At 40.9% G+C, this 576,716-nt stretch overlaps 2 protein-coding genes across 2 annotated transcripts in view; one reads left to right on the top strand and one right to left on the bottom strand.

Moving 5' to 3' along the window:
- Positions 1-25,772, bottom strand: part of LOC124721868 (sulfate transporter-like) — a 478,624-nt gene extending 452,852 nt beyond the window's left edge. Inside the window, exon 1 of the mRNA XM_047247004.1 lies at positions 25,538-25,772. Coding sequence (XP_047102960.1) covers positions 25,538-25,569 — 32 coding nt within the window. The 5' untranslated portion in view covers positions 25,570-25,772. The remainder of the gene's footprint in view (positions 1-25,537) is intronic.
- A 93,872-nt stretch (positions 25,773-119,644) lies between these two features.
- LOC124721161 (inositol 1,4,5-trisphosphate receptor) lies at positions 119,645-480,060 on the top strand. Its single transcript, XM_047245990.1, has 49 exons — positions 119,645-119,706; positions 160,864-161,060; positions 161,207-161,278; positions 161,386-161,501; positions 161,588-161,674; positions 166,118-166,381; positions 166,554-166,784; positions 167,090-167,231; positions 168,747-168,961; positions 189,353-189,513; positions 197,376-197,688; positions 216,629-216,930; positions 229,368-229,491; positions 237,190-237,365; positions 239,972-240,127; positions 244,672-244,822; positions 255,954-256,098; positions 270,983-271,158; positions 299,771-299,937; positions 306,617-306,782; positions 308,698-308,997; positions 318,833-319,099; positions 319,225-319,425; positions 321,488-321,603; positions 321,720-321,855; positions 330,647-330,904; positions 331,045-331,165; positions 333,686-333,828; positions 333,952-334,139; positions 342,780-342,891; positions 347,908-348,013; positions 358,270-358,502; positions 358,589-358,724; positions 361,346-361,450; positions 369,226-369,407; positions 382,002-382,409; positions 403,024-403,131; positions 403,578-403,724; positions 413,095-413,287; positions 413,382-413,504; positions 414,981-415,153; positions 429,465-429,629; positions 440,317-440,497; positions 443,539-443,637; positions 454,929-455,089; positions 455,183-455,348; positions 464,220-464,380; positions 477,611-477,772; positions 477,881-480,060. The coding sequence occupies exons 3-49, from the start codon at positions 161,215-161,217 to the stop codon at positions 477,962-477,964; spliced, it is 8,091 nt and encodes a 2,696-aa protein (XP_047101946.1). The 5' UTR covers positions 119,645-119,706; positions 160,864-161,060; positions 161,207-161,214; the 3' UTR covers positions 477,965-480,060.
- Positions 480,061-576,716: the final 96,656 nt, after the last annotated feature.

Here is a 576,716-nt window from a genome sequence, read left to right on the forward strand (position 1 = left end):
CCTTCACACAGTTTATGTAATATACATGTAGATTCGTGTTAATCAAGGACATTCTTTTGTAGCTCATCTCAAACCAAGAGAAGCACCAGAAAAATGGAAACTACAGGGATCCTTACCCGTGAAATGGTATTTTTATTTTCGTGCGTTACGCTTTTTGCAGTTTATTTCCGACACTTTAGATGTTCTAATTGGCCCGTGAAGCGCGTTAGGGTGGTTCAAACGTTACAGCATTCCCAACGAAACGTAAGTATCCTAGTTCGATTCTACTTTCGATATACTGTTGAGTAGCCACATTTAACCTGCCTCTTTGCATAATTATGTCACCAATTAGGAATCAATCATCAGTCATTACTGAAGTGCTTACAAGCACGTCTTGGATGAATGAATCAGGGGATTTATATTTTTATGCGCTTTCAGTGACAGGAAGAAGAAAAGATCTGTAGACCCGTGGTAATGGAACGAGAACGGAATCGCACGGCAATGAGCAACGCATTAGATAGTTATTCATTTGTTTACTTCCACATATGGCACCGGCGCGGCGCCGTGTCATCCTCAGCAGGTAGGGTCCGCAGCTCAAGGTCTAGTGGCTATGCATACTGAATGCACGAGGCAGAGAATACTGTATGCACACTGGCTTCCTTCCCCCCCCCCCCCCCCCCCCCCTTTGGCAGCCATGTTCGTAAGGGGCCCCATTACGCGCCTAACGTTGGAGCTCCCAACTCCCAGATCTTGCGGGCCGAGAAGCTTCCTCTCGAGGAGGGTGGACGACTACATACAGCTCAGCGGGTGGGGGCGGAGGGGGGGGGGGGAAGGGAGGGGGGTAGCCGCGCGGACCGTGAACCGTGACAAGACACAGACCGCGCGGCGAGCATGTCAGGACTGTGGTAGGGAAGACGAACGGTCGACTTCGGTTTATTCGGAGAACCTTGGGAAATTGTGGTTCATCTGCAAAGGAGACCGCATATAGGAGGCTAGTGCGACCTATTCTCGAGTACTGTTCCAGTGTGTGGGATCCATACCAGGTCGGTGGTGGTGGTGGTGGTTAGTGTTTAACGTCCCGTCGACAACGAGGTCATTAGAGACGGAGCGCAAGCTCGGGTTAGGGAAGGATTGGGAAGGGAACCGGCCGTGCCCTTTCAAAGGAACCATCCCGGCATTTGCCTGAAACGATTTAGGGAAATCACGGAAAACCTAAATCAGGATGGCCGGAGACGGGATTGAACCGTCGTCCTCCCGAATGCGAGTCCAGTGTGCTAACCACTGCGCCACCTCGCTCGGTACCAGGTCGGATTAAAGAAAGTCATAGAAGCAATTCAAAGGTGAGCTGCTAGATTTGTTACCGATAGATTCGAGCAGCATGCAGATGTTACGGAGATGATTTGGGAACTTAGATGGAAGTTCCGGGAGGGAAGGCGACTTCCCTTTCGAGAACACTATTGATAAAATTTAGAGAACCGGCATTTGAAGTTGACTGTCGAACGATTCTACTGCCGCCAACATACATTTCGCATAAGGACGACAAAGATAAGGTAGTAGAAATTACGGTTCATACGGAGGCACATATACAGTTGTTTTTCCCCTCTATCTACGAGTGGAACAGAAAAGGAAATGACATGGTCGGTCATATCCGAAAGAACAGACGCCATATCCATATAAGTATATAGTTCTGGCAACACCGGCCATGACCTCCTCCCGTGCGGATGCACACATATTCCCCGAACTCTTACGGGACTTGGTAAGAATGTCTTCCACGAGTAATGAGTGTGTTGGGGTGGAACACTACGAATGTAGTGTGTGGGAATACAAGGTGAGAATGTGGGTCTTACGGGAGGCGTGCGCGAGATAGTCCCTGCAGTCGCACTATCCACTATTCCCTCGGTGGCTCAGATGGCTAGAGCGTCTGCCATGTAAGCAGGAGAGACCGGGTTCGAGTCCCGGTCGGGGCACACATTTTCACCAGCCCCTGTTGATATGTATCAACGCCCGTTAGCAGCTGGAGGTATTAATATAATTCTAATTTCATTCTAGACGGCTGCAGGTCATCACATCCATTGAAGTATATAATTGTTAGCGCAAGTTGGCACCACATCTGCACACACAAATCACCTAATCCCCGTAAATTCCGGGGAGGGGGCGAGAAGCTCTCATGCCACGTTTAATCACATCCCAAATGTGTTCGATCTGTTTCAAATCTGACGAATTCGGGGGAGTAAGGGGGAGGGAGTTGCCCATCAATTGTAACCTACCACTGTGTTTCTCGAACCTCTTCATCACATTCCTGGCCTTTTGACATGGGGCATCATTATGTCGCTGAAAAAGCCACTGCCGTCGCGGAAACGAGCGTCATGAAAGTGTTTGCGTGGTCTGCAACCGGTCTACTCCTCAGCCGTTTGGTGCCTTGCACGAGCTCCACTGAACCCATGGAACCGCCACCAGCTTGTCTCCGTCCCGCAGTACAGGTGTGAAGGAGCTGTTCCCCTGGAAGACCACGGATTCGCGCCCAGCGGCATGATGAAGAAGATACCGGGATTTCATTAGACCATGCAACGCCGATGGTCACGTGCCCATTTCAGTCGTAGCTGCCGATATCGTGGTGTTAACATTGGCACTTGCATGGGTCGTCGACTGCCAAGGCATATCGTTAGGAGTGTTCCGTGCACTGTGTGTTCAGACACACTTGTACTGTGCCCAGCATTAGACTCTGATGTTAGTTCTACTACTGTTCGCCGCCTGTCCTATTTTACCAGTTTGCCCAGCCTACGATATATGACGTCTGTAACGAGGGGATGACCGCCCAAACCCACTACGTCTGTACGTGTTTTCAACTTGGATTCGCCATATGTTGAAGACAGTCACCACAGTACGCCTAGAACACCCGACAAGTTGAGCAGTTTCCGAAATGCTCATGCCGAGCCTCCGGGCCATCGCAATCAGCCCTCAGTCAAACTCAGATCAGGCGCCTTCCCCATTCTACAGACGGGCAAGAAGCTCACTGATACTACATGTACCGTGCCTGTGTCTGACTAGCAGTCACACCTCACCAGGTGACGCTTCTATCGCCTGGACGGGTTTATATCGATAATAGGCCGGTGGTCATAATGTACTCGCTGATCAGTGTACTTCGTTCTTCAGTTTCAAATTGTTGCTAAGTTCTGTTCTTGTGGACTACATGTATGATTGCATCCCTCTAGTCTGGATAAAACTGGGACATGGTGTTTAAATATCTGGGTGTTTTAACCCCTCCCTCCAGTTTCTGACTCTTATCTTCGGCAACTGGAGATTGGAAGGGAGGTGCTTCCCGCAAGTGCACATCGCATAGTTATAATTTGCTGAGAATCACTTCATTTTTTTAATTAGTGAATTGTTTTTGTTACAACCTCTCCAACAATATTAATATTTGTTTTATGTTGCAAAAGTATCACCTTGGCTAGATTTATGTTAACAAGTATCTCATTTGCATACAAAGAATAGTAGTGTACCCAAAATTGAACCCCTTGGGACTGTTCATGGTTTCTTCACACCAGGTCTATAATCCTTTATTTTCATCGTCATGGTAATTACGTGAGACGCCTACTTCGAACGAGCACATTCAGATTCCGCAGAAAATATTGTGACGAACATTGGAAATGCCGTGTGGCTAGGGCCTCCCGTCAGGTAGACCGTTTTCCTGGTGCAAGTCTTTCGAGTTGATGCTAATTTGGCGACTTGCATGTCGGTGGGGATGAAATGATGATAAGGACAACACAACATCCAGTCCCTGGGTGGAGAAAATCTCTGATCCACCCGGGAATCGAACCCGAGCCGTTAGGCATGATATTCCGTCGCGCTGACCATTCAGCTACCAGGGGCGTACATGACGAACTAATAAAGTCATATATTTGGCAGCTGAGTCCCTGAGCCTCAAATCATCATTCGCGCCTCTTGAAAAATCTCTGTAGAGGTTGGATGACATTATCTGGAATATACCATTTCAAATACTGCATTAATCTATGCAAATAAACAATATTTAAATAAAAATCTGAGTGTGTATCAGCAGCTCATGAACTGCGAAAATGTCTTAAGAAGTTTATCTGCCGCATTAACACAAGCTAATTTGCATTCGGGACTATCGGACACCAAGCGCATGATAGTAACGGGTTGGCCCCAGATAGCTTTGCTTTTAGTGCTATTCCTGCATAACACTGACATGGCACCCCAGCGAACTTTTTCTACCCTGCCCGGGTGATAAAGAGCCATTTGCAGGTCTTCCTCTTTAACCCTCGTGACCTGATTCTGCCTTCTCATTCCCTGAATGGCTCACTACATCTATTCACTGTAATGGCGTTGCGAAGCTTGTGCAGTACAGTTTTCAAATTTTTTATCTGTTATGTTCTTGTTGACCACTTGTGTGACTGCATTCCTTTCATCTGGATGAAGCTGGGATACGATGTTAAAATATCTGGTTGTTATAACGCTCCCCTCCCCTTCGGCAATTTGACATTGGAGGAGCGGTGCTTGCAGCAAGTACACATCGCGTTGTAATGATTTCTCACCGTGCCGCCGTAAGCGATGTGTCTCGATAAATAATTTAAATGTTGTCATTAGCTTGTCAATGATCACGAATAATACTGAAGTAAGAAACTTGTCTAATTTCACTTTAACCGTTTATTGAACGCTCCAAATAATGTGTTCTCGATAGTTCCCTAAATCTCACTCAAGTTACAAATAATGATCTGCATACTTTCTGAGTTTGCCACCGCGAAATACTTTCGAGAGTTCTAGTTACTGAAACGATTCTACAAACCCACGGTAGCCAATGGTAATGGCTTTTGCATTCTTCGACAATGGCAAAATGGTAACAAGATTACGAATAGCCTGCTTCTGGAGGTGGGTGGTTTCTCTACAGAAATTAATTTCGTAAACTGAACTTTCACTTTCCTTAAAGCACCCGAAAAAAAATCTACATCTTATCACTAGGGACGTTCGGGCATCAGATTCAATCGACATCGATGCCAATATGTAAACCTGTATCGATACCTCAAAAATACCGGAACAACAGTACTTTTAATGGCAGTATCGCACAGTATTGACTACATTTTTGGATGTCTAAGACTTTCTTTTACATGGTAGAACTCACAATATAAGGCGATATAAGTAAATCATGCCATATTTGTATTAACCAACCTTTTTCTGATACGTTGCCGAAAATATTAACCCTTTCCTTCACTTAAAATTATTTCATGCACATACGAGTACTCTTGCGCATTTTTACAAGCTATCTGAATACATACTTAACGTTAGTGGTTTATGTTTCTGAAATCTACACTCCTGGAAATGGAAAAAACAACACATTGACACCGGTGTGTCAGACCCACCATACTTGCTCCGGACACTGCGAGAGGGCTGTACAACCAATGATCACACGCACGGCACAGCGGACACACCAGGAACCGCGGTGTTGGCCGTCGAATGGCGCTAGCTGCGCAGCATTTGTGCACCGCCGCCGTCAGTGTCAGCCAGTTTGCCGTGGCATACGGAGCTCCATCGCAGTCTTTAACACTGGTAGCATGCCGCGACAGCGTGGACGTGAACCGTATGTGCAGTTGACGGACTTTGAGCGAGGGCGTATAGTGGGCATGCGGGAGGCCGGGTGGACGTACCGCCGAATTGCCCAACACGTGGGGCGTGAGGTCTCCACAGTACATCGATGTTGTCGCCAGTGGTCGGCGGAAGGTGAACGTGCCCGTCGACCTGGGACCGGACCGCAGCGACGCACGGATGCACGCCAAGACCGTAGGATCCTACGCAGTGCCGTAGGGGACCGCACCGCCACTTCCCAGCAAATTAGGGACACTGTTGCTCCTGGGGTATCGGCGAGGACCATTCGCAACCGTCTCCATGAAGCTGGGCTACGGTCCCGCACACCGTTAGGCCGTCTTCCGCTCACGCCCCAACATCGTGCAGCCCGCTTCCAGTGGTGTCACGACAGGCGTGAATGGAGGGACGAATGGAGACGTGTCGTCTTCAGCGATGAGAGTCGCTCCTGCCTTGGTGCCAATGATGGTCGTATGCGTGTTTGGCGCCGTGCAGGTGAGCGCCACAATCAGGACTGCATACGACCGAGGCACACAGGGCCAACACCCGGCATTATGGTGTGGGGAGCGATCTCCTACACTGGCCGTACACCACTGGTGATCGTCGAGGGGACACTGAATAGTGCACGGTACATCCAAACCGTCATCGAACCCATCGTTCTACCATTCCTAGACCGGCAAGGGAACTTGCTGTTCCAACAGGACAATGCACGTCCGCATGTATCCCGTGCCACCCAACGTGCTCTAGAAGGTGTAAGTCAACTACCCTGGCCAGCAAGATCTCCGGATCTGTCCCCCATTGAGCATGTTTGGGACTGGATGAAGCGTCGTCTCACGCGGTCTGCACGTCCAGCACGAACGCTGGTCCAACTGAGGCGCCAGGTGGAAATGGCATGGCAAGCCGTTCCACAGGACTACATCCAGCATCTCTACAATCGTCTCCATGGGAGAATAGCAGCCTTCATTGCTGCGAAAGGTGGATATACACTGTACTAGTGCCGACATTGTGCATGCTCTGTTGCCTGTGTCTATGTGCCTGTGGTTCTGTCAGTGTGATCATGTGATGTATCTGACCCCAGGAATGTGTCAATAAAGTTTCCCCTTCCTGGGACAATGAATTCACGGTGTTCTTATTTCAATTTCCAGGAGTGTAGTTATACACCAAACACAGCATGAAGTTTTTACCACTGCAGTTTTATTTCGTATATACTACATAAATTTTAATTAATGATGAATTAAAATGATCCGCCTTCTTATTTTATTCTTATTAAGCTAGTAGTGAAAGATAACTACCCCTGTGCCATTACATACATTATTTGCTCAAAGTATCCGGACACTCTTACGCAATGCGGAATTGACTATTACACTAAAGCTCCAAAGAAACTGATACAGGCATTCTTATTCAAATACAGAGGTTTGTAAACAGGCAGAACACGGCGCTGCTATCGGCAACGCCTTTATAAGACAAGTGTCTGGTGCAGTTGTTAGATCGGTTACTGCTGCCACAATGGCAGATTATCAAGATTTAAGTGAGTTTAAACGTGGTATTATAATCGGCGCATGTGCGATGGGACACAGCATCTTCGACGTAGCGATGAAGTGGGGATTTTCCAGTACGACAATTTCACGAGTGTTCCGTGAATATAAGGAATCCGGTAAAACATCAAATCTCCGACATCGCTGCGGCCGGAAAAAAAGATCCTGCAAGAAAGAGACCAACGACGACTGAAGAATATCGTCCAACGTGACAGAAATGCAACCATTCCGCATATTGCTGCAGATTACAATGCTGGGCCATCAAGTGTCAGCGTGCGAAGCATTCAACGGGACAAAATCGATATGTGTTTTCGGGGCCAAAGGCACTCAAGTGTACGATCGTGGCATCACGAGAAATCCGAGGAGCCGCCACCATTAGCCATTGGGGGCCAAAAAATCTGAACATGGCTTGAATATAAGCCGAAACCGGTTAATAAACAAATATTATTGCAATCTCGACTGTTCATTTTAACTTAATTACAGCACCAGGTCACTGCTCTCCACAGACTATGTCGTCAAAATGTATGATATTAATGTCCACTTAAGTATCCGGATACTTTTGACCAGGTAGTATACTTCCAGTTCTACGATATTTTTTATGCTAGTATGAAATTGTCGATACCGGTAGAATGAAAGCAGCAGCCCTTTTATCAGCAGTATCGGAACGCTCCTATCACGGATGCGGAACAATCAATCATTAGCAGCTGTTCCCGCGCCGGCCAAGCGCTGGGTCGGCGACTGTTGGCAGCAGAACCGCAATGCACTCCAAAACTAACAACGCGTCCAACATAGCAGATCAAAAGTACGATTCGCTCTGACTAGCAAGCAGCCATTCCCGTCCACTGTGCTGGTGACATCTGTATACACTACGTCCAAATCGCGCTTTCTGGTCGGGTTGGGTCGATTTGGGAAGGATAGGGTCCAAGATGCCACTCCAGGCGGGTGTAAAATTAATGTGTGCAACGGAAAATAATTAACGCTAAAATGAAAATTTGGCCCTGTCTGAATACCCCCTGAAGCAGATCTTAGGATCTCTTAATTCTATAAATTACAATCTAAACATAAATGAATAATGAAGGCAACTAATCCTACTTAATGATAAACTTTGTTCCTGCTTGTATACACTGCTGACCATTAAAATTGCTACGCCACGAAGATGACTTGCTACAGACGCGAAATTTAACCGACAGGAAGAAGATTCTGTGATATGCAAATGATTAGCTTTTCAGAGCTTTCACACAAGGTTGGCGCCGGTGGCGACACCTACAACGTGCTGACATGAGGAAAGTTTCCAACCGATTTCTCATGCAGAAACAGCAGTTGACCGGTGTTGCCTGGTGAAACGTTGTTGTGATGCCTCATGTAAGGAGGAGAAATGCGTACCATCACGTTTCCGACTTTGATAGAGGTCGGATTGTAGCCTACCGCGATTCATCGTATCGCGACATTTCTGCTCGCGTTGGTCGAGATCCAGTGACCGTTAGCAGAATATGGAATCGGTGGGTTCAGGAGGGTAATACGGAACGCCGTGCTGGATCCCAGCGGCCTCATATCACTAGCAGTCGAGATGACAGGCATCTTATCCGCATAGCTGTAACGGATCGTGCAGCCACGTCTCGATCCCTGAGTCAACAGATGGGGACGTATGCAAGACAACAACCATCTGCACGAACAGTTCGACGACGTTTGCAGCAGCATGGACTATCAGCTCGGAGACCATGGCTGCGGTTACCCTTGACGCTGCATCACAGACAGGAGCGCCTGTGATGGTGTACTCAACGACGAACCTGGGTGCACGAATGGCAAAACGACATTTTTTCGGATGAATCCAGGTTCTGTTTACAGCATCATGATGGTCGCATCCGTGTTTGGCGACATTGCGGTGAAAGCACATTGGAAGCGTGTATTCGTCATCGCCATACTGGCGTATCACTCGGCGTGATGGTATGGGGTGCCATTGGTTACACGTCTCGGTCACCTCTTGTTCGCATTGACTACCTGTACACGCCATCCGAGCTCTGTTTGACTCAATGCCCAGGAGAATCAAGGCCGTTATTACAGCCAGAGGTGGTTGTTCTGGGTACTGATTTCTCAGGATCTATGCACACAAATTGCGTGAAAATGTAATCACATGTCAGTTCTAGTATAATATATTGGTCCAATGAATACCCATTAATCACCTGCATTTCTTCTTTGTGTAGCAATTTTAATAGCCAGTAGTGTATTTATTGTAGATTAAAGAAAAACATTTAGATTACAAAGTTTACATTTCCTAAGTAAAATTAGTAATCAATTGCCCAGCTCTGCCCCTTATTATGACTGCGCGGTCTAATATCAATAACGCAAGATGACTGACATCATCTATATACCAAACACTAGAAGACACTACTTTCAGAGATGATCTACGGTGGTATGGAACCTCAGTGGAAATAAATTAACTTGATCACAGCTGTTTAACTTTTATAGCCCTAATAAGCCGAAGCAATTTGCGATATCACCGTATGTACTGCGTCCGGTGTGTCGAAGTGATGGTTCTCGTTCTCGTCTGCGACGAAGGAAGAACTCCAGCCACAATTAAACTCTTTCAAACACTAGGACTGCAGAAGGAGGTCCTCTGACTAATATACTCTAATACTGTCTTCTCCTCTCTGTGTTCTACAGACGAGAAACGCGAACTCCCAATCACAAGGACGGAGTTCATATAACGTCTCAACGTAAGTATAGGCAGAGGAAGAGCTCTCAATTACTGAACGCTGCGTACTCAACGACGACTTCCAACCCGGAGGTGAAGTCCAGAATCGTTTAGTACAGTACAGTTCCTACCTGTTTTAATTACAAACTCTACTGAGAGCAAAGACAGCACGTCCGTCTGTACCAACAAAAGCTGATGTCGAGCGACCGTCACACACGGGCGCTCACAACGGAAGACCGCGTCTCTTCAGCGCTGGCTTCCCAGCAAGGCTTGGCTCCCCACTCTCGTAATTCCGAAAACGAATCATATTCCCGAAGCCACGGAATATTCTCCCTCTCTACAGATTCTTCCGAACGCCGACCAACCATATTTTAGTCTTTTATCGTCCAGCACGGAAAGTTTGCGGGTAAAAACTTATACTAGTACAATGGTACGCTTCTGAGTAAAAATCCTTGGAAATAACCCAGCCTGCGTGGCTTCCGAGGTGCCGCTTCTTCGTTCCTCTCACCTGCGTCCAAGATTTTCAACGTTTCCGAAGTACAATCCTTCTGGTTCGGCTACAAACCGGCCGGTCGGACTCTGTTGTGCTCCAGCGCTTAGGTGCTACGACGTCCGTCTTGCTATTTCCTGTGTTTAAGCAGGGCGAAAACACCTGTGTGGGCCTTCCACCCAGGTCTTCAGTTCCGCCAGCCGTTTCACTTCCACTGGCGTTCCAACCTCTATTAGTATAGGCAATCATTCATTACGCCGTTTTTATAATAAAAACATGCTGTCACCTTTCATGCAATAAGCGTTAACAATTATTTACAAGACGTACGTCACAATGTCAGTCTCCTTTATATATTCATATATACGATGTACAACCTATCACATGATAGCTAATTGTGTTTGTAGATCACGGCAAAGTATGTGGATGACTGCTTGTAAGGTGCGAAATTATGGCCACCTTACAAGGGAAGGAAGTCGGCCGTGCCCTTTCAAAGGAACCATCCCGGCATTTGCCTCAAGCGATTTAGGGAAACCACAGGAAATCTAAATCAGGATGGCCGGATGTGGGACTGAACCGTCGTCTTCCCGAATGCGAGTCGAATGTGCTAAACACTGGCGCTTTCTGGGTTTGTGTACTCTTCCACGACGAGAAGAAATAACACTGTTCCTTTTCGAGTGCCATCATAACCAGTATACCGAATTAAAGCTGAATTTTATTAAGTTCCTGTTCTCCTCACTTGAAGTTAAGCTTTAGCTCCGCCCTGGGTATGATCGTATTACGCACCTTCCCGTCTTTAGTAAGTGTTCATTGGGCAGTGGCCCGCGAGTGCAAATATACGGAGAAAAGCGCTAATATCAAAGTTCACAGCCACATTGCTCAACAGCTATTATATGTCTAAGCTACCCATTAACTCCGTAGGCGAAACGGATTGAAATTTGACGAGAGAGAGTCAGATGAAAACTGTATGTATGTTTTAAAACATTATGCACAAACAGCGCATAATCAATAGCACTTTTCGATGTTACCTCCGTACTTCAATGGAAGTTCGCCAGCGCTTACAAAACGCTTGAATTCCATACAAAAGAATTCGTTTGATTGTCGCAACTACTGGATCGCCCAATGTCACGTTGGATTCAACTGGATTGATGAGGTTGAAGGGACCAAAATACAAGGTCAGCAGTCTCTCCATCCTGTATGCGTCAAGCTGGGAAGAGTTCCCAGAGAGGAAAGCCACGGAAAACAAATACCCTGACGAATCTGATTTTAATCGAGAATAAATACAGCCGAGAGAGAGAAGCAGGCAGAAGTGAGAGAGGGGTAAGAGGGTGATGGTGGGTAAGATGCTCCACTCAGGAAACAGCTGGAGGCCGTGGAACACAGCATGCAGTGGGAGATGAACCCCTGGCATCCAATCGGAGTTTCTTCGTCCACCATTACCACAAGAAAAACTAATAATGTAGAGAAGTTGACAAAATCTCTGGAAAAAGAGAAAGGCGACAAGAGAGTAAACCGTTGGTGGATGTAAAAGAGTAAAAAGAAGTAAAAAGGCGGCAAGGGCAGGAGCCAGGCCGGATCACCAAGCAAGGGCAGCCAGAGGCTTCCCCAGGCGATTCACAGGTAAAACGTAAAACCAGATCATTCGTCTTGGTGTCATTCACTAGCACCAAAGGCAGTGTGTCAGCAAGTTTAAGGTTTCGTCAAAAGGTGGCCATATTAGGCCAGTCCAGTAGGATGTGGGCCACTGTCTGACAGGCACCACACCACCAACAGGGTGGATCTAGACATCGTAGGATGTGGCCGTGGGTCAGCTAAGTGTGGCCAATGTGAATCTGATAGAACAGTAGATTTCCTCTGTGGAGCATGAAGGGAAGATTGCCACACGGTCACTGTCCCTTTTTATTTCTTGCAGTTCGTTTGGAGAAACCAGGGCGCACCAATTCATGTTCCAAGAAGATAACAACTGACACTATAGAGTTGACTAAAGATCTAGTTCTGGTACCCAATCTCCAAAGTCACTATCTTGGTTGCCAACTGGGCCAACCGTCAGCATGTTCTTTTCCCAGGCTCCTAATGTGGCCTGGGGTCAAGGCAAAGATGATAACCACCCAGCTTAATGGAGGTCAGGAAGGAGAGCCTGAATAGTCAAGAACAGTGGGTGCAGGGGATAGCACTGGTCGATAGCCTGAAGACTACTCCAGAAATCACTAACGATTAAGAACATCTCGCTGGTGCAGGAACGAATGTGACTGAGGGCTCGAGCGATGGCCACCAATTCTACAGTGAACACTGCATTTGTTTGGCAGAGAGTGTTGTTCACTCCGCCTTGAATGTGTGTAGGCAAAACTGTTTCGTCTGTTGACAATACAGACATCCATTTATACCACTTGCAATCCTAGAAATGCATTAAGGATGGCCAGGAACAGGTGGCGAAAAACCATGGGGGTCAATAGTGTCTTTCATTCCCAAGAATAGATCGCGACGGATCTGAGGACGGGTTACACGCCATGGAGGCATATGCAATTCCTCCATTTGTCATGGAGGGAAAGTTGGAGATCAGGGTAGAAACACTGTAGGGCAACAGTGATCCTGTCTCCAGTTCTGGACCTCTGTTGCAGAAAGTGGATCTCCCTATCTGGAAAAAGGACACTGTAGTTCAGATGCTCAGGAAACCAGCCTCTGCGAGTAGGCTGTTCACAGGGCTGGTCCGAAAGGTATCTCCTGCAAGTCAGACCCCACAATGATGTATTGGGTCGAGCATCTGCAATACTGAGCCACATACCAGACTCCTATAATCAAGACGAGACAGGATCAGAGCTTTATAAAGCTGCAATAGTGCAGAGTGCTCTGCACCCCACCTAGTGGTACTGAGGCAGCAAAAAATATTACGGTACGATCAGCATATGCACTCAAACTGGCGAAGATGGGAAGCCACGTCAACTAGGCTTCAAAGACTAGGTCCAAAAAGCTGAAAAACTCCACCAAACTGAGCAATTGGTCGTCGAATGAAAGTCCCAGTTGTGGATGGACAGTACAATGGTGACTGAAGTGGATGATGCATGCCTTGGCAGCTGAAACCTGGAAGTCATGGGTGAGAGCAAAGGACCATGCCTTTCACATGGCAACCTGTAATCAGCATGCAGAAACGTCCACAGTGGAGGACCAATAGTAAATGCAAAAATCGTCAGCATGCAGCAAGAGTGACACAGTAGACCCCAAGGCTGCAGCTAGACCATTGGCAGCCACAAAAAATAGGCGACACTCAGTACAGAGCCCTGTAGGACCTCATTCTCTTGATTATCAGGGGTACTGCAGGAAGTACCAACTTGAACCCAGAAAGTACGGTGGGACAAGAAGTTCAGACAAAAATCGTGAAACGGTCCCAGAGACCCCGCTCACGCAGGGTGATGAGGATGTGATGACTCCATGTGGTGTCATAACCCTTTTGCAAGTCAAAGAAGACAGCAATAATGTGTGGACACTGGAAACTATGACCGGATGGCAGACTCCGGCCAGACCAAAGTCTCAGAAACAGAACGGCCTTGGCGAAAACTGCACTGGGACAGACCCGAAAGACTCAAGGTACTAACACGCCATCAGCTCACCGTATGTTTGAGCAACTTGCAGACAACATTAGTGAGGCTAATCAGGTGATAACTGTCCATCTAAAGGGAGTGTTTACCCTATTTCAGTATGGGCAATCACAATTTCTCATCACTGACGTGGGAAATAACCCACACTCCAGATACAGTCGAAAACAGCAACAACAGGTGTTTCGGCATTTGGCTGTGGATGTGGTCTGGGCCTGGAGCTGTGTCGGGCAAAAGGCTAGGGCACTGAGGAATTTCCACTCTCGTAAAGGAGCATTATGTGGCTCTAGGTGCCATAAAGTGAAAGGTAAGTGAGCTCGCTCCACCTGCTGTTTGAGGACACAAAATGCAGGCCGGTGATCCTCAGAGACAGATGCTCGAGTATAATGTAGAGCAAAATGTTTGGCGATAGCATCTGGGTCAGTGTCGACACCACCATTCAAGGAGACACCAGGTACATCTGTGTGGGGGACTGCGTCTGTAGAGACGCCAAACCTTTGCCAAAACTGCGAAGAAGTGGTACGAAAGCGAACGGTAGCAACATATCGTTCCCAGCATTCTTGTTTCTGTCGTTTTATGAGGTGGCAGAACTGGGAATGGAGACATTTAAGAGGGTCTACATTGATCGATGCCACTTACAGCATTGGAGGGCTTGTCTGCTTTCTCTAATGGCCACGGCAATCGTACATTCCGCAATCGTATCAAATCCAGGTAGCACCCCTTATGTCATGCGCTACAAGAAAATGTTCGAACCTTGTTGTAGTCTGCAAGCAGTCTAATTTCCACTCACTACCCAGCTCCGTCACAAGCAGCAGCTACAAGCTTTTTCACAAAAGCTATACCGACACCCCCCCCCCTCCCCCCACAGTGGGGAGTTTATATTGCGCTAAATGCGTTAAAATCGTATAGAACACAGAAGTTAGTGACTAATGCAATAAACGCGCATGGACAGAATCTACGTAAACCCCAGCACGCTTAACTGCACTGCTAGATTGGAAATTGATCGATTGTCATCCTGTATGGTAGTTACAGTATTCTTCCGTTAACGGCCGCTTCTCCCACCACCAATACATCTCTGTCTGAGCGCATACTGCCATACAGTCACCAAGCGAGCTGCTATAAGACACACAGGGGTTGGTAAAAACATGGAAGCATCAAAACAACACATTACCATGCCTAATAAGGTGTCGGAAACCCAATGACATTCAAAACAGCTTCCAGTTGAGGATGAATAAATACAGGCTTCCAGACAGATTTTCAAGGGAGTTTTATACTAGTCTTCCTGCAAACCAATGTCAAGTTCAGGTAACATTGACGATGGCAGATAGCGATCACGTAACCTTCTCTCCAAAGTAGGCCACACAGGCTCAATAATATTGAGACCTGGTGACTGTCGTGGCCAGGGGAGATGCGAAAATTCATCCTTATGATCACAAAACCAGTCCTGAACGATACAAGCTGCGGGGTCAGGGATTTTCTCTGCCTCGTGATGGCTGGGTGTTGTGTGCTGTCCTTAGGTTAGTTAGGTTTAAGTAGTTATAAGTTCTAGGGGACTTATGACCACAGCAGTTGAGTCCCATAGTGCTCGGACCCATTTGAACCATTTTTGATACAAGCTGCGTGAACAGGGCCCAGTGACTTGGAACACACCAGAATTGGGGAATAGAGATTGCACCATGGGATGGATCTGATCAGCCAAAATAGTCAAATTATCCTTGATAACAACGCGACCATTCAGAGCAACCACGGGGCCCATGGAATATCACGTTATTGCTGCCCAAATCAACTCTTGGGACATAAACGTGGACAGAAGTTGGAAACAGTGTGTAACAAGACTCATCCAACCAAATGGCTTTCTCCCATTGTCCCAGAGTCCAGGTTTTATGGCTTCGGTGTCTTCCTGTTACAGGCATCTGCGTCATGGATGTATGGTTTCGGAATTACTGTTCGCCCTGGAATCCCAATCTTATGGACCTCGCTTCGTGATGTTTTGGTGCTGACAGCGTTCGCGAATATAACATTTAGTTATACAGTGTTTTTTGCAGTTTTCGCTCTCGTATTTTTCGTGACAATCCTCTTCAACGATCGGCCGTCACTATCAACACACTCTGTCGACCGCGTTGTGACTTAGCGGCTGATGTCTTTCCGCTTCCCCGTGTGTGTGGCTCTTCTGCAACACCAAAAACATGGGCTACCTTGGTTACAGAAGCAGCCACTCATATGAGCACCAACAAATCCATGTCTCTTAGATCAGACATGATGCAATCACAAAATAAGATTTACGTTAAATGGATTTTAAGGTGGTGCAGTACTGTCCTAGACCTTCAGTCTGGACAGAAGCACAATGTGGCGTTTTGGTGCTGTGGAGCCTCCAGGCGTGGAGGTTCCCTTGTGGCAAGTTGCTAATCATGAGTCAGCTTAATAATAAGAAAAACATAAAGACACGAATATATGATAACAAGACGCAGAGCTAAACACAAAATTTTCCATTCGTCACGACATATTTATGATATCAATTTCCTCCAGTCAGTCACCTGTTGGGTTGGTTGGGTTGTTTAAGGGGGAGAAGACCAAACAGTGAAGTCATCGGCCTCATCGGATTAGGGAAGGACGGGGAAGGAAGTCGGCCGTGCCCTTTCAAAGGAACCATCCCGGCATTTGCCTGGAGCGATTTAGGAAAATCACGGAAAACCTAAATCAGGACAGCCGGACGCGGGATTGAAACGTCGTCCTCCCGAATGCGAGTCCAGTGTGCTAGCCACTGCGCTACCTCGCTCGGTAGACAGTCGCCTGTAAAAAATGTATTTAAGACATAACGGGTTTCGAGAGTTCAACTGTAGTTTTTAAATGTCGTAAACATCACCTGTTGTGGAGCCGTTATCGAAAAATACCAGCCACCATTGCCGAACAGTAACATTTAAGAAGAGCATATGAGCGTGGGTGAATCTTAGCATCAAAGTTTCAACGTAGTAACCAGGCGGTTCAAGTGCCAAGATGTCAAATCGCCTGAAGATTTACTCTGATTTCAACATCCGCCACGATGTAAGGGGATCATGTCTGCCACACCTTCCGTGGAGCAATGGCTTTTAACTTTTTCCTTCTAATGGATTTACTACGAATTATCTTTGCGACCTTTTAATGTTGAGCTCTCAAAACTAGTTATGTGCTGAACAAATGATGTTTGGATAACTAATATCTTCCACAATTCTCTGCACTCGTCTTGGCTCACCAAATTACGAAAATGAGAACTTCACGACTCTTCTCTTGTGGCTACAATAGTAAGAGCCAACTGTACCGATTGACAAACATCTTTTGGATTTGCACCTCTTCTATTTCTTCCATATTTTCAGTTAAAATTATTGGATTTAGGTTCCGCCTTTTATGCAAAACACTGATTTTTCTTGTTACCCATTGAGTAACAAGAAGAAAACAGTGTTTTGCGCAAAAGGAGGAACCTACACTGAAGCGCTAAAGAAACTGGTATAGGCATGCGTATTCTAATAGAGATCTTCAAACACACAAAATACGGTGCTGCGGTCAGCAACGCCTCTATAAGACAACAAGTGTTGTTAGATCGGTTACTGCTGCTACAATGGCAGATTATCAAGACTTAGTAGGTTTGAAAGCGGTGTCTTATTCAGCGCACGAGCGGTGGGACACAGCATCTCCGAGGTAGCGAAGAAATTGGAATTTTCCAGTACGACCATTTCACGAGCGTACTGTGAATATCAGGAGTCAGGTAAAACGTCAAATCTCCGACATTGCTGCTGCCGGAAAAAGATCCTCCAAGAACGGGACCAACGAAGCCTAAAGAGAATCGTTCAATGTGACAGAAGTACAACCCTTCCGCAAATTGCTGCAGATTTCAATGCTGGGCCATCAACAAGTGTCAACGTGCGAACCATTCAATGGAACTTTATCGATATGGGATTTCGGAGCCGAAGCCCACTCTTGTACCCTTGATGGCTGCACGACACAAAGCTTTACGCCTCGCTTGGGCCTTTTGGGCCCTTCAACACCTGCATTTCACAGTTGATAACTGGAAACATGCTGCCTGGTCGGACGAGTCTCGTTTCAAATTGTATCGAGCGTACGGACGTCTATAGGTGTGGAGACAACCTCATGAATCCATGGACCCTGCATGTTAGCAGAGGACTGTTCGAGCTGGCGGAGGCTCTGTAATGGTGTGAGGCGTGTGCAGTTGGAGTGATATGGGACCCCTGATAGGTCTAGATATGACTGATAGGTGATCACCTGCATCCATTCATGTCTATTGTGCATTCCCATGGACGTGGGTAATTCCATCAGGACAATGCGACACCCCTCAGGTCCAGAATGCTACAGAGTGGCTCCAGGAACACACTTCTGAGTTTAAACACTTCCGCTGGCCACCAAATTCCCCATATATTATTATTGAGGATATCTGGGATGCCTAGCCAAGTGCTGTTCAGAAAAGATCTCCACCCCCTCATGCTCTTGCGGATTCATGGACAGTCCTGCAGGATCCATGTTGTCAATTCCCACCAGCAGTACTTCAGACATTAGTCAAGTCCATACCACGTCGTGTTGCGCCCCTTTGCGTGCTTGCAGGGACCCTACACGATAGTAGGCAGGTGAACCAGTTTCTCTGGCTTTTCAGTGTATATCTAATCAGAAGATTTATATATTAATGTACGGGCATAAAGGAATGTAACTGAAAAGGAGGGAAACTATTGTGGTAAGCAAGTCATGCCTAATGAAAACTTGTCCAACGCCTGTACTCCCTCGTTTTCGTCTGCAGTCACATTAACAGTTACGGTACCTCAGAAATGTTCTTTTGCTCCGGGATAATGATTGCATTGCAGGTTCAGCATTCCAAACGGTTATCACTGATATTTGTTATTTATTTTACACACGCTACTGGCCATCAAAATTTTCAACACCATAAAGGCGATATTAAAGATCTACGCCAAATTTGTATTAAGTGTACAACGTTCCTGAATACACAAGTGATTAGCATTTCAGTGCATACACTCAAACTAAATAGGAGTAACGCCATCTACATTCTGCACATAAGGTAAGATTACGCAGCTGGTTTCTGATTCAAAAACAACATTTGAATGTTGGTAGTTTGTAGGAAGTTCGTTTTAAGCCTCATGTAAGAAGAAGAAACGTCTGCCAGCGCGTTTCCGAATTCGATAGCGGCAGGATCGTGTCGTGTCGAGACTGCAGTTCATCGTTCCACTATACTGCTGCTCGCCATGGCTGGGATTCCAGGACTGTCGCCGGCCGCGGTGGTCCCGCGGTTCTAGGCGTGCAGTCCGGAACTGCGCGACTGCTACGGTCGCAGGTTCGAATCCTACCTCGGGCATGGATGTGTGTGATGTCCGTAGGTTAGTTAGGTTTAAGTAGTTCTAAGTTCTAGGGGACTGATGACCACAGCTGTTAAGTCCCATAGTGCTCAGAGCCATTTGAACCAGGACTGTCGTGCGAATATACGGTGGTCAGGACAGCATGGGAAACAAGCGGTCTTGCGTTATATTGTTGAAAGATAACATCAGTGAGACCTCAAACACAGGGCACAGCAATCAGCCTTAACACATAAGAAATATAATGGCTGTTGTCCAAATTAGCAGCTATACGAACCAGAGGTGATCGCCGTGCGTCCACAATTGCAGGACGTGCTTGGGTCCGTATGTCGATGAAGGTAATTTCTCATCGTTCTTCTCGGGGGCGTCCACACACGGTGATACCACGTCGTCTCTTTAGACGAATCCTAGTTCATCATACATCAAGATGGACGTATCCGTGTGTAGGCGCCCCTGGAAGAACGATGAGAAATTGCCTTCGCCATCGTCATAGGGGCCCAAGCACGTGTTACCATTGTGAACACACCACTACCACCTCTGGTTCATGTAGCTGGTAATTTGGACAGCAGACATTCATTTCTGATGTGTTAGGGGTGATGGCTGTGCCCTATGTTTGGGGTCTCACTGACGTTATCTTTCAAGAAGATAAAGCAAGAGCGCTTGCTTCCCATCCCGTCCTGGCCTGCCTCCATACAAAGGGCGTCCAACTGTTACCCTGGCTGCCACATTCTTCAGATATATCATCCGCTGGAACATCTGGTCATGGGTTGCCAAGAGACGGACATACCATCGCTCAACAGCCATTACGATTGATGATCTCTGGCAGCCTGTATTTGCCGTCCAACCTCAGCACGACCGACGCTCAGCCGCGTTAGAGCCATTGTTGCTGCCAGAGGTGGCAACTGTGTGCACTACATTTCGCACCCCGTACATCGCCAAAGCACCTACAAATGTAAGCACTTATTCTTCCAACTATACAGTACACACGCATAAGTAAAAATTATTTATTAGTTATTTCTCGTGCTGCAATTTTAATGGCCAGTGCACTACATTTTGCACCGTGTACATCCCTTCTGGCAGGGTAGACTACACCAAATCAGTTACCGTAGTGGTGCTGTCCCAACGTATCTCGTGGGAGAATCTCTGATATACACGAAATGTATTCCCATTTGCGAATATGGACAACCATCACCTGTAGAATGGAATGATGACAATGAAAATGTGCCGGACAGGGACTCCAACCCAGATATCTCGCTTATCGCGAGCAGTCGCCGTACCATTAGGTTATCCGAGGACGACCACGGCCAGACCCAAACTTCCACACGAGGTCAGTTCAAAAAATTCCGGAACTTGTCAACAAATTTTTTCTACTCTTACCTTTTACTGTTTGTACATGGTCTCCTCCGAAACACTCTCCTCTACAATCGATACGCCGCTCCCAACGCCGTTTCCACTTCCGGAAGCAGTCATGGTACGCCTCTTGCTGGAACGCACGAAGCGCCGTCTGCGAATTTTCTTTTATCTTGTCTATCGTTGCAAATCTTAGTCCTTTTAACGGGGTTTTCAACTTTGGAAATAAAGAAAAGTTTGCAGGCGCCAGGACTGCAGCGTATGGGTGCTGAGGCAGCATAGTGATTTCGTTTTTTGTGCAATAGTCAGGCACCAACAGGATGAATGTGTGGGTGCGTTATCGTGATGCAAGAGCCACGAATTGTCTCGCCACATTTCAGGCAGTTTCCTTCTCACATTTTCTCGCAGGCGTCGCAGCACGTCCCGATAGTACGATCAATTAACAGTTTGTCCCTGTTACACAAATTTGTGATGAACTAATCACTGAAAGTCAAAGAAAACTTTCAGCATGGCTTTGACACTTGACTTGACTTGACCTGACCTGACGAGCCTTTTTTGGTCTTGGGGAGCCTTTCCCGACCCATTGTGAAGATCTAACCTTCGTCTCAATATCATAACGGTGGACCCACGTCTCATCACCAGATATGATTCTCTTAAGGAACACCTCGTTCTCATTTGCGCGATCCAAAAGCTCTTCACGGATTGCGAGGCGAAGGTCTTTCTGGTCTTGACTCATGAGCCGTGGGACGAACTTGGCGACAACACGATGCATTCCAAAAATGTTACATTCTTCTCCAATCTCTCGGACTGTCAGCATTCGATTGGCACGCACAATTTCGTTGGCGGTCCTGACACGAGTGTCGTCAGTAGACGTCGAAGGGCGTCCTGAAGGAGGGTCAACTTTAACTTCCGTCCGGTCATTTTTAAACAGTGTGAACCATTCGTAACAGCGAGCACGGCTTAAACATGCATCGCTGTAGGCTTCCTGTGTCATTTGGTGTGTCTCTGTAAAGGTGTTCTTGAGTTTCACGCGTTACTCCTCTTAACTCTGCCCTCTCGAAATTCGCAAACTGTGCGACAACGTTCAACTCAATACAGCACTGAGCAATATCGGACATATAACAACGAAACTTCTTGCAGCTACACATTAAACATAGGCGCGTGAAGGGATGCCAGCCGCATTTCGCTCCAACACACCATTGACGCGAAATTACGAATGTTCCGTAATTTTTTGAGCATACCTAGAGTGTCATCAACCATGTGTCTGAAACACCTGAACTCGTACATTCATTACGTATATTCCCATATAGGGGAGGCATTTCAACTGAAAGTCGCTTGTCCGGTTTCGGCGGATAAATACGATATTGCAGAGCCAGCGTTTTTCAGAAGTATGATGCATGCATGTCCGAAGGAACTCTGGTATGGTTCAGAAATCATAGAATGAAACATCAGTGACAAAAGTCGGGCCTGTATGCGTTCTCAGAGATGTCAAAGCGTAAGTCGACTGCTCGCGAAATGCGGGAAACCAGGGTTAGAGCACAAGTCTGACAAGCTTTCACTAGTCAGGACATATTTCATATCACTGTATCTTCACCGATTTCGTTCCCATTGCCTCCATGTCACGTCACTGAAATTAATTCAGTCGAATGATAGCGGATCCGCATGTACTCTCTACCAAATAGGTTGAGGTTTATTGTGTGGTATTATCGTTTACGTAAATCTATAACCGCACACAGACAGCAACCAGAGGTCTGGTCAGAGGTTCCTCTGCAGTGCACACTTTTACCTACAGTCTCTCACGATGATGTAGTAAACGAGTCGCAAAAATACGCATATGCTGAAGAAACTTTACTGATAAAACAAACTGCGTCATACTGCACTGATAATACACCAGATTTGCTTTCCGAATAGTAATCCGGGCCATAGGAGATAACTCAGTTTACACTCTTGGCAGAGCGTATTCTTTTGCCACACTAAACACAACTTTCTATGGGATGCAGTAGTCCACACACAGGAGTTTTGGTTGTTATGACTGACTCTGCAGCTGCCGCATAACATAACCACTTCAATTGTCACCGTATTTTCTTAAGCGAGCTGGCAGATTCCGCTGTTGCTGTCGCTTAAGGCACAGTATGAAGCTTTAGTTAGCAATCTAGACTATTAGGAAAAAACAACGTTTCCGATACAACGGGAATTTTGCTCTGTGCAGTGGAAGGTGCCATGACCAGAAGAACTCGTCTGTCATCCCTAATGCAGATGTCCCCTTTTTCTCACCAACTCCGTGGTTATGTACAGTAGATAACTACGCGTCATTACTAACAGATAAACATAGATTTGGCAGTTTTAGGGAAAGTGTTTGGCCGTTACAGCAACTTGATTTCGCTGACACAGTTTAAGAAAATTCGCTGAATATTTCGTCCAGCGTCATACAGGTATCATTTTCGAGGGGGAAACAAAGTCCGTTGTAAATAATGTTTCTAAATTTCTCTTACGAACGCGTAGGAATTGTGAGCGTAGAAGGAATATTTAGGGTTTAACGTCTTGTCGACGAGGTGGGTGGTCAACATATAGAACAAGCTAGAACGCGGGCAGGAACCATCCAGATATTCACCTCAAACAATTTGGGAAATCACGAAAACTCTGACAGTGATTTGAGCCTCGCTTGTCCTGAATGTCTTAATCTGTGACAGCGTTCGCTCGTAGGCACTGTGTAGTTATGATGTATGGGGAGGCTAGGCCGCAAATTAACCGTTTTGGTATTAGTGGAATAAACAAGGAGATAAATGTTCCAATTTGTCGCGTCTGTTGGGTGAAAGAGCAACAGTAATTTACAACGACTATGGTAATTACTACATTTTTAACGAACTAACAAATGCAATAATACCCATTGCTACGAAACAGATCAAATTGCATTCACGTCTCACATACCACATTCAATGTAATCATCTGTAGATGGTCCCAATGTAATCATCTGTAGATGGTCCGTTTCCAGTTTATTACTATATGACACACATTAACACGAGAAGTTGTCACAACATTCGCTACTAGAGCAAGCAAGAACACTTGGTTGTCAGTTTCCAGCTTTGAGGAATGCAAGGGACATAGCTCTGTTCAATTCATCCTTCGGATCGAATACGATAGTTTTTAGGTAGTTAGTTGCAAGTGGCATTTCCAGTCACTTTAAATATATATATATATATCTCTCTCTCTCTCTCTCTCTCTCTCTCTCAGACGTGAGTTCCCGACAACAGCCCTCTGTGAAACAGTGGCTGTGGAAAAGCCACAACACCGATTGCTCGACCAGAAGGATACTTCCTTACTCCTACGCCAGGGTCATCCCTTACTGTCTTTTTTTTTGTAGATGTTTAGTGACCTATCTACAGACTGAACGCTTGTCAATTTTGAAGTGGTCCATTTAAAGGCTTATTTGTGCCATTTGTAAGGATTCAGCGGCAGCAGAAGTAGTTCCCGAATTTTAACCATAGGCATCTGCTTTAAAAAATTCCTAGTGCAACGAGATCTGTGTGTGTGTGTTTCTTATTCATTTTGTTTCTTATGGTTGTCTGAAATCTACAACTGACATTTAACAACACCTACTGTCGAGGGTCTTTTTCAGTTAAATGGTTCTGAGCACTATGCGACTTAACTTCTGAGGTCATCAGTCACCTAGAACTTAGAACTAATTAAACCTAACTAACCTAAGGACATCACACACATCCATGCCCGAGGCAGGATTCGAACCTGCGACCGTAGCAGTCGTTCGGTTCCAGACTGTAACGCCTAGAATCGCACGGCCACTCAGGCCGGCTTTTTCAGTTACCTTGTATCAAAGACCCATCTGCGAATTATGCTTTTGTCAACAGTACATCTCCCAGCAAATTCATGACTATGAATCAACCAATTAGCAGCGAGCCATTCAGTCTAAATAGCAAAATTCTGTAGCTCAATACTTGGCTCATCCCCATTTTCATAAACATTTTACACATTTTCACATTCATTTCCATATAACTTACTGCAACACAAACAGGAACACACACTATTCCTCCCATAAAGTAGGATCATTTCTAATGACAACACAGATAAAGTACTTTTTCCTTTTATCACAAAATAAAGAGAGTCAAAATCTGGACTGTCATAGCAATACCAACAAACACCTGAAAATACCACAGTAAGATAGCGGGTGCTTTCTCACTTACGTAGTACGACTTTGACGTCTGCACCTTTTTTTGTACGTACTCTAGAAAAAAAATTAAACGTCCATATAAAAACATCTATGGAACTCTGCAACAAGATGATTCGCAGAACACATCTAGATTCTAGTTCTGAGGGACAGAAAATTTTATTGCACGAAACACACAGCTACGAGGTTTAATTTATCACATTTTACACACTAAGCACCCTATATTCTGAGATGATCCCTGGATAAACTCCACAATGACCTACTTGCATTTGTTGTCATTTATACTCATCTGACTTGTTTTTTAGCATATTACAATTTAATGAACTAGATGGCATATAGAATGTATTCGTGGATATATTTGTGTATTTAAATTATATACAGCAGCAGCGGGATGTATTTCACTCAGGAAGAATCTCTGATCTGTTTTCAGTATTACCCACAAATACAAATGATTTTAGGCAACGCAGTGTAAAACAAAACCACTCATTTGTTATGTCAATTCTGATACACAGTTTTAAACTCGCTAGTAGCCGGTGTCTACTGTGTATGCAATGCGTTTAATTACATGACAGCTTTTTGGCATTTTTCCATAACGTTGCTAGTAAAATATTTTAAACAACAAAACTATTAGGTTAACTAACAGCTTTTGTCAAGTACGTAAAAAAAAATAAAACTAAGCAGTGAAACTAAGCACACACAACTGCAGTAAACGTATCTGTTAGCAATGAAACTGATAAGAACTGTAGCGAACTTTACGTGAGGTTATTTTTGCTGTACTTGCCTGCTGAGAGCACCAGTGACAGTAGCTTCCATCGTCTGCTAGCTGCCTCCACAGGACGGCCGATGACAAAGCATATGTTTTCCGCACGTCAGAGTACGCAGCACAAAGGACTGGAATCTTTTCATTCACTGTCACCAATTCAAAGGCACGACGTGTAGCTACAAACATATGATATTGCGCCCTTGCACACTCTCTTATTTCTCGCGCATGTCCCTTCGCCGCCGCTGTCGATACATCGGCGTTGCCAGACCTACACGTGCAACGCTCGCCGGACCAGTTAACAGTAGGCTCTCGTCGCGCGCAAAATACGAACACGGCTTCTCTGCCAAACCTGAATGACGGAACGCTGTTATAGCCCATTTACTGTTCCTACTTCCTTGTACCTGTATATGCCCAATATCCTTCAATTACTCGGTAAATTCTTTTCTACTGTTCGTTGCCTCTGTATCCCGAAAGATGTGAAGATTATACGTAATTATATTCTAGGGAAACTCGTCCTTAGGAAGAAAGCTTTCAGTGCATAAATGTCTGCCACTAGAATAACATGTAGCGCTCACACACTTTCATCTTGCAGACAGCTGATTAAGTTGTTAGGCCTTTTAATTACTGCATCACAATGCTTATTTTCTGTCACGAAATGTAAATAGCCTACTTCGCACTACGTTTGCATATCACACGATTTTTGGAGGACGAATATCGAAATTCAGAAACAGCTTTTTGCTTTTGATTTGATTTGATTTTTTTATTTAGTCCTGTTGATTACATGTTGTACAAAGGGTGTACTAGGAATACAGGACAAGTCAAGTGAAGTTTCGTGTTTACGTGTTAGGCCTAAGTCGATTTTGCTAGTACAGTGAAATATCACCTTTCCAAGCGTCTGTTGTTTTACACGAATAGTGTCTGTAAATCAGCTGTACCGATTTCGCGAGTACGATCAAGCGAAGTTATCACTAACACTCGTAATATTTTTCATAGACGAAGAGTATGATTTCCTAATAGACGTCACTGGGCTCATGAAGAAGAGGCGAAAGGAGACAGTAGAGGAGAAGTATTTAAAAATCTTAACCACGTTAATAAGTGCTACAGAAATGTTTATTACAGCTCATGCACGTTGTAAACCAAATTGCGAGCTGATCGCTGATGGAACATTATTGTATTCCAGCGTTAGAAACCCGAAATGGCTGAAAAACATTAGTATGAGTAAAGATACTTTCCTATTCCTGTGTACAGAATTAGTGAATATTTTGTCACTAGCCTTTATCACCATCAGAGCAGAGTAGAGAGACAGAAAGAGAAAGAGAGAGAGAGAGAGAGTACAGAAATTTACATATCAGTCGGCTATGCAGAACATAAGATTGTTGCCGAGAATTTCGATTTTGGTAATTCAAGAAATATATCATCATTTATGTAACGGTATCTCTTTCCGGCTAATAAAGATAAAATGTATTTATCTTCCATTAAAAACGAAAACTGACTCATTTCCTGGTCGGTCCAATAATTCTTTTCCTTCACTCCACACAAAATTTCTTCGTCCATATTAACTAGCATATTAAAAAGCAAACAGTAGGGAAATGGAGTGTCAGTTCATTAGGAATAATGACGAGCACAATTACAATATTAGGAGAAAAAAAGATATCCATTACTCTTCATTAAAGTCGATTTCAGCTCAGCAAGCCATGAGTGATGAAGCTACTAGAGTCTTTGCGGCATACTCAATAAATTAAATAACAATTACATACGTATTTATGTTATTAAAATGAATTTACTTTCCTCTTATGTGAACTCTTTTCTAAAATGAATTTACCATGGTTTGGGGTCACAGCCATGTAATACTTTTTAGATGAAAGTTCCGCCATTTGACTGGATAGGTCGTTTATTATACTGTACAATCATAATTTTGGCCTTTGGCCATTTTCAAGTACCACAATGTTGGACATAACCAACTTCTATAAACTAAGTCATCGCCGACATGTATTAAATTTGGTTATGTAACAGAGGTATCAGATCATAAAAATGAGAACATATTCACGAAGCGTCTGGCAGAAATAAAACAAACATGTAGGCAAACGCTGAATAACTGTGTCATAAAGAGGTCACCAAAAACAGTCAAAACATGTGCAGGCACCATTATCTCCTGCGCATGTAACGACTGTTTTTAGTGACCATTTTACGTCATAGTTATTCAATGCTTGTCACACATGCTTCTTTTTATTTCAGCCAGACACTTTGTGAAAATGTTTTCGTTTTTATGCTGTGACACCTCAATTATACAGGGTGGTCCATTGATCGTGACCAGGCCAAATATCTCACGAAATAAGTGTCACACGAAAAAAACTACAAAGAACGAAACTTGTCTAGCTTCAAGGGGGAAACCAGATGGCGCTATGATTGGCCCGCTAGATGGCGCTGCCATAGGTCAAACGGATATCAACTGCGTTTTTTACAATAGGAACCCCCATTTTTTTTACATATTCTTGTAGCACGTAAAGAAATATGAATGTTTTAGTTGGACCACTTTTTTCGCTTTCTGATAGATGGCGCTGTAATAGTCACAAACATATGGCTCACAGTTGGTAACAGTTAGGTTTTTTAAATTAAAATACAGAACGTAGGTACGTTTGAACATTTTATTTCGGTTGTTCCAATGTGTTACATATACCTTTGTGAACTTATCATTTCTGAGAACGCATGCTGTTACAGCGTGATTACCTGTAAATACCACATTAATGCAATAAATGCTCAAAATGATGTCCGTCAACCTCAATGCATTTGGCAATACGTGTATCGACATTCCTCTCAACAGCGAGTAGTTCGCCTTCCGTAATGTTCGCACATCCATTGACAATGCGCTGACGCATGTTGTCAGGCGTTGTCGGTGGATCACGATAGCAAATATCCTTCAACTTTCCCCACAGAAAGAAATCCGGGGACATCAGATCCGGTGAACGTGCGGGCCATTATGCAAGTGCTTCGACAACCAATCCACCTGTCATGAAATATGCTATTCAATACCGCTTCAACGGCACGCGAGCTAGGTGCCGGACATCCATCATGATGGCAATACATCGCCAATCTGTCATGCAGTGAAACATCTTGTAGTAACATCGGTAGAACATTACGTAGGGAATCAACATACATTGCACCATTTAGATTGCCATCGATAAAATGGGGGCCAATTATCCTTCCTCCCATAATGCCGCACCACACATTAACCCGCCAAGGTCACTGATGTTCCACTTGTCGCAGCCATCGTGAATTTTCCGTTGCCCAATAGTGTCTATTATGCCGGTGCTTCGACAACCAATTCTCCTGTCATGAAATATGCTATTCACTACCGCTTCAACCGCACGCGAGCTATGTGCTGGACATCCGTCATGCTGGAAGTACATCGCCAATATGTCATGCAGTGAAACATCTTGTAGTAACATCGGTAGAACATTACGTAGGAAATCAGCATACATTGCATTGCCATCGTTAAAATGGGGGCCAATTATCCTCCCTCCCATAATGCCGCACCATACATTAACCCGCCACGGTCGCTAATGTTCCACTTGAAGCAGCCATCGTGGATTTTCCGTTGCCCAATAGTGCATATTATGCCGGTTTACGTTACTGCTGTTGGTGAATGACGCTTCGTCGCTAAATGGAACACGTGCAAAAAATCTGTCATCGTCCCGTAATTTCTCTTGTGCCCAGTGGCAGAACTGTACACGACGTTCAAAGTCGTCGCCACGCAATTCCTGGTGCATAGAAATATGGTACAGGTGCAATGGATGTTGATGTAGCATTCTCAACACCGACGTTTTTGAGATTCCCGATACTCGCACAATTTGTCTGCTACTGATGTGCGGATTTGCCGCGACAGCAGCTAAAACACCTACTTGGGCATCATTATTTGTTGCAGGTCGTGGTTGACGTTTCACATGTGGCTGAACACTTCCTGTTTCCTTAAATAACGTAACTATCCGGCGAACGGTCCGGACACTTGGATGATGTCGTCCAGGATACCGAGCAGCATACATAGCACACGCCCGTTGGGCATTTTGACCACAATAGTCGTCATACATCAACACGATACCGACCTTTTCCGCAATTGGTAAACGGTCTATTTTTAACACGGGTAATGTATCACGAAGAAAATACCGTCAGCACTGGCAGAATGTTACGTGATACCACGTACTTATACGTTTGTGACTATTACAGCGCCATCTATCACAAAGCGAAAAAAATGGTCCAACTAAAACATTCATATTTCTTTACGTACTACACGAATATGTAATAAAAAATGGGGGATCCTATTAAAAAAAACGCAGTTGATATGCATTTGACCTATGGCAGCGCCATCTAGCGGGCCAACCATAACGCCGTCTGGTTTCCCCCTTCAAGCTGAACGAGTTTCATTCTTTGCAGTTTTTTCGTTTGACGCTTATTTCGTGAGGTATTTGGCCCAGACAGGACCAATGGACCACCTGTATGATTAAGTGTAATATATTTCGACGATGACTTCGTTTGTAGAAGTCTGATCATGTTCAACATTGTGGTACCTGAAATAGTCAAAGTTCTAAATCATGATTGTTCCGTAGAATAAACCATCAATACAGTCAAATGGCGGAACATTCATTCAGAAATATCCTATATAAGAGGTCAGCATGAGTCGCATACACAGAGATGAGCCAAAATACGAGGGCTACTCAGAAAGTGGGGAACGTTTTGGCATTAAAAAAACTAAGTACAAGAAATGCATTTTATTATATACATCTGAAAGAGCGACTGATATACTACTTTTCCAGATAGTCACCAAACACATTGAGGCACATATCATAGCGGTGGAAAAGCTTTGAAAGACCTTCGTCGTAAAGTTCTGCCACCTGAGACTTCAGCCAGTGAGTCACGCCCACCTGGAGTTCGGAGTCGTCATCAAAGCGCTGCGTTGCAAGCCAGTTCTTCATCTTGGGGAAGAATTGGAAGTCGCTTGGTGCAAGATCGGGGCTGTAAGCCGGATGAGGGAAAATTTCCCATTTGAATGAATTAAGGGGTTCTTTAGTGCGGTTTGTCATGTGAGGTCGGACATTATTGTGCAAAAACAAATTTTGGAAGTCAGCTTTCCTCGGCGTTTATTTTGAACTGCTCATCTAAGGCTATGCGAAGTTTGACAGTACCGGGCAGAATTTATGGTTCCTCCACGTTCGAGAAAATCAATAAGAAGCGCACCTTGCCTATCCCAAAACACTGTCGCCATCAACTTACTTGCTGAGAAGGTTTGCAAACATTTTCTTGGTTTTTGGGGGGACTTCGTGTGGCCCCCACTCCATGGACTGTAATGTTGTCTCGCAATTGACGAGTTTCACCCAAGTCTCGTCAGTGGTTACGATTCGATCCAGTAATGAATCATCATATTTGTGGTAGGCCTCCAGAAATGTCAACGTTGCCCCCATGCGCTGTTCTTTATGGTCCTCTGTAAGCATTTTGGGCACCCATCGTGTACAAAATTTGTGGTAGCCTAGCTTTTGAGTGACAATTTCAAACAACAAAGTCCGTGAAACTTGTGGAAAAGAAATCTAAAGCTCCGTTATATTTTCACGAATCGTTTCATCAACTTTAAGGACAAGAACGTCAGTCACAATGCTCGGGCGTCCACTCTTCTCTTCATCATGAACGTTGGTTCGGCCATTTTTAAACCGAATGCACCATTTCCAGACGGAAAATTCACTCATTACGTTGTTCCGTACACTTCGCACAGTTCACGATAAATTTCTTTAGGGTTTAGGTTTTTTCCCAACAAAATCCTTATCACAGACCGCATCTCACAAATGGCGGGATTTTCGATTGCAGCGCACATTTCAAATTCGAATATCGAAAAGAGACGTTCCCACTGTCACAGGTGGACGCCGACGGAGCTGTGGAGCGGGCACACACCAAAATATACGCGATCGGCGCGCGCCTAGCGGCGTCAGACGGAAACGTTCCCTACTTTCTGAATAGCTCTCGTATGATGACCGCGAGACTGCATGCCGCCTGCTGGCATTATGGGCACGTGACGAGCTAAGGGAAGTGTATTATTAAGACGAATAGCAATAAACGCCGCAAATGGTGAAAACCATGGACATAAGCGACTTTGACAAAGGCCAGATCGTTACGACAGGACACCTGGGAAAGAGCATCACAGAAACGGCCAAATTGGTTGACTGGTAGTATGTTACTGTTGTGAGCATCTAAGAGAAATGGTTGAAGGATGGTGATACAACGAGGAGGTGGCAAAATGTTGGACGTGCACACCTCATCGCATAAGTGGAAGTCGGAGGCTTCCCTGCGCGGTAAAGCAGGATAGGCGACTGATCGGTGCCAGGTCTGACGACAGAAAACAACGCTACTGCAGGCAGTAGTGTTTCGGAGCACATCTTTCAGTGCACATTGTTGAACGTGGTGCTCCACAGCAGCTAGTCCCCCCCCCCCCCCCTCCTATTTCCATGTTGACCCTACAATATGCTCAATCACGACTGCAGTGGGCACGGGATCATCGAGAGTTTCCACGTGTCGTTTGATCACGCTTGTTGTTACACCAAGTCGACGGTCGTGTCCGAATTCGCCGTCATACAGGTGAACGGCTGCTCGAAACATGCAACGCAAGACCGTCGCATGCCGCTATTCAATAAATATTGCAACCCAGTTTTTCCTCTGCCACTGTCGGTTGAAAAATGCGGAATTTGTTGTGGGACATCGTGGAAAATTCCCACTTCACTCGTTACAGTTTCATGAAGTTCGATAGCTGGCAGCGCTATACGTAGCCTTCATAATGACGTCTCTAACGGAGATGCGATCCAAGCAGAGAGCTATCATTGAATTTCTTTTGGCGGGACACAAATTCATAGGCGCTTGCAGAATGTCTACTGAGACTTGGCAGTGACCAAAAGCACGGTGAGTCGTTGGCGAGGTGTCTTTCGCTATCGGAACAAGATAGCGCAAACCTATCCGACTTCCCGTGTGTCAACCGGCTGCACATAGCTGTGGCGCCTGCTACACTACTGGCCATTAAAATTGCTACATCAAGAAGAAATGCAGATGATAAACGGGTATTCATTAGACAAATATATTATACTAGAACTGACATGTGATTACATATTCACGCAATTTGGGTGCATAGATCCTGAGAAATCAGTACCCAGAGCAACCACCTCTGGCCGTAATAACGGCATTGATACGCCTGGGCATTGAGTCAAACAGAGATTGGATGGCGTGTACAGGTACAGCTGCCCATGCAGCTTCAACACGATACCACAGTTAATCAAGAGTAGTGACTGGCGTATTATGACGAGTCAGTTCCTCGGCCACCATTGACCAGACGTTTTTAATTGGTGAGAGATCTGGAGAACGTGCTGGCCACGGCAGCAGTCGAACATTTTCTGTATCCAGAAAGGCCCATACAGGACCTGCAACATGCGGTCATGCATTATCCTGCTGAAATGTAGGGTTTCGCAGAGATCGAATGAAGGGTAGAGCCACGGGTCGTAACACATCCGAAACGTAGGCTAACCTCCACTGTTCAAAGTGCCGTCAAGGCGAACAAGAGGTGACCGAGACGTGTAACCGATAGCACCCCATACCATCACGCCAGGTGATACGCCAGTATGGCGATGACGAATACACACTTCCAATTTGCGTTCACCGCGATGTCGCCAAACACGGATGCGACCATCATGATGCTGTAAACAGAACCAGGATTCATCCGAAAAAATGGCGTTTTGCCATTCGTGCGCCCAGGTTAGTCGTGAGTGCCACCATCAAAAATGGTTCAAATGGCTCTGAGCACTATGGGACTTAACAGCTGAGGTCATCAGTCCCCTAGAACTTAGAACTACTTAAACCTAACTAACCTATGGACATCACACACATCCATGCCCGAGGCAGGATTCGAACCTGCGACGGTAGCGGTCTCGCGGTTGGATACCACCAACGCAGGCGCTCCTCTCTGTGATGCAGTGTCAAGGGTAACCGTAGCCATGGTCTCCGAGCTAATAGTCCATGCTGCTGCAAACGTCGTCGAACTGTTCGTGCAGATGGTTGTTGTCTTGCAAACGTCCCCATCTGTTGACTCAGGGATCGAGACGTGGCTGCACGATCCGTTACAGCCATGTGGATAAGACGCCTGTCATCTCGACTGCTAGTGATACGAGGCCGTTGGAATCCAGCACGGCGTTCCGTATTACCCTCCTGAACCCACAGATTCCATATTCCTTTATCAAAGTCGGAAACGCATTTCTCCTCCTTACACGAGGCATCACAACGCCGGCCAACTACTGTTTGTGTATGAGAAATCGGTTGGAAACTTTCCTCATGTGAGGAGGTTGTAGGTGTCGCCACCGGCGCCAACCTTGTGTGAATACTCTGAAAAGCTAATCGTTTGCATATCACTGCATCTTCTTCCTGTCAGTAAAATTTCGCGTCTGTAGCACGTCATCTTCGTGGTGTAGCAATTTTAATGGCCAGTAGTGTATGTCGGAACGTGCGTATACTCTCATTCGAGGTGATCGACGGATCACAGTTAAACACTTCGCTACGCAACTGGACGTCTCTGTTGGTAGTGCTAACGCACTGGTCCGCCCGTTGAGGCCCTCAAAGGTGTATGCTCGCTGGGTTCCTCACCGCCTAACAGAAGACCTTAAAGAACATCGAAGGGCCATCTGTACGTAATAGCTTACGATTTACGAGGCTGATAGTGGCAATTTTTTGTCGAACTTTGTGACATGTGATGAAACATGGATTTATCACTTCCAACCCGAAATAGAACGGCAGTCCATGGAGTGGCGCCACACCACCTCTCCTCTGAAGAAAAAGTTCAGAGCCGCACCCTCAGCCGGTAAAATGATGACGACGGTCATCTGGGACTCTGAAGGGTTTATTCTGTTTGATGTCCTCCGTCATAGTGCAACAGTCCACTTAAGCCTGGTTTATACGACGACGTTGGGTTGCGCTACTCGTTGCGTGGAATGAGTTGCACGCAAATGGTTTCATATTTGACTGTAGACACGCCGAAACCAGTATACACTTCAGTTTCGTCATTTTGTGGGTTCCTGAGTCGTGCCTGAAATGAAAGTTTTGGCAGCTGCACGTCACACGAGTTGTGATGGAGTTAAAGCTTGTTGCGTGGAATCACTGCATAAGAAAAATAATAAGAACCATGTTTCGATTCGTGACTGGATGAAGAAAAGACGTCAGCTCGGTTGCTCAGCATCCTTGCTGAAATAATTTTTAATGGAAGGCCCAAGAAGTTCTTTTAATTATCTTACAATGTCACCAGAACTGTTCACGTTTCTCCTAAATAGAGTTAATTATGCGACCAGGAATAAAGATATGTAACGCATGAAGCACTGTCGCCAGAACTGAAATTACACATCACATTGCGTGCATTTCAATCGAGAACACTCGGCATGCTATAAGATGCGGTTTTAGTTGCTGATGATGCTTTTTCATTAACAAATGGTTCAAATGGCTCTGAGCACCATGGGACTTAACATCTGAGGTCATCAGTCCCCTAGAACTTAGAACTACTTGAACTTAACTAACCTAAGGACACACACACATCCATGCCCGAGGCAGGATTCGAACATGCGACCGTAGCGGTCACGCGGTTCCAGACTGAAGCGCCTAGAACTGCTCAGTCACATCGGCCGGCTTTTCATTAACACCAGTAATTATTGATATGAATATTAATAATTATTAACATCAACAGCAGTAATTATTCGAGAGAATATCAATGATTTGCAAACTACTCTCTTGTACAGTGGCAATATTTCAGAATTCATATTAATGGGGAGCACTGCTGCGACATTTTGAACAAAGAATGCAGCTTCTTGATTTGTGTAGCCTTCCCTCCTGTCAACAATATTCCTTAAAAAAAAAAAAAAGAGTCGGCCAACTCGAACGATGAGATTTTAGTCTTGTAAACGAGAGCACTTCCACAGCTAGAATTACATTTGCTTGTATTTTTCTTAATTCAGATGTATATGTGCTCCTAATTCAATAAATTTTGCCCTGCAGCTCAGATATTGTCAAACTATCCATGTTCTGAAACTTCCTGGCAGATTAAAACTGTGTGCCGGACCGAGACTCGAACTCGGGACCGTTGCTTTTCGCGGGCAAGTGCTCTACCATCTGAGCTACCCAAGCACGACTCAGCCCCCTCCTCACAGCTTTACTTCTGCCAGTATCTCGTCTCCTACCTTCCAAACTGGCAGAAGTAAAGCTGTGAGGGCGGGGCGTGAGTCGTGCTTGGGTAGCTCAGATATAGCCGTCACGGTAGCTCAGCGTGTTCGGTCAGAGGGTTAGCTGCCCTCTGCAATAAAAAAAAAACTGAGTTAATAGATCAACCACGAACTGAAACGGGTGTCTTTCGACGTCCGCCCAGAGCAGATACAACGAACGAAAACGAACAAAATGAGATTTAAAAAAAAGTGAGCAGCATCATTGTCTTAAAAAAAAAAAAGGTAGAGCACTTGCTCGCGAAGGCAAAGGTCCCGAGTTCGGGTTTCGGTCCGGCACACAGTTTTAATCTGCCAGGAAGTTTCATACCAGCGCACACTCCGCTTCAGAGTGTTAATCTCATTCTATCTATGTTCTGATCGCACGTGACGGTCTCAGGAGCAGCAATATGTTGCTTAATTTTTGTAATCAGCATCACTGAAATCCCACAAAAACCTATGCAAAGCCGGCCGCTGTGGCCGAGCCGTTCTAGGCGCTTCAGTCTGGAACCGCGCGACCGCTACGGTCGCAGGTTCGAATCCTGCCTCGGATATGGATGTGTGTGATATCCTTAGGTTAGTTAGGTTTAAGTAGTTCTAAGTTCTAGGGGACTGATGACCTCAGATGTTAAGTCCCATAGTGCTCAGAGCCTTTTTTTTTAACCTATGCAAAGCATAGATATCCAAAAAGCGAACATTATTCTCCGTTCCCCACGTCATATTTCAGTTTGTCTACACCCTACGCACACACATAACCTCAAAACTCATGCAACCAGTGTCGCCAAAAAGTTGGAACACGCCGAAAGTGTTTAGTTTCACTGACGAGTGGCCGGCAGCGCAGTTGCCTGCAACCTAGTGTCGTCGTGTAAACTAGGCTTAAAGTGTATTGTGGTACTCTCGGGAAATTGACGAAACGACTACACCGTGATTGTCGCTACAAAAATGAATACCAACTTCTCTTTCTCCAAGATACCGCAAGGTCTCATCCAAGTCTGCGCACTCAAAAGAAGGTGACAAAACTTCATAGAACTGTTCTTCCTCATCTGCCACACAGCCCGGATCTCGCACCCTCCGACTTCCATCTGTTTGGCCCAATGAAGGATGCATTCCACTGGAGGCAGTACATGGAAGATGGAAAGGTTACTGATACAAGACGCTGGTTCCGACGTCAACAGTTAGAATCGTACCATGCGGGCATACAGGCCCTCTCTGTAAGGCGGCGTAAGACCGTCGCACTGAACGGAATTACGGTGAGAAATAGGGTTTTGTAGTCACAGGACCGGGGATTAAAATGGTGTATTGGAAGCCTAAATAAAACCAACCTGCTTTCAGAAACAATGTGTTACATTACTTGTTGAACGCCCCTCGTACGATGCTATGATGGACATTCATCTGGACTAACGATAGTAGTTGATGGCACTATGACAGCTGTGGACTACACGGATAATATTGCGGACCACCCGCATCCCTTCATGCTTGATGTCTTCCCTAACAGCGATGGCATCTCCCAGCAGAATAACCGTCCGTGTCACAAGGCCAGAATCGTGCTACAGTGGTTTGGTAGCGAACTCATTCGCCTGATCCGAACCCGGTGGAACACATTTGGGACGTTATCAGGCTCCAGCTCCCAGTCAACAAACCACCGGCCCGCAATTTACGGGAATATTGTGACCTGTGGGTAATCTGGTGCCACATCTCCCTGCAACTGTACCAACGATTTGTCGAATCCAAGCCGTGCATAATCGCTGCTGCTGTGTCGTGTTCCAATGGTGGACCAACATGTTATTAAGCAGATGATAGTAAGGTTTTGGTTCATCAAGGTAAATCCATAAATACTATGAACATGTGTGGGGGTGTTCCACATATCCTCCTAAACCACTGGATCGATTTCAACCAACCTTGTTACACATATCCCTCACTGTTAGACAACAATCGCTGTGGGAGTAAGTACCACCTATGGAAATGAGCGTTTGGCGTCATTGGCCGGGAGGCCCCTTGCGGGGCAGGTCCTGCCTCCTTGGTGCAGGTCTTACTACATTCGACGCCACATCGGGCGACCTGCGCGTCGGATGGGGATGAAATGATGATGAAGACAACACAACACCCAGTCCCTGCGCGAAGAAAATCTCCGACCCAGCCGGGAATCGAACCCGGGCCATAGGACGGCAATCTGTCCCGCTGACCATTTTTTTTTTTTTTTCGATATAGTTTATTGCGTTTGGTCTGGGCGGACGTCACAAGACATCCGTTCAAATTGATTGTCGATTCCTTGACTCAGGTTTTTTTATTACAGAGAGCACAAAGCCCTCTGACCAAACACGCTGAACCACCGTGCCAGCCCACTCAGCTATCGGAGCGAACACGATTCCACCTATCACAGTTCAGGAGATATTATAACGAATATTAGCGTCGGTGGTAAAATGTAGTTTCACAGTAAACGTGGATTTGTCCCCCATAAGCGTCACAGTGGGTTACAGTAAATTAAACTTCCCATCTTAAAGATGTGATTTAAGCACTGACAATAACTAAAATTTGCAATTAGCATTTTATTTTTCTGTTAGCACAAGAGCCAACACCGTGTTACGAGTGGAGGCCGAAATGCCCGAGTTCTAGCTCACGCAGGCTGGCGTGAGGAGGGAAGAACTATACTGACGTGATGTCTGGAACATGACAAGGAATGAGAATTCAGAAAGCGGACGTAATTAGTTTGATACTTAACTTTAATCCATTAATGATGAACGTCGCTCTTGACGGTACATGATTCACAATATTATCTGTTCAGAATACATTCTTGAAGATAGTAATTATAGTAACTGAATATGGCGCCTTGCTAGGTCGTAGCAAATGAATGAGCTGAAGACTATGCTAAACTGTCGTCTCTGCAAATGAGAGCGTATGTAGACAGTGAACCATCGCTAGCAAAGTCGGCTGTATAACTGGGGCGAGTGCTAGGAAGTCTCTCTAGACTAGACCTGCAGTGTGGCGGCGCTCGGTCTGCAATCACTGATAGTGGCGACACGCGGGTCCGACGTATACTAACGGACCGCGGCCGATTTAAAGGCTACCACCTAGCAAGTGTGGTGTCTGACGGTGACACCACATTTATGATGAACTGAGTGACGCTGAATTGTTATTAACATGTTTCAGTGCAAGTAACGTCATCATCACGGTTGGAGCTGTAAATTAATATAAAACAGTAAATGTAAATAATAAAAAATTCTCTTCTTGGCGCCCTACGTGGTAGGTGACTCTCCACTGTCTCTCTCTGCTCCAGTACAATACGGCTGTTGCTCGCCCGCCGTCCGCTGTGGCCGAGCGGTTCTAGGCGCTTCAGTTCGGAACCGCGCTGCTGCTACGGTCGTAGTTTCGAATCCCGCCTCGGGCCTGGATGTGTGTGATTTCCTTAGGTTAGTTAGGTTTAAGCAGTTCTAATTCTAGGGGACTGATGACCTTAGATGTTAAGTCCCATACTACTTTGCGCCATTTGAACCATCTGATTTGAACAGCCTACACAAAACATGGAAATGCATCATCGTTTAAACGTAATAGTGGACGCAAATCTAAACTAAATCACAGAGATCGTCGTGCGCCAACACGAATTGTGTCAAAACAACACAAAACTACGTTGGCTAATGTGACTACAGAGATCATCAATAGCCATCTCCGAGACCCCGCATCTGTCGACACTGTCCGCCGAGAACTCCATAAAGCGAATATTCATTAACGAGCTGCTATACCGATACCATTAGTGACGACAACCAACGCAGTGAAGCGTAAAACACGGTGTCAGGAGCATAAATCCTGGACGGCTGATCAGTGTAAACACATCATATGGCCCGACGAGTGAACGTTTTGGTTATTTATTTTTTTTTGAAATATTCTTTATTAAGATAACCATCATAATTAATACAAGTTAACCCACTTCCTTAGCTCATTAGTGGGTCCTAATAGTTATACATTTTTATTAAATCGTGCAGCTAGTTTTTTAGTTTTATAGTGAGCTACAGTTACTAACAACAATGGGCATTAATACCTACATCTACTGTTTATACCTAAATCCTATAACTAATTGAGGTTATATATATTCTGCAGCGTCACATGTGTGCCAGTTAGAATATAAACCTACTATATTATGCCTTGTTCTTTGAGCTAACCCCGAAGAACATGCCCCTGGCACTGGGCAGGCCTCGACGTTATAATTCGCTGCAGTACCTATTCTAGTTTCCTATATCTAAGTCCTACAAACTAACTTATCCTACGTCACGTCCAGTGTGTGTCATATTCGGTGGTTGATCCCTACCCCCCCTAGTCCTGCACATGGCGGATTCCAACTCGGATGAGGTCGGCCAGTCCACGCACAGGTGGCATGGGAACAGGGCTCTTGGTCGAAATCGGTGATTATTTTCCTTATTGTTTACGGTATCTCTCTTAGATATTCAGTTAGAACCTTTCGTGATTCCTCGTTTGCCAAGGTGTTTAGAATCTGAAAAGTTTCCTCTCGTCTGAGCAGTTGATACGTGTCATGGTTGGGAAGTCTGTCTCGTAGTGTATTTGCAACATCATTGAAGAGGGGACATTCGTAAACAACATGTTCGGGTGTACCCTCCGAATCGCCACAGTCACACGCTGATGTTGCCCTTTTCCCAAATCGACATAAGTACGTCGGGTAGGGTCCATGGCCAGTGAGAAAGTGAATCAGACCTCGTGTGGGCTCGAAGTACTTCATTCCCAGGCGTTCCCTCACATCAGGTAGAAACTGGAAGGTTCGTCGTCCAGCCTCTTCTATCACCCAAGTCTCCTGCCAGAGCTCCTCCCCTCTTTTCCTTATTTCTCTTTTATCCCCCACCCTAATACCCACAATATCTACAATCTTCTCGTAATTACCCTTTTTGGCCCAATACCAGGCCGCCTGTTCCCTTATCTTTATGTCCAGAGGGGAAAGCCCCATTATGACTAATAGGCCCCCCCCTGGAGATGTTCTGTAGGCACCCACAGCTCTTAGTATCATACTTCTCTGGACCCTTATCACCGCCATGGCGGGCACCACCCTCGTGAGCCTGTGCGCCCAGACTCCCGAGCCGTAGCCCACAACTGAGGTTAGGATGCTGTTATGATAAAGTCTAATTAGGTGTGGAGGAAGATGGAATCTTTTATGGCCTATTGAGATGAGGTTGTTTAGTATCTGAAGGGCTCTCTGGGTGACGGTATCAATGTGTTTTCCGAAACTCCACCTCTCGTCAATGATGACACCTAGGTAGCGTGTCTCACGTCGTCTGAGAATTGGTGAACCGTCTATTCTGACAGTCGGATTTATAATGAGCTGTCCTTTTAGCAGGAGGTAAGTAGATTTGCTGGGCGATATCGTCATTTTAGTCGCGTGGCACCACTGTTGAAGTTTATCTAATGCAGTCTCTATTTTCGGTTCGATGTCTTCGCGGCTGCGGCTGCCAACCAACAGAAGGAGGTCATCCGCATAGGCTATCACCTCTAGCACCTCTTCACTCTGTTGTAAACTATCTAACAAAGGCTCCATATGGATGTCCCAGAAGAGGGGTCCTAAGACGGAGCCTTGGGGACATCCTTTAGTAATTGTCTTTCCAACTCTTTCGCTAGAGGATGATAGCCAGACCTCCCGATCCTCGCAATAGCTCCTCAGGCAACCATATAGCGGCCCTGGACACTCTTTCTCCGGCAGGCAGGAGAAGAGCGAAGGCCACCACAGGTTGTCGAAGGCGCCACTGATGTCAACCATGATGCCAACCACGTACTTGTGCGGGGTCGAGCCACAGACCTCGGCCGCCAGGACGATTGCATCAGATGCCGACCGCCCCGGCCTGAAACCGAACTGCCTGTCACTCATCCCGCACAACACTCGGTGTGCTGTCAGTCTGTCAGCCAGCAATTTCTCCAAAATTTTGCCAAATACACTCCTGGAAATGGAAAAAAGAACACATTGACACCGGTGTGTCAGACCGACCATACTTGCTCCGGACACTGTGAGAGGGCTGTACAAGCAATGATCACACGCACGGCACAGCGGACACACCAGGAACCGCGGTGTTGGCCATCGAATGGCGCTAGCTGCGCAGCATTTATGCACCGCCGCCGTCAGTGTCAGCCAGTTTGCCGTGGCATACGGAGCTCCATCGCAGTCTTTAACACTGGTAGCATGCCGCGACAGCGTGGACGTGAACCGTATGTGCAGTTGACGGACTTTGAGCGAGGGCGTATAGTGGGCATGCGGGAGGCCGGGTGGACGTACCGCCGAATTGCTCAACACGTGGGGCGTGAGGTCTCCACAGTACATCGATGTTGTCGCCAGTGGTCGGCGGAAGGTGCACGTGCCCGTCGACCTGGGACCGGACCGCAGCGATGCACGGATGCACGCCAAGACCGTAGGATCCTACGCAGTGCCGTAGGGGACCGCACCGCCACTTCCCAGCAAATTAGGGACACTGTTGCTCCTGGGGTATCGGCGAGGACCATTCGCAACCGTCTCCATGAAGCTGGGCTACGGTCCCGCACACTGTTAGGCCGTCTTCCGCTCACGCCCCAACATCGTGCAGCCCGCCTCCAGTGGTGTCGCGACAGGCGTGAATGGAGGGACGAATGGAGACGTGTCGTCTTCAGCGATGAGAGTCCCTTCTGCCTTGGTGCCAATGATGGTCGTATGCGTGTTTGGCGCCGTGCAGGTGAGCGCCACAATCAGGACTGCATACGACCGAGGCACACAGGGCCAACACCCGGCATCATGGTGTGGGGAGCGATCTCCTACACTGGCCGTACACCACTGGTGATCGTCGAGGGGACACTGAATAGTGCACGGTACATCCAAACCGTCATCGAACCCATCGTTCTACCATTCCTAGACCGGCAAGGGAACTTGCTGTTCCAACAGGACAATGCACGTCCGCATGTATCCCGTGCCACCCAACGTGCTCTAGAAGGTGTAAGTCAACTACCCTGGTCAGCAAGATCTCCGGATCTGTCCCCCATTGAGCATGTTTGGGACTGGATGAAGCGTCGTCTCACGCGGTCTGCACGTCCAGCACGAACGCTGGTCCAACTGAGGCGCCAGGAGGAAATGGCATGGCAAGCCGTTCCACAGGACTACATCCAGCATCTCTACGATCGTCTCCATGGGAGAATAGCAGCCTGCATTGCTGCGAAAGGTGGATATACACTGTACTAGTGCCGACATTGTGCATGCTCTGTTGCCTGTGTCTATGTGCCTGTGGTTCTGTCAGTGTAATCATGTGATGTATCTGAGCCCAGGAATGTGTCAATAAAGTTTCCCCTTCCTGGGACAATGAATTCACGGTGTTCTTATTTCAATTTCCAGGAGTGTATATCCAGCAGGCAGATCGACCTGTAGGATTTCACTTCTGCAGGATCCTTATCTGGTCCTTTCTTTATTATAACAACATGTGCCATTTTCCATTTTTTGGGGAATTTCCCCTGTCGGAGGCATTCATTGTACAGATGTGTTAGTGGCGGAGTCAGCTGAGGCGCCAGAAACTGCACCACCTCCGCCACAATGCCGTCTGGCCCAGGTGCTTTTCCTCTTTGCAGAGACCTTATGTGGGTTGCTACCTCCTCCTCTGAGAAGGGGTAGACAGCCGTCTCATTGGTGTATATTTCTTGGTCTTGATCTCTGAGTTGCTGCTGTCCCTCTGTCTCCCCATCCGCATTGTCGTCAGGCAGCAGGGAGTGGAGGAGGACCCCCGCAGTCTCCTGCCAGGACTCCGTCATCCTATCCCCGTACCTGACTGTTGATAACTCCAGAGGAGAGCGGATTTTCTCTCTCACCAACTTATATGGGAGCCCCCACGGGTCCGTGACTAGCTGGTTGAGCACAAAGGTTTCCCAACTTTTCATTCTGACTTCTCGCAGTTCCTTTTGGAATTTCCGCTTTTCATCCCTGTACAGCAACTGCCACCTTTGTCGTTCCTGCCAGACGACACTGCGCTGATAATACCTCCTTAGCCTTCTGACAGACTGACGCAGTTCTCCTAGTTCGGCAGACCATGTTGACGGGGAGGCCGCCATGGCCCTCCTCCTAGTAGGTACGGCTGCCCTCACCGCTCTTGTCACTGCAGTCACCAGTTCCTCTGCTCTCTGGTCTACGTCCATGTCCAAGTACATGTCATCTTCCGGTAATGGAGGAATGTCACACTCCCTCGCTAAGCGTTCCCAATCGGCTCTTCTATAGTTTAGTTGTACTTCCCACCCCGTGGCCCAGCGGCACTCTCTTTCTCCTATGGTGAAAGTTATCAGATTATGGTCGCTTGTGGTGGCATTCTCTGTGACTCTCCAGTTTTGAACATTGTTAGCTGTGTTCGGAGTTACTAGGGTGACGTCGATGTTTGTGCCCTGTCCTCCACCTGCAGCGTAGGTGGGAGGATTGCCGGGTCTGTTAGCCACCACAAGTTGTGATGCCATTATAAGTTCTTCGACCTTTTCGCCATTAGCATCTCTTGTGCCACTGTACCACAGGGGGGATTTTGCGTTAATGTCGGCAGTTATTACGAGTTTTCTTCCCCGCAACGCCGTGGTAACTCTCGCTAGGTGGTCTATATAAAGTTCTATATTGTCCCCATACTGAAAGTACATGTTTACGAGAGTTAAAATTCCCGTAGGGGATTGAAGCTCCACGACGTTGCAGTGGCTAGTTGTGAACTGTGAGAGTATGGTAACTCTCAGGAGTTTATTTGTTATTATAATTGCCGACTTCGGGTCATCCCCTCTGCTGACTATTTGCCAGCTTGCAGCAGCAAAAGCTATTTTCCCAGCCAGGGAGTATGGCTCCTGTAGACAGAGTACATCTAATCTCCTCTCCTCCACCTCCCTTCGGAGCTCCTGCATTACGAGTCTGCTGTTGTGTGTGTTAAGCTGTCCTATAGTTATTTTTGTCATTATAGAAAGTATGTGTGAATTCGGTCATGTGGCCAGGTCTTACTCCAGTCAAATGCAATTCGTCCATGTGCTGTTACTGATTGTTGGTAAATGTCGTCAAGATCAAATTTCTCTCCTCGTCTTTCGAATACTTTCTTGAGCAAGTCTCGCAAGGCTCCAAAGTCGGTGGGGAGATTCACTGATTTCAGCTGGATTCCGTCAACAGCCTCCATAACCGAAAAAGTTATCTTCCTGCCGTCTTCGTGTCCTACACGGACCACATGCCGTAAGGCAGTGGTCAGGGTAGCCGGCTGCTCCAATCTGGATAGTTGCATGGTGTACTCCAAATTGGGGTACACCCTAACCGGATCGACCGGTGGTAGTCTAACTATTGGTGTGCATTGTGTGGTGGGGCTCGTACTTGAGCTCGTCACTATATTTTCTTGTATTGGTTGCTCGTTTGTATTATTGTCCCTGAGAGTTGCTAGAGCCACAGGATGCCCTTGCCGTTGTAGGTGTAGTTTCGGCTTTGTTTCCCGGCTTCCAGAGGAGGGAATTTCAGCCATGGGGGGAAGAATGGTTTGAATGCCTATATCCATTGTTGGAAATTCGGTTTGTATGACCATGTCTTTTGTTTCAATTTTGGTGGCTCCGGAAAGCGACGTCAAGAAATCCTTGAATCTATTTGCCCGCATGGCGTCCCTCCTCCTTTTGCTCGGGGACTTTCGCTTTGGCATCCTGTTCGGTATGCCGGGCTCAGCCATAGTCCGTTCTAGAGATCAATCTCTGCTCCAACATTCTATATGTCGGGCAATTTCTGCCTGTGGCTCCGCAAGACTTCTTCCCTCGATTCTTGCATGGTATGCAAACTGCCGCCGCTTTGCAGTCCTTGCGGCTGTGACCTTTTTCCCCACACTTAGTGCACGCCGGCTCCCTGGTGCACAGCCTTAGGATGTGGTCCAAGTCACCACAGTTGTGGCAACGAGGTACCACGACATAATCTCTAGTGTTGATGGCATGGAAGCCAACATACAATCTGCCCATTGTCGTTATTTTCTTCCACATTGGCGCCGATACTTCGGCGACGTGATGAACAACATCACGACCCCGGGGCCCAGTCTTAAATTTCAACTTAAAGTTGTTCTTGAATTCGTCTTCATTTATTCCATCAAAATTCTGCTGTCTGATTGTTTCTGTGAGTTCTTCGTTTGATATAATTGTAGGTACGTCATATAGTATGACGAGAGGATTTCTTTTTCTCGGTGGTTCACATTTGACCACCGAGTTCAGTTTCTGATTATTCAATAGCTTTTCTTGGTCTTCCTCTGAGGCAACCTCGACTATCACGGAATTTCTGCTCGGTTTAACCTTATTAATTTTGATTTTGTCTTTGACGGGGTCTATATTTTTTGTGAAAAGTTCCTGTATTTTCTTAACACTTGTGTCCTGCCCAGGCAGTGTCCTGAGGAAGACTGCTGCGTCTGTTCTTTTGGTGACTTTATCAATGGTGTCTCTGGTCGTGCTTTGTGGGCGCTTGGTGGGCGCTTGCGCGGCCACAGCCGCCCACGTCTTTCCCGGTTGCCTCCTTAATCTGTCGTTCTCTTTCTCAAGCTCCTCTACCCTTCCCTCAAGTTTGGCGTGGGCAATAGCCCATGCAGCCAGCTCATTTTTTATGATGGCAAGTCCTGCTTGGCTTATTTTGCCATTCTTTATTTGTTGCTCCATGAGCGACGAGATTCTAGTGTACCTCTGCATTACCGTTTCATTCTCAGCCTGTCCCTGCTCGTCCTGGGGAGAGGGATCAGGCGCAGCGGAAGCCCGTGAAGGCGCACACGAATCACTCGTTTCGTTTGTAGCCGTGGTTGGAACGAGTGATAAAAAAAAGGTGGGAGCCCGTCTCTTGCCCCGGACCGGCTCCTCTGGCAGGGGGGGGGGGGGGGGGGACTTCTGCAGCTCGCCCACCGACCTCGCCCCTAGGTCAAGGGCACTCCAGAGCTGCCGGGTTCAGCGCGCCGTCGCCAGCGCACTGGTCCCCATCGATGGCCCCGTCGTCGACGATTTCACACGACGCTCCTCGGCAACTGCACCCCGCATTCCGGAGAGGCGGATGCACCCCTCGCCCTTCGCCGCATACTTGCCCGAGCTTCCACCAGAAGGCCAAGGACCCACTCCTACTCAGGTGGTGGGTCGGTCCCCCAGTCGTTCAGCGGTCTGGGCCCATCTAACCTAGCCCAGGCGATGTCACCACATCCTGGGTTTGGCAGAACACGTCCCGGTTACCCAGGGGCGCGGCGAAGCACCCTTGCCGATTCGCGCCGTGTTCCCACGCCGACAAACGAAGTCGCCGGCATGCAGAGCACCTGCTGGTCTGTGCCCTGCGAACAGAAAGGGACTGGTGTTCGGTCCCTCGACACAGCTCCCCCTGTGCCACGCACCCTTCGCTTTCGCATCGGGTTGGGTCGCAGCTCTCCCTTTTGTCGCAAGGCAGAATGCCGAGCTTAACGTCTGGCACCACGGGAAGGCGGAAAGAGCCACTTGGGAAGGAGAGGCTATAAGAGACGCATCACTTCCCCTGTGAGGACTGCCGCCTCACACCCGACTGGAAAGCGATACGCCCCAGTGCGAGCTTCCGTGCCCTACGGCGCGCCGGCAACGGGCGGGCCCGCGCCGAAACGCGCCGTCAAGCGACTGACCTCACGCCAGAGTTATTTGCAACATCGGACCGGATTTACGTCTGGAGAACGCCAAAAGAAGTCTACAATCCTGATTGCTTAATTCAAACGGTTAAGAATGGAAGCGGAAATCTGATGGTGTGGACAGCCGTATCATGGTATTCTGCTGGTCCCCATCATTACTCCCAAAGGCCGTGTTACAGCCAACGATTATGTGAACATTTTAGATGATCAGGTGCACCTCATGGTTCAGATGTTGTTCACCAACAATGATGCCATATTTCAGGACGATACCACACCCATTCACAAAGCCGACGCAGTACAGTCGAGGTATGTGGAGCATGCAGCTGAACTGCAGCGTCTTCCCAGCCCAGCACAGTCCCCGGACCTGAACATTATCGAACCCTTGTGGGCGGTATTGGAGCTCAGACACCGGAGCAGATTTCCGCCTCCCTCGTCACTACAGGAGTTAGAAGACGTTCTGATCGAAGAGTGGCGTAACATTCCACTGGAGACTATACCATCATCATATCCCAGTATTCCAAGAAGAATTGCAGCTGTATTACAGACAAATCGGCGTCCAACCTGTTATTAATAAACCATTCCCAAGTAAGTAAAGGTGTTCACATTATTTTGCCTATCCCCTGTAGTTCAGGAGATATTACGTCATATACACTGAGATGCGTCAAAAACAGCCGCATCATGCATGAAGTTTTAATACATTTATTCTTTACTGCTAAGACACTACTACAGTCAATTTAAAGAAATCCGGACACCTGGCAGCGCTTTTGACAGCTTTCAGCTGCGACGCTCAAACGGCTCTAGGCGAAAACAATAGCCGTCTACAGAGTTATGGAGAGGCATTGCCATAGAGACGTTTACAAAATCACGATGTAGGTACGCGAAGCAGCTTCGCTCAGCGGACAGAAATACTGTTTGTCAATTTGGATGCTGTACTTATAGATCTGTATGTTATGCTTATTTCTTTGTACCACTGTTGCATTATTTCAAAGGTGTGGTCACGAATACACGGAAATTAAATTTTTTCGATATTACATTATAAACACAGTTCATTTTTCGTTTTCGTTTCTAAGAAATTTGGGAAAATGAATACCCGGGAAATGCCGGGTTTGTCAGCTAGTACACCTATAAATTGACTCGACCACGTCATTACAATGACCCATGGAACACGTATCAAATTGAGACAATTAAACTTGCCTGCTTGGGAGTATGTTAACAGTGACCTATTCGACTCTGGAAGGTCGCGTACTAGAATCCCGGAGCAAGCGAATGTAGGATGAGTGTGGTTCAGAACATTGCCCTATCACAGCTAAGTTTTCCGCGGTTCTCTAAAATCAGTTGAAGTGAGGGTATAAAAGGGCAGCGCATTGGTAGAGCTGTCATTTGAACTCAGGTGAGGCATGTGATTGTGGCTGCACGACAGGAATCAACAGACTTTGAACGCGGAATGGCACTCGGAACTAGACGCATGAGGCACTCCATTTCGGAAATTGTTAGGGAATTCCATATTCCGCGATCCACAGTGTAATGAGTGTGCCGAGATACCAAATTTCAGACATTACTTCTCACCACGGACAACGCAGTGGACGATGGCCTTCACTTGCCGATCGAGAGCAGCAGCTTTTGGGTAGAGTTGTCCGTGATAACAGACAAGCAACACTGCTTGAAATATCCACAGAAATCAATGTGAGGCGTAGGAAAACAGTATCCGTTAGGACATTGCGGCGAAATTTGACGTTAATGGGCTACAACAGCAGACGACGGACGCGAGTGCCTTTGCTAACACCACAACATTGCCTGCAGCGCCTCTCCTGGGTTCGTGCCGTATCAGTTGGACCCTAGACGGCTGGAAACCCGTGGCCTGGTCAGATGAGTCGCAATCTCTCTTGGAAAGCGGTGATAGTAGGATTCGAGTGTGACGCAAACCGCACGAAGCTATTGACCCAAATTGTCAACAAGGCATGTGCAAGATGGTGGTGGCTCCGTAATGGTGTGGGCTGTGTTTATATGGAATGGTCTGGGTCCTCTGGTCCAACAGAACTGATTATTGACTGGAAATGCTTATGTTCGGTTGCTTGGAGACCATTTGCAGCCTCGCGGAATGAGCCGAGCGGTCTCAGGCGCTGCAGTCATGGGCTGTGCGGCTGGTCCCGGCGGAGGTTCGAGTCCTCCCTCGGGCATGGGTGTGTGTGTCTGTCCTTAGGATAATTTAGGTTTAGTAGTGTGTAAGCTTAGGGATTGATGACCTTAGCAGTTAAGTCCCATAAGATTTCACACACATTTGAACCATTTGCAGACATTCATGGACTTCATGTTCCCAAACAACGATGGTATTTTCATGGATGACAAAGCGCCATTCACTGGTTTGAGGAACACATTTGGCCACCCGGATGGCCCGACATGAGTCCCATTGAGCATTTATGAGACATAATCGAGAGGTCAGTTTGTGCACAAAATCCTACACCGGCAACGCTTTCGCAGTTTTGGATGGCAATAGAGGCAGTATGGCTCAATCTTTCTGCATGGGACTTCCAACGACTTGTTGAGTCCATGACACGTCGAGCTGTTGCCCTAGACCAGGCATAAGGAGGCCCCACACGATATTAGGAGGTATCCCATGACTTGTCACCTCAGTGTATGTAAGTTGCGAGTAAATCTGTAAGTGGCCCCGCAACAGCCTCTCCAGAACAACAGCCAGACTACTGATAAAACAAATTCGTCATCAAGTTCTCGGTTCTCGTGCTTCTTTGCCTGTATCTATCTTAATAACTGATCAAGGTCATCCAGGGCAACTCGAAAGCCCTTCCCTCTTCCACCTCTCCCCCTTCCCTCCCCTGGACCAATTAGATTGAAGCGCCCCTTCCCCTTACATCCTTTGGAACTGGGGAACTTCAGTGGGTAGGGTTCACTTTAGACTTGGGCATCATAGGAAGAGGATAAGATGGTTGATTGGTTGGTTGTTTGGGGGAAGAGACCAAACAGCGAGGTCATCGGTCTCATCGGATTAGGGAAGGATGGGGAAGGAAGTCTCCCGTGCCCTTTCAAAGGAACCATCCCGGCATTTGCCTGGAGCGATTTAGGGAAATCACGGAAAACCTAAATCAGGATGGCCGGACGCGGGATTGAACCGTCGTCCTTCCGAATGCGAGTCCAGAAAGAGGATAAGACAGTGTCGATTTGTTAACAACAAATTACGGTAAGCCATTTCACTCAAGGTCTATTTGCTAATGAGGGTTTAATATCGTGCCAGTCGAGGCACCAGCAGAGACCACACCCAGGCAGATACGTAAGTACTCTCATTCTTCCATATTTTTCACAATTTTTCGTATTTTCCAAACTTTTATGTCTTTTTCGAAAATATTACACGTTTCATCCAATTACACGAGCTCCATCCCAATGCTACCGACGTCACGTCAACATTTTATGCATTTTTCTATATTTTTTCGCATTTTCCCCAAATTTTACAAATTTTATCGTTACGTGAGGTCCATCACACTGTTCCCAACGTCGCATCGACGTCATGTTGCTCTTAGCCAATAACAATGCAGCATGTGCCCGAATTATTTATCATTGCTAAGGCACCACTACGTTAGTAATGTGTGTGTGTGTGTGTGAGAGAGAGAGAGAGAGAGAGAGAGAGAGAGAGAGAGAGATACGTCACACAACATGAGTTATAAACAAACAGATTGGTGCAAATTATGACGTCATAGGAAATTCTATAAACATTGTAACTGAAAAGAGTCACGCTCAAGCCACCCCACTAGTTCCATTCTCTTTGAGAGTACTAGTTACTCAGTCGAGAGATAAAGATGTATTTTTGGCGTTTGTATTAGTACAATCCAGGTATTGATACCTGAACGTGTCATGCACGATCATTGCGGAGGTTATTGTTCCCCTCTAGCACAATGTTTTTCCGTTAACTGCACGTTGGTTGGCACTTGAGGGTGACTAATGTTTTCTCTGAGTTTTGGCGTGGCATTCAGCCAGGCGTGAGGAGTCGCCGGCGTCCTGACTCAGGTAACCGTGTGACCAGCATAATGGATGAGCCGGCAGCCCACACTCTGCGTCAGTCAGCCCTGGAGTGTAATTTGCCAGCTGCCTTCTGTGTCCTATAATTCCTGGCCACTGTGCCGGTCGCAGTTACTATCTTCCGGTGGCGGTAAATGGCCAGTCGCCTGCGCCCTTGGACCTGCTGGTAATTTTGATAATATCGCGGCTGACGCCGGGCCGATGAGCAAAGCGGATGCTTTTGGATTTTCTAGTATACAGTTTGGTTCGTAGATAAGATTGTACGGGGGCAGTGGATCACTTTATCGGATTACGCCACTCGCGAATTCCTCCTCCGCCTCCTCGGATCCGATCTGTAGAGTTCGTCGACCAGTACATTGGAGTAGGGAAGTTGCGTTCTCGGTGACTGAGCAATTTTTTCAAAATTAGCTGAAGTGGGGGACCTGGCATCATGTTTCGGAGGGGCGGTAACTCTAGTGATCTCGGACTGCTCAGATCTGCTACCGTTTCCCTTTGTGGGAGTCTCGCAACAAAATGTTGTAAAATTGTTTAAACTAAAAGATTAGGTGATTGAGTTACGTAATAACAAACTTCATGGAAGAAGAAGAGAAATGTTTGCTGCGTGGCTTGTTATTGGTCGTATTTCTGACGTTCGGTCTGATTGGGTATTCAATAAATTTTGACCGTCTTTTCTGCAGAGAGCTAAGAGGAGCATAGTTTCAACGAGACTCTCGGTAGGGATGCGAAGCATTGAGGACTCCCGATCGGAATGATAAGTAGAAAGACTTTTGGTTGGATCTTTTGATAACAGAACGCAGCATGTCATTCTCAATGGAGAGAAGTCTTCCGAAGTAAGAGTGATTTCAGTTGTGCCGCAGGGGAGTGTCGTAGGACCGTTGCTATTCACAATATACATAAATGACCTTGTGGATAACATCGGAAGTTCACTGAGACTTTTTGCGGATGATGCTGTAGAATATCGAGAAGTTGTAATTGTATTGAAATGCAGGAGGATCTGCAGCGAATTGACGCATGGTGCAGGGAATGGCAATTGAATCTCAATGTAGACAAGTGTAATGTGCTACGAACACATAGAAAGAAAGATCCTGTATCATTTAGCTACAATATAGCAAGTCAGCAACTGAAAGCAGTTAATTCCATAAATTATCTGGGAGTAGGCATTAGGAGTGATTTAAAATGGAATGATCATATAAAGTTGATCGTCGGCAAAGCACATGCCAGACTGAGATTCATTGGAAGAATCTTAAGGAAATGCAATCCGAAAACAAAGGAAGTAGGTTACAGTACACTTGTTCGCCCACTGCTTGAATATTGCTCAGCAGTGTGGGATCCGTACCAGATACTGTTGATAGAAGAGATAGAGAAGATCCAACGGAGAGCAGCGCTCTTCGTTACAGGATCATTTAGTAATCGCGAAAGCGTTACGGAGATGATAGATAAAATCCAGTGGAAGACTTTGCAGGAGAGACGCTCAGTAGCTCGGTACGGGCTTTTGTTGAAGTTTCGAGAACATACCTTCACCGAGGAGTCAAGCAGTATATTGCTCTGTGCTACGTACATCTCGCGAAGAGACCATGCGGATAAAATCAGAGAGATCAGAGCCCACACAGAGGCATACCGACAATCTTTCTTTCCACGAACAATACGAGACTGGAACAGAAGGGAGAACCGATAGAGGTACTCAAAGTATCCTCCGCCACACACCGTCAGGTGGCTTGCGGAGTATGGACGTAGATGTAGATGTAGATGTAGGTCTGAGGCACAGAATTCATCCGCTGTGGGGACTGTGGCGACTTTTGCAGCAGATGACGTGTACTTCGGTCGGAGCTCGACTTCTCGCCTCTTACAATAGGTAACTTCTGGCAAAAAAGTGAAGCGGGATGCTAGTGATGAGGCAGGAATAGACACGTATTCAGTTAGACCATCGTGGGACTGCACGCTGTTGCAGTCGATGGCCTTACCCTAAATTAATTATTTGGGCTCTTGCCTGTATTTTTCTGACACCACATACGCGACGCAGTCAACACATTCGAAGTAACAGTGTACTTAATTAACGTGAGTGCCTTCACAAGTTAGTTACCAGACTACACTGATGAGCCAAAACATTATGTTCACCTCCTTAATAGCTTGTTTGTCCGTCTTTGGAATGAAATACATCACTGATTATGCACATCAGGAATGCCACAGTTTGTTGGTAGGTTTGTGGAGATACGCGCATTAGATTTCTACGCACAGGTCATGTAATTCGAGTAAATAAGGGACCGCTGATTTGGTACGCGGTGATGGCCCCCGATAGCAGCCCAGATGGGTTCCATAGGATGTGCATAAGGCAAATCTGGTCACCGAGACATCAACGTGAGTTCACTATATTGCTACTCAAACCACTGTAGCACGGTCCTGGCTCCGAAACACGGACAATTATACTGCTGAAACACGACATCGCCGTCGGGAAAGACATAAAGAATGAACGGATGTAGGTGGTTCGCAGCTGTCAGCCTGTCTTACATTACTATCACAGGTCCCATACAAGCACAGGAGAATGTCTCCCCTTGCGTAATACTGTTCTCACCCTGCGTCCGTGGCGCGCTGTGCGTTTCGAGCCGTCATTGATCTCCATGACAGTGTTTGTGGAGACGACCATCGACTATTGTAACAAATATGTGATTCACCCGAAGAGCCGACATATTTCAACTGATCGGTGTCCCATACCCACTGCAATCGTAATTGACGATGTCGTTGGGTCAACATTTGAACACGTAGGAATGGTCTGCTGCGGAGCTTCATGTTCGACGATGTACGATGACTGGTGTGCTATTGGCAGAGATGCCACGGATCACTAACGATCCTACTTTACAGAGCAGACAACTCTCCGAACCCCACGTTCTGTAAAGATGGTTCAAATGGCTCTGAGCACTATGGGACTTAACTTCTGAGGTCATCAGTCCCCTAGAACTTAGACCTACTTAAACCTAACGAACCTAAGGACATCACACACATCCATGCCCTAGGCAGGATTCGAACCTGCGACCGTAGCGCCTAGAACCGCTCGGCCACTCCGGCCGGCGTTCTGTGAAGAGTCGTGGACATTCGCTAACCATTTAGCGACTAATAGTAGTTTCACTGTCCTACCTCTTATCGTAGATGCTCACGATAGTAACACGTTAACATTCGACCAGCTTCGCCGTTTTCGAGATAATCTTTCGCAGGCTCTGCTTAACAATAATCTGGCCTTTGTCAAAGTCGCTTATCTCAACGGATTCCCCCATTTTCAGCCCATATCTTCGCTAGGGTGATCCCCCCATCCGTTTCTGCTGCACTTGTATACTTTTGTTACTGCGTCACGTGCCAGCAACGCCACCAGGCGGCATCCAGCCTGTGTATGTTCTTGCCCTCCCCACGGAATTTGCCGTTCATTTTCTGGCAAATGTGTAACTGCACAGATTTCATGTTATGAGTCCGCTCGGTCTGGGGCGCCTTGCCTCGGTTCGCGCGGCTACCCCCGTCGGAGGCTCGAGGCCTCCCTTGGGCATGGGTGTGTGTGCTGTCCTTAGCGTAAGTTAGTTTGAGTTAGATTAAGTAGTGTGTAAGCCTAGGGACCGATGACCTCAGCAGTTTGGTCGCATAGAACTTGCCACAAGTTTCCAATTTCCATGTTATGATTTGTGCGCGTTTCCCGTGTGTGAGTAAGCTAATTATTACAGTGTTTGTCTTGTCTGCTCCTCATGTGAAATACACTGCAATAAATTGTACTCTCAGTTAGCGCTCTTTCACTTCTGCACATCAGCAAAACCACACCCTCGACTCACTTGTTATGCCCATCTCTATCCTTTCCATTTCCTTTGCTCACAGTTCATTACACACTTCTGAATCGTAGGGGGGAGATTTGCGCATTGAAAAGGTTCACTCGATCCAGGTCAAAGCCACTTCATATGTTTAGGACTAACCCAATGGCATTAAACTGGCGACCCTGCAGGATCTTATCATTAGGTAATTTTCTGATCGCGCCAGACAAGTGCCATATTAAATTGGCGTCGATGCTTCTAAAGTTTACTTTTTCCGATGACCAGTCTTCAGTTCGAGTCAGAGAAGTTGCGTCATACATTTAATTGGTTATTCTTTTAGTCAGGGAAGTCCCGTGGTGCACTTAACTGGTGGAATCAATTAAATCGTTTGCCATTAAGTTAATCTGTTCACACTAAACAATTTTGTTTGCCTAAAATTTTGATCATCGTTCTGTTTTTGTGTCCTTCCTCGGTCGATGTGATCATTTTTCGCGATCATTTTTACTTATTGTGAAGTCTTTTGGACATATCAGTCGAGGCAGAGAGGAATTTAGTGCCAATGTTTGTCAAAACCTTTGTGGTTTATGGTTAACGTTTCCTTAAAGGGGATGAAAATTATTAAACTGATTGCGCATTTTTGCTTAACCCATGTGGTTTCCTTTTCGGGTTTTGTCTTTTCTCTGATGTTTGTTTATGTTTTTGTGTTCTAATCTACACTGGTCCAGCGTTGTAATATTTTGGAAAGGTGTTCTGATGTGTGGTATTTATGAGATGGTATTGAAAAGATGTACATACTAAATAGGAGATATCAACGTCACCTTCAAGCTATCAGTTTGCACCAAATGTTTGATCTGTATACAGACGGTATAGCTATCCTACTGGAAGTTGTAGAGAGTGTGCATGGTTGAACCTGAGACAGCAGAAGTACAGTATGTACCGCTGATGTTTGGGGAGATGTAGGAAGGCTGAGAGGAAATAGAGAAGACGCGCATGCCTGCATAATGCGAATGAAGATGTAGTAATTTTAGGTAAGAAGCTTCAACTAACATAATATAGGCATACGCAGATAATTCGAAGTCTGCAGAGCGTGAGTTATTACTGTGGAGCACAAAATGGCCAGACCACCGAAAAGTCAACTGGAGATCAGGAACCACAACTCCCACTTCTCCTTGTTGGTGCGCTTTATGGTACTGAACAAGGGTTTTGGTGTTACCATCGAGGGTTGCCTTCGGTTAGTATTAGGGTACGTGATTTGCAAGTACTGTGTGTGGTCAATGCAACGTTGCATTCCTAGTAAGGAGCACGTTACTGCTGAGGTGCTTCATTATATACAGGGTGGTCCATTGATACTGACCGGGCCCAATATCTCACCAAATAAGCATCAAACGAAAAAACTACAAAGAACGAAACTCGTCTAGCCTGAAGGGGGAAACCAGATGGCGCTATGGTTGGCCCGCTAGATGACGCTGCCATAGGTCAAACGGATATCAACTGCGTTTTTTTAAAAATAGGAACCCCCATTTTTATTACATATTAGCGTAGTACGTAAAGAAATATGAATGTTTTAGTTGGACCACTTTTTTCGCTTTGTGATAGATGGCGCTGTAATAGTCACAAACGTATAAGTACGTGGTACCACGTAACATTCCGACAGTGCGGACGGTGTTTGCTTCGTGATACATTACCCGTGTTAAAATGGACCGTCTACCAATTGCGAAAAAGGTCAATATCGTGTTGATGTATGGCTATTGTGATCAAAATGCCAAACGGGCGTGTGCTATGTATGCTGCTCGGTATCCTGGACGACATCATCCAAGTGTCCGGACCGTTCGCCGGATAGGTATGTTATTTAAGGAAACAGGAAGTGTTCAGCCACATGTGAAACGTCAAACACGAGCTGCATCAACTGATGATGCCCAAGTAGGTGTTTTAGCTGCTGTCGTGGCTAATCCACACATCAGTAGCAGACAAATTGCGCGAGTATCGGGAATCTCAAAAACGTCGGTGTTGAGAATGCTACATCAACATCGATTGCACCCGTACCATATTTCTATGCACCAGGAATTGTGTGGCGACGACTATGAACGTCGTGTACAGTTCTGCCACTAGGCACAAGAGAAATTACGGGACGATGACAGATTTTTTGCACGCAGAACGCGTCATTCAACAACAGCGGTAACATAAACCGGCATAATATGCACTATTGGACAACGGAAAATCCACGATGGCTGCGACAAGTGGAACATCAGCGACCTTGGCGGGTTAATGTATGGTGCGGCATTATGGGAGGAAGGATAATTGTCCCCCATTTTATCGATGGCAATCTAAATGGTGCAATGTATGCTGATCTGTTACGTAATGTTCTACCGATGTTACTACAAGATGTTTGACTGCATGACAGATGGTGATGTACTTCCAACATGATGCGCGCGGTGGAAGCGGTATTGAATAGCATATTTATGTCGACGCACCATACAATGGCCCGCGCGGTCACCGGATCTGACGTCCCCGGATATCTTTCTGTGGGGAAAGTTGAAGGATATTTGCTATCGTGATCCACCGACAACGCCTGACAACATGCGTCAGCGCATTGTCAATGCATGTGCGAACATTACGGAAGGCGAACTACTCTCTGTTGAGAGGAATGTCGTTACACGTATTGCCAAATGCATTGAGGTTGACGGACATCATTTTGAGCATTTATTGCATTAATGTGGTATTTACAGTAATCACGCTGTAACAGCATGCGTTCTCAGAAATGAAAAGTTCACAAAGGTACATGTATCACATTGGAACATCCGAAAAAAATTGTTCAAACGTAGCTACGTTCTGTATTATAATTTAGAAAACCTACCTGTTACCAACTGTTCGTCTAAAATTGTGAGCCATATGTTTGTGACTATTACAGCGTCATCTATCACAAAGCGAAAAAAGTGGTCCAACTAAAACATCATATTTCTTTACGTACTACACGAATATGTAATAAAAAATGGGGGTTCCTATTGTAAAAAACGCAGTTGAAATCCGTTTGACCTATGTCAGCCCCATCTATCGGGACAACCATGGCGCCATCTGGTTTCACCCTTCAAGCTAGACAAGTTTCGTTCTTTGTAGTTTTTTCGTTTGACGCTTATTTCGTGAGATATTTGGCCCGGTCACGATCAATGGACCACCCTGCATATGCACACTTTAGAGAAAAAAAAGCCACCACGAAGGAGTTATCCGAATGAGAAGGAATTCCGTAGACGTGACGTACATGTGTAGACAAACAAATGATTACGATTTCAGAGAAGTTGGAGGATTTATTCAAGAGAAAGAGTTTCAATAATTGAGCAAGTAGATAACGCGCTGGTTCAAAAAAATGGTTCAAATGGCTTTCAGCACTATGGGACTTAACATCTGAGGTTATCAGTCCCCTAGAACTTAGAACTACTTAAACCTAACTAACATAAGGACATCACACACATCCATGCCCGAGGCAGGATTCGAACCTGCGACTGTAGCGGTCGCGCGGTTCCAGACTGAAGCGCCTAGAACCGATCGGCCACATCTGCCGGCTCGCTGGTTCACCTCCGGCCATAATGTAAGCAGTTACTCGGCCTGGTACTGACTGATAGAGTTGTTGGACGTCCACCTGAGAAAAATTGTGCCAAATTGTGTTCATTTGGTGCGTTAGATCGTCAAAATCCCGAGATGGTTTGGGGGGCCCTGCCTGTAATGATCCGAACGTTCTCAATTAGGGAGAGACCTGGAGACCTTGCTGGCCAAGGTAGCGTTTCGCCGCGTGTGGGCGGGCTTTATCTTGCTGAAATGTGAGCCCAGGATGGCTTCCCAGGAAGGGCAACTAAACGGGGCATAGAATGTCGTCGACGTACCGCTGTGCTGTAAAGGTGCCGCAGATGACAACGAAAGCGGAAATACTATGTAATGAAATGGCACCCCAAACATCATTCCCGGTTGTCAGGCCGTAGGCGGGTTAGTGTCAGGTTGATATCCCACCACAGTTCGGGGCGTCCCCAGACACGTTCTCGCTGGTCATTGGCGCTCAGTTCGAAGCGGGACTCATCACTGGTGACAATTATACTTCATTCACTGAGTTTCAATGCGGAAGACGTGTCTGGAGACGCCCCTGACAGCAGTGGGATATCAACCTGATTGTCGTCCGTCATGCAGATCGATTAGCAGGAATGGCGGTCTGGGGTGCCATTTCATTTCAAAGCAGAGCCCCTTTGGTTGTCATGCGCGCAACGTTGTAGCACAGCGCTACATCGACGATATTTTATGTCTCGTTATGTTGCCCTTCATGGCAAGCCATCCTGGGTTTATATTTTAGCAAGATAGTTACCACCCGCACACAGCTTGTCTTCATGCTTGCCAAACCCTACCTTTGCCACCAAGATCGCCGGATCTCTCCACAGTTGAGAATGCTTGGAGCATTATAGTCAGAGCCTCCCAAACAGCCCGGGATTTTGACGATCTAACGCCCATTTGGATAGAATTTGGCACGATATCCTTCAGAAGGACATCCAGCAACTCTGTCAATCAGTGCAAAGCCGAATAACTACTCGCATAACAGCCAGAGGTGAACCAACGCGTTATTTACTTGCTCAATTTGTAAAACTGTTTCTCTTAAATAAATCACCTAATTTTTCTGAAATTGTAATCATTTGTTTGTATGTATACATGCATCACATCTACGAGCCGGCTGCTGTGGCCGAGCGGTTCTAGGCGCTTCAGTCCGGAACCGCGCTGCTGCTACGGTCGCAGGTTCGAATCCTGCCTCGGGCATGGATGTGTGTGATGTCCTTAGGTTAGTTAGGTTTACGTAGTTCTAAGTCTAGGGGACTGATGACCTCAGATGTTAGTGCTTAGAGCCATCAAATCTACGGATTTCCGCCTCATTCGGATAATTCCTTCGTGGCGCGTCGTAATCGAGTAGTAATGGATCTCTCTGCCTGTTTATGTGGAGAAACGCTACACTATTTACACTGAGAGTCAATTGCCGTTCCACAGACCAACAGTGAACCAATATTTCTTTCTTACTAATGGTTTCGACTGGTATTTTGTGTTCACTAGCTGTATTAAATTTCTTAGTAACAAGATTAATTTACTGTTGCTTACTTGTATGTTTCCAGACATGAATTCATATTTAAATGGTATCTGCTTAATTCCCACTACAAGCCCACAAAGTATGTAATGGAAATATAGAAAGCCCTTTTATAAGAATGTTTTTTATGACACCATAATTGTTATCGAGGATTACACTATCTGAATCTTGCTCCAGCATCCCATTCACTGAACTTCATACTTTTCAGGGATGCTCCACATCTCATCTTCCTTGGAGCGCAGCAGAATTTCTAGTACTCGAGTTTCTGCCACTCTTGGTCGACGTGCTTTACATTTTTTCCAGTATTTTATTATTTCTTCACTCGTACTTGTTATTTTTCTAGTATCTTCTTTTATTTTGCTTTCTAATAGTGCATTTTCAACCACTCTTCTTGAAAGCCACACTGTACATTTTGTATCCTTTTTTCTTTCACATTCGTCGTGTAATGACTGATGCTTAAGAAGCTTTTAGAATTTCAGTATTGATTCTCTTCCAGTATTGCTAACACTCTTCTCGTGTCACACAAGCACTGAATTGTCTGCAGCTTTCTGTTTATTCCTCTTATTAGCGTCAGATCTGGACAAACCTGCCCACTCTGGAGCTCAGATTGTCACGTTCTCGGTCAGTACCAATGGAAATACTGCGTTTGTACTAGGAAACTTGTGGTGGGGTAGTGAGTGTCGTGCTCAAACCCCGTTGTTCACCTGGCGTATCCTCTTCACTAATTTCAAAATAAGAAATGGCAACAACGACCAACGCACAACAGAAAGCATTCGGTAATGGCTACCCTAGTTGTTTGCTGGTGTTAACAGTACCGTAAACGAGGTAGGACATGTCTGTCATTTTAGGAGAACACTCCCCAACTAAAACTGCCTTATTAAAGTGTCCGCACAGTAGTTACACTGAGTACCCTCTGTCACTCACCGTTGACAGGTTGGAGAATTCAGACGGCGATGTACATTATTTTGCATAGGATGAAACTTCTTGGCATATTAAAACTGTGTACTAGACATTTTGCCAGTTTTCTATCAGTAACGAAAACAAAACATGATCTGTGTATTTAGTGAATGGTTCAAATGGCTCTGAGCACTATGGGACTTAACTTCTGAGGTCATCAGTCCTTATAACTTATAACTACTTAAACCTAACTAACCTAAGGACATCACACACATCCATGCCCGTGGCAGGATTCGAACCTGCGACCGTAGCGGTCGCGCGGTTCCAGACTGTAGCGCCTGGAACCGCCCGGCCACCCCCGCCGGCCGAACTATATGAAATACAATAGTATGTAGTGAAGCATCGAAAAAATTTTAGTTCCGTATTTTAGTGAAAATGCCTTTGAAATTACGAAACAGTCTTACAGAGAACTATGCAAAAAGTACAAATGTATATGTACAGCATCCATATTAAGAAACATGATCCCGGGCAGTTTCTGTACGCTGGGTGCAGCTGTTTCGGGTGTCTACAATGCGATTTTGTAAACACCTTTACGGCAACGCCTCTTCATAGATCTACAAACGGCTATCGTTTTCGTCTACAGCCGTTTGTGCTGCTTCGCAGTTGAAAACTGTCAAAAGCGCTGCCTGGTGTCAGGGATTTCCCGTCAGATCATTGAAGTTAAGCTCTGTGGAGCTGGGCTAGCACTTGGATGGGTGACCATCCGGTCTGCCGGGCGCTGCTGGCAACGGGATGCACTCAGCAGTTGTGAGGCGAACTGAGGAGCTACTTGATTGAGAAGTAGCGGCTCCAGTCTCGTAAACTAACATACGGCCGGGGGAGCGGTGTGCTGACCACATGCCCCTCCGTATCCGCATCTGTGACGCATGTGGGCTGAGGTTGACACGGCGACCGGTCGGTACCGTTAGGCCTTCGGGGCCTCTTACGGGCAGAGTGTAGTAGTTTTTAGTAGTAAAGAATAGATGTATTAAAACTTCATGCGTGATGCAGCAGCCGGCCGCGTTGGCCGAGCGGTTCTAGGCTCTTCAGTCCGGAACCACGCGAGCGCTACGGTCGCAGGTTCGAATCCTGCCTCGGGCATGGATGTGTGTGATGTCCTTAGGTTAGTTAGGTTTAAGTAGTTCTAAGTTCTAGGGGACTGATGACCTCAGATGTTAAGTCCCATAGTGCTCAGAGCCATTTGAACCATTTTTGAACCATGATGCGGCATTTTTTCACTTATCTCGGTGTTTATGACGTCATATCTCTTGAACTATGTGCTGGACTCGGGTAGGCGCGCCGGGGCCGGATCGAATCCGTCCAGCGGATTAACGACGAGGGCCGGTCTGCCGGCCAGCCTCGATGTGGTTTTTAGGCGGTTTTCCACATCCCGCTAGGTGAATACCGGGCTGGTCCCCACGTTCCGTCACAGTTACACGACTCAAAGACATTTGAAGACGTTCGCACTATTGCATGGCTTACACTAGACACAGACAGCGGCAGTGGTCAATTCCGTTCCGGGGGGTTCGGGGTGGCGGCAGGAAGGGCATCCGGCCACCCTCTGCCACTAACACTGGCAAATCAATAGTAACAAGGCCGACCCCGCGTTGAGGGGGACAAAGGCCCAGAGAAAGAAAGAAAGCAAGAAAATCTGTTAAACTATGTGTCGTACAATGATACACAGGAAATTCAGAGAATCCCCTTTACAAACTTCTAGAACTTGAAACTTCCTGGCAGATTAAAACTGTGTGCCCGACCGAGACTCGAACTCGGGACCTTTGCCTTTCGCGGGCAAGTGCTCTACCATCTGAGCTACCGAAGCACGACTCACGCCCGGTACTCACAGCTTTACTTCTGCCAGTATCTCGTCTCCTACCTTCCAAACTTTACAGAAGCTCTCCTGCGAACCTTGCAGAACTAGCACTCCTGAAAGAAAGGATACAGCTGAGACATGGCTTAGCCACAGCCTTGGGGATGTTTCCAGAATGAGATTTTCACTCTGCAGCGGAGTGTGCGCTGATATGAAACTTCCTGGTAGATTAAAACTGTGTGCCCGACCGAGACTCGAACTCGGGACCTTTGCCTTTCGCGGGCAAGTGCTCTACCATCTGAGCTACCGAAGCACGACTCACGCGCGGTACTCACAGCTTTACCTCTGCCAGTATCTCGTCTAGGACTTGTAGAGGGGTTTGAATTGGACCGTACCGTTTTCGCGCTACAAGCATCTGAAAACATGGTAACGCGACCACTTTTACAAATAATTTATTAAGCTTGGCCCAGTATATCACTTGTTTTACAATTCCACTCATTAATAACCAAAGAAACAAAAAGGAACTTAATCAGTGTTTCACAAACACAGTTGTTTACAGTTAAGCTCCTGTCCTTGAAGCAACACAGTCACAGCTGCTAGCGGTGAAGGTACCGCTTTCTGGAAGCCGTGTCCGCCTCCGCAGAGTAGCGGTAGCGTTTCCCACTACCACGCAAGGGGTCCCGCGTTCGATTCCCGGCAGGGGACTGGGTGTTGCGTGTCCATCGTCATTGATCCGAAAGTCGCCGAAGCGGCGTCAACTAAGGAGGACTTGCAATACGGCGACCGAATTCCCCCGCATGGGGTCTTCCGGCCAACAATGCCATACGATCATTTCCATTTCTGGGAGCCATTGCGTAATTGTGGCGAAAAGGGTAAGTGACGGAGGCAGACGTTGTGGATAAAGGCGACGAGCAGCTTTTCCGTTACCCTGAGCTTCGCCACACAGAAGGATCGTATCGGTGTATTCTGTAAACGTGTACTCAACCATGTTGCTCTAAAACTCACAGACATGTGAATGAGGCTCGACCCAAGCAAGAGAGGTAGGATATACGTCAGTCAAATGACATCAGCCGATCTGACATAAGCACCTCTCCCCTGCCCCCTGCCCTCCCACCATGACTACCTTGTTGCATATCTACCTCGCAAACACGTTTCCAAACAAACGTGTAACAGTACGAGCCGGCCGCTGTGACCGAGCGGTTCTAGGCGCTTCAGTCCGGAACCGCGCTGCTGCTACGGTTGCAGGTTCGAATCCTGCCTCAGGCATGAATGTGTGTGATGTCTTTAGGTTAGTTAGGTTTAAGTAGTTCTAAGTCTAGGGGACTGATGACCTCAGATGTTAAGTCTCATAGTGCTTAGAGCCATTTGAACCATTTTTTGAAACAGAACGTGTCCAGACACGGCTCCTATTCAAAATATTATGTACTCACTCCCCTCTATAAATCCTAGAAGTTTGTAACTGGAAATTGCGAACACCCTGTATTTTTGGCGAAGAGTTCTCGGGCTTCCAGCCGGGAGGCGGTGTCTTCAAACTGCGACGTTTCGACGAGTGACATACTCGTCATCTTCTGGCGAAGTGACTTCGCCAGAAGATGACGAGTATGTCACTCGTCGAAACGTCGCAGATTGAAGACGCCGCCACCCGGCTGGAAGCCCGAGAACTCGTCGCCAGCTGTATACCGCCGGGAAAGCATACATTCACACACTGTATTTTTGTTAATACGTTCAGCGACAGATGGGAATACTGTCTGCAAAATGTGTTACGAACAGAGTTAGCGGAAAAGAAGTAATAAATTTAAACGCCATGCGCAGTGCCACAGTTTTTCACGTATTTCGGTGTTTATGACGTAATATCTCTTGAACTGCGTGTGGTACCACGATACACTTTTGTAGGTGCATTTAGCGGTCTGTGTGGATACTGCCTGCGAAATTTATTGCGAACGCAGTTATAGCACAGAAATAATACATTTAAACGTCATGCATTATGCGGCAGTTTTTCATGAATCTCATTATTTATGACGTCATACATCTTGAACTGTGATAGGTAAGTGGTTCCTATCACCACAACGATTGTTCCGTGACAGTAAGGATATGTGTGCCAAGCTTGATTGAAATCAGTATAGTGGTTTAGGGGGAGATGTGGTATGCAAACACAAACACACACACACACACACACACACACACACACACACATCCATCAATTTTATATTATGCATGAATTTCTATTACTTCAGTCACTTGTTAGTAATGAAAATGAAATGATCGTATGGCATTTAGTGGCCGGGATATCCCCTTCGGGGTAGGCGGTTACGCTACCGCTGCGCTACGGAGGCGGACACCTTTTACTAATATTTAATTATGACGGCAGGTTTCGGCAGCATGCTGCTATTATCAGGTGCATTACAGTTACAAGTACATTATATTAATCTGAATTGTGATGAGGTTCATTTACTGGGCATGCCACTGAAGTTATGTGTCGAAATATAACCATGTAGAGGAAGATACATTCATAGTATGCTTAACTGCTAAGACAAACTACTTTCAGTTGCTAAGATAGTACTTACAATGAAGATGAAACTTTTTCTGTATAAATGCACTTAAGTCAATGGTACATACTAAATGATATAATTATTTCGATTAGACACTTTGGATTTTTTAATAAAATAGGCATTAAGCATTGAAGAAATTTATTATGCTGCTTTCTAGTTTACCATTTAGCAACCTGTCACCATGTATTGTGCAATGAATAAAAATTTCTAATTTTTAATCTGACAAAAAGTTTCAAATCAGTGCAGACGTCTGGATAAGACGTTAAAAATTTCAGAAAAAAAGAAGGGAGAAGGAGGAATTACAATTTAACTTTCTTTCGGCAACTTTCTCATTAGAGGAGGAAAAGAAACTTGAATAGGAGAGGGTTTGGAGAGCAAATCGTCCGAGACCTTTCCAAAGGAAGCATTCAGGCTTTCGCCATAATAGTTCAAGAGAAAAAACTGAAACCCAGATCTGCAAGTTCGGCCGCTAATTTCAGCCCCTATTCTCCCGGAAGTGTCGTAACGAGGGCGCTACCTCACACCAGTCTATAGCATATTAAGGAATGAGAAACTGTGGCAAAACCTGTACTTGGTGACAGCCAAGAAATTAGCTTACGAACTACAAACCTACAAGGGCGAAATACAGCCTAGATGACGCGACACATTATGACAACGAGACACACTACGACAGAACTCCCAACTACAATGTCATTCAGGAAGCGGAGAGGAGATGTACGCTAGGGAAGGACAAGGAAGGAGTTCCTGAGACCTTGACAATCATCTCTCTTCCAATCTATACATCTTGAGTGGCATGGTAGCACAGCCCTTACGAAAACTGAATTATGCCTCAGCGCGCCAGCGGTTAACAAATCAGCCAGAAGAAGAAAAACAAGTTATCTTTCCGACAGCAAGTACAGTAGTGCAGTGTAGTATAGTGTAATGTAGAATTATAAATTACAAAATGTGTGATGTAGCAATAGGGTTAGGAACAGCAGCGCACTAGCATGTGACTTCTGGGTTCCGGACGACCGTATATCTGCGTCCCAGAGGATCAAAGGATAGGATGTAGACTTTTCTTCCTTAACGTACAATCACTTTTTCTCTGCCTTTCTCTGTTTCTCTCTGACCCTCTCTCTTTCTCTCTCTCTTTCTCTCTCTCCCTCTCTGTGGATTTTCCTTTATTCCAATTATTTCACTTTCCTTAAACAGTAAAATGCTTATATCTACTAATACATTTGAAATTTTAAGTTCAGATATTATGTTTTATTTTCGTAGACACAACTTCAAGTGCAAGTTGCCCTATTTTAGTAAGTAGATAACAGGCTGAAAGAAAATAGCAAATTAGCTAGCTGCTTGTGTTGGTGGAGTGTACTGCTTATAGCCAGCCCTGGTGGTTGTAATTTTGAGTACTGTTTGTATTATATTACTTCATGCAATCGGACATCTACCAAAAATTTTGTGTACCAAATGGTATCTGATAGTTAGACTAGTAATTTTCAACAGTCCGCACCATATAAGTATTTAGGAGTAATACCAATACGGAATAAGACGACTAGTAAAATTCGGAGTAGGGAAGACTTATGGAATTTGGACTTGTTGGAAGGGTTCTAGGAAAGTGCATTACGTCTGCTAAGGGTTCGCATACAAGACCCGGGGTCAACAAATTATACAGTATTCTTCCGGCATTGGTAGACAAATGCATCACAGGAATAAATCATAGGAATTCAGAGACGTGTTGCTAGGATCATAACAGGGAGATGTAAGCCATATGAAAGGGTAAGAGGAATGCTCGAGGAACTTAAAGGGAAGCATTAGAGAAAAGGCAACATAATTCTCGCAAATGCCTGTTGGGTAAATTTAGAGAAACACTATTCCAGTAAGACTATGCGATCATTCTCATATATCTCGCGTAAGTAGTATTTTTCCCTCTCTCATTATGCCAATGGGATACCGCTGATATTGGTACGAAGCGCCCTCCGATGAGTACTGTAGAGTGGCTTGCCGACTATATACATGGTTTTTCCGCAAAAGTGTGCAAAAATGTAACAGGACATAGAGAATGCTCCACTGAACAATTTGAGGTAGGGAACGTGAGGTCAGGAAACCCAGCTTATGGATATCTGGAAGTAAAGTTGTCTACCGCTTTGTCTAGCATTACTGTTTTCCAGCTAATTTACGACTAACATGCGTACAAGTTTACACGTACATTCTTTATTTCCTGTAAGGAAACAAGGAGGACGAGCCTAATTACCAGGAAGTCATGATGCAGGTTTTGTTTACTTGTCCATAAGGTGGCTCTGTTGTATTGTATTTACGTTGTTCCATGACAGAACGTGCTATGGATCAACGACAGGCCCATTCATTACGCAGTGTTATTCAGAGTACAGTACGATGGAGCAGTACCGATACAGTATTTCCTGGTCGCTGGATTGGAACGGGAGTTTCTATTCCATGGCCTGCAAGGTCACCTGACCTGAATCCCCTTGATTATTTCCTATGGGAATATCTAAAGTCGTTTGTGTATGAGGCAGCAGTGGTTACGGAGGTGGAGTTAGTTGCCAGAATTGTAGCTGCCTGTGATCTGATTCGAAATACACCAGGAATATTTGTCAGGATGCGTCAGAACCTTGTTCGCCGATGTCATGCTTGCACTGAGATTGATGGCTGTCAGTTTCAGCACAGTTTGTAAGATACAGTGCAAATGGTACGCTCATTGTGTCAACGATGGTATTTGCAGTTAACTAACGTAAAGAAAAAAGTACACAGTAATGTCGTTTTATTCCTATTATCTCCTTAAGCTGGCTTCTCCGACCCCAGGTTCCGTACCTCAAATTGCTCAGTGGAGCATTCTCTATGCCCTGTTAAATTTTTGTACGCTGTTACGGAAGCGTCCTGTATATGAGCTGTTAGCAAATGGAAAGGGACCCTCCCTCAATTTGCGTTCGTAGGGCACCTTCTGTTTATGAGAAAAGAAAACCGAGCGGGGCAGCACAGCGGGTTGAAATTTGAATCGGATGGGGGAAGACAGTGGTTCAAATACCCGATCGATTTTCCAGCTTTAGGTTTCCTGTCCTTTCCCTAAAATACTTCAGGCAAATGCCGGGTTAGTTCCTTTGAAAACGATGCGGTCGATTTCCTTTCCATTACGAAAGGAAAATTAGGGCTTAACGTCCTGTCGACGACGAGGTCATTAGAGACGGGGCACAAGATCGGTTTGAGGGAGTGTAGGGAAAGGAATGGGCCGTGCCTTTCAAAGGAACAATACCGGCATCCTTTCAACGGAACCATCCCGGCATTTACCGGAAGCTACACTACTGGCCATTAAAATTGCTACACCACGAAGGTGAAGTGCTACAGACGCGAAATTTAACCAAAAAATGGTCCAAATGGCTCTGAGCACTATGCGACTTAACTTCTGAGGTCATCAGTCGCCTAGAACTTAGAACTAATTAAACCTAACTAACCTAAGGAAATCACACACATCCATGCTCGAGGCAGGATTCGAACCTGCGACCGTAGCGGTCGCTCGGTTCCAGACTGTAGCGCCTAGAACGGCACGGCCACTCCGGCCGGCGAAATTTAGCCGACAGAAAGAAGATGCTGTGATATGCAAGTGATTAGCTTTTCAGACCATTCACACAAGGTTGGCACCGGTGGCGACACCTACAACGTGCTGACATGACGAAAGTTTGCAACCGATTTCTCATACACAAACAGCAGTTGGCCGGCGTTGCCTGGTGAAACGTTGTTGCGATGCCTCGTGTAAGGAGGAGAAATGCGTACCGTCACGTTTCCGACTCTGATAAAGGTCGGATTGTAGCCTATCGCGATTGCGGTTTATCGTATCACGACATTGCTGCTCGCGTTGGTCGAGATCCAATGACTGTTGGCAGAATATGGAATCGATGGGTTCATGAGGGTAATGCGGAACGCCGTGATGGATCCCAACGGCCTCGTATCACTAGCAGTCGAGATGACAGGCATCTTATCCGCATGGCTGTAACGAATCGTGCAGCCACGTCTCGATCCCTCAGTCAACAGATGGGGACGTTTGCAAGACAATAACCATCTGCACGAACAGTTCGACGACGTCTGAAGCAGCATGGACTATCAGGTCGGAGACCATGGCTGCGGTTACCCTTGACGCTGCATGACAGACGGGAGCGCCTGCGATGGTGTACTCAACGACGAACCTGGGTGCACGAACGGCAAAACGTCATTTTTTCGGATGAATCCAGGTTCTGTTTACAGCATCATGATGGTCGCATCCGTGTTTGGTGACATCGCGGTGAACGCACATTGGAAGCGTGTATTCGTCATCGCCATATTGGCGTATCACCCGACGTGATGGTATGGAGTGCCATTGGTTACGCGTCTCGGTCACCTCTTGTTCGCATTGAGGGCACTTTGAACAGTGGATGTTACATTTCAGATGTGCTACGACCCGCGGCTCTACCCTTCATTCGATCCCTGCGAAACCTACATTTCAGCAGGATAATGCACGACCGCATGTTGCAGGCCCTGTACGGGCCTTTCTGGATACAGAAAATGTTCGAATGCTGCCCTGGCCAGCACATTCTCCAGATCTCTCACTAATTGAAAACGTCTGGTCAATGGTGGCCGAGCAACTGGCTCATCACAATACGATAGTCACTACTCTTGATGAACTGTGGTATCGAGTTGAAGCTGCATGGGCAGCTGTACCTGTACACGCCATCCAAGCTCTGTTTGACTCAATGCCAAGGCGTATCAAGGCCGTTATTACGGCCCGAGGTGGTTGTTATGGGTACTGATTTCTCAAGATCTGTGCACCCAAATTGCATGAAAATGTAATCACATGTGAGTTCTAGTACAATACATTTGTCAATGAATACTCGTTTATCATATGCATTTCTTCTTGGTGTAGCAATTTTAATGGCCAGTAGTGTATTTACGAAAATGTGAATTGTCGTAAGGGGAACTAAAACGCTGTATCCGCAAGTACGAGTCCTCTGCGCCACCTCACTCAGTATTTCGAATCCGACTCTGTATGTCCTCTCTAACAACCTCATTGTCGACAGTACATTAAACCCTAAATTTCTTTCTTTCCTTTCTAAACAATAACATGGCACCAGACCGTTAATACTTAATTCAAGAACAGCCTGTGTTTTATTTGCTGTAGTCCTGCTATCAGCGAGTTGCCGGCCGGTGTGGCCGTGCGGTTCTAGGCGCTTCAGTCTGTAACCGCGTGACCGCTACGGTCGCAGGTTCGAATCCTGCCTCGGGCATGAATGTGTGTGATGTCCTTAGGTTAGTTAGGTTTAAGTAGTTCTAAGTTCTAGGGGACTGATGACCACAGATGTTAAGTCCCATAGTGCTCAGAGCTATTTGAACCATTTGAACCATCAGCGAGTTGTTGGCAATAGATAACACCCAGTGCAGGTTAGTCCTTCTGCGGCCTGCTGCATATCGGTAAACGCTTAAAGTTATAACATACAAACTTTATATTTGCACGCTTCAAGCTTTGGAATTTCCTCTCCGCCAGCACGCTCTGTTAAAAAAAAAAATGTTTTCACCGACACAGCTCGTTAAGAGATACAACGGAAAGGAAACGTCGACTACGGGCTAGACTGGGCCTGGTATTTGACGTCGCGCGCCTCTGTCGCCTGCCCCCTGCCTTTAGCTAAATTGCGCAACACCAGCTGACAGCTGCGAGTAACCTCGGCCTTGAGTGAGCATGTAAACCGCCGCTGCAGTTACGTATTCATCTCGCCTACTCGCTCCGAACGTCAACCTGACTCAAGCACACTACAGCACCCAAACTCATACGTTTACCACATGACATCTTGAAGCTCCTGGATCAAAGCAATCAGGCAGATTTCTTGACGTCCGATCAGCATTTTACTCAATACCATAACAATGCTTATTAAGGAAAGTACTCTGTTCACTTTATCGGGAAGTTTTTTAAGGTCTAACTACGTGATCGTTGACAATACCTCTCCATATGTTCACAGCGAACATGTGTTGATAGGACCAACACACCAGTGCGTCAGGGTTTCGCCGTGCCATACGTATTATTCCTACAGTTGAACAGCGCCTTTCTGTGGATTCTTTTGGGAACCAACGTACAAACTCCACTCGACGTGGAAAGTCCGCCGCACCTTCTGTGTATGATACGGATGCAACTGCCGTTTGCGTACGATTCTCAAAACGGTTGTTTGGGTTATGTTCAAAGCTTGTAGAAGACTGTCACCAATCGCGTGTAACTCATTCTCTTCCAGATCGGATGTTCTGGCATAGCTCACAGGACCAGTATCTTCCATCCTGGCACGGCAGGACCCGTATTCTTGTAGGCACCTACATACATCTACATTTACATACATACTCCGCAAGCTACCCTACAGTGCATGGCTGGGGGTGCATTGTGCCATTACTGATCCTTTCCCTTCCTGTTCCACTAAACAGAGTGGTGAGGGAAAAACGGCTCGTCTGTGTGCAAGGGTGTACCCATGATCTGAACTGGGGGGGGGGGGGGGCAGGTCCTACTAGTCTCAGCAAACAAGGACTCGAGACAACATACAGCACTTCTTATTAAATAAAACAGTAAACCAATGAAAAACTGCTTTTAATAAACATTTTAAGTACAAGAATGCACTTGTACAATCCGAGAAAACATGCAGCATTTCTTATTAAATAAAACAGTTAACTAGTGAAAAACTGCGAATATCTTCTAGGCGGGGGCTGCTGCCCCCCCCCCCCCTTTTCCCCTCGCTGGGTACGCCCATGTCTGTGTGCCTCAGTACGAGCCATAATTTCTGTTGTCTTATGTCCGTTTCCCTTATGCGAAATGTACGTTGGAAGCAGTAGGATCGTTCTGCAGTCAGCTTCAAATGTCAGTTCTCTAAATTTTCTCAGTAGCGTTCCTCGAAAAGAACGCCACCTTCCGGTTAGGGATTCCGATTTGAGTTCCCGAAGCATCTCCGCAATACTTGCGTGTTGATCGAACAACACCTGCGCCAACACTCTGCAATCCACCTCTCGCGGGACCTAAATAGGTCGTAATTTCCTACGTGCTGTTGCAGCGCCACTCGGAGTTAGGCGGAATAGGTTCGTAATCATTGGGAACGACACGAAACCTTCCGAATTCTGTAGACAAGTTGTGATCACATGCATAGCGCAGAAGGCTCAATATCAGCATGGCTACCATCATGAAATAAAATCGTTCATAGACAAAACAGCTGCTAAAGAAAGCACGACACGATCAGATAATATCCGTAAGAGTTTCCGTTGGAAAAATCCGCCAGTCGTCAAATATTTTTTCACCGTTTTCTCCTGATTCTGAACGTTTGGATCTGACCAGAACTCCATTAACGCTTGACAACACTGTGGATTAACTCAATGTTTATTTACAAACTTTGAGAGCGACACAAACGTCGTATCGTTGGGTTACGGAAAGAAGGCACGGAACGAGACGTGCGAAAATAATTTGCACGGCGCCTACAGGGTGAAGGGTGATGAGAGAGAGGCTGGTTAGCAAAATTTCACTACCAATACTAGCCATCCACGGATGCCTGTGCTCCTGTTACCGACCAGCGACTAAGATAATTATATTTTCCACACAAAAGTAAAAACGAATCGCTAAGAGCGCATTATTTCAATCAAAAATTATGAAATTAAGGAAGGCTGTTGTAATGCAGTTCTAGTGTAAGGAGTTGAAGAAAATGGCCTTTGAGGCATTTATTAATTAAGAATGACCATGAAGCATTATGTCGTAAGAAACTTGCAGTCAATGGTTGCAGTCTTGGTCTGCAAGTTTTTTACATCATATCAAATAAGATACTGTGTTGGCCACACCAATCTTTACCATGGATCAAGTGTTACGTTTATAAACACAGTTACACTGATTATTAAATGAATTAATCACTTCCACCTCTGCATATTGTTAAGATTGTAGCAATATGAAAATTATCTGACCATTCGGTTTCTCCAGAACGCAGCAGTCTGCCATCTGAATAATTATTTTTCTCGCCGCACTGCGAATTACACTTTCCCTAGAATTCATTACACTTCTCGAGGGTGTAATGGAGGACCTCGACGGGCCAGAGATGACTTTATCATCACTCATTATTTTGAAATACCTTTTCCCAGTTCCAAAACAAGCGCTACTGTTAGACAGCTCAGATTAGCAGCCAAGGAAGAGAGAGAAGGCAGTCAGCATGAAACTTGCCGAATACTGTCGACACCACAAGGGTAATAAGCCACCTTATTTCCTTAACCAAACTGAATTATTCGACAAAACGTAAGGACGCGTACCGTATTATACCTGTCGTGAAATTGATAAAATTGAGTAGCTATATGTTATTTTATGTTTGGCCATATGTTTTCTTAAAATATTACAGAGCGGAACAGTAAATGTTCTAGAGCGCAACAGTGCGTCCTGCGCACACTTTAAGAACCACTGCGCTGGTTAATAACATATTACGAGTTCTCCAATAGTATACGTGACATTACACGTATGTAGGCGAGCGATTCGGTCGGTTCATTTTGTTAGGAAGTGAGGTGGATTTGTTGTGCGGCTAACCGCTAGACGGCTGCTGGACCCAGGATGAGAGACTGTTTCTGGTCAGCCCAGGTACGAAGACGTGCAGCCCTTGGCCAGAAACAGAAGATAAAACCCAGTGCACGGAATTTGGACAGCGGTTGCTCGCTTCGCCGGAGGACAGACAATGCACCAAAAACGGCGGATTGTAGAACAGTCTGAAATATGGCGACTTACAGCTTTTAGAAATTCTACAGTAAATCACAGTTGCATAATAAAGAAAATCCGAATACACCTGCGATCTCAGAACAAGGAGACACATCCAATGAAACAATCAAATTTTCAATAACTTAAAAACTGCAGAAGTTAATATTTCACAATAACTAAATATTTTCACAGTGAACCTTAGAATTAACTACGTTCAATCGCTTCATGCGACTTCAACAAATGACATCTCAGATGATAGCATTGCATTATAGCTACCATCCCTGAAAGTCATGTAATTGTAACTATTTTATTAATTGATTTATTACGTTTTATATCTTTTTTATGCAAATGTTTGTCAGAACACCGTATCCTCCACAACAGCACATCTAGTTAGTTACATGTTCCATGACCATTTGAACGATTACTTTTTGGAAATCATGTGGAATGAGTCATTTTACAGGATATGTATACATGATTAATGTTAACATTAAACTTTATTCCCAATCATCTAACTGCACTTAAAAACAAGTTTGATTTTTTTTCTTTTTTTACCGTGTACCGTGTACCGTGAATATCAAGAATACAGTAAAACATCAGATCTCCGATATCGCTGCGGCCGGAAAAAAAAATCCTGCAAGAACGGGACCAACGAAGACTGAAAAGAATCGTTCAACGTGACAGAAGTGCAATCCTTCCCCAGATTTCAATGCTGGACGATCAACATGTGTCAGTGTGCGAACCATTCAACGGAGCATCATCGGTATGGGCTTTCGGAGCCGGAGGCTTACTCGTATATCCTTAATGACTGCACGATACAAAGCTTTACGTCTCTCCTGGGCCTGTCAACACCGACAATGGAATGTTGATGATTGGAAACATGTTGCCTGGACGGACGAGTCTCGTTCCAAATTGTATCGAGCGGATGGACGTCTACAGGTATGGACACAGCCTCATGAATCCATGGAGAATGCATGTCAACAGGGGACTGTTCAAGCTGATGGAGGCTCTGCAATGGTGTGGGGCGTGTGCAGTTGGAGTGATATGGGACCTCTCATACGTCTAGATATGCCTCTGACAAGTGACACGTTCGTAAGCATCCTGTCTGATCACCTGCATCCCTTCATGTCAATTGTGCATTTCGACAGACTTGGGCAATTCCAGCAGGACAATGCGACACCTCACACGTCCAGAATTGCTACAGAGTGGCTCCAGGAACACACTTCTGAGTTAAACACCTGCACTGGCCACCAAACTCCCCAGACATGAACATTATTGAGCAACATGCCGTTCACAAGAGATCTCCACCCCCTCATACTCTTGCTGATTCATAGGCAGCCCTGCAGGATTCATGGTGTCAGTTTCCTCCGGCACTGCTTCAGACATTAGTCGAGTCCATGCCACGCCGTGTTGCGACATTTTTGTGTGCTCGCGGCGGCTCTACACGATATTAGGCAAGTGTACCAGTTTCTTTGGCTCTTCAGTGTAGAATAGATCTTACAGTATTAAAGTTATTTCCCCCAAGTGCAGTCTGCTAGTGCAACCCTGCGATGTCTGTTTTTATTATCAGGTAAATAATTTTATCAAAACCCCTCAAAACTGCTCTTATCTCATCGAGAGACGTTGTAACATTGAATGAAAGAGGTCTGTGTCATATTCCTGAGGTTTTCCTCCACCTTGCTCGTCGGAAGAATCCGTGTCAGATTTTGAGTTCCCTGTATGTAACAACAGCTTTCTGAGATGGTCACAATGAGCTTGCTCTAGCTGCAAAACAACCCATGAGCCCACCATTCCATATTTTCCTTATCATGTTCCCCTGAGAACTTGACATTTTTCGTATGGACTGACACACGGCATACTTGTATTCTATAGGGAAGTCCAATCTTCGACGACCCTTTGTGACATACTCAAACTGCTTGCCTGATTCGAATTCAAACCCTAAGGCAAATACGTATTTACACTCGAAAGCAACGAGCTATAACTTGAGCAAATGTTCGGCATGTGGATTAAAATACAGACAGGAGCTCAAATCTGCCTGGGGCTTACCCGACAAGCCAAGAACTAACCAGTGAACGAACTTATAATGGATGAATTCAGTATCTGCTAACACTTTAAGCCCATGAACTACAGAGTGATGTGCAGCTCAGAAGACAGGTGCGTGACGAGTCACATACAGAGAGAAATGGTCACTGTATTGTCGTGTCGCCAGTGTGTGCTCACTATCATGGTAACTACCTGGGGCGTATGCCACATACGGACATAGCTTCTGTTTCTGACCCTCTCTAGAAAAAATGACATATGCGAGAAGCTCCCTATCATTTATTAACGTAATACTCGTTATGTAGAGCTTGATGTCACATGTAATTTTATTTTATTTTATTTTTTTATTTTACACATCTAGTTCCATAGGACGGAGGAGCAACTCTTCACGATCGTGGGATGAGTCAGTACACGAAATTTATGTAGATGAAATAAAATATAGACGAATCCTATGACGATGCCAAGCAACGAATATATATTACCATAATCAACAACATAACACAGGAATTAGCTTAATTTTTTTGCAGGACTTCCCCGGCAGCGTAGGAGTGATCCGTGAGGAAATTCCTCAGTTTAGACTTGAATGTGAGAGGAATACTGCTAAGAATTTTTAATTTCCTTCCTTCCTGCGCAAGAGTCAAGCAGGTGAGATTCAAATTCAGATTGCCTTTCTGCATAATATTAACTGAGTGAGAGCTGCTAATTCTTGGAAATAATATCCTACGAGCAACATTAAAACATTAAAGGAAATAAATATTGAGAAGTCAATGTCAGAATTCCCAGACTATCAAACAGGGGTCAGCAAGAGGTTTGTGAACTTACATCACATATTGCTCAAGCAGCTCGTTTCTGAGTCAAAAATACTCTTTGTGAATGGGAAGAGTTACCCCAGATATAACGTCGTACATCATAAACAAAAGCAAATAAGACAAGTAGAATTATTTCCTTGCCGGATCCTCACTTATTGCAGATACTGTTCTAATGTTAAATATAGCAGCATTCATTTTTTGAACAAGATCCTGAACATGGGCTTTCCATGACAGTTTATTATCTATGTTCACGCTTAGAAATATGAATTGCTCTGACTCACTAATACCGACTCATTAATCGTAATTCCATTCTGCGTAACCAACGTGTCGGTTTTAGTTGAATAGTATGTTAGGAACTGTAGAAACTGTGTCTTACTGTTATTTAGCATCAGTTTCTCTTCTGCATTATTTGATATATCGCCAATGTTACACTGAAGATCCTTCACTACCAAGCTAAGGGTCATTAGCAAACAGAAATATTTAGAATCACCTGTCATATTAGAAGGCATATCATTTACACAGGATGATTATAATTATAGTTAAACTTTCAAAACTCTGTAGAAATAACACCACTGGATGACGTCAAATTGCAACGGAATATTATCGGAGAAGGAGGAAAACGTATGGCAGAAGGAAAAAAATAATGTGAAAATTGATCAATAGGTGGCTCTGTATGTGTCAGAATACGTAAATGGAAACAGCTGTCAAGCGCACGACCCTTTGAAGTTGGTATAAACACCCCGGGTACACGGCTTTTCCTCCTTTCGCGTCTGCGACGTTCACCATGACTGTCTCAATGCAGGATCGCGCTCTGCTTGTAAAGCTGTATTACAAGAATGATGACTGTGCACACGTCGCTCTGCATAAGTTCCGGACACTGAAGAGTTTGAAAAAACGCGTGGGTCTGGAGAAAATGATTCGGAAATTCGAAAACACGGGTTCTTTTGGTGTGCAACCTGGTAGAGGGAGGAATGGAATTGATTCGACGTCAGTGGAAGCAGTGGTCACAGCAATGCAGGAGGAGATGAGTGGTGGTGTGCTAACGTGAAGTGGACGGAGAATTGTCCGAACATTGGACATGCCCGTGAGCACAGTACGTAAAATCCTACGAAACATCCTTCTTTGCTATCCATTCAAAATTACTCATGTGCACGAGTTGTTTCCTGTTGGCCTGCCAGCAAGAGAGACCTTTGTTTTAGAATTTCTTGCTCGCATGGAAGTGGGCAATGATTGGTCGTGGTAGATTTAGCAGACAGTCGAAGTCCACTTCCATCTGAAAGGATATGTCAATATACCGGGTGATCAAAAAGTTAGTATAAATTTGAAAACTTAATAAACCACGGAATAATGTAGATTGAGAGGTAAAAATTGACAGACATGCTTGGAATGACATGGGGTTTTATTAGAAAAAAAAACAAAGTTCACAAAATGTCCGACAGATGGCGCTGGACAGCAAAACACTGCGCATGGCAATCGTGTATAAAAGGAGCTGTAATGAGAGAGAGAATCAGATGCGCCAGCAGTCGCAGCATGTTAATGTTACCTGAAAAGGCGTTTTTAGTGAAGCTGTATTATCAGAATGGGGAATGTGCTAGTTCAGCGTTACGATCCTATCGCCATAGGAAGAGGATTCGAACGGGTAAAGGTCCGTTGACAAATGCAGCTGTGCTGAGAATGATTCGAAGTTCGAAGCCACGGGTTTTTTAGACGATAGACCCAGTAGTGGCCGACCGAGCACAAGGCGTAATGCTGCTGAGACAGTTCAGCGGATTCGTCTATGCACGGGGAAGTCAGCGCTCGTGCAATCGCACGTCGCACCGGCATTCCATACACTACTGTTTGGTTGGCACTGAGGCATACCCTCCGATGCTATCCGTACAAAATCCATGGGCATAATGAACTGTTACGTGGTGATTTAGTGAAGCGGAGGGCATTTGCGGTGTGGGCGTTTCGAAAGATGGCGGAAGATGACGATTGGTTGAGTAACGTGTTGTGGACCGACGAAGCTCATTTCACGCTCCGAGGGTCTGTCAACGCCCACAACTGCAGAATTTAGGCCACCGAAAATCCTAGAACTGTCGTGGAAACTCCATTGCACGACGAGAAAGTCACGCTATGGGTTGGATTTACCACATCTACCGTTATCGGGCGTTTTTTCTTCGAGGAAATGCGTGATTCTGGTTTTGTAACTGCTACCGTGACGGGTGAGAGGTACGGCGATATGTTATAGAATCGCATCATCCCCAGCCTGGCTGATAAACACCTGCTGGAACGTACGATGTTTATGCAGGACGGCGCTCCACCCCATATTGCTAGACGCGTAAAAGATCTCTTGCGCGCGTCGTTTGGTGATAATCGTGTGCTCAGCCGCCACTTTCGTCATGCTTGGCCTCCCAGGTCCCCAGACCTCAGTCCGTGCGATTATTGGCTTTGGGGTTACCTGAAGTCGCAAGTGTATCGTGATCGATCGACATCTCTAGGGATGCTGAAAGACAACATCCGACGCCAATCCCTCACCATAACTCCAGACATGCTTTACAGTGCCGTTCACAACATTATTCCTCGACTACAGCTATTGTTGAGGAATGACAGTGGACATATTGAGCATTTACTGTAAAGAACATCATCTTTGCTTTGTCTTACTTTGTTATGCTAATTATTGGTATTCTGATCAGATGAAGCGCCATCTGTGGGACATTTTTTGAACTTTTATATTATTTTTTTTTTGTTCTAATAAAACCCCATGTCATTCCAAGCATGTGTGTCAATTTGTACCTCTCTATCTACATTATTCCGTGATTTATTCAGTTTTCAAGTTTATACTGACGTTTTGATCACCCGGTACATAACTGTCGAATGTGGGCAACGGAAAGTCCACACGCAAATCAACCAGTACCACTTCATTCTGGAAAGGTCGCAGTGTGGTGAGGGTTTACGGCATCATTTATCAAAGGGCCATATATTTTCAAAGAGACAGGTGCTTTGGTCCTGTTACCTGTACCGTCACTGGTAAGTGCTATGAGTGTCTAACGCGCAACCACATCATTCCAGCTCCCCAACAGCTTGGATGTGTGGATGAAATCATTTTTATGCAAGATGGTGGACCTCCACACATTGCAAATCCAGTTAAGCAGCTGCTGCAGCGCCATTTCGGAATTGCTAGAATAATGAGCCACCATTTCCCTACAGCCTACCCGTCCCGATCACCTGATCTTAATCTGTGTGACTTCTGGCTGTGGGGCTATCTGATACATGTTCTGTTCGTTGTTCCGATTACAAACTTAGTTGCATTGAAGGCACACATTGCGCAACACATTCTGAACGTGACCCCAGAAACATTTCGATCAGTTGTGGAACACGTTGTTTCTCGATTTCAACTTGTTGCAGAAAACCGTGGACAGCATATTGAACATGTTTTGCGCCAGTCGCACGGAAATTAATAATCCAATTTGATTTTGATTGATGCTTTTTATGCTGTTTTTGGCCTCAGGACAGTTAAAACTCGATGTGAGTGATGCTTTTTATGCGTTTTTTCCCTCAGGACAATTAACAACCGATGTGAGTGATGTTTTTATGCCGTTTTTGGCCTCAGGACAATTAAAGACCAATTTTTCCCATCCGATGTGATATGATTTTTCCATGGTGGATGGGCTTACGTAACTAACAGTATCACACCTGTACACCCATGCACATTGAGTAGTACAGTTTGTTTAATGTCAAACGTACACCTTAGGCATTGTTGTACGACTCATTTGTTGTAGTCGGCCACCATTAAATTATGATGTTTACAGCGCCATCTATTGCTACATTTTGTAATTATTTATTTTTCTTCTGCCATACGTTTTCCCCCTTCTACAATAATATTCTGTTGCAATTTGACGTCATTCTGATCAGTGGTGTGATTTATACAGCGATTTGAAAGTTTAACTTTAATTATAATCTCCCTGTATATGTCAGAAACAATAGCAGCGCCATCAATCACACCTGAGGCACTCCCCACTTATTTGTGCCCTAATCAGGTCACCAGCTCATATCTGTTCTCACTACCGTGTATAATGAGCTTTTGCTGCTGTTCTTAAAGTATAAGGGGAAGCAATTTTGAGCTACTCATGTTATTCCTTAATGGTCCAATTTTTGCAGTAATATTTTGTGGTCCACACTATCAAACGCCTAAGTTATATGAAAGAGTACTCCTAGTGTTTGCATTTTTTTGTTTAATCCGTCGAGCGCCACACCGAGAGAAGAGAGTATAGCGTTTTCGCCGGCCAGAGTGGCCGAGCGGTTAAAGGCGCTGCAGTCTGGAACCGCGCGACCGCTACGGTCGCAGGTTCGAATCCTGCCTCGGGCATGGATGTGTGTGATGTGCTTAGGTTAGTTAGGTTTAAGTAGTTCTAAGTTCTAGGGGACTGATGACCTCAGATGTTAAGTCCCATAGTGCTCAGAGCCATTTGAACCATAGCGTTTTCAGTTGTTGAATCTCTGAAATCAAACTTTATGTTTGACAGCGAACTATGTGGACTCAAGTGATAAATTATCCTTATACATAAAGCCTGTTCAATAGCTTTTGCAAACATTAATAGCAAACAAATAGATCTAAAATTGTGTACATTATCCCTTTCTCCTCTTTTATAAAGCGGTTTTACTATCGAGTTCTTTAATCTTTCAGGAAATTGACGATTCCTAAACGAAAAACTACAATGTGGCTTGGTACTAGGCTGACACAGGCGGCACAGTGCTTTAGTTTCCTTCTACATATCCCGTCATATCCGGATCCTTAGTCTTGAGTGATTTAATTATTGACTCAATCTCCCTTTGTCAATATCACGGAGGTATATTTCAGAAAGAAGTCTGTGATGGTAGAGATATCGATCCTGTCCCAGACAGATAAAATATACCCTTATGCATCTTTGATCCAGCGAGTTATCATCGCTGACTGGAAAGCCCCATTGTATCAGAATCGTGCAGCTTCCCGCCTGCCGTTTGCTTTGGCACATAAGCGTGTCCGTCCCACCTGAGCCTTTTTAAAAGAGAGGATCGCGAGTACGTGATGGGGAATAAAGTTCGCGCTCCATGCTGTAGTCACCATCAGTTCTGATTGCCTATTAAAATTCAGTCATCCAAAACACGTGAGTTAGTTCGAATAAAAGGAGGAGTAACTTACATTTGTCGACATGTGAAAGGACGTGCTCAGCTTTAATCTTAGGATGCGATAGTGAAAAAGAATAACGAGTGCAGGAACAGATTTCAAACGTACAGATGTGTCGAGAATATTGATACAAGAAATAAGAGAGAAGAAGAAGAAGAAGAAGAAGAAGAAGAACAAGAAGCCGGACAACAGAGCGAGCCAATGGATCAAGCACGTGCCACAATACTGCACATAGCAGCCTTCAGTACCAGGAAGCAACGTATATAAGCACCGAAAGTTGCTGTACGCCATTAATAAAAAGTTCATTGCTGCAGAAAAATATTCTGACAGTGCCGCAGGATGTGAGTAATGATAGTTGCACTAGACTAAAAAGTCCACTCAAAACTGTGTGTGATGAAAAGTGTTATTCACGAATTTTAAGTATTGTTAGGAGTTGGGTACTATTCAGGAAAAATAATAGCAAGCATAAAATAACTGGAGACAATATTAATAGCAGATTAGACCGAGCAGGAGAGTGTGTAAGATGAAAACAATAGTCAATTCAAGGCGCGAAAAATGGAGCAATTGTTATCAAGGAATGAAATTAAACAGGAAAACGGTTTCGATGAGGAGGAATTTCCGATCAGTAGCTCGTCAGAATTCTCCTTTGAGAATAGCATTGGCCAAGAACGAGTTGGAAACGTGATCACACCCAGAACGATAAAGTGGGTAATCACAGTGGTAAGCGCAAATAGTGGCCATGATATGTTTACATAAGCATCAGATACAGGGTTAGGAAACAGGATACGTTTCAATAAAATTATGGAAGTATTTACGTCAGCTGCAAAAGAAATAAAAACCGAAATCAAGTTATAAAATGATAGACAAACGAAGGACATGGATGAAAAATCAAATAATCAAATAAAACAAGTAAAAACAAAACAAATAGTGCCTACAGATGTGTATAGTGCAAAGACATCTGATCGCTTTGGGAAATGACGAGGGTTTCAGCAAGGAAAACTACGCTGATTAATGTGCTGTGCCATGGCGCTGCAAGTTTAATATCTAACTGTCCATCAGGGGCTGAACGGCAGACTTTCCAGAGGCAATGAAATGGGCAAGAATTGACTGTGGCACAAGAGCTATTAAATGTGGTAAGAGCCATCTGGGTCTGTGTAGGAGAGCTGAGTGCCTGCAGGACTACTTACGTAACACAAGACCGACTTACCAGAAAGTTCGCTCGAATCATCGGCGCGGCGCTCAGGAACTATATCGTAGCATTTATTTCCATACGGACTATAAGGTTCTTCACGGTCTAACCACATATCACTGGCACATCGGAAAGAATGATAGGGTGGCACATAGACACACTGTAAAGATTTTGTGAACTCTCTTTATGAAGAGGTGGGGCCTGAGCACTGTGGGCGAAGTGGGGGTTGGCTACCATCGATGTACAGCATTACGTGCATGCACGTTGCATGGTTGCAATGCATGAAAGTCTTGCACTCGCCATGGCACTGACCCTTATCACAAGGACCGAGGTACGCAAGAAACTGTACAATAATTTTATACACCGGAAAGTGTACAAGGTTGATGACCAAGTGTTGATACAAACACACATAGAACTGAAGCCGTCAAGTACACTAGAGTTCGAAGAATATCAAAGTGGTAGGTGGCACAGCTGTGAAAATTTTAAAAATATAAAGAGGTATTATGGTATTGGTCTGATCACCTAAGGAAGATGAAGAGCACAATGACGGGTATAACATCAGACTTAGATACCAACTACATATGACTGTCGCGAAGGAGCAGTGTCAATATATGAAGGATTAAGTATATTTCATTCTTGTATTTACTTCCAGCAGTACTGAGTTTTTAAAAAATTTTCATATTGCCAAATTTTGTCTTTAATGTTTACGTAATTTTCAGCTGTTGCACTAAAGAAAGCTGCTTCGAAAGCAACAGACTCATGCCTCGGTATATAATTAAAAATACTTCACTGTAAATGTCAATCAAAATCATTGGCAATTTCGTTGACGTCTGTTTCTCAATTTTTTAAATACGTTTAATGTGCTATTTTTTTGCAGTTTTGAAAACAGTATTCCAAGAGATTTGGAAAGGGATAGAAACTAAATAAGACTGTAAAATGTGATAATTTTCTTAAACAATTTACGTCATGTAAAAACAAACTTTGTAAGAGCTATAAATTGACAATGATGGATGAATGCGATGTGCGTGCTCTTTTAACGTATTGACATTCAAGCGATTAATAAACAACGATGGAGCCATTGCAATTCCCGATTAGATTTCTATTTCTGGGATATTTCCATTACATTTGGGCTATTTTGTTTTTTCTTCTCCTTCTTTTCATTAAATTGGGCGAATTTTCTTAATTTCCCAAAAATCCTTCATTCTTACAGAGTTTGGAAACAGTTAGTGAGGAGATGTGAAGTTCAGATGTCGATCCTGTCCTGGTCAGATGGAATTTATCCTTACACATCTTTGATACAGCGAGCTTGGGTCGCTGACGTTAAGCACCAGCATACTGGAAGGGTGGTGATCGGCGCTCATCGTTTGCTTTGCGGCGTAAATGAGTCTGTCCGGTCTGAAAATTCTTCAAAGTGGATCGCAAGGGTGCGCGCGTTATGCGATCGGGAATAAAAGCCCAGAACTTTTTGTGGAACTCGAATTATTTAGATAGTCAGCGAATGATTTCAAATAACGGGCAACCGTGAGGAACTTATCATCAATGGCAAACTCAGCTCAAAAAGTATTTATTAAGTGTATGAATGCGGTTGTAGAGCGAGCATATTAGGGCTGTAGCGATAACCTTGCTTGTGATTAAGTACAATAAACCAAGTACTATCAAATCAGTGTGAAACTCATTTAACTTGGTCATATTAATGACAGCATTCTGGTGGCAGTTTTGATTAAGATTGTGGGAAATATAGATAGGGCACGTGTACGGTTCAGAACTTTCTCGAACTAGTGTCCGTTCCTATGCTGTTGTAACCACCAAGTCCGAATGCCTATTAAAATTCAGAGAGCCAAATTAGCGAGTTGGCTTAAATAAAACGAGGAGCAACTTACAAGTCTTGGAAAGCTATTATCTAAGGGTTTTATGATTCCCTGTAGAAACTAAGTTTTTATTTAATTCACTTGCAGTATTGAAAAAGTGATTGTTAAATGCAGTACATATGATGGCTCAAACCTTACCCTGAGAATTAGCTATTCTATTTGCAAAAAAATGGTTCAAATGGCTCTGAGCACTATGGGACTTAACGTCTGAGGTCATCAGTCCCCTAGAACTTAGAACTACTTAAACCTAACTAACCTAAGGACATCACACACACCAATGCCCGAGGCAGGATTCGAACCTGCGACCGTATCGGTCGCGCGGTTCCAGACTGTAGCGCCTGGAACTGCTCGACCACCCCGGCCGGCATTTTATTTGCATATCACATGCTTTTTGCCTTCCTAATGACATTTTAAGCACCCAACAATACTTTTACAATGGATTTCTGCAGCTCGACTGTTACTATCTCTAACATTTTGATATACTGTAAGTCGCACTTTGTTCTACTTGATATCCTTATCCCATCAGTAAGCAATCCAGGTTGCCTGTTAGAGCCAGTACCCTGTTTAACGTTCTAATGAAAGGCAATTCAAAGAGCATGATAAATGTGTTGAAAACATTATGCTTATCGCCTATGTTATTTGTACTATAAACTTCCTGTCACTCTTGCTCTTTAATGAGGTTAAAAAAATCCCTGTTGCCACTGGATGAACATTTCTAAAAAGTTTGTATTTATATTGAACATTTTTGTGTGCACAAATTCCCTTTGGTGCTAAAATCTGTGCATCATGGTCTGAAACGTCATGTATCCTTTTGCGAACAGAATGTGCCTCTAGTAATCAGGAACAGACAAAAACGTTTTCTAACCTTGCACTACAGCTCTCCTCCACTATGGTTGGAAAGAAAACAGTCTGCATCAGATGATATGAATTTAGTAGATCTTTTCCTTGCACAATCGCTTTTAAAATTAATATTAAAGTCAACACATACAACTAATTTTTGGTACTATCCTTAAACTAAACCAAGAACTGTCACCAGTTTGAACATAAACGTCCTGAAATTCGAGTTGGGGGACCTATAGATAACCATAATTAATGCTGAAGTTTCACTAAATTCAAATGCCCCTGCACAACACGCAACGACCTATTCATTGCAGTGGTCTGATACGTCAACAGGTTCAATGGAATTTCGTTTTTCACATACATGCCCTCCCTCACACACCACAAAGAGCTCCCTGAAAAATATCCACCTAATCTATATCCCAGCATAGGAAACCTCAGAACTGTCACAGTGTTTAAGTGGTGCTGTGATATATCAATAACATCAGAGTCAGCATCAACAAGCAGTGTACTAAAGTGTACTAACTTTATCTCTGATGCCTGTTACAGCCGGCCGGTGTGGCCGAGCGGTTCTAGGCGCTACAGTCTGGAACCGCGCGACCGCTACGGTCGCAGGTTCGAATCCTGCCACGGGCATGGATGTGTGTGATGTCCTTAGATTAGTTAGGTTTAAGTAGTTCTAAGTTCTAGGGGACTGATGACCTCAGAAGTTAAGTCCCATAGTGCTCAGAGCCATTTGAACCAATTTTTGCCTCTTACACGGAATATTACTTAGACAGCTGAACTTTTTTGAAGGTGCTTCCTTTGTTTGTTGGAGAGACTTCCGTTAAGCAAGGATATCTATCAGCTGACTTCAGTGTAAAAAAAGGTTCGGCTCTAACAGCAATTACCACAATAATAAATGCGATTTCTAAACAGTCCTGACACACACACTCTAGTATAAATGTCACAACTGAATGTTCAAAGCACATTCCGAAGCATATACTACAGGCAGATTGGACAAAACGAAGCTTTTAGCTGGTAGTCCACTTGGTGCTCTGCCCACTGCTACGGCATGCGGTCCCACGTGCCGCCTTTATACGCGCACATCACTCTAGCACTGAGCCAGTGCGGCGTATGTCCCGTCTTGAAAGCGGGCGGGTGTGCCCTTGGGCTCTCCTCCAATCACGTGGGTCGCATCTCCGCTGGAGTGATCTATAGTACACAGCAGCTGCTAGCGAGCCCAGTTCTGCTGCATATATGCAGCAGAATATGATGCATCCAGCCGAGTCCCAGAAATTTCTCTTACCTAAAGATTTCAGCTGATTTTCAGCTCCGCAGACAGTTCGGTCTACCGCTTCAATAATTATCTCACTGCTACAATCGAACGGTCTTCATCAACAAAATTAGTTCCGAGAACCAGAACTAGAAATTTGTGTTGCCCTTTGACTGTGACCAGTTTCGGCTACTCAAACAGCTCACTGGGACATATGGTTTCCTTCCCTTGTTTCACGTTTGATTAAAAATTTATTCAGATCTTTGATTGCTCTGGCGACAGGTTTTCGCTTTCGTATTTGTTAAAGTTTTAGACTTGCTCATATAGTCTTTTCTTATAATCTGAAATACATCATAAAACTTTCTGGGTCAATCCATTCATCTGGCTACGTGTCTGACTCATTACCCTGCAGTTTCATTACAGTCATCTGGTTGCAGCTGTCAGGTTTTTTTCATGGTTTTCGCATTTAAAGGCCATGCTTCTGTGACAAGAGCATATCCAAGAGATGAACGAGGGAGGGGTGACTAGTTATAGATTCGTGGCGGACGGCGAAATCGTCTTGAAATTTGATGTAAATGACTGTGGGTATGCTTGATACTAGTCAATATACATTACATGTTCTGGCTTTCTCCAGACACAGTGAAATGATATTTCAGTAAGTAGGATTCGGGTTATGTTTGCGAAGAATGTTTTTATATTTTTTTACATGGGGCAGTACAGACGCTAAGCCCTTGTGACGGATCCTGCGTCGTCCTGACCGCCTCGGTAAAGATATTACCCTGTTGCTCTGGAGAGCATGTTCTCACCCACTGAAAGCATCTGATCATGGCTTTCCGGGACCTGGCATGCCACCACTCGCAAGTCACTACAACTGATGAACTCTGGCATTGAGTTGAAGCAGCATGGTATTTGTCGTTCAAGCTCAGTTCGAATCCATGTCCAGTCATGCTAGAGCCACTGTTGCTGTCAGAGGTAGTAGCTCTATCTATTAAATTCCTCACCCTCTACACCCCCAAATCACTTCCACATTTAATCATGTATTCTTCCTACTCACTTCTTTTTTGTTATCTTTTGTGGTACCGCATTTTTAGTGTCTGGTTATGTAGAAGATGTGATCAATAAGTAGCAGGACTGAATTAATTTAAATTTTTTATTGGACTAACTGATACAAATCCTTAGTATTCCTCGAAGTAGCACCCATGTGCTTTGACACAAAACGTATAACGTAATTCCCACTGTATGTACGCCTTCTGGAACTCGCTTTCCGTGATCCTCTTTAGAGACGCCGTCACGGCGTTTTGGACGTCTTCTACTGAGGCGAATTGGTGTCCCTTGAGGTGCTGATTGAGCCGGGGAAACCGCCAGTGACAGATCTGGACTGTAGGGAGGGTGAGTCAACGTGGCAACCCTGTGCTCGGCCAGGTGTTCCGACACCCGCAGCGCCCAGTAGCACGGCGCCTTGTCACGGTGCTGCTTCCGACAAACGACGATGTCTGACTGCAATCAGTGGACACATTTGCACAACCTTTCAAGCACTTTCACCTAAAATTTAACATTCACAGTTTGTCGTGGGGCACAAGCTCCCATTGAACTACACCACGACAGTCAAAAAAGCAGATGAGCACGGTTTTGACCCTCATCTTGCTCATTTTGGCTTTCTTCGGATGCGTGGAATTGGCAGTGTGCCACTCAGCACTCTGGCGTTTGGTCTCCGGGCTGTACTCAAAACACTACGATTTGTCAATGGTAATCACATTGTGGAGAAAAATTTGGATTTTCTTGGGCACAGTTCAAAACTTCCTGGGAAATTTGCACACGATTAAGGTTTTGTTCGCCACTCAGGATTTTTAGCACAAACTTGGAGCACACCTTTCGCACGGGCAATTTCTCAGTAACAATGTTTTGGATGGTCCGTGCAAAATCCCCAACTCGTCAACCATCAGACGAATTTTTAAGTGCCGGTCGGAGTCCAGGAGTGTCTTCACTTTGGCTACATTCTCATCAATCCTTGAAGTTGATGGGCGACTGGCGTGCTGCTTCCGCCCCTCCCAGAGCAGCGTGTGCCACTCGAACACTGTTGAGCGGCTCAGGGCAGCATCCCCGTAGGCCTCCTTAGTCATTCATAGGGTCTCCATCGCGGTTTTCCCGAATTTCACGGAGAATTTAATGGTGTAGCGCTGCTGGAGATTTTTCTCCATCTTGAAGCACGACTGCACTGCTGAACGGAGGACTACAAAAATCGGCATGCTCGCTCTCCGGTTCCCTGCAGATGACTGGCAAAAATATCGGTCTCTCTGGAAGGCTCCCCACTATCACGCCCAGGCGTTCCGACCTCCCTCCACCGCTCCGTTCGCGCTACAATGGTGGTGGTGGTGGTTAGCGTTTAACGTCCCGTCGACAACGAGGTCATTAGAGACGGAGCACAAGCTCGGGTTAGGGAAGAATTGGGAAGGAAGTCGGCCGTGCTCTTTCAAAGGAACCATCCCGGCATTTGCCTGAAACGATTTAGGGAAATCACGGAAAACCTAAATCAGGATGGCTGGAGACGGGATTGAACCGTCGTCCTTCCGAATGCGAGTCCAGTGTGCTAACCACTGCGACACCTCGCTCGGTTTTGCGCTACAGAAATTCACTCCTACTACTTATTGATCACATCCTGTACACACTATCTGACCAGAAGTATATGGACACCCATTAGTGGACATTAATATGGAATGCGTCCACCCTTCTCATTTATGATGGCATGAACTCTACTGGCGATACTTACAATGAGGTGCCTCAATGTCTGTGGAGGAATGGCATCCCATTCTTCCCCAAGAACCAAAGCCAGAGAAGGCAGTGATGTTGGACGCTGGGGTCTACAGCGTATTCGACGCAATAACTCAATGCAATGGCGTTCTGTTGGGTACAGGTTGCTACTCTGTGCAGCCCAGTCCATTTCATGAATTTTGGAATGTCATTATTGACAAAACATTGCTTTATGACAGGGTGCATCGTCATGCTCATAAAATCACCATCTCCGAATTCATCCATTACGGTATGCAATACACAATGCTGTAAAATGTGTTCGTATCCTTCCGCATTTTGCGTTTTCTTAAGTACAACGAGGGGACCACACAATCACCACGAAAAGCAATCCCACACCTTAACACCACCTCCTCTGTACTTCACTAATGGCAGGCAATGTTCAGCAGGCATTTACCAAACCCATACACTTTCGTCGGATTTCCGCAGGGTGTCACTCCAAACCACCTGTTTCTAGTCATCCACAGTCCAGTGGCATTGCTCTTTACACCACCTCAAGTGTTGCCCAGCACTGACTATATAAATACACTTGTGCTCATAAATTAAGGATAATGCTGATACATGGTGAAACAACGCTCTGGTGGGCTGTTTGTGGGTTTAAATCACCTTGGGGTATGACCATGCGGTGCATTTGACCTGCAATCGTCGCACGGTGACGCTGGCAGCAGCCCACATACGCAGGTGTGTTGGTGCATGTCAGAGTATGGTGCAGCGAGTAAGTGTGCAGACGTTTTCCGACGTGCTAATGGTGACTGTGTGTTGAAAAGCGCTCAAAGAACACATATTGATGACGTTATGAGGGGTAGAATACTAGGGCCAGTGGAGGCTGGTCAAACACAGCAGCTCATAGCACGAGCCCTCCTTGTGCCACAAAGTGTGATCTCAAGATTATGGCAACGATTCCAGCAGACAGGAAACGTGTCCAAGCGCTACAGTACGGGACGTCCGCAGTTTACAACACCACAAGAAGATCGATATCTCACCATCAGTGCCCACAGACGGCCACCGAGTACTGCAGGTAGCCTTGCTCGGTACCTTACCGCAGCCACTGGAACACTTGTTTCCAGACACACAGTCTACAGACGACTGAACAGACATGGTTTACTCGCCTGCAGACCTGCAAGGTGCATTCCACTGACCACTGGTCACAGGAGAGCCCGTAAAGCCTGGTGTCAAGAACACAGTACATGGTCATTGGAACAGTGGTCCCAGGTTATGTTCATGGACGAGTCGAGGTATAGTCTGAACAGTGATTCTCGCCGGGTTTTCATCTGGCGTGAACCAGGGACCAGATACCAACCCCTTAATGTCCTTGAAAGGGACCTGTATGGAGGTCGTGGTTTGATGGTGTGGGGTGGGATTCTGATTGGTGCAAATACACCCCTGCATGTCTTTGTATGTGTATCAGGACGTCATTTTGCACCAGTATGTCCACCTTTTCAGGGGTGCAGTGGGTCCCACCATCCTCCTGCTGGATGATAACGCACAGCCCCACCGAGCTGCCATCGTGGAGGAGTACCTTGAAACAGAAGATATCAGACGAATGGAGTGGCCTGCCTGTTCTCCACACCTAAACCCCATCGAGCATTGGGATGCTCTCAGTCGACGTATCGCTGCACATCTTCAAACCCCTATGACACTTCAGGAGCTCTGACAGGCACTGGTGCAAGAATGGGAGGCTATACCTCAGCACCTGCTCGACCACCTGATCCAGAGTATGCCATCCCGTTTTGTGGCCTGTGTAGGTGTGCATGGTGATCATATCCCATATTGATGTCGGGGTGAATGCACAGTGACGTTTTGTAGCACATGTGTTTCGGAACGGTTTTCGCAACTTATGACCAAACCTGCGGACTTACAGATCTGTGTCGTGTGTGTTCCCTGTGTGCCTATGCTATTAGCGCCAGTTTTTTTGTAGTGCCAAGTTGTGTGGCACAACATTCTGCAATTATCCTTAATTTATGAACATGAGTGTATACGGTTTGTGACGAGTGGCTTGACAGCCGAACTCCACTCTTTTTAATTCCTTGCACAAATTCATTGTGCTAGCTGAATGAACGAGTGATTTCTTTCGCTTATTTCATGCCACTCTTTACGATCAACCTCCTCCACAATGCTCGACAGTCCCTGTCCGTTAGTACATGAGGTTTACCTGGTCCCGGTTTAACTGTATTGTTCCTTCATATTTCCACTTCATGACCAACAATCGACTTTGAGAGCATAAAGAAGGATTGAAATATGTCTGCTGGATTTGTCACATGGGTGACATCCAATGAATAGCCCATGTTCGAAGTCAGCACGTTCTCCCACCCAATCAACTCTCCCGTTACTGTTTCTCTGCTGACAACACAGTACTCTCCGCCCCTTTTTATAATGGGGGGTTCGCCTCTCGTGACATCTAGCAATCAATTCCATATTAAATGGGGCTGTCTGGATACTTTTGATCAGATAATGTATGATGATACTCCCTGACATTATTTTATTGACCTAAAAACTAAACATTCACCAAAAATTTCATTCATTCCCGTAAACGTATAGTCATTTTTTAGATGTCTTTGGTTTTGATATTCTGATAACACAGATAAAGCATGTTATAAACGAAAAGTGTATTGTCTATGGCAGGGCTTACCAACCTGTGGTCCGCGGACCCCTTAGGAGTCCGCCGCCTCTTTCTAGGGGATCCGCGGCCACCTTTCACCAAATAGTGTAAAATAATGAGTAAAATTATTAAATAAAAATGTGAAAATCAAATTCATCACTACTTTTTTCGTGTGAAAAACATGTGTACTTTTACTTCAGGTCGTATCGCCAAGCAGCCTTTGCGGTTCCTAAGTGAGAGCGTATACACAGTTTAGCGCCGGAGAATGCGGCTTCTCTGATCGACTATTTCGCTACAATACGAGGGTCGTTTGTGCCCCGGCTCACACCGCTAGATGCGCTGAAACCTTTCACGCATGCGCGGAGCGAGCTTGGTCGACCAATCACAGCGCTCGCTGGCACGTATGCGGCCCCAGGCATAATTAAATGTTAAACTTGCTTTGTCAGTGCACTACCTATTTCATAAGTTGATTTTGGACCAGTTTATTACTTCTAACATGTATCGGCGGCAGAAGTCAGGATCATTGAAGAAGGGTGCAGTTTCTCCATCGCCTTCACAACAAGGGAAGCTTCCAGTTGAAATGAATGAGGAGGGAGGACGACCAAAGGAAGACTTTACATACATTTGAACATTTTTCTTCTGATTTCACGAAAAACCACACACACACACACACACACACACACACACACACACATATGACTGTTACGAAATATGCATGCTCCTTACACAGCAGTAGCCAAGTAGTGGAAGTGAACAGACCATAAGTGGCAGCTTGTCAACAGCGAACAGTTTGGAAGTGATGTTGATTGCTCTTGGAGGAAGACAGCTCCATCGTGTGAAATTTCAATTACCAAGTAATTTTTATCAGGCTATTGTGTTTTGAACAAAGTGAGTAAATCCACTAGTAAGTGTCTAGATACAGTGGGAATTCAAATTGGATCGTTAATTTCAAGTTGTTTTCATTCATCTCTAAACCAAAGGCTATTGATACATCGGGGGGGGGGGGGTCATTGGGAACATGGCACTTGCATTAAGAAGCTTTCAGTTCCCGTGGGTTTAGCTCTGAAATTTAATGTTACTGTGCTCTTAACTGACTGGGGGTCTGCCATGGATTTTCGACTGAAGAAGGGGTCCGCCAGCTGAAAAGGTTGGGAAGCCCTGGTCTATGGTATCAACAAGTTATTTGTAAGTACATCGTGCTATCCAACTGTACAACATCAAAATTTATGGGCTGACTAGCTGAGTATCAGGCATTGCCCAGGTTTGCATTTATTCCAACCCTCAGTAGTCCATCCCCTCTGATATGTGGTAATGATAGTGACACACCAAAATCACTATAGTAATCCGTTGTAGCTGCTACATATTTTATTACAAACAAAAGCATTATAAAATCACAATCACAATAATACAGGAGACTGCCTTACAAGGCCAGATCACTTGGACAAATAACAAATAAATATCTTTAACCTGACCAAGACCCATAAAACTTGAAATTTGAATATGACTAGGCAAATATACCCAAGTAAAGCTTTACTTAAATAGAACAAATGTCCATACAATTCCCACCAGAACTCTCATTACTTCCAATTAGCTGAGGAACAGATTAAGGGTAAGAACACAGATCTTTTAAGGTTTGGCTAGCCAACTTTCATAAATAAAACTATATACAAATGACTAAAACAATTAAGGAGGTGCTTTAATTTTGACCAAACCAATCTTTAAATTTACTTAATTGATTAATACAACATTCTTAGAATGATTACAACTAGAACATGACCATATGACAGTACCCCTAAAATGAGGTCGCTGCAGTATTGTATGTGAATTAGCGATAGACGCGAGCAGACCAAGGATTCAAATCAATACGAGAGATCCACGAGACAGGAAATGACATAGAAATGTACTCAACTTTGCAATGCAATTGAACTTCAGGTGCTATAATTCTCCACCAGGAAGATGGAATCACGCAACAGTGACAACATAACCCAAGATGTAAAGGAGAGGACAGGGCCTTAAATATCTCTCTGCTCCTGTGGTGCTCTGCTCCCAGTATGCTCTCGCCGACCGCTGCCAGTTATCAGTAACACAACAAACATCAACGGCAGACAATATTCTGAGACATAAACTACGCAATCTTATGTAGAGAACAGGTGATCAACACAACTGAATAGAAACAAATTAGCCTCCGTGAGTTGATTAATACGAAGGTCACACCAAAAGAAATGCACACTATTTTTGTAAAAATACAGTTTTCATTCTGCATGTGTGAAAGTTTTACAGTGTGTAGATACATCCTTCCAGCTTGTTTTCAAACTTAGTTCCACCTGTTCCCGTGAATGGCGAAATCGCAGCATGTCTTCAAGATGGCTGCTACACTTGACATTCGTCAGAAGCAACGTGCTGTCATAGATTTCCTGTGCTGTGAAAACGAGACAGTGGGAAACATCCATAAGAGGTTGAAAAAGGTGTATGGAGATGCTGCTGTCGATCGCAGTACAGTTAGTCGGTGGGCAAGCAGGTTACGTGTTGAAAGTGGGCACGGCAATAATGAGGGTTGTCCTCGCAGCGGCAGGCCTCGCACTGCACACACTCCGGACAATGTGCAGAGAGTTAACGAATTGGTGACTTTTGACAGACGTATCACAGTGAACGAATTGTCACGCTACGTTAGTATAGGGGAAGGAAGTGTTTGTAGAATACTGAAAGTGTTGGCGTTAAAAAAGGTTTGTGCCAGGTGGGTTCCCAGGATGTTGACAGTGGCTCACAAAGAAACAAGAAAAACGGTATGCAGCGAACTTTTGGAACAGTACGAGAATGGTGGAGATGAATTTCTTGGAAGAATTGTGACAGGGGATGAAACATGTCTCCATCATTTTTCTCCAGAGACGAAGAGGCAATCAATGGAGTGGCATCATGCAAATTCACCCAAGGAAAAAAATTCAAAATCACTCCCTCTGCTGGAAAAGTTGTGGCTACGGTGTTTTTCGATTCCGAAGGACTCTTGCTTGTGGACTTCATGCCAAGTGGGACCACCATAAATTCTGATGCACATGTGACGACACTGAAGAAACTTCAAGCTCGACTGAGTCGTGTTCGACCACATCAGCAAAAGCAGGATGTTCTGCTGTTGCATGACAATGCGCGGCCACATGTCAGTCAAAAAAACGATGGAATCGATCAAAAAACTCAGATGGACAACACTGAAACACCCGCCTTACAGTCCTTTTCTGGCTTCATGTGACTATCATCTCTTTGGGAAACTGAAAGACTCTCTTTGTGGAACAAGGTTTGAAGATGATGACTCCCTTGTGCACGCTGCCAAACAATGGCTCCAACAAGTTGGTCCAGAATTTTACCGTGCGCGTATACAGGCGCTGGTTCCAAGATGGCGTAAGGCAGTTGAGAGGGGTGGGAATTATGTGGAGAAATGAAAATATTGTTCCTAAAGGATGTATCTACACACTGTAAAACTTTCAAACATGTAGAATAAAACATGGATTTAAAAAAAATAGTGTGCATTTCTTTTCGAGTAACCCTCGTAAGTTCGCTAAAAATCATGTCCTAAAGTTAAAATGACAAGAATTATCTCGGTGCACATTTACACGCCAAACTACCAAATGAACTACAAGATAGAATAGAGGACGTACCTCGGCGAGTCTTGAAACGTCAGAACCGAACTTACTCTCTACTAGTCGCACTTCTAGTTACGTCTTTAACCACACTTCATGTTGGTTGGTTGGGCGTAGCCACACTTCCTCAACTGCCCTCAAGATAGTTAGTCACGACACCGAGATAGGTGATAAACAACTAAAACAATTCCAAAGGATTTTTAGTACACTGGCATATTCAATTAAGCCGCACTCAACCCACCGAAGCAACTCGGCGACTCCAATTCAATCGGCCGGCGTAGCTTACAATAGACTCGAAGGAGCTTATCCTTCCGACCTCTAGGAAAACCAAATCACCATGGGCGGTGGATCTGCCCTCACGACTCAACACGCCGTAACCACTGGCCCTGCTCCTTCGTTGTCCGACTCGTCCTCTTGGCTTCCTGTCTACGTACACAGTCCCACGTGACTCTCGCTCACCACCAATCCCGACACACCTCTCCAGCAGAGCACACGCGCTGCCGTTAAATCCTCGCCGCCAAGGGCCAGCAGAAGACAAATTAGCATCGAAGTCGACTCAAAGATCAAAATGACGATCGATGGAAACTGGCGCCAGAAAGCGCACCAGCTCACCCTCCTTCCTCCTCTCTCTGTCCATCTCCTCTTAGGCCCTTTCTATTTACCTCCTCTTCCCCCTCTCTCTGCCCTTCTGCTCCTCCCCTCTACATCCATCTGCTCCATCCCCCTCTGTCCATCTCCTCCTTCCACTGTTTTTGTCCATCTCCTCCTCTCCCCTCTCTGTTCATATCCTCCTCCCATACTCTGTCTATCTCCTCCTCCTCATCTCTCTCGCTCTCTGTCCATCTCCTCTTTCCTTTCTCTGCCCATCTCCTTCTCTCCCCTACCTCTGTCTATCTCCTACTCTTCCATTTCTCTGTCCATCTCCTTCTGTCTCATGTCTCTGAACAACTCCTCCACTTCCCTATCCTTGTCCATTTGCTCCTACACCTCTCTCTGTCCATCTTCTGTTATCCCCTCTCTCTGTCCATCTCCTTGTCCCCCTATCTCTGTCCATTGTGTCCTCTTTCCTTTCTCTGTCCATCTTCTCCTCCCCCTCTGTCCATCTGCTCCTTTCCCCTCTGTCCGTTCCCTCCTGCCTGTTTTTGTCCATCTCCTCCTCCCTCTCTCTCTGTCCATCTTCGTCTCCCACTCTCTGTCCATATCCTCCTTCCCCTGTCTCTGTCCATTTCTCCCTCTCCCTGCCTCTGTCGATTTCCTACTCTTTCCTTTCACTATCAATCTGCCCCTCCTCCCACTGTCCATCTACTGCTTTTCCCTCTGTCTGTATCTTCCCCTTTCCTTTCACTGCAGATCTGCTCCACTCCCATGTCCATGCACTCCTTTCCCCTCTGTCCAGCTCCTCCTACTTTCGCGCAGTGATTAGCGCACTGGACTCTCATACGGGAGGATGACGGTTCAAACCTGTGTCTGACCATCCAGATTTAGGTTTTCCATGATTCCCCTAAAGAGCTCCAGGCAAATGCCAGGATGGTTCCTTTGAAAGGACACAACCGATTCCCCTCCCCCTCCTTGACATAATCCGAGCTTGTTCTCCGTCTGTAATTACGTCGATGTCAGTGGGATGTTAAACCCAATCTTTTTTTCCCTTCCATCTCCTTCTCGCACCTTCCCTCTCCACACTATCACCGCTACTCCAATAGAAGGTTGCTGGTTCTTACCCCCACAGTGTTGTGTCTAGGCAAGACAGCCTAGACACAATGAGAGGAAGCCGAAAGGCACGCGCTTAAACTCACGCAGGCTGGCGTGAGGTCTGAAACAGGATACGTAATGAATGCTATAAAGAAAAGTACGTAGCTTCTGGAATACTTAACTTTAATCCACATTTGTAGAACATCGCTCTTGATGATACATTAATAGAATCTCAATATCAATTGAATACGGCGCCTTGCTAGGTCGTAGCAAATGTAGCTGAAGGCTATGCTAACTATCGTCTCGGCAAATGAGAGCGTATTTGTCAGTGAACCGTTCCTTGCAAAGTCGGCTGTACAACTGGGGCGAGTGCCAGAACGTCTCTCTAGACCTGCCGTGTGGTGGCGCTCGGTCTGCTATCACTGACAGTGGCGACACGCGGGTCGGGCGTATACTAATGGACCGCGGCCGATTTAAAGGCTACCACCTAGCAAGTGTGGTGTCTGGCGGTGACACCACATTCCTACCCCGCAAATCGGCGAACGGTGGTGTTATAAGGCTTCCGCCCGCCGTGGGGAGGACCCCATGTTGACGTATGCGACGAGGTGGGGAGCCTAACAACAGGCGAGGCTGTACCACCCGCACCCGGCCATTCGGTCCGAGGGGAGCTAGGAAACGCCTGAAAACCTAGTCCAGGGTGCACGTCAACATGCGGTGTATGCGCCCGTAAAGAGACAGGAGGGGCCGAAGGGTCGACCTCCATCGCGTCGGGGTACCCGACGGGCGAAGACGACATCTGGTCCCGAGCGGGCAAGAGGTCCATGTCGGAGGATAGCTGGTCACGGGAAGCGATCGGCGGTACGTGACCCAGGGAGGCGCTGGGCGGCTGCAGCGAAGCGTCCACTGCGGGCGGCGCCGGCGGGAGAACAGGCGGCGGCAGCGGCGGCGGCGCGTCGCCATGGGGCAAAATGGAAGGCAGCGTCGGTAACACCTGGGGATGAGGCGAGCCAGTAGATGGGTCCGCAGGGCGCTGACCGGACGGCACCGTCGCTGAAAGCAGACGGGGAGCGGCAGAACCCGTGCGACTACAGAGGCGCAGCTGATTGAGATGCCGACGCACCTCACCAGAGGCGCCCAAAACCAGATACATAGCGCGGCCGAGGCAGCGAAGAATGCGCCCTGCGAGCCAACGCCGTGAACCTCGATAGTTGCGATAGTATACAACGTCGCCTGGAGCAAAAGCAGGTGGCTGCCGCTGCACAGGAACCTGATGCGGCGGATGCAGCAAAGACATCAAGGTTCGATGAGGACGACCGTGGAGCAACTCAGCCGGCGAGCGACCATCTCGGGGCTGAGAGCGATACGAAGACAAAAAGAGCAACAACGCGTCCTCCCGAGACTGCGACTCTTTCAACTTCAACATCTGTGACTTGAAAGTCCGGACCAATCATTCAGCGGCACCATTTGACTGAGGCGAAAACGGCGCGGATGTCAGATGTTGAATACCATTGGCCTTGCAGAATGACTGAAATTCTGTGGACACGAATTGTGGGCCATTGTCGGAAACAATAGTCTGTGGAAGACCTTCAATACAAAAGATAGCGGATAACGCTTGGATGGTGGCAGATGACGTCGTGGAAGACATCCGGACAACAAAAGGAAAATGACTGAAGGAATCGACAACAACCAACCATCGAGCATTCCAGAATGGACCAGCAAAAGCGATGTGCAAGCGTTGCCAAGGGGAAGTGGCTTTCGGCCATGCAAAGAATTTCCGCGGCGGTGCGGATTGTTGTTCGGCACACGCCATGCAAGAAGAGCACATATTCGTAATCGCAGCATCGATTCCGAACCAAGTACAGTGCTGACGAGCAAGTTGTTTCGTTCGCACTATACCCCAATGTCCTTGGTGGAGAAGCCGTAAGACAGAGGACTGTAACGAACGTGGGACCACGACCCTGGACTGATCATTATCAGAACGCAACAGCAAAACACCACGTCGAACAAAAAGTCTCTCCTTGTGAGCAAAAAATCGGCGAACCAACGGATCCTCGATCCGTGACTTTGACAAGGGCCACTGAGTAGTAACAAAACGCAAAACGGTAGCAAGAACAGGGTCAGCAGCTGTGGCTGTAGCTACACGACGAAAATCAATCGGAAACGAATCGACCACGTGATCGGTTTCCGCATCTATGAACATGCAAGCAAGTTCGGAAGAATCGAATGCTCTATCCTCAGCAACAGGCAAACGGGACAACGCATCGGCGTTTCCGTGCTTAGCAGTGGACCGATACAAGATATCGTAGCGGTACTGCGAGAGGAAAATTGACCAGCGAATAAATTTCTGCGCTGTACGTGGATGTACAGGCTTGTTCGGATGAAAAAGCGATGTCAAAGGTTTGTGGTCTGTGATGATGGTAAAGTGACGACCATACAAGAAATCGTGAAACTTAGTAACACCAAATACGAGAGCCAAGGATTCTTTCTCTATCTGTGAATAATTTCTTTGCGCAGACGAGAGCAATTTGGACGCAAAGGCAATAGGGCGACCATGCGAGCCATCTTTGTGCGCAAGCACAGCACCGACCCCTTGTAAGGCCTTGCAAAGTTGCAACCCACTTCCGATTAGTTTGACCGGCCGTACGTTTTGTACGAAAGAACGTATACCGTTTGGCAACTACAGTAACCGATTCCTTGAAATATGCATCCAATGGAGACAAAATTTCGTCGTAAGACGGAGTTGCTACGTCGCGTCCGGGAAACAATTTCACTATCACACGGTAGGTCTGCACCCCTACACACGCCAATAAGTGAGGCTGCCGCTCTTTACCTTGAATTCTGTAGGCGGCGAGATGGAATCCAAATTGGCGTGACCACTCCGTTCAGCTTTCCATCGCCGCATCGAATTGACGAAAAGGTGGTGCAACTGCGTGTTGTGGCTGCGGTAGCGGTGGAGCGGCGGCGGCCGCATCATTTTGCATTGCACGTTGACCCTGGACGAGCCGTCCAAGGGCATCCAATAACGCCTGCGTCTGCTGATTCTGCAAGCGATAAAATTCGGACAGTACATCTGGAGATTGTGGCGAAGCCATGACACAAGTAATCTAAGCAAGCATAAAGAACAAGACCCTGTTTTTACTCGTCGCCAAATATGTTGTGTCTAGGCAAGACAGCCTAGACACAATGAGAGGAAGCCGAAAGGCACGCGCTTAAACTCACGCAGGCTGGCGTGAGGTCTGAAACAGGATACGTAATGAATGCTATAAAGAAAAGTACGTAGCTTCTGGAATACTTAACTTTAATCCACATTTGTAGAACATCGCTCTTGATGATACATTAATAGAATCTCAGTATCAATTGAATACGGCGCCTTGCTAGGTCGTAGCAAATGTAGCTGAAGGCAATGCTAACTATCGTCTCGGCAAATGAGAGCGTATTTGTCAGTGAACCGTTCCTTGCAAAGTCGGCTGTACAACTGGGGCGAGTGCCAGGACGTCTCTCTAGACCTGCCGTGTGGTGGCGCTCGGTCTGCTATCACTGACAGTGGCGACACGCGGGTCCGGCGTATACTAATGGACCGCGGCCGATTTAAAGGCTACCACCTAGCAAGTGTGGTGTCTGGCGGTGACACCACACACAGTATTTCTTTCCAGAGAGTAAGTACTTAGTATATGTGCCAAATTTGATTGAAATCGATTCAGCTGTTTAGGAGGAGCTTTTTACACATGGCTTTACCTATGTGTACAGATGTCACATATATTTATCGTGCTAGCTGAGTACCCAACATTGCCAAGGTACGTATTTATTCCAGTTTTCTTTTAGTCCCCCTCTCTCTTTCCATCTCCTTCTTCACCCTCTCTCTGCCCATCTTCTCCTGGCCTCTCTGACAATGTGTTCCTCTCCCTCTGGCCAGCTGCTCCTTCCCTTTCTGTCCATCTCCTTCTCCCACTAATTCCATCTCCTCCTCCCCCTCCCCCTTCCTTCGTCCATCTCCTCCTCCACACTCTCCCTGTTCATCTCCTCATTTTCCTTTCTATGTCCATCTTCTCCTCTCCCCGTCTCTGTCCATCTACTCCTTTCCTCTCTCTCTGTCCATCTCCCCCCTCCGTTATGTATGTGCATCTCCTCCTTCCACCTTGCTGTCTGACCATCTCTCCATCTCACCATCTCTGCTCCCCTTCACTCTCCATATTGTCACACTCACCCCAGTAGGAGACAGGTGGTTGTCACCACTGCCACCTAAAGAGAAGATTGTGGCCAGCTCGTCTGATGTCACGCGGGGTTGCCCGAGGGCCATGAAACAGACAGCTTGTGGCGTGCATGTCACAGCACATGACGCTGCAGGTCTTATGAGTGCCAGCAGCACTGTCCAGCGGGGATCGAGTAACTATTTCAGGTAAGTTTGATAGTTCTTAACAAGCTCTCGATAGCACACGACAAAATTAAGCCCCTGAATGGGTACCTTTCCATTGGCATATTGATTTTCCATGGGCCTTGCACGGACCGGAGCGTTTGCGAAGTATGTCAGACAATGCAACTTGTGCGAGGTCACAAGTTCATTGCGGGGCCTGTATTTCTCGTGGGCCCTAGAATGGACCAGAGTTGGCGAGACGTTGTGCTGACAGAAGTGAGGCACACACACTGCAATCTTTCTTATACGGTTTTACAGAATGTATTCAGTATAAAAAAAAAAAAAAATCTGCGTTACTTTTGGCTTTATATGTCAGTTTCATAGTGAAGTGCCCATCATTTCGTTAATGGTCATAGTTATTGTGATATTTTACATATAAGCACGAAATTCGAAAATGTTGCAGTGAAAAACAGGGGGCGCTACAAATTTGCATTTGGTGCGTATTAGATCATATAACGCCGCATATGAAATATAGTTAACATTTTGAATTTCCTTTAAACTTGGGAAGGAATCAATATCTGCCTCTAGTCTCGAGAAAATGGATTTTACGTAGCACGCTCACTTCCGATCGTACACGCGCCGGAATGAAATAACATCCCTCATACCTCGTAAATCATTCGACATATCGAAACGAGATTTTGCCAAATAATAACACGCAAAGAGGAGAGTATTTTGCCATATGGTTAACATACGGAACTTCCTTATCTACAGCGATACAGCAAGAGGTATAGTTTTTATTTTATTTTTTCAATCTAGTACTGTAATTATTTTAAGAGTCATCAGCAGCTAGTGAAAAGAGAATTTACTAGCATGAAAAGCATGAAATTTCTTATATTATTGTAAGTCGACACAATGAAACTTACCAAAGGATTTTTTTCTGCACTTACTTATCTTTGACATATGAAAAATTACAGCAAATGACGTACCATCTTTTCGTTTCTATCCCTGTACAGAGTGAGGGAGTGAATCTTCATATTAAAAATATCTTCTAATTCATCAATAATATTGACTTTCAAATGGTTCAAATGCTCTGAGCACTATGGGACTTAAATCTGAGGTCATCAGTCCCCTAAAACTTAGAACTACTTAAACCTAACTGCCCTAAGGACATCACACACATCCATTCCTGATGCAGGATTCGAACCTGCGACCGTAGCGGTCGCGCGGTTCCAGACTGAAGCGCCTGGAACCGCTCGTCCACACCGGCCGGCAATATTAACTTTGATGAATAACTGACAACGGTCTGCAAGTTGTCTGTGTGTTCACAGCTTCAGAGCTATGAAAAGTTTTATTGGGTCATTTCCAGTCTGCAGCAAAAGTGCAGAATTGTTGTATTATAAATAATGAATTTGATGCCTATTTATCTGTAGTTAACAAGGTTATGAAAAACTTTGAGCCAACCTGTCTGTAACACATCAAAATATGATACAGGTGAAGACACTCACCAATTCAATCTGAAAGGCGATAGGAAAAAAAGATGATACACTGTTTGCTGCGAATTATTTTCATATTTCTCAGATGAAGAACAGGAAGAAAATCTTTTGGTAACTTTTAGTCCCAGCTGTTGACTCTTGAAAATACGATAGGTTACGGAATTCCATAGAAACTGCAACATAACTAGCGATTTATTTTTCTCTGAAATGTTAAAAATTTTTCATTCGAAGAAGCATAATCAATTACGATTAACAGCTACATTTCTCTGTCTGACAGGTATAATTTTGCTTCTTTTGCCAAAACCCAGGATTAATTTGCACAAGCGCACCTTTTAGTAGCTTTTCTAACAAAACCCTGAAACACAATGTCTTATTAAACAAGCGATTGTCGATCGTAGAGGTTAATGGCTTACTAATAAAAAACTATAGCTCCTGGTATTTCGCTATAGATACGAAAGTTCTCTATTTTAAGCAAATGGCAATATACTCTCCTTTTTATGTGCTATCTGTGGGGTCCTGTCCACTCGTCACATCTAGCGTGCCTAAGGGATGCTGCGTTCTTGGAATGCTATACAACAATTCAAGCAAATAACGTTAATAGTTTTATTTCAATAAATCAGGTTGACAATACTTAACTTTAATTTACAAAGAAATCGCAAGCGATGGGATACATGCAACCAAGTCAGAGTCCTTTACTATATACAATGTTCATGCAAGTTTGTCACACAGTTTGTGGATCTCTAATAACTGCTATCATAGCACTATCTGCTAGGCTGTGCTAATACTGTCCAAATACTGTCCGAATACTGAGCGGCGAGGCTGGTAGGAGCGGCGCTTATATTCTCCTCTTGTAGAGGCCGCTCCTGTCGTGGTGCCGTTCTAATCAGTGCACCATTGGCCAACGTCGTTTCACTGCCTTCTCTTCTCTTGCGTTCCTCGCCTTCATTCCGGCGTTTGTGGTTACGCCAGAACACTATTTTTTTGCCAAAATCTTGTTTCCATATCTCGAATAATTTACAAGATATGAGGGATGTTACGGATAACTCATTATCGCGCGTGTGCTATCGAAAGTGAACGTGCTACGTAAAATCCATTTTCTCGAGACTCGATGCATTTATTGATTCCTTCACAAGTTTAAAGAAAAATTCAAAATGTATTGAACGTATTTCGTATTCAATATACACTGAAGCGCCAAAGAAACTGGTATAGGCATGCATATTCAAATACAGAGATACATAAATATGCAGAATATAGCGCTGCAGTCGGCAACGCCTATATAAGACAACAAGCGCCTGGCGCAGTTAGATTGGTTGCTGGTGCTACAATGGCAGGTTATCAAGATTTAAGTAAGTTTGAACGTTGTGTTGTAGTCGGCAAGTGAACGATGGGACACAGCATCTCCGAGGTAGTGATGGAGTGGGTATTTTCTCGTACGACCAATTCACGAGTGTCACGTGAATATCAGGAATCCGGTAAAACGTCAATCTCCGACGTCGATGCGTCCGAGAAAACATCCTGCAAGAACGGGACCAATGACGACTGAAGAGAACCATTCAGCGTACAGAAGCGCAACTCTTCCGCAAATTGTTGCAGATTTCAATGCGGGGCCATCAACAAGTGTCAGCGTGCGAACTGTTCAACGAAACATGATCGATCTAGAATGTTAATAATATTTGTTTTATTGAAAAAGCCTTAAGAGTTCTCACATAAAAATTCGGGAATATTATTTTTTCAGTATGCCATGATAGTTATAGTTTTCATCAATATGCACATCCAAACACTTGCATATTTCTACTCTGTTTATCATTATTTGTTCAGACACTAAATTTACAATGGTGATATTTTTTAACAGCACAAAAGTAAGTTATTGACTGAATTGTTTCAAATTTTAAAGCAATCTCATCTGTAGAAAACGTGTTAATAGCGCGATCGCACTCCTTCTTTCTTCGATTTTGGCCATCTACAAATCGTGTTAAGGAGTCTCATTGAAAAATGGAGTGACTGTCTTTTATTGTTTGAGAAACTGCAGAGGATTTCTTCTTTAAGGAATACATTAAAATATATAGCTAAAAAATCAAAAAACAACCAACTGATGTTGGCAACTTATTAGAGAAACAAAGTACTGGTATCAGCTGTGGTATTACATTAACAGACACACTGCTTTTGATTACCACAATCGTTTTAAATATGAACACACTCCCTTAAACAAAACAATATGTTATTATCCGACAAAACATTTGTAACCATAGTCTCTGAAAATATATCTGTCAAACAACAAAACATTTTAAAATAAATTAAACAATAAACTTGTCTTTCAATCTTTCAAAAGCAATACTTTGGAGAGGTTTAGTTAGAAAGTCAGCACGTTGTTTTTGAGTTTGACAGCATTGTATGTTGGACCAGCCATGATACAGTTCACCACTGATGAAATTGCACTTCACATCGGTGTGATTGCTTCTTCTCGACATTTGATCTGATTTTATCATTACTATTGCATACTGATTATCAACAAAGAGTGTCATTTTCGTTTTTTACTTCTTCTATGAAAGTCTTCACATATTTCATCTCTTAACAATACTGGGCTGCAGATATTCATTCTGCTTCATTTTAGCATTGCTATTATATTCACTGTCAACACAAAGTGTCATTTCCGTGTTTTTATTCAAAAATTCTTTCATGAAAGTCTTCACAGACTTCATCTCTTGACAACAGTGAGCCCGCAGATACTCTATGTGATCAAAAGTATCCGGACACCCCAAAACATACGTTTTTCATATTAGGTGCATTGTGCTGCCATCTGCTGCCAGGTTCTCCACAACAGCGACCTCAATAGTAGATAGACATCGTGAGAGAGCAGAATGGAGGATTCTGCGGAACTCACGGACATTGACCGTGGTCACGTTATTGGGTGTCACTTGTGTCATACATCTGTACGCGAGATTTCCACTCTTAAACATCCCTGTTTCCGATGTGATAGCGAAGTGGAAACGTGAAGGGACACGTACAGCACAAAAGCGTACAGACTGACCTCATCTGTTGACTGACACAGGCTGCCAACAGTTGAAGAGGTTGTAATGTGTAATAGGCAGACATCTATCCAGACTACCACACAGAAATTCCAAACTGCATCAGGATCCACTGCAAGTACTATGATAGTTAGGTGGGATGTGAGAAAACTTGGATTTCATGGTCGAGCGTCTGTTCATAAGCCACACATCACGCTGGTAAATGTCAAACGACGCCTCACTTGGTGTAAGGAGCGTAAACACTGGACGATTGAACAGTGGACAAACATTGTGTGGAGTGTCGAATCACGGTACACAATGTGGCGATCCGATGGCAGGGTGTGAGTATGGCGAATACCCAATGATCGTCATCTGCTAGCGTGTGTTGTGCCAACAGTAAAATTCAGAGGCGGTGGTATAATGGTGTGGTCGTGTTTTTCATGGAAAGAGCTTGCACCCATTGTTGTTTTGTGTGGCACTATCACAGCATAGGCCTACATTGACGTTTTATGCACCTTCTTGCATCCCATTGTTGAAGAACAATTCATGGATGGCAATTCCATCTTTCAACACGATGGAGCACCTGTTCATAACACACGGCCTATGGTGGCAATAACATCCCTGTAATGGACTGGCCTGCACAGAGTCCAGACCTGAATCCTATAGTACAACTTTGAGATGATTTGGAACGCCGACTTCGTGCCAGGGTTCGCCGACCGACATCGATACCTGTCCTCAGTGCAGCACTCGGTGAAGAATGGGCTGCCATTCCCCAAGCAATCTTCCAGCACCTGATTGAACGTATGCCTGCGAGAGTGGAAGCTGTCATCGAGACTAACGGTAGGTCAACACCATATTGAATTCCAGCATTACGATGGAGAGCGCCACAAACTTGTAAGTCATTTTCAGTCAGGTGTCTGGATACTTTTGATCACATTGTGTACATACTCTGCTTCAGCAATAGAAGAGAGGAAGCACACACTGTTTCTTGCAACACCAAGAGACTGGAGCATTACTGTGCAGAAATATATGTCCTATAGTAGGTTTCCTGTCTGTTCTCTCACCAGCGAAATCTCCATCAAGGCAAGCCACAGTTTCATGTTTTTTTCTGATAATTGGAATATTCAACTCCCTGCTGTCGAATTAAGGTATCTACAGAACTCTACAACATGTATGCATCTAAGTGGTTTGGATCATTCATTGATATTATTTCATTGTTCATTGCATATGCCAAATCCAATCTAGTTTTACATGCTAAATACAATAAACTGCCTATTGCTTCATGATGTGGAGGAAATGACTTTGCTACACTGACTTCTTCAGTTTCACCTTGTGATGAAATTTTTGTTGTTATGGATTTTGATTTTTACATTCTGTACCTTTCCATCACTTCTTTATCATATTTTTCTTGATGATTATGGTTACCTTTCTATGTACTTTTGATGTCAGGTTCATGATACATTGTTGCTTCTTCATCAGTTGGAATTTCAAATTTTTTCTTCAGCTTTTGCAGGAGCTTTTTCATATGACAGATGTTTTCCCAAAGTAGCATCCCATTATCAATATGTACAGAAAGGTATATTTTCTTCTCAGTATCTGAACTGTAAACACATTGGTCAGATTTCAGTTGGATGAGTTTTTCATTCTTAAGAAATTCACTCACTTTCTTATTCCATTCGAAAAGAGACTGTTTCAGTCTGTACAGGGTGTTTCTGAGCAGGCAAATTCCCCCAGGTGTTTTGTATCCCTCTAGAACTTCCATTAAAACTTTATTCTTTTGGATCACTGTACAGTAAATTTGTTTTGCTATCAAATGTCATCATTTTCAAGTCATATTGTGGAGCAAACGCAAACAGGTATCTCAGGGAATTAGTTTCTACAATAAAACTAAAAATATCTTGAAAATTCTGTTTTATTTGATCCTGTTGACTTCTTCTTGCATACAGCCTGCCATAATCCTTTTTCCTGTTAAACGATTTTCCTGTAATTATTTATCTCCCACGAGCATTTTCTCTATTCACAAGAGCCCATGTTTCATTTTTCTCCAATAATTCTTTCTCTTCATTCATAGCCTTCATTCAATTTTCCTTGCCTTTGCCTCCAGTGCATTCATTGTATGTGAACATGACATAATCATCATATGTCTTTGACAAATTTATTTCTCTTCTTGGTTTCTTGTATGTCTTTTGATCTTCTCCTGGAGTTCCTCTTCTTTATTCTTCTAGATCTTATCTTCTTTCTTTTTCATTAAAACCTTCTCTTCTTTATTCTTCTTCAAAATCATCTTTTTTCCTCAAAGATTTGATTTTCTAAAGTTTGATTTTTTTCTTTATCTTTCGTTTCGTAGTTTCACGCTTCATATTAATCAGTAGATTCAGAATCTATTGCTTGAGAAAATGTTCCAGTCTTAGAATTCCGTATTGCATAGCTGTTGTCTGTACCTCCAACAAGAAGACCTCTTTCACCTATTACACTCAGTTTCTTCAAATGCCCCAGTTCTTTTGTGAACACTACAGATCATAAATACACAAGTTCCACATTATCTCTTCTCTACTCTCAGAACTGGATCCTTTCAGTGACGTCTTCAATTTTGGAAACAACCAGAAGTTGCAAGGAGCCATGTCTGGAGGGTAGGGAGGTTGGCGAACGGCTGTAATTCCATGTCTGGCCAAGAAATTTTGGATCAAGTGGGATGAATGTGCAGGGGCGTTGTCGTGATGCAGTTGCCAGTTTTTAGCTATCCATATATCTGGTCTTTTGCGCCAAACTGCGTCACGGAGTCGCTGAAGAACATCTTAAACGTACTCCTTTGTCATTGTTGTCCATCCGGTGTGTATTCGTGATGCACAATTCCACGGACATCAAAGATGACAGTCAACATCACCTTGATTTTGCTTCGCACCTGCCACACTTTCTTCGGCCTTGGAGATACAGGATGATCCTATTGCGACGACTGTCTTTTTGTTTCTGGACGTACCCGTACACCGATGACTCATCTCCGGTTATCACAGTGTTCAGAAACCCAGGATCAGTGTTGGTGGTGTCCAGAAGGTCCTGTGCAACGTCAAAACTGAGGTCTTTTTGTTCTGGCGACAACAACTTGGGCACGAATTTCGCAGCCACTCGGTGCACGTTCAAACCATCACAGAAAATTGCATGTGCAGAATCTATATTCCCTCCAACCTCTTGGGCAATCTCCCACACTGTCAAACGACGATCTGCCACCACCAAATTTTGCACCCTCTCAACAACAGCTGCACTCCAAGCAGTTTGGGGCCTGCCAGAACGCTGATGTGTGGCCATTTTTGAATCGGTTGAACCACTCCTTAATTTGTGTTACACCCGTCGCATCTTCTCCAAACACCTGCTGGATCTTATAAATTGTTTCGCTTTGAGAATCACCAAGCTTTTGACAAAATTTGATGCAGTATCTTTGCTGAACACGTTCAGTCATCTTGAGAAAATCGGTAATCCGACGAACACGTTGTGTAGCACCTCACTCAGCGACCGACAGGCAGCGACTGACGCACTGGAAGGTGGGGACAAAATTCACGCAAACGCATAAAGGTCTCATCCTTTTCTTCCTTTACTGTGTACAGTGGCGCCACGCTATCGTCTCTATTTTGTGTGGTAAAATCAAAGGTCGGATACTTTCTAGCCGGACCCCGTATGTCATGAACTGCACTATATGAAACCAAGCTGATGTTGCACACAAAATCCTTTACTACCAAGCTAGTGTCACCAGCAAACAGAAATATTTTAGAGTTACCCATAATACTAGAGGGCATATCATTTATATAAATAAGGAACAGGAGTGGCCCCAACACTGATCCCTAGGGAGGGCTCCCCCCCCCCCCCCCCCCAATTTGACAGTACCCCACTCAGACCGCACATCACAGCCATTCTCAACACTGTGAATAATGACCTTTTGCTGTCTGTTGTTAAAGTAAAACGTGAACCAATTGTGATATACTCCCCGTATTCCATAATGGTCGAACTTTTGGAGCAATATTTTGTAATCAACACAATCAAACGCCTTGGTTACATAAAAAAGTGCCTAGTGTTGGGAACCTTTTATTGAAACCATCCAGTACCTGTCAGAGAAAAGGGAATATAGCATTTACAGTTGTTAAACCACTTCCAAAACCGAACTGTGCATTTGACAGCAAATTATGTGAAGTAAAATGATTAATTATCCTTACATAAACAGCCTTTTCAATAACTTTAGCAAACACTGACGGCAAAGAAACGGGTCTAAAATTGTCCAGATTATCCCTTTTTATACAGTCGCTTTACTACTGAGTACTTTAATAGTTCAGGAAACTGACCATTCCTAAAGGAAAAATTACATATATGGCTAAGTGCAGGACTAACATGTGCAGCACAGTACTTTAATATTCTACTAGGCACTCCATCATATCCATGAGAGTCCTTAGCCTTTAGTGATTTAATTAATAATTTAGTCTCTCCCTTGTCTGAATCACAGAGGCATATTTCAGACTTCAATCTCAGAAAAGCATTTTCCAAGAGAGTTGTATGATTCGCTGTAGAGACTAAATTTTTATTTAATTCACCAGCAATGCTCAGAAAATGATTGCTAAATACTATGCATATATCTGATCTATCGGTAACACAAATATTTTTACTGCTAACTGACTTTATACTGTCGACCTTGTGTTGCTGAACAGACACTTCTTTTACGACTGTAAATTGGCTATTCTATTAGCATACCACATACTCTTTGCCTTTCTAATAACAGTTTTAAGCACCTTAAAATACTGGTTCTATTGTACTACTGTAGCCTGACTGTGAATACTTCTAACATTTAGATATAATTTACGCTTTGTTCTACATGATATCCTTATCCCACTAGGCACCCACCCATGCTGTCTTTTACTGCTGGTACCCCACTTAGAACGTTCTAATGGAAAGCAACTCTCAAAGAGCATAAGAAATGTGTTAAATCTATGTTAACAGCACTCTAAACATTCTACCACTCTTATTCCTTGTTTTAAAAAAATCTCTATTGCCATTGGATTAATTTTTCTACATAGTTTGTAATTATATGTGACATTTGTTTGAGTAAAAAAGTCTTTTAGTCTTAAAATTTGTGTATCATGGTCTGAAAGGCCGTTCACCCTTTTACTAACAAAATGCACATCTAGAAATCAAGAATAAGTAAAAATATTGTCTATGGCTGTGCTACTGTTCCCCTGCACCCTATTTAGAAAAAAAACAGTCTGCATCTCGTCATGCTGATGCTAAAACTCATGTAAATGCACCAAAACATATTCTCTCTCTTGTAGTTCCATTAAGTATGTGATCTTAAAGTTGGCAGAATTATTCCTCGGAGAGTCATTATTTGGGTGCCTCTGCTTCACATCATACCCATCCATCAGCTCTTAAGATATATAACTTGATCATTTTTAGCTGGAATATTGTGAAACTGTGTAAAATTATATCTAGGCAATTTTCTTCTCCAATTTCTGCCAATACGTTTAGTGTAAACCTGTAGTGAACACGTATTTTTATAATATGTAAGTGTAGAATACTCTTGGAACACAGTCTTATTGAGATATGTTGGACTAAATGCTACATACTAAGATTGGTCTAAATTCACAGTGGCACAGATGTAGCACAGAAACATGGAACTTAAAAAATGTATTGTACATTAAAGATTCATGAATTTTAAATAAAGGCTTAGCACACTCAAGAATAAAAGACATATGCTGATAACAAAGAAACATAGAATTATTCATATTCTCTGTGCACTGTGCACTGTTTCAATGAGCAAACAATCACAAAACACTACTGGTATTATGTGAACTGGTTACAAAATAAGATTATAGAAAAATGGAAGTACTTAAATGCAAAATTGCTCCTCTGTTGATAAATTACATTATGTAAATTACGAAGCATGTTTAGCTTTTAAGTAACATAATACATTAATCATTTACTAAGATAATAAAAATGTTGTTGTTTACTAGCAAGTGAATGCAGGTGTTTCTGCTGGAATACTTTTCCCCTCAGTGATTCACACAGGTCTCACCTCATTGCCTTTCAGATGTGAATTTATTCACTTTGTAACATTCCAGCTGTTTTATCTTCTTTCGCTTTTTGGAATTACAGCCTTGCTCTCGAATTATTTTCACCACTCTTGGATGCATTCACTCCTGTAAATATGTAGACAACGATCAGCATTGCTTTGAAAATAGACCATATCTTTAACAAACTTGCCAAACATTACATTCCAAGATGTTGAGTTCAACTTTAAACGATAAATTGCTTTTATAATTTTCATTGCGATAGGGTCAACAGCGAAAAGCATTTTCTAATTTATTTTGTGAGTTATATGCAGTTACAGACGCAATGACGTACATGGCGTAATATAATACTAAAGAATTGGCCATAAAATCTTTAAAAATGGCCAAAGGCTGAAAGCGTGCGGTTGTATGTGAACTAGAGAGGATGGCAACTGAAGACATCATGAAATCATTCAATAAACTGCTTTGTTTAGCCTACATACAGAACCTGCTTCTACGTTAAATCCTTGAGATACCTTAACATAAGTTTCTTCATCTAAATTTCCATGAAGAAAAGCACCATTTACATCCATTTGATTTGCAGTTTTTTGTTTATAACAGCAAATAATATTCTCAGAGTTCACAACCTTCCTACTGGAGATTTTTTATCATTATAGTCGAACCATTTTCTTTGATAAGAACCACGAGGAACTGGTCTAGTTTTATAACTAGTAATGTTGCCTACATCATGTTTCACTTTAAAAACCCACTTTGTGTCAATAGCCTTCTTGTTTTTATGCAAAGAACGTACTGTCCAGGCATGTTTACATTTATTAGTAACATATCTTCTTGTACAGTGTGAAGCCATTCTTCTTTATCTGAAGCAGACATCACTGAAAATGTCCAAAACATCCTCAACATACATTTATGCATTTACTGCAAATGCAGCATAGCCTTCCATGCATGCTGGACTTTTCTTTCTTTTATACCTCTTGGAATTTCAGGAGATTTAATATATTTGGCTTTATTATAATTTGATATGGAGTCATTTTTGTAGCGATTCATATTTTTCTCATCAATAATTACCTTATCGTTTGTGTTTTCTTTGCAAGAGAACCAATCTACATTATTAAAATTAAAGCAATTTTGCATAAGATTTTGTATGTAGAACATTTGCAGCTGAGAGGCACGATAATTAATTTACAGACCTCTGGCATGGCATTGTGCACAGTAGTGGTTGGCGTTCCTAGTGTGCAGCTGCCCAGTGGCGGACAGTTTCTGCCAACATGCAGTTATTGGATGTCTTGCACTGACTGGCCTTGACTGCATGTTATGTATTACCAAATATTGTAATTTCATATACCTAAATGTGGGATTCTAAAATCTCAAAACCAGTCATAGTTTAAATGAATATTTGTACAAGTCAAGCAGATCTCTCTAACTCAATTATCATAAGAGTTTTCAACAAAGTTAATGTCACTTCCAAGAATGATTCATCTCTCTTTCAGGTACCATAGTCGATATCCATTAACACAATATCCAAACATGAAGGACTTCTTTACTCTGGAATGAAAATTTCCAGTAATCACCTCTCTAGGACGCAATGCCCTGTAACCAAATATCTTCAGTTTCTGCAACTTTGGCATTTCACCATTCCACAGAGTAGTGGTACCCTTAATTTTTAATGCACTCACTGGTGTTATGTTCATCAACTAAGCATGAGTCCACACTGCCTCTGGCCATAAAGATTTTTCAAGTTTATTGTTTCACAATATCCAGTGATCCTTGTTTGTAATGATCCAATTCATGTGCTCAGTTACTCCATTTGGCTGTGGTGTATATCTCATTATCAATTCATACTGCGTTCCCTTCTCTCCAAACAAGCGTTTCATTTTGTTAGAGAAATATTCAGCTCCACTATTACAGCAGAATCTACAAATCTCAAAGTGAAATGAGAAATTGCCACAGCTTCACGCTGTTTAACACATTCCAGTAAGTCTGATTTATTTTGAATTTGAATAATTATAGAGTTATAAAATGGATATAGTCATCTATAAAATGTAACAATGTACCTATTTCTGTTGTAAGACATGGGAGTAATATGACCCATTATATCACTGTGTACTAGATCCAGTGGATGTTTCATTCTTGTCCTCATATGCTTGTGTGGAATTCTTGTATGCTTACTTTCCTTTCAGATGTTCGTTTTTTCATATCTTCAGTGTTCATTCCTTCCACATATTTCAGAAGGACTTTTAGATCAATATAATTCAGATATTCTGACCTTTGGTGAGAGATTTGGAATGTTTCAGTAAGAAATGCCATGTGGGAGTTTCTGGAAAATTTGAGACTGCACATTTTCGTATCAAGCATTTGCACATTATCAACACCTGTAAGTCGCCCACAAAGTGCTCATTCCAACTATATTACAGGTAGCAGAAAACTGATTCATTAAATGCACCAGCCGAAAAACGACATGCATCCGAACTCAAAGAAGCCTATTGAGAGTCGCTATTTACTGAATTTGCAGAGTGTTTTTCATTTTGGTTTCTTTTCTTATAGACAGCTCTTTTATGTACAGATGCACCAAACTTAAGAGATTTAAAACAAATTTCATTTTCTCCACCGAAATGTGTGTCATATGTGAATTTGTTTTTCCTCTTAGTTTTCTTACTGCTGAAAGTGTTTCTGTACATATTAAACACAATGTTCTGTCCTGAGTCCCCTGCAGGTTTCATGAACCAGTAGCCTAGTTTTCATGAAGCTTAAATACAGACTGTCTGTAAATAATGTCTCTATTGCAGTTAAAATGTTATTATTCTCCTAGATAAATTGAAATTTTGTAGGATTGATTATATAGCCAAGCATAGGATAATATGATATCGAACCACAGGAATACAGAAAGTTGTACATAGTAATTCAACCAATACATTCTGGTGGCGTAATCCTGACTGGGGAGAAATCACATGTAGGGTTTCCCCAAGGTTCAGTCTTACGTCCACTATTGTTCTTCCTATACCTAAATGATCTTACATCGAATGTACAAGCAGGATTAGTTCTTTTTGCACACTACTATTGCAATGAATCCATGCATCCACACAAAAACAGAAGAAATGATAAACAATGTTCTTAAAAGAATCATGATTGGTATCATTGAATGATCTCACCTTCAGTTTTAAAATGACACAACACATTCAGTTCTGGACATCCAGGGGTATTCCACCAATGATAAGTGTAACAGGTGATGAGATAATAATAAATCAGGTGGAAAGTTGTTAAATCTTAGGAGTCCATAATGATGAGAATTTGAAGTTTATAAAGCACATTTTGAAACTACTAAAAAACCTTAGTTGAGCCACATTTGCACTTAGAATCATTGGAAATCTTGGGGAGAGACAAATCAGTAAGTTGACATATTTTGCATATTTTCATTCAATAATATATGGAATAATGTTCTGAGGTAACTCATCTTAAAGAAAGAAAGTCTTCATTGCTCAGAAACATGCTGTAAGAATAATATGTGGTGCTGGCCCATTATTCTCTTGTAGACAACTGTTTAAGGAGTTGGGCGTGCTGACTATTGATTCACAGTGTGCTTATTCCTTCATTAGGTTTGTTGGAAAGAACGGTGATATTCAAAATTACAAATACCAGAAGAAAAAATAGCATTCATTACTCCACATTCAGGTTGTCTTTAGCACCAAAATTGGTGCACAATGCTGCAACTAAAATTATTGATCACTTATACAGTTATATAAAATGTCTGGCAGACAGCAATGTAATATTTGAAGACAAACTGAAAAACTTTCTCCCCGATTACACCTTCTGTTCAGTAGAAGAATTTATGTTATTGTAATGTGTGAAAGGAGGTGGGTATGAATTACTAACTCACAGCTGTACGTTAAAAAATAGAATAAGTTATCAATGTTCTGCATGTAGGCACATTTACAAATTAGTTTGCAATGTGACTTTAAAATGAATAATTCCAAATCATTACGATTTATCATGCAAAATGATTAATGAAATACAAAAATAAATAACTCGTATCCTTGCCAAATTCTTAACAAACAATGATACACAGCATCAGTTCCTTCAACTTCCACACCTGTCGTCTGAAGAAGATTACAAATCAGTTTGTCATTTTACTTTTTGCTGAGTTGAACTTGAATTGCAGTAACTGTTTATGAAGAAGTAACTGACTAGCAATGTTTTTTTTCTTTCAAATGTGTCGCTCAAAATTTTCCATATTTGATACTCAGTGATGCAGTCTTTCGCTTATTGCAGACGGCTGCCATCAACTCGTTCTGTTAGTTTTCAGCGACAGTTTTTTCACATTTGCGATATTTTTGAGTTGTTTGTCTTTTCAATTTGTTCCTTTTCCATATCATTATCTATAAAATTGCAGTTGAAATACGCAGTGTTTGAAATTGTTTGCTTCGAAAATTACAACTCAATAATTAGATATGCGCTTTCATATTCTTCTAAGATAGTGAAGCTCCAAACTGATTAACTAGAAACACATAAACACTGGCAAAATAGTTATGTTTCAATCTTCCAACTATTTACTCTCTGCCTGTGAGTCCATAACCTCATGAGAAAACTGATAGCAGAGTGTGATGGCAGGCAAGAAAGTTTAATTTTATTTAATTCGTTCAGTAAAGAAATAACAATACGTTCGATACACTTTACAATAACACATACATACACACTCAATGTATAGAAAAAAGTCAAAGACTCTTCATTAGCAAATACGAATACACATTGAGCATAAATATCTATGAAGTGAGCATTCGGACGCGCAGAACGAGAAATCTGTCAGCAACATCTCCTGTTGCTGAAGTCACGTGGTATTGGGACGACACATGTTAGTCCGTATAGCGCTTAGCGTATATTTAGTGTTATTACTTTGCTAGAACACAGATCATCTTTGGAAGCATCCTGAAGCTTCGTATATGCGTTTTATAAATATCTTAACAGTTTTATACCTGGAACTGAAATAGTTTTAAAGCTGTGAAGAGCAAGGGTATTGTGCTTTTTTGCACAGTATCATAGGTCAGTCCCACTTTAATTACGTTTTTTTGGGCGTGGGAAAAGAAGTGGCAGCCAACAATACCTTTTAAGGTTTTCTATTGCACTTATTCATGTTGTTGAATCTCTGTTCTAATTAATTACGTCGCAATGACACTGTACTGGATCCTGATGCATCACAGGAAGGGGGGGGGAATGCATTTACAGCAATGAAATTGTTATTGTAAATAAGCAATTTACACCACCTGCTTTATTTATTTTACAGCCAACATATAAATTTCATCTGCAGATGAATATAGGACGAATACGTAAATACTGACTGGCAGCTTAAACGCACTTGCAAATGTATCTAGCATTTCTCTTGTAAAAATATGGGCGAAACAAAAAAAAAAAAAAATGCAGGAATTTTCTCTAGATTACAAGACATTGTAATACCGCGCTTCGGTGTTTTTAAACATATAGAGCGCCTCACATCAATATTATATTCACTATTAGAGATTTGTTGTACGTACCTTTCACATACTTCTCTTTACATCCGTAACAACTGCACCATGGCTATTACTACTATTAAAACGTGTAGTAACGTATTTAAAACCAGGTGAATATGGGTAATATTAAAGCTTCGCTGTTACCACAAATTGCAGATAAGCAGCGACGTCCTATTAACACGTGACTCGCCCGGTTTGTTGTTGAGATCATGTGCAGTGGCTATGCTCACTCCATAGATATTTATACTCTATGCGAATACGCAACAAACAAATCGCGAGGAGTCTAATATAGAAAAATACAATTACTGTTCTTTTAATACCAACTATGACTAACAGGGGATACTGAATGTATACAAAGAAGGGCAGTATCCATGGTCATGGATTTGCTTGACCTACGGGAGAGCTTCATAGGGATGCTGAAATAACTGAACTGAAAGATGTTTGAGATAGACTCTACCTATTTTACGAAAGCCTAGTTATAAAGTGTCAAGAAACAGTATTAAGCGTGGGATCGAGGAATATACTACTGCCTCTTTCTGTCGCTTCCTTAGGGTCCACAAAGACGAAAGTAATTACTGCACTTACAGAAGAATTTAAGCAGTGATTCGTACCGTGCTCCAAACGCGATTGGAACAAGAAGAAGCTAGAATTCATGGTTCAAAAAGGAATCACCCTCTGCCATGCTCTTCACACTGGTTTGCAGAGAATAGATGCGGACGTAAATCCTTCTGTACCATAATTGTTCGGCGTCTTAAACAAATTCTTTGTTGGTGAAAGGCGTGGAAGGAAAGTTAAAAGATGTTAGTGGTGTATGTAACGTCCATCTCAAGTGCTCTAGAACTTGTTTTTGTGCATTACGGAAAGTTTTCAGTGAACAATACTAAAGTTGAAGAGATAGTTCTTCGGTACTGTGATATTTACATGAGTTGTTGATTTTTGGCCATTTTGTTATTCACTTATTGCAAAATACACGTCAACTTATCAATGGGATGCAATATTGTGGCAAACCAAGGCTGACGGAACGGTGTGTTTGCTCATAAATGACAGAATGGCGACTTGAAGGCACAGGACTATCTTTACCGTGCTCATGTTTGGTGTGTTGTATTTCGATGTAGTGATGTGCTTGTGAGTGTCCAGTTCAAATTAGTCCCGTGTTGTAAATATTTGGTTTAATGGTAAGGCGTGCAAATTGGAGTATGTAGTTATGAGAGCTTTTTTGTTTACTGTTGATGCTTCGACGGACGGAAAACTGAGTGAATTCAGATACAGGATACATTAGTGCTCTGCATAATATAACTGCGCGAATTATTTCCACTCTGTTGAATCTTATTTGCATTCATATAATGAAACCATATAATTCGCGTAATTAAGTGAATTTTCAGAAATTTTAGCGTTTATTTTCTAGTGGTGCGGTGATTGGTGATGTGAGCTAACACAAGTTTTGTGAAACAAAATATAAGCGGATGTTGCAGCATTCGGCAGAGGAAAAATTTTTTCTTTCTCTTAAATGCACCAACGTACAAGACTGATTCCTTAGTAATTTTTATCCCTTCTCATCCTTGGAAGTTGTCATTGCATTTCTTTATTTTGATGCACCCTGTGAAGTAAACAATATCGAAGACGACATAACGATTACTGTAATGGTCAGCGGCTTGAAGACAACAGTTAAACAAGACTTTTGGATTTCTAACGCCAGTACTGAGATTCTTACTCACTATTCGACGGGGTAGTGGATTCAGTGTCGTGTATCGCAACTGTTACACTCTGCCGTGAAGGATAGGTGCTCTATCCATAACGATAGTGATTTCTTCTATTTTTTATGTGGCGAGCCACGAAGTAACTCACAATAAATACAGTTTCTGCTTGTGTGTAGCATCAAGAACAGTCAAATTTGTCTAAAAAATAAATAAAAACGAACCATCGTGTTCGAATGTACAAGATGTCAACATCCGTCATCTACATTCATCAACGCGCAAACGATTTTTCGCTGTGTATTCTTACGTGGTTCCCACTAGTGGCCACTTCTCCCTTTGTCAGTGGACTATTAGTTTTCAGTAATTTTGGACTGAATAGCCAATTTAATCCTTACTGGAACACTATGTATCTCACCGACAAACGTCACTCAGTGTGTAATTTGCGAGGTGGTTGAACATCATTGTTGACAGCCTTAGTGTACAGAATTCACTTGATTTTGCAAATGAATGTAGTTCCTCCCTTTGATGTTTTGTTATAATAATTATGTCACACACGAGAATTCACTTTCCATTTCTGTGTAAAGCGCGAATTTTTGTGTTACGCTAGTTTTTGTTCTCATAAGTTTTCGTTAGTGATATTAATTTTCTGTTCACTTAGTGCATCTGTGACGATTGTATGTGTAAACTGTAGGAATTAGTAAGGGAGATGGAAGTGTTTTTAGTTTTTTCCAAGACTGTAATTTCAGTTATTACACTTCATCATACGTGTAACTGGTGTTAATGTTAGACGTATTCAGCCTTTAGTTGATATGGTAGAAATGGGAAGAAAATATTTAAGTCTTCATGTGATATATGTAAAACCATTTTTGTAGAACCCCTTACTCGAGTTAGTGAACTATGTATGTGACGTACTTGCACTGATAATTGTATTGAGCCACGCTTCTTTTACTCATTTGTGTCGTCTGTTAGCCAAACTTCGTATAAATCAGTCAGAAACAGCTTTGTAAAGGCATCCTTCAGGTATAAACTACACATTTTTAAGATAAATTGAACAAGACCACCTGGCATCTGTGCTTATTTCAACTAGTCAACTCCACTGGTGATGGGTAACCTGAAATATGTTACGTTACAGTTATTCCATTGATTATATGCTGACTTTGTAATCAGAAAGTATTGGATGTTTTCGTCTATTTTACATATGTATTCCATTATGGTACATTACATTTCCATTACTTTGAGCTTTACCATTTGCAGCGGATTGTACCCTGTACCCTCAGTGGTTGTTACTGTGGCCACTGCCACATGATGAATGCCCACATACGAATACAAAGAGACTCCTTTGTATCTTTTTTCCCCCCATTTCTCTGGTGGGTGCCTAAGATCTGGTAAGGGTTGTCATTGTAGTTTTCCTCACTGGCTGTTTTGCAGTTAGTTTCAGACAGTACTTAAAAAGCTCTCATCTCACTGTACTTTCCCAGTGGAGAACACCTTGATATCACTAAAATTTTTATTTCTCTTATTTTATGTACTTTCTTTCATACAGTTCTTTTTAGTTGTGTTGTAGTGACAGCAGAGAAAACAGAAAACAACTGTTGAGAGAGTGGGGGTGGTAATGTATGTATGGGGTGCTATCCCCCCTCCCCCACCACACATAATAAATATAATAGGGACCCAAGACTGCAAGAATTATAGAAAAGCATAGATAATTCAGAATACACATTTTTAAAAAAGTTTTTGCCGGTGACTTAGTAATTACTATATTTACAAGAGTGTCGTGTTTGAAGGCCCAGTACATTACTTATGTATTACATGCTGGAAACGGACAATCTATTAACAAAATTGAACACTGTATTGCGTATCATTTGCTTTCAGTTCATTTTCATGAAATAATTGGCTGTGATCCTCATTTTCCGGAGTTTTGAAACATTGGCAGTACAGTGGAATGAGTTTTGCCCTGTTTACTGTACTAAGTAGCTGCATTTCAGTGCCTAAGTTTGTGTGTTAAAACATGGGTCACATGCATAATGGGATATTTTAAACAAAAAAAAAAAATCGTTCTGATTATAATAAAAGACTGTAGGCTTTGCTTTTTACGTTTTCAAAAATTCTTGAATTATGCAAGAATAATCTGGAAACTACATAATTAACAAAGAGATAGTTGGGTGCTTGTTATATATATTTTTTGCATCTTCTGGTAAACATTGCAAGGTCAGTAGCTTATTAACAGTTGTCTTTGCTTTATTGTCTACCTGTCTGCTGATCAATGGCTTCTCTGTACAGTAGGAAGTGCTTGTCTGTCCTCGTATCACCTTTTATTTTCCATCCAGGATTTTTCCATTATCAAAAATCTTCATTGCTCGAAAATATGCAGCAAGAATAATATGTGGTACATTCTGATTATTGCTTCACAGTATGTTTATTCCCTCGTGAAGTTTGTTGTAAATAATCCACTGCAGCTCAAAAGGAACAGTGATGTACATAATTACAATACCAGCAGGAAAATGACATTCATTGTCCCAAATTAATGCGCAGATTGCTGTAACTGAAGTTTTTTATCACTTACCCAGTGATATAAAATGCCTGACAGACAATAAAGTAAAATTTGGAAACAAACTGAAAGGTTTCTCCTTGACAACTCCTTCTAATCCTTGGATGAATTTTTTTTTCTTTAAATGTTTGTTTTACATCATTATGATTTATCATGCAAAATGATCCCTGGAACATGAACACTTATCTTACCAGTTTGAAGGAAGTATCAGTGACATTTGTTTACTTAAGTTTGCATGTCAGGTTATTGTTTGTAACGACGTATTCCACCAGGTTATAATTATTTTTGCACTTTCTCTCCTCTAAAAGCAATTTCACTAACTATATTTAATATTATGCAATTTTAGCAAGGTCTGTTAATCCTCACTCTGTCAGGAGTACTCAGCCTTCCCCCCTACCTCTTCGTCTCCTTTTCAACAAAAATAAAATTAAAATAAACTCTTACAGAATGTGCTTTCTCAGCAGGGTGTGGGCCAGTTTCACTGAATGGTACCAATTCTTGTAGGAGTACCTTAGCTTGCAAAGGAGCTCATACTTGTGTACTCTCTTTTGAATTAAATTGCATATAGTTAATATTTCATTGTTGAGTATGCCTAACTTCAGGCATGTAAAACAGTTAATGGTGTGCGTTCTGGTGTACAGGCAGGTGGATACCATTTTATGCACAGAGTGGAATTAGCAACGTGACTGTATTCGAAAGAGTACACCATTAAGCAGTCAGACCAAGAAAACCTGAGAGATGATGTGTAAAACAAAAAATAAGAGTGGTATTAGTGTAAGTCACTTTTCAGTGCAAACTGCATTGGCTCCTGAAATATCACTATAGTTGTCTGATAAAATAGACTAGATTATGTACTTTAATACTGATCTTCAATTAAAACATTGAACATTTCAGTAAAGGTTCATTTATGTAAATACTAAAATTTGGAGGATTGACTGAACCTGTCAATACCAGATGTTGGCTTTGTCCCATGATTTAACAGTACTGTGACATACAACATCTTATAGTATTTGTGTGTGTTTGTATTCTATTTTATGTAGGTTGGGATGACAGAGTAATTTGTGGTGTAGCTCAAGGTGTAGGTTAGGCTGAATGGTGACAATTTGCTTGCGAGTTGATGAAGCAGTAATGAATGTGAATAGGAAATCTTTCTTGGTATCAAAGGATTCAGTTAATTGAATTAAGATGTCATACATAGTAAACAAAAAGTGTACTAATAAGAACTGGGAGGAGAGCCTCAAATTACATCTTTGTGAAGATTAAGAGAACCAATCAGACTAGAGCCCAGTGTTCGGTGCAGACATTCACACGGTGGAGCTGTTGGTGCTTATTTTGTGGAGGACAAATATGGATGGGTTGCTTACCAATTCAAACTGTAGCCTGCATTATGAACCGACGTCTGCTGTCTCCTTAACTAAATGTATTACGTATCATGCACAAACCAAGCCCAAACGTAGCTTGGGCAGCAAAATTGTGTTAAAAAGACTGCGCCCGAGTATATGTCAGGCAGCAATTTTCTCAATGTGCAACTGGACTAATTTCGTACGAGAACAATGTTTTGACGTCTCGTGACCTGCCCCTTGGCTGGTGCTGCCTTGTGTTATCAATTTCTGGAATTATCTTGAAAGAAATGTTAGCAAATGTAACAGCTGCTGTTGTAAATGGCCGAGCCAGTATGATTGCATTGTTGTAATTTTGCGTGTGTACTAGGGCTAATTAGATTTTGCAGTTTTCTGTAAGTATGCTACAAATATATCATACTTGTTGAGTGAGCAAGAAATTTTTGACGCTCAAGAGGAAGAAATTGCTCAATAGCTCACTTTGCACTTTTTTTCGTGGTAAGATAATTATGCTTGGCCCTTTTTTAGTATGTGTTACTCTTGAAGATACATCAATTACACATATGCCAGTAACACTGTAAACAGTGGCATAAATGACCGGTTTCCTACGTCCAATATTCTTCTAAGTGGCCGGTCTCCAAAGTGTTAATGACCATTAGCAGGTAAAATTGATCTTAAGTTGCTACTGGAACATTATCAGCACACAAACTTGTGTAGAGACCAGGAACTCAGATTTAGAAGCATGCAGGTTAGGTCTGAGACGTACTTAGTTGTGTCAAGGCTTAACTCTGTTCACATGAATCTCCAGCTGTTTCAGGCACCATAGCTAGTGCTGTCTAAGGCCTTCGTACTGTTTTTGAGTTCCTGAGATATCAGTATTCCGGATGAAAGAATGTTACGAGTAGTGGACTGAGGGTATACAAGCGATCACTTCAAACCATGGGGCACACACAATTAAATCTGTGTCTTACCTTGCTACATGAATTGGTTTAAATAGACAATAACATGGACTTTAGAATTAACTGCTTCTACTACTTCTCATTTTGGGACAACAGATCAGTAAAGCTCTTGGATCTACATATATACTCCACCAGCCACTGTACAGTGCGTGGCTGAGGTACCCTGCACCACTACATCATATCTTTGTGATCCTTATGTGAAATTTATGTTGGTGGCAGCATTGTCCTTACACAAAGTGTATGTTGATGGCAGTAGAATCATTGTGCAGTTAGCTTCAAATCCAGGTCTCTAAATTTCTCAGTATTGTTCCTCGAAAAAACTTCAAGTTCCTTATAGAGATTCCTTTTTGAGTTCATGAAGCATCTCTGTACTACTTGCACATTGTTTGAACCTACCAGTAACAGGCTCACCTCTGAATTGCTTAGATGTCTTCCTTTAATCTGGCCTGATGCAGATCTCAAACACTCAAGCAGTACTTGAGAACAGTTGACGCTAGTATCCTATGTTCAGTCTCCTTTACAGATGAACCACCCTTTCCCAAAATTTTCCCAATAAACCAAAGTCATCCATTTACCTTCCGTACCACAAACCATGTGCTCATTCCATTCCATATTGTTTTGCAATGTTACACCCAGGTGTTTAAATGACATGACTGTATCAAATAACAGACTACTAATGCTGTATTCGAACATTATAAGTTTGTTTTTCCTACTTATTTGTATTAACTTACGTTTTTCTACATTTAGAGGTAGCTGCCGGTCAACACACCAGCTAGAAATTTTGTCTAAGTCATCTTGTATTCTCCTACAGTCGCTCAACAATGACACTTTCCCATACACCACAGCATCATCGGATTGCTGCTCACCTTGTCCACCAGATTACTTATGTGGATAGAAACTAACGGTGGTCCTATCACACTTCCCTGCGACCCTCCTGATGATACCCTTGTCTCTGATGAACACTTGCTGTCGACAACATGCTGGGTTCTCTTACTTAAGAAGACTTCGAGCCATTCACATATCTGGGAACCTTCATTAATGGTTTGCAGTGCGGTATCATGTCCAGTGTTTTTCAGAAATCTAGGAATGTGAAATCTGTCTTTTGACCTTCATCCATAATTCACACCATATCATGTGAGAAAAGGGCAAGCTGAGTTTCACAAAAATGATGCTTTCTAAAACTGTGCTGTTTCATGGACATAAGCATTTTGATCTCTAGGCAATTTATTATATTCGAAATCAGAATGTGCTCTAGTATTCTGCAACACTTTTTCCCAGTTGCTCGGGACTTTGTGCTGGGCGAGAGACTCACTATATATACAAGCTAAATAAAGGTCCAGGGCGAGAGACTCACTATATATACAAGCTAAATAAAGGTCCAGTACAGTAGTGTACTCTTTGTAAAACCGAAGTGGGATTCTATCTGGCCCTGGCAACTTATTTGTTTTCAGTTGTTTCTCTGTGACAGGGATGCCTATTATTATGTCGTCCATATGAGAGTCAAATGATGGCATGTTTGTATGACTCTTCTGCGTGAATGATTTCTTAAACGTGAAATGTAAAACTTCGGTTTTCCGTTTGCTGTGTTCTTCTACCACAGTAGACAGGTTGAAGAGTGACTGGATAGATGCCTTAGACCCACTTAGTGAAGGCCATGTGATGGCCACAGTGGCCAGAGACAGTGGTCAAGTGTGTGTGTGTTGCGCTTGTCTGAAATTGTGTGTGTTGTCTACTTTAGAAGGAGGCCTTAGGTCCAAAAGCTCACACGTCTTGCAATCTTTTTACTGTGCCTGTCTGCAGTTCAACATCTTCTCTGTATGGTGAGTAGCAGTCTACACTTTTTATGATATTGTCAATATCCAGTCTATACTCGGTAGGTTAAAATTGCCTCCAAGCAGTATTGCATGTTCTGGGTATTTACATACTAGTGACTGTAGACTGTCTTTGATTGACTCTAAAGCTCTCACAGTGAATCAGGTGGCTGGTAAAAACATCCAACAGTTAACTTGATTTCATCTGGACCTTTTATACACAACCAGTTAACTTCACTGTCATGCTCAAATTTGACTTCAATAGAAACAGGATTTTTGTCAACTGCAATGAACGCGCCCTCTCCCATGGTGTCGAATCTATCTTTTCGGTATATATTGCATGCCATACTAAATATCTTTTAGCTTTCCAACGCATTTTGTGTGGGTTTCATAGGTGGAGAACCTTTTGACTTGGCTTAACAAAACAGCTCTTGAGAAAAAAAAAATGTGTTGATGCAGCTGATGATAGAATACTTATAATAGCCTGTATATGTCAGTGCTACAGCTTCTTTATAATTCATCATTAAGATGATAAATTTGGTACTGCAAGACAAGTCAGATAAAGAGATCCTCCATAACCAGAAATATTCTGACAATATTATGAAAAGGAAAGATGTTACTCACCATATAGTGGAGATGCTGAGTCGCAGATAGGCACAACAAAAAGACTGTCAAAATATAAGCTTTCGGCCATCAAGGCCTTTGTCAAAAATATAAACACACACACACACACACACACACACACACACACACACACATGACTGCAGCTTCTGGTAGCTGAAGCCAACACCAACCACAGTAGTGGAAGTTTATATGCGTGCTAACTCCACAGATGATGAAGAAATTGAGGGTCGACAGAAGCGTCCGATCCCACGCGTCGGCTTTGACTCGTGACGTAAGGATGTTGTCGTGTGTGACGTCAAGACGGCGCGGAGTTTGGTTTGAGTGTGGCTGTCTCCAGTTCTGTTTTATCTTATTTTATTTACTTTTCTGGTCTGTTCGTTCTATCTCATGAGATTTTTTTTAAAATTTAAAAACACTTATTACTTATTTTAATTATCTGTTTCCTCGAATTTCTGTTTTAGTTTATTATATTTATCTTTCTGATCTGTTCGTTCTATCCCGTGAGATTTTGTTTTAAAAGGCAAAAAACACTAATCAGCTACTGAAGCATCTTTATCTTCTATGGGTTGCAGGGGTTACGACCCCTGGGGAGGTGGGTGGGTATTCATGCATGGCTGTCTTCACTTACACGTTGTAGCTACGCAAGGTGTCTAAATTTGTTTATATTTAGTTTGCCCCCCACCCAAAACACCCCATTTCCCGCGCTTGTCCCGTTAGTGTCATTAGGCTTCTTGTGGAAATTGTGTGTGTGTGTGTGTGTGTGTGTGTGTGTGTGTGTTTGTTTGTTTCCGCCATATTTGTGACGTCATGGGTCAAAGCAGATGGGTGGGATCGGACGCTTCCGTATTTCCGAAATTGAAATATTTATGATGAAATAAAGGACATAGTTAAAGGAGATGAAAATTTAATTGGGACAGGTGACTGGAATTCAGTAGTAGGAAAAGGAAGGGTTAGAAAAATAGTAGGAGAACATGTACTGGTGGAAAGAAATGAAAGAGGAAGCTGCCTGCTAGAATCTTGCACAGACCATAATTTTATCACCGCTAATACTTGGTTTAAGAATCTTGAAAGAAGGTTGTATATGTGGAAGAGACCTGGGGACACTGTAAGGTTTCAGACTGATTATATAATTGAAAGAGAAATGTTGGAATCAGATTTTAAATTGTAAGAGATTTGGACTTTTACAACAATATATTGAGTGTTAACTGCAGACTAAACTTGAGGAAATTGCAAGAAGGCAAAAAATTAAAGAGATGGAACCTGGACAAATACAGAGTTTCACAGGGAGCACTAGCCAACTTTGGTCTGAAACGGGGAAAAGGAGAACAATAGAAAATGAACAGGTAGCTTTGAAAGATGAAATAGGAAAGGCAGCAGAGGATCAAATAGGTAAGGCAAGACTTAATAGAAATTCCTGGATAACACATTATATGTGGAATTTAGTTGATAAAATGAGAAAATATAAAAATACAGCAAATGAAGCAGCTGAAAGGGAATATAGCTGTCTAAATGATGAAATTGACAAAAAGTTCAAAATAGCTAAGCAGGAATGGCTAGAGGACAGATGCAAGGCTATAGAAGCATGCATAATGAGGGGAAAAAGATAGATGCTGCCTGTAAGAAAATTTATGAAACCTTTGGAGATAAGAGAAACAGCTGTATAAATATCAAGAGCTAAGATAGAAAACCCAGTACTGAGCAAGAAGGGAAAACTGAAAGGTGGGAGGAATATATAGGTATATCTATACAGGGTGTTCAAAAAACAGTGTTGAATACTTTGGGAGGTGGTAGTACTCGTCTAAACAAGAAAAATAAGCCTAATAAACATGATTCCAGAAATGCATACATTCTGAGAGAAACATGTGTTTATAGGAAGGGCTGCATGATGCTTTTTGTGGATATTAGCACAGTCATTGCATTGGCGCTCCATCAAATGTGTCAGCAGTGTATTATGATGTCTTACTCACAGTACTCTGCCATCCATTAGGTCATCTGCAGTCAGCTGTTTGGTTTGAGTCGTGTTGTAGGCTGCATTAGTTTTTGTCGTGTTTATGTGCCTTATTGTACAGCACGGTCAACCCCATGTACGTGTCGTGGTGTTTTACCTTCTTCCAAACACAGATTCTCTTATGTGTTTACTGGTATTGCACTGTTTGTTTGTACAAATTGTGTAGTACATTCACACAAATTCCCTGTGTCTTGAGTAAATGAATTGCAGTTTGGATTCTGAAGTGGAAGTAATACAGAAAACCCATAGTAGAATTCACCAAAGTGGTACTTGATGCTTTTAACAAAGATGAATGTGTCGCAAGCATGTTCCTAGAGCTTTGTGAGGCTTTTGATACTACTGAGCGAGGTTGAATCATTAGGAATAAGAGACATAGCTAAATGACTGGCTCTGATCATGCCAAGAACATAGGGTACAAGGAGTAGAGATGACACAAAACTCAAATAAGGCTAAACTTTTGGTGAAACATTTACGTTAATATAGTTCCTCAGTGTAGCATATTAGGAGCAATACTGCTGCTGATACACATCAGTGACTTTCACAGTAGTGTTAGTACCAGGGAAAAGATTCCCTTTGCTGGTGTCTGAAGTATTAGTCACTGAAGAAGAAAATATTACTCCGTTCAGGGAAAGTAAATGAAACCCTCAAGGAATTGCCAATATGAAATAATGTTACACTGAACAGAAAGAAAACAAATCCTCTAAATTCCAGTTTAAAGAGGGAAAATTGACATTGTTAATTAAAATATGGATGGTACTTCTGTAGACTGCATAACAAGTGCACAATTTCTAGGAGTGAATATTGAGTCTCAGTTGAAGTGAGGGAGGAGGGGGGGGGGGCAGATACTGGCAAAAAGAATGTCTTCAGCATGTTATGCTCTTAGTCCTTCTGTCAGTGTGTAACAATCAGTATCTTTTTATTTACATACTGTTAATACGTACGTTCATTTATTAGCTATAGAATTCTTTTCTGGGGAATAAATACACGAAATAGGAACACAGTTGTCAAACTACAGAAAAGAACGGTAAGAATAGTAACCAATAACAGCAATTGAACTTGTTGTAAAGGTCACAATATAAGTAAATGTACCAATAGTTTTGCACATCAAACTAACATTGATAATTATGGCACAAACAGTTTTGTCCATAACCATAGAACAAGATCTAGACTGAACTTAACAATTACTGAGAAGAAATAAACATAAAACTCAAAACATCATTTTCTACCAAGAAATAAACCTAAACTTCCATTGCCCATGGAGACGGAAGAGGTTATGGAAACAAACATATTTAAAAAGGCAGTTAAAAGTATTTGTTAAGCCATGCACTCTGTACAGTGAAGGATTACTTAGGTAACGCAGGGTAGTGGTATGGTAAAAAATATATCACAAGTAAATGATATTAATAACAACAAAATACCTATCATTTCACATAACTTTTCACACTATGGTTTCCTTTTCCGAAAAACCTTACACTTAAGCTATGTTACCCTCTTCCTGAGTGCAAAATGTCAATTATAGAGGGCTGCTGACTCAGTTTTTCAGGCTAGCGAAATGGGAAGATGCAGTACACAAAATGGAAACAAAACAGCATCACTGTGGCGCTTACATCAGCTGGTGGTGTATGTATAGTGTTAGCATTATGACATTGTGTGTGCAGTGACTGGTAGTCAGAAATGAATAAACAGAGTATCATTAGCCTTTTACACTATTAAATAACTTCTTCCTAAATGGTACTGTACACTAGCAATAAGCCAAGTGTGTAGTTCTGCTTTAAACAGACAAGCCTTGTGTTAGGAAGAATGGAGGCCTCAATCTTCATCTTTTTCCATCCATCTTGATTTACATTTTCTGTGGTTCCTCTAAATTGCTTTAGGCAAATGCCAGGATGTTTCCTACCATAAGGCTACAACCAACTGTCAGTTCCTTGTCAAGCTACACCTATAAGTATTTAAATGCCTGTGTACAGGGTGAACCAGAACTCCACCAACAAACGTTGAGAGGTGGTAGTGTGAACTAAAAGAAACAAAAAAAGGGGGGGGGGCTAGTAAACATGGTTACTTGTTTATGCCTGATTATGTGAAACATGTCTCTTCCACTGTGAGCTGTTTGCTTTCCACATTTCCACATGGGTAGGAGGTAATAAGGACCAAAACAAGAAAACAATGTCCACTAAACATGGGCACTTAACTGCAGACCTTAAGAATTATGGCCACTTGTTCATCTTCGTTACTGTGCGACACATCTCTTCTGCTGAACAAGTGCTTGGAGCTTGTAAGATACAGATTTTAGAGCCCTTGTTTACTAGACAATGTTTTTCTTGGTTTGGTCCATACTACCTCCTCCCAAAATATGGAAAGCAAAGCACTTACAGTAGAAGAGATGTGTCTCACAGTAACAAAGAGGAACAAGTGCTCATAGCTCTTAAGGTATGCAGTTTAGAGCCCATGATTACTAGTCACTTTTTCTTTATTTAGACCATACTACTACCTCCAAAAGTTCTTTGCTGGACTTCTGGTTCATCCTGTACATGAATTATGTAAATTTGTTGTTGCCAAATTGTAATACCTCGATTTTTCCAATATCCTTGTAAAAGTGATCCAAAGATAAATAAAACCACCACCACAACCTCCTCCTCCTCCCACCACCACCACCACCACCACCATTATGTGAGCGATATATGTACAGAATGTTTAACTTTCAATGTCTACCAGTAAAAAATATCTATCTAGACCCATTGTTTGATGACACTGCACTGTTTACCTCTAGTCTGGGTAAACATCAGCAGCAAATGAAAGCGCTTAACAGGGCAAGTTTGAAAGTCAGTATTAATAGGGCTAATATAATGTGTAATCAACATATTGAGAAAGTAATGCATAAAAAAATAATGACTTCATAAGACCAAATGATAAGTTTTTGTATTTAGGATTTAGAAAACAACAGTTGTGTGGGCAAGAAAGGAAACAAGAAGGGGAGTAAACATTTTATGCAGTGCTTTTGGGAAATGACTTTGAGTTACAAAAAATAAGACTCGTGATGTGTTTGAAGTGGAAAGGAAACAAATCTTGTTTATTGCCAGTTTTGACAAGATATATGTCATTCAGACAAACGTTAAAACATTGTACTGTTAGCAGTGGAGGAATACATGTTGGGATTTATTAGGGGATACAACAAAACAAGACAGATGTGCAAGGGAACAGACTGTAGCAGAAAACTTAATTATAGCTGTAATGATACTGAAATGCAAATGGGAAGTAGACCTATATGTAGCCAGCAAATGGTGTGTAAATGGTCCAAGGAAGTCTTTGGTAATAGATTCTAAGAAATAAAGATAAAACAATGCAAAGACTTAAAGTAAGGTAGGTAGATGGCATTAGAAAATATGCAGGATGTTGACTGCTGAAGATCAGTAAGCATGGAAAAGGCTAGAGGAGATGTTTATCCTACAGTCTTTCTCTAAGGCATGGTGATTATAGTTGAATGGTGTCACTAGGTATAGTGTCTTTTGTACTAAGCAGTCTCATATGTTATATATGTCAAAGTACAAGTCTTTTCTCTAGTGTTCATTTCTTTATGGCATCACCATATTTTCATTTCGTTATGTTATTGCATTAAACCACAAGCTGCCCGCCCAGTTAGCCGAGCGGTCTAACGCACGCATTCCGGAGTGGGAAGGAACACCTGGTCCCAGCCACGAATCCACTCGGCGGACTTGTGTCAAGGTCTGGTGAGCCAGCCAGTCTGTGGATGGTTTTTAGGTGGTTTTCCATCTGCCTTGGCAAATGCAGGCTGGTTCCCCATATTCTGCCTCAGCTACACTATTTCGGCGATTGCTGTGCAAACAAGTTCTCCACCACGTATGCGTACACCACCATTACCCTACCACGCAAACATAGGGGTTACACTCATCTGGTGTGAGACGTTCCCTGGGGTGAGGTGGGGGGGGGTCCACCACCGGGGGCCGAACCGCACAATAACCCTGGGTTCGGTGTGGGACGGCGGAGGGGTGAAGTGGACTGTGGTAGTCGTCGTGGGGTTCTGGACCACTGCGACTGCGGCAGTGACAGAGCCTCTCTGTCGTTTCTAGGTTCCTGGTTAACATACAATACAATACAAACCACAAGCTATGTTGTCAACTATTATTTGTAGTTGCCATGCTTTGTTGTGTGTTCTGCTACATTGATAGTGTTACCAAAATAGTAGTAGCAGTGGGCATTTAAGTGCTTAGCATTGATGTGCATCTTTTTTATGTAGCTTTTGTTAATATGCTGCCTCTTTGGATTGTTATGAGTTCATTTCCCCATCCTCTGGTGTTCTCTGTATTACTTATTGCCCAATGCTGTTATGAATATCATGTCAAGTATTCACTGTAGATCTACTCCTTAAAATGTAATAATTTTGTATTTTATTTTAAAAGTATATTTACCTGTCTATTTACCTAATGCAATTCGATCTTTAAAGTAAAATAATATTCTTGTGCAATATTGTCAGGTTGTAACCACAACTGAGTCCAAATCTGAAAGCTGGATCATCAAACAAATATAGTACTGCAAGAATGTTTATTACAGACATCAACACACAGAAAGAACAGAATTGCCGCCTGGACAGTGTATGCCGTTATTTATACAAAAATAGAATATGCTAACAACTCTGAAGGTTTGTTAGTGGATTTCTGGCTTACCCTGTATACAGACGTTTGCATGCTTATGGTTCTAGGTTGACAAGGAAATGGTAAATACAAAATTACAAATATTTGCTAGTGGTTGGGTTTGAATTGGACCCGCAGCACACCAGTCAGTGACACTAACCGCTACATCACAGCACAACTTGTGGAGAGACACGGCAAGGCAGTGTCTGAGAACTTCTAATTTTAATCGGCATCCTAGATCTAGATCTTGTCTGTGGCCCCCTGTATTATAACACATCATGTCACATTGTTTTCACAGTGATGAGCATCAAAGGTAACCCCCATCATCCATCTGTGCTTCAGGACCATAGGAGGGTTTTATACAGAGGATGCGGACAACATCTCTTTGCTTTTTATCTTCTTTATGAAAGGGCATAATCCTTGACTTGGAATGTGACATCTGATATGCAATGAAGGAAACAGTACAGACCAGAGTGGCATTTTTAGTAACTTTCTTGGTAGTCGCCTATTTTGCACAGATATAAAAAGCTATGCTGATCTCTCACTGGCTGGTGCTTGGTGTTATAGTGCTGTCAGTCTTTCCCCTGAATGTCCAGAGTCTGTATGTGACCAAGCCATCCTGTTTCTTTGGTCTGAGTAATAAGGTGTTTCATGTAGTCATCCTGAGTATTGTCCAGTTGAAACAGGGACAGTGTATACATTCTTTTTGGCCACATGACTGTAAATCAGAAATAATGGTGTGAAGCCTGTAATGTCTTTAATCACTGTGTTATGTGCTTAAGTCACAATGGGCAGTATTGTATTCCAGGATCTCTGTTGATAACATTGTACATCAAGAGCATATCTGTCAGCATCATATTAAAGTATTCTGTGAGGCTATTCATCTCTGGATGGTAGGCAGTTTTTATCTTGTGGGTTATTTTGCAACGTGAAATTACCTCTAATACTGAAACACTTTTCCGCAATCAGAGATCATCATGTGGTGTGCTTTGTGTTTAAAAATGCCTTCTGCAAGGAACCTTGCAATTTTCCATAGCTTTGGCAGTTGGCACAGCTTTGGTGATAGTGTGAGCTAGTCAGTGCAGAATGTTATCCATCAATTCCCAGTTGGAAACATTGGTAACCTTCCCAAGAGGTTGACTCAGATTTGGTGTAATGGTGCTGCCGCATGTGGATTTGGTATCAGGTGTCCCGGAGGTAATTGGGGCACATGCTTTTGTCACTGACATTCCTTACTGCGGCTCACATACTGTCTAATGGATCAGCAGAGACTTGGCAAGTGATACCTGTGTCTGATTCTGTCTAGAGTCATCAGTAATGCAACAAGCTGTGGTGCATGAGAGCATAGTTTGAGCAGTCTAGGATGTCATCAGTGTGCGGCAATGGGTAGACATAATTTTTCATGATTTTATTCAGTCATTGGTAGTCAGCACAGAAACACCATGTGCTGTCCTCCTTTTTTGCAAGGATCACAGGAGGGGGATCCAGGATTCCCTGAAGGTTAAATGTTGTCATCTTGTAGCATCATCTCCATTTCCTCCCAAATTTTGTGCCATTCAGTTATTGACACCATATGCAAGAACTGACTAATTGGTGGATGATCCCTAGTGTTGATACGATGTTTTACTATGGGCCATTTGTTCTATTTTATCTCAACTCCAGATTTGAAAACATCCGAAAATGGGCACAGAATGGCTGACACTTGCTGACATTGTTTCTTGGTCAAGTTGAATCCTACTAGAGTTTGAGTGTAACATCCTTTCCTGCATTGTCTGTTGTGGTAGTGGAGCATGATTCTTCATCATTGACACTAGACTTCGTAGACTGCTTGGGCTGTCCCTATGCACACAGCTATGGGGATGAGTTGTGGCTGCTTGGGACGGTTAGTGATCCAAAGTTCTCGTTGACCACCTTGAATGCTTATCATCATCACTGGTATGTAGATTTCTTCTGTGAGCTTAAGTAGCTTTTTGCAATCAACAAAAGTTTCACAGGAAATTTTGTTTTTTTTTTTCCCTCTCAGTTGAATGAAAATCCAATTTTTGCTGCAGTGATTACTTGTTTCAGGCTGACACATCCATTCTCAAACAACACACCTAAAAGTTACAAAGTACACAAAGTACATGGTGCACTGCAATGTTGACACACAGTATACGTATCCATATAACAAGTAGCTATATGCTTATAGACGTACCTTGTTATAACCTGTAATTAGTCGTACAGTATGTTGTCAAAAGGTCACAGATAGCTTTTGTACAGAAAGACAAATTGTGAGCAACGAGTACTCTCATTGATAAGATAGCCTGTGTGAACAAAACAACCAAAGTGACAATAATAACTTTTAATAGTCAATAGTCCTAATACATACATGCATGTGCATATGGCTGCCTATTAGTTTGCTATGGTGCTGCAACATCCACTGTCATTTATTGATAACATTTTTAAAAAAGTAGAAAAATATCAGTTTTACTTTACAGAAAACGTTAACAATTTTGTTTTACAAAATAATCTAAAATCCAGATGAAACATTCAAATACAGATGGTGATGACATAACATGCCCTCCAGATGTGACCCTATGTTTTCATTGCAAGGTACAATATCAAAAATTACTGCTTTCCATACAGGATGTCAATGCTGAACTCTAAAATAATATTTTTTATTGTATGTTGTCCACATACTGTCTAAAGAAATAAAAATAAGGTGAAAGACATAAAAAAGTTACATATTTTTTCAAATTATATTATCTGTGTAACCTTTATTAACAAACATCCAGTTATGCATAACTAAGTGGCATGCAACACAGTTATTATCCCTGGTGTGAAGGCTGCATTCAAAGCCAAAGCCTTATTTGTACGTTAATCATACACACGTAAAGTTGTACAATTTTTCATGTTTTCAATGATTTTACAATGGAATTGTAATGGTTACTATCACCACTTTGAAAGAAATTGGGTAGTTAAATCACAAACTATCCTGCAATATGTATAGCAATACAAGATCAAGTTTTTTGAAAGACTGTCTTCCTATGCCCAGATGACATAATGTATATGGCAAAAATAGACCCTGATCTGTGTTTAATAAATTTGGAAGCCCCAACACATTTTGGCACTTCTTATAGCTCCTATTCTGCTATAGATTTGATAATCTGTTTTCCTTACCTTGGGCCTGTGATCCAATGAATATTGATGACTTTTGCAATAGTGACCATTACCTAATTATTATATTGGTCCCAAATTTACACCACTCAGATTGTTTACCATTTTGGTCACTGCAAAGAGTTAATTGGAATGCTTTCACTGCTAAAGCACAGGTCACGATAAATTCAGGGAAGAGGATTGATGAAGTAAAAGAAGCTACAGAAATGATCATCCGAGCTGCAAACACTACGATAATATTCTCTTCAGGTCCTTCTAGATGGATACCTGTTCCATGATGATGCACAGAAAGTGCAGATGCCATCACAGAATGATGAATGACTCTTCAAAAATTTAATTTTATTAAAGTGATCAAGGACAAAATCACATTAGTTAGTGCAACAAAAGAAGCAAGAATGTTGGTAACAGTATGATTCTTGACTGACAGTACATACCACAGTTTCACAAGTGTAGTCCAAATTATGACAGACTAGTTAATTTAAAGCCACCAATAGAATGGAAATCCTTAATGAAGGTGGAATTAACCCCAGTTTGTCTAACAATGCTGAACTTTCAGCAGTAAATTGTGCGGAAATGATGGACTCCAAAAATTGCTATTATATTTTTGCTCGTCGTCACCTTTTAACAGAACACAATACCATATCTTTTATCTTAACAGACCTGGCTACTTACAATACATCCTTTACAGCCTTGGAACTGAATAATGCTTTAAAGCAATGTAATAATATGCCCTCAGGCCAAGACAAATCAGATGCTTCATGATTCTGCTGGAAATACACACATCAAAAAAAGTTTAGGATCACCTCAGTTCTGAGAGTTCCGGAACCTGTACAGAAAATTGGAATAGAGATCAACATAAACATCATTTCTGCCCTTTTTATTGCTCATGAAAACCACACATTGCATGCTGTACCACCATACAACAAGATGTGGTCCAGATTGCTGTACACACCGGTACCTACTGGGCTACTGCACGTCCTCTTGCACTGATGCATTTCTGTATTCGTCATGGCATTATATCCACAAGTTCATCATGGCACTGTTAGTCCAGATTGTCCCACTCAACGTAGATTCGGCGTCCGGAGCCTTCAAGGTCCGGGCAATCACAGAGGGTGGGCTTATTGGTAGTTGGGAGCTCCAATGTTAGGCGCATAATGGGGCCCCTTAGGGATATGGCGGCTAAGGAGGGGAAGAAATCCAGTGTGCACTCTGTGTGCATTCCGGGTGGAGTCATTCCTGATGTGGGAAGGGTCATTGCGGATGCCATGAAGAGCACAAAAAATGGTTCAAATGGCTCTGAGCACTATGGGACTCAACTTCTGAGGTCATTAGTCCCCTAGAACTTAGAACTAGTTAAACCTATTTAACCTAAGGACATCACACACGTCCATGCCCGAGGCAGGATTCGAACCTGCGACCGCAGCGGTCTCGCGGCTCCAGAGACCAGCGCCTAGAACCGCACGGCCATTTCGGCCGGCATGAAGAGCACAGGGTGCAGCCAGCTGCAGGTAGTGGCACATGTTGGCACTAATGACGTGTGTCGCTTTGGATCTGAGGAAATTCTCTCTGGATTCCAGCGGCTATCTGATTTGGTGAAGGCTGCCGGTCTTGCTTACGAGATGAAGGCAGAGCTCACCATCTGCAGCATCGTTGACAGAACCGACTGCGGACCTTTGGTGCAGAGCTGGGTGGAGGGTCTGAATCAGACGCTCCGACGGTTTTGTGACCGTGTTGGCTGCAGATTCCTTGACTTGCGCCATAGGGTGGTGGGGTTTCAGGTTCTGCTGAATAGGTCAGGAGTTCACTACACTCAGCTGGCGGCTACACGGGTAGCGGAGGCTGTGTGGCGTGGACTGGGCAGTTTTTTAGGTTAGAAGGTCTTGGGCAAGTATGGGGTGGGCTGCAATCTCAAAGGGTGCATGGCAAATACAGGACGTGCTTGGATCAAGGAACAGTCGGAATTGTGGTTGTAAATTGTTGTAGTTGTGCTGGGAAAGTCCCTGAGCTTCAAGCGCTAATAGAAAGCATAGAAGCTGAAATCGTTATAGGTACAGAAAGCTGGCTAAAGCCTGAAATAAGTTCTGCAGAAATTTTTGCGAAGTCTCAGATGGTGTTCAGGAAAGATAGATTAGGCAGAATTGGTGGTGGAGTGTTTGTGTCTGTCAGTAGTGGTTTATCTTGTAGTGAAGTCGAAGTAGATACTCCGTGCGAATTGGTATGGGTGGAGGTTATACTTAACAGCCGAACTAAGTTAATAATTGGCTCCTTCTACCGACCCCCAGACTCAGATGATATAGTTGCTGAACAGTTCAGAGAAAATTTGTGTCTCGTAACAAATAAATACCCCACTCATACGGTTATAGTTGGTGGGGACTTCAACGTCCCCTCGATATGTTGGCAAAAATACTTGTTCAAAACCGGTGGTAGGCAGAAAACATCTTCCGAGATTGTCCTAAATGCTTTCTCCGAAAATTATTTCGAGCAGTTAGTCCACGAACCCACACGAATTGTAAATGGTTGCGAAAACACACTTGACCTCTTAGCCACAAACAATCCAGAGCTGATAGAGAGCATCAGGACTGATACAGGGATTAGTAATCACAAGGTCGTTGTAGCTAGGCTCAATACCGTTTCTTCCAAATCCACCAGAAACAAATGCAAAATAATTTTATTTAAAAAAGCGGATAAAGTGTCACTAGAAGCCATTCTAAGAGACAATCTCCATTCCTTCCGAACTGACTATGCAAATGTAGACGAGATGTGGCTCAAATTCAAAGATATAGTAGCAATAGCAGTTGACAGATTCATACCTCATAAATTGATAAGAGATGGAACTGATTCCCCATGGTACGCAAAACAGGTCCGAACGCTGTTGCAGAGGCAATGGAAAAAGCATGTGAAGTTCAGAAGAACGTGAAATCCCGAAGATTGGCTAAAATTTACAGAAGCGTGAAATTTGGCACGGACTTCAATGCGAGATGCCTTTAATAGGTTCCACAACGAAACATTGTCTCGAAATTTGGTAGAAAATCCGAAGAAATTCTGGTCGTATGTAAAGTACACAAGCGGCAAGACGCCATCAGTACCTTCGCTGCGCAGTGCTGATGGTACTGTTACCGACGACTGTGCCGCTAAAGCGGAGTTATTGAATGCAGTTTTCCGAAATTCCTTCACCAGGGAAGACAAATGGAATATTCCAGAATTTGAAACACGAACAGCTGCTAGCATGAGTTTCTTAGTTGATACCTTAGGGGTTGCGAAGCAACTCAGATCGCTTGATACGGGCAAGTCTTCAGGTCCAGATTGTATACCGATTAGGTTTCTTTCAGAGCAATCCTTTGCTTAGCAATCATATACAACCGCTCGCTCACCGATAGATCTGTACCTACAGATTGGAAAATTGCGCAGGTCGCACCAGTGTTTAAGAAGGGTAGTAGGAGTAATCGATCGAACTACAGACCTATATCATTGACGTCGGTTTGCAATAGGGGTTTGGAGCATAGACTGTATTCAAACGTTAAGAATCACCTCGAAGGGAACGATCTATTGATACGTAATCAGCATGGCTTCAGAAAACATCGTTCTTGTGCAACGCAGCTAGCTCTTTATTCGCACGTAGTAATGGCCGCTATCGACAGGGGATATCAAGTTGATTCCGTATTTCTAGATTTCAGGAAAGCTTTTTACACCATTCCTCACAAGCGACTTCTAATCAAGCTGCGGGCCTATGGGGCATCATCTCAGTTGTGCGACTGGATTCGTGATTTCCTGTCAGGAAGGTCGCAGTTCGTAGTAATAGACGGCAAATCATCGAGTAAAACTGAAGTGATATCAGGTGTTCCCCAGGGAAGCGTCCTGGGACCTCTGCTGTTCCTGATCTATATAAATTACCTGGGTGACAATCTGAGCAGTTCTCTTAGGTTGTTCGCAGATGATGCTGTAATTTACCGTCTAGTAAGGTCATCCGAAGACCAGTATCAGTTGCAAAGCGATTTAGAAAAGATTGCTGTATGGTGTGGCAGGTGGCAGTTGACGCTAAATAACGAAAAGTGTGAGGTGATCCACATGAGTTCCAAAAGAAATCCGTTGGAATTCGATTACTCGATAAATAGTGCAATTCTCAAGGCTGTCAATTCAACTAAGTACCTGGGTGTTAAAATTACGAAAAACTTCAGTTGGAAAGACCACATAGATAATATTGTGGGGGAAGGCGAGCCAAAGGTTGCGTTTCATTGGCAGGACACTTAGAAGATGCAACAAGTCTACTAAAGAGACAGCTTACACTACACTCGTTCGTCCTCTGTTAGAATATTGCTGCACGGTGTGGGATCCTTACCAGGTGGGATTGACGGAGGACATCGAAAGGGTGCAAAAAAGGGCAGCTCATTTTGTGTTATCACGTGATAGGGGAGAGAGTGTGGCAGATATGATAAGCGAGTCGGGATGGAAGTCATTAAAGCAAAGACGTTTTTCGTCGCGGTGAGAGCTATTTACGAAGTTTCAGTCACCAACTTTCTCTTCCGAATGCGAAAATATTTTGTTGAGCCCAACCTACATAGGTAGGAATGATCATCAAAATAAAATAAGAGAAATCAGAGCTCGAACAGAAAGGTTTAGATGTTCGTTTTTCCCGCGCGCTGTTCGGGAGTGGAATGGTAGAGAGATAGTATGATTGTGGTTCGATGAACCCTCTGCCAAGCACTTAAATGTGAATTGCAGAGTAGACATGTAGATGTAGATGTAGGTCCCTTAGAGTGGTTGGTGGATCACGTCGTCCATAAATGGCCCTTTTCAATCTATCCCAGGCATGTTCGATAGGGTACATGTCTGGAAAACATGCTGGCCACTAGGCGAGCGATGTCGTTGTCCTGAAGGAAGTCATTCAAAAGACGTGCATGATGGGGGCACTCGCTGGCCAGTGTTTCTAAGGTGTTCATTCTGACTGTGTTGCCTCCAAACACATCTCTGACGATTGTCTGGTTGAAGGCATATGCGACACTCATCAGTGAAGAGAATGTGATGCCAATCCTGAGCGGTCCATTCGGCATGTTGTTGGGCCCATCTGTACCGCATTGCATGGTGTTGTGGTTACAAAGGTGGACCTCACCGTGGACGTCGGGAGTGAAGTTGCGCATCATGCAGCCTATTGCGCACTGTTTGAGTCGTAACACGACGTCCTGTGGCTGCACGAAAAGCATTATTCAACATGTTGGCATTGCTGTCAGCATTCCTCTGAGCCATAATCCGTAGGTAGCGGTCATTCACTGCAGTAGTAGCTCTTGGGCGGCCTCAGGGAGGCATGTCATCGACAGTTCCTCTCTCTGTGTTTGCTCCATGTCCCAACAACATCACTTTGGTTCACTCCGAGACACCTGGACACTTCCCTTGTTGAGAGCCCTTCCTGGCACAAAGTGACAATGCGGATGCGATCAAACCACTGTATTGACTGTCTAGGCATGGTTAAACTACAGACAACATGAGCCGCAGACCTCCTTCCTGGTGGAATGGCTGGAACTGATTGGCTGACGGACCCCCTCTGTCTATTAGGCGCTGCTCATATATGGTTGTTTACATCTTTGGGCGGGTTTAGTGACATCTGAACAGTCAAACGGACTTTGTATGTGATACAATATCCACAGTCAATCTCTATCTTCAGGAGTTCTGGAAACTGGGGTGATGCAAAACTTTTTTTGGTGTGTAGTAAAAACTCTAATGCAAAAATTTTTCGCAAGGTTTGGCAAGATGGTGAATTTTCATCGTACTGGAGAGAGAGTAACACAGTACCTATACTGAAATCAGGACAAGGCCCAAAAAATGAAACGCAACAGACCAGTCAGCCTAACAAGTAACCTGGCTGAACTATTAGAAAGGATCATTGATGCATAGCTTTTTTGGTGTTTGAAATGTAGAAATCTCCTTCCAGTGCAGACTCCAAATATCTCAAACCGCCACTGATCATATCGTAGGATTGGAGTTTTACTATTACACACACCTTTGTGCACCACTGACATTTGATTGCAATGTTCTTTGATTTACACAAGGTGTCTGATACAACATAGCAGCATCACAATTCATCTCCTCTGTAGAAATTAGGCTTTTGAGGAAATTTACCTGTCTTCATACAAAATCTTCATCACTTAGAGTGCTTAGAATAAGGATGGGCATGACCCTGAACAACCATTACAAGCAGGAAAGTGAGGTCTCGCAAGGATCAGTTTTAAGTGTCACATTTATCAGATATACAACAAATGGCATAGTAAAACCAGTGGGACATACAGTCACACCAGTATTATATGATGATCACCTTTGTTTATTTTATAGTTGTGTTGTTATGTACAGTGGAATGTTAACTACTGATAGCTATACAGAAGGCTCAAAAATGGGCAAAAAGCCCTGGGTATTGTTTTTTACCAACTAAACTGCACATCTACTTCTGTAAAATACAGTCTGCCCATCCTCATCCAGAACTGTGCCTCGAAACTCAGCTACTGGAAGTGGTGGACCAGTATCAGTTTCTAGGACTACTACTTGAACACCACAAATATGACAGTTCAAGGCTTCCTGCACAAAGAAACACAGTCCTTTCCATTTCCTCTGCAAAAGTACCTGGGGTGCAAATCTATCTGTTTCATTAACATGTTATAAAATGCTCTGGTTTGCACTATGGAAGCATTGTTTATGGATCAGCTGCACTGCCCAACACAATGCAGTCCTTTTGGCAGTTGGAGCTCTCCAAACGAGCCCAGTCAATAGCTTTGTTGTAGAAATGGGAGTACCACCACTGAAAACGTGACACCAATCAAATTTATTTAACTACACAATCATGGTTAATCACCCCAGTCATACCATTTTATTTCACATTCCAATGACCTTATTACTCTCTTAGAACAGGATGACTGGCAGCAGTATGACTAGAAAGCCTCCAACATGAACTTCAACTTCCTCCAATTACCTGTATGCAATACAAGCAGCCACAAATGCCTGCATAGTATGTTACCCAATAAGTAGTAAGGATGGACCTAAGGTTTGATACCAAAGACAATACAACTCCCAATTTTTGTCACTGTGAATTTTATTCAGTCAGCCAAGAGTATCCTCATTTAAATCTCCTTTATAGTGACAGATCCACAGATAATAAAAGAGTCAGCTCTGCATACATACACAACTGGAGTCGAGAACAATGGTCTCTATCTAAATAATTCAGTATTTATATTGTGGAGTTAATAGACATACATAGAACACTGCAAAACATAATGACTTTCCCTTGATAGAATTTCATTATATGCAGTGACTTTTTGAGTGTTTTACAAACAATAGACAAGTGCTATCCAAAATATCCAATGGTCTATGTCAACTGTCACCAACTTCGCAGTAGAGGGATGTCCACCACTTTTCTCTGAACACTGTGTCATATCGGTGTTCCGGGTAATGAGCTGGCTGACAAAATAACCAAAGAAGCAACACAGATGGAAACACTTGAATGAGGTATTCCAAGTACTGACTTCAGGAGACACATTCAGTGCCACCTCCTGAAAAAATGCGAAAACGAATAGCAAAATAGTACACAAGCTAATAAACTATGGCCCATTAAACTCACCACGAAGGTCTGGCAGACTTTGCTACGAGGCTCAAGAAGGGATGGTATTGCCTTATGCCATCTCAGAATTAGATATACTAAAATAATTAAAGAAGTTCTAAAACAGGAAAGCCATGGTTCCACACAACCTCAAAGAGTGTGTGGTGTCATCCAAAGAACTATGTTCCGTGTCAAGAGTTGGTAGCTCACGATGGAACCACAAGTAGGGACAGTCACTGCCAGTGACAAATGAGGGACATCATCACAGATGTACCGTCAAGAGATTCCATATGCCATTACTTCCAGAAGACTACTTACATCAGGGCGTGGTACTACACAGCCACTTAAAAATATACATACATACAGAATGTGTAAGTATGCTTTTGTGAGCATAGGACAGGTGGTCTCCCATTCCATGATGAAGGAACCATCCCAGCATTTCCCTAAAATGGTTTAGAAAAACTAAATAAGGATGGCCGGTAGAGTGAATTTCATCCTCCTGGATATGAAGACAGTGTCTTTAACAATTGCACTACCTCATTTCATGGCTCCTTATTGTACAATGTTTTTTGATTTACACTGAATTTGCTCCAGATAACTTATAATCTAAAACATAGTTTTGCTCTTCATCGCTACACAAACCAGTGGCACCTGCTGGTCACTCCTGGAGCACGAATATGCTTCTATGCGTCTTGTACTAACTCCAGTCTGCTTTGAATACTGACTTCATGCCCATAAATGTGCAACTATGCCCCTTCCAAGTCTTCATGTCCTTCCCTCTATCCACCCGAAAAACTGAATCAGCATCCCCCCATGATGAATGAGATGTTGAATTCTGGCACTGTTCATCATGATTTTTAAAAGTGTTCAGTGAACAGTTGCACATAACTACAGATCTTCATCACTGGTGTTGTGAGTAACATGCAGGGTTATGGGACGTGTTATTCCCACATATGACAATTTGTTTTTAGACACTGAACTTGTGTGTGTGTGTGTGATGACCAAAATATTTGTTTAGGTACACAGCTGGATTGAGAGATATTTGGAAAACAGAATATAGTACATTGTTCTCAATGAGGAGACAGAATAAGAATGGAAAGTAGCTTCAGATCTGGCTCTGGATTGTGTGATAGCCCTTCTTGTAGTCATGATGTATATGATGACCTTCTAGATAATTTTAACAGCTCTCTGATGTTGTTCTTATACAACACAGCTATACACAGGGAAAATTGTTTCGAAGTGCAAAATGATCTGCATGTGACTGACTTATGGGCCAAAGACTGCCAGCTGACACAAAAATTAATCAACTGTAATGCAATGCGTGTAAATAGGCAGAAAGACACAGCTTTTTTTTCTATGCCTCTGAAGATGAAGATGCAAACTATCACATCGCTACGGGTGTCCATCCAGAACAGTTCAGAGTGAAACAGACACATAAATGAAGCTTTTTTAGGAAGATAGAGACCATACTAAGTTTTACTGGCAGTATCGTATGGAAGTCTAATTCATCCATGAGGGAAGTTATAAAATTATTATATAACTTGAATACTGTTTGTCAATCTAGGATACTCATCAATTTGGACTTATGCAAAAAGAGAGAGAAGAGATGTGTTCATCATTTGCTTGATTAGACTGTGTGAGAGCACAAATATGCTTCTATGCGTCTTGTACTAACTCCAGTCTGCTTTGAATACTGACTTCATGCCCATAAATGTGCAACTATGCCCCTTCCAAGTCTTCATGTCCTTCCCTCTATCCACCCCTCTATCCCTGGTAAGAGATGGTGCAGGGAAGATATTCAGAGAGTATGTTTGATGATTCAAGAACTAACCCACAAACATTTCATGTACTGATCAAAACAGTAAAATTGCAGAAACTTGGGGTTATGTGATAATATACCAACATTCTTACATCTCACACTCTACATCAGTACTCCACAAGCCACCTTGCCGTGTTTGGCAGAGGGTATTTTGTGTACCACTGTCACTTCCCCTCTTTCCCGTTCCAATCACAAGTGGTTTGTGGGAAGAACAATTTCTCAAAAACATTTTGTTCATCACATCCAGAGACGACCGGAGGATAGCAGGATGGACACTGGAGCTTTCTTCCTAGCCTCCAATGGAAATGTCTTATCTTAGAAAGTTAAAGCCACAGTTTATAGTTGTGATGTTGAGTCCTATTTTCTTCCTCTGAGATGTTTTAGATGTCAGAGGTTTGGACACTTGTCCTTCTCCTCTACTAATGAGGCTACTTGTGGGGCATGTGACTGGACAACACATGGGAGCATCTCTTGCAGACAACCCCCTGCATGGGTAAACTGTCCAGAACAATATCCCTTGTGTTTGCTGACGTATTCAGTTTTCCCCCAGAGGGAGAAGAAAATTGAGGAACTGTCTTACCTGACTGTTTCATCAAAATGCTAAAAGCAAGTTTGAATGATTGCTCTTGATCAGTATGATATCAAACCTTTGCAGACATTGTATCAAAATTTGCACCTAGCACAGTGACAAGGTCTCAAATAACGACTTCTGTTCCTAGCCACGTGTTAGTGCCTGTTTTTCATTTGGAGAAGGGGACACCAGCTCCCTTGACCCCCACATGCACAGCACCCATGGTTACCACCCCACTGATTTAGCTCCTCTGGCTTTATCAAGGAAGAGGATACCTGCCAAGGTGGCCTCCCTCTCAGGACAAAACAGACCGGCAATCTACCACCAGCCAGTGGCCAACTGAGGCACAGGCTGCAGGTTCCAGGAAAGAATGGTTCTCTTACATCCCAGAAGGTAATACAAGAAAATTCTCACAGAAACTGAAACCTCATGGGAACAAGAAGGATAAATTGAGAGTTAAACTGAATTCTGATGCTCCACTCGATCTAGTCAGCATCTCCACCAAATTTGAGCCTATGAATAATGATGAAAAGCCATACACCCACGTGGAACACAGCTCAGCAGCAAAGTAATTTGTACTCCCATTTTCCCCCTTTCTGCTGTATCAGATCCCAATATGATGTTTATTCATTGAAACTGTAACTGCAGCCCTTAACACCTGGCCAGCTCTGTTAATTAATGGCTACTTATCTGCAGTTGGTGTGGCACTTCAGGAGATACAATTCACAGAAACCCAGCTCCCAACTGTTAAAAATTACAAATCTTTGTGTGCAAGTCACAATAAGGCCAAGAAGACATCTGGGAAAGTCAGCACACTCGTTTAGTCTGACACTTTCGGTGAGCAAGTGCCACTAACTACCGCAGTGGCAGTCACGGATGTTCACGTCTGCCTGTCAGTTAGGATAACAAGATGTAATATCTATCTATCTCTGTACAGAACTATATACCAAGCGAGGTGGTGCAGTGGTTAGCACACTGGACATGCATTCGGGAGGACAACGGGTCAATCCTGCATCTGGCCATTCTGATTTAGGTTTTCTGTGATTTCCCTAAATCACTTCAGGCAAATGCCGGGATGGTTCCTTTGAAGGGGCACAGCCGACTTCCTTCCCCATCCTTCCCTAATCCAATGAGACCGATGACCTCGCTGTTTGGTAGGCCTTCAGTGTTTTGGCAGACTGCTGAGACACAGCTTCGTTATCAGATAAAATCCTTAATTGAATGCTCAAACATCTTAGCAGTGACAGCATAAAACACATCCTCAGGTTTTTTCAATTGTATTTGGCAGAAAATGGAGTTACCCTCCCAATGGCAGGAGGGTATTATTATTCCTAACATGAAAACTGGAAGACTCCCTTAAATTTTCATTAATTATTGACCAATTGCTGTAACAAATAAACTGTGTAAATTATTTGAAAGAATGAACTTTAACTCAGTAACTAGTTACTTGAAGTTGTCAGAACTTTCAAATTCTGGGACCTGTTATTTGAAGGAAAGTTAACGTGGTTACCCCATATATACAGGCTCGAGGCAAATTGCGGAGGAAGCTTTATACTTTCAGATTTCATAGAAGCATCTCCTGGGGAGCAGGCTGCACAGTTCTTGTACGGTTTTATGATGCTTTGTTTTTATCCTGTCTGGAATATGGATGTGTTGCCTATCGTTTGGCAGAACCGTCAGTACTGAGCTTTACACACCCTGTCCACCACAGTGGTATGTGGTTGGCAGGTGGAGCCTTCTGTATGAGCCCTGCAGACTGACTCCTAGTGGGAGCTGGTATCGCACCACTGAGCGTCGGACACTAGCGACGCTTGGCAAACTGTGCGGTCACAGTCTGTCAGATGCCTACCTGTCCACATTACTCGACTCTGTTTCACAACCGACAGTTTGGACTGTTTTATGAATTGCCTAAAAATGGGTAGACCAGCTCTGAGATATACGATTGGTACCTCTATGCAAGGACCTCCAACTGCCCACTCTGGTCAGTGTTCACAGAGTTCCCTGTCAGCATCGCCCACAGTACGTACCCTGTGGTACGATTTGGCTGGACCTCTTTTGTGGCCCTAAGAACAATTCTGATTCCACCATTCTCAGATACCTGTTTTGTTTGGTTCTCCACTACTACCCAAATTCGACACACATTTACAGGAATGAATTGAAAGTCAGTGACAGGGTCGGTTCTGCTTCTGCACATGCAAGGGGGCATGAGAATACGTGCAGTGCATACCGGCTCTGCAGTACACTAAAACTCTTTGTCACAAATGACTTCCTGTTAGTAGTGACTCCCATGTGCTGCTTACAAGGCATATCTCGGTGCTACTCCAAAAACCCTCCGGTTGCTAATATCCGAGACCTATTAGTTGACCTCCACAGCTTCGGAATGACAGTAACATTTGTCTGGACACCGAGCTGTGTGGTTATTCTGGGAAGTGAACTTGCTGATGAACTAACTAAAGAAGCAACCTAGGAGACAAATTTGAACTAGCAGTACCGAGCACAGACTTAAGATTGCAACTGTGACATGAAATTTCGAAAAACTGGTATGTGGAATGGAAGACTACCACGATCCTCGACAAGCTGAGAGTGATCAAGGGTAACACTGAGTAGTGGCTTACTTCTCTCCGGACCCCTCAGAAAGGTTCCGTCGGGCTGTGCTGACTGTGTATCATTCGCACCGGACTTACTCATGACTTTTTTGCCGAGAGGCTTCCCCTCGGTGCAGCTGTGGTAGTCGTCTCTCGATAGCCTGCACTCTTGTGGAATGTGCCCGGCTGGCTGATTGGAGACCAGTGATCGACCTGTTTACTTACTACCTCAAATACTTGTGGCCGACGGGTTACCAGCTACCAAAGTCCTAAGTTCTGTGAGGGAAAATGGATTTTATAACAAACTTAAATGGAGTTTAATGCATGGTGTCAGAGTGTGGATGTGGGGTGAGACCTCTTGGTGCGGTGGGTGCCCTATGTGGCCTCTTAGTTTCTCGCCCCATTTTAGTCGTGTCTATTTGTACATCCTTCAACAAACTAGCCACAGCTTTTTAGCTGCCTGAATTTTATGTCATTTTTAACTATCTGGCTACAGCTACTGTCTCACACAATTTTTAACCACAGCGACATGCTTGTAGACCCTGGAGATAACAGTTCTCCTTTTCTTGTTTCGTATTTCTTTCTACATCTACATCTACATCTACATTTATACTCCGCAAGCCACCCAACGGTGTGTGACGGAGGGCACTTTACGTGCCACTGTCATTACCTCCCTTTTCTGTTCCAGCCGCGTATGGTTCGTGGGAAGAACGACTGTCTGAAAGCCTCCGTACGTGCTCAAATCTCTCTAATTTTACATTCGTGATCTCCTCATGAGGTATAAGTAGGGGGAAGCAATATATTCAATACCTCATCCAGAAACCCACCCTCTCGAAACCTGGCGAGAAAGCTACACCGTGATGCAGAGTGCCTCTCTTGCAGAGTCTGCCACTTGAGTTTGCTAAACATCTCCGTAACGCTATCATGGTTACCAAATAACCCTGTGATGAAACGCGCCGCTCTTCTTTGGATCTTCTCTATCTCCTCCGTCAACCCGATCTGGTACGGATCCCACACTGATGAGCAATACTCAAGTATGGGTCGAACGAGTGTTTTGTAAGCCACCTCCTTTGTTGATGGACTACATTTTCTAAGGACTCTCCCAACGAATCTCAACCTTGTACCCGCCTTACCAACAATTAATTTTATATGATCATTCCACTTCAAATCGTTCCACACGCATACTCCCAGATATTTTACAGAAGTAACTGCTACCAGTGTTTGTTCCGCTATCATATAATCATACAATAAATGATCCTTCTTTCTATGTATTCGCAATACATTACATTTGTCTATGTTAAGGGTCAGTTGCCACTCCCTGCACCAAGTGCCTATCCGCTGCAGATCTTCCTGTATTTTGCTACAATTTTCTAATGCTGCAACTTCTCTGTATACCACAGCATCATCCGCGAAAAGTCTCATGGAACTTCCGACACTATCTACTAGGTCAATTCTTTATGTGAATTTCCTGTGAATTGAGGGGTTGACAACCGAGTAGTTTACTCCCTTTAAACCTGTAATCATCAGAATGGCACTGTTTTGCCACAGTATATCTCAAAAGTGATAGTGATGAGTTATATTTGGGGCACTTTAAAATACTAGCTTCCAAGGCAAATTTACAAAGACCATTTGAATGTCAAATCATGATACCCGAGCAGATGTGCAATTTTGCACAAGAAAGCATTTGTGGTACCCATTTTTAAATATGTTTAGCAGAGTAATACTAGCAGAATGTTGTAAGGTTATTGCCTCTATTCAGTAATTCAAATATTGTCCAAGAGTCTCACAGTCTACGCAGTCTCATTCCGATGTCTGAATTTCAGGGTGCAATTAAGTGATACTTCTCGAATGTTCAAATTCTAAACAGTGTACTTCATCAGAATTGAAGATAATCGAAACTGGATTGGTTACAATTGCCTTAACCAGTAGTGCCACTTCTCAAAGTTGGTAACATGTTGTTTGCATTATTGAAGCAGAGGTAATAAATTCAAATTTACTATTCTTCATCTTTTTATCCCTATCAAAACTCTGAAATCTTAGACATGTCAACTGATTGTAGGCTAAGAAAGGCTGAGTCCAGGGTGCCTACAGGAAAAGTCTATACATTGACTTTTGATGAAATATCACCACCACCACCACCAACACTACCACTTAAAAACTCTGAGTGAAAGATATCATACAAGTAAGACTTCAAGTAACACAGTTCAAGTGATTACTCGGCGGAGCTTTTCCATTTTATTTATTATTATCCTCTCTGTTAGACAGTGGCTGCCTAAAACTGTGGTAACAAACATGCAGATGATGTCGATTAAAGCCATACTCACACCGTCATTTCTAAAGTGTAAAATGAGATCTTTATAACAGCTGTTTTAGCTTCCTAAGCATCAACAGTTTTGTTGGTATGGACAGTTTTGTTTCATAGCACGTTCAAAACGGGGAGCAATTTTCATTTCTTAAAATCTGAAAAACATACGATTATATGACAAAAAAGTATGACATTTTGTACTTTTTGTGTATGGGTGCATACAGTAACAAAATATGGAAACTCTGTGAGAAATGCTTGCTTGAACATTAATGCAGATGCTAGCCAAGTCTGCATGTTGAGCTTTTGTATTTGACAACAAACGGCACCTGTGCAATGTCCTCAATGTAATGCAAGTCTCAGTGATGCTCAGAACAGTGTTCTGTGTAGCCACAAGTGCATTATGTTGGAGAATTCGGAAGTGGGCAAATCGTTAATGCTTACATTGTGGGTGCTTCTGTGACCAAAGTAGTCATAGTGTTTGGTGTTTGAAGAGTTATTGTATCAAAGATGTATACCATATAGAGGGAAAGTGGAAAACCATCATCTGATAAGTCACAATGGAGACAAAAGTGTATGTTTAGTGATGGTGGCAGATGGCCATTGAAGAGGATTGGGGTGAAAAACAAGAGGAGGGCAGCTGCAAATGCCACTGCAGGACAAAATGTTGCTCTTGTGAACCCTGTCAGCACCAAAACAAAGAGAATGGAGCTCCGTAAACAAGGAATTGCTGGGCGAGCTGGAATTCCAAAGCCACTCGTCAATGTTGAAAATGCCCATAACAGGAAAAGATGGTCTGAAGCCATAAAACCTGGACTGTGGAGCAATGGAAGAATGTCATTTGGTCAGATGACTCTCATATTACAATGTTTTTAAAATCTGGCTGAGTTTATTTCCCGAGAGTGAAACGTAGCAGGAGTTTGGTGACGATTTTGACAGGTTTATCGTGGTATTCTGTGGGCCACACGTTTACTCTGTGAGGTTGCATTGCTGCCAAGGATTATGTGACCCTTTCAGCTGATCATGTCCATCCTACAGTACAGTATTTGTTCCTTAATGTTGATATTATATTCCAAAACAACAGGGCCTATGTTTACACAGCTTGTACCATCCAGAACTGGTTTTGTGAGCGTGAGCCTGTCACCCCTGGTCACCACAGTCACCAGATTGTGATATTATTGAGACTTTGTAGTCTGCTTTGAAAAGAAGGGCACATGATTGCTATCAACCTCAATCATCATTACTGAACTTGCCACTATTTTGTGGGAAGATTGGTATAAGAGTCCCTTAAAAACCATCCGGGACCTTTATTTGTCCATTCTGGCATGACTGGAAGCTATTTTGAAAGCCAATAGTTTTCCTGTACTGTAATGGTAATGGGTTGTGTTTGTGGTATTTCCATATTTTTGTCCAAGCCCTGTATCTGAACACTTAAGAGATTTGATTTTGGCTGAACCTGTGCCCAGTGTCTGTGCTGACTGATAATATTCCACTTATTTTGTGGAAGGGTTTCCCCACAGTGTAGCAAGCTTTGGAATTTCTGGCTTTGCCAATCATTTTCCTTTAACTGTGTGCTGCACTTCTTAAAAGAATAAGATGTTCTCTGCTGAGAGCTAAATAAATCATGCCTCACTGAGCTGGGATTTTTAAATATTGAGTTCTGAATTAGGATTAGAGTGGATCACTACATTGCATCTCAGACTTGAGACGCTTTGGGGGAATGGGGGGGGGGGGGGGGGACAGACAGACTAGATTTTAAAAAAATGATGTGTTCAGCAGTTGTATTGTTGTATTTTTAACTCTTCAAGGTTCGATTACTATAATACCCACTCATAACATTGATTATGATGATGCCTATGTCTGTCCTGCTGTCTTCCACATTATCAATGCTTGCATGTCTAGTATCTTCACTACTTTGCTGTCTCACAAAAAGTGAATGGTCGCTAAAGTAGAGCAAATCAGCTTGAAATTGTCAGAAGGAAAATGGCCTGTCAAGAACTTCAATGTATGATTTTGTTGTCATTGGAGGAGACTTAATCACTCAACAATTGAGTGGGATAGTAATAGTTTTGTGAGTGGTAGGCATGATAAAACCTCCTTACTTTTTCACATTTTCCTTCTTTTATTATGTTGACAACACATTTGTAATTTGGCCACCTGGAATCCATGTCTGTCAGCTGTTCGTCAATCGTACACGTACACCGTCGATCCAAAAACTTCATAGATTTATTCCTGATGCATAACTGATGTCAGCATAGTAACTGTTTAATTCTACTGTGGGAGGTGCATGCTACAATGAATGTATGTGTCCCAGTAGCCAAAAGACCAGTAGAAATTTGTTATACAATACTTTCAGCTAGTACAACTGAAAACTGATTCCAAAGTAATACTGCTAAAGATTTTCCTGATCTGATAAGGGTTGACACCAAACACAATTACAATTTCTCAGATGTATGTGCTGCACAGTCATGCTAATGTAGCCACTGAGTTAATTACATTGTCCTTTCTAAATCAGGCAGCACTGATGTAGCCCGCAAATGCCTGTATGTTGTTGAAGCACCTGTGAATACTCAGTGGTTTGGACACAGTATGTGAGGCTGTAGTCTTCAACTGGTGTGTGCTGTGCTCCAATAAATTGAACTCTGGTTGTGAGACCACTTGTGCAGTTGGTTCCTGGTCTAGAGAACGACAACTGTGAACTCCCGATGTTTACTGACTGGTGAGCAGCTGAGTGGCATCCTATAAAGCCACCCAGCACAAAACTATTGGGAAACTGTGATAATGTAATGTGGTTTGTGGAGGAAAACTAATGTCGGCGATGGCAGTACTGTATCAGGAGGATGAGCTACCACCAGATACTGCAGTAGCTGCGGCTGACATAATAAGCTGTGGCTGAGCCTCGGCAGGTTGGTAACCCACACAACTTTATCGTGGAGTCTTGGCCGGATCGAAAGGTGTCAGCCACAGTTGCTACACTCCTCTTCCCTAGAGAGGAAATGTCAGAGCCCTCTCACTGTGAAGTTAGTAGTTGTGACATAGTTGCGTGCTCAGGATACGGCATCCTCCCTTCCTCGAGGGGGAAGTGGGAAGAGGTGAACCTTAAAAACAAGAACCATATGTGATGGTCTTTGAGAAACTGAAGACTGTGCTGCCTAAGGTGGCATGACCTAGCAGGGCCAGGCTTACAGTGATACTTCCACGACTGGAGAACAGGGAAGCCAGTAAAGTCCAACTGAAGTCCTGCGCAGGGAGGGGGGGGGGGGGTTGCCCAAAGAGAAGAGGCAGGCACTGTGGGAGGGGGGGGGGGCACAAAGACAAGAGGCAGGCACTCTGTGGAGAGTAGGAGGCCCCAGATGTCACAAGAGACAACCGTGGGCAGAGACGTTTGGGGCCGGTGACTAGGGCAGAGCAGAGTCTGGGAAAAGGTACATTATGTGCCTTGAAGGTGCCTGTAGGAGGAGGAATGGAGTGCAGGGGGCGAGTGTGACCCACACTCTGAAGGGAAGAAGACAAGGGGAGGAAGCGGGGTTCCGAGCATGTGAGCTGAATGCCAGCCACAGACAGAAATGGTGGCTAAACTGAAGGCAACATGTCCAGAATTGGATGAGGCGTGGCCAGTGAAGTTGAGGGGGCACAGAGTGATGGCATTGGACCGAGAAAGGGAGGATGAGCAGGGGATGGTAGCTGATGGCACAGGAAGCACTAGAAAGAGAGGGTCCAACAGAAGGGGACTTTAGGGAGCCACTGACATTAAGACCGACAGCGAGGATGCTGATGGTGCTGGCACCTTAAGAGGTGCCAGTGGCACTGGAGCCTGGTGAGGTGCTGGAGCCCAAGGAGGCACAAAAGCCTGAGGAGGTTGGAGCAGGTGGAGGCACCAGAGCTGGTGGGAGGCTGAGCTGTTGGAGGAGGCTAGAAGACAATCTATGGGGAAGTGTATCATCTGCAGGATGAATCCGAGGCATCATCGCATGTCAGAGGAAGCAGAGTATGTGTCATTCTCCCTGGGGCTGAAGCAGCCTCGGAACGGATGAGCTCCCGTAAAAGATGCTCAGGGATACACTGTAAGAACTGGACTGAGACAAAAGATGTGCCCCACACTTAAAGTGGTGCTGCCACCACACATTGAACTAAATGAGTAAAGACGTGGAATGACTGCTGTATCAGCTGCTTCCGTGACTGCACAAATTGAGTCATTGACAGTTCCATTGCCAGATCAACTGTGACAAATGAACAAATGATACCAGTCTACTTGACTGGCAAAAGTCTTCCAGCGCACTACTGAATTATGTTATCTCCGAGAGCTACAGTAACGTAGCCAAAAACCGTTGTACAGTCTAACCATCCACCCAAAAACACCGTCTCAAAGTCAACTAATATCGAACCATTGGCAGTATCCGGTGACAAACCATCTCACCTTGCATTGTTTTGCCACAGACAGTTACCTCCAAAACACAAACGAATAGCACACAGAACACACAGTAATCCATGTCCACACAGCCCACTGAAATGCAAAAAATGTACACACACCATCAAGTCATCTTTCTTATGAAACAAAACTCAATACTTACAGTAAATCAATAGGAGGATAACAGGCGCATTTTATAGTGCAAGTATGAGAGTCAGCAAAACACCATGACAGTTTCACACACACACACACACACACACACACACACACACACACACACACACACACACACACATTAAGAGCCGAGCACTCTTACCTAAGAGCAAATTGTAAATAATATACAAGTAATGACTTCCGCAGAAAATTTTGTTAACAAAAAACTGGAATGCATGAAAGGTGGAGTGACAATGTGTAACTCAGAAGCAACTGATGGTGAAACCAACTAGGCAAAATGCCACAGAACATAAGGAGAGGAAAAGAAATGTAAGCAAGCCAAAGGAAAGAGCCAGCAACAACTGTTTTACTTTTGAATGTGGAGCAGAACTATGAAAAATACTGTGTGGAGGAGACACAAACACAGAGAGGAAGGCTAGCTGGTTGAGCACAAAGACACAGTGAATGAAGTCCCATAACCAAAACAGTTGTTGACAAAAAGTGCACCTTTGTCGTCATTGTTGAGCTGAAAGCATTACAGAAAACAAGCTTTTATCTCTTACCCCTGTTGAATCTTGTGGAAGGTGCACACTACAATGAATAGATGTGCCCAGGTAGCCATAAGAGCAACATAACTTTATTACACAGTATTTTAAGCAAGTACAACAGGAAACAGCTTCCGAAGTAATATCACTTTATTACACAGTATTTTAAGCAAGTACAACAGAAAACAGCTTCCAAAGTAATATCACTAAAGGTTGCCCTGTTCTGACAAGGGTTGACACCAAATGCAGTGACGATTTCTGGGATGTACGAGCCATAGCATTATGCTAATGTAGCTACTGGGTTAAGTACACTATCTGTGCTAAATCAGGCAACACTGACCTAGAGCAGAAACATCTGTACATTTGTGTAGATCCATGGCTGAAGCACTCTTGAAGACTCAGTGTTTTGGACGCATTGTGTGAGGCTGTAGTCTCCAACTGGAGGGATTGCACACTGATGCATGGAACTGTGTTTGTGGGGCCATTTGCAAGGTTGGCTCATGGCCATAGGACCACATATGTGAGCTCCTGATATTGAGTTACTGACAAGCAGCTGAGCAGTGTCCTATAGAGCTGTCTGGTGGAAGAATATTGGGAAATTATGTTGATGTCATATGGCTCTTGGGGAGCAAGATAGTGCTGGCAGTAGCAGCGCTCTATCCGCAGATGTGGTGCCACCAGATACTGGAACAGCTACTGCGTACTGGACTGGTACTGGAACTTTAGCCTGGTTGTTGTGTGGAGCCTTGGAATTGTAACCACCATGATTAAAAATGCATGATATATGTGCGAGAGTTACATTGGTCATAGTGGGGTATTGTAATCATTTCCTTTTCTGTATTGCTCCTCTATTTTAATGTGTGTGCTAAAGACCATAATGTCAAGTGCCATAAATCATCATTGTAATATTTGGCTAAAGGTAAATAATAACTGCTGTTGTTATTACCTTAACAATTATATACTTGTAATTTCATTACTGTATTGTAACTATGATTTAGTCATTATCATACCATGCGTATGGGGTTACTGTGTGTTATTAGGTAGTGATTTGCCACAGACTATAATTACAGACTCTTGCTAAGATGTGGAATGAGTCAGTTCTGACCACGATATTATTGCACTTGGCCTCTCATAGCCATTATTGGAAACATCCACTGTGTAACAGTAAGAAAATGACTAAGGAAAACACATTGAATTGTGAATGATTTCTAGGTAGTTGTGTCTGTACTATCAAGTGGTTCAGGGAGGCCTTGTGAACTATCATGATAAGAGCTCATGATAAGTTGACCAAAGCGCCCTCACTTCAACGTGTGATATTTTGGTTGACTAATACCTGTGTACAGCGGCTTATACTTAATAATGTCAATGTCTTTCTCTAATGTTACTGTCGTTTTCTAATTGTGATTGATTGTTGGCAACAAACATCACAGGAAAGTAAATTTACTTTGAGGCTGTTGTCAGTGTGCCCAGCTGTTTAAAGAATCAATGAAAATAATCAATTTTTGAAAATATAATATAATTGGTTTAGATAAGATTGAGTGATATGAATGTATTTCCAACTTATTTTAAAGTAAAGTTCCTATGGAGTACTAAAGATTTGTTCCCATATGATAAGTCTTGTCATGTATTAATATATAACTGACTCAAGGCACTTTTCCAGAGAGACTGAAACACACCCCTTGTTAGTCCCCTCTGTAAGAAAGGTGTGAGGAGAGATGTCAGTAACTACTGACATAGTAAGACATGTTTCAATGGTGACATCGTTTTCCATGATTTTTGAGGTGATATATTCTAGAATATTGTCCCATGTGGGCAACAATATCATCATCAATAAACTGCAGTGTGGAATTCAGAAGAGTGGCTCTACTGAGAATGCCATTTGCATGTTCACTCACCTATTGTACAAGTGTTAAATAACAAAATGGTGCCAATTGATATTTTGTGTGAACTATCTACAGCATTTGATTTTGTGAATCACAGTATTCTCGTAAATAAACTGCAGTTTTATGTGATTAGTGGTATAGCTAACCATTGGATACTGTTATATCTAACTAAAAGAATGCAGAAAGTTGTAGTTAGTAATTCAACCAATGTAGTGGGGACATTATTCTGACTGGGGAGAAATCATGTATGTGGTCCCCCCCCCCCCCCCCCCCCCAAAGGCTCAATCTTAGGTCCACTATTGTTCCTCATGTATGAAACAATCTTCCATTTAATATACATGAAGCAGAATTAGTTCCTTATGCAGGTGACACTAGTATTGTAATCAGTCCAATTATACATATGACAACAGAAGAAATAGGAAACAAGGTCCTTAAAACTATCATTGACTGGTATTCTGTGAATGGTCTCACACTCAGTTTTAAAAAGACATAACATATTCAGTTCTGCACATCCAGGAGTACTACGCCAGTGACAAATGTAACACATTTAATAAATAGGATGGAAACCTGAAAATTCTTAGGGGTCTTTATTGATGAGAATGGGAAAAAGCACATTTTGGAACTGCTAAAACAACTTAGTTCAACTGCATTTGCACTTGGAATCATTGAAAATCTTGGGAAGAGACAAACAAGCAAATTCAAATATTTTCATTCAAGAATATCATATGGAATAATATTCTGAGGTAACTCATCTTTAAGAAAGAATGTCTTTGTTGCTCAGAAACCTGCTGTAAGAATAATATGTGATGCTCTCCCATGATCATCTTGTAGACAACATCAGTTTAAGGAGTTGGACATTCTGACTACTGCTTCATGGTATATTTAGTCTCACATGAAGTTTGTTGTAAATAATCAACTGTAGTTAAAAAGGAACAATGATGTACATAATTACAGTACCAGAAGAAAAAAAAAAGACATTCATTACGCCACATTAAGGTTGTCTTTAGCACAAAAAGGCGTGCACAATGCTGCAGCCAAATTTTTTTATCGCTTACTTGGTGATATAAAATGTCTGACATACAGAAAAGAAAATTTGAAAATAAACAGAGAAAATTTTTCCTTGACAATTCCTACTACTCCATAGAATTATTTCTATGATTGTAAAGAATAAAAGGTGGTGGCTAGGAATTACTGACTCACATTTGTATTTATTTTTTAAAAAAGAAAAAAGACTTGTAAGTAATAAACATGTTGACGTATGTACACAATAGTTTGTGATGTGAGTATAAAAGACTTGTTCCACATGATTATGATCTATTGTGAAAATGATCCAAAAATCTTGAAACTAATTAATCAACTAACTACCATCAGTCATGTATATGTCTGCAATTATATTAAAATTTCAGTAATCATTTAAACTTCAGATATTTTCAAAAGTCTGCAGAATTCTATAGCAGTTAGTATTGTAGCATTAAAGAATAGTTACGACAGTCCTTCAGAGTTTCCACATTTTGTGTTATCTGCCTGTCTGCAAGTAACCTCCTTCACTATTTATTGGGGTAGCAGTTTTTTTTTTCTCAAAGCATTTTTTATATATTTTTTTCTATTTTCTGCAGTAACTCAAGAGATATATATTGCACATACACAAGAGAAAGATTGTAAAATTGCATCATTTATAAGCTTCTGTATGCTTTCTCTGTTTAGTAGGTGATATGGCTGTGGTTGCTGCTTATGTGAAAAAATACCTGAGGTGAAACACTATGAACACAACAAAAATTAGCTGAAGCATTGCAAAAGAAGTCATAATGGGTGAGAATTGGCTCTGCAAGTTTCCTTCATATGGGGGACATAGTGTCTCTCTATGCTGAAGGAGCTGTATGTGGATTTCTGAGCACCTTAGGGTATGTTCCTTGTGATATCTTAATGAAGTAGTTTCTAAATTTCATAATTTTTTTACATATTTGTTCAGTCAGTCAGTTTGTCAGAATTGCTCTATAACAGGGCCTTTTTAAAGTATACTTATTATTTGGAAAAACTATTTTTGCAGGTTGGTAGATGATTCGCTGTGTCGTTTGTCCGGAGGCTGGAGACTTAAGTAACCCACCAAAAAAATTTCGAGGTGAGGAAATATTAGATTTAAATGTTTTTTACCTAATATGAGGCAGTTTGAATGTGCCACAAGTATAATGCACTAAATTTTATCTTTCACATACACACTTTTTTCAGACTGCTTGTTTAAGATATGTCCTATGAACCGCTACTCAGCCCAAAAACAGTTTTGGAAAGCTGCAAAGCAAAGTGCTAGTTCAGCAACGGATGCTGTTCTTTTAAAACGATTACATGTGAGTAGTCTAGTGACATGATAAAGTATTAGTTTTATACAAACCTGTAAGATATATAATTGATGATAAATTTTTAATTATTCCAGCATGCAGCAGAAATTGAGAAAAAACAAAATGAGACTGAGAACAAAAAAGTTCTAGGCAATGTTGTGACATATGGCAGTGTCACACAGGTAAGATATTATGAAACTCTGAAATGTAGAGTATTTGTATTTGGGTTTTGGATTTACATGGCGCACGCGCGAGCTCGCACCCCCCCCCCCCCCCCTCCCTCCCCCCCCTTGCCCCTCACACATAGAGACAGAGACAGAGACAGAGAGAGAGAGAGAGAGAGAGAGAGAGAGAGAGAGAGAGAGAGAGCAGTCAGAAATGCTGTGTTTTAGTGCCACATAAAGCTATATTTTTTGTATTGGGAAATTTATTGACAACATAATACAGAAATCACAGATACAGGTTTCTCCCTTTCGTATTATACTTGTGTAAGAGCTAGTCAGAATTCAGAGCTGTGTTTTACAGCTGCTCCAACAACTTACTGGTGTAATTACCTATGCTGGACACAGGTTTGTCCTGACATTTAGGTAATGGTAAGTTTGCCTCTGCTTTTGTTATGTGCAATTGTTAATTCAGTAAAATGATGATTCTCGAACTGGAAGGGGTTTATTCAAATTTTGTGCTCAAAGAAATTTTCAAAACTGAAATGCAAGTGTCGAGGGTCAGTAGAGTGGTAGCTTAAAATTCCTGTTCAACCGGTTGTGTATTGGTCAGTTGAATTACATCTCTCCCACATTGCAGTATCTTGAGGAGTGAGAACATGTAACATTATTGATGGATTAGACACACAATGATTACTGTTTTCACTAATGTAGCATAAATGGTTTTTCTACAGACATCACTATTCTCAGCAGCCAGTGTGATGCATGCGTTCTCTCTCACTATTGCTTGTGTGACTTAATTTGCTGCCTTAATTAAGTGCACAAGGTGGGCCTTTTCATTGAATTTATTCTCCCTCATCATGCCTTCTCCTCTTTGTTTTCTGTTAATTTCTTTTCTTATCATCAAGTATCACTATGATTTCCTTGTCTTCAAGTAAAAATACCCAACATAAGAAGAGTATCCACGCAGTAATAAATCATGAATGATGGTAGCACCACATATTACAGAGTGACCAATCGGTATAATACAATAGGGTCTGGCAACATAAAATTTGTCATGGGAGAGGCAAACACCAGATTTCAATTCCATGTGAGTGTACAAGAGAGTTGCTTACATGACACTTTTGTGTGTACCCATTTTGAATACTGTGCATTCCTCTGGAATCCTTTAAACCTTTCATGGTTACAACTGAATTTGAACAGGTTTTTGAAATTAAGAAGATGATGGTTTTCTTTCAACACCATTATTATACACTCCTGGAAATTGAAATAAGAACACCGTGAATTCATTGTCCCAGGAAGGGGAAACTTTATTGACACATTCCTGGGGTCAGATACATCACATGATCACACTGACAGAACCACAGGCACATAGACACAGGCAACAGAGCATGCACAATGTCGGCACTAGTACAGTGTATATCCACCTTTCGCAGCAATGCAGGCTGCTATTCTCCCATGGAGACGATCGTAGGGATGCTGGATGTAGTCCTGTGGAACGGCTTGCCATGCCATTTCCACCTGGCGCCTCAGTTGGACCAGCGTTCGTGCTGGACGTGCAGACCGCGTGAGACGACGCTTCATCCAGTCCCAAACATGCTCAATGGGGGACAGATCCGGAGATCTTGGTGGCCAGGGTAGTTGACTTACACCTTCTAGAGCATGTTGGGTGGCACGGGATACATGCGGACGTGCATTGTCCTGTTGGAACAGCAAGTTCCCTTGCCGGTCTAGGAATGGTAGAACGATGGGTTCGATGACGGTTTGGATGTACCGTGCACTATTCAGTGTCCCCTCGACGATCACCAGTGGTGTACGGCCAGTGTAGGAGATCGCTCCCCACACCATGATGCCGGGTGTTGGCCCTGTGTGCCTCGGTCGTATGCAGTCCTGATTGTGGCGCTCACCTGCGCGGCGCCAAACACGCATACGACCATCATTGGCACCAAGGCAGAAGCGACTCTCATCGTTGAAGACGACACGTCTCCATTCGTCCCTCCATTCACGCCTGTCGCGACACCACTGGAGGCGGGCTGCACGATGTTGGAGCGTGAGCGGAAGACGGCCTAACGGTGTGCGGGACCGTAGCCCAGCTTCATGGAGACGGTTGCGAATGGTCCTCGCCGATACCCCAGGAGCAACAGTGTCCTTAATTTGCTGGGAAGTGGCGCTGCGGTCCCCTACGGCACTGCGTAGGATCCTACGGTCTTGGCGTGCATCCGTGCGTCGCTGCGGTCCGGTCCCAGGTCGACGGGCACGTTCACCTTCCGCCGACCACTGGCGACAACATCGATGTACTGTGGAGACCTCACGCCCCACGTGTTGAGCAATTCGGCGGTACGTCCACCCGGCCTCCCGCATGCCCACTATACGCCCTCGCTCAAAGTCCGTCAACTGCACATACAGTTCACGTCCACGCTGTCGCGGCATGCTACCAGTGTTAAAGACTGCGATGGAGCTCCGTATGCCACGGCAAACTGGCTGACACTGACGGCGGCGGTGCACAAATGCTGCGCAGCTAGCGCCATTCGACGGCCAACACCGCGGTTCCTGGTGTGTCCGCTGTGCCATGCGTGTGATCATTGCTTGTACAGCCCTCTCGCAGTGTCCGGAGCAAGTATGGTGGGTCTGACACACCGGTGTCAATGTGTTCTTTTTTCCATTTCCAGGAGTGTACTTTCACTTCCAAAATAATGTGTAAGCTCTCCATTTTTTTTCACAATGGGAGCTAGAACACCCATGTCCCACAAACCAATGCAGGATACCATGACTGATAGATTTTGTAATTTTATCTTTTATCTTATAAACAAACTTTTGTAGGAAATAATGTAACGGACACATTAAGTATACATTTATTTGATTACTGTCAGTGTACGAAGATATTCATTGTATTTTAGTTTTCTTGAGAAGTTATAAGCTCAAAACTTACAGAACCTTATACACCATGGAACTTAGAAAAGCATGGTGTGTTGCAAAGTGGTGCAGCACAAGCTGCACAAACAACTATTTTTCTCTTGTCTTTAGACTTAGTACAGCAGTATCTGCATTGCTTCCTAGTTTCACTGTCGTTCAGGACATATTTGCCTACATTCACTAGCCAGGCTTCATCTGACACATGAGAAACTCCTCTCTTTGCTGGATAGGCACTGGGCGCTGAACCCCTTCTTTTTTTTCTGGATGAATACACATTAATCAGTTGGTCTGCTAATCTGAGATGAAAGGTCAACTGATCTGTCTTCTGTCAGTCAATCTGGTACAATACATACCTATCTGTCTATTTTTCTTTATTCATCCTAGGATCATCTCACAGTGATATATAATAGGCCAAAATATAAAACCACAACATACATAACATGTTTTAAGGGGATAGGACTGGCAGCCTCCAGGGATGAGACAGGTGTTTGGTTGTGGCCTAGATTGGAGAACCATCCCAGCTTTTGCCTTAGTGATTCAGGAAAATCATGGAAAACTCATATCAGAATGGCCAGACAGAGCAGTTTCATCCTCTCGAATATGAGGTCAACATACTACCACGGCACTGCCTCATTTGGTAATTCTCTATTGTATACAGTTCCTTCATTTACACACAAATTGTTTAATGTAACATGCGAAATAAAACATAGTTTCCTTCTTCACTGCCCACACACTGAGGACATCCACTGATGACTCCTGAACTACTTTCAACGTGTGAAACATAGTTTCACTCTTCACTCCTGCTCACGCTATGGCACCCACTGATGGCTCTGGACTGAGAAGTTACTGCTGTGCCCCTTGCCATTGCAAGTACCGGACTCCACACTCATCTCTCCACCTGGAAAACTAAGCCAACAGATATTACCGTCATTAAATTTCTCTCTTATTTTTATCTTAACAACACCATTCTGAATGAGTGGTTATACTGAGAATTTGTGCTGTGTGCTGTGTAATTATATTTTTGATTACACTAAAGTTATTAACTGTAGCTGCTCCACTAGCTTATGGAAAGCATATCCACAGTTACATAAATGTGAGTTGTCTGCAGGTATTCAGCAGGTTTCGTGTTCAGTCAGTCATGTTTGGAATACACAATTTGAGGTATCCTGTTGTAGTTTTACAAGTTTTCTCGAGAATGTATGTAAGTGATTTATGTACCATAACTTGCGATAACTATTCACTTCAGTAGAAGTCTTAAAGAAGTTTAATATTTTGTGTTAAATACACAGACGCTGTTCTTACAATATGGTTCATGCTATACCAGTTGGGAAGAATGTTAATTATTCATACTCTGCCCACATCCTGTCTCTATCGAATACTAGCATGCATTAGTATAAGTCTGGCTCTACTGAATCTCAGTGTGCAAAAATAAAAGTGTAACATAGCAAATGTCCAATGTGAGATTACATTGTATTTTTAATTCTAAAACTTTTCTTAATTTTTTTTGTTTATAAATAATTTGCAAAATGTTTTTATTTCTTTCTTTTTCAGCTTCTGCACTTAAAATCTAACAAGTACCTCACTGTTAACAAGCGTCTGCCAGCTCTCCTTGAAAAAAATGCAATGCGCGTTTACTTAGATGCTAACGGAAATGAAGGATCATGGTTCTACATATTGCCATTTTACAAATTACGTGCTACAGGAGATAATGTTGTTGTTGGTGATAAAGTTATATTGAATCCTGTCAATGCAGGACATCAAGTCTTGCATGTTGCCGCAAACTATGAACTCCCTGATAATATTGGCTGTAAAGAGGTACTGTCTGCATAATTTGATTGGCTGAAGGCCATCCCTTATTGCCAGAATTGTCTATCTGCATTAAAAAATATTGAAATTTGTCATTGAATGTTGTTTCTTGATAAACTGTTCCATCTTACCCTCACCTTTGTATTTTGATTTATCACAAAACAGTTTCTTTCATTTGCAGGTGAATGTTGTAAATGCTAGTACATCATGGAAAGTGACGTTATTTATGGAACACAAAGAAAACCAAGAAGAAATTTTGAAGGGTGGTGATGTTGTTAGATTGTTTCATGCTGAGCAGGAAAAGTTTCTTACCATGGATGAATACAAAAAGAAACAGCATCTTTTTCTTCGAGCAACAGGACGAACTTCTGCAACATCTGCAACAAGTAGCAAAGCTCTGTGGGAAGTGGAGGTAAGCATACATATCTTCAGTTGTCATACCAGTTCGGACTTACTATAATGAAGTTATGATGTCATGAGTCCTTTTAAGCTGGTGATGGTTGAATTCAAAGTGTGGTGTACAGTGCATGCCTGGGTGTGGAGAGTTTTCATTTAAAAAGAATTATTTCCCTTGCAATAGTCAGTTTATCATATGAAGAGAAGAATGAGCTGTCACTGACCATCATGTGAAACATGAGAATATTATGATGGTTAAACTTCCTTTTTTTTTTTACTTGGAGTGAAGTGATATTTTTCATATATTTGTGTTACTTCTAGGTTGTTCAACATGATCCATGTAAAGGAGGAGCTGGCCATTGGAATTCCCTTTTCCGATTCAAACACCTAGCTACAGGCCAGTATTTGGCAGCTGAAATTGATGATGATGACACTTATGATCCCATGCGTGCTAAACTTAGAGGTACAGTTGGAGCTACTCTTCATTATACCTTATGAGTGCTTTAATTTTCCATTACAGAGGTGTTTAAAATGTAAATGATGTTCATGGAACCATTGATACTTAAACAAAAATGTATAATTTGGAAGACTGAAGATAAGTATATTGTGCTCTCATTGGAACATGCATCAATTTCATCCAGAAAGACTCACTTTCCTTGTTTAACTCATTAACAGTAACATGTATAACAGTTGCTTCCCTATTAACAGTGCTCCATAGTTCGTGCTTTAATACCTTTCACGTGAAATAGGTGACAGTTATTCTGTATTGCATTAGGTGTTCGTTTATTGACAGTTTTCTAGTTTGGCTTCTATACATGCTTGTCTGTAGAAAAATACGTGTTGATTACTTACTAATGAGATATTGGTAAAGCTTAATAATAAGTAGCACCCTGTTGTCATTTTCTGTTACCTTAACAAACCATTGTGCTGTGCATACATTTTTATTATTACTGGTGCCACATTGTCTGGCTGGAATATTAGTGGGATGAAGTGGAAAACACCTAATCAAGCTGTGAGTTTCAGTAGTTTGGGAGAGGGAACACTAAGTAATATAAGGTTGCACAGTATGTTATGGCAGCCCACAGTGTTCAAGGTCTGTGATTGATATGATGATGATTATAAATAAAATTTGCAGTGTCCAGGAAGCTATATATGACCCCACCTGGGACTGAATGTCAAATAGTGAAAGAGTTCATTTAGTCATGATTGCATTTGTCTCTATTTAAGTGCTCTCCACAGCAGTTTATTTCTGCTGACTGTAATCTTTTATGCAGTCATGTATATGACACTGTGATCCTATAAAATTGTCTTTTGGCACTGCCATAATTTACCATTGTGGCTTTTATATGAGTCTTGTCTTTTTCAGTTCTGCAGTTTCTTGTTACAGATACACTGTCTTCCTATAGCTGTGCTGAAACCCTCCATCCCCCCCCCCCCTTTTCTCTTCTTTTCTTGGTGTCCAAGAAATATAATCTTCATTTTGGTTTTCCAGGCTCTCCAACTCAGTGTCATAAATTTTTATCTTCTTTTTATTTTATCATTTCTCACTGGAGGGGGCACCTATTTGTGAATACACTAGTACCTAAATTACCGCATTTTGAATTCTAAACTGATAATCATGTTTCATGTTTTCTTTAAATGTATAATAATTTTTTCGGGTAAATTCGAGGTTAAGTTCCACAGTCAGACCATTAGTTTCTAAAGTACTATACCCTAGAGGATCTTGGTGCAAGTGGGACACAAACTTAACAGAGTGAAATAAGTTCACGTACCAGTAGCTCAGCACTTTTTGGAGCTATGTTTAAAGTGATTGTTGCTGTAACACATGTGGAAGTGAGGAGAGATTTATAAATTAAAATAAAAGTATTTGCTGTGAAAAGTACAATACAATACAATACTTGAAACTTTGGTATTTTGCTATATTTTAACACACATTTATGATATTTATATAATCTTACATTTATAACTTTTGTTGCAGATCCTCAAGGTGGACCAGTGTTCCATTTAGTTTCTGTTCCTCATCCCAATGAAATTGCATCATTGTTTGAATTGGATCCAACTACACTAACACGTGGAGACTCCCTTGTCCCACAGTCATCTTATGTTCGCCTTCACCACCTGTGTACTAATACGTGGGTTCACAGCACATCTATTCCCATTGACAAAGATGATGAGAAACCTGTGATGTCTAAAGTAAGTAATATCCATAAAAATGAGACCCGACACCTGTATTGTTGAGATTTGCTGCAGTCACATGCAGAAGGGAGACTTCTACTGACAGTGTATTTTCCATCCATCCTAAATCTGAAATTTCAATTATCAGTTGACTTTTCTGCCATTACTTAGTAGTCTTTATGTTCATATCTGCATAAATGGTTAATGTGTTTAGCGTTCCTGTTAGTTTTACATTTTACTGCCATGTGCACATGCAGTAGATATGTGTTGGGGTTTTACAGAATTATTTTGTACTTTGTTTTGAGAGAGTATCTCTCCTTCTGATTTTTTTATTCTTCCTTCTCTTGTCCCCTTCTCCTCCTATTTCCTCTCTCTCCTCATCTCTTCTTGTCACTTCCTTCTCTCCTTTCCCAACTCTCTTCTTCTTGCCTCCACCCTCAGCGGACCCACGCCACGCTTACAATCTTTCTTGAGTAGGTGCATTGTGAGTATGGCGCAAATTGCAGTATTTCTTCTTTTTCCTGTGCTGCAATTTTACGCTCTGGCTATATATTATTTCAGACTTGGTTTATTGGACAGATTCTGAATATTCCCTGCTCACAATCAGACTTGCTCATTAGACATTATGGATTTTCACCACTTTATCTATTTTACAGGACTTAATTCAGTTAACTTATGGTTGGTCCTTACATTTGAGTTTGACCTCCACTTGTCACGGAAGTGCGGGCTATGCGGGGAAGAGCCAGTCCATGTGTTCTATGGCAGCCTGCTGACTCTGCAGGGTATGCACTACTGATGTCTGAGCTGTTACTTCCTTGCACATCCTTTTGGGGTTGCTGGGGCACTAGAACTCCAGGCAGTGACCATCAAACCATGTGGCCATTGCTCACACTGAGTTGCCCCCTTGGGGAGAGCTGTCATTTGGAATAGGTGGCATCACTACGGATCTCTCACACAGTGAAAACTTGAAAGTTATTAGCCAGTGACATCGAGGCTTTGGCAGTCTCTTCAGACAGACCTAAATGCTTCAATGCAGACTGACTCCAAGAAACTTGTGTCCTTACCCACCCTATGGGAGAACATCAAAGCCAAGCAGTTTGTATAATCTTTTTCCCCTCAGTTCTAGTTTGCACCTGGAATGTTGGAGGATTCTTTCTATCTTATAAACCAACATTGTTTGTAGATAACATTAAAAATGTACTTGGAGAAACCACTTCCTTCAGTAAATTAACAAGAGACTAATTAAAACAATGAATTCTACCCTGTACTGAGTGGTACTTGCTTGCGAGAATCTTGGTGACATACCTACCGTATTTACTCGAATCTAAGCCGCACTTTTTTCCGGTTTTTGTAATCCAAAAAACCGCCTGCGGTTTAGAATCGAGTGCAAAGCAAGCGGAAGTTCTGAAAAATGTTGGCAGGTGCCGCCACAACTAACTTCTGCCGTCGAATATATGTAGCGCAACACAGGCATGCTTTGTAGGCACAAAGATAAATACTGACGCCAAAATCTCTGCCTCAGTAAATAAATTAAAAAAAAGGTGGAAGACGAGCTTTTTTTCTCCGCCCCGAGTTTCGACCACTGCATTTTCATACATTATCCAACGAAGTAAATACAAATTAAGTATTGTTCATCTTCGAATGTAGCAGAATTTCAATGTACTACGATATTCCGACTGGCAAGATTGTTTGGGATGTTTGTCAATATGGCCAACTCTACGTTCTGAATTTTTTCCTACCTGTGAGAAGAGATGGTCGCTAATAGGAACCTGATGAAATGTGAATCACATGGAGTATTCTCTTCACCATAAGAATAATACGAATATAAACATTTTGCCATGTAGTCTTTCGTGTTTGCTGCTATCTCATTTAAATGCTGTCTGCCTAATAAACTACGAAACTACAGTGAGACAACAGCAAACGCGGAAGAATATACATATCATGCCATGTTTATATCCGTATTATTCTTATGCCTAATAGTGATACAGTCAGAAATGAAGCACAGCAACTGACTAGATTTTTAAATCTAAGATGACTCTAATTTCTGTGCAGAATTTGATGTACTAAAGAAGCGGCCGCAAAGATTTTCAAACGGAGAAAAATTTTCGCCTAACTCTCGTTCAGAACATCATCTATCATACGCAGTCTATTATTTGGTTCTTGTTGATCATTATCAAAGAAAGCAGCAGTGTAGGTAACAACAAATAGCAGACTCTTGCCATTGTTTCGCTAATGAGACGATTCCTCTTATATATATATGATTGTAAGCGACGTAGCGCGCACAAAAGCAAGCCATGCCGCGAGCGGCGACAGGCCGAAACACGCACTATTAGAATGCGACAAACAATGCATGACACAGTACAGTAATGCATTTTCAGCTTAGAGTGACGTAAACATCTATAACAAAGAAAACGGCACTTATCAGATCAAAGCAAAATAAGCAATCGATTCAAATCGGATGAAGCACGTGAAAAAGGAAGGGTACCCGTATAAATACGGACGGAGCGCCTGACGCATAGCAATGGCTACCTGGTAAAGCTTAACTGCTTACGACTCGAACCAAACTACTGTAGCTGTATCTTCATTCATTCGACCTAAATTGTGTCTCATATTACAATGGACCAACTTTGTTTCGATTTGGAGGTGCGGCCTAAAACTTTTATCTCCCCTTGAATTTCGAGTCTCAAATTTCAGATGCGTCTTAGATTCGGGAATTTTTTTTTCCTTTATCTCGAATCTCATTTTTCAGGTGCGGCTTAGATTCGAGTAAATACGGTATTACCATAACCGCCCCCCCCCCCCCCCCCCAAACCCTGAACGTGTTACTGCTTTTAATTTTTCACTGGGAGCTATCACTGTTGATTGATGAGTAATTATGGTAAACCTGAAAAAGTAAGCTTCTGACACTGGAGTGTTCGTCATTGGTTTTTTATAGGGCATTTGCTTTGTGTGAAAGGAAAAATCATGGTCTGCTGTTGTGATGTACAGCCGCATTTCCCACCATGATGTGGTGCTTTTTGTTTTATCCTGTTCTTGTTTATGTAGGCCATAGTAAATCATGATTCCTAGGTTGAAATTAAGAACACTATCCAGGGTAAAAATTCGCAATAAAGTTAGTGCCAAAGGCAACTGAAAGATTATGATCACTCGAGAGTAACAGAAACAAAGGTCATTCATGTGATACCAATTCTGAGGGAAGCCTCATTCCAGGTGGCTTGCATAGTGGTATCCGTGGTGGCTGCACCATGTGTAGTAATGTGAAGCAGTGCGGAGATGGTGCAGTGTAGAACAGAGCATCTTGGCGTGTTCCGATTGATGAGCTACAAGTGTAGCTGGCTCCTGGCCTGGAACTGAGTGAGCAACTGAATGCTCCTGCTGGAGACTTTGCTGTAAGTTTCTAACATATGGATGTATGTCCATATCAACATGACATGGTAATTGTTTCCTCAATAGCACCACTGCTAGTTTCCTGATGTGCACTGCTCTGAAGTGTGGCTAGTGCCCTCTGGTGCTTTTTGTAACAGATGGTGTATCAACAGACTGTTTGTATACAGTATTGTGTCCGTAACATGTGATATCAGTGTGGTATCATTAGGTTGGTACATAAGTTCATAGTGTTTTTGTTTTGCATATTGCTATTCCAGTTGCTATGGGTTTATTTACCAATTGTCATTTTTTATCTGTGGTTCATTGTTGCTATTTGAGTTTACATATTGTCATTTTGTCATTTGGAGATAGTGTGTGGAGCTATGAATGCTAGAAAATGCAGTACCAAGTTGTGAAATAGCAACATTTCTAACATATTCATCTGTTTGAGTTCAGTAGAGTGCTGCTAGAAGTGGAGGCAGCCAGAAACATTTGCACTGTGTGTGGGTATAACGCCTTTGGAAAGAGCATGGCAAGAAAATCATTTTCTCATTTTAAGGAGGATTGTTTTGATATTAGTGATTCTCGACATTCAGGAAGGCCTTTGGGTTTTAATGAAGATTATTTAAACGCATTAATTCACAATGATCCACATCAGTGTACTCAAGAACCGGCAAATGTGATGAATTGTGATCATTCTGCCATTGTCCGACATTTGCATGCAATGGGAAAGAGTCAAAAATCGGGTGTATGGGTACTGCATGCTCTAAACCAAAATCACAAAAATCAGTGGGTGACCACACCCGCATCTCTGCCCAATCGTCAATTCGCTCATGAACGACATAGACCATTCCTATCCTGTATTGTTACTGGTGACAAGAAATGGTGTCTATATGCTAACATAGGGAAAAGAAAGGAAGGGTTGAGTCCATACAAAGCAGCAACTCCCTGTACAAAGACCTGCATGCATCCACAAAAGACAATATTATGCGTCTGGTGGAAGATCGACGGTGTGTATGCTACGAATTGTTGCCCTGTGGTGTAACCGTCACTGCTGACATGTATTGTCAACAACTGAGATGTCTTGCAGACACAATCGAAGAACAATGACCAGAAAGATTGGACAGAGTGATGCTACGCCACAATAGCGCCTGCCTGCATTCTGCTAGACTGACAAAAAAATGCTCTACAGGAGTTGGGTTTGGGAGTCATTCTGCACCCTCCTTATTAACCTGATCTTGCTTGTGCCCTCAGATTTTCACCTTTTTCTGCTCGCTGTCAAATAACCTTCCAGGAAATTGTGTTCCGGATGAAAATGTTCTCCGATCATGGTTTGAAAAATTCTTCGCCTCAAAATCACATGATTCTTACAGCCACGGAATCGAAAATTTACCCCAGCATTGGCAGACTGTTATAAATAGTGCAGGAAAATTTATTATTGATGACTAAAGTCTTTATATTTCTTGTTTTTATTAAACTTATGGAAAACGCTTCAAACTTATGCAACAATGTAACTGTAAATAGTCTCCAGGGGATAAATGTGGGGGGGGGGGGGGGGGGCACATGTAGGCAAACCTGCAGGATGAAGACGCCATACAATCAGCATACGTAGTCAGCCTGTGCCTAATATCTAACACTTTTACTGCCAAAACTTCAGGCATGTGTCTTCCCACTGAACTAACAATTCAAGTTACGGAGACAGTAGCTGGCTGCTTAATGAAAACTCATCATATGAGTAACCATCATTCTATGTCATTTGTGGAGATGATCATCCTCCTCAATCCCAGAAGTGTGCTACCCTATTAAGGGACATAAAATTCATGAACTTAAACTCTCTGATCACTTCAATTTTTTTTTAATCTCTGGAAAAGTAAGACCACTTGCATCCCATCCCAGTGGTATCGAATTTTGTCACTGCTGTGGCCAGGTCATCAGCAGTACCTCAAATATTTACTCCCTACATTATTTCAGTGTTGACCTCTGGTAGTCGCAAAGGACATTAACACATGGAGGATAGAAACAATGTTCTCGTGAGCTTTCTGCTCTACCATTTTCAGGTATCTCGACTCCTCACACTGGAGAAGCAGCATCCTCCTTTGGTGTATACTGGTGATGGGGCTCCTTTTAGGGAACCACCTCCCAGATTTGTACAGACCAACCACCCAACATCAGCCAGTGGCTGAAGAAGCCGTGGACTGCAGATCCCAGGGGTGCCTGCTTCTTTTTGGTTCCTACCCTCATAGTGGATAAGTCCTCTTAAGAGTGCCAACCCGCTGTAGTAGTTGAGGAGAAAAAGAAGTCTTGGGATACTGCTCCTCAGGTTTGTCCAAGGCACCAGATCTCCACATGCTATTGGAATCAGGATCTATGTGTGTAGATGTTGTTCCAGCTGCATCTCTCGCAGTGATACTGAGGTTCGACCTGTTCCCTGGCCCCATCACACCTAACCAGGACACCCTGAACATTATAATTCGATAGAACTCCAGTGAATGTTACTGCTGCTTGTCAGAACAACAACAGTTTAACTACTACTACTACTACTACTACTACTACTACTACTAAAAATAATAATAATAATAATAATAATAATAATAATAATAATGTACTTTTCTGCAATCTGTGTTACTCTCCAAGAAACATATTTCATGGCCATTGTCCATCCCTTTGAGTTGCGGTGCCTTCTGTTGGAACTGTACTGAAGGAATCTGTATATTGATTCACACATGTCATCAATTAATGGCTTACCCTATGCATACATCAGACGCAATAGCAGTGTGTGAACAAAGCCAGCAGTCACCATTTCCCACTCGAGGAACTTATGAACGTTGAGATGGCCACCTTAATCTTACAACTTTCCCTTCCAACCCTTTATCCTACTTTTTCATTTCAGTGTATTGACCAATTTGTGTCTGATCTCGATCTGTGTGTCCTCAATGATGGTAGTCCTATCAACTTCAGTGCCACTCATGGTACCTTCTCAGTGAGTGACCTTATGATCTCTTCTGCTGGTCTCTTGGCTTCACTACAATGATCACTATATGATGATATTTGCGACAGTTACAGTATCACCTTCTGGTGGTACTGATACTGTCAGTTCTTTGTCACTGCCCTGACAGAACAATTTCCATGTTGTGCTCCCCAAAGAGCCAATTGCAGTTGTGTATCTCTTCCGTCACCTTTGTTCCTGCTCTGTCAGACTGTATCACAGAGATTGTCAGAGATGTCTGTGACGTGATCATCCGTACCACTGGAAATGGTATCCCTCTTTCTATGGACCCCCTCCACCGGTGACAGATACCACTTTTGCCAGACTTTGTAATGGCTATTCAGGACTATCAAAGGGCCATGCAAATCTCAAGTGATGTCCTTCACAGATCACTCTCATAACTTTTAAGCGGCTCCACACAAAGGCTTGCTACCTAATTAACGACAGTAAGAAGGAATGCTCTAAGAGCAGAGTGTCCTCGTTGGGATGATATATCTTTTCATCCCAGGTGTCAGACAAGTTTCGTAGTCTACTAGACTGCCAAAGATTAACAACTGTTCCAGTTATACTCCTTCTTTGTGGTATTCTGACTGTTGTGTCACTTCATGTTGCACATGTCAACAAAGTGAGGATCTTACTTCTTCAATTCCTGCAGTGCCAACTATTACTCATTTGTGCAATCACCATATAATTTCTAGTTACCGGCTTGTCAAATTCATTTTGCATACTCGCCCTCAAATGAGTTTATCAGTCAGACTACACTTCAGAACTCTCTGCTGGGACCTCCACCTACGACTCTTCCCCTTAGAATGTACCCATCATGGATTCCTGTGCACTCTTCCTTAGTTAGTTCCCAAATGACAGGTTAGGACAAAATAATTTCAAAAGACCTAAAGTTTCAGTTGCCCTCATGATCTTTTGGCATTTGTTCCTCTCAGTTCTTCAGTAGTATTAGGGTACTACTATTATTTACACTACCGGTTTTAAAACTGTGGATACCACAGGATATGCTTTTTCATCTCCCACTGGTCAGGAACAACATTTATTGCCAGAAACATAGTATTTTTACAGCAGAGCTGGTAGCCATTAACAAAGCCGTGCATTATATTAAAACAGACCTCTCACATCCATGTTTCAATGTGTAGTAACTCAGTGAGCATTCTCCAGGCTACTGATCAATGTTACTCCAGTCATCCCATGTTATCTGATATTCACAATCTTCTCCCTGAGTTTCGTCCTACTGCCTGCTCAGTTGTTTTTCTCTGCGCACCAAATCATAAGGGTGTCCCAGGGAATGAACTGGCTGATTGTTGGGCTAAAGAAGTTACTTCTTGCCCAGCATTTGCTTTGACAAACCTGGGTGCAGAGGTGTGGGTGCAAATCTCTACTCATTCATAGCAAGATCATCATCTGGTGGCTTACTGTCATGTCTAACAAACTCATTACTATCAAGGAGACTATGAATGCATGGCACTCATCCTTCCATTTCTCCCAGAAGGAATTCATCATCCTGTGTTGCTTCTACATTGGCCATATCAGATTAACGCATAGTCTTATCTTATGTAATGAGACAGCCTCATGTTGTGGTTGAGGAGTCTTACAGATAGTACCCTCCAGAGGGCTCACAGCTCTTTTGGTGAATATTAAAAACATATTTGGTGAACTCTTTTCCTTTAGTAAATTTCAAAGTGTTTCTATCTTAATTAAGATGACAAATCCTACCCAGTCCCAGGTGTTACTCTCTTGTAAACAACTTGGTGATGTACTTGCTACTATAACATCTCATAAAAGTATGCAATTACTTGGGAGACGAAGGATCCAATCTGTGCATTGTGTATGTCAAGAGTTACCAAACAGCAATGTCGAAACCAGCACATTCATCCTCACTTTTTAGGGGAGTTTGTCTTCAGGAAATGTCAAAATCACCGTTTGTTGCCACAATGTGAAGTTGCATTTCGGGCCCCAAATGCGACGCTGTAAATGCCAACATTCCAGGCATGTGTCTTTCTGGTCCCCTAATCAGTGAATGTACAATTCAGGAACTGAAGGTCACTAATCGCCTGTTATATTTTGAAGCTCAGAAGAAATACGATCTTTTGTATCTAGTCTCAGTGATATTGACTTTTACCATTACTGTGAGCAGTTTGTTGGCATATTTATTCCCTCAAGATTGAACATGCAGTATTTGCACAAATAAACTTGAACATGGTGGTGATAGGCCCTCCTCTCTCGTGATTCCTGTGGCACAATCTTCAGAGACCACTGCTCACACCTGGCTAGAAAAGCAGCATTCTCTTCCGGTGTCTCCGCTAACAGGGCTCCCTTTCAGGAACCCTCTCCCCAGAAAACCAGAGTCAAGCGACTTGACACTAGCCAGTGCCTGAAGGAGCCACAGTACCTGAAGGTGTCCCAGAAATGCCACCTCTTTTCTCCATTTCCTACATCAACAGCAGATAAGCCTTTACCAGCATCTCAGTTGCCAAAAGTTGTGAAAGAGGAAAAGAAAGTGAATTTGGGACTCTGGGGGCACCACATTGCCCTCACACTGTTGGACTCGGAACTGATTTTCGTTGATGTTGTTCAACCCTCACCAGTGGCAGAAAGTGACCATGTGGCATGATGTGTCTTGGCCCTTTCATGTCTAACTAGAACCCTCTCCATGTGATAATTCAATGGAACTGCAAGAACTAAAAAAGGCATGTTGAAAAGTAATGCCTCTGATTTTTTTATGTGAAAACTCTTAAAGCTTTTCAAATAAAACAAACTTTATTAACATTCTCCATCTTTATTAATTGTGTCTACATATTTATTTCTCAACATAGTCACCCTGGTGATGGACACATTTCTCGGAATTAGACACCAGTTTCTTGATTATGTCACTTTATAGTCAGAGCCCTAACTCCACCTCTGGTTGCACTTCTTCATCACTGTCAAAGTGAATTCCTTCAAGGTGTCCATAAGTTTTGGAAACAGGTGAAAATCAGATGGGCCAAATTGGTAATGTGTGGATGATAATCAATGGCAGGGCTCCCAGAGTGTTGGATTGTTGCAGTTATCATAGTGCCTGTGTGTAGTCTGGCTTGTCATCCGGAAGAAAATGGTGCTCCATGTGTAAACAAACTCTTCAAATTCATGCTTTCAGCTTTCTGAGTGTCTGGCAGTACCTTGCACAGTTTATGGTGATGCCTTTGGGCATGAATTCCAAAGGTACCACAATATGAACATCCCAGAACATTATGAGCATGACTTTGCGTGCTGATGGCATGATCTTGAACTTTAAGGCATCGGTGACCATTTGTGATGGAACTCCATTGATGCTCTTTCATTTTTGGGATGAAAATGGTGAACCCAGCTGTCATTACCTGTCACAATGTCATTAAGGAACCCATTACCCTCATGCTGAAAACACAAAAGAAATTGTTGACAGATGTCCAGTTTCCTGTGTTTTGTGCCTGAAGTCAGCATTCGAGGCACCCCCCCTGCACACAGTTTTCTGTATCGCAGTTCTGCAAAGATGTGCTGTTCGCGCTGTAGTGATATGCCACACTTACCTGAGAGCTGTCTCTGTGTTATCTGTTGCTGGGAACGTGGTGTTTTTATAGTAGAGCTGATAGCCATTAACAGAGCCCTATATTTTATTAAACAGACCTTCCGTGACCACATGTTAATTTCTAGTGACTCAGTGAGCAGTCTCCAAGCTATTGTTTTGTGTTACTTTTGTCACCCTGTGATATCTGCTATTGATGATATTCTCTCAGTCCTTAGTCCTACTGCTTTCTCAGTTGTCTTTCTCTGGGTCTCAATTCATGTTGGTTCCTGAAGAATGAACTGGATGACCGTTTACCTAGTGAACAATAACTAGCCCATATGATCCAAAATGCAGATTTGAGGGTGGAGATAAGACCCCTCCTTACTTGGAGATGGAGCAACATCTGGTGCGATACTGTCCCCTCTAATAAACTCTGCACTATCAAGGAGACTACTACTGCATGACACCCCTCCTTCTGCTCTTCCTAGAAGAAACCTAACTGTTCTTTGTTGCCTCTGCATCGGACATCCCAGATTAACCCATAATTGTAGCTTGTGTAATGAGCATGTCCCATGTTGTGCTTGTGGCACATTACAGATAGTATCTCACCTGCGGGTGGAATGCCCTTTCTGGCTCTCTGTGGAAAGCATGATCTTTCAGATTCCTTGCCTGTAATATTGGTGCACAACATAGACAGTTGAAGGGGTTCTTCATTTTCTCTGAGAATGTGGATTGTATTCTCAAGCATAACATTTTAAACTACTTTCGGAGGCCGTGACAGGTTAATTGGGGTTGGGACGTCTCCTGCCACTGCTGGGTCTGCATGACCATCGACTGTACTTCCTCTGCCAGCTGCCTTGTTAATCCCTCTTTTAAGCTGTTTTATTTGCTTTTAGATATGATGAGCCCATTTACCTGCTACACTCCATTTTACATTTTAGGAGTAGCATGCTGATGAAGGCGAGAACCTAAGTATTCCTTATGCGTGCTGCTAGTTGACTACAAAAGGGCAGTTGAACAGGTTTTTATACTTCTTTCTGAGATAGTGGGTTCTGTTCCCATCTTTAACACTGTGACTATAATGGTTGGTGGTTGTTTGACAGTGGGACAATTCCCCTATCACATGCAGAATTGTGAGTGACACCCATTTATTAACGTGATTATTTCCCTCACCTTCTTTTATTATTGTCAGTCCTCCCAGTTAAAGGCATCTGATCACCTTCTGATCTGCGCATCAGACCATATCATATACTTTTACCTCCTTTAATTATTTCTAAGCTCTTCCATCAATATTGTTTTCAGTGCCTTGATTGCACCACTTTTACATTCTGTCATACTTCAATCAAATTTCTGGTAGACATCACTAACTTCAGATGATATCTCTCTCTCTTGCTCCCTCTTGACCAAGGACCCCAAGACTGTGCTGTTCAGACACTTAACCCCTAACCAATCAATCAACCAACCAACTTTGTAAATCGTAGCTTAATCCAGGTGGGATGCCCCCTCCATCTGGTTCTCCACACCAATCATCATATTTTGGATGATTTGCATCTAATTTAAGTGAATGATTTATTGACAGGTGAACTGGTTATTCATTTTCTTAGAGAAAATGATTTTTATCCTCAGGTCTAATGGTTTAAACTGCTGTCAGGGCATGGGAGGTGTGATTCTGTTTGGGGTAATTCCTGCCACTTGCTGTGTTCAGGGCGTCCTTGATCCTACATCCTCCACCAGGTGCCCTGGCCATCCATTCATTACTGCTTGTATTTTTAGGTGCAGTTAGCCTATTTCTGTGGTGCACTCTATTTTATTTTTTGGGAATTCCCCTTCGTAGCCATTCATGTTGAAGTGTCAGTTCCGGGTTGAGATGGTGCACTGGCCTTGGATTGAATCTGCCTGGTGGATTAATGATGAAGGTTGGTGTGCTGACCAGTCTGGATGTAGTTTTTAGGCAGTTTATCACATCCACTAGATGAATGCTGGGATGGTACCTGAGTCCAACATTGATTACATGATTCACAAACATTTAGAAAACTTTTGGTCACTTTCGTGTGAATAATGGTGCATGCAGACAATTGGGGTGTTCGCATCCCAACCCAGGGTAACAGCGTGGCATCAGGAGGGGCATCCAGCCATCTCTTAAGTTTTCATAACAAATCCATTAATAATCATGGTGACCCTATACTGATGTCTGACAAAGGTGTAAGAAAAAGAATGGATGACCTTTCATATAACTCTCGAATAAAGGCAAAACCATAAGGATCCCTTATCTTTGATTCGAGCAATTCTTCAGGCTTTTCCAGTGATCCATTGACATCTTGAGGTGATGGGTACCCTGCTGGATATCAGCATTCTGTTTTGAGTCCAGTGGAGTTATAGGTGATCCCTCTGTGGTCTGCTCCCACGTGAAGCATCCTGTGATGTTTCACCTCTGGCCCTGTGTGCTTGGTGCTCTGTCTGCAATTCACGTCACGTGTTTACACTCTCAGTTCTTGGCCTGGCGCACTGAACCAAAGAGAAAAAGCCTAAAACACTCTCAGTTCTTGGCCTGGTACACTGGACCAAAGAGAAAAAGCCTACGGAAGCAGCATCTGGTGGGAGCAGGTGGCAGATGGAATGCTGGAACTGACTGTGAAGGGGGAAGGCCTTAAGTTAAATACTGACCCCTTTATGAGTGGCAGTCTTAGGTAGCACCTGATGAAGATAATGAGCCATCCATCTGGCAACTTGATTACTTCTTTCACCTAATTTTAATATTGTTGGTCGCACTGATGTTCATTACATTTTAAGCTTTCCCAGTTTTACTGTTACTGTTCGCCCTTCCACCCAAATAGAAGGTAGTGGAGTGGTCTCTCACCAGCTGTCTGGCCTGCAGACCAGCCTGAGAGATGTAGTTTTACCCTCCAATATAGCTTTCAGTGCCTTGATTTTCCCACTCTTACATGCTTCTGCAATGCAATCAAATGTGTGGCTAACGTCACTAACTCCAGACGGACTACACCATAAATAAAAGACTGCTGACCTCAGTGTGTAGTAACTTACCAATCCCTCTGAAACCAACTAATAACACCACCCCTCCATTTTATGACCCATTGTCTTCCCTCCTCTCCTACTTACTCCTCTCGACCCCTTCTTTATCCTCCCGTCATCTACTCCACCAGTCTACACATTCATCCCACCCTTGTGGTCACCACTCCTCTGCCACTCATGGACCACCTCTCCCATCCCTTCTCCAGGCTTCCCTCCCGCGTCCAGCCTTCCTGATTTAGGTTTTCCGTGATTTCCCTAAATCACCCCAGTCAAATGCTGGGATGGTTCCTCTGAAAGGGCACGGCCGACTTCCTTCTCCATCCTTCCCTAATCCGATGAGACCGATGACCACGCTGTCTGGTCTCCTTCCCCAAACCAACCAACCAGGCTTCCCTACATTCCCTTCTCCCTTCTCATGACTCCTAGCTCCTGCCACTGGCTCCCCTCGCCGGCTCACCTATCCCCTCTCTGCTTTACAGTCTCTCCTTGCTGACTCCCTTCTCCCTCTCCAACTTCACTCTCAGGCTCCTCAACCTTCTCCGGCAGCTCTCTTCTCTCCAACTCCTCTCCCCCTCTTTTGCGCATACCCCCTCTGGCTCCTCTCCCCATCTTTGGCTCATCTCCCCCTCTTTGGCTCCTCTGCCCCCCCGAGTCCTCTGCCGCCACTGCGTACTCTGCACCATGGCGCCCCTCGCCCCCCCTGTCCCCTCGCCCCCCATGTCCCCTCGCCCCCCATGTCCCCTCGCAACCCCATGTCCCCTCGCCCCCCATGTCCCCTTGCAACCCCATGTCCCCTCGCAACCCCATGTCGCCTCGCCCCCCATTGCCCTCTCTCGCCCCCACCCCATGTCCCCTCTCGCCCCCACCCCATTCCCCTCTCGCCCCCACCCCATGTCCCCTCTCGCCCCCACCCCATGTCCCCTCTCGTCCCCACCCCATGTCCCCTCTCGCCCCCATCCCATGTCCCCTCACCCATCTTCCCCCTCGCCTCTCTCATCCTTGTCACCTCTCCACCTCCCCACCCCCTCCCCACCCCCTCCCCCTCCCCCTCCCCCTCCCCCTCCCCTTTCCCCTCCCGCTTCGGCTTCCCCTCCCTCTCCCCCCCTCCTCCCCCTTCCCCCTTCCCCCTTCCCCTTCCCATCCTCGTGTCCTCTACCGCTTGCTCTCTCACGATCCCCCCTCCACATCACATCTCTCTGCATCCTCCACTACACATCGCCTCTCCTCATCACCTCACCACTCCCGCTCTGTCACCTCTCCACCTCTCCCCCTCTCCCTCTGCCTGTCGTCTCTCCCTCTGCCTGTCGTCTCTCCCTCTGCCTGTCGTCTCTCCCTCTGCCTGTCGTCTCTCCCTCTGCCTGTCGCCTCTCCCTCTGCCTGTCGCCTCTCCCTCTGCCTGTCGCCTCTCCCCCTCCCCCTGTCGCCTCTCCCCCTCCCCCTGTCGCCTCTCCCCCTCCCCCTCCCCCTGTCGCCTCTCCCCCTCCCCCTGTCGCCTCTCCCCCTCCCCCTGTCGCCTCTCCCCCTCCCCCTGTCGCCTCTCCCCGTCCCCCTGCCCCTGTCGCCACTCCCCCTCCCCCTCCCCCTGCCCCTGTCGCCACTCCCCCTCCCGCTCCCCCTCCCCCTCCCCCTGTCGCCTCTCCCCCTCCCCCCGACGCCTCTCCCCATCCCCCAACTCCCCCTGTCGCCTGTGCCCCCCCACCACCCCCTGTCGCCTGTGCCCCTCCCCCTCCCCCACCTCCCCCTGTGCCCCTCCCCCTCCCCCTCGCCCACCTCCTCCTGTCGCCTCTGCCCCTCCCCCTCCCCCACCTCTCCCTGTCGCCTCTGTCCCTCCCCCTCCCCCACCTCTCCCTGTCGCCTCTGTCCCTCCCCCTCCCCCACCTCCCACTGTCGCCTCCCCTCCCCTCCCACCTCCCCCTCCCCCTTCCCCCTCCCACTGTCGCCTCCCCTCCCCTCCCACCTCCCCCTCCCCCTTCCCCCTCCCCCTGTCGCCTCTCCCCCTCCCCCTGTCGCCTCTCCCCCTCCCCCTGTCGCCTCTCCCCCTCCCCCTGTCGCCTCTCCCCATGTCGCCTCTCCCCCTCCCCCTGTCGCCTCTCCCCATGTCGCCTCTCCCCCTCCCCCTGTCGCCTCTCCCCGTCCCCCTGCCCCTGTCGCCTCTCCCCCTCCCCCTCCCCCTCCCCCTGCCCCTGTCGCCCCTCCCCCTCCCCCTGCCCCTGTCGCCACTCCCCCTCCCCCTCCCCCTCCCCCTCCCCCTGCCCCTGTCGCCACTCCCCCTCCCCCTCCCCCTCCCCCTCCCCCTGCCCCTGTCGCCACTCCCCCTCCCCCTCCCGCCGGTGCCCCCCCACCACCCCCTGTCGCCTGTGCCCCTCCCCCTCCCCCACCTCCCCCTGTGCCCCTCCCCCTCCCCCACCTCCTCCTGTCGCCTCTGCCCCTCCCCTCCCCCACCTCCTCCTGTCGCCTCTGCCCCTCCCCTCCCCCACCTCCTCCTGTCGCCTCTGCCCCTCCCCTCCCCCACCTCCTCCTGTCGCCTCTGCCCCTCCCCTCCCCCACCTCCTCCTGTCGCCTCTGCCCCTCCCCCTCCCCCACCTCCTCCTGTCGCCTCTGCCCCTCCCCTCCCCCACCTCCTCCTGTCGCCTCTGCCCCTCCCCCTCCCCCACCTCTCCCTGCCGCCTCTGCCCCTCCCCCTCCCACCTCCCCCTCCCCCTTCCCCCTCCCCCACCCCCTGTCGCCTCTGCCCCACCCCCTGTCGCCTCTGCCCCACCCCCTGCCGCCTCTGCCCCACCCCCTGCCGCCTCTGCCCCACCCCCTGCCGCCTCTGCCCCACCCCCTGCCGCCTCTGCCCCACCCCCTGCCGCCTCTGCCTCACCCCCTGTCGCCTCTGCCCCACCCCCTGCCGCCTCTGCCTCACCCCCTGTCGCCTCTGCCTCACCCCCTGCCGCCTCTGCATCTCCCCCTGCGCCTCTGCCCCTCCCCCTGCCCCTCCCCCTGTCGCCTCTGCCCCTCCCCCTGTCGCCTCCAAGGCACTGTGGTGACACCCACACCACCAGTACCAGTACCTACAAGCTCTGTGTCTGAGAACAAGGTGGAGATTTTGGCACCCGCTGAGGACCTAGATGTCACTGGGCCCTCAGACACAATGGATGTTGATTGCACAGGTACTCATCTGGTGGCAGCAGGTGATCCTGAGGTGTAGACTGCCTCATTGAGTGTTTCATGCACTCCCAGTCTCATGATCATGTAATCCTCCGGTGGAATTGCGGCGGTTTTTTCTGCCACCTGGCTGAGCTATGGTAACTGTTAAGCTTTACACCTGCTTTCTGCATTGCCCCTGGAAACCTGGTTCCCGGCAATGCGGACCCCTGCCCTCCGCGGCTGTAAGGGATATTACAGGAACTGTAGTGACTATAATAGAGTGTCAGGTGGAGTTTGTGTCTTTGTCCTGAACTCAGTATGTAGTGAATCTGTGCTCCTTCAAACTCCTCTTGAAGCTGAGGCTGTCAGAATAAGGACGATGCAGGAAATAACTGTCTGCAATGTATATCTTCCTCCACATGGTGCAGTATCCCTGAATGTATTAACTGCACTGACTGATCAACTCCCTAAACCTTTCCTACTTTTTGGAGATTTTAACGCACATAGCCCGTTGTGGGGTGGCACCATGCTTGCTGGCCTAGGTAGGGAGGTCGAAAATTTACTGTCACAACTCGACCTCTGCCTCTTAAATACAGGTGCCCCCACACATTTCAGTGTGGCATATGGCACATATTCGGCCATTGAGCTCTTGGTTTGCAGTCCGTCTATCCACTGGAGAGCACATGACGAGCTGTGTGGTAGTGACCACTTCCCCATCTTCTTGTCACCACCCTGCTGTCATGTCATGGATGCCTACGCAGATGGGCTTTAAACAAGGCAGTCTGGGAAGCCTTCACCTCTGCTGTCACTGCCGAATCTTCCACACATGGTGCCATTGATGTTGTTCTTGAGCAGGTCACTACAACGATGATTTCTACGGCAGAACCTCATTCTTTAGCGTGCCCCCAGCGAAAGTCAGTCCCTTGGTGGTCGCTGGAAGTCGCTGAGGCAATTAAAGAGCATCTGCGAGCTCTACAGTGACATAAGCCGCACACTTCACTAGAACACCTAATAGCCTTTAAGCAGCTCCATGCCCGCGTTCACTAGCTTATAAAACGACGGATCAGGTGTGCTGGGAGAAGTAGGAGGTACGTCTAATCCATTGGTTGCCATGCATCACCTTCCCAAGTCTGGATGAAGATCAGGTGTGTTTTTAGGTACCAGACCTCAACAGGTGCCCGTGGCATTAACATCAGTGATGTGTTATCTACCGATGCAAACGTCATTTCCGAGCACTTTACTGAACACTATACTTGAGCCTCTTCATCGGAGAACTACCCCCCAGCCTTTAGTACCCTCAAACGGTGGATGGAAAGGAAAGTCCTCTTGTTCACTACATGCCACAGTGAACCATATAACACCCCATTTACAGAGTGGGAGCTGCTCAGCACCCTTGCACATTGTCCCGACACAGCTCCTTGGCCTGATTGGATCCACAGTCAGATGATTAAACATCTCTCGTCTGACTACAAGCGACATCTCCTCGTCATCTTCAACTGGATCTGGTGTGATGGCATCTTTCCATCGCAATGGCGGGAGAGCACCATCATTCTGATGCTCAAACCCAGTCAAAACCTGCTTGATTTGGATAGCTACTGTCCCATCAGCCTCACCGACTTTCTTTGTAAGGTGCTGGAACGTATGGTGTGTTGGTGGTTGGGTTGGATACTGGAGTCATGGCCTACTGGCTGCATGTCAGGGCGGCTTCCATCAAGGTCGCTCTACCACTGATAATCTTGTGTCCCTTAAGTCTGCCATCCAAACAGCCCTTTTCCAGACATCGGCATTTGGTTGCTGTCTTTTTTGACTTATGTAAAGCATACGGCACGACCTGGTGACATCATATCTGTGTCACATTGTATGAGTGGGGTCTCCGAGGCCCACTCCCTATTTTTATCCAAAACTTCCTGTCGCTAGGTATTTTCTGTGTTCAAGTCAGTGCCTCAAATACTTCTCCCTGTATTCAGGAGAATGGCATTCTGCGGGGCTCCGTATTGAGTGTGTCTCTATTTTTAGTGGCTATTAACAGTCAATCACAGCTGTAGGGCCATTGGTCTCACATTTTCTGTATGCGGATGATTTCTGCATTTTGTACTGCTCCTACAGTACTAGTGGTGCTGAGCGGCACCTACAGGGAGCCATTCACAAGGTGCAGTCATGGGCTGTAGCCCACGGCTTCCAGTTTCCATCAGCGAAGTCGTGTGTCATGCATTTCTGTCGGCATTTCACCATTCATCCAGTAGCAGAACTTTACCTTAATGTCGATCCACTCAATGTAGTGGAGACATATTGAGTCTTAGGACTGGTTTTCGGTGCCCGATTGACTTGGCTACCTCACCTTAGTCAGTTTAAGTGGAAGTGCTGACAGCACCTCAATGCTGCCCGAGCCAAGACCCACTGGGGTGCAGATCACTCTATGCTGCTGCAGCTCTACAGAGCCCTTGTTCAATCCCGCCTTGACTATGGGAGTTTGGTTTATGGTTTGGTGGCGCCCTCAGTGTTGCGTTTACTCGACCCAGTGCACCACTGTGGCGTTCGCCTAGTGACAGGAGCTTTTAGAATGAGTCCGGTGACGAGTGTCCTGGTGGAGCCCGGAATCCCTCTATTGAAGGTTAGGTGTGCACAACTGCTCACCAGTTATGTTGCACATGTTTGTAGTTCTGCGCATCTAAATTACCGTCTCCTTTTTCCGCCCATGGCAGTTCATCAGCTGCATCAATGACCTAGGTCAGGGCTACGATGGCGGTTTGTGTTCGGTCCCTTTTGTCTGAACTGGAATCCTTTCCGTTACCACCTCTCCTCAAGGTCCATTCATGTACACCTCCATGGTGTACACTTAGGCCACAGATTCTTCTGGACCTTTCTCATGGCCCTAAATTCTGCGTTAACCCTGTGGGTCTCCGCTATCACTTCCTGTCAATTCTCAACATGTACCGGAGCCATGAAGTGGTTTACACTGACAGCTCGATGACTGACAGTCATGTAGGTTTGTGTGTGTTGATGGAGGACATATTGAACAGCGTTCCTTGCCCGATGGCTGCAGTGTTTTCACTCCAGAGATGGTGGCCATGTCTCGTGCTCTTGAGTACATCCCCTCATGCCCTGGAGAGTCATTTCTCCTGTGTACTGACTCCTTGAGCAGCCTACAAGCTATCGACCAGTGCTACCCTCGCCATCCTTTGGTAGCATCCATTCAGGAGTCCATGTATGCCCTGGAACGGTCCCGTCGTTCAGTGGTGTTTGTGTGGACCTCGGGATATGTCGGAATCCCAGGCAACGAACTTGCCGACAGGCTATGTGGAAACTGCTTCTGGAGATGGGCATCCTCGGAACTGACCTGCATTCTGTCTTATGCCACATGGTTATTCAGCTTTGGGAGACTGAATGGCAGAACAGTACGCACAACAAACTGCATGTCATTAAGGAGACTACGAATGTGTGGAAGTCTTCCATGCAGTTGTAGGCGCTACAGCCTGGAACCGAGCGACCGCTACGGTCGCAGGTTCGAATCCTGCCTCGGGCTTGGTTGTGTGTGATGTCCTTCGGTTAGTTAGGTTTAATTAGCTCTAAGTTCTAGGCAACTGATGACCTCAGAAGTTAAGTCGCATAGTGCTCAGAGCCATTCTTCCATGCAGTCCTCTCGCAGGGAATCAGTTATCCTCTGCCAGCTCTGCATTGGGCATACATGGCTAAAGCATGGTTACCTATTCCGTCGTGAGGATCCACCTCAGTGTCGCTGTGGCTCACAAATGACGGGTGTCCACCTCTTGCTGGACTGCACACTTTTAGCCGCTCTGCGGCGGACTTTTAACTTTCCCAGCAACCTACCTTTGGTGCTGGGCGACAATGCCTCAACAGCAGCTTTAGTTTTTTCCTTGCTTGCTCATATTGCCATCCCCACCCCATTCTCATTCCTAACATGTGCAGCGTGCATCTTTCTCCAGCATCTTTATCACTTCTCTCTTCCTCCTCTTATCCCTGCTACTTTCCACTCATCATCTCCTACTCAACTTTATCTGCCTTTCATCATCCATTTACCGCTTCCTTTCTCTGTTTGCTGCTCACTCTCATCTCTCTTTGCTCTATTCCTCATGTGGGATATGACAGTTCCCTGTTATATTTTGCGTTTCTCTACTAATTTTATATCTTAGATGTGGGATAAGTTTTCTTATTTATTTTCTATTTCAAATACACCTTTCTTCTCTTCTTTCATACCTATTTCATTCCATTTGCACAATTCTGTAGTCTTGATAACTCTCATTTATTGGGGACTGTGAAGGTGAGTGAGAGGTGGAATAGAATTATTTGCGATTTCTCAGTAAACTGTGTGTGTGATGTGGTGCTGAATTGTTGGAAATTATTGTTTTAGGTTGGTTGTGCAACTATTAAAGAAGATAAAGAAGCTTTTGCACTGATATCAGTTTCACCGACAGAAGTAAGAGACCTGGACTTTGCAAATGATGCTTGTAAAGTTTTAGCAACCATTTCTACAAAGTTAGAAAGGGGAACTATATCACACAATGAGAGGAGGTCAGTAGCTGATTACTACTTTATCTGCAACTTGTCTTCTTGCCACTTTGGTAAAACATTTATATTAGATGCTGATAAATCTGCTTTTTTAGCCAGTATTTTATCTGACTATTTCTAGTCAGCATATCGCTTGCTTAATACTGCATTAGGGTGGTCTTGTGTTTTTTTATGGCATGGAATTTTTATGTATAACATATTACTTGTTTGCAGTCATCACTTGTTCATTTTATATTTATGTATATTTATGGTATTTTTGCCCATTGTCCTTCATCCCTTTGGAGACAAGTTGTTAATCTTGAAACTGAAAGTACTTTTTCTCTGCAGACGTTAAATTTGTGATATCTATTCAAGAAAAGAACCTTGTGCAACTATGAACAACCATCAGCTGTATAATAGAATGACAACAATGAAAATTTGTGTTGGACTGGGACTCGAACCCGGATTTGCTTATCTTGAGCGGTCACCTTAAAATTAGGCTATCTGAGCATGATTTAACGGCCATGAACCATATGCCTACAACTTGGACTTGTACATCCATTATGTATATTCCTGTACATGCAAGACATTTTATTTGAAAGTCACTTGCCCGATGTCGGCGGATAAATACAAATATTACAGTGACTGTGTTATTCTGAATTACGCCCAAAGAAACATTGCATTGTAATTTAGAATAACACAGGTACTGCAGTATTGTATTTATCCACTGACACCAGCTAAGCAACTTTCAAGTAAAATATCTCACTAATGCTAGAATACGCAGAATGGATAGATGAGTACAGGTTGTAGGCACATGGTCGACAACATATGGAAGTCTGGGTGTGGCCATGCCGCATTTGGATAGCCTAATGGTAAGGCGACTGTTCATGATAAGTGGAAATTCTGTGTTTGAGTCCCGGTCTGGCACAAATTTTTGTTTTGTCATTCCATTATACAGGTGATGATTGTCTATATGTGCGATTGCAAATACATTTCATTTATTTTCTAAAGGCTGCAGTTGCTACAGTGCGTGTTCATTGCCCGAAGGAACATTGCATTATAATTCAGAATAGCACAGGCGCTGCAGTATCATATATAATGCTTCAGTAGTAATCTTCTGTACTCTTTCCATTATAATAGTGACATTACCCATGGAAAGTAGTTGATGCCTCTTACGTTACTTGATATGGGCTATTTTTAGTCTGAAGGTGCAATTTTTGTGTTGTTACTATCACACTGTAGGGTTTTACCCATGTTTTGCACCCACACAGTCATGACATTACACTCTGCGCAGAATTTTCGTGAATTGTTTTGCCCGTTTGTATTGCAACTCTTCATGACACCTCTTGCCTCAGATTTGCCAATTCACATGATGGGAAATAGGAAAGGGTGTGAGGAGAAGGAGAGACAGTGGGGGAACCATGGTGGGGTGGCTTGTGTGCCTCAGTGATACAGATAGCCATACCATAGGTGCAACCATAATGGAGACATATCTGTTGAGACGTCAGACAAATGTGTGGTTCCTGAAGAGGGGCAGAAGTCTTTTCAGCTTTTGCAAGGATAAAAGCCTGGATGATTGATGAATGGCCTTGTAACATCAGCCAAAATGGCCTCACTGTGCTGGCACTGTGAATGGCTGAAAGCAAGTGGAAGCTACAGCCATAATTTTTCCAGCAGCCTTGCAGCTCCTTTGCATGGTTAAATGATGATGGCATTTTCTTGGGTAAAATATTCTGGAGGTAAAATAGTCCCCCATTCGAATCTCCAGGCAGGGACTACTCGTAAGGATTTCGTTACCAGGAGAAACATTCTATGGAATGGAGCATGAAATGTTAGATCCCTTAGTTGGGCAAGTAGGTTAGAAAAGTGAAAAAGGGTAATGGATATGTTGAAGTCAGATATAGTAGGGATTAGTGAAGTTCAGTGGCAAGAGGGACAGTGCTTCTCGTCAGGAGTGTACAGGATTATAAATATAAAATCAAATAAGAGTAATTCAGGAGTAGCTCTAATAATGAATAAGAAGGTAGGAATGCATGTAAGCTACCATGAACAGCACACTGAACACATTATTGGAGCCAAAGCACGAAACCCACACCCACCAGTAGTATGAGTATATATGCCAATTAGCTCTGCAAATGATGAAGATATGGAATATATTGAAGTAATGTATGATGATGAGATAAAATAAATTATTCAGATAGTTAAGGGAGATGAAAATTTGTGGTGAGGGACTATAATTCAGTAGAAGGAAAATGAAGAGAAGGAAAGTAGTAGATAAATATTGCCTGGAGCAAAAAAATGAAGAAAAAGTTGCCTGGTAGAATTTGGTACAGAGCGTAATTTAATCATTGCTAACACTTGGTTTGAAAATTGTGAAAGAGGATTGTGTACATGAAATAGACCTGTGGAAGCTGGAAGGCTTCAGATTGATTAAATAATGGTAAGACAGAGATTTTGCAAACAGATTTTAGACCGTAAGACATTTCCGGGGTGGATGTACCTCAGTTTATTGGTTATGAACTGTAAATTATTGTTATAGTGATCTTCAGTACAAAGACTTGTTTGATGCAGCTCTCCAAGTTACTCTATCCTGTGCAGGCATCGTCATATCCGAATAACTACTGCAGCTGTACATCCTTCTGAATATACTTACTGTATTCATCTTTTGGTCTCCCTCTATGATTTTTACCCCCTACACTTCCCTCTAGTACTAAGTTTGTGATTCCCTTGATGTTTCGGAATGTGTCCTACCAACCAATCCCTTCTTCTAGTAAATTGCGACATAAATTTATTTTCTCCCTAGTTCTGTTTAGTACCTCCCCATTAGTTACATGAACTACCCCTGTAATCTTCAGCATTCTTCTGTAGCACCACATTTCAAGAGCTTCTATTCTCTTGTTGTCTGAACTGTGTATTGTCCATGTTTCACTTCTGTACAAGTACTTTCAGAAAAAGCTTTTCCATTCTTCTGTAAAGAATTTGTGTTAGCATTTTGCAACCACGACTTACTTAAGCAATAATTCAGTAATATTCACACCTGGCAGCACCTGCTTCCTTTAGAATTGGAATTATGATATTCTTCTCGATATTTTAGGGTATTTCGCTTGTCTGATACATCTTGCATGCCAGGTGGAACAGTTTTGTCGTGACTGGCTCTCCCAAGCCTATCAGTAGCTCTGATGACATGTCATCTACTTCAAGGGCCTTTTTTCGACTTAGGTCTTTCACTGCTCTATAAATTCTTCTCACAGTGTCATATCTTCCATCTCACCTTCATTTACATCTTATTCCCTTTCTATAATATTGCTGTCAAGTTCATATCCCTTGTATAGACAATCTGTATACTCCTTCCACCTTTCAGCTTTCCCTTCTTTGCTTAGGACTGGTTTTCCATCTGAGCGCTTGAAATATTCATACAACTTCTTCTCTTTTGTCCCTAGCCCTCTTTAATTTTCCTGTTAGCAGTATCGATCTTTCTCCTAGTGAAATACACTTCTAAATCCTTACACATATCCTCTAGCTAGTCCTGGTTAGCTGTTTTGCACTTCCTATTTGAGATTAACAGGTGGCAGAAAATGTATAGAGTACAGATGTAAGGATATAAAAGTATATACAGGGTGATTCAAAAAGAATACCACAACTTTAGGAATTTAAAACTCTGCAATGACAAAAGGCAGAGCTAAGCACTATCTGTCGGTGAATTAAGGGAGCTATAAAGTTTCATTTAGTTGTACATTTGTTCGCTTGAGGTGCTGTTGACTAGGCGTCAGCGTCAGTGGCCGCGGACGCCCTAGAAAGAGCCCACGTTGGGAAGCATCGCTAAGATGGCGACCGCTCAACAGAAAGCTTTTTGTGTTATTGAGTTCGGCAGAAGTGAATCGACGACAGTTGTTCAGCGTGCATTTCGAACGAAGTATGGTGTTAAACCTCCTGATAGGTGGTGTATTAAACGTTGGTATAAACGGTTTACAGAGAATGGGTGTTTGTGCAAAGGGAAAAGTTCTGGATGGCCGAGAACGAGTGATGAAAATGTAGCACGCATCCAGCAAGCATTTGTTCGCAGCCCAGGAAAATTGACTCGCAGAGCTAGCAGAGAGCTGCAAATTCCACAATCAACTATATGGAGAGTCCTACGAAAAATGTTAGTTATGAAACCTGAACGTCAACTACCCGAGGCGATGGATCGGCCGCCAGGCAGCCCGTGACGGAGCACTTCATCACTGGCCTCCAAGAAGCCCTGATTTTAACACCTGCGATTTTTTCTTATGGGGGTATGTTAAGGATATGGTGTTTCGGCCACCTCTCCCAGCCACCATTGATGATTTGAAACGAGAAATAACAGCAGCTATCCAAACTGTTACGCCTGATACGCTACAGAGAGTGTGGAACGAGTTGGAGTATCGGGTTGATATTGCTCGAGTGTCTGGAGGGGGCCATATTGAACATCTCTGAACTTGTTTTTGAGTGAAAAAAACCTTTCTAAATACTCTTTGTAATGATGTACAACAGAAGGTTATATTATGTTTCTTTCATTAAATACACATTTTTAAAGTTGTGGTATTCTTTTTGAATCACCCTGTATTACTAGAGGAAAGACAGATATTGCCTACAAGACAATTAAAGAAGACTTTGGAGAAAAGAGAGGCTACTGTATGAATATCAAGAGCTCAGATGGAAACCCAGTACTAAGGAAAGACGGTATGGCTGAAATATGGAAGAAATTTTCTTAGAGGGGCTATACAAGGGAGATGAACTTGAAGGCAGTATTGTAGAAAGGGAAGGGAACATAGATGAAGATGAGATGAGAGATGTGATAATACTAGAAGAATTCTTCAGAACACTGAAGACATGTTACTGAAAGGCAAACCTACATTTATAGCATTTGCAAACTTAGACAATGCTTTTGACAATGTTGACTGGAATACTCATTCAAATTATAAAAGTGGAAGGGTAAAATACAGGAAATGAAAGGCTATATTCAAATTGTACAGAGACCAGATGGCAGTTATAAGAGTCATTGGGCATGAAAGGGAAGCAGTGGTTAAGAAGGGAGTGGGACAGGTTTGTAGCCTATAACCAATGTTATTCAATCTTTCTATTGAGCAAGCAGTAAAGTAAACCAAAGAAAAATTTAAAGGGATTAAAGTTCAAGGAGAAGAAATAAGAACTCTGAGGATTGCCCATGACATTGTAATTCTATAAGAGGCAGCAAAAGACTTGGAAGAGCAGTTGAACAGAAGGGATGGTGTCTTGGAAGGAGGATGTAAGATGAACATCAGCAAAAGCAAACTACGGATAATGAAATGTACTCAAATTAAATTGGGTGATGCTGAGAGAAAGTAGTAAATGCATTATGTTGTTTTGGCAGCAAAATAACTGATGATGGGCAAAGTAGATGATATAAAATTTAGATAGGCAATGGCAAGAAAATTGATCTGAAGAGAAATCTGTTAACATGACATATAGATTTAAGTCTTAGGAAGTCTTTTCTGAATATATTTGTCTGGAGTGTAGTCATATATGGAAGTGAAACATGGACGAGAAACAGTTTAGAGAAGAAGAGAATAGGAGCTTTTGAAATGTGGTGCTACAGAAGACTGCTGAAGATTGCATGAGTAGATTGTGTAACTAATGAGGAGGTACTGAATATAATTAGGAAGAAAAGAAATTTGTGGCACAACTTGACTAAAAGAAGAGATCTTTTGATAGGACACATTCTGAGACATCACATCAAGGTATACCAATTTATTATTGGAGGGAAATGTGCAGTCTTTGGACTGAAGACCACGTCATCATTATCATCATCTTACAATGGAAGTTAGTGCCACGCAATGGTGCATATGCCAAATGGTACTAGAAAATATATACGTAAAATGGCTGCATTATTTCCAGGTTATGCCTCCATTCATATAATGTTGTATATTTAATATCCATAGTTACTATACACAATGAAAAATATTTTGTATATATTTTATTTTAATTTTGTGAAAGACAGCCGTTTTTCTTCCCGTAATTTTTTAGTTTGGTTGGGCATTTCTTATGTGCAATATTGCAAAGAATGTAGTTTACTGCAGGAAACATAATTTGTATAGCTGTTGCTAAATACCAACCACTTCAGGAAGTTTACTTCCCAATGGTTGAGTAGAAATGGGAAGAATCTGGTGTTTCAAGGCTGCCAGCTGTTTGGAGCTGCCAGTCCTCATAGACATTAGCTGTTGGCACATTTCAGTGACAGCTGCTAAGTGTGACAGTGGAACCTTGCGTGTCACAGAGAGCTGGATTTTAGCTATGATTGTGAAGATAGTACAAACATCAACCTCAGGTTGTAAGTGTCAATTACGGTGTGGATGGTTGTCGAAGAGTAACAGTCATTATCGGGTAAACTTAGTTGTATTAGGCTTGCTTATTTGTGCAAGGCTCCGCTCATGTTGACGTAGGAGTTGGTATTTCATCTGAGAACAATTACACACACTCAATAAAACTGAATTTGTGAAGATCACAAAGACGGTCAACTCAAATATAATAATTCCACATGCTAACAGGAAATGGGGTGTTGCAGAAGAATGCTGAAGATTAGATGGAATGTTCATATAACTACTGAAGACAAAAAGTACTGAATCTAATTAAGGAAAAAGAAATTTGCATCAAAACATCACTACAAGGGGAGATTATTTGATAGGACACATACAGAGTGATCAAGGAATAGTCAGTTTACTAATAGAGAGATTTGTTGGGGGTAAACCTTGTAAAGGAAGAACAAGGCTAGACTTATGTAAGCACATGCAAATGGATGTCAGGTATAGTAGTTACGCAGAGCGCAGGCACTCATTACCTTGTCTGCAGCCAGGCACATATATATAGACTACCTGCCATGTAGCCTTACTGCCTGCATTGTGTGTGTACACAACTCAGTTGGCCACCCCTGACTGTGGGTGCTCATCCAGGGAAGTGCAATCATGTAGTCCACAGGTCAGCTGCCTGAGTGCTCATCTGGGGCAGTATATCACGTGGGCCACAGATCGGCTTCCTAAGTGTTCACCTGTGAAGTCTTTTCCCCACCTATCAGCTGTTTCTCCATTCGTCAACTGTCTGCCTGACCTACCCACCACTGCCTGTGGGTGCTGGGCTGAGTGGCCCCTCCGGCTAGAACAGCCTCACCTATGTGATTGTATCTCTGCAGAATTGCAAAACAGTGTTGTAAATAGAGGTTGTTATACAAAATACTGAAAGTGTCATCCAAGAGAAGTACATTGTGTATTATTGTAATCATTTATTAACAAAATGTATGAAATGAGGGTGAAACATGAGTTATGTGGTGCCATTGCTTTAGTGTATTCATTTTCCACTAGGGCATAACTTTCATATGCTCTGGTTTGTCCAGTGGAGCCAGCAGATTATGATGCTTCAGAGGGCAGAATGAAAATGTAATAATATTTTTATTAGAGTGGAGTGAAGTGTCATAGAAATATATACGCAGTTGACAGGTAGAAATGTAGAATTGTAATTTGGAAATGTTTTTTTTTTTTTCAAATAAATTAGTGTGATAATGTTAAATGCAGCTCTAGCTTTACACTGACTTCAAGTTGTTTATTTGTTGCATGTTAAGAACATACAGTTACAAAAGTTTAACCACAATGCTAGAATCCTCAAGGTGGTTTGGTAGCATAAATTACTCATCCCGGATGATTCTGGTAAACAACTTGTTAAGTTTTAATAATAGCTACAATTGTTATTGTGTTAAGTATAACTTAAGGCAAAACTGAGGATTTAGTGAGCTGCTGTATTATCCAAAAAGTAATTGATTTATATTCCATATTTACAAATATACTTGTATTTCATTTTTTTATAACTATAATTTTAAAATTTGTTTATTTAAAATTTTTCAGAGCTGTTACAAGTCTGCTGCAGGATATAGTTTATTTCATTGCGGGACTTGAAAATGAACAGAATAAATCAGAAGCACTGGATCTCGTGGTTCAGAATCCAAACAGAGATCGACAAAAGCTCCTCCGTGAACAATATATACTTAAACAGCTATTCAAAATACTTCAGGCACCATTCCTTGAAAGTGGAGAAGGTGAAGGACCATTTCTTAGAATTGAAGAGCTTGGGGATCCCCGCCATGCACCGTACAAATATATCTTCCGTCTGTGTTATCGTATTCTGAGACTTAGTCAGCAAGATTATCGCAAAAACCAGGTATGATAAATATTTTTAAAAAATCATATTATTAATTTAAATCAAATACTTCACTTTCCCGCACCTTTAACCAGAACCTTTTGACTTTTTTGGTTCATCAGTTTAACAATTTCTTATAATTACTTTTTAAATTTAGTTGAAACTCTTGAGTTCTGTGTACAGATTTTTTAAAATGTTAAGTCGTGTACAGAAAGCAGGAACAGTAGATAGGACTTCTTCAAAAGATGTAGAGGATGTTAAACACTGATTCCCTTCTTTTCCCTTGAAAGAAGAAATTCAGGAATTTCCTGATTTAAGAATTAAGAGGAAATTAACATTATACATAAAAAATGTGGTTGTAATACAAGCAACTGCATGGGTAAAGGTAACTGCTCACTATATAGTGCATGTAATTTTGATTGTCTCCTTAATCTATTTGCTGCTAAAGCAACTGAACAGTCTGAGCCAATTAGTTGTAATTTGTATTTAGTGTGGAATCAGTTTGGTGGTGTTACATTTGCAAGAGAGAACAAATGAATATTGTTTATGACAAATATAGAAAGTAGTTTCTAAAATTTTTGGATGTGTCACTACATATTTAGAGATGTATTTTTTCTGAGACCTGTGGCACAATTGGACTAATGATGTTATCATAAAACAGGACAGTTGGTCAGCTATACATTCACTCTCTCTTTTTTTCCCCCTGCTACCTCCGGTATTTCCTTGCAATTTAATCCTTGTTTCTCTGTTTACATTTCCTGTTTCGTGCCAGTGCTGAAAGTAACACATAAATGGATTATGGGGTGAATTATGCAGTGAAAACAAGATGTTATGGACAGTGCAGTGTTTGATGTCCACTCACAAGACACGCTGGTTCCACTCCTGGCAGTCATAGAAAGAGTTGTAGCAAGGTGCATCGTCTGTTTATCACTGCTGAAACCCACTGTAGGCGGTGATGCCCACAGTGGGGATGTTGGAGAGACTGTCTGTTACCAGCAACTACAAAGCTGCCTGAAATGGCCTGGCAAAATCAGTGTGTACCCTTTACCATGGGTGGTCTGGGCATGGCCACAGAGAAAAATGTTGTGCCAGGGCTGCCCAGTTCGAGAAGCAGGCATGATGAGCAACGTACACATTCAATCTCAGCATCAATACCAGGCCACTATATGTGGTGCTGGGCTAATGCTGTTATGCGCATTGTCCCCCAATGCGAGGCATAAAGTAGGGGCCGAAGTAGGGGACGGATGATGACCTGGCTTTCAGAGTCATCAGTGATCATTGTTAAGATGCCATTTGTGACATTAAGCAAAAATAGTTGTGAAATGCTGGCTCTGCTTCGTTTGGTAAGTGCCCCGACCACTCTGGATGCTGACAAAAGTTTGCACAGAAGTGGGTTGTGAGCCGATGCTGTGGCTACCTTGGTGTCATTGTGGATATTTGTGCAGGGTCTGTTGTGGGTCCTGATAAAGTGCAAAATAAATTCTGTGTCGAGGCTGACAGGAAGGCGGGACGGGGGGTCTCCATTTATGTGTGGGACTAAAGGAATTTTGTTATTATATTTGTTTAAAAACAATACCTACAGCTGTACGTGCTGTGCTGTCTTTTCTGAGTGCTTAGACTGATGCCCAAAAATTCGTATTAAACATTTGTGGTCAGTTAACAGGTCATATTTTCTGCTGCACAAATGCTTGTGGAACTTCTTGATGCAGTAAATAATTGCTAAAGCCTCCTTCTCAACTTGGGAACAGTTTGTTTTGATGGTGTATGTGATTGGTCTTGCAGAGTCATCTGAAAATTATGTAACAAAACTGATGCAATCCTGTGCTGTGACACATTGGTCTCGAGTATGAACTGTAGCCTCGACGTATGTGGCATCGGGTATTGTGCTGTTTTGGGAGAATCCTTAAAGGATTGAAAAGCCTGTTAGCATAAAACTGAACGCACAAATTTGATACCCCTTCTGCGCAGATGGTTGAGTGAGTGGGTGACTCGTCCTGCTGTGGGAATAAGTGTTGTGTATTAAATGATCTTGCCAAAAAAATTGTTTGAGGTTGGTGGGTGATGGCATATTGATTACTGCACTGAAATGGTCACATGTGGACACAATGCTCTTGATAATGAGAATGTGCTCTAGGTATTTAATGCTGGTTCTAAAAGAACTGCACTTGTCTAATTTACAACATAAATTTTCCAGGAGACACTTAATAAGCGATCCAGATTCCTGTGGCATTCCACTTACATTGCTCATGCAGTGATGGTGTCATCTAAACAGTTAATACAGTGTGGAATGCCCTGAATCAGTTTGGAAGATGGCAGGGAAACTAGCAACCTCAAACAGGAAATGATTATACTGGTGCAAGCCACAGGGTGTGTTTAAGACCAGCAATGATATTGATTCTTTATGTAACAGAAGCTGTTAATAAGCTTCTTTTAAATATAATTTAGAAAATATTGGCCCCCAGCTAGTTTTGTTAACTCCTCTGGGCAAGGCATAGGATAGAGATCAGTGTTGGACCGAGCATTGATTATTGTCTTGAAATCATAACAAATTTGTAAAGATCCATTAGGTTTTACATTGGATTGAGCATTGATAGTTGCAGAGACCCATTTGGTTTTACAATGATAACCATGAGCATCATCTATTGACTGGCTGAGAATGGTGAAATGGTGCCCAATTTCTGAAGCCAGAGAGCTCTGCCTGATCAGCGTCTCTTAACAGCAAATGGCAGTGTGCAAGCTCTACAAAATTTTGGTGCCAGTCATGGTTTCATAGAGGTTGAGCAGTAAAATTTTTTGCACAATGTATTGATGGCTCTTAAATTTCTTCATACGTATTGCAAAGAGGATCTATACAAGAAAATGACACCAGTAGTTTTAAACCAAGTGCTGTAAAGACATGTAAGTCAAAAATGTTAAAATGATAGTCGACTTCACTACCAAGAATGTTAGCACGCACTCAACGTTTTGGTACGTAGCTGTAAGCAACAGTTCTCTGGGAGAGAGATTGTGTTTGGCAGTAAGACACAACCCATAACTGAGGCTTGCAGCAAAGGTGAGGCAACCTGCTGTTATGTATCCTCATAGGTTAAAGACACAGCAGTTCCACCATTGAGCTGAAACTCCGGTAACTGTCTGGAAATAGTAAGAGCCAACATTAGGTTTTGTAGCACTTGTAGAACTGCCTAATCAGCTGCTGTGACTATGTAGAGCAGTGTGTTGTCACAGGTCCCTGGTGGTGTGGGGTGCTGGCAACCAGTTTGATAACACAGAGCCCCCAGGTACCTGGGTTTTCCACATGCCAAACACTGCTCAATGTGCTGCGGGCAACTGTATTGCCAATGGCAGCTGCCACAGTCTGTGCATGACTAGAGTGTTGTTGACGTGCATGGTGAATGCTTCAGTGCCAAGGGGGAAGATATTTCTGACCTGCCCATTTAGTATTAAAAAATGGCTTACTCGTCACTAAGGGGAAATCATTAAGATGTATACCAGTACTAGAAACAAGGCAGTCCAGAATCCAAATGGGGTTGTAGTAGTCATAGCAATATGATGGTAGACTGAGTACTTCATACAGTGGCACAATACAATATTAGCTGGGTGGCTGCCTTAACTCTTGTGTGAGAGGCGTGGACTGCGTGACATGCCAGGTCCACCTTTGATGGTCACAGACAGTGGCTATTGTAACGAGGTGCATCATCTCAGCGTTGCTATCAATACACGCTATAGATGGAATGGGAATCAAATTAAGCGTAATAGGTTGTAGTGTCAACCAAGAGGAAAAATTATGCACACCAGATATTTTGAAGTAATAGTTCTTAGTGCTTGACGGTGTTTTTTTCCATCTATACACAAAACTACTCATTGATTCTTGAACATCATTTTTTGCTCTGCAGTATGTGTTCAAATGTTCTGCTTGTTGCATTTGTACTTTCATTTCTTATTGATGTGTGTGAGTAATTAATTTTCTTTACAATGTCTTAAGCACAGATAACAAAACAAGAATTATACTTAATTCAAATGGCAATTATGGTATTGCTGATAGGAACATCTATTTATAAAAACTCTTGTCTTATGCAACAGTAGAAGAAAAGATCAAAAGAAAGGAAAATGCAAGAGTTGTAATGGGAAATAATGTATGGAGACAGACAAACAGATTGAATAAACAAATGTGAGTAAATGCAGACAAATTAACTGGTTCACCATTTTGGAGGCACAGGAATTTGCAGCCAGTTAAAATGCAACAGATTGGACATGAAGCTACATAAACTTGGAAAAGAGTAATTAGAGAGCTGCATAAACAGCAGTGTGCTAATAAATTGGAAGCCAAAGAATGACAGACTACATTAGAAAAGGAGAGGAATCTCAAGCGATAGAATATTGTTGTGATACTCAGAATCTCCCTGAGTTCTTTCCCTTTTTGGTGGTTCATGTATGCCCCAAAGTACGTGGCTAATCTTTTCCCAAAACTTCTGTTAGCATTGCCCATGTTTAATCTTGTATTTAGCTATGAAAGGAACTTATATATCCTGAAAACTTAAGATTCAGTTATTATGATTCTCTCTCTATCTCCCTCCCTCCCTCCGATCTATATCCATATTTTGCAAACCACCACAAAGTGCCAAAGTGCATCACAAAGGGTATGCCCTTTGTACCAGTTAGTAAGGTTTCTTGCTGTTACATTCACATATGGAGCATGGAAAGAATGATTGTTCGAATGCCTTTGTCCATGCTGTAATTAGTCTAATTCTGTCCTCATGATTCCTATGAGAGTGATAAGTAGGGGGTTGTGGTATATTCCTAGTCTCATTATTTAAAACTGGTTCTTGAACCTTTGTTAGTAGACTTTCGCCTACATCTACATCAATACTCCGCAGATCACACTTAAGTGTCTGGCAGAGGGTTCATCAAACCATTTTCACAATAATTCCCTATTACTCCGTCTTGAACAGCATACAGAAAAAGTGAACTTCTGTATCTTTCCATGTGAGCTTTGATTTCGCTTATTGTATTATGATGATTATTTCTCACTGTGTAGGTCGGCATCAACAAGATACTTTCGCATTCAGAGGAGAAAGTTGGTGATTGAAATTTCGTGAGAAGATCCCACTGCAACGAGAAATGTTTCAAGGATGCCCACACCAATTCTTGTGTCATGTCTGTGACACTCTGTCCACTACTTATCAATAATACAAAATGTGCTGCCCTTCTTTGAACTTTTTCAATGTACTCCAGTAACCCTATTTGGTAGTGATCCCCCACCACGCAGCAGTACTCCAACAGAGGATGGACAAATGTAGTGTAGGCAGTCTCTTTAGTTGATCTGTTGCATCTTCTAAGTGTTCTGCCAATAAAATGCAGTCTTTTGTTCGCCTTCCCCACAACATTTTCTATGTGTTATTTCCAATTTAAGTTGTTTGTAATTGTAATTCCTTGGTATTTAGTTGAATTTATAGCCTTTACATTTAATTGATTTGTCGTGTAACCGAGGTTTAACAGGTTTCGTTTAGCACTCGTGTGGATGACCTCACATTTCTCATTATTTAAGGTCAGTTGCCAGTTTTTGTGCAATACAGATATCTTTTACTTCTCATTATTTAGGGTCAAATGCCAGTTTTTACACCATACAGATATCTTTTCTAAATCATTTTGCAATTTGTTTTGATCTTCTGATGACTGTACTAGGTCGTAAACGACAATGTCATCTGCTTTATAACACTATCTTGGGGTATGCCAGAAATCACTTCTGTTTTACTCAGTGACTTTCCATCAGTTACTACCTATGACAGGAAATCACGAATCCAGTCACATAACCATAGGCACGCAATTTGATTACAACCTGCTTGTGTGGTATGGGGCCTTCTGGAAATCTAGAAATATGGAATCAGTTTGAAGTCCTTTGTTGATAGCAGTCAACACTCAGTGTGAGTGAAGAGCAATGTTTCCTAAATGTATGTTGACTGTGTGTCAATAGACTGCCCTCTGTGAGGTAATTGATAATGTTTGAACACAATATATGTTCCAGACTTCTGCTGCGTATCAACATTAGTGGTATGGGCCTGTAATTTGGTAGATAACTACTATTGACTTTCTTGAATATTTGTGTGACCTGTTTAACTTTCCAGTCTTTGGGTACGGATCTTTCATCAAGCGAATGGTTGTATATGATTTTTAAATATGGAGCTGTTGCAAAGGAACCTAATTGGTATACAGTCTGGATCAAAAGACTTTCTTTTATTAAGTGATTTAAGTTGCTTCACTAGTCCAAGGATATCTACTTCTAAATTACTCATGTTGTTTCTCTGGATAGTTTACGTCTGGTCTTCAAGAGTCTGCCAGTTCAGTTTTTTCAGCATCACTGTAACAGTTGCCCATGAGTCAAAGAAATCTGTGCCCATTCATACAGCCCTGTCCCACATACTTGAACAATGTTCTAGAATGTGTCACACGAGTGATTTGTTAGCAATCTCCTTTGTAGACTAATTGCATTTTTCCAGTGTCCTACCAGTAAACCAAAGTTTACCACCTGCTTTACCCACAATGGAGCCTACATGGTCATTCCATTCCATTTCATATCCATAAAAAGTGCTACACCCTGGTATTTGTATGTGTTGGCTGATCCCAGCGTTGTCTCATTGATGTTATAACCATAGGAGACTATGTTTTTTTCATTTTGTGAAGTGCTTATTTTTACATTTCTGAAAAATTGAAGCAAGTTGACAGTCTTTGAACCACATTGAAATGTTATCAAGCTCTGACTGAATATTTATGCAGCTTCTTTCAGATAGTGCTTCATTATAGATAACTGCAGCATTGCAAAAAGTCTGAGGTTACTATTAATATTTTCTGCAAGGTCATTAATATATAACATGAACAGCAAGGGCCCCTGGGACACACCCGAAGTTACTTCTACATCTGACGATGACTCTCCATCTGAGATAACATGCTGCATCCTTCGTACCAGGAAGTCCTTAATCCATTTCCAAATTTCACCTGATACCCCGTCTGATTGAACTTTCGACAATAAGTGTAGGTATGGTACTGAGTCAAATGCTTTTTGGAAGTCAGGAAATACTTCTCATCTACCTGACTACTTTGATCCAAAGTTTTTTGTATGTCATGTGAGAAAAGTACAAGTTGGGTTTCACATGATTGATGTTTCCAGAAGCCACGCAGGTTGGCATGGAGAAAGTCATTTTTTCAAGATACCTCATTATATTTGAGCTCAGTGTGTGTTTTAAGATTCTACAAGAAATCGGTGCCAAGGATATTGGATGGTAGTCTTGTGGATCTCAACACGAGTGACACTAATACTGATTTCAGCCATCTCTTCAGTGGTACAAGGATTAAATTGGGGCTATTAATCTAGGTTTTTCTTTGTAAAGGAACATTTGAAAACAGAGTTAAGCATTTCAGCTTTTGCTTTGATACCCTCAGTTTCAGGGACTAGAAACTAACTTTGGTGCCACTAACAGCCTTTACGTACAACCAGAATTTCTCTGTGTTTTGTGAAAGATCATTTGACAATATTCTGCTGTGGTGGTCACTGAAGGCTTCATGCATTGACTTCTTGACAGCTACATATGTTTCATTCAGCACTTCTCTATCTATAGTCCTATGCTTTGTTTTACACCTATTATGCAATAGTCTCTATTTCTTTACAGTGACTGTATACCATGGAGGATCCCTTCCATTATGATGTGTTCTACTGGGTCCATATCTATCCAGTGCATGGTCAACTATTCTTTGAAACTTGAGCCATAGTTCCTCTACATGTTCCTTCCCTGTGCTGAAAGTTTAAAGTTCCTCATTGAGATGTGACACTACTGATTTTTTATCTAGTTTACTGAACATGTATATATCTTTCTGCTTGTTTTAGTTACCCTTTGTTCTTTGGTTATCATTGTTACCACAACCACATAATGATCACTGACACAATTGTTGATGTGGACAGCCACAAAGAAATCAGATCTGTTTGCTGCCATTAGATTCAATGTATTTCCATCACGAGTGGGGTTCCAAACTATCTTTTCCCGGTAGTTTTCAGAGGAAGCATTTAGCAATGTTTCATGAGGTGTCTTATCATGCCCACCACTAACAAAACTGTAATTTTCCCAATTGTTTGTTGGATAAGTAAAGTCTCTACAAATGATTAAAGTATGGTTGGGGAATTTACGTACAAGCTAATTGAGGTTTTCTGTAAAGTTTTTGGTTACATCAAAAGATGGGTCTCATGGGCTATAGAAGGAACCTGTCACTATTTTATGCCCACCCTTGATATGTAGTCTTGCCCAAACATTCTTACATGCAACTTCAGTTTGTATCTCTTTGGATTTGAATCTCTTGTCTCCTGTGACAAATACACCACATCCATTTCCTATTAGCCTATCATTTTGCTACACACTTAAATTTTCCCCAAAAATCTTACTACCTACAATTTTGGGTTTCAACCACATAGTATTATGTGAGCTTCACTGCTTTTCGGGAGCACTTCAAACTCTGGCACTTCGTTGCGAATGCTTCAACAGTTAACCACTAGGATATTAATACTCTCACCTGTGGGAGGCATTTCTTTCAATCTTACACTGATACTTCTGGGTTTCCTACAACTGTTGTTATCTGGATTGGATGGGGAGTCACCTAATTAAAAAACCCTTGTGTGCACCCCACGTATAGTCTGCTACCTAGGTAGCAGCCTGTGATTTGCAGTGCCGGCCGCGGTGGTCTCTATGGCGCAAGTCGAGGAAATTGTAGCCTAGCTTGTCACAGAACTTACAAAGTATCTGGTTCAGTCCTTCCACTCAACTCAGAACCAGGGACCAAGATCAGTTCTGGGGACAATGCTGCAAATTGTGAGCATCATTGAAACTTCTTGCCTAAGGCTGGTCTTGTCAACCTTCTCTGCCAGTTGCTGGAATGTTCCTCCAAATATGACCTCGGAGCCCAGGCGACAGGCATCTTTTGCTCCAACGTGCACCGCAGTTCACATTTTCTTGCACACTGTTCTATCAGTGGCTGCTGGAATAGCCTCTTCACTATGTTGACTGAGTCTCCCAGGCACTGAGAGCACCTAGTTTCCTTTCTTGTCCCTTGCTGTCATTTCCCTGACATGTACCATCATTTGCCATATGTTTGGACTGCCAACAATTAATAGAGCCTACCCTTTTGCACTTGCCTGCTCTTGACACCAGACAGAATAGGGTTCTCCGAAACAGGTGAAGTGAGTCTCATTGGCTCAGTTTCAGTTTCAGTTTCAGTGAAAGACAGCGCCTTGACTTGCTGGTTAGGGAGATCGATATAACACACAGAGTCCTCCCTGGTCCCTGTCGACAGTGTGCAAGATTCCTAGATCTGCCTTTGAAATGTCACATGCAGTCAAGAGGACAAGTAATGACAGATCTCGTACTCTCTGCAGAGGAGACAGGATCCACAGGAGAGGATAATACTTGAGGTACTTTTGGTACTGGTACCACAGGTACATGACTTGGGAGCTTTTCCAACACACTTATTTGTAGCAGCTGTCAATCATTTGACAGTAGTCGAGTGGTTCCCAGCTGCTTACAAACATCAACAACTCATCCTGTGTTCAAGAACAGCATTTACAATGGAGCAGCATTTTGGCTGGTGCATTGTATTACAGGACAGCGAACAAATAACTTTAAACTAAGAATACTTATAATCTTTTCTGTATCTTGAGCTAAAACACTACTGAAGTGAAGCAAATACACGATTCAAAATTTCTGTTAAGGCAGCAGAAAAACTTGTGGTGAAAATTACTAGTAAAGTTGTTAAGACTTTCATGGCCACTTGTTGACAAACTGCCTGTTGGCTTCTGTCTTTGGTTCTTTGACAGATGTTTGTTTGATGATTCTTCTGATGTCTTGCTAGCATGAATGCCTGGCACGGTCAATGCTTCACTCTCCATTGCTGATGGTGGACTAGAGTTGATCTCACAGCCGCAGATTATATGTACCTGGCACAGCTGCATCCAAGGGCTTTTCTGTGGTTGTTTCTAGTGCGGTTCCCTCCTTGCTACCTGCAACGATGGTTCACTGCAATACGGAAATTCAGGACCCATTAAAGCTTTCTTCTTTCTTGTTGAATCTATTCTCATGTTTGTGTATTTCTATAGCTTCTCTGAACAAGCGGGTGTGATAGCTCTTGTCTATAGCAAAACCTTCTGTGATGGCAAATTTTACTGTGTGCTTGGTCTTACACAGTGCATGCTCTGCCATGACAGATTCCTCCATCTGCCCCAAGCTACAATGCTGCTCATGTTCTGTGATCCTAGTGTTGATTGATTGTCCAGTCATTTCAACATAAACTTTTCCTTATGTACATGGTATGAGATATATTCCGGACATTGCATGTGGATCCCTTTCCTCATTTATCAATCAGAGACACTCTTTGATCTTCTTTGTCAGTTTATAAATAGTCTTTAAACTGTGTTTACACAATATACAGCAGATTCTACTCTGGGGATATATGACAGAAAGGTCGTATCAGACATTTCTTTTTCAAATGTGTCACTTCGCCGAGTGTTTAGAGGCTGTGAAACTTTTTATGTTACTGTTGGAATATCCATTGCTCCTTAGAATGCTTTTCAGGTGTTGTATCTCGCATATGAGGTGCTGTGGCTCACATATTTGTCGTGTGTATGTTACAAGCATATTAATCGTGCCTCTTTTCATGGTCAGGTGGTGACTTGTCAGTTTGTGCATCTACTGGGCCGCGTGTGTCGGTTTTCGATACACGTTGTGTCCCATGTTTTCACCTCCTCACGTTACCAGCACATCGAGAAAGAGTAGCTGTTTGTCCTCTTTTACCTCTATGGTAAATTTTATGTCAGCATGGAGGCTGTTCAAGTGTCTTAGGAAAGTGTTCTGAGGGGCAGTGGGTACTCCACCAGTTACATCAGAAGTGTCACAGGGTCAAATACTCGTAGCGAAGTGACACATCGGAAAAAGAAATATCAAGCACGGGCTTTCTGCCATATATTCCCAGAGTGACAGACAGAATCAGCCATATATTGCACAGACTATTTATAAACTGACAAAGAAGATCAAAGAGTGTCTCAAATCAACAAATGAGAAGAGTGACCCACATGCAATGTTGGGAATATATTGCATACCATGTATATGCGGAAAAGGTTATGTTTGAATGAATGGATGCTCAATCAACACCAGGATCACAGAACATAAGCAGCATTGCAGGTTGGGTCAGGAGGAGAAGTTGGCCATGGCAGAGCACGCGCTGTATGAGACAGACCACATAGTAAAATTCGCTGATGTGGAAGTTCTTGCTGTAGAGAGGAGCTATCACACCCAGTTGTTCAGAATAGCTGTAGAAATACGTAAACATGAGAATAGCTTCAACAAGAAAGAAGAAAGCCTTAAGGTGAGTGGGTCCTGGATTCCTGTGTTGCAGCGAATGACTGTTGCAGGAGGAGAACCACACCGGAAATGACCACTGAAAAGCCCTTGTGCATTGGCGTGCCAGGTACAGAAATGAAGGGTGAAGCTTTGACAGTGCCAGCCACTCGTGTTAGCAAAGAACCAAAGATAGAAGCCAACAGGCAGTTTGTCAACAAGTGGCCATGAAAAGGTAAACCGTTTTGTACTAAACCTCTACAGGGAGAGGATTTGCAGATTGTACCAATGCCTTGACCAACGTTGGAAGAAGAAAGTGTGATCTCTCTCTCTCTCTCTCTCTCTCTCTCTCTCTCTCTCTCTCTCTCTCTCCTTTCTGTCATGGTTCTAGGATGAAAGAACTTCACCGAGGTTCTTCAAATATATGCGCCTATTCACCACTGCCCAAGTACGTTCTGTATACGACAGAATGGAATGAGCTTTTCTTCATGAATGAGTTCATGCAACACAGATATTTGGCAAGAACAGATGAGGAACTTTTGGACATTTTCTATCAGCTAAACAGCAGAATTCATCAAGACAACTGGGACAAGATTGACAGCACCATTTGCAGGAGCAACACAGAACAAACTTGAGTGCTGCACTGAGTGACAGGAGAAAAAGTTTTAAGATGCTGGGAGCAGGTTGACAAGGCGATTCCCAACATGTCACGCACAGTGGTCAAACTCACTGATTGACAATTGACCAAAGAGGAACAGTCTGTTCTTCTAAAAGGAGTTAATTTCGCTACTGTCCCGAGAACTATACCTATAAAGGACATCATCGCCAATACTGAAGCAGCCATTTGGACCTAGAGCTGAGGAAATATGCACTGAAGTAGCCAGGAGACTGCGTCTAGCAAAACTATCAGCTTGCAACCTGAAGAATGAAGAGTACAAGATATCAACGGTCTTAAAGCTGACTAGAATGTATTGGTACTGCCTGCCAAAAAGGGAAATGTGACCATCATAATAAAGACCAAAGACTATGAGCAGAAGATTTGGTCAGCTTTGATATTGTTTCTTTGTTTACCTAAGTGCCACCCTTTGATTCCCTGGAGCACATTGGTTCCATTTCCCTGCAAGATATGACCAAGCTCTTTCATGCACATCTCACCATGAGTTTTTTCATGTGGAATGTCATCCTCTACGAACAGGTGGAAGGCATCGCCGTGGGCAGTCCTCTTGGTCCAAAAACTTCTTCATGGAACATTCTGAAGCACAAGCACTGGACTTGACACCTTGTAAACCTAAGGTGTGGTACAGATATGTCGATGGTACCTTCGCTGTGTCGAACTAAGGTGAGGAAGAGCTTAGTGTCTTCCGCAGGCACTTGAACAGCCTCCATGCTAATATAAAATTTACCATGGAGGTAGAAAAGGACAAACAACTACTCTTTATAGATGTGCTGGTCACAAGGGATGGTGAAAACCTGGGACACAGCGTGTATCGAAAACTGACACACACTGCAGAAACTGTCGAATCTCCACCCAAGCCAGAAACAAGGCAGTATTAATATGCTCGTAATGTGAGCAAGACAAATATGTGAACCGGTGCAACTCAGATGTGAGATACAACACCAGTTACATAAGAAGTCACACACAGTCATACAGTCTTAGTGAAGTGACACATCAGAAAAAGAAATGTTGGTTATGACCTTTCTGCCATACATTCACAGAGTGACAGAGAGAATCAACTATATATTTCACAAACGTGGCGTAATGACTATTTATAAGCCAACAAACAAGATCAAAGTGTGTCTCAGATTGACAAAGGAGAAAAGGGACCCATGTGCCGACAATATACCACATACTGTGTACATGCGGAAAACTGTCAGAAGGAGTGGATGATCAATAAATACTAGGGTCAAAGAGCATAAGCGCATTGCAGCTTGGGGCAGGTGGAGGACTCTTCCATGGAAGAGCATGTGCTGTGTGAGACCGATCACATAATAAAGTTTGCCAACGCAGAAGTTCTTGCTGTAGAGAAGAGCTATCACATGTGCTTGTTCAGAGAAGCTACAGAAACACACAAATGTGAAAGTAGCTTCATCAAGAAAGAACAAAGCCCCACGGTGAATGGATCCTGGATTTCTGTGTTGTAGCGAACAACCATTGCAGGTAGTTAGAGGAGAACCATGGAAAAGCCCTTGGATGTTGGTGTACCAGGTGCATATAATCCTGTGGCCATGAGCTTGATTCCAGTCCATCATCAGCAATGGAGGGTGAAGATTTGATGACTCCAGCCACTTGTGCTAGCAAAAAATCAGAAATTATCAAACAAATGTTGGGCAAAAAGCTCGAGACAGAAGTCAAAAGGCAATTTGTCAAAAATTACTGATTTCCTAAAACTTTTGAGGTTAATTATAGTTATTAGCAAACTCGAAAATAGAGTTAGTTTTGATAATTGTTGTTGTTGTTGTTGTTGTCGTCGTCTTCAGTGCTGAGACTGGTTTGATGCAGCTCTCCATGCTACTCTATCCTGTGCAAGCTTCTTCATCTCCCAGTACCTACTGCAGCCTACATTCTTCTGAATCTGCTTAGTGTATTCATCTCTTGGTCTCCCTCTACGATTTTTACCCTCCACGCTGCCCTCCAATACTAAATTTGTGATCCCTCGATGTCTCAGAACATGTCCTACCAACCGATCCCTTCTTCTAGTCAAGTTGTGCCACAAGCTCCTCTTCTCCGCAATTCTATTCAGTACCTCCTCATTAGTTATGTGATCTACCCATCTAATCTTCAGCATTCTTCTGTAGCACCACATTTCGAAAGCTTCTATTCTCTTCTTGTCTAAACTATTTATCATCCATGTTTCACTTCCATACGTGGCTGCACTCCATACAAATACTTTGAGAAACGACTTCCTGTCATATAAATCTATACTCGATATTAACAAATTTTTCTTCTTCAGAAACGATTTCCTTGCCATTGCCAGTCTACATTTTATATCCTCTCTACTTCAACCATCATCAGTTATATTGCTCCCCAAATAGCAAAACTCCTTTACTACTTTAAGTGTCTCATTTCCTAATCTAATTCCCTCAGCATCACCCGACTTAATTCGACTACATTCCATTATCCTCGTTTTGCTTTTGTTGATGTTCATCTTATATCCTCCTTTCAAGACACTGTCCATTCCATTCAACTGCTCTTCCAAGTCCTTTGCTGTCTCTGACAGAACTACAATGTCATCGGTGAACCTCAAAGTTTTTATTTCTTCTCCATGGATTTTAATACCTACTCCGAACTTTTCTTTTGTTTCCTTTATTGCTTGCTCAATATACAGATTGAATAACATCGGGGAGAAGCTACAACCCTGTCTCACTCCCTTCCCAACCACTGCTTCCCTTTCATACCCCTCGACTCTTATAACTGCCATCTGCCTTCTGTACAAATTGTAAATAGCATTTCGCTCCCGGTATTTTACCCCTGCCACCTTCAGAATTTGAAAGAGAGTATTCCAATCAACATTGTCAAAAGCTTTCTCTAAGTCTAGAAATGTAGGTTTGTCTTTCCTTAATCTTTCTTCTAAGATAAGTCGTAGGGTCAGTATTGCCTCACGTGTTCCAACATTTATACGGAATCCAAACTGATCTTCCCCGAGGCCGGCTTCTATCAGTTTTTCATTCGTCTGTAAAGAATTCGCATTAGTATTTTGCAGCTGTGACTTATTAAACTGATAGTTTGGTAATTTTCACATCTGTCAACACCTGCTTTCTTTGAGATTGGAATTTTTATATTCTTCCTGAAGTCTGAGGGTATTTAACCTGTCTCATACATCTTGCTCACCAGATGGTAGAGTTTTGTCAGGACTGGCTCTCCTAAGGCTGTCAGTAGTTCTAATGGAATGTTGTCTACTCCGGGGGCCTTGTTTCGACTCAGGTCTTTCAGTGCTCTGTCAAACTCTTCACGCAGTATCATATCTCCCATTTCATCTTCATCTACATCCTCTTCCATTTCCATAATATTGTCCTCAAGTACATTGCCCTTGTATAGACCCTCTGTATACTCCTTCCACCTTTTGCTTTCCCTTCTTTTCTTAAAACTGGGTTTCCATCAAAGCTCTTGATATTCATGCAAGTGGTTCTCCTTTCTCCAAAGGTCTCTTTAATTTTCCGGTAGGCAGTATCTATCTTACCCCTAGTGAGATAGGCCTCTACATCCTTACATTTGTCCTCTAGCCATCCCTGCTTAGCCATTTTGCACTTCCTGTCAATATCATTTTTGAGATGTTTGTATTCCTTTTTGCCTGCTTCATTTACTGCATTTTTATATTTTCTCCTTTCATCAATTAAATTCAGTATTTCTTCTGTTACCCAAGGGTTTCTACTAGCCCTCGTCTTTTTACCTATTTGATCCTCTGCTGCCTTCACTATTTCATCCCTCAAAGCTACCCATTCTTCTTCTTCTGCAGTTTCTTCAGTTTTAATCTACAGTTCATAACCAATAGATTGTGGTCAGAGTCCACATATGCCCCTGGAAATGTCTTACAATTTAAAACCTGGATCCTAAATCTCTGTCTTACCATTATATAATCTATCTGATACCTTTTAGTATCTCCAGGATTCTTCCAGGTATACAACCTTCTTTTATGATTCTTGAACCAAGTGTTAGCTATGGTTAAGTTATGCTCTGCGCAAAATTCTACCAGACGGCTTCCTCTTTCATTTCTTAGCCCCAATCCATATTCACCTACTATGTTTCCTTCTCTCCCTTTTCCTACTCTTGAATTCCAGTCACCCATGACTATTAAATTTTCGTCTCCCTTCACTACCTGAATAATTTCTTTGATCTCATCATACATTTCATCAATTTCTTCGTCATCTGCAGAGCTAGTTGGCATATAAACTTGTACTACAGTAGTAGGCGTGGGCTTCGTGTCTATCTTGGCCACAATAATGCGTTCACTATGCTGTTTGTAGTAGCTTACCTGTACTCCTGTTTTTTTATTCATTATTAAACCTACTCCTGCATTACCCCTATTTGATTTTGTATTTATAACCCTGTATTCACCTGACCAAAAGTCTTGTTCCTGCTGCCATCGAACTTCACTAATTCCCACTATATGTAACTTTAACCTATCCATTTCCGTTTTTCAAATTTTATAACCTACCTGCCCGATTAAGGGATCTGACATTCCACGCTCTGATCTGTTGAATGCTAGTTTTCTTTCTCCTGATAACAGTGTCCTCCTGAGTAGTCCCCACCTGGAGATCCGAATGGGGGACTATTTTACCTCCGGAATATTTTAGCCAAGAGGACACCATCATCATTTAATCTTACAGTAAAGCTGCATGCCCTCGGGAAAAATTGTGGCTGTAGTTACCCCTTGCTTTCAGCCGTTCGCAGTACCAGAACAGCAAGGCCATTTTGGTTAGTGTTACAAGGCCAGATCAGTCAATCATCCAGACTGTTGCCCCTGCAACTACTGAAAAGGCTGCTGCTCCCTCTTCAGGAACCACATGTTTGTCTGGCCTCTCAACAGATACCCCTCCGTTGTGGTTGCACCTACGGTACGGCTACCTGTATTGTTGAGGCACGCAAGCCTCTCCACCAACGGCAAGGTCCATGGTTCATGGGGAGGTTGATAATTGTAGATAACAGATACTTCTCTTTAAGGGAAAACTAAATGGGACACAATATTTTTGTTAGACTATTTGCTACAGTAACTAAATCACAGAAGCAGATTTAGTACGAATTACATTATGCACACAATCAGTAACTTCCAAAAATTCTCAAAAATACACATTTATTTGCATTGATATACAATGAAATTCAGGTTGATCTATTGCTTGGCAGTAACTTTGAATCTCAAATGCTGATTTGTTATGAAATAAGTTGTTCGAGTAACACTCATACTAGTAACTTAATGAAAATAAAGTTTTGTAAGCATCTGAAAATTTTCAAATGTAACCTATTTCTCATGTAATTGTACAATGAAAATAAAGAATGATCATTGTGAACAATGATTGTACGTACCTACAAGTTTTTTGGCGTCTTGTAGTACTTTTTGTATTCATATTTAGAATGAATAATTTTTGGTGACATATTTGAGAAACACAGTGATGAAAATCTAACTTTAACAAAAAATCAGTCTTGAACTCAGAAAAGATTTTTTTTGTGACCAGTTTCAGTCTTCAGCACAGTGGTGATTTCCCTTGGTATGAAGATGATCTTTCAAGGTGGAAACAGTCACTTTTTGAAATCAAGGCTGATTATTTTATTAAAATTTGTATTTAAAGCTGTTAACGTTTAATTATAAGTAACAGATTGCTCACTGCAGACAAAATAATAAAGTGTTTTTATTCCCTCTATACAGAAATGGAATTTATCTGGTTAATGCTTTATGATGGGAGGTGTTCAAATGGAGAAATATTAAAGTCATCTCTGAACAAAAGCTTAAAAAATCCTTTATTTTTCCAGACTGCTGTGTGCTTAAGAGGCTCCTGAATTATTCTACCCAGCAGGTACACATTCTAATGCCCCAATGAAAAAGAATGTTTTTGTAATATTCAGGCACAAAATATGGAGGGCTGTTTATAAGTCTGTAGAATGTTTAAGAAATTAAAATGCAAAAATGAGGAGGAGGCTAACAGAACAGACTCTGAAATTTCAGTTGGTGGAAAACATTATGGTTGAATTTATGTTGGACTACCTGCAACCTACTAGGTGGTTGTAATTAAAGTACAACTACTCACAGAGTAGTGGGCTGTAATTATCATATGGTAGCGAAACATTGTAGGTATTCTAATATATTAATGTGGAACCAATTTACAGTGGAAAAAAATTAGTTCCAGTTTCAGTCTCCTGGTTCAAATCTGACACTATGAATGCAAGAAGATGTGTAGAAATGTTTACATATGTAATGGATTAGGAATGGGATGTAGGCAGAGAAGGTCAAACCAGTGAAAAAGACATAATGTTGATGTTATTATTAACCGCTGTTTATACAATTTGTTCAGTATGAACTCCGGAGACATCGGTGATATGCTATACAATGCAAGATTTGCAACTGGTGCCCAAAATTGAAATAATTTTTATCCAGCCTAAATCAGTTCTGCATTGGACCCATTAGGATATCTACCAAGTTTCACTGCCATACGATAACTACAGCCCACACTGGACCTATGTGAGTAGCAGTACTTTAATTATAACCACTCGTATCCTGTGTTAAGTCTGTTTTATACTGGTTTTGGACACTAGATTCATAATGAGAGTATTAACAATGTTGACGACAATTCTGTGTACTATGTTTTTTCTTCATACAGGGAGGTCATATTCCATTTCGGAATACCAGTATTAAAAATTTGACACGGGCATTATTCTCTATGATAGTACGATGTGTAAATATTTTCACGGTTGTTGATAAAATTTTTCATTTGACTGCCTACAGCATATAATTTCAAATCTTATTAACTTACAGTACGAAGGAAATGTCTGCTAAAACATTGTCACATAAGCTACTGAAAGTTGACAAGCTCCATTTTGTAAAAATTGTGTTGGTATATTTTTACAATTGTGCCTGATTTTCTGTGTGTACTGTTATCTTTTACAGGAGTATATAGCCAAACATTTTGGTTTTATGCAGAAACAAATTGGTTATGATATTTTGGCTGAAGATACAATTACAGCTTTGTTGCACAATAATAGAAAATTGCTGGAAAAACACATTACTGCAGCAGAAATTGAGACATTTGTTGGACTGGTGAGAAAGAACATGCACAATTGGGAATCACGTTTCTTGGATTATTTGTCAGATTTATGCATATCAAACAAGAAAGCTATTCCAGTAACACAAGAACTGATATGCAAAAGTGTTCTGAGTCCAAAAAACTCAGATATTCTCATTGAAACAAGGTTAGGCCTTCCACATCATCGGAAAATAACAAGCATTGACTTAAAACTAACCCGTCATAGTAGTTATTGAACCACTTTATTGCATGGGGTTACCATTGTTTAACAGAAAGTCTTATACAGAAGAAGACAGTACTATGTTTCTTTGAAAGGAGGACTGAAGCTGTAACATTCTCCTGGTGTAGTGTGATGATGTAAATGAAGACACTAAAACTAATTCATTGATTCATTTATCAACAGTTCAAATATTTATTTCGCATTTTGCCTGACCAAGTGCGAATGAGTCACATCTGCACCAGTCATTTAAGTTAACCTGATAAAACATCATATACAGTGAAAATTGTTTAACACAAAAAAAAAATCAGTTAATGTGAAATAATACTACAGTTGTAACAAAATCCCATATGACATAATACTTTGTTTTTCTTTTAACACTAAACAAAATTATTTAACAAGTTTAATCTTGGACGAACAAATCTGTCGGCTTTCAGCGGTCATGATGCCACTCAGATTTATTAACTTTCCTTTTTGTTAGACCAAAAAAGTAAACAATTGTTGTTGTTGCTCCTGCTATGCTAATGTTTCTCTTTCGGTAGTGGTGTCATTGAAACATTTCATTCAGCTTTCTAATTTACTAATGAATGTGTCAGACTTAATTAATTGTCTGTCAAAAAACTAAGGTCCAAATAAAAAATGGTAAAGAGTGTGGCTCTGTAACAAAAATTAAAAACTGGAATCAAATTATGACAGTGTTAGAGTGCAGTGTGTTTGAGCCAGAGAAAAAGTTTATGACAACAGCTAAACACAAAGATGCAGACTGAGCTGCTTGTTGGGTTGAAATAAATGAGGTCTCAGTATGGTAGGATGTAATTTGCAGGGGTCTGAAAATATACGTAGATGATACTGAATAATTTTCTGAAAATTTTATGCTGAAAAGGACACTGCAACAAAGTATAACAAATTAAAAAAAAAAAAAAAAAAAACTATATACAGTCTTTCAAAGCATGGTATATGCCTATAGAATTAGTGGAGTAAAATTTGGTTACATCAAAAATATAATATTGATCTCTTCCCCCCTCCATTTTGTGTTAAATGCTTTTCACTGTAAAGTGAGTTGGGTTCCTTATTTTGACTTATTTCACAGGATCAGTTACGGGAGAAGACATTAGGGAGAGTTCATGTATTCTCATTCTGCCCATTCCCCAATCCCCCCCTCATACAGTTGAAGACTGAAGGCTGATAGCCTGCATCTGCACCACTAATCATCATTGAAAGCTTTGCTGCAGATTTCTGATACATTAGGTTTCTATATTTCATATGAAGTTTGCAATTTATAATTCATAATACCAAAGAAAATTATATGTTCAGCTTTAATTCATCTGCTACTAAGATTTTATCGAGAAACATAGTACTTTTATTTTATGATGCAGTTGTAATTATTGAGTGAAATGTCACACCTGTGATTGTTCTTAGTATTCCTTTTAATTGATATATAGAGTTTGTATTTGCTAAATAGTGTAGATTTTAACATCTTGTGTAGATGTTTTAGAATGCATTCAGTTTTGAAAAATACACTGAATACTTGCATGTTACCTCTTATTGGATGTATACTCTGCCATTAAATGATTTTTGTAAGAAATAGTTTATTCAGAATAGGGGGCTCCAGAATATTTATTTGATTTTAAATCAACTTGCATTCCAACTTTTGTTGTTGTTTTGTGTTATTTGACAGTTATAATTGAAGTGTCATGGAATGTAGTACTTCAATACAAGTATAGGAATAGTCATAGAATATTAGCATGATATATGTAATTAAAAGAATATTGTACTTTCTCTTCCAGAAATGCAGCATTATAGCAGTTTAATTGCTTTTTTGTAAGCTTGGCCTTAGTTAACTAATCCAACTTACTACTAAGAATTATGATCTAGATTTCCCTGTTAAGCAATGCCTGGTAATTGTTGTTACTTGTCATTACAGTCCTGTCGCTCTTTGCATTTCATTTATCCATAGCAGTGTTCTGCAGATAAAGTGAAATATTATTTCCAAATTACATGATAGAAATACTATTTCTGTATGCCTCTTGACCTCTGCTGGGGCTCAGGTAGTAATGGCTGTAAACATAAAGTCTGTACTTATTTCAGTGAGTATGACGGGCATAACAATTGTCATACATTACAGAGAACAGTAATCTCGGCTTAACGTCCTGAATCTTGAGGAAGGTGCTAACCTCTATAAAGAAATCTCAGTGTCACAGTGTGCCATGTCCTGAGGGGGTGGGCAGTCAATGAGGCAGAACATTTGTTGGCAGGCAATATTTAGGACATCTACCATGTGCTAGTTGGCCATTAAAATAGCAACACTATGAAGGTGGCATCCAGTAACTGCCAGTTAGCACATTGTGCATTACATGCTTGGATGTGCAAGAGTGTTACACTGCAGCCGAACAAAGTAGGTAGGAGTAACACCATCTTCATTCTGTGTAGAAGGAAAGATTATAGACAGTGAGTTTCTCATTCAGAAGTCATAGGTTAATGTTGTTTGTTTGTTAACAAAGTGAAGTTGTGCCTCTTGTAAGAACTAGAAAGATCTAGCGGCACATATTATAATTTGGCTGCTGTAGCCTCTAAAGACTGAGGTTTATCGTTCTGTGTTATTGATGCTGGCTTTGCTCGGGAATAGAAATTGATGGGTGCAGGAGGGTCATACTCGATACCATGCTGGACCTCGACAGTCCCTCGTGACTAGTATCTGAGAGGACAGGCATATTTTTACGTCAGCTGTGTAGTAACATTCAGCCATATCCTGTACTTCAAGTCGGGAAATAGACTCGTGTGCAGCGAGATAAGTATCCACACAGACAGTGCTGCCACATCTAGAATGTCAGAGATTGTGGACATGACAACCATAATTGAGGTTTCCCTCGACATAGCAATGAAGCAGTGGAGAGAGGCGTGGTGCATCTTATGATGCTGGAGACGAGAATGGCACTTCATTATCTTATAGGATGAGTCTGGTTCTGTGTATGACGTTATGGTGAATGTATTCATATGTGGAGGCTCTGTGGAGAATGAACGTTGCTAGGTCGTATTCGTCATTGTCATATGGGTCAAGTACCTGTTGTGAGGTTTTTGGGGGTGACATTGGGTACAAAAGACCACCTCTGGTTCGCTTAGCTGGTGATTAGCAGAGCAGCCATTACATTTATGACGTGACACATTAAGGCATGTAGCTACGTCTTACCTCCAACTTCCCAGTGACATTACATTTTGACAGTGTAATTCGTTACTATCATTGCCTGTTCTCTCTCGACATACCTGGACATGAAGGGTTTTTGACCGATGTCCTGAGCTACAAGTTCTCCAGATTTTTCACAAGTTGAAATCAACCGATTCAGTTGCTGAGGGACTGATATGCCACCACTCAACGGCCACTATGATTGATGAAGTTTGGCATGGAATTGAAGCAGCATCAAATGGTGTACCTGTATTTTTCATCCAAGCCCAGTTCAACTCGTTGCCCAGCTGGGTTAGAGCCACTGTTGCTGACTCTGTGTACTAAATTTCTCACATTTATACCCTCATATTACCGACAAATTTAGTCATATATTCCCACATATACATCTACAGCCATACTCCACAATCCACTGTACGGTGCATGGCAGAGGGTATCCTGTACCACAACTAATAGATTCCTTTTCTGTTCCACTCACAGGTAAAGTGAGGGAAAAATAACTGTCTATATGCCTCCGTATGAGCCCTAATTTCCTTGGGCAAAATGTATGTTGGTGGGAGTAGGATCATTCTGCAGTCAACTTCAAATGCTGGTTCTCTCAACTTTCTCAGTAGTGTTCTTCGAAATGAATGTCTTCTGCCTTACAGGGATTCCCACTTGAGCTCCCGAAGCGTATCTGTAACACTTGAGTGCTGATCGAACCTACTGGCAATAAATCTAGGAGCTCACCTCTGAATTGCTTTGATGTCTCGTTTCAATCTGACCTGGTGCAGATACCAAACACCAAAGCAATACTCAAGAATGGGTCACATTAGTGTCCTATATGCCGTCTGCTTTACAGATGAACTGCACTTTCCTAAAATTCTCTCGATAAACCTAAATCAACCATTTGCCTTCCCTACCACAATCCTCACGTGCTTGTTCCATTTCATATAGCTTCACAGTGTTATCCCCAGATATTTAAACAATGTCACTGTGTCAAGCAGTACATTACTAATGTTGTATTCAAACATTATGTGTGTTTTTTTCCTACTCATCTGCATTAACTTACATTTTTCTACATTAAAAACCAGCTGTCATTCATCACACCAACTAGAAATTTTATCAAGGTCATCTTGTATCAACCTACAGTCACGTATCTTCAACACCTTCCTATACACCACAGCATCATCATTGAACAACTGCAGATTGCTGCCTATCCTGTGTGCCAGGTCATTTACGAAATGCTATCCAAAATTTTCGGGACTGGTGCTGCCATCTGTTGAAAACCTTACGTTTGGACTAACGGTCACCAGGACCCTCGAAGTAGTTTCCATCCACACGTACACACCTGTCCCAGCGCTTCTGCCACTGGTCAAACGTTTTCTGGAAGTCCTGTTCTTTGAGGGTGTTTATCACCGCCAGAGATGCTTCTTGAATCCTCTCTAGAGTGTCGAACTGATGGCTTTTCAACTTGAGTTTCAGTTTTTGGAATAATGGGAAGTCGCAAGACGCCAAATCTGGTGAGTACGGTTGGTGGAGTACAACTGCCATGTTGTTTTTTGCCAAAAAGGTTCTGGTGAGCAAGGACGTAACAGGACACATTGTCATGATGCAACAGCTAGTTCCCTTGACGACAAAGTTTGGGCCGTCGTCGCTGCACGTTTTCACGGAGCCGTCGCAAAACATCACAGTAGTACACAGAATTCACTGTTTGGTTGGGTGGGACGAATTTTTTGTGCACAATTCCCTTGGTATCAAAGAATATGATGATCATGCTCTTCACTTTGCTCTTCTCCTGTCTCGCTTTTTTGGGTCTTAGAGAGCCTGTCCTCTTCCACTGGGATGATTATTGCTTTGTCTCTGGGTCATAACCATAACTCCAGCTCTCTTCCCTGGTGATAACCCGTGACAAGAAGGTTGGATCATCAGATGCAGTCTGATGAACGTCCGTGCACACTTCAACATACTGTGCCTTCTGATAGTCAGTCAAGATCCTTGGCACAAATTTTGCGGCAACACGATGCGTGCCCAATTTATCACTCAACATTCGTTGACATGTCCCATAACCTATACCCACTTCATCGTCAAGGTCTTGAATGGTTCGACATCAATCCGCTTGAACCAGTTGTTGAAGTTTGACAACAGTGTCTGGCGTTGTGTGGCTAACGGGCCTTCGAGTGTGAGCATCATCTTCGACGTCTGTATGGCATGCCACTCAAACACACGTGTACGGCCTGTGCTCTGTCCCCCAAACATTTGCTGAATCATTGCAAGGGTCTCCATAGCATTTTTCTCAAGATTCGCACAGAATTTGATGCACACATGCTGTTCTGTTCGCGGATCCATCGTTAAATTGCCACACGCCAAACACAGAGTATTACAGAAATCACTGTGGACATGCAGCACGTCCTCCGAGCTGAATGCCACTCCGCTCATTGACTCATCAGATATGCAGTTCTCTCCACCTAGCGGTGCAAAGATCTACTACTCCTACTTTCCAGATGGCAGCACCAGTCCCGAAAAGTATGGATTCCACCTTTTATGTATATAGAAAATAGCAATGGTCCTATCACACTTCCCATTCTTTGCTCTCCTTCCTGGTGTAGCTGTTTTAATGGCCTGCCGTGTGTTAGCCTTGCTCAGATGTGTATAGCTTTGCGTGGCAACATGTATTACCCTTGATGCCAGAGAAACACTGTAGGATGCACTAATTGAAATAAAACAAACTCCCATTGGAGATTATGGACCAGTGTGCAACCAGCTGAGGGAATGAAGGAAGACTGTTCTTGAAAACAGTTATCTTCAAATGTTATTTCTCATTGTAGCAGGACATGACAAATGCTATGGAATGTATTTCCACGTAGTAGAGAGAGATGGTGAGTGTCATCTTTTTACATCCAATAAGGAGTAGATGAGCTTACAGGGAATATGAAATCTTGAAGGTTTCCAAAGTGGAACCCTGTCAGGTGAAACAAATGTTAAGTCTTAATAGGTAAACCACCACTCACATTGGGATGACTACACACAACACCCTTAAGATTAGCAAGCATATGGTAACACACAGAGATATTATGCATATTCATATATCTGAACTGAAAGATAAATGGGAAGAAAAATGATTTTTAGATGTGCACAGTATCGTAGAGAGAGTAAACAGAATTGGTGAAAAGAAACAGCAGCATTCATTCTTACCTTCGACACTTTAACTTCAGCTGGGTACATTGAAATGTGCTCTGTCTTGGAGTATAGCCCTGTATTCCAAATACCATATGTTGTTATAGCAGTGAAACATTCATACTTGCTGCAAATGCATACAGAGACAAAGCAACCTACAGAAAATGTGGATGATCCTCCTCTCTAGTTCGTACAAATATTGCTAGTATCCATCCAATGCGGGCTAAAGACTGATGTATTTGTTGAGCAGTGAAGGGGAGAGGAAATCGGGGATCATAGTTCACTAAATGAGGATCATTTGGTGAAGAAAGGAAGGTATTTAAAGCAATGCAATTTTCAGTTGTTTGCTATTTAATTTGCATCAAAAACATTAACTCAAGAAGAATAAGTATAGCAAATTTGATGTTTAACACAAGGGTGTAATAAGTTTCACCTTTGTCATTCATGAGGCCCTGCACAAGTTTAAACTGTGCTGAGCTATGCAACTTGCAACATTCGACACTTGGGTGCTGCATAGCTCTGACTAGTGAGGAGGTAACTCCAGTAGTCAGGTAGTGTGAAATGGTGCATTGACACCACCGAGCATTTGGTGATGGAGGAGTGAGGTGCATACACACATGTATAACCACCTGATGGATAGGTGACTGTGATCCCTTTAAAGTGATGGTGGTGAGATCTGTTTGATTACAAAGAGCCTGCCAATAACCACACGAATTATGGCCCTGATAAGATGCAGAAATAGCTTGGTTTCCCCAAAGAAAAAGAATTGAAGAGATGATGGTTCATATAGAAAACTGGACTGTGAAATCAAATAGAGCATTTGCAGTTTAATTGTGCAATTTAATTTCCATTTGTTCTTGTTTCACTCATTTACTTATATATTTCCTTCATAAATAAGAATTGGCTTTTAACTTTTTCCTGATGTAAATCCTACTATCTTCAAACGTTCCCATCTGAGAAACCACCACCGTATTTCTGTTTGTGTTACTGCTAACATAACCAGCAGAAATTATGAATTGCCTCTTACAGATATATTCATGGGCTCAGACAGCAAATACAGAAGTACACAAAGCTGACCACCAGCCAATATGGATGTGAACAGGAAAGTCTAATGTTCGCAGTATTTGTGTAGTAGTGGGCTGCCTACAACATGGCAGTTATGGAGCATACTTTATGAACACTGCAGGGTGCCCTTTTTACTCAAGGCTTTAGCCAGTTTGGAATTATGCAGGACACTGACTTGTGCTCCTAGTGATATTTGTAAACATTCATTTTATTCTATTTTAGAGACATCAATAGCTTCACTTTAGACCAGGATATTACAGCTAGAGTACCCATCCGCAGTCAGTGGTCAGAAAATGCTGATGTGCAGGCAGTTAGGGTGCCAGTTACTTGCAGGCTGAGATGGGCAAACAACTATCTTTCGTGCAGGCACATGACAATGTGACTAATGACTTTATGACAACATAACAAATACAGTTATAAAAGGATGCATTCAACAGAAAATTCAGTCTTTGTAACAAATACCTTCAGTTTATTATGTTTGTGAAACATGACGTTTCCCAGCCAAAATTAATGCCTGTGATACAGAGTGGTATATGGTCTTGAGAGGACTGCCTTGAATTAGGATTGATCAAATGCATAAGTATCTCATATGCTCCAATTCTGTGAATGCTCTATACATTCTCACCAAGAGTTACCCAAGAGAGAAAGTTGTCCAGCATATTCAGGACACCCTACTCCATTTTAAGACAGAACATCATGTGCATCTGGGAAACTGAGAGGTTGAAAGTACAAAAAAATAAATTAAGCATAGTTAAACAGACAGTCTGTTCATGGGGAATCTTCTACGAAAACAAACACCTCAACAATATTACACACGAGGCATTGCTGCCTAACATATGACTGCCTTCTGTGGTGAAAGAAACCATTTGTTTGTGGAGCTTGTCTGTACCAGATTCTGTGTGCATTTTTTAAAACTAATTGCATTTTTATGCTGTTAAGAGGCTGTCCTTAGATTTGACAGGGAACCCACAATCTATTTTGGATGATGGTGAGGTGTGACACAAATTTTAAAGCCCCTTGTGTGTCAGGAGCCCTTACTAAACTGATATGGAGGACATTTATTTGTTACAGAGTGGGACACTCATCTGTTACTTTGTTAGTAGGTAACCAACAACAGTCTGACTTGGTTTGGTAGCAGGTCTTTTCTTTATAGCAGGCAAATTATTATTTACAACTGCTTCATGTTTTTAGCATATTGTCTTTTAAAGGTCCATGTAATGAATACTTTACCACATCTCTGATTATTTTGTACAAGGATATTGATGACAGATTGTTAAGCACCCCCAAAATAATAAACAATCTGTTGTATTCTTTCAGTGTTTCAGTGAACAAAATTTCTTGCGCCTAAATTCAGGTAATTTCGATCCCTTACTATTACAATCGGAGGGTGGAATGTCAGATCCCTTAATCGGGGAGGTAGGTTAGAAAATTTAAAAAGGGAAATGGATAGGTTAAAGTTAGATATAGTGGGAATTAGTGAAGTTCGGTGGCAGGAGGAACAAGACTTTTGGTCAGGTGATTACAGGGTTATAAATACAAAATCAAATAGGGGTAATGCAGGAGTAGGTTTAATAATGAATAAAAAAATAGGAGTGCAGGTTAGGTACTACAAAAAGCATAGTGAACGCATTATTGTGGCCAAGATAGACACAAAGCCCATGCCTACTACAGTAGTACAAGTTTATATGCCAACTAGCACTGCAGATGATGAAGAAATAGATGAAATGTATGACGAGATAAAAGAAATTATTCAGGTAGTGAAGGGAGACGAAAATTTAATAGTCATGGGTGACTGGAATTCGTCAGTAGGAAAAGGGAGAGAAGGAAACATAGTAGGTGAATATGGATTGGGGGGAAGAAATGAAAGAGGAAGCCGCCTTGTAGAATTTTGCACAGAGCATAACTTAATCATAGCTAACACTTGGTTCAAGAATCATAAAAGAAGGTTGTATACCTGGAAGAATCCTGGAGATACTAAAAGGTATCAGATAGATTATATAATGGTAAGACAGAGATTTAGGAACCAGGTTTTAAATTGTAAGACATTTCCAGGGGAAGATGTGGATTCTGACCACAATCTATTGGTTATGAACTGCAGATTGAAACTGAAGAAACTGCAAAAAGGTGGGAATCTAAGGAGATGGGACATGGATAAACTGAAAGAACCAGAGGTTGTAGAGAGTTTCAGGGAGAGCATAAGGGAATAATTGACAGGAATGGGGGAAAGCAATACAGTAGAAGAAGAATGGGTAGCTCTGAGAGATGAAGTAGTGAAGGCAGCAGACGATCAAGTAGGTAAAAAGGCGAGGGCTAATAGAAATCCTTGGGTAACAGAAGAAATATTGAATTTAATTGATGAAAGGAGAAAATATAAAAATGCATTAAATGAAGCAGGCAAAAAGGAATACAAACATCTCAAAAATGAGATCGACAGGAAGTGCAAAATGGCTAAGCAGGGATGGCTAGAGGACAAATGTAAGGATGTAGAGGCTTATCTCACTAGGGGTAAGATAGATACTGCCTACAGGAAAATTAGAGAGACCTTTGGAGGAAAGAGAGCCACTTGTATGAATATCAAGAGCTCAGATGGAAACCCAGTTCTAAGCAAAGAGGGGAAAGCAGAAAGGTGGAAGGTGTATATAGAGGGTCTACACAAGGGCGATGTACTTGAGGACAATATTATGGAAATGGAAGAGGATGTAGATGAAGGTGAAATGGGAGATACGATACTGCATGAAGAGTTTGACAGAGCACTGAAAGACCTGAGTCGAAACAAGGCCCCGGGAGTAGACAACATTCCATTAGAACTACTGATGGCCTTGGGAGAGCCAGTCATGACAAAACTCTACCATCTGGTGAGCAAGATGTATGAGACAGGCGAAATACCCTCAGACTTCAAGAAGAATATAATAATTCCAATCCCAAAGAAAGCAGGTGTTGACAGATGTGAAAATTACCGAACTATCAGTTTAATAAGTCACAGCTGCAAAATACTAACGCAAATTCTTTACAGACGAATGGAAAAACTTGTAGAAGCGGACCTCGGGGAAGATCAGTTTGGATTCCATATAAATGTTGGAACACGTGAGGCAATACTAACCTTACGACTTATCTTCTAGCATTTGTAGACTTGGAGAAGGCTTTTGACAATGTTAACTGGAATACTCTTTCAAATTCTGAAGGTGGCAGGTATAAAATACAGGGAGTGAAAGGCTATTTACAATTTGTACAGAAATCAGATGGCAGTAATAAGAGTCGAGGGGCATGAAAGGGAAGCAGTGGTTGGGAAAGAAGTGAGACAGGGTTGTAGCCTCTCCCCGATGTTATTCAGTCTGTATATTGAGCAAGCAGTAAAGGAAACAAAAGAAAAATTCGGAGTAGGTATTAAAATTCATGGAGAAGAAGTAAAAATTTTGAGGTTCGCCGATGACATTGTAATTCTGTCAGAGACAGCAAAGGACTTGGAAGAGCAGTTGAGCGGAATGGACAGTTTCTTGAAAGGAGGATGTAAGATGAACATCAACAAAAGCAAAACGAGGATAATGGAATGTAGTCAAATTAAATCGGGTGATGCTGAGGGAATTAGATTAGGAAATGAGACACTTAAAGTAGTAAAGGAGTTTTGCTATTTAGGGAGTAAAATAACTGATGATGGTCGAAGTAGAGAGGATATAAAATGTAGACTGGCAATGGCAAGGAAATCGTTTCTGAAGAAGAGAAATTTGTTAACATCGAGTATAGATTTAAGTGTCAGGAAGTCGTTTCTGAAAGTATTTGTATGGAGTGTAGCCATGTATTGAAGTGAAACATGGACGATAACTAGTTTGGACAAGAAGAGAATAGAAGCTTTTGAAATGTGGTGCTACAGAAGAATGCTGAAGATTAGGTGGGTGGATCACATAACTAATGTGGAGGTATTGAATAGGATTGGGGAGAAGAGAAGTTTGTGGCACAACTTGACTAGAAGAAGGGATCGGTTGGTAGGACATGTTTTGAGGCATCAAGGGATCACAAATTTAGCATTAGAGGGCAGCATGGAGGATAAAAATCGCAGAGGGAGACCAAGAGATGAATACACTAAGCAGATTCAGAAGGATGTAGGTTGCAGTAGGTACTGGGAGATGAAGAAGCTTGCACAGGATAGAGTAGCATGGAGAGCTGCATCAAACCAGTCTCAGGACTGAAGACCACAACAACAACAACAACAACAACAACAACTATTACAATTATGATTGTACTATTAATTGATTCTTTCTTATGTGATGATGTGCTAATTTCCGATGGTGTAACATACTTTTTGCAACACTTTATACCATCAAAAGATACAGTGACTTTGTCATATGCAACATTATAAATAATTTCAGTATCATTATGTGAGTATGACTTTAATAAACAGTTATTGATAACTAGTTTTTTGTGTGTTATTGCTATATAATTTGTGTTTGCTGCCATTTATTGTTATATTGCTCCATCCATCACACTCTGTGACCACATTGATAGGTAATGTTTCCATATTTCAGAATTACAGTTGCTTTCTTTATCTAAGAAGTAAATATTATTGTAAGCTCAATTTTTTTATTTGACTGGCATTTCTTACTTTTTGTTTCTTATTGTGAAACCCTCCATAGGTATGTGGCTTTTAATTGTTCTCTTACCTCCCACCTGTTTAATTTGTTAAGCCCTTACAATCATGTGTATCGTACTGTGTACAATATGTTGTGTCATTTTAACCATAACCTGTCTCAGAATTAAAATTTAATCAGACTGTGTGTGTGTGGGTGGGGGGGTCTTTGTATTTTGTCATTGAAAAAAATCATTGTGAAATTCTATATTCTTGCTGTAATCCTGATTAAAAACTGAAATATATGTACAACCAGTTTTTCATGTGAATGCTAATGTGTAATTTGTTATTTGGAAAATTATTTTTCGTGGGTGTGGTTAAGATCCTCACAATTTAATAACTTCCATTTATATACTTTGACTACAGAATGATGAAAACCCATTTGGAAGTTGAAGATGGGAGCATCCTTGATGAATCAGAGGGAGAAGTTGAACCTATGGTCACTATTGAAGAAGAGGAGGACGTGTTATTACTGTGGAACAATAGACAGGTGCATAGATGATAAATTTTGTGTTTGACGCATTACTTCATTCAACACTTCGTGTAAAGTATTGTGAGGCTTTCTGCGCCTTTAACCTAAACTGTTGAGCATTCTTGTCAGTTTCTCTCCGATTAACGTTGGAATTTGTATACAATTGTGATTAGAAATTATTCTTACCATTGTTCTTTCATAGTGTTCAGGCTGTTCTAACCATTTATGATTATTATTCGTAAAAACAAATATTGTAGTTGTAATGCTTTTGGATTAAAGGAGACCATACACTCTACGGCAGAAGCATTGAGTTGTCTATAAGCGCACACAAAAGAAAGAACACCTTCTAGATTACAGAGTTATCCTTTGACCTGCTAGAGTATCACACACACACACACACACACACACACACACACACACACACACACAAATGCATGTGCCCCTACATGGTGTTTGCTCAACAAACAGTGACAATGCTGTATTTTATGGGGTGGACTGGTTGTGGTAGGGGTAGTGTGGGATGGGGTGGGCAGAGGGAGAGGGTCTGAGGGCGGTGAGTAGCAGCTCAGAGGGAGGAAATTGATTTGATGGCTAGGAATGTAAGAGGTAGGGGTGGCAGTTGTATGGGCATGTAATGCACAATTTTAGAGGCAGGTGGACAGTGATACATGCTGAAGGTCATATGGGGACACGAATTGGGTGGGAGTGACAAGATGCAGGAAGGGGAAACTGTTGAGTGGAGAGTGTAGGGACAGGTCGTTATCTGAGATTGGGGCGAGGATGATTGTGGGAGCAGAGGATGTTGTAAGGATAACTCCCATCCTTGTAGTTCTGAGAAGCCGGTGGTGGAGGGAAGCATTCAAATGGACCAGGTTGTGAAGCAGGCATTGAAATTGAGCATGTTGTGTTGAGCTGCATGCTGTGCCAACGGATGATCAACTTTATTCTTGGCAACATTTTGGTGGTGGCCATTCGTCATGGTGTACAGCTGGTTGTTCGTCGTACCAAAATTTAAAGCTGTGCAGTGTGGAACACCTCCTAAAGTGGTGTTCCATTCCCCACCCATCCTAAACAACATATGAGTCCATCCCTATTCCCATCCTCTTGCCACAGGGATCATGTCCCTGTGGAAGACCAAGGAGCAAGACCTGCCCAGTTCACCCACTCAGCATCTCCTACTCCACTCCTGCCACAGGATTGTTCTATCCCATGAGAGGCTGTACCACCAGTGAAAACTGCCATGTCATATACCAGCTCAGCCACAAACACTGCACAGCTTTTAATGTTGGTATGACTAACAACCAGTGTCCACCATGATGAATGGCCACCGCCAAATTGTTGCCAAGAACAAAGTTGACCACCCTGTGGCACAACATGCTGAACTTCAATGGTTGGTTTCCAAACTAGGCCATCTGTGTCCTTCCCTCTACCACCAGCTTCTCAGAACTGCACAGATGGGAGTTATCGTTACAACACATCCTCATTTCCTGTAATTGCCCAGGCCTCAATTTCAGGTAACCCACTCTCACCGTACCCTCCACTTAACAGTTTCCCCTTCTTCTGTTCTGTCACTCCCTCCTATTTTATGTCTCCATGGTGCCCTCAGCGTCCGTCGCTCCCCACCAGCCACTACAATTGTGTATTACATGTGTAGCTCATATACCTGCCACTGCTATCCACACCACAACCAGTCCACTGGCGGAAACACAGCCATTGGCACTATCAGTCCAGCTGGCACCATGCAGAGGTATAGTGTGTGTGTGTGTGTGTGTGTGTGTGTGTGTGTGTGTGTGTAAATCATTTTTTTGTTCTAGCTTGTCAAAGGAAAACTCCGAAAGTTGCAAGTTTCCTTTCTTTTGTGTTTGCCAGTCGATAGCTCAGCACTTCTTCAATCGGTCTCCTTTAATCTAGTATTTACATTCTACAAGAACTTTCCTACATTTATTTTAGTTGTAATATTTATTCTTGTTTCCTTATATTTATGTTGTTGTTCCTGTTGTGGTCTTCAGTTCGAAGATTGATTTGATGTAGCTCTACATGCTACTCTATCCTATGAAAGCCGCTTCATCTCTGAATAACTGCTGCAACCTACGTCCTTCTGAATCTGCTTTCTGTATTCATCTCTTGATCTCCCTCTGTGACTCTGCCCCCCCCCCCCCCCCCAAAACACACACACACACATACACACACACACACACACACACACACACACACACACATATTTCCCTCCAGTACTAAATTGGTGATCCCTTGATGATGTCTCAGAATGTGTCCTATCAACTGATCCCTTCATCTAGTCAAGTTGTGCCACTTATTTCTTTTCTCCCCAATTATATTCAGTACCTCCTCTGTAGTTAAGCGATCTGCCCATCTAATCTTCAGCATTCTTCTGCAGCACCACATTTCAAAAGTTTCTATTCTTGTGTTGTCTGAACTGCTTATTGTGCATATTTTACTTCCGTATATGGCAACACTCCAGACAAATACCTTCAGAAAAGATTTCCTAACACTTAAATCTGTATGTGCTGTTAACATATTTCTTTTCTTCAGTCCACTTTTCTTGCCAGTGCCAGTCTACATTTTATATCCTCTCTACTTTGGCCATCATCAGTCTTTTTTCTCCCCACACAGCAAAACTCATTTCCTACCTTCATTGCCTCGTTAGCTATTCTTATCATCTTATATCCTCCTTTCATGACACTGTCTCTCCCATTTAACAGCTCTTCCAAGTCCATTGAAGTCTCTGACAGAATTATATTGTCAGTGGCAAACCACAAAGTTTTTATGTCTTCAAGTACCTACTGCAATTTTTCCTTTGGTTTCCTTTCCTGCTTGCTCAATTTACAGATTGAATAACATTGGTTATAGGTTACAACCCTGTCTCACTCCCTTCTCAACCACTGTGCCCCTTTCATGTTCTTCATCTCTTATAACTGCAGTCTGGTTTATGTACAAGTTGTAAAGCCTTTCACTCCATGTATTTTACAACTGCTACCTAAAAGTTTCAGAGGGAATATTCCAGTAAGCATTGTCAAAAGATTTCTCCAAGTCTATAGATGCTATAACCACAGGTTTGCCTTTCCTTAACCTATCATGTGAAGTAAGTCATAGGGTTAGTATCATTTTGCACGTTCCTACATTTCTCTGGATTTCAAACTTACCGTATTTACTCGAATTTAAGCCGCACTCGAATCTAAGCCGCACCTGAAAAATGAGACTCGCAATCGTGGGAAAAAAAAAAAAAAAAAAAATTCCCGAATCTAAGCCGCACCTGAAATCTGAGACTCGAAATTCAAGGGGAGAGAAAAGTTTTAGGCCGCACCTCCAAATCGAAACAAAGTTGGTCCATTGTAATATGAGACACAATTTAGGTCAAATGAATGACGATACAGCTATAGTAGTTTGGTTCGAGTCGTAAGCTTAGCAGTTAAGCTTTACCAGGTAGCCGTTGCTAAGCGTCAGGCGCTCCGTCCGTATTTATACGGGTGAAAAAGGAATTTCACGTGCTTCGTCTGGTTTGAATTGATTGATTATTTTTCTGTGATCTGATAAGTGCCGTTCTCTTTGTTATACGTGTTTACGTCACTCAAAGCTGAAAATGCATTACTGTACTGTGTCATGCATTGTTTGTCGCATTCAGATAATGAGTGTTTACGACCTGTCGCCGCTCGCGGCATTGCTTGCTTTTGTGCGCGCTACCGCCGCTTACAATTTTTTTAAAAAAAGAGAGGAATCGTCTCATTAGCGAAACAGTTGCAAGAGACTGCTATTTGTTGTTACTTACACTGCTGCTTTCTTTGATAATAATCAACAAGAACCAAATAATAGACTGCGTACGATAGAAGATGTTCTGAACGAGAATTTAGCGAACATTTTTCTCCGTTTGAAAGTCTTTGCAGGCGCCTCTTTAGTACATTACATTCTGCACAGAAATTAGAGTTATCTTACAAGGGGAGGCTGCCAATTGTGAAATTCAGATTCGATTCATACTGCGCATAATAAAAGCTCATAGCCAGAGGTATAATGTGGCAAAGCACGAAGATGCACTTCTCAGCCGTTGTCGAGAAAATTGACAGTTAAAAGAAACCTTTGTGGTGAAATACTCCCTACGGTTACTAATTTTCTTCACCGTCGTGGTGCAGCGGTAAGCGGTCGGATTTGTAAAATATATATATATATATATATATAAAATTCCCGGCAATCAGTTGCAACAATTATGCATATAATAAGTTGTTGAAAGTCGTTTGTCGTGGAAAAACTGGCGACTTCGAACATCATTATGTTTTCTGCAAACAAAGTTGTATTTCACGAATGTTATTAATTATCTTCATAATTTTAACCATGTATAGTTAACGGAAGACGTAGAAACGATATTCCAAAACGAATACGTATAGAGTAAGTTAAATGTTCGAATTAGAATAGACCCCACGAACTCAAACTTGCTGTGGCAGGTATGAAATATAAACTCCGTTACTCGCTCGTTACACTCGAAGGACAGATGTTGAATGGGCCGAAACGAGCCGCCGCATAACAGCGTAGTTGCCTGCTAACTTCGAAAGAAGGCAGATGCGGTCCCTAGCGCAACTTACATCATCGTCGAAAATCAGTGCAGACGGGAGAGCTTTGGTACACCCTGTTAAACAAACGGAAAAATGCATATATATATAGACACACACACACACACACACACACACACACACACACACACACACAATATTTGAATTACAAAAAACTAATAATAAAAAAAAATTGCATGGCACGAGATTTGAACCGGTGACCTTCGAATTACGAACCCGAGCGCTTACCGCTGCGCCACGACGCTGTAGAAAATTATTGATCGTAGGGAGTATTTCACCGCAACGGTTTCTTTTAACTGTCGATTTTCTCAACAACGGCTAAGAAATGCATCTTGGTGCTTTGCCACATTACACCTCTGGCCATGAGCTTTTATTATGCGCAGTATGAATCGAATCTGAATTTCACAATTGGCGGCCTCCCCTTGTTAGATTAAAAAGTCTAGTCAATTGCCGTGTTTCAATTCTGACTGTATCACTATTCGGCATAAGAATAATACGAATATAAACATGACATGATATGTATTTTCGTCCGTGCTTGCTGTTGTCTCACTCTAGTTTCGTAGTTTATTAGGCAGACAGGATTTAAATGAGATAGCAGCAAACACAAAAGAATACATGGGAAAATGTTTATATTCGTATTATTATTATGGTGAAGAGAATACTGCATGTGATTCACAATTCATAAAAGTTCCTATTAGCAACCATCTCTTCTCACAGGTAGGAAAAAATTCAGAACGCAGAGTAGGCCATATTTACAAACATCCCAATCAGTCTTGCCAGTCGGATTTTCGTAGTGCATTGAAATGCTGCTACATTCGAAGTTGAACAATACGGAATTTGTTTTTACTTCGTTGGATAATGTATGAAAATGCAGTGGTCGAAACTCAGGGCGGAGAAAAAAGGCTCGTCTTCGACCTTTTTTCTTTAAAATTTATTTACTGACGCAGAGGTTTTGGTGCCAGTGTTTATCTTTGTGCCTGCGAAGCGCTACATATATTCGACGACAGAAGTTAGTTGTGGCGGCACCTACCAACATTTTTCAGAACTTCTGCTTTGCACTCAATTCTAAGCCGCAGGCGGTTTTTTGGATTACAAAAACCGGAAAAAAAGTGCGGCTTAGATTCGAGTAAATACGGTATGTTCCACGAGGTCGGCTTCTACCAGTTTTTCCATTCTTCTGTAAAGAATTCCTGTTAGTATTTTGCAACCATGACCTAATAGTTCGGTAAAATTAACACATGTTAGCACCTGCTTTCTTTGGAATTGGAATTATTAAATTCTTCTTAATGTCTGAGGTATTTCGCCTGTCTCATACTTCTTGCACACCAGATGGAAGAGTTTTGTTGTGGCTGGCTCTCCCAAGGCTGTCAATGGGTCCGACAGAATCTCGTCTACTCCAGGGGACTTGTTTCAACTTAGGCCTTTCCCTTTCTATAATGTTGCCTTCAAGTTTATCTCCTTTGTATAGACCCTTTATATACTCCTTCCACCTTTCAGCTTTCCTTTATTATTAGACAAAAAAATGTTACATATCTACAGTTATTTTTCTCATCCATGTGTAATAGTTTCAAAGCTATGTTTTCAAGGTTCTGTTGTAATATATTTTTGAAAGGGAGACTGAAATTTCATTGAAAGTTGTAGAAGCAGAATCCATTATCTGTACTTACAGCTAACATGAATCACATGCATGGTAAATTGTGTAAGGCCTTTCTCAGTCTTGAATGAAGCTCTTTGCTCTTAGTTATCCCTGATTAATTTATTTACTTTGCATCTTTTTAAAAGTAATGCAAAATATTTACAGATGATTCTGCATCATATCTCTATTTTTATAATGACTCATGGACTGTACACATGCCATATATAAATAATAAGATCTCTCTTACTGTTAAGTTATTTGTTGAACTACAGCTTCTTTGAGCTATACATGTAAGGTTGCTTTATTATTATTAACCTAATGAGGTGACCGTTACCTGGTACACTGGTATTTGCCCATGGGAGCAGCATGATTCCAATCCCAGTCTGAGCTTCCAGATTTAAATTTTTGTGCAGTTTCCTCCTAAATCTCTAAAGCAAGTGTTAACTGTTGTATAGCTAGAGAAGGCCGAAATGCACGCGTTAAACTCAAGCAGGCTGGCGTGAGGTCTGAAACAGGATACGTAATGAATGCTATAAAGAAAAGTACGTAGCTGCTGGAATACTTAACTTTAATCCATCATTTGAATACATCGTTCTGGACGGTACGTTCAAGACTATAAACTGTTAATGGCGCCTTGCTAGGTCGTAGCAATTGACTTAGCTGAAGGCTATGCTAACTATCGTCTCAGCAAATGAGAGTGTAATTCTCAGTTAACCTTTCATAGCAACGTCGGCTGTACAACTGGGGTGAGTGCTAGTACGTCTCTCTAGACCTGCCGTGTGGTGGCGCTCGGTCTGCAATTACTGACAGTGGCGACATGCGGGTCCGTCGTATACTACCGGACCGCGGCCGATTTAAAAGCTACCACCTAGCAAGTGTGGTGTCTGGCGGTGACACCACATTAACATTGTCCCTTTGGTAATTACCCTTTCAATTTCCTACTCCCACACATATTCAAATGAGCAAGTGTATTATCTCTAATACATACATTAAACTCTGATTTCCATTCCTTCTAATATTTTTTAGAGAATTGCACAAAGAGTGTAACTTCAATCTCTTATTAATAATGCACTAGAGGCTATGTTGGCTACTGTAGGTGAGACTATTTTTTGTTCAAGAAATATTGTTGGGCACATCCATGTTATTCATTGCTCGTGTATCATGAAGTGTGGCTATGATTCAGTTTTAAGCTTGGTATTTAGAAAATGACACTTCCATTTTGTGGCTGGAAGAGTGTCCTTTTTTAATTCTTTTACTCATTAGGTAAAATTAGAGTACAGACTTTCGTGCTCTGCAAAATAAACTGATTACATAAATCAAATTAACAAGGACAGTCCTGTTTCATTAGTGTGTCAAATTCATGTATGTTGTTACAAGTGAACAGTGATTAATTTGAGCAAGAGTGTATACATACTTGTTTTTCAAACTTTATGTGCAACTACTGTGTGTATGTCTCATTTTTACTATTGTTCGCAGTCTCATCATTGTCATTGCTTGTTGCAGAAATCAATGTCCGTTTCTGAACTGTCACGTGGAGCGAAGCTTGGAAAATGGGAAGATCAAGCCATATTGGATTATTACAGACACCAGCTGAATTTGTTTTCTAACATGTGCCTAAACAGACAGTATTTAGCATTAAACAATCTTTCTCCTCATCTCGACATTGATTTAATACTCAAGTGAGTATTCAACACTCAGTTACTTGCATCATCGTAGATAAACTCATGCACCTTCAGTGAAGTGATGTCATATAGTGTTACGCTATTATCAACATTAAACAACAACTTAACAGCCAGGATTGCTTTGCTCAGCTTATCTGTGGATATATATATATAGAGGGTAACATTCCACATGGGAAAAATATATCTAATAACAAAGATGATGTGACTTACCAAACTAAAGCGCTGGAACGTCGATAGACACACAAACATACACACAAAATTCTAGCTTTCGCAACCAACGGTTGCTTTGTCAGGAAAGAGGGAAGGAGAGGGAAAGACATATATATATCTGTGTGTGTGTGTGTGTGTGTGTGTGTGTGTGTGTGTGTGTGTTTGTGAGCATAATCACATTCAAGTGCAAGAAAACTGATATAACTACCTAGACAGAAGCACCCAAAGATAGGCTCACAGCACCGGCACACACAAGAAAGACTGGAAACATTGCTAGCTTTTGGATGAATCCTTAAAAAAACCACACACACACACACACACACACACACACACACACACACACACACACACACACACACACACACAGATATATATATGTCTTTCCCTCTCCTTCCCTCTTTCCTGACGAAGCAACCGTTGGTTGCGAAAGCTAGAATTTTGTGTGTATGTTTGTGTGTCTATCGACGTTCCAGCGCTTTAGTTTGGTAAGTCACATCATCTTTGTTATTAGATATATTTTTCCCATGTGGAATGTTTCCCTATATATATATATATATATATATATATATATACAAACTTTCTTTGCCATATTTACTTTCAGTATAATTTTGATATGCTAATCATATTTTACATACAGCAATGTAAGTGTATAACTGAAAGTGCTCCAGACATTAAGTACATAGCAAACTCATTTTTCATTGTAAACTCTGTGATTTATTGAATTTGGTTACTTAATTTGAAACTCCTGTAATATGTATTAGCTGCAATGGAAAGGCAGCCAGTCCATTATACAGCTATGATGTGAAACTATAACATATGAAAGAATCAGAAATTTTAACTATAATAATTTCTTTAAAATTGCTTATTAAAGACTGCAGAGCAAATACAACAACTGAATCTGATGGCATTTGTTTCATTTAGTAGTACAAAAAGTGAAACATTCACCAAAAAATCTAACATCAGAAATGAATATGTTTAGCTTAATCTGCTAATATGTAAAAATATTTTTTTGCAAGTTGTAAAATGTGACATAAAATTTGACAATCTGCTTCCCAATTACATGACTGTCAAATGGCCATCTGAAAATATCGTGCACATATCTACAAAACAGGCTACTCAGGAAGTGTTTGATGATTGAGAAATGGCTGTGATGTGGTGGCAGAAAGCTGCTGTCACTTGACTAGCTGAAGTGTTAATTGCTGTGGTCTTCAGTCCAAAGAGTAGTTTGATGGAGCTCTACACACTACTCTATCCAGTGCAGGCCTCATCATCTCTGAATAAATGCTGCAACCTACATCCATTTGAACCTGCTTACTGTATTCATCTCTTGCTCTACAATTTGTACTCCCCCTCACACTTCCCACCAGTACTAAATTCAGGGCTAAATTGATGATTGCTTGATGACTCAGAATGTGTCTTTATCAGACAGTCCTCCTTTCAGTCAAGTTGGGTCAAAAAAATTCTAAAATACTTCTCTCCCCAGTTGTTTGTGGTGTCTCCTCGTAAGTTACATGATCTACCACTCTACTTTTCAGCATTCTTGTGTAGCACTTCGTTTCAAAACTTATGTTCTCTTCATGTCTGAATGACTATTATCTGTGTTTCACTTTCATACAAGGCAACACTCCAGTCAAACACCATCAGAAAAGACTCCCTAATGCTTACATTTATAAAAGATTCCTCTTTTTCATATATGTTTTTCTTGTTATTGCCAATCTGCATTTCCTATCTTCTCTGTTATTTTGCTACCCAAATAGCAAAACTCATCTACTACTTTCAGTGTCTCATTTCATAACTTAATTCCCTCCATATTGCCTGAGCTAATTCAGCTACTTTCCAACATCCATGTTTTACTTTCATTGATGTTCACTTCTACTTTTCAAGACAAGTCCATTCTGTTCAACATCTCTTCAAAGTCCTTAGGTGCCTCAGACAAAAATACAATGTGATCAGCAAACCTCAAAAGGTTTCATTTCATGTCCCTGAACTTTAATTCCTGTTCCAGATTTCTCCTTGGTTTCCTTCACAGCTTGTTAAATGTACATATTAAATAACATTGGGGATAGGCTCCCTTCTCAATCACTGCTTCCCTATCACGTTCTTCAACTCTTATAACTCCCATGCCACCTTTTAAATTTCAAAGAGTGTACTCCAGTCAAAACTGTCAAAAGTTTTTTCTAAATCTATGAAAGCTATAAATGTAGATTTACCTTTCTTCACCTACCTTGTGAGATAAGTCATAGGTGCAGTATTGCCTTCCACATTCCTACAATACCCCTGAACCCAAATTGATCCTCCCCAAGGTTGTATTCTAACAGTATTTCCATTATTCTCTGTCATAAACTATTTTGTCGTCTTGTCTTTTGTGATGTGACCAGAATATTTTGTTTCAGGTGCATGGCAGATGAAAGAGTGCCTTATGATTTAAGAGCCTCATTTTGTCGGTTGATGCTTCATCTTCATGTTGACCGCGATCCTCAGGAGCCTGTAACACCTGTGAAATATGCAAGACTGTGGTCGGAGATACCTTCCAAAATGACTATTCAGGAGTATGTATTTTATTGCTAATTTATGTTAGAGAGTAATTCTTCTTTTTTACTTGAAGATTTGTGTATAAATTTTGATTGAATAAGTTTCTTTCACTACCAAAGTTAAGTCTGTGTATTTCCACAAATTTACTGTGGAAGTATATAGATGTTATTGTGTTGCATGGTAATGTATAACATCTTTGATACTAAGAGTTGTGGATGGATATTTTGGTGTTGGATTCTTCTCCTGAATTCGCACTTGCAAAAATTGGAGCTCAAATACATACGTATCTTCCATCCATTAGATTTTTCTATTGTGACTTTCAGTCGCAACACTTAAAAGTCTGTATTACGACTGTTGTTGATGTCTGCTTAGTTATAGACTTAGGGACAAAGTGAAACTGAATGTTGGATCCAAGTTCTAATCCAGACCTTTAGTTTCATTGAGGGGAAAAAGAAAAATAGTGTGAATAATTGAAGGCTGATGAATGGGAGAGGCTAGCGAAGATTAAGCCCAGGGTTATTACTGGACTGAAGAATGTATTGGAGGGATAGCTGCCACCTTCACAGTTGAGAAAAGCTGATGTTGGTAGGATTCAAATGGCATGGCTTGTGAAACAGTGGAATGATGTACCACTGGGTGAGCAACCATGACATGGACACACATTGTGTATTCATTCATATGAGTGGATACATGGTTGATCCTCATAGGCACATAAATAGTCAAACTGCAATTGCAGCGGAGGTAGTGTGTGACTTAGCTGCATTCACAGGTAGGTCTTCATCTGATGGGGTAGAATTACCTGTGACAGCATTGGAAAAGGGATTTTTGTCACTAGTATGACCTATATGGCAGATGGTTGCAATTGGTAGCAGCATAAACACAAACCAAGAGGTAGGGTGAGTAGAAAATGGAACATCACATAATGTAAGGTGAAAAGAATTTTGAAAAGGACTTTCCTAATTTAAGTAATTTCCTAATTTAAAGACATACTGAAATGTTGTTGAAATTCTGGTGGTGATGCAGATATTCATCAGGCAATCCAGATTTAGGTTTCCCTAAATCACTTGGGGCAGATGCAGGGATGGTTCCTTTGAAAAGGCCATTGCCTATTTCTGTCCCCAAAATCACCCATTGCAAGCTGTGCTCCATATTTAGTTATCTTGTTGTTGATGCTCCACCCCAGGATGATACTTGAGTAATAAAGGAGTCACCAGTGAAGTGTAACTCAGTTTCCAAGAAGGTAACACACATAGTTGAGGAGGGTGAGGTGAAACAGATAAGTTGAAAGGTATAAAGGCTATAGAAAATTGAGAACAGAGTCTCTAGGCCCAGTAGTTTAATAATGAAGTTATAATTAAGGCAGAGAGCAATGGGGACAGTGGAGGAGGAACAGATGGATCAAATAGCTATCATGAGAGGTGCGAGACTAGGTTGTAGTATGTCTCCTGTCCTTTAAACATCTGTCATGACAAAATTTGGAGACAAAGCCTTGAATAATATAGGCAAAATAAAACTGTCATGAGAGAGAGAGCTTAAAAAGTGTGCTTTCATACCATAACCACTTGTAAATTGCATTGAGTTACTGGGTACTGTGGTTACACCAAAAGATTCATGTTTAGGAGTGGGGTTTTTAATGTCGATTTGGTCATCTTGGTTTAGATTTTCCATTATTTCCCTAAATAATTTCAGGTGAAGTCATGATACTCCCTTTAACAGGGCTGCGGCTGTTCCGGTCATTATTCTGTCAAAATGAGGCTTTAAACGAATAACTTACTTTTAGTATTGTATTCAAAAATTTTTGTTACGATTTTTGCATTACTATGTTCACAATGTAAAACAGTAGTTGACAACAAAAGGGTAAGAATCAGCACACGTAAGAGCTGTGCAGTGTGGTTAATGGTCACAGTGAAATATAGTCACAATATTGCTGTTAAAATAGTGTTTCAAGAATGTAAGGTCCAATGAACCACTAAATTAAGTTTGAATATTATCCAGTTATGATATTTTTATTCAGATTTCAAATGCTGAGGAGCTGGCACAGGGGTTAAGACACTGCACTTACATTGAGAAGGAAATGATTAAAATCCCTGTTCAGTCATCCAGATTAAAATTTTTCATGGTTTCATTATCCCTTAAAGTGAGTACCACAGTGGTTCCTTTGCCAAGGACATGTCCTGTTTTCTTTCACATACTTTGCCAATTTGAGTGTATGCTGTGTGTCTGACAACTTCATTGTTTATGGGATGTTTTAACACACCAACCGAGCTAACAAACCCTTTGGCTGCTACAATGATCTGCACTGTTTGAGCACCTTCCATTTTAGCTTGAACTGTAATGCTCATGGTAGCAAAGAAAGGGGAACTGCCAAGAAACTACTGAACACTTGATCAAGAAATCAAATCATCCTGTTTGTGTAATAATTCACACACACGTGTGATTGTACCACAAATACATATTTAAAAACCCCTCCAAAATTTCACAACACTGTTACAGTGCTGGTAGCTACAAGAAAACCGAAACATGTAGACACAATACAAAAAAAGAGAAAAAAGTTTATTTAGGTGTGTCAGCACCTTAAATTAAACTTTTTCGACTTCAAAACCCTTGACAAAAGCATTACTCAAAATTAATTGAAACCTCCATCCAAGACAATCCTAATCAGTGTCGCTAATTTTTATGCAAAATGCGATCAGGTAAATGAAAAAATTTTGGAAAACAAATTGGTGGAGGGTCCTTCATTTTAATGTGAGAAAATGTGACTACATATCATAATACCCCAAATGATTGAATCCTGGTGTGGTCACCAATTAATGTAAGATGTCATGTGACCTAACAAGTTTTTTGACTGCTATAATAATGAGCACTGATTGAGTAGATCAAGAGACAATGCAACAGATTGAACAGTATGAATAGAATGGCACTTGTAAATTAGTCCTCATTGTCGGATATTACAAAGATTGATTTGGCGAAGTGTGCAAGAAACAAAAGTGATGAGCATGACCTTTGTCTCAACAAATCATTCTTGAAAAAGCATAACTGTGGATAAGTACACAGTGTTTGCCCCGATTGTGCCAGAAAGACATGTGAAAACCACATGCGAATGACAAAGCGCACTCAGTCATGAGCCATTTAATTCCTGACTAAGTATCAACTTTCAGGACCTAATCAAGTTTAAAAGCAACACATTGGAAAGCACCTTCCTGCTCTCCTTCTTGGGTAGCTGTGGCTGCCAGATCTTCTTCTTCTTCTCTCTCTCGCTCTCTCTCTCTCTCTCTCTCTCTCTTTTTTTTTTTTCCAGCCCAATGCTCCATGTAGCAGATGTTTTTATAATTATGCAATGAACTGCCTTCCTGCATATACAATTCTGAGAAAACCAAGCTCTAAGCTCCCTGTTGTCAGATATCATGTGCTGCATCCTAAACAACCACTTACTGTTTTTTTAGATCACCCAATGAGATATTGTTTCACCTTTTGAGAGATAGGAATTGTCACCCCATGTGGAGTGGCACCCACCTGTTGTGCTTCCTCTACTACAAGGGAAGAAGAACAAACTTTTAACAATAAATAGCTACCGAGCTTCTTATGAGAAAGCAGAGATAAATAGCTCCTGACCAGTCTGGCAGTTTTCTAGGAAAAGCATTACTGACGGAAACAACATTCCGCCAAGCAGAGAGGCTGACTTGTAAAAATAATTTGTTCTGCACTGGCCAGATGTGTGACACAGTTCAATTTAGAGGGCTTTTTAACCAGAGTCCCAGATATCTCAGAGCGTGGCTGCAGTTGGTGGAATCTTGATTGCACGTGCCTCGCCAGCACCACAGCAGACAATATGGGACCCACAAATGCCTACCTGGCGGTCAGTGCCCAGTTGATCATCCCTTGTTCCAACTGGACTAATGTTTAGAACTCTGCATTCTCCTGAGGGACTTCTGGAGGCTGGTCACCTGTGGCCCCTTGCCCCCTTCTACCCTGTGGCCCATGCAAGACGTGTCAGATTTGTACAATACAACAAATACAGGACATGCATTTAGTGACACAGGTAGAGAGAAATTAAAACATTGGTTAGCAGCTCGATCTTTACAGTCCTCAATATCATCCGTATTATCGGCATCAGATATTCATCAGTTCACTGAAACATGATACGGATAATGATAAATTGAAACAATGGCAGTGATACATTAGATGTGTCAGTCCACCACTTGATTGCTGCATTTCAGTGCTAAACCCAAATCTTCCTTGGTTTTAAATATTTGTTTTTAAAGTGTCATTTTACACATGTAATAAGGACAACAAGGCATTTGGGCTAGTGCCTCCACAATCCTCCTACTTCCTAAGGAACTGGTTAATTATGGCATCTCACAATGATAATACATTTGTGTGTTTGTAATATTTGCTACTAAAGGAATAGTTGTGACTCTAGGTTTAAGTCCTAAGTACCATTATATACATCTGCTAAGAACTGTATCTTATTCATGGTACAGTAATTTCATCATTTTATATCATTGTATGTGTTAATCCTGTTGTTATGAGATTTTTCTATGCTTTCTTTTTTGTTTACTAGCTACGACAGCAACAAAACACCAGACCACAATAAGGAGGCAGTGAGGGCGAGATTTGGTTCCACAATAATATTTGTGGAAGATTATTTGTGCAATGTTGTTGGAGAAATGTGGAGCTTTGCAGATCAAGACCAAAATAAATTAACATTTGAGGTATTAATTTACTTTGCACACATTTTTTCTTAATCACTTCTTCAATAAATATGGATGAACAGTGTATGTCATATTTGAAAATGAGTATTATTATTATTTGTAGCCATCAAAATAATTGACTACCTCCATTGTGAATTGAAGGTACTGATACACAAGGAAATCTGTATCTGTAGCTGAATGGTCAGAGTGGTTGACTGCCATGCGGAGGACCCTAATTCAGCTCGTGGTACTGTCAGGGATTCTTTGTTGGTGGGAGGATTGGAACTATATGCTTTCAGCCTTGTGATGCCATTTGAGGAGCTACATGATTGAATAATAGTGGTTTCAACTCATGAGAACTGAAAATGGCCAGGGGAGTGGTGTGCTGACCCCGTGCCCCTCCATACCACATCCAATGATGCCATTGGTGGAGGGTGGTACAGCAGTCTGTTAATACCGATGGTCTCACCAGGGCCTGTGGACAGAGTTTATGTTTAAGATAGACAATGAAAATGGTATCAAACCATTTTTGCTTGACAACTCTTGCTGCTCAGTAGTTGAAGTTCTGAGTAGACCCCATTACTAAATTTAAATATTTAATAAATCTGTTGTAAAACTAATCATGTTAATGGTCAACATGCAGTCACGATCTACCTGAGAAAATTTATTGTATTTATAAATCTGTGGAGACATTCCACATCATTACGAGATTGTACAACCAGCTAAACTGTTGTGTCCTCAGAGTCTTTCACAGCTGCACATCTGAATAAAATCTTCTCAGTTTTCTAGGCACATCAGTTGGAATAAAATTTTTGAGCTTTCAATGGCTATCTCTACCATCGTCGTCAGCAGTAAAACCACTGACTGCCATGGCTGGCAAGGTTTTTCACTTATATAGCCATGATTGCGACCTCTGGTACCAGTCAGAGAGGGCCAAAATGATACTTGCGCCATGGGCAGCTTGTAGCAGTTCCGGCCCGCTGCAGGACCGAGTGATGTCAAGTGGCACAAGGAGCCAGCACCATGTTTGAAACTGCTGCTCCTGGAAGTCAAAAGGAAACAACGATGGATGTTTGATGCATGTAGGGAGGTGGAAGTGGCAGTTTCAAATGTAGCGCCAACCCTTGTGTCACCTGATGTCACTCGGTTCCATGGTGGGTGACAGCTGCTGTGAGCTGCCCAACTCACCTTTCATTCACACGTTCTGATTGGTGTCAGAGGCTGCAGTTGTGGCTATGTAAGTAGAAAACCGTGCCAGCCCCAGCTGGAGATAGCCATCAAAAGCTCGAGAATTTTATTTGAATTGACACGTCTTGTAAACCAAGAAGATTTTATTCAGCTAAACTGCTGTATTGCAAAATTTAGGAGGATTAAAACTGAACTTTCTCTTTGGCTTATGGTCCCTAATTGAAGCTTTTTTATTTATTTCATTGCTAATTTATGTTTTGGTGCTGTGGAAAATGATACACCAATTGTATGTGCATCTCAGTCTCCAGTAGTGTTCTAGAACACAGGAACATAACTGTTAAAAATACTTCAGACTGAATATTTCTGTTGTGAAATTAAATATAGAGTGGTTTGAGCAATGAAATACTATTGCTTGTTGAGTTGTTATTTTCGGAACTGGGGTCATGTTTACAATAAAGTAGTCATTGAAAGGTAACAAGATAACTCAGTTACAAAATCTATTACCTGTACTGTGGAAGTGTTCTCAACAGGTATCTCTTTCACACATTTGGCACCTAATTGTTTGCTTCGTGTGCACCTTTTAGAAACAAGCAAGTGAAATTGAAATCCACACTGCTTACTGAAATATGTAGAAAGAGGTATTTTACTGTACTCTGTGTTTCTTTGATTTGCTATGATTATGATCTGGAATTTTTTTAATTCCAAAAAACATACTCTTGTTGTCATTGGAAAAAGCTTGCAAAGTGACTACTCACCTATTAATAGCAGATGTAGATACATTTATGGTGCTGGAGAGTGGGAAACCTTGAAGGCAGATGAATGAGCATGGAAAATATATATATATATATATATGAAGCTAGGGACAGCACACAAACAAGTAACGTACTGGCAACAGTATGAAGTGTGCATACATCTGACAGCTATACACCAGCTGCTGCAATGTATGTGTATGTCTATGAGTTCTGTGGTAAGTGAATGTCATTATTTTTGTAAAGCTGCTCTTAGAGTGGCAAAGATTTGGGGTGGATGATTCAGACCTTACCGTATCTCATACCTTCTAATGGTGTCATAAGTGTTTTGTATATCTGTGAATGCAGTTATGATGTCTGTCCCAAATTCCCATTTCTTTTCTACTACCTCTCTGGCTGTAAATATGGCATTATAATTGATCTTCCAGGCCAAAATCCTTGTTGCTCTTCTCTTAATTGTGGTTCTATTGTGTTCCTGATTTTCTATAAAGCTACCCTTTCATAAATCTTCATGCAATGGCACAGTAGTGATATTCCTCTGTAGTTCTCACAGAGTACCTTGTTACTCTTATACTGCATTGACTAAGACCTGTTTAAACCTCCTTTATTATTCTTCTACATCCTTCCTCTCATCCTTGGGAAGCTGTGTCATAATCCTTTTCGTGTATAAATATCTTAGGTTTCATCATCTTCCAGTATTTGACTTTTGCCTATTCTCCCCTCTCACCCCCCCCCCCCCCCCCACCCCACTGCTTGAAATTTACCCTTCTTGAATTTCTACATTGTCCCTACCAATAGTCCATTATGGTCATTGCTGAGGCATCTTTTGATTTCTCCACTTATTATTATACATTATATAATGAATTTCTATTGCAAATTCCATCTGTATCTGGTAAACTTGTGACAACCTCTTTTCTTACACTATCCATTACCAATTATCCATTTATATCTCATGCATGTGTGTAGTAATACCTCCCATCCATCATTTCTGTGATCTTCTCCATGGCTTCCTATAACCATTCTATATCCTCCTCTATTGTTCCCAGCTGTAGCATTATAGTCTTTATGATCACAGTCTTGTTAGAGGTTACATCATCATCCAGTTTAGTGATAGACTATTCCTTTTCATATGTCTTGCATTGTATTTGAGGAGTGTAAACCTGTATTATATAAGTAATATTTCCTTCCATCATTATCTTAACTTTAATTATCGTGCCACATACATTTTCCAGATTAAGTACTTTATTCACCAGTTATTTACCACTATTATTGTGACACTGTTTCTTCTTTTGTCTCTTCCTGGCCACCTCTTTTTATATCCTTTTTCCAGCAACCTACTACCATTTCATTTTTTGCCTATTTCATTTAGTCACATTATCTCTCTGTCATTATGTGTGTGATTTCCTGAATTCTTGCACTCTTTTTTTCTAAAGATACAATGTTAATAATCCCAGTTATTATATTTTTCTTCAGACAAAGCTATCTTCCATTGAAGCCATGAAAGAAAGCTATCTTTCATTGAAGCCATGATGGCCATCATACCTGAAAGATCTGACCAAAGGCTTTGTCACTTTAAGTTTTGGTTTCGATTTGAGGCTCATTTGATTGTTGAAAGCTATTTAGCAGTACTGTTTTATCCAGTTTTCATGTCAGTTTCTGTAATTACTTTAATTTTTACGACTTTCTCTAATTTACAGAAACCTGCTATTTTGAGTGCTAAACAGTTTTCAGGCTGTGATCTCTTATCATCACTTGCTTTGTCATGTTTTTATCCCACAATAGTTATATATCTCATGTTCAGCATTTAGCAGTGTGTTCCGTATTACGGCATCCGAGATGCAGTGGAGGATCCCTTAATATTCTCCATATTTCCTTGAGACATGTAATATTGTCTTTATTTACTACTGTTGTTACTTCAGCCACTTGATATATCAATAAGCAAAATCAAGAACCAAATTGAAACTGAAGTTGAAGTTATGTATCAGTTAGGTCTCATTTCATGTGTACAAAGATTTGTTCATGCACACCTATCAAGAGGTCCTCACTGTTCATGTAGAACAAAACATTATCACAGTGACGTTCTCCAACAAGTTATGCCTTTCCCTCAAAGTGCAATATCCATAATGAAGACCTTCTTGGTTGTTTTCTCTTTACCTAACTTTGTCCTGAACTGCATTTCCTGAGTATGTAAACATTGAAGAAATGTTTTTGTATCAATACCGCATTTGAGATAAGTAGAAACAGATACTTAATGACTTCTGGACTGTTTTTATTATATTCTCTTTTGCTTTGTGTATCTTTATCAACACTGTAGCAACAAACATAGCATGAGTTGTGGTGCTCAGCTCCCATTACCTCTCATTTTTCTTTTCCAATTCCATCTGCTTCTCAGTCTCTGGGAATCATTGCTGTAAATATACCATACGACAAGTTGCTCTCTATGCCCTTTCAAAAGTGTTTGAGAACTAGTTTTTCTATTATATTCTATCATTCTACTTTCAAAACAGTTGAAATCGGGAACTCATTTCAACTAGGAGCAGCTTCTCTGGTATAGATTTGGCACTGATTTTTCCACACATTTGCCCTGGCTCCCTGTTGGTGCTTCAGTGAAGAGCTTCAGTTATTCTGGTTCTTTCATTAACCTATGGTAGTCACCTCAGCTTCACCTAAAAATCCATCACTCCTCCAGCCTTTCAGTGACCTGTGCTGAATTTAATGTAACTCCAAGATGCCACAATCCTTAGGACTTCAGGGAAAGTATCCACAAATTACTCGCTGAACACAGCGAATTAGCTGTTCCTGCCATGGCAAAATAGGCCTCTCATATTTGATGGAACATTGTCTGGGGTTGCCTGTTTTATTCAGCAGTTATGCATGTTTCCCTTATAGATGAATAAATCTTTTGGCATTTATCAAAGGTTTATGTGGAGGGGAAGTGCCCTCATGACAGTGTTTTACTTATGTCTATGGTTTTGATGGATCTAAATAGTAATACATCCACAGGGAAAGGCCTCATTTATTGCTGCCTGTTTGTAAATGACTTTCAAGTTTTTAGTTCATCTTGCAGTAATGCAGCTAGTACATGCCAGCTATAGCTGACAGTCATGGTAATGTGCAAATATGTGTGTGTGTGTGTGTGCGTGCGTGCGTGCATTTTTAATCTTCCTAAAAGATGAGTGAGGGGACCCATGCACCACCAGAAATATTAAAGTTTCTGTGAGATTTATGAGAATCATTTTAGCTCAGATGTTTACAGCACTGCCACACCTGTAGGACCTGAAAATGCAGGCCATCAGAACAACAAATATTTTTCATACACATTGTGCATCTGTGGAACAGACTGAACCTGACTGCTCTGTCCCAACATAATTATTGATGCTCAGTATTCAGATCTGCTACTTAAAGTTAATGGATTAAGTCTACCATGGGGGAATTCCCCACACAGTTGACCGTGCGGTCTAACGCACGGCTTTCCGGGCGGGAAGGAGCGCCTGGTCCCTGGCACGAATCCGCCCGGCAGATTTGTGTCGAGGTCCGGTTAACCGGCCAGTCTGTGGATGATTTTTAGGCAGTTTTCCATCTGCCTCGTTGAATGTGGGCTGGTTCCCCTTATTCTGCCTCAGTTACACTATGTCGGCGATTGCTGCGCAAACAAGTTCCCCACATACGTGTACACCACGATTACTTTACCACGCAAACATAGGGGTTACACTAGTCTGGTGTGAGACGTTCCCGGGGGGGGGGGGGGGGGGGGGGGGGTCCACCGGGGGCCGAACCGCACAATAACTCTGGGTTCGGTGTGGGGCGGCGGAGGGGTGATGTGGACTGCGGTAGTCATCGTGGGGTTGTAGACCACTGCGGCTTCGGCAGGGACGGAGCCTCCGTCGTTTCTAGGTCCCCGGTTAACATACAATACAATGGGGAAATTAGTGTGGCTACAGCCTCTGCACTAGAGCCAGAAAGCTGCCACTTCATGTCATTGTGCAAACAGCTGTGTACAAGGCATGCTTTTTAAGCAGTGCCATTTTTATGTTAAACAGAAGTGAGTTTTTGAAACAATTTTATTATTACTTGAAAGCCTATTATGTAATCTACATTTTAACATATTTTACATAAACATTAAAGTACTTATTGTCATGAACAATACAACGTCTGAATTCCTTTCTCATAAAAATATGCTACTTGATTTGCTAACCTCTGCTGAGTGACTGTTTCAATGTCATCAGTGTTCTCATGGCACCGTCCACCTAAATCCTTTTTCTTTTAGCTTGAGAAGAACACACTAGATATTGACAAATTGTAAGGTGACTGTTTCTTGAAATTTTGCATCCTCTTTCAACACCAAGATGGTTGTCCACTTCATCATGAATATTACTACGGCCATCTTTAGACATTCCTAACTATTCCATCACTCATAGTATTTTATCCATAGACTTTATTAATCTGCAAAGACTTTCCACCATTTTCATGTCTTTTACACATTTAAAACACCATGACAAAAAAAGTAAAACATCCAGAATGGAGGAGGAAATGAGTTGAGAGGTTCTGTGAAGTTATTTCAGTGATGATAATACTCAGTCAAATTTACAAAGAACTTAGCAGAATCGGCCTACCTACCAGTGTGACTTCGCCTCTCCTACCACCTGTATGCTCCTTTGAGACAAGCTGGCCCACAACAGTTGTAACTTGTCCTTGATATGGATACTGACACTGGGCCAAAGTTGACATCCAAGCAGGTCCCATGCATGCTCTATCAGGCGGAGATCTGTGAATCCTGCGGGTCACATAAGTACTGCAGCATCACGAAGAGAGTTCATAGAGACACATGCCATGTGTGAACGAGCGTTGTCCTATTGCGCGAGCGATAGCACGAAAGGATTCAGGATGTCCGCGAAGTACCATTGTCATCGGGGTTCCCTTAGTCACTACCTGCTATGATCTGAACTCGTACCCAACGGCTGCCCTCACCAAGAAGCCAGGAGTTACACTGCTGTGTGTTTCCAAAACCAATGAAGAATGGGTTGTTCCCCAGGTCATCTCCATACTTGATGACAACGGTCATCTGGTGTATTGCCGAACCACAGTTCATCGCTAAACACACTGCACTGCAATTTGTCGGCAGTCTGTGTTTCCCAGTCACGGCACCACTTCAACCACAGATGTTTGTGTAGTAGTGCTAATGGCAGCCTACACGTGGGACGACAGTTCCCTAATCTGACTGCTGCTAGTCTCTGATCGAGGGTGCGGGATGTCACAGAATGTTGCAGGGAGTTCAGATGGCAGGCACAGGTGTGAAAGAGATACCATGTGCTTGGTGCACAATCCAGCAGTCCTCCCTTGTGATGGTAGATTTTTTGCCCGAAATCTTGGTGGCTGTGTCTGTCCTCACTTTCCCGTGAAGTGCAACATCAGGCCACTGTCACATCTGAATGCCCAACAGTACTGGATATTGTGCAATTTGACCAGCCGGTCAGATGGAGAACCACAATGAGTCCCATTTGAAACGCTACAAGGCACTGATAACGCCGTCGCATACAAGTACTTGGTATCCCTGTGTCCTCCACAGTAATGCTCAATGTATGATATTGCTTACTGCCCTTGTGTACCTTACCAGGCCTGGTAACAACACAAAACATGAACAGCACTAATGCACTCTGGAAGCCATTCTCCCTGTCACGTAGAATTGCAATTCTGATCATTTACGTACCCACCATTGTTGTGTATGTATTTGTAGTTATCACCAGGGTTGGCGTAAATCTCTGCCTTGGCACCCTAAGAGACTGCAGATTGTAAATTTGATAAATTTTTAAAAAGAAGCACTTCAACTTGAAGGTAATGAGGTTTTGTTCTGCTAGGAACCAGGGAACGCTGGAATAGGAATTAGTGAGCAGTTGATACAGCAGCCAAGGAGGTGTAAGGGGTGACCAAATTGAACATTGTGTCATTAACCATGTGCTGTATAATCTTTCTCTCAGCCCAGAGGCCAGTGCATTAGTGGTAGGAAGTGTGCATGGAGGTGAGGGACAAGAAGGTGTACTTAGAGAAATAAATTACCCAACCACGGTGTTCATCCTCATAGTCGCAGAGTTGGAGTAAGTCACACTCTTCTCCTCATTTATTTTGGCGAAAGGATCTTCCAGCCTGTTGTCTGTGACATGTGATTGTTAGAATGCCACAGTTTAAGAACAAGCATTTTATGTTCTGTACAGACTACTGCAGTAAACTTTTAACTGGGAACCTGTACCTTATTTAGCTGACAATTGAGCAATTGTGTGTTGTGTTTTACAATTTTGTGTCTTGTCTATATCTCAAGTTAAATTTTGAGATTGGAATGTTTTAGTGTGTTACAGTGTGCCAGAATCAGAAGTTTTTTGTTAAATGTTCTGCAAGGCACATGTTTGTGCTGTAGCTTTTTAACTTTTCTCTGAGTGCTGCTGTTATTTTATCATAATTTTCAATACCCAACATAGTTTAATAGCATTATCAGTGTAAGTTTGTGTACATATGTATATGAAAAATATATCTAAAAACAAAGATGATGTGACTTACCAAACAAAAGCGCTGGCAGGTCGATAGACACACAAACAAACACAAACATACACACAAAATTCTAGCTTTCGCAACCAACGGTTGCTTCGTCAGGAAAGAGGGAAGGAGAGGGAAAGATGAAAGGATGTGGGTTTTAAGGGAGAGGGTAAGGAGTCATCCCAATCCCGGGAGCTTGTAACCTGTTAGTTCATCCCTATGAAATCCCCAAACCACCTTCCCTACCCTCTGGCTCCTACTCTTGTAACCGCCCCCGGTGTAAAACCTGTCCCATGCACCCTCCCACCACCACCTACTCCAGTCCTGTAACCCGGAAGGTGTACATGATCAAAGGCAGAGCCATGTGTGAAAGCGCCCACGTGATTTACCAACTGACCTGCCTACACTGTGACGCATTCTATGTGGGAATGACCAGCAACAAACTGTCCATTCGCGTGAATGGACACAGGCAGACAGTGTTTGTTGGTAATGAAGATCACCCTGTGGCTAAACATGCCTTGGTGCACGGTCAGCACATCTTGGCACAGTGTTACACCGTCCGGGTTATCTGGATACTTCCCACTAACACCAACCTATCCAAACTCCGGAGATGGGAACTTGCTCTTCAATATATCCTCTCTTCCCGTTACCCACCAGGCTTCAATCTCCGCTAATTTCAAGTTGCCGCCACTCATACCTCACCTGTCATTCAACAACATCTTTGCCTCTACACTTCCGCCTCGACTGACATCTCTGCCCAAACTCTGTGTCTTTGAATATGTCTGCTTGTGTCTGTATATGTGTGGATGGATATGTGTGTGTGTGCGAGTGTATACCCGTCCTTTTTTCCCCCTAAGGTAAGTCTTTCCGCTCCCGGGATTGGGATGACTCCTTACCCCCTCCCTTAAAACCCACATCCTTTCGTCTTTCCCTCTCCTTCCCTCTTTCCTGATGAAGCGACTGTTGGTTGCGAAAGCTAGAATTTTGTGTGTATGTTTGTGTTTGTGTGTCTATCGACCTGCCAGCACTTTCGTTTGGTAAGTCACATCATCTTTGTTTTTAGATATATTTTTCCCACGTGGAATGTTTCCCTCTATTATATGTATATGAAAATGTATGTAGGTGTATATTTCATGCAATGTAGTTGGAAGGTTTTATATTTTTCCAACCATGTTTACGTACACTTATTTCAGTAAGGCTGTTGTAGACTGATATAAAGCACCACATATCTTATCAACACCACAAGACTCATCATAATTCAGTATTTAATCCTCATAGGGGCTGTAGACTCACTCAGTGGTGTAAAAACCACCAGCCTTGAACCCTTGTGGTTCTGTAAGAAAAGTCATCCATGTAGACACACATGCCTGGTACCATATCCAGGATAACTCAGCCATGTTTTGTAATACCTCACCTTACCTAATGCAGTGTTTCCTTCATAACCTGATTTAGTCTAAGGCAGTTTTCTCAAAAGCTGACATGTTGAGAGATGGGGCGGTTGTATGGTTATAATATTTATAATTTGAGTGCTAACCATTGATAAGTACAGTTTTAAATAGTTTATGTAACTCAGACCATTAGCAGTTTTAGATTTTTACAAATCCAGCTTCAGATGGTTTCTTACAGCTTACCAGGTAGCTGTTACAAGCCAATGAAGACAAATTTGTTGAAATTGAAACCAGTAATGGTTTGAGTTAAATAAATTTTTAAAACCATACTTATGGCTGATAGCTGCGTAAATTATAAATCTTATGATTTAGCCTAGTTTGTGTAAACTATCTTAAGATGACAGATAGAGACATAGTGTAGTTAACATTTGTGCGGGATTTTAGTTTTGTATTAGGTCATTATTAAGTTGTTTGAAATGTACATGTTGAGAGAGAAGGGGGAATGAATCTTGCTTTGAAATTATGTGAGAAAGAAAACTGCCAAAACCCAAGATCCATTTGGGATGACTTGCCAGGTATCAGCTCATTCAGATAGTTTGAAAACTGAGCATTTATTTAATCTTTGAAACTGAGTACTTAACACTTACAGCTCTTATAGAGGATGAAGTTGTGTCACTGCTGTGTAACAGCACAGAAAAATGTGTTGTTGTCTTCATGAATCCCTTGATGAACTACAACTCAGATATTCAGTTTTAACATTTTGTCTTGTGGCCCAGCAGAAAACTATTAGTTGGAATAGAGAGCAGATCTTAGATTCCGAGAAAAATGATTTTGTGATGTTTGTCAATAATAGTACCAGGCATAAAATCACATTAAGGCTGTAGAAAAGTGTGATGTCAACATGTGAAATACGTGTAGAATACCAAGGTGAAATTGATTTAACTATATTTCTTTCTTCATCTTCTTCTTCTTTTTTTTCTGTGTTTTAAAGGATGTTATAACATTTATTTTTTGAAAAATAATGGAGGAGATTAATGAAGTAAATGAAATCAGTTCACCTAAAAGGCATAGCAAGTGTGTCATAACTGAAGAGATTCTGAGAGTTGTACTTGAGAGAACACATTCCATAGGTAATAATATGTTGCATTTTGAACAACAAAGCTGTTTCTTGTGTTCTGCTTGTCAGCGGGATATTAAACCATAATCTTCTTCTTCTTCTTGTTCTTTGGAATAATAAAGCAAACTACTAAAAACTATAGTAGCTAAGCATAGTGAATACTGTAATTTGGGATTTTGTTTAAGGTGGTGAAGCTGGCAAGAGAGCTTATCTACTTCGGATTCTATAGTTTTAGTGACCTCCTGCGGCTCACTAAAACTTTACTGCGCATTCTGGATTGTATATCTGATGCAGATTTCAATGGAAAGATTCCAACTGGAGATGTTGATTGTGAGTACTGAGAAGTAAAATTTAAACTTTCAAGACAATGGAATGTATTGACGTGTTTCTAACTTCGTGTCTTACAATTTACAAGTTTTAGCTACGTGAAGTGTAACATAAAGTTTACATTGCCCAAAAGATAAAAAAATTATAACCTGAGCTATAAACTGGATGTTGCCATTACTGATGTATGTTGTACAGAAATATTTCAGGTTGTTCGTACAAGACACAGTTTTCCGTATTCAAAATCTTGTTTTTAGATAGAAATTATAATGCAATATATTATGATTTCTTCATGTAACATCCATGCCAAACACATTTGTCTTGAAATGCTAAGAAATTAATTGAACTTTACAAGGTTAAGTTCTGGAAGATGTGTGAAGCTGTCGACAAAGATTTCATTCTATTGGCAATGGTCCAAGGAACGGGTAGGTAATGTATTTATATCTCCTCCAAGCACCTTTATGGTACAAAATGGGAAGAGTAATTTCTTTTGTGTTTAGAATAGTTCTGTATTCTCTTAGCAAATCAAATATACTTTAAACATATACTTAAAATTTCTGCTCTTCATTACAACTTTTTAGTGAGTCTTTTTCTTTTACAATTCAGAAAGATTACTACAGTGGGATAAATTGGTTTACTTTTTATTGAAATGTTAATAATCGTCTCTTCCCATTTTCTGCAGCTGAACATAGGGAAAATGAAGAAGATGAAGGTAAAGACAGTTTAACATTCATACAAAACTATTAGAAAGAAATTCCCCATAATGAGTGAAAAGTAACTATTTTTTCAAAAAAAGAGAGAGAGAGAGAGAGAGAGAGAGAGAGAGAGAGAGAGAGAGAGAGAGAGAGAGAGAGAGTAGATTATATGGCTAATATATAGGTCTTCATTTTTGTGCTATAGGAGTACACATATATTAGAGATTGGAAGTTTGTTATTAAGCTGATAATGTACTTCTGATTACAAGCAGTTAGTGTCCTAAACTACTGCAGACAAGGCCATACTTAAGTCCTTTGACATAAAAATATGCTGCCAGAAATTGTGAAACAATTCTGATTCTTTGCCACCAAGACTAAACAGTTATGCACAGTAAAACTTTTGTCTTCAACATTCAACATCAGTTGTTGGTTAACTGGAAACTACACAGTCTATCACAATTTCTCTCACTCGCTCGCTCATTCATTCCTCCCTCCCAAAAAAGCATGCAATTTGATTAGAACTGTAAGCTTCAGGAATATTTTAGATAAATTTAAAGTTTTGTTCAATGTGAGAATCAAGAATATCATTACAGAAAGACAACCCTTCACTCTATAAAGGAAGAACTGAGCCATGGAAAGGCACATAAACAAGACGTTGAGCTTTGCTTCCAAATTTCCATTGGAGTGAATCATCTCTTGAACTGGTTTTTAGCATAGAATTCAGTTTCATAGGACCTTTTGATTAAATGGTACATTTTATTTTCTTACAACAACAAACAAAAATATTTCAAAGATCAATTACCTGTTTTGACTGGTAACTGCATTTTGAAAAACTTTTGTGCTTGGTGCCATTACAAAAAATTGGGTCATTGGTTAAGTTTTGTACCACTGTCTAAAATGAATCTAACTGTTCTGTAATAGCCCCATTTCGGTGTAACTGGAGGTCTCCCATTTCATTTAATTCCTAAGATTATAATTAAAATTTAAAAATTATGAACCATGTCCAAAGACCCTGTGATGAAAAGAGTTTAGCTATAAAAGAAGAAAGAAATAGTCACTACATAAGATCCGCCACACGTTATATTACAAGTTACTGTACTCTGCTTTCGTTTTTGAAGTAATGCACAAGTTAATCTCTGTGGAAGACTTTCTATCAGCTGTTGGGACCAATGCAACTACTTGCAGGTTTAATGGATGATAATTGTTTCAATTTTCTATTGTACTGTTATGTGCACAATGATGTTCAATTCCAGAAACTTAAAAATACACAGTTGCTGCGCATTGTCCCCTGTCCCCCACATTAGGAGAACCAACTGTCGATTGTTAGATAGCTGTTCTCCAGAAAAGGTCAGAATGGCTTCCACGTGTGCTTCTGATGTCCCCTGACTTCAAGCAGTTAAACATTTTTTAGTGTGAGGGCACGTCAAAGAACTGGAACATAAACTTGAAATTGCAGATCATTTACTTTAAGAGTGTGATGTGTTTAAAGCTGTTAGGTCCAATTATAGGATATGAAGACTTGTGATAGACTGACCATACCTCTTGAAAACCTGCAATCAAGCTAATGGCCAAAGGGTTGAACGTTTTCTGCAAAGGAACCAAATACCATTGGTAACACTGATCATTAAAGTTTCAGGGATTTCAGAAACTTGAAGTTATGATTCCTAACATCTAATCATTATTAATGCAGGTATGGAACTGAGAGGGCATTATACATTGACTCTATGCTGGTGCATTAACAAAAATCTGTGAAAATAGAGTGACATTATATGTAGCTGTGGTTTTGTAAATGTAATACAGTATTTCTTTCATTAAGCAAGCAAGTTGCTATACTACTATGCTTGGAACTTTGTTCAGTTGGAGAATGCATCTTTGCTTCAGTGGCAACTGATTCAACATGTTTAGATCTGTTACTAACTAGAAGATCTGAGGCATTGCCCTTGTACATCAGTTCTCCACCTTTTTAAGTTAATTTTCAGAAAAGATATTCAGATCAATCTCTCTCAAATTTCTGTCCCTGGAACTTCTTTTAATCACGTGGGTATCCCATTTTATAGCTGGCAAATTAAAACTTTCCCCCATTACAGAAGCATTGCCAGGAAATTTATTTGTAATATTCTCCTGTTTCTCTCTCTCTCTCTCTCTCTCTCTCTCTCTCTCTCTCTCTCTCTAGTGTTTTACCACTTGAGCACCTAAGGCAACTGACCTATAAAGTCGTCCAAATACCTTTTTGATCTGCATTTGACGCAAACCTTGAACCAGATTATTTCACTTTTGGAATATCTCAGTAGAAATTATTGAGTTCCATGCAGCAATAAATATGATGTCACACTTGGTGTCCGTCTCTCCTTATGATGTATACATCCCAGTTGGAATGCCAAATTCTGCACCAAATAACAGAGGTCAAGAAATCCAGATCTGAGATTGCCACCAAATGGCCTGAACCTCTGATTTAAACCATCCACTTGACTCCAAACCAGAGGACTGTGATCTAGTCTGGGTAAAATGCTGCAAGTTGTGAGCTGTGCTTCCACCCCATGTGCAAGGCTGTCTGTCTTCACCAATTCATACAGCTGGCTGACAACTAAGAAACTGAGGATGACCTGAATCCAGGCCACAGGTAGTGTTTGTGACAGCAAGAGCTATGATTTTTAGCCAGCTGTACCCATTTTACTCAATAGATTCTTTCCTTCTCACCCCATCCAGTAAGTCTCCCCTGACCGAGGGTTCAGGGTGATCTTTCTGAGCTCTCCCCATTTCCTAAACCTCACCAGTCATTTTCCTTCATCTCTCTTCCTTCCCCTTCAACCTGTCTGCCAGAAGAAGAAGAAGCCACAGGCTCTGAAAGCTTGCACATTTTCTTAATCTTTTATATGTTTGCTCCTGCTGCAACATGGCGAATAGATTTTTTTTTTTTTTTTTTTCATATCCAATTATGTTTTCCAAACTATATGTGATGATACATGAATACTGCAAATAGAAGCTAAAGTGCTCACATACACATGTGCTCTCAAGCAGTATTAGGTCTGCTGCTGTGCACTTCACAGTTCTTGTGATACTTAACAAAATGATTTCAAAATGAAACAAGGTATAATAGGGCAGCTTGGTTAATTGGAAGGTATGAACTGAAGCCATGTATTTGAGAGAGTAGAACAACAGGAACAAATATGATACAGCATTAAACAAAATATGTTGTACATTAAAAGAGAATAGGCACAGATAACAGTGTAAAGAAAATGAAAACTGAATTCACAGTACTGTCAAGAAAGCGATCCTTGAGACCTTGAAGAGAAGTGGTGCTGGCAATGAGGATGTTTATGTATCAGAAGTATTTTTCCAATTCATTGGTGGCATGGAATTTTAGAGTAGCCAATAACTTCTCAGAAGAAGTAATTTCTTTTCTCATCATAGTGTCCTGCTTTATTAATTTCTGTTGCACAAGTTCCTGTAGAACTCAGTAATTATCCTCAATCATCCTCAGTTAATTTTAAACAAATGTTCATCCTCTAAAAATGAGTTATTTTTGAAGAACTGTCATGCTGCCCCCTTTCTCCTGTCTGCTCATCACTTTTTCACCTGTAACGCCTGTTTTATGCTTTTCATGTAATGCAGCAACCACAGAGAAAGCAAGAACCTTTTAGCACTCCTGTCATGATAGGTAGCCTTCTCTCTGTGTGTGCAATACTGATATGTGCCTTGTTGCACATCCAACCACATGCAACTTTTCCCACTTACTTTAATGAGTGCCTTGTGGTGCATTTTAAGGAATGTGTAAATGGGCATTAACAAGAACTCTGAAGCAGAAGGTTAATTTGCATTTTGTTAGTATATGTTCATCACATAATTAATCCATCCATGTTAATGGAATGTTGTTGGAAACAATCATATAGCAGTCTTGCATTTACAGATTTCATCTGCTGGGGTTCATCTTTTGATCTCAAAGTCCAAGATAGTGCATGGAAGCATAATATACCCACATTATATGTGAACAGCAAAGAGCTCCAGGAATAGGGATGTTGCTATCATGTCCCTGTCTTTCTTTTCATGCTGATTGATTATACACACATCAAAAAAAGTTTTGCATCATCCCAGTTCCCAGAACTCCTGAAGATATATGTTGACTGTGGATATTGTATCACAGACACAGTCACTTTGACTGTTCAGAGATGTCACTAAACCCACCCAAAGATGTAAACAACCATGCATGAGCAGCACCTAGTAGACGGAGGGGGTCCGACAGCCAATCAGTTCCAGTGATTCCACCAGGAAGGAAATACGCAGCTCGTGTTGTCTGTAGTTCAACCATGCCTAGACAGTTAATGTTGCAGTTCTATCGTGCCCACATTGTTACTTTGTGCCAGGAAGGGCTCTCAACAAGGGAAGTGTCCAGGCTTCTCGGAGTGAACCAAAGTGATGTTGTTCAGACATGTAGGTGATACAGAGAGACAGGAACTATCGATGACATGCCTTGCTCAGGCCACCCAAGGGGTGCTACTACTACAGTGGATGACCGCTGCCTATGGATTATGTTCTGGGGAACCCTGACAGCAACGCCACCGTGTTACAACTCAAACTGTGCGCAATAGGCTGCATGATGCGCAACTCACTCCCGAAGTCCATGGCGAGGTCCATCTTTGCAACCACGACGCCGTGCCATGTGGTACAAATGGGACCAGCAACATGCCAAATGGACCACTCAGGATTGACATCACGTTCCCTTCACCAATCAGTGTTGCATATGCCTTCAACCAGACAATTGTCGGAGACTTGTTCGGAGGCAACCTCGTCAGGCTGAACACCTTAGGCACACTGTCCAGAGAGTTCAGCAAGGCGGAGGTTCCCTGCTGTTTTCGGATTGCATTATGTGGGGCTGATGTATGCCGCTGGTGGTCATGCAAGGCATATTGGAGACACTCGTCTTCATGGACGACAGTTTGTGCTCCCATCGTGCACATCTTGTGAATGGCATTCTTCAGGATAATGACATTGCTTGACTAGAGTGTCCAGCATGTTCTCCAGACATGAATCCTATTGAACATGCCTGGGATAGATTGAAAAGGCTGTTTATGGCCACCAAACATTCTGAGGGATCTACGCCGAATCGCTGTTGAGCAGTGGGACAATCTGGACCAACAGAGCCTTGATGAACTTGTGGATAGCATGCCACGATGAATACAGGCAATGCAAGAGGACGTGCTACTGGATATTAGAGGTACTGGTGTGTACAGCAATGTGGGCCACCACCTCTGAAGGTCTCGCTATATGGTGGAACAACATGCAATGTGTGGTTTTCATGAGCATTAAAAAGGGTGGAAATGATGTTTATGTTGATCTCTATTCCTATTTTCTGTACAGGTTCTGGAACTCTCGGAACGAAGGTGATGCATAAACCTTTTTTGATGTGGGTATATCCAGTTGCAAGTATCCTGTACAAGAGAAAACTTAAAATGTCTCAGTTATTAAGTGTGACACTGATGGCTCTCCCACAGTAAAGTGTTATACACAGAAATGTTAATAAAAATCAACATAACTGTGGAGGAGTAAAATGATTAAGATCATTATTTCTACTGCTACTTATTAATGGACGATTTTGAAATTTATTTCTTATTGTTTCAGTTATAATTTACAACTCCAAAAGCAATCGCAGAATTTTTTTGTAGTTTATAATGATGACAGTGGCTTTAAGATATAGTGATTGCTTAATTTCAGCTTAGTAATGGCTCTCAGAATTCCTCTGGCCATCATGTGACATTTTTGTGGTCGTTGGGGAGATGAATTTTCAAACTTCATTAACACATCAGTCTAAAAAAAATCAAATGCTACAACTCTGTTAGTACCTTGAAGCCTGCATTAGAAAACTCACATATTACCCTAACCATTAACTCCATTGTGAGGAAGCTGTCTCATGATTGCTATCCGTAAATATAAGTTTATGTAATTATGTAGCATCGTAAAATATTGGGGTATCCTAACCTTGCAACTGTAAAATACGTAGACAGTCAGTCAGCTCTTTATGATCTAAGTGAAGCATATGTGCATAAGAGGTAGCTGTAGGATCCGCCAACTGTTACATTTGCATTCACCAGTGAAAGTTGGAAAAGGGTGTGCCTGCAAAGATGCAGAGAATTGTCCCACTCTGACCCACAGTTACTGATACTTATTTTGAATGGCCTGTCTAATTTCCTAACCTAAGCTCCATAAAGATTATAGGCTCTGTTATCGTCAAATGTACTGGTGCTCACAATTATTCACACTTATTTCTAGCACTTCTTTTATTGTAGAATGTGTCGGGAAGGTTGTAACCGAATGCTACCATTAATTCTGCCCAAACATCCACAGTAGCTGAAAAGTGGTTTACTGCTGTTGTTCAATGAATTTGGTGGTAATTGCACACTTGAACTATCAACTAATACATCTACTTCACAGGGCAGCACCAGCGCAGAAATGCGGTACTGCAGTAAGTAACGACAAGTAACATTTATTGTAATATGTTACAAAATGGCACTTAACTTTGGTTCAGTTTGATGTGTGGCACTTAATGTCATATACCAAATACAGTGATACCTAAATAATGTTACTGTCTCTTTGTAATCTATGCTATTGTCACTATGACTGAATGTAATATTGCAGACCCTCATGGTAGTCCTATTACCCTTATTAGTAACTGCTAAGTTGGAATGTTGTTTTCTCAATGGAATTTGTAGAACTGTGCTCCGTTGTGGTGCTGCGGGTATAGTACTGAACTGGCTGCTGGCAGTGAACTGTGCTATCTGACCAAAAGTTCAGAACTGTCTCTGTGTGTGGGGTGCATCATCTTTTCAAATACTGGCAGAAAGATTTTCATCTTCATCAGTATGAGGTGGAAGCCAAATAGTCCATAGTTGACAGCACTCTCTTTGGTGTCTGGCAACACTATCAGCAGATGAGTGTAGTGTGCAGACGGATGTGGTGGGGAAGCAGAAAGCGGTCTGAATGTGAGAGTGCCATCTGGAGGCTGCTGCTCAGAACTGAGAGATGCCAGGCGAATGGTTGTGTCTGTGTGGTGGCAGCCTCTCGTGGTATTTGTTGTATACCTCGTGAGCCTGGTATGTGACAGAATGCCAGCAATAATAAGTGCCGGATACGATTTGGGCACCTTCAAAATGATAGTATGCCTTTTCGTGAGGATGTGGTTCACTATCACAAACTTCAAATTGTACAAATTCAATGTGCCATATGTATTCAGTTCAACATTTGAGACGTGGGAAGGATTGTCTGCCCTATACAGTTTTCATTGCACTTACAGTAACAGCTAAAAGAGAGCAAGATTCTCTGATTAATCACATAAATTTAATATAATATTGTGCTTTACTGCCTTGCACAAGTGGTCCGAATTTTTAGAGGTCTTTGCAATGTAGGAAAGTGCAGTAAAGGAAATCAGTAACAAGATGAACCTGTCGTCTATTCTAGAGTATTGCTCCAGTGTTTTGAGGCCTTATCAAATATACGTGAGAGCATGCATAAAACAGTTTAAGAGATGTGCTGCTAGCATGACATCAGATTGTTATAGCCCGTATGAAAATGTGACAAAGATGCTCGAAAACACAAATCTTTAGAATAAAGATGATATTATTGTTGTTAGATAAATTTAGGGAACCAGTATTAAAGGAAGATGGATGCCACCATCGAGCAACTCACATAAAGATTGAGGGAATAAAATAAGAGAAAACAACAGGGATGTAACGGCATTGAAACCTTCAGTTTTTCTTCACTGATGGAATAGGACAGAAAATAGCTATTATTGATACAATATATCCTCTGCCAAGAGCTGTACAGTTTATTGTGGAGTACACATGCATATGTAGCATACACAATTTTTGAAATTAGATCCTGTCTCTGAGGTCGAGTCCACTTCCATAGCTCAGTGGCTGCTATGCAGAGGACCTGGGTTTAATTCCCACTACAGCCAGAGGTTTCTCCTTGGTGGAGGACTGGACCAGGGTGCACAGGCCTCTTGACACCAACTGGGAGCTGCTGGAATGAGAAGTAGCAGTTCTGAGGTTGAAAAAGCCGACAGTGGCCAGGAGAGCAGTTTGCTGATCCCACGCTAGTGATCCTGATTGGCGCATTGTGGCCAGAATTCAGAGCCTTTCTTGCTTGCTTTTGTTGAGGATAATTATGAATAACATTTGAACATACCAGACATAATACAGCTGAGGAGTTATTAATATTATGTGATATTATGTAACTATACTAAAGCTACTTCACTACTCTCTTACATGCTATAATTATTGATACTACAAAATATATGGATAACTCCAAGATGAAGATGTATTAATCACTCAGACATAGATAGTGCCACAAAATCAGCATCGTATGATACTTACTATCATTGATATACTTGGTACCAAATTCTCTGTATTGTGTGTGTGTGTGGGGGGGGGGGGGGGGTGCGCACAGCAAATAGTATGCATCTGAAGTAAATGGTGACTTCAAAATTACATATCACAAGCTTGTGGCAAAGCCTATCAGAAGCACATATTTCATTATTTCTGGAAGCCTCCCCTCTCCCCCCCCCTTTCTCTTTGCTCCCTGTGAGTTTCTAACATGGCCCCTGTGTGGAGAGAGGTGGTCTGATGTAACAAAATCAGCCTGTAACATTTTTTTGCACCTTAACTCTAAATGTTTTTTAATGACAGAGATGCATTGTTATTTAATGTTGAATATGCAATATAGTGTGGTTTATTTTGTGTGTGTGTGTGTGTGTGTGTGTGTGTGTGTGTGTGTGTGTGTGTGTTTTTCTGTGTGAGAGAGAGAGAGAGTGAGTGAGTGAGTGAGTGAGTGAGTGAGCTTGTTAATGTTAAAATGTAGTCGCTTAAGATTGTTTGAGTTTAGTTTTCATTTCAGCCTGCATAAATTTCATGCTGCAGAATTTATTTGTGTTGCATAAATTAAAAAATGATAGCTTCAAAATTAAAGTTTCAGTTTTCTCTGCAGCAATTCATTTATATCTATAACATGTATCTCTTACTTGTGAAATATACATATATGATGATATATTCTTCGAATACATGTCTTGGGTAAAATGGGGAGGGAAACATTATTAATTGGCCCCTGGAGAATTCATTATTAGTATTATAGTCTGTGTTACCAGTAGATTAGTATAATAATGTGAATGTTTCTTTTTTTTTAAGTAACTATGTTTTGTCATTTTATACTGTACACCACCTGACTTTTTTTGTGTATGATTTGTTCAGATTTATTTATTGGTGCCATAAAAGTTGCAATGCTGAAATTAAAATGCATTTTGGACATTGTAGTGAATGTGTAATGGGATTGTAAATACTGTACTTGATGTTTGTTGTGCTTGTTCTGAAAATGAAACTATCATATAGGTGTTGTTTCTTGTTTTGTAGCCACAGTGTCAATGTCTTGACCTACTGCTTCAGTTGCTCACTGTTTAAGTGTCATCCCAAGTGTACATTGAAATTTTTGTGGAGCAGTTTTGCATGAAGCTCAATGAGAGAGTTTTGGCCATTGTGGTTTAAATTGTGTTACATGTAGAACCTGCTTCGGATATGAATCTCCTTAAAATGTTTTAAAATTGCATGGTTTCCCCATAGAACTCGGTAGCCAATACTACAAAGAATAGCGTAAAGGAGAATAGAGCTTGCACAAAATAAGCAAGTGACTCACTGTGATAACAAATGCAGCAGATTGCTGCTGCAAATGTGATATAAAAAAGAAAATCTTGGAAAAGGGAAGATAGTACCAACACTATTTTCATGGAAACTGATTTAATTTTTAGTCATGCGGCTACTAATGTGAACCTCTGGTGGAACAGTAAGAGTTTAACAAACTGAAGCTTCAACCTAATGTTTCTCCAGAAACTTACATGCAAATTGGAGAGGTGAACAATGGACAGTCTAAAATTGTGTGACCCTTGAATGGCAGCAGACTCAAATGAAATATTATGCTGTTAAAAAAAAAAAAAAAAAAAAAAAAAAACCTATCATAACTGAAAACTCCCATAATTTGGATCAGGTTAGGGACGTTACATTGGCAGAAGTTAATATTAGAAATGAAAGTGTAAACCACTTGATACAAAGGAAATACCACCCACTACTCATTTTTATTCCAGACTGTACACAATGTTAGTGAGACAGATACCAAAGAAATTAATTTGTACACAGCTGCTGAAAACGTACAATTGAAACTGAGAAGCAGCAGGAATGGGAGGAAAAGATAATGACTAGAAAATAGTCAGTATTATAATTTAAGAATTAAAATGTATAATTTTATGACATGGAATTTAAAATCTAATTAAAACCTCAAAATTCGAACTGTTTAAGGTTTTATGATAATGAATAAAAATTTCTTACATAAATAGCAGTTCATCCTTTGAAACTTCCTGGCAGATAAAAACTGTGTGCCGGACCGAGACTCGAACTCGGTACCTTTGCCTTTTGCGGGCAAGTGCTCTACCAACTGAGCTACCCAAGCATGACTCACTCTAGTTCGTCACACCTCATTCTAGTTCATCCTTTAACAGCTGTACAGTGGAGTGTCGATTGTTTGGACTAATTGGGAGACGTGGGTGCTTGGAACACTGGTTTATTCGGAGAATTGAACTGTGTACTGTACCTTCATTTACCAATAAAAAACTCATGTATTTATTATGAAAAGGACAGATTGCTACACACTGTGCAGAGGAGATGTTGAGTCACAGACAGGCAGAACATGAGGACTGTCACACATTTAAACTTTCAGTCAAGAGGCCTTCTTCTAAAGTGGAAAACACACACAGATCCAGACAAATACAACTCTCACACACATGACCACTGTCTCTGGCTGCTGAGTCAGGAGTGCCTTTTATAAGGATGGAACAGATGAAGTATGGGGGAAAACCGAGAGAGCAAGGTCAATAGGAGAGGCAGAAATGAATTAAAATCCATGTGAAGGCACAGTGAAGAGAAAAAAGAAATAAAAAGATGATAAGAGAAAAAGAAGTAAAAAGATAATAATGTGAGATGCAAGTCAGTGGGAGGGTATGTGTGAAGGGAAGGGATAGCAGATGTAAATAGATAAGGTGAAGTTAGTATGTGTGTGTTGGAATGAGGAAAAGAAAGGGGGATTGGGGCAGAAGGGGTGTTGATAGGTCGAGGTTCAGAAAGTTAGTGTGATACAGGAAGGTAACGAAAATAATACACGTAAATACTCAAGAGTGAGGCAGGAAGTGTGATCAAAACACGAGGGGGGGGGGGGGGGGGTCAGCTTTATCAGTTACATGGTTTATCCTGCATGATTTGGTGCTCTGCATCTGCACCATCAATACTCATCAATTCTTGAACATCTTGAGTTCTTTTAGCATATTGAACATTTCAGACATACCATTATGTTCTTCATTTTCAGTTAGACTTTGAGAAATTTTCATCATATTTAAAATTTTATTATCGAATTTTTTCAAATTCTGTTTCTTTATACTGTCCCATGCTGTGCCAATCGTGTTGGGCTCAAATTTCAAATCAATATTTTTATAATTTCTTCTTCTTCCTCTTTTCTTTCCATCGATAACTTACATAACAATTATTTTCTGTAATACTCTGTGAAAAAATCAAAAACACTTTGATCCATGGTCTGTAATAAGGAAGTTACATTAAGTGGAAGAAACATCACTTCTATGAATTTGTCCTTTCCATTTACCATATCACATGATGGATGAGTTTGTGCATTTTCAAGGAGCAGTAATGATTTGTCCATTTTGCCATTCTCTAATTGATGAGATTTTACAGAGGGCACAAAAACTTTCATAAACCATTCTGTGAAAATAGTACTATCCATCTAGATGTATATATATATAATTTTTTTTTTTGAGGTGCAAGCAATAGGCATTGCAGACATTTTAATGTGTTTGAAAGATTGTAGTTTCTTACTTTTACCAACGACGAGCATAGGCAATCCATGGCAACCAGTAGCATTAGCACAATATAAGCATTAACACGATCCTTACTTGATTTAGGAATAGGTACTGCTAATGCACAATATGAGGCAGGAGTTGTTCTTGGCAAAGCTTTCCAATTGAGCCCAGTTTCTTTATCATTGTAAACGTTTTTGAGAGCATAATCTTGTTCCCTCAGTACATCCTTTAGTATGATTGTGAAAGAATCAGCAGACAATTTTCCTCCTTGTATTTGAAGCTCACTAATGCCGTGTTTTGACTTATAGCATTTTAACCAGCTTGCAATCAAATTTGACAGCCCCAGTAAACTGAATTGCCTGTTCACATAGAATGTTACCAGAGATACGTTCTTCTTGTGCTCTTCTTTGTGTAAACCACTTGTGAACAGCATCATTTAGATCCGTGTTCATGGCAAGCTCCATAGTTGTACCACTTGTCAGTCCATCAGTAGAATCAAGCTTAAATATAAGATTTGTAATGCTCCTCTTTTGTTTTTTTTTATGTCTGTGATTGTCTACTTACCAATCTTGCACTTATTAGATAACATGTTCACAAATTCACCTCCCTCTAACCTTTTATTACGCGTGTATTTATCCCGCATAGAAAGGACAACAAGTTTACATCTAGACAATTTATATCACAAGTTCACTCCTGGCGTTTGTAGGGAATGAGGGCAAGGCGGGAGCGGGGGTGCGAAAGCAAGACAGCAGCAGTAGGAATGCGGCATGTGCAAACGAACAGTTTGGTTAAGCAGTCATTTGGTTGACCAACATTCAGATAATTGATGCCGTGCTGTACCTGGAATTTATCCTGCCACTAATAATCCAATGCCCACCCAAAAGAAGAAGAAGAAGAAGAAGAAGAAGAAGAAGAAGAAGAAGAAGAAGGAAAGGGATAAAAATAATGGGAGTATATAAAAGACGCAAAGTAAAGTTGGAAAACTGTTACTGAAACACATTGGAAAGTATTGGGGATTTTTGGGGAGATAGTAGTACACCATAATGAATTAGGAACTGTGGTGCTTGTTGTGTGTTAAAGAAATTATGCATTTAAGAATTTGGCTTAAAACAGAGAAGGAATAATTAAAGAATTTAGAGGGAAGAAATAGTGCCAAGTGCATGGAAATGTACAGTTTCTGTTTCGCATATACTGTATTTAAGTTATTGCAGTATAAAAATTTAAAGCTTTCTTTTTTATTAATAATGTATGTCACTGTGTAAATTTTTGTTCACTGTTGTTTTTGCATGTTTGATTACTGGCTGTAGATAAGCTGTTTGTAGTGCATGTTTCCATTTCCAGTAACTTTAGTTAGCAAATTTTTACTATTAAAAAAATTGATTTGCTCAGTCAGCTGTAGACAAGTGTGGAAAAAGTATTTTTGAACAATTTCTGTGCTGTTTGCAATAATTGCTGCTTCCAGTAAATTATTCATTACTCTGTGAGTATACTTGTCAATTTAATGACAGTGACAAAAGAAAACACTTTTTGAATCCATCCATATGTGTCTGTCTGGATGCAAAAATTTAGTTTTTTACTTACTGCATCAGTATGGGTGACTTTTTCATTAGTGTTCTAAAAATGTTCGAAAACCGGTTCATGGAATAATAAATAACTATTCAAAAAAGTGACTGGTTGCAGTTTCATGTATTTACATTAAATTAACAGTCACTGGTTCTAAAACATCCGTAATGGATATAATAAGTTATATCTGCTATTGGGATAACCCAATAAAAGTTGAAAAAGGATTTTTATTGTGAAATGATTATTCCGTTTTCATATACTATAGTTGGAAACATTTTTCCGTTCTCTAAAAACATCATTTGTCAAAATATCACCAGTCTTTAAATATATACTGTGGGGTTAAAATAAAATACACAGATATGATGAAAAATGCTACTAAACCTACTTCAGTAAGTAAACTCTGTTTGAATCCTCTGAAGAAGACACAAAAACTTGGGAAATGTGTAAGACTAGTTGATTATAGGTGCCAGTGTAGTGGCATCAGTGGATAGCATTAAAGTTGACTTTTTGATGGATGTGACTATTGGTGTGCACATCTGGGAAAGACGGAGTTTTATGCCTACAGCTGATAGTATACAGCATGAAAATGAAATTTTGCTTTTTGAGTAATAATGGTCATGCTTTTTCTTTGCCTGTTTGTTATGTTAGCATGTAAATGTTTGTTTATTTATTTGTTTATGTTTGTTTGCTTGCACTTACATGTGTCGATATAGGTATGTGTTCTGTGTATTGTTAGCTGAAGGGGGAGTTTTGCGCTCCATTGGGGATATGGGGGCTGTCATGACAGGCCTCACTTTGGGGGCTGCTGGACTCACAAGATCTGTAATCTCTTCAGCACAGAAGAAGCCATCCCAGCTCAAGGAGTACCCATTAGTGATGGACACCAAACTGAAAATAATAGAAATTTTGCAAGTAAGTACATAACAACTTTTATAGTAATAGTTCTTGAAATGCATTTTCATTTTTTAATGGTAGCTAATACTTCTGCTTTTCTTGTAGTTGCTTTTTCAATTACCAGCCTGAATGACTATTTCTGTGATCGATGACGCAATGTAATCACTGGAGAATGCATGTTGTTGCCCCCCCCCCCCTTTTTTTTCTTTTTTTTTAAAGAAAGCACAACAGTTTAAACTACCCACCCCATATTTAGAATGACAAGATGATAGAGTGTGTGCTTAGTGCACTGCCTGATGAAAATGTGAAGCACCCCGAAGGGGAGGAGGGGAAGAATGAAACTTCACACTTTTGAAATGGCATGTAATGTTGTTTCAGTGATTATAAAATTGAGTCACATTTACAAAGGACTTGGCAATATGAACCAAGATATCAGTATGGTGTTACATGCCTTCTGGCCTGAATAGATGCTCTAATTTGGTTGGGAAGAATGTCATAAAGTCATTGTAACCTTTCCTGAGGCAAGGTAGCCCTCAACTACTGCAGCTGGTCTCTGATATCCTGGATACTGGCACTGGGGTGGAGTTGACATAGAGTTGATGCCACAAGTTGTATCGGGAACAAAGCTGGGGATTTTGCTAGCTGTGAGAGTACCTCAACATCACACAGACAGTTCATAGAGTTGTGTCATGTGCTGTTAGGGAACCCTGAATTGGTATCAGCTGTGATTTGAAGTCATACCCCCCCCCCCCCCCCCCCAATACCTTGTCACCAGGAGTAACATGGCTGTGCCTCTCTGAAACATTGGAAGAATGAGGCCCCTCCCCAGGTCGTCACCATACTCACAGATGATGGTCATCCAGGTCAGTGTAGAACCATGATTGATCACTGAACACAATGTGACACCATTCTGCAGCAGTTCGTGGATCCTAATTGTGACAGTATTCCAAACACAGCTGTTTGGTTTGTGGTGTTAACAGCAGCCTACATATGGGATGGTAATTTCCTAATCCAGCTGTTGATAGTCTTCGATCAGTGGTGCACAATGCACACAGAATGTTGCAGGTGTCTGTTACGTGTTCTCAGATGGCAGGCACACACGTGAAGACATTACGATGTGATCGGTAGACAATGCAGTGATTCTTGGTTTCAGTGGTCAGACATAGTCGACCAGAACCTTGACGATGAGTATACGTGAAATACTGTTCCCTCGCATTCTACCATCGGGCCACTGTCACATCAGAATGCCTCACAAATCTGGATATTGCTCGATTTGACCAGCCCACCAAATGTAGATTCACAGTGAGGTCTGTTTCAAATTGTCATTTGGTGATAATGCTGTCTGATATAAGTACAAGACCTCTATGTGTCCTTTGTAGTGATCGCTCAACATCTGACATTGTTTGTGCCTTTTATACCCTTTGGGATTGGCAACATTGCTAAACATGAACAGCAGTAAGGTGCTCTGGTATCCGTTCTATCTCATTTACGTATTCAGCTGTGGAAAATCCAGGATGGAATGTAATAGTACAATCAAAAGGATAGTTGCAATTCACCATATAGTGGAGAAGCTGAGTCATAGGAAGGCACAACAAAAAGACTGCCTGAAAGTTAGCTTTTATCCAACATGCCCTTTGTCAAAAGTAGACACACACATGCATACTCGCATTCAAGCAAACGCAACTCATTCTCTCTCTCTCTCTCTCTCTCTCTCTCTCTCTCTCTCTCTCTCTCTCTCTCTCTCTCACACACACACACACACACACACACACACACTCACACTCACACACACACTCACACACTCACTCACTCACTCGCACGTGTGTGAGTTGCATATGCATGAGTGTGTGCATGTGTGTATGTTCTCTACTTTTGACAAAGGCCTTGTTGGCCAAAAGCTACTTCCAGTCAGTCTTTCTGTTGTGCCTTTCTGTGACTCAGCATCTCCACTATACGGCGAGTAGGAACTATCCTTTTCATTATATTGTTTCATATTCAACAATGGTGTGTACATGTGGGAAGTTACATTGATGTCCGACCGTGTCTTCTGGGTGCTTCACTTCTTTTGCCAATCATTGTAGTTCAACTTCTTGATTTGATCATCATTTGTTTCTAGGATTTTTTTCTGTATTTCATTTGCTCTAATACATTTTTTATATGTAAGTACCCAAAATAATAGCACAAATTGGATTTCGTATTTACCTTCAGGTCTCCACATAACTGCATGCACAAGCATTAGATGAAAGTAAAAGCAATAAGAGCACTCCCATTATAGAGTGTTAAAGTTCAATCCAACACATTATTTTGTGGATGGCTGGGCTGCTCTTATTTATATTTTAATGTGACTGTGTTATTTGATTGCAGAGACAGTTGAGACTCGGACACTGTTTCAAAATCATTAGTATTATGACGAAACAACTCATTCACGAGAACAGCATCACAGCCATTAGTATTGTCAGAATCATTTAAAAACACTAACACCTTGCACTGCTTTATAGGTCTAATGATGTCACTGCCTCATTAATTCACACAGTCGTCCAAATCTTTATTCTCACTAGGAACGTCTGAGTAATCATTGTCAGACACCAACCTAAAGTATTGCAGATTTGATCATTTCCATCTGTTTTCTACAGGGTGTTTCAAAAATGACCGGTATATTTGAAAACTAAACGAGCAGCGATAGAAATACACCGTTTGTTGCAATATGCTTGGGACAACAGTACATTTTCAGGCAGACAAACTTTCGAAATTACAGTAGTTACAATTTTCAACAACAGATGGCGCTGCGGTCTGGGAAACTCTATAGTACGATATTTTCCACATATCCACCATGCGTAGCAATAATATGGCGTAGTCTCTGAATGAAATTACCCGAAACCTTTGACAACGTGTCTGGCGGAATGGCTTCACATGCAGATGAGATGTACTGCTTCAACTGTTCAATTGTTTCTGGATTCTGGCAGTACACCTGGTCTTTCAAGTGTCCCCACAGAAAGAAGTCACAGGGGTTCATGTCTGGCGAATAGGGAGGCCAATCCACGCCGCCTCCTGTATGTTTCGGATAGCCCAAAGCAATCACACGATCATCGAAATATTCATTCAGGAAATTAAAGACGTCGGCCGTGCGATGTGGCCGGGCACCATCTTGCATAAACCATGAGGTGTTCGCAGTGTCGTCTAAGGCAGTTTGTACCGCTACAAATTCACGAAGAATGTCCAGATAGCGTGATGCAGTAATCGTTTCGGATCTGAAAAATGGGCCAATGATGCCTTTGGAAGAAATGGCGGCCCAGACCAGTACTTTTTGAGGATGCAGGGACGATGGGACTGCAACATGGGGCTTTTCGGTTCCCCATATGCGCCAGTTCTGTTTATTGATGAAGCCATCCAGGTAGAAATAAGCTTCGTCAGTAAACCAAATGCTGCCCACATGCATATCGCCGTCATCAATCCTGTGCACTATATCGTTAGCGAATGTCTCTCGTGCAGCAATGGTAGCGGCGCTGAGGGGTTGCCGCATTTGAATTTTGTATGGATAGAGGTGTAAACTCTGGCGCATGAGACGATACGTGGACGTTGGCGTCATTTGGACGGCAGCTGCAACACGGCGAACGGAAACCCGAGGCCGCTGTTGGATCACCTGCTGCACTAGCTGCGCGTTGCCCTCTGTGGTTGCCGTACGCGGTCGCCCTACCTTTCCAGCATGTTCATCCATCACGTTCCCAGTCCGTTGAAATTTTTCAAAGATCCTTTATTGTATCACTTTTCGGTCCTTTGGTTACATTAAACCTCCATTGAAAACTTCGTCTTGTTGCAACAACACTGTGTTCTAGGCGGTGGAATTCCAACACCAGAAAAATCCTCTGTTCTAAGGAATAAACCATGTTGTCTACAGCACACTTGCACGTTGTGAACAGCACACGCTTACAGCAGAAAGACGACGTACAGAATGGCGCACCCACAGACTGCGTTGTCTTCTATATCTTTCACATCACTTGCAGCCCCATCTGTTGTTGAAAATTGTAACTACTGTAATTTCAAAAGTTTGTCCGCCTGAAAATGTACTGTTGTCCCAAGCATATTGCAACAAACGGTGTATTTCTATCGCTGCTTGTTTAGTTTTTATTGCCGTTTCAAATATACCGGTCATTTTTGAAACACCCTGTAAATAGGGCTATCTCTAAAACCAGGTGGAACTTCGAGACACTATCACTCAATAGTGTACAGTCTATCAAAGCCTTGGCAAAGCAGTTGTGCACTATGTCACCATTCAAAATAATAATAGGAAAATCAAAATCAGGGTTGACCTGCAAATACTTTTTTAATGAAGGTGTTAGATGCATCCCCAAATCAGACAAATGCAGTCAGTTTACTTATATTGCACTTATTGCTGTGGAGTGTAAAGCCAGAAATGTTTTAGAAGAAGGAAAGTTCATGTACTTGCGGACTACTGAAGAAAAATCCTTCTTTTACCTGTTGATTATGCAAATGAACAGATTTCTGTGGTATCAGTGTTTTTCCTAGCTTGTCCAATCACTATCTTACAACTGTGGTACTTAATCAGTAATCAAAACTCATTAAGATTAAAGTTATTTTCATTTTCCAATTCATCTATTAGACAGAAAATGTTGCTGACTTTTCAGACAGTGTCGTCCAGGGTGAACTTGTACACACACACACACACACACACACACACACACACACACACACACACACAGGCCCACGCCCACAATGCCTTTGCAGAAACAGTCATCTTCTTCCCTGTGTGCAGCTGATACAGTCCCCTTGTCTTTCTTCAAACAATTCAGAATACAGAAATCCAGTTTTCTGCCGCCACATGTGTAATACCTTCAGAGCTGTAAATTACATATTTAGATTTTTCCAAGGTTTTCAATAGTTTAATTTTTAAATTCAGTGCATGTTTTTTTAAGTAGATTTGTGCAGTCTGTAGCACAATTATCATTTCTTTCGAATGGTAGCTACACAGCTCAGTTCAACAACAGTCGCCATTGGAGGCAGGTCAGAAATGTAGCAAGTTATGTAGTTAGCTTTCTTTCTGCACATTTATAGTTAATTCTTAAGTCAGTAGCACAAAGATGGATAGGATGTGTGCACAGTGTGTTGTGAAAGCAGGAGGATCTGGACACAGTTCACAAACAGTTAAAGATGCTTTTGGCTGTGGCCAGCCGTCTTCAGGCTGCTTCCTCAGTGTGTAGTAGTAGTGGAGAATCTGGCACATCGCATAGGCACCTCAGGTGTCACTCGTTTCACCCACGGGCTGTGCTGCTGTGGCACCTTCCAGTGCAGTCAATTCAGTGGGTTTGCACTTATCACAGGATGAGCAGTGGGTGATAATGCATTTGCGGTGCTCAAGGCAGAGTCAGTGTCAGCAGAGTCCATGCAGGCACACCGAGGGTGGAGTTTCGACAAACGGCATTGAAAAATTTAGAGAACCAACATTTGAAGCTGACTGGAGAATGATTCTACTGCCACAAGCACGAGTTTTGCTTAGGGGCCATGGAGATAAGGTAAATTAGCTCTTGTACAGAGGAATATGGACAGTCATTTTTCCAGGGTTCTATTTGTGAATGAAACAAGAAAGGAAATGACTGATAGTAGTACAAGGCAGCTTCCATCACACACTATACAATGGATGCAGAGTATGTATGTAGATGTAGAATCCACATATTGAGCGATGAGGACTGTAAATTCGCAGCCCATTTATCTAGGGAAAAGGTGGAGAAATGTGTAGTAAAAATATAAAATAAAGTTCAGATCTATTGAATCCAGTAGTTTCTGCTGAGATCAGCAATTGGAAGCATATGCTTGTGGACTTCTACTATAGAAGTAGTCGTTTATCATTATCACAATTTTTAGATTCCCACTCAGAAACTTGTGAATATTCTTAGAAATTTTGAGTCAATATCATGACAACTAGCAGATAAAAGAAAGCAGATGATAGTCTGTGGAGATTTTAATATTAATTTTCCAAAAGATTCAGATAAAAGAAGCAATTCAGACATGCCACTTAACGCTTACAACATGAATTAAGTTGTTAATTTTCCCACCAGAATAAAAACAAGTAGAGTAATTAATGGAACAGACAACAGACAGTTTCAAGGCAGCATGGAAGGAAGCTAACCAGAGGGATGTGTATAATGTGACATATATCAGTTTCAAATTTAATGTATAGATGGGGTTCTATCAATCCCTAACAGCTGTTTTCCCAAAAGAACAAGAAAGTTCAATCCTGATAACACATTAAAAAGCTCAGGATTATAAAAGGAATCAAAATGTAATTTGCAAGTAAATGGAAATGAGTATGGTATGGATTTGATCAACAGAAAAGTAGGACTGATTTCGTATTACAATAAAATGACTAAAATCGCTGTGCAATGACTGAAATAAATAATTCAGATAGTAAAATTAAATCTGTATGGCAGTAGTTATAAGAATAACCAGGAAATCAGTTCAGGAATGTGAGTAGTTAGTTATTAAAGAAAACAGCCAAATATGTGAAATACAATTATTAAGAGGAAATGTTCAGACAAACTGAAAATGGAATTGTCAGACCCCATTACAAGGAAGGCAATAAGACAGATATTAGTACTTACCAACCAGTTTCAGTACTTAGAAGTTGGGAAGGAACCGTGGATAACAGAAGAAATACTTCAGTTTATTGATGAAAGGAAAGTACAGAAATGTTCAGGTAAATTCAGGAATGCTGAAGTACAAGTCACTGAGGAATGAAATAAATAGGAAATACAGGGAAGCTAAGAATAAATGGCTGCATGAAAAATGTGAAAAAAATTGAAAAAGAAATGATTGTCTGAAGGATTGACTCAGCATATATGAAAGTCAAAACAACCTTCGGCGAAATTAAAAGTAAAGGTAGTACCGTTAAGAGTGCAACGAGAATTCCACTGGTAATTTCAGAGGAGGGATTGCATAGATGGAAAGAGTACATTGAAGGCCTCTATAAGGGGGAAGATTTGTCTTATGCGATAGAAGAAGAAACAAAAGTCAACAGGAAGAGATAGGGGATCCAGCATTAGAATCAGAATTTAAAAGAGCTTTGGAAGACTTAAGGTTAAATAAGACAGAAGGGATAGATAACATTCTATCAGAATTTCTAGAATCATTGGAAGAAATGGCAACAAAACAACTATTCACTTTGGTATAAAATGTATGAGTCTGGCAGTATACTATCTGACTTTTGGAAAATATCATCCACACAATTCCAAAGACTGCAAGAACTGACAAGGGAGAGAATTATCGCACAATCAGCTTAATGGCTCATGCATCCAAGAAGAATGGAAAGGAAAATGGTGGATGTGTTAGATGATGACCGGTTTGACTTTAGGAAACGTAAAGGCATCAGAGAGGCAATTCTGATATTGTGGTTGATAATGGAAGCAAGACTAAAGAAAAATCAAGACATGTTCATAGGATTTGTTGACCTGGAAAAAGCGTTTGAGAATGTCAAATGGTACAAGATGTTCAAAATTCTGAGGAAAATGGGGTAAGCTACAGGTAGAGACAGATAATATACAGCATGTACAAGAGCCAGGAGGGAATAATAATAGCTGAAGACCAAGAATGAAGTGCTCAGATTAAAAAGGGTGTAAGACTTGGGCGTAGTCTTTCGTCCCTATTGTTCCATCTATACATCAAAGAAGCAACAATGGAAACAAAAGAAAAGTTCAGGAGTCAAATTAAAATTCAAGGTGAAAAGATATCAGTGATACGATTCACTGATAACATTGCTATCCTCAGTGAAAGTGAAGAATAATTATATGATGTGCTGAATGGAATGAGCAGTCTAATGACAACAGAATATGGATTGAGAGTAAATTGAAGGAAGATAAAGGTAATGAGAGGTAGCAGATATGAGAACAACAAGAAACTTGACATCAGGGTTAATGATCACAAAGTACAGGAAGTTAAGAAATTCTGCTACCTAGGATGGAGCAAGGAGGACATCAAAGGCGGACTAGCAATGGCAAAAAGGGCATTCCTGGCCAAGAGAAGGCAGCTAGTATGAAACATAAGCCTTAATTTGAAGAAGAAAGTTGGAATAACTTCTATGCTACTAGATGGAGCTGTAGAGGGTAAAGAGGATGACAGAGATTGGAATACATCCAGCAAATAATTGAGGACATAGGTTGCAAGTTCTACCCTGAGATGAAGAGGTTAGCACAGGAGAGGAATTCGTGGTGGGTCCCACCAACTAGTCAAAAGACTGACAACTCAAAAGGGGGAGAAAGGCGTGGTGGGGGCGGGGGGAGGGGGCGGGGAGAGGGAGAAGAAGAGGAAGAGGAGGCGGCAAATAATGTGATTCCTAATAAACCATATTTACATATGATCATCAAAAATCTCTAACATAATGGTGATACAGCTGGCATATAATTACGGATACCATGAACACATGCAGCAAGAACTAGCAGGTCTTCTGTGTATTTTTAATCGGCATAATAGATAAATATTTCACACGTGTTGACTTCAAGGAAATTTATGGTACTTTTCCTTTTTAATAAAAATAGTTATGAAGCTCTTGGTTATTCACTCTGTCCCCACATCATGCAAACACCTACTGAATTTCCTGTGTTTCTCACAGCCCAAGTAGGACCTTTGAGTACATTGGCAGGTTGATTAATTAATTAATTAATTAACTAATTAGTTGCATGTTCCATAGATCATTTAAATGATTCTTTTATCAAAATTATATGGAACAACTCAGTTTACAGGATTTATATACACAGTTAGCATTAATGTTAATGAACACACATTAATTTTTTAGTGTTACTCATGCAACTACACTTAAAAACAAGGAAAAATGTTCAAATGTGTGTGAATCCCTAAGGGACCAAACTGCTGAGGTCATCAGACCCTGGATTTACACACTACATAAACTAACTTTCACTAAGAACAATACACACACACACACACACACACACACACACACACACACACACACACACACACACACACACACACACACCGATGCCTGAGGGAAGTCTCGAACCTCCAGTGGGAGGGGCCACGCAATCCGTGACATGGCACTTCTAACTGTGCGGCCACTCCACGCAGCTAAAAATAAGGAAGGGAAACAGAAAGTCATCAGTAGAATAGAAGAAGTTGTCAAGCAGAAATGATTTTAAGTTAGAGTAAAACTTACTTTGCTACTTGTCAGACATTGGGGGGGGGGGGGGGGGGGGAAGTTACTGCCTTTTGAACTCCTTTCTGAGCCACTGACAGTTTTAATAATGGGTAATAAGTCATTTTTCCCTCTAGTGTTGTAGGTATGGACATCACTGTCCTCCTCAGATTATGGTGGATTAATTATGATGTATTTCATTAGTGAGTGTAAGTATTGTGATGGTGCAGTTAAAAATCCCTAGCTCCTAGAAGAGGTACCTACATATGATGTCTGTGGGTGAACACCATATATTATTCTTACTGTTCACTTTTGTGCAATCAATACTTTCTTTATAAGTGAAGCAAATTTGGTACCAGCCATATTCATTTTCGTTCAGCATTTGTGCTGTGGATTTCTTTGATCCCAGAAGCACATATGATAGCTATATTCAGACAATGGAAACTCCAGTTCGGAATATCAACAATGTAGGAAAAGACAGATTGCTACTTCTCGTAAAGACGGTGTGTCAAGTTGCAGACAGGCACAATTAAAAGACACTTACACAAAGCTTTTGGCCCCAGACTTCATCAGCAAAAGAGAGAGAGACACACACACACACACACACACACACACACACACACACACACACACACACACACACACACACAAAAGCACGCATGCCTCACGCACACACAACCGCCAACTCCAGAATCTCGGGTGCGTGTGAGGTGTGCTTGTCTTTTGATTGTGCCTGTCTGCAACTTGATGTGTCTTCTATATGGTAAGTAGCAATCAGTCTTCTACATTATTGATATCTATATTCTTCTGTTGGTCACATTACATTCTCCTCAGAGCACTCCGCCGCTGACACAACTCGTCTCAACAACAAGAAAAGTAGACGAGAATGTAGACAAAAGCTTTCTGTACTGCTGGTAATGGAGCAAAGAGGATGAAAATTTCCTTTGGCAGTTCCCTAAAACTCTGAGAATCAACAGAACACAGAAAACCAACTGTGGGTGTGCACAGTGTGTAACAGAATGCCATTTGAACTTGCACACCTTGTGTTCATACCAGAGAGAATTTTCATTCACTGTTGCAAGCCTGCTTGTGTTTGCTATGGTGTAAAGGGGGCTTACCTGGCAATCATAATCATGAATAACACCTTACATATCCAGCATAAAATGCATTTAACACAATCATGCTGTATTCTAGGCCACAGACATAAATATACTGACAAGAGGATAACACAGCTTGCAGTGATGTACTCGAGAAAGAATCCAATGTCTTTCATCTCATATCGACTATTGCTACAAGAAAACTACCAAATAAAGTTGTCTGTGGCACATGTATGTTAAATTTACTGCCACTAAAGATGCAAAAACCCTTCAAAATTCTGAATACTTACCTGACATAATCAGTCTGTCATTTATAGTACTTATGTTATTAGGAGTCGTATCCAATGCACACAATATTGTGAAATCTCTGTGTATCTTCAGCAGGCACAGATGTGAGTTAAACACCTCTTAACTTCTTTTACTTCCTAACTACTACCTAACTGAATGAGTCTATCTGAAATTAGTTTCAATGAGCAAAAATGAATCCTCTGAATAACATACACATTAGTGCAGGCGAACGCTGTTTGTAGGTTCGATTGGCAAGCAGTTGAATATGAATTACACTCTTGGTGCCCATATATGATATTCGTTCATTCACTGAAAACATGACTGTTGGTTTAACAATGAGCAAAGACAGCACCGCCTTAGGCAGACAGGCAATTCTTTATGCTAGGTGAATGTCGATGATAGATAACAACAAGGTCTGAATCTCAGTCCAAGAGAAAGCCAAGAGTGCAGTGTCACTGTCAATATATACACACGAGAATGGACTGTAAACTTCGACTGGTTACAAGAAGTAAGGCCATGGTGGTCTGTGCAAAACAAACAGTAATGCAAAATGAATTTAGAGTTTGCATCATCAGATTATGACAACATGAAGATCCAGCATTGCACAAGACAGAAGAAGGGAAATATTGGATGTAAAACACTCAAGCCAGTATTGTCAAGAAAAATAACAAGGAAAAGGTGTCCTTGGTATCTTTTAAGGCTGCATGACCAAATCCTCTTATTTAAACCCACTTGTTCTTCTTCTTTGCCTCTTTCTGTTTTTCTTTGTGGTTGGCAATGTTAGTGACAGTCGGTGGCTGGATACCCTTCCTGATAATGCTGCCACTCGCCCTGGGACAGAATTTGTCTACCCCATTGGTCTGCATGGAGAGTAAATCTCATATTCAAGTGTGAGAGTGTTTTGTAAATGTTTGCTTATTGCATATCTGAGGGTGGAAGCTGGGTATTTACCTAGATGGATGTGGGGAAACTGCCTAAAAGCCACATCCAGGCTGATCGGCTCAGCTAAAACCCAGAAGCATCACATTAACAAACTGGGTTTTCCAAACAGGTCATGTTTAAAACCACATGAATTCAAATAAAACTCTATTTGACTTGACAAGAATTAAAAACAGAGACGGTTTTGTTTTGGGTACAGATGCACAATGTTGCCATTGAGTGAAATTATCACCAGAACAATTCAAAGTAGGATCTTCCTATCACAGTAGTGGAAGAAATACTTAGCATACTTGTTATTTTAAAGTAATCCACTCTCACTGTACTTCGCTGTATGTTGCACTTAATCGTTCCATTACCCAATTAAACATGCAGAATAGTGGAAGAGATTAAACCAGTAGAACAAAAAAGAGAAGATGAAAACATGCCATTAGCTCAAGTGCCTATATTTGCTGAGTATGTACAGATTACAAGACAGAAGGTTCAAAAGAATATTACTCCTTTTTAAATATGAATTTTAGATTATCGTGTTCCTGTGCTCAGACTCCACTTACAGTATGCAAACTTGTACACACAATATGCTTTTTATGCAGTGCTTCAAGTAGTCCATGATAAATTAACAAAAACTTTACTTTCCTGCTTGTGTGCTCCCATCACCATATTATAACAGTCCATCCCAAGCTATGACACTACTCACTGAACAAGCATTGCCTCATCCAACTTAAAATATTTCTTATAATTGGGTTAAATACTTTTATATAGTAAGGAAAGTTCTGGCAGAAGGTAAATACTTTAGGAGTAAGGGAGACCACTCACTGAATAGCAGAAGCTGAGTCATTGACATACATACACAAAAGAGAACGCAAACTTGCTAGCTTGTGGAATTAATGGTTTTTATAGATACCCTCCTTCTTTCACTGGATCTAATCTCAGATACATTTACAAATTCTGGATTCTACTTGTATATTTAGTTCAGTATTTACATCAGTACTTCCCCTGACTCCTCACAGCCCTTCATTGCATTTCAATTCTACATTCTCAGAGTAACTTTCTTCCACCTTCATTTCTTTGCTGCTTGCTCAGTGTGCAGATTGAATAACATTGGGGATAGGCAACAGCCTAGTCTCACTCCATTCTCAGATAGTGCTTTCTGTTTCATGTTCTTCAATTCTTATAACTGCAGTATGATTTCTGTAAAAGCTCACTCCCTGTATTTTATACCTGTTCCTTTCAGAATTTCAAAGACTGTATTCCAGTCAACACTGTCAAAAACTTCCTCTGAATCTACAAATGCTATAAACATAGATTTGCTTTTCTTCACTCTATTTCCTGAGATAAGTCATAGTATGAGTTCTACCTCATGCATTCCTGCATTTCTGTGTAACACAAACTGACCTTCCCCAAGGTCAGCTTCTGCTAGTATTTCCATTCGTTTGTGAATAATTAATTTGTGTCAGTATTTCCCAACAATGACTTAGTAAATTGGTGGCTCTGTAATATTCACACCTGTCAGTGTCTGCATTATTTGGAATTGTTATAATGAAATTTGCCTTGGTGTCTGGGGATATTTTGCCAGTCTCATAATGAAATTTGCCTTGGTGTCTGGGGATATTTTGCCAGTCTCATTTATCTTACACATCAATTGGATTGATTTTGTCATAACACGTTCTCCCAAGGGTCTCAGTAATTGTAAAAGAATGTCATCTATGCCAGGGATCTTGTTTCAACTTACGTCTTTCTGTGTTCTGTCAGATTCATCTTGCAGTATTATATCTTCCCTATCTCATCCTCATTTGCTTACTATTTCCTTTCTGTAATATTGTCTTGAAGTTTGTTTTCCTCATGTAGTCTCTGTATATATTCCTTCAACCTTTCAGCCTTTCCTTTCTGGCTGAGTACTTATTTGCCATCTGAGGTCTTAATACTCATACAGGCACTTATCTTTACTCCAAAGGCCTCTTTCCTAACTTCCCTACAGGTGGCATTTATCTTTCCTGCTGTCATGCATGCTTCTACAGCACTGAATTTCTCCTCTAGCCATTGTTGCTTTTCCATTTTGCACTTTCTGTCAGTCTTATTTTTTAGACATCTGTATTCCTTCATTTGCTGTGTTTTAATATTTTCTCGTTTCATCTTTTAAATCCAATATCCCATGTGTTATCCAAGCATCTCTACTAGGCCTTGTCTTTCTGCAAATTTGATCTCCTGCTGTCTTCACTATTTTATCTCTCATAACTACCCATCTGTCTTCTTTTGTATGCCTTTCCTGTCTTCTAGTCAGTTGTTGCTTAATGCTCCCCTTGAAAATTTCAGCAAATTTTGCTTCTTTAATTTTTCCAGATCTCAAATACTTGATTTCTTACCTTTCTGCAAGTTCTTCAGTTGTAGTCTGCAGTTCATAACCAGTAAATCATGATCAAAGACCACATCTGTCCCTAGATATGTTTTTCATCTTAAAATCTGTTTTCAGAATCTCTGTCTTGCCATTATCTAATCTATCTGAAAACTCCTGGAATTTCCAGATCTCTTCCACATACAGAATTTTCTTCCACAATTCTTAAACCAAATGTTAATAATTACTGGTTTATGCTAGCTCCAAAATTCTGCCAAGTGGCTTCCTCTTTCATTCTTTTCCTTCAGTCCATGTTCTCATACTATTTTTCTTCCTCTTCCATTTAGTTAAATCTGTGTGCCAGACTAGAACTCAAATCTGGGACCTTTGCCTCTCACAGTTTTAATCTCGCAGGAAGATTAAATACTTCGTACAGATTTCTTTGATTCATGGTTATTAGAATGGTCTTAGCCAATGTTTGCAGTAAGTAGATTTATGTACAATTTACTGTACATAGAATTAATTGAATATAATGTAAATAAGTAGCATTAGAAGTTACTGTTGGTAAAAAGTTAACATAAAATATATTTATGCATTAGTGTACTTTAGATAGTTATAGTGTAACATGGTCTAGGATAGAATATAGAGTAATTTGGTTTAAAAATATGTTAGATAATGTCAGTTTTGTAGTGGATGCACTACTTTATTTTATTCAGTAAAGATTCAAACAGTTACCATGTTAATTTTACATGCAATATTTCTTGTGGTATTCAACATTAGTGTGGTTAAGCTAGTGGTAGTGTAGCACAGCCTAGCATAGAATGTAGAGGAACTTAGTTTAAAAATGTGTTAGACAATGTCAGTTTTGTAATGGATGCATTATTTTATTCAGTACAGGTTTGACCGTTATCATGTTAATTTTGCATGCAATGTTTCTTGTGGTAGTCAAGAATGTGACTTCTTTTCATCTCCTAGAGCAACTAAGAATTATGGAATGAATATTGTGTTCAAAGATTATGAATTACCTCGAAGAGAATGGTCTATTGACACACAGTCAACACGGATTAAGAAAACATTGTTCTTGTGAAACACAACTAGCTCTTTACGCACACGAAGTGTTGAGAGCTGTTGATAAGGGGTTTCAAATTGATTCTGTATTTCTAGATTTCCAGAAGGCTTTTGACTCTGTACTACACAAGCGGCTTGTAGTGAATACATGTGCGTATGGACATCGTATCATCTGGATTCACGATTTCCTATCAGAGAGGTCACAGTTCGTAGTAATTGATGGAAAGTCATTGAGTAAAAGAGAAGTGATTTCTGGCGTTCTCCAAGGTAGTGTTATAGGCTCTCTGTTGTTCCTTATCCATATAAACGATTTAGTAGACAATCTGAGCTGTGATCTTAGGTTGCTTGCAGATGATGCTGTGATTTATTGTCTAATTAAGTCATCAGAAGATCAAAACAAACTGCAAAATGATTTAGAAACGGTATGTGTATGGTGCGGAAATTGAAAAGTGTGCTGAAAGGGATATGTTAAACCAGTTACATGATAAATCAGTCAAATGTAAAGGCTGCAAATTCAACGAACTACCTAGGAATTACAATTACAAAAACTTGAATTGGAAAGAACACACAGAAAATTTTGTGGGAAAGGCAAAGCAAACACTGCATTTTATTGACAGAACATTCAGAAACTCCTCGGTGTAGCAAAGCAGCTTAAATCACTTAATAAAGGCAAGGCCTCCGGTCCAGATTTTACACCATTCAGGTTCCTTTCAGAGTATGCTGATACAATAGCTCCATATTTAGCAAGTATATAAATCCGCTCTTTCACAGAAAGATCTGCACCTACAGACTGAAAAACTGCTCATGTGACGCCAATACCCAAAAAGGGTAATAGGAGTAATCCGCTTAATTACAGGCCTATATCGCTAACATCGACTCACAGTAGGGTGTTGGAACATATACAGTGTCCAAACATTATGAATTACCTTGAAGAAAATGATTTATTGACACACAGTAAGCACGGATTCAGAGTTTTAGATTTACAGAAGGCTTTCGACAACGTTCCTCACAAGCGTCTTCTAACCAAACTGCGTGCCTGTGGAATATCGCCTCAGTTGTGCAACTGGATTCGTGATTTCCTGTCAGAAAGGTCACAGTTCCTAGTGACAGATGGAAAGTTATTGAATAAAACAAAATTAATGTCCAGCATTCCCCAAGGAACTGTTATAGGCCCTCTATTGTTCCTGATCTACATTAACGAAATAGGAGACAATCTGAGTAGCCCTCTTAGATTGTTTGCAGATGATGCTGTCATTTATTGTCTTGTAAAGTCATTAGACAACAAAAATGAATTGCAAAATGATATAGATAAGATATCTGTATGGTGCAAAAAGTAGCAGTGGACCCTGAATAAAGAAAAGTGTGAAGTTATTCACATGAGTACAAAAAAAATCTGTTAAATTTTGATTACGCGATAAGTCACACAAACCTGAAGGCTATAAATTCAACTAAATACTTACGGATTACAATTACAAATAACCTAAATTGGAATGAGTACATAGATAAAGTTGTGGGTAGAGCAAACCAAAGACTGCGATTCATTGGCAGAACATTTAAAAGGTGCAACAGGTCTACTAAAGAGATTGCTTACACCATGCTTCTCTGCACTATTCTGGAGTAATGCTGTGTGGTGTGGGATCCATATCAGGTGGGACTGACGGGGACATCGAAAAAGTTCAAAGAAGGGCAGCTCCTTTTGTATTATCACGAAATAGGTGAGAGTGTGCCACAGAAATAATACATGAACTGGAGTGGCAATCATTAAAACAAAGCTGTTTTTTGTTGCGATGGGATCTTCTCATTAAATTTCAGTCGCCAGTTTTCTCCTCCTCCTATTGTGAAAACAGTCTATTGGCACGAGAGAAATGATCATCACAAGAAAATAAGAGAAATCAGGGCTTGCACAGAAAAATTTAAGTACTCGTTTTTCCTGTGCACCGTTAAAGAGAGGAACAGTAGAGAGACAGCTTGAAGGTGGTTCATTGAACCCTCTGCCAGGCACTTTATTGTGAATAGCAGAGTAATCATGTAGATGGAGATGAAAATGTAACAGATGTAATAAAGAGACTGCCTACGCTACCCTTGTTCATCATCTTTTGGAGCACTGCTGTGTGGTTTGGGATCCTTACCAGATGGGATTAATGGAGCACACTAAGGAAGTTAAAAAAAAAAAAAAAAAAGGCAGTGTGTTTTGTATTATCGCAAAATAGGGGTTATTGTGTCACTGACATGATACAGGATTTGGGGTGGACATAATTAAAACAAAGGTATTTTTCCTTGTGGTGGAATCTTTCCATCACTTACCTTCTCCTCCAAATGTGAAAATATTTTGCTGATGCCAACCTACAGTTTACAGTGCTTAAATCTGACAAATTTGAATTTCCTGCTATATCGTAGTTTCACAGGAGGTCGCGATTGGCATTCTTGAAAGCCATAGGCATCTAGTAAACAGTCAGAACCTCAAAATGGCCAAGATGTCACGGACAAGAACCACAGTTATCGAAAGTGTTCACACTGATGTTTGCCTACTAAAATAGTTCCTTCAGGTACCCGAGATCGACTGTTTATGATATTGTGACCAAGTATAATGCTTCGGAGAAGTCTGGGGAAGGTTCTGCTAACCCGGCCAGGTAACCTCATTCATATCGTAGTTTCACAGGAGGTCGCGATTGGCATTCTTGAAAGCCATAGGCATCTAGTAAACAGTCAGAACCTCAAAATGGCCAAGATGTCATGGACAAGAACCACAGTTATCGAAAGTGTTCACACTGATGTTTGCCTACTAAAATAGTTCCTTCAGGTACCCCGAGATCGACTGTTTAGGATATTGTGACCAAGTATAATGCTTCGGAGAAGTCTGGGGAAGGTTCTGCTAACCCGGACAGGTAACCTCATTCAAGGAAATGCATGTCACGAACTGCGGCAGTCATAGAAAAGACTCAGGCCCTGATTTCAGATGATCTAGGGCAATTGCTGAGGAAATAAATGTAAGTATGCCAGCGAGCGAACAATGTGTCAGATGGCAGAGGAGGACCTCATACGAGCCATTTAGTCCAAAACTGACTCTCGGATAACGTTGATGTGTTCTGGTCAAAGGAGTTCTGGCCCCCGAATAGCCTGGATTTTGAACCGCCTCAATTACTATATTTGAAGCGTAGTCCAAAGAGTGAGGCACCCTAATGTCACATTTCTACACACCGCTATTGAAGCCGCATTCATGAATATGAACAACGTTGTTTTAAAGAGTGCGTGCAATGACTTCAGGACAAGATTGGAGGAGGTCATTGTGGCTGAAAGGGGTTACATTGAGTTATATTACTCTTGAAAGATACCACTACTTACATGTAAAAGGATTTTCATATTCATTTATATTTTGTTTTAATAAATTTGCTTTTAAGAAAACGTTTCATTTGTCCGGACTTAAGTGCTTGTATATAGGGAGAAATGATCATCATAATAAAATGAGGGAAATCAAAGCTCACACGGAAAGATATAGGTGTTTGTTCAATCCACACACTTTTAGAGACTGGAATAATAGAGAATTATTGTGAAGGTGGTTTGTTGAACCCTCTGCCATGCACTTAAGTGTGACTTGCAGAATATCTGTGTAGATGTAGATGTAGTTGCAGATGTAAAACCTGTATTATGGTAGTAGTGCCTTCTTTCATGTTCTGCTTTGGATAATTTATACCACTGTTATTCAATGTAAACTAGACAACATTAAGGTTTTTGTCCATAAACAGTAGTCTGTTAGCTGCAAATTGCTTGTGAGGCATGTACATAATTTTTCTTCATGACTTGCTATGTTAATACTGTGCCCCCAGACAATGGGGCTGATCATAGGAATAAATGGAGTGAAATTATTTGAAAATGATTGACCCTATCCTATGGTGAATACAAAATTGGCTGGGAAAGTGGAACGGTAAACAGCTACAAAACATCATTTCATTGAACTGAGAGATATAAAATGAATAGGCTAGAGTGACACACTAAAAAGATGCATTGTAGAGCTAGTTCACAATACTGTAGTTCAGGGAAACTGGTGCTGGCTGGAAGGATTGAAATGACTCGTGTGGACTAGCTCATTCTTGCCTGTTATCTATTAAGTTGCCTCACTTTCACATTGCAAACAAGTCTAGCAATCAGATTGCAGCACTAACAGTGGCCAAGCAGTCCTTTTCTTAGCAACATATTTTTCCCACCTTTAGCAGTAGTTGTGTTAACAACATGGAGAGGGGCCAGTCAAGGTATCACTGAATTTTGTGGTTTCTGTAGAAAGGGGATATGATGTATTTGATTCTGGGAATTTCAGGGTACTAGTGGCATTGTGTGAAGAGCATTTACTGAGTCATAAAATTATTTACATCTGATTAGGAGAGGTCCCCACGGGTGGGATCGAGTTTTTGAAACCATCTATATGGTGATATATGTAATGGTCTTCAGTAACACATCCTGAGGTCATTCATCCTGTTTTGTTTATGAATAATTGATGAAAAAAGAACTTTTTAATTTTGTATGATGTTTTAGAGCCTTAAAATTGACACCTGCACATGTAGTGGTGGTGGTGTGTAGTGGTCAGCATTTTAGCCTACTGTGCTGAAGATTGTGGGTCCAAATCTTGTCAGGTGTTTGAAATATTGTTTTTTATTTTTAAATAGTTATTTTAAATATCTTTTCATTGTTATTTGTATTCAATTAATTGTTTTCAATGTGATTTTTTAAAAATATTTAGTCCTTTGCACATCATTTTAATCATTTTATTAACTTTTTCATTTGCTCTTATTTTTTCTTCCAGTCATTCTGTTTTCATTTGGAACCTTTGTGCATTTCATTTTAATTATTTTCATCTACTTATCACAATATTTATGCTGATCTGTTGGTAAAAAGAAAGAAAATATGTACTTTTCTTTACACACAAGATCTGCATTTTTTTCAGTCGGTAATCATCATACAAACATTTGAAACACAAATTCCTCCTGCGCTATGGACAAAAGACTGCAGATTAAGATTTAAACAAAAGAAGGGATTATAAATATATTATATATAAATATAATAAAATAATAATAATAATAATAATAATAATAATAATAATAATAATAAATATTGGCACAAAATGATGAATCGAAATAGTGAATGCAATAACATGGATGATCAAACAGATGATATTAAATCAAAATTAATATAAAAAATAATTAAAATTACATGCACAAAGTTTCCAAATGAAAAAAAATTATAGGAAAAAAAAGTTTATTTAAAACTTAATTAGATGATTAAAATGACATGACAAATGGATAGAAATTAAAAAAATAAAATAAAAACTGTGTTTAAACCAATATTGAATAAAAATAATGATCAAAGTCATTTCAATAACTAATTAAAAACAAAACAAATTGAAGCATCTGACTAGGTTCAAACCTATGATTTTCTGCGTGCCGTGCTCGTATACTAACCACTACACAGTGGCACCACTACACAAACATCCATTGACTTTAAGGCTCTAGAACATACATTCAGAATTATGAATTTATTTTTTGTTGATTACTCACAAACAAGGGCCCACTAGGATGAATGGCTGGTGGGTGAAATACCTGGGACCCTAACCTATATCACCGCATGGATGGATTCAAAAACTCGACCCCACTACCGGGGTCCTCTCCTTGTGAGTGGCAGGTTGGCAAGGTGGCTGCATGTGTACTGAGAAGAAAATGAGTCCTAGCAGATGAAAACGAGTTCTAGGCAGAAGCTCACTGTTACAATGTCAATCAACATAAACCAAGTAGAAAGATATTTTTTGGCTAACAGATTCATTACATTACCTGAATTAGAGGTGGCTGTGGAACTTTGCAAGCCATACTATGCTGCATTGTCTGCAGGTACCTTAAGCTGGGAAAGATGTCTCATTAAGTGACCTAAACTCCCATATTGTGTGAATATTAGCCTGAATCTCCTGCTACGCCTTGGCCACAATCCTTAGGGCTTCATGTCCAGGCTTCAGACTGTGGCTAATAGGCTTCCTAATTGGTAGACATAATAATAGTCACTCCAGTGGATAATCATCTGACTCGCTCTCATGTGATTTTCACCTGTTTGGGGAGATGCAAGGAAATGGCATAAATATGCCCTGGAGAGAATGTGCATAACCCCAGAAACATACTTCCAGAAGAACCTAACAAAAAGTCCATCACTGACTGAAAGGTGCATAGGGCTGAAGGCCGTTCAGTTGAGATGATGGACCAGAGTTTAGTTTTACTCTATATGTTGTAGTACATTTTTAATCAGTGTGGTTTGCATCTCCCACAGCTGGATGAAAATTCGCTATGTGACAGTAGAAAGCATTATGAATTTCATCACAGACTGTCCTGTATTGGGAAGAGTATACTATTTTCGGTTTCCTTCTATTAGCAGCTGATTGAGACCAAACGATTTTTATCTTTGAAAACACCATTGCAGTCTTTCCAAATAGAGAAATGATGAACGGAGAACCATCAAGAGGTACACTGAATTCAGTTTTCTTTTGACTTGATTTATACGGACAAAATAGAATGGAGAAATGAAGAATGATGTTTGTTCTGAATGGTTCTGCCAGACAATATTGCTTCTGTGTGATGGTGGCATTTGCATGGTCATCACCTTCTGTCACTTTTAAATATAAAGCTGAAAGCCACAAAAAATGTATGCACATACTTCTTACAACTGTGCAACCCAACACTTTACATTTTAGGTTTGGAATCATTTTCCAGCATGAATGTGCTGACAAGTGAAATGAGAATGGAAAAAAAAAAATTAATTCAGCACCTTTATTACTTGACGAACTACTTTGTTAACAGTGCATATGATAATCAGAGACCGATGTATTATAGTTTCCAATTTATTGGTATTGTTTTCAACTTCAAATTATTGCTTTGGTAATTGATAAAGAGTATGTCATTGCTCAATAACCTTGTTCAACCAGTTGTTTCCTTTTTATATTTATCATGGAAATTGCAAGCTGCAGTGAAAGATATTGGAACTTTGTCATTCTACACTGCTGTGCAAGACTTACGGACGAGGGTAAATTTTGCCTTTAATCACTAATAAATTGCATGGATATACAAACGTAGAAACAATAGCTGGTTACATGCTACCAATTCTGTATTGGTCATTCGACTGCCTTGCCGTGACATGTGGCAGGCGCCGTTCGTAGCTAGGTGGCGCTCCCGCGCTCAGCCGAGTTGTGGAGCGCCTCTATCGCCGTTTGCGCGTACTGACGTGGCGGCACTCTTCAATGTCGTGGCACTATCACAACACTTTTCCCCCCTTGAAAAAAAAAAACACTCACTTCCTGGGAGACACGGACAGCGTGGAGACATCTGTGGCCTCTTGGGAGGCCCCGAGAAGATCCCGCGGAGAAACACGAGAGTACGGTCGAAAATGTCCAGGACGGAAGCCCGTGTGTGGAACGTACCTCCTGGACGAGATGATGGGTGAAAACTCCGGAGCAGCATCCATAGGTGTCGTGGACCTGGGGGTGTGCTCCAGCGAGATGGGTCCTGGAGAAGGCGGCGTCGCGACTGGGGCCGGTTCCGGCGGACTCGGAAGCAGTAGCGATGTCGGCTGCAGCAACACGCACGGGAGATGGGCAGCAGTGACAGGACTGGCTTCTCGGGCTGGTGGAGGCGAAGGAAGGGGCAGTGGCACCTGCGTGGCCACCACTTGTGGGCGCATCTGGTCGTAATGGCGAACAACCATGCCGTCGTCCGTACGTATTTCACAAAGCCGGCAGCCGCGAAGAGCCTTGACCACCCCTGGAATCCATTTAGGACGAGATCCATACCCTCTTGCCCACACGTCGGCGCCCACCGAGTATTTTCCCGCACAAGGGGACACAGTACAAGGCCTGACAGGGTGAAGCAGGTGCAGTAGAGTGCGCGGTTGGCGGCCATGCAAGAGTTCAGCAGAGCTGCGATCACCCAGAGGCATGAAGCGATAAGAACTCAGAAAATGCAGCTGAGCGTCACCTGTGGAAAAATCACTAAGGAATTTTTTCATCTGGCTTTTGAAAGTGCGGACAAGGCGCTCGACCTCCCCATTCAATTGCGGATGGAAGGGCGGTGCTGTAACATGATGAATCCCGTGTCCAGTACAAAAATCACGGAAGGCCTGCGAAGAGAACTGAGGGCCATTGTCCGTGACGATCGTGGATGGAAGACCTTCTAGCACAAAGATTTTGGACAAAGCCAGCGTCGTCGCCGCAGTGGTGGGTGACGGACATCGAACAACAAACGGAAACTTCGAGAAGGCGTCAATCAACAGCAGCCAATAAGTGCCGAGGAAGGGGCCGGCAAAGTCAGCGTGCACCCGTTCCCATGGCTGCGCCGGGTCAGGCCATGGAGAGGGCATTGTACGGGGTGCAGCCAGTTGTTGAGCACACTGACCACACGCAGCGACCATGTGGGCGATGTCTGAATCAATACCGGGCCAATAAACGTGCCTGCGGGCCAGGGACTTAGTCCGAGAAATCCCCCAATGGCCTTCATGCAACAGTTTGAGAACATCTTTGCGAAGAGAGGCTGGCACCACGATCCGTGGAGATGCGCCATCCGTGGCCAGAAGAACAACACCATCACGAACAGACAGACGAAGGCACAAGGCATGGTAGTTGCGAAGGGGATCCGATGCCCGGCCCTTGGTCCTGTCCGGCCAACCCCGTTGAATAAAACCGATCACCTGACGCAGGACCGGGTCCCGCGCAGTAGCCGATGCGACCTGCGAACCTGTAAGCGGAAAACCCTCGACCGCACGACGTTCTGCCTCATCAATGTGGAAACAGAGTAGTTCATCTCGATCGAAAACCGGGTCGGGGCCCATCGGCAAACGCGACAACGCGTCAGCGTTGGCGTGCTGGGCCGTGGGGCGATAGTGAATCTCATAGTGAAAATGAGACAAGTATAAGGCCCAACGTTGCAGGTGGTGAGCTGCCTTATCCGGAAGAGACGCCAATGGGCTGAGCAGAGAGACCAGTGGCTTGTGGTCGGTGATGAGGTGAAACTTAGAACCATACAAAAAAACGCTGAACTTTTTTAGAGCATAAATGATAGCGAGTGCTTCCTTTTCGATTTGAGAATAACGCCGTTGCGCATCGTTGGGGGTCTTGGAAGCATAGGCGATGGGTCGTTCCGACCCATCCTCATACCGATGGGCGAGAACAGCGCCTAGGCCATACTGGGACGCGTCAGTCGCCAGAACCAAGTGCTGACCCGGACGGAATGTGGCAAGACAAGGCGCCGACTGCAAATGAGCCTTCAGGTGGACAAAAGCCTGCTCACACTCGTCGGACCAACAGAAAGGAACGTTTTTGTGTAACAGCTGATGCAGAGGATGAGCTACCGCCGCCGCGGATGGAATGAATTTGTGATAATAAGCAATCTTGCCTAGAAACGCCTGAAGTTCTTTTACCATAGATGGCCGGGGTAGAGCGGTAATGGCCGCAACATGCTGACGTAGAGGATGTATACCCTCGCGGGACAAGTGGAAACCAAGATACACGATGGAGGGTTGGAAGAACTGTGACTTGTCCAGATTGCACTTCAACCCAGCCGAATGCAGAACCCGAAACAGTGAACGCGAATTGCAAAGGTGCTCCTCAGTGGAGGCCCCCGTGACAACAATGTCATCCAGATAGTTTATGCAGCCGGGAACGGAAGCCGTGAGCTGTTCCAAAAACCGCTGAAAAATGGCCGGCGTGCTAGCGACGCCAAACGGTAACCGCTGGTACTGATACAACCCACAAGCAGTGTTGATGACGAGAAATTCCTTGGAAGACGCATCCAACGGCAACTGATGGTACGCCTCCGATAAGTCAAGTTTGGAAAAGAACTGCCCCCCAGCGAGCTTGGTAAATAACTCCTCAGGACGGGAAGAGGATGTGTCAATGAGGCTCTGAGTGTTGACAGTGGCTTTAAAATCACCACACAATCGCAGACTCCCGTTTGGTTTAGAAACCACCACGATTGGCGATGCCCATTCGCTGGAGGTAACAGGAAGGAGAATCCCTGAAGCTGTTAACCTGCCTATCTCAGCCTTGACAGGTGCACGCAACGCCACCGGAATAGGGCGTGCCCGGAAAAACTTAGGGCGAGCTGTAGGTTTAAGAGTAATGTGGGCTTCAAAATCCTTGGCACGACCCAGACCAGCAGAGAACACGGACGAGAATTCAGAACACAATCCATCCAACTGTTGATATGGAATATCCTCAGATATGAGGTGCACATCATCATCAATGGAGAACTCGAACAACTGGAAAGCATCATACCCAAACAGGTTTTCAGTGCCTGCATGATCCACCACATAAAATGTGAGGGGCCGAACAACAGACTTGTAGGTAGTGGAAGCATCAAACTGGCCAACGATAGGAATTTTATGTTTATTATAAGTTCTCAGATTTTGCGTAACTGGAGACAAGGGAGGGGAGCCCAACTCCAAATACGTGCGAGAATTAATGAGAGTTACTGCAGAGTCAGTGTCCACTTGCATGCGAATGTCTTTATCCAGAACACGAACAGTAACAAACAACTTATTTGTTTGAGAAAGCACACAGTTAACATCCATGTCCGATGCCTCATTCTAGTCGACAGGAACTTTAGGGGACTGACACACAGAAGCAATGAGGCCTTTTTTCCTACATGAATTACACATGGCCCAACGTTTTGGACACGTGGCCCTGTCATGCTGTACGAAGCAACGTGGACAAGAAGGAAGTGCGGAACGAACCTGCTTCTGTGGTTGCTGTTTTCGCTGTGAGCGTGGCGGCCCAATGCGACGTCGTTGACGCGAGTGAACCGCCGCCACATCGTCGGTCCCCTGGGAAACAGGCAAATTGTCCGTGTCGAAAGTGGTCTGTATAGCGCCTACATCACACCACACGTCTATTTGCGCACCAGCAGCGTGAGACACTTCAAAAGATTGAGCGATGCTTAGAACTTCCGACAGCGACGGGTTTGGCAGTTGTAAGGCACGTTGCCGAACTTCTTTATCAGGAGCAAGCCGTAGAATAGCATCCCTAACCATTGAATCAGCATAAGACTCATGATGAGTGTCCGTGGCAAACTGGAATTTCCTACTCAGACCGTGTAGTTCTGCCACCCAAGCCCGGTAAGATTGGTGGGGCTGTGTACGACACCGGTAGAACGCCACGCGAGCGGCAACGACGTGGGTGTTTTTTCGTTAATAGTTACACAATAAGTCACACATTTCTTGGAAGGACAGAGAGGCAGGTTCCCGCAGCGGGGCTAACTGAGATAGCAGCTGATAGATCCGTGGGGAAATCCAAGATAGAAATAACGACTTACACATAGGAGCGTCGACAACGCCGAAAGTCACGAAGTGTTGCTGCAAACGCTTCTCATAATCCTCCCAGTCTTCAGCGGCCTCGTCGTAAGGAGGGAACGGAGGCGGAGAAGAGGAAGACAGATGATGATTAAGCGACGTCGACAACGCCTGAATAGCAGCTGTCAGCTGTGGTTGCTGTTCAATGAGTGCTTGCATAAGCTGTTCCATGTCTGCCCCGACACGAACACACAAATCCACAACGCAGGAACAAAAATATCCAACCACGTCGCCAAAAAGTGTTATAAGCTTTAATCACTAATAAATTGCGTGGATATACAAACGTAGAAACAATAGCTGGTTACATGCTACCAATTCTGTATCGGTCATTCGACTGCCGTGCCGTGACATGCGGCCAGCGCCATTCGTAGCTAGGTGGCGCTCCCACGCTCAGCCAAGTTGCGGAGCGCCTCTATGGCCGTTTGCGCGTACTGACGTGGTGGCACTGTTAAATGTCGTGGCACTGTCACAACAGTGTCACTGCCAAGTAATGCAGCTCGATAAAACTTGGACCATAAATAAAAAGAACTGCTTCAGTATGGTACTGAAGGTAACTAGAAGAAATGCACTTTGAGAAAAGTGGAAATGACACTTTTATTCTAAGACAGTAATTAAACTGAAGTCACCATAGTTTATGGTGGTTTCATGGACCTTACAAAAGTCAGGACATGGTTCATAATAGGGTGTACGATCACTGTGGACAGCAATGCATGCTCTGTAATGTGTTCTCATGCAGTCCATAAGGTTGGTGATGAGTTGTTGTGGTAGGGCATTCCATTCCTCCACCAGCGTGGATGACAACAGGTGGACGGTCGTTGGTGGATGGGGACATGATGCAAAGTGTCTCTCCACTGTACCCCACACTTGCTTGATAGAGTTTAAATTGGGGGAACAGAGAGGCCAGGCCATTCACTGAATATCCTCTCATTCCAAGAGCTGCTCCACCTGTGCTGTTCAATGCAGTTGTCATCCATAAAAGTGAAGTCAGGCCTGAATGCACCCCTGAAAAGTCACATGTGGGGAAGGAATACAGTGTCACTGTGACATTGACCAGTCAGTGTACCATGTTCAGAGCACTGGAGGTCAGTACATCCATGTAATTTTATGCCTATCCACACTGTAATACTTGGACCACCAAAACATTTGTGTTTGACAGTGTTCGTGGGTGCATTACGTTTTCCCACCTCTCGCTGTATGAGAGTACATCCAGTATCACTACCCAGACTGAATCTGCTCTCATCCGAGAAGAGAATGCGGCCACACGTCTCATTAGTTCAGTCCCTATACTCTTGGCTCACCATCGCAACAGTGCTACCCTTGTGTGTTTGTCAATGAATTACACTGTACTGGTCAGTGGCCAAAGGGACCACCCTCGTGCAGTTGTTGTATGGCTGTGGAGTGTGAGATTGTGTAACTTGCTGTCCTATTAAATGTTGTTGAAATTGTACCTGCTGTTTGACATGGGTCCTGTCTTTCCTGATGTACAATGTAACAGTCATCTCATGCTATAGTTGACCATGGTCAATCACCACCTCCTTTGGGAAGCAGTGCCTGGGGTTCGGAATGCCCCTCTCTCCTTGCTTGCATGTGAAACATGCTGGTAGCAATACCAGACTCCCAGGCTAAACTCATCACACTTCACTCTTATACTAGTTTCCCGACGATTCTTTTCAATTTGAAGTCATCCAAATGTTGTCTCTGGGCCATGTTATAATGAAAAACACCACCACAGTGCACAGTAACTGCTTGCTGATTGACACACAGTGTTTTCCCGTTCCTTCAACTGCTTTGTGTCGTGGGGCCAGCCCCATTCGGTGCTATAGTCATGCTGATCTCAAGCTGTGTTATGTCCAAGTTCCTGTGCATGACTGGGAGACCTCTGGCAAATGCTCCTGCATTTTCACTCATTTCCACCAAGTAGTTAATATATTTTGTTACTTTGTCTCATCCTGAAGTTTTGCAGAGCAGTGTATATACCAAAAGAATCAATTTAAACCATGTTAAGAACCAGGTGTATGTCATATCTTGGCAGTGAAGTGCAAAGGGCATTTGCAAAGTAATTGTTGTTGTTATAATTATCATCATCATCATCATTGTGTGTGTGTGTGGGGGGGGGGGGGGGGGGTGCACTGGAGTGGGGGAGCAGGGGTGGGGAGTGGGGAGGCACACGTTCACGGTTTTTGAACAGTGAGCTTCTATTTCCATGCTTGAGGACGCACCCCTGTAGTTAATCTATTTTGTAGCACAGTGATCATCTAGTTATAATTTGTCACATGGCATGTAGGTTCATTGTGCAGTGTGTTTCATTCTTTTTTGTTTGAAAAGTTTGCTTGTAAATTTAAACTTGTTGTTGTACACATGTGATTATGGTTAATTTCTTATTTTCAGTTCATTCTGGACGTGAGATTAGATTATCGCATCAGTTGTTTACTCTCAATTTTTAAAAGGGAGTTTGATGAAACTGAACGGTCACCTGACACTAACATGCCCATTGGACAAAAAAGCATTGATTTGGAGAGAATAGGAATGCAAGCTGAAGGAATCTTTGGCAGCAGGTATGTAACTCTGTTTTGGTAGTCTGAATAATGTTTAAGACTCAATTAAACTACATCAACTGACATTAAGTCCAATATCAAAAACTTGTGTAGTGTAGAGCAAATGAATGGAATAATCAATTTTTGGCCACATTACTTGAGGTGGTGCAGTAATGAAGTAACTGTACTAATTTCCAAGAGGAGTGGAATTGAAATCTCCACCCAACTATCCAGAGTCATGTTTTTCATGGTTTCCCTAAATCAGGGGCAGCCAAGAATTTGGCTCGTAGCCCGTACCCAGGCATGTGTGCCAAAGTACTCAGCCTAGCTTCACTCTTCCCCCACCACTGCGCCACGCTGCCAGAATGTGAGATGAGGGAAGAGAGGAAAACTGCAGATACACTGCAATCAAACAGCAGTGCTGTTGCACTGCTTAAGACCTGATTTTATATTTCACATTTCTTAACAACAGAGGTCATAAACAAAACAAATTTTCAGTATTATTTAATTATTTTTGCCATGCTGAAAACTAATATAATTTTTATCTGGTACAAACTGCCAGCATACAGACAGGTGCAGACAATTTCACAGAGTTTTATACTCTAGCTGCCACGTAATCGTGACTCATTTAGCTTCATAACACAAAAAAGGTCTTTCACACAATATGTTGATTGCAATATTGTTGCACTTTTGTAACCTCATTATGAGGACATGGAAACTCTGCCTGTAGAAAGCAATGTAGATTTGTCATAACTGGAATTACTGTGCAGTCAGTCAGTTACATCTGCACGTGCACAGGGGGGGCTTTCAACTGCAATGGCAAACTGCCTCAAAAATGGCTCAGAAACATATGTAAGATTGACGATATCCTCAAAATCATTATAAAACTATCCTTGTTATTCTTTTCAGGCCATAATGAATTCTTCAAACTTCTAACTTTTTTTAATGCCAGTGAGCGGAGGGAACTGTACTATCTTTGTCGGAATGTGTCCCTTCTACAATGCTATTTTCTGTTTATTGTGCCCCCATCAAATCAGAAAGACATTACCTTGCAATGTCTTACTATGGGCAGTGTGGAGCCAAGTCCACTTAAAATACGAAGTCTTCACTCAATTCTGGAAGTTTTAATTTCTGTTCCTGCACTTCTTTTTCCTTCATAAATTCAGCAGTAGCAAGTTTTAAATGGAAAAGTCATTCCAGGCATGCCCTTTGGCTTAACATATGTACTTTATAGTGAAATATAAAGTCTCTATACTCTTCTTTCAATTCCCTTGAAAACTGTTGCAACTGACAATGGACTAATGCATATGGCTTCCGAAATTTTACTATTCGTACTACCAAAAATTTCTTCACATGCTTCAGGCCTGAAGATTTAGTACAAAGTGCTTTTTTATGTACAAAACAGTGAATCCCATTTGTCGATCTTTGAAATTTTTTGCTCTGTCATTGTCAACTAAATCTTTAAATTCTTGTGTTAAATCTTATGTGAATTGAGAATTCTGATCCTTCCCCCATCATTCCCATTCATTTTGAAGGATTCTGACAATAGATCACTAGATTGCCTCCTTTGTGCAAACAAGTACTGGACCATCGAACGTCCTCAAAATGACGAACAAACAGTGGAGGTTAAACAGTGCTGATAGCATGATTCTTCCAAACAAGAGATTTGTGCCAACCGAAAAATGTCACACCACAATGCTAAATGAAATGTCGTGCCTCTCTGGGTGCTTTCGAGAAAGTCTGACCGAAGCTGAGTGAAAGACCGGGCTCGGCCCACCCGTGGCTGGCACGTGCCGTACATGTGAAGGTCGGCATGCCCTAAATAATGTCAGGTGAATGCCGGACTACAGCTGATTTCCTTCTCAAATCTTCCTCAGTTTTGTGTTTGTCTTCTGTCTCTAATGATGTCAGTGGTAGCGGTATATAAAACTTAAACAGCCCTTCACTTCTGACTCTTTTTTTGTCTGAGGCCCCAGTGTGTGAAAAGGGGAACTTAACACACTGAACACACTAGCAGTCAGAAGCAGCAATTTTCTGCAAAATAGCACGAATTTTATTGCAGGATAAATGTGGTTATTTTGAAGGAAAGTAAATATTTGTACATACTTATCAGCCAGTATTTTTATTTATATTCTGCAGTGTTGACATGTTGCCAACATATTATATACTTTGCCTATTCTGCAACTCTTTTGTGCCAAAATAATAACTGGTTTGTTTAAAGAATAGCCCTTTCATCATTGGGGTTTAACTTCAAAAAATATTTTACCTTCAGTTACTGCCCACACTTAAAAACATACTCACACCGTGCAGAATGCAGCATAAGAAGTCACAGCATTCCACATACCTAATAATATACATTGGTTTTCACCAATGATATTGTGTAAAGAAATGAGTATTTGTTACACGGTAAACAATTGGAACCTTTTCACATATACTCTGGGCGTTCAGTAAGTAATGCAACACATTTTTTCTCGGCCAGTTTCAGTTGAAAAAAATTCAGAGTTTGTCGTGGGACGTCGAGGAAAATAGTTCCGATAGGTGGCGGCACTATACGTAGCCTTCAAAATGGTGTCTGCAACAGAGGTGTGTTCCGAGCAGAGATGAAATGGAGTTTCTTTTGCCGAAAAGTGGAGAACCGCAGATATTCGTAGGAGTGGGGCGAGGCATCTGTCACTGTCGCAACGAGGTCATGCAAACCTGTCCGATCTCCCACGTGCTGGTCGGCTGCGCGCAGCTATAATTCCTGCAATTTTGGAACGTGCAGACACTCTCATTTGAGGTGATTGAATGATCACAATCAAACACCTCACTGTACAGCTGAATGTCTTCGTTTGGTAGTGCTGACACAGTCGTCCACTAGTTGAGGTACTCAGAGGTGTGTGCCCACTGCGTTCCTCACCACCTAGCAGAAGACCCTAAAGAGCAACTCAATTGCTTGTGCAGTACGAGGCTGATCGTGACAATTTTTTGTCGAACATTGTCACAGGCGATGACATGTGGGTTCATCGATTCGAATCGGAAACGACACGACAATCTGTGGAGTGGTGCCACACCGACCCACCTCTGAAGAAAATGTTCAAAGCCGCACCCTCGGCCGGTAAAGTCATGGTCGTGGTATTCTGGGACTCTGAAGGGGTCATTTGGTTTGGTGTACTCCCTCATTGTCCAACAGTGAACTCTGAAATGTATTGTGCTGACCACAGGAAATTGAAATAATGACTTTACTGTGTTTATTGCCACAAAAATGCAAACGAAGTACTCCTTCCCCATGACAATATAAGGCCTCGCATCAGTCTGCGCACGCGAGAGGAGCTCACAGGACTTCCTCGAATTGTTCTTCCTCGTCCACCCTACAGCTCCGATCTTGTTTCTTCTGACTTCTATCTGTTTGACCCGATGAAGGATGCGCTCTGCAAGAAGCAGTATGTGGGTGACGGAGAGATTATTGACGCAGCAAGGCATCGGCTCCAATGTTGACCAGTAAATTGTTACTGTGCGGGCATACGGGCCCTCCTAGTGAGGTGCATAATACCGTCACATTATATGGAGATTATGTTGAAAAACAGGGTTTTATAGCCAAAAGAGTGGGGAATAATAGGGTGTATTGGAATCCTGAATAAAATCGACCTGCTTTCAGAAAAAAAAGTGTTGCATTTCATATTGAATGCCCCTTGTAGAGACAAACCGCATGATGAACTTTTCTGTAATGCCATCAGATTAGTTGAAAACAGTACTGTCATCTAGCGAATATCGATGTTTACTTTGTAAATTTTGACAAATAGCTGGAGGATGCTAATACGCAACTACACACGACAAGACATTATAATATAGACCACTTTTGCTTCATTTTTGCCAGTGGTCATTGTATTTATTGTGCACGTGTAATGTTCCATTCCTTTAGCTAATGACTTCAGTGAGTGCGGTCAGTGTCCCTGAAGATGTTTCCGGCCAGTTCGTGATGGGGTTCGTGCTCCCCCAAGTTTTCTCTCTACGTGCACCCAACTGTATTGTTCCATCGTATCACTTCCAAATGCTAGTATGGGAAGGTGTTGTTACTTCCCTGATCTCATTTATATGCAAAATGTGTACTTTTTATGAATTTAGTAAATCATCTGCTGCCGTGACGCTCCACCGACACGTACAATCCCAGTAATGACTAATGACTTCATTCTCAGATGATATTTGTTGTGTCCGTTAGTATAACAAGCTGGAAGAATGCTCTAGAACACATGTAACACTATAGAATGATTAAGACATAAAAATATCAACTTACAATGTATACAGTATTAAGCATGCATAACCTTTTATCCTTGAGTGTGCATGCAGTCCCTCTCTGTGTCACTAGTACTGGATTACAATATTCACTAGCGTTCAGAGTAGCAATAGCTAAGATCGGCATAATCTGAGAGTAACCTGAGGATATTCTGAGACAGAGCACTGAGCGCGATGGCTTAAAAAGGCGCATAGTCCAATCACACTTGCAGACGAAGAGTTGATGCGAGTTTGGTGGCGCTGCCCAGTGGCAGGCGGTGAGATGTCTACAGCAGTGTCTCATGGTAGCTGGTATAAGTCTCTCAAAGATGTGAGCAGAATTAGGTACTGTGTGTGGTCGGCGAAGACACCGATGATGGCGTGGGCACATATTCAGATGATCTCACTGTCAGTTTCACATCTTTACTGTTCCCTAGAATATTATTTGGAAGCGCAGAGTCACCCCGTGTGTTTGCTTCCATTTAAGAGAGAGTAATAAATCTGTGGAACCATGAATGATAGAATTTTGTTGAACAAAACACACAAAATTGACATTTACTTTTCTTCAGTCTTTAAATAAATAACATCGAGAAAAACAGGTGGACTGTTTAAAGGAGAATTCGATGGAGAGATAAAGGATAGAAAGACAAAACTAATTAGGGGCAGTAGAAAAAAAATATGAGATCTGGGAAATTTACATTAAAAATTTTGAAGAAATTATTCTGTAGAAATAAAATAATGCAAAAACGTTAGACAATGCATACATAAAATATGAATTTGAGAAGGGTCATGCAGTTTAAATGAGGAAAGAATACAATGGAGAATTGTAATTTCAGTGTACTATGTCCCTATGCATGCTGGTTTTATTATTTAATCAGTAGAGGAAGCATTGAAGAACAACAATTTTATGTGATGGTAAAGGTATTTGTCTCAGGTTTTGGACGCTGTTTTGAAACAGTATGCCCAGATGAAAAGTCACTTGGAAGAGAAAGAAATGGAGAACTTCATCAAAGCATTTAAAAATACATATTGTAATTCATTCGTTCCATTTATCACCATGTCACTAGTTTGTCATATTCATTTTGTCAAATTACAGTTGCCTCAATTTATTCACTCATTACTAGCATAAAAATTATTGGGATGTGTAATTTTATGGAATAAATAATAAGCACAAATCCATAATATTTTCTGGAACCTGCTCTCATGCTCAGTGCGTAGATGTGCGAGTGCTCCAAAGAAGTCTGTGAAGTAACAAGAATAAATGTTCTAAAATGCATTACATTCATCTGTTAGTTATTTTCTGTTTGTTGTAACAAGAAGTCAGTGACATTCAGTGTTTATCTCAGCACACAAGAAATTATGACTTGATAACGTGCCTACTCGGCAGGAATCTTGTATGAATGTGTCAATAAAACATACTATGTATGGAAAAATTAATGACACTATTAAAAGTCCCATCCAAGAACAATGGTTTGTTACAACACCACCACCACCAACAGCAGAAGCAGCAGCAGCAGCAGTAAGAATTGTAGTAGTAGTAGTAGTAGTAGTAGTAGTAGTAGTATCAGTATCTTATTCATCCGTTGATAACTCTTACAAAGATATTGGATGGTTTGTGGTATCACAGTTTTAAGAACAAAAAATGTAATTCATATGTACACACATTTATATACTTACTTATCTAGTTTAACATGGATGGGACAGGTAATTAGTCGTGGTTTTAAAGTATGATCCAACCTGACATTTGCTTGAAGTAACTTGATGGTTTCACTACAATCTAAATCGGGATGGCTGGATAGGTTTTAGAGCCTCCTTCCTCCCAAATACAAGACCAGTCTGTGAAAATCATTGTAGCCTCCTTAGGTTCACCACTAGTTTACAATACTGCTTTGTTTACTCCTTAGGTTCACCTCTAGTTTACAATACTGCTTTGTTTATAAGTTCTTGCAAAGAATGTATTTCGTAAATAAAAAGCTAGTATTGCACTGTTCATTCATTTCTCATTGCCACTCACTGCTCACACTACACATTCTGTCAGCTGATACTGAGACCTTGACAAAGAAGTTTGGTTTACACTTTGTGCACCATGGCTTCCCATTTGCTTGCTGAAAAACTGAGTTAGCATCCCTCCATAATGAGTTAGATGTTGGATTCAGAAAGAGCGTAAGATACTAGTAATAACCATTGCAGATCATTGGTGTAAGTTTTCCCAGGGACAAAAAATTATAGTGTGAAATGTGTTGTGATGTGAAAGTGATTTTTTTTATTATTTTCTTTTGTCACAGATAACATTACGCTCATAATACCACTCAGTTGGACTGTTAGAGATATTTTATAATTTGTTTGCAATGATGTATGTTTTAAACCACATATCGTTCTCCTTTATTTATTTAGTTTGTGGTGGAGTATGTGGAAGTATAAGCAGTGCAATTTTCATTCTGTTTAATAGTGAGGACTGTGCAGCCTTGGATTTGGATGGTGATGGAGGTAAAACATTTTTGAGGGTTCTGCTACATCTTACAATGCACGACTACCCTCCACTTGTATCAGGTGCCTTGCATTTGCTGTTTCGCCATTTCAGCCAAAGACAAGAAGTCCTACAGGCTTTCAAGCAGGTATGAATCATAAATTGAGGATAGGCCTTATGATTTCTTGTTCCTCATGTGAATTTCCAATACACTGGTGCTTGTAATCAATGTGATTTATGAAAACTATGGACTGTCAACATTAGGAAATATCAGTGTAGGTTTACAGTTCTCATAGCAGTGAAGCTTCATCTTCAGTAGAATGAAAAACCAGTCTAATTTGCAAATTTCTACTTTTTATTCATTTGATAACTAGTTTCAGGCCAAGACCCATTTTCAAATCATCATAACATAGTTGAAAATGGCATTTCCGAAAATGTCAAAAATGTGCAATGAACATGTACAGTGAATACAGATAACAGTGCAGTTGCCTGTATATGCTGTAAATGTTCATTGCACATTTTTGACATCTTCAGAAATGCCATTTTTTACTACGTTATGATGATTTTAAAATGGGTCTCAGCCCAAAACTAGTCATTGAATGAATAAAAAGTAAATTTTGCAACTTGGACTGGTTTTTTGTTCTACTGATTAACTGAAATTGCTGAGCCAACCTGCTCCAGCATGCTGCAGGTTTATATGCTTCATTTTATATGTGATGCTTAGGATTTATATTGAGTGCAGCTGCATTAAGATGTGAATGTGGGCTGCATTTTTCATTTGTTTGTAAAGATGATTATATACCTAGTGGAGTCAGTGTAAAGTTTAATAATGCCAGATACTTCCAGCTCACCCAGTGCCTGTCCTTCCACACATCATTTTGTTGAATAATGAAAAATGTTTTTCATATACTGTTTCAGGTATTTCAAACAGTATATAGTGTAGCCTTAAGAGTTGTACGGTGTATAGACCAAAACTTACCCAATGATTGGTGTTGTAATAAATATTAGGCTTTTGTCAGCAGGATTGTTACTGAACTTGATCTGGAAAGTTCCAAACTGTGACATGGTTTGAATTCTCTGCTGTGGAGTCTTCTTCTTCTTCTTCTTCTTCTTCTTCATCTTCTTCATCATCATCATCTTGATCCACTACTTCTTCCTGTCCTCTGTAATGGTCTGTTAACCTATTCCCCACTCCTCTTTAAGTAATTGTGCGTTTCATGTCTGTCAGTGATAGCAGAAACTTATATTTTGTTTCAGCTTGACAACACATCCAACAATGTTTCTGCTTCAAACTTTCACAGTCTTCATATTACAAATATTATCAAAGAATAACTTTATATTCACTACTGACTTCTGCATCATATTAATGTGTTACTGCCTCCCTGTGAACATCCTTAGGTTGTTAGCAAGTGGTTAAGAAAATTTTCTGTCTGTCAAGCCTTGACTAAATAAACCCCGTTTGCTGTCACTACCTGCAATTTAAGATATAATTCTCATAGCATACATAACTGCTATAAAAATATTAATGTATTCTAAATTCATTTATGTCCTTTCATTTAAGATGAATAAAACTCCATTGCAAAACACTTTGACTGCTGTGGGAACTGGTTTGTCTGCCTTGTGGTTGAGATTTCAATTTGAGTGCCATCAGTACACATTAAGTGGTTTGTGACATTACCCATGTTTCTATTACTGCAGTGAGAAATCTGCTTGTTTGTTCAAGAACTATTATTTTCAGCAGGTGCATTATTCCTCATTGTCCACTACAGTAAATAATTTCAGTTCAGCTAACAACAAATATACTTTTCAGGATTTTTGCCCTGACTGAAACACACTTTCTCCTTTACTGCTTTTTCCCAATAGAAATTTCAGTGTTGTTACACCATCATCAGTAAGTTGTAAGTAAAAGATGAATTACGTTTGACGGGTGAAGCACAATAGATTCATATAGCAGCAGCTATCCATGTTATTTCCAACATGACTTTCATACCCAAAAATTATATTAGTTTATTTCTGTTTTCTATTGCACTTCAAATGAAATAATTTTTCTCTTTGTCCTTCAGGTGCAACTTCTTGTGTCTGACATGGATGTTGAATCTTACAAACAAATTAAGTCAGACTTAGATGTTTTACGCCAGTCAGTGGAGAAGTCTGAGCTGTGGGTTTATAAATCTAGGAGTTCTGAAGAGCATGGGAAAATAAAAAGTAAAGATGATGATGACGAAACTGTAAGAGAGAGACAAGGAACACCAAAACAGACTGCACCTGCTCTGGATCCTTCAGACAGAAGTTCAGCTATTGATTTGGATGTGGGCCCACCCCTTCATCCAGATCAAGCTGAAGAATACAAAAAAATTCAGCAGGTATTGATATAGTTAATTTTTGCTTATAAGAAACCAACTTGCTCTCATCATTTGCTGTGACAATGATTTTGTTATGATTCCAGAACCACTTATTTTTTCTATAAGGATTACAAAATTACTTGGAGAGCTTTAAGTGCTTGCAACATTGCCTTCATTTACTAAATGCAGTTTCTTTGTGTTTTGTCAATGTTCTTTAACAGCTAAAACAGAAACAAATTTTATTTCATTAGTATTCAATATATTAATCCTATGAAATTACATATGTAATATTGCTTGTTGCACAGGATGGCCAAAGTAAAAGTGACCCAAGAAGGAAGTGTCTTCATAATTTTCTGACAATGCAATCTAAACAGCAATGAAACCATTAGAAAATTATCAGAAACAAGACAAAATCCTATAAACATTGCTCATGTAAAAGATAGACTGCAGCAAAGTCTGACAAAATTGTTATGCTGGTTTTCTGCATGATTGGTGATTAAAAGATATTATCAAAAAGGACATGAATCCTTATCCTTACAAATTTTCCATCGCATGAGTTAAAACTTCCAAAGTAAACTGTACATGTTCAGCTCCCTTGGTGGTTTCTAGATGAAGTAGTATCAGATCATTTTGACTCTCTCTCTCTCTCTCTCTCTTTCTCTCTTTTAAAAATAGAAAGCCTTGGTTCATTCTTTCTGTGTATGTGAATTCAAAGAAACACACCCCGGTGCATTACACAGTCACAGTTAGTTAAACAGTCAATTTGTAATGTTAAGATAAGTGTTCAGTGCACTATTCCTGGGGCAGTTTAATTTGGTTCACCTAGTACATACAGATATTAAAATAGACACCATATTACCACATTTTTTTGAAACAGTTTTTCAACATCTGCTTAAGTAGTTGGGCATTCTGACTACTGCTTCACAGTATATATTTTATTCCCTCATGAAGTTTGTTGTAAATAATCCACTACAGTTCAAAAGGAACAATGATGTACGTAATTACAATACCAAAAGGAAAAATGGCATTCATTGCTACACGTTTGGTGTGTCTTTAGCATGGAAAAACATGCACATTGCTGCAACAAAAAGTTTTGATCAATTACTGATTGATATAAAATGTCAGACAGACAGCAAAGTAAAAGTTGAAAAAAAAACTGAGAAAGTTTCTTCTATAGAATAATTTCTGTTATTGTAAGGTGTAAAAGGTGGCAGGTAAGAATTTCTAACTCTCATGTGTTTTTTGAAAAACCATAGAAATATGAAGACTGTAACCATATTTACAAATTAATTTGTGATGTGAATGTACAATGACTCATTTCACATCATTACAATTTATTGTGCAAAATGATCCATGGAACATGAAACTAACTAACTGAATTATCAGCCCTTGACCACTTAAATACATGGCTCCAACTGAGGAACTGTGTAATCTACATCTGCATCACTACTCTGCAGTTGAAACTTAAGTGTTTGGCAGAGGGTTCATTGAACCACTTTGACTCTTTCTGTACTGCTCCACTGTTGAATAAGACATGGAATAAATGAACACTTAAATCTTTCCATCTTAGCTCCGATTTCCTGTATTTTATTATGAGGGCCATTTCTACAGGTAAGAGTGCACACAATACAGTGAAACCTTGCTTTTACACTTTTTAAGGGACTTCAAAACAACTATGTAAAATGCGGGAAAATGTAAAATGCGGGAAATAACATTTTAAGCTGTAAAAGTTACATATGCACTTTGTGTATGATATATGTACATAACAGGCATCAAAAGACTTATCAGGGACTTGTTTATTGTCTAATGAAGGTTTATTATCTAATAAAAACTGCTGATGTAACTGGAACTGATAACTGTCTGGGAAGTAGGAACGTTGGACTCAATTTCATACGTCATAATCGATGTTTTTGAAAGCCTGCAGCTGTCATTCATTACTTAAGTAATGAAATACTGCACTAGTTACATATTTTTTCATGCTGAGCTCGACACATTTTGAGAATTTTTCCTCGTTATCAAGTGCAAATATGTAAATAAGTATTTTGTGTGGTGTTTGAATATGTGTCATTCTGCGACTCATGCACTGCAGTCGTGGTTTTTTTTTTTTTTTTTTTTTTTTTTTTTTTTTTTTTTTTTTTTTTTTTTTTTTTTTTTTCCCCTACCCAGAGCCATACCAAGGTATTTTTGCATCCATGGCAGAATTGTCAAAGCTTGTTTAGATTGAAACTGCCATCTCTATTTATTAGTTTTTCTGTTATCATTATTTCTATAGACTCCTTAATTATGCTGTCCCAGAAACTTGACATCTGCACCGTGATCTTGGTCTCATCATATTTCATTTCATGATTATATTCAAGACAGTCCTCTGCAACAGCGGATTTACACACCTGTTTTTTGGAATTATAGATCATCTTCACATTACAATGAATTTCAAAGTTGAAAAGTTTTAGTTGAAGGGAATGAAATACACTGAATGCCATGTTTGTGTAGGAGCTGACCAGTCTTCTTGGATATTGGGCCAGCATAAGGTAGACAGGAGATTTTTGCATTCTCTCCTCTCTTCTCAGTCTCAACCTGTTCCCCAGGGATTCTTCATTTTGTATTATAAAATGCATATTTTAACCATTAGCTGTTTTTATTTTAAACCCAAATGTCTACCGTTTTCGGTCTTGGACCATCTTCTTGGATGAGGGCTAAAATGGTTTAAGCCACCATATTGCATTAGTTCAGTACTGCTGTGTATACATTTGGTATTCATGTGTTTGCTTTTAAAGCCCTGTGTCATATATTTACATTCATGTCATGCACTAGACATTTTAAATAATGACTAATGCAATATTGTGGCTTAAACCATTGTAACCCTCATCCATGAAGACGGTCCAAAACCGAAACTGGTAGATATTTTGGTTTAAAATAAAAACAGCTGATGGTTCAAATATGCACTTTATACATTACTTAATGGCTGTTGACTGTCACTTGTCAAAAATGTTGATTCTTCATTTTGATGGCAACGTCTGCTCAACTTGGTTATCTGAGTTCCCATGCCTTGGAAACACAATTCATGTGTATTGTGATTCTTTGGCGAGGGTCTTGTTGTCAGAAAGTGTTGGAGCTCTATGGACTGTAGTCTTTAGGATCAAGATTCTTTGTGAAGGATGGCAATGGCTCGAAGTGTGAATATAGAGATAAGTGTGCATATGTTTTGTATATACACTGTGACCCAGGGATCAGTCCATTCATCTCTTAACTAACACTTTAAGGAAAGGGAGCTAGCCCTCTTTCTCAAGTTCCATCATGAATTTTATATTATGATAGGTAGAATTTAAATGTAATATAAACTCAAGTCTTCTGCTACATGAGGCCACACCACAAATGTGTCATTTGTGTACCAGTAGAAACACATGTTAACTTAGTGGATTCAGGTACATTTGTTTCAAAGTTTTCCATATATAGGTTCACTATGGCAGGCAATAATGAACTAAGCATTGCTGCACCATCCATTCGTTCATAGAATTTTCCATTGAACAGGAAGTAAGTTGATGTCAGAATGTGCCTGTGATACAATCTTTGAAATTCTCAGTGATTAGACACAAGGAATCAGAAAGGTGAGACTCTCATAAAGAGAGGGAGACTATATTGAAAGTGGTCATAATGTCTGTATCCTGTAGTCTTAATTGACAGAGGTGGTCTACAAAGTCAGCAGACTTTAGAATGTGATGTGATTCGCTTCCCCACACATTTGCTGAGATTGTGTTCAGGTATTTTACCAGGTGGTATGCAGGTGTGCCAATATTACTAGCAGTGGCTCTTATAGGAGTTTTTTATTTAAAAATTTAAGCTTTTGTTTTGCTGTCTTCCGTTGCCTGTCTGGCCTGGCAACGGAAGACAGCAAAACAAAAGCTGAAATTTTAAATTTATCATTTGAGAAAACTTTCACACAGGAGGATCGTGCAAACATACCGCCATTTGAGTCTCCTACAGATTCCTGTATGGAGGACATAGTGATAGACATCCCTGGGGTTGTGAAGCAGCTGAATGGGTTGAAAATAAATAAATACTCAGTATGGTGCATTAAATATTGAGTGTGTGAGGGAACCTTAATTTAAAGAGGAGTCTACATATAAGAGCGGTTCTGAGAACCTGTGTTGAATACTGTTTGAGCACATTTGATCCTTATCAGTGTAGGAGCCTCAACATCATGCCACTGAAGTATAAGTTTAAGCAACTTTTTTTTGGGGGGGGGGGGGGGGGGGTGAGACCAGCGTGCATTTCGTGTATTTCCCAGATGGTTGCCCTGCATGACATCGATGAGACAAATGACAGAGTTGAAAATGAACTAAAGTTACTGGGGAGAGGAAAGAACTCTGGGCCTTATGAGACTTACCGTGTTAAATTCTGTTAGTTATGTTAAATAACTGGTCTCTGTTTTGGCAGTAGTTTATTGGAGATCCCTGGAGCAGTAGAGTGTCCCATGTGGCTAGAAATGGCAATGGTTGTTCCAGATGTTGAGGATGCTCAAATCAGTGGCAGACATTGATAAGCTGGGTTCCTCCACACAGCAACAATTGTCCCCCCTCTCATCAAGAAAGCATAAAAAAATTAAGATATTTTTAAACAAATAAAAATATTAATTATGGCTAATGTTTTATTTGTATGATGTGTGTATAATGTTTTTCTTTCCAGCATTGCTTTCAATTTAGGGATTACCTACTGGCACTGCGCAGTCTGTGGCGTCTGAGTTACAATTCCTGTCCTGGCCATGTCATTCCATAATATGTCAAGACAATGCTGCATTAATTAAAGATACCATATTAATAACTATAAAGTTTTGAAGTACCTGTTGAACATAAATGTACAAGATTCCAAAACTCACCAAATTCACTGTGAATGAAACTTGGGTTCTTAACATATGCTTATAATTTATGTGGTGGAACATGCTTTTCATCTAAACACTTATCTTAAACTCACGTTATATCCTCAAAGGTAGAGTACAAAGTCTGGTGCAGTTGTTGACAAAATATCCAAATCCCACCAAATCTTAAAGTATTTTTTCCAAAATGTGTCTTACCCAAGTCGATCCAAGCTGATGCTTGTGCAGCTGGAATATTTATTAAACATTTATGAACCAGAATGTGTGTGTGTGTGTGTGTGTGTGTGTGTGTGTGTGTGTAAATGTATTGTACACACCATATAGCAAAGATGCTGAGTCACTGAGAGGCACAACAAAAAGACTGTCGGAAAGTGAGCTTTTGGCCGTGAGACCTTTGCCAAAAACACACACACACACACACACACACACACACACACACACACACACACACGACTGCAATCTCTGGCAGCTGAGGCCACACAACACGAGCAGTGTGGCCTCGGCTGCCAGAAATGGCGTGCATGTGTTTGTGTGTGTGTGTGTGTGTGTGTGTGTGTGTGTGTGTGTGTGTGTGTGTGTGTGTGTGTTTTTCAACAAAGGCCTCACTTTCCGTCAGTTTTGTAGTACCTAACTGCGACCCAGAATCTCTGCTATATGGTGAGCAGCAACTATCCTTTTCATAATATTATTGCATTCCATCCTGAATTTGCCATTGTTTGAAATGGGTTGTACACATTGTTATATAACAAACAATGGTTTTCCAAATAGATATACATTGTGACATCACAAAATACTGTAAATGCAAGTAACATAAATACATCTTGTTTACGATTCTTAATACACACTGCCGCCTAGTGGTGGTTAGCTGCAAATAACTTCATGGTTGTGTTATTCAGCTACCAGATTGCATAAATGTACACCTCCTATCATTAGTACAGATGTTTATGGTTGGTTGGTTTGTGGGATTAAAGGGACCAAACTGCTATGGTCATCGGTCCCAGATGTTTATGTTACTCACTCATGTGTACGGCACAGATGACATGGTTGTGCATCAGTCCCAACATGTGATTTTTCTAATTTAAATTCTCATCAATATGGACACCTAAGAATTTTGGTGTAGTTTACATCCTAGTAATACTTCTTCACCATGAGTTACATTTATCATTGGTGTAGTACCCCTATATGTGCAAAATTAACTGTATTGTGTCTTTTTAAAATTGAAGGGGAGACCATTCACAGAAAACTGCTTAATGATTCTTTTAAGAACCTTCTTTAGTATTTCTTCTGTTGCTGTATGTTTGCTTGAATTGATTACAATACTAGTGTCATCTGCAAAAAGAACTAATTCTGCTTGTGTATATTACATGGAAGATCATTTACATATTTGAGGAACAATGGCAGACCTATGATTGAGCCTTGTATGTGATTTCTCCCCAGTCAGAATAATGCCCCTGAATACATTAGTTTGATTACTTATTTCAACTTTCTGCATTCTTGTTGTTAGATATGACATCATCCATGGGTTGTCTGTGCCCGGTAGTTGAGTGGTCAGCGCGACAGAAAGTCAATCCTAAGAAGGGTCGATTCCCGGCTGGGTCGGAGATTTTCTCCACTCAGGGCCTGGGTGTTGTGTTGTCCTAATCATCATCATTTCATCCCCATCAACGCGCAAGTCGCCGAAGTGGTGTCAAATCGAAAGACTTGCACCAGGTGAACGGTCTACCCGACGGGAGGCCCTAGTCACATGACATTATTATTATTATTATTATTATTATTATTATTATTATTATCATCCATTGGTTGTCTCTACCATCAGTCCCATAAAACTTCAATTTATGTAGGAGAATATTGCAATGCACAGACTCAGATGTCTTAGATAGGCCACAGAAAGTACCAACTTGCACTATTTTGATATTTAATGCTGGTAAAATTTGGTGAGTGAACATGTGAATGACTTTCTCAGTAGAGCAACTCATCTGAAATCCAAACTATGATTTATTGAGGATATTATCATTGCTCACTAGCAGCACCATCTATTGGTTTTTGGTGTACTATGAAACTGACAGTACCATCTATTGGTTAGGTTCATTGGTATACTACAGTACAGATTAACACTACTAATTGCTGACAACATGTTTTACAGATGCAATAAATCCTCCCCCCCCCCCCCCCCCACCTCTTGTTTTTTTTTTTTTAATTTTTTTATTTTATACAGTATGCATAATTACATTGACATGTCATCCCTTCCTTCCCTCCTCTCCCTTTGTTTTTACAGTATGTGTAGTAACATGGACATTTCTTTGACACTTTTTTAAATATTGTTATTGAATACAATTTTCACAGCAGTGATGATATTCCTGCATGCCAAAGAACATCTTAGTAGAAGTTTAATGCTGGAAACAGGACGCCTGGAAATGTCACTTTGTTTGCTTTATACATGATATTCGGTTGAGTACTTAATTTCTGAAGTCACAATGCTTTTGAATGGACATTTTTTCTCTTAGAGAACATATGTCCAAATGTAGCATTTGGTGAATTACCGCATCTGGAAAGAGGAAACATATTTGTCATTGTGTACGTCCCACAGAATTGTCATGGAGTCATTTTTGTTAACTCTTTACATATCTTCCATATTTATTGGGAAACATTACCATCAGAAAACAGCTTTTAATTCCTAAAGGGATTATTGGGAATAACAACTTGGTGTAGTGACTTCCATCTCATATGAAATACTTCAGAAATGCCATGTTCTACCTGAACTGTTACTGAATGATTACATGTTTGTAGTCATTCACCAGTTAATTCATGTAAGTAAATAAAATGTGCACCAGCAATGATAAACCAATTGAATCATGGACATTCGTAAAATATGCGTTTGGACCTGCCTAAATGCGAAGTGAAACAAGTAAACTGAAGATAGATGGAAAACTATTATATGAACGAGACAGTCAAGAAAATTTCCATTTAGTCCACTCTTTAATTATTGTAGTCTCAGGGAGCCATATACATCTTTCAACTGCTTGAAGAGAATAAATATCCAAAGATAGAATGCACAATATGTTATGGGTTTGTGAAGTTAACATCAGCGGTAAATAGGTTCTCAACAGATTTAAAATATTAACTTTCCAGGAGAAACTGATGTCATAGTTAAGTGAGGACAGCTGCTTCCCCCAACTTATATATTGTTTGAGCATCACAATATTAAAGTTCATGTAACACGAAGGTTTATGAATGATGGTCTCATTTAGCATTCTAGTATGTACTTTACACTACATGCACGGGTCATATAAAGACAGTATTTTGAGGTTGTGCAGGAACTAAAATATGGCACTCCTGTGTTGCTTGCCAACAGTCAGAATCTATGTTTGCTTGATTTTAAATTTTATACGAAATAATTTAAGTTTGTTTCACACAGGTTTTCCGTGTTAACATAAATGTATTAAAACTACATTGTTGCTGTATTTGCTCTAAGAACTACTTCTTGAGACACTAAAATGTCTGAAACTGCACCATATCTACTGTGCCTGACAAAAGAAAATGGTGCATCCAGAACTTGGCAGTATGAGCCCATTTATCGGTATGACATTGCACCTCCTGTGGCCTGGATCCATCCCCTGACTCAGTTAGGAAGGGTGTCATAAAGCCTTTGTATCCTCTCCTGAGAAAAGTTGTCTCACAAATCCCACACATGTTCTATGAGGGACAGATCTGGGGATCTTGGTGGCCACAGAGTACCTCAGTATCAAGCAGACAGTTCATAGGCACATTTGTTGTGTATGGATGAGCATTGTCCTGTTGAAGAATGGCACAAGAATACTATTGCATGTGAGGTAATACAAAGGATGCAGAATGTCCATGGCGTACCATTGTGCCATCAGATTTCCCTCAGTCACTACCAACTGTGACCTGAAGTCATACCTAATTGCACCCTATACCATGACACCAGGAGTAACGTAACTGTGCCTCTCCAAAACATTGGAAGAATAAGACTTCTTCCAGAGTTGCTGCCATACTGACGATGGTCATTCGGGGAAGTGCAGAATCCCGATTATCATAGAACACAATGCCATTCAGCAGCAGTATCTACTTCCTTGTCGCAGCACCACTCCAAATGTAGCCATTTGTATTGTTGTGTTATTGACAACCTATGCATTGGGCAATAATTTCTTAGTCTTGCTGCTGTAAGTCTCCAGGATGATACAGATGTTGCAAGGAGTTCATTACTTGGTTTTGGATGGCAGAATCAGAAATGGAGGGGGCTATGATGTGCTTGACAAATAATACAGTGATCCTTGTGGTGGTCAGGTATGGTGGACTGGAAGCTTAGAAACATGTACGTCTCCTCACATTTCCATGCAGTCCTACGCTGGGACACTGTCTGGTCTGAATGCCCCACAAATCTGAATATTGCATTATTCAACCAGCCAGCCAAATGGAGGCCCACAGTGAGGGACATTTCAAATTCTGTGACTTGCTGATAGCAGTATCTCAAATGAGTATGTGAAATCACCATGTCCTTCACAATGATCAAACAACATGTGATGATGTGCGCTCCCCTGTATACCTTATACCTTACCAGGCCTGGTAACAGCTGTAAAGACAAATAGCACTAATGCACTATAAAAGGCATTTTTCCTGTCGAAGAGATTTGATATTCTAGTCTTTTAAGTACCTGCTGATCTGTGTGTGTGTGTGTGTGTGTGTGTGTGTGTGTGTGTGTGTGTGGGCGTGGGCGCGCGCGCGTGCGCGTGTGCATTTGTGGGAGCGCGTGCAAAGTTAGATTGACATCCAAGCATGTCTTCTGGGTGCTTCACTTCTTTTGTCAGGGAGCATAATTGTAGCCCTTTGAACTGTATAAGCAAACAAAACTGCAACAAAGTTTTCTGTGGAGTTTGTTCAAGAGTGTGATTACTTATTAAGTAATTCATTACATCAATCGGCATTACTTTTTAACACAGCTAAAATATGTCAATGTTTCTGTTTTAGATCCTCATTCGAATGAACAAGCTGTGCACTCAGTGTTGTGCAGGTGGTGTGCTGAAACCAAGAAAGCACGAGCAAAGGTTGTTGCGGAATGTAGGTGTCCATACTGTTGTCCTTGACCTCCTCCAGATTCCTTATGACAAAAAAGAGGATGTAAGAATGAATGAACTCATGAGATTGGCACATGAATTTCTGCAGAATTTTTGCCTTGGAAATCAACAGAATCAAGTTCTCCTTCATAAGCATCTTGATCTCTTCTTAAATCCAGGAGTAAGTGAGATTTCAAAATTTATTTATGATGTCACTACCAAAAAGCTTTGTCTGTTTGTTTCTCTGCAAGTGATAAAGACTAGCTTCATTTTTCATGGCATTGGTAATTTAATTTTTTTTTTCAGATATTGGAGGCACAAACAGTATGCAGTATATTTCAAGATAACTCTACTCTTTGTAATGAGGTCAATGAAAAAGTGATACAGCATTTTGTTCACTGCATTGAAACTCATGGTAGACATGTTCAGTATTTAAAATTTTTGCAGACAATTGTTAAAGCAGAAAATCAGTTCATAAGGAAATGTCAAGATATGGTCATGCAAGAGGTAAGTAGTTTGTGTAATATCTGTGTTATTATTGCTGAACTACTTGATACTAACTGCTTTCTACATTGGCTATAAAGAGATAGCTCTACTCCTCCTCACTTTGACCACACATAGTACAGGTTATTTTTTCTCCAGTCCTTAGTCTTTTAAAGTGTACGGAGCCTTGTATTTTTTAATACTATGTAAACTTGTCGATAACACTGCAGCAGTAGCATTCTTCCAGTTTTGTTCCATAATTAATATGATTAGTTTTATCCACTTAAATTCTTCAGATAGTAAGTACTCATCCTTTTTGTCATCAACTAGAGGTGAAACAGTAATTGTAATTACCAACATTGTATTTCATAACCAGCTCTCTGTGAAATATGGATAATTGATTGAATAGTACAAGAAGGCAATGTTGACTTTCTCAAAGGAATGGGGAAAAGAAACGATCAAGAACCAAGTTAATTTAAACAGTTTTAATGTGTTGCTATAACACAAAAAGGCCTAGTTTTATGGAACAGTGCAGGCAGACTATAAATACATCAAAATGGTGACAATTAGGTCAGCATAAAAGTCAAGTATAACCTATCATACAGATGAACAAACCATCTTCAAGGTTGTGGGCCATGTTTTTCACACTGAGAATTGCTTCCGAATCGCAACTGAATTATTGCTCCCCTGAGAAATCCTCTCCACCTGGTAACCCTGCAGTCAAAATTGGCTTGCATTGAGTTATTTTGGCCATACAGTTGGAAAAAAATTGAAAAATTCAACCCACAACAATTAAAAAAAAAAACTACAACAACAATTAAAAAAAAAAAAAAAAACTACAAAGTTATAAAGTTGAACCACGAAAATGATGTTAACAAAACATGTCGCAACCTCATTGGTCAGACACTCTGTATGTCTTTAGACATAAGGACTAAAACACTTCAAAGAACAAGTGATGAGTGATGATGAAATTAGCTGACTGTTTTTAAAGCTGCACATCAAACCAGTTAGTGGGAAAATATATGCTATGAAGAGGAACTTCGTGCTTGTGGATTTGACTGGCAAGAACCCCACACTTGGCTGTTCTGTTTATTTATTGTACATGTAGTAGGAAAATATGTTTTGTTACTCTGTACAATAACCCAAATCCAGATATCGTCAGCTTTAAAACTAAGTGCTAAGTGCTAAGTCAACATGTTGTGCAGCGAACTGTGACAGCTGCTGTACATTATATTTCTTGTACTGATATCATCATAAATTTTTTCAGAGCGTATATTTTGAACCGTGAACTCTGCAATGTTAACTTGTAATGACACTGAACAGTCATTGGTTCTGTAATGACCACCTCTGAGAACCAGGATCCAGCTTTCCATCAACATGGACAGAGAGAAATGATTGAGAATTTTCTACAAATGACAGATAGTAGTTAAATTGCACACTTTCCACATGGCAGCTGGATTTTATGCTAAAAGCTCCATTTGGAAATTGCTGAATTTAGTACAATATGTTGCAGTAACATTGGAATAAAGAGAAAGAATGAGGCATAAATAAGACATGAAAGTAACAAAGTAACAATCATTCTAACTAGTTCTGAAGAATATGTTTGTAAAGACAGCATTATTATGTTACAACTGCAGCTAATCGTTATTTGATTGGATAATAAAGTATACACAAGTATATCATTGCATTCTGAAAGAACTGTGAAATTAATGACACCAATATGAGTTCTTAGTTGATACAAAGTTGTCATCAAAGTTGCAGTTTGTCCTCCTCATGAAGCTTAAATGAAGATTACTAAGCAGCACTTCTATTCAGTCTCGGTGGGGTCAGGGATTTTCACGGCCTCATGATGACTGGGTGTTGTGTGATGTCCTTATGTTAGTTAGGTTTAACTAGTTCTAAGTTCTAGGGGACTGATGACCATAGATGTTAAGTCTCATAGTGCTCAGAGCCATTTGAACCATTTTTGATCTTCTATTCAACCTATTGTATCTGACCTGTCTCGTGTGTGTGTGTGTGTGTGTGTGTGTGTGTGTGTGTGTTCAAAACCAAAATATTTCCATGCTTATTCCTATTTTGTTCCCAGCTTGTGAATGCAGGAGAAGACGTCTTGGTGTTCTACAATGACAAAGCTTCATTTAACAACTTTGTGAAAATGATGAGATCAAAAAGGCACCGCATGGATGAAAGTGGTCCTCTCAGGTAATCCTTGAGTCTCAGCTGTTTTAAGCATTTAGTTTGCTAAATATGTGCTAAATGCAAACCAAAGGAAATGGTGAACTGATAAGCATGTTCACAAGACAATTGACTTTTTTAAGGTATCATGTGGAGTTGGTTAAACTTTTGGCCTGCTGTACAATGGGAAAAAATGTGTACACCGAAATAAAATGTCACAGTTTACTTCCTCTTGATGACATAGTGGCAATGGTGTCACATACTGATTGCATTCCAGAGGTAAGTTTTGTAACTACTGCCTACATCATTCATTTTAAGGACTGTATTTATAAATTAGTTGCTCTTCAGTGTGATTGCATATTTTAACTAGGTGTTCAGCCTCTCTTTATACCTTACAGTCCAATCTAATTGATCTCTGGCAAACATTTGCCTTTAGCGTAAATTTACAAATGTAAATGTGTTAATCATAATGTTAATGTTTTGTTTATTCTCTCTCTCTCTCTCTCTCTCTCTCTCTCTCTCTCTCTCTCTCTCTCTTTATCTATCTATCTATCTATCAATATCTATCTCTCTCATGTTTGAATGTAAATTCTTTATTACTTTGATTTAGGTTCATGACTATTTTTCATCATTTTACCTTTTTCTTTCAGTTTGATTGATGTCCTTTCTTTCTTTCTTGCTGTGAGTATTTAAAATATGTTTCTTTCACAGGCATCCCATCCCAAGACTTTGAAGTAACGAATTGAGGTTTTTGTGTGTCATTAACACCTATTGTGTTGTTGAATTTTATGCAGGCATGTTACATGTGATTCAATTGTATCCACTCCGTTTCCCAGTCCCTCTTCCGTGTCACTTTTTCACCCCTGCTGCTGGTTAATGACAAATTCAAGGTTAAATGTGCAGGGTTACAATTACTGATCTACATGAAATAAAATTGTAATAACTTCTGAATGGTTTGCGTTAGGACGTTCAAACTGGATGGTTGCCTGTAGGGCATGATGGGAATTGTATGGTTTGGTGTAGTGATAAAGCCTACTTTCATTCGGATGGGTTCATCAATAAGCAAAATTGGTGCATTAGGGGACTGAGAATCCACATTTTGCGATCGACAAATCTCTTCACCTTCAACGGGTGACTGTGTGGTGAGCAGTGTTCAGTCACGGAATAATCAGTGACTGCCGAACGGTATGTAAAGGTTTTGGAAGATTATTTCATCCCCATTATCCAATGTGATCCTGATTTTGACAAGATGTGGTTCATTCAAGATGGAGCTTGACCCCATCGAAGCAGGAGAGTGTTTGGTGTCCTGGAGGAGCACTTTCAGGACTGCATTCTGGTTCTGGGGTACCCAGAGGCCACTGGCACGGGCCACAATTGGCCACCATATTCTCTGGATCTGAACACATGCGACTCCTTTTTGTGTGGCTGTATTAAAGACAAGGTGTACAGCAATAACCCCAAAATTGTTGCTGAGCTGAAAACAGCCATTTAGGAGGTTGTTGACAGCATCGATGTTTTGACACTTCAACAGGTCATGCAGAATTTCACTAATTGTCTATACCACATCACTGTAAATGATGGCAGACATATCAAACATGTCACAACATAAATCTGAATCTCTGTAGTGTTGTGAAGTTTACATGTTGAATGAAGTGGGTGCACACCATAGTTTGTAACTAATGTACATTTTTTCTCCCCTCATAAAGTTCAACAATTGTCACCGTGTAAGTAAGTCTTTGAGCATGTTGTCCTTCTCTTCTCTGACCAGAATCCTCCCTCCCATCACTGCGTGTACCAACTCCTTTCCTTCCTATCACTCTTTTACTTACTCTCTACGTAGCAAGCTGTTTTTCCATCCTTCAGTGAATGTGGACTTGGGCTCTGAAATGTGAATTTCTCCCAGTACTAATCTACTAGAGTAGATCTTAAAATCTTAAAAATTTAACTAACAAATGAACAGTAATGATTGTATTTTACAGGAAAACAGTTTTAACTGTAGTATATATTATGTAAGCATTGATTAATTATTTTCTTTAGTGGCAGAGGATGGATTTAATTGAATTAATTTTTGTATCTTGGTGTTTCAATATGTTGAGCTAATAGCATGCTGAATTTTTGTCAGTTGTTGTTTTCAGTACTGATTTTTCTTCATATATACTTTTTCTTTGTGATATTGTTAATAATTTGATTTCTTGGATTGTCCTATAATATCATTTACAGTATATAGGCCATAATTTAAATGCTGATAATGCTCCCTGTGTGTGTGTGTGTGTGTGTGTGTGTGTGTGTGTGTGTGTGTGTGTGTGTGTGTGTGCGCGCGCGCGCGCGCGCGCGCGCGCGCGCGCGGGCGGGCATTATAAGCTGTAGAGACAAATGCCATGCGCTAATTCTTTAGTTTACTGTCATCATAATTGCTATCCTAATCATAACAGAAGTTCAGATGTTTTGATGCACTGTAGTATGCGTGTTTTAACAGCAAATCTGGAGCCTCAAAATTGACAAAAAATTCTAGAAAAAAATATTCTAATAACACTACACGTGTCATCAAAATATTTGAATGAAGCCAGCTCAATATCACCTCATTCTTCACAGTTCTCCAAATGTGAATGCCAAGACAACTTAATAGAATGACCTCACATGTGTGATAAATAGGTTCCAAGCAGGTGAACACTTAACAGTGAGGTAGGCCTGGCTTCAAGAACCCAGTGAAATCACTTTTCTGAGTGTAGGAGACTAAAATATATGAAACATTGTTACCAGTGTATTACACACAAAGCTTTTCTAGTTATATGTCCATAGTAACTGTTTCATTCTCAGCTTTGCCATTCTTTTAATCTGATACATAATGGAGCAGCATTCATTGCATAATATAGTATGAAGAAGTGACATAATGAACCAGTTCATGCAATATTGTAATCTGATTTGTTAATGAGTTAGTATGGTGTTCTTATTAATCATAGGAGTTGCAGAAACCAGCAATGTGCTTTATTATAGCAGACATGGTTCCTTGTGGACATGTAGTTAGGTACATGTTCCAAATATCAGTAGCACAACTTCTTTCAAAACGGTGTTGAGCGAGTCTCCTTATAGTACATGGTTGGTTTGCATGCTGGTTCTTAACAGATTACTATATAGCACACTAGTTTAACCCTCAAGCAGGCGTGCCATTTTTTATAACACGAGCGGACGTGCGGCGCACTTTGTACAGATGAAAAGAATAGGTTTCCTTATGTTACCCAGGTAAGTTATGATCAAAATCATGGTTAAATCTTGGTTTATTTAAACAAGGAGAAGATAAACTTACATAATATGTAACTACTGTTTAATTAAACAATAATGAAATAAATTTTCACTGTACCTCTCTTTTGCCAAGGACAGCTGTTAAAGAGATATTAATGACGCATACGAACCATTAAGCAGTGCAGTTGCATCAGATCTCGGTCAGCTGCTTATTTGATCACTAATTATCTCGTAGACAACTGCCTCAGTGTGGGATTACGTTGCTAGTTCATAACTGGGGCCATTTTTTTGAACTGATCGTAAATTTTTTCTCGCCTAGCTCGCATTATATTTTATATTACTGATGATCACTTGGACGTACGCTGACACAATTTGTCGCTGTGTTACCTGAAGCAATACAGAAGGAATAGGTATAGGTTTGGAGTTGTGAAACAAAAATGGAACTGCACAAAACCATTATATTTTTGGTTGGCGCACTTCATACACAGGTGCACCCGCATGAGGGTTAAATTTAATGAAGTAAAGATACTGTGCTATCTGTTTTTCATTAAATATTTGTCTGTGGCCTAAAAAGGTTGCAGGTATCTTCTGCGACCTAAGCAAAGCATTTGTTCAGTGAATCAGTCCATGCTGCTCCATAAATTAGAGAGATATGGGATCAGCGGGAGTGCCCTCCAGTGGCTGACCTCATATTTGACAAACAGGAAGCAAAGAGTTATAATAACGTCTAACTCTGAAAATTTCTCATCAAAATGGGAAACTATCTCACTAGGTGTTCCCCAGGGCTCGGTTTTGGGACAAATTCTCTTCCTGTTTTATACAAGGTGTTACAAAAAGGTACGGCCAAACTTTCAGGAAACATTCCTCACACACAAATAAAAAAAAGATGTTATGTGGACATGGGTCCGGAAACGCTTAATTTCCATGTTAGAGCTCATTTTAGTTTCATCCACCTACGCTCAATGGAGCACATTATCATGATTTCATATGGGATACTCTACCTGTGCTGCTAGAACATGTGCCTTTACGAGTACGACACAACATGTGGTTCATGCGCGATGGAGCTCCTGCACATTTCAGTCGAAGTGTTCATATGCTTCTCAACAACAGATTCCGTGACCGATGGATTGGTAGAGGCGGACCAATTCCATGGCCTCCACGCTCTCCTGACCTCAACCCTCTTGACTTTCATTTATGGGGGCATTTGAAAGCTCTTGTCTACGCAACCCCGGTACCAAATGTAGAGACTCTTTGTGCTCATATTGTGGACGGCTGTGATACAATACGCCATTCTCCGGGGCTGCATCAGCGCATCAGGGATTCCATGTGACGGAGGGTGGATGCATGTATCCTCGCTAACGGAGGACATTTTGAACATTTCCTGTAACAAAGTGTTTGAAGTCACGCTGGTACGTTCTGTTGCTGTGTGTTTCCATTCCATGATTAATGTGATTTGAAGAGAAGCAATAAAATGAGCTCTAACATGGAAAGTAAGCGTTTCCGGACACATGTCCACATAACATATTTTCTTTCTTTGTGTGTGAGGAATGTTTCCTGAAAGTTTGGCCGTACCTTTTATAACACCCTGTATAAATAATTTACCCTTAAACATCAATGCAAAGTCAGTCCTATTTGCAGATGACACTTCAGTGCTGATTGAAAAATATAGCTCTGCAGAAATCACTGACTGTGTTGTAAACATATTGGATTCTCTGGAAGCCTAGTTTCAATTAAATGGTCTGAAACTAAACATTACAAAAACACAACTCATACAATTCAAAACAAAACAATCTAAACCAAGTGAGATTTATGTCCTACGTAAAAATGAGAAGATAGAACCAGGAAGCTCAGTGAAATTCTTAGGACTAAACTTGGATGAAAACTTAAGCTGGCAGGCACACTCAGAATATTTAGTTAACAAACTAAATAGCCTTTCTTTTGTAATGGGAATGTTACATGATGTAATAGACATGGACAAATGAAAAATTGTTTACCATAGTTGCTTCGAATCTGTCATCAGATATGACATAATTTTTTGGGGTAATTCAAGTTATACGGTACAGATATTAAAACATCAAAAAAGAATCATTAGGAAGATGTGTGCCACACATCTAAGAATCTCGTGTCATCCATTGTTCAAAAAACTAAATATTTTATCTGTCCCGTCACTATACATATTTTGAATACATACATATATACATATATTGAAAATTCAGGAAAATTCAGTTTGGTGGTATTATTATATGGAGGCTTAAATGCAAGCTTGAATTTATCTTTTTGTTCCCTGACAATATGATTGAAAGGATAGATGGCTATTCACAATATAGTGGAAATGTTGCTTCACAGACAGGCACAAGAAGAAGACTGCTAATCAATAAGCTTTTGGCCAAAAATCCTTCTTCTGAATTGGACAACACACACACACACACACACACACACACAGAGAGAGAGAGAGAGAGAGAGAGAGAGAGAGAGAGAGAAATGCAAATCTCACATACATAACCACTGTTTCTGGGTGCCAGTGTGTGTGTGTGTGTGTGTGTGTGTGTGTGTGTTTTCTAATTCAGAAGAATGCTTTCTGGCTGAAAGCTTACTTGTGTACCAGTCATTTTGTTGTGTCTCTCTGCGACTTAGCATCTCCGCTATACGGTGCATAGCAACTATCCTTTTCATAATATTGTCATATTATATCTTGGATTTCCATTGCTTGATTTAATCTACCCTTTTAGTAATATTGTCAAACACCACATGTATTACCTGCTGTTGAAGATGGCTGAACACATTTGTGGTGTGCATTTGGAAGATTTACAGTGCAATACACCATGATGCAAAATGCCGGTCTTGTGTTGTCTACCACAGGAGTTGTATAGAGCATCTCCATGATACTTTCATGCTTATTAAGTGGACCTGTGGTGGAAAGCTTTGCATTTCTTTTGGATTTTCTCTATTTTGTCTTTCTGTCCTATCTAGTACAGGTTGTAGAACAAAAAGCAATATTCAATGAAAGGAAGGTTTTTAAGCTACCTCCTGTGTGAGTTGACTACACTTCCTCATGATTCTTCCAATTAATTTCAGTTTCATGTCTGGCTTACCTACAACTAGTTTTATGTTATTATTCCACTTCAGATTGATCCATAGACTTAAGTCTAGATGTTTAATGAATTTGACTGCTCCAGAGAGTGTTCAGCAATTGTGTGTTCATAGAATAACTGGTCTTTCTGCCTGTTTTTACAAAATATGTTACATTTGCTTAGTTTGAGGGTGAACTGTATCCCTCTAAAATATGTTGATCCTCTGTAACTCTTCTTGCATTTTGCTGCAATTTTCTGCCATTGTGAGTTCTCTGTATACAGCAAGATCATCCATGAGCAGCCACATGGAGCCTTCTGATGTTATCCATAAGGTCATTTTATGTATACTGTGAGTGGTAATGACCCTGTAACAGTCCCTCAGGGTACATCTGAAGATTTTTCTCCGTTAGGAATAAATTTGCTTGGAACTTTCAGTCTAATTATAAAGCATGTTTGTTATTTCATCTACTCCTGTTTTGTTCAGTAGGCAAGGCTAAAGAACTGTCTTAAACACCTTCCAGATGTCAAGGAACATAGCATCAACCTGGGCTCTTGGTATTTGCAGCCTTCTGGATCTAATGATGGAAGAAAATGAACTGGGATTCACTGTTTGCAGAAATCATGTCGATTCCTACAGAGGAGACTTTTAGTGTTTGTAAAATGGGAATGATCTGCACATTTTCCAGTTGCCTTTTCTCGAATGATTTGTTTTGGTTTATTTTCTATCCCACATTCACTTATTTCGACATCTATCATTCTTGATGTTCTTGTGACAGTTGGAAGCAGTAACTGCAGCATGATATTCCTCAGTGAAACGATTTTGCAGAAAAGAATAAAGTATTTCTGCCTTCTCTTCTGTCCCCAGCATTCCATTTGAACTTCATTGACTTGCAAATTGTCAAAGCAGCATCAAATAGAATGACTTGCACCACGCACCCTTTCTGGAATCCTCCATTATGATGCCATTAGAGTCTGCTAATGTCTTGACAGATGGCTTTTTTTACTAATTTAACATAAGATCAAATCTTTTTAGGATTTTCTCTCAGATCTGTGACAGAATTTTATTTCAAAATTGTGTACTAATCATCTCAGAAGGTCAACATCGTTCAAAAGAGTATTAAAATTTTCAGTTTTGTTTGTGTCCCTGTTGATCCCATAAGGCTTCAGCTTTATGGTGATTTGTTATCTTTACTCCTTCCATTATTTATGTTCCATCCATGATTTTCCATTGCAATATTTAGAATGACAATCAGTACTTAAGAATTATTGTTTGAATATTTGTTGAGTGAATTACCTCCTTCATAGGTAAATTACATTTACTTAGGATTCTTTTAATGAATCTCAGCCCAGAATCTGCCTTTCCTGCAACTAGTTTTATGTAATATTTCCACCTTAAATTGTCATAAGTGTGTGCCCTTCAATATTTTACTGGTTTGACTCTGATCATTGACTGATCACCAATGGTTGTATGAATCGATAATGAGTCTTTTTACCTATGTCTACACAATGTGTTAGATTTGTTTATAGTGAGCTTCAGCTGCCAATCTCTTCTCCAATCACTGATCCTTTGCAGGTCATCTTTGCACTACAATTTTCTGGCATTGGAACTCCCTCATAAACAATTGCACTTTCTACAGCAGCCTTGTGTGGGTCCCAACACAATGCACCACATCATTTATATGTATTGTAATTAGTGGTGATCCTATTAGAATTTCTTGGGCTTCACCGAAATTACTTTCAAATCTGATGATTTCTCCCACTGGAGAATGACATACAGAAAATTACGTTATAAGATGTCTTCAATACAGTTACTTAGCAGGCCGAATATTCCAAATGTTCATATGTTGTTCACTTGGCAGCAGTGTGGAACTGGAAATTAGAGAACACATGTCAACTTGTGCACCATTATCTGCTTCATTATGAATCTTTGAAGAAATGAAGCAGGCTTAGTCAAATGACTCTGCTTGTGTAACCCATGTTGATTCCTTTAGAGAAGGTATTCAGTCTTGGTGCCCTGATTAGTATTTCCTGCCTTATTAAGTTCTTGTACTTCTGCTCAAATCCTTCGTAAATATTGACATGTTAAACTAAACACCCTTGAGTTCCTCGCATTACTAATTACTGATAAAGATTAGGAAATGTTCATATTAGACATATAAAATTAAGTGGCTTAGCAATTTAATAGAACAGTATAACATTCTCTTTAACCTTCCACAAAAATGAACTGCATTTCTTATCACTTTAAGCAATACTAACACAGTAATGAAAGCATTGTAATACTGCTTATATAGATGGAAGCTGAAAGTAGCTTCATCAGTACGATAGTGGTGACTTCAGTTTTCTGTAAATATCAGTAAGTAGAATCCAAGAATGGAATTAACAAATACAAATTCATGATGGTGAATTATTCACAATTTCATATTACTCTTCAGATGTGAGCAGAGCCTCTTCAAAGATTCTCACATCCTCGAATAAAAAAACTTGCTATTAATTGTTAGGAACATGTTACTATTGAATGCAATGAGTTTTCATAATGTTCCAGTATTGTTTTCATAAAATTCTCATTGCTGTTTATTTATTCCAGATAAGGCATATTTAATCTAGGAGACTGTACTCATTATAAGTAGATTTCAGCCTGTGGTTAATGCAAATTGTTGTTTACTCAACACCCCTAAAAGAAATAAAAGTGTGGGGAAATAATTTGTTTTCATAATCCTCATTTGTAAACTAAGACTAACAATTTATTGTATACTTTTCAGGTAAAGGAAGCATATATTAACTTCTTAAACCATTGCTATATTGATACGGAAGTTGAGATGAAGGAAATTTATACATCCAACCACATGTGGTCTCTTTTTGAGAAGAGCTTCCTGGTAGATATGGGAATTGTTGCAAATTCAACACATGATCGAAAACATGCTGATACAGCTTTGGAAAACTATGTCATCAACAGTGTTATGAACATTATAACGACTTTTTTTAACACTCCATTTTCAGACCAGAGTACAACTGTTCAGGTAAATAGTTTTATATACTCTTCTTAGCTTCAGCTGTCAATTTTTGTAATGTGTTCTTGGCTTGACTTCACATTACAATATAAAATGTGCTTGCTGTCAAAAAATTGCCAAGAAGTATATTTGGCTTATTTTACTTGCAGACAAGACAACCTATTTTTGTGCAGCTTCTTCAAGCAGCATTCCGGATATCTCAGTGCACATGGCTGAATGCAGCACAGAGATTTAATGTTGAAAATTGCATTCGTACTTTGTCAGAAGTGGGTAAGAACCTCTGTTATAGACAGTTGTGGGCATCATAATACTTCTATACAAAGTAGTATAGTCAATGTATTACTATCATTCCTTATGTTTAGCAAAGTACTCAGCATAAACTAAGTCTTAATATTGTTATTTCTGCCAGTCACTAAATTTTGTTTCCCCATGTTATATTATACCCATCTGCATTGTAGATTTAAAATTAAGATGAGGAAGAAAGATGTAGTGGAGCAACATCATTGTTGTTAAGTGAGCACAGTTACTTCATTTTACCAGATACATTTAAAGGAATGATTGGTATAAATAATTCATTGTTAGAAATGAGAAAGATGAGAAAGACAGAATTGATGATAAGCAATGTGGACACACTCCATGTACATAAGAAAATAGCTAGAGGAAAGTGTTGCAGTACTTAAAAAAACTTTGAGTAGATGGTAATAAAATGGAGAACAAAAAATAATGAAAGTGGCACCAGTAAACACCACAGTTTCAGCATATACAGATATCAGAATTGTAATATGGACATAAATGGATGCCCAAGTAATAGTTCAGTTACATGTAGCATTTGTAGTATTACTGTTCTGGAACCAGACTACAGATGGTAAGCATCTACCATATTGACTATTTGCTATTCATTAGGATATTTTGTTTTCAGTGTCCAGTCGTTACCACTGCAGCAAAAAGTAGAATACATATCAGAGTTGTGCTGCCATAATAGAAAATAATTATCTGTGATAATATTCAGGACATAATTAACTTCTATGGTCACTGTACAAATTGTCATTTAGCATGACATACTTTTGATAACTATTGGTGACACCTCTCTCCGTAACAGAAATTTTCAGTATTACAGTTTTTATTGTTATCGTATGACCTTATATTTTATAAAGCAAGCAGAAGGACATTTTCAGTATTAACTTGTACTATACTGGATTCTTGGTGTGAAATATTGCACATTCACATGTATAGATTTTATATGATGACATTTACAGGACATATAACTTGGATGTTATGATGATGTTTACAAGATATATAATTTATGGAGTTTTTGCTGTTGGAATCATACACTGAAATGCCAAAGAAACTGGTATATGCATGCGTATTCAATTATAGAGAGATGTAAACAGGCGAAATACAGCGCTGCGATTGGCAGTGCCTACATAAGACAACAAGTGTCTGGCGCAGTTGTTAGATCAGTTACTACTGCTACAATGGCAGGTGGTCAAGACGTGAGTGAGTGTGTGTGTTACAGTCGGTGCACGAGTGATGGTACGTAGCATCTCTGAGGTAACGATGAAGTGGGGATTTTTCCCATACAGCCATTTCACAAGTGTACCATTAATATCAGGAACCCAGTAAAACATCAAATCTCTGACGTTGCTGCGGCCGGAAAAAGATCCTGCAAGAACTGGACCAACAATGACTGAAGAGAATCATTAAGTGTGACAAAGTGCAACAATTTCGCAGATTGCTGCAGATTTCAATGCTGGGCCATCAAAAAGTGTCAGTGTGTGAGCCATTCAGTGAAACATCAGTGATATGGACTTTCGGAGCCAAAGACACATTCGTGTATTCTTGATGACTGCACGACACGAGGCTTTATGCTTCGCCTCTTGAATCCATGGACCGTGCATGTCAGCAGGGACTGTTCGAGCTAGTGGAGGCTCTGTTATGGTGTGGGGCATGTGTAGTTGGAGTGCCATGGGGCACCTGATATGTCTAGATACGACTCCGACAGGTGACATGTACGTAAGCATCCTGACTGATTACCTGCATGCATTCATGTCCATTGTGCATTCTGACAGACTTGGACAATGCCGCAGGACAATGCAACACACCACACGTCCAGAATTGCTACAGAGTCGCTCCAGGAACACTCGTCTGAGTTTAAACAGTTCCACTGGCCACCAAACTCCCCATACATGAACATTATTGAGCATATATAGGATGCCGTGCAACATACTGTTCAGAAGAGATCTCCACCCCCTCATACTCTAACGGATTTGTGGACATCTCTGCAGGTGTCAATTCACTCCAGCACTACTTCAGACATTGGTCGAGTCCATGCCATGTCGTGTTGCAGCAAATGTGTTCGTGGGGTCCCTACACGATATTAGGCAGGTGTACAAGTTTCTTTGGCTCTTCATTGTATGTTTAGGTAAACTAGATTTAATGTCTATTTCACTCAGTGCTGGCAGCAAAGAAGTTGATTGTTGCTTCTGTAAACATCTTCTTGATCATGATCACTTAGTGAACACTAGTCACATTCATGACAGTGTCAATATTGAACTGTCTTTGTGTTGCATCTTTAAAAACTACTTCAGAGGTGTTTATCAAGGAATTCCAGTTCTAATGACTCTATTTTTGATGAAATATTAAACAGTAATTGTATTCTCTTACTATCAGATTTAATAGCAAAAAACTGTAGTTTCAGAATCTGCCTCACTGATAAAGTCTTACATGAAGGTAAGAAATTATTCATTTTTGTCAAGACAATACCTGAAACCTGTATCTTCTTTTCTACAGCTAAAGGAAGAGGAATAGCTATTCCATCTGACCTTGAAAGCCAAGTTTTGTCCATGTTCAACAAAGCAGCAATGTTATCGAGACAGACTAGCAAATGGTTGCAGGCTGCAAAAACACCAAAAATGGAACGTTCACAGTCTCAGGTACCAGAGAGAATAATAATTATGAATTATAGTTTAGTAGTTTGATTTTCACTATACGATATTGTTATCCATAGATTGAAAAGTTCTTTTTTCCACTCGAGTAATTGTTTGACTTTGTTTCAGCTAATGCGGCTCGATCGTAGCATTATAGAAGGGCTACAAGACATTGTGTCGCTTTTAGAAGATCAATTGAAACCACTGGTTCAGTCAGAGTTATCACTTCTAGTTGATATTCTTTATAGACCAGAACTGCTGTTTCCTGCAGATACTGAAGCTAGGAAGCGATGTGAGAATGGTGGCTTTATTAGAAGGTATCAAACAATAATTGCTTGCCAAAGATTCTGAAATCACCAGTTTTGTACAAGTGTAGAGTTACTCAGTTTTCATCGTGTATGGATATACTACAATACCTGTTCCATGTAGTGTTCAATAAGAGCTCTGTGGGGAATGGAAAATATTACTTCAACTCCCTAACTGCTCCAACCTTTACATTGTGTTACCTGTAGATTTTGAACTCGGAACTGATGTTCAATTTTGAGCTATGTGATGCAGTGCAAAACAGTTGTAACATAAAGTACTCAAGTGCCCCTACCGAACAACTTAGCTGGAGTGAAATGGTCCCTACTGCAGTCTCTTTTCCTTCTTGAGTGCACTTACTACAGTAGATATGACACTAGAGAAAATATCCTACTGTCTCCATACCAACATAAGAAACAAGAATTTTTGAATTATTTAGGAATAAAGAGATGACTCACCGAAAGGCAGAAGTGCTGCGATGTCAACAGACCCACAAACAAAAGGTACAGACCTTTGCCAGCTTTTGGAATGAAATTCCTTTCTCAAGCTGTCGGAGAAATGTACACACAAACACACATTCTCTCCCATCCACTTCACTTAGTCCTTCTCCACCCATTTACTGAGCAAGATGGTGCAATGGCTAGCACACTGGACTCGCATTCGGGAGGATGACAGTTCAGTCCCGCGTCTGGCCATCCTGATTTAGGTTTTCCATGATTTCCCTAAATCGCTCCAGGCAAATGCCGGGATGGTTCCTTTGAAAGGGCCGGGCCGACTTCCTTCCCTGTCCTTCCCTAATCCAGTGAGACCGATGACCTCGCTGCCTGGTCTCCTTCCCCGAACAACCCAACCTCCACCCACTGTGCCACCTTCCTGGATGTCCATCTCCTTCTCTCAGATGACTCCTTTAACACCTCAGCCATCAGACCCGCCATTCACCAACAGTACCTGTACTTTGTCAGCTGCCACCAGTGGCAGATGCATCTGCAGTGATGAGAACTCCCTCGCCCAGTATGCTGAAGGCCTCACAAAGGCCTTTTGCAGAGAGGCAAAACCCCCCAGACCTAATACAGAGACAGATATCCCATGCCATATCCCCACGCACACCTGATTCTCACATCCATCCCAAGAACCAGCCACAAAGAAGTGACACCCTTGTCACCCAATACCACCCAGGTCTGGAATGACTGGACCATGTCCTTTGTCAGAACTTTGATTATCCGTCACCATGCCCTGAAATGAGGGACATCCTACTCAAGGTACTTTCATTCCCTCCCAAAGTGGTGTTCTGCTGCCCACCCAACCTCCACAACATCCTAGTCCATCCCCATGCCATTCCCACTCATAATCCCTTGCCACAGGGATCATACCATTATGGAAGACCCAGATGCAAGAGCTGCCCTAATCATCCACCCAGCACCTCCTACTCCAGTCCCATCACAGGCTTATCTTACCCCATTGGATACCGGGCCACATGTGAAACGAGCAATGTTATATACCAGCTCTGCTGCAGCCACTGCACAATGTTTTACGTTGGGATGACAACCAAGCAGCTGTCAACCAGAATAAATAGCAACCGCCAGACTGTTGCCAAAAACGATGTGGACCACACAGTGGCACAACATGCAGCAGAGCACAACATGCAAGATTTCAGTGGCTGCTCCACAACCCCTGACATCTGGCTCTTCCCCACCAGAACCAGCTTTTCTGAGCTGCGCATTCGGCAACTATCCTTGCAGCACAGCCTTTGCTCCTGTAACCACCCTGGCCTACACCTAAGGTAACTCACTGTCCCCCCCCCCCCCCCCCCCCCCCAGTATTTTGTGTGTGTGTGTGTGTGTGTGTGTGTGTGTGTGTAGGTACAGGTACATGTACATGTGCAAGTTTCTCCTACAGCTTGAGAAAGGAATTTCATTCCGACTGCTAGCAAAGCTCTGCACCTTTTGTTTGTGTGTCTGTTGGCGACACAATGCTTCTGCCTTTTGGTGAGTCAACTCTTTATTTCTAAATACTTCATTATTCTCAACCAGAAAGAAGAATTTTTGTTCACTTTATGTCAATTCTTTCATTTTTACCTCATTACACATAAATGGTTGTATGCAGTTAAATGCTTATTGTGTTATTCAATTTTCATGGGTGGCTTCGCTGAAGCTGGTATTAAAATTACTGGGGAAGTTAATTTTATAGATACTAATATAGATCACAAACTGCCTGATAGCTTCTGTCGTGGGCATAGATTGAAATCGTTGTGGGTCCAGTAACAACATACAATTGCAGGGCCAAACATATGGTTTTCAACTTTCACCAATCAGAATTTATTCTTCTTCATTTGATGAAGTGGAAGATCTGCCACATATCTGTGAATCCAGCTTTTTTGGGCCACTGTTTGTTTGCTTAAAGACAAAAGGTGATTCCAACATAAATAAGGAAAGTGTCAGAGGAGATGACACAATTCAAGGTTTAAGTAAGAAAATGCACTAAGAATCTTAAGTTGAGGATAAGACAGCAGGGTGCCTTAATCAGTTCCATACTTGTCGATAAATGTTTTGCCTTTATAGAGCGAATGTTCAAAAAGATTAAGGGAGATTACAGTAACACTTTTTTGGGTTGTTCATAAGGAGCATTTTAGAGTCCACGTACATCAACTTCTGATCTGGGTCTTACATAGAAACAAGATTTTTTCATCTGTCAGCGGACAATTGGTGTGTGCTGCAGACCCTATCTGATAAATATTGAGTACTGAAAGCACCAGCAATCCTGTTGTGCTTCCTTGGGGGGACACCCAATGTTAGCTTTATTTTTGTTATACATTTTGTATCCACTCTTAACAGTTGGGTACTTCCAGTCAAATATTCTACATGGTAACCACATATTTGTGATGATACTACATGTGGTTACATCTTGGCTATTAGACAGCCAAGTGATACTACACAACACACCTTTCATAAATCTAGGAAAACACACACTACCTCTTCAACTGTGATTACAATTTCAAACAGTGGAAACTGCAGTTTATTATATCAACAATGTAAGGCAAGAGAGAGATTGTTACTCACCGTAAAGATGATGCATTGAGTTACAGACAGGCACAAGGAAAAGACTTTTACATAATTAACTTTTGGCCAAAGCCTTCTTCAGGAAAAGAAACCACACACACACACACACACACACACACACACACACACACACAGAAGCAAGCACACCTCGCACACACAATTCTGGTCCGAGCTGCCGGAGATGGATGTCATGTGTGCATGACGTGTTTTCTTGTGTGAAGAGTGTGTGTGTGTGTGTGTGTGTGTGTGGTGTGTGTGTGTGTGTGTTTTTCCTTTTCTGAAGAAGACTTTGGCCAAAAGTTAATTGTGTAACAGTCTTTTCATTGTACCTGTTTGCAACTCAACGTATCCTCTTTATAGTGAGTTGGAATGTATGCTTTTTCTTTATATTGTTGTGATTACAATTTGCTTCATATTGTGTCTAAAAAAGAGCAGATTTTAGCCAGGAAATAGGGAAGTTTCACAGCATATTCAATCTCAAATATAATAGAAATTTCAACAGATCCTGGCACTGATGGTTGTGAATATGAAAAAAAATGAATGCACATAATCAGTGTATCTATTATCTTTCTTCTTATTTTCTCTTCTGTTCTTTTCTTGCGTTGGTACCAACTTTTACTGTTCATCAATGCATCTCATTTCAGTTATTTCTGACTTTAGAGTGTCATTTGTATCTTGTAAATTCTTCTACAGCTTTTGAGTGTTGTGTAAGGATTTCCCACCTACCCCATAACCTAACAGTATGTCCTGCACACATGCATTGTGGATAGATGTTGCTATACCAAGTTATATACGAAGTTATTTTTCGTACTATATGAGGAATGAAAAGTAAAATTATTAATTACAGGTATGACTACAGGCACTCTCAGTACTCAATTCATTCCTACAAGAATCATAAAAACCACATCTGTGATTACTTTGTGATGTAGTGTCTCCAAACTGATTATAAGCTTGCAATATTACAAAAATTTACATACATGCAGAGTAAAGTACACTACTGGCCATTAAAATTTCTACACCAAGAAGAAATGCAGATGATAAACAGGTATTCATTGGACAAATATATTATACTAGAACTAACATGTGATTATATTTTCACGCAATTTGGGTGCATAGATCCTGAGAAATCAGTACCCAGATCAACCACCTCTGGCCATAATAACGGCCTTGATACACCTGGGCATTGAGTCAAACAGAGCTTGGATGGCGGGTACAGGTACAGCTGCCCATGCAACTTCAACACGATACCACAGTTCATCAAGAGTAGTGACTGGCGTATTGTGACGAGCCAGTTGCTCGGCCACCATTGACCAGACATTTTCAATTGGTAAGAGATCTGGAGAATGTGCTGGCCAGGGTGGCAGTCGAACATTTTCTGTATCCAGAAAGGCCCGTACAGGACCTGCAACATGTGGTCGTGCATTATCCTACTGAAATGTAGGGTTTTTGCAGGGATCGAATGAAGGGTAGAGCCACGGGTCTTAACACATCTGAAATGTAACGTCCACTGTTCAAAGTGCCGTCAATGCGAACAAGAGGTGACCGAGGCGTGTAACCAATGGCACCCCATACCATCACGCCAGGTGATACGCCAGTATGGCGATGGCGAATAGACGCTTCCAATGTGCGTTCACCACGATGTCGCCAAACACGGATGCGACCATCATGATGCTGTAAACAGAACCTGGATTCATCCAAAAAAATGATGTTTTGCCATTTGTGCACCCAGGTTCGCCATTGAGTACACCATCGCAGGGGCTCCTGTCTGTGATGCAGCATCAAGGGTAACCGCAGCCATGGTCTCCGAGCTGATAGTCCATGCTGCTGCAAATGTTGTCGAACTGTTTGTGCAGATGGTTGTTGTCTTGCAAACGTCTCCATCTGTTGACTCAGGGATCAAGACGTGGCTGCACGATCCGTTACAGCCATGCAGATAAGATGCCTGTCATCTCGACTGCTAGTGATACGAGGCCATTGGGATCCAGCACGGCGTTCCGTATTACCCTCCTGAACCCACCGATTCCATATTCTGCTGACAGTCATTGGATCTCAACCAAAGCGAGCAGCAATGTCGCGATACGATAAACCGCAATCACAATAGGCTACAATCCGACCTTTATCAAAGTCGGAAACATGATGTTACGCATTTCTCCTCCTTACACGAGGCATCACAACAATGTTTCACCAGGCAATGCTGGTCAACTGCTGTTTGTGTATGAGAAATCGGTTGTAAACTTTCCTCATGTCAGCACGTTGTAGGTGTCACCACCGGCACCAACCTTGTGTGAATGCTCTTAAAAGCTAATCATTTGCATATCACAGCATCTTCTTTCTGTTGATTAAATTTCGCATCTGTAGCATGTCATCTTCATGGTGTAGCAATTTTAATGGCCAGTAGTGTAGATTAGATTAGATTTACTTTCACTCCAATTGATCCGTAGTGCGGAGGTCCTCCAGGATGTGGAACATGTCAGAAAAATAATAATACACGACAAATATTTATGACTGAAACAAATAAGCTAATGTACCTTTCACAGGTCCCAAGTGGAATGATCATAATTTTTTTAATGAACACTATATGAAAGAATCATTTTACAAACACTCATTTACTAAATTAAAAAAAAAAGTTTTATTTATTTATAAGGTAATAAACATATAATAGAACTACTACAATACTTATTTACATTGAACACATTACTGCACTGAAATTTTGCAGAAGTTAGATTGTACTTAAACACACACGTGTCCCCCCCCCCCCCCCCCCCCCCACACACACACAATATCAATTGGTTCTACTGAGAAATTCATCAGTGGAGTAGAAGGAGTTGGCCACCAATAAATCCTTTAGGCTTCTCTTAAACTGAATTTTATTGGTTGTTAAGCTTTTTATGGCTGCTGTCAAGTTATTGAAAATGTATGTTCCTGAATAATGCACACCTTTTTGTACAAAAGTAACTGACTGTACATCCTTGTGAAGATTATTCTTATTTCTAGTATTGATTCCATGAATTGAGCTGTTTATTTGAAAAAGTGATGTATTTTTAGTGACAAATTTCAGTAAGGGCATAAATATATTGGGAAGCAGTTGTTACTATCCCTAGATCCCTAAACAGGCTTCTGCAAGATGTTCTTGAGTTCACACCACATATAACTCTTATTGCACGTTTTTGTGCCCAGAAAACTTTAGCTTGGTTTGATGAAGTACCCCAAAAAGTAATCCCATATGACATTATGGAATGAAAGTAAGCATAGTATGCCAGCTTTTTAATTTTTATATCCCCTATGTCTGACACAATTCGCATTGCAAATAGAGATTTGTTAAGATGCTTCAGCAGTTCTGTGGTGTGCTCCTCCCAGTTGAATTTATTCTCAAGCTGTAATACCAAGAATTTAACACTGTCCACTTCTCCTATCTGCTTGTCATCGTATGTTAGGCATATACTCGTGGGACGTCCCTTACAAGTTCTGAACTGCATGTAGTGTGTTTTTTCAAAGTTTAGTGACAAAGAATTGGCTAGGAACCAGTGATTAATGTCCACAAATATTTTATTAGCCAATTTGTCTAAGACTACACTTGATTTGCTATTTATTTCAATGTTTGTATCATCAGCAAACAAAACAAACTTGGCATCCGGTAATGTTACTGATGATAGGTCATTGATATACACAAGAAGAACTAAGTGCCCTAAGATGGAACCTTGTGGGACCCCACATGTAATTAGTTCCCAGTTGGAATACATCTCTCTTTCCTAATAATGCCCTTTTTTTCCTGCCAGAGATATACGATTTGAACCATTTTGCAGCATTTCCTGTTACACCATAATATTCTAATTTACTTAAAAGGATATTGTGATTTACACAGTCAAATGCCTTTGACAGATCACAAAATATACCAGTTGCCTGCAATTTTTTGTCTAATGAATGAATTACGTTTTCACTGTAAGTGTATATAGCCTTCTCAATATCAGAACCCTTTAGAAATCCAAACTGTGACTTTGACATTATGTTATTTGTGATAAGATTGTTATAAAGCCAATTGTCCATTACCTTTTCTAAAAATTTTGAGAATGTTGGCAAAAGTGAAATTGGATGGAAATTTGATGCTATTTCTTTATCTCCCTTCTTAAACAGTGGCTTAACTTCAGCATATTTCAACCATTCAGGAAATATTCCACTGATAAATGACTGGTTATACAGATAGCTTAATATGTTGATTAACTCAGAATCACATTCTTTAATTAACTTTGTTGATATTTCATCATACCCACTAGATATTTTTGATTTTAAAGATTTTATGGTGGACATTACTTTTGCTTGGGTAGTGATGGTCAAATTCATGTTATGGAAGTTACTTGAAATGTTTGGTCTGAGGTATTCCATAACAGCATCTACAGAACCTGACAACCCCATCTCTTCAGTAACAGTTAGAAAATGTTTGTTAAAAAGTTCTGCAACACTATACACATTTGTCATCCATGTATCATTTACTCTTAATGCTATTTGTCCCTCTTCATGTCTGGTTCTACTAGTCTCCTCCTTCTCTATATCCCATATTGTCTTTATTTTGTTATCTGATATAATTGTAATATATTTGCTTTGATGTCCGTATTACAGTCTTTAATATTTTGCAATATTTCTTGTAGTGTGCTATGGCATCAACATCAAAACTGTTTTGAATTGGCAGATATAGTTTTCTTTTTGTTTTACAAGATATCTCTATTCCTTGAGTAATCCATGGCTTCTTTGTAGACTTTGCTCTAACCTTGGTTATTTTTGGGGAAAACAGTGTTCAAATAAGGTAAGCACTTTATGAGCAAAAGTGTTATATTTTTCATTCATGCCATGAGCACTGTAAATGTCACTCTAGTGAATGTCTGTGAGGAGTATCCCAAAATAATCCATTTTTGGCTTATTGATTACCCTCTTGAGCTCAGATTTAACAGATTTGGTTTTGTAGTATAATTTTGTTCATTGGACTTTTCTATAAAGATATTATCAATGGTTGTTTGTGAGCAATTGGCTACCCTAGTGGGGAACTTTACAGTGGGAATTAAATTGAATGATAGTGTTACTAATGCAAATAAGTTCGTATTGGGAGAGTCTTTAAGGAAATCTACATTGAAGTCACCAGCAACGACTATTTCTTTGTTTTTGGTTGTTAAATGGGCCAGTACAGCTTCAAGGTGGTTCATGAGCAGATTAAAGTTAGCTGCAGGTGTAAGTACACTGTTGTCATAGATGATATGACGAAAAAGTGAGAAATCAAGTGCACTGACTTATTGTACGTTAAAAAAACACTTATGTAAACTGTATGGTTTACAAGTTTAAAAAAAATTATTAAAGGTTGTATGGATCTTGAAAAAACAAAAACAGTCCATTACTTTTGTATGTTACAAGCAGTATGATAACTATACATCTACATTTATAATATGCATTTTGACTTCTGTAGTACCAAAAATAAGCTTCAACTATTGGCCGCAACCGATTTTATGTCTCTTTTTTATATTCAGTGTAACATGATAAAGTTTCTGTATAAAATAGTATTTCAAATTTTGTTTCTGTTCTGGGTTTTTAAAATTGTGATGCCTCAAATTTTAGGTTGATAAAACACACAGAAAAATTACTAGAAGAGAAAGAAGAAAAACTGTGTGTCAAAGTTTTGAAAACATTGCGTGAAATGATGGCAATTGATCCAGAGTATGGTGAAAAGGTAAGTTAAATACATTTTTGTAGCTTAGGTGTGGGATGGAGGGGGGGGTGGGGGAGGGGGGGCCGGGGGAGGAGGACTGTGTGTGTGTCTTGGTGGTGCAAGGGATGCCTGACATAATGATCTTGTGTAGAGTGTTACCAGTTTTGATAGCACTCACCGAGAAGAAAATCTGTCTGATGCACACCTGATTTTTTTTCTAAGGTTTTGATGATCTCTGTGTCATCCAGACAGTACCCGTAGTTATTCAGTAATTGATATTCTTACGAAAGAGTTCTTTGGTACAAATGTAATGCTGGAAAACCCTGGATGGAATGCAACCAAAGGGAGGAGTATAAGTGTTTAGCCTGTGTGTGTGTGAGAGAGAGAGAGAGAGAGAGAGAGAGAGAGAGAGAGAGAGAGAGAGAGTGTCTCCCTTTCCAGAATTGCTCTGCAATGACAGTGTGTGCATCTGCAAATGTAGGCTTCTGCAGCCTTTGTCACAGTCAATAAAATTCTTCTGGGTTTGGGACCGCATTGTCAACTATAAAATTCCAGCATTTCGGCGACTATTACAAGACGTCTTCCTGAGGGTGTATTGCTAATTGCTGAATGGGCACTAGTTTGCAGGATGAAGATCGAATTTTGAGAGGCCCATACACTGGCGAAACAGCCTTTTAGCTTGAGGAGGACGATCAGAGAGGCTATAGAAATAGCCATGCAACCTGACAACATGGACAGAGCAGACGGGTACCGGCTCCCAGCGTCTTGGCTGCCAGCAGTGATAGCTTTGCGGAAGGACAGATCTTGCAAAGCAACGGGCGTGCGGTAGGCCACAGCGGCGGAGGGCACACAGAGTGCTGATGCATCCTAGTTGATACTAGGCAATTATTAAACAATGCTGTGCAGCAGTCACTGCTCAATTTTCCTGTATGCTGATTTCCACCAATGGCAAGCAGTAAAGGAAACTCCAATGGAAAACGCCTATTTCTGCCAGTGACGACATGCAATACAAAGACCGATGAAAGAACACCTAATACCCTTCCTCCTCACCCTCATATCCAATGACAGCACTCCTCCATAATACATAAGTAAGCAAACTAGTGCCCATTCAGCAGTTACCAATACATCCTGAGGAAGGCGTCTCGTAATAGTCGCCGAAACGTTGGAATTTTATTGTTGACAATGCGGTTCCAAGCCCAGAAGAATTTTATTGACAGAGTGTGCATCTGTTGAAGTATTGACAGTTGTTGACGACGTCATCTGGCTACCTTGCTGTAGGTTATTAGAACATTGTTTATGCCGATTATAAACTTGGGTCTCACAATGTCGCCATTGTCTAAAGTCTGGGAACTGTCAGTCAGTTGTCCTCAACTACACAATCTTCAACAGACAATTTTAAAGTGAATGATCATGTAAAATATATATACACACTGCTTTTTAATAAGTGTTCACTAATGCATAGTACCTAGAACATTAGGGTGGCCCTTAAACTGGTGTGGCACACAACCTACTTTGCAAGACACTTTTCAGGCCCAAATTTGCATAGCAAATAAAATATACTCTGTATTACTTTTTGAGGCAAAGTTAAATAAATATAATTTGGTATTAAATGAAAGTATTAATTATGATGGACACATGGAGCACTTGAAAATAGCATTATTGTTCAAATGAAAAAAAATTAACTGATTAAGAAACATCATCACTTTTAGGATCATTCGGAACAGTTGTGAATTATGAATAGGATCCTAACTTTAGTGAAGTGATGCTGATCAAAGATGCATATCTAACACATGTAGTTTCAATAAACCCTTACCTTGAGTAAATGTCACAAAACACTGGTTCATCAGTATATTACAATTCTAATCTGTTACTTTGCCTGGTGGAAGTCAAAGAGTTTGTGCTGTGGTGGCAGTGCTGGCCAAAATAATGCAATCATGCTCTTCATATTGTATGCTGTACAAAATCTCTTCTTGGCAACGTAATTATAGCAAATGCCAGTTTCAATTGAGACTCATTTAATATACTTCAATGTGGAAGTAACTGGAAGCAAGAGTGAGGCAAAATTATCACCAAAGGCTGGACACAGACTGGTAGCTGTTGTTCTGCCAGCATGCTAACTTCGTGCCTTTCCGCCTTCTCAATTGGGCACATTCCTTTCCGGGCATTCTTTGTTGTGAACTCTTTTGTGACAGACTTCCTTACTGTGCCACGAAAAGAATTGTGTCCACATCTAGGTTTGATTCAAGGATAGCAGAATGTCGGAAGTTGAGTAATCTGCTGTGCTGTTGAAAGACTGTACTGTATGTAAATGAAGCAAAGTTGCTGAAGTATTATTATGGAAAATATTTTACTTTTAACATAAAAAGTAAAACACCACATATTTTGGATTCACATGTTTTTCACTGTGCAATTGTTCTCGAGCAATTGCAGGGAATCTGCAGGTTAAAAATATCTTATTATTCTCATGTCACAGCTCGGTAACGAGCTGGTTTTCTTTTCATTATTGGTCATATTTATTACGATACTTCAAAGTTTGGTAACTCACTGGTGTGATTGCTAATCTGAAGGAAGCAGAAATCGGCAGTCTGAAATTGTTATCATATTTTTAACTACATCCCTCAAACAAATGTAGAAGTATTTTGAAATCTTGTACATTTATCCACAAGAAATTTCTGAATTCCATTAAGAAGATCGTGCCCATATCTTTATAATCTTTAAAAGCCCTAAATCTCTTTCTCCACTGTGGAGATTCATTTACCAGTCTTGTGTGTAATTTGAAAGTGTCCAAACAAATAATATCTTTCATCTCATCACCCAGTGAGTCATATTCACACCTATGTTTAACCTGAGCAAAGCAGAAAGCTGAAAACTGAGTCACTTGCTACTCCACTGTAGAACTTTCTTTCTATGAATGAAGCAAACCTACATCCCTTGCTGAAGTAAATGTTTGGAAAACATTTTACTTTAGGTGTAAAGAATTGAAAGCTATAGGTTTTGGATTTGCATGTTTTTTCACTGTGCAGTTGTTTTAAAGCACTTGCCATCAGTTTTATGCAGCGTAAGTGACTTGCAGGTCCGTAACCAGTTATCCAACCATCGTAAGGGGAACTACTGTTTAGCATGGAATCTTGGCTATGTTTTGTTTCTGGCAAATCACATCATTGAAAAGGAAATGCAAGAAAAAAAAAAAAAAAAAAAAACAGCTAGGATCTGATCCCACAACCTTTTCATTTCCAGCCACACACTCTACCACTAGACCACAAGATCAGATGCAAATTTAGTGACCCTTGCTGCACTCTCAAGTCACTGCTGGTCTCTCGAGTTATGGTGGCTGCTCACTAGGTGGCAATGGCACCATTTTCACAACTTTAATTCATCATAATGCAGACAATTTGTTCGAAATATTTATAAATTATATACACAAATCTTCCTCACGAGTCAGTATACCTATTAGTGATAACAAAATCAAAATTCCTACAGCATTTCCTGAGATTAGCCCCTATATACAGATGGACACAAATAGGCGACTTAAATAAATAAATAAATAAATAAAGTTTATATAATAAGTGTTGTTCATGTTACATCATAGTTGTACAGTATAGGTATTGCAACCTGTCCTCACCCCTTCTCCCTCTCGCCTCCATCAGTTCTTCACTTACCACTACATCACTCTGAGCTCCTCGGTTTGATTTGTGAAATACGTGTGTGATTTTTAATTTTTACTGCCACCCTTTTCTTTTCTCTCTCTCTCTCTCTCTCTCTCTCTCTCTCTCTCTCTCTCTCTCTCTCTCTCTCTCTCTCTCCCCCCCTCCCTCTCTCCCCCTCCCCCCCTACCCTGTCCCCACTAGCATCTCATCTTTCACTACTATATGTGATCCATGCCTGCACTAGAGTGAGCTCCCTCTGGTTGCATAACCCTGTCTCCATCTCGTGCCTTACCTCCAACTTGTAACCTTTTCCGCTCCCTCTCACTCTATGGTACTGGGTATCGTTACACATTCCATTGTTTGTATTCTGCCCAGGATTTTGTAGTATCTTAGTAAGGTACTCACTGTACTTGAACTGCAAACAACAGAAATGTTAATTAATTAAAATCACCAAGATTTTCAAAAGAAAGGGCATAAACATAGCATACACTACAGACAATTCTATACAAAAATACACCCCAAAACTGACATAAAACAGAGACATATACCAGAAAGCAGGTATATATCAACTACAGTGTAACACTTGTGCATATATCTCGGTAATAAAGTGGTAGTGTGACCTCCAGACCAGATGAGAGGAAACATAGATCACAACAACTCATAAGTAATTACGTTTTTACATAAAAAAAATAGCGACATGAAATGTTTGATAATCTAAAAATAACAAAACAGTATTGTTATAGATCCCACTGATGATGCCTTAGAGCAACAAAAAAGTGAAACGCATATGGGAAAAATAAATTAAGTTGCAGCAGGAAAAGGCAGTTTTATTTACAAAACAAGTAGTTCTCTGCTTGCTACGGAGGATGGCCATGCAAACAAATTTGTTAGTTAATTAATTTCAAGTATTTAGACTTTCTTTTAAGATCCATTCATGAATATTGATCTCTTACTATTGCATAAAAGACAAACAGTATTAGTTAGTGTCAATACAACAGCATATTCTGGATTGAAATATTCATTCACTGTTTAGAGTCAATCTTCAGAAATAACATTTTTTGCAGTATCTGAAAGGGCACTCATGCCACAGATAATGGTTTGTTAATGTCATATGCTTAATCTGCAGAAATCAGTTTCACGACTATTAACTGTTTGTTCTAGCAAACTACTTACTGCTTGCAATAGAATAAGTGCTGAAAATATGCATGAGATACAGGCTGTTATACCCATTGTTTTTGTAGCAATTGCTTGTGTAAATCTCTTTTAAATCATTTGTCAAGATGTAATCTGTTAAGATATCAAATTTTAAATGTTGAACACTTAGAGAGCTTGATGGCTTTGCAATAGGAACTCATCATGTTGCTTACATTAGTTATCATCTGATTGTCAGGGTGACAGTCTTCGAGCAAGTCTGCTGAATCGTTACTTTGAGGGTGCAAAGCGAGATCCAGTAGAGCCAAGCACAAAAAGGCCACCAGTTACACATGGACCAGGTGGTAAGTTACTAGAAAAATATTGCAATTGTGTTTTTCAGATGAAAGAGAAATTTTGAAGTACACACATGAATATTCAGAATTTACACATTTTGTTTTCAGTGTTCAGGAAAAAAGTGCAGTTGTGTAAGTCAATGCTATTTGCAATATATTAACAATACTGAAATATATTTATTATCTGCCTTGATTAATATATATTAAATCTTCATATATTATCATCATTTCAGTGGTACGCAATCATGATTTTGTGTGAAGCTACACTGTAATTTTCATCTTGAACCAGTAGTTGTTGGCTTTGTTCTTGGGGTACTGTCAACAGGTTCCTTCAATTAAATTCAAAGGAAGCTTCATTGTGGTAATGCTTTCATTTGAAAATGTTGTGTCTTTAGTGTACAAAGTAGTTTAACACTTCAGATGTCTTTGAAATGAATAAAACATTAGCTCAGCTCATTTATTTACAATGTATACAAGTTGAAACATTGATTTTTCATAACATGGAAAGGAATGAGTCCTTCAATGTTGCTGTGATAGATCAGTTTCTGAATTGTGCTTTACACAAACTTATTCACTGGCTAGCTGTTAAGGTTAGTAGTACCGTTCTGTATCGATATATTCTCACTGGAAGTCTTCTGAGGTGTGGGACAGAACTCTGTGTGTGGCGTATTAAAAAGACTTCCTGTCAGAACAATTGGATGCAGTGAATGATGTGAAGACGATGTCCTCTCGTGGAATCCATGGTACCACCTTCCAGAGATGATGAGCAGTGGAGAGAGCGGGGCTCACAGAGGCACGCTGGTGGAAGGTTTAATGTATCATCTCCCATGAAGATGTGAGCGATGCGCTGTGTGTGGTTGATGAAGACATCACTAATATCTCAGGAAGTATATTGGCTGCATAACAGACAAGACTATGTATTATACCCCATTGGCATTGTACCAATAGAGTTGTCAAGAAAACATTCTGCACTTCTCACATACAACATACCTACTGAGTGAAGGCATGCAATGGTAAGACACTGGAGTCATATTCAGGAGAACAGCAGTTCAGATCTCTCTCCGACCATCCGGACTTAAATTTTCCTTGGTTTTCCTAAATTTTTCAATGCAAGGACCAGGATGGTTCCTTTGGAACAACATGGCTGATTTCCTTCCCTGTCTTTCTCCAATGTGTGGCTGTGCTCTGTCTCTAATGACCTCATCATTGATGGGATGTTAAACTTGAATTTTCTTTCCTTATATTACAATTAGCTGGCAGTTATGCACTATTTGTCTTGTGTATCAGTAATACAATATACTTCACACAACAATTCCAGAGGTGCTGCAGAGCCCAGACGTGCCTATTAACTCTACCTTTCTATTCACTTATCTTACGATACTTTGCATTTTCCAAACATTTCATCATGCTATTATACATTTTTAGGGTGTTGCATTTTTCACAGATACAAATAGATAGGTGTTCGACCTCAGAGTTCGCTTCTGTTCAACATCTTTTTAATGTATTGTGTATAGAGCAATATAAAAATTACTTCCTATTAGCACAAGAACTTATGCTGATTTCATTTAAGGGGGTGAGGAAAGGAAAAAACCTACTGGCAGAAGCTGCTGAATCAAAGGGTTTGATTGGACTGTAAAGATGCTGTTCTGCAATTGTAAAAGTGATATTTACTGAACTACAATAAATATTTAACGGAAATATATATAATTGTGATGAAATGTTCTGGAAACCACATATTTAATAACACATACTTGATCTTTCAACAATCATTATTTGAAAATAGCTTTCCACATAAGCTACTGAAAGGAACATTAAACAGCTATGGAAAAGCCATGGATTACTAGAGGGGGTAAAGTGTCTTGTGGAAGAAGAAGGGAAATGTATCTGTTGGCAAGAGGAAGTAGAAATCCTGCAGTAGTTGCCCACAACAAAAACTACTCAAAATTACTAAGAAAAGTTATTTAAAAAAATAAGGAACTTCAATGTAATGTCAGCAGTCAGTAATTCCAACAACAGATTTGAGCCTGTATGGAATGTAGTTAAATGATAAGACAGGAAAACCAGCTACAGAACAGGATAGCATCGCTACAGAACTAAAAGTAAGGGCTACAAATGATGACTCACAGGTAGCAAGTATATTTAATAATCCATTTCTTAAATATAATAGGAAATATAGGGGTAAACAGTTCAAGAGAAAAATCACAGGAGTATGCTGTAGAAGCAACACTCATAAAATTCAGTTGTAGTAAGAAAATTGTATATTCTCTCAAAGAGGCACATCTGGATTTGATGGTGTTTCTAACACAATACTAAATATTTGTTCCTATGTAATAAGCTCTGTATTATCTGAAATACGTAGTGCATCACTAAGAAGGGTGGTAGGAAAGATGTCAATAAATACTCACCTGTTTCACCACTGACATCATTTTCCAAAAATTTTGAGAAAGTGATGTACTCTAGAATAGTATCCCACCTGAGCAACAATATTAGTCTCAGCAAATCAAAGTTTGGATTTTAGTAGATTCCTGTACTGAGAATGCCATTTACATGCTCACTTACCAAATTTTATAAGCATTAAATAACAAAATTGAACCAGTTGGTATTATCTGTGACCTATCCAAGCCATGTGACTCTGTGAATCACAGTATTGTCCTAGATAAACTGAAGTGGTATGGCATTGATGGTATAACCAACCAATGGGTATTGTCATATCTAACCAAAAGAATGCGGAAAGTTGTACTTCGTAATTCAATCGTGTAATTGTGGAGGATTCTTCTGACTGGGGAGAAATTATGTATAGAGTTCCCCAAGGCTCAACCTTAGGTCCGCTATTGTTCCTCATGTATGTAAACTATCTTCCATCTAATATACAACAAGCAGAATTATATTCTCTTTCGCAGATGACACTAGTATTGTAATCAATCAAAGCAAACATACAGCAACAGAAGAAATAGTAAACAAGGTTCATAAAAGTATCATTGACTGGTTTTCTGTGAATGGTCTCGCCCTCAATTTTAAAAAGGCGCTACGTATTCAGTTCTGCACATCTGGGGATACTACACCAATAATAAATGTAACACGTGGTCAGGAAATAATAAATAGGATGGAAACTTCTAAATTCTTTAGGGTCCATATTGATGAGCATTTAAACAGGAAAAAGTACATTAAATGGAACTCCTAAAACAACTTAGTTCAGCCAAATGCACTTAGAATCATTGAATATCTTGGGGAGAGACAAATCAGTAAGTTGTCATATTTAGCATTTTTTCGTTCAATTATGTCATATGGAATAATATTTTGGGGTAACTTATGTCTAAGAAAGTCAGTCTTCATTGCTCAAAAACATGCTGTAAGAATAACATGTAGTGATCACCCACAATCATCGTATAGACATCTGTTTAAGGGACTGGGCATTCTGACTACTGCTTCACTGTTCATTTATTCCCTCATGCAGTTTGTTGTAAGTAATACACTGCAGTTAGAAAGAACAGTGATTTACATAATTACAATACCATAATGCAAAATGACATTCATAACTCCACATGTCTTTAGCACAAAAAATGGTGCACAATGCTGGAGCAAAAGTTTTTGATCACTTAACCAGATATAAAATTTCTGATACACAGAAAAGTAAAGCTGAAAACAAATTGAAAAAGTTTCTCCTTGACAACTCCTCCTATTCCGTAGAAGACTTTCTGTTATTGTAACACATAAAAGGTAGGAGTTACTAACTCATATCTTCATATTTAATAATAATAATGGTGACTTTAAATGATAAGCATGTAGACATACATACAAGATAATTTGTGATTTTACTGTAAAAGACTCATTCCACATGATTATGACTTACCTACAAATGATCCACGGAACATGAAACTTACTATTCAATGCTGTTGATCAGTGAATAAAAAGGAGGGAAAAGTGAAAATGGGGATGAAATGTGTAATATACGTAGCTTGGAACTTAAATAGTGGCAACACTGCTGTGGAGACACTATGCAATGGAAACTACTATTGTCGCTGATAGCACACGTTATCGACATACCTACCTTACCTCCGAGCAAATCGACTCGCCAGTCACTTGTTAGTGAGCGGTCTAACATAATGGTGTCACTATATTTTCTAAACAGGAACAACGGAGTTGGAGCAAGATTGAATGTGCCAGAGGTCGTACAGCACAACAGTGTCATCAAGGTCTTTAAGAGGCGTGCGGGTATTCGTCATTGTCGTACAGAACAGTGGCACGTTGGGTAAAAGCCTTCAATGAAGGTCGGCAGACTGTGGCAGACATGCATCGGTCAGGTTGTCCTAGCATCTCTGAAGAAGAAGTGCATTCTTTTGCTGTGTTAGTGGACGGTGATTGACGCCATATGATTCGTGAGCTGGCCCACGAAACTGGATTAGCACATACGACTGTGCTTTGCATCCTGAAGGAACACCTGGGCATGTGAAAAATTGCATCATGATGGGTTCCGCATGGCTTGACGGAAATGCAGAAATGGATGCATTACGATGCTGCTCAGATGCACTTGGAGCGCTATGTGCTTGAAGGAGAGGCTTTCTTACGCTGTATTGTAACGCTGGATGAGACATGGACCACATCGTACAAGCCAAATCTGAAACGCCAATCCAATGAATGGTGTCATTTTGGGTTACCGCAAAATTTGGAAGTGCGTCAGAGCCCCAGTATGGTGAGAGTTATGATGATTCTCGTGTACGACTGTGATGGTGTTATCCTAACACATTACATTCCTGCATGACAGACTGTCATCGCACAGTATTACTGTTCATTTTTGGAGCATCACCTGCGACCAGCTCTGCGAAAGAAGTGGCAACACTTTCTGCGCAACCCATCCATCATTTTGCATTACAATGCGCGAGGGCATACAGCAAAGGCTGTTGCTGCTCTTTTCGGTCGATGGGACTGGTAAGTACTGTACCATCCACCATACTTTCCGGACTGAAGTCCTTGTGATTTTGATTTGATTCTGAAGATGAAGGAACCACTTCGTGTCATTCATTTCAGAACTGTTCCAGAGATTCGACAGGCAGTAGACTGCTCCATTCGCACCATCAACAGAACAGGCTCTGTTAACGGTATACTACACATTCCACATCACTGGCAACGGGTTCTATATGACGCTGGTGACTATTTTGAATGACAGTAACAGGTGCAAACATGTAACTCTTTTGTATCGGTTGTGAATAAATAATTGCCACTATTTAAGTTTCATCCTTTGTATATCAGTCATAGTTAAGAGAAACAAAAATCTCCTCTGTTTGTTTGGAAATTTGCATTGACTGTCATTTCACATTTATGTAAAATAAATCAATATTTATTTCATATGTGCAACATGACAAATTTATACCAGCTTTTAATAATAGCCATGAAGCTAGATTTAAAGTCTTGCTGTTCTGAAGTTTTTGGAACTGAATTTATCATTCTAAAATATTTAGAATGGATTTAATTATTAGCATGAAATTCAGTTTGACTTTTCAAGTCAAATAAAAGTACACAACCAGATTAACATCTATGATCATTTTTGCAGAATGTAGTATTAAAGAGATGTATGTACTCAGAATATATTCCATTAATGTTTTGCATATAATTATATTCTTGGGAAAGTGGCATGAATGTTTACCAGGTGTGGTGATTTCTGGATGCATGATCTAAAATTGAGTTGGAATGTGCCAAGCATGTTGTTGTAGTAAACATTTTTCATCAGAGAGTATGCCTTTTGACATTAATCAAGCTAGACCTCAAAACTTCATCATTCAGACAGTTTTGGCAAGAGGGGCCCTTACCACTTGAACAAAAATAAATAAATAAATAAATAAATATAAAAAAATTAATAATGTTTTCTTGCTAAGATTTGCCATGTTATGCGGTATTCAAAATCAGCTATCCCTGTGTGAAGCAACTTCAAAGCAGATAATTTTGTATTGTCTTATCAGTTACAGTGCTTATGTCAATGTTCATTCATTTGCTTCTGTCTCCTTATTTTGACTTAAAGTGCGTATATGTGCACAGTACATTTCAGATGATGTATATGTTGTGTTCTTGGCAGTTCCTACATTTTCTCTTCTACTAGTCTTGTGTAATAATTATTACTTTGCAGGCATTACTGTTTCTGAGAGATTTTGTGTGTGTTTGTTTATTTGCCATGAAGTATTTTGTTTGGTGCCTGCAGTGTAGCATTTTGGAAGAGGTTTCCATTGAAGTAGTTTAAAGTTAAGTGGTTGTTTTTGTAAAAAGCATGTTTACCTTGATGACATCATTCCCTAAACTATTTTTACTTCCACTTTTGATACTGAGTTGTCTCCCAGCCAACCCAATAGCTGCACCTTCTATAACTTGGTTTTGCTCTTCTGTGTTCTGTCCAAAGGCACTTGGTAGTGCACTTTCAGGATGTTTTATGTACTGCAAGAAAGATTTGTGATCTGCTGTTAGTTCTCCTTATGTAGGAGTTTTGTTCCCAACCAAGTCAGTAAACTATTTACTGTGTGTGAACCAAAGATAAGAGATGAAGGAAAAGAGAATGCTGTTGCCACCTTCTTTAGTTGTGTTCCTCCATAATGATCATTTCTCTCTGTTGTAGTAAAATCATTGAACATCTCCTGCAAATAGAATTTTCATATTTACTATTCCATTTTGAACGCCAATCTTTCGTTTGTTGATTATGCATTTTGGATGCCCAGAAATGTATGTTTTCCTTCAAAATGTGTCCTTTGTTAGTTTCAGAGTGTCATCCATGTATGAACTATGTGACCTGCATGTGCACAACTAATAGTATGCAAAACTGTTCATGTTCAGAAACTTGTAAATATCTGCAAGAATTTCCCCATCCACATAAATGGTGGCCCTACTGTTTTAGTGTCCCTACCACTGCCTTTCTCATTTAGATAGCTCATCAGTATTGTCATTAGTTGACAATTTTTTGCCTCGTTGGTCTTTCAGCTGTTTAATTAAAATTCTTCCTACTTAATAGGGGCATCCAGTTCTTCAACATCAGCTGCCTTCTCTAATGCAAATGCAGGAGTGCTCAAAATTTGGCAGAATATTGAGCATCAAGGTATTCAGTCCTTTTGTCAGTACCACAGTTCCTATTATTGTTCAGAAAATATTTGCTGTCTTTTCCCACAGTGCTGCAATAATTCCTAAGTGATTAGCAAACTAAAACACCATTCATCTGATAGATAAAATAAGTATGTAAAGAGCAGTACAAATTGACTACAACAAAAATCAAAGATTCATAAGTCTCTCTGTGATGTATCTGTCACGTCTTTATATTTTAGCATTCAGGCCTAATGATATCTATAATTTCTTGGAGGTTTTAGTTTTCCGCCGGCCGGGCTGGCCGAGCGGTTCTAGGCGCTACAATCTGGAACCGCGCGACTGCTACGGTCGCAGGTTCGAATCCTGCCTCGGGCATGGATGTGTGTGATGTCCATAGGTTAGTTAGGTTTAAGTAGTTCTAAGTTCTAGAGGACTGATGACCTCAAAAGTTAAGTCTCATAGTGCTCAGAGCCATTTGGACCATTTTTTAGTTTTCCACTATGTGTGTGTGTGTGTGTGTGTGTGTGTGTGTGTGTGTGTGTGTGCGTGTGCGTGTGCGTGTGCGCGCAAGCGCGTGGGCGCGCACGTGCACCACGCACTTGCGCGTGGGCGCGCACGTGCACCACGCACTTGCGCTTGGGCGCGCACGTGCACCACGCACTTGCACAAACACACATGCACTCGCTCTCTCTCGCTCTCTCTCTCTCTCTCTCTCTCACTCACTCTCACACACACACACACACACACACACACACACACACACACACACACACAGTGGTAAATAACTGGGAAATAACTGATATTACAACAATAGTTTCTTTAACAGTTAAAAATACAATTGTAGTACACCAAATAGTGAAGCTTGTGAGGTTTGATTACAGAGATATTGTAATACATATACGTTTACTGACAAAAGAAAAAAATCAAGAAAAGGACAAACAAAATTTGCTTCAGTAATATAGGGTTACTCTGTGGAACTTTCCCTATTACACATAGTGATACAACATTTATTTTATTTTTCTCTTTTTCATTCGTGTTGTATTTTCATTCCTCTTTCATACTCTTAAGAAGTGTAATATCTCCACGACTTCGTAATTGTTTTTAAATTTTAGCATATTTAAATATGTATTCCAACCTATTCATTCCCTTTGTCACATTATTTTCTGTGATTTAGCTGTTGAGTGTGTATTATCTAAATGTTTACTAGCCATATTAGCTGTTCAGAAAACTGAGTGATTCTTCATTCAGTTTTTCATAGACTTTATAGTATGGGAGAATATCAGGGTATCAGGGAGAGGCTTTGAAGAAAGCTCATTTAATTCCCTTCTCAAAAATGGGTCATGGTGAACTAATTGCAGTATTTGTTATTTGTTTAGGAAATGCACTGGACTGTAAGGTAAAATCCTGGCTGGTATTGGTTTTAAAACTCAAGAAGCTCCTTTATCATTCACAGTGTGTGTTCGGGTTTCTTTTTTCCTATTTTTTTTTTTTCTTTTTGATTGTGTGTGTGTGTGTGTGTGTGGGGGGGGGGGGGGGCAGAAAGAGGGATGTGGTGTATGTGAAGGGTTCACTCAAGCCCACTCCCTCACCCCTCAGAAATGACACATGTTTGACAGTTGACCTACAGCTGTCATCATCTTTTTTTCTGTGCTTATCTTCCTCTCAGTGCCACTTCTGCATGGTGAGTGATAAAACTTTCTTCATACTATTGTTTATACACTGAGGTGACAAAAGTCATCGGATACTTCCTAATGCCATGTCAGACCACCTTTTGCCTGGCATAGTGCAGCAACTTGACATGTCATGGACTAAACAAGTCGTTGGAAGGCCTCTGCAGAAATATTAAGCTGTGCTGCCCATAAATATTCAATGGGATTCATGTTGGGCGATCTGGGTGGGCAAAATTATTTGCTCAAGTTGTCCAGAATGTTCCAATCAATAATTGGTTCAGTTGGACCAGAGGACACTGCCCATTCTATGTAAACACTGCCTACACCATTCTGGAGCCCACACCAGCTTGCACAGTGCCTTGTTGACAACTTGGGTCCATGGCTTCGTGGGGTCTGTGCCACACTCAAATCCTATCATCAGCTCTTACCCACTGAAATTGGGACTCACCTGACCAGGCCACGGTTTTCCAGCCATCTGGGGTCCAACCAATATGGTCATGAGCCCAGGAGAGGTGCTGCAGGCAATGTTGAGCTGTTACCAAAGACACTCGAGACTGTTGTCTGCTGCCATAGCTCATTAACACCATATTTTTCCGTACTGTCCAAATGGATATATTTGTTGTACGGTACATTACAATTTGATTTCTGCAGTTATTTCACGTAGTTTTGCTTGTCTGTTAGTACTGACAACTCTACACAAACACCACTGCTCTCAGTCATTGAGTAAAGGCTGTCTTTCACTGTGTCGTCAGTGGTGAGAGGTAATATCTGAAATGTTATATTCTTGACACTGTGGATCTTGAACTATTCAATTACCCAGCAATTTCCAAAGTGGAATGTCACATGCGTCTAGCTCCAATTACGATTATGCGTTCAAAGTCTGTTAATTCCGATCGTGTCCCCATAATGATGTCAGAAACCTTTTGACGTGAATCACCTGACTACAAATGACAGCTCCATCATTGTACTGCCCTTTTATATCTTGCGTACGTGATACTGCCAGTAAGTCCGCCCCGGTAGCTGAGTGGTCAGCGTGACAGACTGTCAATCCGAAGGGCCCGGGTTCGATTCCCGGCTGGGTCGGAAATTTTCTCCGCTCAGGGACTGGGTGTTGTGTTGTCCTAATCATCATCATTTCATCCCCATCGACACGCAGGTCGCCGAAGTGGCGTCAAATCGAAAGACCTGCACCAGGCGAACGGTCTACCCGACGGGAGGCCCTAGCCACACGACATTTCCATTTTTTATACCACATGTAAGTGTGCATATTGCCATCTTATGATTTTTGTGACCTCATTGTATTATATCCAGAGTTCCCATTATCATACTAGTTCATAGTTGTTTGCTAGGAAAAAATTATGATAAGATTTGTGGTATACAGGATAAATAATTTGACTTGTTCTCGTGAAAAGTACTTTTTTTCTGCAGTTCATTATATGAAAATTTGTTATTCTGTTGTTTTAGTTATATTGGAACTTTGGTGCCATGTATTCTTTGTGCAGGACTGCACTTTTAAGATTATTTTGTTGTATTTTTCAGCAAAAATGTTGAGCAGAGCTGGCATGACACTGCATGAAGTTCAGTGTCACCTGGATCGTGAAGGTGCATCTGATCTTGTTGTGGAACTAGTAATTAAATCCGTTCATTCACCCTCAATTTTTGTTGAAGCTGTGGAATTAGGGATAGCCCTTTTGGGTGGTGGTAATCCCATTATCCAAAAAAGCATGTATAATAAACTTATGGGTGGAGACATTAGCCAGTCTTTCTTTAAGGTAAATAGTGTCAGAAATTCTTTCAGATGTTGTTATATACATATTAATCACATTCCAACGTAATTTCTCTTTAATGTGTGTTCCAGGTGTTCAATGATAAAATGAAAGATGCTCAACAAGAAATAAAATCAACTGTGTCCGTTAACACTTCTGACATAGCAGCCAAAGCCCACGAGGATAAAGAACAAAGTAGGGAATTGGAAAAGCTAACAAAAAAGAAAGGTATTAGTTATTATTTATTACCCACTGTATCTGTAAACTGAGCTGTCTGCTTTAACCTTGTTATACATTTTGCATACCTCATCCCTCAGCTGGAATAAATACTTTAAAAAATTCAGAAAGATTGATTAAATTATCCAGCTCTAATTTGTATATAATACTGTTGTTTGGAAAGCTTACTATCAGCATTTTATACACAAGTGTGACGATTAGTGACACTTCAATTTTTTAGATTGGTTGGTAATATTAGTATGTTATCACAAAGTTCAGAATCACACCATTCAGGTAAGGACTCTTTAGACAGAATAAAAATTTTAATTGAATATTCAATAATTTATCAACAGAATGGTTTAATATATTTAAAATCCAGGCTTCTTCATTTTATTTGGAAATTAATTTAATATGATACTAGAAATTCCTGGGTGCCATACAAATAATGTTATGAACAGGCACATAAACGAAAGAAACCATTGTAAACCTTTCAGACCCAACTGACTAACCAAGACACACACCTATACAATTACTACTAGCTTGCTCTTAGAAGACTCTCAATGCTGTGTCTGACAGTAATAGTTTTGATAGAAATTGGCTGGTCGCAGTCAGTAAGGACAACTGTTTTGGCACTGCGATCATAGTAGTTAACTTTAAATAGGAAATGACATTGTGTTTAGTGAGTCTGCATATTCATAAATGAGACTATATTTTTAGTTTCAAATACTGGCAACTGGATGTCCTTTCATATGATCATAACAACAGGATGACAGTGTATCAGAAAACAGTATTGAAAGCTAACATTGTAGCAACTAGTCCAAAGCCATTCACTGTTTTCACACTTCCCTCAAAACAGTTAATTCCGTCAGCCACCACTTTAGCTGTCTTCTTTAGAATGAATGATTAATTCATACATATGAACAGCTTCATTGTCTCAGTTCTCCAGCTCCAGTTGGGCTGAATGACTACCTTTAAGCCTTCCCTCATTTTTAGCTTTAATTTAAATTACAAGACTACTTTTTAAAAACAATGACTGCTTCAAACAACAATGGAGCAGCGTTGCTAAGTGATAACTTGCAGTAGTAAAAAAATTGAATTATGGTATTGTGGGCTTATTCTAGTAACTTTATTCAGTTTATTTGTATATTATGACTCCTCGAATCGATAACTTGCAGTAGTAAAAAATTTGAATTATGGTATTGAGGGCTTGTTTTAGTAACTGTATTCAGTTTATTTGTGTTTTATGACTCCTCAAATCTTGTATTTCCACTGCATTTGAGAAAAACTGCAGTTCTGTTGAGTATTTTGTTAATGAAGATTACTTTTAACAAATTTTGGATGGTCGGGCAGCTGATAATAAGACTATATCTAACTTACAAAACCTATTTGGGAAGTACCTATTCCGTAGATGTCAATTAAATTCGTTACTTAGGTCCACCTTGTAATTTCTTGGATAGTTAAAAACACATTGGGATGGAATTTAGTGTATGTGTTCTAGAAGATTTTTCAGAAAGAAGAGATTATTAATAGCCCAAACATCAAAACACAGCCCGTCTAGTACAGTGTAAATAATATAATTTAACATTCCGATTTGTGAATGTTTACTTAACACACAATGAAACAGTTCATATTGTAATGCTGTTGTAAATAAATTTGATGAGAACACACTTTTTGTTTTAATGTATACCCTAATTGTTGGTCAGTGGCTTCAAATTTTCCACAAAGAGACTTGCACAATTCTCTGTGATGGGCTCACCGCCTGGGATATGCTGATTTAAATAACAGCGCATGGAGACACCTTGAGTCTGCACTACAGAGTGGAAAGGGTTAATTGTACATAATTGCACTGACGTGATGAAAACAGTAATGTGAAACCGAATGGTTCTGAGCAAAGAAAAATTACATTTCTCTGAAAGCAGCCAGTCTCCACTGACATTTGAAGTGTATTTGCATCACTCTGCTGGAGCAGATAGGATATCCTTATCAGCTTGTATCTTCAGAGGAAATCAGATGACAGATACACCATCTGCATTGCTATTGTTTTTTGATTATTTATGTAATAAGTAACAATGTCAAGATTGGCATAGCACATAGGGTTGCTTTAGTAGAAGGAATAATGTTCATATCAAATATTTATACCCAGTCAGTCAAAAGAACATCGATACTTAGTGGCTGCATTAATAAGTGAACAGAAATGTTTGCATCACTGTTTATGACAGATGAAATTCTTCCCCAATCTTGAAGTTTACAGTAACTGTGTGTTGTGTAGTAGAATAGGTGGAGTTGGTTTGGCTGTTGAAACAAGGTAAATGTGTGGTTGGAACAGGAGGAATGTTGACAGCTGCAGCATTGGAAAAGTGGGGAGGGAGGATGGGAGTCCCATGTACCGTGAATATTAGATAGTTCTCAAACCATTATTTAAGTTTCATGTATGCTTCTCAGTTATCATGTATATCTTTTAATGTTATTTTTCAATCATAATGCTACTTTATATCTTTTCATCAGTCACCACATTATCATATGCAGGTCGACCATTACTGCTCAAGCACTGTGTAACATAGTTTTGAGAGATGATTCTGAAGTGTAAATATTTTATTTACATTCATTATTTTATTAATTTTTTATGTTCCCAGTTAAGCCAAATGGAATAGTGATAACAGAAGAGCTTCGAGAAGAACTAAACCAGGCAGCATTTGCCACATCTCATGCCTACGCTGGTGCTAGGAGTGCTTCTCAAGGTCAGCAATATAATTTTATTTTCAGCAGGAAAAGTATTCATTGTACTGTGTATTTAATATGTTACAGTTCATAAAACTAGAAAACAGGGTATAAATTAAGAAATTAGTTTCATGTTGGAGCTATCGTAACAGTATCCTGATTCTCACAATGCAAGTGCAGTAGCAGTATCATCACGGCATCATCACGGCTTGTGCTGCCTCGTGGAGGATTGGGGCTACAGTGAATGAGACACTGCAGAACAAATGTAGCAACTGTCCAATTTAACAAAATGAAAGCAGTTCAAACAGTCCTACATGCAATCACCATGATTTCTGAAACTGGATGCAAGATGGCAGTAGTCATGATGCAGGACTCAAATTCACAAGAAGCGAGCTTTGTGTCACTGTCCAGTCATTGTGACAGTTGTTTCCATTGTTTTCTTAACTCACTTAAGGTCAGTGCCAGTATGGTGCCAGAATTAGAACAGCAGATGTTATCAGTAGCCAGTTATTAATTCCTGCAAGGGTAGGTAGCTTTCCTGTGGAGACAACAGCTTATAGATTTCAGTGTTTACAAATCAACTTGGAAGCATAATTTCATCAGGTAGCTGCAAAAATGGGAATTTTGAGATCACTTGTTTATAGTTTAATTATATGAGATCAGATGAACGTGGCAACAAGTTCAGCCTTTCTTGGTCTCCAGTGGCTGTACGCCCTATCTGTCATTTAGGTCGTCAGTCATTCAGAGGGTCCTGAACATTATGTTGAAAATCTGGAGGGGCTCTGTCTGGTTGAAAGATGAAATCCTGACAGTGGAAAGCCTAGTTGTTACAGCATGTCAAGGTAACTAGTGCCTGTCACAATGTGTCTGATGAAGAAACATGACCCATCAGCCTTTTCTTAATTATAAACACGTTTAGTTTTAGTCAACTGCACTCCTCTTCCACAAATGAGTGGAGCTTCACTAACACTCAAATATGTGCATTGTGTGTGTTCACATTCCCTGAAATGTGGAAAGTTACTCCATTGTTAAACACTAAATTTCTTTAGAAACTATATTTTTTTCTTATTGGTCTGAACAAACTCACTAAATAGCTGACAGTCTTTTGGTGGCATTCTTTGGAGCCTGCCTGAACTGTGAAAAGTAGGGTTTTCATAACACTGTTAAACTGTTTCCTATATCTCAGCAATGTCTTGGCTATCTTGGTATGTATGTATGTATGTGAAGGGTTCTTAAGAAACTTGCACAGATATGTTCCAGTCTCCCTTCTACTAGCTGTAGTGTTCGTAGTTCGTACAGGATGGCCTGGCTAACTATGAACACTCCAAACATTTAATATATGAATAAATCATCATCACTTTTATATGCAGTATGTACTGAAAATGAAATATATGTAACTTTGAAGATCTGAGTCTGTCCCAGGAATGTCTATCAGTTGTAGATCACTGAAGAGTAGTTTGAGTATAGTCTGAACATTAGTAGCAATATGCACTGTTTGTTGTATCATGCTACGAATCTTCAGAGATCTGAGCATAGAACTCAGTGAGCAGCATTTTAAGAAGATGCACAGACAGATATATTGGGATGCAGCGAGTAGAACTGAAGGCATAATTCTGTTGTGCCACCCATAAGAATACAGTGAGCCCTGTAGCTAGTGTGCCAGCTGGTGGCCCATCTTTGAGTTGCGGCCCATCTTTGAGTTGCATCCTCTGCTGAGATGTGGGCAATGCGTCTTGTGTGGTTGACATGATGCCATTGATATTGCATTCCTCATTGGCAAATTTGTGCACCGTCGTTGGATAGTGTGGGTGTGGGTGATGATATGGGGAAAGCCTGCGCTATGGCACAGCGATCTTCTGGAGGTACGTGGACGACACATTTGTGGTATGGCTGCACGGGATGGGTGAATTACATCGATTTCTTGAGCATTTGAATCGTATCCATGCTAGTATCAAATTTACTATGGAAACAGAAAAAAAAACAGCTACTGCCCCTTTTTAGATGTTGTCGTTCACCATAAAGTTGAGGGCACATTGGGACACGCCGTATATTGAAAAACAACATGCACAAACCTATATTTACATGCCAGTAGCTGCCATCACCCCTCGCAGACCATAGGTGTCCTTAAGAGCTTAGTGCATAGGGCGCACTGTATATACTATAAAGATAATTTGCAAGAAGAGCTCACATACCTCAAGCATTTTTAAACCGAATGGATTTTCTCTGCAACAGATTCATAGAGCATTCAATCCAAAACCTACAATGCAGGTAGGTGATGGGGAAGAAGGTAGTAATTCCTTCAGATCAAGTAAGTTTTTGCCCTATGTGGATGCTCTTTCCTCGAAGATAGGCCATATTCTTGAGAAACACTATGTTAAGGTGACCTTCCAGCCCCACATGAAGATTGCAGCTTTACTCGCCTCTGTAAAGTATGATTTACTGCTTTGTAAAGCAGGTTTGTATCAGATTCCTTGTGTAAATTGTGAGAAGTCATATGTAGGTCAAACAACATGCACCATTCATGAGAGATGTGTGGAGCATCGAAGATACTCATGCTTATCACAGGCAGACAGGTCAGCTGTGGCCGAACATTGTATTGATACAGGGCATTCCATGAATTAGTGATGTGAAGATTTTGACATCCACCTCTTCTTTTTGGGAATCTGTCTTCAAGGAAGTTAGAGAGATTAGATTAGCTAATAATTAAATAAATAAAGATCATGGTTTTAATTGGGACAAAGCAAGTAATCTGGCTCTTGGGTTAATTAAACTGCAGAGAAGTCATCATGGTGGCAACACCACCGAACATACATCGATAAGCGAATCGGATGTCTGTACACCTTCGCCACAGGTGGTGCATGTGCAAGTGTATTTCTTTGCTGCCGACCAGCATCTGTGACCCACATGTGCAGACCACCGTGGTGGAGCATATAAGGCCACATTTGGCATCTTGTTGTCAGTCTTGTGACTCATTCTGAGGATGGCTGGATGATATGCGGCAGAAATATCAGCGGAGGAAATTTTATTTGCTCGGCTGCATGCCCAAAATTTAATGGACTATAAATCAAATAGAACGAACAAGGCCATTTGATGTTCACGATAAGCGTGACCCATTTCCACTGAGTGCAGTCAATATAATTCTTCTTAACCAAGGACATATTTTTTTCATTGTTGTGTTTATTGGCCTGGAAGTATTTTACATTTGTTGTAGCATCCAAGACTACTTTTTAAGGTCAATGTGTTGTAATGTTTTTAGCTAGCACAACTGCTATACTTTTGTAGACAAATCTTTGATACTGAGGGAATTTGAACTTATCAGATGTAATTGTGATGTGAAATTAATCTACTCTAGCTCCATTCAAGCTTTGGTGGTTGAACAGTAACAATGGCAACTTGTTGTGTCTATTGTGTATCTAAGTCCAATGAAATCAGCTGATCTTAACTTTCCACTGATTAGTGCAGTTATTTGGCTCATTTTTTTCCTCCGCCGCAAAGAAGATGAACCATGTGCACTTTGTACAACTACGTGTAGTAAATCTGAGTACAGAATACAGCATTGAGAACCTTCCAAATTAAAAGATGGTGTTTGTTTCCTCGTGCAAATAACGTGCTAAGGCTGGTGATCAATGCTATGATATGTTACAAATCGTGTTCGTCAGTTTAATCACACCATATAGCATGAGCAAAAATCACATAATTTGCATCACTGCAAAATACATCCATCAGTTGCTAATGTGCCAATTGTATCATTGTTAACCTGGAGATACTTGAAAATGCAAATGATCATCATGAATATTCCTCAGTCTTCTAGGCGGGTTTGCATGTATAAATCTACAGCTATGAAGTTAAAACAAAGGTTCAGTTGTCATTAGGGTTTGAGAAAGAGTTTTCTCATTCAAAGAAAGCATGTATGTCATGATCTAACACCAAATTTGTTGACGATTGTGTTCTTAAATTAGTAAGTCATTATGTATCAGGAGTTCATATCCTGTGCTTATATGATAAACTAATAAGTCCACAAAAGAGAGAATTTGGAAAATGTGTTTCATCTGTAAAGGAGACCAAATATAAGACACTAATGTGACCTATTCTTGAGAACTGCAAGAGGTTTGGGATCCACACCAGGTCAGATTAAATGAAGACACTGAAGAAATTCAGAGACAGGCTGCTAAATTCGTTACCGTTAGGTTCGAACAACATACAAGTATTTATGCTGGATGTTGCAAAGTAGTATAAAATACAATGAGCCTTAAAGACTGTAGTAAGGAAGGTGAGTGGTTGACTTTGATTTGTTGGGAGAATTTTAGGAAAGTGTGATTTACCTGTAAAGGCGGCTGTATATAGGACACTAGTACAACCCATTCTTGAGTACTGCTTGAGTGTTTGGGATCTACATCAGGTCATTTTAAAGGAAGACATCAAAGCAGTTTGGAGGTGGGCTGCTAGATTTGTTTCAGGCATGTTCAGACAATGTGCAAGTGTTACAGAGATACTTCGGGAACTCAAATTGAAATCCCTGGAGGCTAAGACAACATTCTTTTTGAGGAACACTATTAAGAAAAATTTAGAGAATCAGCATTTGAAGCTGGTTGCAGAACAATCCTACTGCCACCAACATACATTTTGTGTAAGGACTGCAAAGGTAAGAAATGAGAAATAAGGGCTCATACGGAGGCATATAGACAGTTGCTTTTCCCGTTGCTCTATCTATGAGTCGAACAGGAAAGGAAACAACTAGTAGTGGTACAGGGTACCCTCTCCCATGCACCATGATGTGGCTTGCAGAATATGGATGTAGATGTAGATGTACATGTACAAAATATGCAACATGTTTGTGAAGAGCTGTGAGTAGGTAGAGGGCTGAATTGTGGAAAACCAGTTGTGAATTATGCATCACAAAGATGCGCTGACTCAAACACTGCATTTGATTCATAGTTACTTGGCAGAACACTGCGTAGCTATAGCCAAGTAAGTATAAGATCACTGACGGCTAGCAATGCTGTCACCAACTTTCAACTGCAAACTTGCAAATGGCTGCAGGTGAAAACAATAGCTTTCTATAGAGCTGCAACAACATTTGCGAAAGAAATGTTTACAAAATTGTTAGGTGGTTGGTTGATATAAGCATGAAAGCCACATGAGGACATCATTTCCAAATCACAGGTTAAATAACAAAAATTCAAAAAGTGAACTTCACATCATCCCAAAGAATGCTGTCTTGAAAGCTAGGAAGGATTCCAGCAGCAGCAAGCTACTATGAAAGAGGACATACGTAAAGTGCTTTATGATAAATAATAATTTTTAAAACAGAATCATTTTATTTTCAAAATTGTGTTTGTCTATTGCTCTAAAGCTCGGGTGGGTTGTTCACAACTAATTTCATCATCAAATAAATATACCGCGAGTCTTAAACTGCCCAAAGGATTTACTTATGGGAATTACATACATGCTTCTAACTACTTTCTTTTCTGCAAATAATTCATTTTTTGTAACTGACGGAGTTACCTCATAATATTATCCCATAAGATTGGAATGAATGAAAATACGCTAATTTAATAATTTCTGTGTCCTAAAAGCCTCATACTTCACCCACTTCTCGTACCTCCACATTCACCTTCTTATCATCCTCTGCATCTATGACCCCTGTCACACCCTTCTTATGTCCCTGTCTGTCTAAGTTAGTAGGAATGCCTGGAGCTTCTTTGGCTCTCTGGGATAACAAAGGAAGGGGATAGGAATATTGCACCAGTGAGCAGACACTGGTGCAGGCAGAAAGAGTGTCATGTGTAGTACACAATGAAATGAGGATGAGGGAGACAGCAGTGATATCAGTGTTTGAAGGCAACAAGGCTGTGGACATAGGGGATGTTAGGATCGATGCACAGGAGCGAGTAATAGCCCCACGCACTCCCAACGAGACCTTGATTGTTTCAGTGCACACATGATGGCATCGTTGCAGCAGTACTATATTGGAAGCCAACCATTATGCATTTAAGCTGAAGAAAGCAGGCACTGTTTGCTTATTTTGTTTACGAATACATTGAGAAATACAGCAGGAGGCTTTGGACTTGCACAAAGATTAGTTCATGCCTGATAAAAGGCATGTCTGTGACACTGTTTATGTACTTCAGAGCAGACAGTCATTTGATGAATTAACAGCAAAACAACAGCTGTAGTGTCAGCTGTTCATCTTTTCTGGATAATGGCTGTACTTTAATTGATCTGCATTATCAATAGAGAATTGACTAGATAACACTGTGTAAAGTTGTAAGGAAAGTTTGTAAACTGCATGGGAAGTCTTGCACAAAGAATGCACAATGAAATTCCCACGAGAAAGATGACCGAAAATGCCAATGGATTTGAAAACCATGCTATGTGATCTGGACAATCGAAACCCATCAGCCAAAGGAGGAATTTCACTAACAGTAGAAGAAATGTTTTCACTGATTGCTTTATAGACAATGGTGGTAAAGTACCATGGCGAGACAAATGAATCTAAATCTGGTCAGTAACAATCGTAGTGGATATCAAATCAATTTATTCCTGAATATGAAAGGATATTCAGTTTGTATAACTAATGAATTGTGTGCAGTTATGTATTTTGTGGTTGCAATACAATAAAGCACTGATTACATTGAACTGGCTGAGGTAACAGAATTTATTTTAAACTGTGAGATGTGTCCCCTATTTTAAGGTATTTTTTCACTCCTTCAGTGAACAATTCCATGTCCAAACCAGCTGCATCTATGGCAGGCTGACAACCATTGCTGGAGTTGTGAACACATGTACACTGCCGTATTCACCGACGATTGCTGCTTCGTGGCGATCGGCGAGATTGCTGCTATGCGGCAGTTGTTGGTGACACGATTCACGATAATAAATCACTTGTGTGTATTGGGTGTTGCTGTATAAGGAGGCCACATCAGTAGTGAAAGCAAAAACATAAGTGGTAATGGGAGGAGGATAATGGAGAGATGATGAAAGAATTGGGTGTTGTCCTTAATATAAGAAGTTAGATTGTGGACAATGTGTTGGAAGTGTCAGTCAACTCCTACAGACGTCGTTTTTGTGGGAGCACCAGCTACAATAGGGCATCCAGGTTTGTTAAGTTTGTGGATTTTAGGGAGCACGTAGAAGGTGAATATACCACAGGAAGCTAAGAATGCAGATGCATTTGGGGGAGACATTCTTGGATAGTGATAGAAGTTCATGCTGGGTGTACAGAATGGAATCCATGCAGCAGACTTGTAGGTAGAAGAGTCCAACAGTTGATGGTTCCTTTCTACAGGTAATAACTTCAGCTTGTCACCACATTCTCTCATTGTCATCCTCTCATATTATCCTCACTTCCATTTTCCCTCACTCCCATGTCTTTGTTTCCCCCACTCCTCACACCTCCACATTTTTTCCCCTCACCTTTCTGTTCATCTATGACCTGTGACACTCTCTACATCCTTCTCTGTCTGATTGAATTAATTGGGATGTTTGGAGCTTGTTGAGCTTTCTAGTTTTTCCCAGGTGACTTACGTAATTCTGGGATATGTTAACTCTATACAGACCTCGAATTTAAAAGGTATTTGATTACTTCCAAACTGTTGCTCATTTACTGCAAGGATAATGTTTTATGATAGAATTATTTATTATAGAGTGAAAGAGAGGCATGTAAACTTTATTGAGATTAGACCCTATAATTAAAAGACTGGTGGAATTTCTTCAGGTCAGAAACTTATAGTGTGCCTCACCACGACAATTTTCATAAAATAAATAATTAATCTGAATATTTTGTTCATTACAGGTGAGGAAGTTGGTTCATTAGTTTTGGGACCAGGATCTGCTTTGGAAGACATGCTGGCTGAGAAATTAGAGCGACATCGTGATCGTGAAGACAAAAATAAACTGTCTACTAAAGTTTTAGTCATGCAGCCAATTCTAAGGTTTCTACAGCTATTGTGTGAGAATCACAATAGAAATTTACAAGTGAGTTTGTAAACATGCACTGAAACATAATCCCCTCTCTGTCCCTCCCTCCCCAACTCTCTCTCTCTCTCTCTCTCTCTCTCTCTCTCTCTCTCTCTCTCTCTCTCTCTCTCTCAGCAGAAAACTAGTCACATAGAAAACATAAATTAAAATTCTATTAGCAGACAGTAGAAATATGCTTGCAGATATTACACAAATATACATCAGAAGTAAGTAGATACCATACTCTTCTTATTTTACCCATTTGTGCTGGTAGCGGTCAACTGGCAGTTAGGATGATCTGTATTACATTAGGTTACCACGTTTACACTGATTTTACTCGTGAGGCCACCACTTCTGAAGCTGGCTTCAGCTAAACCAGAGAGACAAATCATTTGCAGTGTTTGTATCTGCTGTGTGTAAGCTGTGTTCTATGAGTTTATATGTTAGTAACCATTGCTGAAAGCAACAATGTTTAGAATATTGGAAGTTTACATGTTGTTACATTTCGTGTGTACCATATCTAAATTGGGAATGGGGAACCACATGTATTGTTTTGTATTCATGTGGGAAATAATGTGGAAAGCAAAATAATATTGGCATTATGTCAGACCATCAGTTGTTCAAGATTTGGTCTTTGTATGTCTTATCTGTGTCACTTAACTGCATTGAGTAGGCTGCAACTATTAAAAAGTGTTTTCTTGATTGTATATGATTGAAACCGTTTACATGATTTAAAAGACATTTTAACTAAATAATAAATGCTATAAAATTATATTTAGTTTATACGGATATTCCATTGTTTAAAATTATATTTTGATAACAGAAACTGGATGTTTAACCTGTGTAGTTAAATACATCCATGTTATGCAAAAGAACTAGCTAGAAGTTGCCAGGATGTATCTTGCAGTGACAGCTGTTGAATATGTGTGTTGCAGCAGTTGATTTAATTTGATTTAAACAGGGAGTTAAAAACAGGTGTTGTTGTAGCCCTCTATTGCCCACACACTCCCTGCGATTCTAATAAAGCCAACCAGTATCCTTAGAGAGTATAAGGAGACCCTTTACTGTTTCTTTATTAGACACAGCTACTTCAGGACTTGATGACTCAAATATTCTGTCTCTCTTGATCTCCAATGTTTCACATTGGGAGATTGTGTGTGGTGCGGTTTGAACACCCCGGACACGTAGGTTTCTTTGGCTATATTTCTTAAAGTTCCCATGACCATTCATTAGTCCTATCATGGTTTTACCTGTCTTCTGGTCAATCCCAGGATTGCAGAACTTCTCTTAAAATGTGGCTTTGGCATCATCAGCATGCCATATGTTTGCTTTTGGATCACAGTCCAATATTCGAATTGCTCCCTTCTGATCAAGTTTCATAGTTTTGATTTAACCAGCACCTTAGTGATGGTTGGGACAGGTTCCAGTCCAGTAAGTGGAGTCGTCACACCTATCCTGTGCAGCCTATCAGCTTGTTCATTGCCACTGAAGGGACCCACAGCAGGTTTGCCCTGTTGCTTTCCCCTAGTCTCAAAAGGGCTTGTGGCATTCTGCAATGACCTTTGGTCTCTTGCTGTAGCTGATAGAGATTTCAGATCTCCTTGGCTGTCTGAATAAATGTAGATCTTCTCTGTACAAACCCTGACAGTGGATATTTCTGCCTGAAATACCGTGACCAATTTCCGTAGAGAGATTGCAGTTTCTAGTCTAAGCTATATCCCATGTACACCACCTCAGTGCCTTCGTCTGTTTTCGACCTGTCAGTAAACCAGCCTGTCTCTTGCATAGTGATGTGGTTCTTCCTGCACTGCTCTGTACATCCAATTTTTACACTGAAACGTTTGTTGAAGCAGCTGGAAGTTACTGTTTAGTTGACCAGCATTTCCCCAACCATTCCTATATTTACCACATTCCCCATATTGGTGTGGGATTCAGAATATCCTAAAAGTATCCAGTTTTTTCATATACGCCCCTGCTGCTGCTGCTTCCATTTTAACCCACAGGTTTAATGTGGGCATGTTCAGTGTGATCTCCATCCTAGTAATTGATGTGCTGCCAATTCCATTTGTTATGGCTATGCACCTTACCAAGCTCCTTGGCAGCCACCTGATCTACTTTGTTTCACCATACTTAAGTCCCAAAGTTATTGTAGGTCCTATTACAGTGGTGTACATCCAGAACATACCCTTGGGGTTTTGACCACAGTTTCTCCTGTCTCTTCTAATGCTCATAACAGTACCTTTTGCCTTGGAACACATATTCCTTATGTGAGGGACCCATCATAGTTTCGCATCCAAGGTTACCACTAGATACTTCAGTAACCCTCTGCTGGCAGAGTTTCATCAGGAAACTTAAGATTCCAGTAAGTGTACCGGATAGGCTTCCTTGTGAATACTGCAGCAACAGATTTCCTGGGGCTGACCCTTAGATTGTGTTTCCTGCACCAGTTTTGTACAACATATCCACATTGTGCCAGTGTTCTAAAAAATTTGCCAAGTATTACTATGACTAAGTCATTTGCATATCATTGGCAAAAGTACCCTATAGTATTTAACTCTTCAATGAGTTCATTCACCACTAGATTCCCCAGTAGTGGGGACAAAATCTCTCTTTGTGGACACCCTTTAGTGGAGTTGATCACCGTTTTTTTCATTCATCAAAGTGGTGTCTGCCTTTCTTCTGCTCAACATGATATTAATCCATTTATATATATGCTGGCCTCAGTGCCATTTTCTTCTACATCTCTAACCATGGATTGAAAGGTCTTATTGCTAAAAGCCTCCTCGATATTCAGGACGATGCAGAGAGCAATTTCCTAAAAGTGTAGTGCTTTATCCACCTTCCCATTAAGTTGGCATTAGTGAAGTGGTGCTTCCCGTGATTGGCCTGATTTATGAGCCTGTTGTTTTATATGTAGAGGAACCTCAGTTAGCCTCATTTCCCTAATGTGCATATTAACCAATTTTCTAATGTCTTTAAAAGAAAGGAGGACAGACTGCAGTCTCATATCCTTGGCCTTGGTATGATCAGTTATCCCTGGCTTCAGAGTGAAAACAATCCTCACTGCCGTACAAGCATTAGAAATGATTCCTGCTGCTAGACTAATCCTAACAGCCTACATAGGCATCTAATTAAACTGTTTCCAGCTGGTTGCAGTAGACGTGGAAAGATTTCATGTGGGACTGGTGACTTGAATGGTTGAAATGTTCCCACGGACCACTGGATTTTTGTTTGAAATCAGCACATGCTCTAAGAGATTTACTGTACTCCCCTTGATTGCCTGTAAATCACTGCCTCTCAGGGACTGAATCTTGGGCTATGTTGTCTGCCATAGAACACTGAGGGAAGTGAGTCCTGAGAGGCACTTCCAGCGTCTTGCTTGCTGTCTCTGTGTAGTCACCATCCTCCTTCCTTAGAGTACATCCTGGATTAGTTGGTATTATGGTGAAAATTTTGTGAAGTCTAGCACAAGTAGCTGGACTTACATTCATGAGGTCTGGGCTTCAGTTCCCTGTGTGGCAATCTAGATTAAGATTTTTCATTGTTTCCCTAAGTCACTAGAGGCACACAGTTATCTGAAGCTGTACTGAAGCAATATCTTGTGGCATAGCTGAGCAGATTGTCAATCAACAATTTGCAGATTATTTTTGAAAATACTGCACTCAAAAAGGCAGCCTCTATTCACAATGGTTAACTTCTCCCTCAGTAGGTGTCTGTGTTGAGTTCATGTTAGTGAATTGTGAGAGATCTGCACCTAAGAATAGCATATATTTATTTCTGTATCCTTCCGTAGACAAAAAATATTGTATGGATGTTGTCCAAATATACATATAAATAAATAATCAGTAGAGTAAAACACTGTAAGTACCTCTATGAAATTATTGAACCAACAGGACTTGAGGGGGGGGGAAACAGATTGCAGAAAATCAAGAAAGCATCTGGACTTGTTTCAAATTTGTATAACAAAAAATGCCTGTCAAAAGGCACTAAAATCAGACACTACAACACAGTAATCAAACTGACAGCCACATATGCAAGTGAAACACTCTCATTGAATTGAAAACTAGATTTACAAGACATTAAGAAAGGAGAGAGAAATATTATTAGAAACATTATGGGACTATGATACACACAAGATGGATACAGACTGCAGACCATTGAGATAACAGAAAAAGTATCAAACATTGACATTGACATCAGAAAGAGATGAATGAAGTTCTGTGGACACCTGGACAGATTAACTGGAAACAGACTAACTAAACATCTATTGGAATACATGACATCTTTCAAAGCATCAATACCTTGGGTAACTGAAGTTGAGAAAGATTTGACAAAAGCAAAGATTGGCGTAACAAACACATCAGACAGGGATACGTTGAGAAGCAAAATTAAGTGGAAGATTATTCCAGAGATGGAACCAAAACCATCCCAACCAAAGTGGACTGAAGAAAGAATGAAGACCTTCCAGGGAAAAAATGAAGAAATATTGGGAAAATAAGAAGAACCCTAAGGAATATTGAAAACCTCCTTCTTATCGTTCTCCAATGGGGACATTCACAAATAATAATAATAAGAATAATAAACCCCGTGGAGGTCCGGGAAAAGAATAGGCCTCCGGTATGTTCTGCCAGTCGTAAAAGGTGACGAAAATAACAAACCACTAATAGGGCTAACCCCCCCTTTTAGTGTGATTAGTTGGTTCAGGACAGAACTAAAGAAGCCTCGGACAAGTGCCGTCATGGTCAGGGATGACGCTTGAACCCTATGCCCGCCCACAATGGTAACGACACTGCTAGCCAACTGGAAAATGATTTAAATCCAAATAGAGGTGTTTTGCAGGATATGCTTCCTGCGACCACCCTAGAAGGAAAACAAAGACAGAGGATGAGATGGTCAGATGAAGTTAATCGACACCTCATGTTCTGTTACTACCAAGCAACAAACCTAGGAACCAACACAACTGGATACCAATCACAAGTATACACAACATTTATTACCAGATACCCAGAATTAAAATTTTTAACAGAACAATGACTAGCTGATCAGATTCGTGTAATAATAAAAAATAACAGGATACCCCAGTCAGAATTAGAAAACATCAAACAACAAGTACAACAGATACTGGAACAAAATAATGTGCAATCAGAAGAAGAAGAAGAAAATACAGTAATGGACTCAAACATCCCAGAGCAAACAAACAAAGAACAACACGCATCAATTAAACAATCAGAGGAAAACGAAATCTTAAGACAGCCACCAGAACAAGCACAAATAGAACATGAAGTGACACACATGTTAGATATAGAAGAAAAATTTCAGCTGACATATATAGAATACAAAGACACAAATACAGACATTAGACCATTCTTGCATAGACCGCCAAATAACCCACAAGTCGAAACAACAATAAAAACTATCAACACAATCATACACAACAAAATAAATGAAAATACAACTATGGAAGAGTTACAACTACTGGTTTATGTAGGAGCACTCACTACACTAAATATACACACTAGGCAGAGATCAGAACCAACCAACACACAGAAGAAACCCACAAAACCAGCATGGCAACACAGGCTACAGATCAGAATAGGAAAACTGAGAAAAGACATCGGACAGCTAACACAATTTATAAGAAATGAAATGTCAGGAAAAAAAAAGAAAAATGTTAGGTAAAATCTCACAACAAGAAGCGATAGAGCAATTAGATGAAAAGAAGCAGAAATTACAAGCATTGGCCAAACGACTTAGAAGATACAAAAAAATTGCAAATAGAAGGAAACAAAACCAAACATTCAACTCAAGCCAAAAGAGATTTTACCAGACAATAGATAACACACACATTAAAATAGACAATCCACCAAACATAACAGACATGGAACACTTCTGGAGCAACATATGGTCAAACCCGGTACAACATAACAGGCATACACGGTGGATACAAGCAGAAACAGACACATACAAGATGATACCACAAATGCCTGAAGTGATAATTTTGCAACATGAAGTCACCCAAGCAATTAATTCTACTCACAATTGGAAAGCCCCTGGAAAAGATTAAATAGCAAATTTCTGGCTAAAGAAGTTCACCTCAACACATTCACATCTAACTAAATTATTTAACAGTTACATTGCAGACCCATACACATTCCCTGATACACTTACACATGGAATAACTTATCTGAAACCTAAAGATCGAGCAGACACAGCAAAAATCACACATCTGCTATACATGGATGATCTAAAACTACTGGCAGCAACAAATCAACAACTCAACCAATTACTAAAGATAACAGAAGTATTCAGCAATGATATAAATATGGCTTTTGGAACAGACAAATGTAAGAAAAATAGCATAGTCAAGGGAAAACACACCAAACAAGATGATTACATATTGGATAACCACAGCGACTGCATAGAAGCGATGGAAAAAACAGATGCCTATAAATATCTATGATACAGACAAAAAAGTAGGAATAGATAATACAAATATTAAATAAGAACTAAAAGAAAAATATAGACAAAGACTAACAAAAATACTGAAAACGGAATTGACAGCAAGAAACAAGACAAAAGCTATAAATACTTATGCTATACCAATATTGACCTACTCATTTGGAGTAGTGAAATGGAGTAACACAGACCTAGAAGCACTCAATACACTTACACGATCACAATACCACAAATATAGAATACATCACATACATTCAGCAACAGAAAGATTCACATTAAGCAGAAAGGAAGGAGGAAGGGGATTCATCGACATAAAAAACCTACATTACGGACAGGTAGACAATTTAAGAAAATTCTTTCTAGAACGAGCAGAAACTAGCAAAATACACAAAGCAATCACTCATATAAATACATCGGCTACACCACTGCAACTTCATAACCACTTCTACAACCCTTTAGATCACATAACATCAACAGATACGAAGAAAGTAAATTGGAAAAAGAAAACACTACATGGCAAGCACCCGTATCATCTAACACAGCCACACATCGATCAAGACACATCCAACACATGGCTAAGAAAAGGCAATATATACAATGAGACGGAAGGATTCATGATTGCAATACAGGATCAAACAATAAATACCAGATATTACAGCAAGCATATTATTAAAGATCCCAATACCACAACAGATAAATGCAGACTTTGCAAACAACAAATAGAAACAGTAGTTCACATCACAAGTGGATGTACAATATTAGCAAATACAGAATACCCCAGAAGACATGACAATGTAGCAAAAATAATTCACCAACAACTTGCCATACAATATAAACTAATAAAACAACGCGTTCCCACATACAAGTATGCACCACAAAATGTACTGGAGAATGATGAATACAAATTATACTGGAACAGAACCATTATAACAGATAAAACACCACCACATAACAAACCTGACATCATACTCACCAATAAAAAGAAGAAATTAACACAACTAATTGAAATATCCATACCCAATACAACAAATATTCAAAAGAAAACAGGAGAAAAAATTGAAAAATACATCCAACTGGCTGAGGAAGTCAAGGACATGTGGCATCAGGATAAAGTTGACATTATACCAATTATACTATCAACTACAGGAGTCATACCACACAATATCCACCAGTACATCAATGCAATACAGCTACATCCAAACTTATATATACAACTACAGAAATCTGTAATTATTGATACATGTTCAATTACCCGAAAGTTCCTAAATACAATATAACATATACCATACAGTTAAAAGGAAGTCACGCTTGATCAAGGTCCGCGTCACTTTCCATTTTTAACCAGACTTAACGTCTGAGAAAGTAAAGAAATAATAATAATAATAATCACAGATAAATGGAACATACAAATATGCAGACTGTAAATGATAATTGTTTACAGTGTCCAACATTGGTGTAGATTAATTCAAGCTGAACAGTTTTATGTAGGACACCTTTGATGTATCAATTATGAAAGTAACTCAAATCTGCGTAGAAAAACACCTTACTTACAGCACATTCACATAACACAAGATTTTCATGTTCTCTCACACTCTGCCTTCAAACACATCCCTATCCCCACTCTCATTCCCCACCAGTCTGGATTTCTAGTATGTTCACAGCACTCTCTCCTGTCACTGTACAAAAATTTGTGACTATGTGAATTATTTCTCATATTTGACCTTTTTTTTGTCTTCATTGCACCATAGACTTAGTTGTGCACTTACAGATTGTAAAACTGATGTTTATTTAAAATTTATCTAACAGTTTTGTGAGTGTTATCAGCGTAAAATTAGCGATTAAATCGTTTTGTTTGTCTGGCTTTCTGACTATGAAACTGCTGTGCTTGCAATGGTTAAGTGTGGTTGAAATTGTCAACTTTATTATGTTTTGCAAAAATCATTCTTCTTTTACTATTCTCATGGGCATGTTATTTAACGAAATATCCAACAAAGCTGATGACATAACGACATACTCAGTGAAGACCAGAAAAGTTTGAATATAGGAAATAATTTGTATAGTCTCAAATTTTTGTACAGTGGTAGGAGGAAGTGCCACAACATAAATGAAATCATGACTGATGGGGGATGAGTATGGGGTTGGGGGTGTGTTTGATGATCACTTTTGTACAGTACCTGAATAACTTGTAAACTGTAGCCTTTAGTGAAAATATATTTGAGTAAAAAATTAAACTACATTAAATTTCCTACAAAAGGGTTCTTTTAAATTTTTCTCTTGGGCTAATAATTTGCATGTAGAGAGTGAGAAAATTTAAAATCTCATGCGACATGCATGTGCTGTAGTAACTTAGGTGGTTTTTGTACTTTGCTGACTTGATAGACCAGAAGTGTCCCATATAAAATTATTCATCTGGACTTCCTCTATACTACTGTGGTATGTTGGAAACAGTTATTATTTACATCATGTATACGCAAAATAATACACACAAATAACACAAAATGATACAATACATTTCATACAGTTTATATATGTATATGACTGCTGTTATTAGAAATCATATGCGCTTCTTCATAGACCACCTCATTCAGCAAATCCTTTTATACACAACAATGATTTAGTAAAGGTTTTACATCACACAACAGCTGTTTGTTAGATATTTAAATATAAAGAAAATGTTTGCTGCCAAAAGACTGTACTTACAGTTTTCGATCATTAGAGACGTTATTTCAAAAATGTCATTGTTCAGCGTATTACCAAGTAAAAGCATTGTTCAAGTTGGCATTTCTTAAATCTCGCTTTAAATTTATTTTTGTCTTGCAACTTTCTGATATAGACTGTATAGTCTGTTGTAAAAGTTTAAAACCACTGTGACTCACATACCTTTTGTGTTAGTTCTTTTTGTTTTTGCTGTGTATGTAGTGCTGTAACTATGAAAGTCAGCATTTGTCAGTATTCAAGGTAGGCCCTTATATATAAACTCATCCGCATATAATGAATGTTAGTATTTGTAAGTTTTCTGAATGAGTTTTCAGTGTGCTTGTGGAGGACTATTTATTATTATTCGGATAGCCCTCTTCTGTAACAAATAAATAAAAGAAATTGTTTTAAGTGGCAAGTGGTGAAATCCCAAAATATTATTACATGTATTGTAAGAGACTAAAAATAGCCGAAGTTTGCCATCCTGGCAGCTTCTGAGATAAAAACATCTGTCATAATTGTAAGGGGGGGATGTGAATCTTCAGCATTGGCCTAGATTTTCTCGTGTCTATGGCTAGATGTAGATTTCTCTTTTGACTTATTGTCGCAAACTGCATGTAATTTGTTGTATTTACATTTGACGTCAACTTGTTTGCATTAAACAAAGAGTGGTCGTACATCAGGTCTTTATTGGTAATTCTATGCAGCAATTGCTTTGGCAGAAAGAGTGGACATACATGAGGTTTTTGTTGGTAGTTTTGTGCAGCAATTGCTTTGGCACGATTATCATCATCTGTGGACAGCATATGACTTTGGCTGTAATATCTAGGGTGTGTACATCATTTATACAGGTAAGAAGTAGTGTGGACCAAGAATTCTGCCCTGTGGTAGTCCTATTTCCACTTTTTTTTCCTACCTCAAGCTAAAGTGATTTTGTGATTTGAGTAAGGTGGCATCACTTCTACAATCTGTGTTCTGTTTCGTAGGGATGATTCAAACCCTGTTTTGCCAGGCCCTTGAATACCTAGTGCCTTAAATTTTTCTAAAAGGATGCCATGCTTGACAATATCATATGCTTCGGAGAGAACTAAATTAACTCCTGATATGCTATTGTTTTTTTCTAGATGTCTCATTATTTGTTCAGTATAGCACATTACTGCCGTTTCTGTGATTTTACCTGACTGAAAGCAATGCTGACTACTGGATAGTACCTTACGGTCTTTTAGATATTTTTTGATTTGGCATTTCATCAATTGAAACTCAGTTGGTAGAGCACTTGCCTGTGAAAGGCAAAGGTCCCGAGTTCGAGTCTTGGTCTGACACACAGTTTTAATCTGCCAGGAAGTTTCATGTCAGTGCACACTCCGCTGCAGAGTGAAAATTTCATTCTGGATTTCATCAATTTCTCCAGTATTTTGGAGAGTGCCAGAAGGAATAATATTGGCTGATAGTTTCCTACCTTACAGATGTCTTCATTTTTAAATAATGGCTCCACTTCTGATATTTTCAACCTTTTAAGAAATGCTCCTTCACTAAATGATAACTTGACAATTTTTTGTGGAGCAGTGACAACTATGAAAGACACCAGTCCTTCACCTACTCTTGCTGAAATTTTAAGTTTCAAGCTCTTTACAAGTTTTAACACTGTTGAATCTGCCTCATACTATAAGCAGCTTTTGATCATTTCGGCCTTTTGGTTTTGTCTTCCCCATAAATTTCAAACTAAATGAAGCTGTTACATTAATGAAATAATTATTTGTGTAATATGGATTTCTTTTCAATATTAATGTGTGATGCATGTTTGAGAATGATATCCTGTTATTCACATCTTTTCCCTGATTTGGGCTTCAAAATTGCCAAAACAGTATTTGACTTGTTTTCCAGTTGTCTACTTAAGCTGTCATTAGTTGGAAATTTTTCCTTAGCAATAATTTTTTGATAGATACTCATGTAATTCTTAACATAGTCTATCAGCTGTGGATTTGTGGATGTTTTCATTTTAAAAATTAGTCTTTTTGACTTCTACAAGAATTTTTAATGCCAGATGTGATCTAGGAGCTTGTATACATGTTACCACGGGATCTAATTTTTGATAGCTTCTTCGGAAAGCATGTCTCAAAAATCCCATGAAATTTGAAGAGCAGGAAATTATATGCATCATCAGTATTTGTGTGGGACAGCACTTCTGCCTAGGATTCATTGCTAAAGATATTTGCAAAGTTTACACAATTTTCTGTAGAAAAATTTATTTCGTACACCCTGTGCTTTTGTTTCTGTCAGTGACAATGAGGTCATTTTGAGGACAAAAGCTCTTTGATCTAATAACCCTAAATCAGAAATTGTTCAGTATAACCCCATAACTAGGTTTGTACAAATAAAGGTATCATGACGAATCACAACAATTTACAAACTGTCTCTACAGCGCATGCACAGTTTTGTGATAGTTGTAATCGTCGTCACACCTCTGTTGAACCATATTTAGTGTGTTTCGTCTTTCAGCCGCTTGTAGCATTCATTCAGTTTGCTCAGATGTTTTTGGTTTAAACGCAGTGCAAATTACTTACATTCTCATGCTGAGCAAAACGTGTTTCAAGGATTTATTCTCATTGTTAGTGCAATATTTACGTACATATTTTTTGTAATGTTACACAAAAAGCAAGGTTAGTGATAGTTTGCATGTGTGTGGTTTTCTACATTACTGAGGAAGCACAGTACCGGATAATCTCAAAAAGACAACTACAGTTCAAGAGATGCAGAAAAACACACATGCAAACACCACACAAAATGCTTACGTAAATATATGTTCACTCGATATCAAGAAAAAATTTTCAAAATGCACTTTGCTGAGCATGAAAAAATATGTAACTGATGCAGTGTTTCATTATTTAAATAATAAATGACAGCTGCAGGCATTCCAAAAACATCAATAATGACATATGAAATTGAGTCAAATGTTTCTGCTTCCCAGTTATCAGTTCCCATTATATCAGTGGTTTTTGTTAGATAATAAACCATTATTAGATAATAAACTAGTCCCCGACATGAGTATTTTGATGCCTATTATGTGCACATACATAAAATGCGAGGGGTTATACTATACATAACTTTTGCAGCTTAAAATGTTATTCCCCACATTTTACATTTTACCGCATGTTACACCATTTTTTGAAGTGCCTTGAAAAGTGTAAAAGTGGGGTTTCACTGTATTTCTATTTGTGTAGCTGCTAAATTTGAAAATATATTATCTTTAAGATTATTTGTGTTATTTGTTATTCTTGTATGGTCAAACTATGTACTTTGTATCATTTTCATGGAATGTTTCACACTGTATTATGAAAAATGTTATAAAGTCATATTTAGTATGAAAATAGTAGAGGTGTTGAGTCATTAACAGGCATATAAATATACATTGTTCTTAATTTTAGTGTTGGTAGCTACAGTTTTTTTTTCTCCCAACAGAATCTTCTGCGAACTCAAAATAACAAGACATATTATAACTTGGTGTCAGAAACACTGATGTTTCTGGATTGCATCTGCGGCTCCACAACTGGAGGACTGGGCTTGCTTGGACTATACATAAATGAGAATAATGTTCATCTCATCAACCAGACCTTAGAGACTTTGACAGAATATTGCCAAGGTCCTTGCCATGACAACCAGAATTGTATTGCTACTCATGAATCAAATGGTCTCGATATCATTACGGCACTCATACTAAATGATATAAATCCTCTCGGAAAAACAAGAATGGATCTTGTCTTGGAGCTGAAAAATAATGCCTCAAAATTACTCTTAGCAATCATGGAAAGTAGAGGAGATAGTGAAAATGCTGATCGGATCCTGTACAACATGAATCCAAAGCAGCTGGTGAGTTGATTCCTTTTATTTTTTTCCACAGCAACGCCATTGTATTAAGTTGTAACATTTATTTGTTTTTGGGAGGTTGAGGACATCGCCAGTAGCATTTCAAATAACCACTAAAGGTAGGGTTTCCATAATCCAAGAACCAAAACCAAGGAAATAGTCCAAGCATTGTCACCATCAGCAAAGGAGTTGTAATTACTGAAGGAAATTAGTCCAGGCATTAATGCTGTCAGCAAAGGAGTTGTCATTAATGAAGAAAATTAAATTAAGTTCATATTAACTAACTTTTTAATTGAAACATTAAACCCAAATTGCTAAAATGTACATAATTGTGCTGCTACAGTTGAGATATATTTTACACCAAGCTTTGTACAAGTCATATTTCTCTGAGCATTGAACAGATAACATGAACGTGCTCAGATTCTGAATGAGTCTGCAAAAATGAATGCAACTTATATTTTTTATGTTATACTGAATTTGGAGCATTGCATTGACTGAAGTTAAAGCCATCCTGTTCCTTTCTTCTGTAAATTGTGTGCTCACTATAGAAAATACTTTCTCCCCATTAGCATTATGCCCTGGAATGGAGAAATAGTGTAGCACAATCCCAAGTAGTTCTGAAAATTGCTCATCAGAAAAACAATCGTCAAAAGATTTTGCCCACTTTTTATGAGGTATAATCTCCAAGTTCTGATTCTTGGTGTCTCCCAGAAAACATTCAAGATTTACTATCAGATCAAACAGCAATCTCTCATCTGTTTTACAAGTTTCTTGCGTCCAGTTCAATGAACATTCTGCACTTTGCCAATCAGGTACAGTCTTCAACAGTATCCATTCAAAATGTTTTAAGTTGACATAAAGGCTGGCTCTATTTCATGAGGCAATCTATAAGTGTCTGATAAATTGCCTTGACTTCCTCGTGAAATTCTAACAGTTGATACTGTGTCAGATCTGACATAAATTCTTTTACTTTAGAAGTCATGAAGTTAAATGTTTTCTGACCTCTAAAAACATGCACAATGCCCGTAAGCTGCAACCTAAACTCACTCACAGATATATCATATTTCTTAATGCTTGTAATTGCCTTTTGAAATGGACTCATATGAGTATGCAGGACGTGTAAGTAAATTTTTCAAGAAGAATAAGGAAAAAAGATCTGAGGAGACTTGGACACTTAATAAAAAATAGAAAGTATGGTTTAAGAGCCTCAAACATGTACATGAACCTTTCACTTGTAGGATGTAAGCTCACCCACCTAGTTTTTACATGCCTGAGTAAATCTTTGTGTGTTATATGCAGTGAACTGAGTGAGGTGGCACAGTAGTTAGCACACTGGACTCGTATCCAGGATGATGATGGTTCAAACCAGCGTCCGGCTATCCTGATTTAGGTTTTGCGTAATTTCTCTAAATCACTTCAGGCAAATGCCGGGATGGTTCCTTTGAAAGGACACAGATGATTTCTTTCCCTACCCTTCTCTAATCTGAGCTTGTGCTCCATATCTAATGACCTCGTTGTCGATGGGATGTTAAACACTAATCTCCGTCTTCTCCTCCATGTGCAGTAAATCACAAAAATCCTTTAGTGCAGCTACGTGAACATTATAAATTAAAAGGTAGTTATACACTTTGGTAATAATACTTTGAATCTCTTGTGAAAGTATATCTGCCCCTTCTTGGATTGCATTATGTAACACATGAATTGGGCAATTTACCTGTACTGTAGACCAGTTTAGTTTGTGTTCAAGTTTTCTAACTATATTGTTTTTTCCTTTTCTTCCAACACTTCCAAAGTTAGTATTATCGACACCAAAAACTCAACCTTTGTCACTAAGACTGAATTCAGAAATCACTTTATATACACACTCAGTGTACTGGAGGTTTTGTTGTCGCACTCATTTAAATATAGTAAATTACACTGAACAAATCCTGTGAGACCAAAATATTGCGCCAGAACAGGAAACATTATTACATGGTTGTTATTACTGCCACCTGTACTGATCCCAACATTATTCACTTTTGATGGGCTATGTCATACATTATATTTTATGAAAGGTGATATAATATAATTGACAATTGCTTCAGAGTTACTTTTTTTACTCGAAAACTGAACAGCTACCTTTCAATCATTAAAAATCTTATACATGATTTTTGTTGTGCATGAAGAAGAATTCTAAGAATAGTGGTGTTTCACGGCATGAAATGCAAGTGTGTGTTCTGCTGTAAGAAACTTATTTGATTCTCTTTGATTACCACTAAAGAAACTGGTCAACTGTTTCAAAGTTGAAGCTGAATGCACAGCTCTTATATGTTTCTTGCTTGTAAAATGGTCATTCAGAGTTCGTTTCCCAACCATCGGTGATTGAAATGTAACAACTGTAATGAAGTAATTAAGGATTAGTTGAGACTTAACCTTAGACATGCTAATTAATGTTTTTAGGCCACATTGACAGTTATTATGTTGCATTTAAGTTAGGTACACTATCAGTATCAGGGTGGGTCAAACCGTTTCTAGCCTAACAAATAAAGAATGACAGAAATTTCATAATACCAATTTATTTTTCAATATAATACCCATGCACACTAACAAACTTGTGGGCATGCTCAGATAACTTTGGAAAACCATTCAAATAAAAGGTATTTGATTTCAAGTCCAACTAAGCATTCATAGCATCAATCACTGTGTCATCATTGTCAAATCGTCATCCTTTGAGGTCTTTTTTTAGGTTTGGGAAAAGAAAAAAGTTTGATGGAACCAAATCTGGAGAATATAGCAGATGATATAACAATTCAAAGCCACAATCACACACAGTTTCCAGTGTTGCAAGGGCTTTGTGCACTGGTGTGTTGTCCTGATGCAAAAGAATTCCGCATGCCGATTTTTCATGCCCTTTTTTTTTTTCAAACAGTGCGGGAGGGTGCAATAGTATGATGCATTGATAAGTTGTACCCTTCTGCAAGTAATCCACCATAATTACCCCTTCTGCATCCCAGAAGACTGATGCCATCACCTTACTGGCTGATTTTTGCACCCAGAATGCTTTTGGGGTAGGGAATGAAGGGTGTTTCTATTATTGTGACTGTTGTTTTGTCTCAGGATGAAAATGGTGAATCCATGTTTCGTCCATTGTCACATACCTTGCAAGAAAGCCGTCTTCATCTGCTGCAAATTGGTGGGTATTTCTTCACAACATTGCACACAGTCCTGTTTCTGATCTGCATTTAAGTCTGTCAGGACCCACCAAGATGAAACTTTCCGCATTCCTGAAATATCCACAATGTCATGAGCATGCACATGGAAGATTCAAAATGTGGTTTCAATGTGCTGCAACATTGTTCGACAACCCTGTGAAATCGTATCATGAATTTAAGTTATTATTTCATCAGTGGCAACGGTGACAGGCCTTCCGCTCCTTTACGCATCTTCCACAGTCGTTCTTCCATGCTTGAAGTTGGACATGAAGTTTTTCACTGTTGCACAAGACTGAGCACTGTCCTTAAGTGTATTCTGCACATCCTCCGCAATTTCCTTGGGCATCATTCCCATCAAATGAAGATATTCAATCACAGCACGGTTCTTGAGTCTCTCAATATTCGCCATTTTGCTTACACTGTGGTATACAACACATCCTAGCAGCAAAACTAACGAAGCTGGAGCTGCTAAATTTGACTTGCATACCCAAAAAGGATCATTATAAAAGTAGATGGTGTTGTTTGTGCAAGACATTACCATAACTATCGTGGACTAGAAACTTTTCGACCACCTCTTGTACAACAGTAGCTTTAGGTTAGTCTTTGATTGATTTCAATTTCTTCAATTATTTAATAGTAATGCAAATAGTTGTCTGAATAGGAATCATAAAAGCATGCAAGAACAGTGAAGTACAAGCAGCACAGGGCCCAAACAGTTTACCTTAGAGGTTAGCCTCAACACTGAAATTCCAATGTTGTAAAATTGTTTCTATGCTGATTATAATAGAAAACTTTGTAATTAAATGTTGCTTGTTAATTTCAATGGATATGAAAATAAATTGTGCTTTATAGTATATGCACTGAAGTTACTACTCACATTCTTTACAAAAATCCTCATTTTCATTTCTTCCATCTTCCATGCTCAGAAACTGATATGTGTATTCTTCTCGGAAGCGAACTTTTTGTTGCGACTGCAATTTGATTTTAAAGTTCCATCTAATGATGTCACGAGTAATGGTAGATTTTGTTCAAATTTTGAATTACTCTCCAAGCAGCTGAATATTAACCTCATACAAACTACAGAACAAGAGTCAGAAACACGAGGAAGGCACCAGAAACATAGGATCTGGAAACTACAAAATTCCCAGAGAATCAATTATTGGACCGCTTCCGTTGTCACTGTTAGTGCAAGACCGGGTGCATACCTATGGTCATGATCACATATATTAAACACTCACTACTTTGACGGCCTTTTATCTTTTCATTCAGGACATTCATCTTCTAACATAAAAACTTGGATTGTCTGCAAAATCCGTGGTGTGTGGCAACTCTAACTAGGGAAAAAATTACCTGTGAGTTTTCTGTGTGGCAGTTCCAGCACTTTTAATTGTCACACACCACGTAATTAATCTAGTGAAAACTGTACATCTGCCTGTCCAAAGAAGTAGCAGGAAATATTGAATCTACTGATACTGACTGTTTCCTTTGACTTATGATGTCATCGAAACAATAGTCATTAAACTGGATATGCATAAAATATGTGTAAATGACTAGTGGTGGTATGTGGTATCCTCCGTCATGAAATGTACAGTGGATTGCGGAGTACATATCTAGATGTACTTGCCATAAAAAGAATTAAGTTATTGTCATGGCTTCATATTCATTGTGTTTGACAACTCGGATACCAACTGTCATGTTTTTGCCTATCTTGGACCTCAGGCTAAGAAGTAGATCAGGCTGCACCACAACTACTTTGTTTCCAGCTGCCACCTGTGACTGACAAGCAGAGCAACGAGTTATGTATTCAGCTTTTGTGTGTTTCTTCATAGTTTAATGCTTGAATTCCATGCTGTGTTTGTATTTGAGAGGTGTAACCTTGTGTTTTGGTAACTGTAATGTGTAGATTCATGCAGTCTATAGTAGAGTTGTGATTTCTTTTGGATGGCCAGCTGCATTCCATTGGTAACAAGTCAGGAAGGTAGAAAGTTACATGTTTTATAGTTAATTCTCAAGCTAGTAATAGGGTGGATAGGATGTGTGTTTGCTGGGTGGGGGTACAGGAGTAGCTGACCACAATTGGGGAACAGCTGAAGATGCGTTTGGCCACAGTCAGCTGTCTTACGACTGCTGCCTTGGGATGTAGCAGTGATGGAGAACATGGCACGTCGCACAGGTCACTTTGGGCTCCGATTGTGTTTCCCACAGGGTCTGCTGCCATGTCATCTTACAGTGTAACTAACACGATGGATTGCCCTCACTGCAGAGTGAGTGGTGGGTGTTAATGCATTTGTGTCACTTGAGGTGGAGAGTCAATGTGGAGGCTGACTGTCTGGCCTCATCCGTTCATCCTGCAAGTGGACAGGTTGCTGCTCCTGCAGCCTGATTCGTGCAGGCACACAGGAGAGGCGTTTGCTAGTTTTTGGGAGCTCCAGTGTTAGATGTGTTAAGGAGCCCCTTAGGGAAATAGCATCCAGGGCTGGAAAGAAATCCATTTTGCACTTGATATGTCTGTTCAGGGGCCTCATCCAAGTTGTGGAATAGACTCTACCTGCAGCTGTCAGTTGTGCAGGATGCAGTTGGAAGAAAGCTGTCTGTGGTTCACATTGGTTCCGAGGCCATCTTCATTTCATATAGGCACACAAGTGGCTGGCAGAAGTGGGAAAGACTGCTGGGCTCATATGTGGGTTGCAAGCAGAGCTCACAATTTACAGCATCTTTTCCAGAATTGATTGGTGTCTTTTGGTTTGGAGCCAAGAAGGGTCCACAACCAAAGGCTCCTTTAATTCTGTGAAGGTCTTGGCTGGAGATTTCTTGACCTGCATTATGGGCTGGAACATTGTAGGACACAGCTTGATTGGTCAGGGATGCACTAAACAAAAAATACAGCTACTCGGGTAGCAGAGTACTTATGGAGTGCACATGGGTTCCCCTTTTTTTTTTAGGCTATGCGGTGATTTGAGATCCTCTGATTAAAGCTTGCCAATCTATACACAGAGAACAAAATCAGACCATGTACCAAGTAAAGACACTTCTACTGTCAAAATTTTAACAGTAAATTGTCAAAGTATTTGTAACAAAGTTCCTGAATTTGCTACACTCTAGCGAAGATGTTGCACTCAATTTATTCTTGGAACTGAGAACTGGTTGAAACCTGAAGTACAAAGCTCTGAAATATTTAGCAAGGCATGGGTGTGTGTGTGTGTGTGTGTGTGTGTGTGTGTGTGTGTGTGTGTGTATATATAGACACACACACAGATTGTGTACCATAGAAGAGGGAGTGTTTATTGCAGTCGACAAAAATATTGGGTCTATTGAGGTCAAAATTGAGTCTGACTATGAAGTTACCTGGTTGCCTGTAGCAGGTATAGGTGAACTCAGATTAATTATCAGCTGTTTTTAGTGCCCATCCAATCCCACCATGACAGTTTTAGAATCATTCAAAGAAAGTCTATGCTCAGTAGTGCGGAAATACCCAGATCATGGAATATTAGTCTTAATTTACCGAATATAGACTGGAGTGTCTGTGAATTATTGCCAGTGGTACAAACAGGCAGTCTTCTGAAGTACCTTTGAACACATTTTTTGAAAATTGTCTTGAGCAGCTGGTTCGACAGCCCTTGCTCAATGGAAATATCTTATACCTTGTATTTTCAAACAGGTCTGACCTTTTAAATGGTATGTAGAGACAGGAATTAGTGATTATGATGTCGCCATAGTGACTATGGTTGATAAAGTTAATAAATCAATCGAGAAGGCTAGGAGAATGTTCATGCTAGAAAAAGCAGATGAGCAGTTGTTAGCATCCCACTTACAAAATGAATGGATATCATTCAGTTACGGTATGATGGGCATAGGGTAATTATGGGCAAAGTTTAAACAGACTGTAAATTGCGCCATGGATTGAATTAAAAACAGAAAAGACCCACCATGGCGTAATAACAAAATTCAGAAATTGCTGAGGAAGCAGCGACAGTTCAAGAAAGAAATCACAAATGTTGATAGGCAAAAGTTAGTAGAAACTTGTGCGTCCATTAGAAGAACAATACATGAAGCATACAGCAACTTCCACCATTGTACCTTAGTGAAAGGTCTTGCTAAGAATTCGAGAAAATTCTGGTCCTACATAAAATCACTAAGCGGTGAAAGGCTTCTATCCAGTCACTCGTTGACCAGTATAGAGCACTCGTTGACCAGTCTAGAGTGGCAATAGAAGATAGCAAAAGGAAAACCAAAGTTTTAAATCTCACATTTAAGAAACCATTCATGCAGTTGGATCATACAAACAGACTGTCATTTAACCATCATACATACTCTTGCAAGGAGGACATAGTAATAGGCATCCCTGTTGTAGAGAAGCAGCTGAATGATCTGGAAGCAATTTAGTTGCCAGGTCTGGGTGGAATCACAGATCGGTTTTACACGGTGTACTCTACTGCATTGGCCCCTTACTTAGCTTGCATTTCTCGTGGATCTCTCACCCAGCACAATGTCCCAAGTGGCTGGAAAAAGCGCAGGTGACTGCTATATATAAGAGAGGTAAAAGAACATACCCACAACATCATAGAGCAAGGCCCTTAACGTTGGGTTGCTGCAGAATTCTTGAACATATTCAAAGTCTGAGTGGAATAAATTTCCTTGAGACCTATAGTTAATTGCATCTGTCCAATGGTCCCTCTTGACAATGGGAATTATGTGCACATTTTTGCAGTCACTATGTACGCTTTGTTACTTCAGTGACCAACCATAAACTGTTACTAGGAGGTGAGAAAGTTTTTTTCACTTAATCTGTGTAGAACCTTACAAGCATCTCATCCAGTCCAGTTGCCTTTCCACTGTTGAGCAGTTTTAGTTGATTTCCTATTCCACACTTTCTGTTGCTTATCTCAGTATCTACCATTTTGGCATTTGTACGATGATTGAAGTGAAGAATTGTATAACAGTCCTCTGCAATGAAATGATTTCAGAAGACCGAGTTCAGTATATCAGCCTTTTCTATTTCATCTCCTGCTTCAGTGCCAGTATGGTCACTGAGAGACTAAATAGGTGATTCTGATCTGCGTACTAACTATACAGAAGACCATAACTATTTGGATTCTAAGCCAGATCATTTGACAGAATTTTACGTTGAAATTCATTGAAAGCTCTTTACACACTGTGTGACCTCAGAAGGGTTGCCTTAAAAGAGTGGGTTAGGGTTGAGCAGCTATGTCTGTACCAGTTTGGCTACAAAATGCCATGGAGGATCCAAGCATATTAAAATACATTGAATGGAGCAACCAATAGCAGATTTGCCTTTCATGTTTGTGCAAACAGGCTACATTTATTATCAGATGACATGGTAACAAATAATAGAGGTGCAACTCATGATATCATACAATACAGCTTTACCAAAGACAAGGAGGTTATATAAATATCAAAGAAATTAATTATACACAATTTTGAAGAGCATAAGTGCAAACCATCTAAGATCATTATACACATGGACGAGGGCATTGAGTAATGTCTGCACAAATGTCAAGCATAACATGTGCTGTTGTATACAGGAAGTAGACCTAACCATTGACTGACTACAGTTACAGCGTCAATGCGCCGCTAATGGAACCATGACGTAAACTGATATTGCTAGATGGCAGCACTTCTGATGGCGTGTAAAATTGTAGTGTTAATACACTCCTGGAAATTGAAATAAGAACACCGTGAATTCATTGTCCCAGGAAGGGGAAACTTTATTGACACATTCCTGGGGTCAGATACATCACATGATCACACTGACAGAACCACAGGCACATAGACACAGGCAACAGAGCATGCACAATGTCGGCACTAGTACAGTGTATATCCACCTTTCGCAGCAATGCAGGCTGCTATTCTCCCATGGAAACGATCGTAGAGATGCTGGATGTAGTCCTGTGGAACGGCTTGCCATGCCATTTCCTCCTGGCGCCTCAGTTGGACCAGCGTTCGTGCTGGACGTGCAGACCGCGTGAGACGACGCTTCATCCAGTCCCAAACATGCTCAATGGGGGACAGATCCGGAGATCTTGCTGGCCAGGGTAGTTGACTTACACCTTCTAGAGCACGTTGGGTGGCACGGGATACATGCGGACGTGCATTGTCCTGTTGGAACAGCAAGTTCCCTTGCCGGTCTAGGAATGGAAGAACGATGGGTTCAATGACGGTTTGGATGTACCGTGCACTATTCAGTGTCCCCTCGACGATCACCAGTGGTGTACGGCCAGTGTAGGAGATCGCTCCCCACACCATGATGCCGGGTGTTGGCCCTGTGTGCGTCGGTCGTATGCAGTCCTGATTGTGGCGCTCACCTGCATGGCGCCAAACACGCATACGACCATCATTGGCACCAAGGCAGAAGCGACTCTCATCGCTGAAGACGACACGTCTCCATTCGTCCCTCCATTCACGCCTGTCGCGACACCACTGGAGGCGGGCTGCACGATGTTGGGGCGTGAGCGGAAGACGGCCTAACGGTGTGAGGGACCGTAGCCCAGCTTCATGGAGACGGTTGCGAATGGTCCTCGCTGATACCCCAGGAGCAACAGTATCCCTAATTTGCTGGGAAGTGGCGGTGCGGTCCCCTACGGCACTGCGTAGGATCCTACGGTCTTGGCGTGCATCCGTGCGTCGCTGCGGTCCGGTCACAGGTCGACGGGCACGTGCACCTTCCGCCGACTACTGGCGACAACATCGATGTACTGTGGAGACCTCACGCCCCACGTGTTGAGCAATTCGGCGGTACGTCCACCCGGCCTCCCGCATGCCCACTATACGCCCTCGCTCAAAGTCCGTCAACTGCACATACGGTTCACGTCCACGCTGTCGTGGCATGCTACCAGTGTTAAAGACTGCGATGGAGCTCCGTATGCCACGGCAAACTGGCTGACACTGACGGCAGCGGTGCACAAATGCTGCGCAGCTAGCGCCATTCGACGGCCAACACCGCGGTTCCTGGTGTGTCCGCTGTGCCGTGCGTGTGATCATTGCTTGTACAGCCCTCTCGCAGTGTCCGGAGCAAGTATGGTGGGTCTGACACACCGGTGTCAATGTGTTCTTTTTTCCATTTCCAGGAGTGTATAAAATGATAAAATCTCAGTCAGCACTAATGTGCTAGAAGCTCAATTATAAAAACAGTATAATAATGCAAGACATTCCATTTATGATGATATCGTATGGAACCACATTCTGTATGATTTGTTCATAATTTCAGTAGAGGGCATCATGATTGATACAAAGTTAATGAAAATAATTATTTCGTTTTTACCAGCTCAGTTGTGCTGTAAACTGAACAGTAAAGCCCAGTGCAATAGTGCAGATTTCATAAAACAAAGGTACTGTTACATGTCATCTTTATGTTTGCAATATACAAAATACAGTTTACTGAATAAATTACATGCTTTCATTAAGAATTCCATTAAACAGAGAGAAATTTAAAAGAAAGAACAGTGAGATTGGGACTCTCATAGTTTCTACCTACTCACAAGTAAATCATTGAAAAATCAAAGGACAATTTACAACAGCATGAAATCTGCTCATTTGATGTTAAGAATCTGTATAATAATGTACCAGCTGATGAAATATTAGAAATTATTTATAACAATTTTAGGAAATTTGGAAAAGTAGATCCCATGATCCAGATCTTTTAGTTATTTTACTTTTAATTAGAAACTGTATCGCTAGAAATATGACCTTACAATGGGCTCATGTCTTCCAGGCATCCTGTCAATAATTTTTATGAACTTTTTAGAGAACAAATTGTGTGATCATACACTGCAGAATGCAAAAAGATTACAGTGTGTTCCAGATAAGCCACTGATATTTTCATAATTTTTTCACATGATGAAAATGACTTTCAGGAGCTAGCAAATAATCTTAATTCCTTACACAAAAATATGGAGTTTACTCATGAAATCGAAGTAGAGGATTCAGTTAATATTTTGGACATACAAATCACCAGAATAGGACATACTGTTAAAATTGAGATATATTATAAGCCAACGGCTACAAATTTGATTATATTACACGATTCATGCCATCCACTATGTAAAATTTTGCATTTATTACATCATTGTTTTATCAGTTAACTAGGCTAGATGTGATTGAAGAGGAAACTGTCTTGATTTTCAGGTCTGGGTAGCTAATGGCTTTACTGAGGTGGCAATCAGGAAGATTAGAAGAAATAGTTTAATATAATGGGAAAGAAAGTAGTGGTTACCAAGAAAGTGAGAAAGTATAGTTTGTTGTCACACCATGGGCCCATGTCAGACAGGATAACAGATGTCTTCCACAAATATAATATAATTGGGTTTCGAATGAATAATAAACTTGGAAAATTGCTGTGACATAGCTTAAACCCCCCCTGCGGGCCTGGGGGTTAGAATAAGCCCAAGGCATTCCTGCCTGTCATAAGAGGTGACTAAAAGGAGTCTCTCACCTTTCAGCCTTCATGTGATGGTCCCCTGTAGGGTTTGACCTCCATTTTTCAAAATTTTCCCAAAGAGCGAGCCAATTGGAGAAGGGCACCTTACATGGTGTACAGTGTCCATCGTGCATTGAGATATTGAGCCCACTTTCTCATCGTGGCATTGCAGTTCCGCTCATCCTCCATCTCTCGAGCGAGTACACCTTTTCAGGTGCATTTTCCTCCACCCACTATGCAATGTCATTTTCTGCACCAACGATGACCTCATATCCAGCACAGTATCCAGTCCGTTGTGGTAGGGCCCCCATGTACCCTGTTGATTGTAGCCCCCTAACTACACATGGATTGCTCTGCTGATGCCTGCACTGTTAACTCCCCAAGTATGCCAAGGAGTAAATGCCTGTCACCCTGTTTTATTGGGACTCCCAGCAATGGACATCCTACTAGGTGGCCTTTGCTGCGTCTAGGTGGCACCTGTGGGGAGGGCCCTTGGTCGGAGTGGGTGGCATCAGGACAGATGATGCGTGATGGAGCATACTACATCATCACTTGCTGATGATCAAATGCCAGCATTCTCTAAGCGTTCCAAGTCTCAGTACAATGCAAGGAAGTATGAACCTAAATCGTTCCCCTCCTTGGCCACATCATGGGAGGAACATCAGGCTAAGGATGGCAGTGAACCTTACTCACCCCAGTACTTCAAATGTACAAGAGGTGATGGGGGCTCCTTTGTCTCGATGAAGTGTCAGTTTTTTATAGAGCATTTAGAGGACAAGTTTGGGGAGGTGGAGGGCTTATCCAAAATGCGTTCAGGGTCAAACTTGATAATAACAGCACCCTCTGCCGAGTCAGGTGCATTACTTGTTTGTGACAAGCTCGGGCATGTTTCCATTACCATCACACCTTATAAGAGCTTAAATATGGTTCAAGGTATTATATTCGACAGGGACCTCCTTTTGCAGTCTGACAATGAGCTGTGCGCCAACTTAGAGTGACGAAGAGTTCATTTCATCCGGTACGTCCATTGGGGTCCGGGGGATAATCAGGTTGCCACCAGTGCCTTCTTCTTGGCCTTCGAGGGTGACATATTACCCAAGAAGGTCAAGGTGATAGTCTACCACTGTGATGTCAATCCATATATCCCTCCCCCAATGCGGTGCTTTAAGTGCTGGAAGTTCTGCCATAAGTCTTCCCACTATACTTCCAGCATCACGTGTCGAGATTGTGGACGTCCATCCCATCCCAGTACTCCATGTGCCCCCCTCCCATCTGTGTCAACTGCGGAGAGCATCATTCCCCTTGCTCACCAGACTGCTGGATTTTACAGCAAGAAAGGAAAATCATGGAATACAAGGCCCTGAAGCGACACACCTACACTGAGACCAAGAGGAAATTTGAGCGTCTACATCCTGTGGCTATGACCACCTCTTATGCCGCCGCTACGAGAACAGTTGTAGCCCTATCAGTTCTATGAGTTCCGGTCGGCTACAGAAGACTACACCTGCCCCCTTGGTGGTGGTGGTGGGGGGAGGGGGGGGGGGGCACTTCCCTCCCTGTTGCTCCCGCACCACCTACCTCGGGAGCACTGTCCTCCCAACCATCAGGGAGACACCAGTCCCCACTTCTCAGCCAGAGAAATGTAAGTATTCTTCAGCTCCTCTCGCTAAGAAGGGGTCCCTTTTGGTTACTCCCTTCCTAGATTTCTGTTAGTCGGAAAGATGACACTTGCCAGTGGCTGAAGTGCCCAAAAGCAGCTGGTTGTAGGGCTTCACGATAATCCTCAGTCCCAGAGACTGAATCAGTGAAGCCCCACCACCCAGAGAAACCCAAGGATCAGTGAGAGAAATCCAGAAAGAAGACCCCTAAGACCAAAGGAACTGCGGTGGCACATAATAGTGTGTGAAGTGGAGTTTGCATTTATATCCTGAACTCGGTATTTAGTGAACCTGTGTCCCTTCCAACTCCTCTTGAAACTGTAGCTGGCAGGATACAGACGACACAGGAAATAACTGTCTGCAACGTATATCTCCCTCCAGATGGTGTGGTACCCCTGAACGTATTGGCTGCATTGATTGATCAACTCCCTAAACCTTTCCTACTTTTGGGAGATTTTAATGCCTATAATCCCTTGTGAGATAGCACCATGCTTACTGGCCATAGCAGAGATGTCGAAAATTTACTGTCTCAACTCAACCGCTGCTTCTTAAATACTGGGGCCGCCGCCACATTGTATTGTGTCTCATGGTAGTTACCCGGCCACTGATTTGTCAATTTGCAGTCCAGGAATTTTCCCGTCTATCCACTGGAGAGCACATGACGGCCTGTGTGGTAGTGACCACTTCCCCATCTTCCTGTCACTCTCCTGCATCATGACCATCGATGCCTACCCAGATGGGCTTTAAACAAGGCAGACTGGGTAGCCCTCACCTCTGCTGTCACCGTTGAATCTCCCCCACGTGGTGCCATCGATGTTGTGATTGAGCAGGTCACTGCAACAATACTTTCTGTGGCGGAAAACGTGATCCCTCATTCTCTAGGGTGCCCCTGGCGAAAGTCAGTCCCTTGGTGGTCACCAGAAGTCGCTAAGGTAATTAAAGAGCATTGGCGAGCTCAACAGCAACATAAGCGGTATCCTTCCCTAGAGCACCTAATAGCCTTTAAGCAGCTCTGTGCCCATGTTCACCTGCTTATAAAACGATAGAAACAGGAGTGTTGGGAGAGGTATGTGTCGACCACTGAGTGCCATACTTCACCTTCCCAAGTCTGGACAAAGATCAGTCTTTTTGGGTACCAGACCCCAACAGGTGTCACTGGCGTTAACATCAATGTTGTGCTCTCTACCAATGCAAACACAATTGCCAAGCATTTTGCTGAGCACTATGCCCGAGCTTCTGTGTCGGAGAACTACCGCCCAGCCTTTCACACCCTCAAATGGCGGATGGGAAGGAAAGGCTTCTTGCTCACTACAAGCCACCGTGAACCCTATAATGCCCCATTTACAGAGTCGGAGCTCCTCAGTGCCCTTGCACATTGCCCCGACAGAGCTCCTGGGCCGGATTGGATCCACAGTCAGATGATTAAACATCTCTCTTAATAATATGCCAATGAAAGTCAAGTTCCATGAGGACTTGTACTTTCCAAGCTTCAGTTATTGTCAGCACATCATTTAGGCAAGGATTGCGATGCTTTAGAATCTCAGCACATATTCTCTTGTCTGCAGAGGTCTGAATGATGGCGTCATGAAGCATTTTATCTTAAAAAGAGCTCCACAAGTGCAGTTAAATTTACAATTCGTAGTCATACCCTTGAGTTAAGTGATCCATTCCTTGTAAGACTGATTGCTGTGATGACATGTATGAAGAAATTTGAACCGAGTGGCAGCTACATGTATCTGTGCTTCTGTGCTTCAAAAAATTCACCTAATTTCCAAATGATTTCCTCACAGGGTAGGCTTTTAGGCTGTACTTGAGGGAACACTTTTCTACATAAAGAGAAGATGTGCACTCATACCCAGTAAAAAAAAGACAGAAAATTATGAGTTGTCTGCGATTCTGTAAGCTGTGAAGGGCTGCTCAAGCTATATCCGGTACTCTATCCATTCCTCTTCCTTTTTCATCAAAAGAATGGAAGGGAGGAGGCAGCACCTGGCCAACAGGATTCTGTGCTTCAGTTGTTGTTGATTGCTGAGCTTCCACTAGTTTACTTGTGCATTGTGGCAGGATGTGGACATGTCAGCTCTGAAACTCAATAAGTACAGTGAGTGTTTGCTCTCCAGAAGTTGCCACTGTATACAAAATTCAAATCACTTCAAGAATAGATATAACAAATTTATGAACACTATAATAATAATAATAATAATAATAATAATAATAATCAAGACACTTTCCATCCCCGGCTGTTTCTTGAAAATACTAAATTTCAGTTAGTTCTGCCAACAGTGAAAGAAATATTGATTTGTTCAATATGCAGAGATGCCAAATAATCTTCCAAAGTAGTCACTAATTACATGCTCATCACCAGAAGTATCTGTTGTGTCCACCAGTATAACTCTAGAACACATCAAACACTATATATACAGGGTGTTACAAAAAGGTACGGCCAAACTTTCAGGAAACATTCCTCACACACAAATAAAGAAAAGATGTTATGTGGACATGTGTCCGGAAACGCTTAATTTCCATGTTAGAGCTCGTTTTAATTTCGTCAGTATGTACTGTACTTCCTCGATTCACCGCCAGTTGGCCCATTTGAAGGAAGGTAATGTTGACTTCGGTGCTTGTGTTGACATGCGACTCACTGCTCTACAGTACTAGCATCAAGCACATCAGTACGTAGCATCAACAGGTTAGTGTTCATCACGAACGTGGTTTTGCAGTCAGTGCAGTGTTTACAAATGCGGAGTTGGCAGATGCCCATTTGATGTATGGATTAGCACGGGGCAATAGCTGTGGCGCGGTACGTTTGTATCGAGACAGATTTCCAGAACGAAGGTGTCCCGACAGGAAGACGTTCGAAGCAATTGATCGGCATCTTAGGGAGCACGGAACATTCCAGCCTATGATTCGCGACTAGAGAAGACCTAGAACGTCGAAGACACCTGCAATGGACGAGGCAATTCTTCGTGCAGTTGACGATAACCCTAATGTCAGCGTCAGAGAAGTTGCTGCTGTACAAGGTAATGCTGACCACGTCACTGTATGGAGAGTGCTACGGGAGAACCAGTTGTTTCTGTACGATGTACAGCGTGTGCAGGCACTATCAGCAGCTGATTGGCTTCCACGGGTACACTTCTGCGAACGGTTCATCCAACAATGTGTCAATCCTCATTTCAGTGCAAATGTTCTCTTTACGGATGAGGCTTCATTCCAACGTGATCAAATTGTAAATTTTCACAACAACATGTGTGGGCTGATGAGAATCTGCATGCAATTGTGCAATCACATCATCAACACAGATTTTCTGTGAACGTTTGGGCAGGCATTGTTGGTGATGTCTTGATTGGGCCCCATGTTCTTCCACCTACGCTCAGTGGAGCACGTTATCACGATTTCATACGGGATACTCTAGCTGTGCTGCTAGAACATGTGCCTTTACAAGTACAACACAACATGTGGTTCATGCACGATGGAGCTCTTGCGCATTTCAGTCGAAGTGTTCGTACCCTTCTCAACAACAGATTCGGTGACCGATGGATTGGTAGAGGCAGACCAATTCCATGGCCTCTACGCTCTCCTGACCTCAACCCTCTTGACTTTCATTTATGGGGGCATTTGAAAGCTCTTGTCTACGCAATCCCGGTACCAAATGTAGAGACTCTTCGTGCTTGTATTGTGGACGGCTGTGATCCAGTACGCCATTCTCCAGGGCTGCATCAGCGCATCAGGGATTCCATGCGACAGAGGGTGGACGCATGTATCCTCACTAACGGAGGATATTTTGAACATTTCCTGTAACAAAGTGTTTGAAGTCACGCTGGTACATTCTGTTGCTGTGTGTTTCCATTCCATGATTAATGTGATTTGAAGAGAAGTAATAAAATGAGCTCTAACATGGAAAGTAAGCGTTTCCGGACACATGTCCACATAACATATTTTCTTTCTTTGTGTGTGAGGAATGTTTCCTGAAAGTTTGGCCATACCTTTTTGTAACACCCTGTGTGTGTGTGTGTGTGTGTGTGTGTGTGTGTGTGTGTGTGTGTGTGTGTGTAGTTCCATGTTCCATGCGGCTTTTCGTGGATGATGCTGTAGTATACAGAGAAGTTGCAGCATTAGAAAATTGTAGTGAAATGCAGGAAGATCTCCAGCGGATAGGCACTTGGTGCAGGGAGTGGCAACTGACCCTTAACATAGACAAATGTAACGTATTGCGAATACATAGAAAGAAGGATCCTTTATTGTATGATTATATGATCGCGGAACAAACACTCGTAGCCGTTACTTCTGTAAAATATCTGGGAGTATGCGTGCAGAACGATTTGAAGTGGAATGATCATATAAAATTAATTGTTGGTAAGGTGGGTACCAGTTTGAGATTCATTGGGAGAGTCCTTAGAAAATGTAGTCCATCAACAAAGGACGTGGCTTACAAAACACTCGTTCGACCTATACTTGATTATTGCTCATCAGTGTGGGATCCATACCAGGTCGGGTTGACGGAGGAGATAGAGAAGATCCAAAGAAGAATGGTGCGTTTCGTCACAGGGTTATTTGGTAAGCGTGATAGCGTTACGGAGATGTTTAGCAAACTCCAGTGGCAGACTCTGCAAGAGAGGTGCTCTGCATGGCGGTGTAGCTTGCTGTCCAGGTTTCGAGAGGCTGCGTTTCTGGATGAGGTATCGAATATATTGCTTCCCCCTACTTATACCTCCCGAGGAGATCACAAGTGTAAAATTAGAGGGATTCGAGCGCGCACGGAGGCTTTCCGACAGTCGTTCTTCCCGCGAACCATATGCGACTGGAACAGGAAAGGGAGGTAATGACAGTGGCATGTTAAGTGCCCTCCACCACACACCGTTGGGTGGCTTGCAGAGTATAAATGTAAATGTAGATGTATAGAATGATTGAAATATAAATACATTCATTTGCAGTATATACATATTCAGTATAAGTAACTTTGTATCCTGCAGTCTCTCTCTCTCTCTCTCTCTCTCTCTCTCTCTCTCTCTCTCTCTCTCTCTCTCTCTCTCTCTCTCCCCCCTCTCTCCACTAGTACTGGTTTAGAATATTCACAAGCACTCAGTGTAGCAGTAGTGTCATGCTAGGTTTCTAAAGTCTCACTGATGTTGTGCTAGGTTTATCTCACTGCTCTGTCATCCATATGCTTAACGTGATCTGAGAGTTGTCTGAGGATAATCTGAGGCAGAGCTCTGATTGTGGCAGCTTAAAAAGGTGTGCTGACCAGTCAAAGTTGCAGGCAGTGAGGTTATACGAATTCGGCATCTGGTGAGCCCTCTACGGCAGTGCCTCATGGCAGTGGTCTTGGAATGTTTCTTCTGTGGCAATGTGAGTGACGTTTGATGCGCTGGGTGCGATCGAAAAAGATAATGTTGATGCCACAGATTTAATGATATTAACAACAAACCGTTGCAGCTGTCTGTGAAAGCATTTCCTATGATCAATTTCCATGTTTGCATATTGAGTTAACAAAGCACACATTTTTTAAATGTAACGTGGCTGTGCATGCTCACGTGAGATAGTTCGTGCCATGGCCAGATTGGTCTAAGGTTTGCTTTGTCTAGTGATACATATATTGTTTTCATTATCAGCTGCATTTTTTGGGTAAATTGTGTACTGTTTGTCTCTTTATCAAATAAGTAACTATGATAATGTACACCAGGTTTAGAAGAAGGCAAAGATAAAACTGGATAAATCAATGGATGAGCAACACTTAACTTCGTCCAATAAAAACAACACATTGTATTTGGCTGTGCTTGACATTGCATAGAAGCCTCTTGCACATTGTTTACTTGTAAAATCAGGCTGTAATCAGAAGCCTAGCAGGGGTTCCTTAGGATGTTTGCTTTGATTCCAATCCTTAATCCAGTGTTTACGAGTAGAAATCTGGTCCATTTCCTGATGATTTTTTTCCAGGACACAGCTAAATAATTTACATCAGATACAGTCTTCTTGCCTCACCCCTATGTTGATTGGGAAACTCTGAGAATTTTTCTCTAAACTTTACTTTGGATTTGATGTTTTAGAAGGTGACTCGCACCAACCTGTTGAGTTTTTTGTTGAGTCCTAGTTCTGTTAATATTCCAAAGAGAGTGGTCTATCCAATGACTCATATGCCTTTTGGAAGTCTACTTGGTGACTGATTTTGGTTAAATAACCATCTTCAGACTAAAATATCTGTGCCAAGGTGGCCAACAAGAAGTTGTTTACTTTTCACGTTGATTGATATGTAGTATAAGGAACTGCTTCATCAATGCTGCCACCTCTCTGTGAACATTTTGGTCTGATGATGTTTACTTTACCAAAACTGGTCACCAACTATAAATAAAACTGACTTGTACTGTTTTAAAATCAGTCTTTAACACAGGCTAGGAGTCTCACCCTGCTGATGGTTCTGTGACAGGAAAACAAGAAATGCAAGACATTGTATCGAAAGAAGTGGAAACCCGGTTCTGTCACTATAAAAGGGAGGGGGTATTTTGAACAGCATACCTTGATATATGACAGAATTTAACACACTACTATGAGTATGACACTTTTGACCCTCACTATATAAAAAAATAAAATTAAAAAATAAAAAAAAAATCTTCTAAAAGTTACTGCTCCTGATGGTGTGGAATTTTAGACCTTCCAGTGAGTCTGTGTCATTAGTTGAGTTAAGTGGATGACTGACACTGTGTGCCAACTACCTGAGTGGTAGGTCTCCATGTACTATTTTTTTAGCAGGTTTGGGGCATGGCTGCCTCTCAAAATAGCTTTCAAAAAGCAGCATTAGTGAGAGAGAACAGCTCATGCTGCTTCATAGATGACTTTGGGAGCTCTTAATTGATTATAAATTATTTTATGCTCACACATCTACAATTATAATACACAGTATTGTTATTCGGGCAGCAGTGGGTTTATACACACATCAGTGCATTGTTCATGTAATTTTTAATGAGATCATAGGCATCTCTGGTCAGCAGTCTTTGTTGGAAGACTGTGCCGATTAAATTTGGAATTGAATACAAAAGAAAAATGTGGGTAAATATAATTGGGTACAGATTTACATCAATGTATAAAAGAAAATATTTTTGGCTTTTTCATCTGATGTTTGCTGTAACGAAATATTATTGATGTTTTTATTAGTCCTGTGTATGTGAGAGAACTGTTTTAGATCACTCACCAACAACACACAATTCAAGTACAAATTGAATATTTTGTGATAGTAGTATCAAGGCCTGAGATTGACACACAGTTTTTGACCCTTTTTCTTCCTCAGAACATTCATGTAGTTCCTCCATAATTGTTTAACTGACTTTTAATTCATATTACAGGTGGAAGTGGCATGTCGTGCTTACCATCAAGAATCTCTGGATGAAGATGATGATGATGATGGAGAAGATACATCGACTGAGGGTAGTGATGGTGTATCACCCAGAGAAGTATGTTTGATCATACTGATTAGCTTTTAGTTCATTGTATTTTACTATTTTTCATCAAAGTTATAGTTTTTCATAACTTGGAAAGGCTGAATCTTTTACTTTATGAAAAACATTTAATTTTCTGTAGATGTTCATCCTCTCTTTAATTTTCTTGTTTGTGTAGTTGAATGATAAAACACAAATGAAAGAAAGAGAACAGGCGTGGTCTCTTTAGGTATCATCATATGTAAATAGTTATATAATAAGAAAGTATTTCAAGTCTCTCATATACATAAATTCAACAGTGCTGGGCTTAGGTAACTGCAAGTTCAAGTGAACTAGACAGCTTATGAAAATACAATAAGATTTTAAAAAGTAATGCTTCTATTTTCATATATAAATTGGCTAAATGACAAGTCATTGTCTTTAATCTTTTATATTTCTGGCATTCATTATTATTGTTGCAGGTGGGTCATAATATATACATCCTCTGTCACCAACTTGCACAACATAATAAGGAACTAGCAGCTCTTCTGAAACCTCAAGATAGTAACAGTGATCCAAAGATGAATCAGGCTTTGGACTATTATGCTAATCACACATCACAGATAGAAGTATGTTGATGGTACACTGCATTATTAATTATTAATAGAAACAATTTGTAGTTTATTTGGTTTATTCTCTGTTTCAGTTATTATAAGTGGCATAAGTGTTACGTTTTAGGGAGTGAACATGTGCCCTTATCCTCTGCATCACATTGTGTGGCAATAGATGGCCAGAGATGCCTTAATGATTTTGTCGTATGTCTACATGTGCATTTCTTTAGATGAATCCCTGTCCTTTTCCTCCGTCAGTAGGTTGGGGCAAAACTGGCTATGCAAATAGATCTCCTTATGATTGCGATATTCCTTCTGCTAGGTGGTATCAGATGGTTAGATCCTCAAGGAGCTCAGCACCTACTTGCTGCATTCCAACTTTGTAAAGATGTGACCCTATCTCCTCAATACTTCCAGAGTTTCTAGGGACAACAGTGATATCTAATAGGCCAACAGCTTGCAGAAATACACAAAGGGCAAAGGCACCCTATGGCCAGGACCACTGTACTCATCCCTGGAATTCTACATTAACTTGTCTGGTAAGCACCCAGTCTCAATTACGGAATCTCTTTTATAAGAGGAGGATAAAAATGCACTTCAATTGGTGAAGTGAATACCATTCGAATAAACTGGAAATGTCATTTACCTTCACAATGTCATTTGTAGTGATAGTTAAAACACTAGTTTAGTAAGTCAGTACACACAATAATATGCAGCTAAGAGCTGCAAGCACTAAAATCTACAATCAAAAGCGTATTTGTAAAAGCGCACCAACCTTAAAATCTGTGACCTGCTCCAAACTATCAACTGTCACCACCTAAAAGACTTACATAAAATAGATTGTCATTTTAGTAAACAGATGGACAAACAACTGCAGTGTGTCAAAGAAAGTGACTTTATCACCATATCCACTTACGGAGCAAACATGCCATAAACAGTGGCAACAGTCCTAAGAATACAAATACAAGGTAGTCATGCGACATAGCATTAGTCTTGTTTAATGGACCAAATAACAAATGTCTTGTTGTATGTATCTTGGACAGTGAATTTTGATGTAAAATATCATCACATGTAGCAACAAATACGCCAACAATTCCATTCTCCCAAGGAGTGGGTAAGAACATAAGAAGAGCCAGCAGGATGCTCATCAATAAAATTTCTCCTATAACTGTGTAAAACAAATGGGTTTACTATTTATGTGGAGAAACAAAAAAATTTAGTAGAGGGTAGGTTCTTTAGTTGGTCTCTGTTTGAAGTGTTATGATTCCCCTGTCACAAAGCATGTAGCCTTCACTGAACTGCGTGGGAAGAGAGCTGAAATTGGAGTGGTAAAATTCATAAATTGTGGTTTTTTTTTTTTTTAACTCCTCATTTGCCCCTAACCATCAATTAACAAGCAGTTGCTGTATGTGAATGGTTGAGAAATGTTTGTGCCACTCCATGTATTCACAGATTACTCTCTCACAGACTTATAATTATTTTTACACCCAATTTTGAAGTCATTCTAGAATGGAATAATATTTATTTTAATACAGTCAAAAAAACAAATGTACATGTTACACTGTGAGATGATATTACTTGAAAATTATAAAACCCCATTGAAACAAACAAAACAAACAAACAGCAGTAGACCAGAACTAAGATCATTCTTACTACGACTGAACTCAGCACAACACCGCCTTTTGATCCAGTTCCATTAGTGTAACATGGTTAAAAAGGAAACTGACTCATCACATTGCTCCCGAGTCCTTTTCGCTGAAGTGTGGAATTTAATTTGGTGTTCCTTACTTTGGCACAGTTTGAGTGTTTTCTCTACTACTTCCAGTACTACAACTACCATGTGTTAGTTACAGCTGGCTATTGGGAGACTTCTAGAGTGCACAAGATGAATTGGTGTTTTGCGTTTCCGTTGTTAAATCTATGTATGTGTACTTACCAGGGTAGAATGAGATGAGACGTAGTGACACAAACCAAAACTTGACTGGCCTTATAGACGAGGGCAATAACAAGATTGGCAATAAAAAGGCCAGTAATAAGAATAATTGAAAGAGTGAAGTTTCTGGAAGTGGTCAAGAAGAAAGGAAAGCAAGGAACGGACAGCATGCCTACCTCTAGATAAGGAAGACTTAGAGGAGGACATACTCTCAAATTCAGGAAAGTTGAAAGTACAATGTATGCAAGGTGTGACAGCACACAAGATAGTATAGTCGTGGAGTGTGATAGCACGCAACAGCTAATAGAGGAAGAGTATGAGGATACACAGATCATAGCTCCTACAGATGGCAATGGGAATTACAAGGAGGATACATACAGTGATGGACATGACATGAAAAATGAAGAAGTTTATGGTTGGACCTGATACCTGTTTAGGAAATGCATAAAAATGCAATGAGACTAGCTACATTAGAGAATATGCGTGTGTTAACCGTAGCAATAAGACACCTGGTTAGGCACATTCATCCAAAAGGCTGTGCCATAAAGTTTCCTGTTGTGAAGGAGGTTGATCCTACTCAGCTCTGTGTCACTAACTTGGCTACAAATACAAAGGACATCATCTTTAAGGGGAAGCAGAAGACACTTGATACTGAGCATCTGTTGGGTAGTTAGTGATGACAGTTTAGACTGCCCCATAGTTATGTGCTCACGAGGTTCCTGTAGCATTCACTTACAGCCAAATCACACCCTAATCACAGTGAGCAGAGAAAAATGATTAAAATCCACCAGATAAATGCAATGTGCAGTGCCAAAGTGATGCAAGAACTCGGGAAAGTGTTAGAGTAGTTGGACCTACACATTATATGTACACAGGAGCAGTATTCCAGAAATGGGGCATTACACCACATCCCAATTAAAGCACAGATCATAACATAAGGTCATCATACAGTGACCTCATAAAGACATAAAAGTGACATAGATACATCAACTCTGTGGAGAACATGCAGTGACAATAGAAATAATGACTACCTTTGGAAAATTTTACATTACTAAGCAATCTTTCCAATGCAGTCAGGAGATACAGCCACATACAGGAGACTGAAAAACAGCAGCAATACTGGGTTGATGCGACAGACACATTTTCGTGTTGGATGCAAACACAAAATCAACATTGTTGCGTAGTAGAGAAATTGATGAAAGAGGATTCTGTCTTCAGGGTGCTACACAAGAACTTGGCCTTCATGTCATGAATACACCTCTCGCCTGCTTCCCAGAATCATGCAGGTGCAGCAACAAATATAGATATCACCCATACAAACTCAAAAGCCAGTGGCCACATTGTCAACTGGAAAGTCTGTGATGGACTTACAAGAAATGACAATAATCTAATTTACTTCACAATTATAAATGCAGATAATAACTTACGTGCTAAAATCCAACTTGACCAACTATACAATCTATACAAAGCAAATTGGGACTTTCAGAGGCAGATTTTAAGGAAGCGGATTTGATGTTGACGCCAAAGCAGACAAATCTGTGTGAGCGTTGCAGACAGTGCAAGACAAGGTGATCCCAATATTTTTTGGGAGGTCAAAAGGGTTTTAAATTCCCTGGAGTCTTGCAGTGCAGTGCTTAAGATGCAGAATGAGGCAGGTGAGGAGGTACTACCAAAGGTCCTTAGGGGAACAACACAACAGAGAAGGCCATGTTTCTACTGAATACTAACAAGAATATAAAGAGCTACTGCACCAAAAAAGCGTAGAAAAATAGGAAGTGTACATTAATGACCAAATGGTAACAGATGTTTGGGGTTTTCCCTATAAACTTGCAACAAGCAAGATTTGATCATCCACTGTATTATAAACGCTGAGACCATCTGACGGCACGATGGCGACAAACTGGTAGACATCAGTACAGTACCTGTTCACAGGGGATTGGTCCAATAAGACATGTCAAAACCTACCCTGAAATGTTTTACACAGGAAGAAGACAATGAAAGAAATGCACTGCCAAAATTTTAGCTGCTAAGAGACACTGCAAGTATTTTGTAAAAAATGTTGAAGATACACATTTTTGCCACGCGAAGAACAGCTTATAGCAGCGGTTTGTGCAGCCCTGCCCCCCTGCACGCGACTCGGTGAATCACTTGTGCAGTACACAGACACCTATTTTAAGCACCTAAAGCCCGGTTGACAATGGAGCGAATGGAATCGAACATGTGAGATTGAGAATTTGCAGAAAATTCACTATCATTTGCTTGTATATGGGTAGAATCATTTATACTAGAAGGAGTGGAAGAGAACACAAGGTAGCGAACATTGCCTATGAATGCTGCATTATTAGTTTTTTTGTTTTTGGAGCTAATATTTGGCATACAGGATACAACTGTTATCTTGTTAGAGCCACAGTGTGAAACTTTGTTATTCAGTGAGGATTATTTTGCATGGTGAGCGCACTCCTCTTGACGGAATAGGAAAAATGGCGCAGTGAAGAATTTAAGTGTCCCAATTTGTAAGGAAGTGTGACATGTGTGGAGATCGTGCACTGTACATGGAATTGCTCTCCATCTCTCCTAGACACTGGTCAAAAATTTTCCTTGTATGTCAGCTGCCATTTTCCCTTGCTTCTCATTACCATTGAGGGGAAATTTATAAACAGGACACTAATTATTGACATTGAGCATCATCTCGAGAGGTGACACAGCTAGTGTTTCCACTACCCGTGTAAGGTCTAATGGTCATATTCTTTTTTCTAAAACAAAAATGATCTAGTGGCAGAGTGCATGCTTTGTGATCCAGAGAGCGTGGGATCAAATATTGTTCAAACCACATGTTTTTCACTATGATTTTTAACTGAGCATTCATTTCTCTTAGATGCTGGAGTGGCCATGAAAGACATGTGGTTCATATTACATGTTAAACTGTAGATCTCCATTTTCTGATTAGGTAACTGGGGGAGATGAGGGAAACGTAAGTAGCTGCAGCAGTGTCCAGTTGGAAGACCTGCAAGAGGCCTATTGGGTGCACCAGACAGAATTCTCTTCTGCTTGTGCTTTTTGGCTTGTTTGCTCCAGTGAAAACCTGGCTTAAACTATACAAACATATTTTTGAATAACTTCATATCGACAGTTCAGTTCTTGCATGTGTAATTCTGATAAAAGTGGCTAGCAGAGAAAATGAAATCGTGGCGGTGTTTGATGTCACAGATGCCTTCCATCAATGAGGACATGTAATTTGTTGAAATGAAATGTGTCTTACATTATGACATTTTATAACAATTCCTGTAGGCTATTCCTTATAATAATCTTTGAATGTTGTACATTTGACTATCGGTGAACCAGTTCTTTGTTTATTCCCAGTAGTCATCACAAAAATGCCAAGTGTCTATTGAGTGACAAAAAACAAACATTTTTCTTGCACCAGACACACCGGACAAAGCAAAAATTGGTGCAGTCAGACACTTTGCAGTAACCACTAGTTTTATTTAGACAGAACTGGGATGGAGTTGGAAATGGTCCCAGTCATTGTTCTGCATATTGTGCTGCATACCAGGCACGCTCGATCAAATTTGTAAAGCGTGGCAAAGAAAACTGCTAATGCGCAACTGACTGGAGCCTAAGAAAGCTGTTCCGCTGATAAACCTGAAATCAGAGAGCAGTATCAGAAATTATGTTGTCTGATAATTTCCTGAAAAATGCTTTCCACTGTCAAAAAAAATCTTTATCGGCGGGTTGAATTGCACTAGTAGTTCCAGGTGGAATCCACATAACATCTACAAATTATCTGTTGTCCTCCACAAAAACAGATGCGTCGTTATGTCCAGACCATGAATCCAACAAAAGTAATGGATTAGCTTCTGCAGCTGGTAGGAATACGTTTCGAACAAAATGTTGAAAATATTATTCTTTCCCATTTTCCCAGATTTTGGTACATCAATTACAAGATTTTCGCAACTAAACAGTCCATTTTTTTTATTTAGGGTCCTAATTTGCCTTGTTGTTCTTGAAGATGGATATACAGTTGTGGAAACAGTAAGCCACTCATACTTCTCACTGGCATTATCATATATGAATGTGTCATTGCATTCATTGATAGGGCAACCAACTCCATCTTTTTTTCACCCCAAAATGGTAAAGTACGGTGTGCACGCAGTTCTTTCACAAAACCTGAGTGATCAGCATTATGAACAGCAATTCCAGGGATAACAACAAGTTTCTTCTTTACGTCAGCTGTGAGTTTCTCTATAACATCGTCTATCATTGGCAGCTGTCTACACATTTATGTGACATAAACTGGGTAATTTTGTGACTTCCTATTCTGTACAATTTCTTGAACCTGGATAGCCAGGTCGATGAAGCCTGGAAATTAGCAATGTTCATGTCAGATGTGATTCGTAGGGCCCAGTCTTGTAGATCTCCTTCAGTAATGGTGCATAGCCTCTCACGAGCAGTTCTAAATCTTTCGAACATTTTTTTTTGTTCCGATGGTTTCGAGTTTCGATTTGGCGCATATTTCGTACTTCAAATAATTGATTCTTCCATGTCTACTGTTCACGCTCTGATTTTACGAAACGAAAATGCGTTTGTACACTGCGTAACTTCAAGCGTTTTTTTCCCTCCCTCGTTTAACCAATATTTCACTGCCTTTTCTTTGTTGCTGAAAGCTGTTGCAGAAAATGTTTTTTTAGGCATGGAAGATATTCTTTTTCACAACTATTACTGGCACCACTGACATTGTCCAGACCACAAGTCATGGAATCATCACAGTTACTTCCTATTTCTTCTAACGTATCCGCAATTTCAAATGAAATGTTAATGTCATTTGAATGAAAGTCAAGGAAATAAACTAACAAATACATATACATACGTCCTCAGGAGAAGTAGGTGATTCTTTGTATTTCATTTATTGCTAAATTGAGAACGTTAATTAGATTCCACATTACTGTGAAACTGGAAGGAAAAAAAAGGTACTATTTTCAGGCATGCCTTACAAAAGCACAATAAATATTAATTCAACTTTATCTGTTGTGTTAGTACTTACCAATACTGAAAAAAGCAACTGATAATTTGTAATAGGTGTTACTTGGAGGCTAATTCAAGAGAATAGTAACTGTGTACTGTAGTGTCAGAGAAACTATCAACAAATGGTAACCTGAAACGTCCTTTACAAATTATGATTGGATTGTGTCATGTTTCCTGTTTACAAATGTACCACTGACCTCAGCTGTGTGTGTGCCTAGTTGCGCATGCACTGTTGCTGCAACGGCAGTAGGGCTGTATATTTCTAACGCTGTCTGGTGTGCTACGAATTTGGCAGTTTTCAGCTATTTTTTTGTAATACTTGCAGCACCTCTTAGCAGTTAAAATTTTGACAGTACATTTCTTTCGTTGTTTTCTTCCTGTGTGTAAAATTTCAGGGTAGGTTTCGACATGTCTTATTGGACCATTCTCTTGTCAGAACTTTGCTGGACGATACAATGAAGGAAGACACTGAGTACCATCAGCATGTGAATAATAGTCTCGTGATTCCCTTTGCTCAGAAGGAACTAAGACGGGCATTAATTAAGTTAAAGAACAGAAAGCTCTAGGACCTTATAGAATACTGGCAAAAGTGATGCATCTGGTGGAGGTAAGCATATCATATGATGTCCGTCTTGAGGAAATCAGGATGGCCAGGGATGCATTTGGGATATACCATACTTCAGGCCACTACTTTCCCCTTATATGACAACTCCTCACAATTTGATAAGCATATCAGATGTACCTAGTTTTGCATACCCTGTCATTGTTCACCCAGGTTTCAGGCCATTAGAGATTCAAAAAGGAACTGGCCTTAGACTGTATGTGTCAGATATTGAGACTGTATGTCTCAGATATTGAGGTTTCACTTAAAGATTGAAGTGAACATCCACAATGACCAATTCAGATACTAGAATTATTTTTGAATTTTTATTGCTAAAAAATAAACAATTTTTGACATTCAAATAAATGGTTGTAGCTCTGTCATTAGTTGCATTAAGAAATTTTGTTATATATTTTTATTTGTTGCTCGTGATTGTTTTTGGACACCCGTATCCATTTTCAAACCAATCGTATCGTAATCATCACGAGAACGACCCCTGCAGTGATAATCAAAACAGTACTATGACCAACTCAACAACAGTAAATAGACCACATAGGACACACATAACTTTAATGTCCATCCTATGTGGAGTATTTACTGTTGGTGAGTCAGCCAAAGTGCCATTTTTATCATCACTGCAGGGGCAGTTTTTGTACATAGTCTATCACCTGTATATTTGGAACACTTACAATATGGATGGTTTGAAAATGGGCAGAGGTGTCTGAAACTAGTCACCATCAAGAAATAAAAGAAAAAAAAGCTACTTTTCAGTTCAGCTTATGGTGGAGCTACAACCATTTATTTCAATTATAAGACAAGATGCAGACCTATTTTTCACCTGCAGCATGCTCAAGTTTGTATACATTTGTAATGTTTTTAGTTCCTTATTTTGTAAAACTTCAAGTAAGTCTCTCATCTATACTGAAGCATACAGAGCTGGATCAAAGCAACGTTATTGCCTTCTGGTCAACCATTCTCCCCAACTGTCTCACCAGGATTCACTTTCCTTAGTGAATTTACCATATTTTGAAATTCTTCTATGAAATAATAGGAGTTGTCAAGTAGATAGTAGATATGGTTCCAGTTTGTGTTTGAAGTTATTAAATTCTTTATATCACCGGGTAGGTAGTCAAAGACTTTTATGGCTGAGTACGTCACATATAGTTGTGAATAGTATTATAAGCTCAGTGTGGTCCTGAATGCACCGAAATGGGTGACCCTTGAAAGAAATTTCTAATGTGCTCAGTTTTCCTGAGTGCACTGCAAGCCATACAAGTTATTAAAATGTTTGTAAATATTGAAGACTCCCTTATACTATGAAACCAGAGGATGGGAGTATATTCTGCTGAGTGCCATTGCAAGTCTAAATATGGGAGCTGAGGTAACAAGTGAGGAGGCCTCCAATGGACACATTGTAGTACATGTTTGCTTCTTCTGTGATCTGTCGTCTCACTGTTAAGTTCAAGGGTTATGTATTTATGAGAGGATGAGTGGTGAAGTAAAAATATAGCATCATTTTTGTAATTCCATTAGTGTGTAAAGTATAGAAAAAATGTCTAAATGGAGCATTGCAAGATCAAGGTCACTAGAATGATCACCATTGATTTTACTTATGGGCATAATTAACTTGCTGCTGGAGGTACTATTGACTCGAATTATTATAATTTGCTCATTTAAAATTTCTGAAAACAAACTGACCTTTAGTGATAAGAGTTCACAGTAAACATACTTTCTTTCACAGTTTTAGTGCCTTTTTTAAAACATACCAATGTGTAGAATAAAGATCTGAAAAGCTTCAAACTGTTAACTTACGACTGCTTTTTCACTTATAGATTGTGCGTCAAGATAGGACACTGGAACAAATTGTTTTTCCTATTCCTGAAATTTGTGAATATCTTACACAAGACACAAAAACAAGAATTTTGAATACAGCTGAAAGGGATGACCAAGGTTCAAAAGTTTCAGACTTCTTTGAACGGACAGAGGATATGTTTTATGAAATGAAATGGCAAAAAAAGTTAAGAGGTAAGGTAGCTGCATATGTGCGAGTAGAATTCTCTGTGTAAAGTTGAAAGCATGTTGGTTGTATGTATTCATTTGGTGGAAATTTAATTTGCAGGTCAGCCTGTCTTGTTCTGGGTTAGCAGTCACATGTCATTGTGGAGCAATGTGTTGTTTAACTGTGCAGTTTTGATCAATCTTATTGTAGCATTCTTTTATCCATTTACTGAAACAATGCCAAGTAAGTGCCACGTAATAATAATAATAATAATAATAATAATAATAATAATAATAATAATATAAAAACAGGTTAACTGTTCTGTACGATGTATTGTAGGCTTTCAGTGTGTTTCAAATATTTGTACTTCTTTCTTCATGGTATTTTTACTTACATCAGTTTTCTAAGTTTATAAATAAGTTCCAAACCGTGACATTATATATACTGAGCATGCACATAACTTCCGATGATCTTACTTAATAATATTTTTTGCCATAATGTGAAGTTCAGACCAAATAAAATGTAAATTAGTTTTACTTTCAAGTTTATATCTAAATTTCAGATTTTTTGTGGGAAAAATATATTTCAATTTTGTCTGATATTGTTCTGTTTTTCCTCAGTTCTGTTAATTCATCTTAATATCGATTTCTCCTGGTCGTATTGTTTGAGTGAGCTGGTGTAATAATCCTCTTTAATGATATAAGTTGCAAAAGTGTATTTGTGCCACAACCCATATATGCCAGACCTTAGAGAGACACATGATTCCGCTTTGCAACTTAATTACACTGCTTTCAGTGAAGTAATCAGCAGCATTGTACCGACTCCCTTCACTTCTATGTTACTGAAATAAGTTCTTGATCAGGGCTGCTACCTTCACTTTGAAGTGTAAGGCAGGGTTAACAAGTCACATCTCTGACACTACTGATCAGTGCTCTGTTCCCAGACCTGACCAGTGGTCTGGAAATGTACAGTACTAACAATCTCCATTTAACCTGCAGCTGGTCCTCTGCAGGTGCTCAACAACCTCAATGAGTAAAAAGTCTCTGGATGAGACTCAAAGATGTCAAGGTTAGAAAAGCCACACAACAATCCAAACACTTTTATTTCCATGTAAACAATGAAGTTTACCTATTAAATATGTTTTGCCAACTGGTTTTGTGTTTAGTGGAGTATCCTAAGTTGATTTGAAAGCATGTTTTTCATGTGCACAGAATGCATTCTCAGATTTGGAGGAAGGAAGGGTTGCAGTGTAGCCCTTTGCTGATGCTGTGCTGATCAGAAATTCCTCACAAGCTTCATTGGATAAGTGTGGAGCAAGAAATCATCCATATCCTTTTTAAATCCTTTGAAGTGAATTAGAAATGATGACAAACTTTCATACATATGGACAGACTGGTTTGAAACATAGTCCTCCAAAGAAAATACGTCCACTGTCTAACCAATGCACCACTTCATTCAGAGTCTCAAACTACTTTTGTATGGCTGTCAGCTAATAATGATTTGTATAGTCAACATAAATTTTTGCATATTATTAAAGTCCTTTGATGATGAACTGCTTCATTTCAATACCATTCTTCACATTTAAAAAATAGTACATAATTAAATGTTGAAATGTATTTAGTGGCTCATAGCTGTTTCTCATACTTTCTTTTGCTATAAATCATTTTGAAGCCAATTATAATACTTAATGCTGCACTAATATATTGCCTTTCTTATCAGAGCTTGGTCATCATTTGTCGGGTTTGATATGGGCAGTAATGCTGGTGTCTGCAGCTATTGTTATAACAGTACCTCGTGAATCTGGTGTAAGGACATTAGTTGCTTCTACAATTCTGAGGCTGATATTTTCTGTTGGGCCAGAACCAACACTGTGGCTCCTTGGCACATTAACAGTAAGTAATTTTTGTCTGTAAATAATATTTTTATGTAACTAAATGTGTTTGCTGCCAAGTATGTGGATAACGTGGAAATACAGCTTCAAGGAATGATGGCTACTGTTTGAGGAACTGTAGGCTCAGGAAATGGCTGTATTAAACCTATCTTGCACACATTATCAACTCAGCATTCTAGAAGCATACAAATAAAACATACTTTTTCTGTATGTGGAATATGCAGTCATTATCTAATAGAAATAATTTGTAATAACTGAATAGCTGGATGAGTTTGTATTTTTGTCACTGATCTCTTATAACTGAATGTTCAGTATCTAGACTTTCCTGTCAGATGCTTTCAAGTTTGATTCCACCCTTTAAGGCTGCATTTTACTTGTAAAACAAATCTATTCACTTGTCAGCTGCAGCATAAGTCCCAACTCATTCCTAGCAAGCAATAATCCTGATTGTCCTCAAGATCTCTTGAGTCTAGCCTCCTTCACAAGTCACTGTCACTATAGGCTGTGGTGGTTGGTAGAGAACGTTTTCTAATGCTCAAGTAGTTCAGTGCTTTATGTACCATTGGTCTAGTGGAAACAGCATGCAGTATGAACACACAACTCCGATGTTTGATGCCACTCATTTGGCAGTTTTTTATACTGTATTTCATCTGCTTTGTAAAAGCGTGTGCGTAATTAAAACACAATGGGAATTTATTTCACTTTCCTGGTGCACCAGTAACAATTCTTCCAGCCAAAAATATTTTCACAAACATACTAGGTACTTGGCAGTTGTCTACCTCAGACCACCACTCACTACCTGTGGGTAAGTATAAATTGCTGTACTGCTGTGTGCTTCTCCAAATAAAATGTCTGTAATAAACAGAAGAAATATGTCTAAAATAAATGAAGTGAATTCCACATTCAATATAAATGTAGAATGTCTGCCATTGAGATCCATGAATGGATTTATGGAAACTTAATCAGACAAAACATTATGTAATAAATATTGAACTACAGTTTATTGAGAAAGACCTAATTTTGGAACTATCTTTTGTGGAAATGCATGAAAACTTGATGGCTCCTAATGCCGGTATCATAAAATTTCAGTAAAGGGATTTGAAAGTTGGAGATGGAAAAATTGCTCATGCAAATTGTGTAGTGTAATGAACACCAAAGTGTATAATCTGTTGTCGTGATTAAAATGTTCTCTCATTGGGTGATACACCTTGTAAAATTGAAACAGTCTGCTTGATCAAGGGCATTGGGCTCTTTTTGCCAGTGACTGCAAGATTTATCTGATGCCTAATGATCATCATAGAAGAGTATGGAGGTGGCTGGGTACCAGTGCAGGCCTCAGGTGTGCAATCCTGCAGGTTCTTCATGGAGGTGGGTCAGTCATGTTGTGGGCCAATATCATGTAGAGGTGTCAAATGCTAGCCATCACTATTCAAGGTATTTTAAAAGGTGTGTAGTATGAGGACAGGAACTTCCAACTTATTGTTGAGCCCACAGTCAGCATTTGGTCGGTTAGGTTTGTCTTGCAAAATGATAATTCAGATTCACGAGCACATCACAACTATGTGAACACGTGCCATTAGGAGGCAGGAATCATCCTAAGCGAATGGCTTGTGGTTTCTGCTAACCTGAACCTGATTACATTTTTCTGGGACCAGATGAAATTTTCAGTGCATCATCACAGAAACTCTCCAGACGGTTGGATGGCTCAGGAAGTCTGCCAGTGAAGAGTGTGCTGGGCTTAAGCAGCAATGTCCCGATCGTCTTGCGGGATGTGTATCATGGAGGTCTGAGCCTGTTAAATGCACAAGGTGGAGCAACACAGTATTGCATGTTACCCAGCATTGGATTTTCAGTTCACAGATGTGCAAAGGTGCACCCTTTCAAACAGACTGTTGATTATTGTTCTGTTTTTATTTTTCAGAAAAAATAGTGTCTTAACTTGTGAAAAGTAATTTTTTACTTTCTTATAGCATATTCTTTCATTCACTGCTGCACCTCAGTCTAAGTCCACATAAGTTCACAGATATGCAGTGGTGCAAAGCTTTCTTCCCCTTTTTAAAAGTTTATATGGTAGTACATCATTTTGTGCTTTCAAGTGCAGCATTTCACAGAGAATCTGTATGTATATCTGTTTTCATAAATAATAAGATTTCATTATAGTAGGAAGGTTCTAGTAGAATGTAAGAGCACTTGCCCACGAAAGACAAGGGTCCTGAGTTCAAGTCTTGGTCTGGCACACAGCTTTAATCTGCCATGAAGTTTAAGACTGTAAATATTTTAGGAGTAAAGGAGAGCATTCACCAAAAAGCAGAAACATTGAGTCATCAACAGGCATGAAAAAATGAAAGAAAACTTTGTAGCTTTCAGAGTAATCCTTTTTCAATCTAGAGCACGCCCACACACACACGCACACACACACACGCACACACACACACACACACACACACACACACACAAACCTTACATGGCACAAGCTGGACGCACAGTGCCAGTGCTGCATTTCGGCTGGTGGAATAGGTTGAGGAGCAGTAGTGTGAGGCAGGTGGGGTGAGTACAGGAAGAGGGAGACAGGAGGCCAGAAGAGGGCTTGGGGTGGGTGGCTAGCGGCCTGGAGGGAGGCAGCTTGTTGACTGTTGAGACTTGCAGGAGGGGAGGGGTGGCAGGTGCACGGGCTGGGCATGTGATACACTCATGGAGCCAGTAGGAAATGGCGCGTGCTGAAGGTGACATGGGAACATAAATTGGGAGGGAGTGATACGCTGTAGGAAGGGGAACCTTTTGGGTGGAAGGTGTAGGAACAGTGGGTCAGGATGATTGTGGGAGCATAGGATGTATTGCAAGGATAACTCCCATCTACATAGTTTAGAGAATCTGGTGTGGAGGGATGGATCCAGATGGCCTAGATTGTAAAGCATCCACTGAAATTGAATATTTTAAGCTGAGCAACATTTTGTGCCACCAGATGGTCAACTTGGTTCTTGGCAACAGTTTGGTGGTGGCCATTCATCCTGGTGGATAAATTGTTGGTATATCATAGTGACATAAAAAGCTGTGCAGTGTTTGCAGCAGTGTTCACATATGGCTCAGCCTCTTATGGATAGGATACCTGTGGTGAAGGATTGGGAGTGTGTGTGGCATAGCGATAGACTAGGATGATGATTAAGTTGGGTGGGTGACGGAACACCACTTGAGGGGAGGTTGAGAAGGATGTCCCTCATTTCAGGACATGATATTAGATAACGCAAGCTCTGATGCACAATATGGTTCAGTTGTTCCAGTTGAGAATGATATTGGGTAATGGCGATGCTCTCTTGTAGCTGATTCTCGGGGATGGTGGGAGATTGGTGGTGTGAGGATATGGCACGTGAAATCTGCTTGTGGGCTAGGTGTGTGTGTGTGTGTGTGTGTGTGTGTGTGTGTGTGTGTGTGTGTGTTGAGGGGGGAGTAGGCTTTCGTGAGAGCCTCAGAATACTGGGCAAGGGAATTCTCATCACTGCAGATAAATTGCCCATAGGTGGCCAAGCTGGATGGGATGGCAGCTGTCAAAATGCAGATACTGTTAGTGCTTAGTGGGTTTAATATGGATAGAGGTGTGGGTGGAGCCATCAGAGAGGTGGAGGTCAATGAAGGTGGCACATTGGGTTAAGAAGGACAAAGGTGAAGTGGATGGAAGAAAATGTGTTGAGGTTGTGAAGGAATGTGGACAGGGTGTTTTGACCCTGATTCCAGATCATGAATATATCATCAATAAGCCAGAACCAGGCTAGGGGTTGATGGTCTTGGAGGCTGGGAAGGATTCCTCTAGATGGCCCATAAACAGATGGGACTATTTTTTAAAAGTGTGGCCACTTTGTATTCATTCTATAGTTAATATGCAGTTGAAATTTCTTTTTTGAGGTTATAAGATGTCTGATAAGAGGAATACTACAAGCTCCTTTGCTAAAGGATTATGTTTTTAAAGTAGGGTGTAATGTTTACACCTCAGAACTGTAACTTTTTTTATAAATTTATGACAATTATGGTAATTATAATTGCTGTTTCATATTAACACTTTAAATGAAACTGATAAATAATTTAGAAAATGTACATTTTGTACAGTCAGCCCCAAATCTCCAGTTTATTTGTTGCAGTAAACAAAGAGAATTTGTACATAATGGAGAATACATTTATCATCTCTTATGTCCACTTCCCATGAAAATATGAAACAGTACTTCATTGTGTAGTCAAATGTTTGGGATCAAAATTAGACAGACAGTTGAGAATATGAAACTGAGTGTTTTGAGATAAGTTACCAATGTTGGAAATGAATATTTCAGATGTTACAAGGTCTTTAACGTGCCATTCTTTGGAGATACATGTTAGTAAACTGCTTATCTTTAATTAAAAAAACAACTGTCTGCCTTATTGATATAGTCGTGATTTGTCCTTGGTGGGGTTTATGACTGTTTACAGTTCATGGTTGATTGTCAAAGAAGGAGCTTTATATGCTTATAGGAACTTGCAGACATATATTGAATCAGTGGTACAGCAGGAGTGTCAAACATATATGTACAGATATGTATAAGTTATCACAACAAGGAATATTTTAATCATAAGAAATTGTTAGTGTGGAGATAAACTTAGGAGAAACTGCAATGTTAAAGCCACAGGGAGCTGGCGTAGGCTCTCAGAATTGTTTGCATAGTACAATTTGAGAAGGTGGTGTGGGATTGTGTGGAATAAGCTTCAAAAGTAAGCACAACATTTTCAAGCCTTAGATTAGTAGAGACCACTTTCTTCTGGATGTAAATACACTGTCATAGATTTTCAGCATTTGGTCCAGTAGGTGAAGTTGGTTGCCAGTGGCTGTTTTGTATTTTTTTTTTATGCATGACACACATCTGTTTAATTGTCTTTTATTATTACCATCAGTTTTGTTTTCACACCATTGTCATGGTATCTGATACACTAAAACAAAGCATGAAACAGCTAAAAATGCATAAAGCCCAACCAATTATATGTAAGTGATATACAGTGGAACTTTGATTTTAAATTCTCTGAGTTTACATTTTTTTTTTTTTTTTTTTTTTTTTTTTATTTTTTTTTGCAATTCTAAGCTATAAATTCGAAGCCCCAGGGAAAAACTCATAAGATCAATGCTAAAAATTCCTCGATTTTATGATTCTTCCTAGTAATGTTTACTTCGATTCTACATTTTTACTCATTGTCTCGCTTGACTTCATCCTGTTTTCTTCCTGTTGACGTTCAATGTGACTGAGCAGGTTATAAGTAGCACAAAAGACATGATTTGCACCACGAGTGGTGACTGAGTTAAGGGAGTATTTTAGGCTGTTGCAGAGAGGGGAGACATGAGAGAGGTAATGCTGATGTAATCAACAGTCAGCATTGCCAACACAACTTCCATGTTTAGCTTCACTACACAATCATGATATAACTACTGCAAGGTTTCGACAGCAATAGAGAAACAGGACATTCGACATGAAGTGTTCCAGACCAAGCCAATACATGATGAAGGGGCCCAGCCGCAACCTTTTCTTGTGCCACTTATAACTCAGTCTAATCTTTTCGCATGTATTTCCAATTTACTATATTTAGCAACAATATCGAACATCAGTCTTTTAAATTCAGACACTGAGTCTTGACAAATATGCTCAGTCAGAATCAAGGAAACTACTGTCATTTCCAGCTAGTGAGCCCGTACTGGCTGGTGACATATTACATCAGCCAACAGCAAGTGCATCCACCACACCACACTAACACATGTAACATATGGTCAAGTATACTTGACATTTCTTTTTGGAGTTGTGATGTCACTATTGAGCTTTCGACTCGATTTTTGCGAGCGTTTGTGAACAACCCTGGTGTGAACTGTGTGCATCTCGATTATTCATTTCCTTTGCAGAGAGAGAGAGAAAGAGGTGGGTGTGGGGAGGGGGGGGGGGGGGGGTGGTGTACGCGCGCGCGCACTGTTTCAAAGCAGCGGCACTTTGAAAATTGGTGACAAACACATCACCCTTATCAATAAATGTCAGTTAATAAAGCATCAAAAATATAAGGCTTCAAAAGAGATTATGATAACCAAGACAAGAGACAAAACTCTTTTATTTATGTGTAGCATAATGAATGACGTAGTTTACGGAGTTAGAGGTGGTAAGTTCACATCCTGCTATATGCTAACATTTTCTTCCATCTTAGCATTATTAACACGTTCTGGGACTTTGTTATGAATGCAATACAAGTATGTTCTGCAATATTCGATTTTCTTTAACATTTCCATTTCATTAGAGAACAAAGGATGAAATAAATATTTGGCTGTCCATTTCGTAGTGTGTGGTGATTTGCAAGTATGTGGTAAGGCAGGAACGTAAGGGGACAGCTTAAATTGCTGCAAGTGAAACAGTGAACAATAACATTCATATTCTTTCTTGTCACAAATATTTCACATGCTGCACAACCACAAACACATTCCTATTCTTCTTGCCACAACAGGGATTCTCCTGCCACTGACATATCCATAAACATCAGCTCAGCAGTATAGTGATTGTCAAATCAATAGACTTGTTTCTCATCGCTTTCACAGTTCCACTACAGTCGTGATTACATCATTTGCTGCAAAAAGTAGTGTGAAACATACTCCATCCACACAATGTAAAATGAGCTCGCCTGCTGGAAGCTTACAAACAATACACCAGAGGTCACTGTGGTCATGTTACCAGAGTATGCTGCACTGCCATTGGCTACAGAAGGAAAACACATGCCTCACATGTTAGATTCTTACACCTTTCACCCTAGATCAGTTTTCAGTTTAACTCACCATGTTCATAAATTTTTGCTTTTTTCTGGCTGAGCCCAAAGGAAAGATCTCTCAAAAACGCATGTTTTGACGCACAGCATGCAGTAATAGCATGTGGAAAAATAGCCCAATTATCTTGTACCCAGATACCAATTTCAATTTTTTGATGAATATTTACCTGTTGTTACACATCTGTGATTCTTTAAGAACTGATGAAATTCATTACCACAAATTAGTGTATAAACATTGCATTGTGCATTTTATTTGCTTCATGTATACAGATTTTATACAGTATATTGGAAAGGATTATAATTTTTAATCATATATGTCAGTTACATATGTTTTTGCTCATATTTTGGAGGTTTTTAATGTCTTCCTCAATTCTTAATTTACCTCAATTTTGCGTTTTTTATGTCTGGACTGGATGAAAATGTAAGATAGGGGTTTCACTGTAATTATAATTATTTTGTGTGCATATTAGCACTTGCATGCTTCCAGGCTACTCCAGGACTTCATATATATAGTGTAAGTAAATTCTCTTCACAGACTTTGTAGACAGCTTCCTTACACTAAAACAACAAAAAATGTTGAGTAAACACGGACTTTAAAATGCATAAATTAAGAGCTGTAAGCACTTGGTCATTTTCAATACTGTGAGACACATCACTTCTACTAAAAGGTGTTTACTTTCCATATTTTAGTGGGAATTGATATGTACCAAAACAAGAAAAAAAGTCATGTAAACATGGGCTCTAAAATGCATACCTGAAGAGCTATGAGTGGAAATTTCTTTCTTGATTTGGCCCATACCACCTCTTCCCAAAATACCAAAAGCGAAGAGCTTGCAACAGAAGAGGTTTGTTCCACAGTATGGAAGACAACCAAATGCTCATAGCTCTTCAGGTATGCATTCTAAAACCCAGACATTTTTTCTTTCTTTGGTGTAAGCAACCTGTCCTCAATATCTGTAAAGGGAATTTAGTTACAGCCATTACATTATGCTCAATACTTGTTATGTGATGTAGTAGTTAATTCTCATCTTACATTGGTAAGTACATTATGTTTCCTACCCAATATCATGGTAGCTATTGCACTTCTCATATAAGATGTAATAAATGGACACAAATATTATATTTTTGGCTTTTCTTTCATTGGCACTTGCTTTGTCGTCTTCAGTCTACTGCACTGCTTGATGCTCACCGTGCTTATTAGTACTTATGGGACTCAGTTTATTCCATTCCAACCAACACAAGAAACTGTGGTAGATTTTAGGCATATAACATCAGTTATATTGCCTTGACACTCTTTTTTTTTTCTCCTCCTTGGCTTCGTGCACTATTACCTAGACATTGGGGGAGGGGCAGAAGGGAGGAAGTTTTAATTACTATTTTTTTATATACCTCTATGTTGTGATTATTGTTTTAAAAACTATGCCACACTTGTTATATGACTTAGGTGTTATTCCTTTTTCTTTTATGTAATGCTACTACTCTCACTTTTCTTATCTATGCTTATATGGTGTTCTGTATTACTTTACTTTCACGTGTTTACACTATTGGTTCTCAGATGTCAGTATTTTTCTTTTTTCATCATAGTCTTCTACAACCAACTTTTACTTTTATGGTAAAATTTTTATTTTTTTTCTTATGTCTACTGTCAACGTTTTATGTAACATGTTATAATAACTTTTAACACAGAATTCACGAAGCAGCATTAGTTGTATCTTTGCTATGGGTTTTCCTCCATAACATAGATCTGTGTTCAGATAACCTGTGATTTGTTTATTATTATTTGGTGGTCAGTGATAGTGGTGCCTTCAAATTGGACCAACACCTCTTGTGCAAAGAAATCTTTATGGTTCAGTAGATATTTCAGGTGGGGCAGTAACTACACAGATTTCCATATTGATATTGTAGAAGTGTGGAATGGATGGACCTTTACAGTGGCAGGGTTGAGTTGCGACTGTGTGCTGTCGTCAGGATGATGACTGATGGGTGCTCGAGGAAATGTCATTATTACTCACAGATTTTATTGGAGAATAAACGACACCACTTGTGACGACATTCATTGATGGCAACCCCTCTGCCCCCCCCCCCCCCCTCCCGGGTGTGTACCGATGAAGAGAGTGGTGGCTGGTGGCATCGCTGCAACAGGCAGCTGACAGCCTATTATGATGCCAGAGGCTGGGAAGGTATGTTGACACACAGAGTCCACAGCTGCAGCCGAAGGCAGGATGTGCCGACAGGCACGGGAAGCCGCTGTGATTCTTGTAACAGAAGATGGTCCTCAGCGACGGCGTCTGCCCTTCTGAGTGCTGGTGTTACATTGTCAGTCTGGGTGTAGATGGTTGAGCGGCTGCATGACCCTGGTGTCGAGCAGGTGCCCTCCATGGCAGAAGGCTGGCTGCTGCTGAAGTGAGTCTGGAACTAGCTCACCAACTGGAAAACACTATGTCCACAGCATTCGACTTGGACTCGGTGCCAGCAATAGGCCTGCACTCATTCATCCTTAGCCATTTTGTGCTTCCTGTCAGTCTGATTTTTTTAGACATTTGTGTTCCCTTTCATCTGCTTCATTTGCTGCATTTTTCATTTTCTCCTTTCAGCAGTTGAATTCAATATCTCCTGTATTAGCTAGGGATCTCTATTGCAGCTAGGCTTTTGACCTATTTGATCCTCTGCTGCCTTCGATATTTCATGTCTCAGAGCTGCCCGTTTGTCTTCTACTGTGTTCCCTCACCCTGTTCTAGACATCTGTTTCCTAATGCTCCCTCTGAAACTTTCAACAACCTCTAGTTCTTTCAACTTATCCAGGTCTCTTCTTCTTAATTTGTACGTTTTTGCAAGTTCTCCAGTTTCAATCTACAGTTCATAACCCATATATTGCAGCCAGAGCCCACATCTGCCCCTGGAAATGTCCTACAATTTAAAATCTGGTTCCAAAATCTCTGTCTAAATATTATATAATCAATGTGAAACCTTCTGATGTCTCCAGGTCTCTGCCACATGTATACCTTTCCTTCATGATCCTTAAACCAATATTTGTGATGATTAAATTACGTTGTTGTTGTGGTCTTCAGTCCTGAGGCCGGTTTGATGCAGCTCTCCATGCTACTCTATCCTGTGCAAACTTCTTCATCTCCCAGTACTTACTGCAACCTACATCCTTCTGAATCTGCTTAGTGTATTCATCTCTTGGTCTCCCTCTACGATTTTTACCCTCCACGCTGCCCTCCAATGCTAAATTTGTGATCCCTTGATGCCTCAGAACATGTCCTACCAACCGGTCCCTTCTTCTTGTCAAGTTGTGCCACAAACTCCTCTTCTCCCCAGTTCTACTCAATACCTCCTCATTAGTTATGTGATCTACCCATCTAATCTTCAGCATTCTTCTGTAGCACCACATTTCGAAGGCTTCTATTCTCTTCTTGTCCAAACTATTTATTGTCCATGTTTCACTTCCATACATGGCTACACTCCGTACAAATACTTCCAGAAACGACTTCCTGACACTTAAATCTATACTGGATGTTAACAAATTTCTCTTCTTCAGAAACGCTTTCCTTGCCATTGCCAGTCTACATTTTATATCCTATCTACTTCGACCATCATCAGTTATTTTCCTCCCCAAATAGCAAAACTCTTTTACTACTTTAAGTGTTTCATTTCCTAATCTAATTCCCTCAGCATCACCCGACTTAATTCCACTACATTCCATTATCCTCGTTTTGCTTTTGTTGATGTTCATCTTATATCCTCCTTTCAAGACACTGTCCATTCCGTTCAGCTGCTCTTCCAAGTGCTTTGCTGTCTCTGACAGAATTACAATGTCATTGGTGAACCTCAAAGTTTTTATATCTTCTCCATGGAGTTTAATACCTACTCCGAATTTTTCTTTTGTTTCCTTTACTGCTTGCTCAATATACAGATTGAATAAAATCGGGGAGAGGCTACAACCCTGTCTCACTCCCTTCCCAACCACTGCTTCCCTTTCATGTCCCTTGACTCTTATAACTGCCATCTGGTTTCTGTACAAATTATGCTGTGTGCAAAATTCTACCAGGCCGCTTCCTCTTTCAGTCCTTTCCCCCCAGGTCATATTCCCCTACAATTTTTCCTTCTCTTGTCTTTCCTACTATAGAATTCCAGTCCCCCATCACATTTAAATTTTTGTCTCCTTTAACTGTCTGAATAATTTCTTTTATCTTCTCACACATTTTTTAAATCTCTTCATCATCTGTGGAGCTAGTTGACATATAAACTTGTTCTACTGTCATGGGTGTTGGCTTTGTGTCTGTCTTAGCTACAATAGTTTTTTCACTATGCTGTTCATAGTAACTTAGCCTCATTCCTACTTTCTTATTCATTAATAAACCTTCTACTACATTACCCCTATTTGATTTTGTGTTTATAACCCTGCAGTCACCTGACCAGAAGTCCTGTTCCTCCTGCCAAAGAACTTTGCTGATTCCCACTATATCTAAGTTCAACATTTCCATTTCCCTTTTTTAAGTTTTCTAGCGTATGTGCACGATTAAAGGATCTAACATTCCGCACTCTTATCTGTAGAATGCCAGTTTTGTTTCTCCTCGTGGCAACATCCTTCTCAGTAGTCCCTGCTCGGATTCTCAAATGGGGGATTACTTTTCCTCTGGGATATTTTATGCAAGAGGATGCCATCAGCATTAACCATACGGTAGACCTGCATGCCCTCTGGTAAAATTACAGCTGTAGTTTTCCCATACTTTCAGCCATCCACAGTACCAGCACAGCAAGGTCATTTTGGTTGATGTTACAAGGCCAGATCAGTCAGTCATCCAGACTGTTGCCTCTACAACTACTGACAAGGCTGCTGCCCCTTTTCTGGAATCACATGTTTGTCTGGTATCTCAACAGACAGATAACCCCCTGCTGTGTTTGAGCCTACGGTACAGCTATCTGTATCCCTGAGGCATGCAGGCCACCCTACTGATGGCAAAGTCCATGGTTCGAGGGGGGGAGGGGGCGGGTTAGATAATACTGCATATAAATTACCCATGTTGATATTCACACTCTTATCCACTTCACTACATTACACACTTACTCCATTTGATACTACAGCTAATTCAGACTCTACCTTTCCACAAGGTGTTGGAGCTGATAATTCTGCATTACTCCTATTAACTTCTACATTATTGCATTGTGCATCCAGTAACCTGACACTACTAACTTCCTTTTAGATGATTACTGCCCTTTTTGTCCTTCCCTCCAGCCTCTCCAAAATCCTCATATTCCTTGTTCGAGAAGGCTCATTTTTAACCATCCAGTTTTCACTTTCTTTCTGCTTTTTCTACTCATGTGCTGGAGTAACTCTTCTGTGCAAAGCTCTGTTCCTTTCGTCAGCCTTTATTTCTTTGGACATACAGTCCTTGTAAGTTTGCAGCTGAGCTGCCTCAGCTGCTAAAATTCATAATGTTTGGTCCACAGTATAGCCCTGTGGTACTGCAAAGGACATTGGTTGACCCTCTACAATGACATAAAATCCAACAAATAATTTGAACAAAACAGGGTGATGACAAGGGCACTGAAATGTAATATTATTCTAACACTGTTACTTAACTTCTCCACCTGAGTGGCTAATCATGACTGCTCTTGTTCATGTTTAAACACAATGAGCTATTTGCAGAAAACAAAATACACTGCTCATTCTAAGCAGCACAGACTAGCTCACATTTTCTACAGTTGTCAGACTGTGTTGTTGTGGAAATCCTGTTCAGTAAATACAAAGAAACAGAAACAACAGGAAAAATAAAATAAAATGATTAGGAGACTTAATTGTAACACTACCATAACACTTATTGACAAAACTCAGCTTCACGTTCTGAAACACTACATAGGGTTAACACCATATATATTTGTAGACAAAGAAACTTGTCACTTGCTCATGATATGTCATGTTGCCCATATTAACCTGGCAAAAATTAATATTTATATTTACACACCCTCATATCACTGCATGAGTGTACCTGCCACATAGTGAACCGTCAAACACAATTTAAAATCTGGTAAAAGAGCCACAGACTTACCATGGCACTTGCAGTCAAACAAAACACAAAAAAACACTGCACTCCACTGCAGCTTGATGCTTCGGGTTGCAGCTGGAGACAAGGTCTCTGGTCCAGCTGTTGATGTCAATCACATATCTGACACCAAAATTGAGGTCCATTGTGGACAACCTCTACAGTGGGATGGTTGAGTTGAGGCGGTGGTCTGTTGTCAGGATGATGCCTAATGGTTGTTCAGGGAAATATCTTTACTAGTCATACATATTATCTGAGATTAAACTACAAGTCATAATGAAGTTCTGTGGCGGTGGCAAGGTTATGTGCTGATGACAGCAAGAGCAGCAGTGCCGACGCAACAGGCAGCCGGCAGGAATGCTGACACGTGGAGTCTGTAGAAGCACAGGTGCCATCTGGGCACCGATCTGCAGCTCAAGGCAGACGTGGAAATCCATCATGATTCTTGTAGTGTAAGGCAGTTCTTAGTGGTGGTGTCTTTCCTTGTGAGCAAAAGCATACAGCGCCAGTATGCCTGCCCTCCCAGGCATGGGTGGTTGAGTAGCTGCAACACCCTAGTCTCGAGCTGGTGGCCTCCGAGTAGAATGCCGGCAGCAGCTGAAGTGAGCCTGGAAGTAGCGCACTGACAGGAAGGTGCTAAGTCCATAGCAGTGGGCTTAGTACCAGGAGGAGACCTGTAGTTGGTGAATGCCAAATCCCATGGTGGCTGCCTGTAGAAGCATGTTGTCTCATCAACTGACATAGCCCACCACCTGTAGATGGAGCTGACAGACTGTGATGCATTCAGCTAAAAGTGATGGGTATTTATACTGGTTCAATGCCTACTTGTTTTGCCAAAGCACTGCTTCAAACCGTGCACACCAAAACAAGTGCATAGCTTGAAGGTGTAGTACTTGGCCTGCCCATGCTGCAGTCGCCATGCATTTCTGCTGCTTCAGTGTTATTACATTTTTGGATCCCAGCTCGGCCTGCCGTGTGGGAATCGACTGGTGGCTTTGCTGCATCTCATGTAATGGTGTTTTGGTCTGCTCTATGCTTGGCTGCTCTTGTGGCCTTCTGCAACAGACTTGCCCGTGTCCCAATTGTACACAGTAGCACGAGAAAATAGTGGTGGCACTGCAATATGATATGTTATGAAATGTGAATTATTTTTTATCTCTTGTAAGTATTAATTTATATCACTATGTATAACTGCTTGGATTTATGTATTTCTGGTTATTTGTTGCTTTCTTTTGATATGTATAGATACCATGATGATGCTGTGGGGGGGGGGGAGGGGGGGGGGGGGGGGAAAGCTGTAGCACTATGACAGTAATCATGAGTTGCTTTCAGTGTCTGTGCACAATTAAATGCTTTCAAAAAAAATAAAACAATGGTGCCTCCTGTGTTTTTTCATACCTTTCATATGATAATATTTATTAGATCTTTAACAAATGATACCAAGTTTTTTCCTTTTTTCAGGTATTGCTCAAAGGAGTCCACTTAGTCAGCATCATGGGAAACCAAGGAACATTTACAAAAAGCCTAGAACAGATGATAACAGATGCAGAGCTTTTGTACCATCTCACCTACCTGATATTTTGCCTTTTAGCCCTTTTTATGCATCCATTTTTCTTTTCTGTTCTGGTATGTCAAAATTCATTTGTCATCTAAATAGTATAACTTATTTTTTACTTATTTCTGCATATTGCTTTTTAATTTTCATTTTTACTAGAAAAAAGATGTGTGTTAAAGTGTTACAAGAAGTCAATCTTTAATGTCTGTTGTACATTAGTCGTGTAACTAAGAAGAGGTATCAGTAAATATTGTAGCCTAAGTTGAAGAATATCCCCTTCACTCTTTCTATGTTTAATAGCGCATAGTGTATCTTCAGGTAAGCAGCTGCAATTGTACATATGAATAGTTCACAGTACTGGCATAAATAGAGCCACAATACAGGTATTTACAAAAACGAGCTCAATGACCTACAGACTAGTTTTTGCCAGAATGGTTACTCTGAACAACTGATTTGGCATACATTGCGCATGCGCATAAGAAATAAAGAAATCAGCAAGAAGAAAGAATGGTCACATTGCTCTCTGATGTCAGTGTTTCATCCGGGAATGGCAGTATCCTTGAGACATTCACACAAGATTTTTCAGTCTTCTGAATGTGTTTATACAACTATGTTGTTTATGCAGGATAATCTCGCTTTTAGACAGCATGTGGTTTGAGATTCTGTGCCAGTGTGGGAAAGTCTTTAATGGAGGGTGATGTTACATTATTAAAGACAAAATCACCAAACATTGCTGCCATACAAGTTTGGACTAAATGTCTCAATGCTGATTCTGATGTGAATTTCTAAAATACAAGGACTGTTACTACTGCTTCCTGTGTGTCTAACATTGTTCACATTTGTATAGCTACTAATTTTAGTTAACAGAGGCACTGTGGATATTAAATCAGCAAATAGGAGCTCTGATTCTGTCTATGCAGGCATCATGTTGATGATATAGTGTCAGGCACTAACCTCCATTTATGATCCACTGTGAGAGCAGCAAGTTACATATTTAGCTTTTTATGTGGACTTTTATAATTTAACTCATGAAGTCCTTGCATGTCTGTGTATTTAAGAACCATAGTCTCATATTTTAGTAACTGTGTAGTGCAGATTTATGGCATCTGTAGTGTAGTTGTCAGTTGTTTTGAACAGCCAGTGACCAGCTCAGTCAGCTCAGTTAGACACTAAGATGCTAGTGTCCATTTGTGAACCACGAGGAGAGTAGGCTGCTTGTTTGTATATGCCAGCATCTGGTGAACTAGTGTCAGTGACAGGCTCGACATTTTCAAGTAGATAGCTTTGTGTATTTAACAAGTTTGGTTGTGCAAATCCAAAAGCCAGCTGATGCCTTTACGTGTCACAACTCTGTTGTGGCTGGAAAAACAGTTTACTGTGGGCAGTGTACAACCTGATTTTTCAGTATAGCTTGTTGAATCACTAGGGGTTGGCCGTGCACTGTTTCTTTTGAGCCCAAGTCATTGTATAAACTTAATCCAGAGGCCCTTTTCTACTAATGACAGAAGTGAATAAAACAAGATATAATCAACAAATAAGTAAGTAAAATGAAGGGTAAATATATGAAAATGACCCCATAGGCTAGTGTTGCCTGCAACGGGTTGCTTGAAATTTTAACCAGAAGTTTATTTTTATAAGCACACAAATATCTATGTGAATGGTAGGCTCACATTAAATTAATAAACCAATTGTAGAATACCCAGATTATTAAAGTGAAGTATAGTTACGTGGTGCAAGCTGAGTGTTTACAGACAATAGCAGTTATGGAATAAATGCATAAAAACGTGCATTAATTCATGAAGAACCAGTGACAGGCTCTTAAAAGTTCATCAGCGTGAAGTTTTATTAGAATTCACAGTGAAATCTGAAGTTGATTATCATGGAGATTATCACGAATAATATAGAAAATGTTCATCACACAATTGAGTCAAATTATTATGCAGTCAAATCACTGAAGCTCACAGCTGCTTACAAACAGTTAAATAGCAATAAAGTATGCTTGACTGCAAAGAATCAGTGACTGAAAGTGACTTGAAATTTCTAAGTCCCAACCAAATTCAGAGCCCTGAAATATTTCTGAGTGTTCTACTCATGGTCAATGATCAAATCAAGTGCCACTAACACAGTCTCAAGCCCCTGTGCCTCTCTGGCTGTCAAACCAGGCACAAGATCTTACCAAGCTGCAGACAGCCCGATAAAAGATTCTTGGCACTGCTCTGCATGCTCATTTAAAGACTCGGTCACGTGACCACTGTGCTACTCAGCGTAAGTACATTTAACAAAACCACCATTCTATCCGTTTTATGTCAAATCACACACACACACACACACACACACACACACACACACACACACACACACACACAATATTGAAATCTAAATTGTACTATAATAAATAACACTATGAACATCTTGCTAATTCCAGTGCTGCAGCACTCAAAACATCAACTTTATGTACATTATAATATTGAGTTATAATAAACCAAACATAGCAACTGTCCATCTCTGCGGCGCTATGGTCAGCATGTCTGACTGGTATGTGGAGGACCTGGATTTGAGTCCCGGCACTGCCAGGTATTTGTCCTTGGTGGCAACAGTGTAACAGAGTACACTCAGGATTGTGATGCCAATTGAGGAGCAACGTCAGTGAGAAGTAGTAGCTCCGAGGTGAAGAAAGCTGATAATGGCCAGGAGAGTGGTGTGCTGACCGCGTGCCTCTCCAGACTTCAACAGCTGTTGGATGCACTACGCAGAGGAAGCAGTTACTTGGGTAGTAGAGAACTTATGGAGGGCACAAGGAGCTTTCTTTAGGCTAGGTGATAGTTTGAAGCCGCTGATGATATACAGTGAGTGAAATGAGATCGCTTACAGAGTAAAGACATTTCAACTGTCAAAATTCTAACAGTAAATCGCTGAAGCATTTGTAATAAATTTAATGAATTTAATGCCCTCTAGGAAAGTTGTCATGCTCAAATTCTACTTGTAATTGAATGCTGGGTACAATACGTAGTAGAAAGCTCCTAAATGTTTAACGAGGCACAGAACTTATGTCGAAAATGTAGCTTAGACACTATAGGCCAGGGAATGTTCATTGCAATTGACAAAAATATTGTGTCTATCGAGGTCGAAATAGAGTCTGACTGTGGAATTCTGTGGATGTAAGTAATCGGCTGAGGTGAGATCAAAGTAATCGTCGGGTGTTTTTATTGGCCTCCCGATGCCACCGTAACAGCTTTGCATTCATTCAAAGATAGTCTGCACTCAGTAGCCTGGAATTAATCACAACTGTGCAGTGTAAGTTGGAAGTAACTTTGACCTACTGATTATAGAATAGGATGTTTGTGGATTCAGTTGGAGGTGATAAGGACAGCCGGTTTTGTGAAGTACTTTGGAACACATTTTCTGAAAACTATCATGAACAACTAGTTTGGCAACCTACACGGAATGGAATTACTTTAGAATTTGTAGCTACAGACTGCCTTTTCCACAGTATCACTATACAGACAAGGATTCATCTACATATACATGGCTACACTGCAGATCACACTAAAGTGCCTGACAGAGAGTTCATCGAACCACTTTCACAATAATTCTCTGTTATTCCACTCTTGAACAGCACGCGGAAGAAACTAACACCTATATCTTTCTGTGTGAGCTCAGATTTCCCTTATTTTTTAAGATGATCATTTCTCCCTACATAGGTCAGTGTCAACAAAATATTTTCACATTCAGAGGAAAAAGTTGGTGACTGAAATCTCATGAGAAGATCCCATTACAGTGAGAAATGTCTTTGTTTTAATGATGTCCACCCAAAATCCTGTTTCAGGTATGTGACACTATCTCCCCTATTTCTCGATAATACAAAACGTGCTGCCCTTCTTTGAACTTTCTTGTTGTACTCCGTTAATCCTTTCTGGTAAGGAACCCACACCATGCAGCAGTACTCCTAAAGAGGACAGACAAGTGTAGTGTAAGCAGTCTCTTTAGCAGATCAGTTGCATCTTCTAAGTGTTCTGCCAATAAAACGCAGTCTTTGGTTGGCCTTCCCGACAACATTTTCTCTGTACTCTTTCCTATTTAAGCTTTTGTAACTGTAATTCCTAGGTATTTAGTTGAATTTATGGCCTTGCGATTTGACTGATTTATTGTGTAACCAAAGTTTAATGCATTCCTTTTCCCACTCATATGGATGACATCACACTTTTCATTATTTAGGGTCAACTGCCAATTTTTGCACCATACGGATATGTTACCTAAATCATTTTGAAGTTGGTTTTAATCTTCTGACAGTAAACATCATCATCATCATTTGCAAACAACCTAAGATGGCAGCTCAGATAATCTCCTATATCAATTACATAGATAAGGAACAGCACAGGGACTATAACACAACCATGGGGAATTCCAGTAATCACTTATGTTTTACTTGATGGCTTTCCATCAGTTACTACAAACTGTGACCCCTCTGACAGGAAATCATAACTCCATTCACATGAATGAGACTGTATTCCATAAGCACACAATTTGATTAAAAGCCATTTGGGAATTACGGTGTCAGAAGCCTTCTGGAAATCTAGAAATACGGAATCAATTGGAAATCCTTTGTTGGTAGCACTCAGTACTTCCTGTGAGTAAAGAGCTAGTTGTGTTTCACAAGAACGAAATTTTCTAATCCATGTTGACTGTGTGTCAATAGACCATTCTCTTCTAGGTAATTCATAATTTTTGAACATAATAAATGTTCCAAACTCCTACTGCATATCAACAGTAATGATAATGGCCTGTAATTTAGTGGATTACTCCTATTACCCTTCTTTGAATATTGGTGTGACCTGTGCAACTTTCCATGCTTTGGGTACAGATCTTTTGTTGAGCTAGTGGTTATATATGTGCTGCATCAATGTACTCTGAAAGGCACCTAATTGGTATACAGTAAGGACCGGAAGACTTGCTTTTATTAAGTGATTTAAGGTGCTTCACTGCTCTGAAGTTATTTGCTTCTAAGTTACTCACATTGGCAGTTGTTCTCAATTTGAATTCTGAAATATTTACTTTGTCTTCTGTGGTGAAGGAATTTCGGAAGGCTGTGTTTAGTGACTCTACTTTAGCAGCACTGCCATCGATAGTATTTCCATTGCTGTCGCTATCGTGCAGAGAAGGCATGGATTGTCTCTTGCCACTAGCATACCATACATACGACCAGAATCTCTTTGGATTTTCTGCCATGTTTCAAGACAAAGTTTCATCGTGGAAACTATTATACATTGAAGTCCATGCTAAATTTCAAGCTTCTGTGAAAGGTTGCCTATCTTGTGGGTTTTGTGTTTGTATATATTTGGCATGCTTTTTTTGTTGTTTCTGCAACAGTGTTCTGACCTGTTTTGTGTACCATGAGGCATCAGCTTTGTCCTTTGTTAATTTATTTGGTATAAATCTCTGATCCCCCCCCCCCCCCCATCCATGAACCATGGACCTTGTCGTTGGTGGGAAGGCTTGTGTGCTTCAGCGATACAGATAGCCTTACCGTAGGCACAACCACAATGGAGGGATATCTGTTAAGAGGCCGGACAAACGTGTGGCTCCTGAAAAGGGGCAGCAGCCTTTTCACTAGTTGCAGGGGCAACAGTCTGGATGATTGACTGATCTGGCCTTGTAACACTAACCAAAACGGCCTTGTTGTGCTGGTACTGCAAATGCCTGAAAGCAAGGAGAAACTACAGCTATAACTTTTCCCAAGGGCATGCAACTTTTTACTGTATGGTTAAATGATGATGGCGCCGTCTTGGGTAAAATATTCCGGAGGTAAAATGGTCCCCCATTCAGATCTCTGGGCGGGGACTTCTCAGGAGGATGTCATTATCAGGGGAAAGGAAACTGGCGTTCTACGGATCGGAGCGTGGAATTTCAGATCCCTTAATCGGATAGGTAGGTTAGAAAATTTAAAGAGGGAAATGGATAGGTCAAAGTTAGATATAGTGGGAATTAGTGAAATTCGGTGCCAGGAGGAACAAGACTTGAGATGAGGTGAATGAGTGCGGGTAAGCTACTACATGAATGAGTGCGGGTAATCTACTACAAACAGCATAGTGAACGCATTATTGAAGCCAAGATAGACATGAAGCCCACGCCTACCACAGTAATACAAGTTTATATGCCAACTAGCTCCGCAGATGACGAAGAGATTGATGAAATGTATGATGAGATAAAAGAAATTGTTCAGATAGTGAAGGAAGATGAAAATTTAATTGTCATGGGTGACTGGAATTCGATAGTAGGAAAAGGAAGAGAAGGAAACGTAGTGGGTGAATATGGAATGGGGGCAAGAAATGAAAGAGGAAGCTGCCTGGTAGAATTTTGCACAGAGCATAACTTAATCATAGTTAACACTTCGCTCAAGAATCAAGAAAGAAGGTTGTATACATGGAAGAGGCCTGGAGATACTGCAAGGTTTCAGATAGATAATATAATGGTAAGACAGAGATTTAGGTCAGATGTGGACTCTGACCACAATCTATTGGTTATGAACTGTAAACTGAAGAAACTGCAAAAACATGTGAATTTAAGGATATGGGACCTGCATAAACTGACAGAACCAGAGGTTGTAGAGAGTTTTAGGGAGAGCGTTAGGGAATGATTGACAGGAATGGGGGAAAGAAATCAGTAGAAGAAGAATGGGTAGCTTTGAGGGATGAAATAGTGAAGACAGCAGAGGGTCAAGTAGGTAAAAAGATGAGGGCTAGTAGAAATCCTTGGGTAACAGAAGATATATTGAATTTAATTGATGAAGGGAGAAAATATAATAATGCAGTAAATGAAGCAGGCAAAAAGGGAATACAAACGTCTCAAAAATTAGAGAGATAGGAAGTGCAAAATGGCTAAGCAGGAATGGATAGAGGACAAATGTAAGGATGTAGAGGCATATCTCACTAGGAAAATTAAAGAGACCTTTGGAGAAAAGAGAACCACTTGTATGAATATAAAGGGGGGGAGGGGCAGCAAGAAGGGCATCCCGCCACCCTATACCACTGCCATTGCCAAATATAGATTAACGTGCCAGTCTAGTGCATATATGGGATAAGGACAGGAAAAAGTTGAGGGATATAGAGGAATTTAAGGGCAAAGTTTAAACTGATTGTAAATCGCACTCTGGAAAAATGTGTGCACGTATGTGGATTAAGGATGGAAAAGACCCATCATGGTTAAACAACAAAATTTAGAAATGCCAAGGAAGCAGAGATTGCTGCACTCTTTGTTCAAAAAATTACGTGGTAAAATATCAGCAGGCAATTATTAGTAAAATTTTGTGTGTCTATAAAAAATCAATGTGTGAAGCATATAGCAGGTTCCACCAACATAGTTCAGTGAAAGATATTTCAAATGACCTGAGAGAAATCTGATCCTATGTAAAATGGGCTCGAGGGCTTCTATTCAGTCATTTGTAGACCAATCTGAATTGGCAGTAGATGACAGCTAAAGGAAAGCTGAAGTTTTAAATTTTGCATTTAAGAAATCATTCATGAAGGAGTATTGTACACACACACACACACACACACACACACACACACACACACACACACACACACACACACTACATTTGACTGTCTCACAGACTGCCATATGGAGGCCATAGTAATAGCTAATAGCTATTCTGGCATAGAGAAGCAACTGAAAGAGCTGGAAGCAAATAAGTTGTCAGGTCCAGGTGGAATCCCAGTTTCGTTTTACAGAGAGTACTTTTCAGCATTGGTCCCTTACTTAGCTTACATTTATCACAAATCTCTTGCCAAGTCCCAAGAGATGAAAAAGCACAAGTAGTGCCTGTAATTAAGAAGGGTAAAACAGTGGACCCATAAAATTACAGACCACTAATCTTAAAATTGGTTTGCTGCAGAATTATTGACCATATAGTAATGTACTGGGAGAGTAGCATGCGCACACTTCAAATCCCTGTCATGCCTGCCAAACTGCTATGAGACAGAGGAAATAACTATCTAACGCTTCTTTCTCACCAAGGGGTAAATGAAGCACTAAACATTAGTAGATAACTCCTCTATTGAGGGGAGTGATTGTCCACCATTGCATTTAAACCCTTATCTGCACATTTTAAATTTAAACAATCGGTCAGTGAAATTCAGTCAGTAAATAAAAGAAAGACATAAAATACATGAAGCAGGATCCATCGACACAAAGATATAAAATGAAATATGTGAGTTCTTATGATATCAAGAAATAACTGGAATTGGTTCGATTTCATACCAAAACAAATTGAACTGGTCGTGCAGCTACTGATAACTCAACCACTGAATAAGAGCAGTCAGAACTCTGTCAGTTTAAATTTAAAACATTAACTCCCAAAAATGCCTTACTCTGCATGGTATACATGTGTGGCACTTTGCCACTTAAACAATCTTACCAGATCAGTGTCCATTGCAAAAGACCTCGAAAAAACCTCTCCGTGTGCTCAGCTCAGCCAGTTATTCTAGTTAAAAGCCCATCTGCAGCAAACCACATTTGATCACAAATGGTTATTTGTGCTTCACATTTTAAATATATCCACTGAAAATCAGTTAGAACCAATATTTAAATTTCATTCATACATTGTTATAAAATTTACTCCCCCTGCCTCCCACTGGAATCGATACACAAATATGGTATTGTATTTTGGGGTAAAATTCTTCCCATTCTCAAAGAATATTTCTGGCTCAGAAATGGGCAGTTCGGGCAATAAGTGGTGTAAGTTCGTGAACCTTTTGTCGACCCCTCTTCACTAGTCTGGATACTCGAAATTGGCCTCTCAATGTATATGTTCTTTACTGTCATTTCTTGTTAACAATATCAGCTTATTCCCAAGAATTAGCAGCTTTCACTCAGTTAATACTAGACAGAAATCCAATTTGCATTTGGATCGCACTTCCTTGACTCTTGTGCAGAAAGGCGTGCTAAATATACTGCTGCATTCATTTTCAAAAAGCTACCACAAGAATTCAAAAATCTTAGCAGTAATCAATGTGCTTTCAATTCACAACTGAAGAGTTTCCTCATGGGTCACTCCTTCTATTCTGTCGAGGAGTTCCGTGAAAAATTAAGCTGATTCCTATTTCATATTGTTGATTGCATTTACATAAACTTATGGACTGTCTTTTTTTTATTTGTTACTACTTTTATATTGTAATTTTGTGTACTGACATGTTCCATGACTTTGGAGATTTACTCCTCACTTTAGTTCTATGGAACTAGAGGTGTAAAATAAATAAACTAGTCAAGACTAGTACTTTATTTACTCCTGCCATTTCAACACTATGTTCTTCAAATGTGTTACTTTCCAATACAAATATTCAACTGTTCATACAATAAATGTGCAATCAAATCTTATCACAATCACCAGCACAGAACCTTAACTGTTTCACAGTGGATAATATTTATGCTTTTTGTTTATAACAAACTAACTCAATTTATTCTGTTGTCAATATACTTATTATCTTCAGAGTCTCATGCATTCACAGTTGTGATTTTAAGAGTATTGGCTACATATTGTATTGACGCTTATATTTCCAAATCACTTTCCTCCCTTCTTTTTCCACACATGTTCAGCAGATGATATCTGTGTGCAGGTGATATCTGTGTTATTATGTAACACTGTCACACATTATCTATAAAATAAATTTCCTTCAAACAGAAAAGCTTCTGTCCACAAATCAGCTTGTATTTAGAAAGCATTACTATTGCAAAACTTGGCTTGCCCTTTTCTAACAGGATATCGTGTCAACTATGGATGAAGGGCAGATTCCAGAATTCCAAGATTTCCAGAAAGCATTTGACACAGTAGTCTATTGCAGTCTGTTAACAAAGGCTGGAGCACACAGAATAGGTTCCCTGGTATGAGTGGCTTGCAGGCTTTGTAAGTAGCAGAACCAAGTATATTGTCCTTGATGGGAGTGTTCATCAGAGACAAGGGTTTCACCAGGAGTTCTCCAGGGAAATGTGATAGGAAGCTCTTCTTCTTTGTATACATAAATGATCTGACAGATGTAGTGAACAACAATCTGTGACTTTTCGCTAATGACACTGCAGTATGTGGGAAAGTATTGTCAATGAATCACTGTAGGAGAATACGGGGTGAATTAGGTAGAATTTCAATTTGGTGTGATGAATGGCAGTTTGCTATAAATGTAGCAAAATAAAGTTACTGCAGATAAGTAAGAATAGTGATCCTCTAATGTTCAAATTCAGTATTAGCAGTGTACTGCTTGACATAGTCATGTCAATTAAATATGTGTGTGTAATGTTGCTGTGTGATATGCAATGGAACAAGCATGTAAGGCTGGTAGTAGGGAAAGGGTATGGTTGACTTTGGTTTAGTGAGATAATTTTAGGAAATTGTTGCTCATATATAAATGAAACTTCCTGACAAATTAAAACTGAGTCCTTTTTGAGCAAGGCATGGAGGAGACATGTTATCGAATTTATGTTGAAGCGGTCTACTGAGAGATTATAACTTTGCAGGGGGTGATGAGGTATGCTAAAATTGCTCAGTAAGCAGAGTTGTGTCCACAGAAGCTAAGATTTAGGTGGGAGTTATAGACTAGCATATAATTTTAAACTGTCAGGAAGGTTCATAATAATTATCATTTGCCAACATCACGTGTTTTTATATAGTTATAATGCTATGTTTTGTGGTGCTCAGGCTGATTTACTAATTCTATATTAAAAGCTTGTAAATTTATTTGTTCCTGATGCTTACAAAATTTCTCATTGCAGCTGTTCGATGTTGTTTACCGTGAAGAAACATTATTAAATGTAATAAGATCTGTAACTCGGAATGGTAGATCTATTATATTGACAGCAGTTCTGGCTCTCATCTTGGTATATATGTTTTCAATCATTGGATACATGTTCTTCAAAGATGATTTCTTACTAAATGTTGATAAAGATGTTATACGTAAGTATGAGTTTCTTATAAATAATTTCAGTTTTTGCTTGACAGTACAGTAGATGTTAGTTCTTTCCATTGTAACTTGTGTGGTGTATCTTGCATAATCTGTTAATGTACAACAAGACAAAGATTAACACCTTTTCTTCATTTCTTTATATTTTTACCAGCACTGTAAAAAAATGATTATGTAATAAGTATGGACATACAAAAATTATTATTATTGTTGTTGTTGTTATTTACTGTAGTAGCATGGTTTTAATTGATCACTCAGCAATTTTATCACATTTGTACTTAGTGCACAGGGGTCCTTACACATTTTAAGAAAGCCATCATGGAATCACACTCAAAGTTGCAGCTGATTTACAGGTTATTACACTGGACTAGGTTTGAACTTTGCTCGTCACCTTTCAGCATGTAACAGAGTCGTGTAAACCTTTGCTTACATCTGGCATAACAAACATGCACCTTCATCATTGCTTTTCAGATTTCATAAGTGTCCATGAATGTTATTTCCTGGGAACTCTGGGCTATGTCCTAATGCGCTAAAATCTCTGGTACAAAGGACGCTAACTTTCTTGGACATTGATCATTAGGTTCATTGATAGTGAAACGCCTGTTAGTCAGATCTTTTCTTCATTCTTTTGGTCTAGGGCATAAGTGACAATTGACTTTTTCTTTCTTCCTGACTGTCACTTCTTCCTTCTCAAAATTCATTCTAAAATATTACCCTACATTTCCTGTTTGTACTTCATTCACCACAAAATGAAATACATCGGTAATGATTTTCAACTGCTGTTTCTCCATTTGAGTAAACAAAAATGGTTTTAGCATGTATTAGTCACTTACCAGCTGATATTGCAACGGATGTTCGGTGAACTGGAGCATATTATGCAGATCATACAGTTTGGATTTCAGAAGAGGTGATCTACTGATAATGCCACTTACATGTTCACTCACTAGATTTTACAAGCACTAAATAATAAAATAGTGCCGGTTGGTATTTTCTGCAACATCTCTAAGGCATTTGTGTGAATCACAGTATTTTCCTAGATAAATAGACATTTTATGGGATTGATGGTATAGTCAACCAATGGATAATGCCATGCCTAACCAAAATAATGCAGAAAGTTGTACTTAGTAATTCAAGCAATACAGTCCAGGGACAAAATTCTTACTTTGGAGGAATCACTTACGGGTTCCCTCAAGGTTCAACCTTAGATCCACTGCTGTTCATCATATATGTAAAAGATCTTCTGTCTAATATACAACAAGTAGTATTAGTTCTTTTTGCAGGTGTCACTAGTATTGTCATCAATCCAAGCATATGTACAGAAACAGAAGAAATGTTAAATGAAGTTGTTAAAAGTATCATTGACTGGTTTCCTGCAAGTGGTTTCATCCTCAATTTTAAAAAGACACAACATATTCAGTTCTACACATTTAGGGGTACCACACCAATGATAAGTGTAACACATGGTCAGGAAATAATAGTGTGGAAACTTCAAAATTCTAAGTTGTCCATATTTGTGCTTAGAATCATTGCAGATCTTGGGGAGAAACAAATCAGTAAGATGACATATTTTGCAGATTTTAATTCAGTAATGTCATATGGTATAAAGTTCCATAGAAACTCAACTAAGCCTTAAGTCTTAATTGTTCAAAAACATGCTCTAAGAATTATGTGTGGTGCTCGCCCACAATCATCTTGTAGAAATGTGTTTAAGGAGTTGGTCATTCTGACTACTGCTTCACAGTAGATTTATTCCCCCATGAAGTTTGTTGTAAATAATCTCCTACAGTTCAAAAGGAACAATTGTGTACACAATTACAATACCAGAAGGAAAAATGACAGTCATTACTCCACATTAAGGTTGTCCTTAGCAAAAAAAAAAAGGGTTGCGCATTGCTTCAACATAAATTTTTGATCACACACCCAGCGATATAAAAGGTCTGACAGACAGCAAAGTAAAATTTGAAAAGAAATTGAGAAAGTTTCTCCTTGACAACTCATTCTATTCTGTAGAATTTCTGTTGCTGTAATGTGTAAAAGATGATGGGTAGGAATTACTAGCTTACATCTGTATATATTTTTTGTAATAAAAAAATTTAAAAGAATATTAAAAAACCTTAGAAGTGTTCAGAATGTTACCGTATGTGCAAACTAATTTGTGATGTGACTCTGAAATGACCTGTTCCACATCCTTACGATCTATCGTGCAAAATGATCCATGGACATGTAACTAAGTAATTGACTAACTAAAGATAACAGCAATGTAATTGCCCTGGAAGAATAACTCTTTTCCATGTTTTTTAGACTAGGATTTTTCCTCTTGCGATAAACTTTGCATTGCATAATGAACCATAAAAGTATTACAAAATCAAATAACATTTTTGCAGGGAAGAGTACAGTGCACAATGATGCTACAGACTAAAATAAAAAAGATCAGAAAAATTGTTGTCAAATTGTAACAAGTGCTGAAATATGCTCATTGTAAGTAGCAACGTGATCCTCACATTGTGCAACTTCATTAGAGGTGTGAACAAGATCTGTTGGTAGCCATGTCAATCTGGTGGTGGGCTAGGACATTCTTCATACTCATTTATCCACCACTGAGAGGGCGCTGTAGTAAACAGTTTTTAGATACTATTAGCCTGACTAGAGACAGTTAAATAACAAATCTATGGTAGAAAAAATAAAAAACATTCTATTTTGGGCTTTGCATCAGAAATTCTTTTGTAAAGTGTGTGGCACTTTCAATTTCACCTTATACATCTTTGGCATTAGATTGTAATGCTTAAAATATTGTGCCAACAATGTTCCTAGCATCATATGTTTCATTAAAATACACACATTGGAAGGCGTGTATGCCCACAGCATAACGTACGTTTTGAGAAGAACATTGAAGCTAAGTTTTTAAACTTGCATTCTGTACCTATTAACAGCTCAACTTCTTCAGTGTACATTAAGTGGTTAGTTTTAGTTGTAAACTATACCATTACTATTAAAGGCACTATTTGCAACAATGAAATATAAAAACTATTTACAGCTGCTCAAACCTCTCACTGTTCGGGGCATGGGGCAAGAAGTACTGAAAGTTGCACTTCTGACAGAAATTGTGACATCACTTCAAGACACAAAGGAGATGGTAAGTTTTAAAATCTGTAAGTGGAATGGATCATCATATGTCCCTTTGGAAAATGTTGTGGTGTTGGTGGTGGTAGTGGTGGTGGGTTTAGGGTGGGGGTAGGGGCACTTATGTCCATAATATTAAGATGTGCTTCAATACACTATATTTCACTATGTTTATTTTAGCACTGGTGCATATTCGGACAGGTGTTAAAATGATTTTACAAAGTAGTTAATATTATCTCATGTGCACTGATCAGCCAGAACATTATGACCACTGACCTACTATCGATATAAATAATCTAAGTGATAGCAGTGTAACCTGGCGAGGAATGACTGCTAGTCAGATACATGCATGGTGCATGTAGTATCAGTGAGCACGTGGAATGGATACAAGCTGGTGGCAGCTCCATTATGCGATGGGAAAATTCATATGGGCATCTATGGGTCCAGTAGAGCTAATGCAAGGAACTATGACCGAGGAGTATCGTACACTGGTTGCAGACCGCGTACACCCCTTCATGACAATCATGTTTCCCGACAGCAATGGCATTTTTCAACTAGATAATGCGCCATTTCACAAGGCTAGGAGTGTGATGGAGTGGTTCAAGGAACACACTGGCAAGTACCAATTGATGGGTGGCCACCTGTTCACCTTCACCTGTCTCCTCGGAATTTATGGGAATTAGGTGACTTCTGTATGCAGGTGTGGTGCCAACTCCCTCCAGCGACCTACTGAAGCCTCATTGCTTCCATATGATGATGTGTCACCACTGTTACCTGTGCCAAACATGGACATACTGGCTATTAGGTAGGTGGTCATAATGTTCTGGCAGATTAGTGTCTTTACTAATACTACACCTCCAGGAGGTTTTTATTTATTATCAGGGCACCACTTGTTTGCTGAACACCCTTCTGTATGGCAAGAATACAGAATGTCTTGATTTGTTACAGCATTTTGAAAATACTGTACAATTGTAAAATGATTATTTGTTCAAATTCTTAGCAACAACAACTGTCATATGATTTTACCACTTAAGAAGTATTTTTTAAGAGTTACAGAACATCAAGTACATATACACTCTTTTTTTTCTCTCACTTGTGCCTGACTGTGGTTAGTAGTTGTCACCCCCAAAGTGGGACCGATGGTAGAGAGTGTCAAGGATGTCAGGTGTGTGCATGGGAACACGAGCAAAGACAGCTGTAATTGTCTCCTTATGTCAGATTAATGGCATATTGTGGGCGCGCGCGCATGCATGCATCTAACCCCCCCACCCCCCCCCCACCCCCCCAACACACAAAAAAATTTCAGGCGACAAGAGGGCAAGGGAACAGCTTTGAGAGTTACCTCTTTAAACCACAATCTACATCTTCAACTATATTTTGCAAGCCACCTTGTGGTGCATGGCAGAGGGTACTTAATGTTCCACTGTCACTTCTTCCCTTTCCTGTTCTACTCGTGATTTGTTCACTGGAAAAATGATTCCTCGTAATCCTCTGTGTGAGTTCCAATCTCTCTGATTTTTATCTTTGTGGTCTTTTTGCAAGATATTAGGAGTAAGTAGTATTTTGCTTTATTTGTCTTGGAACACACACTCTCTGAACTTAAACAGTGCTCTTCTTTGGATATTCTCTATTTCCTCTCTATGCCAACTAGCCAGACTCGAGTATTGGTCAAATGAGGGTTTCGTGAGCTACCACCTCTGTTGTCAGACTAAATTTTCTGAGGATTCTTCCAGTGAATCTAAGTCGGGCATGTGATTTTCCTGCAGTTAGTTTTATGTGGTCATTCTGCTTTAAATCATTCCATACACATTCTCCTAAATATTTCATGAAAGTAACTGCATCCAGTGATTGTGCAGCAATCGTGTAATCGTACAATAGTGGGTCTTTTTGTCTATGTTATATGCAGTATGTTGCATTGGTTTATGTTGACAGACAATTGCCACTCCTCACACCAAGTGTCAGTCATCTGCAGGTCTTCCCCCATTTCACTACAATTTTCAAGCTCGGTGACTCCTCTGTATACGACAGCACCATCTGCAAAAAGCCTCGTGGAACTTCTGATGTCTACTGTATCATATAACTAATTGTCCTATAACACTCCCTTGGGTACACCTGCACTTATTTTTATGGCTGAAGACTTCTCTCCATTGGAAATAACGTGCTATGTTCTGTTTGCTAGTAACTCTTCAATGCAGTCGCAGAGTCGGTCTGATATACCGTGAGCTTGTATTTTGTTTATTAGGCAGCAATGTGGATCTTTACTGACTGCCCTGTGGAAGTTAAGGAACATTGCATCTACTTAGGTGTCGATATCTTCCCCCTCCTGGATTTCACATACAAACAGAACGAGCTGGATTTAAAACTATCATTGTTTTCAGAATCCAAAATTCCTACAGAGGAGATCTTCAGTCTCCAGAAATGTTATAATGTGTGAGCATAAAATATGTTCCAAAATTTACAATCAACCAACATCAGAGATAGAGATGCCTATAGTTTTATCCATACGTTCAACAACCCTTCTTGAAACCAGGAATGACCTGTGCTTATTTCCAGTCTAGTCCAATCCAATCATTAGGAACTGTTCACTCCTCCAGAGACTCACAGTACACTGCTTCTAGAAGATGGGCAAGGTCTTTATAATCTATGCAGAATCATGCTGCTACCCTATCAGGTCCAGTGGCTTTCCCTCTGTTGAGTCATTTCAGTTGCTTTTCTCACCCATGGTCACTTATTTCTATAACAGCTGTTTTTTATTCATGCAACAATTTGAAGGAGGCATTACAGATAATCTTCTGTGAAATAGTTTCAGAAAAAGACATTTAGTATTTCAGCCTCTTTTGTGTCATTCTTCATTTCAGTGCCTTTATGGTCACAGAGTGTCAGGACAGATACCATTCATTTATTTACTGAGCTAATATATGACCAAAACTTATAACGATTTTCTGTCAAGTCAGTAGAGAGAATTTGACTTTTTGAAATCACTGAATACGTCATGTGTGGCTCTCCTTACACTAATTTGGCTTCATTTAGTTTTTGTTTGCCTGTGAGACTTTGGCTACGTTTAAATTTGTGGTGAAGTTCTCTTTGCTTTCGTAACGGCTCTGTAAGACAACTGTCAAACCCTGATGGGTCTTTTCCATTCTTCACAACTTTGCTCGGCATGTATCTATAGTGTATTGTACAATGCTTATGAACTTGGTCCATAGATATGCAATGTTGTTAGTGGTGGGGATGAAATTTTCGTGGTGACTGCTCAGGTGATCTGAAACCTGTTTCTTGTCGAAATAGGGATACCTCACTACCTTTCTTTCTATCCCTGTTTACAGCCATATTCAGTGATGCTGTAATGGCCTTACAATAACTGATTCCCTGTTCTACATTGACCGAGTCTAAAGCTTTGGTTCTGTTTGTTATCAGCAGATATAAGGTGTTACCTTTACAAATCGGTTCTCTTATTAAATAGTTAAAAATAATTTTTGGATAAGGCATTTAGTAATAAGTATCCCTGGCATAGAGAAACAGCTGAAAGAATTGAAAACAAATAAGTTGCCAGGTCCAGAGGGAATCCCAGTTCACTTTTACAAAGAGTACTCTATGGCATTGACCCCTTACTTAGCTTCAATTTATCACAAATCTCTCACCCAGTGCAGAGTTCCAAGTGAGTGCAATAAAGTGCAAGTGACTCCAGTATGTAAGAAGGGTAAAAGAATGGACACGCAAAAGTACAGACCGATATCTTTTAACTGCGGTTTTTTGCAGATTCCTTGAATATGTTCTCAGTTTGACTGTAATAAATGTACTTGAGAGGGAAAAGTTTTTTTCCACAAATCAGCATGGTTTTAGAAAGCATCGCTTGTACAAAACTCAGCTTGCCCTTTTCTCACATGAGGTCCAGAGAACCATGGATGAAGGGCGACAGGCACAATCCATATTCCAAGATTTCTGTAAAGCATTTGACATGACGCTACACTGTCAACTGTTAACAAAGGTACAATTGTACATAATAGATCCTCAGGTATGAGTGGGACTCGAAGACTTTTTAAGTAACAGAAACCTGTATGTTGTCCTTGATGATGAGTATTCATCAAAGACTAGGGTATGGTTAGGAGTGTCTCAGGGAAGTGTGATAGGACTGCTGTTATTTTCTATGTTCATAAATGATCTGGTGGACAGGATGAGCAGCAATATGCAACTGTTGACTGATGATGCTATGGTGTACAGGACAGTGTCATCATTGCGTGACTGTAAGATGATATGAGATAACTTGGACATAATTTCTAGGTGGTATGATGAATGGCAGCTAGCTCTAAATGCAGAAAAATGTAAGTTAATGCAAATGAATAGGAGAAACAAACTTGTAATGTTTGAATACAGCGTGCTGCTTGACAGTCACATCGATTAAATATCGAGGCATAATGCTGCAAATGCATATGAAATGGAGCGAGCATGTAAGGATTGTAGTAGGGAAGGTGAAAGGCAGACTTCAATTTATTGGAAGAATTTTAGGAAAATGTGCATTTGTAAAGAAGACCTCATATAGGACTCTATTATGACCTGTTCTTCAATACTGCTAGAGTGTTTGGGATCTCACCAGATTGTATTAAAGGAAGACAACAAAGCAGTTTAGAAGCGGGCAGCTAGATTTGTTACCAGTAGGTTTGAACTATACGCAAGTATTACAAAGATATTCCGGGAATTCAAATGTGAATCTCTGGAGGGAAGGTGATGTTCTTTTCGAGGAGCACTATGGAGAAAATTTTGAGACCAGCATTTGAAGCTGACGGCAGAAAAATTCTACTGCCACCAATGTATATTTCACATAAGGACCGTGAAGATAATTATGGCTCTGACCGAGACATATAGATAGTACTTTTTTCCTTGCTGATTTGCGAGTGGAACAGGAAAGGAAATGATTAGTAGTGGTATAAGGTACAGTCCACCATGCATCATCTGGTAGCTTGCGGATTATGTATGTAGATGTAGATCAGTTTCACACAATTCCCTGTCCCTACTATCTGCCCTAATCACTCCCAGTTTATAGCTGGTAAGTTGGCATCACGACTTAATACTATAACATTACCAGGAAATTTACATGAAATATTCTTAAAGTTTCCCCTCAAGTATTCTGCCACTACTGATCCTGATGCAGGGCATCTATAAACAATACCATGGTTGATCCACCTTTAGCACCACCCAAATTATCTTCATCCAAATCATTTTGCATTCACAATCTGTACTAATCTCACTATTCTCCCCCCCCCCCCCCCCCCTCCTTTCTCTATATACACACCCCTGCCAACAGCATTCAACCTGTCTTTGAAATGTACATTCAGTCAGATATAGGATTTCATTGCTATTGACATCTGGTTTCAGCTAGCTCTCTATCCCTATAATTCTGTGGGCATTGTTACTGTTTATAAATTCGACTATTTCCAGGACCTTTCCATAGGTTCTCCTGCAGTTAGCTAATACTATAGTAACATTTTCTTTTTCCAAACTCCTATGATGAATGCTATCTTGTCTGGAATCACAACACATCTTATCGGGCTTGTGGAGAGAAGTCTGTATCCTAAAAAAACCAATACGTGCATACCACACATACTCCACTACCGTAGTACCTCTTCCTGTGTGTAGTGCACACCTGATCTACTAAGAGGGGTTGTACAGTTTTCCACCTGCATCCAAGATTGTTACAAAATCATCTGAGCATATGGTTTAAGTCTTCCACTCAGCTCCAAATTAGAGGACCATGATCAGTTCTAGAAATGATGCTAACAAAATAGTAGTTCTGCTTCCATCACACAAACAAGGCTGGCTGTCTTCACCAAAACCAGCCAGCCACTTGTAGGAACCAAGAATGGCCTCTAAGCCCAGGCATCATTCATACTGATGTGAGCATTGATTGGCCGCCAGGAGCACCCAGCATGCTCAGTCACTGCCAGCAAAGCCCTTCCACAGTTTTGATCAGCCGTCCTCCCTTCCCCTCACTCCCCCCCCCCCCCCCTTCTAAATCAAAAACCATAGTGAACAATGGCTTTCCTTCTTGACATGCTTGCTATTTCCATGAGGGGCTCGATTGTCCACCTAACATTGAAACTCCCACTGACAAGCAGTCCTACCCTCTGCACTTTTTGGATGTTTCAGTAAGATCGCCAACAGCCGCAATAGCCAAGGTGTCCGGTGCTGGATCAGAAGTACTTTCAGCAGTGGATAGTATCTCAAACCTGTTTTAAGATGTAAGGGGACAGCTATGTGGCCAGTACCCACTTTCATTTTTCTGCTCAGAGATTCACGACCCTGCCACTGTTTCCCTGTCACTGTGAGGTAAGCGTCGACCAGCCACAACACGCAAGTTGGAAGGTACATTGGCATCAGGGATCGCAGGCGACACTGTAGACCCCATAGGAACCAAACCAGTTGTCTCAAGTGCCCCAACGCCATCACAGCCCAGGGGAGCAGTCCAAGCCTGTCGACCATGGTCAACACAGCTTCCAGCTGTTTATAGACAATGACCAATTCCCCCTGCATCCATACACAATACGTTAATTCACAATCCATCTCTAATCGGTTTTCGTCTGTACACCAGATAGTGAACACTAACCCAAGAAGTTAAACTCACTCTACACAAAAACTGTGAAAACTATTTACAACAAAATAAATAGCATTGCTAAAATATATAAATAAACAGCTACTTTTCACTTCTACTCAGAAGCACGTAAGAATACCTACAAACTAAAAGGTGTAAACAATCTCTGTACAAACAGTTGGTGGCAGCGGCTGCTGCTGCTGCTGCTACTACTACTACTACTACTACTGCTGCTGTGATGATGATGATGATGATGATGATGATGATTATCACCATTCTGATTGTAGAATTATGTAAAATAAATGACAGAAAATGACTAGAAGAGTGGTGAGATACATGCACTTGCGAACATTGGCAGCAGAAATCACAAACAGAATTCAAGTCCTGAGCAGTACATACAACCTCCCTCTCCATGCTCCTCCCCCTCCCCCTTTCCCTATCTGGAAAAACGTTCATTTAATTCGTCACCTGTGTGATGTTCTTATACATTTCTGTGCTATCCAACATGAAACACATCCATCAGGTATGGCAGTGTGCAATTTCTTTGTCACAGGTGGTGCAATGATAGTTTGGCTAGAAATTGCGGAGGATAACTGACAATAGTTGGTCTATGTAAAACTGGTAGCTACCTATAATCATGAGTGGCAACAGCTTTTGCCATTAGGCTAACCATTTGGGATGATTGTGAAGTGGAACTCTCAATTTCACAGTCTGAATGAAATTATTTCCTAGTTCAAGAAAACTACTTACAGCAATATATCATTCTTTTTCCAGTTGTAGAAAAGATTCTCTGTTCTAATAAATTAGTCACCTTATATATCATGCCATTACTGTTTATTCTTGAACTGTGAAATAATACCCTCATAATAGAGAGTAAAGTATGACAATGAGCATGAACCACAAGTTTTGCTGTTGCTAATGACATGAACGCTTCGAAGAGATTTTGGGATTGCAGCTGGTCGTCGTAAACTTCACTCCATGATTTTCAACTGCTCACTTACCAGTCATCTTCAGGTGAACCATCAAAGACTAATGAAGACGTTCTCTGCTCCACCATATATAACGCGCTGTGATAGTATTGCCATGCATGTGTCAGAATCACGGTGACAGAAGGAACACACCGCCCAGCAGGAGCACCCTCGCTAGTGGAACTGCAAGGAGTCTTCAGCATTGAAACTTCCTGGCAGATTAAAACTGTGTACCCGACCGAGACTTGAACTCAGGTCCTTTGCCTTTCGCGGGCAATTGCTCTACCAACTGAGCTACCGAAGCACGACTCACACCCGGTCCTCACAGCTTCACTTCTGCCAGTATCTCATCTTCTACCTTCCAAAACACCGCGCATGAGTCGTGCTTCGGTAGCTCAGTTGGTAGAGCACTTGCCCGCGAAAGGCAAAGGACCCGAGTTCGAGTCTCGGTCGGGCACACAGTTTTAATCTGCCAGGAAGTTTCATATCAGCACACACTCCGCTGCAGAGTGAAATCTCATTCTGGAAGTCTTCAGCATTGCCACACACCGCAGTCATCGGAGTATCCTGTCATCTTTGGAGCAAATTTCGGAGACAACGGGATCCCATGCATTATCCAGCTGGTAGGCACTGTCCTGGTTCATTAGATTTTCCGCAATGCATATTTCGGCAGGTTGTTTTATGATGGAGTCCCAAAGAAATGTTACCGTGTCCAAAATTGTTTTGTCATACTCCATTGAATGTCTGCTGGAAACACAATTTTCCGCGATTGCAGACTTGTTGTGTTGCAGAACACGAGTGCAATGTTTATGTTCTGTGCAATATTTTTCCATTGTGCATGTTGTGTGTCCTATATAGTCTCTACCACACTGGAAAGGTATTTTGTAAATTCCCACCTTCCGCGATAACAAATTATCCTTCACTGGTCCCAGCAGGTCGGAAACCTTAGATGGTGGCAGAAAATCACTTTCATGTGAAAATTACTAAGGATTCTTGCTGTTTTGAAGGAAATGTTTCCAGTGAATGGAAGAAAAGCTAGGGACTTTGATGGTGCATTCTCTCATTTGTCCACTTCTCGGTCCTTGGTTTTAGCTGAAAATGCCCTGTTAATTTGCCAGATTGAGTATCCATTGTCTCTGAAGCTGTTCATAAATATGCAAGCTCTTTAGGTAAGCTATGTGCATCTGACACTGTATGGACCCTATGTACAATGGTTTTGAGCATACTCATGGTTTGGAAGGGTGATCGCAACTTGAAGAGTGCAAGTACAAATCAGTGTGAGTGGACATACGGTAAACAAAGTTTCTCACAGAGCCATCACTTTTTCATCTGATTCAAGTGCTCTTTGCTCAAAATCCTCCAAAAAAATGTTAGACACCAAGGGATACTGGTGGCTAACTTTTTTATTGAGGATTTTGAGGAAAAAGTACTTGAATCAGTGGTTCTTAAACCAACTGTTTTTTGGAGGTATATGGATGATACTTTCATAGTGTGGCTCCACAGAGAAGATAAGTTAATGGAGATTTTACATCATCTTAACTCCATTCATGATAACATTTGATTTACTATGGAATTAGAGATCAGTGGTTGTCTCCCATTCCTGGATGTTTTTGCCTAGACCGAAGAGTGACGGCTCTGTGGGACACATAGTTTACCCTAAGTCCACTCTCACTTATTTGTACTTGCGCTCTTCAAGTTGCCATCACTCATCCCAAACCATGAGTGTACTCAAACTCCTTGTACCCAGGGCCCATACAGTGTCAGATGCAGATAGTTTACTTAAAGAGCTTGCACATTTATGGACTGTTTCAGAGACAGTGGATACCTGACCCAGCAAATTAACAGGGCATTTTCAGTCAAAACTGAGAAGTGGATAAAGAGGAGAATGCGCCAGCAAAGTCCCTGTCTTCTCATCCCTTCATTGGAAAAATTTCCTTCAAAATAATTTGAATCCTTAGTAATGTTAAAATGAAAGTGATTTTTTGCCCATCGCCTAAGATTTCGGACCTGCTGGGATCAGTGAAGGACAATTTGTTATTGCGGAAGGCGCGAATTTACAAAATGCCTTGCCAGTGTGGTTGGGCCTGTATAGGACAAACACCATGTTGCACAGAACATAAACGTTTTGCTCACCTTCTGCAACCCAGCAAGTCTGCAGTTATGGAACATTTTATCTTCAGCGGACATTGAATGGAGTACGACAAAACATTAATTTTGGCCACAGCAACATCTCTTTGGGACTCTGTTATAAAAGAATCCATTGAAATATGCATGACGGGAAATCTGATGAACCAGGACAGTGGCTACCAGCTGGATAATGCATGGAATTCTGTCGTCTCCGAGAGTTGCTCCAGATGAAAATGCCAGAATACTCAGATGACTGCGCCAAGCGTCAGTGCCGTGGACAGCTGATCCTTACAGTTCCACCAGCGAAAGTGCTGCCACCGAGTGGTGTGGTCCTTCTGTCATCGTGACTCTGATGCATACATGGCAATACTATCAGCATGCTATATAAGGGGGAACAGAGAATATCTTTGTCAGTCTTTGGTGGCCCACCTGAAGATGACTGAAGTGTCCAGTTGAAATATCTTGGAGTGAAGTTTATGCTGACAGGCTGCAGTCCCAAAATCTCTTGGAACATTTAATTTGCTGGGATGATTTTAAATTTCATGTGTAACCGCTTGTCATTCGTGCTCAGCCGTTTCAGAAATGCTTCCAACCTGGTCAGAAAACCCATGACAATACCCATTTGGATCTCGGATAAATCTCTCTCCATTTCCTCATTACGACAACAACTGCACTGTTTTCTGTACCCCCACCCCAACACACTTTATCTACCCTGCACTGCTAGTGCTGCCATCTGTCGGTGGATGTTGCATGTTGACATCAAACATAGGCATTGGTCACATTGATGTGACTGGACCATGTAATTCTGTTCAGAGCATTCTTTAGTATTAATTTGTTCCGGTATCATTACAAAAGTAGAGTTTAGCCATTCTGTTTGGATGGTAAAAAAGGAGCAACAATCACCATTAACATTCAAAATGGATAATAACTGATCTTGAACAGGTTCTTGACTTTAATTTTACCTGCATGACAGTAACAGTTGAAATGGTTATATTACTGTGAAGATGAGGGCAATAGAAAAGAACCCCATCAGTTCCCTAATAGAAATTATGATGCTAAAGTTAACAGAAATCCAGGAGACATTTAGTGGTCCCTGTGTTCCTTTATAAAATAACTACTTGGAATGCTGAAAGCATGTTCCAAGAAGGTTAATTTGACAGTAATGAAACTACAGATATAATTAAAGGAAGGGAGAAAAAGGGAGAAAGGCTAAAAAAAATCACTTTGGGAATCAGGAAGAAGCGTAACGGACAGACTAAATGTGTGTGTGTGTGTGTGTGTGTGTGTGTGTGTGTGTGTGTGTGTAACCTAAATGGTGATTTCAACCTTCTTGGAGAGGGAGGGGGGGGGGGGGGGGGGAGTTCGACCAATTTCTATCACCTTGATGGAATAACAACACAGTCTGAGTAATCTATAACAGCATCCAGATTTGTCACACTATATAATACATCCTACAGCTTGAAAGCATATTATTAACAATCAGTTTGTATGTTTTAATTTTCTGTTCCATTTAGTTGGAGTTATTTTTCTTTTGTGCCTTTTTCCACCATTTGAGGAATCAGCCTACTAATTCTAAGGTATGTTTTAAAATTTTGTGAGATGTTTTTCCTGATCTCCCAATAGGTCACATCTACCATGAAGGTGTAGCTGAACTTGTAACAGTATCAGGCGAAGTGAAAGAAAGATCTTGTGACTCATTGATTATGTGTATTGTTACAACACTGAACCAAGGCTTAAGAAATGGTGGGGGAATTGGTGACATCTTACGAGCTCCAAGCAGTACTGTAAGTTGAACATTTACATTTCTTTTGCAAGTGACATTCAGAAACGGTCACATTTAAATGACAAAAGAAGTAATGCTTTGTATTCTGTTTCAGGAACCTCTGTTTGTGGCAAGAGTCGTGTATGATCTTCTATTTTACTTCATTGTTATTATTATAGTGTTGAACCTGATCTTTGGTGTTATTATTGATACTTTTGCCGACCTCAGAAGTGAGAAACAACAAAAGGAGCTAATACTTAAAGATACTTGTTTTATATGTGGTAAGTGTGAATTTATATAGTTTCTAATATGTATTAGAAACGTGCTGTGGGAATCATATAATTAAATATTAAGTGGCATTAGTAGCTCCCATCTCACCTATGTGATTAGACTGAACATAATTTTCAAGCTAAGGGCAATTAGTTTGGTTTGTTACTAGGAATTATCATCATAATGTGACACCCTATTCTGACAAATGACTTTCAACTTGTACTGTATCCCACTACACTTTATTGTGAAACAATTTGATCAACTAATTTTGTTGGTAAAGTCTTGAATAAGCAGAATAGATAGTTTTTATAGCTTTCCGAGAAAAACTCAACCATTAGAATTCTTCTAATCTCTGTATCATTTTAAGTGTCGGCTCATAATGAAACAAGCAACTGGACAGCATTTTGGACTGTTGTGTGTGCATGTGATTTGAGGCTTTATCGGAGATATTATTACTGCTCAGGACAGTCACAGAAGTGTTTTTCCAGTTATGTTGATGCATTTATCTGAGACTTCAGTCATTTATACTTTATAACATTATTCATATTGGATGTAAATTTTGTGCTTTTCATAGATTTTTGTCATTGTGTCTTTCCTTCTAACACTGCGCAGTTCCTATTCACTTGTTTATTGTTTAAAAGTGACTCATTGAACTGCTCAAAATCAATGCCTATTACTTTCTTAATTGCAATAGCCAGTGTTAAATCATACTAATATATTGCTACACCCATACATACAGTCCCTTAAAAATAAATCATCTCATCTGTCAACTGTGGGCTTACAGTAGGATCTCGCTAATGTGCCCTCACTGGGACTGGGAGCATGGCCAGAGTGCAAAACAGGCCGGATTTTGAGGTGAACACTTATAACATCACAATACAGTAAATAAAAACTTTAATTTTCAACTGGAAAGACTGTCTGAAATATTGTTCCATGTTAATAACAGTAAAAAAGATGAAAAGAAAAAGTCAACATGCCAAAAAATCTTACATAAAAGCTAAGTGTACAGTAGTGTCTGTATTGTAAAATACATCTGTATCATACAGTAAGATGATGATACTATAATTGAAAGTTTAACAACTGTGCATACCTTATTACAGTACTGGATTGACACACAACTAATTTTTCACATAACTGTTTAAAACATAAGAAATCACCTGGTAAAAACTGTTCTGTTCTTAAACAGGATTAAAAAAGAATGTAATGTTCTTTTCCTTAACAGATGACAGTCTTGATTTTGCCATGATGATCTGCAGTTTCCTAATCCTCAAAATGTTTACTGGGAGAGGTGTAGTACTTTGGTCAATGCATTGAAGGACTTTATCAAATGCATTCATCTCTATGTCGTACTTGAGCTGAGTCGAGATGTAGTTTCAGTATCTTCATTATCTTTCTCATTCTTTTGAGCTGTTAGAGTTACAGATTCTGTGTTTGCTCATCTGTTCATTCTCCTTCCGTTGTGCAGTTAACCTCAGCTGTAGTTATCCACTCATATCAGTGGGCTCAAAGTCCGGTTCTAAAGTTTGCGAAACCCTCAGAATCGCTGGAGTGTCTACGCCTTGCCTTTCATCACTTATTGCATGAGCTGTTTCACCTTAATTCTCTTCACTTATTTCTTGTGATTTTTCTTCTTTGTTTTCATTCATTTTTGGCCACAGTTTGCGCAAAGATTTTTTGAGCATTGATGCCGGCATTTCTTCCCAAACATCAGCAATTGTACAATTTACATCTTTTATATTTATGCTTCTGTGTTGTGTCCTCTCTAAAATAAGTCCAATGTATTATCAACAACATTGTCTCTTCAGCCACTCAGTGATCCCCTGGTTTATGAGATGAATTAAACATGTTACATTGGCAAGAAGAAAAGTTCTATTTCATCTTTTTCAAATTCTCCTTCAGAATGATGAGATGTCTCATTGTTGATTATAAATATGGCATGTTTAAGGAGTTTTTTTTTTTTTTCCTTTTAGGTGTTTTGTAATGACAGGAATACACTAATCATAAAATCATTTGCTAAAGAGGCTGGATTCCATCTATGTTGACATCTGGTTATGATAATACACAGGTAGTGATCCCTTATTAATGTTTTTGGTAGTCCTTGGTTTTCCTTCCTTCCGATGACAAATAGTGGCATCTTGTGATTGCTATTATCATTACTACAGAGATCAGTAGGTGCATTTTCTCCAGCAAGAGTTCTTGTAGGGATCATTTTGTAATTTAAGCCATACTCACCAATGTTATAAATTTGATCACGGGTCAACTTAAACTGTTTTGGATATTTTTATTACATTTTCCTCTAGTCATTTAAGTCTCATTTTTATCTATGATAATGATGGAATCTGAAGAAATGAATTAAAATTTGTGCTACAGCCAGGACCTGCACATGGGTCTCCTTGCTTTTAGACAGGAATGCTAACCATTACACCACTGCAGCACTATGGTTAACATTGCTGCATGGACTATCCAAGTCCAGTGCCCTCCCCATCACAAACTTTAATTCATAACTTTAGCTTATTTTCCTCCTCCTAACTAAGTTTTCAAATTTTGGAACAAATTCATTTGCAGCTGTTTCAGCAGCAGACAACTTCTCACTCAATATAATTACCGTATTTTTCGAATGCCATGTTATTTTTTCCACCAATGTAGGCAGCCTTCACTAGTTGTAAATTATTGATTTTCATTTTCTTTATCCAATTTTTTCATACAAATCAATGCCTTTTCTTTTATATGTCCAGACAATGGAGTTGTTCTTCTTTTCTGCTGCTCAAATCACACGATCAAGGCATTGTCTAGAATTTCACTTTTAGGCCTCTACAAAATCTTGCGTATTTTCAATCCGTCTAATCATCAATCATCATTGTACAGTTTTCCTTTTCTTCTAATACTTGTCTAGTTCCATAGGACCAAATTGAGGAGCAAATCTCCAACATCATAAAACTTATCAGTACACGAAATTACAATATATAAGTAATAACAGAGAAAATAAAATGTTTGAGCCCTCCAAAAAAAGAAAAAAATCCATAGGTTTATGTAAATGCAAACAACAATATAACACAGGAATCAGCTTAATTTTTCAAGGAACTTCTCGACGGAATAGAAGGAGTTATCCATGAGGGAACTCTTCAGTTTCAATTTGAAAGTGCGTGGATTACTGCTAAGATCTTTGAATTCTTATGGTAGCTTATTGAAAATGAATGCAGCAGTATACTTCATGCCTTTCTCCAGAAATTTTGTAGGCACTTGTCATAGCGTGGCATAAGTTTTTGTATGTCTTCTTCATTGAAGGTTGCCACCTGTGTATTCAACCATGTGCTAACATGTTCTTTCAGCTCGTCATTGTTGAAGTGTTGACTACCAAGGACAGATTTTAGGTGTAAAAAGAGATGAAAGTTGCTAGGAGCAAGGTCCAGGCTGTACGGGGGATGATCAAACGCGTTCCAATGAAATTCCCATAAGAGTTGTTTGGTCACATTCGCTGTGTGAGGTCGGGCATTATCGTGGAAAAAAAAACAACACCTTTTCACAGTAATCCTTGGTGCTTGTTCTGTATTGTGTGGTGCAATTTCTTAATGGTCTCGCAGTAATCATGTTCATTGATTGTTTGGCCTCATGGTAAGAAATCAATCAGCACAATGTCTTTTCTGTCCCAAAAAACAGTGCACATGACTTTTCGAGGTGTCAAGATTTGCTTAGGCTTAACTTTCATTGGGGATGAAGTGTGCCTCCGTTCCATTGATTGCCATTTTGTTTCAGGGGTGTCGTACGATACCCAAGTTTCATCCCCCATTACTATCAAAGAAAGAAAACCATTGCCTTTTTCATTGCAGTGTGTCAAAAACTGAAGTGCACTGCCCATCTGTTGTTTTTTGTGTTGTTCAGTAAGAAATTTTGGTGCCCAACGTGAGCAAAGTTTTTGAAATTTCAGTTTTTCAGTAACAATTTCTTGAATTAGTGATTGTGAGATTTGTGGAACTTCCATACAAGGGCACTAAGTGTAAACATATGGTTGTGCGTAATCTTCTCTTCAATTGTGTGAACCAGTTCATCAGTAACCACAGATGGGGGTTCACTTCATTCTTCATCGTGCACTTTATCGCGTCTTTCATTGAACAGTCTGGCCCATCCTCTAACCATTGAATCACTCATAGCATTTTGTCTGTAAACCTCACAGATTTGCCAATGAATTTCCTTTGGTTTAACTTTCTTTGTATTTAGAAAACGAATCACAGATCTGGTACCACACACGGCGGCATTTTGAATTACAGCTGACATTATAAGGAAGCACTACAAAGCACACATTGGCAGCAGCGATCTGAAAATGGCATACATGTCATCTCCTTGAGTCAGAGTAACTGCCACGCATCCTCGGAACTGCGCTCGTAGTGCTGCCATGGATAGAAATAGAAATGGAACTTACTTTCTGGATGACCCTTATATATATTGAGCGGCCAATGTCAAAACACACAGACTAATGAACAGACAAGAGGCCTGTGAACTTAACATCACTTATTTCCCAAACCACCCATTTCTGAGCCAAAAATATCATTTGAAAAGTGGAAGAGTTACCCAAAATATAATACCATATGGCAAAAGTGAATGAAAATAAGCAAAGCAGATTACTTTATCATGTCTAACTATCACTTATTTCAGATACCGTTCAAATAGTAAAAATGGCTGTATTAAGTCTTTAAACAAGAACCTAAACGTGGGCTTTCCACGGCAGTTTACAATCTATCTGAACACCTAGAAATTTGGACTGTTCAGTTTCAAAAAAATGGTTCAAATGACTCTAATCACTGTGGGACTTAACATCTGAGGTCATCAGTCCCCTAGACTTAGAACTACATCAACCTAACTAACCTAATGACATCACACACATCCATGCCTGAGGCAGGATTCGAACCTGTGACCGTAGCAGCAGCGCGGTTCCGGACTGAAGTGCCTAGAACCGCTTGGCCCAGCGGCCGGCTGTTCAGTTTCACTAATCATATGCCCATTCTATGAAATTAGAATGTTGGGTTTTGTTGAATTGTGTGTTAGAAACTGTAAAAACTGAGTCTTACTGTGATTTAGCATTAGTTTATTTTCTATAAGCCATAAACTTATGTCTTGAACTGCACTATTTGAAACAGTGCCAACATTGCACACAGAATTGTTTACTACCAGGCTAGTGTCATCAGCAAACAGAAATATTTTAGAATCACCTGTAATACTAGAGGGCATATCACTTAAATAAATAAGAAACAGGAGTGGCCCCAGCACTGATCCCTTGCCCCCCCCCCCCCCTTCCCCTCCTCCACACACAAATTTAACTGTGTCTCACATAGACCCCACATCAAAGCTATACTCAGCAATGTGGAGAATGACCTTTTGCTGTCTGTTATGAAAGTAAGAGGTGAACCAATTGTGAACTACTCCCCATATTCCATAATGGCCCAACTTCTGGAACAATATTTTGTAATATACACAATCAAATGCCTTGGTTAAATCAAAAAAGATGCCTTGTGTCCGAAACTTTTTATTGTCTCCGTCCAGTACCTCACAGAGAAAAGAGAATATAGCGTTTTCGGTTGTTAAACCACTTCTAAAACTGAACTGTACATTTGACAGAAAATTATGTGAAATAAAATGATTAATTCTCCTTACATAAACAGCCTTTTCAGTAACTTTAGCAAACACTGTTGGCATAGAAATAGGTCTAAAATTGTCTACATTATCCCTTTCTCCCATTTTATAAAGTGGCTTTACTACTGAGCACTTTAATTGTTCAGGAAACTGGCCATCCTTAATAGAAAAATTACAAATACAGCTAAGTACAGGGTTAACATCGGCAGCACAGTACTTTAGTATACTGCTAGTTACTCCATCATATCCCAGAGAGTCCTTAGTCTACAGTGATTTACTTATTGACTCAGTGTCCCCATTACTGGTATCACAGAAGAGTATTTCAGACATCAGTCTCAGGAAGGCATTTTCCAAAAGTGTTACATGATTCCCTGTAGAAACAAAGTTTTTATATAAGTCACCAGCAATACTCAGAAAGTGATTGTTAAATACTGTACATATGCCAGACTTACCAGTAACAGAAATATTTTTACAACAAACTGACTTTATATCACTGACCTTGTGCTGCTGACCACACTTTTCATTTGCAACTGACCATATGGTTTTAATTTTATCCTGTGAATTAGCTATTTTATTTGCATACCACATTCTTTTTGCCTTCCTAATAACATATTTAAGCGCCATACAGTACTATTTGTAATGAGCTATTGTAGCTGGATTATGACTACTTCTAACATTTTGATGTAAATGATATCTTTATTGCACCACTCGGGCACCCAGGTTGCCGTTTACCGCTAATACCCTGTTTAGAATGTTCTAATGGAGAGGAACTTTCCACGAACATGCAAAATGTGTTAAGGAAAGCATTATATTTTTCATCTATGTTATCAGCACTATAAACATCCTGCCACTCTTGTTCCTTTAAACAAGGCTTAAAAAAACCTCTCTGTTGCCCTTGGATTAGCTTTTCTACATAGTTTGTAATTATATATAGCATTTGTTTGAGTGCAAAAATCATTTAGTGTTAAAATTTGTGCATCGTGTTCTGAAAGACCAGTCACCCTTTTACTAACAGAATGCCCATCTAGTAATGAAGAATGAATAAAAATGTTGTCTATGGTTGTGCTACTGTTCCCCTGCAACCTGGTCGGAAAAACACAATCTGCATCATATCATATAAGTTTAGGAGAACTACCAACATCCTTTTCCTTGCACAATCACATACAAAATATTGAAGTCACCACACTAATTTTTGGTGCTTCCTATAAAGTGAACCAAGAACCCCATTTAGCTTGAGCAGAAATGCTCTGAAGTCAGAGTTATGGGACCTATAAATAACAAGAATTAGAAGTTTAGTTTCACTAAATTCAATGCCCCTGCACAACATTCAAATACATATTAGTGCAGTGCCGTGATGCGTCTACAGGCTCAAATAGAATACTGTTTTTTACATACATGACTACTCCCCCACTTTGCTAGGAACTCCTTGAAAAACAGACAGCTAATCTGTATCCTGGTAAAGGAAGCCTCAGAATTGTCAAATTATTTAAGTGATGCTCTGTTATACCAATAATCTCAGAGTCAACATCTGGAAGCAGTTCACTAACTTTATCTCCCTAATACCTTGTATATGTTGATGAAAGATGCTAATTCCTTCACTACTTGGATACCTGACCTCCTCTGAAGATGATTCCTTTGTTAGAGGAACTTTGTTTAATCAGAGATGCCTATCACCTGACTTCAATCTAAGAAAGGTGGTGCTCTAACATGAACTACTACGGGAGTTTTTCCTTGAGTGATCCCACCACTGCCCACTAGACTGTCACCTATATGCTTTGCCAGCCTCCCCTTCTCATACCTTTTGAATGCAGGCCATGCTTAGTGGAACCTGATCTATTGATAGACCCAACTGGCACCACTGCAATGAGAGCCATGCCCTCTGCCATCAGTGCCTTCTCCAGCCCCATGTTAACACACCTAACAGCTGCATTAAGATGAGACCAGTCATGACACTGAAACAGTTGCATGAAGCACACATTAGTGCCACCAGTTTGAGTAGCTATCACCTGTCCCTATCCAGACTGTTCCCAGCTCCACCCACTATCAGTACCTGATCCTCTTTCATAAAATTCCTGCATAACTCCTCTACGCTAACAGTCACCTGAGCCAACCCTGCACTAGGCTTCACAATGCTGGTGCCCTGGTGCTCACTCCTCAACACTTTCTGCAACTGCTGGCCCACACCTCTGCCATGCGAACTGCCTAGCAGCAGAGCCTCCTCCTCCTCCTCCTCCTCCTCCTCCTCCTTCTTCTTGTTAGAATTTACAACTGACTTAGATTACCTAACTACTGAGGATGGCTGCACCTTTCCTACACATATAGCTACAAGAGGCTCTCTCCACTAAACTCTGACTGTATTCTCAACTCTTGTTGTTATGCCAACTCCTACTTCACTTGCAATGTTCTGAGAAGAGACTTACCTTTATCTAACCGTTCAAGAACTTTCAGTTTCTTAACTGAAAACAGTGTCAAACAATTACATTTAGTTGGTACCATAATTTAGTTTGACACACTTTAGTATATATGAACAACACTGACACTAATTTATAACAGTAATACTTATTGATTGAGTTAGAAACAAGTTATTTCATACTGAAACTGATCCAACTACTGCACCTATCAGCGGTCAGCTGCCTACTGGTCCATATCGCAGATGATGAGTCACTGACAATTCCAGAACTGACTGCAGTGGCGGGCCATGCATGCAAATGAACACCAGAAATGGGATGGTCAGACTAAGTGGGCAGTCAGCTTATCTGAGGTCACATTAGTGAGGTTCTGCTGTACTTACTAATGTGCTATTTTTCTTTATTTGAAATCTAAACCATGCTTTCGGCAATTTTCATTCCTGTTACTATGAGCCTCACACTAAATATATACCTGATCTGGATTTCAATAAATAACTGTCTGCAGTACATTCAGTGATGTGAGGGTATTGCTAAAAGTCTTGTATGTTCTAAAAAATAAAATGAAAATAGGACTGTTGTTATTTTTGGCTTTGAACTCCTCATATTTATAATTTCTTTGCTGTGATTAATTAATTGCAGTAAATGTGGTAGAGATACCCAAGACTTCACTCAACCAGTTAAATAATCTGCCTGGCTGCTGCTTTGTCAAAATACTATGGAGTTTTTGTAACTGAAGTAGTCATGATGCCCAGGAGGCATATTGACAAAAATGACTGTTAATAAATTCCATGCAATATTTATGTATTTTATCACAGTTTCTGATATCAGTTCTCTCTGTTCCACCAACAGGACTCAACAGAACTGCATTTGATAATAAGACAGTGAGTTTTGAAGAACACATAAAATGTGAGCACAACATGTGGCATTACCTTTATTTCATAGTTCTGGTTAAAGTGAAAGATCCAACAGAATTTACTGGTCCAGAGAGTTACGTTTATGCTATGGTGAAAGTAAGTACTTAAATGTTAAAATAAATATATGTTTGATATAGTCTACCTTACTGTAGTAATTAGCAAGGATGTCAAAGGAACTTATCATGCAAAACCCAGATTTCTCTCCTTGTTCACAATATTCACCAGGCTATGTGAGTAGTGCTGATACTGTCTCACACTATTAGTTAATGACCAAGACTTTTTATATTGTGCATGATACTCTGCCATCATTCAGAAGTATCTGCTGAGTTTGATAAACAAAAGATAATTTATCACAGAATCGTACTTTGTTATCTCATGAAATATAATCTGATGGCAAGATGGTAAAGCACTGCCCACCAAAAAAATAGGTGAGTCTTCAAGTCTAGTTTGTCACACGATTAAACTCTTCTTTTTTTACAGTTCAGTACACCTCCTTCCTGTTTTCATGCTTGATCTGTGTTCAGTTTTTGACAGGCTATCCACTGGGCCGACTTACCACTAAATCTGATGGGGGTGTGACGGGGAGTTTCCCTTGTAAGGACAAATTTCATTGTGAATTTGTAGTATAATTTATTTTGGTACCTTCATTGAGATTTACATCATTGTTATAAAATGTAAGTGACCACGTGTCAGTCTGAAATGCAGCACTACTGTGTCATCTCAAACCAGGGCTGTACCGAGTGGTGGCAAGATAGGCCTTCTTCGAGGGTGCGAGCATAGAGTGGGTGTAAATAGTGAGTATGGGGGCAGGGGGGCAGCGGCAGGAAAGAAAGGAAGAAAGACAGTTTAAGAATTAACTAGGAGAGGTACGCGAGTTCTCCTACCCTTCATGATCTTGTATTCTACCTCTGATAAGCCACCTTCCCCTCAGCCTAGTACTGTAAGTGCACACTGTTGTCACAGTGTCAATTCTGCAATGTCATTTCTTCCATGTAGCTTCATAAAGAGATGACTACAACCAAACTTAATTATTGCTGACATGTTTCACGTGGCAGTATTGCACTCGGTTCACACAACTTACTCTTGTTTGACAGTGGAGTTCTTGTTGCTACTTTGCTATTGTATTGTAGATCAGTATTACAGGAGCTGTTTGTCATTATGACAATAGACAGCTATACTCTGTTCCTCTCAGTTGAACCCTGATGTTAACAAATGTATGCTCTACCACTGGTGATCAGCTGCATTGTGAAAGCATCTGGTGTCATAAGACTTCATCGTAAGTCATTAGAAAACTGAAGGAACTTAGTGGAAGAAATATTGCAGAAGCTCAGCAGTAATGACTTGGGCATTAAGACTTGTTGTGGCCAAGGCTTTGCTAATGATTCAAGCATTGGAAGGAAAATATGAAGACATTCAAGCAAATATATGCTGGAAAAACCATCTGGCAAATTTATGCCTTGCTTGCAAACAAGCCATACAAATGTTTGTTTTAATGATCACTTTTTTTGAAAATGTGGTACAGTTCTTTGAATACATCGGCAGCTTTACTTTGAGATTGAGGCTTCCCTTGATTTGCTTAAAATGGCTCTCAAGAGACACTAAGATGTAAGATGATCTTCTAGGCATCGAGTTTTTGCAGCTCTTCACAAGAACTTACGATCTGTACGCAAGTCTGCACAGGATATAACGAATATAGACAAATGGACCACTGAAACAGCAATGGGTATTAGGATCCTTCTCAGTGAAATTGCTTACAAATTTCTTTGGAGATGTAGTCTGATGTATTTATGAAACTGAACTGTACCAACAAATCTCTACTAGAGAACAGTGCTACCCTTCATGTGTCATAGAGATTGCAAGCTGGTGTTGTGAAAAATATTAAACAACTACGTGAAGAAAGAGTGCAGAAGTATGTAGCCAAAGGAGAAGATGTTTATGATTCTGTATCCACCAAAAATAATTTTTCTGTTAAAAGGTTGAGAGAGGTGAAGAGAGTGACTGAATGTGAGGCGCACTTGATCTGTGCCAAGAAGCTATTTTAACCTTGAGTGCTTCAAGAATTTGATAGAATAGTAACTGAAATGGAAAACAGACCTCTCCTATTTCACATCACTTCATGTTACTTCAATTTGCTATCAGGCTGCATCTTAATACAAAGCTCTGTATCCTATCTTGAAAAAAGTGTTGCTGATTTTGATGCCAAACATTTCAGAGCTATTGATACAGTGGAGGTAGTTAAAAAAATAGCTGCTATCAAGTTCCAGGTGTGGGAACTGACAAAGATCATTGCCACAGCATACCATTTGATGTAGATGTTTTGAAGGTTTTTTCGTAGTATGTGGTTCTGGTTACTGCAGCATCTTGTTAATGCAGTTTCAGCAAATTAAAAATGATAAAATATTGCTTAAGGTAAAGTATGAAAGAAAGAAATCTCTCAAGTTTAGTTATTGTGACAATAGAATATGACACAACTGCCAAACTTGACTACAGTGACAGGCAAAGTAAAATTATAATAAAAACAATTCCTGAAAAAGAGAGCTTTCTTAACTTTGTATTGTAACCCATTTTTTCTTCTATTTCTAATTAATTTTTTCTTCTATTAATAATTTATGAAGAATAAGTAAAATCTGTTCTTTATTATGCCTCGTACTAAAATCAATGTACAGCAGTTGCCGTAAACAACGAGATATAGGATTTTTTAACTTTCCAGTTTTTAGAAAGTATATACAATTTATTATTCATTTACTACAGTGATACATTTAATTTATTGTGTGCATTATTTTTCATCAATATAGTTTACTTAAGTAAAATTTTTCAGTAATGCTCCTTTTATTAAACCTACACACAGAGTTATAAACTTTGCTAAATCTGTGTAGAAAAAAATTCCAGAAAAGTAGTTTTACTACACAGCTTGATGTGTTGCCCCTTCTAATAACTTGTGGAAATGCCTATGTTCTCATTACAATTGCTGATATTCTTAAATTCTCAACTACTGCATCTTGAAATAAAGTTCAGAAAAACCGTGTAAGTCATGTTAATGAGGACTTCTTCACTATTGAAACTCAGTGCTGGAATCTGGAAACTTTGACATTTTCAGCTCTTTACTAAATAATGGAAAACTTTTCTTCTGAACTCAAGCCAGCAGATACTGTAAAGCATAGTATAATTGCCCTCATCCCTCCCACCTAGAAGACACGAGGCTTCCATCCATACCAGTTTAGATGCACAAACAGTAACAAAACTTCCAAACAGTTTGCAGTTCTAAATTACTTAATTTAAAAAAAAAAATACTTGTAACTATCATGATCATTATTCATCAGTTAGGCAGACATTGGCTAACACATCATTTCATTGAAGTGATATGTTGTACTGCCATATCCCCCCCCCCCTCCCCCACCCCCCTTGGGCAAATGATGTCACCACCATTATAAAATATACATCCATAACATTTGTAAGTATAAAATACCATCATTAATATAAGAAAATGAAATTCAGAGAAACTAGTTCTTTTTAAGTTTGCAACTCTTGGACTTCAGTGAAAGATATTAATCCTAATGTCTCTACTAAGTATCAGCTTGTATAATTCTACTTTGAATTCATTAAATATGTCACAACTCAAACTTGGCTTATCCATAATCATTTTGTACATTGTCGTAATTCGTTGCCTGTGTAGACTAGCTTACTCTCCAGTTTCACAGTTAATTAAGAATTAGCATTTCTTGTGTAGTTATTTTCAAGCAACATCTAATAATTATTGCTTCCTGTTCTGAATTTTATGTGCTTAACTTTGTTTGGAAGCTGCCTGTGTACTGTTATCTCTGTGGCACTCCTGTTAAAACAGGTTTCAATTTCTCGATAAGAGATGATTTTCCACAGCGGGGAGGGGAAGGAGGAGGATAGACATGGTACTCCTGATGAAAAGGAAAGAAAGGAAAAGTAAGACTAGGAATGTTAGAACCGAAGAAAGAAAAATGACAAAGCCCAAACACATACACCTATCCCCCCTACCCACACCCCACTCCCATCCCCCTTCCTTTCCTAAGGATCCACACCTGGTGGGTATTCCAGTGGTGGGCCAGAGGATGAGGATCTCTGCCAATCCTACAGAATCAACACCTCTGGCTTCACACCCATAAGCCCCAAAAATTGGTTCTAACACCCTGCTATTGAATGTCTGTGAAGATAGTAGCAACACAAGTAGTAACCTCTGCACTGTTAACAGATTAAACTACTAAAGCAAAATTATGACTCATAATATATACCCTGTACTTGGTTTATACTTCCTTCAAGTAACATTGGTTAGGTAAATACCTATGCTATTTACAAATGAGTTAAGCTAACCTCTCCTAAGAAATGTGCACGAACCAACCATAAAACTAAGTAGATTATGAAACAGTACAAATTCCCCCTGTACAAAATCGTAGCAATCATTGTCACTACCATCCATTAGAAAGCACATTAATACTCATCAGATTGTCATCTAATAAATCAGATATACAAAACACTTACAAAATATATCGCCATAATGATTACAGCACATATACTCATTCATTGTGTCACTGCCCTTAAGCAACAGCAATATCAGGACCAGTAGTAACCTTTTGTAGTACTATACTCCCCTACATATTATTACCTGCATTAAGAACAATACACAAGGCTCAGACAACTTCATCCTTGTTATTAATCTATTAACACAGTATAATAACTGGACCACTATAGCTCGGATAGGTTCCTCTATTTTGCAGCTTTGGAGTATGCCTCAAAACCAACAATATTCTGCTTCTCTAGAAACCAACAAGTATGCCTCCTTCCTTCCTCTAAGGAACAACCTTCCAGTCTTCACAATGATAGTGTCTCTAGATATAAAAGACAATCAAAGAAAAATGAGGCACATGGAAAAATAATAAGTAAGCTGTTTGTTATTTTGAAAACAATCACCATAATTGTTAATAAATTTATCCCAGTGTCAGTCACAGTAGTCAATGCATTCATGGAAAAATGTTTGCGGTTGCCCGTGGGACCGTGATTGTACCCAGGTGTGCACCTCTTCATGCAAAGCAAGTTGATGGCTATGAATGTGGACCGGCCGAATGTTGCCGAGATTGTTTCAACCTCACTGCAGAAGTGTCACTGTGAAATGTTTACACATCCTCCATACAGTCCGTATCTCACCTCGTAATGTAACTCCTCTGCTAAAGTAGACATTGTAGCTTGTAACTGTGATGTTCTGTTATTAATTTCTAATTTTTTTTATCAGGTCCCCTATGTGTTCATTTAATTTCTGACTGTGCAATATTTTCAACAAGTGTTTCTACAAATTTAACACCTTACACCTTGATGTTTGCATTTAATTCAGCCATATTTGCATCTAGCATAAAACTTTGGGTACAAACATTTGACTTCATCTTGTCACCTTGAGCCTTTATATTGGCATTAGCCAAGGACCTTTGATACTTGTGTTCAACTCATTTAATTTAGTATCTAGTTGCTTATTAAATTGCTTGCTCCAACTTTTCACAGTCTCCTTAAACTGTTGCCCCATGCTTCTGGCCAGTAAAGGTATACAGTGAAAGCGATACTAAGTTAATGACAGACTTTCTCCTACCAATAACTGTTAAAGTGTGGATTATTTCATTAAAAACTTTCTGAAAAACAAAATTGAAAAAATGAGTTGATTTTGATCAAGCCCGCTGAACTCAGTAGAGCAGCTCGCTGTGTCATGATGTTACTGGAATCGTGCCACTGCAACTCAGTGAAATTGCACTACCATTGGTAGGTGTTCAGCTGACATTGCTACTGCCCACTGCTGTAGCATAGATGTGGAATAGATGAAACAATTGCAGTTCTTTGAAGATTCGGCTGCCTATCTTCTGAGTCATAGACTTTAATAAGCTGAATTGTTGTCAATTGATTTAATTATTATTCATCAACAAATTAATTCTTGTGAACACTGTTAATCCTTCTCGGATGTAATTACTGAAGCGATTGAATATAATGTTTCTGCTGTTGACCACATTGTTAAAGACGATGACAACAGCACTATTCGTCAGTAAATTTTTCCTTAAAAACTGTTAATTTCTTCTTGGTCTTCTTTTAATATATTCTTTTTGCCAAAATTTTATTTGTTCTCACCATGAAATTTGTTCTTGGTCCTGCACTAGGTCGTTAGAATGAATTGTTACCCACTCTGGTACTTTGCAGAAATTTGTAAGCCCAGATTACAAGTGCTGTTATTTGTCAATTCTGAACTGCTGCCTCTTGAAATAAAGTTCAGACAAACAGTGTAAATCTCAATAATGTGGACTACTACTCCATTGCAGTTGTATAATGGAATGTGAAAGCTTATAACATTACATTGCTTCTGTTTGACATTAACAAATAATGGTTCTGTATTAATCTGCCAGATAATTAAGCACCATCTGTTTCATGTGACGTTGACACCGTTGTTACAGTGTTTGCTTTTATTTGATCACATGACCCATTTCTCTGAACCAGAATGCCGTAGCACAGAATATCTGCCAAGAAAGCAGGCACCACAATGTGTAGTATAGCTGCCCTCGCCATCCCACCTCGAAGACGCGATGTGTCCATCCGTACTTGTTTAGGTGCACAAACATTAAAAACACTTCCAAACAGTTTGCAATTCTAAAATACTTAAGTAAAAAAGAACTTTCAACTGTTGCGATCATCATTCGCTGGCTAGACAGACGTTGGGTAACACGTCACTTTACCAAAGTGATATTTACGCCACGAGTTTTTGCAGCTCTGTCAGAGATGCAAAATCTCCATGATAAGACTGCCTTGAACTGCTACTTCTTCTTCTTCTTCTTCTTGTTAACAATGCACATTCACAATATTGTTGCAAAACTAAAAAAACTAAACCAGATCCCATTACAATATTAATAGACAAAATTTACCTGTTTCTTCTATTTTTCTATTCCCCCCCCCCCCAATTCTGTTTTGGACTGCTTGCAGATTAAGACTTTACAAAGCTTCTGTTTATTTTTATGTACAATTATTTTGATCATTCTAGTAATGTGGACATGCATGTTCATAAAGTATATGAATATAGTAACTGAAATAAAATATCGTAAATGAAGGATTTGTTACACACATCGTACTAAGGTATCTCAATACCAGTTTATTTTCTATTAATATTTGTACTTCATGTATTTCATCCATCCATCAGTAATATGAGCATCCTGCTCCTCTGTCATTTTCCTCAATTTAGTGTAATGAAGTTGATATTGGAGTTAACTTAGATCATCAGTGGCCTCAGAAGTAGGTTACAGTGTAGTTGCTCAATTGAATTTTATCTTTTAGCTAGTCGAGAAATTTGCGTCTTCATGCCACCTGCTATTTCCTATCGGTCTTAATTAAAGTGTCTGTTCACACACCTAGCTGGCAGGAGGAAGAATGATAGCTTATGTCTGGAGTGTCTGTTACACTCAATGTACAATCACAGAGTACATTGACTTCACTGGTGAATTCTCGATTGTTCCGGAATATATTTCACTCCTAGCAAACTGTGCTTCAGTACATATTTTTTATACGTTTTTATTTGCAGAATGAATCTTTCACTCTCCAGTGGACTGTGAACCATTTTGAAACTTCCTGCCAGCTTAAATTTGTATTCCCGGCCAGTACTTGAACCCAGAATCTTTTCTTTCCCAGCTGTGCTCTTATTAACTGAGGTATCTGGGCATGACTCTCAGACTTGCCCTCACAGCTCTATTTCTGACAGTACCTCCCTCCTACATTTCAGACTTCACAGAAGTTGTTCTACTACCTTGTGGAAGTATCACTTTTAGAAGAAGGGATACTGCAGATAAATGGCTCAGACATTGTCTAGGGGATGGTTTCCAGAATGAATCTTTCACTTTGCTGTGGAGTGTGCAGTTTTTTTAAAACTACCTGGACTGTGTATCAAAATGGGACTCAATCCAACAAAGTATGTAGCAGAACATCTGTGAAGGTACTTGTGGAAGTAAAACTGTAAGGGCTGGCTGTGTCTGGTGCCTGTACAACTCAGTCAATAAGAACATAACCCACGAAAGGTGAGGTATAGGGTTCAAATCCCAATCTGGCCACACAGTTTTAATCTGCAAAGAAGTTTCAAGTTTTCATCTGTTGTAAAGAATGCAGTTGCCAACAAGTCCATGTTTTCCTCAGTAACTACAGAGTTAATTCAAGTATTTATATATTCAGTCACCCAACATAATTTGAAATATGTGACTTAAAGGTCACAAGATAGATAACTGTTCGAGAATTTTGGAAGGAGGCTATTGTTTGCACATTTTGGCGAATATGAATCTCAACATTTTATCTCAGTTCTGTCATCCCTATCACAACCGTGTGTATGCAGTGTAGATCGATTGGTATTTTGCAAAGATCTCAAATTTTTTTCTGTTGTAGGTATTTGTATTGGTTACCTTACTTTGTTGTTTCCATTTACTTAGTGACTAAGTTCCAATAAGAAAGTCCATGTATAATACACTGGCTTGTTAAGAGTTATTGCAGTAGTTTAATAAAATTGTCATTTATTTAACATTTCAAAATGGTTTGGTGAAACTTCTTATCATTATGCTAGGTAAGCACCTTCTGTTGGACATGAAACAGTGAAAAGAAAAAGTAATTAACATGAAGACATGCAAATATAGGGTGTATCAAAAAGAATAGAAAGAATCATCTGATTTGGTATGTCTATATTTCTGATACTAATAAATATATACAATGAATTTTGTTTTTGATGAACAGGAAACTACCTTTTCATAGTATTCAATTCACCCCCCCCCCCCCCCCCCAAGGTGCACGACATATGGCAGTGTGGTATTCAAATTGGTCCCACACTGTAGTGAGCATGTCTTGAGCTACAGCTTCCACAGATGCTGTTATGCCATGTCCCAGTTCATTCATTGTTGTTGGTAATGGAGTCATATCAACAGAGTCTTTATAAACCCCCATAAGAAATGATCACATACAGTCAGCTCCATAGAGCTTGGAGGCTTAATCATTTGGTCCAGTACAACCGATCCATTGTTCAGTAATCCTTTGATTTAAAAACTCCCACACATCCGGATGCCAGTGTGGTGGTGCCCCATTGTCAGTAAATGAAGTCAGCCTCCAACAGTGGGAAAAGAAATTTCTCAAGCATATTGAGATATGTGCTTCTTGTAATAGTGTTCTTGGCCAAGAAAAATGGACCATACACATTTTCCCATGGAACTGCACAAAACACACTAAATTTTGGAAAGTCCCTCTCATGTTGTACAACTTCATGTGGTTGTTCCTCATTATGATGGTTCACCTTTCTATTTAAATGGAATGCTGCCTCATCACTAAACACTAAGTGTGGAAGAAAACTGTCATTCTCCAGCTTGCTAAGAATGAAATTACAGAACTCCAAATATTGTTGTTTGTCATCTTCATGAAGGGCTTGCAGTAGCTGAATTTTGTATGGTTTCATGTGTAAATGTCAACGCAAAACACAACAGAAGGACATCGGAGGCACATTGAGCTGTCAAGCTGCACAGCAGAATGGGTTTCTGCGGACTCCTTGTGAAGCTGTGGCAGATGTGTTTGATGTCTGTGTCAGACGCTCAGGGACAGCCTGGTGATTTGTCTTTACTGAACCAATCTGTTTCTCAGAATTGTTCATGGTCTAATGCTCTGTGCTGTAGGAGGAGCCACACCATACCTAGTATGAAAGTCATGCTGAATGGTTATTACTGACCTGCACTGTGCAAAATGTCGAACACAAAACACTTTCTGTTGTCCCGACACCTTGTTACTAGAACTGAAGTTGGTGGGCCCAACAACATTTTTACTAGAACTGAAGTGGGTGCACACTGCTGCTACCTAGCAGGAACCATGGAAAACTCGAGAGTTTGTTCATGCAAATATCTCAAATAACATAATAGTTATGATTTTTTAGAAATTGGGTGATTCTTTTTGATACATCCTGCAGTATGAGGAAATTTCCATATGTGCTGCATCATGCGTTAGTTTCAATATTGTATGAACAATTTCTGAGAATCTCATTCACCACATGAACTGTTTCCCAAAGTTTCACAGACAGGAAATGTGAAGAAGGTATTGTTATGATTTCATGTTAGTGTAAAACAATAAAATGCAAAAACTTTTCAATCATGTGCATTTTGTAATTGCATACTTTTATCATCAGTGATACATAGTTTTTGTGAGGGATGTCACTTAGAATCACAGTATATTGTAAAATGCGGAGGAAATTAACTAGTTGTCCATTCCACCGAAAGAGCTTGTGCCAGAACCACCTTATATAGTGAATATCCATTATGAATTTCACATACATAACCAAAAGTTATTTAAAAACATTAGGTTTTGTTTGTAATTTACTACTTACAGTTTGGCAATGGGTTTTTTGTGATGAATTTCTTAAATAGAAAATTCTTATCGTACTTGGTAGCAAAATTTTGGTAAAATTTTGAGCTTTTGACATTTACCTCATCTATCTTCATCAACAAAAGTGACTAACTTGACACAGAAATTGCAGGGGTCCACAGATCCTGCAATTTCACAGTTCACACCTGAAAGGAAGTTATATTACAAGACCATTACACATGGAGCAGATTACAAGACTATTAGACATGAAGTGTTAGCTCAAATTGGGGCTTCTGCACCACCTTGCTTGATAGTTAGTGGCAGACTGTGTATCGAACACCCATTATTGTGCAGTGATGAGTGTATAGCCTGTATCTCTATTAAACTGTTTAATGCGTATCTTAATGTTCATGGTCCCTGTCATGATTTAGCCTGTGTGACATTTATTTGCTTTTCCTTATGAAGAAAAGAGATGTAACTATCAGAAGATGAATTTGTTCCTATTAAAGTTAATAAATTGTTATTTAATTACCAATCAACATTGTACATACACATTTGGAATTTTGTGGTCTGTAAAAGATTCCAGGTTTCTGTTCACAATAAAGTGACTAGGGATGTATAACTCAATGCTGATAACATGTTTCAAACATATTTAATATGAATATTAATGATATCTTGAAAATTTCTCGAGTATTCAGCCAGGTAGTGTCGTCCAAAAGGCGCGATATTTCGGCAAGCCGACTTCTTGCCATCTTCAGGCGTTCTTGGTGTCTGAAGAAGAACGTGGCAAGACGTCGGCTTGCTGAAATATTGTGCCTTTTGAGCGATGCTACCTGGCCGAATACCTGAGAAATTTTCAAGATTTCTGTACGCTGGGAAAACCTCAGATCACACAGTATTAATAATAGTTTGCAAAATGGTGCCATATTGGAACTAAAACATTTATGACAATACTGGCTACCATTAAAATAGTAATATGCTGATAATGTAACTCCTGTGAAAGGATTGTTATTTTTGTGACCATGATGGTGTGTAATGGGAAGGTATTGGACTAATTTTTTTTACTTAAAGATTTCTATTGAAAGGAAGCAGTAGTAAGATAAAAGGGAATTAAACAAAGGTTCTATTAGTAATCAAACAAACTGTCATTACCTAAAAAGGAATGGTCACCAGCCTAATTAGGCAAAGTTGTACCCAGTAATAACTTGTTTCTTAAAGAAAGTCAACTATTGGGATTGACTGTACTTGAAACTGAACTTCTGTTTTGCAGATAAGATATGAGACAGTAGCACAATTTAGCAAGCGATGTACCAGTGATTTGACTTAAACTACAGAGGAGTATTAATATGCTTAGGCAACAACTGACTCTAGATAACACTTACGAACTGTATATTACAGTAGAAAGGTGGTGATAATTATAGGTAAATGAGTAATGGTGGAGCACTGCTGTCTTGGACAAGAGGTTCCTTTGTTAGTTTAGTTATAGGAAATTACTGCTGTTGAAATACTTATGAAGAAATTTTATCTGTTGTACTAATTATTATTTGCATTCTCAAGAAACATTCCCTTATATTATTTAGCTTAAGAGGAACATGGTATACCTAGGTCTAGTATAGTTTGAATATTTATAGCCAGTTGCTTATTCTTGATTTCTTTTATTGTAATATTTCATTTAAATGTGGCTTAACTATTAGCATGGGGAATCAAGAACTAATCTATCAGTAGATTCACATTGAGACTGAACACTTTAGTCACAACACAATACAGGAAACTCTGTTAACTACATAACACATGAATTTGTAAATACTATAATTTCAATAAGAAGAATCTTTGAACTGAATACTTTAAATCTTCTCTTAGTAATTGTTCTTTGATGAAACGTTAACTGACCATTAATGAACACTATATGGAGTATTTCAAAACTTATGTTCACTAAATAATTGTGTACTTTATAACTCCACAAAGTTTAGTAACTTTTGTTAAAGAAGATAATTGCTTTTCAGTTCAGTAAAATAGAATACTTGGATTTATCATAGCACTTGGTATAGGACCCTGTATAGGTAAATATGGTGGCTCAACAAAAAGTTCACAGAACACAAAATTATTGCTGAAAACGAAACCACATAACTGGACCATACAATTATGCAGTACTCAACTGATAATTAGATGAAGGTGGTGACAACGTTGATTTCCTGTGCTATTCAAAAAAGTTGGAAAAAATGTCAATGGCTCTTCTTGTGTAACAAGCTCTGAAAATTGTCTTCTTGTCATATGATTTTCATAGTACAGAGCTAACCAAAGTATGCCATGAATAATAAACCAATTACTTCTGCAAGTGAGGCTATATTATATAATTTTGCAGTTCTTCTGGCCTCTTCCAGTTCATAAGATGCACACCCTTTGCCTGCTGGCCACTGACTGATTCATGCCACACACAAGCCTTGCAGTTCAACTGCCAGATCCACCTTTTCTATTCCTGCCTAGCTAGTTCCATTGTGGAAGGACATCCCTTCAAGTATTACAATTAAAGTTTTAATTTTTACCTCCTTTTACAGCACATTACTTTTGAAACTACATCCATAGATTAATTACATTACATAAATTATTATAAATAATGAATACAACATTTATATGGATGTTAAAACAAAGAGCATGTATATACAGGTCACATTAAGTAAAAAATGGATGAAGAAGTTGTATAAGACCATTATATTATGGGTAACATCGATAATAGTGTTACACCTTCACAGCTGCATCACACAGCCAGTTCTCTTTATATAAAAAAATCTGTGTTCCCCACTAATCATCTTTAAAGACAATATTTACTCATTGATCACAATAATGGTAGGGATATTGTTGCTACAGATCAGAACTGTTAATGCACCATGGTACAAGTAGTGTAAAATGTAGCTAACAGTAGAGTTGTAAAAATCTTATGCTGACAAATTTGGTTGCAATCTGTTACAGGACCGCAATCTCGATTGGTTTCCAAGACTGAGAGCAATGTCTCTGGCTGCGGATGAGGGTGAAGGTGAGCAAATGGAGTTAAGGACACTGCAGGCGCAGTTAGAGAAAACTCAGAATCTTGTGGCAACACTTTCACATCAGCTCACTGAATTAAAAGATCAGGTAGGAGAACACTTACTAATGTTATAAATCTCTGATTTCACCATAGATTTGGTTATTTTATTCTTTATATGCAGTTAACACTTGTTAATAAGATCCCTTTTATTGCAGATGACTGAGCAGAGAAAACAGAAACAAAGGATGGGTTTGCTCAGCACAACTTCTGCATATTTTCACAATGTACCTTCCCAGTAAAACATATGGGTAGCCCTCAGCACATTTTACGTATACCTGAAGAAAAGGGAGGGAAGAGAATCTTGTTAGTAGCCACAGGCAGTTCTGTTTGATTGAGTTTAGTCAGCATATCAGACATTCATATTGGATGTAACTGTTCTCTTCAGTGACATAATTTCTATCATTTCTGTGTGTGTCATTTTCTGATGTCTTCTGTCCTTTTTCTATAATACAAGTTTAACATTGTTATGTACATTCTTGCCAAATATTTTAATGTATTTATAATGTATAAAATTGGATTAATTGAGATTTTTTCATGTTTATGAACCCTCGTATACATTGTTGAAATGATAATATACTTGGTGTGTGTGCTTGTGTGTGTGTGTGTGTGTGTGTGTGTGTGTGTGTGTGTGTGTGTGTGTTTGTGCGCGCGTGCCTCCGTGTGCAGAAAACCCCTATTACGCAATGTTAATTGTTGCATGTTTGATTATTATTGTTCAGTGTTTTTATATGTGTAATTTAAAATTTATTTCTGTGTTACTCAACTTTTTGTTATATAATAATGCAGATGTAAATGTTAATACTTGTTACATATTTATTTCCTCATCTTTTGTAAAAAAAAAAGAAAAGGAAAACAGAGAGAGAAAAGAAAATCATGTCATTTCAGGTTGTTATTAAAGTATTCCTTAAAGACAGTGTGAAAATAGTATGCAAAATTTTTGAGCCGACACAATTGCAACTGTGGCAAACTGTGTGAATGGGAAAGTGTTCAATTATTGTTGCTCTCAGTTGTGTACCTTTATTTAACACATTTCACAGAGACCCTATGTCTATCTTTTCCCTGTTATTACATTCAGCATTGCCAGTCTCTTCGGTGCAGAAACTGATGTGTAATCAACAGAATAGTTCATGTATTAGATATTTTTCATATATGTGTCTTGTGTTTTTGGATCTCTACTCTGTTCAGATCAATGAGATGATAATTTTCTACCTCTGAAACACATTTTTGTAGTGTGAATGTCTAAAGAAACTTTTACTTGATTGAACAGTTTTACAGTTTTCTGTGAAAAATACATATAAGTTTTTGTCTATGTAAATTCATGATTGCTCATTAACAGTCTCCTCAGATTGTTAAAATGTGGAAGTAGAAGTTTACTTTGGGATAGAAATCGTTTTTAAAGGCACAAATGTAATGGAGAAAATCATCACTGTATAGGTTTTGCAAAAAATTTTATAATACTTTTAACTGAATGACCCTGTAGATTAGTTTAAATGTGACTTACTACCATTTGCCAGTAGTGCAGACTTTGATAGTTATATGTAACCACAAAGTCCCCAGTTTTGAAGAAACATTTAATTATTTGTAAGTGAGAACATGCTTCATATGTTTCCACAACCCATACATTGCAAGTCAGTGATTCCTGTCTGACAGACAGGAGTTTGACTCGGTCTCATTGAAAACTAATTTTACTTCACTTCTAGTATGTGTGTATTTTAATGTACAGGTTTTAGTATGCTTTATTTTTGAGTCTACACCAGTTGTCTGCATTACTGGCTATTCATATAAATGTTGGGACAAACACTACCGGGGAGCTGTAGTGCCTGTGTAAATGTGTGATGGTCTTCGATAACAACAGTTAATGCAAATAATTTTAACATGCAACCACAAAAGGCACATTTTAGTTTGTATTGTAAATTAAAATTGACCTAAATGAAGAACTCTGTATAAAATCACCATAACAATTATGAATTAGTACTTTTATAGTATCAGTTTACTTGGTGAGCACAGAGACTAATACCTGTGGCAAACATCACATTACTCTTCTCAAAGTAAATTTTTACATTTCATTTCTTATTATAATCCATGAATGATCAGTAAGGTGCCCCATATGTGTGTTACAAAATCATAACTCATTTGTATTTCTATTGTTGAGCTTTATTCAATTACCTCCAGGTGATAGATGTAAACGGAGAAACTGCTCCATTGTTGATACAATATAATAGCAGTAACCTGTGTAGTGTGTTTTAAAACTATTGTACTACAAAAAGTGAGTTTTGGACTGTTGTTTCTTTGAATCTGTATATTGTTAAACACTACAACTTTGGTATAAGTATTGTTGCAGAATACATTATTACAAAGAATTTCTTTATGTTTTATGCACTCAAAGAAATTAAAGTGATAACCTTTCCCTTTATGGACCCTTCCCTTTGACCCACAGTCAAGCCTGAAAAAGGCTGAGAGAGATGTGCTCTCACTTCCATAAAAATTCATCATTCAGAACTAATAAGGGTTGTGTTGGTGACAGGACAGTTGGTTCGTTAATGGACATTTCCCTAATCTAGAAAAAGGTGAACATACTTTAAAAAATGGTAGTCAGTTAACTAGATGTGATGAACATAGAATACCAGCAACCGTTACGAAATGTAACAGATGTAGTGGCGGAGGACATACAGTGCCATATGTAGTTTTACTTATGATCGAAACAGGATTATGTCTGCTGAATTTATCTTATTTTATTTTATTGATCGTGACGCAGCGGCTGGGCTAAGAAGTTTTTCATGTTTAAAAGCTTATGACTTCTGAAGAAGGTTATATTATTATAGTTGAAACCATGGTCAAGATTTAGTATAAACATAATTAGTGCAATTATGGGCTGTTTTTCATTTGGAACATAGAATGGTCTTGCAGGTCATGGTGTGAATCATATAAGCTTCATTCCTGCTGAGTAATTTATGCTGCAAGGCTTTTAATTATTTAACTCCAGAGCATTTATACTGAGCCAGGTTTTACTACAAGGGACTTCAAAAAGTAGATTACATATTATTATGGCAAGCCGAGTTACTTTTATTGGATGCTGCACTGCACTTAAAAGTGACACAGATACGTGGCACTATTTTTCAGCATAGTCACATAGTCTGTGTAAACAACAGTCAATGTGTTTTACCAATTTATCAGTTCTTTGACTACAGAAATGTGTCCCACAGTCATAGAGCCATTCGAGATCTGATGTGTACATGTCCTCATCATTGGAAAATCTGTGATTGCTGCCAGTCAGTTCCTCAGTTGCCCGGATGTTGTCATATGTGGTCAATGTCGCTGACTTTCCTTGCTGATCAGCATCAAACACATATGCGAAATGTTGGTCAAATTGTTGGTACCATTACAAAACAACTGTATGTGATATTACATGTAGTCCATATGCTGCCAGAATTTCATGATGAATCTGTGTACAATTTAGATATTTTGCCAACAGGAACTGTACTGACTCGCGTACTTCCACTGTGGAGTACGGCTCCAGTTGTCGTGCCATTTCACCCCCAGACTGTGATGCACTTGTTGTCTGTACCACGGCAGAGCTGTGTCTGTAGGGAACCCAGAATGTGTACTCTCTTCTGACAATACACCACTTCTGTTGCGCAGTGGTCTTAGCGTGGGACAACATGCGTAACTTGCTTTCTGAAGCCCCCTTGTAGGGAAATTGGCAACAGCACATCAATGAATCACCATTATTTTCTTCGCAATGGGATGTATCGTGTGAAAACATGCTGCAATTTTTTTGTCATTTGTTAACATCTCACAAAAAGCAAGTTTTAACTGTCAATTCACACAGGAAAGGAAAAGAAAGTAAGTGAAAGGACAGGGGAAAAAAAAACAAGTTGGTGTGGTGCATGTTAGGCAGAAATGGATACCTCTACATGTGGCTAGTTAGCTGTTTATTTCAGCAGGCTTGCTGCACATGATCAAGAAAGTACAGTAATATTAGGGCCATCACTACTCTCATTACAGAAGAGCACATCTATAAATCTGTGTTAAAAATAGAAATCAGCATTTGATTTTCAGAATGAGATTTTCACTCTGGAGCAGAGTGTGCACTGATACAAAACTTCCTGGCAGATTAAAACTGTGTGCTGGACAGAGACTCGAACTTGGGACCTTCGCCTTTCGCGGGCAAGTGCTCTACCAACTGAGCTACCCAAGCACGACTCACACCCCGTCCTCCCAGCTTTACTTCCACCAATACCTCGTCTCCTACTTTCCAAACTTCACAGAAGCTCTCCTGCGAACCTTGTAGAACTAGCACTCCTAGAAGAAAGTCTTTTTTTACTGGTGGAAGTAAAGCTGTGAGGACAGGGCGTGAGTCGTGCTTGGGTAGCTCAGTTGGTAGAGCACTTGCCCACGAAAGGCAAAGGTCCCGAGTTCGAGTCTCTGTCCGGCACACAGTTTTAATCTGCCAGGAAGTTTCAACATTTGATTTTATTTTTGCTTTCTTCATTTTACTTTATACTTACTGTTCGAAACACAACATTGTGACTAAAGTCCAAGCGCAAATACTATTCTGTGTATTATGTCATCCCACAGGGGATACTAAGTGAAATCATCAACAAAAAATATGTGCTAGGATTATTTGGTGTGCAGAATGGTGTTTAAAATTTTAGGCAAATACTTAAATTGTTTAGATTGTGTGGAACAATTCAAGCCTTGTAAATGGTAGTGTATTGTCTTACAGACGTGATAAGAAGAGTGTCAGAGGGTTCCAAAGAAATTTTGTTTTGATTGTTCTGAAAGTGTATTGTATACATTAAATAACAAAGCTGCAGAATTTTGTAAAAGTCACTATAATTATGGTGACTTTGTAAGTTTTTTCCTTAAGCAAAAAAGAAATCTGGTTTTGAGGACATTATCCTGTATGAATGGACTTTTTTTCTGATGATGTAGAGTAAAGGATCGTGCAGTTTTTAAAAGTCAGATTACTCATTTCAAGACATCACATATAGGTATAAAAAGAAATGTAATAAAATTAGTACCAAGAAAAATCTGAAAAAGAAGTGATTCAAACCGAAGTGATTGAAACTTTTGTTGCAAATGCAAAGAGTAAGTTCACCGGTTCATGCAAATAATATCTATATGAGTCAGTAAGTTTTTGGAAAGAAATCTGACTTATTAGAGGGAAAGTCCAGTCATTGTCTGCACTTACTGACTCATACACTGTAATGTCTGCGATTAGTTTGAATAGTTCATTTAAATACATATGATAGTATTGTCTCATGTAATCAAATGGTAACTTCATACAGTGGGCTCAAGTGTCAATTTTCATTGCAAAAAATCTTACACCTATCGAGCTCTCGGGGGCTCATCATTCGTTTGTTAGGTACAGCCTTGGTGACACCAGGTTTTCTGACCTGGGGATTCATAAGTGCCACTAGTCCTCTGTCACTGTATGCTCTGGGTCTGCTTCAGTGACCACCGTATGGTAAAGGTGGTGGAACATTGTGTGCCACAGTGAATGGGGCTCCTGGCTTGAGCACCTGAATTGTGATGAGTGTAAAAATCTCTATATATAAAAATTAAAAATTAAAAAAAATCTAAAGGTGTGCTGCATGCAGGTGAGACGCATGGCTGTTGATGTGGAACAGTCTTTAGTGGGCTAACCTCTGGAGAAACTGCCACACCTCAGTTGGATAAGGTTTACCTAGGCTTGTGGGGCTCTGTCGAAGCAGACCTTTATCCCCCTAGTTGCTTGTGGGACCACGATGGTACCCTTAAAATTTTCTCCTCCTCCTCCCAGCCACCAGTAGGTACCAAGACCAATCAAACAAGAGGGATCATGTAGCCAATCCTCCTGACGAAGACATTAATTTAAAGACTTTTCCTAACAACAGAATGCATGCTGCTAGTCAAAATGTGTTTTTAATAGTAAAGAGGAAAGAGGGCAACATTGACAAAGTTTCACCTTTCTTCCACCAAAAAGGTTTAGAGGGCATTGTCGGCATCTTAAAATCTGTCAGGCAACTTCACAAGGAGGCACTGTTGGTTGAAAACAACTGATAAACCTGCAGAAAGCAAAAAACCTTGGGGAATGTGCCACTGAAAGTGAACTGTTTACCATCTCAAACTGCAGCTAAGGTGGTGTGATGAGGAGGGATCTGGTGGACATTCACAAAGATTAACTTAAGGCTGAATGGGGCCAAAAAGGCATTTTTGATGTCAAAAATATAATGAAAACGGTGGATTGTGATCTTGTTAAGGTGACTTGTTTATACTTACTTATCACAGCACCAAACTTCCAGAGCATGTCAAGGCAGGATTCCTTCACCTAAGTGTGCAACCTTATGTCCCCTAACTCATTATGCTGATTGAAATGTCAACAGTAAACAAATATTACTCTTGAGTGTTAAGGAGGAGCCACTTTTGGCAAATGTAGAACGGCTTGTTAATTTCCTTTGAAGTTTTTGAATTGTTCTGGAGTAGGGCCTGCAGCATATATCTTGAAGAACGGAAGGCTTATAAGAAATTAAAACTACGAAGCATGTCCCATACGGTGAGGCCAAAAAGATGTATAAAGCCATGGTGACCCCCTGGATTCACAACTTCCTTTGCTTCTGTTCTTGAACAACCAATTCAAAAGACCAATACTGCTACACAAATGTGTTAGTGTCAGCACTGGTACCTATGTTTGTCAATGCCCTTGTGCTGCTGAAGTTATTTCGAAGCTCATCCCCCCCCCTACCCCCTCTACAGAACATTAGAAAAGACCGATGTTGCAGAGCTCCCTGCCCCTCAAAAGGTTCAGTCTGGTCCATCATCTCATGCTGCCACTACAAGTTATGTGGGTGTGGCTCCAAAGCCTCCCTAGGCAATAAAAGCAAAACATGAACCACTCAAGGAGGAGGGAAGTAATCAGTTTGATGATGTCACTGTCACACCCCCTGACGTCTCTTACAGTTTATCTTTAGAGCCAATGGACCTTGATATCAGCCTGGGGCACTCATCTTGCCCCAAGAGTGTGCCTTCACCCACTACTAGTGGCACTGGGCTCTGTTCCCTAGTGGAAAGACAGTGTGAAAGTGCTACTTCTGTGATAAACGTCTGCAGCTCGTGGTCTCGCGGTCACGTTCTTGCTTCCTGAGCACGGGGTCCCAGGTTCGAGTCCCGGTGTGGTCAGGGATTTTCACCTACCTCAAGATGACTGGGTGTTTGTGTTGTCCTTATCATTTCATCATCATTCCTGAAAGTGGAGAGTTTGGACTAAGCAAAGGTAGGGTCACAACACGGGCGCTGATCATCATCATCATCTGTGATAAACGGCTCCCAAACTGCACTGGAATGTTAATGGGTTCAGGACACACATGGAGGAACTGAAATACCTAGCAAAGGAATGTCTCCTATGTTTGTCTTTACAGGAAATTCTTTTAAAGTGTCTGATTCCCCTGTACTATGGGGCTATACTATTCATTGCAAGGATGACCCGACTGTGGAAGGGGCCAAGGGAAGGGTCGCTGTGCTTGTGAATAATGCGTGCCACTCCTTTGCTCTCTCCCTGGTTACTGACCTGCAGGCAGTTGCAGTTGAAGTTCATGTGTTTCAGAGAATCACTGTGTACTCACTGTATTTACCTCTGCAAAATTTAATACTGCATGGCCCAGTGAGGGGCCAGTTGAACTTCAAATCCAACAGTTTTGAGTGTTACAACTGCCCTTTCTCTATGTTGGAGCTGGATTCTGCATTGGCTGAGGCTCGTGATAATGCACCCAATCCGGACCAAATCTGTTACCGCATGCTTTGACATTCACCAGCAGCATCAAAGGAAATCTACACCAAATGTAGATGTACAGCATGTGGAGGAAGACAGTTTTGATACCTCTCCTTAAAGAAGGTAAGGACTGAATATGTCCCAGTAGATACCAATGAGTCACCTTAATGAGCTGCATAGGAAAGAGCCTGGACCAAATGGTTAATCATGGTCTTGTTAAGTCCCGAGTTGGTAATGTGCTGTCAGATCATCCTGAGCAGGAGAATGGTCTTCCTCATGACAGTGTTTTAAGAGTTACTGTCTGTTCCGTTGTCATAAACATTATTATGTCTGTGGTAAGGAGTCCTGTAAAATGCTCCTATTTGCACATGATTTTGCAATTTTCTGTTCCTCCTCCAGTATTTCAACAGTGACTCAGCATTTGGAAATTACAGTGTGGAGGTTAAAGCAGTGGGCTGGGGAGATGGTTTTCAGTTTTCTGCAGATAAGTGTGCGCGTGCATGTATTTTAATAATTCTCATTGTATTTGCAGTGTATCTGGCTTTAATATGAGGAATACTGTTCTCACTTTTAAAGGCTCTGTGAGGTTTCTGAGCCTCATTTTTAACTCCAAATTGTCATAGTTACCACACCTATAGGACCTGAAGGCAAAAGGGTCCAGAAGGCACTGAACATCTTGATGTGCCTTAACCACAGGTCCTTGGGAACAGACAGTGCACATCTGCTTCAGTTTCATAGGGCTTTTGAGTGATCATGGCTAGATTATGGGTACACAGGGTATTAGTCAGCAAGGCCTTCTTACAAGAAGATTATTGACACTACCCAACATGAGGGGATTAGGCTGGCCACAGGTGCCTACAGGACAAGCCTCATTCCCAGTCTCTGTGCTGAGGCTGGGGAACCACCACTTATCATCTGGTGGCAACTGCTCGTAGTGCATCAGGCATGTAGGTTCCTCACTACTCCCAGTTCACCACCATACCACACCATTGCTCATCCAGTTATGGAACACTTTACCAATCGTCCATCAGCAACAAGGCCATGTGGGATCCTCTCGAAGTGTGAACTGGTGCCACTTAGTGTGGAGCAAGTTCAACTCCAAATACAGGGTTTTCACCTCTTGCCACCCAGGTTACTGCAGAGACCCAGAATGTTTTTAGGTTTAGTGCAGTACAGGAGAGGTTGCACTCCTCCATATGTTTTTAATACATTGTTTTATGACATTTTAGCTGAATACCATAGCTCTGTAGCTGTATTTACTGATGGGTCTAAATGGGGAGTCTCCATTAGTTACTCTGTTGTTTTTGCTGATTATGTCCTCAAGTTCAGACTGCCTCATAAGTTTACTGTATTCGACATGGAATTATACACGATCTTGCAGGCACTGGAGCAGATGAGATGTGTTCTGGGTGCTAAATTCCCTGTCTGATTTGATTCTCTGAGTTCCCTTAACTCTTTACAGCACTTGTACACAGCAGATAAGGCAGTCCAGAATACCCCAGGGTGCCCACCTCTGCCCACAAAGGGTGCCAGAGTACATGGATATTGCAGGGAATGAAAGGGCAGATGTAGCAGCCAAGCAAGCATGTTGAGACCCTCAGTTAGTTCCACATGCCATCCCCCTGCATGTTATCACCTCACTGTTGAGGTACAGAGTCATGCATCGATGGGGGCAAGAGTGGCTGAAAGTGGCAGACAATTAGCTGCATCTAGTTAAGGCCAGAACACAACCTTCGTGTACCCCCTTCCAGCTGCTATAATCGCAGGTTCGAATCCTGCCTCAGGCATGGATGTGTGTGATGTCCTTAGGTTAGTTAGGTTTAAGTAGTTCTAAGTCTAGGGGACATGACCTCAGCCGTTAAGTCCCATAGTGCTTAAAGCCATTTGAACCCCTTCCAGTGAAGCAGGTGTGATGAGGTATGCCTTGGTAGCCCTGCGCCTGCTATACGGACGTCTGAGTCACAGCTCTCATACAAGATAAGTAATTTAAGTAGTAATAAACCGTTTTAACACTTTAAACTAATTTATTACGTTAATTATAGTGCTCTTCAAGCGTACCATTAAAGGTTTTTGTCTTACTCGTGTATTTTCACAGTAATCACGTAAAGTTCGTTTTGTTTACATATCGCGGCCAGGCCGAACTTTTGAGCTTTCAGATTAAACTTCATACCGCAATTTTAAGTGCATTTACTGACAGTTTACTGTGCTAAATACGTTTGCTGCCCCTTTATATCTGTAGAGTATCGTCATCTCTTAAGTAATTTCCAGTAATAAACTTCTGAACCACTGTTTACATTGTCGCGAGTAGGCCTAACTTTTTGTACATGTATTTTCATTGTTTTCCGGTAACTTAATTGTCTTTCTGTCACTAAAATCAATTTGTACTGTGAGTGTAAAGTGCCTGATGTGCCGTAGAATCATTAGCTCCGGGGTCTGGTGTGATGGATGTAGTAACTTTTTTCATTGGGGCAATTGTAGTGGTGTGGGAATTGGGAAAATGAGCGAGACTCATCAGTGGTTCTGTAAGCTCTACAGTAGAGATAGAAAGAGTGTGGAACAGGAGGGGAAAATTGCTGCCCTTCAGGCTGAGTTAGATGAGGCTAGGCAAGAACTGGGCAGGTTAAGGGGGGAGAAGGGTAAACAGGTGTGGGAATTAACAGGCATAAGGAACAGGCCAAGAAATTCTTCTGACAGCTTTGTTATTAATGTACAAAATAGGTTTGACCTGTTGCCTTAGTCAGAAACTGATCAGCCTCTCACAGAAGTAGATGTAGACAGGGCTCAACAAGCTTTCAGCAGCAAATTGAATAAGAAGGTAGGGAAGTCTGCAAAGAGAAAGAAAGTCTTGTTGCTAGGTAGTTCGCATGCTAGGGGTGTGCGCCAACTTCTGCAGGATGAATTGGGGTCAGAATACCAGTTCACAAGTTTTTTCAAACCTAGTGCTGGACTGGAGCAGGTTACAGAGGATTTAGGTTCACTATGTAGAGGCTTTACTAAGGAAGAGACCGTGGTTATTGTAGGTGGGCCGGGCAACAGTATTGACAGAGATCCGGGGTATAGCATAGAGTGTGACCTGGCAAAGATTGCATCAACATCGAGTCATACCAGTGTTGGGTTTGTGTCGGTTCTGGCGCGCCATGACCGACCTCATTTGAGCTCTTCTGTCAGGAGAGTTAATTTGGAGTTGGAATGGCTACTTGGATCTGGTGCAGAGTCACGCATTGGTGTGGTTCCTGTTGATTCACTCTGTAGGTGGGACTATACTAGACATGGCCTACACTTCAACAAGAAAGGGAAGGGTAAACTGGCTAGGCTGATAGCAGGAAATTTAAAGGGGCGAGGAACTACATCGCATGGTGGAAACTCTTTTTTAGTGTAAGATCAGTGTCCAGTGGGAAACTCAGCCAGGCAAGTACTAAAGATGTTAAAAATGTTCAAGATACTCACAAAAGTAAAGTGAAAAATAATGTTAGTATATTTCATCAAAATATTGGGGGACTGAAGAATAAAATTGATGAGCTTCTGCTTTGTTTAGAAGATACAGAAACTGAGAATGTAATAGATGTACTATGTCTATCTGAGGAGCACATTGTCACTGATATGCAAAAGGTTAGCATCAATGGGTACAAATTAGCTGCGCATGTAAGTAGAGATAGTATGATGAGAGGAGGAGTTGCCATAAATGTCAAAAGCTTACACAGTGTAAAAAATTTAGAAACTAAAAAATGTTGTGTAGAGCAACATATGGAAGCATGTGCCACTGAACTAAAACTAAATGATGGCACTTTCATAATTGTAACAGTGTATAGGCCCCCCTCAGGTAATTTCCAGCTGTTTCTAGAAAACTTGGATGCTTTGTTGTGCTATCTGTCAGACAGGGGGAAGCAAATTATCATTTGTGGGGATTTCAATGTTGATTCCCTGAAAGAGTGTAATAGGAGGAATGACCTTGTAGTATTACTCAGTTCTTTCAATTTGAGCTCCGTCATTGATTTTCCTACTCAGATAACAAAGAACAGCAGGACATTGATAGATAACTTTTTTATAGACCAAGGTAAGTTTAAGGACATAAATGCTTATCCTGTTGAGAATGGTCTTTCAGATCATGGTGCACAGCTAGTTACAGTACATGACATAGCTCCATGCAGTATATCAAATCAGAATTTCAAAGCAGTGCATTCAATTAACAATATAAATATTGCAAACTTTTGGGGAAAGCCTACAGCAGCTAGACTGGGATGAAGTGTATAAGGAGCCCGATGCAAACTTGAAATATAACTTACACTCCTGGAAATTGAAATAAGAACACCGTGAATTCATTGTCCCAGGAAGGGGAAACTTTATTGACACATTCCTGGGGTCAGATACATCACATGATCACACTGACAGAACCACAGACACATAGACACAGGCAACAGAGCATGCACAATGTCGGCACTAGTACAGTGTATATCCACCTTTCGCAGCAATGCAGGCTGCTATTCTCCCATGGAGACGATCGTAGAGATGCTGGATGTAGTCCTGTGGAACGGCTTGCCATGCCATTTCCACCTGGCGCCTCAGGTGGACCAGCGTTCATGCTGGACGTGCAGACCGCGTGAGACGACGCTTCATCCAGTCCCAAACATGCTCAATGGGGGACAGATCCGGAGATCTTGCTGGCCAGGGTAGTTGACTTACACCTTCTAGAGCATGTTGGGTGGCACGGGATACATGCGGACGTGCATTGTCCTGTTGGAACAGCAAGTTCCCTTGCCGGTCTAGGAATGGTAGAATGATGGGTTCGATGACGGTTTGGATGTACCGTGCACTATTCAGTGTCCCCTCGACGATCACCAGTGGTGTACGGCCAGTGTAGGAGATCGCTCCCCACACCATGATGCCGGGTGTTGGCCCTGTGTGCCTCGGTCGTATGCAGTCCTGATTGTGGCGCTCACCTGCACGGCGCCAAACACGCATACGACCATCATTGGCACCAAGGCAGAAGCGACTCTCATCGCTGAAGACGACACATCTCCATTCGTCCCTCCATTCACGCCTGTCGCGACACCACTGGAGGCGGGCTGCACTATGTTGGGGCGTGAGCGGAAGACGGCCTAACGGTGTGCGGGACCGTAGCCCAGCTTCATGGAGACGGTTGCGAATGGTGCTCGCCGATACCCCAGGAGCAACAGTGTCCCTAATTTGCTGGGAAGTGGCGGTGCGGTCCCTTACGGCACTGCGTAGGATCCTACAGTCTTGGCGTGCATCCGTGCGTCGCTGCGGTCCGGTCCCAGGTCGACGGGCACGTGCACCTTCCGCTGACCACTGGCGACAACATCGATGTACTGTGGAGACCTCACGCCCCACGTGTTGAGCAATTCGGCGGTACGTCCACCCGGCCTCCCGCATGCCCACTATACGCCCTCGCTCAAAGTCCGTCAACTGCACATACGGTTCACGTCCACGCTGTCGCGGTATGCTACCAGTGTTAAAGACTGCAATGGAGCTCCGTATGCCACGGCAAACTGGCTGACACTGACGGCGGCGGTGCACAAATGCTGCGCAGCTAGCGCCATTCGACGGCCAACACCGCGGTTCCTGGTGTGTCCGCTGTGCCGTGCGTGTGATCATTGCTTGTACAGCCCTCTCGCAGTGTCTGGAGCAAGTATGGTGGGTCTGACACACCGGTGTCAATGTGTTCTTTTTTCCATTTCCAGGAGTGTATTTCACGATACATTTTTAAGGGTATTTGAAAATTGTTTTCCCAAGAAAATAGTTAAACATAATTCCAAGAAAACATATAAAAAAACCTTGGCTAACTGAAGGAATAAGAATATCTTGCAACCGTAAAAGAGAACTGTATCTAACAGCAAGAGGGAGTACTGACCCCAAAATTGTTCAATATTATAAAAACTATTGTGCGGTACTAAGAAAAGTTATTAAAAAGTCCAGAAGCATGTGTATCATGTCTGAGATCAGTAACTCTGATAATAAAATTAAAGCAATTTGGAATATTATTGAAAGGGAAACAGGGCAACCAAGAGCACAGGAAGACTTTAGTGCCATAAAACTGAATGACAAGTGTACTAACAAACAATCAGAAATTGAAAATATTTTCAACAATCATTTTTTAAATGTTGTGGAGAAAATAGGATCTAGATCTTCACTAGAAGTGGCAAGGCTACTAATAGAAGAGGCCATACCTGTGCAGTTTGAAACAACTGTATTTCCACCAACCTCTCCCTCTGAAATCAGTAAAATAATAAACTCACTGAAAAGTAAAAGCTCTTACGGAATTGATGGCATTTCCAGCAAGGTACTTAAAGCTTGTTCCCCACAGATAAGTAGGATTCTCAGCCACATATGTAATAGCTCTTTGGAGCAGGGTGTTTTCCCCGATAGACTGAAATATGCCATTGTAAAACCATTGCATAAAAAGGGGGATATGTCGGATGTCAACAACTATTGCCCAATCTCTCTTCTGACAGCTCTATCAAAAATTTTTGAGAAAGTAATGTATTCAAGAGTAGCCTCCCATATTTGTAAAAATAAAGTACTAACAAAATGTCAGTTTGGTTTTCAGAAAGGCTTTTCAACAGAAAATGCTATATAAGCTTTCACTGATCAAATATTAAATGCTCTTAATAACCGGACATCACTCATTGGTATTTTTTGTGATCTCTCAAAGGCCTATGATTGTGTAAATCATGGAATTCTTTTAAACTAAATCATTGTGGTTTGAGGGGGGCAGTGCACAAATGGTTTAATTCATACTTAACTGGAAGAATGCAGAAAGTTGAAATAAGTGGTTCATGTAATGTTAAAACAACAGCTGATTCCTCAAACTGGGGGGGGGGGGGGGGGGGCTAATCAAGTATGGGCTCCCACAGGGTTCGGTCTTAGGTCCTTTACTGTTCTTGATATGCATTAATGACTTACCATTCCACATTGATGAAGATGCAAAGTTAGTTCTTTTTGCTGATGATACAAGTATAGTAATAACATCCAAAAACCAAGAAGTAAGTGATGTAATTGTAAATGATGTTTTCAACAAAATTATTAAGTGGTTCTCAGCACCTTTAAATTTTGATAAAACACAGTATATACAGTTCCGTACAGTAAATGGCACAACTTCAGTAATAAATATAGACTTTGAACAGAAGTCTGTAGCTAAGGTAGAATTTTCAAAATTTTTAGGTGTGTCCATTGATGAGAGGTTAAACTGGAAGCAACACATTGATGGTCTGCTGAAACGTCTGAGTTCAGCAACGTGTGCTATTAGGGTTATTGCAAATTTTGGTGATAAGAATCTCAGTAAATTAGCTTACTATGCCTACTTTCATTCACTGCTTTCTTATGGCATCATATTCTGGGGTAATTCATCGTTGAGTAGAAAAGTATTCATTGATCAAAAATGTGTAATCAGAATAATTGCTGGAGCCTACCCACGGTCATCCCGCAGACATCTATTTAAGGACCTAGGGATCCTCACAGTAACCTCACAGTATATATATTCACTTATGAAATTTGTTGTTAACAATCCAACCCAGTTCAAAAGTAATAGCAGTGTGCATAGCTATAACACCAGGAGAAAGGATGAACTTCACTATGCTGGGTTAAATCTGACTTTGGCACAGAAAGGGGTAAATTATGCTGCCACAAAAGTCTTTGGTCACCTACCAAACAGCATCAAAAGCCTGAAAGATAGCCAACCAACATTTAAAAATAAATTAAAAGAATTTCTAGATGACAACTCCTTCTGCTCATTGGCTGAATTTTTAGATATAAATTAAGGGAGGAAAAAAAAAAAAAACAACTTAAACATTAGTGTCATGCAATATTCTGTGTAATGTAATATCTTGTACAGACATCTTTTATTAACCTGACACGTTCCACATCATTACAAAGTGTCGTATCCATGATCTATGGAACAAATATTAATCTAATCTAATCCTTACTCATCTTCACATAAGCCACCGGCCCTACGAAATGTAGCTTCTTATTCCAGTGAGAGGACCCTCCAATGTGTGATGCTTGTAGTGTGCAGATCACTGTGCATCACATTTTAGTGGACTGTATTTTATTTTCAGATCAGAGGACAGTGGCAGATTTTGCCAACAGATCAGATCTGTCCTGTATTTTATGTGACATTCAGATAACTGTATTGAGAGTTTTAAGGTTTTGTGATATGTCCAACTTATTTCTTAAAACCTAGGGACACAATAATAATGTGTTAAAAGGGTGTCTGCCTCACCCATGTTTATAGATGATGTAACTTACCAAACGAAAGCGTTGGCATGTTGATAGACACACAAACACACACACAAAATTCAAGCTTTCACAACCAACGGTTCCTTCATCAGGAAAGAGGGAAGGAGAGGGAAAGACGAAAGGATGTGGGTTTTAAGGGAGAGGGTAAGGAGTCATTCCAATCCCGGGAGCGGAAAGACTTACCTTAGGGGGAAAAAAGGACAGGTATACACTCGCGCGCACACACACATATCCACCCGCACATATACAGACACAAGAAGACTTCATTCAGATGTGTCCAAAACCAAACAGAATATTCGGATTTTAAGGTGGTTTTTTTTTTTTACAAAAATGAAAATAAATTTAATAAATTGAAAATTCATGAGAGGTTTCTCAAATATTTTGATTTTCAGAAAAAGACTGGTGATGCAATTGGTAATGTTATCATAGAGATATTTAACAAGCATTGACTTGATATACAGCACTGTCATGGTTAGTGCTTTGATAATGGATCAAATATGTTGGGTCAAATAAGAGGTGTGCAGGCAAAAATTAAAGACATTTATCTACGGGCATCATTTTCTCCTTGTGCAGCTCATATCCTGAACTTAGTAGGATTACATACTACAAAAAGTAATAAAGTAGTAGGTACGTTCTTCAGCTATCTGAACCAACTGTACAATTTCTTCAGTGTAAGCACACAAAGATGAGAAAGGTCATTAAAATGCACTGGCGATCGATCTCTTCATGGCTTGGCTGAAAGAAGATGGAGTTGAAGAACTGTGGCAATGAAGCCTATAGCAGAAGAATTACCATAAGTAATGTAAGCTTTAAAATACACAAAATGTCCATGTAGTTTGTCTCATGATGGGATAACAGAAGTAAGTAGGTCGATGAGTTATTTCTTGAACTTTGAAATATTGATTCATTGTTTGGAGTGACATTTTAGACCATATAAACATAAGAAGTTTGATTCCGCAGTTAAAAGATATTTCCCTTGATACTGAAATGAAAAATATTGAAGATCCTACATTTACCATAAATCAGGATGTAAGAACTCTCTTGCCTTTCTTAAGCAGAGCTTTTAATGGCTACTTAAATTAAGATTGAGGCAGTTTTTTTCTTTCAAAAAAGAGCGGAAAGAAAAGGAAGATTTTCTTTGATGAATCTGAATGGGGTAGTAGTAGAGTACCTGACGCACTCCCAGATGAAACTTGGGAACAATCTCAGAGAGGTTTTTGATGTAATCAATTAGCATTAATCAAAGATCATTTAAGATCAACTTTAGTCCAAGAGAATCTTTATCATCTAGAACTGTTATCAATAGAACATGAACTTGCTTCTGAAATGAGCTTCAGTGATGTAGTGGATAACTTCATCAGCTACAAGAATAGAAGATTCACTGTTCCATTTACAGCTGTCCAAAACTGTTCAGCTGACACTGACAGTTTCAACCAGATTTTTTAAATTAAGGTTTCCCACTGAATGTTAGGTTTGTTTCTGTTAGTAGCTATTATTATTATTTCTTTCTTGTCTCAGATGTTATGTCTGGTTAAAAATGGAAGGTGACACGGACCTTGATCAAGCGTGACTTCCTTTTAACTGTATGGTATATGTTACATTGCATTTAGGAACTTTCGGGTAATTGAACAAGTGTCAATAATTACAGATTTCTGTAGTTGTATATATACGTTTGGGTGTAGCTGTATTGCGTTGATGTACTGGTGGATATTGCGTGGTATGACTCCTGTAGTTGATAGTATAATTGGTATAATGTCAACTTTATCCTGATGCCACATGTCTTTGCCTTCCTCAGCCAGCTGGATGTATTTTTCAATTTTTTCTCCTGTTTTCTTTTGTATATTTGTTGTATTGGGTATGGATATTTCGATTAGTTGTGTTAATTTCTTCTTTTTATTGGTGAGTATGATGTCAGGTTTGTTATGTGGTGCTGTTTTATCTGTTATAATGGTTCTGTTCCAGTATAATTTGTATTCATCATTCTCCAGTACATTTTGTGGTGCATACTTGTATGTGGGAACATGTTGTTTTATAAGTTTATGTTGTAAGGCAAGCTGTTGATGTATTATTTTTGCTACATTGTCATGTCTTCTGGGGTATTCTGTATTTGCTAGTATTGTACATCCGCTTGTGATGTGATCTACTGTTTCTATTTGTTGTTTGCAAAGTCTGCATTTATCTGTTGTGGTATTGGGATTGCTGTAATATCTGGTGTTTATTGTTTGATCCTGTATTGCAATCATGAATCCTTCCATCTCACTGTATATATTGCCTTTTCTTAGCCATGTGTTGGATGCGTCTTGATCGATGTGTGGCTGTGTTTGATGATACGGGTGCTTGCCATGTAGTGTTTTCTTTTTCCAATTTACTTTCTTTGTATCTGTTGATGTTATGTGATCTAAAGGGTTGTAGAAGTGGTTATGAAATTGCAATGGTGTAGCCGATGTATTTATATGAGTGATTGCTTTGTGTATTTTGCTAGTTTCTGCTCGTTCTATAAAGAATTTTCTTAAATTGTCTACCTGTCCATAATGTAGGTTTTTTTATGTCGATAAATCCCCTTGCTCCTTCCTTTCTGCTTAATGTGAATCTTTCAGTTGCTGAATGTGTGTGATGTATTCTATATTTGTGGCATTGTGATTGTGTAAGTGTATTGAGTGCTTCTAGGTCTGTGTTACTCCATTTCACTACTCCAAATGAGTAGGTCAATGTTGGTATAGCATAAGTATTTATAGCTTTTGTCTTGTTTCTTGCTGTCAGTTCTGTTTTCAGTATTTTTGTTAGTCTTTGTCTATATTTTTCTTTTAGTTCTTCTTTAATATTTGTATTATCTGTTCCTAGTTTTTGTCCGTATCCTAGATATTTATAGGCATCTGTTTTTTCCATCGCTTCTATGCAGTCGCTGTGGTTATCCAATATGTAATACTATTATTATTATTATTATTCTTGTTGTTGTTGTTGTTGTTGTTGTTGTTGTGGTTGTTGTTGGTGGTGGTGGTAGTGTTGACCTAATGTTTGTATCTAATCAAATGCTCAAATGTGGTACGTTCTATTAATAAATAATTTATTGACAGTGCAAGCAGACCTTATTTACTGTTCTCCTGTAAAACAACATACAGCACCTATCTGCTGAGAAGGCTTTGGGGGTCCTCTTAAACATTTGTCTAGGGGCCGAAGAATGCTAAAGGTGACTGGTGTTTGTGATGCATAAGAAATATATATTTGGGCAATTGTACCACAACTTGAAATCTTTTACAAGGAATAAATGTTAACAATTAGAAATCTTACATTTGTTGTATATACCCCTTACCAATTTGGCAAAGACATTGTAGGCAAAATGAAAGTTGTAGCTATTTTTCAAATTTAGTAATATTATCTTTTGTTTTCAGTTAACAAGTTTGGTGCTTCACCTTACAAGCCAACAGAATGAGCGTAAGAGAATGTGCAGCCATGTAGCATAAAAATTCCATACATCAGACAGTGTCATGTGCAGAAACCATGTGAAAAGTAATATTCTTTTTTTCTTAGTAAGGCAAAGAAATTGGTATAGGCATGTGTATTCAAATACAGAGATATGTAAACAGCAGAATACGGTGCTGCAGTTGGCAATGCCTATATAAGACAACAAGTGTCTGGCGCAATTGTTGGATCCATTACTGCTGTTGCAGTGGCAGGTTATCAAGATTTAAGAGAGTTTGAATGTGGTGTTACAGTTGGTGCATGAGCAATGGGACACAGCATATCCGCAGTAGCGATGAAGTGGGGATGTGATCAAGAAAGAATAACAGGCAGTCTCAGTTGCAAAATGGCTTTTTATTTGTTTAATTTGTGACACATTTCACTGTTGCAGGAGCATCATCAGACATCTGGTTGAAAACAAGTTTCCTCAGTACACATTGAGGAGTCAGGAATCAGTTACAAAGCTACATTGTCTGTTAAATAAAGCAACTGGGAAACCATGATCCAAGTTGTGAAAAAGAGTGCAAGCAAAGACAAACTCACAAGGTAAAAACACTTGAAGACCACTGGAAAATTTGCAGAAAGTCCTGCAATCACAATAAATGGCATGTCATCCAATAAAATATACAGGTCACATCCACCTATGGAAATAAATAAGAAATGTTTCGAGGTGAAGACCGGCATGTGGAACAAACGTAAGAATCCACGTAAATAAGTGCGGACATAAAGGAACAAATATTCAGGGCTAAGAGGCCTTGGCTCACAAAGTACGTGAGCAATATAACAAGATCGCACATTAAGTTTATGCGTACTCACTCTTAACACAGTGCAGGGCATGTTTACAACATAGGCCAAGTTCATAAAGCATCCTCATGGCACACGTTATGGCTCGTACTACAGAGCTATTAATCAAAGTGACTGACACAGTACCAGATGGCACTCCCAAGTGGGAAAACAGAGAATGTTAACAGATTAATGATAAACTTAGGTCAATTATCTAAGACAAAAACAAGGAAGCACAACTAAACAATATGAATGTATAAACAAAAGCCACATGTGCATAGACATTTATTTAGAAAGGAACATCATAGCTTCAAAGTAATCCTGGTTATGGAAGGCCAGCTGCAGGCCTGGCCTCTTGAAATAGACTCTTTTCTAAATTTCAGATTCTCTGAGGATGTTCATCTTCTTACATTTTTTACAACATGCAAAATATTGAGATCATTTATGGGTGGTGGGTGATAGTGAGAAGTTTTCAAATGTTGCGCAAAGGGACAACATTTTTTAAGTTGTCCTTTTCTTTATTAAAAGATGCTCACTGAAATAGGCTATAAAGGATCTCCCCATTTGGCCAATATAGTGTGCATAATTTTATATACTCCCAACACTGAGAAGGGGAAAGACTTAGGTTTCTCGTTGTGAGGAAGCAAGAACTGCATTCCCACATTTCTAGAGAACACAGTTTGTACCTTAGTATACCTAAACAATTTGACCAACTCATAACAAAACGGACCCAAAAAGGGGATAGGTAAATGCACTTCAGTGCCAAACCAGTAATGTTTATGAACTCGTGACCTTAAGTTCCACTGGTTCATATGTGATCATGTTGGCACTACTGGTTGTACTTGTCTTTTCACCAAAGAAAAGTGTATAATGATTAGAATTACAATGTCATCAACAAACCTCGAAGTTTTTATTTCTCCTCTTTGAACATTAATTTCTTTTCCAAATTTCTCCTTTGTTTCCTTTACTGCTTGTGCAATGTACTGACAAAATCACATGATGGATAAGATACAACACTGGCTCATTCCCCTAACCATTGCTTCCCTCTCATACCCTTCAACTCTTACATCTGCTTTCTGTAAGTTACTTGCTAAGATATATTGTAGGGTCAGTATTGCTTTGCTTGTTCCTACCTTTTTACAGAATCCAAACTGATCTCCGAGATTGGCTTCTTCCACTCATTCCATTCTTCTGTAAATAATTGGTGTCAATATTTAGCATCTATGATGTATTAAACTGACAGTTCAGGAATATTCACAAATGTCTGCACCTGATTTTTTTGAAATGGGTATTGCTACATTTTTCATGAAGCTCAAGGGTATTTCCCTGTCTCATAGATCTTGCACACAATGTGAAAGAGTTTCATCATGGCTGGCTCTGCTAAGCGTCTCAGTAATTCTGATGGAATGTTGTTTCAACTTAGATCTTTCAGTGCTTTTTCAAATTCTTCTCTCAGCATCATATCCCTTATCTCATCCTCATTTACTACTTCTTCCCTTTAAATAGTAGTGTCTTAAAGTTCATTTGTTTTCTTTGACTATTGCTATCCACATGTATACAGTTGCTTCTTTTCTCTCCAATGCTCTCTTTAATCATCCATAGACAGTATCTAAGTTTGTCTAGTTATACATGTTTGTACAGCCTTTTATTTGTTCCCTAACCAGTTCTTAGCCATTCTGCGAATGTTGCTTTCCAATCAGCAGCTAAAATTTTTCATACGGAATTCTTGCTGCCAACTATGTTTTGGCCACTTCCTGGTCTGTGAGATTGTCAGTTTTAGCTGTTCAAGCCTTATCAATGCAGAGCAGTGAGGATTGTCATATAATGACTGTTCACTGTTGTAACATATCATTACTCTGTATAAAACTAAAATATTCTTGCTTGAAAGAATCTCAGGCATAGCAGCAGATTGTATTGTCTAAACTGTACATTATTTCCACAAGGCAGCTGCTCATCATCTTCAGGTGCGACTATGGCTAGATGTTTTGGCTTACCAGTTTAGCACCAGTTTACTAGAAAAGCACAGGTGCTAACAGGTAGGGCTGTTTCTATAATGCCATTCTGTGGGCAATTGACTTCCAAAGCAACCTGTCAGGGAAGTGGGTCATGGACCCTAACAAATGTGCCCCAGCTCGTCTTAGCTATCCTTGCTTTCATCTATCTCTCTGTGGTCATGAATTTCTTTGTTCCACTTAAACTAGTTCCCATGTTTTGCTTAGTTGAAAACGTGTCTATTAATTAAACTCTTAGAGATACATATTCTGACTGCTTCTTTAATTATGGAGTCCCAGTACATGGAGGCACATGGGAAGATCTTCCTCATTTGTAATTCATGCCATGTCCTACAGCAATATAGTTTTCAGCAACAGTAGAATTTTCTGGGTGATCTGGTCTTGTGTGACTGTATTCATCAACTCTGTCTTTCACAGGGCGACATGTCTGGCTTGTGTATAATTTATTGTACTGACTTGGGATCTCGTATATTCCTTGTCTCCTTAGAACTAGGTCATCTTTTATGGAACCTTGCACCAGAAGATGGAGAGACATATTATTTGGTGTTCCTCAAAGTGCCTACCAATCTTGAAGGACACACCACCAACATAATACAGGAAAATCATCTTAGTGGAGTTTTCTGTTTCTTCTGGCTGCTCTTGGGGTCTTTTGCTTGCTGGTCAATGCATAGCCAATCTGATTGTCAGAGAATCCACTCTGTATAAACATAAGAGAGGAGATGGTCAAGCTCTGCTGATCTGTTACCCTGGATCTACAATGGCTGAAGCACTATAAGTTAGTATACATAGCATGTCACTGAAGTGAGCTTGTAGCTTTGTTGATACAGGTTGTGAGGTTTCAGGCTGTAAGGGTGATATGTATAAATTAACCACAGAAAGGTATGCTGAATTGAGCATCATGTTGCTGGTGGATTGCAGTGAGGCAGCACCATCAGGTAGGTGATCAAGCCACATGAGGGTGTGGATAGATATCCAGTAGATAGCTGTGTGCCCACTTCTTGGAATTCCCATGACAGTTACTGCAGCCTGCTTGTGAGTGGCAAGCAAAAATGGTCATACTGGACAGTGCCAATATTTGAAGTCTCAAATATTCACCAAAAATACTAAAATTACTTCTAGACAAACTACAAGAAATCTGATTACTGCACTGAAATCATAATAAAGAGACAATTCCAATAAAATTATTACCACAGTTGTACAACAAATGTTGAGAAAGTTATTAATGTTTATGTATAAAATTATTTATAATAAAAGTTAGACATGCTGCACTTGTATATGATACACTACATGATAGGTATTGAAATCAGGTATAAAATAAGCATATTTAAAATTCTGATAAACAAATCAATTATTTGTTATAAATAAATTACAAAATAATTGTTCAGTAAGAGCCAAAACAGAGTTCTGCACAGCTACAATGAGGATTAGATTCAGCACAAATTATCCTGCAGAAAAGAATTAAAGGGTGATAATTTGAAACACTGTCATTTTTCCCATTGCACAGAAGTGTGGAATTTGACTCAAAAGTACCTAAAACCTTCCTCTGTAGCAGTTCAAAAACATGGCACCCTGTGATGTGACACTCTGACTCCTTGATACTTCAAACAGCAAGGTGTCGACACGTGGAAACAGGCCAGAGCTCAGAAGTTTATATAAAGTATAAGGTAGTCTAATGGTGTCACATTTTCACCAAATTTCACCACAATTCTTCCCATGGCCACTGTGGACATGTCTCATGATGGGAAGGTTGTCAAACCCCTCCTTACCCACATCTCACCCCTTTTTGCTATACCCTCTGCAATGGAGGTAAGAACCTTAGTGCCCAGTGTTGAAATCATGCCATTCTCTTATGGGTGGCCCACAAAAATATTTCAGACGCACCGGTGCTCAGAATCGACATGGAATGGTGTCAGAAGGTGGTGTAAAGGCATCAATGAAACCACCCTGTTCCTTGGGGCATTCATTTACACACATTTTACAGTAAAAAATGACAGTTTGTAGTGGGATGTGTTATATAATGACATTCCTGACAACCTTTGAGACTGCTAACACCCCTACACACAATTCAACACTTTTCTAAGGGCACTGTGGTGTTACAACCATTTTCAATGTGGTGTCACCCCTTTGGAGTGCAGTGTAAGCACAGTTGTTGCTCTGGTGTAGAGGATGGAACTACTAAAGACCTCTCAAAATCATTTGATGAAATTTGAAGTTGACTGGGATGTAGGAAAGGGTGTTCATGCTTTTTCAGCCTTCCTGTGACACAATCATGGGTAAGTGTGGCACTGACACATGCATGAATTGAACAGCAAAGGGTCTTAGAAACCCTTAGTTCAGCAACACTATTGGTGCCATTTAGGCAATTTTGTTGAGCACTTTAAAATGAGCTCATTCAGAGACCACCACTGATCAATTACCAGACACCTGCTGGCAGACAACCCTTTTGACACCATTCACATTATGCATGCCTCCAAGCAGGTGCTAGAGCAGCAGCATAGTGCCACTCAGCTGAAGGGTGTCAAGAGAATCAGTCAAGGTTTATCTCTGTACAGGTAAATTTTTAATGTGCTCAACAAAAGTGTTAGGGTGGCACCAATGGTGTTGCTGTGCTGGAGGGTCTCAGAGGGACCCTTTGCTTTTTTATCATGGACCTGTCAATATCACGTCCCCCATGACCATGCCAAAGGAGAGCTGAAAAAGTGGGAACTTCATTTGCTGCTTCCGATTATCTTCAGACTTCATCAAATGATTTTAAATGGTCCCTATACCAGAACCACAATAGCTGTCGCACTACACTCCAAAGGTGTCAGATCATGTTCAACGGTGTTGCAGCCTTAAAATGCCCTTTGAAAATCATTTAATTGTTCAGGAGGTGTCAGCAATGTTAAAGGCTGTCAAGAACATCATTCTGCTGCACATCACACTGGAATCTGTCGTTTTTGACCCCAAAGCATGCATAAATGAACGCCACAAGGAACCTCCTGAGGCCTTTTCGTGTCTATTCTCAGCAGTGATGTGTCTGAAATACTTTCCTTTGTCACCCAAAAGAAAAACCTTCTGACCTCCATCACAGAGGCATCAAGACCAGATGTGAGATGTAGATAAGGATGGGCATGATGACATTCCCATCATGTGACTCATCCCTGGTGGCACTGGCCAGAATTGTGATGAAATTTGGAGCCAATGTGATGTCATTAATCTGCCTTACAATAATTCACCAAAATAAAGTTCAATAACATATCTATACCAGCTCTCATTGACCATACACTGCTCCTGTGACAATTTGCTCCTAATGTGCATCACACTGTGGCAGTGTCAAAAACACTGAGTGTCAGCTAGGCCAATTTGTTTAAATCTTCACCTTTTTCAGTGATTGTGAATCTTCATATTTCCGCTCTTTGCTTTGCTCCTTCGCCTTGGGGTCGTAGTGATATATGCAGTACTCATCTATGATGATTAAGTGGCTAAAGAAGTCATCTGGATTGACCTGACCCAACTGCAACATTACCACTGATGCTTTGGTTTGGCAGACTGTTGAATGGATGTGAGCAGTAACAGATAGTGGCAGGTGGTGAACTTTGCCTCATTCAAAATTGTCATGCAAGATGTTGAAAACTGATTGATGATAGATTTTTACCTTTTACAGTATTGCCTCTCAATTATGATATGTTGGCTTTTGAGCCCCAAGGCCTCCAGTTCTCTTGCAGTGCCTGTATCTTCACAAACAGATGGTGTTTCACTTTTTTCTTCATGATTCAGACTTGTCTGACATCACTGGAAGTGTCTACACCACCTAAGCATGTGCCACATGATGGTGCATTGTTGACACTTACACTTCCATCAATTTAGCATGAACTGTTCTGGCACGCAGAAAACAAGCTACCACACTATACTCCATTTTTTCAGTGGCTGTGTCATTTTGTTTGTCACCACTAGCAGTGTGCTATGGTTCTGTGGTGTGTAAATTTTTCAGTGTGTTCCAGGATTGGAGAGATATGTAAGCAAACAGAAAATTGATTATATCACTTTATTTTTTGATGTAGTACTCAAAATTTTATGACAACGCCCCATACATGTTAATCGTCATAAAGACATCACTTTACCATAGATGTGCATCATACCCAGAGAAATTATATAAATATCCAGAAGAAAATTACAGATACTTCATTTTGAGATTGCAATTACTGGAAAGTAGTGACAGAAAGGTTCCGTGTAACTGATCAAAGTGAAGTAGATTTCTGTTTCCTTTGCTATAACTCAATTGACACCTGCATGATTCTTTGACTATTTCCATTTTTTGTCCCATAACTGGTTAAGAATTTCATTGGTCCTATATTTTTCTCTGCTACCAGGAATTTTATTTCATAATGGTACAATAACAAAATCCTGATAGTCCATGATTTTTATATTTTAGCTTGTTTGGTTCTTGAGGATTTTATTTTTCAGAATCTGCATGAATTAGGAATGCTACTTTCACTGTCTTTTAGTGGCTTGTTAGTATATTTTTCTCTCATTTCTTTGCTAATAAGGTCTTAATTACTGTACTCTTTGAGCAATATACTACTAAATTTATTGATTTTAGCAAGCCCCATAAGTAAGAACAGAACTGTATATCTTAATTGTGTATAACTTGAAAACCATAATTCATTCACCCACATGGGAAACTTGCAATACAAAATCCACAGTAGAGCAAATAATAATTAACTCTAATGAACAATGGAAAATATTATGAGAGGGATAGATTGCTTCTCACGATATAACAGAGAAGTTGAGTCACAGACAGACACAACAAAAATATTACTAAAACACACAAGCTTTCAGCCAGAAGGCCTTCTTCTGAAATAGACAACATGCTCACACATTCATGCAAATGCAGCTCACACACACATGACCACTGTCTCTGGCTGACAAGGCCAAACTGCGAGCAATTGTGCATGATGGGAGAAATAGTCTGAGTGGTGGGGATAAGGAGGAAGCTAGGGCAGGGACAGAGAGGGAGAGCAGGGTACAGGTGGGGGATGGTAAAGTGATGTTTGTGTGAACATGCGAGGATGAGGTGGAGAGAGAGAAGGGCAGCTAGTTGTAGTCAGGAGGTTGGACAGAGGATGGGGTTGGGGCAGAAAAGGAAAGAACTATGAAGACTGTGGGTGCACTTGTGGAATAGGAGGCTGTGGAGTGGGAGCAGGGAAGGGGTAGATGAGTGAAGGACAATGACTAAACAAGGTTGAGGCCAGGAGGGTTATGAGAATGTCGGATAAATTCGCACCTATGCAATTCATAAAAGCTGATGTTGGTAGGAAGAATCCAGATGACACAGGCTGTGAAGCAGTCATTAAAATGAAGAATTTTGCAATGGGCAGCATGCCCAGCAACTGGGTAGTCCAACTGTTTCTTGGTCACAATTTGTCATTGGCCCTATTGGCCATTTATGCAGATAGACAGCTTGTCGGTTGTCATGCCCACGTAGAACAAAGCACAGTGGTTGCAGCTTAGCTTGTAGATCACATGACTGGTTTCATAGGTAGCCCTGCCTTTGATGGGATAGGTTCTGCTTGTGACCAGACTAGAGTAAGCGGTGGTGGGAGGATGATGGAACAGGTCTTGCAACTAGGTCTATTACAGGGATATGAGCTGTGAGGCAAGGGGTTGGGAGCAGGGCTTGTCTACGGATGAACAAGGATATTGTGTAGGTTTGGTGGGCAATGGAATATCACAGTGGCAGTGATAGGAAGGATAGTGGGTAGGAAATTTCTGATTTCATGGCATGATGAGAGGTAGTTGAAACTCTGGTGAGAATGTCATTCAGTTACTCCAGGCCTGAGTGTTACTGAGTCACAAGGGGTATGTTCCGCTGTGGCCAGATGGTGGGACTTTGTGAGGTGGTGGGTGTCTGGAGAGATAAGGCATATGAGATCTGTTTCTGTACAAGATAGGGGGCATAATTATATTCTCTGAAGGCCTCAGTAAGGCCCTGGGTGTATTTAAAGAGGGACTGCTTGTCACTACATTTGTGATGGTCGTAGGTGGCTAGGCTGTATGGAAGAGACTTCTTGGTATGGAATGGGTGGCAGCTGTTGACATGAAGGTATCACTGGTGGTGGGTAATTTTGATATGGATGGAGGTACTGCTGTAGCCATCTTTGAGGCAGAGGTCAACATCAGAAAAGGTGGCTTGTTGGGTTAAGGAGAACCAGCTGCAGTGAAAGGGGGAGAAGGTGTTGAGGTTCTGAAGGAATATGGTTAGGGCAGGGGCGGGCAAACATTGCACGCGGCTCATGAGCGCACAGCGCTGCAAGTGTGCTACTCGCTTGCAATCGTCGACTGGGGCAGTGGCGACAGCCGGCAGGTTGCGGCAGTGTAGTACCAGGCTAAGCTGCGGACGTTGATGCGTAGCGACCACTACATAGTCAACATTGTATTTCAAGAACCAGAAAATGCAGAGTGAAACAAGGAAACGGAGAAGTGGAGATTTGCTATGTTTTAAAAAGTAATGAGAGAATCACTTTCTCTTTGTGCAAAAACGTGAAAATTCAAAATGTTTAATATGTGGTAGTATTCTCGCTTGTCAGTGGAAGTTTAGTATTGAAGGCCATTATAACAAATTTCACAAGGACGAGTACAATTTATTGTCAGATTCTGAGCGGATGGGGAAATTGACTGAGCTTAAGAAGAGCGATCTGACGATACTAGATGAATCTGTCATAGTTGCTGTGGTCATGAGAGATCTGCGACTTCCTTTTGTCATGTCTCTCATGTAACTGATTTAACATTTTATGGAGCACCATTTTCAATTTTTCAGGGCGACAACAATAATAGCCCAGCGGTACGAAGAGCTGGAAAACCATTTGCTGAATTAGTAAGTGTCGGTTAAGAGCAAACATCAGTGATGAAAATTTAAGTAACTGCTTGCGTTTGTCTGTATGCAGAAATTTTGTTCCACTCCACCTGTGATAATTAAATAAAACGTATCTTAGGTAATAGGTACTCTTTCAAACCATGATTTCTTTCAAGCACTCCTACTAACTTATTCATTCACTCAATAAAGCAAGCTAGGAAACAAAACGCATTGCAGAGGAAGGAGCGGACAGAAGGTATGGTGGGGAGGAGAGATAAGCAGGTGGCCAGCTTGCCCCTTTGTGCACGCAGAACACCTGTTAACTGCACGCGTGCAAGTGCACCGTGCAAGTGCACCGCACAAGTGCAGGATTCCTGCCCGCCACTGGGTTAGGGTATCCTCACCCTCAATCCAGATCACAAACATGTCATCAATGAATCTAAACCAGGTGAGGGTTTGGGATTCTGGGTGTTTAGGAATGATTCCTCCAGATCACCCAAGAATGGGTTGGAATAGGATGGTGCTATGTGGGCGCCAATAGCCGTACCCCAGATTTGTTTGTAGATGATTCCTTCAAAGGAGAAGTAATTGTGTGTGAGATGTAGCTGGTCATGGTGACCAGGAAGGAGGTTGTAGGTTTGGAATCAGTTGGGCACTGGGAAAGGTAGTTTCCAATAGCGGCTAGCCGATGGGCATTAGGGATGTTAGTATAAAGGGAGAGGCATCAATTGGTATCTTTTATACAGGGGGGTAGATTTAAGGTGTTGGTCTACTAGAGCAGAGATTCTCTCAGTGGGGGCCCAGTAATTGGCCACAATGTGGCATTCTGACTGGTTGAGTTTATCAACTTTATAAAGCGTGTAGAAGGCAGTGGGGAATGGTAGGATGGTAGGTGTAAGGGGAGATATGGACTCTGTGAAGAGGATCTGGGATGGGACTGATGATCTGAGGAGGGCAGTGGTCATGTTTGTGTGAGCTACATTTGCATGAATGTGTCTATTTCAGAAGAAGGCTTTCTGCTTGAATGCTTACGTTTTTAGCTGCCTTTTTGTTGTGCCTGTCTGCAACTCAATTTCTCTGCTATATGGCGAGTAGCAATCTATCCTTTCCACAATATTGTCAACAACATTACAAAGCAGAAATAGTGAGGATTGTACTTGGAGACCGCTATGCACAAACCATTAGCTTCAGTATTGAAAGTTATAAGGCCAATAAACTGGTAAGCATTCATGAGAGCAGATTTTAGTGTTCAGAAGATTTAAATATTTAGAAACTATTTAAAAACAGAATCATGATAGCAGATTTATGATACTGGAAATATAGTTGACAAATTTAAGATCTTTATAGATACAATTAAATATCATTTTGATGTAGCATTTCCACTTGCAACTAGGAGGTCAAAAATCATTCACAAAAAAATGGATCATTACAGGTATTAGAAAATCAGCCACAGAAATGATTCCTTTATAGAATAACTAAAATGTGTCCCACAACATCTGAGTTTGATAGGTATTTTAAAAACTGTGAAACAATACTCAGAAAGGTAATACAAAATGCCGAAATGACGGAAAATGACAGCTACGTGAGAAATATAGCCAGTAAAATGAAAGCAGTTTGTAAAACTGTAAAGAAAGAAACAGGAAGCAACAGAACTAAAATTAGTAACAGACAGTTGAATAACAATTCACAAACTATCAGCAAACCAAATGATGTAACTACTATGTTTCACAGTTATTTTGTGAATGTAGCAGAAAATTTTGTAGAGCAAAATGTCACCCATAAACATCACACACAAATGACATCAACAGTTGATGAGGTAGATAACACAATATTTCTCATGTCAATTAATACACAAGAAATACAGCAAGAAATTAAGCTTCTAAAATCAAAACATTCATCAGGAATAGATAACATAGTAGATTTTGTAGTAAAAAAAATTGTAGACTTAATTTCTGAACCACTGACCTATCTTGTGGACCTGCCCTTGTCAACTGACAACTTTCCAACATGCTTTAAAATTGCTGAAGTGAAACCACTACAAAAATAAGGAACTCACTAAGAGGTGTCAAACTACAGATCTGTTTCTTTGCTGTCTGTATTTTCAAAAATTTTAGAGAAACTTTTTTTACAAAAATTGTATAATTTCATAAATAAATGTAATATACTAATAGAATCATAACATGGTTTTAGGAAAAATCACTTGACTGAAATAGCAACCTTCTCTTTCAGGTAGTAAAGGCTACAGCAATCAAGTCAAAAATGCTGCTGTGCTCTTTACTGATTCAAATGTGTACAGTCACTAGGCACAAATGTTTGCCTATGGAATCAAATCTGATAAAACCTTTTCTTTTATGTATGAAATGCTGCAAGCCCTAAATAGGAAGGAACTTACCCTGAGCATATTCCGAGACTTATCTGAAGCATTTGATACAATCAGCTATGATAAATTACTTGGTAAGATTCAGAATTGGGGTTTTAGTGGAGAGCACAGAACTTGATTAAATCATACTACTATCAAAGAAAACAGCTCACAGAGATAACACACGAACTAAATGGGACAGTCAGTATCCATCAGTCAGATTTATTATTCGTCAAACATGGAGTTCCCCAAGGTTCCATTTTGGGTCCACTACTATTCTTACTATATGTAAATGTACCAATTTGTAGATGACACCACCATCTTAATTTCATTAAGTGATAAATATTCCTTTGAAAACAGTCTTAAGGCCATCACAAAGAGTATAGTAGACTTGAGGAAATGGGACAAAAAATCAGAAAAAACATAAAGTTAAAAATTTCTCGGTATATGGATGCAACAGAATATGAAATGTGGTACACAAGTAGACTGCATAAACAGAAAACTGAGCAAAACATGTTTTGTAATAAGAGTACTAAGGAACTGTATATCATATAATAATCTCAGGACCATATACACTCCTGGAAATTGAAATAAGAACACCGTGAATTCATTGTCCCAGGAAGGGGAAACTTTATTGACACATTCCTGGGGTCAGATACATCACATGATCACACTGACAGAACCAAAGTCACATAGACACAGGTAACAGAGCATGCACAATGTCGGCACTAGTACAGTGTATATCCACCTTTCGCAGCAATGCAGGCTGCTATTCTCCCATGGAGACGATCGTAGAGATGCTGGATGTAGTCCTGTGGAACGGCTTGCCATGCCATTTCCACGTGGCGCCTCAGTTGGACCAGCGTTCGTGCTGGACGTGCAGACCGCGTGAGACGATGCTTCATCCAGTCTCAAACATGCTCAATGGGGGACAGATCCGGAGATCTTGCTGGCCAGGGTAGTTGACTTACACCTTCTAGAGCACGTTGGGTGGCACGGGATACATGCGGACGTGCATTGTTCTGTTGGAACAGCAAGTTCCCTTGCCGGTCTAGGAATGGTAGAACGATGGGTTCGATGACGGTTTGGATGTACCGTGCACTATTCAGTGTCCCCTCGACGATCACCAGTGGTGTACGGCCAGTGTAGGAGATCGCTCCCCACACCATGATGCCGGGTGTTGGCCCTGTGTGCCTCGGTCGTATGCAGTCCTGATTGTGGCACTCACCTGCACGGCGCCAAACATGCATACGACCATCATTGGCACCAAGGCAGAAGCGACTCTCATCGCTGAAGACGACACGTCTCCATTTGTCCCTCCATTCACGCCTGTCGCGACACCACTGGAGGCGGGCTGCACGATGTTGGGGCGTGAGCGGAAGACGGCCTAACGGTGTGCGGGACTGTTGCCCAGCTTCATGGAGACGGTTGCGAATGGTGCTCGCCGATACCCCAGGAGTAACAGTGTCCCTAATTTGCTGGGAAGTGGCGGTGCGGTCCCCTACGGCACTGCGTAGGATCCTACGGTCTTGGCGTGCATCCGTGCATCGCTGCGGTCCGGTCCCAGGTCGACGGGCACATGCACCTTCCGCCGACCACTGGCGACAACATCGATGTACTGTGGAGACCTCACGGCCCACGTGTTGAGCAATTCGGCGGTACGTCCACCCGGCCTCCCGCATGCCCACTATACGCCCTCGCTCAAAGTCCGTCAACTGCACATACGGTTCACATCCACGCTGTCGCGGCATGCTACCAGTGTTAAAGACTGCGATGGAGCTCCGTATGCCACGGCAAACTGGCTGACACTGACGGTGGCGGTGCACAAATGCTGCGCAGCTAGCGCCATTCGACGGCCAACACCGCGGTTCCTGGTGTGTCCGCTGTGCCGTGCGTGTGATCATTGCTTGTACAGCCCTCTCACAGTGTCCGGAGCAAGTATGGTGGGTCTGACACACCGGTGTCAATGTGTTCTTTTTTCCATTTCCAGGAGTGTATTTTGCTTATGTTCACTTAATATTTAAATATGATGTAATATTTTGAGGAAATTGTGGAGCAAGTTTGAGATCATTTAGATTACAGAAAAAGATTATTAGACTAATGGAAGAGGTAATCAAAAATTATCATGCAAGCCACAATTAAAAAAAAAATACTACCACTTCCTTGTCTTTAGATAGTATAAAATGTAATTATTATAAAAGAAAAATTAATCAGTAGCAGTTGATGCATCACTCATAATTATTTTTCACACAGCTACCTTAAAAGACAAATAAATGATGTAATTTACAACAGACAAATACAACATTATTACAGAAAGACATACTCCACCCTTGCATCACACTGTACACAGCATTACCAAAATCCACAAAAACAATAATAGATATAAACAATTTCAAATCAACAGTGAAGGTTTACTTAGTGAAGCACTGCTTCTATATAGTAAGAGAGTATCCAGTGAAACAAACCTCCAGCACCAATTAAGACTCTTTTGTAAAGTGTATACACTAATAGGACACATGCTGAGACATCAAGGGATCATCAGTTAATACTGGAGGGAAGTGTGAAGAGTAAAAATCATGAAGGAAGACCACAAAATGAATACAGTAAGCGGATTCAGAAGAATGTAGGTTGCAGCAGTTATTCGGAGATGAAGAGGATTGCACAGGATAGGTTAGCATGGAGAGCTGAATCAAACCAGTCTTCAGACTAAAGACCACAACAGTAACATAGAATAATAAAATACAATGTAATATAACCTTTCGCTAAACTGATGTACGTAAAAATTTCAAGAAACGTGTATACCAATTAAGAAATGGTCCAATACCTTTCGTATGTTGTACAGTCCTAAATTCACAAGACCAATAAATGAATAAAATTGATCTATGATACTGCTACCTATTTATTGTATTTTAATACCTAAAAAACCTTGTTGTTGTGGTTGCTTATGATGACAATGAAGAAGAGGAAGAAGAAAAATAATTGAGGAATTTATTTCCATATTCCACAAATACATTTTAAAAAGATAACAGATTGTATACAAATAGTAAATACCTTGCTGAGAAGCACTGAAAAGTATTATGTGTCAGAGTTGGGTATTTTGGTCCACTCTACCTCCTCCAAAATTGGTCAAGCCATCACTACGCTGATTTTGTCTTTGGAATGGAGATGTTCAGATTGTATTCTCTGGTTATTGTAGGTTATTTTCATTCTGACTAACAGTTACTTGGTCTTCAGCAAAGAGCAATGTATGAACATCTACATTAGGAATTTTAAAGTGTTTTATTGTCTGTAACCAAAGTTTGCTTACATCACTGTTGCTGTAGTAGTTCTTAAGTTAAGTTCTGTCAAAGTTGTTTGTGCACTGTTATACAGTTATTAAATTTATTAGTTTTCAATGGTGACTCATGCGGTTTATGGCGAAATAACAATTTAATAAACTTCTGGAAACGCCATGCCTGTTGAACTGGAAACAGGAGTTAACAGCAGAGGAGGGATGTGTAGGGTAATTGAGGTGGACTTGTCACTATCTCTTTTGGGAAAGGAATCTGGTATTACTATAAAGTGCAAATAACCACAAATATAGGAATGGAAGTGTGCTAGTCAGATATTGGAGAAATTATAATTATGTATTAATACCTTTAGGTGCTGACGCGCGTTGATATATATCAACGGGAACAGGTGAAAATGTGTACCCCGACTGGGACTCGAACCCGGGATCTCCTCCTTACATGGCAGACGCTCTATCCATCTGAGCCACTGAGGGCACAGAGGATAGTGTGACTGCAGGAACTACCTCATGCACACTTCCCGCAAGACTCACTTTCTCACCTTATATGTCCACATACTACATTCATAGTGTCCCTACCCAACACACTCATTATTCATGGAAGACATTCTTACCAAAACCCGTAAGAATTCAGGTAATATATGTGCATCCACACAGAAGAGGAAGGTCATGGCTGGTATTGCCAGAACTATAGTGGCTATGTACACAAAAAACAGTATTCCATTTGTGTCCATAGACGTATCAGGACACTGCACTGAACAGATATTTGAATGTTGTGCAGTGGTAGTTGAATTTAGTGAAACTACACTTCTAATTGTTGTTGTTTATAGGTCCCCAAACTCTGACTTAAGAGCATTTCTGCTCAAGCTAGAGAGGGTTCTTGATTCACTTTGTAGGAAGTACCATAAACTAGTTATATGTGGTGACTTCAATATAAATTTTGTATATGAGCAATGTATGAACATCTACATTAGGAATTTTAAAGTGTTTTATTGTCTGTAACCAAAGTTTGCTTACATCACTGCTGCTGTAGTAGCATGGAGAGCTGCATCAAACCAGTTTCAGGACTGAAGACAACAACAACATATGATGATGCAAGAAAAAGGATGTTGATAGATCTCCTAAATTCATATGATCTGATGCAGACTGTGTTTTTTCCAACTAGGGTGCAGGGGAACAGTAGCACAGCCATAGAAAATATTTTTATTCATTCTTCATTACTAGATGGGCATTCTGTTAGTAAAAGCGTGAATGGCCTTTCAGACCATGATGCACAAATTTTAACACTAAAAGGCTTTTGTACTCAAACTAACGTCATATTTAATTACAAACTATGTAGGAAAGTTAATCTAACAGCAATAGGGAGTCTTTTTAAACCTTTTCAAGGAACAAGAGTGGCAGGATGTTTATAGTGCCTATAACGTAGATGATAAATACAATGCCTTCCTTAACACATTTCTCATGATCTTTGAGCGTTGCTTTCATTAGAACACTCTAAATGGGGTACTAGCAGTAATGGGCAGCCCAGGTGGCTGACTAGTGGGATAAGGATATCATGTAGAACAAAGTGGGAATTACATCAAAATGTTAGAAGTAGTCACAATCAAGCTACAGTAGCCCATTTAAATAGTATGTCCATGGCGAAGAGTTCTTGGGCTTCCAGCCGGGGGCGGTGTCTTCAGAATGCGACATTTCAATGAGTGACATACTCGTCATCTTCTGGTGAAGTGCCGAGACTTTGTGGATGCCGGTCCCTTTATACCTTTATATATGTCACTCGTCGAAATGTCGCAGTTTGAAGACACCGCCACCCAGCTGGAAGCCTGAGAACTCTTCGCCAGCTGTATACACCGGGAAAGCATACATTCACAGTATTGTAAGATGCTTAAAAGTGGTATCAGGAAGGTAAAGAGTATGTGGTATGCAAATAGAATAGCTAATCCACAAGATAAAATTAAAACCATATGGTCATTCGTGAAGGAAGTGTCTGGTCAGCAGCACAAGGTCGACGATATAAAGTCAGTTCACAGTACAACATTTCTGTTACTGACAAATCAGATATATGTACAGTATTTAATAATCATTTTCTGAGCATTGCTGGTGAATTAAATAAAAATTTAGTTTCTACAGGAATTCATACAACGTTCTTGGCAAATGCCTTTCCGAGATTGATGTCTTACATACTCCTCTATGATACAGACAAGAGGGAGATTGAGTCAATAATTAAATCACTGAAGACTTAGGACTCTCACGGTTATGATGGAGTGTCTAGCAGAATATTAAAGTACTGTGCTGCACATGATAGCCTTGTATTTAGCCATATTTGTAATTTTTCCTTTACGAATGGTCAGTTTCCTGAGTGATTAAAGAATTCAGTAGTAAAGCCGCTTCATAAAAAGGTAGAAAGAGATAATCTAGATAATTTTAGACCTGTTTCTATGCCATCAGTGATTTCAAAAGTTATTGAAAAGGTTGTGTATGTAAGAATAATTGATCCTTTTGTATCACACGATTTGCTATCAAATGTACAGTTCAGGTTTAGAAGTCATTTAACAACTGAAAGTGCTATATTTTCTTTTCTCTGTGAGGTACTGGATGGGCTAAACCAAAGGTTTCGACTGCTTGGCATATTTTGTGATTTAACTAAAACATTTGATTGTGTTGATCACAAAATATTGCTCCAGAAGTTTCCCCATTACAAAATACGGTGAGAAGCTCACAATTGGTTCACCTCTTACTTTAGCAGCAGGTAGCAAAAGATCATTATTCACAATGTTGATAACAGATTTGATGTGGGGTCTGAGTGGTGTACTGTCAAGTGGGGGGTGCCATAAAGATCAGTTGTGGGGTCACTCCTATTCCTTATTTATATGAATGATATGTCCTCTAGTATTACGGGTAACTCTAAAATATTTCTGTTTGCTGATGACACTAGCTTGGTAGTAAAGGATGTTGTGTGCAACATTGACTTGGTTTCCAATAGTGCAGTACATGACCTAAGTTCATGGTTTGTAGAAAATAAACTAACGCTAAATCACAGTCAGACTCAGTTTTTACAATTTCTAACACACAATTCAACAAAACCTGACATTTTAACTTCACGGAATGGACATATGATTAGTGAAACTGAACAGTTCAAATATCTAGGTGTTCAGATAGATAGTAAGCTGTCATGGAAAGCCCACGTTCAGGATCTTGTTCAAAGACTTAATACTGTTATTTTTACTATTAGAATGGTATCAAAAGTGAGTGGTCGTTCAAAACAAAAATTAGTCTACTTTACTTATTTTCATTCACTTGTGTCATATGTTATTATATTTTGGGGTAACTCTTCCCATTCTAGAAGGATATTTTTGGCTCAGAAACGGGCAGTTCGGGCAATAAGTGGTGTGAGTTCACGAACGTCTTGTCGACCTCTGTTCACAAGTCTCTGTATTTTGACATTGGCCTCTCAATATGTATATTCCTTATTGTTATTTCTTGTTACCAATATTAGTTTATTCCCAAGAATAAGCAGCTGTAACTTGGTTAATACTCGGCAGAAATCAAACCTGCATTTGGACTGGACGTCTTTAACTCTTGTGCAAAAAGGTGTGCAGTATACTGCTGCATCCATTTTCGATAAGCTGTCACTTGAATTTATAAATCTTAGCAGTAATCCACATGCTTTCAAATTGAAACTGAAGAGTTTCCTCATGGGTCACTCCTTCTATTCTGTCGAGGAGTTCCTTGAGAAATTAAGCTGATTCTTATTGTATTGCTGATAGCGTTTACGTAAACTTATGGACTGACTTTTTTCAGTTTCATGAACATTTATTTTTATCTGTTATTACTTCTATGTTGTAATTTCGTGTACTGACACGTTTCATGACCTTGGAGATTTGCTCCTCAATTTGGTCCTACGGAACTTGATGTGTAAATAAAGAACAGACACCATATCCATATAAGTAGATATTGGAGAAGTCCATGAATAGGAAGGATAACAACTTGTACTAAAATGGATGGGAGAAACTTTGGAGTTGAAGATGAAAACATGAACCTTCATGAATCTGTGAGACTGAGGTTAATAGGTTGGGCCACTTGCTTAAGTAATTTAGTACAAGAATATATGATCTCTTATAGATGTCTTTCAATTACAAAGTATGACAGAGAATAGTTGTATACACCAGATTGAATACACTCACTGTAGACATGATGAGAGTGAAAGACCAAGAAAGAAATAATGATCTGAGCTGACAGTGTTAGTATGTAATTGGGACCTCCTCATATTCACATTTTGGGGATACAGGTAGGTGATTTGTAGTGTTCTACAAACAACTTGCTGCAGTAGGAAGTAGGTCACTGGAATTGTCTAAAAGTTTACTGACTGACCATCAATATACTGAATCAACTCAGTTGAAGGTATCACTGACTACTTACTTAGTTAGCTCTTTGAGACATAGTTAGTGACCAATGATAAATCCTCAGTGAATAGATAAAATGTACACTGGAACAATAGAAGAGTGATACCTCATTAAAAATGGTTGGAAAGTAAGATAGAACTAATACTGTCAGAGTTATGTGGCTAAGACAACTCTCTCCTCACCAGAAGCAGAAAAACAGACTAGATTCAGTGACATGACAGTGGAGTAAACAATGACAGGGGTGGGCACAAAAACAAACTGCAATAGTCTGCAGTGACAGCTGGCCACCAGGGTCTCACCAGCAGAATGGACAACTGCAGATGCTCCTTGTCAGTAGCTTAAGAAACTGAGTCACTGACAAGTTTTCCCTACTCATCTTTGTTAGCCATGGCTAAGAATAAACACTCTCTACATAGAGTAGCTAGGAGGAAATCTGGTTAGAATGGGTCAGTGTAGTTTCTATTCTCTGGAGTCACCACAATGTATTGACTGACAGTAAATGAGTAGGTTATTACCTTAATTCTGCATGAGGTTTGCTATCTAACTTTAGAAAATGTAGACACATTTAGGACAAATGTTTATGATACAAGTAACATCTGCCAGGCCTTGGTGGGAACGGAATGAATGTTTGTGCTCACAACTGTGCCTGGACATGTCCAAATAGTGGTCAATGTAGCAAAAGTATAACCATAATCAAGAAAGCAACATTGATCCAATTAACTAGAGTACGTGCAACACAGAGGCACTGGGACATGTTCAGTTAATGTGTCCAGGCCTATTAAAATGGTAACACATGCTAGTGTAATATCCACAATAAGAAATTAACCAGAAAACACTGTTCAGTGCCATTACTGAATTGGCTAAGAAAAGGATTTAACAATATTGTTACAGGAGATACTGAGTAGCAACATGGTGTAGTGGTTATGATACTAAACTGTTGCATTGAAGGTTATGAATTCAAAACTTGCCTGGAGTGTACAATTTTAATTTCTACATTCAGTTCAAGTACATTCTAGAAGTATCCACAAATGTCAAGAATCATTGTACTGGAATGTTCTGTAGCTGTATATATACTGCATGTGTTCTGGCTGCAGGCAGTTTCCTCCGCGCTCTTGTATGTGCAAGTGCTGAATAAACCTTTGTTAAGTGAAGTTAGTGTTTGTCATTCATCTAATTACACCTTCTTCTACATGACATTATTCTGGTGGAGACCCTGGGTATTGGAACTTATGATAGCGCACATTATCGATGCCACAGTGCCTCCCATCAGGCCATGACAAAGCCATCGTTTATGTGGCGAGAAACCTGAGTTCAAGCCACATTCAACAAATCGCAATGTATCGGAGACAGAAGAAGAAGAGGATGTTATGATGACAGCAACTGTGTGCCATCACATTAGACTTCCTTCTGGGTTCTCTGGTGATGATGGCCAAGGTCCAAAAGAGTGGTTGAAGGTCTATGAGCGTATAGCCAAATTTAACAAATGGGATGACACCATATGTTTGGATAACATATTTTTCTACTTGGAGGGCACTGCCAAGCAATGGTATGAGAACAAAAAGCAGAAGTTCACAAGCTGGGAAATATTCCAGGTGGAACTGCGCAAGTATTTCGGCAACACACAATGACAGAAGTGCAAGGCTGAAAATAAATTAAAGTGCAGGATACAGTGTCCAGGACAAACTACAGCATCCTACATTCAAGACGTCTTGGAGCTGTGTAAAATAGTGGATCCTAGAATGAAGGAAGAAGAAAAGGTTGCACATCTCATCAAGGGTGTTGCTGAGGACATGTATCAAGCCCTACTCCTGAAGGAGGTTTCGACAGCAGTCAACTTCATAAAATGGTGCCATTATATCAAGACAATGCATCAAAAAAGATCTACACGCAAGAAGTTTGAATGGCTTACAAACGCTGTATTGATGTGTGTGATGGAGGAAGGAACTGATTCCACAAGTGTTCTTCATCAGATAGTGAGAGAGAAAGTTCAGAAGACACTTGGATTGCACGGTGAGCAAAAAACCGAGGCGCTTCAAGAGGTCATAAGGGAGGAAGTGGAACAGACATTGAATCCAATCTCTCATCTATCATTTCCCTTTAAAACAGTGGAAAAGTCGTGACCCAGGTGAAGTTATGTTCCTACAATGCCTCATGAGGTACCTGTTTGGGCACCAAGGAAGATAGATGTCCAGAGGACCCAGGATAACCAACCAGTGTGTTTCCACTACGGACGACCAAGACATGTGGTGGACTGTTGCTGAGAAAGGCGGCGGATATTTGATTATGCCCATGCCTGAAGACAGCAGACTGATCTTAGCCGACACCAACCCCTGGATGACGAAGATGAACAAGAAGATGTGAGTGCAAGACGACGTAGGTCACCATCACCGCAAGCTAGCTGCTGGAGAGGACGCTCCCCAACTCGCCAATCAAGGTCTCCATCGCTGTTTAGAAGCTCCAGCCCATCACCTAGCTGCCCCAACCTGGAAAACTAAAGGGTGTGACCTTCCTTGGAGGTGAGGCCGCCGAAGAGAAAAAACCTCCGCCGTCGATCACCACAAAAATGATAAGAAACTATCTTGATATCCTCATGGATGGCCGACCAGCCCAAGCTCTTGTGGACTTTGGAGCACCATATTCAGTCATTTCAGTGAAGTACCGTTGCCAGTTGCAGAAAACCATATTTGTCGACAGTAAAACATCTCTGCTGAAGGTGGCTAAAGGGAAATATGTAAAACCTACAGGAAAATGTACCATTTGTGTGGGTATAAATGGCCATACACAGCCCTTAGAATTCATCACCTTACAAGAGTGTAGTCATGACGTCGTACTCAGGTGGAACTTTTTGAAAGCTTCTCAGGTAATTATAGATTGTGGTCGCTCAAAGATTATGCTAGACGAGATGAGATACTGTGGACAGGAAGATGTGCATCCGTGTGTTTGGAAACTATGTGTTCTGGATGAAGTGATCATTCCTGCAGTCAGCACTAGAAAGGTAAATGTCACATGTCATGCCATGCATCAACCCATGGATCTTGTAGTGGAATGTAAGAGAAGCATACTACTGAAGAATAACCTGATCATCCCAGCCTCTGTCATCTCGTTTAAGAACAGATTCAGTGAATTGTGGATAGTTAACTGTCACTGAGAACTGCAGATCCTTCCAAGATGCATGTGCTTAGCAAACAGTGAGCCATTAATTGAAGAACAGCTGAGCGTCATAGAAACCTCCCATGCCGAGTCTGTGGGTGAAATTAGCACTACCACTACGAGACAAGCTCGACTATCACCAGACCCCATGAAGGAACAACAGGAGAAGCTGCTTGCCATTCTTCAAGAGTTCTCTGAATGCTTCAATCCAAATGTGAAGAACAAATTAGACAAATTGACAGTGAAGCACTGGATTAACGCTGGATACTATCGACCAATGAGCCAGAGAGCTCGTCAAATAGTTCGCGACGAGGTAGAGAAAATGATGAAGAATGACATCATTCAGCCTTCGCAGAGCCCATGGTCATAACCAGAGGTCCTCATCAGGAAGAAGAATGGCAGTTGGTGCTTTTGTGTTGATTACATTAAGCTTAATAAGATAACTAAAAAGGACGTTTACCCTCTTCCACAAATTGACGATACACTAGATTGTCTGAAGGGGGCTAAGTTTTTCTCAGCCATGGACATGTACTTGGGATACTGGCAAATCGAAGTAGATGAGGCTGATCGTGAGAAAACTGCAATCATCATCCCTGAGTGCTTGTATAAGTTTAAGGTAATGCCTTTTGGTTTGCATAAAGCACCAGCAACTTTTGTACGGATGATGGATAATCTTCTAAGTCACCTGAAGTGAAAGATGTGCCTTTGTAATTTAGGTGACATTTGATGAACATGTAAAAAGACTGGGAGCCATTCTTAAGTGTCTCCAACAAGGCAGACTGAAACTTAATCCAAGAAAGTGTCTCTTTGGAGCAAAAGAAATCAAAATACTTGGACACCTTGTGTCAAATGAAAGTGTACATCCAGACCCAGAAAAGGTGACATCTATAACGGAATTTCCTATTCCTAAAAGTATTAGAGAAGTGAGAAGCTTCCTTGGATTATGTTCTTATTGCCGTCATTTTATCAAAGACTTTTGTATCAAAGCCAGGCCACTCCAAAAGTTGTTAAAAGCCGATGCTAAATTTATCTGGGGTGGTGCTCAACAAGATTCTTTTGATGTGCTGTGAAAAGCTCTGATGACTGACCCTGTACTTGGTCTGTATGATGAGAGAGCACCTACAAAACTACACACAGATGCCAGTGGGTATGGGACCAGTGCTGTTCTGGTGCAAATTTCGGATGGAAAAGAGAAGGTTATAGCCTATGCTTCTAGGACACGTACAAAAGCTGAGAGAAACTACTCAACTACAGAAAGAGAATGTCTTGCTGTGATATGGACCATGTTCAAACTTTGACAGTATCTCTATGGAAGGTCATTCACAATTGTTACAGACCATCATTCACTTTGTTGGTTGACAGGTCTCAAGGACCCAACAGGATGACTCACCAGATGGGTACTATGTCTTCAAGAGTATAACATTACCTTAGTGTACAAAAGTGGAAGAAGACACCAAGATGCTGACTGTTTCTCAAGAAACCCTGTGCAAGACCATCAAGAATTTGATGAAGATAATGCCTGTCTCACTGCACTCCAGGATCTCTCTGCTGAGCAGAAGGACACCAAGATATCTCAAATTATGCTTGCCTTAAATTGGTCAGAGGATGTGAAAGGACAATTTAAGGTAGTTAATAGATTACTTTGCAAGAAGAAATTTGACCCGCTTGGAAAGAGGTGGCTTCCAGTGATTCCCAAACGCATGTGCTCAGATGTTCTACAGAAATTCCATGACACACCTGAGGACAGACATTTCGGATTTATTAAGACCTACGATAGAATCCACAAGAGATTTTTCTGGCCAGGTTTATTTAGGAGTGTCTGTCACCATGTGTCGCACTGTAGAGAGTGCCAGAGGAGAAAGGCAGTTCCTCAGAAACCACCTGACTGACTCATACCAATTCCACCAGCCAAAACGCCTTTCCAGCATGCAGGGATTGACCTTCTTGGACGATTTCCAATGTCTGCTTGTGGCAATAGATGGATTATTGTTTGCACTGATTATCTGTCATGCTATGCCATTACAAAAGCTGTGAAAAAAGCTGAAGCATTTGAGGCAGCCAAATTAATCGTGGAAGACATTGTATTAAACTACAGTGCCCCAAGGTCGTTTTTTACGGATCGAGGGAAAGTTTCTCAATGGAATTTTGTGACAGAGATAAACCATTGGTGCAACATTACTCATCACATGACGACTGCCTGCCATCTGCAAACTAACGGGCTTACTGAATACCTTAATAAGACCTAGGCTGACATGCTATCAGTGTTCATCAATGTTGAGCAGAGCAAATGGGATGAGGTGCTACATTTCATGACATTTGCCTACAACAGCACCAAACAAGACACCACAGGATTTATGCCATTTTTCCTGGTGCATGGGCATGAGGCGACTACGACGATGGGCACTGTATTTCTGTTACAGTCTGATGACGTGGATGGGGACTTCAGCGGCCAGGTGTTAACCAGAGCTGAGGAAGCTCTGCAGTTAGCTTGACTCCGCATGCTGCAGGCTCATGAAAATGATCGCCAAAGGTATGACACAAGCCACCACCCTCTTGTCTACCAGCCTGGTGACCTTGTCTGGATCTTCACTCCTGTTTGGAAGGTCGGTCTCTCTGAGAAACTCCTCAGGCGCTACTTCAGTCCTTATAAGGTTGTAAGACAGTTGTTTGATGTTACTTATGAAGTTGAAGATTTCAAGACCATGAAAGATCAGAGATCAGAGATCAATGTTGAGCAGAGCAAATGGGATGAGGTGCTACATTTCATGACGTTTGCCTACAACAGCACCAAACAAGACACCACAGGATTTATGCCATTTTTCCTGGTGCATGGGCATGAGGCGACTACGACGATGGGCACTGTATTTCTGTTACAGTCTGATGACGTGGATGAGGATTTCAGCAGCCAGGTGTTAACCAGAGCTGAGGAAGCTCTGCAGTTAGCTTGACTCCGCATGCTGCAGGCTCATGAAAATGATCGCCAAAGGTATGACACAAGCCACCACCCTCTTGTCTACCAGCCTGGTGACCTTGTCTGGATCTTCACTCCTGTTCGGAAGGTTGGTCTCTCTGAGAAACTCCTCAGGCGCTACTTCAGTCCTTATAAGGTTGTAAGACAGTTGTTTGATGTTACTTATGAAGTTGAAGATTTCAAGACCATGAAAGATCAGAGATATCATCCACGTCCTTCAAATGAAGCCCTTCAAGGTTCCTGCCATCCAGGGTAAATTCAAAGCTCCAGCGACACGCAGTAACCGGAAAGGTGACAAAAAGTGTAGCAGCAAAAGAAGTTCTAAGAAGATCATTGCCAGTGCAGGCATCAGTCATCAGGAGTCAGAGTATGCAGGATCGATGACTCGTTCCCAGACTAGGACGACGTAATGCCGAGACACTGTTCTCTTAAGGAAGAAGCAATGAATGAGAAGAAGACGAGTAGCAATGTGGTGTAGTGGTTATTTTACTGAACTGTTGCATTGAGGGTCGTGAGTTCAAAACTTGCAAAGAGTGTACAATTTTAATTTCTACATTCGGTTTGAGTACATTCTAGACGTATCCACAAATGTCAAGAATCATTGTACTGGAATGTTCTGGCTGGAGGCAGTTCGCTCTGTGCTCTTATATGTGTAAGTGCTGAATAAACCTTTGTTAAGTGAAGTTAGTGTTCGTCATTCATCTAATTACACCTTCTCCTATGTGACAATATTTCTAAACATGGCCTAACAATGTTATAATTATAACATAGAAGAAAATGGTGCATAACTGATCGCCACACACAGTTTACATTGTTTAACTTCAGTTAACTTCAAGAGAAGACTGTCATGACTTTACACTCTAGTGCACGTGCCATACATTATCGCCAAAATAACATAAAATAGTAAATGAATAACATGGAAAATACAGTAGAACATAATGTCAAAATAATAAGATAACTGCGACTTAAGCACATAATAAAAAGTTGTATTGCAAACTGACTTGAGCAATAGACTTCCCATAGTGTGATCATATTAATCATAGCGTATTTGTACCCTTCAGATTTGAATCTTGAACTGGCAGGGCTATTCTTAACCTTTTCCTTCAAAATGAGTGTGTTGACAACACCTCAGTGTTAATTCTGACATGGTGTTAACTGTTGGTGTGAGTTCTCCTCAAGGGTGCTGCTTTCCCTTGTTCCTTCCAAGTACCTATTATCTGATTATTAAGTGAAAATGGATGTGATGTGATGTCATCATAAGGTCCACTGTTGCATTCATTAGAACTGTTCCCTTATGACTTACCTGCAATGAAGGCCCTTGTGGAGTTGATGATATCGTCATGCAGCAGCAGTCACTGGTGACTGACTTACCAGCAGTGACACTGACTTCGTGCTCAATACCTTCATACAGATTGCCACACATATCAATACCATAACTTCTTTTATTTATATTGTTTGACATTCTGTTATTGACCTCTAGCATTTGTGACATAGTCTTAGAAGTGGTTACTACACACATCAAAAAAATTTTTGGATCACCCCTGTTCCCAAAACTCCTTAAGATAGACATTGACTGTGGTTATTGTATCACAGCCACAGTCCCTTCAACTATTCAGAGATGTCACTAAACCTGCCCAAAGATGTGAACAACCATGCATGAGGAGCACCTATTAGACTGAGGGGCTCTGACAGCCAATCAGTTCCAGTCGTTCCACCAGGAAGAAGGTACACAGCTCATGTTGTCTGTAGTTAACCATTCCATTCACATGGTTCGATCACATCTGCATTGTTACTTTGTGCCAGGAAGGACTCTCGACAAGGAAAGTGTCTAGGCATCTCAGAGTGAACCAAAGTGATGTTGTTCAGACATGGAAGAGATACAGAGACACAGAAACTGTCGATGACATGCCTTGCTCAGGATGCCGAAGGGCTACTACTGCAATGAATGAATGCTACCTATGGATTATGCCTCAGGGGAACCCTGACAGCAATGCCACCATGTTGAATAGTGCTGTTCATGCAGCCACAGGACGTTGTGTTACAACTTAAACTGTGTGCAATAGGCTGCATGATGCACAACTTCACTCCCCACGTCCATGGCGAGGTCCATCTTTGCAGCCATGACACCATGCAGCATGATACAGATGGGTTCAACATGCTGAATGGACCACTCAGGATTGGCATCACATTATCTTCACCGATGAGTGTCACATATGCCTTCAACCAGACAATTGTGGGAGACGTGTTTGGAGGCAACCGGCAACCCGGTCAGGCTGAACAGTTTAAACACATTGTCCAATGAGTACTGCGAGGTGGAGGTTCCCTGCTGTTTTGAGGTGGCATTATGTGGGGCCAGCATACACCACTGCTGGTCATGGAAGGTGCTGTAATGGCTGTATGATACGTGTATGCTATCCTCTGACCAATAGCACAACCATATCGGCAGCATATTGGCGAGGCATTCATCTTCATGGATGACAATTCGTGCCCCCATCATGCACATCTTGTGAATGACTTCCTTCAGGATAACAACTGTGCTCGACTAGAGCGGCCAGCATGTTCTCCAGACATGAACCCTATTGAACATACCTGGGATAGACTGAAAAGGGCTGTTTATGGAAGACATGACCCACCAACTAGTCTGAGGTCTACACTGTATCACCGTTGAGGAGTGGGATGATATGGACCAACAGTGCCTCAATGAATTTGTGGATAGTATGCCATGATGAATACAGGCATGCATCAATGCAAGACGGAGTGCTACTGGGTATTAGAAGTACCGGTGTGTACATCAATCTGGACCACCACCTCTGAAGGTCTCACTGTGTGGTGGTACAACATGCAATGTGTGGTTTTTGACAGCAATAAAAAGTGCAGAAATGATGTTTATGTTGATCTCTACTCCAATTACAGGTTCCAGAACTCTCATAACCGAGGTGATGGAAAGCAGTTTTTGATGTACAGGTACAAGTGAGTCACAAATATTCAGTGTGTTTCCGTAATAGTTTATCGATAGCCATTAAGGTGATGGATGTACAAGAATTGTAGTGGTAACTTGTATTGTATTCAGATATACATTTGGTAAATGGATAAACTGAAAATTTCTTATGTAAGGGTAGGTACTCCTATTGGAACAGGCTACACTTTATTGCGTATTCTGTTGAGATGTGAAGTGACTTTTGCTGCCTTAGGTGAGTGAAGCTCACCAACTAAGTGCTCACCAAACCACATACAGCATGAGTAACTGTTATGTGCCCTCAAAGTTCATTACAGTCTGAGTGACATTCTACCAGCCTGCACCAGGCAGTGAGGGAGGGACATGGGGAGTCAGTAGTGTGTCTTACATGCTGAGTATCTAAATGTGTGTGCGCCAACGTGGACCAATAATGATTCTGTGATTGTGTAAGGTCAGAGTTCAACTTATTTTCACAAGTTTGCAGTTGGATGATATTGTCAATAGCAATGGAGAAGTGTTCCAGAGAAGTAGAGTCTCACAGGAAAAAATAATGCAAATTTGCATTTAATTCAGCATCAAATTTGGTATGCCTTAAATGCACAGTAGAAACATATTGCCATAGTTTCAAAATCAGATAATAATCACAAATAAAGTCAAAACACTCATAAACAATATTGTTTTCCCTATTTGTATTCTTGCAAACAACGCATACTGTTGTTAGTAGTCACTCACAGGATGAGTGACAATGTTGTGTTACTGTAAAGGGCTTAAAGCTAAAGCAGCAACTTTCACAGTAGTGATTACAAGCAATGAAGTCAAAATTAAGTGTAGTGGTTTGTGTCATTTCCTAAAGCCTTCCAAGAAACAGACATGGACCATGGAATACATGGGCAGCACAGCAAGCAACACTTCTTAAGGGGGCTGTGGATGGTCTGGCTTATTTCATCTGTAGAGTGCACATATGTGAGCTGTTTGGTCTGGCCCACAGGCATCCTAAGCAAACATTCTCATTCTTCAGATGGGGCCTGCTGCAGAGTCATCTGCTGGGCCATTGAGAAAATACGAAACTGAGGCAAGGATTGATGAATTGATGGTAGTTGGTTTGTTGTGTTTCCTCTTTACGACGGTTAAATAACAAGGGAAATTTTCAACTGCTAGAATGAAAGAGGAAGGTACAATGGGTATACAGTAAACATTAGACTAGTATTAAAGCAGTAGCACAACTAATTTATATAAGATTGTGTGTGGGTCATACTAATGCACAATTCCTCTAAGCCTGCTCTGCAGTGTTCCAGTCGTAACACTGCAGGAAGTGAGACGCATGGCGAGGTGCAGCAGCGTGACAGAAATGCACTGTGCAAGCTACTGCAGTGCCCAGATGTTGTCTATGTTTTGTCTCAATAATGAAGGTACAATGCATTTCAGAAGAATGAGGATTTAATAATTGATCAGGAATACAATGTTGAAACACCAAAACATGACTGATAGGGAACACTCCACTGCTTGGTTAAGGAATATAAATGTACCACAAAATTTTCTGGAAACACAGGTGTGTATGAAGAGAATATATAGACTAAGGAACAAATGGCATAACTATACAATGCAACAAATAGTAAGATTGATTGAATTTAGGTTTAATAAGAAAATAATAATTGGAAATATATCTGTGGATTAGTACTGTCATTTTCAGCTGGGATTCTGGAAACAGTTCCTCCCCACATGCCCAAAATGGCTGGCTTCATTAAGAACATGTTCCTCTGCCAAATGGGCCTGTTACCAGGTTAGCAGAATCATCCAAAATCCAGCAGAAAATCAGTCACTTGGGGTACCCTTGGAAATTCATACTTAATGTGGTTCACATCAGCACCATTTCAGTAGGGAATCAGTTGAAAAATACTGTCAATCCCTTGCCTAACCATTTACTTGATCAAAACAGGGTTCGTTATCAACAGGTGACTATCAACTATGCCTTCATTGTTGATTGTTTGAACAACTCATGGCAACTGAGGATTGTACAGTATCTGCTGAAAAAACAAGTAAATGTCTTGCTTCAAACAAGAGGATCAAGAGAATCTGATGGAGGAAAATGAGACAGTCAGATAATAAAGAAATTACTGGTGTAAGGATACCTGCAGTTCCAAAGATGTAATTACTTATACTAACCCATTATTGGCAGGATATATCATTAATAGGTAGACAACAGCATTGAAAGGGTACATTTTTACTCCCATAATTACACGCTAGAGGGTTACTTCCAAAATAGCTCAACGGCTCCAAACTCTTAAGGAGACGGTAAGTTTTGAAGGTCTTCCATTTTTCGGCCTTTTGGCTGAGAACTGTGCCATGGGGGTTGAAGAGCAAGGGTGGCCAAATCCTCTGGAAATTCAGATCATAACACAAGCAAGTACACATTTTGTGTTCCCAGTCCAGCACATTCAAGTGTTACCACAACCATGTTTCTGTCAGAGTGGCAGAACCTATAACCTTCCATCGAGCATCAGAGAAGTTTGTCACAGGATTCATCATAAGTGAACTTGAGATATACAGTGCTGAAGATGATAGATAAGTGGATACCTAGCAGCTCTTTTGGGTCGACATGTATCACGTCGCATAAAAATCTCTGCACTTCATTGACCTTGAGTCTAGAGTACGTAGCGCCGAACTTCAGCTTGATCATGGCTTTCGGATATGAACAGTGTTCTGCAGAATTTCCAGACTGTGGAGCCACTACTATTCAGTCAAGTAGCTCCTCAATTGGCACCACGAGACTGACTGCACACTGTAACAGTCTCCTCACCAAGGCAAAATCCTTCGCAGTACCGGGAAATGGACCCACATCCTCCACATGGCAGCCATCTACACTAACCACTACGCTACGGTGGTGGACATTAGTGGATAGATTCGTAAAAATGACAGTAATAAAGTGGAAATTGGAAACATCTCAACAAAAGAAAGGCATAATCCTACATCCAGTGAACCAACAAGTCAAAAGCCAAAAACACCAAGAGTCCCACTGCTGGAAGAAAAACAGGATTTTTCTCTACTAGATATGCTAGTGCAAAAGGTGATGTATATGGTCAAGCAAGAAATAATATATTACCTCTATCTAATTTTAAATTTCTCTGTGTGAATGTTCTATCACTGCCCAACAAACCTAATGAAACAGAAACAATGTTAAATGACCTGAATTATACTACTGCCATATGCTTTACCAAACACTGTCTTAAACAAGATATGTTAGAGCTTGCTACAACTTGCAATCATGTTTTGTAGGGAAATATCAAGTCATAGGGGCTTCTGTGTATATGTTAAAGAAAATACTGAATTCAACAGTGTAACTAAATATCACAATCTGTCCAGTGAACAGGTATAGAATTCACTATAGTATAATTACCAAGGCAAAATACAATTATTATTTGTGTGTTCAGGTCAATAGATTGAAACAAAAATGGAGGAACTTTTGGAAGAAATTAAATCTTCCAAGGAAAATTTACTTATATGTGATGTTTTCAACATGGATTTATCAAAATCCAATAAATTCAAAGACAATATAAATTTACTATTATCATCAAGTATAAGCTCAGCTGTAACTCAACCAACTTGTGAAATAGTAACTTCTGCATCTATCATTGGCCAGATTTTGATAAACAGATGTAAAAATGCCTCTTACACACAAGTGCTAAACATAGGTTTTAGCAATCGCTACACTCACATTCTTACGATGGATGTTGGAGGAAATCCACAACTCCATGGAATAAGGCACACCACAAAGAATTTCACTACTAAAAGTATAGAATAGTATTGTTTTCCCCACGAAGTGCGAAAACTGGAGTTGTGCATACAGCTGTAATGGTACCAATGAAAAATATGGTAAGTTTGTGGCCACATTTACTCATTATTTTTATTTATTCAATTTTTGAAGTAGCTTTCCACAAGAAAACAACTACATTTAGTTCTATTTAACAAAACAGATGCATCACAAACGGTATAATTATCATCTCAAAATAAGAGGAGATAGTATGAGGACTCCTAGAAAATTACTAGTCCTGGTTTTATTACCTACTTCAAAAGATGCAGACACATACTAAACCAAGTTATTTCAGGAACAAACAAAAAATTAGAAAGTGACAAACTAATATGTAATTACAAGAATAAAACTATGGCAACCTGGCAAATCATAAAAAGAGAAATGAGTGCAATGTCTGTTAATTACAGTAATATAGAGGCAATTATGAATAGTGAATTGTGGTTCATTTGTCTCATAACATATATGTAACCAAATCATTTGATTCAGGTACAAGAGACACAATAAACTAACTAACACCAAGTAAGTGGCTACTGCTTTCAACAACCATTATGTCTCAAACATACCATAGCACAGCAGTTGATAAACACATCATGACAAGCAGCCAGACAATAAGAGAGTACAATGAGATCAAAAAGTTATTACAAGTATGTTATTCCTGTACTCAGCAATACCTGGATTACCTAATAAATATCCAGTGAGTACTAATGAGATAGCAGATGCTATCTCCAAATCTAATGCAACATTTACTGTAGAAACACTAGCAGCCATAGTAAATTTGAGGGTGATGTATTTCAAATAGACAAAAACTGCAAAAGTGACACCTCTGCATAAGAAGGGTGCAAAAGGTGAAAGTGCTAACTGTAGGTCAGTTTCAGTTTTATCAGGCTTCAGCAAAATTATGAAAACTGTTCCTTAGGAGATCAAATGCCTTCTTAAATAAAGAAGTGCTGATAAATGACTCACAACATGGTTTCAGAGCTGGAATATAAAGCCAGTCAACGATTTTTGCCTTTTTAAATGAAATACTATAAACATCATGTATCTGGAATATTTCTTGATCTTAGTAAAGTCTTTGATGTTAGTGATCATTACATTCTCATGCATAAGTTAAGTAATTGTGGAATTAGAGGCCAGTTTAAAAGGTGGATTCAATTATATGTAGGATGGAACTTAAATAGTGGCAACACTGCTGTGGAGACACTATGCAATTGAATTGACTATTGTCGCTGATAGCACCTACCTGACCTCTGAGCAAATGGACTCGCCCATCACCAGCATCCACACAATCGAGGGAAACCCAGTCACTTGTGAGCGAGCGATCTAATGTAACAGTGTCACTACGTTTTTGAAACAGGAACAATGGAGTTGGATCAAAATTGAATGTGCCAGAGGTCGTACAGCATGACGCTGTATTGTAACACTGGATGAGACATGGGCCACATCGTATAAGCCAAATCTGAAACACCAATCCAATGAATGGTGTCATTTTGGGTTGCCGCAAAAGTTGGAAGTGAATTTGAGCCCCAGTATGGTGAAAGTTATGGTGATTCTCATGTACGACCGTGATGGTGTGATGCTAATGCATTACATTCCTCCACGGCAGACCATCAATGCACAGTATTACTGTTCATTTTTGGAGCATCACCTGTGACCAGCATTGTGAAAGAAGCGATGACACTTTCTGCGCAACCCACCCATCATTTTGCAAGACACTATGTGGGCGCATACAGTGCAAACTGTGGTTGCCCTGTTTGGTTGATTGTCGGGGGAAGTACTGTACCATCCACCATACTCCCCATACTTAAGTCCTTGTGACTTTGATTTGATTCCGAAGTTAAAGGAACCAGTTTGTGGCATTTGCTTCAGAACTGTTCCAGAGATTCAACAGGCAGTAGACTGTTCCATTCACACCATCAACAGAACAGACTCTGCTAACAGTATACTATACCTTCCACATCACTGACAACGGGTTCTACACAACACTGGTGACTACTCTGAAGGATAGTAACAGGTGCAAACACGTAACTCTTTTGTATCAGTTGTGAATAAATAGTTGCCACTATTTAGGTTCAACAATCAATAGCAAATTACAAAATAAAATACATAGACAGTGAAACACAAAAAATTCTTGTTCTTACAAGGAAAAAAGTATGGAGTCCTAAAAGGGTCAGTTCTGAGACCTGTACAATTTCTTTTATATCTAAGGGACTTGGCTGGCAAAATAAATGATGAAACCACAATACTCATGACAGATGACATTAACATTCTAATTAAAACACACAGTGAAGAAAATCTGCAGGAAACTGCAACATCGATTATGCATAGTTTAGCACAGTCATTCAGGACCAGCACACTTGTCAAAAATTCTGAAAAAAACTGTGGCAGTTAACCTTCACATTTCAAAAATCTCCATTCTGCCTATCCTGTTTTCATCATTGATGGAATAATGACTCAAATGTGATTAATAGAAAAATTTAGGCATACATATTCAGGAGGATTTAAAGTGTGCTATGCACCTTAACAATCCAAATAAAAATCTAAAAACATGTATGTATGCTGTTACGATTTTCACTCAAAATACAAGATGCTCATTGGCAGTGACAATGTAACATGGCAGTATACATTCACTATTGATGCAAAGAATAAGTTTTTGGAGAAATTCCACAGTTAAAAAAAACTAAATGCAGGGCTTCCTGTAGAGCCCTTCTTAAAGTCTGAAAATACTGTCTCTGTCACATATGTATATCGATGAAGTTTTGGTACTAATTTTTACGAAAGGGATCATCTTAAAAAAAATCTTCAAACATTACTATTGAGGGAGAAGTTCGGGTTGGTTACACCAAACAACACCCATTTAGCAGTAGTTCATTTATTCACCTAAACACATGCAAGGCTCACAAAGAACTGAACATGGCGGAACAGCCCAAAGACAATGCTCAGAGTTCAAAGACGATGCTCAGAGTCCAAAGATGAACGCATATCGATGCTGGTGTCGATCTCATCAGCACCACGTAGCCCCCCCCCCCCCCCCTCCCTCCACAGTACGGAGTACTCTTGAGATTCCGGGCGGGGGGGGGGGGGGTTACTAAGATGTCGGCAGGGGTGGTCCGCAGGAGGCAGACCACGGTCAGCTCTACAGCATCGTCAGGGAGCTGTGTGGCTAGATGTCGTGAAGGAAGGTTTGGCCACCGAACCTGGAAGTCGCTGAAGCGAGCCGGGCGTCGTACTGGGCGTGCTGGTTGTGCGGTGACAGGTAGGCCGGCGGTTTGGGGTGGAACGGAGCAACGACAACGATGTCTCTGGTGGGCATGGCGAACACATGAAGCATGTCCAGGTCGACGTCGGGCGGGAGGGGAACACATTTCACCAGGTGGTAGGGAATGATGGAGGTTGTTTCATGAGCACTGGATGAAGAGAAACACACGACAAACAGTGTATAATCAGGCAGTATTATTGAGATGTCATGGATTATGTCCAGGGGGACAGGCATGAACACCTTGAGCGAGGGCACGTTATAGATGGGGGGCCATGAGAAACCTCGACAGGGCGAGGCAGGCAGTGGTGGAGAGGTCGTAGGGACCGGCAAAGGGCTCGGCGGCGAGGGCATGATCGTAGGTAAGCTCGACGTGGGGAGCATGTGGTCACTCAATGGAGTGCGTGACACCGGAGTAGAGGGCGAGGTCGGAGGAGAGCTCGACGATTGGAACTGGAAGTCACTCGATTGAGTGTGTAAGTCCGATGTGGAGGGAGTGGTCGGAGCATCATGAGCCACGACAGTGAGTGGCGTGGTCGTGGCCTGAAGGGGGGCAGAAGAAGGCTGAACATGAGCAGGCTTAAGTCTGTTGAGAGAGACTGTAACAGATGAATCTTTCATCTGGATGTCATAGGTGTTGGCTGAGCGCCGGAGAACTCGGTACGGGCCAGTATATGGAGGTTGGAGGGGAGCACGGATAGTGTCATCTAGGAGCATGATGTACTCACAATTGTCCAGAGATTTCGGGACGTGAAACTTAGGGCGGGAATGGCTGACGGGCGGAAGGATATGGAGGTGGATGAAGTGGCGTCTGATGCGGTCAACGAAGGAAGGTAAGTCAGACTGAGGGAGAGAAGTGGAAGGGCTCACAAGTTCGCCAGGGAGAACAATGTTCTGGCCATATACGAACTCGGTTATCGTGCCTTTGAGGTCTTCCTTATGGATTGTACGAATGCCGAGTAGCACAAGGGGAAGGGCCTCCATCCATAGAGAGACGTGGCATCGAAGAGCCGCCTTGTGAGTGCAGTGCCAGCGCTCAACTAGCCCGTTACTTTGCGGATGATATGCTGTTGTATGGATGTGCCGGATGCCGCAAATGTTACAAATCCCATTGAACAGAGCCCCCTCAAATTGTCTGCCCTGGTCAGTCATGATGATAGCTGGACATCCAAAACGCGATACCCATGACTCAACGAAAGCTCGAGCAACAGTTTCTGCTGTCATATTGGGAAGGGGGACAGCCTTGATCCAGCGAGTTTTTCAGTCAGTAGACGAGAGAACATAACAAAAGCCGTTAGAGTGGTAGAGAGGGCCGACAATGTCAATATGAATATGCTGGAAACGCCCAGGAGGGATCAAAAAGGATTCGAGGGGGGATGAAGTGTGCTTGTGTACTTTGCAGCGTTGGCACGTGACGCAGGAGCATACCCATTGCTGGCAGTCCTTGTTGACATTTCTCCACACAAAGCACTCTGCTACAAGGCTGGCGGACACACGAACACCGGGGTGGGCTAAATTATGCAATGCGTTGAAGATAGCTCGACGGAGCGTGGTTGGGACGAGAGGGCGTAACGAGCCAGTACTGTTGTTGCACCATATCTCACCAGAAATTCCAGGGAAGGTGGTTCGGCTGAAGTGTAGTGAAGAAGTAGAGTCTGAAATCAGGTTTTGTGTTTCCTCATCGGCCGGTTGGAGGTTAGGCAGTTCAGAGAGGTCTAACAGCGAATGGATGGCGTCGACTCGTGAAAGGAAATCAGCAACTATATTCTCAGCACCCTTTATGTGTCTGACATCAGTGGTGATCTGAGATATGAAGTCCATGCATCTGAAGCGGCGAGGAGGCGGGTCAGCTGGTGGGTTTGTAATGGCCACAGACAGGGGTTTGTGGTCTGTTAACACATAGAAAGGACGTCCCTCAACGTCAGTCATAAAATGCTTGATCGCTTTGTAGACTGCGAGCAACTCCCTGTCAAACGCGGAATACTTCCATTGTGCATTGGTGAGCTTGCGCGAGAAGAACTGCAGAGGCGAAGTTTGGCCGTCGATTGTCTGGCTGAGGACAGCACCAATGGCAGTATCGCTCACGTCTGTGGTGATGAAAAGCTGTGCATTGGGATGAGGATGTGCAATGGTGCAGGCCTGGGCAAGAAGATTTTTGAGGGCCGTGAAAGTGTCAGTCGCAGCAGGGGTCCATGGAACGGGCCGAGATCCAGAAGTGTTGGTGGCTGCCAAGGCATCTGTCAGTGGAGCCTGAATCTCCACAGCCTGAGGTAGATGTCAACGATAACAATTAACCGTAGCCAGAAAGTGCCGGACCTCTTTGAATGACTAATGTCTGGGTAGGTTTAGAATTGTTTGTACTTCCCCAGGGGGCGGTGAAATGCCATAAGCAGAGACCCGAAAACCAAGAAAAGTGACAGTGGGTTGATGTAGCTGCAATTTGTCCTGGTTGGTCTAGATGCCTGCTGCCACGAGAGTTTTCATAACAGTTTGCACGTGTCGAATGTTGTCCTTGACGGAGGAGCTGAACACAAGAATGTCATCAAGATATGCAAAGCAGAATTTTAGGTCGAATAGCACTTTGTTGATGAAGCGTTGCCAGGTCTGGGTTGCGTTTTTCAGACTGAAGGGCATGAATCGAAACTGAAATAACCTGATTGGGGTGGTGATTGCTGTCTTCTCGATGTCTTCAGGTGCCATGGGGATCTTGTGGTAGGCCCATTTGCAATCAATGACAGAGAACGTAGGTCGCACCTGCGAGGAAACTGGTAAAGTCGGCAATGTTGGGTATGGGGTACGTGTCCATAATTGTTCGTGAATTTAGTCAACGGTAGTCTACGCACATGCGCCAGGTCCCGTCTTTCTTGGGTGTCATATGTATCGACGTAGACCAGCTACTGGCAGAGGGTTCAATGACGCCAGAGCTTAGTAGATCAGAAATCTGATTTTTAAGGTCGGAGAGGCGCTTGTGACAAAGTCGTCATGGTTTACAGGAGACCGGGGGACCTGGCGTGAGGCGACGCTTGTGAACCGTGCTGTTGGTGACGACGGAAATGTTGCCGGCGGCGCGGGAGGCGATTTGTTTACAATGTGTGGCGGGCGGGGCAGGGGAGGCGTGGTTGTGGTGTTCGGAGCCACTCGGCAGATCCAACGGGAGCCGAGGCGGCAAAGTGTCCCAGGAGTCGACGTGACAAGATGGCCCCCGGCCCAAAGCAGTGGCACCATGGTCGGGTGAGCTCGGTAGAGCTCGTGAGCCGTTAGTGAGTCCATTGTCCGATGACGTGGCCTGTGGCAGCACGGTCGCGGGCGAAACGCTTGGCACGAGTGCACTGTTTGTGTTGTCAGTGGCGGTTGCATGGCGGCGCGCAGGAGCCGAAGTTGCATAAGTTTGAGGTGCTGTTCACGAGGGGCGGGGTAGGAGCTGTCAGTTCGGGAACACGTGACACTCATCATGCATGCGCACTTGTGTCCGGCCGAGTGTCAAACGCTGCCATGTTAGGAGGGTGTGGCCCTGCGGCACTGTCAGTACAAAAAAAATGGTTCAAATGGCTCTGAGCACTATGGGACTCAACTGCTGTAGTCATCAGTCCCCTAGAACTTAGAACTACTTAAACCTAACTAACCTAAGGACATCACACACATCCATGCCTGAGGCAGGATTCGAACCTGCGACCGTAGCAGTCGCACGGTTCCTGACTGCGCGCCTAGAACCACGAGACCACCGTGGCCGGCTGTCAGTACATGTTATGGCAGTCTTGATAACACAGTTGCGAGGGAAAGTGGGAGGTAAACATATGGAGGCTCGATTTCTGGGACTGCAAGCAGATTCGTCACACTTACTGACCTTGCTTTGTCCTTGCTGTAGTGTCTGTAATTCCTTTGCTGCATCAGAGAGCTGGAGCTGTGTTTCATGGAGCTGGAGGGAGAGTTCGAAGTTTTCCTTGTGAAGGCAAGGCACTTGTGCGTGGTTTCTTGTAACGTCGTCAACAGAGATGAGTATGTACGGATGAGATGAGCCCAGACCGATGTGTCACGGGGGGGTTTGCTTGACGGAGCACAGGGGAAGTAAGGGAAGTAAGGTCCAGTGAAAGTCTGTGGTGTCGCAAGAAGTCAATGCCTAGTATAGGTTCGTCAATTCCGCACACTAAAAAATTCCACTTGAGTTTGCAGTTTGCGGAGAGTGAGATGACGTGGGAAGTTGAACCCGAGCATTGTAGTTTAGTTGAATTCACGGCTTGCAGTGAAGTATGATGAGGGAGGGTGTTCGACGACGCAAAGGACGTAGGCAGCAGCAAAACATCGGCGCTTGTGTCCACTAGGAAAAGGTATCCCGACAAAATGTCTTTAATGTAAAGTCGTCCGCAATCATCCGGTCGTTCCCGGACAGAATGGAGCACTGGGGGGTGCCTGTCATGTTGTGTGCAGGAGGCAGCACCCAGTCCTATCTGCGATTGGCGTTTGGGAAGTAGCAGGGTGGTCTGCAGTTCCGTGCCGCCTCACCAAACCATGTGTGGAAGTAACAGTACAGGTAGTGCCGTTGCATTTCCTGCGGAAAGTTCGTTGCCAGTGGCAGTGGCCAAGGTTCGGTGGCCGCAGCAGGTTTGGTTGCAGGAGGGGGCATGACTGGGCAGAGCTGGTGAAGTCCCAGGTGCTTGTTTACTGCTTCCCGGAGCAAGCGGAATGGTCAGCACGGTACGGCCACTGCCGCGTCTGGCCGCAGGGTGATGAGCCTGAAACTGAGACTTGTCAGGTAGGCAATGGCTGGCGAAATAGAGCAGTGATGCATCGTGTAGCCTGTCAGCAATTGTTATTCTATGTACGACAGGCTCAGGAGACCTTTGAGCCAGAGCAAAGTGGATGTGACGAGATAGTTTATCTGACCAGATGGCGAGGAGAGCTGTGTCAGAGAATAGATCGGCGCTGACCAGGGCACGTAGCCGTCTCCAGAGCTGGGAAGGTTTGTCGTTGCCTAGTTGCTCGACGTGGAGCACTTGCCGTATTGCTGCCTCAGTTGAGGGTGCAAGCCGACATCTGTTTGGCTAGAGTGTACTGGGTAGATGAGCCGGGGCGTCGACCAGGTCAGCAATCAAGTCCTCCTGGTCGTGGAGGTGGGTGATGAGGCACAGAAACCTGGTTGACTCGTCGAGTTTGTAATGCTTGAACACTTTGTCCACAATTTTGAACCAGATTGTAACTCTGTCGGGATTAAACAGTGGCAGCATCGGTAGGTATTGTAGAATGTTCAGAAGAACAGGTTGAGTTGAGCTCATCTTGGTACTGCCTGAATCGAGCTGTTGTTGCTGTAGTATTCGAGGAGAGTGTGCCTACAGGGGATGTGGCAACAATGGCTGTTCGGGTGGTAGCGTGAAAGTGACACATTGCGGTTGAGCGCAATCCGTAGTGACACGGAAGGCCGATGCGAGTGAGACGCCGTAATGTGTCGATTGCGGTTGCGGAAGCTCAACACGTTGCGGGTGTGTTCGGACTGACGCGTTGTGGAAGACCGACGTGGATGAGGCACTGTGAGGGGCCTAGGACGGTAGCGGAAGCTCAGATGGAGCCGGCGCGGGGGCGACAGATGAGAAAAAGCTCAAAGTTTGAGAACTCGTGTTAGTCCATGGAAAGCTCGATGTATGACCAGAGCCGGAGCCACCTGTGTTGCAGGGAGGCTGCGGAGGTGCGGGCTGTCCAGAAGCACAGTGTGGGCAATGATGTCGAACATGGGACAAGGTGTGTGAACGTTCAATGTTCATAGTCACTCCCCTCAAAACGGTGTGTGGATAAGATGAATGTTGTGGCACAAAACACTGAGGCGTAGCAGTGAGATGGAGGTGGGGGGTCAGGTACAGATAACAAGTAATTGTTCCTGTTGAAGGACGATGTATCGAAGTAGGAAGGCATGTGCTGATGCTGAACCGAGGCAGGTGCAAGCGTGCTCGGATGCTGAAGAGGTTGACCTCTGGACGAAGCAGTTCCAGTCACGTGGCTGGTATTCACGTGGTACTGCACGGATTTCTGCATGGCAAATCGTTGTCCTGGTGGTAGTAGGTTGTCCGACGAAGCATTTGCAGAAATCGGCATTGGTCCGGCACTGCACTGGAGATCCGTAAGAGGTAATTGCACAGTCGATGAGGGAAGGCACATGTGGCGTGAACGAAGGCGTTCGATAGCTGGACTCATGCACACTCCTAACCTCACTTATTGTTGCAGGCTTGAAAACGTCTGGCGAAATCGGCGGAATCATCAAGTGAGAGGCATCGTGTTGCAGTCCTGGCGGGTGTACATCGCCCACAACACTATGCATGTCGATCACAAAATCCGGCGTCAGGCACTGGGCCAAAGTCATTGTTTGAATGCTGTGTCGATGTAATACACACGAAAATAACCGCCGCGGAGGTCACGGACACAGTAAAATGGCGAAAACGGAAGACATTACAACTTGCGGTCACAAGTGAGGGAGAAGTTCCGGTTGGTCACACCAAACAACACCCATTTAGCAGTAGTTCATTTATTCACCTAAACACATTGCAAGGGTCACAAAGAACTGAACATGGTGGAACAGCCCAAAGACAATGCTCAGAGTCCAAAGACAACGCTCAGAGTCCAAAGACGAATGCATATCGATGCTGGTGTTGATCTCATCGGTGCCACACTAGGATTTACATGCATATGAAACTAGGCAGAAGTTAAACCTTCATGTAAACACAGTCTGTAGAAATGTATGCCAAAGAGGAGAATACTACACTGGATCTGTATTATGTAACCATATGTCTTCTTACTTAAAATGTATACTGACAGTAAATTAATTTAAGGTAAACTTGAAACAGTCCTTGCTTGACCACTCCTCCTACTCTCTCTCTCTCTCTCTCTCTCTCTCTCTCTGAATTTCTGTAACATCATAATAAGTAAACCCTATTTTTATGAAATATTGATAATTATGTATTATGTAATTGGATAGATAAAGGATCTACCCACCAAGTGATGGCTGAGAAACACACATATGGAAGTTAATAAAGTTTACAAGGTTTCAGAACCAGTGGCTCTTTTTTCTGGCAAAAGGAATGAAGAGGAAGGAAGAGGGGTAAAAGGAAAGGACAGATGAGGTTTAGGAAAAGGAGCAGAATTCAGAAAAGTCACCCAGAACCCCAGGTCAGGGGTCTGGTCCAGACTGCACGAGTCAACGATCATGCGTGTGTGAGGTGTACTTGCTTGTGTGAATGAATGGTGTGTGTTTCTCTTCCTTTTTCTGACAAAGACTGTGCGTCAAATCTTATGTATAAGTATCTTTTAACTGTTCATTTCTGCAACTTAAAGTGTCATCTTTATGGTAAATAGGTATCTATTTTTTCCTATGTTGTTAAAGAAAAGTAAATGTAGTTGTGCTAAGCTTGGTAATTAGTCATATTCTTCAGACATCTGCCAAGGCAACTTCAAACAGCAACAACATGCCAGACTTCACTTCAAAGAGCTATCCCACCTTCTCCTAAACTACCTGAACAGTGGTATTTCCCTTCCTATCCCTCTTCAACTCCCTTAACAGCCACACCATAAACCAGATAATAATCACCAATAAAGACAAAACACTCATAACGTTGTTTTCCCTAGTTGTATTCTTGTAAACAGCTCATACTTTGTTACTAGGCACTCACAGGATGAGTGACAATGTTGTGTTACTGTCAAGGTCTTAAAGTTAAAACAGCTACTTACACGCTAGTCATTACAAGCAATGAAGTCAAAATTAAGTGCAGTGGTTTGGGTCATTTCCTAAAGTGTACCAAGAAACAGACATGGACTGTGGACTGCAAACTCAAGTGGAATTTTTTAGTGTGCGGAATTGACGAACCTATACTAGGCATCCCCCCATGAACCATGGACCTTGCCGTTGGTGGGGAGGCTTGCGTGCCTCAGCGATACAGATAGCCGTACCGTAGGTGCAACCACAACGGAGGGGTATCTGTTGAGAGGCCAGACAAACGTGTGGTTCCTGAAGAGGGGCAGCAGCCTTTTCAGTAGTTGCAAGGGCAATAGTCTGGATGATTGACTGATCTGGCCTTGTAACAATAACCAAAACGGCCTTGCTGGGCTGGTACTGCGAACGGCTGAAAGCAAGGGGAAACTACAGCCGTAATTTTTCCCGAGGGCATGCAGCTTTACTGTATGATTACATGATGATGGCGTCCTCTTGGGTAAAATATTCCGGAGGTAAAATAGTCCCCCATTCGGATCTCCGGGCGGGGACTACTCAAGAGGATGTCGTTATCAGGAGAAATAAAACTGGCGTTCTACGGATCGGAGTGTGGAATGTCAGATCCCTTAATCGGGCAGGTAGGTTAGAAAATTTAAAAAGGGAAATGGATAGGTTGAAGTTAGATATAGTGGGAATTAGTGAATTTCGGTGGCAGGAGGAACAAGACTTCTGGTCAGGTGACTACAGGGTTATAAACACAAAATCAAATAGGGGTAATGCAGGAGTAGGTTTAATAATGAATAGGAAAATAGGAATGCGGGTAAGCTACTACAAACAGCATAGTGAACGCATTATTGTGGCCAAGATAGATACGAAGCCCACACCTACTACAGTAGTACAAGTTTATATGCCAACTAGCTCTGCAGATGACGAAGAAATTGAAGAAATGTATGATGAAATAAAAGAAATTATTCAGATTGTGAAGGGAGACGAAAATTTAATAGTCATGGGTGACTGGAATTCAAGTGTAGGAAAAGGGAGAGAAGGAAACATAGTAGGTGAATATGGATTGGGGGACAGAAATGAAAGAGGAAGCCGCCTGGTAGAATTTTGCACAGAGCACAACATAATCATAACTATCACTTGGTTTAAGAATCATGAAAGAAGGTTGTATACATGGAAGAACCCTGGAGATACTAAAAGGTATCAGATAGATTATATAATGGTAAGACAGAGATTTAGGAACCAGGTTTTAAATTGTAAGACATTTCCAGGGGCAGATGTGGACTCTGACCACAATCTATTGGTTATGACCTGTAGATTAAAACTGAAGAAAGTGCAAAAAGGTGGGAATTTAAGGAGATGGGACCTGGATAAACTAAAAGAACCAGAGGTTGTACAGAGATTCAGGGAGAGCATAAGGGAGCAATTGACAGGAATGGGGGAAATAAATACAGTAGAAGAAGAATGGGTAGCTTTGAGGGATGAAGTAGTGAAGGCAGCAGAGGATCAAGTAGGTAAAAAGACGAGGGCTAGTAGAAATCCTTGGGTAACAGAAGAAATACTGAATTTAATTGATGAAAGGAGAAAATATAAAAATGCAGTAAGTGAAACAGGCAAAAAGGAATACAAACGTCTCAAAAATGAGATCGACAGGAAGTGCAAAATGGCTAAGCAGGGATGGCTAGAGGACAAATGTAAGGATGTAGAGGCCTATCTCACTAGGGGTAAGATAGACACCGCCTACAGGAAAATTAAAGAGACCGTCAAGCAAACCCCCCCGTGACACATCGGTCTAGGCTCATCTCATCCGTACATAATCATCCCTGTTGATGACGTGGCAGTACAACAAGCAACACTTCTTAAGGGGACAGTGGATGGTCTGGCTTGTGTCATCTGTAGAGTGCACATGTGTGAGCTGTTAGATCTGGCCCACAGGCATCCTAAGCAAGCATTCTCAGTCTTCAGATGGGAGCTGCTGCAGAGTCATCTGCTGGGCCATTGAGAAAACACAAAACTAGGGCTAGGATTGATGAATTGATGATAGTTGATTTGTCGAGTTTCCTCTTTACGACGGTTAAATAACAAGGGAAATTTTCAACTGCCAGAATGAAAGAGGAGGGTGTAATGGATATACAGTAAACATTAGACTAGTATTAAAGTAGTAGCACAATTAATTTATATAAGATTGTGTGTGGGTCATACTAATGCACAATTCCTCTAAGCCTGCTATCCATTACAAAGTCAGGTATAGTTTTGAGTTGCTAAGTGACTTCTTCAATTATTAAGTTCTAATTTCTCTTCTACATAACAGTACTTATCTCAAAGTGCAGCAGAGTAATTCACAAATCCATTACCAATGTCTCTCCTACCTGTTAATACAATAAATCATAACTCATAATCTCAAAAACAAAATGTAAAGCACTTTCATTACTAATCATTATTCTTCATCTGTATATGAATCTATTCAATGAGCATCTTACATGAAAATATGAAAATTTAATGATATAGTGACCTGAACAAACATACATCCATTACACCCTCCTCTTTCATTCTGGCAGTTGAAAGGAAATCAAGATGGCGGTTAGTGTTGATATGCATAGTATTCATGCGGAAAAAAGTGAAAATTACACCGATAAAAACAGCGTGTGCACGAATTGTAGTGATGAAATCAGAAAGTTAAATGATCGTTTAAGTAGTCTGCAACTAACCATTAATACTCTGATGAGCGAACTAAAAAAACGTACGTCCAGAAAGTGTGAACCTACATCAAACTTGCCTCACAGTAACCACGAAATTCCAGGCAAAGTGAAAAACAAAGTGCCTCATTCTCAACAAAGGTTATTGTATGACCCTAATATCGCGTTTACAAGCAGGTTCAGTGTGCAATCAACCGTGCAAGGTAAGAAACGTTGTGCATGTGATAAAACTAACTTCCAAGCTGAATATGAAACTACAAATACGCGGAGTGATACATCCAAAAGAATGCCTAACAACTCAACTACTGTTATGAAAGGAAATGAAACTGAAAGACCTGAACACTTGCGTGACCCAGATATCAAGTATTTGCCCAGCGCTGATACTAAATTGTTTGGCCATAACGACGGTGGACCTTCTAAACAGGCAGGGAAACCTAGACGAAGAAAAGTAGTTTTGATGGCAGACAGTCATGGTCGTGGATTTGCTCGCCTTCTGAACGGTCAGTCCAGTTTACAAACTATCGCTTACGTAAAGCCTGGTGCTTCTATGTCGGAAGTTTGCAATCATGTACGATCCACAGACGTTGCTGACTTATCCTCTGGAGACTTTGTTGTGCTAATTGGTGGGTCAAATGACGTATATAAAAACGAAACCCACAAAGCAAAACAAGAACTAAAAAGGTGCTTAGGACAGTTGACACACACAAATGTTTTAGTGCTGAACATTCCACATCGGCATGACTTACCGTCTTGGTCATGCGTAAATAAAGAAATAATCAATGCCAACCAACAAATTTCATTACTTTGCAAACATTTCAGAAATGTAGAACTCGTAAATGTTAATAATATTGGGCGCAGATTCCACACATTACATGGATTGCACGTTAACAACATGGGGAAAAACTGCTCGTCGGAAAAATTGAAGAAATTATCACCAAGAGGCATCAAACACTCAAAAGCAAAATCATCCTGGATTGGCCCCCCAAATATTCGAAGGAAACAACGCCAGCAAGACCTCACTCACCAACATCAACAACAAAAGAAGGAACTAGATGCCTCCAATATTCAGGCACAATGAATGCAGTAACAGCTCTACCAATTGCAGACCCAGCTCTAACACCAGCAGCAATATTATCAACAGTAGGTGCAGCAGCTGAACAACTACAAGGGGAGCCAGACACAGAAGAAAATTCAGCTGCAGATGATAATAGAAGAATAGGTGCAGTCGGGAAAAGAAAAGCAGTACTTCCAGCACACCTGAATGATTTTTTATTGACAAGGTAAAGGTAAGTGGTCAATTAAATATGCCAAAGTCTAACAATATGCCAAAGCCTAACAAACTCTTTAATTTCATGCTGATTCATCAAAATGTCCAATCACTGCTAAACAAATTAAGTGAAGTTGAAATTTTATGTACTGATGAGCTAAAAAACGTTTCTGTAGTGTGTATAACTGAACACTGGCTGCCTAAAGGTGCAATGTCAGTCACAAAACTTGCAGACTTCAATCTTTCTTCATCATTTTCTAGAATTACATCCAGTCATGTATATTTGTTAAAAGTGGCATTGATTATTGTAACATAAAACCCATTGAACTGTTAGCTGAAGAGAAAATTTTTTAAATATCCGCAGTTGAACTCTCTGCATTAAAATTAATAATCATCTGTGTATATAGGAGCCCTGATGGGAACTTAAATGATTTCTGTCATCAAATAGAAGCAGCTTTAAATACTATAAAAAACTTTAACAAAACAGTGACCATATGTGGAGATTTTAATATTGATTTTCAAGAAATCTCAAAAGACCAGCAAAGCTTGATGACCCTACTGGAAACATATAACATAAAAGCCACCATAGACTCTCCTACAAGAGTTACACCAACAACGAGCTCAACAATTGATCAGATATTAATAAACACAAATGTAAATCACAATTTCTGTTTCGGAAAGCTTAATACTGGCTTCAGTGATCACTATGCACAGTTTATTGCTTTGCACACCCCAAGTGAAACAACTGAGAAAGAGGAGCTTGTAAAAGAAGCAAAGAAATTCACTAACAAACAAATAAACCTTTTTGTACAGAGACTAAGTGAAGAAACTTGGTATGAAGTGTATACTTGTGAAAATACTAACAAAAAGTTTGAAAAATTCATGGAAATCTTCATGTCATACTTTGAAGCTGCATTTCCATTAAAAAAGCAAAAATGTCAACCTAACTTCAAAAAGAACAAATGGATTACAACAGGTATTAGAGTATCTTGTGCAGAGAAAAGAAGATTACACGATATAGCAAAGACACAGAACACGCCTCATGAATTTCATTTGTACCTGAAGAATTACAAGAGGATTCTCAAAAATGTTGTAAAGAAAGCCAAAACAATGGCAAATAACAAATCCATTGAAAACTCAAAAAACAAATATAAAGCTATATGGGAAGTTATAAAAAATCAAACAACAAGTGAAACTAAACAATATAAAAATGTGAACTTATCTTACAAAGGACAAATGATTTCTTGCCCAACAGAAATTGCAGGGACCTTCAACAAATATTTTGCAAACGTAAGTGAACAGTTGGTGAGTGGACTGGAAGAACACAACAAAATATCACCTCCAACATGCAATACTGTGAGAAATGTGTCTACATCTTTGTTCCTTTCACCCACAAATTCTGAAGAAATTTTATGTTATGAAAACCTTGAAAACAGGGTACTCATGTGGAATTGATGGAATACCAGATGCAATTATTAAAAAATTTGCAAAGAAAACTAAGCAAAACCTGTTACATGATACGGATCTTAAAAACTTGTTGCAGCAAAGCCAGCCTGTTAAATGTATACTACTCCTATGTGCATTCTGTAATTAAATATGGCATAATCTTCTGGGGCAATACAACAACAAATATTAAACTTTTCAGGATGCAAAAGAGAATACTAAGAATTATTGAAGGGGCAAACAATAGAAAATCGTGCAGACCCATATTAAAAAAACTGTCAGTTCTTCCTCTTCCTTGCATTTTTATCTATGAAACATCAGTTTCCATCAAACAATATATCGATAGACACTCAGATATCTTATTAAAAATGAAGATATACATGCACACAATACAAGGCAAAAATCTGACCTTCATGTGAAACAGGTGAGAACATCATTGTGCCAGAAAGGCACACTACATACTTGGATAAAGATTTTCAATAATCTACCTAAACATATTAAATCAATAGGTAAACTCTGTAGTTTTAAGGCTGAAGTAAAGGCATATTTAATTGATCATTGCTTTTACAGTCTGACAGAATATATAAAAGCCAAACAACAAAAATAAAGATGCATTATTAATATTCTACTTTGTATGTTGCCTGTAATGTTTGTTGTATTTATGAATCTGTGCTAAATTACTTCAATATCTAGTCCTTAGGATTGCAATACAAACTGTATTGTATCTTGTAAATACCTAACCATGTCCAATATCCTTGTATATATTCTATACATATAGGATTTGAAGGACTAAATAAATAAATAAAATACATAGCTGCGTATCCTCCTTCACATGATCAAGGTACCATAGTGTAGTTTGATGAACAATACACATAATTATCAGAGTATAATTGTGCTCAAAACAGTTAAATAAATCTTCCACTCATAAATAACTGTCTGCTGGAGATATGTATGTAGAATCCACTCCATATTTGTTGAACTTTAAATAGTCACAATTCTAAACAATTAATTAGCTGAGAATGTGGTTTGAAAGATTTGAAAATACATGGCTTATCAAGACAAATCCAATAAGACTCCATTTGTGGTAGTTGATCCAATACCGTGTATCAGTGAGGTAAGATGTGTTGAAGTCTTAAATGGCTGCACCAAGCAGTTTGCCAGACACATAGCAGAGTACAGATAGTCCACAAATCACAAGAGCAATATATGTGTGTAAGGAAAACCAAGTTCATACTCATAATCAAAGTTCCATCCCCTGCCAAATATATATGTATCCAAACATAGGCCAAACAGATAAGTGTATTTACATAGGTGTGTAAGTGAGAGATAAAGGATAGTCTAATAAAATATGTGACATCACAAATGTGTTACTGTAGAAACAAATTTCAAGTGGCTCGGGCTCTGCATTCGCTACATTCATGATGCAGAAATGAGTGTGCAGCCTCCTGAGGGAATGCAAAATGTGGTACACCATGAAATTTCGAGTAAACCAAACAGTATGTATCAGTCATCGGTTCAGTTTATTTATCTGTATAATTTCAGCAGTGTTACATTCCTAAGCCCATAAAGTTTCCCAGATTTAGAACAGATAAGTCTGTATGCATTTGGATGTCGATTTTATAAAATTTCAAATGATCCAATGTATATGTCAAAAAACTTCTTAATCTCACTGTTTGTAAACTTTGACTTGGCCTCCAATCTTGATCATGTAGGTTTCACTCTGTTGTGAGGTGTCTGTTTTCATTGTTGTTACATGGTCTTCCTACCTATGTCTTCTCTCTCAGCTGCAGAAACCACATGATGGAAATTCAACTAATTCATTGATGTGGTAGCGAGGTTTCTTATCATTTAAAGTTTCATATGGACAAAAAAACTGTTGTGGTGTGTTGTAAACTGTTTACTACACCTTCAAAGCAATCAATATAATCTATCAAGTTTGAGTGATCTTTGCTACAGCAACTTTTGCATAGATGGCCTCTCCTTTATATATCTCTTAGTAGGATTACAAGAAATGTGTATGCATTTTGTGAGATGGCCTCTCCTTTATATATCTTTCAGTAGGATTACATGATGGCGAATAAATAGAAATAAGTATGCATTTTGTGTTATAATCATCAGTAAAATCCTTCCAGGCTTTTTATGTAAATTGACTCCCCTCATCAGAAAGAATAGTACTAGGAAGACGAATAGTGTGAAAACAGTCCTGTATAAATTTGGTTATCATTTTTGTATTAGTAGCTTTCTTCAAAGGATTAAGTTTAATGAATTTCGAATATATATCTATCGTGACAAATATCCTCCGTTTGCTTTAGGTAACTGGCAAAATAGATTTATGCCGACTATGTCCATCTGTTAAAAATTACACTTTGCAAAAAATATCTATGTGTTTGGTTGTTATCTTTGACTCACTGACATCTATGACATGCAGCAAAAAATTGCAATGCTATGGAAGTAAAAATGTTCAGAATTTTTCTGAATCCATTTCAATGAACCACATTAACCAAAGTTTTCACGTACGTACTTAATGAGTGCGTCAGAATACTGCTCAAGCCAACAAACTTTCCATTTGTCACTATCTGTCTGTATATAGAATAATAAACCTTTTTAAACTTGATAATATAGCCGTACTTTCTCATAATCTTTCTTCCTCTAGTAATTTTAACTAATTTCCTATTATCATCATGATCATGGTTTCTCCTGAAATGATTAAAAATTCCCCTGATATCTTCCTCATCTCTCATGCTCTTCATATATATGATTTTTAAATTTCTCTCTTGATTTCCATTTCCATATTCATAATCATCCTTCACTGTTAATCTAGACAAAGCATCAGCAAATAACAGTCTCTTTCTCTTTAATGTACTCTACTGTGTAATCAAATTGTTGCAAATAAACTGGCCACCTGGTGATCCTCCCATAATACAAATTATATTCCTGAAGATAATATAGGGCTTTGTGATAAGAATAAACTTTAACTTTATAATGAAGTAAATAATTCTTAAATTTCTTGAAACCCCATACTATTGCTGAAAGCTCCTTTTTCTGTGATGATGTAATTCTTCTTATATTTATGTAAACCTCTGCTTGAAAATGCAGCTGAATGATGTTCTGTAACCTCATTTACTACGTTCTCCTGAAATAAGTGAACACCCAAACCTGAATCGCTGCTGTAAGTCATTAGACAGAATGGCAAAGAAAGATTTGGTCTATGCCAAATTTCACTCTTACTAAGTTGTTCTTTTATCTCATCAAAGGCAATATGACACTCCTCACTCTATTTCCATATAATATTCTTCTTCAACAGATTGCTTAAGCAAGGTGCATTTAAAGCTTGAGTCTTGACATTTTTTCTATATAGAGACCCACAAGATTGAACAATGATTTTAGCTCTCTCATAGACTTAAGCTTAGGAAATTTTGCAGTTGCATGGATTTTCTCATTATTAGGAAAAATTCCCTCCTTTGTTATTCTGTGGCTGAGGAAGCTAATTTGTTTCACTGCAAATCTGCATATATCTAACTTCAAAGTTGGGCCCCCCTATTTCAATTTCCCCTCAATTTCACTTAAAATACTCATATGATCTTTCCAGCTCTTATGGATAGTAAAAAGCCATCTACATAAATAGTTAATTTGGCAACAACTCCCTTCCCCCCAAAAAAAATCCAACCCCTTAATAAATTCAGTTACAGAAACATTCAACCCAAATGGAACAGTACAATACTGAAAACACTTACCATTATATAAAAATGTAGTATACTTTCTTAAGAATCAAATTCTAATTCAGTTAGATGAAAACCAGAAGTTAAGTCAAGACTAGTCACTTATTTTACATTCTCAGATTTATTCAGTAACTCATCTATGTTTTCTGGGTGATCAGTCTCTCCCTCCAAGTACATGTTCAAATGTCTGGAGTCCATAACTAGACTAATTCCATCACCTTGTCTAGAAACTGCCACCAACAGGTTATTATATTGGACACAACTTCTTTCCAGTATCCTCCACTTTTGCATTTTCTGTAACTCCCTTTCAACTGCTTTCCTCTTACAAATGGGCACACTACAAGGCTTCATGAAAAATGGGCCATAAGGTTTCAACTTTAGTTTACCTCGATAATTCTTCACCCTACCTGGTCTCTCATCAAAAATATCATTATATTCCAATAAAAATTTCTAGTTCCTCTTTATCCTCTGTACTTAAAGCTTCTGGTTCCCCTACCTTTTTTGTTGCAAGTTCACTGTAAGAATCATTATTTCCCAATCAAAAAAGCCTTCATCCATCATCTACCATTAAATTCCTCTGCTCCCATGATCTGATTACTATTACTGTTATTTATGGTCTTAAAATCTGTCTCCCCAGAAATTCCCCCCTAAGGACCAGTCATATCATAACATTACAATTAAAACCAACTTTAGGGTTGAGAATCCAATTCATTCCCAGCATTAAACTTTCATTCAAATCCTTAGTCATTATGCATCCATGCACAAATAAACACCATTTATCCTGAAAAACATTAGAACTTTTCTGGTAATCACTTTACAACTTTTTCCAATAGCACCTTTATTCATGACTCCAGTTACAGGAAATTCTGCAAAATTTTGCCCGTCTTTTATTCTGTCTCTATGTTTCTTCAATATTCCACAAATAGGACTTCTAGTGTCAACCAGGCAATTATCCCTCCAATTATCATTCTGAACACAATATATGGTCTCTCCTGTGTATCAAAATTATCACAGTTTTCATCTTCATACAGCAAATCCCCTTCTTTTTTCTCTGAAACCCATACCTTTCTCGTTCTCTATGGAGTCTCCACTTTCCATAGGCTGTAAGCTTCCCAACTTGCCATTTTGGATGTATGTCCGAATTTCACAATCATTACCAACATTATCCAAATAATCACAATTAACCCTCAAAATCTCATCACTGATCATTTCACTCTGCATACTGACATCAGAACAAGTGGACATTATTTCACTGATATTGACTTGCTACAAGCAGATTATTATGTACTTCTCTATTCTTCATTAAATCGTCATTAATACCTACAATTGTACTTTTATCATACTCTTTCATCCATATTTCCTCTTTAATTTCAACATAAATCATGCTATCTAATTCCTTACAAGCGATAAAATCATTATCATTATCATCACTTCCAACATCAGAAACACCATCAACAGCACCATTACTTAAATCATCTTCAATAACATCACTATTCACAGCACAAGCATCATCAGCATCATCATAATTACTATCTATGTTATCTTATCCCCCCTCAGGTACACAAATCTCAGTCTCAACACATTCAACCTCAGCACAAATGGGTTCACCACTCTCTTCTACATCTTCATCACTTCGTAATTCCTCAAGACCTTACTCATCACAATTATCATCACTAGTATCTTTAATCAAGACTCTGTTACAGCTACAAGATTCATCAAATAAATATGTCAAGACACCATCATCAAGATCAACTTAAGCCTTCTGCTTCCTATTTCCTTCCCCTTTCATTTCGATTAATATACCTTCACATAAGTCCCCACTAAACTCTGTCCTGTTTATTTAGAGTTAACTACTGTAACCTTGGCTGTGGAACCCCCATTGAACATTACTGCTCACTCTCCTAAAAATTGTTAGCCTGGTTTTGGTATCTATTTTCTCTCGCCCCAAACCAACAGGCTCCCCACTAGATGAAGTTTAGTTTTCGAATCCATTTCCTATATTTTCAAAATTCTTGTTATTAAACCTTCTATCATTATGTTTCTATTGCCTACTTCTTTGCTCATGACCCCTTTCATCATCCCTTCATCTATCATTTCAATTATTATTTCTCCCATCACCATGTCTGTGTCTGTCATTCTAATGGTTGTCCATCCTATTACTATTATCATGATAATTGTTCCTGTTATCTTTTCTTCCGTCTCTGTCTCCATGATGATCATCCTTGTCTACCATCACGAAATGGTACATAGGATGGTCAGTCAGGTGAATGGAATGTAGTCTTTGTCGGGTCGGAAATTCCTCACTAGTGACCACATACCACATTGATCACACTAAGTTTACAGGAAGGGTGCGTGGATGGCTTGCCAAACCCACATACAGTCAAATGTGGGGTGGCATCATACAATATCGTTAGCTGGATTCCAGCGTTGGAGAACACTATAATAAATCTTTGCTATCAAATTTTGTGTCTCCGGTATAAGTCCCAACATACAGCTGTGCTCCACGAAAAACACCCTAATATGAGATAGCAAGGGCGATAAATGACTAGCAGGTACCGGTGGGCACAGCATGTGTGGAGCCACCTCTGTTAGCAGGATGACAGGAAGACTGTCTGTTAGTGAAAGCCAGAGTCACCACATTGAGTGAAGCTACAGCACCAATGCTCTATGCTTGATGTGAATGAGTTGAACACCTCTTTTGTGGAAGGGTAAAGAAAAAGTAACAAAACGGATCTTAAAAATGGCACCAGCATTCACCATGTGTCCAAACACTGCCTGTATCCTGGAATCCATAGTGTCTGTCATCGGTAATATGTTGATGTAATGGTTAAGTTGAGAAGCCATGTACACGTTGACATGTTGAGCGTGTTGCAAAATGTCCAACTATCTAAATTTGTTGAGGCAAGCCTTTATGCAGAGTTTTCATAAGACCTTATGATACATAAAGGCCACCGTACATTGTATTTGTCGATGGAGCAATATCCCTAAACATTTGAGCATTGGGTTCTTTGTCAGGGGTACATCCAGCTCTGCAGGCATGCCTCATCCCACCTCCATGTAGCATGATTTCCGGAGGTTGATCACACTTCCTGCCACCACCCCATACTGTTGGAGCCAGTAAAGTACCATTTGTATTTTGTCAACAGTCCATACTAAGAACATCACATCATCGGCATATGTGCCACATTGGAAGGTCACGGAGCAGAGGCTAAGACCTTCCAAGCATCTCCACAGTCCGTGAAGAGCTGGTTCAAAGTCAGTGGTGAATAACATGGCACAAAGAGCACAGTCCTGTCTGACAGACCTGTTGACACGGACGGGAGTGAACCGATAGCCATTTATGATAATCCTCATTACCTCCCCATGGGTCAAATGAAGCACAACAGATGTCATCATGTGTGAGATACTGATGTGTTCCATAACTGCATGCAGGAAACGATGTTTGACACAATGGAAAGCATGGTCAAAATCCAGTACAACAAGAGCGCCATGGACACGGCATGTTTGCATCAGCACCACCATATCTCTATATTTGCTGAAAGTCATACACACATCAGTGTCACCTCTGAGACAGGTTTTATCAGTGTGAATGGCTGCTGTTGTCATAGGTTTGAGCCTCTCATGGAGCATGTGTGTCAACAGCTTGTAGTCAGTGTTTAGCATTGTCAATGGTCGAAAGTCAAGTGGGCAACAGACTCCTCTGGGTTTGGGCACCAGACTCAAGAGACCCTCAGCGAATCCAGATAGTACTTGAAAATTGGGGTTCAGGAGTTCTCTGTACATCTTGACCCACATTGGGCCCATAAGATCAAAAAACATTTTGTATACTTCAAGACGGATTCCATCAGTGCCTGGCGTCTTGTTAGGAGCACCGCGCAACATAGCCTCTTGTAGTTCTTCTAAAGTCACCTCCGATAAGAGTGTAGCATCATCTTGTGGGTTCTGAGAGACTGGTAGGTCAGATAGGACGTCCCTGACTCCTACATCCATGTTGTACTCTCGCTCATAGAGAAGTGTATATGACTGTGTGAACGCTGGGATGATGTCCATTTGTGTTTCAGCTCGTCTCCATCCTCCATCTCAACCTCCGTAATGAGCTGCCTCTCGTGTCTTCTCCTCTCTTGAACGATATGGTAGAGGGAAGGTCATTCTCCATTAATATCATCAGTTGTCCTCACCCGCACCTGCAAACCCGCAAGACATACAGCAGTGATATGTAGCAACTATGCTTTGATGTGGTGTTCTGCAGAGTGTCGTCCCGGCAATGGTGGTTAAACAGCCAGTTTGTGGAGCGCAGTGTGGTAGAAATCAGTGGTCATGGTATAAGAGCGTGCTCTATCTCGTCCATAGCTGGCTAATATGTTCAGCACAAAGTGGGTTTGACACACCTTAACCACCACTGAAGTATGGAACCATAGGCAGGTAATTACTAGTGGCATTTGCTCCACGTGGACTCAACTTTGTGTCTGCACTTTATCTTATCAAGAAGGGCCACATTGAAGTGCCATGGACCTCTATTTCATCGAACGTATTGTTGAGGGAGGGTGAGAATACACACATACACTAGGTGATCCGTGAACACTGCTGGCCACATCTCAGCGTCGACAACTGCCGACCGCAGGCAGTGTCTGATGTAGACTCGATCCAAATGGCTCTCAGAATGACTAGAAAAGTAGGTGTATTCCTTGTGGTCACTGTGTCGTATGACCCAAGTGTCTGACAAAGCCAAGTCCTTTACAAGTGACTGAATTGCTGGGCAGGTGGTATAGTGCGGCATCTGGTTGGATGGTCTGAGCACACAATTGGAATCTCTGCCTACTACCAAGTGGTTGGCAGTGCCCTGGAAGAGCAGAGCTATGTCTTCAGCAAGAAAAGGTGCAGCTTTCTCTCCTTACATCAGTGCTGGCAGGAGCATACAGGTTCACCAGATGAACTGTACCAACCATGAGTGTGACCCGTGGACCGACAATAAATAGGATACATTAGTTGCCATAATACCTTCCCTCAATGGAATATCCATACCTTCTCCACCCACATCTGAAGGCATAGGGTAGGCATCATATCTGTAGGTATCAATACAAAATCCTGATCAGACTTCTTGAAGGAAAACAACATCCAAATCTGTAGCTCATAGCGTATCTTGCAGCATACTGATTTTTAGAGCAGAAGTAACGCCATTGACACTGATTGTGGTTAGGCAGTATGCTTGTTCCATCAAGTCATGGGGGGGAAGGGGGGTCCTTGATATTGAGGGGGGGGGGGACCTTGGTATTACAGGTGGGCATTAGTTGTGGTATGTAGCATCTTGTGGGTGTAGAGATGGGAAGCAACAGGCGTACCGGCCTAGGCATCTGTCACCGTCAATGTAGACACTGCCTATAGCTTCAGTGCATTGTCAGGGTTCTGCAACTCCATGTCCTGCATGCTGTCTCCCAGGAACATCAATACCACTGGATCTTGAGAGGCAGACATAGTCAGTGGTGCATCCCTGGGGTCGGAGCTTTGGTGATTTCCTGCATCCCCACGTGTGCAGACACACAGGTAGTGGGAGAAGATGTCGAACCATGTGGTGCATTAGTATCAGTCTTGTCAGATTGGTTTATCGGCTTATGCACCTCATCATCCATCGGTGCTGTTTCGGGCTGTCCTACTGCTTTGGTTGTTATGCGCTGTTTGTGATGGCGCTTTGGTGACTTTTATTTATACTGTCTCACCTCTGTGTATGGCGCAGGGCAGGAGGAGGATGTGGAATCCTGTTCTTCAACTTCCACTGCATCATTGGCTTGTCACTGTAGCAGTGTGCCTGAGCTTGATGAGAGGGCAACAGAGATATCGGTGCTGCATGATGCTGTGGGCTCCTGAGGAACTATTTCAGGGACCTCCAAGGCTTGCACCAATACAGAAGGGTCATCATAGACAGCTGGCATCACCTGTCTCAGTACCGCAACATACGTAATTGGCATAGAAGTCACTATCGATGGTCAAATCTGATCGGCTGAGGGCATCTGCATGAGGCAGCATTGCAGGCATTCGGTATGCACGTGTCCTACCTGTCCACATTCAGGGCAGGTCCTCGGCTGACAATCATAAATAATTATTTCCTGGCAACCAGCAACTACGAGATAAAAATTGAATACGGACCTGTCGCACCCTATTAAGGAGAGGGTAAGGTTTGAAAGTCTTCCATTTTTTGGCCATATGGCCGAGAACTGTGCCATGGGGTTGAAGAGCACGGGTGACTGAATCATCTGGAAATTAAGATGGTAACTCATACATGTGCACATTGTATTCTCAGTCCAGCACATTCAAGTGTTACCACAACCATGTTTCCGTCAGAGTGGCAGAACCTATAACCTTCCATCGAGCATCAGAGAAGTTTGTCAGAGGCTTCATCATCAGTGAATTTAAGATATACAATCTCTGTACTTCATTGACCTTGAGTCTAGAGTACGTAGCGCCGAACTTCAGCTTGATCATGGCTTTCCGATATGATCAGTGTTTTACAGAATTTCCAGACTGTGGAGTCACAATTACTCAGTCAAGTAGCTCCTCAATTGGCACCACGAGACTGACTGCACACTGTAACAGTCTCCTCACCAAGGCAAAATCCTTCGCAGTACCGGGAAATGGACCTACGTCCTCCACATGGCAGCCATCTACACTAACCACTACGCTACGGTGGTGGACATTAGTGGATAGATTCGTAAAAATGACAGTAATAAAGTGGAAATTGGAAACATCTCAACAAAAGATAGGCATAATCCTACATCCAGTGAATCAACAAGCCAAAAGCCAAAAACACCAAGAGTCCCACTGCTGGAAGAAAAACAGGATTTTTCTCTACTAGATATGCTAGTGCAAAAGGTGATGTATATGGTCAAGCAAGAAATAATATATTACCTCTATCTAATTTTAAATTTCTCCATGTGAATGTTCTATCACTGCCCAACAAACTTAATGAAACAGAAATAATGTTAAATGACCTGAATTATACTTCTCCCATATGCTTTACCAAACACTCTCTTAAAAAGATATGTTAGAGCTTGTTACAACTTGTAGTCATGTTTTGTAGGGAAATATCAAGTCATAGGGGCTTCTGTGTATATGTTAAAGAAAATACTGAATTCAACAGTGTAACTAAATGTCATAATCTGTCCAGTGAAACAGATATAGAATTCTCTATAGTATAATTACCAAGGCAAAATACAATTATTATTTGTGTGTTCAGGTCAATAGATTGAAACAAAAATGGAGGAACTTCTGGAAGAAATTAAATCTTCCAAGGAAAATTTACTTATATGTGATGATTTCAACACGGATTTATCAAAATCCAATAAATTCAAAGACAATATAAATTTACAATTGTCATCAAATATAAGCTCAGCTGTAACTCAACCAACTTGTGAAATAGTAACTTCTGCATCTATCATTGGCCAGATTTTGATAAACAGGTGTAAAAATGCCTCTTACACACAAGTGCTAAACATAGGTTTTAGCGATCGCTACACTCACATTCTTACGACGGATCTTAGAGGAAATCCAAAACTCCATGGTATAAGACACACTGTAAAAAATTTCAATACTAAAAGTATAGAATATTATTATTTTCCCCATGAAGTGTGAAAACTGGAGTTGTGCATACAGCTGTAACGGTGCCAATGAAAAATATGATAAGTTTGTGGCCACATTTACTCATTATTTTTATTTATTCAATTTTTGAAGTAGCTTTCCACAAGAAAACAACTACATTTAGTTCTATTTAACAAAACAGATGCATCACAAAAGGTATAATTATCATCTCAAAATAAGAGGAGATAGTATGAGGACTCCAAGAAAATTACTAGTCCTGATTTTATTACCTACTTCAAAAGATGCAGACACATACTAAACCAAGTTATTTCAGAAACAAACAAAAAATTAGAAAGTGACAAACTAATATGTAATTACAAGAATAAAACTATGGCAACCTGGCAAATCATAAAAAGAGAAATGAGTGCAATGTCTGTTAATTACAGTAATATAGAGCCAATTATGAATAGTGAATTGTGGTTCATTTGTCTCATAACATATATGTAACCACATCATTTGATTCAGGTACAAGAGACACAATAAACTAACTAACACCAAGTAAGTGGCTACTGCTTTCAACAACCATTATGTCTCAAACATACCATAGCACAGCAGTTGATAAACGCATCACGACAAGCAGCCAGACAATAAGAGAGTTCAATGAGATCAAAAAGTTATTACAAGTATGTTATTCCTGTACTCAGCAATACCTGGATTACCAAATAAATATCCAGTGAGTGCTAATGAGATAGCAGATGCTATCACCAAATCTAATGCAACATTTACTGTAGAAACACTAGCAGCCACAGTAAATTTGAGGGTGATGGATTTCAGATAGACTAAAAACTGCAAAAGTGACTCCTCTGCACAAGAAGGGGGCAAAGGGTGAAATTGCTAACTATAGGCCAGTTTCAGTTTTATCAGGCTTCAGCAAAATTATGAAAACTGTTCCTTAGGAGATCAAATGCCTTCTTAAATAAAGAAGTGCTGGTAAATGGCTCACAACATGTTTTCAGAGCTGGAACATAAAGCCAGTTAGCGATTTTTGCCTTTTTAAATGAAATACTATAAACATCATTTATCTAGAATATTTCTTGGCATCTGGGTTATTTCCTTCCACAGACTGTAAATTTTTCCTCACCTGGCTCACTGTTTATATTACTGCTGCTCATGTGGATATATGACAATACAACTTATCACTGTGTTGGTTTAAGTGATAATGAAAGAATGGGTATGGGCTCACAATTGTAAAACAACAATGTAATGTTACAAGACTATGTTACTTGTGCGTGGTGCACTTTAGACATAGGCACACCCATTCGAGTGTTAAATGGATCTGATTATGATCAGTTGGCTTTACAAATGTCACCTATGTGAATTCTACCAAATAAACCTATTGGTTTTCAGTGTTACTTGAATGAAAAAGTAAATGTGTCCCTTATACGCAACTGAAATTCTGAAAATTACTCACAAGCTTTTAACTAAATGAATACAATGACTGTTGGCTTGATAGTTATTGAGAAACTCATGTATCAACTAAAGCAATGTTGGACTTGGGACTGATGATTGCAGTGGTCTAAGAAAATGCAAACCAAGAGTTGTGCTATGACACCGGTGTATTGAGTGTGGCTCTGTGGTACAGGATGAGGGTTGAGCTTTTGTCAACATCAACTCTGGGCTCCACCTGTCTGCTTAGATGTGTGCTGAAGGCATACACTATGGGTGTGCACGGGATGCAAAAACCTCTTTGTCTCCTAGAAAATGCCTAGATTTTGGTGTGAACTGTACACCCTGCTATTCCTTCCTGCAAAAGAGGCCGTGCCCACCGATTTCAGAATATGAGCACTTAGCCGGCCACTGGTGAGGTATCATCCTGCACAAAAATGCCACCAAGAAAAACACTCTGCAATAGAATGCCAATGACTTTTTTTGATTCTCGCTTCTTCAAAAAAGCTCTCACTTCTGCTCTATGTCTGTGAAGTCACAAACATTATTACCAATATTAAATTTTCACATCCAGCAACTAGCCCCACATCAGAAGTCCTCTGAACGTGTGCCTGAGGCTAGGCTCTTATTTTTCTGCATGCTGTGTTTCCTTAAGAAAGTATAAGATTGTCACCTCCTGAACACACTCTTCAGAACTTGAGAAAGTGTTGGCTTCCTGATGACAGAGTCCCTTCCCTGGTCTCAGTTCAGCTGCAGGACAGGGCTCAGTCGTAAATGCACATGACTGGCCCAGTGTGGCAATTTTTGTGCAGCTGATGCCAGGGGGCTGCTTTTTTCATTATGTCAGTCACTGCCTTGTCTGTTCCAGACTCAGCATGCTTCTCATTCCCATGTGCACACAGAAAGCACAGAGGAAAACAAGGAAAACATGCATAATGTTAAATTATTTAACCTGAAGTTGATCAGAAGTCAGTACATACAGTCACTGTAATCTATTTCACTTTAATAAAACATTATTACCGTATTCTGCTCCATCATTATCCTCTAATTACAATGTTGTTCTCAAATTAAATAGCAAGGGTCATACAAAATGGCTTGACATGTTTCATAACAACCCCCTAATTATAAATATTTTTTTTACCAGAGGTGAGCTTCTTAAGATTGACAGAGGGGTAGCAACAAGGAAAATTTTGCTACTCACAATCCATTTGATTTTGCAATAATGTCAGGTTTGCTGAAGAGACTGTCAGCATTAACAAATGTAAATAGTGTAGAAAAAGTAACCCTGAGAACCACAACATGTAAATAAAAACAAATTGACAAACAGAGACAATCACATACAGCCTTAAGGATACTATTCTAACTATTAATTAGTGCTGGACCGAATGCTGAAGGCAGGTCATGTTAAATAATTGAATATACACAACAGCAAATAAGTATGCATGTACTAAGTGATCAAACACGAACCTCTTTATTAAAGGCGGAAACAAAATTGCATTATAAGATTGTATGGAAAATACATATCATCCACTAAACATATTGATATTAATCATGTTTTTAAATATGAAAACAACTTACAAATGTGATCATCACACAAATCCACAAGAGGAATTTATAAAAATGCAGTACATTTGTACACAATGATGGACAGAGCAAGGTGAGTAACAATGAAAAATGTAAAATATTATAATTCCAATATTGTTTTTTAAATGTATCCATGTTTTCAAATACTTGGGCAGTTGATTTGATACTAAATGAAATGTTACATATAATGTTTCAACTTACTAAATAGTTTGTCAGTGAAAACATGGTGTGAGTACTAGATCTAATGTGTCAATGCCAATCAAAATTAATGCAAGTCTTTATGTATGATCATGGAATTCTTATGAATGAGCACATGTAAACTTCTCAAATCAACAATTAATTGATAAGCCATGTGGCAGCAAATAAACAGAACAAATTAAATGATAATAAATGCTCAAAACATTGACATCAAACATGAGTGTCTATATAATTAACACAAATCACTGAATTTCAACCTTATCATGGCGTAGTATTATTTTAGATCATCACAATCACCTGGGGTTCAGTTTGTCACATGAGTATTTTGGGGGTTCATTGACACACAATGTACAGTGTGTAATGAATCAGGATTTAACAGTACTTTTGCTCATTTGACAAACTATGTTTTAGCAAACTACAACTTCTCTCTGTCTGTTAAAGAAATCCAATGAAGTAGTTAGGCAGTAACTTTTTTTTTAGCTCAAACACCAATTAACCGAAAAATCTAATTCAATACAAAGAATTATAAAACGTTATAACAAGTCAAAGAGTAAAGCAGATTGTCCGTGCTCTTGTCACCACAGATTAATGCTGTGCTTCACTGTGCATTCACAGATGTTCTTCTGGCGACTCCCACAGAGACCCTCTCCCCCTTCCCCTGGTAGAGAGGAGCCCCGGGAATGTAGAGGTATTTATATAACACCTGATGCCCAGCTCTCATGCATGCTGAAGGTGTTGCTTGAACTTCTTCAACCTCCAGTGCTAGCAGTGATGGTACCACTTCCCCACTTCCTCTTGTGGTGCCGAGACAGTGTCGTCCATGTCCAGTTGTGTGGAAGGTGACACTTCATGTTCAGCATGTGCGTCCTCATCAGTCGGTAACATACATTGAAGTGACAAAGTAACTGCTATAGTTATGCTTATTCAAATACAGAGATATGAAAACAGGCAAAATATGGCGCTAAGGTCAGAAACGCCTATATAAGATAACAATTGTCTGGTGCAGTTGTCAGAGCAGTTACTGGTGCTACAATGGCAGGTTATCAAGATTTAAGTGAGTTCGAACATGGTGTTCTAGTCCGCGCATGACTGATAGGACACAGCATCTTCAAGGTAATGATGAAGTGGGGATTTCCGCATACGACCATATCAGAAGTTTACCGTGAATGTCAGGAATCCAGTACAACATCAGACCTCCAACATCGCTGTGTCCAGAAAAATATCCTGAAATAATGATATCAACAACGACTGAAGAGAATCATTTGCCGACTGGGGAGGCCTGAGGTCTAGGGCGCCTAGCCACGGTTCGCGCGACTCCCCCCGTCGGAGGTTCGAGTCCTCCCTTGTGCGTGGGTGTGTGTGTGTCGTCATTAGCGTAAGTTTAAGTTAGATTAAGTAGTGTGTAAGCCTATGGACTGATGACCTCAGCACTTTGGTCCCTTAGAACTTATCACAGATTTAAAAATTTAAAAAAATTAAAGAAATGTTCAACGTGACAGAAGTGCTACCCTTCCGCAATTTGCTGCAGATTTCAATGCTGGCCCATCAACAAGTGACAGCTTGTCAACCATTCAAAGAAACATTATCGATATGGGCTTTAAGAGCCAAAGGCCCATTCGTGTACCCTTGATGGCTGCACGACACAAAGCTTTACGCCTTGCCTGGGCCCATCAACACCGTCATTGGACTGTTGATGACTAGAAATATGTCGCCTGGTCGGATGAGCCTCGTTTCAAATTGTATCGAGTAGATGGATATGTACGCGTATGGGGTTAACCTCAGGAATCCATGCATCCTGCATGGCAGTAGGGGACTGTTAAAGCTGGTGGAGGCTCTGTAATGACGTGAAGCATGTGCATTTGGAGTGATGTGGGACCCCTGATACGTCTAGATACGACTCTGACAGATGACACGTACGTAAGCATCCTGTCTGATCAGCTGCGTCCATTCATGCCCATTCTGCATTCCAACGGAATTGGGCAATTCCAGCAGGACAATGCGACACCTCACACGTCCAGAATTACTGCAGAGTGGCACCAAGAACACTCTTCTGAGTTGAAACACTTCCGCTGGCCACCAGGCTCACCAGACATGAACATTATTGAGCATATCTGGGATGCCTTGCAACGTGCTGTTCAGAAGAGATCTCCATCCCCTCGTACTCTTACGGATTTATGGACAACCCTTACGATTCATGGTATCAATTCCCTCCAGCACCACTTAAGACATCAGTCAAGTCCATGCCATGTCGTGTTGTGGCACTTCTGCGTGGTCGTGGGGGCCCTACACGATATTAGACTGGTGTACCAGTTTCTTTGGCGCTTCAGTGTAAGTGCAGGTTTGACCCGTTCCAGTGATACCACTTGGCTCTTCCCATTTTGAGCTATATGCATGGTACGTTCATCTCGGGAGAGCACTCTGTAGGGCCCAGAATATGGGGGTTGCAGTGGTGACTTGACATCGTCTGTCCATAGCATGATATGTGCACATGACTGTAGATCTTTGTGCACGAACTTAGTCACCGCCCCATGTCTTGAGACAGTGGATGGGAGAAGTCTGGCCATACGCTTGTGCACCGTTTGAAGTACATAAGGCAGTTCGGTCTGTCGTGCCCCAGTTTGATCAGCGAAGAATTCTGCGGGCAGTCGTAAGGGTTCACTGTAAACCAACTCTGCAGTGGACGCTCCTAAATTCCCTTTTAATGCTGTACGAAGAGCCAACAAAACCAGTGGCAAAGTTGACGACCAAGATTGTGCGTGGCACATTAATGCAGTTTTCAACATTCTATGCCAGAGTTCCACCATTCCATTGTTTATTGGGTGGTAAGCCGTGGTATGATGACGGTGGAAACCGCAGCGTCGATTTGAATTAACGCCCCTGGTCTGTGGTGAGATGCAAAAGGCAGCCCAAACGTGCGATCCATGATTTTCCGTTTCCACGGAAATGTCCGATAATGGAATCGCCTCCGCCCATCTGGTGAAGCGGTCCACTGCAGTGAGGAGGGAATAGTATCCTTCCGACGGCAATAGAAGTCTAACAATGTCCAGGTGCGCATGTTCTAATGATGTCCAGGTTCACATGTGTGTAACGTTTCGTAGTAAGTGGGAAGTCACCTACTACTTTGTGCATGTGTCTACGACTTTGGCACTCTGAGAATCTAAGCAAGTTTTTGCCATATTACGGCAGTCCATCTTTATACTGGGTTACAGGAATCTGTCCGTCAGGAGACGAACCGGGTCATGGACGTGTCAAATATTTGCCGTCGCAATTTCTCAGGTACAAAAGGTCTCGGTTTTCCCTGTCGCACCGAACTCGGAAACGTTCACCAGCGGTTTGTATTTGCCACAGACGTATCCCGGATGTACTGTCTGTGCAAATTTTAAATGTACATATGCATATAAATGGCAATATTAATAATGCAGGGTACCTAAATGAAGAGATTATTAGAAATCAATTATTTTCATTTAATGCCCAAATTTTGGATTTTTATAATTTCTCTCCTTTGAGACCGTTTTAACGTGAACTTACTTCTGATGTCCTTGGTTATATTCATCTTCTTCCGCCATAAATATTTATCTGTTGACCGTGTCTATAACAGTTCTTAATCGGGCTTCTTCTTCCGAATGCAGGCCGCTTGAAGACCTGACATTGAGATGATGTGCGGAAGAAAAAAAAAACTTTCGTGGTTTTGCACAAATAATAATTAAAATTCAAACAACCCAAATGGCTGTCACACACATCTTACAAAAATACGTCTTCTCCACTGGAGAACTATAGACAGAGTCTCTCTCTTAATGGAAAAAAAAATTGAAGGGAATTTTTTATCATTTGTTAACCGCCTTCCGGCGTAGCAAAATATTTCTTTATCGGCGCTTACGCCGGCCGCGCTAATGATTATTATCATTGCTTTTAAATTTTTTTCGTAGCTTTTTGGGGCTTTTTCTTATGTACCTATACATGTCGCAACGAAATTCGACGAGTTATTGGCCTGTGTCTTGCGCAGCAGCTAGCGCCTTGTAGTCAGTAGCCTGAGGGATCGATTCCAACCGAGACAAGAAATCCGCCACGACGTTCTCAACTCCTTTTATATGCTGCGAGTCTGTCGGGGATTGGGCGATGAATTCAAGTTGTCTAAACTGTCACGGTGAGCAGCTATCCTTGTTCCTGCTGAAGGCGAAAGTAATCGGCTTGCGGTCTGTGAAAAGCGTGAATGGTCTGGCTTCCACTTGTGGCCCGAAGTGTCTGACGGCTTGGTAAACTGCCAGCAATTCCCTATCGTAAGTTTTCCATTTAACTTTTGACGATGTAAGCTTACGGGAGAAGAAGCCCAGGGGCTGCCAGTGGCCTGCGACAGGCTGGTGTACAGCTGCTTGCTGGCTAGCATGCACAACAATTGCCAGTCGCGCCTGAGGAACCTGGTGTGCCAACATGATTGCCTGACGTAGACACGCCTCGATCTTATCGAACGCCATCAACATCTCTGGTGTCTACTGCAAAGGTCGTTTACCCACTACGTCCTTGCCGGCTACTGCTGACGTCAAAGATGCCTGGATGGCAACCGCATTAGGCAGATGTTGTCTGTAGAAATTAACTGCTCCAATGAACGGGCGTAGTTGGTGATAGTCGATGGGGTGAACCATCTCTTCGATAGCGGCATGTTTATCTTGTAGTGGGCTGATACCGGCTGCTATCACTGAATATCCCAAGAATGACACCTAAAGTCATCGAAGTAAACAGTTTGATTCATTGACCAAAATGCCATATGCAGCAACGTGTTGATAAACAGTCTTTAGATGCAGATCGTGCAATTTCTCGGACGCCGAAAAGACAAGGATGTCATCGAGGTATGAGAAACAGTGCGGTAAATCTCTCAGTACTTCATCGACAAACCGTTGCCAAGTTTGTGCCACATTTTTCATACGAAACAGCATATGGACGTATTCGAACAAGCCGAATGGTGTCCTCACAGTGGTCTTCGGTATATCAGCAGGTGCGACTGGTATCTGGTAATATGTTTTCCGGCAATCAATGACACTAAAAATGGTTGCGCCTGCCAGTCCGTGCGTAAAATCCCTAATAAGTGGTATCGGGAATGGTGAGGGTATTGAGTAGCCTCTACGTGGTCTCCAGGTCCCATCTTTCTTCTTTACTAGATGAAGTGGCGAGGATCATGGGCTATTGTATCTACGAGCGCAATAGTTCTTCGAATTCTACCTTCGCTGCGGCAGATTAGCACTTAGTTAAGTGTGGCATCACACCCTCTCTGTCATCGAACGTAGGAAGAGAACCTCTTCCTATGTAAAGTGTCAGGCAAATCCAACACCTTCCATGAAAACCCTGATATGATAAGCAAATCCGGCAGTATGTCACATAGCTCCAAATAAATCCTGACATTAAATTAACCAAAGTAATAGGATCAACGAGTGAGCAAATGGAATACCACAGACTAACATAAGAATGCCTAAATGCATGTCATACCTTCCCACCGTGAAACAGACGCAGTTCCGAGGGAAGAAACGAGAACAGAAGCCGAGGGCAGAACCGTGTTAAGCTAGAAGGCCCTACGATAAGGGACGGACACCCACGTCGCCAGCCAACCACCAGGACCACCCCCCCAGCCCATTTTAAAAGATAGAGCCCTCCAGAAGAACAGTATAGATCTTACGATAACACTAAAAGGGCCACACCAGCTGCAAGTTTTAGCGTGAGACCTTTTCACATCTGTTACGTTGCAAACATTAAAAACATTGCCCCACCACGAAAAGTATAACGTTTCTCATAGGATAGACAGAATAGACAGATGAAAACACATCCAGATACTTTTTTTAAACCAACTTTGGTAAATTGTCATAATTAGCTGAATTGCTCATGATAATGCTGTGGAACTAATGAACCCAAAAACAGGCAAAACCTTAGGACTTCACCATGTGAACCATATCAAAAAGTTTAAAGGTTAATTTTATTGCTGGTAAATAATTAGCACGATATTTCAAGTTTATGTTGCAGATAAGATCGTCAGGAGAAAGAAGAATGAAGAGAGAGGAAGGTGATAAGAAAGGAAGTAGTTCAATAACAACAAAAACAAAAATAACACCAATAGTACCACAGATTAAGGTGAAGGGATAAAGCGTTGATAGTCTAACAGCATGAAATACTAAAATGCTATACACCACGACACTACACAAAAATAAAAAACGAATTTGAGGATTCTCGTAGAAGTTAAGACTCAAAATATCTTAGAATTGTAACATGGAAAGGGCGCCGAAATTTGTAAAGCTTTTTAAAAAGGCGTAAAACAATGTAGGTACTAGACAAATGTTAGATGAATATAAGTAAAACTTTTTGTAAGAACCATTGTAAAAACTCCAGCAAGGACCAGATGTAACGACCCACAAATTGCAACATGAGAAGTATCAAGAAAGAGAAGGACGTAATTAGCAAGACACGATTCCTACCAAGACGAAGCGTCGAGAGAAGGGAAAGGACAGCGACCGGTGCAGGGACAGACAAGCAAACATCGGATTTTCACCGCTCATAAACCCCAGGACGCCCCCACTCAGCGGAGCGAGCAAAAAACGGCCCGACGAGAAGACCGACGAGATGACCACTTGGGCAAGCCACCACTGGCAAAAAAATATGTGTAAAAGTCACACTACTGCTATTAAACAGCATGCTGATGCACGAAACTGAAGAAAACTTCCACAAAGTAAAAATGTCATGCCCAAACGATTTATCAAACTGTTACTAAGAGGAGAACTTCAAAGTGACTAGTTATCAATAAATATTTCCATATCCTGCCCAGAGAAGAACCAAGAAGCAAATAAGAAGCAGAGAAAAAGCAGGAAGAACAGAAGTTGAAGATTCGCAAGATTGAGACCAAGAAAGAAGATGGGTGAAGAATAGACGACATACCTTCCCAAATCCCTATCCTATTTCAAACTAGTCGTCTGCGAAGTATTACAACGAAAAACCACCACTTTCAGCAACACGATGACTTTCACGCATACAAAGCGAGTAAACCACGAGATTCTGCACTCACAGCTCCATTCCATTAAGTGGCTCCGGAACGCCCTATACTTGCAATGTTAAAATAATGCTTATAAATTACATCTTTCCTCACAAAGTATTTGAGGTAGGAACTTGAACTTTTTACAGATTATTTATTGGAATATGGGCTACAACTTTTAGTTCAGTTATTAAAGATGATTTTTTTTCAATTGTAATGAAAACTCACAACATTTTTTGCAATTTTTTATTTATATATTCAAAAATATACAGTTTTTTGGAAAAAGGTTGTGTTAAATTATGCAGAAGGTACTGTGTAACATTTACTGAAAGTTTGAAACAAATATGTTTGGAAGATCCTTAGAAAACATGTAATTAGTATGAGAAAATAAAAGTTTTGGGAATCGAGCAACAAAGATTGGATTAACTTTTTAGTGCATTCCAGGTCCATAGGATGGATTATCTTCATCCTCTGCAAACTCCTCCTCCAGCCTCCTCTTGTTCCTCCTCCTGTTTACTCTTGCTTGTACACTCCTGGAAATTGAAATAAGAACACCGTGAATTCATTGTCCCAGGAAGGGGAAACTTTATTGACACATTCCTGGGGTCAGATACATCACATGATCACACTGACAGAACCACAGGCACATAGACACAGGCAACAGAGCATGCGCAATGTCGGCACTAGTACAGTGTATATCCACCTTTCGCAGCAATGCAGGCTGGTATTCTCCCATGCACACGATCGTAGAGATGCTGGATGTAGTCCTGTGGAACGGCTTGCCATGCCATTTCCACCTGGCGCCTCAGTTGGACCAGCGTTCGTGCTGGACGTGCAGACCGCGTGAGACGACGCTTCATCCAGTCCCAAACATGCTCAATGGGGGACAGATCCGGAGATCTTGCTGGCCAGGGTAGTTGACTTACACCTTCTAGAGCACGTTGGGTGGCACGGGATACATGCGGACGTGCATTGTCCTGTTGGAACAGCAAGTTTCCTTGCCGGTCTAGGAATGGTAGAACGATGGGTTCGATGACGGTTTGGATGTACCGTGCACTATTCAGTGTCCCCTCGACGATCACCAGTGGTGTACGGCCAGTGTAGGAGATCGTTCCCCACACCATGATGCCGGGTGTTGGCCCTGTGTGCCTCGGTCATATGCAGTCCTGATTGTGGCGCTCACCTGCACGGCGCCAAACACGCATACGACCATCATTGGCACCAAGGCAGAAGCGACTCTCATCGCTGAAGACGACACGTCTCCATTCGTCCCTCCATTCACGCCTGTCGCGACACCACTGGAGGCGGGCTGCACGATGTTGGGGCGTGAGCGGAAGACGGCCTAACGGTGTGCGGGACCGTAGCCCAGCTTCATGGAGACGGTTGCGAATGGTCCTCGCCGATACCCCAGGAGCAACAGTGTCCCTAATTTGCTGGGAAGTGGCGGTGCGGTCCCCTACGGCACTGCGTAGGATCCTACGGTCTTGGCGTGCATCCGTGCGTCGCTGCGGTCCGGTCCCAGGTCGACGGGCACGTGCACCTTCCGCTGACCACTGGCGACAACATCGATGTACTGTGGAGACCTCACGCCCCACGTGTTGAGCAATTCGGCGGTACGTCCACCCGGCCTCCCGCATGCCCACTATACGCCCTCGCTCAAAGTCTGTCAACTGCACATACGGTTCACGTCCACGCTGTCGCGGCATACTACCAGTGTTAAAGACTGCGATGGAGCTCCGTATGCCACGGCAAACTGGCTGACACTGACGGCGGCGGTGCACAAATGCTGCGCAGCTAGCGCCATTCGACGGCCAACACCGCGGTTCCTGGTGTGTCCGCTGTGCCGTGCGTGTGATCATTGCTTGTACAGCCCTCTCGCAGTGTCCGGAGCAAGTATGGTGGGTCTGACACACCGGAGTCAATGTGTTCTTTTTTCCATTTCCAGGAGTGTATTTCTAGACTCTTTACAGCCCTGTCTGCAGCCCGAAGGCGTTCCTTGTCTAAAGCAAGCATCGCTCATTGTTGAGTTCGTAGATTTTGCTACCATTTTCTTCAGTTGCAGTTACTGCAACACTGTTCCAAAAGGTGGTCATGTATGAACACTTATCACATTTCAGTTGTATTTCACTAGCAAGTCCTACGTGCTTTATTATGGAGAGTTCCAGACCAACTTCACTACAATGAATACAGCTTACACAGTTTGAAAAAATTCCTTTGAGAACCGACATATCAAATATTTCATTCACATCCGATTCGCCCATAAAACATTCATAGTTTTCACTCATTGAACCAAGCTTCTTCTGTGAAGTATTTTCTTTCCCACTTTGACTGCTATGGGCAGGTGTACTTGAGAGGTTAGGTTCACTCACTTGGTTATCGTCTTTATTGTTTACAGTAATAACACATACCTTTGGCTTTCCAACATTTCTCCTTTTCTTAAAAGCCTTCAGAGGATTTCTAATAACTTTACTTTTACTCGTTATTATACTTCAACAAAACAGAGACTCAAGAAACAGAATAAATTACGAATATTTTCGAGATAACGACAGAGTAAATAAACATGAAACAATTCACAATCACACCAGCGATATATATTGAACCGTCACAGGTTAGCCACAACACATACTTTATCTCACATTACTAAAATGTACCTGATGAACACAGACGTTAATAATAACACCATTTGACAGCAGTTTAACAGCGCCACAGTGGGTCACGCCCATGTAGAACACATTTTAAAAAAAAATTTAAAAATAGTTGTATTCTTCGGAATTGAATAAATTATATATCTATTTAAAGGTAATAGTCTGCAGATTCAGAAAACGCAAAAAAGTAAAAATTGAACTTTTTATGATTTTGAGCCTTTCTGGAGCCCCTTAAGGGACCTCCACGATAGCAACACACACTTGCAAAGCCAACAAGAAACAACGAACAAAGCTGTACATCAAATACTTGCCCACATCCGTCTCGCTCAAGTCCATCACCTTCGTGCAAAAACATTCGCCAGCCTCATGCTTAAACATTCATAGGATTGTGTGAATGTATGAAATCAAATTATGTGATGTATGAATTGTACAAAAGAAATGTGTGAAAAACTAAATAAGTTAAGCACACCAGACAGCTAATAAATTACAAAATAACAGTCATTTACTATGGACTTACGTAAAAAATAGACTATCGATAAAAATAAGTCATTAGTTCTGAAAAGGACAGTACATAAAGAACAAAAGTAAGGCATAATAAACACTAAACCTATATGCCACTTATTTTCTCCTCATGAAAATAAAAGAATAACTGTATTTTACTTACTTTCTCCTTATAAAAACAAAGAATAAAAAATTATCCTGATGGATGTTTTCCCTTTCTTTAAATATTTCTACCATTTGTTAGGATAATAAAAAATGGTTCAAATGGCTCTGAGCACTATGGGACTTAACATCTTAGGTCATCAGTCCCCTAGAACTTAGAACTACTTAAACCTAACTAACCTAAGGACACGACACACATCCATGCCCGAGGCAGGATTTGAACCTGCGACCGTAGCAGTCCCGCGGTTCCGGACTGCAGCGCCTAGAACCGCAAGACCACCACGGCCGGCGTTAGGATAATACCTCAATACTTGTGTATGTATATTTCTTTGTCAAAGCAATTCTTGGAAATAATTCTTATTTGTTAATGTAACAATGTTGAAATGAGTGTCTAGAAACAAAAACATTTTACTTGTACATGATATTTAGAAAATGTGTTAGGAATAGATTTTACTTAATTACTATTTTGATAAAAAACAGTATTTCTAAGAAAATCGATGTGAAAGACTCCTCACTTTTGATAACAAACTTCACACTTAAATAAAGAAAGAAAATAGTTAAAAAATAATAATTACAATAGCATAAAAATATTCTTCTCTTGTCAATATAAACATATTTTTGAGAATAATGTGGAAGAATATACAAATATAAATTTGTAATACAAACTAGCATAGAACCAGGATAACGTGGCTGAACAGTAGGCAACAAAATTTAGATAAAGGAATAATTTTTGACTGACTTAGACAACGATTCAATAATTGCCTAACTTCAGTGCAAAAATTAAGTTCGAAGGGTGGTGATATGTAAGGAGTCAGGCAAATCCAACGCCCTCCATGAAAACCCTGACATGATAAGCAAATCCGGCAGTATGTCACATAGCTCCAAATAAATCCTGACATTAAATTAACCAAAGTAATAGGATCAACGAGTGAGCAAATGGAATACCACAGACTAACACAAGAACACCTAAATGCATGTCATACCTTCCCACCGTGAAACAGACGCAATTCCGGGGGAAGAAACGAGAACAGACACCGAGAGCAGAACCGTGTTAAGCTAGAAGGCCCTACGATAAGGGATGGACACCCACGTGGCCAGCCAACCACCAGGACCACCCCCCAGCCCATGTTAAAAGATAGAGCCCTCCAGAAGAACAGTATAGATCTTACGATAACACTAAAAGGGCCACACCAGCTGCAAGTTTTAGCGTGAGACTTTTTCGCCTCTCTGTTACGTTGCAAACGTTAAAAACATTGCCCCACCACGAAAAGTATAACGTTTCTCATTGGATAGACAGAATAGACAGATGAAAACACAGCCAGATAGTTTTTTTTAAACCAACTTTGGTAAACTGTAGTAAGGTGAAGTTAGGAGAGAGTTGCTTCTGAGACGGCGAGGTACGTGGAGCTGTGCCGCCCGCCGCCCCCTGACGAACACCTACAAGGTAATGAACGCACGCGATGCCGCATTTTTGAGCATATAAGGCTTCACTCAGAACTGCACAAGTCTCATCTGTTACATCCCCTTTTTACGTAATACTAGTGTCGATCGTCAATTGAAGCTCATGGTATTCACATTTGCTACGTAAGTTAAAATCTGAAACGTGATGATTTTTCTGTTATATAATTATTGAGAAGCCACATCAGCCACTGTAATTTACGACAAGTTAGATAAGTAATTAAAGATAATTGAGGGTCACTGTAGACCATTTTGATAGTTTTCTCTTTTGTGATACTGAATTTAAACCTAGATTGTAGATGTGATATGGCATAGGTCATCCTTCGATCCATTGTAGAACTTGGAAACCCACTCAGGGAATATTCATTCACATTTTTGTTGAACACAGTTGGTTTTTATCGTCCTGTGTTAAAATATTTCCTTTTATCAATAGTGCAATTTATAAACAATGTTTTGTGAGTAGAATAAAATTTCCAATGGTAAACTTAACTGCTTTTTCGACGTTATTTTACCAGCTAACTAAAAATAGGAATGCCTTGAATCCCTTCCACTAAATTTAGTTAGTATTAAGATTCTTTTACAGGGAGTGCAGTGGAGCTGACGCTGATATCATTAAGTATTTGGTTATATCATCGCTAGTCTCACTGAACATTTCTGAACTCTACGTGTCATGTGTGGCCTGGCATCTCCTTACCAGCAACAGGTCCCAGGTTGAAACTAGTCAATTCCCTAAAAAAACACGCTCAGAGCGTCGTTGCGCGAAAGTGCTAGGGAGACACGACTTAGAACAAACACACACAATGCAGAATGTTAGAGAATGGCGACCCTGCCAGGACGGTAAAATACCATGATTGAAGGTCGACCACATGCCTAACTAGGTCAGAAAAATATCTTGTTGAAAAATTTTTGTAACAAAAATTTTTTTCCTAAAGTTATAAATAGTCGAAAACAGTAGCTGCAGCGATAGATAGTAAGAAAGTATTCAATAGAACGTGAGACATTCTAGCAGAGACAATAGCATAATTAAGTTACGAATTTTAATATTGTTAGAATTAAGTTTTCTCTACAATGCAAGCGCACAGGTGGCGGATACATCGTTGACAAGTTGGTTCTGACCCAACAAGTGAATGGATTGTCAAGTCGTGTGTGCAAAAAGTTTATGAAACGCGTGAGATTGTACGAGCGCATGTAAACGTGAAGTAGAGCACGTGAATTGCTTTTAAAACAGGAAATAAGGGATTCGGAAAGATTAGCAATGGCAGATCGAGATATTGACCGAATTGAGGTAGAGACCCAGCATGAAGACGGACAGAGAACAGAGGGCAGTACAACAGACGATGCAGTATCGCGAGAAATAGGACAGATAACGCACCATAACGAGGATAATGTACACCAAGGCACAAAAAACCTAGGTTAGCTTACGACAGAGGAGCAGGAAAGTAGAGAGACAGCCGATGAGGATTCTAACTTGCGTCTTGAATACGTAGAACCCATAGTAGAAGTAATCAGAGCTCCTTCACCACAGAGTACAAGGAATTCGAGCAGAAACGTGTCACCGCACAGTTCAATGCAATCGGTTGCGAACCAACACTTGGGCGAAAACACAGAGCGTAGGACGTCGGAAGAAAACGCAATAGGACCTACCAATCTGGCAGAATTATTACAACAAATGACGGAAACCAAGACAAGACAAAATAAAGAAATTGCGAACCAAATTAAAATTCAGAATGCAGAAACGACGAAACAAATTGCAGAAACCACGAGACAAATGCGTGAGATTAAAGAACAAAACAAAAAAAATTCAGTTACATCTAAGTCATATTGAAGACGAGGCAAAAGAATCTCTAGAAGTGATAGGAAACTTAGTAACAGGTCACAATCAATTGAGAACAGACATTGACAAGGTACAAGCCGACGTACAAACATTGCATAATGACACTAAGGACGAGATCAAAACATTACGTAACAACGCCCAGGGAGAAGTCAAGAAACTAGAGAAACAAATAAACGTAATTACCCGACAAGCAGCAGGTACAGCGCGTGAAATTGTTGAAAACAGTGTGTTACACAAACGTATCACAAAAGCAGCGCTGAAAAGATATGATAACCGCATAGTCAAAATAGAAGCGCAAACGAAGCAACAATTTCAGAAATTGCGAACAGAGTTGTTGCAAACCATTGAAGAGCATAGTGAACAGGATAGAACAAGCACTGAGTCTGCAACCACATCCGTATCTGTAACAGCACTGGAAAAACAAGCAATTAACGAAGATATCATGCATTTTCGATTCCAATCACAGGCGGAAAATAACATACGTGAAATCAGACAGCCTGCACCGCAACAAATACGTTTCGAAATTCCTGATGAACAATCGGCACCACAAACACATGCAGAACCACAAATGTATGTTTCAAGACAGTTTGAATCGTGCAATGAAGCGGCAAGGTTAGCCAGACAAGATACCGAACCAATACGTGACAATGGAAAGCCAGGTCACGAAGAGTACAGTGCAATGCATTCAGCTACACGTTCACAACCGATGGAAGAAAACTATTGCGTACCACTCCAACGATACTACGCAAGTGTACGCGAAAGTTACAGTGGACAATATCCAATGGATCTACCACAACCGGAAAGAACGACGGGAGAAATGATCAGAAACAAAAGTGGCGAAGAATCGCGAATTTCATATGGAACTATGACGAAGTACGACAACGATCATTTCCTCACAGTCAGAAAATTTCAACACTTTCGAGAAGGAAACTCATTACATCCACGAACTTTTATTGATCAATTCCGAGTAGGATTACCAGAACACTGGACGCTAGCTTACAAATGAGACTTTATGTGTACACACATGTCAGGAACAGTCGCAGAAACCACGCAGAATGTTGCATCGACATGCCGATCGTACGAAGATTTCAGAGAGAAGTTTCTCTCACGATATTGGTCCAGCGAAGCACAGAACAGAGTGAAGTACGAATTATTACAGAACCCATATTTTGAAAATTCAGGAGAGAAGTGTCCCGTGAAATTTTTCGAAGTAATGGCAAGGAAAAATCAATGCTTAGATGTACCATACAGTGACGGAGAGTTGATTAAATTACGCGTGATGAAGTTACCATTGAAATACTAGCAATCATTAGTAGGTCGCGGAGGCAATGACGTCGAAGCATTTAAAGGTATTCAAAGGGAACTAGAGTTCATATTTTCGGAAGATGACGCAAGAAAAAGACGAAGCGTACGTGAAAACGAAAGCAGAAAGCAGTGGAATCCACAAGGCACAGTACGAAGAAACAATAATTACGAACCACGTGATAACTTCGCACCAAGAAACGACAATAGATTTCAACAAAGAACCGGTTATGAATTTAGAAGAGAATATGGCAATAACTATAATTCACCCAGGAATGGCAGCAACTATTACAGAGGGCATAACGACAACCGGAACGGGTATAGGAGAACCAGTAGACCGACATATTATCAACAAAGAAACCAATATCAACAAGCTGAACAAGAAAAGAGAATACAGATAGAGACCTGAAGGTAAGACCACCAAACACCGAAAAACGTTCGAATTCACAGCTAAGCGCCCATGCCAAAGGGAATGACGCACCGACCCAGGACAATTGCAGCACCTTGAACAGAGAAGTAAGTACCTTATCACGAGAAGAGAAGAAGGAAGAGACAAATCCGCAGGGACCAGATGAAAACGAAGACAGGAAAGTAACAATATCGTGTTGGGACGAAATTAATTGGGAGAATACTAACGAGGAAGATGAATTACCAGAGGCATGCACAACGAATGTAGGAGGAAAGGACGAAGTAATGAGTATTGCAGAGCTATTTGAGATGGAAACCAGGGAAAGCGAATTCAATTAGGATAATGCGCAGTCGACAGAAGTTGAAAATAAATTACTAGTGGGCACACAACCCTACGTATATAATGAAGGAAGTTATGAAGCGACAATTAGAGCATTTAGATGCGATTATGTGGAAGTAGCGACGAAGAAGGAGAAGATAGACGAGGATGAGGAAAAAGTAGAGGATGTTGAAGAAAACATAAATGAAGGAAGAAATAGAGAAGAGGAAACAAAAGAGAGAGAAGTAGCAGTCGAAGCTTATCCTGCAGAAAGTTCGAATTCACAAGGGAAATTCCTGAAAAGACTCATGTATGATTCAGTGGAGGATTCGTTGATGCAAGAAGAAGAAGAAGAAGAAGAACAGAACCAACCCTTTCAAATTCAACCAATTGTGAAGGCCATGGTAAAGCATATCCCAGTCAATATTGTAATAGATAGCGGAAGTGAACTGACTGCGATCTCAGA

This window comes from Schistocerca piceifrons, chromosome X, assembly GCF_021461385.2.
Source record: "Schistocerca piceifrons isolate TAMUIC-IGC-003096 chromosome X, iqSchPice1.1, whole genome shotgun sequence".
Classification (NCBI taxonomy): Eukaryota; Metazoa; Arthropoda; class Insecta; order Orthoptera; family Acrididae; genus Schistocerca; species Schistocerca piceifrons.

Coding starts and splice junctions, on each gene's coding strand:
- LOC124721161 (XM_047245990.1), top strand. CDS start 161,215: ATGATTCGCTGTGTCGTTTGTCCGGAGGCTGGAGACTTAAGTAACCCA. Junction 161,675..166,117: donor CATATGGCAGTGTCACACAG/GTAAGATATTAT, acceptor TTTCTTTTTCAG/CTTCTGCACTTAAAATCTAA. Junction 403,725..413,094: donor ATCACACATCACAGATAGAA/GTATGTTGATGG, acceptor TTTCACTTATAG/ATTGTGCGTCAAGATAGGAC.